Genomic DNA, 471,885 nt, shown 5'->3' with positions numbered 1-471,885 from the left:
AGAAAGTGGCTTTTTCATTCACCACTGATAGGGAAGAGAGAGCCTGTTGGGGGATATATGATAGACATTGTGCTTGACTTCCCAACATCGACTCCCTTCTGCCTTGTGGAGTGCAGCAATATTTTGGGGGACTTGGCCTCAAGTCAAGGATAACACCATTTTTACTGGTCACATTTTCAAGATCACTTTCATGTAGCTGTGAAAGAAAAGGGAACAATTTTTTTTTTTTTTTTACTAAAAGAATAGATTTTTATTAAGCGCTGTGTTTCTAGCAGTATTAACAAAACAACAGACCAATTTCTATCACAGAACAACTCCTGAGGCATTCTCATTCCTTTCTGAAACTCTTCCATGAACTCCTGCAGTTTCCCGGAAGGAGCATCCATTCAAACGTAATGAATCAACTCTGGGGCTTTTGTGGTGAGGTGGGCCCAAAAGGCAGGGAATTTGGAATCTGGGAGTGGGAAAGAGAGACACATATAATCCACTCAGTAAACACACTGTCTAGAATGTGTTTCCTCTTATCTCCAGCAGACATTTTCTCTTATCTCCTTGGCCAGAATCAGGTTGTATGCCCATTCCAGAACCAGTCACTAGCAGGGGGAATGGTGTTATCCTTGACTTGAGGCCAAATCCCCCCAAATATTGCTGGACTCCGTAGGCAGAGGGGAGTAGGTGCTGGGAAGTCAAGTACAATGTCTATCAACAGGCGTGAAAACTAAGACTTGCTCCGAGCCATGTCTCCGAGTTCAAAGCCCTTGTAGGTTCTTTTCACTTCATTGTACTACATGAGGCAAGAAAAGGGAGGGAAGGACTAGGGAGTTGAATTTCAAGTGCCCTTTTGGAGCATGGAGCTGCAGGAGGAAACTCTGCTTCTTAAAGTACCCGTTCCCCTCCACCTTTCCTTTCTTTTTCAGATGGTCCTCACATCCCACTGGCATTCAGACCGGGGGCACCATCGCGTAGGGATTGGTTCATATCGTCCGAGGTCCTTTCAATATTTCAGTAACAACTCCCTTTGGCTGGGCGTAGTGGCTCACACCTGTAATCCCAGCTTTGGGAGGCTGAGGTGGGTGGATCCCTTGAGGTCGGGAGTTCAAGACCAGCCTGGGCAACATGACAAAACCCTGTCTCTACTAAAATACGAAAATTAACTGGGTGTGGTGTTGTGTGCCTGTAATCCCAGCAACTCTGGAGGCTGAGGCAGGAGAACTGCTTGAACCTGGAAGGCAGAGGTTGCAGTGAGCCAGGATCGCACCACTACACTCCAGCCTGGGCAACAGAGCAAGACTCTGTCTCAAAAAACAAACAATTCCTTTTGAGCTGGAGCCTGTCTTCTGGATTTTGCTGGACAATGGGGAGAGTTACCAGGAGGTGTCAGGATATTTAGGATCAAGCTGTGTTTCCTTGCAGCTGTTTTAGGAAGGAAACCCTAGGAAAGCGATTTTCAGAGAAACTATTTTAGTCTGAGGCAATAACGTTGCCCTGTGGCATGGCAAGGCCACGGGGAGGTGGGGAGGAGGAAGAAGCCAGCTGTGGTGGGTGGTAGCTGTTTGGGAACAGGCTTTTTAAGTCTGTTCAAGTTCAAATCAGCCAGAGTCCAAAGCAGCTGACGCCAAGCAGGTCATAAACACGAGTTACACACTGCATGGTCTGAAGTTTCCTCCCAGGCAGTCCATCTTTATTAAATACCTCACATGTCCAAGGCTTGGTTTTGGGTGCTAGGGAGGTTGCATGAGATCCCTGCTTGAGACCTAGATGAGGTTGCTGCACAGGCAAAATACTACCTAGTAACAGTAGACGGGGTATGTGACATGCTAAGAGGGGAGGAGAGACAGTAATCGCAATAGGATTTGGGAGCAGCGTTTCCCAAGGTGTGATCTTTGGAATATCTGTCCCTCAAAATATACTGAAATTAAAAACTGCTCCAAAGGCCTCCAAACTGGGGCAATCCCACATATTTATAGGCTCCTTTTGGAGATATCCAGTGCATATGAGTATCTTAAAGGCTCTAAGAAGTCTCATAGAGACTTATTAAATTATTAACCTGTTTACCTTTCATAGCCTGATTTCTGATACTTATTTACCCATGAAATGCCTCCCTTTTCTCTCCAGGAAAACAGGACTACCTGATCTATCGGTGTCCCATGGAACCACACTGCCCCCTGTGGTCAGAACCACCCGGGATGCAGAACAGCAAGGACCGCAAACTTGGGTGCAGAGGGCTTTCCTCCACACAACCCGGGAAGCTCCGTGATTGGCAAACGGCTCTGTCAGGATCCATCAAGTCAGCAAACATAGGTGCCTCTAGGATGCAAGCCAGAGAACAGGGCTGTTTGTGGCTTGCTGGTAGCCAAGCAAAATGCCCCGATCCATCAGGTGAGCTGATGATGAGCTTGCAGGCATGGAGAATGTAGCACTGAGGGGGAGTGGCAGCCAGCCTTAAAGGTTTGTTGTGTCTTCCACTGCTTCCCTGGCCCCACCTTCTTTTGGAACAGAGCCCTGATTCCAAGGAGTGCAGGCCCTGCCAGACAGCCTCCGTCCCTACCTGTCCCTCCAGGTTTAGACCTTGCATGGTCCTCATCCCGCATCCCTCCTTCCTGCCTGCATGCCTACACCCTAAATGTTCTCTCTGCTCTATTCACTAGCACAGGCTGCTTCCCTTCCTTTGAGAATCTACTCCAGTCCACCTCCTCCTCAGTCCTACCCTCCCAAGGACCCTCCCTGAGGCTGGAGTCCTGCCGGCCTCCCACCACACTGGATAACTTGGCATTGCTCTCGTTTCTCCTTGCAGGAGACTGGCTTCTCCAGGGTGGTCTGAGATCTTTGGAGGGAAAGACTGTGCCTTGCCTTCTCCTTCCATCTCTTCTCATGCTCATAGAGTCAGGGAGCTGAGAGGACACCAGCCCGTCTCTCCCCTGGAGCCTCTAAGCACCTCTCCCTTCCTGCTTTCCCAAATGCCTCTGTAACACCACGGTGCTGGGTGCATGGGACTGAGGGCCTCCCTCGGGGCCCCTTCTCATCCTGGGCTACCCCAAGACTTGGACCCCATGTGGAACACGGTCAGCCTTCTGATGAATCCAGAAAGCATTTCTCCAACATTCAGTTGTGAGCTTAAGGGAATTAAACTTCTCTTTCTGAAAATAAGCTGCAGATTATCCTGAGAGAGGCTCAAACAGGCAGGAGACTCTGAATATGGCTGCAAGAGCTTAGGCTGTTACTGCGCCTCCTAGGTGCCAGCCCACGTGGGCAGGCTTTTCCGTCCACCACCCCCAGGTCAGCCTGGCCACAGAAGGTCTGGGCTGGGGTTTCTCGCCTTGCGGAGTTCAGGCAGCAAAACTCCTGCAATTATGCTCTGCTTCGGGTGGAGGGTGTTCAAATAAAAATGCCTGGCAGAATATCTCTGAACCATATAGCTAGCTACCTGTGAACACTGTGGTTTTAAACCCAGGATAGAGCAGGGTTTTGGAGACACTCAGTGGGAATAAAGTAAAGCAAGGCTCTCTGTGACTGCAGGTTACAGAACAAGCTCGGTAGCACGGACTCTGTGAGCCTCAGGATGTCCTCTTTCCCCCCACCACAGACACGTGCAGACTTGGCCTCTCCTGCAGCCCTCACCAGCCCCTATGCTCACTGTCCCTACTTGCCCAGAAGCCTCCAGCACATCCCAGGCTCTGCCATATGCACACAGTTCCCTCTGTCCCCAGCTCCCTCTCCCTGTGTCTGCGTGCTTAATTTCCCACTGGCCAGGCTCAGACTGAGGTTCTCCCTAGGCTGTTGGTTTAAAAAAAAAAAAAAAGGCGTTGAAAACAAACTGGAATTTCAGTCCTTGCTTTGCCACTCACTAGCTGGGTGATCTTAACATAGTGGTTGGGAGATCCCAGTTCTGCTAGCTGTGTGGCCTTGGGCAAGTTACCTAACCTCTCTGTGCCTCAGCCTTGCTGTCTATAAAACGGAGATAAGAGCACCCATGCATTGTACTGGGTATAGTTGTAAGGATTAAATAAAGGTGATAACGGTGAATGTCTTGCACATGGTAGGTGTAAGCTAACTTAGAGATGGACCACCACTCCCCCATCCTACCTCTGGCAGCAGCCCCTCCCACTACAGCATCTCCCACTGGGCAGCTCTGTGGCCCAGCTCACCTTGCTCTCAATTTTTTACCTTGGAACCGAATTCATTCTCTAGTTGCTGACCTTTGTTAGTGCATCTCCTGCTTCCATCATGCATTTTCCCTGGACAGAATCTCTCTCCTGATCTCCTGCAGTGATTCATCTGATAACTGGAAGTGCCCTCCCTGACACAAGGCCCCTCACGCTGTGCTCCTGGCTGCCGTCCTCTCCGGCCTCACTGAATTGTTCACCTCCTTAAGCAACTGCCTCTTCAGAAACCCAGGTCTACGTAAGTGCGGTTCCTGCAGCCTGGAGTGCCACCCCGTCCCTTCTCTGTCTGGGGAACTCCTATTCAGTAGGAGTCAGGCCAAATGTCCTCCTCTTGGAAATCCTTCCCAGCTTCAGGGCTCTGCCCTTGACTCCCACGGCCATGGGTCAATGTTTGCCCTCCCTGGACTGTGACCTCCTCCGGGAAGTAGGCTCGGATCCCCAGCGTCCTATACACAGCAGGGGCCGGGGCATGTCTAAGTTAAGGTCTGAGTTGATAGGGCAGCCTGACCGAGCTGCGTGTGTAGAGGATCTGAATTCCTACAGACGTGACCACTTCTGCAGGAGTCTTGGTTTGCCGTTCTGCAAAATGGTTACACCACCTTCCCCACGGCTGCCAAGGGCTGGGCTCCAGCTGTCCAGCAGCACCGATCTGACACACAGGAGACTCGCTGAGCCCTCTGACCCCTTTCTGGTTGGCTCAGGCTCAGGCTTCCCACCTTCGCTGTGGGTATGGTCAGCCCCAACCTCATTTTTGTTGTTCTTGTTAAGTCAAAGATATAAAAACCTTCATTATCAACTGGCTTAGAAATCCTAAATCATCCTTTTAAGGGTGAAAAAAAAAATCTATCTTATTGGTTGTTAGACACAGCAGTGACTCTCTTCGTTGCTATGGTGATTCTTTGACACCCCCTCTTGCAGATTAGAAATGCCTCACATTTTTCTAAGTCTGGCTGCCCCCCACAAACAGGGATTTCTGGCCCGGCAGTTCCCACTCCCAAACAGGAAGGAGGGCCTGGCAGCCTCTGGGGATTGCAGTTGTGGCCTCAGCTGTCAGAAGTGAACCTAACCTTCCTGTGTCAGGGCCTCGGTCAAGTTTGGAGATGATACCACATGCACTTCTGTATTTAACTGGGCAGTCTTCTGACAGAGGTGGTACGTAAAGCCAAAAAGTCCCCAAGCTACTTGTCCAGGACACCTGCTCCTGGAATTTCTCCAAGTTAACTCTTGTGTCAGCAAAGCTACATGAAATTCAGTGGCACCCTGTGGCTTCGCGTCTGCCACTCACTCACACACACGTGCGCGCGCTCTCTCTCCTGACATACCTCTGGTAACTGTGGAGCTAGTCCTCAAGGTGGAAATCTACTCTCACGATAAAGACGGTTTCCTCCCCATTCTTGTCCACCTTCCTCCCGTTCCCATGAGTCCTCCACACAGGTTTGTTCCTTTAAAGGTTTATTTCTGGCAAATAAAAAAAATAACTTATGTGGTTAGATAAATTAATGTATGTGATGAGACAGGACACAGGGCAGAGCTGAACGTTCCTGTTTTCTTCTGGATCTTGAAGGCTGCTGAGAGGCAGCTGAATGAGACCCAGCCTCGTGTTTTGTGGGATGAAGAGATGCAGACAGAGTGACTCAGGTACACTGATGCTCCCGGGAGGGCTGGGAGGTGGGCTCAGAGGAAGAGGCCGAATCCAAACCTTTTTTATTGAGAAGAAATAGTTCTTCTTTGTAGCTTAAAAAGAAAAAACCGAAGCTCTGCACACAGTCATCTGTAATGACCATAAACATAACATACCAAGCACAGGCTCAGAAAGATGGAGCAACAGACTGAGGACATTTTCAACGTGGTACTTGGGGATACCTTTGGGAGAGATGCCTTCCCCAGCAGAGGCCAGCACTGTGGAGAGAGAGGACCAGAGCCACTACTAGCACAGTTGTCAAGGTCTTTTGCTTTCTGAACTCTGGGGACCACTGCCTTTTAGCCTGAGGTGAACGTCTCCAAATTTCTTGGGTTTGGTAAGTCTCAGAAGCAGCCAGCCCCTCGGTCGACGGAGGGTACCTTTCCTCCAGGAATCTGAGAATGGAACATGCAGATAGTCTGTGCTGGGGTCTTAAGGCCAGAATCCCAGAAGCCTTTCCGGAGCCCAGAACCTGAAAGCTGGGAGAGAAGATTCTGGGGACTACCTGCCAGGGAGGAAACCAAGGCTCCTCAGGGAGCAGCCTGCGAGCTCCCCAGGAGCAGAGCCCATGGCTTGCTCACCACTTCTGACCTGTGTCTGGTTGCTTCATGAGGTGTTGCTGGCCTTGGCATCACTTTGGAGGTGGGGTCTACTCTCAGGCTATGGTGAATTTTGGTTATAATTTTTGATGAATTAGGAACAGGCTTTAGTTGCCTGTGAATGTACTGACTAAGACAGCCGGAAAGCAAGCAGGTGAGACCCAGGAGAAGCTCAAAGGGTTTTCCCTGATAAAAGCGTGTGCCATGAGGCTACAGGCAGCTCACTTCTTAAGGCCCATGCACAGATTGCAGGCTGGGCAGCTGCCTCTGCAGCCGACCTGGAGGGACTGCGATGACCCACTGCAGGGCCAACCAGGTTGAGGAACCTGCCTGCACAGACGGCCAGGGCCACAGCTGGCTGGACACCGGCAAAATTTAAACAACGGCTGTTCATTTCACCAAACACGACCTTAGCTTCCCTATCTAAAGACTTCTGAAAGGCAGAACAAAGTAAAGTCCAAATTTTCAAGTCACTGGGCAGTTCTGAAATCCACTTCAGTTCCCCTTTTGGCCATCAGGAACAGCAATTTCTGGCACAAAAAAATCAGCCCAAGGATTCAAAAAGCCCTCAAGGAGCAGAGGGGCGTGAGAAGAAACACATCCACACACCTACTCCCTCTTCACAGAGACACATTTCTATGCTCCAGACCTGGGACCATTTTTATTCCGACACCACTCCCTTACTAGATGCTCTGGAAGTTCACACTCCCAAATGAACTCATGCCCGTGTTATTGATTTTCCTTTGAAGAACCAGAAGGCCCCCTCAGTGCCATCTGAGGACACTGCGGTAATGCTTATTAAATAACACCCAGACAAGGCATGGCCCTTCAACCATCTTATGAACTGAGAAACCACCACGCCGGCCACGAGGCCATTCACATACACATAAGCAGGGTGGATGAGGAAAGGACAGATGAGAAACTGGGACCACACCAGATGATAACTGAGAACCAAACTCCCCAGAGCTCCCAGCACTGGACGACTCCAGAAAGGTGAGTATTTATACAGCTCCTACAAAAATAAACTTTCTTCGACGCCTGTTCTTTAGAGGTGTAAAGGACAGGCCTTTGCATTTGGTTTGTCTCTGGAGGTTTTTCTGGCATCAAATGCAGTAAAGGTTTTAAACGACTCTGAGGCAGGGTGGGAGAACTCACCGCCTGCCCCTGCCTCGGTCCGGGGGTTCCAGGATGTGACGGGGGACAGGCGGAAGAGGGCAGCTGCCCTGGGCATAGCATAGAAGAGCAGAGGGTGGGGTGGGCTGGGCCACAGAGGGGCTCCCCAGAGCCCTGTTACAGGAGGCCATTAACACATGGTGACTCTGAGCATTGGGGTCTGACTTCTGAGGGTCTCTGGAAGCACGTGTGCCCCTCCTCTCAGTGTCCAGCCAGGGCAGGCATAAGGTGTTGGATCAGCTCCACTTAAAGAGGGTGAGCCAAGGGTGTGCCAGCTTTTCCCCAAGAGGCTAGGGCTCTAGCAGCTCCCCTCCTCTTCAGAACTGGTACCCACTCACTGTCAGTGTCCTACACACTCTCTCTCACTTGCTTTTCCTTTACAGTATCTTTTCTCTAACTTCACTGGTCTGAAAAAAAATTCTAATACGTGCAAGCACTTACAAGTAACTTACGGGAAGCTGTCAGAAGTTTATATATTTTAAAACCATGACATAGGCTAGAATCTGGTGAAACAAGATCATCAGGCAAGGTCGAAAGGTGACATCTTTGAAGGACCAAAGCACCCACTTTCCCCTGTCCGTGGAACTTTGAAACTATAGTGTGGATGGAGTCTGAGACACGACAGCACACCAGAAAGAGAGGCAGAGGGTGAGTGCCTTTAACTGTTACCAGTTTTGTAAATCATGTACTTCTGTTAACTTTTACCTCCCCCACTGTGAATTCTTTCAGACACTCTTGCTCCCTGGCATTAGACTCTGTCAAGCCATTCATCTTCCATGCACTGCCTTGGCTAAAGGCGCAGATTAAGGTAAATTCAAGGTCTTCCGGTGCCCTTCCCATGGGAGGGCTCTGAAAAGAAAAGGGGAAAAATACAAAATTGTGGACGTGTGACATCCAGAAAATGAACTCGGAAAAAATCTTATGTCTTCACTTATGTGATAATAAGTAAAACGATCTTGTTAAAGGTTCACATTGATTTTAGGATGCATTTAGATTTTCTAGATATCAAGACAGAAAAAAAGGCGTCTTGGGTTGGAGGGCAGGTGATAGGTTTGTAAGCAGATGCTTTCTAATCCGGGCTTGTGACCATTCTGAAGGCATAGAAACCAGCGTGGGACCTAAAGATGACTCACTGAGGAAGCTCTTTATGCCAGCAGAATCCCCACCCTGGACACTCAGGAGACGAGCGTTCCACTGACTGTCAAATGGGAGCCGTGGGTTTGTGTGGATGACTCTGTATGAACTGAAACAGCCTCTGCAGAGGAAGGAGCCCACAGAATTTTATTATAGCCCCTGCTCACCAAGCCCGGACGGCCTCCCACAACTCTGCCCTTTGGACTATGGAGGGAAAAAATAATTGTTCAGTTTTCTGAGCCACAAAATACAAGATGGGTCTAGGTTGTACAAGGAGCTTACACACGGAGGCAAGAAAGCGTGCAAACAGGAGCGGGAATTTTTCACCCCCTGGGTGAGCCAGCGCTCAAGACATGGAAGGAGGACCTCAGTCACCCTCCCGGAGTCCACATGGGTTTGTTTCTGGCTTTTGTGAACCATGTCCAACTCCAGCTTCCGTCTTCTGAGAGGAAGAAGAATATTCTATGACATCAATGATTTTTTCCCTATTACGGTATCACAAAGAGGTCCAGGAGCAGGCCTAAGAGAAGGACCAACAAAAGCAAACGTGTCTGAGAACGACATAATACTGACTTTTCTTTGTTGGTAACAGTCCACGAAATGTGCACCCCTCTCTCCTGAGACACAGTGAGGCAGGAGGGGAGGCGGCAGAGGAGCTGTGGGTAGGACATTGTACCGTGTGACATCACGATCATGCAGCCGGTGCCGACGGGACAGAGACGTGAGAACAAGCACGCAGGGCTCCAGGCTCACCCCGGGGGGAGGTGGGCAGTTTCCAGGTAAGTGCCCAGCCTCTCAGGAACACTGTCCAGTTCAGCCAGGGCCATCCCTTGGGACTCGCCATCTGGGCGCGCACCTTAGCCCTCATCTTCCCTCAGCTCGGTGGGTAAAAACTTATACTGCTGCTGGCGGATTTGGGCCAGTTTTTTCCTTGCTTCTTCCAGTTCTCGCTCTTTCTTTAGCATTTCTTCCTGGGCAGCGATGATCTAGAAAGAAAGCAACAAGCTGGATGGACCTAACGCTTTCTAGAAAACCCTCCCCACACCCCACTGCTCATGTGAGCTCCACGGCTCCCGTGACCATGGGGCACTGCAGCACATCAGGGACAGTCTTGGCTCTGGAGACCAGCCTCTGTCACTGTTTGGGGTTTGAGACTAACGACCCAGCCGAGCCATGAAAACATGCTGGGTCTGCCCGGTGATTTAACAGCAAACATCTACTACAGCCTTCCTATGTACCAGGCTCTGGTGCAAATACTCTTCACTGAAGTGGCTGCTCTGTGAAGCACGCCCAGTTGAAAGTCTTGTTTTTCCAAGAAATCTGAAGCTGAGCGATGTAGGTCCACTTGTCTGGAGTCACCCAGCCAGTGGAGGAAGACCTGGTCCAGGTATGGGCAAAGCTAAAGCGGAACCCTGAACCACCAGATGGCCCTCAAATGCTTATTTCATGCTTTTAAGGTGTGATCTGAGGAAGATTTGCTAATAGGTATTGTGTGAAAAGGGACAGTTGTGTTCAAAAAAAAGCAAAGTCAGTTCCTTTCCTGGCTTTCCAGAGCCTTTCCTAGGCCAATGACTATCATTACCAGGGTGGGGTTATTGAATGCAGTATTCTCCAGCCTTATTTGATCAGAGCCCCTTTGCTGTGAAACTTCTCATGAGAAACACATTCTGGTAAAAACACATGCAGTGCATAGCCAAACACAGGGCGTGCTTCAGGAAGAGCTAAGGCAGGCATGGGGCGTGAGTAACTTCAGTGCTCCTGGTGTGGACAAATAAAACAGTCCCCTAAAATGGATTTACGAGATGGACACACATCAAAAAGTGCAAGCCTGACTTCCTAGAGCTTTCTCCTCACTCCCATGCATGAAAATGTCATCCTGCCTAAGTCAGAATCCCAACTGCTCTTGTAACAGTTCTGGGAGAGGGAAAGCATGCTCTCTCTGCAGAGCCCAATGTCTGGAGCGGGCAGTAGCTCCAAATGTATTTTATTTAAATAATATTGCTGTCCTCCATTTTTGTTCTTCTTCTTTTCTACAATAGAATCCTTGATTTTTATCTAGGCAAATGCTACTCAAAAAAGAATACGACATTGCCCAGCCTCCTGTGCAGGGAGCTGACCAACATATGTGAGAGGAAGTAATGCCTGCAGCTTAGGGTCATGGCCTCCCCTCCTTGCCGGATGGAAAGCTGAGGGGGCTACTGAGCCAAATGGACCACATGGCCAAAGGTAACATCTCAGGGATGGTGAAATAGCAAGGCAGACGGATCTGGCTCCCAGACACGAAGGAAACACCACACCATCTCTGGTACATGAGGAAGAAATAAACTTTCATCTTGAAGTCACTGTTCTTTTGTCTCTCTGTTATAACCTGACACCTACCTCGGGAAGTAAACACTATTCTTGATTTAATTACAAACCTGAGCAATGCCCCCCACAAACTTGGTTTTCACTACAACATCGTCATCATCAGCTTTGCCAAATGCTGCCTTCTGGGCTGCACGGACAAGATTGTCTGAGGCTCTTTTCACAGCATTTCCTGCCGCCTGGAGAGTGAACAAAACATACATGATATCATTAGAAACAGCCATTTGGGCCCGGCAAGAATAGACATGAAGGTACAGTTTGTGAGACTGTGAGTCAACTGATTATCCAGTTACAACATAAAGTTCTCCAGCCAGCGAGTACCCATCTGTCTGTCCATCCATCCATGGAGTCTACCAACACTGGAACCTCCCTGGTCACTCACAGATGAATGAGAAAAAGTGCCTGGCCCTCAAGGAACACTCATTTTTGAGGGGAATTATAATTATGTAAATGTTTAATAAATGATTCCAGCAATGTGATACGTGTGTTAACAGAGGCAAGCCTGAGTTCTGCCTCCTTGGTCTGGAAAACCACTCCCCTGCCTCCATCTGATTTAGCACATACTTGAGGACTTGGCGCAGACATCACTTTCGCCTGGCTCCCTTAGCTCTACCCACACCCTCTCCCTGTGTGTGCCTGGAGTGTGCTGTGCCGGCGTCACTGCAGCCTTTACCATGCTTGTGGCTGGCTGTCCCCTCCTGGACAGTCAGCAACTTGAAGGCAGGGACGGTGACTGGAATTCCTGCATCCCCAGCAGCGGCACTGTGGCTGTCCACAGTTGGTGCTCACTGAAGGCTTTGAGGGAATGAAGGGCTACCCTCGTGTGGAAGGGCTGGGAGCCTCACAGTAACTATGGCCTTGTGCACGTACTTTTAGGGTCTCAGCTGGGCTTTGCACCACAGGCTCTTAAGATGGAGCGATTGCTAGAGACAGGTAAAGAAGAGCTTTTCAGTCTTCCTTAGGTCTTCCTTAAGGGCTGTTGCCTGTATTGGCTGATTTTTAATGCTCATGAAGCATGTCCCCAGGGACATGCCAGCTGAGGTTTGGAGTTTTCTTCTAAAAGTGGTTAAGGCTTCATTAAACCTCTCGTATTTCTTGTCCAGCACCCCCTCAGGGTTGAAGGTTTGTGCTTGAGGGTTTGCCATCAGAAAGCTGAGAGTTCTTCTCATTCAAAGTTAACTGCCCAGCCTGGTCTGTGAACTCAAGTGCCCAATGCAAACTATGAGGGCTTGCACAGGATGGGAAGGGAACCAATTAATATTTGACAAGTAATCACCATGTGCGTATTCGCCAGAGGGTTTATCAGATCAGAAATCTTTAGCCTGCTTTTCTGATGTGAAACCGAGGTTAAGAAACCTAAGATTTGGTAGCTAGCAAGTTCTACATCTGGGATCTGCACCTAGGTCCATGTAGCCCCAGGGAACTCCTGAGTCATTTATAAGGGGCTCAAACACAACACTGCAGCATCCAGTTAAATCGGTAATGATGGGAACAAGAGCGATGCTGCATTCGATCTGTGTAAATCCTTAGGCCCTAACAAAGCACTGTCATATCCATTCTCCTGTTTGACCCTCATAAGAGTCAGTGTGGATGGCTCTATCCCCATTTTACAGATGAAGCCCCTGAAAAGTTTTCAGTGATTTATATAAGATTATGCACCTAAAAAATGGCAGAAGCAGGACTTGAACCAGGTCTCTCAACTCAGGATGTTTTCCTCACAAGTGTGCCCCAGACTCAGAAATCACATATTCACAAACACACAGCTCCTCAATTGTTCCCTGGGTTTATCCCAGGTATCAAATAAAGGTGAGGGAGGTGGGTCATCCCAGGTATCAAATAAAGGTGAGGGAGGGGGGTCAGAGAGGGACTCAAGAGTCCCAAACAACAGAAATGCACTTTAGGCCTTTTACAGTAAAACAAGAGTTCTGAGCTTTGGTAGAACTATTCAAACATTTCTGCCATTTATGATTTGCTTCATGACTGACGTAAACATACTTTTGGCAATACAGACGATCTGCATTTTAACACTTATAATAAAAAAAACTTGAAAATTGGAAACAAAATGTCCAAAGTATAGAGAAATTCTGGCGTAATCAGTTGATGCAATATCATGCAATCATTAAAAATGGAACTCATGAAGAATGGGCCAGCTAGCTTTGCATAGAGAAGTTAATGAAGCCTTATCTTCAAGGAAAAAATACATATGATAAAATGTTAAGTGAAAAGAAAGCAGAATGTATCTTGCCATGATTACAACTGGACAATATTTTATATGTAGATAAAAATGAACAGAAAACAATGATAACGTTTGATATATGAAGATGTTGGGGGCCGTGTGATTTTTTTTTCATTTAAGCATTTCTTTTATTGTGTTTAAAATATTTTTACAATTCAAGCAATCAGGAAAATGTGTCTGCTTTGGGAAGGACTTGATTGTTACCTTCCTAACATGTTCTCTGGGCTCTGGGAAGCAGCCACAGTCTCATAAAATCTCAGTTCCTTTACTCCCTTCTGTAGCAGACATTGGCTGAAGGCCTCCTCTGAAGCAGGCACCGAGTTAGTAACATGTGAGAGAGGCACAGATGAAGGTGTGGTATCTGCATCTAAGAGGCTCACAACCTGCTCACGGACAGACCTGCAGTGGTAACATGTGATGGGAACCTGAGTGGTCTGCCTAGGGGCTCTCAAACGACAGAGGAGGGATAAGCTGCCCAGACACTGGGAGTCAGGGAGGGCTTCCCAGAACAGAGGACTTTGAAGATGAGTCACAAAGGACAAGTAGGGGTCTGCTGGGTTGGGCTGGTGAGGAGCAGGGCCCCAGGGCATGAGACCAGAAGGCACACGCGGAGAATGGCAGCTTGGCGGGGCAACAGTGGAGGATGCATGGATGCACGCAGTAGATGAGGCTGCAACGTGGACAGAGCTGGCTGATGGAAGGCCTGGTGGGGCATGCCAAGGAAGTGAGGCTTGTCCCCTTTGGTGACACTTACCCGCTCCAACAGGAGTATTTTCCCACCAGCATCAGTGACCATTACCTGTAGCCGCCTCATGGCCTCTGAATCCTGGTCGGCCTTCACCTTGCAGGCCACCAGCAGCTGAGCCGTGGAAGCGGCGACCTGCTTGGCAGATGAGATGAGCTTCTCCTCACTGGCGTGTCCCTGAACAGAGGCATTGGCCGCCTCACAGAGACTGCTGGTCGCAGCCGCCACCATCCGGGCCTGGGGACAGTCAACAGAGAAGTGACCCAAAGCCCAAACCTCCCTCAGGGGACCCAAAAAGCAAACTGGGAGGAAGGAGAAGGCAACTCACAGCAGAAATCAGCCCCTGTGACCACTGTCCGTCGTCTGCAGCATTGGCAGGGATGGAGCCCACCTAGAGAGGAGAGTCGAGAAATTGGCCGTGACGGCAGGCAGCCCCAGTGGTCGCAGCCCCTCGTCCCCACACCTTGCTCAGGAACCAGACGTGCACCCCACTTGGTGCCTCCTGCCAACAGCATAGGCCTAAGAAGGGAGCAACCTTTCTCATGTGGGACGCAGGCCATGCCAAGATTGCATAGCACATCCCGGCAAGTTTCGCCACCAAGAGGAAATGGGAAATGCTAAGAATGGCTCCATTTAGCTGCCAGGTACTGCATTTCTGGGAAACGTCTCAGGAATGACGGCCTGGTGCTGTCTTTCTACACTTACTCCTCTGCTGAGCTTTCTCCATTTCAAATGCGGGAGCCACTAGGCCTCCCTTTTTCATGGTCTAAGGGAAATTTAAATCTCTCCCAATTACTGACCCTGAAAACCACACTGTGTTTCTGGCAGATGATGTTAAAAAAGTGTGGTGTACCTCCCTCTGGTACAATTGAGTGCAGACCCTGGTCTTAAGGAAATACCATTTTGTCAGGGGTGGGAGAGAAATAAGAGGCTGGAAGAAATACGGATCTCTGTTTCTATTTAGAAATCACAGCAGCAAGTAGAACATTTTCTGTCCACAGCTAGAGAGAGAAGCGACAGTAGGAAATACGTTCAAGCTCGTGGGACGTGCCTGATGAGGTAAGAGATGAGTATCTCAATTTGAAATGAAATTGGGGGTGTGTAAACAATGACAGGGTCATATCAGGGCTTGCTGAATGTCAGGTAAAACTCCAAGGTCCTGCCTATAATCCTATAGTTCACCCAAGTCTGGCTGAACCTCCGTCACCAACTTTTTAAATGCTTGAACACAAGTTCCTTGGAGGGCAGTTAGGGACTCTGCCATATCCAAGTTGGATTCTCTAGTATCTAAGCAACGTGTTGGACACATAGCCCTTTATGAATGTTGAAATAACCAGGATTTTTTTTTGACATAGGATGTTCTGTTCAATGACACATTTGTGGTCTTTACATGTTGACCAGCCAACAAGAACTTGCTGAGTACAGGAAGGACAAGGTTGGCAGAATGCTGGCTCTACAGGGGATCAACAGGAAGGATGGAGAGAACAGCTTATGTGCCAGGTGGGGAGACAGACACGGACCAATACTGAATAACATACAACACAATGGTTTAGAAAGAGAATTCAAGGTATGTAGACTGGACTAAGCTGTGGCTGAGCTCACAAAAGACTTCCTGGAAGAAGATGCACGGCCTATGGTCAGGCACAACCTTCCTGTCTGTAGTGTGAGTTCTCGAGTCAAGACACAACTTGCCTCCACCTATCTGTACGCTGACAGCAAAGGCCTTTTAATATCAAACAGAAATGAATGACAATGATGGTGACCACATTTTCCAAACCCACGACTGGTCAGGTTTCTGTGGGGCCTCTCCATTTGAGAGGCTCTCTGAAAGCCAGTGTGGATAGGATGGTTCCATGTGTATGTAAATCACAAGACACATGGAATATGTTAAATCAGAAGACTGTTCCATATCCAGAATTACTAATGTACTAATAACCCTTTGAATCCTCGAAAAACAACTATACTTTTATGCTAAAGTAGATCAAATGGGCGACTAAAGATAAAGCTGAAGAAACTGCAGAATTAAAATCCGACTGGCCCTTTCACCAGCAGACTTAGGAAAGTGCTAACTGCAAAGTTGGCCACTATTCAGCTCTCCAGTCCCGAAAACAAACGCAGCCCTTTGGAGCTGGAAAGTGGTATCATAAAAGCCGCCGACTGCGGTGCTTCTAGAGCGGCCCACCAGGAAAATATGACAGTTTACATCTTTACGTAGCCTAGTGTACAGTGGGAATATAAATGTCTCATTCAGGCCCCAATCACTGCCTGGAATGGGATGCTTTCCTTAACAAGAAGCAGATGAGGCCCAGAAGCCAAACCTCTTATTCTGTTGATCTGAATTCTGTAGTTTTCAGTCGGTCAGCACAGAGAGTGGCAATTCAGGGAGGGAAGGTATTGCATGTGTTTCCTTGGACAGGACAAAGGCTTGTAGCTCTTTTCCTGGGCCCTCAGAGGCATGAGTGTCCCCCATGTGGTCAGCAGCTTTACCCACCTTTCCTTGGGCCACCAGCTCCCTCTGGGCTGCTGAGGCCGATTTGACCAGGGCGCTTGTGGCAGCAGCAATGGATTTAGCAGCTTCCAAGATCTGTTCCTCAAAGTCCAGGGTCTCATCCGCTTGCTATAACCAAAAGAAAACAGCATCACATGCAATTCATATCCACAAAGCGCTCTTTCTTCCAAACTACTTACTGCCGGGTCACCTGGCTCTTCACCTGCCTATTGTTTTTTGTTGACAAACCACACCTGAAATGGGATGGTTCCTTAACAAGAAGCAGACTACAGGTCCCCTGTGCTAACTTCCAGGACTCTACGTCAATTTGGTTAAGCCACCCTCAGGTCACACAGTGTTGAAGATGTGGCTGGTACCTTTCAGGCATTAAAAGACAATGGCCAGACACAGCAATACTTTTCTTTGTATGTGTGGTACAATATATATAACACAAAATTTACCCTTTCACTTAACGTTAAGTATTAATACACTGACATTGTTGTACAACAGCAACACCAGGATAGAAAGGTCAGGCTGCCTCTCCACCTGCAGCCCCTTCCCCCTGACTCCAAAAGGAAAAAGCTGTTAGCGTGACATCCCACAGAAATTCGAAATCGGGAAATTCAAAGACAGGCTCATTTTCTGGAACAGAATCCTTAAAGATATACATTCACTGTGAATAAAATACACTCAAATGGTTTTAGCAACATCAATAACCAAAACCAAAACAATAAAATCAAAACAGTGTATCATAGCACTCACTCTCTTCCAGAGCCTAAGCCTTAAAAATGGACTTTAAAAACAAAAAAGGAAAGATGGGTATCAGTTCTCAAAAGTCATCTTTTTCCTGGGTAAAAATTAAAGCCAAACAGCACTGGCATTTCTGTGGCTGAGCACTGAGACAGTTATAGACCAAGCACAGACTGCCCAGTGGTGAAAAAGAAACCAGGGCAACACGACATCAAGCTGGAGCTTGTTCTGTCCCTTGGACACCCGAGGCACGGGCTCCACCTTGGGGAGAACATTGGACACTATTGTGTAGGTGTTATCAGACTGTTAGGGCTCTGCTCTAAATTCACCACCATCTCCTTTGCTGCTAAAACAACTCAGGAAGTTGAAGAGAAGCTTTGGAGAAGTGGGACAAGTATAAAGACTGTGGTCCCAGGCTGCATGGGTTGGAGCACCACAGTTTTGTGGGGGGCGGGGGGTGGGGTGGTCAGATTAGACCTGTGTGGTAATATTCCATGACTCAAGGTCAATTTGGTTAAGCTGCCCTCAGGTCACACAGTGTTGAAGATGTGGCTGGTACCTTTCAGGCATTGAGAGATGATGGCCAGGACCAGTAATATTCCCTTTGTATGTGTGGTAAAATATATGTAACACAAAACTTACCCTTTTATCCAATTTTAAGTGTACAATTCAGTGGCATTACAGACATTCACACTTTGTGCCAACAGTAATACATTTTTAAGAGTGCCTACTGTGTACCAAGTATTTTGTTAGGCACTTCTACATACAATGACTTCTCACCAAAAAAAAAAAAAAAAAAAAAAATCTAGTATTGGAATTATCTTTATCCTTATTTTTACAGTGAGAAAACCCAGGCTCAGGAAGGTAGATTATTGGACCAAGGTGATGTGGCAGCATGAAGAATCTAAACCAGAATCAAACCTAAATCTGACTCCAAAATAAGGCACTGTAACTAGCCAAAGCCACCCCTTAGGGTATCCGTGAGGAATGGTTTGTGCCAGAGGTTCAAAGTCAGCTTGCTAACGCTCCCGTGTGAAACATCAGACAGGAGGGATACAATTCTTCTCCAGTTCTCCATTCTTAATGCCATATCTTGAACCATGAAAGGTGCTAATCCTTTTTCTTTTGCACTTCTAGTGGATCTGAATGATGGCGGCATTTCAGAAGTTCTGAGACAGAACTTGTGCACTGTTTCTTAATGCTGACCAAGTCTTGCTCTAAGAGTAGGACAGAAATGAATTTAGTTCTACTGGACTCATTTTGGATTGGTGGAGTATAGAATTTGGTGACTGAAATACAGAAATGATCCGCTGTAAGGCACTCTCGCATAAAAGGAACTCTTGTGTAGTCCACAAATAAATTACAGTAGGCTCTAATTTATACATATTAAATATAGTAAATAATATATATTTAAAGTGTATATTTTAATAACCTTGAGATTAAGAGCTTTTCTGGAAATTCATTCTGCCAAAGAATGTCAGGCACAGAACAGATTAAAGCACTAGGGAAATCACAGAATTTTTGACTCCAAACTCCTCATCTCATTTTGCAGATGAGGAAACGGAGGCTCGTGGGAGCTATTCACGGCGGCTCCTGAAGTCTCCCATGCTCTTGTCGCAGGTGGCCTCAACTACACTATGGGTTCCAAGCCCGAGTCCACTTTACAGTGTAGAATACTCTGTCAGATTTTCGGTTTCCCAAATTTTAAGATTTTAAAAAATGCAATTTCCTTAAAATTAAGCGCTAAGTCTTTAGCAGGGGTAGATCTGATAAGATAATCTCATCGCAAGGGATTTTTAAGAGCCTCTCCCACATCTTCCGCTGCCTGGGAGGTTTTTTTTTAAAAAATACATGCTTGTAATACTCAACTTGGAAATATTTTTGACACCCACAGATTTTTCTGGTGATGGCAACTATTGTAATGCTCTTTGATGAGTTTTTATTTTTCTTTCCGTAACATCACTATGCTTTAAATCGGACACGGCAGAAGGCCTTATCTCTGGGAGACATTTGCTCTGATTAGAAAGTATTAGAGATTCTCCCTAGAAAGGCTGACTGAGATGGCACAGGGATGGAGGGCTAATGTTAGATGCTACAGTTTGGGCAGAGTATCCTGATGAGACCTGCCTTCTGACTGCTGGTCCCTATTTTCCTGTATGCCAGGTTTATGACTAAGATGCACTGCCCACCCTATCTCTACTGCTGAAATCAGACACCAATACTTAATGTGTCCTCATACCATACAACTTCTAGCCTTAGAGAAAATGGGATCTCCCCAAGCCAAGGAGATGTGGTCAAAAACCCAGGTGCCCCATCAGTTCCAGCTCCCACCAGCATGCAGAATGGAATAAGGGAGAAGGTAGGAAGGACACACACTTAACCACATCACAAGGAGAGAAACAGAATTCGCTTGGTCTTCAAAGGACTTTCCTAGATAAAAGAATCACAATGAAAATGCAGAATTTGTTAATGGAACAGTCCCCACTGCAGCTGAGAGACTGGCAGACTAAGAGGAGCAACGTGGTGCACAGTGACTCTGGGGAAGAATGTGGAGGCTGGGCCCCTCTCACGGAGCTCTCATTCCCACCTCTTCACCAGAGAGGCTCAGTTCATTGGTGTCTTAAGGTCCTCTTTAGCTGACACGTTACTGACCTGACCAGGGTCCGTCAGGTCTGCCCCTCTGGTTTACAGAGGGGACAATGGAATCCTCACTTCTGGCTTTTTCATTCTTTCAGCAATTGGATCATGTAAAGACCCACTAAAATCTTTTAAACATTATGACTAATCCTGTGCATGTGGCTATTTATACTTCTTTAGAACTACTGGCATCAAGCTAAAGCAAGGAACTTAAGAAAATAGTTTCATTAAACAAGATAATAGTTTCATTAAACCAGGATAGTCTTTAGCCACAAAAAAGAATGAGATCCTGCCATTTGCAACCACATGGCTAGAACTGGAGATCCTCATGTTAAGTGAAATAAGCCAGGCACAGAAAGACACACATTGCGTGTTCCCACTTATTTGTGGGATCTAAAAATCAAAACAATTGAACTCATGGACATAGAGAGGAGGATGGTTCTCAGAGGCTGGGAAGGGTAGTGAGGGGATGGGAGGTAGGGATGGTTCATCAGCACAAAAAAATACAGTAAGACCTACTATGTGATAGCACAACAGGGTGACTATAGTCAATAACTTAATTATACATTTTAAAGTAATTAGAATAGTGTAATTGGATTGTTTATAACACAAAGGATAAATGCTTGAGGGGATGGATACCCCATTCTCCATGATGTCCTTATTTCACACTGCATGCCTGATATAGCTTGGCTGTGTCCCCACCCAAATCTCATCTTGAATTGTAGCTCCCAGAATCCCCACGTGTCATGGGAGGGACCTGGTGGGAGGTAACTGAATCATGGGGGCGGGTCTTTCCTGTGCTGTTCTCGTGATAGTGAATAAGTCTTATGCCACCATATGAGACGTATCTTGCTTCCCCTTCACTTTCCACCATGATTGTGAGGCCTCCCCAGCCATGTGGAACTGTGAGTCCAGTAAACCTTTTCTTTATCACCCAGTCCTGGGTATGTCTATTTTAGTGGTGTGAGAACAAGCCAATGCCTGTATCAACACATCTCATGTATCCCATAAATATATATACCTATTACGTACCCTCAAAAACCAAAAAAATGGATAGCCCTCGCTGCAGAATCACCTGAGAATCTGGTGTAAAGACGCAGACGCTGTTTTGGTAGGTCTGAGGTGGGAGCCAGGACTCTGTATTTCTTACAGAGGTGGTTACACACTACTCTGTAGGAAATGCTGGCCTGGACTCAGGAAAACAAACACCAGTTAACGTAATCCTACCAGCCTGTGATCCCCTCCAGGGCAAGATTGTGTTTTATTCAACCTATGTTTCTCTAGCACAAAATCAGGCGGAGGAGCCCATGTGATGATCGACATTTGCTGAATGAATATATCCATTCAAAATGAGTTTCCCAAGTTCCAGAGTTCAGCCAGAGCACAATGCACAAGGTTGGAGAAGGAGAAATACACAGAGTAAGCATCCATATCATTAGCATCCACTCCTGAGCCATGGTGGACAGATGCACACACAGCTATAAGCAGCTTCCTGCCCCGTTTAAGGCCGTGGGTTGTTAATTGTACACTCTACTTGCATCCCTCAACTAGAATTCACAGTTTGTGACATTTAGTCATACATGGACATACAAATGTAAACACACTGGCATTTTACCAAGAGGCACTCTTAACAAGACAGCACTGGGAAAAAGAGTGAACAGATGTACAAACTAAGCATCTACTCTGCCTAATGAAGGTGTTTGCTGCTGCCTCTGCATGCTGAATCTATCTTCTCCCTTGACACACTGTTCTTTTCCCCCTTCCCCTCCACTTGAAAAGGCTATTTGGCCAGGTGCCCACCAGCTCTTAGCAATCGTCTTTCCTGGGCTATCTGGTCAACTCTTGCAGAGGATAGATTTATCCCCACCTAGGCCTTTTGGTAGCTTCTAGAAAAGTCTGAGCACCCTGTAGTTGACCTCACCCTTTGAAAAGTCATGGCCTGCTGAGATCCCTCTTGGGAAAGGCTACATATTGGGTTGGCTCCCTTCCCATTTCCCACTTGGGAGAGTATTTGAGACCCCTATATGTTTGCTCTGATGGGTTTAAAGTTTCAGGAGCTGTATGTCCCCTGGAAGAGGAAATGGTGGTGGTAGGGGAAGTGGTATGGCAAGCGGAGGAGGGAAAAGGGACAGCCTTTCCTCATTTTTCCTTTTGGCGTTTGGCCTTTCATGGATTCTGAGAACATGGTCTTCAGACTAATTCATTCATCTTCTAAGCCTACTTCCCCATCTAACCTACCTGATGGGGTCATTACAAGTACATGATTAATATATGTAAAGCATGGCTGACTCATAGGAGATGCTCAAAAACCATTAGCAATTAATTTCATTATCAAAAATTGTTTTTTTCAGATTTGGGGCTAAATGAATCTGTTCCTCTGTCTAAACCCTGTTATGTACTCATAATTCTAACAAAAATTCTTCTTGCTGTTTCTGATTACAGCCTAAATTAATTGTAAGTAAAACCCACAAATCAGTAAGCGTCAAGTAACAAACAGCACAGATGGGCGCCAGCTTCTCTCTCAGCACCCCACCAGGAGTGGGACAATCTGGGTGGTAGTCACTGCTTTGTACTCTGACCATGTGACTGTGGGGTCTTCGCTGCCCTTCTCCAGGTATCAGTTACTCAGTTTTCTGTTTGTCACTTGAGGAGCAACTCAACCTTCCTGGTCCTTTTGCCTAGACATGGACAGTTCCAAATTAAACTTCTCTTAGAAGGCGGTGACTAAAATAAGCAGGAACTCCTTTTTCTCTTCTGATCTCTCTTGGCCTCCTCCTCAACATCCCCCACTGCCCCTGCTCCTCAACATCCTTACCCACTTCCCCTGCTCACTGTCCCTGTCAGGTCCCGGGCAAGTGTTGGGCAGGGGAAGAGAATGTCCACCCATGGTCTTTTCCTTGGCCTATTTCTTTACGCCCTGTAACCCCCCAGAGGAGTTCCTTTCCCCAATGAACTTGAAGGTGAAGGAGCATAAGGCACCCACAGCAGATGGCCAAAGGCCTTGCCTTCCTCCCTGAAAACTTCCTTTGAGGGAATGCCTTGTTGAGAGCTAAAAACACAACGGTTGCCCTTCTCACAACTGGCTCCACAAACTGAAGAATCACCCCGGTGTCATCTTTCCAGCGGGGTCTCAGCCTTTGCTCTGCGTTACTCAAGAGTCTTGCAGAACGCCTGCTACTAAAAATAAGGTCATAGTGCATCAGAAACTTTTTAAAAATCCTCTTGGCTATATATTTTTCAAAGTGTGAACATTTTGCATTTAATTTAAATGTCCTTGAGGGAAAAAAGGAGGCCAAGGCCTAGAACTCCCACAACAGGAGTGAGGCATTTTCCTGCCAGTTGGAAGCCGGAGTGGAGCAGGCAGCCACATTTCTCTTTTTTTGGTTGCAAGTTTGGCTGCTACTAGTTTGCTTCTGGTATTGAACTGAGAGGTGCCTTGAGGGAGGCCTTAGCCTGTATGCAAAGCCCCAAACTGTGCAAGGGTTAGATCAGCTTCTCTTCTGGAGGACCCATGGATGGGGTGGCTTCAGGACTGCCACCTTTACTAGTTCTAACAAAAGGTAAACCTCCCAGAACAACTGGAACTGCCAAGAGCCAGGCATGGACAGCTGGCCTTGTCTCAGGGAAAGCTCCAGAGAGACCTTAAACAGGCAAGATGGGTGACTGAGAAAGAAACTGCCGAATGGCTGTGCCTGTGCCTGGGGAGGGACCACACCCTCTGCACCCAAGGAATACGCACGAGTTCATGCACTGTCCATTGGAAAAGGTCCGCACTTGCCTGATTAGTATCTTGGGATTCGTTTTCCCACAGTATCCATTGCTTTATTTTTGTTTTCAAAATGAGAAGCAATGCCACTGGAATCATCTTTTCATCACTGTTTCTGTTTACGGGCCCTTGAATGTCAATATAGAAAGCATAGACAAAGATAACAGGGTTCTTCTCCCAAGACTTATCAGATAAACTCCCTACATCTTAAGCCCCCTTTATGTGTCTGTGAAGGGTCTGACAAGGGCCTACTGGTCTACCCTGGAGGGGAGTCTCCCATACTTTTCTTATTTATTTTTTTGAGACAGAGTCTCACTCTGTCACCCAGGCTGGAGTGCAGTGGCATGATCTCAGCTCACTGTAACCTCCTCCTCCCAGGTTCAAGCATACTCAGTCCCAAGTAGCTGGGACTACAGGTGTGTGCCACCATGCCCGGTTTATTTATTTTTTTTTGTATTTTTAGTAGAGACAGGGTTTCACCATGTTAGTCAGGCAGGTCTCGAACTCCTGACCTCAAATGATCCGCCCGACTCGACCTCCCAAAGTGCTGGGATTACAGGTGTGAGCCACCATGCCCGGCTCCATACTTGCTTTTCACACCTTGTATGCTCCTGGTCTGGAATCAATGAGTGCCACTCAAAGCCCATGTGCAGCCATATAGAAAATGCTGTATTTGTCCTTCTCCCTGAACAGTTGGTTCCTTTTTCCCTTCACTATATTTATCACTACAGAGAACATGCTGGTCAGTGACAAAGTCACCCAAAGAAACAAGAAAATCACATCAATTCAAACAAATGGGCTTCATCTGCAGGTCCTTTTGAAACCATGCTTTTCTTTGTTCGTAATAACTTGCTGTCTCTTTTCCATGGCCATTTGCCATTTCAGTCAAACAATGTAACTGGACTCAAAACCAAAACCAGTGTTCTCCAGCTGTGTGAAGGAGGGACTGACTGGGGCAGCATCTTGAAACCCGCCTGACAGAGCACCTGCTGACACACACAGATCGCTTCTCAATGGAGAAGGATTCCGGAGACAGGTTCCATTGTGTAGCTCCAGAAGCCAGGACTCCAACATCACAGGACCCTCTCCTGTGTCATCACCTCTCTGATGCTGCTGTTGGCAACCCTGTCACTATGCATTCACTTGTAAGCAATGTGGCAACGACTTCTAGACACAGTAAGGGGAAGCTTTCATGACTGACCTGTTTAAACCACTTGCTCACACCTTTTCTCCTCCACAACACTGAGCTATGAGCACAGTAGTTCTCTTCCCAGAAAGCAGTGCTCACAAAGTATTTTGTTGAGAGAACTCAGAATGAACTCACACATACCTCACAGGCTTTTCTATAAGGAAGAGGTCAAAACCAACCAAAGAAGGCTGTTATGTACCAGAAAATATGTTTTCTATATCATAATCCCAAACTTCCTGCCACAGTCAATTAGGCTATGAAATTACTTTCTGCCTGTTGGCTTATTCTAAATATTACCAAACTCCACTGACAAGTTAACCTATAACAGGAAATTCAAGAGTTCAGTCAACATTATATTACCTTCATGAGACACATTTAGTCCTATATCCAAGGTTTGTATAAAGCTCACTGACTCAGTATCCATGCAGCTGGTATAGTGGATTTGCTTTATACATCGTTACTGTGAGTGGAAAGGGAAGTTATAGAAAACTGATTTGTGCTCCTTGAATTTTTGCTGAAACCCTGACATGAACTTCTAAATTGAAGATCAGGATAAAAATGAACCAAAATGAAATATAAATCTAGATGTGTTTGAGGCTATAATCCTGACCTTTATTTTATGTCTCATAGGCATGGGTTGGAACCGTTTTTTCCACTGAGCATACTGAATTCCTTAAGGATTCATCACTGCACAAAACTAAGCCGCACAAAATACCCCAGGCTCTTATGAAACATCAATACTTATTATTTGTTTCTATAATAAGCAAATAATCTAGTAATACTGACACAGGTCTCAAATGCTACAAGAAGAAATAGAAGATAACATGAATTGTAATGAGTGCTCCGTCTTCTAAATCTACTTGTGATTTTAACGTGTTCTTTCCTGTTGCCTTATAAACTTTATTAGGAACCCCCGGAGACAGGGCAAGACACTGTAGGAATATGTTTGATATATAGTTGGATTAAATAACAACCTAATATATCAAACATATCACACAGAGGCCTGCAGAAAAGGCATCCAGGTTTGACTGAGCTCGAGACTAGGCACAGTATTGAAGGTTACGGCTGCAGGGGGTGGTCACTTTTGCAGCAACTCCGATACCTGTCTTTGGAGCACAGGTCTGCCTGCAGGTGTGGAAACGGCGCCATTAACAATACTGTCAGCACATGCACCAGCGCTCACTGACATTCTCAACTCCCCAGGTGAACAGCAGATTCAACAGTGCATGTCTGGGAGATTCCAGGCAAAAAGTGATGCTTAAGTTTTAAGAGCCTGAGGTGGAAATATACCAGAATCATCATCATAAACCATGAGCCTCTCCTTTAAAAACAGGCAACCTGAGAATGTGCTGAGCAGAGCATTTTTTGACAAAATTACTGTCCCTCCCCAAACTCTTCCTGAAAGCAGTGTGAATACATCCATATACAGAGGGCATGTGTGTGTGCGAGGGTAGGGTTACAGGGATGTAATAAGCAATTGTTTACTTACAGTACCCTGAGGATTTTTTTTAACATTTTGGGAGAGAATGGAGAGAAGTGATTAACCTCAAAAGACTGGCTGATTTTGGTGCAGATTGTTGTTACTGTTTTTCAATTGAGGAAATAAACTCCTATATAAAGGCAAGGAGGATATTTTATTTCATGCAAAAGTTATTGCAATGTGGATTGCCCTATTAGGCACAAAAACTATGGTTTGGGTTGAAGGTTTTCCAAAACAGTTTCATAGATAATGTCTGCCTCTGGTCATTAGGCAGAGAAAGACTTCAGACCATTGTAAAGCATTCTAGAAGTACCCACCACCCTTCCTAATATGAAGAGAGTGACCTAAGGTAGCAACCTTCAAACAAAGGATTCACATCATCAGTTGTGGTAACCTTGACCTTGGCCAAAGGATTCCTTGGCCTTCCTATAAAAATCCTCAATGCAAACACAAAGGCTATATGATCCTGGAGTACTGTAGGGAGTCCTCACTGGCCCGCTTCAGCAGTCACCATTAATTTTTAAGGTGCGGTTATTTTTAAACCTTTGTTTTATAAAATGTTAAAACACAGACCCTTCCATCATCCCAATTCCATCTTCATTCTTGTACATTCCCTACTTATTTTTTTTTTTCATCTGTGGGCTTTTAGAGTTGTAATCATAATGAGTATATAATTCTGCATCCTTTCTGTTATACCATGAGCATTTTCTTAATGCTACACAGTCCTAGCAACCATTATTTTTCATAGCTGCATAATATTCCTTCGAGGAGACACTTGGTCCACATCCAACTGCTCATTACTACATACAAGGTTGCAAGGAACAACCCTCTCACAGGCACACAACTTTCTTCCCCTCTTGATTTCCTCCTCAGGAGAGATTCCCAGAGGTGGGATTAGTAGCTCAAAGGGCACACATAAAGTACAAATGGCCCTTGTGGGACTAGACCAGCCTTCTCTGACAATGGGGTAGGGAAACGGACTGGTATGGACTGAAACTGCCACCCAGGGCCATACATAGCCCTCCCAACTGAGTGACGGTGCTCTGACCATGGCAAGGTAATTCGCCTCTTGTGCTTCTGATTCTAATGGACTTTTTGAAAGGATCAGATGAGTGACTCTCATAAAGTACCTAGAAGACTGCCTGGCACATGCTTGGCAATTGAACAATGTGAGCTTTCTGTTTTCAGGCATTTCCTAGGGAAAAAGTCCCAGACACATATTTTCAGTGATGATGGTGATAATAATGGTGATATAGTTACTATTTACTGAGTCTCACTGTATGTCAGGCAGTGTTCTTATACTATCTTATTATTATAACCATAATCCTATGGGGTAGGAACTTTAATAATTTTGTTTTCCCATCTGGAATCGTGAGGTGAAAGACCAGACAGGGGGAAACCAGGATTCAGGGACAGACAAGAGCTCAGAAGGACCCTGCGGAAGGACAAAGAGAAAGACATTGAGACAGGAGCTCTTAGAATATGGGGAAGTGTTAATGTTGAATTAGCACCAGGCTAATTCTCCAGGAGAACGAATGTGTCAACTGACATGGCTTCGGCATTAGTGGACAGAGCCCTCCCCAAGAAAGGCCACTCGTGATAAATCAGACAAGGAAATGGAAAAACATTATGCACCAAACCTCTAAATCTTAATTAATGGTTGACTCTTCAGTTTAAAGTACACTTTTCATTCACGATTAACTTGACTGACAAAACACAAACAAAGGCATAACCAGAAAATGGAGTTGTCCCAACACCCACACTTGGCTCTTAAGTTTGCAAGAAAAACTCGGCAATATCAGGCAACCCAAGACTCTGAGGTAGAGGCCAGCAGAGAGAACCCTAGTAAACCCCAAAAGCAGAAGCCCAAATCCTTAAGTTACATCTTGATGAGAAAACGTTTACGTGCCTTTACCAAGTCCAGAGTGACTATTAGGAGGTTGGTTGTGAACACTCAAAAGTTTTAAGAATGTTCCCAAGCTGAACAGACTCAGTCTGTGTTTATTTCATACACTACACTGGCCCAGGCACTGCTTTTGAGTGGTCTGATCTGTTTCAGGGCCCAGACTCCATCCCTTGGTCTTACAAAAATAGGTAAATTTTTAGGTATACTTAAATTGGTGGAATCCAGCCCTTTTTCGAGGGGAAAAGCCAAATATTATTTCCTAATATATCTGGGTCCTTGGAAATAGGTGAGTTACAATGCACCACACCAAGGACTTACTTGAATAGGAAGAAAAAGGGGCCTCCTCTGGTTCTACCATTTTCCTGCTGAAGACAGCCATGGAAGGTGGGGTAGGAGGTATCAGCTTAACAGGGTGGGGGCTTTGCCCCTGCAGACAGCAGTAGCTCGTCATCCTTTTATTTAGAAAGCGTCCTTCCTCCTGCCTAATCTAAAAGTATCTCTTTCCTTTAAATGGCTATTTCTCTTCACATATCCTATAATCTTAAGTTTTAAACATTTATCTACATGACAAACAAAGGTGGAAAAAACATACCAGCTACCCATCACCTCCAGCATACACTGAAAAGGCCTGGAATGGGTGCACTTTTGAAGTTCTCATTGCCCTCTGATTCCCAGCAGTGCTATTTCTTTGTAAAAAGCAAAAGAGAAACCAGAAAATTGGAGGCTAACAATCTCCTCTCCAGTCACAGCAACTTCCGACAGAAAGCATCCAATACCTGCTTTAGATAATGGAACTAAATCAAGACTGCAAATGCCCCAATTCTTCCTTTGGACACACACAGGTATTTTTCTGGGTGGTTAACTTAGACTCATGAGCCATTTTTCCCCCATACTCTAAAGCAGTGCCGGGCAGGTAGATCCGGTTTTCCGCTTGCTAATCTGACCATGAGGAAGGAGTCAAGCTCCCTGCAGCACTCCTCGCTCCACTTCACAGCCACCCACTGGAAGAACCCACTGACACCGGACAGCCAACCATAAATGAACACTTACTTTTGGTTTTGCTCTTGGCTTCAGTTGCTCTAACTTCTTAGCAGCAGCTTCGATGGATGCTGCAGCCCCCAGTAACTCTGTTTCTGCAATGACAGTTGGGTCTTCTGGATCCACCCACTCTGTTCCTAGAATCAGTCCAAAAGAAAGTGATTCTTGGTAACTGCAGACCTCAGGGCACTGGCTTAATTACAAACAATATCTGGATTTGCATGCATGAAGGCTCCAGGAGCCTGACCTGCATTGTCCTAAGGAACCTTCCTTCGGTCTCTCATAAAGGCCATCTGGATGGGGGTGGGGGTGCTAATCCTGGTTTTCTAAATCAGTTGTGTGTATGGCCCTACCACAGGGCAGTCACCAGGCAGCTTCAAAAATGATCTCATGGACCAAGGCTTGAGCCTTGCTTTGACTTTGAACTTAACGCTCACGAATATAAGCAAGCATCCTCAGGAGACACTAGACTATGCTGTAGGTCACACAGGAATTTGCCATTCTCTTCTCCCTGGAACCCAGGAGGAATGACCCCTCACCTTAATTCAAAGTAAAGGAAATTGGTGAGAAGACCTTTCCCAGGTGAGTTGGCTGCTTCTATGTAAGCATAAAGGGTGTCCAAACAGTGCTGTCAGATAGTATCATTTTCAAAATATGAAGTATTATTTCAAGGAGAATATCCTGATGAATGAAAATGCAGACAAAAAAGAAATGGGGAGGCTCCTAAGGGAAGTGAGTAGTTCTAGGTGGAGGATACCATTTAAGTAGAAGCACTTAATACAAAGACTAGAGTGTTGCTTCAGAGAAGATGTTACTTTTTCAAGCTAATTCTAAACCCATTTGCTTGCAGAAAGTCCTCACTCTATTCCCGGCTGCATTTGCCAGCTAAAGGCCCGTGCAGGCTGTGCTTTTCCTCTGTGCAGTCTGCTGTATTAGCACTGCCTGGAAGGGCTGCCCTCCGCCAAGACACAAGAATCCAGCCTACCTTTCATGGCTTCCGCCGCCTGGATGAGCTCTGTCACAGCACCGGCCACTCGCTTGGAGAAAGCAGCCAGCTGCTGCTTGAGTTCTGGGGTTGGTTTCTGAAGAATCTACAGGTGAAGAACAAGTCAGAGGCATGAGCGGGTTAGTAACCACTGAGACGAGAAAGCAGCACATTCCTCCTAGCGGATGTGGGGTCAGGCAGCCTGGTTTTAAGTTGCATTTCTGTCCCGAGTGACTTCAGAATCTTGTGGAAAACGCTTAAGACTCACTGGGTTTCAGTCTCCCCGTGTGAGAAATAAAACGTTGGGAACCAGTGGCGCCTCTAAGGTCCCCTCTGACATAGCTCCTAAAGATCATAAAGGAGACAAAGTCCTCACTTGTCTTTTATTTGGACCTTCATTTGTCCTTTATTTGTACATAAAACACACACATGCACCTGAAAATTACCCAAACTTTAAGAACATTCTGGCTGGGTACAGTGGCTCACACCTGTAATCCCAGCACTTTGGGAGGCCGAGGCGGGAGGATTGCTTGAACCCAGGAGTTCAAGACCAGCCTGGTCAACATAGCAAGACCTCATCTCTGAAACAAAAATTAAAAATTGGCTGGGCATGGTGGCACACACCCGTAGTCCCAACTACTCAGGAGGCTGAGGTGGGAGGATCTCTTGAGCCCAGGACGTCAAGGCTGCAGTTAGCAGTGGCTGCATCACTGCACTCCAGCCTGGGCCACAGAGAGAGATTCGGTCTCTTAAAAAAAAAAAAAAATAAATAAATTTAAAAAAACATACTGAGTAAAGGCAAAAAGCCCCAGGCTAGGGGCCAATCGGTACTTGTGACAAAATAAAGGACCAGAGGAAAGGTGCCACTCAAGTCCTAGAGACAAAATCCTTAAGTGAGCAACAACGCACTGATCAGGAGGATGATTCTTGAGGAAACAATCCATTTCCAGAGTTCTGACTGCAAGCTCTCTTGGGAGAGGCCCTGAGGATTTGCCCTCTTTTGAATTAGTTCAAAGGTTTTTAAAACTTGTCTTTTGCTTTCTGTTTTTTATGGATTTAAAAAGAGGTCCTGGGAATCCTAAACACCTTTAAGACATCCCCAGCTGATTTCTTCTCAAACTCATCCATGAATGGAACTATGACACAGGATGACAGCTCTTCCCCATCTCCCACCAGGGATCTAAACTCCGGTGCACACCATCCTATCCCTTCCTCATGTTGAAATTCTTCTTCCACTGCTCTTTTCTGTTATCTCTTTCTCATGTTTCCCAAAGGTGATCTTCAGATTTAGAAAGGTTCAGACGGTCGGGAGAGAAATATAACTGCTGTCTATCTCTGCACAATTTTGGAGCCTCTGAGTAGGGGACAAAACATCAGCTTTGGAAATGAACAAACTTGTGTTCAAACCTGGCTTCATACATTACTGGTTTTAAACCTGTTTTCTCATCTGTAAAGCTGGGATAATGCCTGTCTCAGGGCTGGCATAAAAACCAAATGGAGGCCGGGCATGGTGGCTCATGCCTGTAATCCCAGTACTTTGGGAAGCTGAGGTGGGTGGATCATCTGAGGTCAGGAGTTCGAGACCAGCCTGGCCAACATGGTGAAACTCCGTCTCTACTAAAAATATAAAAATTAGCTGGGTGTGGTGGCGGATGCCTGTAATCCCAGCTCTTCGGGAGGTTGAGGCAGGAGAACGGCTTGAACCCAGGAGACAGGTTGCAGTGAGCCGAGATTGCACCATTGCACTCCAGCCTAGACGGCAGAGTGAGACTCCATCTCAAAAAAAAAAAAAAAAAAAGGATCAAATGGAATAACACATCATGGGGAATATTTCTCACAATGCTTGGAACAAAGCAGACATGCATTAAATGTTAATTCCCTTCTTGGTGCCCCACACTCCTTTCCCCTGCCCAGGGAGTAGCACAGTCTTTCTCAGGAATCTGGAAAGATGGTTTTTAGACCCAGGACTAACCCCTTTGCACCATGACTATAGAGAAAGCTTAGGAAAAAACAGATCAGAGGAGTCAATGGGTTACACCATGACCAGTCCCAGACACAGCAGTGTATAGATGACATTATGCATATGCACAAATGGATTAGTCAATAATCTCTGAGCATTACTTCACATGCATCTATTATAATCTTCCCTCCTCTTATAATCTTTTACACTTCTTTCATATTTGCTACTGTTCCATGATGATTCCAGCTGCTCTGTGATTCTCATTCCCTCACACTAGGGCCTATATATATATATACACACACACACATATATATATATATATCTCATTCTGCAGATATTAAGAACTCAACACAGACCTTTGAATGAACAAATGAATTAATGAATGAAAAGTAGACCAATACATTATTGGGACAAGTCCTACTATGACGGCTTCCTAGACCAGTTCCAAAAGAACACCAGAGCCATGGAGAAATAGAAGGAAGGGGGATAAATGCCTTTTCCTTTCCAAGACAGTCAGTGGGCAGGCAATTTAGTTAGGCATAGGTTCAGCAGTCAATGTCAATGTACAGGTACTTATCCTCTCTCTAAGCCTCAGTTTATTAAGTGACCACAACAGACTTCCCTTGTAGAGCTGTGGTGAGATTATATAAATTAATATATACATAAAGGGCTACTGACAGAATTGTTCCGGTGTGTGGCCTGGGCATAAGAATTTTTGTAAGTTCCCTGGGTGACTCTCATATGTGGCCATAGTTGTGAACCACTGCTCTAGACTTAGATGGTGGCATTTGTCACCAGTTAATTGCAAAAGGCTTGTACCATATTTATCTGAAACAATATATGCTGTAAGACTACTAGGTTACTCATAGTTATGCCTCAGGATCTCAGGAGCTAAGCAGTCCACAGGCATTGTTAAATGGTTTCCCTAAAGTGGCCAACACAGCATGAATAAGCAAAGGGTTAAAGGTATGGTAGGGACACTCATAATTAATGGTAAAAGATTGAATGATTTTCCCCTAAGCTAAAGACAAGGGAAGGATGTTTGTTCACATACTTCTACCAACATTCTCACAAAGTGGAATGATGAAAGACTTGTTTCTAAAAGGAGCACCCTTGGTGAGCAGTGTACACCATGACGGCCCGCAGACAGGGAACAGCCCCGATAAAGAACCTGAGCTTTAGATAACGAGGAGGAGTTCTATTTTTATTATGCCATTAAGTCAACAAGATTTCTGATAGCAGACAATAGACAGATCCAAATTAAAGCTCTGCCAGTGGAAGCGAGGGTAATTTTATCCCTGCCACAGATCTCAAACTGTGGTTTTGCAGAAATATTGAACTGTGATAGTTGCAGAGGAAAAGTAGCTGCTTTTTGTCCTGCAATACAAATCCTCTACGATAAACCAGCACACAGCAAATGCAGGAGGCCACCATCATTCAAAAGGACATCTCTAAAGCGTCATAAAGCAGCTCTCAGGGCAGTGGGGAGATGGCTCTGTCCAAATTAGATCCTATGTTTGTTGAAAGTTAACTGAATTATCTAAAGGATTCCCCAGGCAGGGGTTCTCCATTTACAGTCTCTAAATACCAAAAGGTTCTAACTCGGTTTTGTGGGTCTGTGACTCCTCTTAACAGTTTGAGGATCATTCTGTGTGTCTGTGCTGATGTTTCTTTGATGACGGTTGCAGAAGGCAGGAAAGGACCCAGGGCTTCTAGCTCAAAGGGGCCCATGACCCACAAAAGATGAAGAACGCTGAAATCGGGACAGTCACTGGCATCTATAACAGGGGGAAAGAGGGAATGGGAGTGGGAATAGATACAAACTTTATTACTGATATGTTTCTTTAAAATATAAGCATCTGAAGCAAATAGGACAAACTGTTAACAAAATTAGTCAATCATAGATGGTGGGTACATGGATGCTGCTATTAGTTTCTGTATTTATTTAAGCATTTTCCAAAGAAAAACTAAAGTATACAAACCAGCCATAAAAGGTTAAGAATCCTTGGCTCTAGATATTATAACCGAACAAGGCGAGGACACCATAAACTCATGCATATTTTCATGTGCCGAGATTTCAGAAAAGCAACTCACTGAAGAGGACCCCCGATTCTCCTCGTACCAACTGAAAATGACCTCAACTTATTTCTGCAGATTGCTGGACACTTTCTCTAAACCTTGACTTCTGGAATTTTCTCTTTCCCTTTTTATAAAAAATGAACAATTATCTGACCTTTCTTCAGCTCTCAGGAATCGCCGGTGATTCTCCTTAAATTGTTAAAAACAGGGGATCAATTTTTCAAGCATTTCAGGAAGACTACCCTAAGAGCTACAGGTACAGTCTGGTTTAAGTCGACTCTTTTTCAGAATGGAGAGGCCATGGTCATATGATCATACATAGTCTTTCTGCAGAGACCAAAGAACAGAGTGAAGGGCAGAGTGAGTGAGTGAGTGAGTGTGTGTGTGTGTGTGTGTGTGTGTGTGTGTGTGTGAGACAGACAGACAGACAGAGAGAATCAAAATCTCTGGTTTTTAATTGCTTTTTAAATCTATCACCTGCAAATAACTAATCCCATTTTACTAGACATTCTTTTCTTCTACCCTAAAAAGAATTTCAACAAAATTCTGATGTCTTTTTCCAGACTGGCAATTTGGCTTTCATTTTCTGGTTGTCGTTAGAATCCCCTCTGAAAATGAACACTACTTCGCAGGTTTGGGCATTCTCCTTTTCCTCATTTCTTGTTGGGTGTTCACACAGCACTGGCCTGTCAGTCTTGTGGCTTGCAGGACTCTCAGTGTAAAACAATACTCCTCTTTCTTATCCTTACTTTAACCCAGATTTCTAGAAGTTAAAGCTAACGGTGTGAATGGGAACGTATTTTTGGCAGCAGCCCTAAGACAGTGACCAATGTTATCACAATTTAGGTGACCGAATACGGTTGTGGGGGTTTCTATAATTTTTCACCAGGAACATGTATTTTTTATATGTTTATGACAATTCCCTAGAAACAGAACCTTGTTTTCCGCCTATAGTTTTTATTAGAAAATACTCTTCAAAGACTGTCTTGCTTTTTAAGGAACAAAAATAAATACATGAACATGAACAAATGAGTAAATAAATACATACATAATGCTATTTCATTCACATCCTCGGATGTCAGAGCCATCAGCACTTGTCACCCTCAAGGGGGAGAATTCTTTTTTTTTTCTGATAGTTGTATCTTTGATTGTTTTACTCTTTAACATTCTATAAACAACAACCAAGACCACTGAGGGAGACTGACTAGATTATAAATGGATTGGGAGCTACTTGAAGGCAGGGGTCATTATGTGCTTAGCTTGTATTTCTTTTGTGTGGTCTATGGAAGGAAGTCAATAAAATAAACGATGACTTAATGAATCAACCATAAAGCCCAAATGATAAGTCTTTTTCCTGTATTCCCCTTCTTTCAGTGACTATTTCTGAAGTTCTCTTTTTTCCATTATTTCTCCAATTTTTTTCCTGGCTTCTACTGATTCATGCTTTCTCAAGATCTAGCCTTGACTCTATATGTCTGTACTGTATGCTCTTAATAAAACTCCATATTGGCCAGGCCCAGTGGCTCATGCCTATAATCCCAGCACTTTGGGAGGCCAAGGTGGGCAGATCACCTGAGGTTAGGAGTTCGAGACCAGCCTGGCCAACATGGTAAAACCCCATCTCTACAAAAAAGACAAAATTAGCTAGGCCTGGTGGCTCTTGCCTGTAATCCCAGCTACTCGGGAGGCTGAGGCAGGAGAATCATTTGAACCCAGCAGGCGGAGGTTACAGTGAGCTGAGATCACGCCATTGCATTCCAGCCTGGGCAAGAAGGGCAAAGCTCCGTCTCAAACAAAAACAAAAAACAAAAAACCCATATACATGAATAAAAGCCTTCAACTGCCAGCACTAGAACTATATCTCCTCCTCCATCTTTACATCTAGAGAATGTATCAAATGCACAGTGTGCCTAATAAAACTTAGGCACATTGTAAATTTTATAGATTTTATCTATACAATCTCCCTTTCTTCTGTCTTGCTCTGTCAGTAGCATTACCATGATCCTAATCTTGAAGCTGGAGAACTTTGGAGGTAACTTTTAATCTTCCTTTCTATTGCTTCTCACATTTAGTTGCTAACTTTTAACAATTTTATCTTTAAAATATATTTGGATCTTTTCAGTCTCAAGGGGGAAAATCCTTATCACAAAAGATGAGATAGATTCTGTTTCTTTTATAGGAATAGTTTTACTATCATTTAGCTTTTCTTCCTATTAGTGATTTCATTTTAGTACCAGCTACCAGAAACCTCTGAATGGCCTTAGAGAACTAGGACACTGATATTTCTACCCCAGTGACGAACTACAATGACAATAATTGTATACAATGAAGACAAGAAACTCAGCTGGCAGGCTTTTAACAGATATATCAACCACCCAAGTTTGTAACACGTAAGGTTTAAGAGTCCTGATTCTCGGTGGCTCAAGCCTGTAATCCCAGCACTTTGGGAGGCCGAGACGGGCGGATCACGAGGTCAGGAGATCAAGACCATCCTGGAGAACATGGTGAAACCCCGTCTCTACTAAAAAATACAAAAAACTAGCCGGGCGAGGTGGCGGGCGCCTGTAGTCCCAGCTACTCAGGAGGATGAGGCAGGAGAATGGCATGAACCCAGGAGGTGGAGCTTGCAGTGAGCTGAGATCTGGCCACGGCACTCCAGTCTGGGCTACAGAGCGAGACTCCGTCTCAAAAAAAAAAAAAAAAAAAAAAAAAAAGAGTCCTGATTCTACAGAAAATACAAGGAAGAATCCATAACAGAAAAGCAATCAACTACAATGTCAACGGTCATCAGAGAAGCACGTCTGGCCACAAAGTGCAATCTGTTCTTGCCTAGGCCCTGGGAAAGAAAGTAGTGGTCACTCTCCCTCCTTCCAATCTCCAGCCTCCATGAGATGAAACCTCCTGAATGACCTGTGATGCTGGGTCTCCCTGCAGCAAGTGACCTTCTTCCTGTTACAGAAAAAGCTGCCGTTTACCATCAGGGCTGATGCTGACATAGCGACTGAGTGGCCACTAAGCAGGAGTCTCTGAATGTGTGGCCTGGGACTGTTCCCAGACCTTCTGCAATGTTCCTAGAGAACCTGGACCTCTCGTCCTCCCCTCAGGCGGAGGCCAGCCACCTGCCCGCCCCTCAGACAGATGCACACCATATAGATAAGACAGCCTTGTCTTATTTTGCTCACCCAAACAAGGTGGGCATGGAGAGGGGAAGTGAGGAGAAAGGAAGCACTTGAGCAGATCCAACACCTCATTCCCGGATACTGGGATAGGGTTTAAGGTCAGCATGTGGTCAGGGAAGTGACCCTGTTAGAGCTCCGTTTTCCTTCCCCCTGAGAGAAACTTCTCCCTAAGACAAGTGCTGGCACCTGCCCTTCCTTACGCAGACAGAATTCCTCTCCCTAAAATAAGCTGTATTTTTGCTGGAGAGTGAAAGGGGAGACCTTCACTCCATTTGCATCCAGGCCTGTGTATGTGTCAGACATAAAGCTGGAGGCAGACCCCACACAGTGAGGTTCTTGTTAAATGACTCACCAAGGGCCAAGGTACAGATCGCCAACCTGAGGCCCATGTGCGCAGGGCCTGGACCCACAGACGTCATGTACATTATCAGTGCTGCACAGGTGCTGGAGAAAATCTGCTTCAACTCAGAAATGGAACTGGGGAGAAGTGGTGAAATAGAAATACAAGGATCCCTGTATCTCCTCCCTTCCCCCAAAATGAATAAGACAAAAGCAAAAGCATGAGAGAGGAAAAATAAGGAGAAATGGAGCATAGGGGGAGAGCTCCCATTTAGGAGGCAGAGGGCACTGCTACTGCAAGCCCACCGTTAGCAAGTACCATCCACTAGCCAGAAACGGCACCTTCCCAGTAGCAGACTTCTTTTTTTTTTTTTTTTGAGATGGAGTCTTGCTTTGTCACCCAAGCTGGAGTGCAGTGGTGTGATCTTGACTCAATGCAACCTCCACCTCCCAGGTTCAAGCAATTCTCCTGCCTCAGCCTCCCGAGTAGCTGGGATTACAGGCACCCACCACCATGCCTGACTAATTTTTATATTTTTAGTCGAGATGGGGTTTCACCATGTTGGCCAGGCTAGTCTTGAACTACTGACCTCAAGTGATTACGAGCCTCAGCCTACCAAAGTGCTGGGATTCAGACGTGAGCCACCGCGCCCGGCAGGTTTCAATAAGGCATTCAGCAAATGTTAGGTTGGCCACAAAGCCCTGGGTTTCCAGACATGCTCATTTCATCCTTAATAAACTGCGTGTTTAACATCTGAGGAAACTGCACCCCAGACAAGACAGTGGCCGTGTAGCTACTTATGTGGCAGAACCAGGATTTGAACTTGAGGCTCCTAAATCTACTGATTGCACCCTATTGTCCAATTCTTAGTTATAACAAGGTTCTATATGACTCAGAATATATTGTTCCATAATGAAAAAGAGGTCTTTGGAAAGCCTTGCTGGTGTTCTCTTTAACCTGAATTTCCTGCTAGGCACACCTACAGACTGAACACTTTAACTATATCCCAACGTGTCTAGCTGGAGGCTCTTGCCTGTGAATGCTGACTGGCTAAGATGTCTTTCCTTGGCCTCCATATGATACACTGATCTCTATTCACAAGGGTTCAGACTTTGCGAGCTCAATGTTAGTAACCCCAGACTGGCTACTTTCCCAGAAAATGCACTTCAGAATTGACCACAGTTACCTGGATAAAGAATAAAAATAACGATCCCTTAAATGACCTCAAACGTTTAGCATCAGCAGATAATTTATTTCTAAGGAGGAGGCAGTGAAATGCACACAGCTGGGAATAGTAAGAATTGAGATTTGGATCCAGCTCTGTTGCTGAATAGCTGGGTGACTTCAACCAAGGGACAAGCTTTCTGGGTCTCAGATCATTCCTTTGGCCTATACGCCTCGTAGCTGCACAAGGACAGAATGAGAAAACTTGAGAATGCCCAGCAAATGAAGGGCTTGGCATTCCTCCTCTAGATATGTGAATTATGTATCTAAAGGTGGCCTGTTGGATCTCTTTCGTTAGGTTTGGTAAGAGCAAGGGCAGTGATGCAGGGGAGACATCATCAGCTCTCTTCTGGGGGTGTCCCTGACTATCGAGGCCTGCCCTGGACCTTACATGGCTCTCAACATGGTTCCTGAACTCAACAGAGACAGATGCACACTGTAGATACTTCTTGGTGCTCCGTGGTTTGGTCCTTAGAGTGTGTAGTGAGTCAAGCCTCCTTAGGAACTGCACAAACTGAGGCTCCCACGTGGGCAGCCCACGCGCCATGACCATCTACGCCCCTGCCTGGTGTCTTCTGTTCATGCCTTCTTAACCCAGCTCCACACTGGGCACACTAGGCTGGGGGAGTCATTCTTGATGGGATCTAAGCCATTCATTCGAGGATGGGAGGAAGTTGTGAAGGGCTGGTGGGTCACCCGTAGCAATGGCAGCCTCCCTAACATGCCACGGAGGCTGGCATGGCTCTGTCAGAAGCCTTCTGTGTCCTTGCAGGATGTACTGGGGGCTTCTAAACAAGACCTCGTGATACTTTTTCAGGTTGGCACTGGCCTCCCACCCACTTACTCTGCTCCCTCTTCTTTTACATGCTAATCCTGCCTTTCGGGTGCACAAGAGAACTGGGCTTTCCTGAATTCTAACTGCAACTTCATCCAGACTGCACTTTTTAGCTCAGTGTGCTGGATCAGTGCACCAGGGGAGATTCCAGTTCAATCCAGTCCCAGCCTCACAGTGGCACTGGACAGGGCTCTGAGAGAGGTCCTCCCAAAGAAAGCATAGTTCCAATCAGCCAGGGCAGCTGGGGGGACACAGCTACTACCCAGCCCTGACTCATGCGCTTTCTTACCACCAAGACGTGCTCCAGGAGGTCCAAGTAGCCGAGGGTGCACTCCGTCCCGAAACGCAAGGCTCTGGTTCTCACCTCGTCACTGACATCGGGGTGGAAGGATGCTTGCTGGAGGGACAAAGGAAGGTTGAAATCTTAACATGGGAAAAGCCAGCAGTATTGGGCAGTCCCAGACTCAGAGGCAGGAGACCTTAACCCTGGTGACCTCGAGAAACTGCCCTGACTCTCTGGACAGAAGAGGTATCTCTCCTCCACATCCTCCTGCCACCTCCCACCTGCCCACAGCAGGCCCGCTGATGCAGTCCCTCCCACCTGCCCACAGCAGGCCCGCTGATGCAGTCTGTGCGTAGACTTTGTCAGTGCCCTGCAGCCAGATGATAGAAACAGCTCAATCTGGACCTTTGTTCCTCCTTTTCCCACCCCACATTTTTTTGAAATGCAAAAAATTCCACATGCACAAAAACATCCAGCAAGATTCATGATCAGTGCTTACAGCTGGAGACGTACTGACCTAGGGTCAGCCTTGCCTCTCTTTAGCAGCTTAAGGGGTCCTGAAAGCCCCTCTCTGCTCACAGGCTAATGAAGCCCAGGCTCTCACCCCTGGGCCTGACCATGCTACAGTCTGTGAGGCCTCTGTGACCGGGCCCTCTAGCTCCTGGGAAACTCCAGATAGCGAGCTCCCCAGTACCCTAGAGGCACCATAATTCATCTCATGTTACACAAAAGTCGAGATACACAAACCAGCACACATGCTTAACAGAGCATCTTGAGCTTTTTTCTTGTACTTATGACCTGCTAACTTGAGTCATTCATGATGACATCATTTCTGAAGGGATACCCATTCAGAGTCACCAGATAAAATGCACCCAGTTAAATTGGAATTTCAGATAATCGATGAAAAAAAATTTTTAGCAAGTATGGGACACCCTATTTTGTATTTGTTAAAACTAGCAACCCTACCCCTTCCTTCTACAGCTTCCCTCTGGAAAGAAACTGAGGGGCTTGCAGAAATACCTAAAACTACAAAGATATCACTAATCAGGACAAATACAAATCACACATTAGGACAAAAGGTAAAGGCTGAGGGCGAAGACCAGGATCCACGTTTTATCCACTCAAGCCCCTCTTCCTAGGAACGGGAGTGCTGATGGGAATACCTTGGGCTCCCGCCTTGACTTCCCCCCAATTCCTGGACAGAGTGGGGCTAATTCTCATGGCCAGCATGTTATATATGAGCTAGGTTTTCCTCATCTGAGGACTAATGGGCTCAGAGGCAGGAACCAAGAGCCATGCTCCCAGCCACCCACCATCACCTGTTATTCATCCTTATACCCCTGTGCCGCGAACGGAGAAGCACAACGCCCCGCGTCTGATTGATGAGACAACACTGTGGGAAGACACAGGCCCAGATGCTACTCAGAGTCACTTCCAGCAGGTTATGTGCAAGCCCCTGTGCAGGGAGTGGGTGAGGTGGAGCTGAGGTGCTTGCGTGCACTGCTGGGGGTTCTGTAACCAGGTAGAACCCTTTGGGAGAATAATCTGGCACTAATTAAACTCATACTATTGGACCCACTAGTTCTATTTCTGGGAATCTTGCCTAAGGAAATAATCCAAAGCACAGAAAAAAACAGATATGCCCAAAGATGTTTACTGCAGTAAAGTTCATGATTTTTTAAAAATGTAGACAGCCTAAATATCTGTCAACAGTGGGAAGATAATATTCATTAAAGGTACTTTGCAGTCATTAAAAAGTCAGCAATATAGCAACACAGAAATAGCTTTATAACATTAATCATAATAGTAGATATAAAATTACATCTAATATACACGTGTGCACATGAAAGTAAGACCAGAAAGAAATATGCATGAGAATTAACTTAGGGTTTAGGTAAGTCTTTCTGCCTAAGGAACCGCAGTAATCCTTCCATTCTAAGAAGAGCCAGTATGTAATTTTCTGCCCCTCCGTGTGTGGGCTGAGTAGGGTAGCCAGGGAAAAGGCAGAGCTGGACTAGGGCGACTAGGCCCTTCTGCTTGGCACGTAAGGCTTCCGTCTTGACTACCACTCAGCACCCCAGTTCTCCTGTCTATGCATTATTGCATGCACTCCCTTTCGGCCAGAGACCTCATTTCCTTTTGCAAAGGGGTGAGGGATACAGGAGACCAAGGGAAGCAGAAATGTTAGTAAGTTCGCTAAGTCAGTCCTATCCTAACAGGAGCATCAGGCCTCAGCAGTGACTCCTGTCGAGTCTGATTTTGGTGGGTGAAGCTGACGTTCAGGCTTCAGCGCTCTGGCTGCTACCTTGTCCTGCAAAGCCCAGATAATGTGACCTGGGGCCAAGATGACAGAGAGGAGCTGAGGATGGCCAAACAGCACCCACACTGTTCTACCTGAGCTCCTCCCCAGAAAACAGGGGAGCACATGTTAGGAGAGACTTAAAAATCTGAGCTGCATTCCCTTTAAAAAGACCATTTAATCACGGTTTTCTTTTTTCTGTTCAGTTTCCCCTGTTCACGTCTGTAGCTTGGGGACAAAAGCGTCTGCCACGCATCAACCATAGCGACCTTGAGCACTACATCTGGGAGGCCCTGAGTAGCAGAAGCAGAGTGGCTGAGGACGCAGGAGAGCCAATTTCAGTTCTGGTTCTGATAGTAAATAGCTGTATGACCTTGGTCATGCCACTTCTCTCTCTGAGCCCACTTCATCATGTGACAAATAGAATCATTACTCTTGCCTTTCTCATATGGGATGAAATGAGAGAATATCTATGACAGCCCTTCTAAAATTCTGGGGTGCCGTGTGTGTACACCACAATGCACGCAGGCCTTATCTTGCTAGGCAAATACTCCTCTCTGATAGAGGATGTAACCCCTTCGGCAGTTATCACTTCTGGTAGGTGGACTCCATCGAGCATATCCAAGTGGCCAATACTTGCAGCCTCAAGAGAGAGAGACAGAGTCCTACCTCCCTGATCTAGCAGCCCTGGGTCCTTTCTGAAAGTGGAGTCTTTCCAGCCCTGTTTCTTCCAGCCCACCCTCTTCTCTGCACCCTCCATCACACCCAGGGGTCCCGTAAATGTGGTACTGTCTCCCGGGGTTGGGCCCTTGCACACAAATTCCCTCGTTGCTCCCTTCTGTACCTCCCTCTCCTTCTGAGGAGCCACCAAGATGATGTAAGAGTTGGATCCTGCAGCAGCAACTCCAGCTGAACTCACTTTACCACAAAGAATGGCTCTGTTCCCTCAGACCCCACGCTGTAGGAGCAGGTCTTCAATTCCGGGTCAATGCCCGCCCTCACTCACCATGGCAGGGGATCATCAATCGATCGCAGAGCAGAAGTCAGAGTCCCTGGGGGCAAGGCTGTCCCTAGAAGGGTGAAGGCCTGGGGTGGGGGCTCTTACAGTTCACTTTCCTAATAGATCAAAAATAAAGGTTCCAGACCCTGGGTCTCCACAGCTCCCTCACCAAGCACAGGCTCAGGGCAGTTGCCCCAACTATCCACCCAAGGAGCAGAGGAATTTTTCCAAGATGTCTAGCACAGACTGCGAAAAGTAGCTCCCCAAGTTCCGCTGTATTCCTCCAACTCACTTCCTCACCGGGGATGGCAACACCTCTCCTAGTGCACAATGGCTGACCTATGGAGGTAAGAAAGGGTCCAGCAGAAGAGCGAACAGTTTCCACTTGGAGGAGCTGGAACCAAGTGCTGCAGTCCCTATCCACCACCCTCGGAGAGGCCTCCACCACACTCTGCAAAAAGGCCTCCTGCCTATTTAGGAAGAACTAGAATGAAGTGGGAGAATTAGGGCCAGCAGGGCTGACTCCATCCCCTCTCAAACACAAAACTGCCTTAGAGAGTCATTTCCCACAGGCTGGTGCATATGCCATATTCAGCGTGTTTTTTTTTTTTTTTTTTTTAAAGGGACAGGGTTTTGCTCTGTCACCTAGGCTGGAGTGGAGCAGCATAATCATAGCTCACTGCAGCCTTGAACTCCTGGGCTCAAGTGATCCTCCTGCTATAGCTACTCTTCTGAGTAGCTAGGACGACAGGTGCACACCACCACACTTGCTTATTTAAAAAAAATTTTTTTAAGAGATGAGGTCTCACTGTGTTGCCCAGGCTGGTCTCAAATTCCTGGTCTCAAGCGATCCTCCTGTCTCAGCTCCCAAAGTGTTGGGATTTCAGGCATGAGCCACCACAACTGTCCCTGTGTGCATTTTTATTACAAAGTTTAAGGTTCTGAGCCCCTCCCCTCTTCAGACTACACCAAGCAACCCAGTCATGACAGAGAATCATCTATGCATCCAAAACAATGCCAAGGTCTTTACCTTGCAAGCCGTCAACATATCTGAAATGGCTTTCCGGCTCAGGTTGGCAGTAGCAATCACGTCCTCCTGTCTACACGAGTTTCCAGCTGCCACGGCTTTGGTTGTTGCCATGGTGATGCCTTTCGTCATCCTTATGGATTCTTCAGGTGATGATGTCTTTTCAGGTACATCTTTTGACTGGAACAACTGGAAGTCAGAAACAGAGAGGTTAAAAAAATAAAAAAGGAAAAGAAAAAAATAATTTATTCTTCTCCAACCAGGCTGTAGCTTGTGTCTGAAATCTGAGCCAGTAACTGGAAGAAACTGTTGCATGGCAGGAAATTAGAAATCTGAGTACAGTAATATGGTTCTTGTTTTCAAGATTCTCCTGGACAAACCTCTTGTCCTATACTAAGCATTCACGGGAACAATATGGTGAGGGAGACGTATCTAGAGTGTTCCCCTGTTGGTCTGCAGAAACTGACACCCAATATTTACACACTACCCATCCTGTGAAAGGTTGTTGCATGGCTTCATCGTTCTCTTCCCCCATCCCTGCTGGTGCTTTGGCAGTTTCCATAAACACTCAGTTCCAGTGCTGGTTTCAGGGTAGGACTGACCTGGCCGCATCACTCAGGACTCACCTCTCTGTCTCTAAGGGGATGTGAGGTTGGGGGAAATGAAGCATCAGCTCCTTCTATTCTTAGCCTGTCTTAGAAATATAACTGCATAATTGTGCAGAGGTGTTCATGTCGAGTGTGCCATGGTGACACTGTGAATTATTTAGCAATCTACCCACCCACTCCCTTTAGAGAGGCTGAAATAAATTCATCATGGTAAGTCAATATCCCATTTCTGCTTCATGCTCATCTGTTCTGGCTCTCTAACATGAGCAATTGGTACCCTGGATGTGTGCTGAATGTGCATCTGTCCCTACATGAGGGCCCCTAGCCCAGGTGGGGCTGCCCTGTCTTCAGCCCTAGGCAACCATGTTTCAGCAAGGAAGGCCTCCCTGATGCAGAAGAGCGGGCTCAGTCGGTATCCCACAGAATGCCAACCACTGTCAAACATCACTGCCCCGTGAAAATGGGCAGCTGCAATTAAGCAGTCTAAGATCCCAAATCCCCACTTCACCCTTGAATGTTACAGTGGAATGAAGGCCACACGCAGTCCTTCACACTAATGTGATCCTCATGACACGTGTTGCATGGAAACCCACGATCTGGGTAAATTTTATTCAGTCGGCATAAAATTCAGTGAACCCGGCTCACAGGAGCCTCAACCTCCTGGGCTAAAGTGATTCTTCCACCTCAGCCTCCTGAGTAGCTGGGACTACAGGTTCATGCCACTACACCCGCCCAACTTCTTAATTTTTTGTAGAGATATGGTTTCCCTATGTTGCCCAGGCTGGGCTCAAACTCCCGGGCTCAAGCAATCCTACTGCCTCAGCCTCCCAAAGTGCTGGGATTACAGGCATGCACCGCCACGCTTGGCCTCTGGGTGAATTTTAAATCACACCGGTACACTTAGAATAACCCATGTGTCTGTAGTTTCCCAGCATAGCTCCAAATTTCAAGTCTCTTCGATCACCACCATTAGGCCTGCCTATGCATATCAGAAGCTGTGTTCACAGGGGTGCCTGTGCCACCCCATCCCTAGCTTCAGGAGGCTCAGCACAGAGTGAGAGACTCCATTTGTTTGGGAGAAAGTAATTATCTGGTAATCCAGATAATTCTTCTGGATCTTATCCAAGACCATCAAGGTGGTGCCTCTGTGAGTCTGCAAAAACTACAGTGTTACTGAGCTTGGTGTGCCCCCCGATGCAGATTTGGCTTAGATCATAACATCCAAGTCCTTTTGAGTACCTGGAAAACCTTCCCAAGAAAGACGGGTACAAACAAGCCTAGACTGTGAAGACTATAATAAATACCTAACTCTTCAATGTCTAGACACAAATGAACACCTATAAGCATCCAGGAAAACATAACCTCACTGAATCAACTAAATAAGGTACCAGGGACTAATCCTGGGGATGTGTGACCTTTCAGACAAAGGAATCAAAAGAGCTGTGTTGAGGAAACTCAGATTCAGGATAACACAAAGAGGGAATTGGAATCCTATCATATACATTTAACAAAGAAATTGAAATGATTAAAAAGAATCAAGCAGATATTCTGGAGCTGAAAATGCAATTAACATACTGAAGAATGCATACGAGTCTTTTAATGGCAGAACTGATCACACAGAAGAAATAATTAGTGAGTTTGAAGACAGGCTATTTGAAAACATAGTCAGAGGAGACAAAAAAGAATACAAAATAATGAAGCATGCCCACAGGATCTAGAAAATAGCTTCAAAAGGACAAATTTAAGAGTTATTGGCCTTAAAAAGGAGGTAGAAAAAGAGATGGGGTAGAAAGTTTATGCAAAGAGAACTTCCCAAACCTAGAGAAAGCGATCAATATCCAAGTACAAGAAGGTTAGAGAAGACCAACCAGATTTAACCCAAAGAAGACTACCTCAAGGAGTTGAATAATCAAACTCCCAAAGGTCAAGGATAAGAAAGGATCCCAAGAGCATCCAGAGAAAAGAAACAAATAACACACGATGGAACTTCAATATGCTTAGCCGCAGACTTCTCAGCGGAAGACTTACAGGCCAGGAGAGTGTGGCATGACATATTTAAAGTGCTGAAGGAAAAAAACATCTACTCCAGAATAGTATAGCTGATGAAAATAGACAAATGGGATTACATCAAGTTAAAAAGCTTTTGCACAGCAAAGAAACAATCAACCCACAGAATGGGAGAAAATAGTTGCAAACTACCCATCTGACAAGGGGTTAATAACTAGCCTGTGTAAGGAGCTCAAACAATTCTACAGGAAAAAAATCTAATAATCCGATCAAAAGATGGGAAAAAGGTCTCAATAGACCTTTCTCAAAAGAAGACATACAAATGGCAAACAGGCATATGAAAGGGTGCTCAACATCATTCATCATCAGAGAAATGCAAATCAAACTACAATGTGATATCATTTCACCCCAGTTAAAATGGCTTATATCCAAAAGACAGGCAATAACAAATGCTGGCAGGGATGTGGAGAAAAGGGATCCCTTGTACACTGTGGGTGGGAATGTAAATTAGTACAACGACTGTGGAGAAGAGTTTGGAGATTCCTCAAAAAACTAAAATTAGAGCTACTTTATGATCCAGCTATCCTACTCCTAGGTATACACCCAAAAGGAAGGAAATCAGTTTATTAAAGAGATATCTGCACTCCCATGTTTACTGCAGCACTATTCACAATAGCCAAGATTATATATATGAAATATATATGAAGTAAACTGCAATAAACATGCGAGTGCAGATACCTCTTCAATATTGTGTGTGTGTGTGTGTGTGTACCATTGTATATGTGTATCCATTCATCTGTTGATGGACACTTAGGTTGCTTCCAAATCTTGGCTACTGTGGTACACACACACAATGGAGTACTTTCAGCCATAGGAAAAAAAAAAATGAGATCCTGTCATTTGCAACAACATGGATGGAACTGGAGGTCATTATGTTAAGTGAAATAAGCCAGGCACAGAAAGACACACTTTGCATGTTCTCACTTATTTGTGACAGCAAAAATTAAAATAATTGAACACATGGAGATAGAGGGTAGAAGGATGGTTGCCAGAGGCTGAGAAGGGTAGTAGGGAGGTGGGAGGTTGCGGGTGGGAAAGTGGGGAGGGATAATGGGTACAAAAAATAGAAAGAATGAGTAAGACCTAATATTTGATAGCACAGAGAGTAACTACAGTAATAAATAATTGTACATTTAAAAATAACTAAAAGAGTATAATTGGATTGTAGCACAAAGGATAAATGCTTGAGGTGATGGATACCCCAATTATCCTGATGTGATTATTATGCATTGCATGCCTGTTATCAAAATATCTCATGTAACTCCTAAGTATAAACACCTACTATGTACCCACAAAAATTAAAAATAAACAAAAAACAAAAAAGGAGCTGTGTCTGGATTTTGGTAGCAAACACTCAGCCTGTGCAGCCAGGTGAGTGCCAGACAGTGGTACTTATGGCACCATCAGTTTTCCAGTTACTCCTGTATTTTTTAGTTTCTCCTTTAAAGCATGAACTGAGCGCAACATCAGTCAAGGCTAGATTCATTAACGATATGACAAGAAAACCCAAGTTTGTCACCCAAACCCTGCGGAATTGCTCTACTATTGTTTCCAGTGCTCTAGGGTTGCCTTTGCAGGTGACCCTTTAAAGGTGCAGAACAACTGGCAGCAAAGGCAGGTATCCCTCTTCCCCCAAAAAGTTGAATCTGTGATCAGACCTCCTATCAAAAAGAAATCTGTTTGAAGCTACTCATTTTCGGCATATTAGAATGAGCCAATCCACAACCATTGTGGGATCATAAGAACAGCAGGCATCATCCACATTGCAGTGACTCCAGAATGTCCTTAACTCTGCAATGCTGGAACAAGTCAGAAACGAACAAGGTCAATTTCTCTTACGTCAGATGACTCCAACGGAAGGAAGCTGGATTTTAAAGGGAAGTGTCTCAGGTAAAGGCTTCCAGGCTTTTCCAATAGCAAACGGCAGACTTCCAATTCTGCATGTGTGCGGGTACCAAGAGCACTGTGCATCAAGAGAGGCTGTGCACTGTTCACAGGATTAATGCTCCAGGTAAGCGCAGTCATACTGACTTTCCCTTTTTCCAGGAATCGTTGACAATCCTTTGATTTTGTGCTATAACTTTAGTGGAACTAAACCTGAATAGTCCTAAGTGATACCTTTCAATTAACTCCTTGATTACAATTACACATCAATCCCAGCCAAACTCAGTGACACATGGGGTCTCAATTATATAAAACTAGCAGCAGGCAGGTGAAGGGGCATTCTCAGTCCAGGTGTTTTAGGTAAAACCTCATTGGTAAAAAAAACCTCAAATGAACTCTCACTTGGGTCAGCTGTGGGACTCTGGTACCCAAGGAAGGTAACTGCTGGCTCCTTACCGTAAGCTCCTGCTTTATGCATTCGATTGTGGCCTCAAGCGCCCTGGTGCCCCGGGTGGCCTCATCCTCCACCGCCTTTACAGTCTTGAGGAGGGAGGTGACATTAGTCACCATCACCTGCACAGGAAGAAAGAATGAACTCAGATAGTGCAGTGTCTCAGGTTCAGCCCCTACTCCTTTTACTTCTGGATCGCATGCTATGAGCAAGGACACTTCTCTTTCCTTTAAGTGAGAAGAGAACTCAGGTGCTCGTCCCCAGCCAGTGCCCCACTCTACCTTGGCGGCCCCCTTGAGCTGGTACATGGAAGGGTCGTCCGCTGGCTTGCTGGCAGCTCCCTTGGTAGCACTGATGAGATCGGAAAGGGCCTTGGCTACATCTTTGATGGCGTTGATCAAAACCACCTGAAAGAGAGCACCGGGCCCAGGTGAGCAGGCGCCAAGATGTCAGCTGCAGGCTTTACCAAGGCATGCAGCCCGAGGGCAGGCCAGGGCACAGGGAATGAGAAAGACAGTCTAAAGTCTGCAGCATGGCAGACCTCCTGGGAAGCCACCCTTGGCGATTCTGATACAGGACTCAGGACTTTGAAAAGCTGCCCAGGGGAGGCTGAAGCCGAGCCAGAACGGAGAAGTCAGGTGTAAACGTGCAGCTTATGTAAAACCTCCTAGACAGCAACTTGGCAGATGAGCTGCCTCTGACAGCACGAAGGGCACCAGAGAGGCAACACCACTCACTCCTGACGGGCACCCTGAACACTGAGTAAAAATCCCCAGTTGACCCGGCCCTCAAGGCCCCACAGCAGCCCTGCCCAACTCTCTGGCTATGAGGGTGCTCTGCTGTAGGCACACAGGTCGGCCTGTCTGCTTCTCCATGGGAAATCTCAACTCATTCCTGTTCAGGGCCTTTGCTCGCTGTTCTAACTGGGCCTCAGCTCAAATGTCATGTCCTCAGAGGCTTTTCCCGATCCCTCAGCTAAGGGCCCATTCCCACAACTGCTGAAACTGTCAGGTTGCCGTTTTATTTACAGCACTTATCAGTAGGTGGAATTATTTTATCATTCATTCACTTGTAAGTCATCTGTCTTCTCCCTCAACTTGAATGAAAGCTCCCGGAGGCTTAGCCTGGACTTCTGCTTTGTTTCACGCTTGTAACAGGGACGAGCACCCAGCAGGTACTCAGTAAATACTTGTGGAATGAAGATGCAGGTATGTTCCCACATAAACCTGGATATGATGCATTATCTGTGTTTGCTTTTCTAATTTCACAGAGACCACAGATCATCTTTTCAAAGTGCTGGATTTAGAGTGAAAAGTACCAGGTCTAGATGGGAATTACACAATACTGGGCATTGCACTGAAGTGTTCCCAGTCCAGTAGCTCCAGTAACTCCTATTTCTACAATAATAAAAACATTTTCCCTTTACGGAGGGCAGTGTTCAGGCGCTGAGCCAAGCACTCCACACACATTATCTCATTTACTCCTTGCCACCACCTTTTCAAGTGGGAACCACAATCCTTCTGTCCACACTCCCGGAGTCTACACACTTGGGATTCAGAGTCTGGTGAGCAAGAGGGCACGGTCTTAACCTCCACACTATGCCATGCCTGTGTGTGTGACTCCGGCTCCTCATCCACAGTGAAATCAGCGTGCTAGCCCCATCTACCTCATTAAATTGTTTTGAAGATAAACTGGGATCTCCGATGTGAAAACGTATTAAGGGTGCAGTGGCGTGATCTCGGCTCACTGCAACCTCTGCCTCCTGGGTTCAAGCGATTCTCCTGCTCAGCCTCCTGAGTAGCTGGGACTACAGGCGCCCGCCACCTGTAGCGGAGGCTTTTGTGAACGCATAGAATTCCAAAAGGCAGCCAATCTGAACTCTGATGTTATCAGAAACCCACCAGAAAGGATGGTAGCATAAGGAATGTTTCCTCTCGGAGCTCTGCTCCAATCATGGGTATCAGGGAGGGAAGGGTTTTGCTGTGAGGGAACGAGGCGGTGTCCTCAAGTGAAGCAGCATAATCACTGCATCTCCTGAATGGCAGGGGGTTTCTAACCAGGTTTGTCCAGACAGACTAGTTTACTGAGAATGGTTTAAGGAGTGAAAACTGAAGTGCTTGGCATTTGATGGTTCTGGGAATAGAGAGAACAGAGTTTTTTGTTTTGTTTTGTTTTTTAAGTTTTACGCTCTGGGAACAGGCATCATCCATTTATTAATGACTTTTGTTGGCTGTTAGTTCAACAATAGGTGAACACATACTTGTTCAGTAGCCAGTAGCCACTATGTGCCAAGAGCTGTGCTGGGTGTGCAGGTTTCAAAGATGAGCAAACTGTGGTGACTGTCCTTGAGGAGCAATGGTCTGGGAAGGGGACCATGGAACAGGCAGGTGATCTCAATGAAATTGCCAAATATCAGAAGCAGACGTCACAGAACACAGGGTCCTTCCCTAGCCTACCAGTTCTTCTCTCTCTTCCTTGAGAACCAAAGTTCTCACCTGGGCCATCTATAGGTGTTGTGTTCATTTCCCCACCCCCGTCTGGCTGCTGCGCCACCACTCCACACAAGCAGCTGGGGACACCAACATCCTCGATGGCACTCAGTGGTTACTGGAACGGGCCAATAACCTTCCCAGACTTCCCTCTTTCTTGACTGTCACTATCTCTGATGGGTTGAAACACTCCATCCTGGCAACACGACACCTGCAGCTTTCCTCCCTGCAGCTGCTGCTGCTGCTTCTCGGTCTCCTGCGCCACTTGCACGGTAACGTGGTCCGAAATGCTGTATTCCTCTGGGCTCTGCCCTGACCCCCTGGCTTTTCCTCTCATGTGGTTGCAGTCACTATCTCTATGGCAACAGTCCCTGAACCCACAGCCTTGTGCCTGGGCAGGCTCAAAAGCACTCACTAGTTCTACCTGCGTGTGGCTCCAGCACTTCCATCACCTCCATCTCCCTGCCCACACCAGCTCTCCCTTCAGGGAGCTCCTGTGCCCTGCTCTGGCTGCACAAGGAGCCGCCTTTCACTCCTCCCCCTCCCTCAGGCATGCTGTGCTCCAGCCTTCCCCAGGCCAGGCCAAGCCTTCCTTCTAGACTCTCCTCAAATCCCTCAGCTTGTCTCCATCCCCATGGCCACCACCACAGTCTGTGCCACTCTCTCGCTTGGATGACTGCCTCCTACTGGTTCCTCAAACCAGACATACTCGCACACACATTGTCTACTTCAAAAGTTCCTGTTCTGCCTTAGGCCGCTTCTGAGGCATAGTGTGCAGCGTTCACGGGAAGACCAGGAGGACACACTCCCCAGGCCCTGCTGGTACCTGGGTCTCGGGGTCGTCGGAGCCCAGGCTGGCTGCCCCCAGCTTGACCACTTCTGCGAGCTGGGTGATGGTGGCTGCTGAGGACTGGGCCGCCTGGGCCAGCTTGTCAGGAGTGGACGCAGCTCCTGACACAAGTAGTTTCGTGTCTTCCACCAAGGCCTTGGCTGTCTTGAGAATGTTCTCCCTGAGAGAGCCAGGAGGGGCAGGGGAGAGGGGGAGAGACAGAGGGCAAAGCTTGATTACTTCGAGAAGAAAAGAAATCCCGCACATGGGGCTTTTGTGAAAGGGCTTTGAAGAAGAGAAGTGCTGTGTTACACCTCCCCTTACCAAGGGACTCTCATCTTTTGCAAATGCAAAACTGGGGGGAGAGGAAGAAAGTCAACCAGTATTCATTCATATAGCCGACTGACATGAAAACTTCAGTGAAAGAGTCAGGCCCACTAACCCGGCTCCCTTCCCAAGCCCTATAGTTCAACGAAAGGTCAGCTGCTTTTCTTTGGTTCCCACTGTCCCTTAAAATACTTCATAGTCTCAGTGACTGTGAGGACATGTGGGCTGGAGCACCTCGTTCAGGATCAGAGGCTGGGCTTGCGAAGGGACAGCAGGGCTCTGGGAACTGCATTCCTAGCCCAGCCCTTGGACTGCAGAGGGGAAGAAAGGTGTTGGACATGTGGCGAGGTTTCAGGGGTCCCGAGCAGCAGATAGAGAGGCTCAGGGCAAGCTCAGCAGACAAGGTTTCCCAAAACAGGGTTTACGCAAAACAGGCCCGCTCCCGCCATTCCCAATCCTGCTGGGGTTGGCCAGCAGTTCGAGGAACAGCTCTCTGGCTCAGAATGTGGCAGGTCTAAAAGCCGTCCTTCGCTGTAGCAGGCTGGATTTAAGGCTGTCAAAGGCAAAGCTCGAACCACGACACTGTGTTTACAGTTGGCAAAGGGGGCTTATTCTGATTACATGGTTCACTTTCCCAACTTGTGCATCTTGTTGAAATCAAAACAGGTAACTACATTTCTGGCTCCCAGGTGGCGTCTCCAAGTCGATCATGAGTTTCAGGGGCAGGCCACCCTGAACCCCTCTCCGTCCAGGACCCCCACGTACCTGTGGTCTGCGAAGGTCTCACTGTTCTCTGCATTTAGCGTCCCTGCTGTTGCAAACATAATGGTGGTGTCCAGGTCAGCAATGATCCCAGACACAGCGGTGGCAGCTGTAATGCATGCCTGGGTTCCTTTGTTCCCGGCCTGCAGAGCTGAGAGCACCAAGGAGACCTGTAGGCAGAAAGGGAATGTGAGGGGAGCTGGGAAATGGAGAGAACAGGACCTAAAAGCAGATTCTGAAAATACTGAATTATCTCCTAGGAGCTGATGTGGCTTAGGGGTTATAGGCACATGTCTGGAGTCAACAGCCTTGGTCTGAATACCAGCTTTGCCATTTAAAGGCCATGTGACCTTAGGCAAAGCTGCTTTACCTCTCCAAACCTCAGTTTCCTCCTCTGTAAAATGGGGCCATTATTTCTGCCCTATTAGGGCTGACAGGATTAAGTAGGAAGAAAAATATGTGTAAAGTGTCTAGCAAGGCATTTGGCATACAGTAAGTGCTCAGCAGAGGGCAGATGCTGTTTATTCAATTACTACTATGTTTCTGAAACCACAGAATGGGATAAAGGATTAGGCTCCTGTGAAAGGTGTGGCAATTACATCCCCTTTTATTAGGTTTTCAGTAGGAATAGGCCACTGCCACCACTCATCGCTCCTTCACTGGGATGGAAATTCTCCAGAATGGAGTTCAGAAGGGCTGGAGTCTAGAGGGGATCTCGACTTCTAGCACTCCTGCGAGCCATCATCCACCCCTGAACCATCATTTCAGTGCCCTGAGGGCCCAGCAAGTTCACTTGGGTGTCTTCCATGTCAGAAATCCTGTGCTGTCACCCTCACCCACCACATACACCCTCACTGCTCCAAGATTCTTTCCTATGACATAAACCTGACCATACTAAGACCCTGCTTACAAGTCTCCCCTGGCTGAACTCCCTTTCTGGTCATGTGTCTGCTTCACCCGGCTCTCACCACATCCGCCAGCTCCTGACTTTCCCAAACACTCCTACCTCTCCACCCTGGGTCCGCGCTCTGCCTGCAATGCCTCCTGCCCCTCTCCCTGAGCCACCGAACTACTTGGCCTGCAAGACACCAAAGTGAAGAAAGAAGGAAAAGCCACCAAACACAGATGTATCATCCTGTGCCTCAAGCAGCCTGCAAAACAGCTGAACCCTGGACACCTCCCCCTGCTCTCCTCTTCCAGAGACAGTCCAGCCTCCTGGGATCCCACAGCACACGGTTCTTGCCCTCAGGATGGCCCACTGCACCCAATGTAAATTGCATGTGTCAGGCTAGTGGCTGGAGGCTCGTTGAGTCCAGGAGCCCTCGTATTAATCTCTGTGTGCACACACCCGCTCCCCTTGACTACAACCTAAAGAAGAATCTGACAACGTTTCGTACGTACATTTCTTAAAACATGCTGACCAGGGCAGGGGAGTCACTGTGTCACTGTGCCAGCAAGAGGCATGGAGTATGAGACACTCTGTCCCCAGTGCTGCTTAGATCTCAGCAGAGGCTGTGGACACAGTCTGGCAGGAGAGGCACAGGGACCATTTCCTGGGTACCTACCACATTCTGAGACCAGCCCAGAAGGAATTGTTTCTCTTCCTCATCTGCCTTTCTTTTAAATGCTACTAGGTCCTACCAGGAAAAGACAAGTCAGACTGGCATAGAGCTGGCCTGGAAATGAGGTATCCAGGTTCTGGAAAGCCCCTCAGAGGATGCATGACAAAGGCCAAGACAAGTATCATGGGAAGCCTGAAGGGGTGTGTGTGTGTGTGGGAGACATTCTTAGCCAGGGTGAAAGAAAAAGAGCCCAGAAATAGCAACCCACCCTCTGTGAAGGGTGTGCCAGCCGGCAGGTGTTTACTGAGTATCTGCTAGTCACTAGGGGCTGAGGACACAAAGGCAGACAAGTCGTGGCTGTGTGTGGGTGCACTATACACACCATCAAGGCATATAACAAGACACAAACCATAGAGGACAGGGACTCACAGCAAGAAATAGTCAAAAGGCCAGTTGCTAGGAACGGGCCACCTCCTCCCCTTTGGTGCTCCCTCCAGGTATCCCAAATCAGGGACCCGCAGCCGGGAGAGGGAGTAGGGCCCAGGCCAGCTCAGGAAGATCAAGCTGCTTGGCCATGCCTGCAAACACTATGCAGCTTGGACCCCTCTCCTCCCTTCCTGATGCTCCCGCTACAAGGCCTTTTATGGGGGAATTTGGCAAGAATAACTTCAATAACAAGAAAGGGCTTTGAAAGGCAGGCAAATGCCTTCCTCCAGCTGAGAGATTTATTTCCTCGTCTGTGGAGTCCCAGGAGGCTGGACAGCCCTGTGGGCTACGGGAGAAGGCCAGACTGTGGCTTGGCCTCAGGGAGGGCCACGGACAGAGCAGTCTCTGTGGCAGCATCTTCCAGCTGAGGGTCCTCCCTGCCCACCCCTCAAGTCGGTTGCCAAGTTTCTAAACAGGACAGAGCTCTATGTCCTACGAACCAGAGTGAAGGGAAGGGGAAAAGCTATCAAGCCTGGATGCTTTATCCTGTACCTCAAGCAGCCTGCAAAACAGCTGACCTGAAAAATGATTCTGAGACAAAAAGCAAAGCAAAAGACTCGCATACTGGGGGAGAATAAAAGAGCTACTTGGGAATGAAGAAACACTCAAAGTACGGCATGGTTAACTGGGGAAAACTGCCTGGGGAGCAAGAAGTTTGGAGGAAAGTTTCGAGAAAACAGTCGCTAGATTTACTAAATGTGTGAGTATGTGTCTGGTACTGCACCAGGCACTTTTACACATATCAGCACAGTACATCTTTGCAGTTCTCTGAGTCAGACATTATATATTTTAATCCTCATTTTACAGATGAGGAAATCGAGCTGTGGAAAGGTGAAGTACCTTAGCTAAGATCTTAGAGCCTTATTCACTACCCCATGGGAACCTCTCTACAAACAACTGTCTTTCGAGTTAGAAAACTGAGGGCAAGTTTCTGCTTCTCCACAAAGGTACACGCCACTGCCCAATGTGGCCTAACCCACCCCTACTTCACTGTCTCCTCTGTAAATGAGAGGTTACACCAAAGGGATTTTCACTCCTGACTCAGCCCTCAGCACTCAGGAGCCTCCTTGAGAAGAAAGATGGTGTCAACAGGGGTTGCAGGAAAGGGCTCTGGCCCCAGGCCTCCCCCGACCAGGGCTCCTGGCTGCTGATGGGGACTTTGATACAATCCGCCCATGGGAAAGCCCTACAAGAATGGGGAGTGCCAGGGCCTGACCTTCATGGGAGAGACCCTCTAAGTCCTCAAATTCTCTGGGCCTATGATCAATCACCCCAGCTTCCTGACGCGCCCCATTCCTGGGAGAATCTGAGCAGTGGGGAAGATCGGGGTGAGACAGCTGAGTCAGCTGGGTTCGTTTTTGCTTAGTTTCCTGCTTTTGTCCTTGATTACGCGGATCACTGAGAGCCAGCGCAGGTTCCTGTGGCTCTAAACCGAGGGCTGCTCCTTACCTTCTCCGTGACGGCGCGGGCGCACTCGATCAGCTCCCTCTTGGTGTAGCTGTCTGTGGGGCAGACCTGGAGGGCCCCTGCCTTCTGCACCAGGAAGATACAGCCGTGGCCCAGGTCCTGCACACGAGTGCGAATCTGAAATCCGATCTGCAGAGGCAAGCCCAGGATGGGGAAGGAGAAGCGTGATGGACCCTGCCATCGAGGCCTTCCCTATGTGGAAAATTTCTCCTACGTCCTATGGGAGCCTGGCTAGGAAAATTCCACTCCTATTACGAGTCTGTGTTTGGTGAAGTATGGAATTTGGTTGATTTTGCTTCCCTTTTTAGAGACTGTAAAATGCCCAGTCTCTACCTAACAAGCCCGTATCTTGCGGTCCTAGTGTAATACCCTCCTTGATACGTATCTTTCCTGGTTTATGGCTTATCTGCTCCTCCAGCCACCTGGTAAGAATGTTAATTAGATGAACTTTGTGGGATAATTCTGTTATTCATTCAACAAGCATTTACTGAGCCCCTATTGTGTGTCAAGGCCTCTTCTAAGCAGGTAATGTGTTTAATTTCTTTTATTCTTCACAATAGCTCTAGAGGGTAATTAGAGGTTCAAAATGTGGTTTCCGTATTAAGCATATTTTGAAGTGTTCAGATTCTTGCAAAATTGGTATGTTTACCAACCAGAGCACCCCCTACCCCAGCTGTATCCCATGGGGACAGCGACCATACTGAGCCCAGACTTCCTATCAGGCTAGGTTTGAGGTTTCCTTTAAAAGGTACATTTTTAGAGCCAAAAGCTCAGCAGGCACACATTCTTTTAATAACTCCTCGGTTGTGTGATTATAAAAGGTACTTTGCCTAAGAGAGGCCAAATGGGCTCCGCTGTGGATTAGATGCCAGCTGTCTCCTTTAAGGTGTAATAAATTCCACTTCCACCTCCCCGAAGTTTGCATTCCTCCGGCCCTGTTTCACATCAAATTTCATTTTGGTCTGATCAATACAGCTGCCATAAATCATCTGCCTTCCAGCCCAGGCAGGCAACTCAAACCAAACCAAAACAAAACTTTAAGCATGGGTCACTGTCATTTTCAAGAATCTACAATAGCTAGAAACTGCGGCTCTTATTTTTCTAGCATCTATCAGGAATAGTTACGAAAAGATCTCAGGTATTGTGAATAAAACCTGGGAGATTTTTGGCCCCCTGGATGCTATCTTCCAATAGCGTCTCATTAGCCACAGTTAAAGGAAGGATGACTTTGGAGAATGAGGGGTGCTGCAGTTGTTATTTCTGCTATTATTGAAACACTGTTTTTAGGGAAAGCACTCTTCCTCTAAACCCCTTAAAGGCCCAAAGAACTTTTAAATCCATTTAGTAGAATATTCTCATGATCGACAAAGTTGAGCTTCTGCTCTTTTAGGTGTCTTCTATACACTTTCTTCTCTTTTTTTATGATAGAGTCTTTTTCTGTCACCTGGGCTGGAGTGCAGTGGTGTGGTCTCGGCTCACCGCAATCTCCGCCCTCCCGGCTCAAGCAATTCTCCTGCCTCAGCCTCCTGAGTAGCTGGGATTACAGGCAGCCACCACAACGCCCGGATAATTTTTTGTATTTTTTTAAAGCAGAGACAGGGTTTCACCATGTTGGCCAGGCTGGTCTCGAACTCCTGAACTCAAGTGATCCGCCTGCCTTGGCCTCCCAAAGTGCTGGGATTACAGGCATGAGCCACCATGCCCAGCCAAGTTTCTGCTCTTTTGGGTGCTTTTTATACACTTCTATACACCTTCGTACACCGGTGCCACAGACGCTTCATAATTAGGCAGGGCTAATTATGTCTTGTTGACTACCTCCACGCAGAATACAACAGCAGCAGCACCTCTGGATTGCACAACACAGCAGCTCTGCAAACAGATCTGGGGAACGGTGTAGCAATAAGGCTGCCGCTGAGGCGGGAAAAACACTCCAGCCCACACAGATGTAATGTCATCTAAATATACGTGTTTGCTGGACATGTTTGTTGGTTTGAAAATAATGTTAAGCTGAAGCAGGGGTATACCCCATTAAAGTTTCAAACAATCTGGCTCTTGAAGTGCTCCAGATGCATCGAGTTAAAACCTAAGTATTTCAGGGTAAGATAATCTAGAGATAAGGGCTCTGAGGTCAGTGGCGACCACAGATCTTTAAAGGTTAAAGTGCTGCTGGAAAAGTCAGGTAAGAAGGAAATGGAGTTAGAAACATTTATAGAATTTCAAGGTAAAAAAGATCTTACCAGGTCAACCCTCCCATTTTATAGACAAAGAGATGGAGGCCCATCTCTTTATAGACAAAGAGAAGTGATGTGATTTGCCTAAGATCACACAGCTGGTCCCTGGCACAACTAGGTGAGAATCCAGGTCTTTAATCCTAAGCACAGTGCTCTATTTGGTAGATCAGTGTTTTTGTAACTTCTTTGATTTTTCTGTGTAGCAGCAGAACCCTTCCTCTCCCAATCCAAATTAAATCTCTTGTGGATCTCAGTATGTCAAATGGATAGCAGTAATGGGTTATTAGTATGCTCTTCCTTTATGAGTTAAAATGTATATCTTTGACCCAATAAAAAGCCAAAAATGACACTGAGTGAACCAAAGTGTTACAGATAAGGTTATGAAGGCTAGTTACAGCCTCAGCCACCAAATTATTTCTGTGTTTTGCTTTGGCGATACAGTGTTGAGAAGATCCTGTTACATGCATAAAGAAAGCGAAGGAGAGCAGTTTCCTCCCCATTCTTGACCACTGCAGCCAAGGCAGGAGGAGCAGCAGCCTGAGATCAGCACAAAACTACCCAGCAGCCTGAAGCAAAGCACCGGTGGCCCCCAACGGGTTCCCATTTGGTCCAGACCACACTCAAAAGCTCCTTTCTGCCACCCACATGAGTGAAAGGTTGAGAGCAAGGGTGGGTTTTCCTAGCAGTTTCAACAATAGTTACATTAAGCTTAAAAAGTAACACTAGGGGCAAACATGCAGAACCTCCTCCATGGGTTTTGAAGAACATGGCATGAAACCACGCTGCTAGAAGAGACCCAGGCTCTCAAACTTCTCTGTGCGTTCCTCCTGCTCCTGTGCAGAGTCTAGCCTGAGCTTTCTATCTGCAAAATGCAAGACACCGGGACGAACACCTGTATCTTAAATCCCGTTGAGAGTGGGAGGGAGCGAGGACCCGCTCTTGAGCTGTCTTGAACCTGAACCCTATAGGACATGATCCATGGTGGGCTACATCCTCAACAACACTTTTGTGGTCCCTTAGCACCACCCCCCACCAAAGGCTACGCTCTAAAAACATACCCTAGCGCCCTGCTGTCCGGCCCCTTTCTTGGAGGTGACACGAGGCATGTAGCAAGTGAGCCCGTATATGGTCCATGGTGCAGCTGGCTCAGTGGTCATCAGAAATAAAATTCTAGTTAAGAAGCTCCAAGGAAGGCCAGCACCAGAAAACAAGGGGATGAAAATAAGTGAGGCAACAGTTGCAAAGGCCTTTGGTGTTCTCAGTCAACCCAGGGCTTTGCCTCCATATTCAGGGCTGTGCCAAGTCACGCAATTGTCATCTAGGTACCTGGAGACCCCCTTGAGGCTCAGCCTCACAGGTGTATGTGTGTCTGCACAATTCTATTTGGACAGCACACAGGAGGGATGTAGTGTTATCAAGGACAAGCTGAAATAGGCTTCACCCACTGATGTTCATGGGCCAGGAGGGCTGAATCTAAGAGGAAGGACGGGATCTCAGGATTCCCTGCCAGCCCTGTTCTCAACCTTTCACCCCCGTGGGCAACAGAAAGGACTAAGGACCTTGCTTCCAGCTCTGCTTTCTCCTTGGGAACCTGACACTCTTAACCTTCAGGGGCCTTTGTTCCTTCCCGTGACACAGGACAGAAGCTATGTCCCACTCCAGGGGCTGATGGGATGAACAAATGAACAGGTCCATGTGGAAAATCTCAAAAAGATGAAAGCCATATGAATGCATGCTGCTGGAAAAGGAGGCAGACTGGTGCAGAGAGGTAGCCAGGGTTGTGATTCCCGGCTAACCTGGGTTTGAATCCTGGCTACTCCACATATTTACTTGTTAACTTATTTACTTACTTGGAACATTCACTTATTCCAAAGTTATTTAAAGTGGCTCACATACTAGCGACTATAGTTGTGTGGTCTTGGGCAGTTTAACTGAGCTCCCTGAGCCTGGTTTTGCTTATCTGTGAAATGGGGAAGAACAAAATATTATCTCACTGCAGTTGTGAGGGGAAACAGGATTGGGCCCATCACAGCATCCGATATGCGGTAGCACTTGATAAATAATAACTCTTACTATTACTTTGCAGAGGCACATGAAATAGCTAGGACACTTAAATGAAAGAGGACAACAGAATCAACAGTCCACTGGCAATTTTCTAGAACATTTTGTTTTACTGGGGGAACATCCTTGAAAGGAAATCCTTTTTTTTTTTTTAGATGGAGTTTTGCTCTTTTTGCCCAGGCTGGAGTGCAATGGTACGATCTTGGCTCACTGCAACCTCCACGACCTGGGTTCAAGCAATTCTCCTGCCTCAGTCTCCCAAGTAGCTGAGATTACAGGCACCCGTCACCATGCCTGGCTTATTTTTGTATTTGTAGTAGAGATGGGGTTTCGCCATGTTGTCCAGGCTGGTCTCAAACTCCTGGCCTCAAGTGATCCACACATCTCGGCCTCCCAAAGTGTTGGGATTACAGGTGTGAGCCACAGAGGAAATTCATTCTCTATCCAAAAAGATAAGAGATTTAGACTGGGCGCAGTGGCTCAAGCCTGTAATCCCAGCACTTTGGGATGCCAAGATGGGCAGATCACTTGGGGCCAGGAGTTCAAGACCAGCCTGGACTGTTAACATGGTGAAACCCCGTCTCTACTACAAATACAAAAATTAGCCGGGCATGGTGGTGGATGCCTGTAATCTCAGCTACTCAGGAGGCTGAGGCAGGAGAATTGCTTGAACCCGGGTGGCGGAGCTTGCAGTGAGCCAAGATCACACCATTGTACTCCAGCCTGGGCGAAAGAGCAAAACTCCATCTCAAAAAAAAAAAAAAAAAAAGATAAGGGATTTAAAAATGCTAAGCTTCTCCCTGCAATACTAAACTTCTCAGTAAATATGACCAGCCCACAGGGTGATCCAACGAACTACCAGTGTTGATTAGAAAGGAATGTTGCTCAAAGACATAAAATGTGGGGTTTTAAATTGGCAGCTTTAGAAAAGTGTTATTTGAGCCTCAAGAAAAACCCTCAATTCCTTTCTTGTCGAAATAAAAGTAAAATGGAGAAAATCATCTCCTGGTTTTGTGCCCTGGGGGAAATTAAAGGCCTGGTCTTTATGAAGTTTTGGATCTGATTCCAGTTGGAGGGGGTCTAAGGAATCCTGATCGCCTTTCCTTACTTCCTCAAACAAAACAAAACAAAACACACTGGTTTTTCCCAAGCCTTAAAAAACAACTACATCTGAAACCCGGTCAAATGTAATTTGCTTGGGATAGCTTGTCAAAGTTGAAAAGGCAAGAATGGAACTTATCTGACAAAGATAGAAAACATGGAAGAAAAAAGTGGCTGGGCATGGTGGCTGACATCTGTAATCCCAGCACTTGGGAGGCTGAGGTAGGTGGATGGCTTGAGCCAGGAGTTTGAAACCAGCCTGGACAACATAATGAGACCCTGTCAACAGAAAAATTAGCCAGGCATGGTGGTGCACACCTGTTGTCCCAGCTACTTGGGAGGCTGAGGTGAGAGGATTGCTTAAGCCCAGGACGGAGCTCAAGGCTGTAGTAAGCCATGATCGCACTACTGCACTCCAGCCTAGGTAACAGAGCGAGGCCCCGGCTCAAAATAATAATAATAATAAGATAATAGTATTATTACTAGGTTGGTGTAAAAGTAATTGTGGTTTTTGCCACTAAAAGTAATGGCAAAAACTGCATTTACCTTTGCCTTGGGAGGCCGAGGTGGGTGAATCATGAGGTCAGGAGATCGAGACCATCCTGGCTAACATGATGAAACCCTATCTCTACTAAAAATACAAAAAAAATTAGCCGAGTGTGGTGGCGGGCGCCTGTAGTCCCAGCTACTTGGGAGGCTGAGGCAGGAGAATGGTGTGAACCTGGGAGGCGGAGCTTACAGTGAGCCGAGATTGCGCCACTGCACTCCAGCCTGGGTGACTGAGCAAGACCCCATCTCAGAAAAGGAAAAAAAAAAAAAAAGAGTGGGTCCAATGGCAGCGGGGCATCATTTTCCCACCTCCAGCATGTGTATCTTAGGCTGGAAAATTTGAGAGAATTCTAAAGCAGACATCCATTTCATCTGGGGGAAAAGGCTGCGGTTCTCACCACAGGCGCTTAACAAATGATTGCGCCAGCTTTTAAGGCATCTGGTATTTCAAGTGGTTACTGCAGATTTTCCTCCGAGACAAAGCTTTCGTCGCTAAATCTTTTCCTCAGCATTTCCATTTAGAAGTTGTGGCTCACAGGATCTCGAATTCTTTCTTCTTCTTTTTGTTAAGGGGAAACTAATCTTAAATAGCAAAGCTGCTGGAGGCTTTTAACTTTTCCAAAGAAATAAGTTTTCACAGTGATGTTAACAAAGGTTTGAATTTTCCATGAAAAATAAGCAGATAAAGCTCCTGCTTGATGTTCCAGGGCAGAGCTATGACTTTTCCTGTAATTGTCACATTCTGGAAAAGACCAAAATGCTGACCTTGCACAGCCGACTGCGAGACTGCAGCGAAGGGAGCAGCTTCTGATTTCCCCTGGATATAAATATTTTCACATGCCGTGATGGGGGAGCCCTCTTGGGCAAACAAATAATTCCACAATCTTGGAATAAAAAGCTACATTGCTTCAGGGATCCCCTAACTTTCTCAGTTTTCCCCAAATATCTGTCTGGCAAATGTACACAAAGAATTTTCCTTAGCAAGCCACTGGAAATTTTATATTCTCTCTGCCCCTTTTCACTCCAGGTCACACGGCTCTCGTGTCTGGAATGTAAAATACATTTCAAGATGTAACAATGAAAAGGAAAACCTTAATGAAAACGTCAGCTGCTACAAATGCAGGGCTAATAACCAAAGTAACCTGCTGTACTTTTAGCAACACATTCTCTTTCCTTGCTGTTTTGGCATTGTTTTATATTTTGGTTCAGTGGTCTCTGTTGTAATAAAAAAAAAATCTGCTTTTGTCACACGTTGGGTGGGTAAGCTTACAAGAGCTCATGTGGAAAGGGCCCTGTAGTTAGGGAGGCCAGCAGTTAAACTAAGGCAGATGGTGGTAGATTCCATTTTCAAAGGTTTCTGTGGACAGATAGATATCCAAACCTCCCTTGCCAAATTCTTTTTGTTTTTTTGGCTTTTTTTGAGATGGAGTCTCCCTCTGTTGCCTACGCTAAAGGGCAGTGCGCAGTCTTGGCTCACTGCAACCTCCACCTCCTGGGTTCAAGCAGTTCTCCTGGCTCAACCTTCCAAGTAGCTGGGATTACAGGTGCATGCCACCACGCCCAGTTAATTTTTGTAGACAAGGGGGTTCACCATGTTGGCCAGGCTGGATCTTGAACTCCTAACCTCAAGTGATCCGTCTGCCTCGGCCTCCTGAAGTGTTCGGATTACAGGCGTGAGCCATCGCGCCCAGTCCACATTTTCCTTTTGTCCAAGCAAACTTTTCCTTACTGTAACATAAGTTCCCTTACATATGTTTATGGAGTTCAAAATTACAGGTTAGTCAAATGAATTATAAATCTAGATGATCTTACTAAAACAGGGAGTCTATTTAAAAATAATAACAAAAAAAAGATAGGCCTGTGTTAGGAGTCAACAGAATCTTAATGTCGGTATCTGATAACTCTCTTTTCTTGGTAGTGAGTTCACAGTCATTGCAAATAGAATTATTCATGCTACAGCCTAGCCAATTATTCTAATATCTCAAAATGCAGGCACTGTTAGAGACTTAAGTAATCCCATGCTAGATATATATGTATGCAAGTACATATATATATATGGTACTCCTATTTACATGCATTGTTACCACACACATTAGAAAGTGATTTGTTTTGGGACTTCATTTCTGTAACATCTCTGGGAGTCTTTGTAAAAACATACTTAGACCTGACTCCCAGGAGAAACAGCAGCACTGAGTAACTTGGGGACAGTGACTGTCACCATAAGGAGAAGAGAAGACCAATTACAACCTTCTGCCTTGACAACTTGGTTCATTTAGGCACGTTTTGAACAGGGTTTGCACTCAATAAACAGCTTGCTGAATTTCACAGAATGTAATTACCTTTATCTTTCAAGTGTCCCTGTAATCCACTCCATTAATCTTCATTTCCAATTGGGCTTCCTTTCTCTAAGAAGCCGTGTGGTTCCCCAAGCCCTGGACTCCTTCTGTTTGTTCACACTGATACAGATGCTATGAGGCTCCCTGGAGCTGCACCTGACCCGTGTCCTTCCCAATGGACCACCCCATTAGAAGTATGAGAGATGGCAGCTCTTAGAAAGTGGCCTTTGGGGCCCAACTTTGGCTACTGTTAGACTCTTACGGGTACAGGCATTCTAAAGCCAAGTCTACACTGGTCACTAAGGAAAGCTGGTCTAGGAAAGGCAGGGAAGTAATAAAAGGAGTCCACAGGACGTATGGGGGGAGGGATCTGGGTCAATTCTTAGCCACCCAGAATATTCAGGCAAGACTTTGTTTCATGAAAGTAGCTCTTTCTAGGGAGAGGGACAGCTAATTTTCATACTTGAACGAACCTTTGGAAAACAAAAATAATTGCGGGGGATGTGCTAACTGGAGTAGGAAGTGACAAGATGGCAGCCTCACGCTTAGGCATGCTAATAGAGACAGCAGGGGATGGGCCTAGGGACAGGGGACCTGGTAGAACACTGTATACAAAATCCTTCTGTCTGAAAGCCCATGCGCCAGTTCTTGGCCAGTCTGCCCCATAAGGGGCAGTGAGCCTTGAGTACAGCCTGGAGCTGCCTGGGTCTGGACCTGTGCTGTGCAGTGGTGGGGAAATAAACTGGGCTCTGGTTACTGGGCTGGGGTCTTCTAGAGTGGAGCTAAGCTATGAAGAAATACCCAGGAGTGGGCATCAGTGTGTGTGTGTGTGCATCTTAAAATAGGGGTCTTAAGGTGGCAGACCTCCTCTGGTTCCGCCGTGGCTGCTGCCATCTGGCCCTGGAAAGCCAGGTGCCCATAGTCACTGGTCATTTGTGAAGCCAGTCCTCCCAACTCCTCCGGGTTAGTAACCGACTTAGTCATCTGGAAAAAGAAAACAAGCAAGACACACACACACACACACACACACACATACACATACACACAGAGAAAAGCATGAGAACCATGTGTTAATATCACTGGAAGCCAAAGGGTTTCATTCACTTTTAAGCTCCTGAGGGGGTGAAGGCCAGGCCTTGCATTTGGGGCTAGAAGCTGGAGAGGGCAGTTCAAGCCAAGCCCATGCTGCACTGCACACAAAAGGCCAGAGCCCTCGCAGGGCCCTGCTCAGGCCAGATTCTGACCGGGCCAGTGGGGACATGCTCAGCGTTGGGGCTGTGCAGCTTGGAGCCAGCCCCCAGGGTCCCCTCTCTGGCAGGTGAGTGTGCCAGCTCCTCGCCAGCCCTGCTCTGGGGGGGTCACCAGAGGAATTCCCCCTAGAAGCCCCCAGAAGGCACAAGCCCTGTTCGCTTCTCACTCCTGGGCCCAGGCTTCTGTAGGGGGCTGATCTGGTCTCTGGATGCCCCGAAGCAGGTCCCACCCAGGCGAGAGAGGGCATGAGGACAGGGCTGTTAAGAAAACCATGAATGAGAAGTGCTGGATAAGCCAATGTTTTAGAGGAAAAAAAACTCATAGAGGATACAGCTTTGCAGTAAATTTGTGCCAAGGAATTACAAGGTTTTACCCACAAATTTAGTTAAGAGTAGTGTGTAGCCCACATGGTCAAGTTCTGCCTTTATTATGAAGATACTCGGGATTTTTCTCTGTTTCATAGACTGATGCATCTCAATTATCTAAGGTAGCTGGCATGCTAGTTTCTAGTGTTTCTTCTTCCTCTGGACAAAAATACCTTTAAATTCTCACAAAAGCAGTTTTAATCTACCACCCAGAAGGGTGTCAACTTGTCCCTCATCATGGGGCTCCCCTCCTGTTCCACCTCCTCTTGCTCTGGATAACAATACTGTCTCTTTATTTGTGGCCTTTTAAGACCTTGATTTTAAACAGCCTTTTAAAATACCTTTTGAATGACTCTCCATCCATCAAGGCAGGACAGGAATGTCCACCCCATCTAAGGCATGTGTACAAGGACACGTCCCAGCCTTCAGCTGAGATGTGGCCTCCAAGGAACGCACACTGAGCTGCACGAGAGTGAGTGGTGCCACGCACTGCTCCACTGCGACCTGCCAACAGGTGCACTGGGTCACTCCTTACGGGGTGAGGAGGGCCTCTTTCACACAAGGAGCCAGGCCAGTTATCTCAGGAGTGACCACGCAGCCTGAAGCTCAGCTCCTTAAGCTCATGGACACCCAGGGTCAGGCCAGGGCAGCCCAGGACCTGGTTCTGGAGACATTCCAGAAACACCATGAGGCTGCTCAAACATGTTTTTACCGCTGCTGCGCTGTGCTTCCTGCTCATCAGGAATCTGCGCTGAAGGGCTGCTGGCTTGGACCTAGGATCCATCCCCCACGCTCCCGAGAAGGACAAGACTGGGCTCAGCTCCAGCTTTTCACAGAACACTGAGATGGGTGTACCATTCTCCAGCCTGAATTCTTTTAAACAAGCCTGGCACAACCACAGAGTTTCCATGAATGAATGGCAGCAGCCAGGGACGACTTTGTGGTCCAAGCTCAACCTCTAGTGGACACACGATTACATGACAAAACCACTCAGAGGGGATCTGGGCACAGCAACCACGTGGTGGCTCATTCTGGTCACTCCAGCGAGGAAGGCCCATTGATTTCTCAACCCAGGCTTCTGTGGCAAGTATCAAAGAGGCATGTTTCCCCCGAGAAGGACAAGAAATTTTACCTTATGGCATCTGAGCTTTCAAAAGTTGAGAGAAACTTTTTCTATGGACTCCTATCAATTCTTTGGGAACCACATTTGTCATCTTTCTTATAACTGCTTAACATATCAGAGAGCATTCACTTTCTCTCAATGCCATTTGTATCTAAGGATCTATATAATACAGTTCTGGCTGCATTACATTTTAGCCAAAAAAAAAAAAAAAAAAAAAGCCCAAACCAAACATTACCTCCAAAAGTCGTATGCCTTCTACTGTCAGGAATTTTTTTTTCTTTTTACATAACCATACTGTTTCATTTTGCCTGAAAGATGGCAATACCTTATTGTCCAAGTATTATAACTTGATTTCATCAAATAATCTCATCTCTGTTCTATTTTATCCCGAAATATCTTCTCTTGCACTGTTATTTTAATCTACTAAAAACACCTCCAGTCCTTTGTGAGGTGAATAGGATTCTTCCCCTTTCTCCTTAACTACAAATTCCTTGTTTTCCCCGTCTTCTCATTTTCTCTCCTTCCTTTGCTCCTCTGTCCTCATGCCCAAGTCTCAGCCACCTTTAATTCCCTCTTGCAGCTTTTTCATGAGATAAGAACTACAGCAGACTGGGGCTACCAGACACAGGCAGCCAGAAAGACCACAGATAAAGGACAGAAGCTGGAGCCCCTGAGGGACTAGAGAGTGGTCTGGGCTCTCTCTCCGACACAGATCTGGGATTTGCAGGCTCAGCGGCGGCAGTGGATAAAAAGGCAACTAACAGTGGGGAGGGCAGTTCTCTCCCCTCTTACCATTTCCTGAGCTGTCACCGCAATGGCTTTGGAGTATTTAACCACAGTTGTCTGATAGTCGACAAATGTTCCCTTTGGTTCTGGAGGAGTGCCTTCATCCAGCTACAGAGGAGAGGAAAAGAATCCAAAGGTCATAAGAAGCCTGGTGAAGTGTAGACTGTATTTATGAGAATTAGGAACTTTGAAAAACAGAGCGGGCCTCCGAGATTCTTTCGCCTAGTGTCAACTCAATTGCCCAACTTGTGCAATAAGGACTTCAACAGAAGGGCACATAAGGCATTCGGGGTACATGTCAAGGAGAGGCTCCCAGCCTTGCCTGAGAGGAGCGGGAGGCCTTCCAGAGGAGTGATGTTTCGGCCAAGTCTTACCAGGCGAGGAGTCTGCCACATGTAAAAGGTGGGAAAGGCATCCCAAGAAAAGGGAACAGAATTCAAGCACATGGAGGCGGGGGCCAGCCTGACACTTCTAGGGAAGCGCAAAGGGGCAGAAGATGAGGTGGGAAAGGAGGCGGACTATCCATCAGGAAGTGCTTCCTGAGGAATGGTAGAGTCCATGGCTATCCATGGAACCCTTCTTTAAGAGCACAATTGGGGAACAGAAGGAATCAGAAGCACCAGAAATACATTGTTGTTCACCTGACCATAAATGCAATGCAATAGGAACTGAGAGAAGGGCAAGATCACTGTGGGGTGGAAGAACTGAGGCAATGGGACTATGTCCCTTGAAGGCTTGGGGACATACTGGTGTAGGAGATTTGTATTCAAGATCTGCTTCCAAGGCTTGTGAATGAACCACAGGCTGGTTACTTAAACTCTGACCTCCAGTCCTTCAGTGTTAACTTCCAGGCATCACATGGTTACAGTAAAAACCAACACTACACCTGGTCAAGAACTACATATAGGAAGAGGAGAGAATGTGATAATGACGATGCTGATGATAATGTCAGTGATGAAGAAACAGGCAACCCATCTTCACCACCACCATCCTCACCATCACCACTGGTTGCTGGATGGTATTCCAGGCGAAGAGACAAAGTGAACAGAAATGAATACAGGCAGAGCGAGTCTAGTGAGGTCAGCCTGACCTGAATAGGAGGGAGCTGCTGACAGCAGTGGGAATGAGGCTGCATCTGTTTTATGGAGAACCTTGAAATCATGAAGACAACAGTGGGATCTGGGGTAGGCAATGACGTATTTGAGATTTCCCTGGCAGCTCTGTGCCATAAATTTCAGTCAGAGAAGAGATTGAGGCCAAGTGGTCAATTAGGAAAATGTTAGCTGGTCTCTTCAGTGAGAGCTATATGTCATGAGCAGGCATGGACTGCACTGTGAGTGAAAGGAACGCATCACTGTGGCCTATGCATGATGTGGCTGCATAGCCCAGCATATAATTTTCACCAAACTATTAACACAAACTCCACACTAGACTTTTTTAGCTTTCCCTATCAGGCAGATAGATGCTGTATCCCCATCACGGCATGGGGACCCTGCTAGTCAAAGGAGACTGAACTGCATACTCATTCACTTGTTGTAAATTGACTGAACATCTTCTAAGCCTCAGGCCATGTGCTAGGAGCTTGCATGTGAGATGTGACATCACTACCAACATGCCAGGATGCTGGAGCTGAAGGGCAGCTCAGAGCTCTTGGCCAGTGGCCACCTGCCAAAGAACCTTTAACTAGTCTGAGGACAATGGGAAAAGAAAGAACAAAGTAGTGACTAGGATTTCAATTTCATTTATTTGAAAGGACTTTCCTTTATTCTGAGATTATAGCCTTCCTCCTTTTGTGGGTGCTAACATGACCTTTCTTTTGTAAAACAGCAGTGATGTAGATAGCACAGTCTTTGTCTGTTTTTGTTTCTTTAATTTTCTTGCTTGGCCAAAAACAAAAACAAAACAAAAACAAAGAAAAGAGACCACATCACAAAATCCCATAGGATCCTACTAACCTCACTGAATGAGGAAATCAAGGTTCTGAGAGCTTGAATGACTGTCCAAGGTCACCCGGAAAGCTGATTACTTCATACTCACTTGTGAGTCTCCAAACCTCCCAGTGCTCAGATGACGAGACAAAATCTCAAACAGAATCTGTTCCACAGTGGAAGCCCCCAAAGTGTCAAGAGTCACATCCAAGTTAGAATTAACTCTGGCTACACTCATGTTTTTCTATAATTCACTGGCTTTGAGAATTTCAGACAATGAGTCTAATAGTATCTCAGAGTTTTAACCAAGTTAACGAAATTCTGAGAGACTATGCCAGCTTTCTAATGCCTTGCAGCACAGGGAGCCAAAGGACCTCAAACATCACTTAATTGTAAGTCCCCAGCAACAGGCTAAGCAAAGGGAGAATGGGAATGGGGAAGAGGTGTTATGTGGTGCCCTGGATGTCAGGCCAGGGTAGATAAGAGTTAGGGGCAACATTGAAACCACAATTATATACTTTGCAGAACTGAGCGGGGAAGAATAGCTCCTGGCCTCTGTGGCTTGTGTTGGCTGGCAGTTCCTAATTACTGCTATCAAGTAACACCTGACTTATTTCCAGCCCATCCAGAAGAATCCAATGTGTCTCTGGCTGAGACAGCATAGGCTATACCACTAACAGCAAGTGGTGCAGGGCCTGCTCTCTCTGTCCACAGTCCATCACAGTGCATAAGGCATAGGGCTATCAAAGAAAGACTTTGGATCTGATGTCCATCTTCCTAGGATGTATGGAATCTTTCCCTGTCATTTGAGAGGTACTGAAAAATATCTTCTCCCAAGAAGAAAAAGATTATCATTTGAATTTCTAATTTGCACCAAGAAACCTTGGGCTCCATTATTTAATGTCCTTGGGTAGATACATGGTTTATTTTCAAAGCTCTGGTGTTCTGACGTCCTGAAAACCAAACAAATCTACTGAGACTTATCCAAAGGCCTTGAGAAGAGGGAAATTTCACTCATTTTCTGCCACAATGTCCATATTTGCAGCATGAGAAGCCCACAGCAGAAACTGATGGACGATTTGACAAAGTGGAGCCTGAAGTCTCTAAAGGTAGACACAGCATTCCATCCTGGGCTTGTTATGTTTGTTCCTAGGCTGACAATGACTGCATAATGCCTAAGGATAATTATTCTAATTATAGTTACAGCGTATCATTTCTTCATGGAGATATGAACAACCAATCTTCTCTAAATTAGCAATTAAAGACTGCTTATTATCCTGAAAAACCTTATTAATGTATTCACAATCTGACAATGGACATTTCAAAACATAGATGATGTCTAAAATTCTTGGCATGCTATCACAGGATGGCAATTAGATGCTGATGAACAAGCATTCTTTCTAATGAATGTCAAACTTACATGACTAGTGAAGGATTCTTTGGGGGAAAGAACAGGAGATATGGAGTTGAAACTGTCTCCAGTCATGTCACCCTAATGATCCAACTCAATTGATGGGTCACTAAATGAGAAAATGATACTCATGTTCTCTTATATGTCTGTAGCCTGCAAGGGTTTACCAAGGGCTTTTACATATATACTATTTCAGTGGTTTCTGTGCCTGGCTAGATATCAGAACCACAAGGAGCATTTAAAGAGTATGTTAAAATGTAACTCAATTGAGTGGGTTGGGGGTGGAGCCTCGGAATCTACATTCTTAAAGCTCCACATGATTTCAAAATAGCCATTCCAAAAGCTAGCACTTGGGAATCACTTTTTTTTTTTTTTTTTTTTGGAGACAGAGTTTTGCTCTCATTGCCCAGGCTGGAGTGCAATGGGCACGATCTCGGCTCACCGCAACCTCTGCCTCCTGGGTTCAAGCGATTCTCCTGCCTCGGCCTCCTGAATAGCTGGGATTACAGGCATGTGCCACCATGCCCGGCTAATTTTGTATTTTTAGTAGAAACAGAGTTTCTCCATGTTGGTCAGGCTGGTCTTGAACTCCCAACCCTAGGTGATCCGCTTCCCAAAGTGCTGGGAACCTTGGCTTCCCAAAGTGCTGGGATTAAAGGCATGAGCCTCCATGCCTGGCCAGGAATCACTTTTATTTCATTTTGGCAATTGTTCCCCCACAACAAACCCTATGAAGTAGACAATCAATTTCCATCTTACAAGTGAGGAAACCTATGATATCTTCTCCATCTCCATCTTTTTCTTTCATGTAAAATTAGAAGGAAGGGCACAACTGGCTTACAAAAGTAATGCATTAATAATAAAGAATAATATGTTGGATGTGTGACTGGATATCTGTACATTAACTAGAACCTTCAAGAAAAGTAGAGGCTTGTTGCTATGAGCCTTGACAGCAGCTTAAAGAAAAGCACGCAAGGCCCATGTGTGAGGGAGATGAGGGAGTGGAGAGCCCTGGAGCCCACGCCCACCTTGCTCATAGCCTCTGCAATGGCGTCCACCATGCCCCCAACCAGCCCCACTTCACTGGCAGCTTCGTTCAGCGTCACCATGATGTCGTCCACCGCTTCCTTCATCAGCTGGGCGGCCTCTGTGATGGCGTCATGGGTGTGCTGCGCCTGAGAAGGAAGTGTGAAACATTTCCTTAAGCAGAAGAGTGCAGTGCTCAGTCTTCTAAGAATAACCTTCAAAAGTAGAGTGTAAAACCATACCCCCACAATGGAGCACAGCAATGTATTCTATTCCTTCCCTTTCTTTATGTTTGGCCATTTGTTTGCAAAGTAAATAAAAATCAGAAAGACAAATAGAAAAAGATCTCTTTTTACCATCAGGGAAAAATAAAACTGCAATATCAAACAAAATCTTATGACATGACTAATTTTATATGTTACTATGTTCAGGACTGTAGAAACAGAATGCCACAGGTCCCTAAATATACAACATATACAAGTTGACACATTAAAAAAATAATATAATGAAAAAATGTGCTTAAAATAAATGTACTTCTCTTCAAAGTCGCCCAACACACTATAATTCCCTATCTAAAGATAAGATTGGATTACAGAAATGTAGGTTCCTCTAAGGGAAATGTATCTGTGGAGTGCCTAATAGGCTTTGAAACTATGTCACAAATTATATGCCATGAGGTTGGAGAAATGCATGCAGCCCTGCAGGTAAAGCCCTGAGTACCCATGCATTCCTTAGACCATATTAGGAAGCAGGTGTTTCACACCTGTGTCAAGCAGAGTAGGGGTTAAGTAAATCAATGGATGAAAACAATGAAATAACGGCAGTCCTGGGCTCCCTGAAAGACACCTCAAGTAGTAGCAAGATGCCGGGGGGAACAGCCAAGCCAGGCAAACCTGGGTTCTAGTTCTGGCTCCACTGCTGGCTAACTAGGTAAGTGGCCCTGGGTTTGCAGTCCTCCTAGGTAAAATGGGGAAAACTACAGCAACACTATGCAGTGATGGATGATATGGCTGCAGGCGCCTTGTCATTTATAAGGGCAGTCTAGGAGGAAATCGTGCCCTCGCTCTGCAAAATCTGACCTGATGTCAGGTTTTTAGGGTTGGAATTGCATTACCTCCAGGCATTGGGTCTACTCATGCCGTGGCCATGGCCGCCCTAAGCCACCTTGTTGGGGAAGTAGACCCTTTCAAAAGGCCAAGATATGGCATCTTTACTTTGGTCAATGAGAAGGTAAAGAAGCCAGTGGAAAGCAGTAAACGAGAACTCATTGGGTGATTTTCTAAACACAAGAGAATTTCAGAGGCTATGTGAGCCACAGGAATTGGCCCTGTCTGAATCGAAAAGCCATAGGAAGCAAGAAAAGTTATTCAAATATGACATCTGATGAGATGGGAAATATGTTGATCATGGGTGGTTATCCTTGAGGCAGCTGTGTCAGGACACACAGGACTGTATTCGGGATGAGTGAAGTAAACTGGTAATTCGGGCTGACAGCTGATTTCATAAAACAGAGATGGTAAAACAAAAAATGTGCAGATTGCTTTATTTTGATGATAGAAGTGTGAAAGGTGATACCTCTTGGACCTACTCTCCAGAAAGAGCATCTCATACATTTTTATTCATACAGAAGGTGAAAGGGAGGGTGCATATTTCTCTAAGTCTCATTTAGAAAGAGATGACTGTTGAAGATACAAAAATGCCAGCAATTCTACACATTCATATGAAAATTAAGTACACCTTCTTGGGGAGATGGGAGCACTGCCTGCCAAGGATCTGTACTCTCATGCAGGCTCAGGAAGGTTCAAAAGCAAATTTGGGGGGCAGCAGTAAATCACAAAACTTTTTGAACTCCTTGGACAATTTAAACGACACTGTCCTGTACCAGGTCACCAAAATCTATGAAAGCATATCCTTGCTCTTGGCAATCCCAGAAATGAATTACCTCCCCATCCACTCATGCTGATGAATTCTCTATAAGGCCTGCTCTCCTTCACTTCTCATGGTTAAGTTTTTCACAGATTCTTAGAGGGTCAGCCCAGCATCTACCTCTTCTATGAAGCCTCCTCCAATTACTCCAGGCCTTACCCAGGGCCTTTTCTTCTGAACGCCAAAGGCAAGTCTCATCTTTATCAGACAGCCTAATCTCAAATCACACACACCTGCTAGTAGAGCTCAATAGTTTCAGACACCCAAAGACACAGTTGGATCTCAATTAAGGCCTGTTTAAACCACCGACAGCAATCTCATAAGTGGCATCAGTCGGCCCAACAATGAGGTCGTTATTTTAGATTCCAGAGGGGTTCCTTGTTACTGTTCCTCATGGCACCACACAACAGGAAAACCAGATTCCATTCTTTTTCAGACACACGTCTGAAGTCCGGCTTCCAAAGGAGCCTTGTTTCTTTATTACAGCGCTTCAAATACAAAGCCCAGGATAGCAGGCACAGACATCACAGGAGTATGGAAAAATGGGAGAAGGCCACAGGGGAGCAGATTTCAACTTTGGTAGAGGGAGAAAAACAAGGAATAATTAGAACTGCCCAACAGTGGAGAGGGCTGCGCTTCTGCTGGAGTGTTGCAGGCGGAATCTGTGGGGGCCCATCAAGGATACTGCAGAAGGGAACTGGGCGGGGTGGGGATGAGTGGAGAAGGGAGCACTGTGGGGTTGAGAATACTGCAGAAGAGCTCAATGGAACGAGGGAGAGGTTACACTGCAAATGCCTTGGTAAGCATGTAATTCATTAACACCAGGTTCTGGGCTGCCACTTTTTTAAAAAACATAATGACTATGTCAGGCACATTATCTCATTTAGTCTCTACCAGTACCTTAGGGAGGCATTCATAATTGCCTTCATTGTTTAGCTGCAGAAACAAAGAAATGAAGTAATCTACTCGTGAGAGGCAGAGGTGGGATTTGAATCCAATTATGTTTGACCCCAAAGCTTGTGCTATTTTTCACCAAATCAAAGCTACCCGTAACTATCTGACAAACCTTTATTTCTTCTGCAAACAGGGATATATAACACCTAGCACATGGCAAATAAAACCTAGTAAATATCTGTCCAAAGAATAACACTCAAGGTGATTAAGTCTCTGCATCAGGCATCTAAGGAAAGGGTTCAAAAAAGCAGACTTGTAGTGTCCCAGGCGCACTTTGGGCTGAGCCTGTCAGGGTTTGCAGAAAGAGAGCAGGTTGAATGAGACCAGTGAGGGACAGAGGTGATCACCTGCCTTGCCTTCACTCATCTTGTTCTACTTCATCATCTAATGCTTTACTGAAAACTACTTCACCCTGGTGGAAAATTATTCTAGACACCACTTTCAAGCAGAGGCTGTTACCAGAAAGCTTACAGGGCTGACTATGTGTGCTCTATGGGTGGGAACACAGGAAACTAAGTCCAAGCTGGATGTTGTGGCTTGCACCTGTAATCCTAGGTACTTGGGAGGCTGAAGGCGGAGGATTGCTTGAGGCCAGAAGTTTGTGATGAGCCTGGGCAACATGGCGAAACCCCATCTCTGATGGCTGGGAGCACAGTCAGCACTGTAAGCTTTCTGGTAACAGCCTCTGCTTTACCAGAAAGGAGAAGCTGAGGTTGTGAGGTTCCTTGAGAGAAAATAAAATTCCACAAGGAGCTCTGAACATACAGTCCAAGCAGATGTGTTCATGTCTTAAAAATCCAGAAAGGTCAGGTGTGGTGGCTCATGCTTGTAATTCCAGCACTTTGGGAGGCTGGGGTGGGTGGATCACCTGAGGTCAGGAGTTCAAGACCAGCCTGGCCAACATAGTGAAACCCCATCTCTACTAAAAATACAAAAAGTTAGCTGGGTATGGTGGCACACGCCTGTAATCCCAGCTACTCGGGAGGCTGAGGCAGGAGAATCACTTGAACCCGGGAGGCGGAGGTTGCAGTGAGCCGAGATCACACCATTGCACTCCAGGCTGGGCAACAAGAGCGAAACTCTGTCTCAAAAAAAAAAAAAATCCAGAAAACTCCTACTTTGAATTATTCTTTTAGTACTGAAACCCTCAGGTAGGAGTGGGGACACGTGGCAGTAAACAGCCTGGATAAAAGACAACCCAGGAGAGAGTCAGAAGGTAAGCTCTGCCTCCTCCAGTTTGGGGAGAGTGCAAAGGGGGCTGGCACGACTGCAAGGCACCCTGTCGTTACTCCATCACGGTCAAAATGGTATTTTTTTTTCTCGTTCTATTCCACCACTTCAGCAACTCAACTTATTTTTCCAAAAGACTCTGAGTGGCTTGAGGGCAGTGGCTGGCTCTTAATATTTCAGCATCCCCAGAATGAGGCTCTTAATAACTGCCAAGTACATGAACGAAAAAATTGAACATAGAAAACTTAAGTCCAAGCTGGGTGCTGTGGTTTGCGCCTATAATTCCAGGTACTTGGGAGGCTAAAGGGGGAGGATTGCTTGAGGCCGGGAGTTCGAGATGAGCCTGGGCAACATAGTGAGACCCCCATCTATAATTAATTTATTAAGTAAATAAGTAAATAAATGAGCAAGCACGCTAGCCAGGTATGATGGCACGTGCCTGTGGCCCCAGCTACTTGGGAGGCTGAGGCAGGAAGAAGGCATGAGGCCACGAATTCGTGACCAGCCTGGGCAATATAGTGAGACATTATCTCAAGAAAAGAAAAGGAAAGTCCATGACATTATTCACACTGCTACTAGTTCAATGTTTCTAAAATAAGGACTGGTTGTGCCATTCCCCTGCTTAAAGACCGCCAATGGCTCCCCACTACTTACAATGAAGACTGAAGTCCGTAATGTGGAAGAGACCTGTCACCCTGCAGCCTAGTCCATCCTCCTGCCTGGTGGTCCCCCAACTCCGCATGTTCCAGATAGACCAGACCACTCACTATTCCTGAAGAAATCACAACCCTTTAATAAATCTACCTATGACTTTGCATATGCTGTTCTCTTTTCTGCACTTCCCAAGTTCAGAGTAAAATGTGGTGCAAGGTCTCCTATGACAGGCTGTCATCATACTTGGCCACTGGTATGGGAGATTTGTATATTAAACTGCAGTCTCTTAAGTACTAGGAATCGAAATGACATTTACTGGAGCACAATAGAGCATTCCTTTGTGCAAGCTGGGTGTCAGTGCTGAGCAGGGACCCAGCAAGCATTACAGTTTTCATTCCTGTCATCATCACACCATACATTTTTCCTCCCCAAGGATACTTGTCTACACATGCTGTCAAGAAAACAATAACTTTTATGTATATTTCTTCGTTTCCTCCCTAAGAACCCTGGGAAGGTCAATAGATTATTTCCGACCTCAGAGTGGGAGCTCAAATGCCACCAACAAGAACTGGAAGTGTTTTTTCCTGGAGGGACACATTACAGCAGGAATGCATGATGGTTTCTTAGTGGTCCTAAGTGAGTCCCCGAAATCCTGGACCATACCTTGGGGTTTCCGCCACCTTCTTTGGCTGCGTACAACATCTGCAAGGCAGACTCTGCGAGCGTCTTGGTCTGGTCCAGCACCGTCATCTGCTGCTGATGGTCAAGAATCTTGGAGGCCACACCGACTGCGGCTAAGATCAAGGGCTCAAAATAGCTTGCCAGTTGTGTCACCTTTTAAAAAAAATAAAAAAGCCACAGATGTATCATGTAAATACACGTGTCTCCTTCAGGGGCTCCACGGTGGGTGCGGGAGGGGAACAGGACTGGGCTGACTCACAGGCAGAGGCAGATCTGTGGCAATTTACTGCTGAAAGCGCTTGCTAATTAATGTACTCTTTCTTGGTTTTTACTTCCTCCAGGGAGTTCTTCATCTTTCTAAATATGGCAGAGGTGCTAAGAAACCCATTCCAAGATCCAGAGTGAGATATGAGAATTGAATTCAATTTTACAAACTGTCAATTTCTATAAATTAACAACTTTTAAAAGAACTAAAGACGTCTTACAAACTCAGGAGGAAGGGGGAGTGGAAGAGGATAAGGTAGCAGGGGAGCAGAAAAAAGCAGGAGATGAAAGAAACCTTCAAAAGCTTTGTAGGAAGCCAATCCCAACTGCCTTTTGCCCGGAGCATTTTGACCAAGCCTTGATTTGGAAAAAAAGCACAAATGATTTCACATCAGCCTAGATGCTCTGTTTATGATTAGCCCAACTTGGGAGAACAAAAAAAGCTTATCCCCACAGGAACCACTGCCTCCGCACAGGCCCCTTTCCAGGAGGGCGATACCATGCATATCCATCCATGCTCACCAAAGCTCGCCTACCAGCTGGGCGCTGTGGGCCACGTGTTGCAAACATCTAGTGGGCGCATCCCCTGTGCCAGGCTCTCTGCTGAAAGTTTAACACCCATTTCCTCACTGAGCCTCCATAACTTTAAGAGGCAGATACACAGGAAGATACCGAGGCTTCAAGGGGTTGAGACACCTGCTCCATCTCATGCAGCTAAGAGCTGGAGACAACGGCATCCCACCCCACAGCCCCAGCTCTCAGCTACCACAGTCTGTGGTCTCCGTCACTTTCATTGTGACTGCAGTCCTGCTGCTGTTGTAGCACTACACTTTTAGAAGTTTATCATTTGGTGTTTGGATGCCCCTCTACCTGGCATCAGAATATGAGATCTTAACATTTTGCTATATTCACTTCAGATACCAGAATCTATCCCCTCTCAGAATCTATTCTCAACTCAGAGAAAATACAATGGCATGAATCACACTTTTCTGTTCAATGCCTCATTCTGTGCGGTAATGACGAATGGCTAAATTATGCCCTTCAAGAGCACTTAAGTTCAAACCTTTAGCCAGCACCTCCCTTAATGCTTCTTCCCCCCACATGTTAGAAGGATGAGTGTTGTGGGATGTGGACAGGAAGACCACTCACATGAGCAGTCACTGGGCCAGCAGCAGCGGGTGGAGGATGATGGTGGGTGGTGGCTAGGGCAAAGTGGGGGAATGTGTCCAAAAAATAAACCTTAATTAGCGCTAAGAGTGAGACATGATTATTGGCCAACAATAAGCATATTTTTAATTGTTATCCCCTCTATGGTTATCTTACAAGAGGTTTCAAATCTGGTGAATAGGGCTGTTGGCAGCCCTTAGGGAGCCTTTGGGTGAATTTTAAAGGGGTCCTTTGGGCAGACATGAGTGACACCAGGGCAGAGCATAGGCTGAATTTGGTCCCTACTTCCCACTTCAGCCAAATGCCTTTGTGGAGGGCATGGCCTGCACAACCACAGGGAGCAGCTCCACACACTTGCATGTGATTTCATCCTCATCCCCAGGAAGGGCACTGGTGTCACCACCAAAGGGAATGGGGCACTAAGGGGTCATCGGGGCTGAAGGCTTTTAGGGTGGTCCTTTATGTCCTAAAGGAGGAGTCAAAATGTTTAATGCATTAGAATCTTACATGTTTTCTAGGTTAATTTTATTATTTTAAAAGTATATTTCATCAATGCAACTGTCAAATGTCAGCGGTTGCTGTGTGCTGAGAATCATTAAACGCAATAACTAAACGGGAGCCCAGCTTCCCCATGGAGATAGCATGGCTGGGCCATGAAGGACGTCAGCTCTGGCTTCAGAATCACTGGATTTGAATCTTCCCTGCCAATTCCTTACTGAGAAATATTTAGCAAATTGTTCTAATCGCTCCCCTTCAGTTTCCTCATCTGTAACATGGGGATTAATAATAGCACTGAGAGTTCATCAGGACTGGTAGGAGGATTAGTGTACATGAAAGCCCTTCACCACGCTAACTGCCACATAGGAAGCATTCACTAAAGGCTAGGTGCTCACATATTACAGGCAAAGCTTTCTGAAGTCATGTGCTTTCCTCTGTATTTAGGGAGCTTAGCAAGGACTTTAACACCTTTAGTTCTTGGACATGACAGAACAGGAAACATCCTCCCTTGGGTTAGCACGTGCATTAAAATAACAGAATTTTGAGTATTTGGTACATGATGTTCATTCCTAGGTCAAGGGACACAGTGGATTGAATGGTGATCCCTCAAAAGATATGTCCATATTCAAATCCCTGCAACCTGGGAATGTGATCTCATGTGGAAAAAGGCTGCTTGCAGGTGCATTTAAGGATCTTGAAATGCGAATGTCCTGGATTAGCTGGGTGGGCTCTAAATCCAGTAACAAGTGTCCATCTAAGAGATAGAAGAGACACAGAGGAGCAGGTGACAACGTGATTATGGACGCAGGGATCAGTGTGATAGTCAAGGAGTGCCAGGAGCCACAGGAACACAGAAGCAGCAAAGAACAGATTCTCTAGGGAATCTACTCTACAGCCTCCAGAGGGAGCACGGCCCTGCCAGCTCCTGATTTTAGACTTTGGATGAGAGAATAAATTTCTGTTGTTTTAAGCCACAGAACTTCATGAACACAGCTGGGGTCTGAGAATTTGCATTTCTTATCACTCCCAGGTGCTGCTGAAGCTGCTGCTCTGGGGTCCCCCATAAGCACTGCATTGAAGCCTTGGGGAAAATGTGGGTGTGAACTCCCAGTCCACGGCTCTTCAGGATAGAGGGCCCACAGACTGCCTCTGTCCAAAACTCTCTGTTAGAAGGTAAGAGATGGATTAGCCCAAGGGCCAAGAGTAAATTTATAAGTCAAGTAACATAATTGCATTATGTTTCTTTTGACGCTAACCAGTAACATAGGAATTAATCTTGTATACTAATGAAGTATCCGCAGAGACATGGGTATTGTCCTCTAAAGACATCCAGAAATGTTTTATTACAAAAGTTCTGGAATAAAAAGTAACTGCTGAGAAAACGTCCAGCTTCTCTTCTAAACTCAGTTTCCCTTATGGGCACACAGGCAGTGGCCCCAGTGTCCAGACCATTCTCCTACCCCTGCAAACCTCTTCACACAGATGGACAAGCCCTTTTCTAATTGCCATATAAAGAAACAGCTATGAAATGAAATATGCTGGCTGGGCATGGTGGCTCACGCCTGTAATTCCAGCACTCTGGGAGGCCGAGGCGGGTGGGTCACCTGAGGTTGGGAGTTTGAGACCAGCCTGACCAACATGGAGAAACCCCATCTCTACTAATAATATAAAAATTAGCTGGGCATGGTGGCACATGCCTGTAATCCCAGCTACTTGGGAGGCCGAGGCAGGAGAATCAATTGAACCTGGGAGGCAGAGGTTGTGGTGACCTGAGATCACGCCATTGCACTCCAGCCTGGGCAACAAGAGCAAAGCTCCGTCTCACAAAGAAGAGGAGAGGGGAGGGGAGGAGAGGAAAAGAGAGGAGAAGAGAAGAGAGGAGAAGAAAAGAGAGGAGAAGAGAAGAAAAAGAAATGAAATATGCCACACTTAAAAAGGCAAACAGACACTGGCCTTTGAGATTTCAAATCTTAAAAATCCCTCCTTGGAACCAGTGGGAAGGTGAGTAGGCCCTTAAGCTATTCTGTAATTTGAAAAAGCAATGAATATTGATTTTCTAAAGTCGATACTTGCCAAGAAGATTTTGGCTACTATATTTCTTCCTATACTGACGGCCGCACTAGGAAACCCAAGGTGGTTAAAAATCCAACCTCTGGCCTCTCCCTATTGAGGCACAGGTTGCACGACAAGCCAACTGCCCTTGAAGAATCTGCAAAATGAACCCCAACCAGGCAAAACGTCATTTGGCTCTTAAGACAATGTGGGTATGAACCGCCAGCCGAATGGCTCCCCCGGAGTGGACACCTAGGGAGCGTTTGGTCATCCAGAGAGGTCTGCTTTGCCTCATTATGTCAAAGAGTAGACACTATGTTAGAAACCACAAAAGAATAATGTACCCTTAAATACACCAGAATGGGGCTGGCCGGCCAGCCAGCCAGAGGTGGCAGACTCCAGGCTGGGAGTGTCTGCTTCAGTCTCTGGCTTCTTTCAGCAAAGGCCGATTGCAACGGACGACTGTAAATGCCACATTACGTCTCTGGCCACAACCAGAAAAACTGTACTGAAGTTTTCTTCTGAACTCTAGGTAAAAATAGAGCCTGAACTGATCATTTCTGGAGAGGATGCCAGAGAGAGGTTCAGTGTTATTTTCTGCAGCTTAAACCAGCATTGGACTCAGGCACAATACTCGCACCACAGGCTTTTGGGAATGATAACAGTAAAGTCAGTAAAATCCTCTCTCCTGTGATCACACGCACACCCTCACAGGATCCCCTCGGTGTGCATTACCTTATGTCCCAGCTGAGCTGCTTCTCCCCGAGCCGCTGTGGCGATGGGATCAATAAGGTGCCCGATTTCCTGGACCACCGAAGTCAGCTGCTCCTGCAGGGCCTGATAAGGAGAGAAGCGTCAAGTTCATCCCATAACAGCTCCCCACAGAGCTGCACTGATTCAAAAAGGCCCCTCCGAAAAACGAGTGAGGCCATACAAAGCAGACACCAAAATGCCTGGGTGTGTGCCATCAAGCCACTGTGCCCTGCCCTGACCTTCTCAGTGATGACTCCTCCAGAGAGAGAGAGAAGAAGCAGGCCTGAGACACACTTTTGCAACTGGCTTCTTGCTCCTGTCAACTCTGACAACTGACACTACTGGTATCTTTACTTTAGGTTCCTTGATGTAATTAGCAGACTTGCGGAACAGTCATGGCTTTCCAAAACGACAACTTCTTCCAAATGCAGGGAGATAATGGAGGGGTCTGAGGGAACATCCGGGTCGCTGTATTCTCAAAACTAAGAACCCCTTAAGGAGGGAGAGTGACATAAAAATGAGATTAGCTCCTTGAAAGCAGGACTACTTCCCAAACAGTGCACTGTGAAAATGCTAAGTCCACTGTGTTTGGTGGTGCATATGCAAATATTAAAAACGGTGCCCTCAGGGCCTTTCTTCTCAGGCTTGAGAGATGGTTTAATCTCTCCACCCCCAAAGAATTGAATCATGCTCTAAAGAGACAGCAAGATATCTAGATGATTCTGAGAGTGTGGGGGATGGGAGATTCAAAGGTGGAGATTCCCAGCCAGTGGCAGGAAAGATCAGATCCCTTTGCAGGACTATTCATAGGAGCTTCACTGATAGATGCAGGATTAATGCATCAGAGCACCGGGCATTTTAGGTCTGCACACACCAGCATGGAACTGAGTGAACTCCGCCGAAGTGGCGATGTCCTGCTCATCAGAAATGAGACTCTAGCCTTTGCTACTTTCCCACAGAACAATGCTGCCTATGGGCCAGCGGGGATGTGGGCAGAGTGTCCTCAACAAGAGGAGCAGACTAACATGCAAACTTGAAAACAAAACCCTGGAGAAAGAAAAAGAAAAGGAAAAAGAGAAATAGAGACAGATGGGCGCGGGCAAAGAGAAACTTCCAAGACGGCCAAGGGTTTTATTTAGCTAATTACTTATTATCTTCACATTCATAATGTGATTATAGTCAAGAATGCAAGAATATTCCAACAGTGCTGTCTTATTACAGATGGTTTGTTAAATTAAACAGGGTGTATGATTAGGGAGCACATGCAGTTAAAGGGGAAGGGCTCTCTTCCTAGTGAGGGAGTTCAAACAGGAGATGTACTGGCTGGGGGAGGATATGGTGAAAGGATGGGGGATGAGGGGGGATTCTGGGGTGCTGGTCATCTTTGCTACTTTTTTTTTTTTTTTAAAGATGGAATCTCGCTCTGTCACCCAGGCTTAAGGGTGGTAGTGCAATCTCGGCTCACTCACTGCAACCTTGCCTCTCAGGTTCAAGTGATTCTCCTGCCTCAGCCTCCCAAGTAGCTGGGATTACAGGTGACTGCCACTGCACCTGGCTAATTTTTCTACTTTTAGTAGAGATGGGGTTTCACCATGTTGGCCAGGCTGGTCTGGAACTCCTGACCTCAAGTGATCCATTCGCCTCAGCCTCCCAAAGTGCTAGGATTACAGGTGTGAGCCACAGTGCCTGGCCTCATCTTTGCTTCTTGATCTGGGTGCTGGTTGAAAGGCCTGTTCAGTTGGTGATAATTTATCAAGTGGTACACTTATTTGTACTTGTCTGCATGCATATACATACGGACATTAATAACAGATTCAAAAGAATAATTCTAGCATCCCACACAGTTTGAGAAAATTTAATCTTTCTTTTTTTGGAAATAGGAGGGTGAAGGTGGAGCGAAATAGACAGCTCTATTAATAAAAATGAGCAATACTAACTCTGGGCCGAAAGCTGATTGTTAATGAATTCAGGGGCAGGAAGATAAACATCAATAAACAGACCATTCATATTTATTAAGCACCTTCTGCATGTCAAGCACTGTGCTTTCAGTAGAGATAGAAGTAAAAGTGAGGAACCTTTGGACAGGTAACAGAAAAAAACCCAAAGGGAAAAAGTAGGAAAATTCCATTCTAAACTTTGGAAAAACAAGCAAGAGAGGGCAAAGTGGCTTTAAATTAATAATAGGATGCCAAAGTCCTCAAATGCTAGATATTGAATAACTTAGGGCAGAATCCTTGATCTCTGAACAGACCCAATGCATTAGTTTAATGCTGAATTTGCCAACTAACTAAAAAGCACACTGATGAAATATGACAACAGAGAATTATTTACTATTTACATACCTAGGTCCACTCTACTGATGTGTTAAAACACAGTACCCACCTAACCCCTAAATTACCTTGATATTGATATTTTCCCTCCCAATTTCAGCCACATTTCAACTTTCCATCCCAGTACATGTATTCCTTCCCCTAAGTCACCCTTCTCTACTTGGCATCCGCCCTACCCTCTCCAAAAAGTTCCCAGATTGGCTCCACAGAGAATGGCTGTCTAATGATGAAACTCCAGGAACAGAAACATTTTGGACCCCCAACCTCTACCCCTCCAAGTCTGATGCTGAGATTTTTCAACATATCTAGAGGCTGCTAAGCAGGCCCCCAGATTCCCAGCTTACCTCCACTGAGATGTCGTCCCTTGTGGCCAGGCTCTGGCTGACAGCAGCCAGCGAGGCCTGCTCGATGTCCCGGATGCACCGGTTGATGCCATCGATGGAGTAATCACACTCCCTCTGTCCAGGGGCCTTGTCCCTGGAAGGAACAGTGCAAGTTGGACACAAGCTCCATGGGGCTCAAGTCCCACAGCCTGCTCCAGCACTGGTGGGCCAGGATCCCTGTCCACTTCCTCCCTGACTCAGTCACCTCCTTTCAGGAGGAATCCCTGACCCTTGGTTGGCAATGTCGCACTGCACAGCCCATGCATTCCTTAATTTAACACTTCAGATAACTCTACTTATTTCTGGTGGAAAGAATATGGTCCTGCCCTCCACCTTAGGCTGATAACAGGCAACTGCAACGGGAGCAATTTGGACTTGGATTCTCTATTCACTGGCTTAAGCACAGGACTCTTACTAAAAAAAAAAAAAGTCAGCACTATTTCCAGTGCAAACGTATTATGCTTTGTACATTGCATACGAGTCACAAAGTCCTGGGCTATAGTAGGAATTAAAACATGTAGTGAATTTTTCTTTGCAAGCCATTAAGAAATAAAGTTAACTGTGGTTTTGAGCTTCAAAAGCAACTAGGAAGCAAAATATAATTAAGGATCATGCTGTGAGGTATTAACTGGCTAACTTCAGAAATGTTATGTCTATTTGGGGATGTCTTTTTAGGCTCCCACTATCACCAAGGAGGTCAGAGATGTTCAGAGTTACTGTAGGCCCTAGAATATTCTTTGTCTTATTAGCAAACTAACTGCAACCCCAAATCCTGCTAAATAACAATGGTGCTCAATGCCTAAACTCCTAGATACAGACAATGTGGTACAGTGATTAGACAGCCATTGGGCCTTACGGTGACCTTGGGGATATTACCCAAATTTTTCTGCCTAAACTTATTCATCGGTACAATGGAAATAATGACAATGGTACCTTACAAGACTGTTGTGATGTTCAAATAAAGTAATACAGATAAAACACTTGGAGTAGTATTTGGTATATGGTAAGTACTTAAGTTAGCAATTACTATTGTGACCAGTGCTTCTGGCCCCAAAGAGATAAAGAAAACGATGATAATGATCAACAACATCACTATTAAGGATAAAGCCTGGTGGGCTTGTCCTCCTCCTGCCCCGCTGAGATGCAGGCTGGCAGCAACCTCCGGATGGGAAACTGACCTGATAGAAGTGATGAGGCTCTTGATGGAGTCGGACACTGTGTGGGAATGCCCAGCCAGCACAGACCAGGTGGGTGGGTCTTTGGGGTTGATGGCCAGAGAGCGTGCAGTGCGAATGAGGTACGATGAACTCTCCAGCATGGTCTTGGCTGAAACCAGGATTGGTTCCTGTGCCTGGGAACCCTGAGACCAAACGGCAGAGAAATCAAAGTCAGGGTCGAAGATACAAGTGAATGAGGTGGGCCCTGAAAGGTCCTGTTCTTTGCCAAATCACCACCTTGGCCCTTTGAAGGAGACAAAGAGGGCAGGGAACCATGAAGACTGGATTACCCGGGGTCTGCACGGTGGGGACTTAAACCCATGTTTGCCCCTTAACTAGCATTTTTGAGCGTGACACATTCCAAGAATCACCCCAAACCTAGGCAGTAAGATTGTTCTCTACATATAGGTCATCTCTCAAGAGAGGTGGAGTCACTGTGTTTCACTCACTGTGCACATGCCATGGGGGACAAGAGTAACAGTCGCAGACATATTGACAGAAAGAGCTTTCGGAGTTCTGACTATTAACTCATTCGGTGCCACACAGAGTTAGCCAAAGACCTTAGTGTGATCTTCCTGCACAAACGCCCTACCTCGGAGCTGATCTGGGCGGGAATGCTGACAAACTCAGGGTTCGAGGCAAACGCCGTCAGGTTCTCCACAGCTTCAATCAAGGGTGCGGTGGCCATGTGACACTTACTGCGGTTGTCTTCAGAGAAATCCCCATCCAGGGCCTGATGGGACAAAACACAGAGATTCTGCCTGATTGAGAAGCACAAGTCATTCGTGAACCACAGGAATCACCTCTGAGTGAAAGAAGGTGGTTCAATGGGAACACTGAAAATGTTTGGTGACTTCATAACCAATAAATAAGAACTAATTAAAGAGACCCCCGCCATCAAGCAGAGGGGCCCCGTTAGCAGTTGTGAAGAATTAAAGACAAATGGGTAGCTCACAAGACAACGGCCTCCACAGTCAATGTCCCCCTCCCAGGAAACAGAGACACAGATTTAAACAGCAGCCTGCTCTTCAACGCCCCGTGACCCCCTGCACCAGACCATGCAGCGGAACGACTTTCCTCCTCACTTCTGAGACTAGAATCCTTCGGATCTTCGCCTTCATTTTACTCAGATTAAATCTATTCTCTTCCAAACAATAAACATACTTTATTGTATTTTAAAGCAGTACTTTTAACTTTTTCTAAGTTTTACCTGGATGTTCCCTAATGACCGATGCAGGCAAGGTGGGCATAACTGTCATCATTTGGAAATGAACACAATGGAATCCAATGGGAAGGAATAGACGAGAACTATCCCCAGCCATACAAACAAATCTCAAACATAATATTTAACAAAACAGGCCACCCACAAATGGGTACCTCCTGTACAATTCCATTAGTACCAAGTGCAAACACAGGTGGCCCTCCTAATCTAGGGTGTGAGAAGAGCAGATAAGACCAGAGAAAGCACAAGGAAAGTTTCTGTGTGCCAATAACATTCTGTTTCTTAATCTGGCTAGAGTTACCAAGGTGTGTTCCACTGGAGAAAATTCACTGGACTCTACAGACAACGTGTTTTCTCTCTATGTATCTTACGCTTCATAATTAAAAAACAATACCAAACAAAACTAACAGCAGGTAACACAATGGCATTGAGTGATCAGGCCTATTGCTGATTTATGGCCTGGATGGATGAGAATCCAGGAATGTGGCCTGTGATCCATGCCAGACTGCCTCACAAAGGGTTAACACTTCGATGAGGTTCCCAGCCCTGGACTCTACCTCCTCAGGATCAAGGCTGTTAGAACCTACAGCCTGTGATCCAATGACAGAAACCCTCCCTCCCAGCAAAAGGCTACCCTTGAGAAGGCAGTTATGTTTGCAGAAGAATGCAAATTTCCTTGTTAAATGAGCAATGAAACTTTTAACTTAACCCTTATGAGCAACAGATAAAGCCAATTTAGACAACTGGGATCAAAAAAACAGGGGCACTGGCATCACCAAGCATAGCAGATCTGAGATGGGAGCATTTCTGTTTTCCAGTAAAGCAAGAGGAGGCAGGCACCGTTGGTTTGAAGGCCATTTCTGAATAACAACTACATTCCAATCAAGCCTTGGCAGCTTGGGACAATAATTACATACCCACAATGTTAATATTTTCAGAGGAATTCCCGCAAGCCTGGCTAATTTATTGTTTTTTGCTAATACAGTGCCTGGCTCGCCTTGGCTCATGCCCTTCCCCCATCAGACGGGCCCTGACCCTACCCTCACCTCTCCAGTTTTGTCATTCTTCCAGGCCCGATGGAAACCCTTGCACACTGGCTACTTCTTGCTCACATTTAAACCTCATTTCTCACTACCACTGACATACTTGGTAAACGTTGATTTATGTTGCCGGCACTGGCCAGGTAGAAGTGGACCACCCTGGCACTCTGATCTTGTTGCACCGTTAATATTGCTCTGAAGTTTGGTAGATCCCTGGAGGTCAGGATTTACCAGACTTCAGGGCAATTTGAGAACACCAGTGCCAGGCAGGGTGGGTGCCCCTCAGCAGGTGCCTGACACAGGTGGACCCAAACATAGGCAAAGGAGTGAAGCAAGCTGATTGCAAGAGTGGACTTTGGAGTGGAAGAAACTCAGGTCCCAGCCCCAACAGTGGATACATGGCTTTCTCCAATCATATCCTTTCAGCTGGGATCACACAACTTCTAGCTTAACAGGAGATGCTCAGCCTTCCCTTGCTGCTGCTCCCCCTTCCTGCTTCTTACCTCTCCACGCTTTTCTCTTCCCCTTTCTGCTCCCACAACCTCTCAGTCTACTGGGAAGAAGGGCAGCCAGTCAAGCCACCAACCCTAAGCTGAACTTCTTCAAACTGAAAAGATGACTCTACTCAAGGGAAATCTCAAGGAATTGGTTTTCTAACTGTGTAGGTTTCACAGACAGCACTACTAGAATAAAGACGGGGTGTTTTTTTGTTTGTTTGGGGCTTTTGTTTTGAGCATAGGCCTTAAAATCATATTAACATATAGCCCATTGCTATTTGCAGGTCAGAGCCTTGAATAACATGACCTAGAATAGCAAGGTACAGCAATCATCTTCCATTCTCAAAAGGGACAAGTTACTTCATCCAAAGAAGGCATCCGGCATCAGAAAGGATAGTTTGCACAGGTATTATTTCACTCTAAACTCTGCTTCCATTGGGCACAGCAGAGCCACTCAAGTGAACTGAATACTCAGAGCTGCCCAATGGTGAAATTTCAAGCATGAGAGTTTCCGTGTCACAGAACGTCTGGCTTACCAGCCATAATGATGAAAGGGTAAATTTACTTAGCCATATATCCAGGCCCCACCAGGACAACAACACTTCCAAACCCGGAGCCTGCTCCAAGTGTTCCCCCTTAGCAAAATACCATGGAGACCTGGAAGAAACAATTTCTGTGAATGCACAAAATCAAAGATTCATGAACTTCGGGGATTAGAGGGGACCCTAAGGACAGTTGAAGCTTAAACCCCCAATTCTCCAGACAATAAAACCAGCACCTGGAAAGTGACACGACTTGACAAGGTCACCTTGCTACTCACTGGCATGCCTCAAACAATGATGCGAGCCTCCTGGCTCCCTTCTCTCCTGCTGACCTTAGACAAAGGCAACAGAACAAGCCGTAAAAAGCCCAAGAGCCTTTTTCCTTTTCCTTTTAAAGAAACCACTTTCCCAATCCAAACATAGGGATGACCAAGAAAGCATACTCACGGCCAAGTCAAATTCGATTAAAGAGAGCTGGATCGGGTGTCTGTGGTACACACTGAAAGTGCTTAACTGCAAAAACCCCGAACTTTAACTCTGCTGTGAGGGGCAAGGCCAAACTTCAACTTCTCAGAAAAACAAATGCTGCTGTTGCATAATTTCTACTTGGCACTCAAATGTGAGTGACTGCACATTTAAAATAACATTCCATTCCACACATCTGATTCAAGACTAGCTAATGAGCTGAATGAAGAGAGAAAGGCAGGCAACAGAGTGCGTGGTGACTCGGAGACACAGCCGCTGTGGTTAGGGGTGTGCATCTTTCCACCATACCCAGCATTTAGAGCCATCCCTGGCAGAAGGCAGAAACACAGAAATGGATTCTCATGCAGCCCTGCTCTGGGATTTTACAGAGTGCCATCAGTAGTGACTGATGCTAATGAGCCACTGTGTGAGGTAATCTGCTCCTGCCCCCTCGTGCTTCTCCTGGTGGCTCCCCTCCCTTCTTCATGACTATAAGGGTGTGGCAGCTGAGATTTAGGCTTGGGCACATCCTCACGGTTAAAAGAAAAAAAACAGCATTAAGCAGCACATAAAACTTAAGAGTAATATGCAGCTATGAGGGCAGCTGTCTTAAGCACTTAGGGAATTAAATATTCATTTGTTTTTCTGTTTGAGAGAATACATAACCATTCCTTCAAACAGGAAAATGTTCAGTATATAGTACCATGTGCTACAGTGAAACGACCTTTACCACTTTCCTGTTAGTAAATTAAAAGCAAAGCTCATGGCTTCCAGCAAACCCTGCCACGCGATGGGAATTGAAAAACCAGGCCCATTTCCACACGCTGAGGGGCAACATGTTCATTTCTGTTCCTCTTGCATTGCTCCTCGTTCCCGGGGTGCTCCAGGAGACAGAGGCCTTTATCTTTTCCACGTTACAACCCCCCGACATTCCTCCTCTGATGTTCTGTACAGGCCTATCTTTTAGGCCATCACAAGAGCTCATTTGCTGCAGGGAATTGCAAAGAGGGTTTGACACTGTGAGGAGAATCTGAAAAGAACATGAGATCTTAACAGAGATGCTTTATATAGAGATAGGTCAGGATTTAAAAACCGAAGAGAAGGCAGACAAGAAAGGGCTCCAGGAATTTCTACAGAATAGAGTGTCTTTCCTTTTTTTTAACCCCATTGGTCCATCTAAATATAATGTTTTTTAACAACCAGAAAATGATCGATTTTAACTGAGATAAGCTCATTACACAGCAACCAACGATGTCACTGCTGTCAACTCTATTGCTCTTTCCACCCTCACCTCCCCAGACTCACATACAAGCCCTGCAAACACAGCAAGGTCTTTCTTCCCAGGCTGGAGAGATGACTTTGTCTCTCCATCCCAAGAGGTGAACAGCACGCCAGGGCTGAAAGCAGGGGCTCTGGGGCCTGGGTTTGAATTCTGCCCCACCACTTCCTGGCTGGGTCACCTTGGTAAAGTTACTTAACCTCTTTGTGCCTCAGGTTCCCACCTGTAAAATGGGGTAAGCACAGGGTGGTTGTATGGAGTGAATGAGTAACATACCCAAAGCACCAAATAAACGTTTTTAAATGTAAGCTTTATTACTTCCTAATTACTGTGAACTATGATGGTAATTCAGGTAACCTGCCACCAGGATCATGGGGCACCTGGACACTGGCTTTATTCATTTTCAACTGAGCTTACTCTTGCCTTCAAATAGGGAGGGGTTTTTGTTTGCTCATTTCTTAAAAAAGACTCTTTGTTTCAATAGCTAAGAAGCTGCTGACTGGGGTGAGAGCCCCATGTGCTGACCGCCAGCTTCCAGTTGGTGCTGGGCTGGGTGTTCTCTCCTTTTGCCTCTACTCGGTCATCCTGTTGACTAATTTCTGCATACAATTGCACTGGTTTTTTGCAGTCAAAATAAAGTGAGGTGTGCAGTGTCCTATCCTCTGGAGAGAACTGGGAAAACTTCTTCCTCTAGGACTTGTCCCAGCAGTAAAGCCAACCCTCCCATCTGAATGAACACAAAATCCTGAAGTAAAAAGTGTTAACTCCTTCAATGCCTTTCCCTTTAGTGGTGTCCAGGGTTTAACACAGAACTGGTATCCTGCCTCCCATGACAATGCTCCTTTGAAGGCTGGGGCTGTGGAGGGAGCTGGGGAGATGGTGCTGGGCCTTCTGCCTGTGGTCTGTTGTCCAGGCTGTGGCTGTGTTCCCACAGGCCAGCTGCCTGCTGCCTGCTTGGTCCTGGCTGAGGGCAGACTGTGTTTGTGGCTTCATCACCCATCTACAAGTACTACGGCCTAGTGATTCCCACTTGCTTCTTGCAAGTGAACCCTGCCTGCCCGCCACATCCCCATATACCTTAATGCAAAGGTGAATTTGCTACAAACACCAGAGGCTCTATTTTGAAAAGTTGATGCTCCACTTAAAAAATTCAAACAGCTATAAACAGAATTAATATCACAGGAACGATGAAAATGTTTTAAGTGATTTTTCCAAAATTTCCCATTCCCTTCTCCTTCTACCTACTCTCTTGGTCCAGATATATCCAGCAACAATGAGAGAGCCCTCTACCAGCCTACCCAAAAACGCCATAAGTAAACATATCGTTTAAGTAAAATCAGAGTATTTGCTACACAAGCATAGCGCTAACAGAGGCCCTATAACCAATCCTTTCCCATCAGAGTTCTGTCCCTAAGCTCCTCATGTACAGAATTTGGGAGGCCTCCTTCCCCACCAGCTAAAAGGTTAGTAGAGGGCAAGGCTGTGGGTTTTTCACGAAGAGTATCTCCATTAGTAAGGGATGCCTCTTCAGTGACATAAACCATAAGACTGAATTAGAAGTTAAGCTTCACTAGACAAGGAGAGGAGCAGAGCTTAAATCTTGTTCCCCTCCCCGCTCCGGAACAGGAGTTGAATAAGGCCTATAATCCAGCTACCTACCTTGATGGTCTTCACCAGGTTGGCAGTGCTGTTGGCGACTTCCTTGGCTGACTGGACAAAGTGCCTCTTGGCTACTGGGTTGGCCGTCTTGGATGAGGCGATGCGGCAGGCATTGCACAAGGCTGATGTGTGCTTGGCAACAATTGTGGCAGCTGACAGGACCTACAAAGCATGGAGCTAGGTTGGGGGTACCCCATGCTACAGTGCAGAGGGGTCCACCCTGGTCCTCGGCCCTGGGTTCCTGTTCAACTCACATGTTCAGAGCCTATGTAATTACAAGCATGTCTAGTTCTGCCACCCTCAAAGTCACTCCAAGAAAGAGGAGGGCAAGAAATCTTAAGCAAAGATAATAAAGAAAGAACAAGAAAAAAGAAGGTGCTGACATAGTGGTGGGATAGGCTGAGCCCCACGCAGTCTTCAAGGAGATGTAATCAGTTAGCCTTTGGAATCCCACATAGGAGGTCCAGGGTGTAGAATCTAGACCAAGGTTTACACATACATAATTTTAAGTTTTCTAGTAGTCACCTTAAAGTAAGTAGAGAAACAAGAGAAATTAATGAAATAATTTCTTCTATTTAACTTGGTATATCCAAAAATTTCATCATATAATCAATTTAAAAATATTACTGAGATTTTATCATCTTTTGTCATACCAAGTCTTTGAAATTCAGGGTGTACTGCATATTCACAACCCATCGCAATTCGGACTAGTTCCATTTCAGGTGCTTAACAGCCACACGTAGCCAGTGGCCATCAGACTGTAGAGCCCAGATCCAGATGAGAAAAATACATATCAAGGTGCAACAGCTCCCTTCTCATCCATGGGAGAGCTGCTGACATCTACTGAGGTGTCTGGCTCAGGAAGTTCCACAGGCTCCACCCTGCCAGCCTCAACTCATTTGCTCTACTGAATCCACCTGTTCTGCTTTGCTGAGGCTGGTAACACTCCTTTGGCCTTGCTGGATGGGTAAGGACTCCCAGACACACCAGCTCTCGGGGCTGCTTTAGGTCCACATGGTCCTTGTGGAAGTTTCCTTCTTTGTTCAGGTCCTTCTCCCGCCTCAAGAATGTGGGCCCCAGGTTGATGGTGGACATGTTACTAACAAGACTGCCTCCGCCACCCCCATTCCAGCCACTTCTCCTTCCTTTCGGTACACACTGTTTTAATAAGTGACCGGTACCCTATGCCACTCAGGTATGAGACATGTTATGGAATGTCACACGCACTGGCTCTTCATCAGATGGCACTCTGGCTTCTTTCTGTGCTGCAGATTCTACCCAACTTTGAGGCCTGGTTCAGTGCTGTCCCCTCTGGGAAGTGAGCCCCGACAGCCCCCTTGGAGAATTAATCACACCTTCCCTGGCACTGTCATCATGCCCTGGTCATTGCATTTTCCAAACTTTGCCCAACACACTAAGAGCCAAGGGGTAGAAAATGGACCCTGCACACACTGACCCCTTACAGCTAAGCACAGAACAAGCCCTCAATGCATGTCCCCTGAAATGAAGACTCCTTGTGAATCTCACTGTGATTACTTCACTCCTTTTGCCTTCTGGCACCCCATTTCAAGGCACTTACAAATTTCCAGATCCATCATATTTTGCAATATTTGTCCCCACCCAAGTCATTACCTACAGTGCTGGCATTTAGCTACCTTTGCAAGCTCTGAAAGGACAAGATTCTTTACTAATTTCTCATAGCCTCCCACAACCTACCTAGAGGAGCTGCTTAAGGGCTTGAAATCTTACATCCTCCCCAACAGTTACCTGTGATGGGCTGCTGCCAGGGTCCACCAAGTTCTGGCATGCCATCTGGATGGCCTGGTTAGCCCTGGCAAACTGGATGGGGTCCACTAGGCCCTGGTGGCCTGCCTGGCTGTTTGGATCAGAGATGCCAACCAAGTATGCAGCCTAGAAAGGGAAGAGAAAAACCACAGCTCAGGCTCCATGCTCCCACATGAGCCTGTCAGGGATGATGGTCCACACTATATATGCTGCTGTCACACTCAGGCACTGCTTAGTTCAAACTGGTCAAGGTCATCTCATCCCACTCACCAATAAGGGTGTAGTAATGAACAGGTTTATGCCAGCTTGACATGCCAGCAGGAGTTTATCACAAGCTCATGGAACAAAGTCTCCTTGTTCTTAGGAGACAGCCTCAAGAAATTCTTCTTTGGGGGCATGGATAAGGATGGACGCAGCCCTGACTACTCTGGCAGCTGTCTTGTGATCACGAGGCTGCCCAGCCTCAGAATGAAGCTGACTCTTTGGCTGGCAGACAGCAGAGGCAGAAAACAGTGGGTACATGCAGACCAATGGCGTGGAGCTGCTGGGTCAGCCAACTTTGGAGCCTGCCCTGTCCTAGGGTTCCTCATCTCGTAGCTTACCGAAGCATGTCCTTATTGCTTAGGTCAGTATTTTCAATAGCAGAAGGGATCTTAATTTTGTAATTGAGTAAGATGGCCCAGAAAAAAACAACAACAAAAGAGACAGCATTTGGTTCCCAAGAGGACAAGAGGGCACAAAGGAAGGTCTTCTCTTTGCAATTCCGTTTAGATGTGTCAGCCAAATAAAAGAGAAAAAATGAATCTGTGCACAGGAATTTTATCTTATTTCATTTCCCCTGAGATCTGAGGGGAAGGATGAAGGTAGAGAATTTCATCCCCTAAACTAGTAATGTTTCTCTGTGGTTCAGTAAAATCTTCTAAGTTCAAGGTAATTGTCAAATGATGAACCCGTTAAAGTAGATGCTGACATCTTTGAAGCTTCTGTCATAGGAGGTCAATCATCATTGAAAATACATAGGATAGTCAAAGAAGGGCAAGGAATGTGCCATATCATTTCTCTGCATGATGGCATCTAATTTTTTTCTCTCTCTGATCCTAAAAAGAGCATGATGAAAGAGTTTTGCATTTCTAAAGCCTCAGCAAATTTAAATTATTTAGTGCTTATTTTTCTACCCCAAACAACTCATCTATAATAAAAACTTTTAAAACGATTGAAATGTTGGCCTCTGAACCTATTTGCTGGGTCTGTACTGAGTCTCGCCGTGCTCCCCAGCCTGGCCCATGGCTGCTCTGCTCCTGGGGGGTAACTGGCTCATGTTTTGTGTAAATGCCCCAGCCAGCACAGAAGCCACTGTCTTTCCCATGGTTTCTGTGGTGGTACTTGGAGAAATAGGTGCAGCTGGAGTTCCCCCGCACCTCCCACAGGGATCTGGCACAGGGCACATGGGTGTATCAGGACCAGCCCCTTACCTGGGCTGCGGCCTCTGTCAGTCCACAGAGAGCCTTGGATGCAATCCCCACACATTCCCCAAAGGCAGGGAGGTCCCCAGTCTTGGCGTTCTGTGAAATCCCTGCCATCGATTCACCCAGAACCTGCAAAACAAACGGCCAGCAACATTCTCTATCCAGCATTGCCTCAAACCAAGGGGTAAAGGAGGCTATACTCCAACTTTAATATTCAAGGCAACTGAATTTGGAACATTTGACATTTTCTCCTTTATTTGTATTAAGAAGAGATGGAAAAGAATTACATCATTTCCATTCCACAAAGAGATATGTACAATGAAAGTATAACCCCAAAGTTATCTATATTCCAAGGAGTTACAGTTAATATACACAGACTATATAGTAGAGTCTATAAAAGGCAACTCATAGGTGAACGGTCTAAACTGAGAACTAGTTCCTAGAATATAAAAATCATATCCACTGAGCTGTAGGTGAGGTCATAAACAGAAAGCAGGAGACTCACCCTTCCAGATATCATTTGTCTAGTTACTGACAATAAAATTTAAATAGAGATCTTTGTTAAGTATGTTTCCTGAAAACTATAAGAATTTTGCCTTATTTTGAAAATCGCTGGTATGGTGTGTTCTTTCTTCAGAGATCTTTACAATAACAGCTAAAAGAGATTTTAGTGTTCAGAATCCAATCCAGAGTGGTCACGCATCCTGTACAAGGTCACAGTGAAGGTCACATGGGCAGGTACAGGGTGCACGATGCGAATCTGATGTTCCCTCACTATGTCCCAGGAGGGCTGGTCATATTTTCCTGGGCAACAATGATGGAACTGAAGGATGTCTTACCCTTTGGAGAGACTATGGTATTGCCAGGTCTAGAACCCAAAGCAGAGACCATTTGTCAATAAGCCATCTTGGAAGGGAATAAATTTCCTAAAATTGCTTAGATATACAAAATAATCCAGTTTACATAAGGACTTGCCAAAAAAAAAAAAAAAAAAAGAAGGTAGAGGGTAGTTTCATGTACACTATTTCTCCCTCCCTCCTAAGCTCACATTCCTCTTTAAGAAGGAACCATTTCTTTAGATCTGAGTGTGTACACATCCTTCCCTTAGACAATCATAATTCCATAAAAGGTACTGGATGAGGATATTCTGGTTTTAGCCTAAATCAAACTGAGTCCTTCTGACACTACCAATACAGATGTTTCCCTGCTAGAATAAAAGTAACCATGTTCCAGCTACAAAGCCAGACTGCAACAACTCGACATCCATTCATCTGATGAAGGTGAAATTTTCACATTCTCAAAAGACATTGGTACGATTACTACAGAGGAGTGTTTCTCAACAGTTTGTTTGTTTTTTTCATTATTGTTCCACTAAGGAGCCATTTAAGTTTTTTTTTCCTAATCAAATACCAAAGAACAAGATTTTGTTGAGTAAGCTTAAGATAGGAGCAGAGTAACAAGCCATTACATTAACTTAAATTTTTTCAACACTTCTCCAAAAGAGGATCCCACGTAAGTCAAGTCACTGAAGGACTTTCCAAATCAGTTCCAGTGTAGAAAATACACGATTTGACTCACAATAAGACCCAGTTGTGAAAAAAGAGAGGAAAGGGTTCTCAAAGTATGGTTCCTGGACCACAGGGGCAGGACCTGGGAGATAGTCTGAAATGTAGAATCTCAGCTTCATCTCAGATCTACTGAAACAGAAACTTGGGGGTAGGCAATCTGTATTTAACAAGCCCTCCAGGTGATTCTGATGCACCCTCAAGTTTGAGAAGCTCCTGAGCAAAGGGCTCCACAAGGCTTCATGCTACATGCGGCTAGCCCTGCAGACCAGCCACGGGCAGATGCACATAAGGCACGTCTAAACTTCTCCCCACATTGACAAGCAATGCTAACTTCTGACTTATGGTACAGACAGTCTTACCTTGGAGTTTTCCATCACACTCTCAATGCAGTCAAAGTAAGAGAGGTCACTAACAGGTTCATTAGGATTGTCCAACATCCCCTTCACAGTCTACAGAAGAAGAACACAACATAAAAAGCAAGCAAACGTCATACAGCAAGAGAAATGCAACATCAACTACCAACTATCAACTTTCCCTCCATATATAAGTTTCTGGTCATAATCACTTTTACTCAGATTTTTGAGAATTTAGATCATGACATCATGACTTCAGATTTCCTGTTAGCAACACAATGCTCATTATAGGGGAGCGGGTCTCTGGTTAGCTTTGCCAGACATTAGAATCTCTTGTTTTCAGTTTTAAAGGAGAAGAAACAAGGTAAACACAGAAGGATGGCATTTAAAACAGATTAGAACATTACTATAAGGCAATACATGCATGGTCAATTAGCACAATTTCTCTGCAGGATAATTCTAAGGAGTTTAAATTTCAAAAGGCCATTCATTCATTTCTTCATGACTAGTAAGAACCCTCAGTTTTTCCAATTTTGGAACATTTTAATGGGAAGGCAAGAAAGAAGGTAATTTCCCCAAACTGCCCATTGCAATGGTTCATTTGTTTTGAATTTAAACAGTATAGAAAATATTTATTGTTGTTTCGGTCCTCATCAAGGAAATAAATGGGTATAGGGGCCTGGCTCTCTGTCTCTAAGTCACTGAAAACCATGGCTAGCTCAGTCATGGCACTGTAATGACCTTTGATCACCACTTGTAAGGGACTTTTCCTGGGGATGCAGCCATTTATCCTCCTCCCCAGGAAACGAGAATGTACATTAGGACCCAGCAATCTTTGGGACACAGCCAACAAAAAGACAGTCATTTGAGTTACAAAGGCTGGTGGGGGGCTGGGAGATAAGGAAGGGGAACTGCTGAGCTGTTAAAAATGGGAGGGAAAGAGGGCAGTGTAAGGAATGAGCTCATTTCATTCAAGAACCTCCTCCCACTCCTTGGATAATCAAAATTGTTTTAGTAACAGCAATCCTAAAGTAGTCATATTTTTCAAATAAGGATATCAATAAGGGACAGAGTATTGGCACCTAGGCCAACAGAGCTCATTTAGATCAACAGCCTACATATTTATATTTGCAAATGTGAACAGAGCAGAATAGGGTAGTAATTCAGCCAATGTAAGAAACATTCTCAACTGTTTTCAGAATGCTTCGGTCCTGTGATAACAATCCCCTTCTCACTTCCAGCTGTGCACAATGGCCTAGTGCCAGTACCAGGGCCTCAATCAAATGCTTCAGGAGCTGCAGTGGGTATTCCCACCATGCCAGACCCATGCTGATTTATCCAGAAATGGAAGGTACCTTGGGACAATCAACCCACATCTACTGAGATACCCATCTGGCACCTCAATATAACCTGCATTGGTTAGGACTGCAGGTTAGGACATACAAGTAGGTACACTGATTTTATGTTTACCCACACACACATTCTATGGGGATACATAACTTTTCCATAAATAACATGAGTATGAGTATAAAATGAAAAGTGCCCACACTGTGTTCTGGGCCCTTAGGGGACCCACAGCCACCTTGACTGTGTAAGTAGTATTAGTCCTAGGATTCCTCTTACATATCCCCTATATGGTACAGACACAATATATGGGAAAATCATTTTTACTCAAAAGCACACCTATCCCAGCCTCTAGCTCTCTCCCCATTGTTCCAGAACAATCTCTCCAATATTTTTTAGGTAAAAATTGCTGATCTTCAGCCTACACCCAACATCACAGGCCTCTTCCTGTTTGAAATAAAGAATCCTTTAACAAAATACATCTCCTCCTGCTGGAAAAATGAGAAGCAGGAACGATAATCCCAACTAAATCTAGTTTATCTTAGTTTCTTTCCACTTGGATTGGAACTTTGGCCTTAACAGCCTCCGAGGAAAGATAAAAGGCAAGGACAGAGAAGAGAAAACTAGCCCTATAGGGAAAGAACAGACACAGACAAAGACAGACAGACACACAGACACAGACACTCCCTCTCTCAAGTCCTCAGCAGCCTTCCCAGGGACCCAGGGACCTACCTCGAGCTCCCGCAGGGCATTATCGCACTCTTTCTGGCCCGGAGCTTGTTGGGTACACAGAGTGATGAGTTGATTGATGCTCTCTGTCACAGCTCTGTGACAGAAACAGAATTTTTTTTTTTTTTTTAAGATCAACAGTAATTTCCCCTACAATGCTTTGCAGGCTCACCAGAAATACAATTAATTCACTATTTCGGCTCGGGTCCCCAGGAGAACTCTTCCACAGAGGCTCTATACAACCAAAAATAAACCATACCCAGGGAAGACAGAAAGAGAAACCCTACCTTGCCTCTGATAATTCATTTGCTAGACCTGGAAGGGGTCCTAATACAGTTGACCTTTGAACAACATGGGTTTGCACTGTGCAAATCTGCTTATAGGTGGGGTTTTTTTTTTTTTTTCAGTAACAGTCACACCAGTGTATCTACCTCTCCTTTCTCCCCTTCCAACTCTTCCACCTCTGCCACCTCTCAGACAGCAAGATGAACCCCTCTTCCTCCACTGCCTACTCAATGTGACAGGGATGAGGATGAAGACCTTTATGATGATCCACTTCCACTTAGTGAAAAGTACATTTTCTCCTCATCATTTTGTTAGTAGCTCAACTTATGGCAAGAATACAGTACATAATACATTAACATAAAACATATAAACTATATGTTAACTGTTTATGGTATCAGCAAGGCTTCCAGTCAACAGTAGGCTGTTGGTAAAGTTTAGGGAAGCAAAAGGTATACACGAATTTTTGACTGTGCAGGAGTCAGTGCCCCTAACCTTTGCATTGGTCAAGGGTCAACTGTAGTTCTGCTAAGAAAGCTAATATATTCATAAGAAAGAATTTGCAACAAGCAAATAGACCATATTTGTACTATTTAAGACCCTTAATCAGCAGCCCCCAAGGAACAAGACAACCAGAACAATTTGGAATATTTTGTACATTTTTTAACACACAGACATAAAGTGAACTGTGCCTATGATTTTAAAATTTCTTCCTTCCATTAAATTCTATGTGATTGACTGGTTCCTAAAAGCGACCACAAAATTATTCATTAAAATACCTATTTTCTTTGTTAACATTAACAGAAATAAACTAGGGACTCTTATATGACTTTACTTGTTTCTATTCTTAGAATATAAGAGGTAGCCCAGATTTTTCTACATTGACAAGCACTCTGTCCCTCCTGGGCAGCCCCTGTTTAATTTGTCTGAGCTCATGACATGGATAATTTTGAAAGTCATGGCCATTTCTAGTTAACTTTTTATAAAGTATAAGATATGGGTCATAGTTCTTTTAAAAATTGTTTTGCATATGTAAGCCCAATAGTTCCAGCCCCATTTGTTGAAAAAGACAATCTTTTCCCCATTGATTTGTGTTGCACTGATCTACATGGTCAATGTTTTGTCAATACCACACTGTTTTAATGACTAGCTTTATACTAAGTCTTAAAATTGAAAACCCATGCATTTTATAAATGAAAAATCTGAGATAACTCCCAAAGAGGATACTACAAATAAGCAGTAGAAGTAAGACGTAAACTCATGCCTTTCTGACTCCAAAACCAAATACATAGTTCTTTTCTGCAGTGTCATAACTGGTCCACACTTCTGGCAGGGCCCCGAATTCTACTCAGTTTCTAACCACTGCAGCTTTGGCAAGTTAAACAAAAATAAAATAGGCACATATTGCTGTTAATCACCAACACTAATATAAAAGATGCCTCATTTTATTAGTTAAATTGGCTTTGCAGCTTCCCACAGAATATCAAATTAGACAGAAAATGATGTTGCCAATGTACAAAAGCAAGCAGCTTAATTATTTGATGAGGAGATACTGCTTTCAATTTTAAATTGAGCTAGGGTGATAGGAAAAATTCTAAAATAGTTTTTGTAAGATTGACTCTGGTGATTCATTTATTTGGGGACCACTATTTAATTAAGGTGTCATTGGGAAGCACCGTGCTCTCCATGGTGCAAAGCAAAACAAGAATAAGGAGACAGCCGGACAATCCCCAGTTCCAAGGACTGTGGAGGGGTGTAGTCCTCAATGTGTGCATTTAAAGTACCCCCTGGGGAGAGCAGCACCCTGTTCTCCATGGTGGTGGCTTTGAGACACACTTCTGAGATAGGCTGGCATGTATCAACATCATAATGGCATGATCGTTTGGTGCTATTTCCACATATCACAGAAGCTTTCTGTTTAGCTTAATTCTCTCTGTGTTTCCTGTTTATCTGTGTTTTTAAAAAACCGTGTTACTATATAAAAGTTTCTTCCATTAAAAACTAAGTGTTTATAACTGGTGAATCCAGAGGATATACAGCTGTGGGAAAGCTGCCAGTTTTCCTCATCTCTTAAATTTTTCTGTAGATGTAAAGTTTTTTCAAATAAAAACTTGGGACAAAAACCAACAGACTAAGGGTTTGTGGTTGGGTAATCCACAAAAGTCCCAGCCCAGCATCGCGTGTCTAAGTGAGATGCTTGGATAATACTGATCCAAAACTAAGAAGCATTATTTAGCTATCACAAATTCCCATAATTCATTTTACAGTCGGGATTAAACAGCTAAATAAGTGCTAAGTGGTCCAGAGGCAAACGGTTATGTAAATTTGACAATGAAAAATAATATTTATGTTTTAAACCCCAGCAGTTATCTATGAGCAAAGAACATGGAGCAACCCAAATACGCAACAATAAAGGATTAAATAAATATACAGCCCACAACAGAATCCTGGGGACCCATTAAAAGTCAGTGGTGTAGCATATTTTCTAATGTCACAGATGAATATATGTGTTACATGATTAAGGAAAATAAAATTTACAAAAGAGCATAAATAGAATGGGCCTACTGCTCTAAAAATAAACATATATATGCGTAGAAAATGATAGAATGACATATATTAAAATGTGAAGCGACTTTATGTTATTTTGAAAGAAAAACTTTCAATAAATCTACCCCCCATTAGAAACTGAGTAATTTACATTATCATAAAAAATATGGCCAAAATTAGAAGGGTCTCTGTTCTTTGTAAATCCAAATAGGTCTGAAGTATCCTTTGATTTTTTTTTTTTTTACAATTTTTTTTAATGATCAAAGCTACATAAGTTCATTTTGAAAAATACAAAAAAGCTAAATAACCATAATGCTACCTTCCAGAAACAGTGTTTTCATCTAGGCTTATCTAGCTCCTCTCAGTTTCTAAAAAATTGGGGTGTACAACTTCAATGGTTAAAAAGGGTTAAGGCAAAAAATTATTTAGTGTTCAGAGATGCTGAATTGATTCAATTGAAGTGTGAGAGCTCTGGCTGGAAGTTTCAAGTAGATACAGAATTGGGGAGGAGTGTGAGAAGAATCAACCGCTTGGTGCTTTTGATGATCTATTTCGCACAAGTCACCCAGTCAGGAGCTTAGAGGTAAAAAGCAGCAGCAGACACCTCTCTTCCTGCCTCCAGGGAAGAGGCACCTGGGAAAGGAGGAGAGAGCAAATCGAAATTGACCTAGCTGTATTCCCAGGGTCCTGTTATGTCAAGGCACAGATATTAAAAAATAATCTAGGCTGGGCGCGGTGGCTCATACCTAGAATCCCAGCACTTTGGGAAGCCGACGCGGGTGGATCACTAGGTCAGGAGTTTGAGACCAGCCTGGCCAACATGGTGAAACCCCGTCTCTACTAAAAATACAAAAATTAGAGGCCAGGTGTGGTGGCTCATGCCTGTAATCCCAGCACTTTGGGAGGCCGAGGCAGGTGGATCTTGAGGTCTGGAGTTCAAGACCAGACTGGCCAAGATGGTGAAACCCCATCTCTACTAAAGATACAAAAAATTAGCCGGGCGTGGTGGCAGGTGCCTGTAATCCTAGCTACTCAGGAGACTGAGGCAGGAGAATTGCTTGAACTCGGAGGGCGGAGGTGCAGTGAGCCAAGATCGCATCACTGCACTCCAGCCTGGGCAACAGAGTAAGACTCCGTCTAAAAAAAAAGAAAATTAGCTGGGCATGGTGGCATGGGCCTGTAATCTCAGCTACTTGAGAGGCTGCGCCAGGAGAATCGCTTGAACCCGGGAGGCGGAGGTTGCAGTGAGTCGAGATTGCGCCACTGCACTCCAGTCTGGGCAATGGAGCGAAATTCCATCTCAAAAATAAATAAATAAATAAACAAACAAACATAATAATAATCATCTAGCTAGGCATGGTGGTTTGTGCCTATAATCCCAGCTACTCTGGAGGTTGTGGTCAGGGGTTCGAGACCAGGCTGAGCAACACGGCAAGACTCCCTCTCTTAAAAAAAAAAAAAAATTATTTAAAAATAACAAAAATAATCGTTTGTATCTCTCTAGGATGGCAAGGTGTTTGCAATCTAATTGAAAAGGCAAGACAATGAGAAGACAAGGTACAAAGAAGTCGGATGAAAGAAAGCAGTACCAGGGCGGGACACCTGGCAGGGCATGATAGATGGCTGAGCTAGGGAGCAGATAAATGCAGGGACTCACAGGGAGCTAGAAGGAAATGAAAGCCTTAGCCGCCGGGCGCAGAGTCTGCCTGAAAGGGAGGGTTCGATGTAGACTGAAGCAATTGGAAGTCAGGACTGAGTGAGATCCTGATTTGGATGGAGGGAAGGAAACATTCTCTGTAAGACCCACGGAGAGCAAACGTCTCTTGTACACCTTTCTGTTTACGGAGCAGATGCACTCTTCTCATTTGTGCTGCTTGCTGGACCATCCGTCTTCACAGTCTTTGGGGACAGGAGGAGCCCTGCCCAGCAAGAACCTCAGACCAAAGGGGAGCCAGGGGGACAGGCGCTACCTGCGAGTTCCTAGGGAGCACCCTCTGTGGACTGGAAAGCAGCTGAAACCTGGCCCTGGGGTCTGATGCTGGCCGCTGTGGGCCTAAAGCCTTCTCAGTTCTGGAGTCCTTCTGGCCAGGATGACTAGTGGTGAGCAGTGATTCAGGGAAGGTGCTCAGAGGTAGGATACCCCCTACCTTTTGGCAACTGCAAGCTAACTTTCTATTTCCTTGACTAAGTTCAGGGAGCACCTGCCCAGCCCCTGGTTGGGGAAAAAGGCTGACGAATGGGTGACAAAGGGTCTCTAGCTTCACCCGACTTGTCAGAAAAGCGCCAGAACCCAATCAGTTACATGGGAAGAAAATGAACAAGCCAGGCACTAAATAGCAAATGACTTCCTCTCCCCTAGGCACCCAAAACCAAGGGGCTAGGTAGGGTCCCCAAAACGCACCCAGGCTCAAAGGCAGAATTAAGAACAGAGGAACAAGACATTCTCTACATTTTTCTCCAGAAGCAAACCTTTTCTTCCCAGAGAAAGCAGGACCGCAGACACCACAAATAATAAGGGGTTCGAGACTGTTAACACAACAGGGCTGAGTTGGTCCAGGCCTGGGCCCTCGCAGTGGCATTTCTGGGGACTTTAAGGATATACACACAGGAAGGACAGGCAGGACCTGACAGTCTCAAGAACAAGGAGGACAGAGGACTGAAGACTGAGACTATGATGATCAGATCCCTTCTGCCCAGCTTCCCGTGCACTTTTATGCAGGACTGTTCTAGGCCCAGATGAAATGAGGGGAGCACGTGCTGAGTCCTGCCTAACTCCACCAGGGCCACATCCCTGTCTTAATCACAGTGTGCACTCAGCACTGGGCCTCGCCCACATCAGGTCTGTGATGAAAATCTATGTAATGAAGACATGAATGAATAAGACAATGAATGAATGAACCCCAGCCTGGCGGAGCTTTGTGTCCCAAGAGGAGCCTGCCTGACCCTCTTGACCTGGCTGGAGTTTCTGCTGAGAAACAGCCCCAGGGAGCAGAAGCTTGCCAAAATGCGCCAAGAAACCAAGGAGAATGTGCCAGCGTTTTCTTGCACCAGTTCCATCCTGAGACAATCATTTTCACATGATGATTTTTAAGTGCTTACTTGGCTATGAAACCATCAGGCTGGGAATTCTCTGTCAACTGCTAAAAGCCAGGACAGAAAGGCAAAGAAAGCTTTTTTTTTTTTTCCTTTTCCCCGTGTCCTTTCTTCCAAGCCACCACCAGGGGGCCTGCAGCTATACACAGAGCCATACACCAGCAATATTCTTTCCGGGTCTGTTTCCTTCTATAGCTGGCTTTCAAAAGGGCAATTTATACATTCCCCCTCCTTCCCACAATTTAGGAGAGTGAAGACATTCCAAGTTGGAAACTGTAATTTTGAAATGATGCAAAAAATTGAAGATAATGAGAAACATCTGAGTTCAGATACCTGGAAATGTCAGTTGCTTTATCCAAAGGCTCTTTGTAGGAAAAAAAGGAATGATTAAGAGGGGGTTTTCTATCAGAAACAGCTGCTCAACAGAACAGACATCACCCCCAACCCCACCTCCCAACTCTCCCGCCATCGAGGGAGGTCACTTATTTACTAGAATAGTCACTAACAAAGCATGAGATGGGGAGATGGGAAGATAATTTTCCAGTCCTCTGGTGGCTCTAGCTATTGTTTGCAGTTAAAATGCACCTTCCAGGAATAAATGAAGAAACTCAAGGGTTTGCAAGCAAACTGCTCTGACAGTGTCTAACCCTTTACACACACACACACACACACACACACACACACACACACACACACACACACCCCACTACAAGCCGAGAAGGGAGGAAGGGCAGGTTTGGACCACGAGTACCATGAGATCTCATGTGCTGAGAGCTAAAGATAGCTTTGGGATGATGCAGTTCACACCCCCACTTTGCAGACGGGAAAGTTTAGACAGGCTGAGCAACCTGACCAATGCGACTGAGTCAGTCAAGTAGTAAAAAGCTTGGAATATAATTCAGGTCTCATGATGTCAACAATTTAAAAAACAGCCATTGAGCTCCCAGGGGAGATATAAAGACACACACACACACACACACACACACACACACACACACACACAAACACACACACACACAACTAAGCAAATTTAAAAAACCAAGTTTAAAAAAAGAAAGCAGAATCAAAGCTATGCTTTTCAAAAATCACGAATCTGCACATTTTGAAAAGGCTTCCAATTACTCTCTATCCCCTAATAGTCCTGCTTTTAATCTCTCTCCACTGTCAGCTTTCTTATATATAATGTGATGTTAAATAATGCTAAGAAAACATGCCTGCACCACCACAGAATCATGACCACCCTCCTCTCTGGGTTCAGGAAAATGAAAGAGGAGCAGCTGATATGAGAACCCCTTGGGCTGTCACTGCAGTGCTCCACATACCACATTCAACCACTAGTTACTGAACTAACTTGTGGCCCTGGAGCAGAAACTGTACTGTTTTACCCACTTCCCTGTGTGAAACCAATAGGAGAGAAGGACACCAGAATCATCCCAAAATTCACACTCATGTTTTAATATATTTCCAAAAACAATTTATTCCCACTGACTCCCTACTCATCTTAAAGTGGAGCCTTCCCCATGTGAGAGATATGACGTATTACATTCAGTCTAACACTGATGCCAGGCACAGGGTTAAATGCTCAACAAATGTCTGTTAAATGACTTGATGAGCACCGCTTTTTATCTTTACACTTTTTGGTATTTTCTGATTTTTCAAGAAGCATATGTTATTTTATAATCTGAAAGATGTAACACTGCTTTAAAACAACTATCTGATCCATTGTGTTTACAAGTCAAAAAGGACCTTACGTCTAAGCAAGTCTCTACTGAAAAGGCTGTATGAGAAGATGGAAGGTATTTTTAGTGGGGAAAGAACATGAAAATGAACCAGTTTTATAAAATACCAGAGTGTCCATCACTCTCAGCTCCACCTCCCATGACCTAAGGACAGCACCAATTCTTTGCTCAGCAAAACTGGGAGGATGTCAGGCACATCTCCAGACTGCAATGACACTGTTTAACCACATACAAAAGCACATTTTGTCCCACTCCTACCTTGCAGCTGCAGCCAGGAGATTTTTTGCGTTGGGAGCTCCTGGATCTACAGAGAGAGACTTGGCAGCTAACAGCAGCTTGCTGGATGCCATCGAGATATTCTTGAGGTTTCCTATCACTTGGATCTGGTCTTCTTTTGTCTGGAAGGTCAAAAGGAGCCAGAGCGATTAGGACCTGTCCATTTCTGGAAGGAGGCATTCAGAGAGCTAGAAGCAGCATCCTGACATGCAGGCAGGTTATCTGTATAGATCACATTAAACCCAATTAGCCTGTGGATGCCTAACTCGTTGAGACACTGACCAGTGTCTACCCTTCTCCAAACAGATGCTCAGATCAAGATGCATGCCATGGGGAAAGAAATCCATCCCCAAGTGGGTCAGCCAAGAGCTGTGCTTTCTCACAACCAGAGGCATTAAGCGGGGAGCAGGGTGGGAGGAGAGCGAGTGAGCTGTGAGCCAATGCACAGACCAGGCAGCGATTCCAGCGTCTTGCTCAACAATGCTGGAGTTGTCAAGGAGCTGTACATCTCGGCCTGGCACAAACGACCAGCACTGTCTCGATATTCAGAGCTGACTGCATCCCTAAAGTTCCTGACTGGGGAAAGGACACATTTCTCACCTGGTTGCCATCTGAGAAACAATTCTTTGTAGATACTAGAAGAAGATATACCCTGGTTATCTCTTTTAGGGAGGTCAAAGCAGCACAGGAAAAAAAACAGCTCTGCAAGCTGACACCAGATCAGTCAAGCTCCCTTGTTCTAAACAAGGGGTTTATCTGTTCATCTGAAGGAGACAGTTTTTAATTACTTGACACTCAGTATTAGACACAGACCATTTGAATGGTCCATTAAACCTCAAATACATAAATATTTTTACTTTATTATCCCACATTTGAAGAGCTGTTCTAATCTTTGTTAAACATTCTCCTTCTTTCTACCCTCCCTCCAAATAGTAAGACTATGAATTCTGCTGGAGGATCACGGGAGAAGATATCCTTCATTACTAACAGCACCTCGTGCATAAGCTGACAGCATCTTTGGGAATGCCATTCCCAAGAGGGCATAAGCTTCCTAAGCAGCAAAAAGAATGCAACCATGGCCTGCCTGCTTCCAGGTTCCTTTTCCTATTTGTTCAGTCAGTCTCAAGGATGGATTGTCCACCTTAGAGGAGAGGCTGAGGTCAACTCCAGACAACCACCTCCACACCCACCTGCGCCTGGCCAGCCATCTCAATGCCAGCATCGAGGAATTCATCAAAATCATCGCTGAACTTTCCAGAGGCTGCAGCCAACTCTCCACTCTGGCCCCGGGTGGCATGGACAACTTCCCCAGCAGACTGGTTCAGATCAGCTGCTGCCTGGTTCAGTTCACTCTGGGCTTCCTGGAAAGGCTTCGTGCTTGGAGGTAGCTATGGGGAACAGACGGCACACCCCATGAGACATTTTGCTTTGTCGGGGAGGGATAAAAGGAAGGTATTGTGGAGGGGAGACAGACTCTTCAGGGATGCATTTGAGTCATCACGACTAAAAGGCTCTGAGTCATCTGAGCCCATTTTATTAATAGGTTTGACCCTCAACATATACATTCACTCATTCATTTAAATTTATCAAACACCTACTCAGTGCTAGACACTGTGGATCTAAAAATGTAAGCTATCTACAGGGGCTCAAGGTTTCTTATGTGGCAGAGACAGGATCCACACCAAGGTAATCTAACTCCGGGGTCCATTCTCTAAAACTCTACCCTATTTTGTCTCTCTTAAGATGAAAGCTACATTTTAGCTTTGTAAACTAAAAGGCAGATGCTATCAAACTTCAAATCATGTTCTTCCAAACTAATAGCCAACAATTATATTAGTGGCCTTTGCTAATAACTTTTAAATGTCATCTAGCAGAATGATAACCTATTTGTGAAAAGTTCTAGGGAGTTAAGCTAGACTCTATTCATCACCCACATGCATTGCCTCTATACCTGTGCAGAGAAGAAACAAACATGCACGAGCACAAACCCTCCTTCAGCAGACTCACAAAGCAGGGACGGGAACAGGCCCCAAGATGAAACTCCTCAGACTACTTGCTGTCTCACTGAGTCTTGGACACATGTACCCTTCCAACACCTGATTGTCGCTATCTGAGATGTCCTGATAAGAAGCCAGGCGATCACACACCCCTTTGCCTGTCTCTCTGGGATGATCCAAGAGGAAACGGCAACATGGGCTCAAAGAAAAAGTAAGCTTTAAAAGCTTCACCTGGGAACTTTGTTGATCAGACAGCAAAACATGGAAAACAGAGACTGGTGGGAAAAACAGGACTCCTAGAGGAAGGGTCAGCTGCTCAGAGATCTCATGGAGAGAAGACTTCGCTCACACCTAATGCAAGCCGAGTCCCCCAGTGTCCTTTCCCAATCTAAGAACCTCTCACCGAATCCACAAGCAGCTTCTTGCTGGACTCCCCGATGCTCTTCAAGGCCACGTCCACATCCTTCTGCCCAGGGAGGCAATTTACACAGTTATTCAAGGAGTGAGAGACGGCTTTAGCCACCTGAATTCGTGGAGGGAGAGAAGCACCTTTAAGTACAAACATTTCCGCGCACTTGTTGGGAACGGGCAGTGATGACACGCAGAGCTGAAACACACACGGAAATGACCCACCAGCATCCGCCTGCCACTGTCCCCTGTCTTACACCACCTCATCCAGGCCCCTCGTCCCAGAGAAGATGTTTTCCACCGTCTTACTGGGATGAACATTCTCTCTCAGCAAAGGGTCTGACATGGTGACGCAGCACATCCCACCTGTTCCCCAAAGCCAGGCTAAGCCACAGTTTTGTGATTCAAACACAGAACTCTCCAGCATGAGGTCAGGTTCTAAAGCAAAGATTTCTTATAACCCAGAGAAATGAAAATATCTCCCTTCTTGGGAGCCCTGCTGAGGTCACCGAGGTGGAAGGAGACCTTGAGTTTTTTGGATCACAATTAGAAGGCCTGTGGTTAATTTCCTCTCAGTGACCCATGGGGCCATCCTCCCAAACCTCACTCTACCCAGGGGCAAGTGGGGTGCTCTGAGCACAACCTGGAGTTGCCCTCATGCTGTCTAGGAATGTTTAGTGGCCCCCTGTATGCATTCTTCGGTATCCTCAATTAAAAGGAAGGTCTTTGGAGGTGGGGAGGGTCATTTCCTGTAATCTAAGCCATCTCCTTCCCAGCCCCACATCTAGGACTCTGCCTGGATGCTCCTTAGCCAACAGGTTCCATCAGGCAGTCGAAGAATCATTCAAAGAAGTAATAGAGAGCCAGGGTTGAAAACTTCTGGGTGGCCAGCCCTAGTGGATCTACCTCACTCCCTGGCGAGGAACAGCAATACAGGTCAGCACGCATAGGCCCAAAACAAGCATGTTATGTCCTGGCTCCGAAACTCCCAAGGACAGAATTCAAAGGCCCCCATACCCTCTCCTGACTGTGAATTAAGCAGATCACACATTAATGTAGAGAATACTAGGCAAGACTTACAAAAGTGAGTATCATGTATGGCCAGCACGGTTATGACCTTTGGAAGTTTCTGCAAAAAACTGCTGTGTCAGTGTTCATATCAGGGAAAAGTGCCCAGGAGACAGCCCCCCGACATGTCCACGTTAATGATGACCATGACAACCACAAGCCTCACCTGAGCCAGTCTTTGTTGACTCTCTGCATCTCCAGGTGCAATCAGGGCCTGCTTGGCCTCTTGAATGAGCATGGCGGAGCCCTCCATCACGTCTCGAGCAGAATCTAACATGGCATGGGCAGCCGCGGGGTCGGTCGTCGATGCAGCCACTCCACGGGCGGCCTGGGCCAGCGTTTTCAGAGCTTGGGCCGTCTCTCTAGCAGCCACCCCTGGGGATAAAAGTCCATCAGACTTACAATTAGATTCCATCTAAATGTCACATTTTACTTAGGAATAAGCTTCTGCACCAGGGCCTGGCACAGAAGGGGAGCTGCAGATTACTTTTCATAAAATTTGAACTGCTGTGTTTCTCAAAGAAGCAGCTGGCTTCAGAAACATATCCCCCTGGCTCTGGGCAAAACCAAGAGACACGTTAATAACAAATGCAATACTAAAGACTTCCTCCCCCTGACTTGCCTTGCTCCCACTGCCCCACTGTCCCTAGACCTAGAACACCAAGTGCCTGGGAGTGAGTACACAGATGGACATACCTGGGTATGTTCATGCACACGTTTGCGGGAGGCCATTGAAAGGCACCTTTCTTCTCAATTGTCTTTCTGGGACGTAACTTACATACACTACAGTGAACAAGTCCACATGTGCAGCTCAGTGAACTGGTATGTATGGACACAGCCACATATCCACCATCAGTTGTGCCAGTCAATACTCCCTTCACACCAGAAGGAATCACCATTCTAATGTCTATTACCTTAGACTACTTTTACCTGTTCTTAAACTTCATGTTAACAGAACCACATACATGTATATTTTTGTGTCTGCTTTCTTTCTCTGACCATAATGCTGTGAGATTCAGCTAAGTTGTGATGTGTGGCAGTTCATTCTTTTTTCTTGTTATATAGTATTCCACAATACAAATATGCCAATATTTGTTTATCCATTCTCTTGATGGACATTTGGGTTGTTTCCCATTTGGGGCTGTTATGAATTAATCTAACAAGAAAGTTCTTATATATTCAAGTGGCCATATGGGATCACTTCTCTTTGGAATCACTTCTCTAGGAGTTGAAATGCTGGGTCATAGAGTAAGTATATATTTAGCTTTAGAAGATACCACAAAAACAGTTTTCCAAAATGATTTTACCATTATACATTCCACTGGCAATCTGTAAGAATTGCATTTGCTCTACATCCTAGCCAACACCAGGTATCATCAGATTTTAATTTAATCATTCTGATGTATGTGTAGCTGCATCTCAATGAGGTTTAACTTTTATGTCCTTAATGAGTAATGATGTTGAGCACCTTTGCATGCACTTAATGGCCATTTAGATATCCTCTTTTGTGAAGTGCCTGCTTATCTTTAAATATGCATCTAAACAGATGATGGGATTTGGTGATAAACTATGAATATAAACTAGTCCTTTAAAGCTGTAGCACTAACTCATGCAGAATAAACATGAGTCTTACTACCTGGCACGCAATCCTTGACACATCCGAGAAGAGGATGAAGATTGGAGACGCCAGGACACATAGGAGCCTGAGAATCACTGAACAGTTTACCCTAGAGCTCATCTCATAAAATTTCACAGATGAAGCCTGGTGCTGAGACGTATCTTGCCCACAAACACTTCCAGAGGTGGCACGAGAGCTACATCTGAGCTTTCCTCACTTCGAGGTCAAATATTCTTTATAGTGCTTTTTGGGGTAGAGAACTAAGAGCCCTTTTTGTTAGAACACGTACGATCTACATGAAAAATATGCAAATCGATGTCTCTCTCGCACTGAACTTTTGAAATGACTATTTTCTACAGGACTGAGCTGGAAGGTCTCTTGGCACCAGCAAGCGTGGTCTTTACTAGCCACTGCTTCAGCTGAGTCAGCACCTACACAGGAGGTGGTCTTTTCCTCATTGAGGGCGAGGCTCTGTGATACAGTAGAGTGTGAAAGGCCTCAGATCCATAAAACCAGACGGGTTTGCAGTGCTGCAGACTTGCTAATATGTAAATATTTAGTAAATCACACAGCTGGGATATAAAACTACGATCTAATCAAGGTAAATTACAAAGCTGCCAATCTATCATTTATCCCATGGCACTTCTGAATACAGCTGGCGGAATGAAAGAATTTTAAACTAAGTGCTTTTTATGGCAGAGGAGAAGTCCAGAAGAGAAAGCACAAAGGTAAACAAAGCTAAGGTGAAGAAGAGAAACAATCTGAGGAGAATGGTCATTCCATTTTACGCTTAAGCTTTTGGCACAGGGTTGAAGGATGCTGTTGCTCAGGAAAGCGCCAGATGTAGTTAAGACCTCATCTGGCTCCGGCTCTGCTGCTGATTAGCTGTGTGGTCTAGACTGCTGCCTTTTCCCTCTGGGCCTCAGTTTCTCAAGGGTTTTAGGAGAGGCTGAGTTCCTAGCTCTGACCATTGCAGATTCTAGGCTGTGATTTCTAGACCTCTCCTCTTGTCTTCCCATTTGTCATATGGACTCTTGAATCCCCTTCTCTTTGAGTCATATATAAGTTTGGAGGAGTAAATCATTTATCATATGCAATTAGAAAAGACATGTTTATGCAAAATCCATTTACTGAAAAAACCTTTCCTAGACTCATACAATTAAAAAAACACAGAAATCAGAAGAGCTAAATTCCAAAAACCTAAGCTGGTCCATCCCATGTGTTTTCTGCTAAGGACTCACTGTGAAATCTCAAAGCACATCAAAGATCTTCTTGAGAGAGATCACGTTTCTGTAAAGAGGAAGCCATATCATCAAAAGGATGAAACCAGGCTATCAGAGGTCAGAAAGCCCAATGAACACCCATGGCTGTGCATGGCTGAACACATAGCAACATTCTCAGTGCTCATCACTACAGGGTCAGATCTCCAAGCAAACAACACCCTCCGAATGGAACTGTTCCTGCAGTCAAAGTGTGCATCACAATACCAGAACCACCAGAGTGAAATACTAAAGCAGATTTCTGTTTCAATAACCACAGTCCTTTGAAAACACAGATTACTTTCACGGTATTCTTGCCATCTGGATCTTAAATGATACTCAGTAACAGAGTCTTATGAAGGCATATCAAGTGATATCAAATATAGCAGCATTCTTCATAATGGTTGCTATTCTTTACCAGAATTCAGGTGGACTGTGTATCCAGACAGTATTGGGCCACACAGCAACCTCAAAAGATAAAGACCAGGTATGACACAAACCTTTTATCTGTTCCAAAGTATTTACAAAGGGTTCTGTGTAATTGTAATCAGCTATACAGAAATATATTTTGAACACTGCACTGTATCTGCACTGGTCAAACAGAAACACACTTGCATTAGAATGCAGCCCAGTGGCAGCTCACGTGCAACTTCTGAAAATCCCACACACCTCAATTGTGGACAAGGAAACTGAGACCCAAGAAGTTTTCCACATGTGCTGTCTCTTTCCTTGCTTCCCATCCATTCTCCAACTTTCCTGAAACTGCCTTCAACAAGGAGAATAGTGACCTCCTTATTCCTAAAGCTAATGGATGCTTAAGTCTTCCATTTGACAAGACTTTCTGGGCAGCAACTATGTCTGTGGCTCTAGAGACATCGCTCTCTCCTGGTTTCTCTGCCCCCTCCACAGCTCCGTGTTCTTCTTTCTTTCAAAGATTTCCATTGCCAGTTTCCTCCTTAACTAGTCATGTTCTTCAGGATTACAACTGATAGGATGTCGCTTACTTTACCACTCCCTGTTGGCAAAATTATCTACTTCCAATCATTATCATTTTACCAACAATTTTCAAACCTGTATCATCCAGCCCAGCCTTCTCTACTGAGTTCCAGAGCCAAAGATTTAGCTGCCTAATGATGCTCTCCCTGCATATTCTCCAAGCACTTCAAATGGAATATATTTAGTGCTGAACCCAGCATTCCTGAACTTCACCTTCCCTACTCCTACCAATGGTCCTGTGTTCCCATCAGTGATTCATACAATTCTTCACTGAGCTGTAAGGCCAAACACTTGGAACCGTTCATGTTACCATCTCCACCAACTTCTAACCAGTCACCAATAATGATCGGGTCTTTGCTTCTTCAATCCACCACTTCATCTCCACTGTAGGACACTATCATGTCTTATCTGGATTAATGCAACAGCCTGCTTGCCTACCACTTTGTTTCCATCCAATCTATTCTACACATGGGAGGAAGGGCAACCTATACAAAAAGCAATCTGAACTGTGTCCACAGCTGAAAAACATGTTCACATATTCTTCAGTTAAAGTCTAACCCATTTATTTAAGTTTATGAGGCCCTTTAGAATCTGACCCTGGCCTAACTTTTCAGCCTTATCCTCTTACTTCTCACTTCCTCTTTGCCTATTACTTTCACCATCTTCAGTTCCTTCCATCAGCCTTCTTTCTCTCATCTTTAAGGATCATACATGCAGTGCTCACTTATGCAACTGCCTTCCAATGCCTGCCAAAATTAAATGGGGCTACTTCTAGGCTGTTTTTCAACACCAACTAGACAGCATATCTTTCTGGGTGTTATCAGTATGAGATGACGCAACCTGTAAAGTAGTCTTTTCTCTAAATATGCATTTCATCATCTACACAACAGCTGGCAAGATTTAGGGAAAGTGTGGAAATTTCTGAAATTTAAATCTCTCATATTACCCTATGATTTTCTAAGAATTTTATCCTACTTTTCCTTCTCCTAGAATGCTAAAGGAGTCCTAAACAATACACAAAGCCCTCGCTAGGTGTCAATTCTGCTCTGAAAATTTCCCCTATCCTCCCATTGGGATCAAATTTTATGTTCTTATTATTGCAGGTACTATACATGCTGTACTAACTTTGTGTTCCTATTGTGCTCTTTAAAATTTTTATTTTCAAAGTAATAAATGTATACAGTTTTTACAAATCAAAGAGGATTTTGCTTGTAGTGATGGCAGAATAACTTACTGTAAACAGCCTTCCCACATAGAAACTCTGGAAAACATACATAAAACATTTATTTGAAGGCACTGGAGAAATACCAATGCCCCAAGGTAAGGAAGGCCAAGATCTTGAAAAGAAGGACTGAGTCCAATACTTAGGGCTGCTTTTTCTCTAAAGGCATTTCCTAATTTGTAACCTGTTGCCAAGAAGCTGAGAAGCTGAGTAAAGTTTCCTGAAGTCTCATGGGCTAGGAAGAGAAAAAGCATAGTTCTGAGCCCAAGAAACAGAATGGCTCTGGTAAATAGCAACCCTTTCCAATAGGACACGCAAGGGCTACACCCTCAAAGGTAAACTGGAAACAGACCACACAATTTCCAATCAGCTCAGTTCCTGCATTTTTATTGTGATCTGTCCTTATCTTAATCAGTTGTCAGGAGAAAACAGTAATTCTATGTAGGGAAAAAAACGTAATTCAGAGCCTCAAACTATCCCTACAATTTAAAATAGCAACGTTCAGTCTTGAAGGAAAACAAGCAAACAAACAAACAAACAAACAAACAAAAAAAGAACATGAAAACACCAGGAGACAAGACCAATGGCTGAAATACCAAGAGTAGGGGGAAAAAAACCCTGACAACAAAAACAGGCACAGGCTATCCAGATATCAGGATACCAGATTTCAACTTTAAATAACTGTGATAAATATGTTGAAGAAATTAGATAACATACAGAATTTCAGCAGAGACGCAAACTATAAGTAAATAATCAAATGGATATTCTAAAACTGAAAAATATGATACTTACAATTAAAATCTCAATTGAAGGAGTTGAAAGCAAAATAGACACCGCTAAAGAGAGGAAAAGTGAACTGGAAGATAAATCAAAAGCAAATATTGAGAATAAAGCATGAAAGAAAAATGATGAAAAAGAAAAGGGTACAGAAGATGTAGAAAACACATAACATAACATAAGAAAAAGGAAATGGGACAGAAGCAATATTTCAAGAAACAAAGGTTGATTTTTTAAAAACTGGCAGAGGACAACAAATTCCATTTTCAAGGAGTACTTACAACCCAAAGAAGGATAAATATGCAGGAAAACTCCCCCAGGCACACTGCTGGAAAACCAAAAACTAAGAAAACTCAAAAAGCAAGGAAACGGGAAAAATAAAACCACATTACCTTTATAGCTAACTTCACAACAGAAATAAAGGAAGCCAGCGACAACAGAATAACATCTCCAAAGTGCTGGAAGAAAACAACTGCCAATCTAAAATTTTATAATAAGTTATATTATCCACTCAAAATAAAAGCTAAACAAAAGCATCTTTAGACAAATCAAAATGGAGAGAATTTGTCACCTGTAGATTAAGACTAAAGAAAATAATGAAGGGAGTTCTTCAGGTATAAGAGAAATGATCCCTAATGAAAACCCCTGGAGATGCAGAAGGAATGAAGGGTGATGGAAAGGGCAACTATGGGAGGAAATCCAAATGAATAAGGATTATCTGGAACAATACTGAGACTGTATTGCAGAGATGAAAATATACCTAGAATTAAAACATACGGCTGGGCACGGTGGCTCACGCCTGTAATTCCAGCACTTTGGGAGGCCAAGGCGGGCGGATCATGAGGTCAAGAGATCAAGACCATCCTGGCAAACATGGGGAAACCCCACCACTACTAAATATACAAAAATCAGCTGGGTGTGGTGGCACACACCTGTAGTCCCAGCCATTCGGGAGGCTGAGGCAGGAGAATTGCTTGAACCTGGGAGGTGGAGGTTGCAGTGAGCTGAGATCGCACCACTGTACTCCAGCCTGGTGATGGCATGAGACTCTATCTCAAAAAAAAAAAAAAAAAAAAAAAAGACAACAATAATTGAAAGAAAGGTAAATGAAGTTAACATGTCCCAAGATTCTTGCACTATGCAGGAAGAGGTAAACAGAGTAACTTAGATTTAAAGAAATCATAAAAGAATAGTAAATGAATGTACAACTAACAAGCTAATCAAGAGGAAGGAAATAGAATTTAGAAAATGTATATGAATCTGAAAGGAGGCAAGCAAAGGGGAAAAAAAGGAACTTACCACAGGTAGGCACAGAAAAAACAAATATTAAGATGATAAGACTCGAACTCCAACATATCAGTAATTACACTATCTATAAATAGACAAAATACTCCAATTGAAAGAAAAAGATTGTTACACCACCAAATACTCTCTGCCCTCCCCAAAGAACAATGACAAACTCAGTGGATACCCAACCCATTAAATATAAGCATGAAGAAAAACTGAAAGTAAAAGAATGAAAAAAGATATGTCATGCACACATTAACCAAAACAGAGACTTCTATGCAGAAAACCATAAAACGGCACTGAGAGAAAAGAAGACCTAAATAAATGGATATTCACAGATTAGAAGACTCAATGATATAAAGACATCAATTCTCCCAAAACTGATTCAATGTTATCCCAATAGTGGTTTAAAAACACTGGTTTAAGAAAACAGTATTTTTTATTATTATTCTGTAGAAATTGACAAGCTGATTCTAGAATTTATGTGGAAATGGAAAAGGCCAAGAATAGTCAATACTAACCTGAGGAAAACCAACAAAGATGGAGGATGTGCATTACCAAACATTAAGACTTAGTATAAAACTGCAGGATAGCAATTAGGGAAGCGTAGTACTAATATAAGAATAGGTAATTAAATCAATGGAAAAGAACAAATACCACAGACTGATCCAAACTTATATGTTCACTTACGTTACAACAGAGTGGCACTAAAGATCATTGGGAAAAAGTAGCCTTTTCAATGAGTGATGCTGGGTTAAATGGATATCCATGTGGAAAAACAATTAAATGAACCCTACTGCACATAAACAAAACTCATTCCAGATAGTTCAAAGTTCTAAACATGAAAATCAAACAGTGAAGCTCTAGGATATGACAGAGGAGAACATCTGCATGATCTTAGGCAAAAGTTTTAAAATAGGACACAAAAAGTACTAACCATAAAGAAAAAAAGTGTAAATTGGAATATATTAAAATAAAAACTTTTGTTCATTAAAAGGCACTTTAACAGAATACAAATGCAAATCACAATATACAAGCAATACATGTAAGTACCAAAGAACTCCTATAAATGAGGAAAAGACAATAACCCAATTTTCAAACAACGGGCAAAACACACAAACACACTTCACAAAATGACCAATAAACCTATAAAAAGGTCCCTGATGGCGTTGTTCATCAGGGAAATGCAAATTAAAATCATAATGTGATACTATCACACACAAACCAAAAGGGCTAAAATTAAAAGACTGATGACACAAAGTGGTGACAAGGATACAAAACTACTGGAGCTTCCATATGCTGCTGAAAGAAATGTACTGAACACATGGGGAGCCTCTCACCTAGGAAATCCACTCCTAGGTACACAGCTAGGAAATGCTTACTATCTTCCCTAAACAATGTGGACTGGACTTGTTTCTGGCAGTGTCTTTTGGAAACAACCCAAATGCCCAACAACAGTATAAAGAACAGCTATATTTATGTAATGTAATACCATAGAGATAATGGAAATAACCACTCTGTGTACCACAGATGAGTCTCACAAACAGTGCTATGAAAAAGCAGCTAGACATCAAGGGCACATATTATATTATTCCATTTACTTACAGCTCCAAAACAGGCAAAATTAATCTATGCTGTTAAGCGCCGTGAGTGTTTACCTCTGGGGAAGGAGAGCGGGGATACAGTGATTGGGAGGGGGCACAAAGGAGCATGTGGGAGGCTGAAGATGTTTGATTCCTCCATCTTGCTAGTGGCTTCTTGGGTGTTTTCAATTTGTGAGACCTTATGAAGGTATCCATTTAGGATTTATGCTGTTTTCTGTGCATATATTATACTTTAATAATGCATATTTCAAAAAGTCAGGCAGTGTTACTGTGTAACAAAAGCAATGATCCAAAATCCACTCCTCCCCTCTTCGTCCCTCCTCCTAGAGCCACTCAATTCCTTAAGCTTTCCTTCCGTATATATTTTTAAGACATGTGCCCATACTGAAACCTCTTGGTTTTAAAATTTGAGGTATGTATAGACTTCCTACCACAATAACATTTCCTTATTGTATAACTTTTCTGCTTTTCTTAGAGTTGACGATTACACAATCTGTTCCTTACACAGACTCCTGTTGAAGGAGTCTCTTACCTTCAGGGCACCCGGCATCACCAATACTCAATACCGCCTCACCCCCCAGGGTTCTGCAGCACAAATCAGCTTGCCTCCTTGCTGGTTTCCCTACCCCTCAGGTTTCTGTTCACTCGCCTCTACCTGTTACCACGCGTCTGTCTGCTTCCATTTTCACACACTCCATTGACATCTTATTTGTCGTCATCTCTTACCCTCTTTAGCCTTTTGTATGCCTTTACTTTAGTGGGATTCCTGGACTCACAGATAGACCTGGAAGTCTATAATTACTACTTCTTTATAGTCTCATGGGGGCAATCCATAAATAGTTTGAGGGAATCATATTTTATTAGTCTTTGTGTGCTTAGTATCAAGCCCAGTAATGAGCACATGGTGCTTGAAAAATACATGGTGAACTGCTGGGGGAAAAATGGCACGTGTATTGTCCAAGGAATGAACGTTCTCCTTCTCCTCCCCCGCTACGCCCAGTGGTCTGCAGCTGACTACAGAGGCATGAAGAGCGTGGGTCTCACCTGTGTAGTGTTCGTTGCCTTGAGCAGCACAGGTCAGCAGCTGTGCCATGGAGGAGCCCACTGCCTTGGATGTGCTTCCCAGGTCCTGAGCACATTTTTCCAGCTATAAGAATTTTCAAGGAGGAAAAGAACGTCTGCTGAGGTCTTAGCATAATTTAGAAAAGTCATGCAGATCAAACTTTGAGCCCTAGCTCTTTCCCACCAATGGCACTAAGATGCAGCAGGGTGGTACAGGAGAAGAAGCCCGAGCTTTAGAACAAACAAATCTGGGTGCAAATCCCTGCCCCCTGCTCCCTCCCCTCCCAATTACTAGCATGAGATTGAGTAAATTACTGAGCCTCTCCAAGCCTCAGTTTCCTGAGGAAATCATAATATCTAGGCTCAGGTTTTCAGAGAATTAATGTAAGCTCTCAACAAATGGTAGCTATTAGTATTATGCCTTTAGAAGCTAATTTAGAAAGTCTGCAACAAATCCTTAGCGAGAATTAATTATGGCTGGGCAGGAAGTGGGCAGACATCCAGCTGCACCACCTTCCTGGCATGTGAGACCATTAACATTGTTCAATTTGATCATTATACTTTGAGGAGTTCCAACTGAAAGGAAATGCAATAGAAATAGAGGGTTGGAGTGGTAAATGAGATTATGAAAATGGGCACAGTGCTTGCTTCCCATGAACAGCATGTTACTTTGCTTTGTAAACTGAATAAAAAATTCAGGGAACGAAGTCAGTAAAGGCCTAGTATATGGACAATTATTTGATTACTAGATGAGGTTTTGGAAGAGAATTTCTAGGTATACTGCGAGAGTACAAAAAGGCAGCAGAGAACAAATGCATTTTAAACCTTGCAACATGTTTTCCAGGAGAGGCAGTGCTTTCCAATAAAAATAGAGCCTGGTCTATTATAGCAAACAATATGTTATGACACAATACAGACTTTATTAGAGCAATTTCTTTAAACATTCATGATGTTTTCCTGCATTCTAACTGACTGGTCTATGCTCTATGTAAAGGTGGAATTACATGTCATGCCAGTCTCTCTTGCACTCCCTGGGGTATAGGACTTTGCAAAGAGACTTCCGGACTACTTTGCAAAGCTGTGGGCCCGGGAGGCAATCCCAACTCTGTCATTAACTGGGTGGCCTAAGTTAAATGACTTAACCTCTCTGAACCTGAGTTTCTTCTTTTGTACAATTAGGGGAACTTGATTTAACACACATTTTCTGAGTGCTTTCTATGTACCAGGCATTGTTCTATGGTACATTAGATGCTCCTGAAGTTTCCTTTACATTCTAAAAGTCTTCAGTTCATTCAAAGAGCCAGAAGCTCTCAAAAGCACAGGTTTTAGAGTCCTGCAAATCTGGTTCTGCTTTGAATCAAATTCAAACTGTGGTTCTGCTCCTAACTGGCAGATAACACTGGACAAAACAGTGACAAACTGTGCCTCTGCGTTTCTCACCTGCAAACAGGGTTAATAAAACTTGTTCATGAAAGTTACTATCACGATAAACTAGACTGTGTGTGTACAGTGCTTCACAGATGCTTAATACATGGTGGTATTTTACTAGCAATGTTCAGTCATGTGAGAAAGTACATACAAATGAGGAGGACTGGTAAAGTTTTAGCCAACAAAACTCTGACATAAGCATGAGGAGGTGTGGTAATACGACCACAGTAGGTCTCTAGGGCCATTATTCCATTTGCAGTATGGCTTTCCTGTATGGACGCACTTTGTCGTCGTCCATCCTAGTGCTTTGCATTAAGTAAATGTTTTTTTTTAAATGATTGTTGATAATCTTTTCTATGTGTATCATGATAGCCTCATTGCTACCCATTTTGTAGATAAAATACTTGAGACACAGAGGAGATATGAAACGTGTGCAGAGCTAGTTGATGATACAGCTGAGTGTAGAAGCCAGCACTCCTAACTCCAAACCTAGTTCCTCCAGCTGCCCTGGGCATTCTTTACAGAAAAAGGCCACAGGGTTAGAAACTTCTCGACATGCTGCGACATTTAGCAAACACCCTAACAACAAATAATTTAACATCATAACAAAAGGTACACCTGCACCCCAGCTGGCTCTAACAGCTCACCGTTTCGCCTGGAAGTGGCTTCAGCTGGCTCTCCACGGCCGCCATCTTGGCATCCTGCAGTTCATTCTTAAGCGTCTGCACAGTATTCAGAGCTGAATCGATTTCCATCGGACCACAGGCTTCATGGGCCTGTCAACAGAGTTGGGAATATGTGTACCCAGTATGCTTCGGAAAAGTGTCCCCAACACTTTTGCAACTTATAAAATGCCTTTCTGGATATACCCAGTGATTCTCCAAATCCAGGAGGAGGAGCAAGGAAAGCAAGTATTTTTAAGAACAAAATCATCCTCAGTTAGAACCTTACTCTTAACTTCCTTAAACCACCAATTATGTATGTCTGATAACTAGATATAGTAAGTGTTCCAGAAGTGACCCTTATCTGAAATGCACTGGCCTCTTAGACTCAGTGGATCATTTATTTTCACTGTGGCTGACTTCTAGAGGTAGGGCACCTAGCACAGCCATGCGTATACAGAGAGGCATGGAAAAATGCACTGAATGAACAAATGAACCCACGCAGGACTCTGGGGGCAAGTCTATGTCAACTTTATCGCTTCTCTTTACAAATTTCCAGATTATAAATCATTACTTTTCTGTACCGAAGATTACAAACTATTTTTTCCTTAGTGATTTATGAAAACTACTTTATCTCTTGGTCATCTATAATACTGATCTCCAAATGCTTTGATTCCATCCCTCCATATACGCATGCACATATAATTATATAAACATGTAATTATTGATTAGTACACTAAATACTGGTACATTTTCATTTCTTTCCATTTTTAGATAATAGTAATAACAGCAGAAATAAATACCAATTGATTTCTGTGCCAGTATTACTCAAGAAGGAAACTGAGGCACAGAGAGGTTAACTAACTTGTCTAAGTCACAAAATTAGTCAACGACAGTCTGATTCCAGAGCCTGCACTCTTTTTTTTCTTTTTTTTTTTTGGGGGGGGGGGGGGGGACAGAGTCTCACTCTGTTGCCCAGGCTGGAGTGCAGTGGCATGGTCTTGGCACACTGCAACCTTTGTCTCCTGGGTTCAAGTGATTCTCATGCCTCAGCCTCCTAAGTAGCTGGAACTACAGGCATGCACCACCACACCCGGCTAATTTTTGTATTTTTAGTAGAGATGGGGTTTCACCATGTTGATCAGGCTGGTCTTGAACTTCTGGACTCAAGCAATCCACCCACCTCGGCCTCCCAAAGTGCTGGGATTAGAGCCTGCACTCTTAATCCTTATGCTACATATTAAAAAATACTGCTGGGTGCAGTGGCTCATGCCTGTAATTCTAACACTTTGGGAGGCTTAGGTGGGAGGATCACTTGAGCTCAGGAGTTCGAGACCAGCATGGGAAAGATGATGAAATCTCATCTCTAAAAATAAAAAAAACACAAACAAAAAAAATTAATCAAATGTGGTGGCACATGACAGTGGTCCAGCTACTCAAGTGGCTGAGGTGGGAGACTGCTTAAGTTCAGCAGATCGAGGTTACAGTGAGACATGATTGCACCACTGCACTCCAGTCTGGGCAACAGGGCAAGACCCTGTCTCCAAAAAACAAAACAAAACAAAACATATATATACACACACGCACACACACACATATATATGTACAAGTTTTCACAGTGTCTTCCTGTACCCAATGGACAGTCTTGCTTGAGTCTCACTTTAGGGATCACTGCTCTGGAGCAGTGTGGTTCAATGTTGGTGTGTGTCTCAGACTCAGCAAAGCAGCTTGTGAAAATGCGGATGTTCAGGCTCTATGACCAGAAATTCTAATCTGGTTTCTCAGAGGCGAGGCCCAGGGATGTGCAGTCTAATAAGCATCCCCAGGTGATTCCAGTGTAGACAGTACCAGGAGCTCTCTTTGAGAAACATAGGTCAAAATAACTTTTTTATTGGATATAGTCTAAAGCTCTGGATATTTTTATTTGGCAGTGTAGCATACTCCTCATATTAAGAATTCAAGTCAGCTTCTACCTTCTTCTCTCACCAATTTATGAGGCTGCTTGTTTCTATAAAGGGATTGCTACAATGAAGAAAAGTGAATTCATGCTAGAACTTGATGCTAATACCACATCAAACATGAGTAGTAAATGAGGCCCTTTGGTAATTAATATGCTCCAGAGACAGAAATTCTTTCAGTCCTCAACTCTGTTCTCCTTAGGACCTTGTTAAGGTGAATGCTTCCATGTAAGATGTGAAAACATTGCAGGGCAAAAAAGATAACAAAGATGACCCTTCAAAATAGATTTTCTGCCTATATAATTTGTTATTAAGTTCACAAGATGACACCTGGAATATATGATCACTTATTCTGGACCACAATTTAGCTGGCACTGAGACACTGATGGCTACCATTCTCCCCTAAGACTGTGAAAAATGGACCACTGCTTGTCCCAGGATATGGGAGGAGGAGGAGGAAGTATGCAACTCAAGATACTTCAACGAAAGGCATCTGAAACCAAAAAGTGAATAGTAAGTCTGGGAGATAGTGGCTTAATGCAATAAAAGCCAACCCCCAGGGGCATCTTTAACAGTCATGCAAGTGGAACGGACAACTCTGCCAAGAAATAGGTTCAGCAGTGTTCAGGCCCTGGGTGGCACCCATGCCACCCCAGTTCCCTTCCTGACAAGCTAACCCCTGTGACATGCTCCACTTGCCTTCTGCGAGGCGGTACGCAGCTCCGCCAAGCTGGTGGCCAGGTTCTTGGCACACTGGCTCAGCTGCATGGCTGCGGCCTGGTCACTCACGGTGGGCACTGCGGCTTTGGCAGAGGACACCATCTTGCTTCCAGGCTATAGAGAGATGAAAAGAAAGTAAGACGGCTCCTGGGCAGCAAGAGGTAGAGAGGAGAGACCCAAGCAGCGATATCTCCACAGCAGTCAGAACTGATTTTGTCCTAAAAAAAAAAGGAATATTAAACAACTCGTCCCCTACTCCCAAACTGCCACCTCAAGCCAGATACTCTAGGGCAGTACATTCTAGGAATGTTTAAAAAAAGAAAAAGGGAGGTGTCATGGAGGGTAGAAAAGGCAAAATTAGAATAGTGGCTTGAAATTCTCATTTAAAACAGATTTCAAAGAGAGTTCCTTATCAAATAGGTTTCACTGTATTTCTCAGAATAGCTCTTCATTCTGAGTCACACATACTCCCAAAAGACTGCTTAGGAAAACGAAGACAGATAAATAAAACAGCTAACATGACCTCGCATCTCACAAAGCAAAATAATGTCGCCAGTGAATGGATACCTATGTGCATGTACATATATTTTCAAAAGTAAGATCATACTGTTGACTCTATTTCACAATCTCCTTGTCTCACACATCCTACCTTTTAAACAGCTATACAATATTCCAGTATATGCATCTATTGCCATTTCTCAATTCTCTGTTGTTGGGCACGTTTCCATTTTTTCCAATTTAATAAACAATGGTATGATAAACAGCTTTGCAGCTAAATCTGTAGACATTTATAATTTTTTTGTGTAAACTTTTAAAAGTAAAATTTCTGGATCAAAGAGTATACATACTTTTAAGACTTTTAATATATATGCTATAAAACTATACTTAGAAAAGTTGCAACAAGTGCCAGATCATAAATATTAAGGACAAAAGTTAATATTTTTAATATTTAAATAATATTTAAAAAGCTACCATGAGTATACAAAAAGCATAAAAAGATAATTTTGCACAATAAAAAATAACTGAAACTTATGAAAAGTGTTTAACATTGTGAGTATCAGAGAAATGCAAAACCAAACAAAAATAGTTTTACAGAGCAAACTGGCGAAAACATACATGTTTTCTTAAAACCTGAATCCCCAATGTCATAAAAGATGTATTTAAAAGCACGCTCCATATTACTGCTAAGTTGTAAATTTAGAGTTGTTCAACCTCCTGGAACAGCAGTTTTATAACATGAAGTTTAAAATGTACAAACTTTTCGATCTGTCAATTCAATTTCTATTTATTTTCAACCTTCCCTTTTTCTTGTAAAGATCTATCTATAATAGCAAAGTTAAAAGAACAAAAGAAAAAGGGAAAACAAGGGCAGAGACAGAGTAGAACCAGGAACACGTCTACACGGCTCTGTCTTAATGCCCTACACTCTTGCCAGGGTGGAGACAGCACCCACAACTGGCTCCAGGCTCTCTCCCCTCTCAAATGAAGAGAGAAATGCCTTGTCCACGTCATAATTTGCAGTGTCCCAAAGATAAAAATAAGCTATTTGCAATCATCTCTCTAGGAGTTCAAGAAGAGAACAAAGACTTGAGCACATAAAGATTTTTATCACGTTACTCACGACGGCAAAAAATTGAAAACCTGTACGTCCAATGATGAGAGAAAAGTTAATTGTATATAGGCCCTTTTGTGTTTTTCGTCTAACATATGAGTGTTTATGATTTTGAATAATCTGTTGCAAAAGGGCCTATATACAATGAATACCAATTTAAAAGAGTATATACACACATACACACACATACATACCTGTGTTGCATATGTATGTAAAGTATGAGGAGATACATCAAACCTTTCACGTTTTATTTCTGCATATTAGAGTTATACAACTTGAAAAATGAACCAAACAGATGTATCGCTGGGTCCTACAACTATCGGTTGAACTAGAAAGGGAGCGGAACTGACCCACCTCATCATATCAACTGCTTTTAAGTTGAGAAAAAGTGCTGATAAAGTAGAGACATTTGAATATAAGAAGCACATAAAGGGGAATTTTTCTGCAACTTAGTATTTTTGTTTATTTTATTTTCCTTAAAATGAATCTACCCTTCTTCACCCCAAAGAGACTGACAATACTAACTGTACAATTGCCACAGAGAACGATCACATCTCTGGAGAAGATGCACTTCACACTTCTTTCCCCAGTCCATGAATAATGACATTAGGATCTCTGCAAACAAAAACCTAAAGCAATACCTATTCCTAAGCTGTTCATCACAACCTGCAACTTTTTACATGCTTTCTTCTCTTTGAAGAGAAATACATATGATAATCCTGAGGAAAATGGATCATATGCCATCTCCCCAGGGCAATTTCCCTGCATATCAGCATTTTGCTTTGCCAAGCTGAACCCACCTCTCCTGAAACTGAAAAGGTAAAGAAGAGGCCTTCAAGCCCTGCCTACTGCAAAGACTTAGCTGAGGCTGTGGAATTCATTAACTCCTCTCCTTAAAGGGCAGCCCCTGCCCAGACGAGGGCTGTGAGTGAGCCCAAGGTGACCACGGCCCTGTTACCTGGAGGAAGTTCTGGCTGGAGATGATGAGAGCCAGCTGGGCACTCAGGTCTTCGGTTTGAGCTTGGCTCCCCCTCACTCCCTGGACCAGTTGAGGGATGTGATCAGCCACTGCCTGCAGAAGGCAAGGAAATGAAAACAGCATGGCTAGAATGGTGGGATCATCCAAAGAAGCTAAAACATGACTCAAGAGCACTTTTTGGATGTGCCATCCACTCCCAGGGGACACCAGCCCCAGGCCTCGGAATGACACTGCACATTAAGCCAGCTGGGTTCTTACCAACACTGAATCCCATTTTCTGGGCATTTTCTCTACACACACTCTACCCTGTGGTACTGGAGGTCTCAATGCATTCCTTCGAAGATGATTGTCTATGATGAGGCCTAAAAGAAGTTCCTTAGCTGCAACTCACACCATCTGGCTCATTGCCATTGCAAACCTAGAATCAAAGGATCTACACGATTCACCGGTGGTAAACTGAAGTCATATGGCCCCATGTTCAGAAGGTGAGGGAAATACTTGGATACCCGTGCATGTAAGTGCTTTGGCTTCTTTCTTTGCAAGCACGCATTCTGTGCATCAGCCTTTGTGTTGTCATGGCCCCTCTTTCTCTAAGAAGGACTTCTCATTCTCAAGCTGGACAGCCCAAAGCCAGGAGAAAGGAGAGAGGCACAGCATTCTGTGAGGCAGGGCTGCTGTACAGTAACGGGCTCCTACGGTATCTTGGGAGACGAGCCTTTTACTTTCTCTGTGTTCTGTCCACACTTCCTTTCTGTGCCCACACGTCCTTCTCTGCTTAACGAGGCTCTCAGAGGCCACAGCACTGTGGCTATCACCGCAGATAAAGGTGCCCAGGGCATACTGGCCTGGGAACATATTTTTCTAGGACTGCTCCAGCACAGGTTAAAAAAATGTTTCCAAGGAATTTTAGGCCCCCTTTAGGACTGCTAGTTCTGCTAGTTCTAGTCATTTGCTCCACTCTCCCCTCTTCATCTCAATCCTTTCATTTCCTGGTAGTGACACTCGACACCTAGTATCTTCAGTCTCTCTGCAGAAGAGGGGCGAGAGGTCTCACTCATCTGGTGGCATGTCCCTGCATGTGAGCTGCACATGCTCCCAGAGAAGGAAGTTTTCACCCCTGCTAGCAGCTGAACTGAGGACCCAAAGGAAGCAAACTCCCCCACAGCAGATGCCCTCACTCTCAGCAAGACCCCTTCGCTATCCACACAGGACCGAAGGACACCAGCCCAGGACCCTACTATGTCACTGAGGCTTTTCTTCCTGGAGTGCATTCAGTCCACAACAGCAGCAGGGCTGGCCTCAGAGAACCCAGATTCAGGAATAGAGGGCTCTATCAGAAGTAAAGCCATTTCTGAAGTGGGAGCAGTGGCACCCCTCACAAATGTGAATCATTTGGCAGAGATTTGAAGGAGGAGAGAGGGTGCAGTTGGCTCTCATAACCCCAGCACAGACAGGTATGCCTCCCAGCCAGCTACCACGGCTAGCTGCAAATACTTCTAAGACATACCAGCCAGACGTGCCACCCACATGTGGGCAGTGGCTCTGCAACTGGATTTTGTGTCTGCCACAATTCAGAGGAGCCCTGGGGAAGTCAACTCCCTGGGCTCTTGGAGAAACCAACAAGGGTGTTTACTGTCCCTTTTGTAGTAAACTGGACTCAACTTAGCATCAAGGCCCAGGTGTCAGAAGAATAGAGACATAAGGGCAACAGCAAAAAGCACCAAAGCACAAAGTCACAGAGGCTAGACGGGATGAAATAAATCCTTGAGGTGCAATTACTAGAAAGCAGGAAATCAACCCTGCTCCAGGGAGCAAGGCTGAATTCAAAGTCCTGCCTCTCAAAGAAAGGCCACTCTGGAAACTCAACACTTCCTTCCTATTTCAGAGCCCTAAAATGGCCTCGTCATTGATCCTCTTTGGTTCAGTCTCTTGAAAAGAAAACTGTGGGCAAAAGTAAGACAATGCTGGGAGAAAATCATACTTTCCTTCCAAACACAGGCCATCCACTTAATGGACAAAAACCAGACGTGTATACACCTAGAACATGGGAACTGGGACAAATTGGATTAGAAGCTTGGATAATCTGTCTTTACTGAATTATCAGGGGACTTGGCGTTCTAACGTTATCAGGGTCATCTGCAGCTGATCTGGCTCTCTGTGCACTGGAACCTCACCTTGCAACTCTGAACCAGCTGCTGCTGGGCCGCAGGGTTCTTGTTGGAAACAGCTGCATTCTGGGAGGCGGCAATGGTCTGTGTGGCTGCTGCTGCGGCCTGCTTGGCTGCAACCTGCAGATGAGTGATAGATGAGTCAGGGTCTGCGTATGCAACACACATGCATGTTGTACAGGTCACTTCCACCACAGAGTCAGGATAGGTTTGTTGCTCTAAAAGAACTCCCAAGAGCAGGCTTTGTCTTTTAAAACCAGTGATGACCCTAATCTCACAACACACTATCTTCCTTGTGTTGACATCCTCTGAGACAAGTGACAAACACAGGCATGCTTGAAAGCTCAAGCTTTAAAGTTCATTTGTCTTTCGCAAAAACAAAAGGGATGATCCCAAGATCATAATGACACTGACAAGCTGCACCAAGTCTAAATGTTTTTGGAAAAAAAATCTTCCACAAGCAGCATAGATGGTTCTGTGTCAAGCACAAGTGCTGGTGCTCTCTCAGTACTCAAAAGCCTTAGTTCCAAAATGCTGAGACTTTCCCACAAGGGCACTTAATTGGGTTTATCCTCGTCTTTTTCCAAGAACAACAACGTTACTTTTCTTCCAGAATATAGCAGACTGCATATGGAGGGACTTCCCAGCACACAGGCAAAGGTCTCAGCTTCCAAACTCTCAAATTTCAGTGTAAGGTTCTCCTGTGTGCATTTGTAGGATAAACTTTTTTTTTTAAACATAGTTTGTGCCTATTACTATTTTAACTTTCTTTTTCAGAATAATTACTTCAAAAAATAACAAATATATTTCACTCCCTTCTATACCTCTCCACCCAAGCCTAATCTCCGAAGTTCATATTTCCTATGGGAAGTCCTGACAAAGTCACTGACTCTAACAGAATATAAATATTTTCAGCAAAAGATCCTTCTTGAATGTGTATATCCTTTAATGCTAGAAAAAAAATAATCCGGTTCCTCCTGAAAAGAATCTAAATTCTATTCTTGAACGTTAGAAAGGATTCGAGCTTACAGAAGCAACTTTTCCCAATGGAGTCAATGCTTTTATAGTACTCAAACCTTCAAACAATGATGTTTGAAGTCAAACAACCTTGACTTGGCTTTCTTTATATGGGCAACACCTTGTTAATTCAACTATCTTTTCAAATAACTCTTTGCAATTTAAGATGGGCATCCCAGGAAGCCAGCCTCTTTCCTGACCTCTAGTCGGTTGACAATTTTTTTCTTAATAGCATTCTGGGCAGCTGCGTTGGTTGCTACCCGGAGGCCTTCTGCAGCTTCTCTCAGCCTTTGCTGCTGGTCCTCATTCTCCGGGTTGGCTGCAGCCCCCTGCAAAGGTGAAAATAAAGATTTCAAGTGGTCCAGCGGGAGACATCACTGAATTCATGCCTTCAGTATTGTTTTTTCTTTGTAACAGAAAGCATTTGGAAGGATAGTCGAATGCTGCAAGCAATATCTTTATGATGAAGATGTTTCCTCATGCAACAAAAAATACCTACCAGGGGATGTTTCAAAACTGCGTGGCTAAGCAGTTAGAAATCCAAAGTAATAATTAAACACTTGAGAACACTGCCTTGGTTGTCCATACAGATTAACCTGTGGTCAGAAACCCATGGTTTAAAAGATTTTTCATTGGCATGACATAGTAATGGCATGACATAGTAATGACACGTCTTCATGTCACTCCTGAAATACCCTGTGGCACAGGTAAATGTGAAGGGGTAAGAGTCCAGTATCAACTCAGGCGGTGACAGACGGAAGACGGGGAAGGATGGAGGGAGGGCTCAGGAATGCCATTAAAAAGATTCCAAGGAAATTTTGTGAAACATAGACCATGCCCAGAAATCACATTCCTAGAGAGACAGAGTTGGAAAGTCTAGTGTAAAGTCGAGATGGTACCCAAAAGTACTGAATTAATGAGAGAAAGGTAATGCCCTCAACCCGACAGAAAAAGAGGAAGGCAATGTGCACAGTCAGTCATGCATTCTTTGTCCAGCCCCACAGCCCTTTTACTTTGTTGCTTTTAGTTGAACATGTCTTAGAAACCTAAGTGGATTTTATTTAGATGGGTGGGATTCTGAAGCAGGGGAAGGCTAATGGTAATGTAGAGAAAGGATATCATTTTAACTCTACAATAATTCAACAAATGCTCACCGCACATCCAGCCTTCCTCTCCCACCAACAATAACAGCAGCCATCAAGATTTCCCTCACCAGGGCCTGAATGCTTTGTAACTGTGCTTGATGTCTATAGATCAATGAGTTTCTTCCTATGAACGCTTTCAGGCAATAATATTTGCTCTCGAGGCAGGGAGAACAGTAGATAACAGCACACTGATTTATCGAAAATCAATTTCCTAAAAGTCTAGATTTCCAAGTGGCCAATTTGCTAAACTTACCAATTTATAAGAACCGATTTCTTTGAGCTATTTATAAAAGTTATAGCAATGCATACAGGATGGACTAGTTTTAACAGCTGTGGCAGAATTATTTTGGCAACCCTCTTGAATAGAATCTCCTATTCTTTCAAACCTTAACCACTCTCATAATCTTGATTTTGTGTTTCTAGCACTGAAAAATTTTTATTTCTGTATTTCACATGCAAAAGGATTGTTTGGGCTACTTTTGGTTTCTTTTGCAGGTTTATGGAAGTTATTTTGTTTTTTTCTCTGGTCTTCAGGTATTTTCTAAGCCACTCCTTTATATATGTCTCACATGCACATCAGTCTTAATTTTATTTATTTTGAGCAGCTGGAAACCAGCATTTCTGCACTTCACACTGATATGGATGCTTTGGGTCCTTGCTCAGCAATGTCTTTTTTTATGATGAATATGTATCAGATATGGGGTACTAATCTTGGCCTGAAATCTTAGTTTCTAATCATGAAATATATTTTTTCTGCACATTAAATATAATCCTTGGAAGTCTAACCTTTGCGTGTTCTTTAGCTTTCAACAAAATTCAGCAAATTAAAATATTGCTACAAAGACAAAATGAAAACTTTTAACTAAAAGCTGAAAGAATTTACAGAAACACTTAACATTGTCCCATTTAATATAAATAACCAAAATCACATGAATACTTAGAAGAAATGAGTTTTTGGTAACTTGGTAAATGCAGTGAATTGGCCTGGTAAACAGTCACATCAAGAAACAAAACATGGCCGGGCGTGGGCTCATGCCTGTAATCCCAGCACTTTGGGAGGCTGAGGCGGGTGGATCAAGAGGTCAGGAGATCGAGACCATCCTGGCTAATACAGTGAAACCCCGTCTCTACTAAAAACACAAAAAATTAGCCGGGCATGGTGGCAGGTGCCTGTCCCAGCTACTCGGGAGGCTGAGGCAGGAGAATGGTGTGAACTCGGGAGGCGGAGCTTGCAGTGAGCCAAGACTGTGCCACTGCATTCCAGCATGGGTGACAGAGCGAGACTCCATCTCAAAAAAAACAAAAACAAAAACAAAAAAAAACGAAACGTGCACACTGGCCTGGCTCAATACTGCTTAGGTGGCATTAGCATTCATCTTTTTGAGTTTTAATTTTTTTCATTTGTAAAATAAGGAATGGACTAGATCTACCCTACAGTTCTTTCCAACCTAGCAAGTAATTTTTTGTGAACGTAAGATTGCCTCAAATAGCTATGTGTAGACTGAGAGAGGTGAGGTAAACTAGTAAAACCTTTTAAAAAAAATTCAACTACTACATAAAACCCAATACATACACACACACACACACAGCATATACATATCATATATACATATATGATGTATGTATAGCTTCAAGAAGGGGGTTAAAAGCAGAGCTTATTGGCTGAAACGCGGATTAGGAGACAAGGGAAGGCAGCTCAGATGCTGCCCCTCCCTGGGTCTCTGCTTCACCGCTACCCACGAGGTGTCTCTAAGAACTCTCAGTCCTCAGGTAACATGAATGCCAGTTCAGTCAGGAGAGGTCCTCTACATGGCTATGTATCATAATACTTTTTTTTTTTTTTGAGACGGAGTCTTGCAGCGTCATCTGGGCTGGAATGCAGCTGGAATGCACTATCTCGGCTCACTGCAACCTCCGGCTCCCAGGTTCAAGCAATTCTCCTGCCTCAGCCTCCCTAGTAACTGGGATTACAGGTATGTGCCACCAAGCCTGGCTAATTTTTGTATTTTTAGTAGAGACAGGGTTTCGCCATGTTGGTCAGACTGGTCTTAAACTCCCGACCTCAGGTAATCCACCCACTTTGGCCTCCCAAAGTGCTGGGATTACAGGTGTGTGCCACCATGCCCAGCCCACAATATATTTTAAGTGAAGTAATGCACATATTAGGTTGAGATACCAATTCCCGGAAGCCAGGGAGATGAGATAAGATGTGGAAACACTTAATGAATCTATTTTTTTTTTTTGAGACGCAGGTTTGCTCTTGTTGCCCGGGCTGGAGTGCAGTGATGCAATCTTGGCTCACTGCAACCTCCACCTCCTGGGTTCAAACAATTTTCTCCTGCCTCAGCGTCCCGAGTAGCTGGGATTATAATAGGTGCACACCACCACCCCCTGTTAATTTTTTGTATTTTTATTAGAGACGGGGTTTCACCATGTTGGCCAGGTTGGTCTCCAGCTCCTGACCTCAGGTGATCCTCCCGTCTTGACCTCCCAAAAGTTCTGGGATTATAGGCACGAGCCACCATGCCTGACCTTAATGAATCTTATATGCATAGAAATACATTTAAAATATTATTTTAAGGGCAGGAATTTGAAGGTGAATTTCATTTTCTTTTTTCACATTTATCTGCATGTTCTATTAATTCTACAAGAAATGTGTGCTAGGTACACAATAAAAAACCCAGAAAAATATAGCCTTATTCATTTAAAACAGTTCTCACCTAGAGATGCACATCGGAATACCCTGCAAAACTTAAACACGCACACGTGCGGGCACACGCGCGGGCGCGCGCACGCACACACACACACACACACACACAGAGTCCTACCAGTGACCTTGTGAATCAGGATCTTTGAGGATGAAACAGAGGCATGTGAATTTTAATATGTTTCATAGGGGGCTATGTATCAGACCCCAGGTTCCCAATCACTAGGTTTTGTAAGCATTATGCCATAGCATAGCTGTGAAAAAGCACAAAGCTAACACTTAACTCCTCATCCTTTTATAATATTTAAAACTGTGATGGGGATTTAAAGAACGGTAACGTAGGAAATAGTCTACTGTGCAAAATCTTGCTAGAAGTTTAGTTGAGAAGTCAAATGGAGGGCAAAGTAACATTAAGGCGTTGAGGAAGAGAACAGGTTTAGGTGAATTTGCTACTGAAAAATCTCAGGTTTAAATTAGTCACCACGTTCAATGAAGCCAACACAGTGATGACCAAATGGAAAAAGAGGCCTCCCTAAAGAGGGCACTTTGCTGCTACGGCTGAGTCAGTACCACTCCCCTGAAGCATTTCATTCAGATGTTCCATCACCTCCTTTGCCACAAGAACAGGGTTAGATGTTACAAGCCACATATGTTTTAAGCAAACAAAAATGCACACTTGGCTGAACATCCCCCATCTGGAAGGTACCTTCCAAATGCTAACACTTAATAGTGTTCACTTTTCATACAAACAAATCCAGTACCTTTGCAGCTTCCACCATGCGAGCAGTGGAGTCGGCTAAGAGTTTTGCTGCTGCCAGGAGCTTCTTCGAATTCTCCATGTCGATTTCGGCTTCTGCATCTGACCTCATGGCATTAACGAGGTCTGATGTGGCTTGGGCCAGGACCCGCGCCTGGCGCACCATTTCACCTAGAGGACGGCATAGAAGATGTGGTCAGTTTGCCTGCTTTTCAAAGGTCAGTAAAACCTCAGGAGCCAGTAGAGTCTTGTCTCTACTCTTCTAATAAGTGGGAGCAAAAAAACGGAACCTCCATGCTCTACTCCTAAGCAATGCATCCAAATTAGAACCCAAAATGAAAATATTCCCTGCGGCTGCCAGGATGATACTCGCCAAACACATCCAGGTTCAGCCTTTCACTATGAGGCATGAAGAGAACAGAAGGAACCAAAGAGGAACACTTTATAAAGAGAGGGCAGGGAACAAAATTAAGTGGATTTAGCATTAGTAAACACTTATTTAGAAAACACTGCTTTCTTCACTTTGAAAACCACTTACACAAAAGCCTCTATAATAAACTTTTTGAAGAACTGGCACAGAACAAAATTATTTTTAAATTCTGTATTAATGTGTAGGCTACCTAGCACCAGATGAGGGATATTACACAATCCACTCAATGTGTGCCACTTGGCCTTTGCTAATAGAAGCACAGACCCCAGCTTCATGCTCAAATGCTATGACTTGCCTTGGCCTGGAGTTTTCCCTGCCAATTTTCTCTTTGCTCATCCTTTTTTTCCCAGCACTGATTTTGATCTTGCATTATTCTTTGGTCTTATTGTCCCTGTGATTTTACTGAAATCTATTTTAATTTCCTTTTGGAAGTAGGAGGAGTATAACAACCAACATTAAAAACTAGCACGATTCAAATGTAAGGGATTTCTTCCTCTAGCAAAAGCCATCTGAAAAGAATGCTGAAGCACTGTAACAAAAAGGGGGAAGAAGAAAGTTTTTACTCAAGTAAAAATGTGCTTAAGTGGTATCCTAGACTGGATCCCGAGACGGTTAAAGGACATCAGCAGAAAAACTGATGAAATCTGAATAATGTCTGTAGTTTAGTTAGTAAAGTACCAATGCTAATTTCCTGGTTTTGACAAATGTGCTATCTTTTAGGGAAGCCGTCAAAAATGGAGAAACTGGGAAAGGTATATGGGAACTCTCCTTATTTCCTCTGCAACTTTTTTGCAAATTTAAAAGTATTTCAAAATAAAAGGATTATCAAAAACAAACAAACAACAACAACAAATTCAAATGTGTGAGGCATTCCTATCTTGTTAAATTATTTACGGATACAGAAGAACACAAGACAATTTTCTTTTTAAAAAAACAAAACTCGCTATAAGGTATTGTTCTATGCTGTCAAGGAAGCTCAAAAATAGATCTCTTACAGATTACTAGTTGGGTTGCAAATTGTGGGTCCTTTCTGGAGAAAAATTTCTTAGACACATTTAAAATAAAAATTTACCTACCAGCCCAGCACCTCCATTAATAGGAATTTACCCTACATTAGAAAAGTAAACCATTTTTACAAGAATGCTTATTGTAGTGTTTTTGTAAAAGCAAAACAAACTAACAAACAAAAAAACTAAATGTCCATTAAAAGATCACTGGTTAAATTATGATGCCTACAAAAATAGAATACTATGCTGCCACTAAAAAGATTAACACACAGGTGGACATGAAAGAAGTCCAGGCTGGGCACGGTGGCTCACCCCTGTAATCCCAGCACTTCGGGAGGCTGAGGCGGGCAGATCACCCGAGGTCAGGAGTTCAAGACCAGCCTGGCCAACATGGTGAAGCCCCATCTCTACTAAAAATACAAAAATTAGCCGGGCGTGGTGGCAGATGCCTGTAATCCCAGCTACTTGGGAGGCTGAGGCAGGAGTATCTCTCGAACCTGGGAGGTGGAGGTTGCACTGAGCCAAGATTGTGCCACTATACTCCAGCCTGGGCAACAGAGTGAGATTCCACCTCAAAAAAAAGAAAAGAAAAAAAAAGAAAAGAAAAAGTCGTTAAGATATATAAAGTGAAAAGGTTATGAATTTCTGTGAGCTGGGTTTGGGGAGACTTCCTTTTCAATAGATTATAAAAAGGTGTATTGTATATGTTTTTAAACTGACTGCATATTATGTATGATGCTTTGGAATCTGAAAACACCTTTCTGCTGGAGACAAACTGTCCTCTAAGGGCTGGACAATTTAGAGACTGCAGAGGCTCAGCAGGGAACATGTCTTTGATATGCAAACTAACCAATCCAGAGCTATTCCTCCTCTAACTGGCCCAGACACTCAGGAGACACTGTTCCTCTGCCTGGATCATCCTGGGGCCAGGTCCCAGGTAACTAGCCACCACCTCCATAATTTAGAGCCTGCCAAAATTATTTAAACTAGCCAATCCTAAATTGTTTACCCTGCCCTGCATTTCCCAAGAAGTTCCAATAAAGGCCATGGTCTAGGCCCTCCCCTTGCTCCTGTCTTCTCCCTCCTGACCACCCTGGTGCTCTCCCATGACCCTGTGTGGCAGGCGCTGACCCCTCCAGGGGACACGCAAGTACAACAAACTGAATTCCAAGCCTTGATCTTCTTTCCTTCTGTGGCTGCTCCAACTTTGCCATACCATACCCAACATGTGCATTCACAGAACAAAGGATCCGCCCCGAATCTAACAAAATAACAAAATCTAACCATCACAACAAAAACCCGGTGAACTCTGTTTAAGTCTGTAAGCATGGCTATGGAAGAGTCTTGTGTCTTTTTCCGAGCTTCAGTGGGGAAGTCTTTGAGACCGATGAGAACTTGCCCTTGCCAGTTATCCAGGCAGCCTTCACCTTCCCTGTGGGTGAGCACCACCATCAGGAACACCAAAACCCACCCATCCACCCACCCACAGCACAGTGCCTTACCAGCATCACCCATGGAGCTGAAGATGCTCTCAGTGACACACATGATGGTGTCGGTGGCCTGGTCGTAGCGGCCAATGGGCTCGCCTCGGCTGGCAAACTGCCGCACATGCTGAAGGAGATCATGGAGGGCCTGGCTGACCACGCTGGCCGCTGCGCTGACCTGCTTCAGGAGCTCACTGTCGGTGGTGGCCGCCTGGCAGGCACGGACACAGTTCTCCACTGAGCGGTCCACCAGCTTCCCTGCTTCAATCAGCTGCTCCTGGCACACAGGGGAGCTGATAGTGGGGCTCACAACCTGAAGCGAGACAGGAACAGGTTGTGGGCACTGCGGTTGAATCCTGGTCCCTCTCCATGTGCCCCCACAGTCCCATCAAGGCCCTTCCTGCTCTGGGCCTCGGTTTCTTACTCACAGGACCATTGCTCGGTTTCTTACTTACAGGATCGTTTCATTCAATGAAACCATTGCTTCAGTCTCACACACTCTGCTATTCTACTTCATCCTTGTGATTTGACATGTCCCGCTGATTTATAATGTCATTAGTCACACGTGACAGTCCATACTACTGCCCTACTTCCATAGAGAGAAATTCTTGAGATTTCCCAATTATACCTCCTTCCTTTTAGGATCCTTTGAATTGAGTCTTTTGAGTTGGGATACAAAGACTACCTAACAGAATTCTATTTCTATTCCCAGAAACACCTGAAACTCTGCCTCATAGTCCTTTAATGAACAGGGGGGTTCTGTCAGTTCCTTGTAAATTCTAGCAGTGTGGACAAGGAAAGCTTGAGGGAGACAATGCTGCAAATCTTACCATAGGCTCTCGATGGCAAGCTGAGCCAGATCACAGATCTACACAACATGACAGGCCATCAAGTCCAGAAACGGACATTTCCCATCTTCTGATGCATCATCACCGAGAGGACACATGAAGTGGAGGGGAAAGGTATTTGGAGGCAGACAGACCTGAGTTGTTACTCTAGTTCTGCCACTTACTACTTCTGTGGCCTTAACCTACTAACATCTAAGGGCCTCAGATTCCTCATCAGTGAACTAGAGATAATGGTACTTAATCCTGCTTGCAGCATTACTGGGGAGATGTAATGAGGGGATGTATGACACACAGAGTGTGTATACCCTGGCAACAATTAACATCCCCACTCGGACACTGTGCAGCCTACAAAGGGTTCCCATAAACTCTGGGGCTTATTTCTGAACCCATTTATAATGCTGTACCACACAAGGCAAGAACTATTTTTGTGCAGGTGTAAGATGCACTGAGAAGTCCAAAGGGGAGACACAGCAATTTGCATATAGAAATGAACTAGTGAAAAGTACCAAAGGCCTGAGGACTTGGGCAAAGAACAAATGATAAAAGCAGAATCAGACCACTTATGCTAAAATCCCATCATCACTTAAGATACTTGAAAGAAGTTCTAAAGCTTAGACTATTTGAAAAAATTCCACCCCTGCTACCCACCAAATGCCTGGAGGCAGATAACAGCAGGTGATACTGCATAGAAAGGGCTGGGGCGCCAGCTGGCTTACCTTGGCACATGCCACAAGCTGGGAGGTGGAGAGGGCACACTGGGTGGCAGCGGCAATTACCCTGTTCTGTAGGACAGTATCTTCGGCCACTTGGGCAACATTCTTTGCCTTTAGTACCAACATGGCAGCTGCATTGGCAACAGCTTTGGCCAAACTCATTAAAACATCCTGAGAAAGGGGAATCAAAGACTGTTCATTTATTTCTCTCTAATCACCTTTCACAGCCTGAAAATAAACATGTTATTAAAATTCCGTTTGATCTTTTTCCTTCAGCACTTCAGAAGTTTTTTTACTTGTTTTTTAAAATGTCAACTTATCCTTAGAGGTAATTAAAAAAGGAGACTTGTATCCTAATAACTCAGTCTCTTATATCCATTAAGTAGCACAGGTTTAAATCTAAAATAGTGAATTTGAGGGAAGGGTTATTATTTTAACCACTGATTCACATTCATGCACTTATCTAACACAAAGTCTTGACCACGTCTCTTGGATGAGTGGCCGATATGGTGGATCAGGAGAAGCTGAAAACATAGCCAGATGCCACAACATCATGTGCCATAGTTATAATTCATGGCCTCCAAGTCATCACGCCCCACTGCAACTTGAAAATGTATCTTCTGGATTTCTACTTTGCCCAAAGATCTGAGTCGTCATCAGAAATTCAGCCATAGCTCTACCTCCAGAGGGCAACACTTGATGCGCACAGACACATAGCTGGCACCAATACCTACAGCTCAAGAGCCAAGAAATGCTCTGAACATGAGTTATTCTCAGTGTTCTGCAGCCTTCCGGGTAGGAATTAAATTATGACAGAAAGCAGAAAGAGAGCCTATATAAATACACTAGCTATAAGACGGTCTGACTGAAGATGCAAGGAGCGCTGAGCCTTGAAACAGCAGTTTATGTTTCAACTCAATGACTACGCATTCTGCCTGAAGAAAGAAGAATCCTTTGAGCCTACCAGATTTGCCACCCATCTGTTTGACCTGAAGAATAACCACGGTTACAGTTAATTTACTTCTTTGCTTTTAATACTGAAAGTAGTTTATTTGACTTGGAAATGCCTTCCCAAACATACAAGCCATTTTTATTTTGAACAAACATGTCAAGGCTTTTCCCCTCAAGGAAATACGGTCAGAAGTCTTTATTAGTTCATCAGATGATAAAGACCACATTTGATTCTAAATGTAAAGGGCACCCACAGTGTCTTTACAGTGAGATATTTTATGAGAAGATACAATGGAAATAATATTCAGCCTGCACAGTTTAACACAGAACAAAGACTAGATACAATCCAGCTAAAACAGAAACCCATGAATCTATCAAGTAAGCTGATTTTAAAATGGACAAAACCTAACTGGTCTTCAAGGAGCAGGTTATTCCAGTCTTTCTTAGGTCTGTGATGTTTCCTGGCTACCCCAGGTATAATTAAAGCCCATGGTGCTGAAAGCTGAAGATTCCTTTGGGATTTGACTGGCACTTGTCTACCATACAACTTTTAGGAATTGCTCCCACTATGGCAAAGTTACAGTTCCTGGACATTTATCTCAATGCTCAGTGAAAACACAGCTTGAATGTCACAAATTATTAAAAAGATTTTTAAAAATAACTTTCCAAAGTAGGTCATGGTATTCCCTCACTTGACATGAATTCATCTTTTCAGATGGGGGCCAGGATTTGGTCACATAGAATCATGATTGTTCTAAAGGGCTTTGTTAGAATTGTTTAAAGAAATCCTGTTCCTCTTATTAATTTTGTCCAAAAAAATACAGTTAGAAAAAGAATGTGATACTACAGCTATAGCTGCTGACAAGGCCTTTGTCAAAATTTTCAACAAGACCACTATTATACAGCCAGTGTAAAATAAATCTTTGTTAACTATGGGAACATGCAGTACATTAAGAACCCAAGAAAAGCTCTGAGATATGATCTCAAGAATCAGAAAAATAGAGTAAGAAATCCAATGTCAGTTACCCATAACTGGAGGAGGTTGCAGGATCACCTTACTGGCCTGGTCTCTACCTAGAGAGCTTACACAATTGAAAACATTCAAGTCAGGCCTGTCCCTGCTAACAAAAGCTCTGTAGGACTATCACCCTGAACCTGAACCTACTTCCTCTGCACATCTGAATAGAAACAAACATTAGGAAGCAGGGTTGACATTCATACACAATGAAAATAATCTGCTAAAGCAGGGAGAGGCAGGTAAAGCTTTTAAAAAATACAAGGTTGCATGCGATGTTTTAAGGAAGAATTGTCTTTCTCCTTAACCTTCCTTGGCACTTTGGAGAAAACAATAATATTAATACTTTTGGGGAAAGTAAATGACCATGTCAAGATAATTAAGCCTAGTAAAACAACAGCTGAATCTCCTATTTACCAAGTTCCTAAATGGGTACCTGCCTACAAATAATTACCTGCCCTAATTTAAAAAGTAAAGGCCAATGCAAGAGAAGTTTAGGGATATGGAAAGGGAAATCAGGATGAGGACACAATAAACTCGGGTTTAGCAGAATATATTGATGTGCAGTTCATTCTGATTCTAGGGAACTTATGACCGGCCATCTCAGTGTAGAAATGGCTTCCAGGAATATTCCTACAGCCCATGATACGAACTCACCCTCCATCATGACATAAATGTACATCGAATGTCTTATTGCACTGCAGGATATAAGTGAATCCCATAGCCCAGTGCCACAGGCATGTGAAGAGTGAAGGAGAAACAAACACATCTATGTATGAAGGTTGAAATTTCATGTCTCACAACATACATGATCACATCTTAGTTTAACTAACACATCTTTTGCTTATAAAATTTAGAAGTTCTAGATAAAATGGCATGCAAAACTGCCACCCATGAAGCAAGAAACCTGAATGCCAGAAGAAAGCTAATCATCTTTTTGTTCTGTCTATAACATATTATAAAATCATTGTCAAATGAAGAGGTGGTCAAAACAGATGAGGTCAAAAATGCAGGAAGAAAGGTATTGAGAGGTGTCAGATAGTTAATAAAAACATTGTGTTATTTTCTGGACTTCGTGATATTTGTGGTATGAGTTTATATAAGTTTGCAATTCTTTGTGATTTCTTCTAAGCAAATATTTCACTATATACATAATTCAAAAACATTTTAACAAGTGAAGGCCGATGAAATTCTGTAGAATCCTAAACAGTGAACTTGACACAAGATTTGGAAAAGGGCATCTTTCAGAGAACCTGGGCTAGAACAGTAACAATTTCATTAGGATATATTTATATATGACTTGCAAAATTAGAGACTTAGGAGGAGGAGTAAAGGGCACTGGCCCACCAGCACATAAGCAGCTCATGCTGGCCTGAACTCCCCCAGCAGCAGGCCTCTGCGCCTCACCCTTTGAGGGACAGAGATGGAGGCAGACGAGCAGATACCTGATGCTTTCTGAGCTGCCGTGAGGTGATACTGCACACAGTGGTGACACTCGCTCCCCAGAGGGCAAGCAGCACATGGCCCTGGTATTGAAAAAGAAGGGTCACAAAAAAGACTTCTCTGCCACGCTTGTGGTTTTGGATAAGATACAAAAAACAAACCACCTCTGAGTACAAAGGAAATTCTCTCTCTCTCTCTGTATGTGTGTTGAAGTACATAGGTTTTCATGTTTATGAGGACTCAAGAATGATGCCATTAAACCCTTCTCCTAAACAGGTAAAATAAGACTGGCCAGGCGCTGATAATCAGGGGTTAGGTGACAGATACCAGGAGTTCATGACACTATTAATATTTCCTCCCTTCTTGTGATTAAAGAATGTCCAGCATATTGGAAAAAAAAATAATAATCAGGGTCACGTGTGGTGGCTCACTCCTGTAATCCCAGCACTTTGGGAGACCGAGGCGGGCCGATCATGAGGTCAGAAGTTTGAGACCAGCCTGATCAACACAGTGAAACCCCATCTCTACTAAAAATACAAAAATTAGCCGGGCGTGGTGGCATGCGCCTGTAACCCCAGCTACTCAGGAGAGGTTAAGGCAGGAGAATCACTTGAACCCGGGAGAGAGAGGTTGCAGTGAGCCGAGATCATGCCACTGCCCTCTAGCCTGGGTGACAGAGCGAAACTCTAATTAAAAAAAAAAAAAAAAATCAGGAAAGCTACATATGTGCTTTACAGTGATGAAACATGGTGTCAGTGAAATGAGTTTTCCTATTAAAAAAAATTTTTTTTTGGTAACACAAAAAGACCTCACTCCCAACATAATACATCTCAATCGCATTCTTGACAATCTCAAAGAAAATGTAGTTAGCTTTTGAAATATTACATTCTGCCTGCTGGGGTCTAAGACCATCACTTAGACTTCTTTCCATGACTATAAGGCTGCAAATATCTTACCTGGAATCGCTCATCAGTCTCATTCTCTCCAATCTGTCTCAGAAGATCCCCACTGGCTTGTCCGATGCTGCCAGCAGCAGTCAAAACTGTCTGTCGAGGCTGTGAACAAAGAACACACCTTAATTGGAAAGAAAACGCATTTCCTCCAGTGCCATGAGACATGGAAGTACAGGAAGTAGAATCTCATAGAATTTGCTCCCTTTGTCTATCAGTGAGAATCTCAGGTGGTCTGCCGGATAGAAGACATCCTGGTGAAATCCGTGCAAGGAAACATCCGATGTCTCACAAACCAGCAATAGGTATGTGGATTTGAAATGGCCCATTAGTGAGCCTTGTTCAGGTGTTAAGAAGGTGATGTGCATTCCGTGGAAATTAGGGTGCAAACTTATATTTCCCTTAAATGTGTGTTAATCCTGTGTGTTAAGTTCCTGGGGTTGCATCTACTCAAGTACCCTTGACGGGGAGGCCGTTATACTAAGAGCTCAACCACTCCTGAATGTGGGTGAGCTCTTAGTTGCAGAGAGAAACATACCCCATCAGGATGCAAGGAACAGCTGGGGAAGCAAGAGCCGCATGGTCCCCCAGCAGATGTAGCCATCCCATCAGAACCCCAGTGATGCGTGCCTCTGGAGCTTACCTCTCCAGAAGTAGGCTGCACAGCTTTCAGCAAGTCTGACACTGCCCCAGCGAGGGTCCTGGCAGCTCTGAGCAAGTCCTCCCCGCTGCCCACCTCATCATCCATGAGGGCGGCCAGTAGCTTCACACCCTTGGACATCTCCGTCAGGTTGGAAGAAATAGTGGTGATTGCACATCCCACAGCTGTGTAGTCAGTGTCTGCAGGGTCACCTGGGAGAGAAAAGAACCATCCCCATCGAAGGAGGGCACATGGTTCTGGTGAGAATTTCCAAAACCCCACACTGGCGGTAGTTCCTCACCCACCATCCTGCAGGAGTCAGACAGCAAGCGTCACATGAGCACAGTGAGATGGCCTGTTCCCTGTCTCCACAGTGACTGCAGAAAGGTCCTTTTGCCTGGAGGCCTCAAGCATTGAAATACTGAGTACAACCACCTTTAAAAACCCAAAGGATGTCTCAGCATCTCACAGCCTTTTCCATTAGGCCCCTGTCAGCAGCTCAGGGGGTCAACTCTGCTCCTGAAAGGCAGATACGCTGCAGGGTGAAACCAAGCAAGTTCCCAGCTCTCCCCTGAGAGCGCAAGGCTGTGAGCCACACTGTGCCAGAAGAGACCACTGCTGGACAAGATGGGTGAAGGCACACATGACAGGTCTGTTCGTTCAAAATCATTTTCCAACTGTAGGTGCCCAGAAGGGAGAAAGTAGCCTCAATAGACTTTGCAGTATGTCCAGCAAAGTATGTCCATGGCTTCTCACAAGCCATGAGAAGATCTGAATAGGTGCTTTTTAATGAGGATGCAAGATACAGGCAAAAAGCAATAAGATGTTCCTTACCCGCTCTCCTGGGTCACTGGGAGAAAAGCGCCTAAGAATAGACTATCCTCTCATAATATGAAGTCTATTGTTTCAATCAACAGATAACTTATATTTTAAAATTAAAAAAACAGCTTTTAAACAAAACTCCAATGCAGCACAAATCTTAAGGGACTTACCCGCCGTGAGGTTAACAACCGAAGCCGTTCCGGCCGTGATAGCATCAACTTGAGAATGGATTTCGTGTTTGGATTCATCGACTTTGTTCTGAACCCATACCCTAGATGCCTGCAAAGCCAGACAACGGCACAACACAATCACAGCACAGAATTACCCAGGAGACCGGAAAAGCTCCCCCATAAAATCAGACCAGCATTTTGGCTACATTCTTCTTATGAGGCCAACGCCGACAGGGCCCTTAAGTTATCCTAAACAGTATCCTCAACAGGCCTCTTGCTCCTTCGGAGATACTCAATGGCATGCAAATTCTCCCTGTGTCTTACATTAATTATGTTGTTTGTGTTTTTAACTTTTAAGATCTTAGGGAGAAAAATTCCACATGGCTTTATTTAGAAAAATTCAATTGAAAAAGAACGAGAAGCGAAAAATCAATGTTTCATAATAATACTGCACATTAGCACTGATAATTGTTGCTAATTTTCACCTTGCTTTGCGGGGAGCAGGGTGAGAAGGAGGGTGTTTCAGCTCATAGGTGTTCTCTGTCAATGTAGGAAATGTCTCTTGCTTACAACATGCATTGCCTTGAAGACGACTAAAGGCCATGCTCATGTAGATGGTAAGACCTTTCCTGGTAAGATGAGGGGATGGGTCGAGACCCCTGTTCTGGATCCAGATCTACCACTAGTAGGTGATAGGACCTTGGGCAAATCATATCCAGGTCCTGTGCCTTATACTTTTTCTACCGTAGGAATTCAATGGTTTTTAAAAACCTTTCCAGCTCTTATACTTTATATGTTTATTTGAACCTATAAATAGCAAGTTCTCTATTTTCTGGTATGAACTTACCTAATAAATGATCATTTATCTTGATAATGATGACCCTGCAGTAAGGTGCTCATCTGCTTCCCAAAATATCCCAAAAATATTCATCTATGTTCAGGATGTGACTAGCACTAAAAATAATTTATTGCATTCTAAATCTTTGAAAACTGGTGAAAGAGGAATGTTAAATCTTAAATATTTTAAAACTCTACCTCCCAATTATACTGGATATGGGAATCTGCCATACATGTTTTTACTCTGGAGGTCCCCAAAGCAAAATGTTTATTGTCTTCAGGTACCCGGGAGAAATGGCACCGAGGATACCAGCAACCTCCACACACACAAATGTGCAAATGAAAGCCTCAGCATTCTGGGAGAACTTGGAGGGCAGTTATCCTGGCAGGACAAGATGAGACTACAGACTGTATCTTGGTTCTGGCCCCTGTGATGGCACCAGTCAGTCCTACAACAGTGGTTGTCAACCCTGACTGGCCATTAGAATCAGCTGGTGAGAATAAAAACCACTGATTCTCAGGCTCCACCCACAGAAACATCGATTTATTTGGTCAGAGCTGGTGCTTTGGGCTTTGTTTTTAAAGTTCCTCGGATGATTCTAACATACAAAGCAGGGTTGAGAATGACAGTGCTAGCCGGTGCTTCTCAAACTTTAATGGTCACACAAAGAAGTTGGGAACTTGGCTAAAATGCAGATTCTGTTTGAGTGGGCTGGGGAAGGCCCAAGATTCTGCACCTCTTACAAGACTCTGGGAATTGCCAACACTGCTGGTCCTGGGACCACGATTTGAGCAGTGAGGAGTTGGAAGATTTTATGCAGCAGTAGCTACAGGAAGATCTCTGGGTTAATCACCCACCTTGCTGAAAAGCTCAATGGTAGTAAGCCAGTGCTTCTCAAAGCACAGTCCCCAGACACGCAGCGCTGGCATCACCGGAGATCTTGCTGGAAATGCAAAATCTCAGGCCCTACCCAAGATCCAAAACCAAAAACAAAACAAAAAAAAAATGGGGGGAGAGTCCAGCAATGTGTGTTTTAACAGGCCCTTCAGATGATGCTGACATATGCTACAGTTTGAGAACCACTGGTAGCGATAAAACTAACCAACAGCTAATGCTTACTGAGCTCTTACTACGTGCTAGGGGCCATGCTAAGAACTCTACAGGTGATTAGATCATTGCAGCTTCACAACAACTCTATTTACAGATGACAAAGTGGAGGATTAGAGAAGGCAAGTAGCCCAGATTCACACAGCCAGTACTGGAGCTGGGGTTTGAACCCAGGTCGCAGGATCCTAAGGTCCAAGTTCTCTGCCCTACCATGGTACTGCCAAAAGCCTGCAGTACTCTATGATTTTCTCCTCCTATGGGTGCAACTGAGAGACAAAGTCTCAAGATCCTGAAAAAATCATGGGTTTCCATTTCACCTAGAGACAGAAATTTACCTAGATGAATCCTGACAGAGTGCATAACACTGCTTTCTGCCAGGACAGAGACTTGGCATGAAAACCACTCAACAGTATTTACCATATCCTGGCCGAGAGGTGGCAGCGAGTCGAGCTCACTGAGGTCATCCTGGGCCTGCTGGACGGCATGCATGCTTGTGTTGATCGTCCCCATCAGGGCCTGCTGGGCTGAGGTCTGCAAAGGCAGATGAAACAAAGCTGTCATCCCACACTCCTGGGACTGACATGGCCCTTTATGCAAAACAAAGCAAAACAGAACTCTGCGCTCGAGACAAAGCAGCCCAGGCCACATCTCAACAAGCGCCTGAACTATCTCCCATTTCAACCTGGAGGCCAGAAATAGATACTGCATTATATTAATAGAACACAAAATGAAGGTGATTGCCATGGAGGGATTATAATCAGAGGTGTGTGAAGAGCTTAATTAGCTGACAAGAAGGCTCATAAGAGTCCTTGCAGGGGAACTGAGGTGATCCAGTCTTTGAGTACCGAGGACCTCCTCATGCACAGGAAACACGTGGGTGTTAAATGAGAATGCTTCCTGATAGATGCTTAAGGACTCCACCTAAATCTACGGTCAACATACTTTTTCAGAGACAAGTGTTGCTCCTGAGCTTTCAAAAAGTTCTCGTCCAATAGCAAGAGAGTCAGTCCCAAGGCCAGCCTCAGAGGCACCGAGCCAGACAGACCAGCACAGTGGAAAGCAATCAATGACTCCCAGGGTGAAACCTCAAGTTTGCTAAAAACCTGGTCTACTTCTCAGCCTTTCCTAGGGGTATCTGGACCAATCAGCTTCGTGCTGCCAGGACATGGGAGCAGGGTTCTGTCCCTGTATCAAAAGTCATGTTGAGAGCTCCCCAATTTTCCAGTCACAGAGGACACCTCCGATACCAAACAGGCAGTGATCCGAGTCATCCTATTTAAAAAATGCACAGCTGAACGAGACATGATTCAGCCGGGAACTAGAGAGAGTTCCAACACTCAGCCCATCACCACCGCTGGTGTCCACCCTGCATGCCGGAGGCAGCAGACTAACCAGCGGGGGAGGAGCACAGGAAGCCTCACCAGTGGCGGCATGTGGCCTCGGTGCATCTGCCCAACCATGACCTGCTGCTGTGGCGAAGGCATGCTGCCAACGTTGAAAGTCTCAGGCCCGCTGGAGCCCGAGCGCATCACGGCCGGCAGCGCCACTGAGCCGTGCTCTGCCTTCCCGGTCCGGTTGAACTGCTGCTGCAAGATGGTGGACCTGCCGGGAAAAGTGGTTTGGTCACTGTAAGGACGCCACCCATGTGGAGTGCAATGAAGAGACCCCACAGATGTCACGTATGTTCCCTGCTTTATGCTGTGAAGGCCAATTTAAAGAGGCACATAGAGACAGAGAAGCAGGAATGAAGAAGTGGCATCACAATACTTAGCAGAGCTCTGAGATGAATCCTTTCACGATAAGTAATGTAAATAATTACTCCCAATTTATCCACTTAAAAGACTTATGATATTATGCAATTAGTTGTTATTAAGAAAACAAGGCTGGGTGCAGTATCTCACCCCTGTAATCCCAGCCCTTTGGGAGGCCAAGCGGGGAGGATTCCTTGAAGTCAGGAGTTCAAGACCAGCCTGAACATATGAGACCTCATCTCTACAAAAAATTTAAAAACTTAGCCTGGAGTGGTGGTACATGCCTACAGTCCTAGCTATTCAAGAGGATGAGGTGGGAGGATCACCTGAGCCCAGGAGCCAGAGGCTGCAGTGAGCTATGATCATGCCTCTGTACTCCAGCCTGGGCAACAGAGTAAGACTCTGTCTCAAGAAGAAAAAATGACAACAACACAGAGATTCCTATAATAATGATGTCCCAGGTTTTAAGTGAATGTTTTGATATGTTGATATATTATTTTTGGTAAATCATACCTGAAAGAACATTCACTAAACAAGTATCAACCTTCTGCCAGGTTCCATTCCAAGCATCAGAGATACAGATGATGTATCTGCAGCTTGAAAGGGGAAATGTGGAAATGAAGCTAGGGCAAAATCTCCCACAGCTTAGCTCCCTCCGTCAGGCCCACCACCACTGACCACAGAGGATGTTTCACTGCCTCTAGAGCCTTGACCACGTGAGGCTTTGGCACCTTCCACAAATGCTTTCAGCTAAATACTGGGAAGACTCTTAAGGTATCTAATGGAAAAATTGCATTTTTAATTTTTTTTTTTTTGAGACAGAGTTTCACTCTTGTCATGCAGACCGGAGCACAGTGGCGCGATTTCGGCTCACTGCAACCTCCGCCTCCCGGGTTCAAGTTATTCTCCTGCCTCAGCCTCCCAAGTAGCTGGGATTACCAGCGCCTGCCACCACGCCTGGCTAATTTTTTGTATTTTTAGTAGAGACAAGGTTTCATCATATTAGCCAGGCTGGTCTCGAACTCCCGACCTCAGGTGAACCACCCGCCTCGGCCTCCCAAAGTGCTGGGAATACAGGAGTGAGCCACAGAGCTCAGCCAAAAAATTGCATTGTTTACTTTATATTGTATTAGAATGAAGAATAAGTGCAAAGGATGCAGATCGTCTAAAGGTAAGAAGTCTGAGGGTGGTGTATGTTCCTCAGAAGCCCAGCAGACAAACCCACAGACAGCATCTGTGTGTGTTGTGAGGTAGAAGGAAGGTGGAGGTGCAGCTGCATGAAGAGACAGGGGCCTCTGTCCCAGGGCCCTCGCACCATCACAGATCATTCCCTGTTGCCCAGGGCAAGGCTCGATAGCCATGCTGGGATCCCAAGCATTAGGCATCCATGGAGAAACACTGCAGTCTAGGGGTGGGGTGGTGAGAGACTAGGGAAGGTGGGTCTGGAGGCTCCAGTGAGAAGTCAGTTGCATTCTGAGATCTCAGCCAAGGACCAACACAGGAAGAAGTGGAAGGTCTAGAGATGGGGACCATCCTGACCATTCTTTCTGCTTGCCTTGATCAGACCCCACAGTGATGCCGTGGGCAGTGGAGGAGGCTACAGTGGTCCCAGGCAGGGGAAGGTCCCAGACCTCTGGGCTCAGACACTTACTGGGCTGCTCCTATGGGAAGCAAAGCACAGCAGAGTCCTCTGAAGTGAAGCAGATCACCCTGTCAGAGAGCACTAGCTCACTAATTTACATCCAATGGCCATGAATAATTCCAAGGACTTAAGGTGCTCTGCCCAAGGGTGGCAAGTACTAGAAACACATCATATCAAGTTTGGTTCTAACTTGCATACTAGTGGGGACAAATGGAAAAACACCTTCTGGGTGATTAGGAAGCAAATTGTGAGAAACTGGCAGCAAGGGTGAAAATGTTAGAGAAACTACTATAGCTAAGCAAATTTAATGGACTGGAAGATGCTAGAACTTTCTAGCAGCATACTATGGGAAACATTGCAAGATCTGAATCTGAGACCTGACTCTACCACATATGTATATCTCAACTAACTTTCATGAGCTTCAGTTTCCTTATCTGTGGACTGGGAATGATAGCACTTGGCCTCCCTTTTGCGTAGGGAGCTGTTATTGGAATTCCAAATGAGACAGAATGTCAGATACACACACTAAAGAATAAAGAACAGTCATTACATTGCTCTATTAATATAAAAGGGATGTTTGTATAGGTTCCCCATAAAAAACATTTATTAGATGTTACTTAATTTTAATAAATCTATCTCCTCATCTACAAATGGCACTAAATTGAGAACACTGTGAATTTAAAATAATGATTGTGAGGATGATAGTTATAATAGCAAGTGCTATGTTCCAGGCATTGTTTTATGTGCTTTATTAGTAACTACCATGGAAATAAAACCTACTTAGGTGGTAATATCATTATCCCCACTTTATAGATGAGATCATGCCAGAAGAGAATTCAGTAACTTCCCCAGGGCCACACAGTGAAACACAGACCCCAGATTTGAGCCCAGGACGAGTTTCCATGCTCTTAACCACTCGCCTGTACTACGCTACCTCACAGCACTCGAGACAAGCGTGGCATGCAGCAGTGCTTCACTATAACTCCTCCACTGGCTACACTCTCTCCTCCCACAAAAGGGGCCAGAATCAAACACAGAGGCTCATCCTCTGACCTTCTCATGGTATGATTCGATCATGAGATTTAAATCAGAAATGCGGAACAGGACTCATGAACACTTACTACCTCAAAAGACACAGTTAAACGCCACACTTTGGTCAATGTTTCCCTAAAATCCTCAGCCTCCCTCATGAGACATTTGCCACTTCAATGCTGCTGGTCTGGGGACCATGCTTGAAGAAGATTCAACTATATCATCTGCTGTCATCTTCTCCAGGTGACAGGCTTCAGAGCAGCAGGCTCCAAGCTGGCAAGAGGAAACCTGCCTGTCTAGGGAGAAGGTGGTGCTCTAGTGCTCTTCATAATACTTACTTTTTTGGGGAAACGGACTCTTCTAACATGGTTGACTCCTCATCACCTTCTAGTCCAAATCGATCTTTACTCTGTTTCTGGAAATGCAATAAAACAAAATGCAAAAATGAAACCCAGGCCAGGCACAGTGGCTCACACCTGTAATCCAGGCACTTTGGGAGCTGAGGCGGGCGGATCACTTGAGGTCAGGAGTTCGAGACAAACCTGGTCAACATGGTGAAACTCCGCCTCTTTAAAAAAAAAAAAAAACCATAAACCAGCCTGGCATGGTGACAGGAGCTTGTAATCCCAGCTACACCAGAGGCTGAGGCAGGAGAATTGCTTGAACTCAGAGGCGGAGCTTGCAGTGGGCCGAGACTGTGCCTCTGCACTCCAGCCTGGGTGACAGAGCAAGACTCTGTCTCAAAGAAAAAAAAAAAGAAAAGAGAGAAAAGAAAATCAGCAGGTCTTCATACAAGGACCTTTAAAAAAAACATTTTGAAGGGACACAAGTGAAAGTGTTGAAGTTTACTCAAAATTCTTTATACTGGATATTTAGTAAGTGATGGATGAACAAAAGCATAATAATAAGAGAAATATATTATTTAATATATAGTTAAATGTCATGTATTTATTGCACAGACTTTAATTTTACATAGTAAAAAATCAAGATGCACATATTAACATTCTATTAAAACTTGTTTTTTTAATGGGCTGTATCTTGAAACCTTAAGAAATCTGTTTTTCTGTATACTACTATGGCATATAACCCCGTTACATTTGTTTAAAAAAAAAACAAAGACATGAAAACTGCAAAGATCATTTTTAGCCCCTCAATCCAAGTTTCCACAGAGGCTGAAAAGCACAGTACAGCTACGTGGAAAGGAAGATGCTGAGGGGTGCTAGGCTCATTCATTAGCTAAGTGACATGCTACTGTTCACTGCCTGGTAGTAAATGATACAAATTTATGCTACAGAAAAATCAGGAATTCTCATAGGATCTTGAGATCAAAGATCTCATACTTAATTAGTGATTAAAGATGAAATTAGTAAATCAAGTTTTATTATTTTGTGTTTTCTTTGAGACAGAGTCTTGCTCTGTCAACCAGGCTGGAGTACAGTGGCGTGATCTCAGCTCACTGCAACTTCCGCCTCCTGGGTTCAAGCGATTCTCCTGCCTCTGCCTCCCAAGTAACTGGGATTACAGGCACTCATGCCTGGCTAATTTTTTTTGTATTTTTAGTAGAGACGGGGTTTTACCATGTTGGCCAGACTGGTCTCTAACACCTGACCTCAGGTGATCTTCCCGCCTCGGCCTCCCAAAGTGTTGGATCACAGGCACGAGTCACTGTGCCTGGCCTCGAGTATTTTTTAAAAGGGCTTTTTTTTTTTTCAAGGTACCCACACCATCGAAACCGAGCCTTTTAATAAAGCGGTCTTGCTTTTCCAATTTGCATCAATACAAAATACCTTTTTCAGGATGATGTCAATGTAGCCTGCAATCAGCTGCGATATCTGCTCTCCCTCGGTGGTTTGTACTGAATAGTAGCTTTCCTGATACTCCCCAAAATCCTGAAAAGACAGCATTGGAGGAAATACAGCTAAATCAGATATATCAGCATTTTAAAGGCTAGGAGGTCCAGCTCTAGAACAATATGACATAGACTTCATTTCCCCTGCTCCTTCTCTCTAAATACAAACGAATACCCTAAAATTTATTGAACAATATTCAACAATGGTAAAAGAGCTCTCAAAACTGAAAAGATGAACTGGTTGGGGGCCTCAGAACATGTAAAACCACAATGTGGTTCAGTTCTTGGGTTTTCTTTCCTACCCCATATACCCGTAAGACTAAGAGCTGTAGAGGCCTGAACATTGGAACCTCCAACAGGCAGTTCCTGAAAAGCATGCTTTTAGTCAAAGAACCAGGAGAAGGGGAGCCCAACAGAGACTAATTTGGGGAAGTAGTCAGGAGCTCCAACTCCAGCTTAACAACCTGGGTTGACATTCACCGGAAGCTGCAGAGCAGTGAAACCTCAGACCCTCTCAGGCCCTTTTCCACAACCCAGGCAGGTGGATGGTCTGATCCTTTTGCTGCAGCAGGCACAGTAAAGCCCTGTGTCTCCCTGCCCTCCAGCCAGTGGCTTAAAGAGACTCAGACCCAGTGCCTTCTGGTTCCTGCAATGAAGGTCACCCAGCAATAGCAGGTAGCCCAGGGAAGTGTCTTCTGCCTTGATCAACAGAACCAACAGGGTTTGAGCAGGAACCTTAGTGTCAAAAGAAAAAATCAGCCCAGAATGGCACTGAAAGGGCTCAGAGAATAAAATTGTCATTGCAACTTAAGCCCACAAAAGTAGGCCAGAACACTACACACTGAACCTGAACAAAGTGGCCACCTGCTAACATAGAATATTTCAGTAAGATCAAAAGTCTCCTGATAGGCTGGGCACAGTGGCTCATACCTGTGATCCCACCACTTTGGGAGGTTGAGGCGAGAGGATCACTTGGGCCCAGGAGTTCAAGACCAGCTTGGGCAACATGGTAAGACTTCACCCCTATAAATTTTTTTTTCTTTTTTTAATTAGCCAGGCATAGTGGCATGAGCCTGCAGTTTCAGCTCAAGAGGCTGAGGGAGGAGGATCGCTTGAGACCAAGAGGTGAGCTATGATCACACCACTACACTCCAGCTTGGGCGACAGAGTGAGAGACTGTCTTTAAAAAAAAAAAAAAAAAAAGTCTCCTAATAACCAAGATGTCTAGGATGTTTTTTAAAAAATAAATATTCATATCAAGAGCCAGGACAACCACAATATGAATGATAGACAATCAACTCATGCCAATACTGAAATAAATCAGATATTGGAATTCTAAGGATTTTAAAGCAACCATCATAAAAATGCTTCACAATAAACTGCAAATTCTCTTGCAGCAAATTTTAAAGAATAAAAAGTTCCAACAAAGAAACAGAAGTCATAAAAAGGAACCAAATGGAAAGTATAAAAGAAGAACTGAAAAAGGCAATAACCAAAATTTTACAACTCACAGGTTAAGACTCAATAGTAGTGTGGAGCTAATAAAAAATAAAATCAGTAAACCTGAAAACAGATCAACAGCATTTAGTTAATCTGAACAACATAGAGAAAATAAACTAAAAAACAGAGCTTCAGGGATCTACAGGAGAGTAACAAAAGATCTAACAATAATATCATCAGAATAACAGGAGAGGACAATGTTGGATAAAAATAAAGCATTTGAAGAAATAATGACTGAAAACTCCCCCAAATTATGAAAACTTAAACCCACAAATTCAAGAAGCTGAGTGAACTCCAAACAGAAGAAATCTTAAGAAGCCCATACCAAGAATTTTGAAAACCAGAGATAAAAATATCTTAAAAACAGCCACAGAAAAATGACATATTACCTACAAATTGACACTAACTTGAATGACAGCAAATTTCTCATTAGAAATCATGGAGGTAAGAAAGAAGTGGCATGACATGTTTCAGATGCTAAAAGAAAGGAACTGTCAATCCCAAATGCTGTACCTGGCAAATTATCCTTCATGAATGAAGGGGAAATAGTAACATTCTCAGAGGAAGAAAACACTATGAGAATTTGTTGCTAGCAGATGTACCCTTAACAAATAGCTAAAGGAAGTTCTCCAAACACAAAATGATAACAGAAGGAGGCTGGGAACTTCAGAAAGGCAAGAAGAACAATGGGGTAGATAAAAATAAAGGGAAATGTAATAGACTGTTCTTCACCTCATGAGTTTCTTTCATCACTTTTTCTGTTCAAAGCGGAAGCTGTAACACCATCTTATGTGGTTATAGACAAAATAACCATCTTACATGTATGCAGAAAAAATATTTAAATAATTATACTCAAAAAGTGTGGGGAGGGCCGGGCGTGGTGGCTCAAGCCTGTAATCCCAGCACTTTGGGAGGCCGAGATGGGTGGATCACGAGGTCAGGAGATCGAGACCATCCTGGCTAACACGGTGAAGCCCCGTCTCTACTAAAAAAAATACAAAAAACTAGCCGGGCGAGGTGGCGGGCGCCTGTAGTCCCAGCTACTCGGGAGGCTGAGGCAGGAGAATGGCGTGAACCCGGGAGGCGGAGCTTGCAGTGAGCTGAGATCCGGCCACTGCACTCCAGCCTGGGCGACAGAGCCAGACTCCGTCTCAAAAAAAAAAAAAAAAAAGTGTGGGGAGTGGGTAGGTAAAAAGACCTAAATGGAAGTAAGGTTTCTACACTTCACTTAAAGGAGAAAAGCCAGTACCAGTAGGCTATGTTTAATTTTATATGCACATGGTAATATCTAGAATAACCAATGAGATATGCTCAAAATGTAACACACACACTAAGTGATATGCTCAAAATGTAACATACAAAGCAAACTGAAACTCTAAAAAGTGTCCAAGTAACCCACAGAAAAGGCAAAAAAAAAAAAAAAGAGAGAGAGAGAGAAGCAAAGGGGACAAACAGAAAAACTACAAAATGATAGACCTGGGTCCTAATATATCAATAATTAGCTTAAATGTAGTGTAAATATACCAATTAAAAGAGATAGAATGGATTAAAAAATACATAACCCAACTAATTATGCTCTCTACAAGAAATTCATTTCAAATATAACAATATATGCAGGTTGAAAATAAAACGACGGAAAAAGATATATCATGCCCACATTAGTTTTATAAAAAGCATTGGTGGCTGTGTTAACATTAGATACAGTAGACTTCAGAGCAAAACAAAAATTACTAACAGAAAAGAACATTACATAATGATAAAACAACTTCTCCGTTAAGATGTAGGATTAAATGTACAGGCACCAAACAACAAAGCTTCAAATTACATGAAACAAAAACTGAGAGCTGAAAGAAAAAGTAGAAAAATCCACAATTATTGTTAAGAACCCCACTCTCGGCAACTGAGAAAACTGCCAGACAGAAAATTAACAAAGATATTCATTCAAAAGACTGGAACACCACCATCAACTAATAGGGATCTAACTGGTATTTACAGAGCCCACTTCACATGATAACAGCAGAATATATGTTCTTTTTGAGTACTCATAGAACACTCACCAAAAATGATATCCTGGGATATAAAAACAAACCTTAAAATTTCAAAAGGACTGAAATCATACAGAGTATGCTCTCTGACCATAATGGAATCAAACTAAAAAATCAATAGTAGAAAGACAGCAGAAAAACCTCCAAACACTTGGAAATTAAATAAAGGCTAGGAATAGGAAGGAAAAAAATCACTACATATAATGAACTTATACGCATTATGCATTATATGCATTATGCATTATGCAACGTTAGGCTTTAATCAAAATACTGATGTGCTCTCTTTTGCCTGAGGTAGTTAATGAGGTTATCATAACTATTTATTTTTTTAATTTTTTTTTTTTTTTTTTGAGGCGGAGTCTCGCTCTGTCACCCAGGCTGGAGTGCAGTGGTGTGATCTCGGCTCACTGCTAGCTCTGCCTCCTGGGTTCGTGCCATTCTTCTGCCTCAGCCTCCTGAGTAGCTGGGACTACAGGCGCCCGCCACCACGCTCAGCTAATTTTTTGTATTTTTAGTAGAGATGGGGTTTCTCATCCTGTGTTAGCCAGGATGGTCTCGATCTCCTGACCTCATGATCTGCCCGCCTCGGCCTCCCACAGTGCGGGGATTATAGGCGTGAGCCACCGCGCCTGGCCAAATTTTTGTTTGCAATAAATACTGGGATCTAGTTTAAAAAGACCAATAGTATTAAAAGATGTGAAACAAAATACAGTTGTTCCCTGTCCTACACATTCTCATATTCACTTTCTACCACATACTCCTCCAAAGGTAACCACTTTCAACTGTTTCGGCGGTTTCTTCTAGTATTTCTAAATAATATATTTATATTGATTTCTTGATTTTTCTAATTTAGAAATTATCCATGACTTCCTGCAATGCAAGGTTAGGACACAGCTAAGTAGGAACATTCATCTTTTGAGGGCCATACAGGCACAGCTGTTACAGCTACAGGAGGATAGAAGGTATGTTTTCTGATGATTCCTTCTAATTGGCAGGAACCTAACAATCTATAGTCAAATTAGATAACTAATGACTTCTTCTATGGTCCCTTCTTTACATAGTTTTTTTTTTTTTTTGATGTCCTATTATGATATCTTGCATAGATAAGAGGTGATATTTCAAGCATTCACTAGAGACTTCAGGAGTCTTAAGAAATTGACAAATTCTAGCACTTTTTGATTTTTCTTATTGTACAACTTGCCCTACCAACTACCTGTCCTATTGTGTTTCACAAGTAAATGCGGCTATAGTTAAGGCATAGAGTTATTACGCTGCTAACAACAAATATTGAAATCAAGAGGAAGAATTCAGAGGTCTGAAGACCTGAAACAAACATATTCTCACTACTTTCCATAAATTTTACACTAAGCATCTTATCATCTTCATCTTATTCAATCCTAGCAGCTCTGTAGGCATGACTATCACCATTTTATAGCTGAAGAAATTAAGGCTCAGAGAGGAAAGGTAACTTGAACAAGGTCACAGAGCTGGGAAATGACAAACTGGATTTCTATAATAATACTATCCTAAAGTCCACGTTATTTCCACTGTGTACTATGCTGTCTTTCTAGGCAGGCTGAGAAAACATCCTCAGCAAGATAATCACAACACTTAGGAAAATAGAAAATAGAGAGGGGGCCTTTGTGTGTCAGAGCACTAAAAGTTTCCTTTCAGTATATGCTAGGGATGTCATCAGGAACACAGAACTGAGAATCATCTGGGTGAGTGGCTTTTTCTAGATAATGAACTAGAGGCTGACTTATGCAGAGTGCAGAGAAGGAGCGGTGCTTGAAGAAACCCAGGCTTGCTGACCTCTCTTTTACTTCTGGACCCATCCCCTTCCCTGCCCATGGGCTTGCACCTTCTTCCTCACTCCATGCTGGCTCTCCAAGGCCAGAGAAACCCAATGGGCAACAATCTGATCTTTCTCCTGTTCCCACAATATCACCCGAGGCCAAGCTAGTGCTCTTCTTGCCCTCTGCCAGTCCCTACCAGTGTGAAGCTCTTGGGTGAGGCTGCCCAGCGCTTGACGGTGGTGAGGGGCCACTCCTGCAGCACCTCCTTGGTCTTTTCATCCACGCGCATCACCGAGTCTTTGGTGATCCCCAGCAGGCGAGGCACCAGCTTGTTCTTGCCTTTCATCTTTTCCTGAAACAGGAGATACCAAGAGTCAGTGCTCTTCCTCTGAATACATCTGACTTTGCCAAGGAATCAGTGACTTTTCAACGTTTTACCTGCATACACTGTGTTTCAAAACAGGCAGGGCTATAGGAAAACCAAGGTTTTGAGGCTAGGTGAATAACTCATTAAACTAAAGGTATGGGAACTCAAACAAAGACATGAGAAGTATGGAAAGAGCCACAAGAGCATGCCTCCTGTTCAGGAGGGCAGCTTGCTCCAAAAACAGACTATGTCAGAAAGATGGGATAGAACTGAAAAGTCCTCCAGAGAAAAAGAAGCAAAGGTGAATTCCAGGTACTATCACTTCCAGTGGCCAACTCAGTGAGTAACAAAAGAGGATTAATCTGAGATTTAAAATTAGCTTAACTAAAACTCTGTCGAAGTAGAATCTTCTCATTATGAGGAGACACAGCTTCCTGCCCTTTTTTAAATCTCTGAAATATATTTCTGTTTGGATTCTTTGTTTTGGAATTTTGTGTATCTACTGATTCTTAAAACTTATTGTATAACTAGTTTTAATAATGTTTTAAGACATAGTAATGTCTATTAAAATAATAGACCCTTAGCTCACACTCATACCAAAACAAATTAAAGAGAGATTAATAATTTAGGAAGAAAATCCAAGTGAGTATTTTTGTGATCCTTGGGTGAGAAATGATTTCCTAAGAAAAACACCAACATAACAAGCCATAAAGGAAATGATTAATAGGCTTAACTCAAAATATACATACTTTTGATAGATCGGGGGGAGGGGAGCAGAAGCTAAAAAAAACCTCATAAAAAATGAAAAAGACTGGGCAATAAATATTTACAATGAATGTAATGGCAATAGACTTCATATACTATCTATGTGATGTGTTCATATATCAACAAAATAACTGCTGAAGAATATGAACAGAAAATGTTTTTAAAATAACACAAGCAAATAAGTTTTCACTTAAAATAGCTGAGGTTTTTAAATTAAAATTAATACTCAGATTTGAGGAACATGTGAAGGGGGTCAGTAGTGATGAAAGCTTAAGACAGCAAAGCCTTCATGAGAGAAAATGTGTCAATATCTATCCAAACCCTTAAAAAGTCCCTACTTTTGACACAGCTAGCTTTTAGGAACTTAGTCTAAAAAAATAAAGTTATAAATGTGTGTAAAGATTATGCCACATGAAGCTCAACCACAGTACATCATAGTGAAAAGCTAGAAACCACCCAAATTTTCAGACAACATTGGGCCCATTCAGGGTGGTATGGCTGTAGATGAAACAATCCAAATTTTCAATAACACGGGACTTAATACATAAATTATGATATATCCAGATAACAGATTACCCTACATGATTAAAAATCATACTGTAGAAAAACAATTGGTTTTATGGAAGTAAATTATTCATAATATATTATTAAAAAACAGAATATAGGGCCTAATCTTAGGGGAAATAAAAATTTAAAAATAGGCATATGTCCATTACATGAAAAAAAAAGGCACTGAACGTCTCATGTGTTTTGTATTATTTTTTTCATGCTTTTCCTTATTTCCAATATTTCATTTAATGCATGTATATTTTTAGGGTTGTTAGGAAAACCTTTTCAAGTTATATTTGCTGAAATCTAGCAACATCTCAACTGCTATTCTCAGGGGCATAGACACATACATTCACACAAAGGATCCATTTGTGGATGTGTCTACACACACCCAACACAGGGTAATGGCATTTAAAACACAGTTGGAGCATACTAGATACTTAGTAAGCATCATCTGTTCATCTTCAGAGCATCTCCAAAACACTGGTGTCATCACTTTTCACTTTGTAAGTGAAGAGACCAAGGCCAACAGTGGTGAGTGGTAAAGCCATAGTTTGAACACAGATTTGAGTAGCTCAAAAATATCCAAAAGCTGACTGTCTACTGTAGTTGACTGTCTTCCGGTAGAAGCAAAAAGAGAAAAGGCCAAATCCCCCCCAACCCCAACCGCCCTCACCATGGGCATTTGGTAACCCTCAGATGGTGACAGTCACCGCACACCCCCAGCTTCCTCAGGGAGGACACCATTGTGTGAGGAATCTACCTGGGTCTCAGAGGAGGGGAATATTCCTCCCTGAACCTTAAGTCTTAAACACTGAGAAGGGTCAGATTTTTTTCAAAGAGAGGACAGTTCCACAAGGGTGAGATCAGTGCAGGGCAGACAATGTCAGTTAATCTACTTTGGCTTCGGGAGCCACACAGAGTTTTAGGTTGAGAGGCTCTAGGCAGCTAATTTAGTAGCACGGGGTTGGCACAAACCCAGCTTCTGGGACCCAGGAAGAGGACTGGAGATAAAATATGGTTTGCAGCTGCTGCCTTCATTCTTTCCCATCTGCACTGCTCCCCAGTGAGGGATTCTGGGGTGCGGGAACACAGAATCGTGACGGATTGCCCTAATTCTTGTCAAGATCATTCCAGATTGGGAGAGGAAGCCACAGTGAACAAACAAGTTACAGTGGACTTTCTAGCAGCAGGTCACAACTGAGGAAAAGGGGCTGAGGGAACTCAAAATATACTGGAACTGTCAACAGAGACCACCATCAAGGGATAAAATTACTTCAGCACCTACACACAAAATACAGAGCAGCTGGAGAAAGGTAAAGTCGCAAATGGCTGAGATCTGTGATCATGATGCAAGGTCTTCCCCGGTGCAGAGACCTGCCTTAGAGCCTCAGTGACAGGGATGTGAGGGGTGGGCCACAGGGTAATAAAGCTTCCTCTTTCCTTCCTATGCCTCAAATATCAATAACCCCCACACCACTCCTTTCCAACCTTCAACTACACAGACCAGCTTCCTTTTATCTCCAGTACACAAAGCAGGCTAAAGCAGGCACCAATGAAGACCCATCTATCTTATATACCAACACACACACAGAGTTGTAGCTGTGATTTCTGCCAGCCATCTAGAAGCTTCTCTCTCAAGGTGGTCCTGATTAGATTGTTTTTGTTTTGAAAACGTCTGCAGCCTGTGTAACTCAGAGGCAGGTGAAAGCAGGCATTCTACCGAGGAGAAGCAATGAACTTCTCGTTAATGAACCCAAGCCCTCCTCTTTCAAACATATTTCAGCTGCTACTCCGGGTGTAGCCCTGGCAGCCAGCTGTGATCAAGCCTGCTGTCTGCAAACTCTTCTCACAGGTGCAGAGATTGCCTGATTCTGACATCACCTCTGCTTCACATCTGAGATCCAGAACTAGATGGAGGAATGCAACTGGACTGAGCTTCTGGCTCCCGGTCCTTCATTTCAATATGGCCCAAGCCCATAGGGTCCTCCCCATGATCCAGCTGAGCTCACTAGAGTTCTAGATTGGCTTGGCCAAAGGGCTGGTTTGCGTGTTTTGTTCTGTCTTCAGTATATTTCTTTATTTTAGGGGGATGGGGAAAAACGGCTGCTCAAGAGCAAACCTGTAGACCCTGTTTATTAGCCATTTCTCTCCCTACAAGTGACTGCCAATCCATTTTGACTAAACTTGGGATTCTGAGATGCTCTGAACGCCCTGTCTGGTGTTTTTACAGTTTAGGGGAGAAGAGAGTCTGTTCCCCCAGGTAATCTAAAACCTCAAGGCTCTGGCTATGTCTGCAAAAAATTTTCAAAGGCAAATTTAGAAGTGAGAAGAGTTACCCAGTGATTTTCTGGAATGAAACAAGATTTTATGCCAGTCATGGGAAATGCCTTACTGTTGCTTGTGGGGTTTTGGTGTAGCAGATCATGATGAAACGCAAAAGAAGTCAACGCAACAAGGAAGAATGTAGACATTTACAGCTCCCATTTATGGAGATTTATATGAGGCAGTCCCCTTTTCTGTATTAACTTATTTAAACCTCATAAAAAGTCATAATTTTATGGGTGAACAAACTGAAGCAAGAGATGGAAGGTAAGGTAACTTATCCAAGGTCAAATTACTAAGTGGCAAAGCCAGGATCCAAACTGAAGTCCTTCTTTTCCAAAGCATATTTCCTAGCCACTGAAAATACTGCTGCCTAATGCTATTCCGTGTGAATTCATTATATGGCTCGCAGACATGCTCTGTATGGAGGTGGGTAAACTATGCCCATTGCTAAATCCAGCTTATGTTTTATGGCCCAAGAGCTAAGAATGAATTTTCTATTTTTAAATTTTAAACAAATCAAGAGGAATATTTTGTGCGACAAAGATTACATAAAATTCAAATTTCAGAGTCCAAAAATAAAGCTTTGTAGAAACATAACCATGCCATTCATTTACATTTTGCCTATGGCTGCTTTCATACTACAGGGGAAAGTTGAGGAGCATGATTGGCAAAGCCTGAAATGTTTACTAGCTGGCCCCTAGGGCCAGGGATTTGGGAAATATGGGAAGAGTTCAGTGTCTGGGATAATCTGATATTTATTAGGCCAGGTACAGTGGCTCATGCCTGCAATCCCAACACTTTGGGAAACTGAGGTGGGAGGATCACTTGAGGCCAAGAGCTCAAGACCAGCCTAGGCAACATAAGGAGATCCGTCTCTAAGAAAAAATAAAAATAAATTAGCTGGGTGTGGTGGCACGTGCCTATAGTTTCAGTTACTCAAGAGGCTGCAGTGAGCCATGATCATGCCACTCCATTCCAGACTGGGTGATAAGAGTGAGATCTAGTCTCTAAAAAACTAATAAATAAAATTAAATTAATCAATATCCTTATTTTCCAGTCACCACACTTGTTTACATACATTAGCTCGCTTACTCATCATTAGAGCTCTATAAGGAATTATTCCTATTTTTCAGATGAAGAAACAGAGATTTAGAGTTTAGGTACTTTCCCTAAGGTCATATAAGTTTCTACTATTTCTCACACAGGTGTAAATTACCATCCTGGATTCTAGGCCAATCGTACCAACTCCAACATGCAAGCATGCTCTATTACAACGACACAAAGTTTAATACTGATTTTTAGGACAAAATATTCATAGACATAGAAGAAAATATGATGTAAGCAGCTCTAAGCACATGAAACCAGTCCTTTCAAAACATCTATGACTGATTTCAAGGCTGTGTGGTTTGAGTAAGTGTGTTCAATATCATTATTAATTAAAATTTCATTTACTTATTTAGAGTTTCTAATAGAAGCCTATAAAAGTAGTGAATGGGAAAGTGGAATTACTAACTTTTAATTTACTTCCTAAATTATGCTTTCATTAGCATAATTCCTTCACAATTTAATGCAATGTTCAGTTTGGGGCATGAGAAATCTGTTACTGATGTCTTTTAAAAAATTTATTGCCCCAGTTAGTACAGCCTCTATGGAAAACAGTATGGAGATTCCTTAAAAGCTAAAAGTAGATCTACCATTTGATCCACTACCGCTACCAGGTATCTACCCAAAGGAAAAGAAGACATTATATGAAAAACACACTTACACACGTATGTTTATAGCAGCACAATTCACAACTGCAAAGATGTGGACTCAACCTAAGTGACCATCAACTAATGAGTGGATAGAGAAAATGTGGCATATATACACCATGGAATACTACTCAGCCATGAAAAAGAACAAAATAATGTCTTTTGCAACAACTTGGATGGAGCTGGACGCTATTATTCTAAGTAAGTAACACAGGAGTGGAAAACCAAAAACCATATGCTGTCACCTGTAAGTGGGAGTTAAGCTATGAGTACACAGATGCATATAGATGAACTTTAGAGACTCAGAAGGGAAAGTGTGGGAGCGGGGCTACAGACAAAAAAGTACACATTAGGTATAATGTACACTACTTGGGTGACGGGAGCCCTAAAATCTTTATAATTCACTGCTATATAATTCACCCATGTAACAAAAAACCACTTACACCCCAAAAGTGACTGAAAAAAAAAAAGTATACCTTAGGTATACAATTTTTTCTTTCTGGTGCTATTCTGCATGTGATCTCTTTTTATCATATACTCTAAATGGTTTCGCGAATTTTTACATACATACTCTAAGGGCTTATTTCATATGGTTGACATATGCCTTATCAATTTCCTTGGCCAATTTAATCAATTTAACAATAAACCTGAAAATTAAAATGATTGTGTACATATTGTTAAAACATGTACAGGATCCATAAGCTGAAAATTACAAAATGTTGAAAGCAATCAAGGAGGCTCTCTATATCATGTTTATGGGTTAAAAGATTTAACACAGTAAAAATGTCAATTATCTCCAAATTGATCTATAAATTTAATGCAATTACTATCAAAATCACAGCAAGCCTTTTTGTAGACATAGATAAGTTTGTTGGAAAGTATATATGAAAAGGAAAAAACCTAAAATGGCTAAAACGATTTTGAAAAAAAAGAAAAAAGTTAAGGGAATTTATCTGATGTTAGGGCTTACTTATAGCTAAAGTTGATCACGACAGTGTGATTAGCACAGGGATACATATTTGAACGAGAACAAAACAGAGAACCCAGAAATAGACCCATACAGATGTGCTGAACTAAATTTTGACAAAGATGCAAAAGCAACTCAATGGAGGAAGAATAGCACTTTCAACAAATGGTGCTGGAGTAAGTTGATAATGGTGGAGGTTACACAAATCTATAAATATGACAAAATTGCATGGAACTAAACACACACAAGTGCATGTAACGCTGGAGAACTCTGAATAAGGTCTGTGGATTGTACTAATGTCATTCTCTTGGCTGTGTTACTGTACCGTTGTTAGCACTGGAGGAAACCTGATGAAGGGCACATATGACCTTTCTGTATTACTGTTATTTTTAAAACCACAGTCAGTTTTAGAATATTTTTAACACATCAAAAAGAACCCTGCACCCTTTAGCCATCATTCCCCTCTCTCCCTCACCACACTCTTAAGCAACCACTAACCTTCTTTCTGTCTCTATAGATTTGCCTCTTCTGGGCACTTCACATAGAGGGAATCATATAGTATGTGGTCTTTTGTGACTGGCTTCTTTCACTGAGCATAACATTTACAAAGTTGATCCATGTTGTAGCATATATCGGTACTTCATTCCTTTTTATGGCTGAATGATATTGCATTGTATGGATACAACATAAATTGTCTACCCATTCATCAGCTGATGCTTTGTGTTGTTTCTTACTTTTGGCTAACACTGCTGTGAACACCTATGTGTAAGTTTTTATGTGGATACGCACTTTCAATTTTCTTTGGTATATATTCATAGAAGTGGGATTGCTGGGTCATATGGTATTTCTATGTTTAATCAATTGAGTACCTGACAGACTGTTTTCCAAAGTGACAGTACCATTTTACATTCCCACCAGCAAGTTACGGCTGTTCCAATTTTTCCATATCCTCACCAACACTTGTTATCATCTGACTTTTTGATTCTGAGTTAGTTTTACAGCTTCCTGTGAATCTGTAATAATTTCCAAGTAAAAAAAAAATGACTTGGTATATCTTGTTACAGGATAAATAATCATAGCTACAAGTCATAGTAATTTTGTTCCTTCATTTGCTAAAGCAACGATTTTCCCCTCATTTTTGTATCTTACTGTATTTCCCAGAACTTCCAAAATAATGTTAGAGGGTAATGAGATGGTGGGCACATTCATTCTGATTTCAACTCTTACAGCTTTCTTTCCTTTTTTTTTTTTTTTTTTTTTAAAACAGAGTCTTGCTCTATTGCCCAGGTGGGAGTGCAGTGGTGCAATTTTGGCTAACTGCAACCTCTGCCTCCCAGGTTCAAACAATTCTCCTGCCTCAGCTACCCAAGTACCTGAGATTACAGGTGTGCACCACCACATCTGGCTAACTTTTGTATTTTTAGTAGAGACGGGTTTTCACCATGTTGGCCAGGCTGGTCTTGAACTCCTGACCTCAAGTGATTTGCCTCCCCTGGCCTCCCAAAGTGCTGGGATTACAGGCATGAGCCACCACGCCCAGCCTCTTATAGATTTCTCTCTAGCGTCTCTATTAAGTATGATACTAATGAGAGGTTTGATACCGATGAACCTCTATCATGGTGAGCAAGTATACTTATATTGCAGCATTTTAAAGAATTTTCAATAAGATGTTGAGTTTTATCAAACATCTTAGTGGCTTTATATAAAATAGTCATATGATATCATCTTATTTAAAGTCTTGATCTGATTCAGGTTCATTAATTCTTAATATTGACTAGTTCCTGCATTTTTTAGCTATACCACTTTCAAAATAAGGCAAACTATGGTCACATAAATTATATTAAAAACAATTATAAAATAAAATGTCATACTAATGGGCCCACTGAGCAAAATACTGAAGTGAGCAATATGCTATTAACATTGTAGAAAGCAACAAAAATAAAATAAAAATTTGAATATTTAATATGTATATACAAGTTGCAAGTGCTTGGGCAGGCATGGTGGCTCACGCCTGTAATCCCAGCACTTTGGGATTACAGGAGAATAACCTGATGTCGGGAGTTCAAGACCAGCGTGACCAACATGGAGAAACCCTATCTCTACTAAAAATACAGAATGAGCTGGGCATGGTGGTGCATGCCTGTAACCCTAGCTACTCGGGAGGCTAAGGCAGGAGAATTGTTTGAATATAGGAGGCGGAGGTTGTGGTGAGCCGAGATTGCGCCACTGCACTCCAGCCTGGGTGACAGACCATCTCAAAAAAAAAAAAAAAAAAGTTGCAAGTGCTGCCTATTTTCTTAATCCTTTCTTCTCTTCAAAGAGATGCAATTTTTAAAAAAATATAGAGAAAGAAGGGAAATACAGAGAGAGAGGAGAGGGAAGGAAAGAGGAAGGAAGGAAGGGAAAAAAGGCCTCTCATGTTCTTGTTGTGCCTTAAGTAATTTTGTAAACGGAGATTTGGTCTGATCAAATCTGCAAGACCCCGCTATAACGAGAAGATCTTTGCTCGCTCTCAAATTATCCTAGTGACCATGCACCGATTTTTCTTAGGTTCTAAATTGTCGCTGGAGAACAAACTGATTTTTTCTACAATTTGGTGTTCAACTTCTCTTCCTAATTACAGATTTCTTTATGTTCTTTATTATCCTAAATTTACTAACCTACATGCAAGCACATCGCTGAAACTGACTGTGTGTGAAGCCTGATGGTATTAATGGAAGAGACGATATGAATGTAAGAGATGAATTTAATACTGGGAGGACTACAGGGAAACTCAAGAAAATAAATGGAAATTGAAGCCATTAGCAGTGGACATGATGAAAATTTGTTTAATCTTTGTCCCTGCAAGGCATTGGAGCTCATTTACTACTGGATGCCCTTCACAATAACGAATGAAAAGCACAATTTCTAAAATGAGCAGATCTCCCCATGTGTTCAGGGCACAGATGGGAAGCTAGAACGGTGGAAGCAGGTGACTGCCTCTCAAATGGGGTCACTCCAGCTAAGGCAGTACAGCTAGAGGCTGGGAACACCATCTGTGAATCAGGGAGACCTGAACTCAAGTCCTGGCTTCTTCAGTTACTAGCCTTATGGCCCCAACTGAATCACTGGATCTAGCTGGGCCTCTGTGTTCTCACTTATACAAAGAAGATAGTAAGGCTGGGTGCTGTGGCTCACACCTGTAATCCTAGCACTTTGGGAGGCCAAGGTGGGCGGAGTGCCTGAGCTCAGGAGCTTAAGACTAGCCTGGGCAATATGATGAAACCCTGTCTCTACCAAAATACAAAAAATTAGCTGGGTGTGGCAGCATGCACCTGTAGTCCCAGCTACTTGAGAGGCTGAGGCAGGAGAATTGCTTGAACCCAGGAGGCAGAGGTTTCAGTGAGCCAAGATCGCGCCACTGCACTCTGGTCTGGGCGACAGAGTGAGATTCCGTCTCCAAAAACAAAAAGAAGATACTAATAGTAGTTTTGCCCTTGGGTTGTTGATAGGTTTGAATGAGATAAGCTTGATGGATGGCTGTTTACTAAACATTATTGCTGTTATTATTAATATTGATAAGTGGAGTCACTGTTACCTAGATGGCATCAGTGCCATTCAAATATTCAATGATACTTTAAAACTGCCACTAAATGTAAAAGATTCAACCTCTCAATTATTTTTCTTAAAAACAAGGTGACTGACATATACTTTCTTCATTGCAAAGGCCACAGCGATTCTGGGTGTAAAACTGAGAGCTAGTTTGGTTGATGTATTAATAACTAATCAGCATGCAGCATATGGCTTTCTGACACACAACTTCTTGCTATCTCCTCTCTCCAAATGAGGCAGCTTGCTCCAGTGAGGAGTGGAGTCAAGAAAAACATCTTAGAGGACAATGTAACTTCTTCTTTTGTAGTTCTCTTTGGCTGTGGGGAGAGACACCTGCTTAGTCTGGTCAGTTTTGTCCTTCCAACGTCAGTCCCTGGATGCAGCCGCAACACGGCTGGTTTGCTCCCATTTGCTGAAAGCAACACAAGAAGACTCACTAGAAGTTAGAGCTTTCTCCAGGGCCCCAGGTGACAGGCCAAAGGGGCCAAAGCAAAACAAGTAGAAATATGTGAAACCTAATAGTTAGACAACTAAAGAGAGTATCATTTCCCTGAGGTTAGGAAAAGCAAAGGGGTAACAAAGATAACCAGAAGAGTTGTCGGTCAAGTGAAGATGACAGCCATCAAGGGCCAACCTGGGCTTGCTCACAGGTGCAATTTCAAAGACACGCCTCTTATCCTCTAGTAGGAAAACAGAAAATTCCCATGAAAACAGACCTGAGGGCCGTAAAATCCCAAGTTCTGTCTTAAAGTATACAAACGAAGCATCGTATTTACTACATGAATTCGATTTGGTCTGCAGTGGTGAAGAGCCTTCACTTAGTCCACAGGACTCTTGATGGTCATAAATGAAACATTGTCAGGAGAAGGAATAAGAAGGAAAAGTGAACTCACTCCTTCAGGGACTTTATAGCCCTGACAGTGATCTGAGCAAAGCCCAGCTGCCCAGGGGCTCCTGGACAGCAGGGCTCACTCACCAGCCCACAGGTCATACCCCTCATGGCTGTGGTGCAGCTAAACGCAGGTCAGCACTAGCCAGATGATCCACCTGCAAATGCTAGCAGGGTGAGCAGGACAAACCAGACTTAACAGCAAATGCTTGAACCAAAGAAAAAAGAAATGGTCAAGGTGAACGCCCTCCCCATTCTGCCCAACTCACCTTCACCAGGAAGAAGGACACGCCATATGTGCGGAGGGACCGTGCGAGTTTGACGTACTTGACCTTGGCTTCTATCTCACTCATCTCTCCGCAGTTCTTATGCTCCTGCAAAAGTGACAGTAGCCGGGAGCAGTTATTGCATCTCTGCCAGCAGAGAGAGGTAGTTATTGTACGTGGTGGACACAGTGGCTAGGAATGATCATTAAGTGATGTTTGTGTCTGAGACCCCTCCATAACACAGGCAACTGCTGACCAAGGATCAGAGCACACAGGAAGTTCTAACATAGGGATTTCAAACCAGAGTTTGAGCCCAAGTAGCCACATTACTTCACAACTAAATGCGACAATTCATGCACACATGCAGCATGGTGGGAACAGGGTCCATAACCGCAATCACATTTTCAAAGGACTCCACGTCCCAAATGGTTGAGGGCCAAGACTTTAAATGATACCAAGAAAAACGTTCTTCTCAGGAGAGGTGTCATTCTAACATCCATCCAAAAGGTATTGGCTGGGTGTGGTGGCTCATGTCTATAATGCCAACACTTTGGGATCAAGGTGGGTGGATCATTTGAGATTAGGAGTTTGAGGCCAGCCTGGCCAACATGGTGAAACCCCATCTCCACTGAAAATACAAAAATTAGCCGGGTGGTGTGGCACATGCCTGTAATCCCAGCTACTTGGTAGGCTGAGGCACGAAAATCACTTGAACGGGGGCGGGGTAGGGGGTAGGGGATAGGGGGGAGGGGTGGGGGGTGGGGGGTGGGGTAGAGGTTGCAGTGAGCTGAGATCACCCCATTGCACTCCGTCTTGGCTCTGCTTCAAAAAAAAAAGTATAATTTTCTAAAGAATAGGGTAAATACATGTCTGTACACGATAGTACTCAGAAACAATACTGGAGAAAAGTATGTTTTATATGCATGAAATTTGTATTTTAATTTATATTTACATTTCAGGATCAAAGACGACTTTGGTATCTTGGATTCCTTAGAGTGTTGCATGCCAAAGTTTGTGTTAGGGCTTTTCTTACTGGTTGTGTAGACTGGACAAGTCTCTGATTTTTACAATAATCCTGGATTTTTAAAAGGCGCTAATTTCCAAATTCCAGTTTCTAAAAACAAATCTCAGGACAAAGAGGCTACTTGTAGATCCTTCCTCAGTGCATGTTAACGGTCTATCACCTTGTTTCAATGTTACCAAGATAATGCCTTTGAAATTAAATGTATGCACATTTTTCTCAGAAGGGCTAGGTAACCTTTAGCAAGAAAATATGGATTAAGATAATAAATCTGCCCAAAGTAGAACTGTCAGCTTCTTTACTCTTGAGTCAGTAATCATTTATTATATAAGAGTACAGGCACGAGGTATAAAACTATTATGCGCAGAGGCCCCCTCATACTAATAAATGAGGATGGGGAGTGAGGAGAATAATAAAGTTCTGTACATTTCCAATACCTGAAAGATCCTCTTTTCAGCTCCTCTCTGCTTGATATATTCTTTGGGCAGGAATTCCTTCAGACTAAGAGAGAGACATTTAAAAAGGAAAGGCATTTATCATGTTCTATGATGAGAAGCAAAGCAAAGACATTTAATAAAACTCACAGTTAACTCACTAAGTCTCCCAATATTTTACGGAGTAATTAATAACAGACTGCTATATCCTACGATGCACTTGAATAAGGACACGGACATAAAACTAGTATGATAGAAAAGGTCAAACTAACATATTTAAAGAAGAAAGAATTTCCAGGATCTATTCTAAAGTGAAAAAAAAAAAAAAAGAGCACAAGAGTATATAATATGCTGCCTTTTGTAAGAAACGAAGGAGATACTTATTTTAAAAACATTATTTTCTATTGTCTACATATTTTTTTTTTTTTTTGAGACAGAGTCTTGCTCTGTCGCCCAGGCTGGGGTGCAGTGGCCGGATCTCAGCTCACTGCAAGCTCCGCCTCCCGGGTTTAGACCATTCTCCTGCATCAGCCTCCTGAGTAGCTGGGACTACAGGCGCCCGCCACCTTGCCCGGCTAGTTTTTTGTATTTTTTAGTAGAGACGGGGTTTCACTGTGTTAGCCAGGATGGTCTCGATCTCCTGACCTCGTGATCCGCCCGTCTCGGCCTCCCAAAGTGCTGGGATTACAGGCTTGAGCCACCGCGCCCGGTCTGTCTACATATTTTTAAAAAATACAAAGATAAACCTAGTTCTAATAAAAATGGTTCTCCGTGGAAGAGGGGAAAAACAAGGAGAAGGGAACAAGGATGGAAACTAAACTTCTGTATTTCTTATATTATAGTTTTCACTTTAGAACCACATGAAATTGCAAAAAAAAAAAAAAAGCAACATCTAAAAATCTAAAGCAAACTAAAACCGTCTATCAAGTTGACAGCATAACTACAGGGAGAATAATTATGTCAAGTAACTTTGCAAAACAGTCTTTTGACTGTATATCCCTCGTAGGATATTACGGACAAAATAAACCATAGTAGATTTGTTAGTAAAAATATTAGTATTTCAAATTAACATCTACTTTCCCTCCTGTCTATACATAAACACACACAATAAAATTAGGATATTACACTATATATAAGTAGGATGTTATATATAACTAGGATAAAGAAAATGAGTAATTATGGTTGTTGTTAGGAACCAAGTTTTTCAGCATAAAATAGATAAAAATAAACAAAATGCAAAAAGACTTGGCTAAACATTCTGCATCTTTTATTTGAACTGGAAATACCAGCCTGAGTACCTGATTCATTTTTCTTTTCCTGAAAAACATTTTCTAGCTACGTCCCCTTTAAAGGCCAGGAACAAGAACAACCTGATAGCACCCTGTGCCCCCACCACCCCTGCTGCTGCCTAGGCCAGGTGGTCTTCTAAATACCATTTCCACTAAAAGGAACCAAGTCTCAGATAAATCACTGATTCTTGGTCTGAGGCAGAAAATGTATAAAATGTTCCTGGGACTTCTTGTGGCTTGAATCAAGGAAGTTACCAAGATAATACTGGAGCCAGTATCAATGAATTCCCATTAGCCAAAAATTCGATGATTTAAAACTGTATATTGAAAAAGAGAGAAGAAAATAATAAACCCATCCATCCAGCCTCGACAGTTATCAACTCATGGCCAATCATGACTCATCTATTTCCCCATCCCACTGACCTCCCCTGAATTATTTCGAAGCAAATCCCAGACATCATATAATTAATACCATGTGATGGGACAATTTAAGCATCAGAAAAAGGATGACTGCAGTAAGTTAAAGTGCAGATATTTAATATCTACAAAGATTTTTTTAAAAAATCGTGGTCACCTTAAGAGACTGCTATGGTCCCAACTCGTACCGAAAATTATAAATGAAGGGAAAGAAACAAGTATTTATTCTGATGTTTCTAAACGTTGATGAGGGCAAGAATCACAGCTAATAAATGTAGAAAAAATAAAAGAAGTCCAAAATCATCATTATACAACTCTTACTGAAATAACTGATAGATCAAAGCAAATTTCAATGACTGTAAGACAAAAAAATAACAAGTTGATCAGGAACTTTTTAACAGATTGATCGCTCTGATAACATCTAAACCCAAAGATCAATTTTAATATTAATCAAAGTAGGATAACCAGATAATATATGCCTCCCAACTGATACAAAAGGAAGTATACAGCACCACCTAGGAGGTATTCTTGGCAATAAAGAATAAGTAAATACATAATTAAAACTGAATTTAATTGAGTCCCTAAATCTAAATAACGATTTACAAAAAGAATAGGGGAACATGTTCAATGATACCATCAGGATACAATTAGCCAAACCTAAACACAAGAAATTCTATGAAAATAACTTAGCTTCTTCAAAAATAAATAGTTTGGTAGTAGTGGTGAAAAGGAGGGCATAATAATAAACTAAAAGAGATATAAGAAATATATTTACCTACAAAGCTCTAGTAACAAAGACAGTGCAGTAATGATGTAAGAACAGATACACAGGTCAACAGAAAAGAATTGAGAGTCCAGAAATTAACCCTCACCTTTATAGTCAACTGATTTTCAACAAGGGTTCCAAGACAATTCAGTGGGGAAAGAATACGTTTTTAAACAACTGGTGCTGGGACAACAGGATGTTCACATGCAAAAGACAGAAATTGAACCCCATACCTCATACTATACACTAGAATTAACTCAAAATCTATGATAGACCTACATGTAATAGCTAAATCTATAAAACTCTCAGAAGAAGATACAGGAGTAAATCTTTATGACCTTGATTTAGGCAAAGAGTTTTTAGATATAATACCAAAAGCACATGTTGTAAAAGGAAAAAAAAAAGGACTATTTCGAAATTGTAAACTTTTAAATTGCAAATACCACCATCAAGAAAGTGAAAATACAATCCATAGAATGGGGGAAAATATTTGCAAATTATTTATGAGGAAATTGCAATATATTACAATATATGTAGAATATATAAAAAACCTTTAACTGATAATGAAAAGACAAACACTCAATTAAAAACGGGCAGAGGACATGAACAGACATTTCTCCAAAGAAGAGATACAAATGGCCAATAGACACATGAAAGTATGTTCAACATTATTAGCCAATAGGAAAATGCAAAAAAAACCACAATGCAATACCAATACATACCCACTAGGAGGGCTACAATAAAAAAGATGTACAACAGCAAGTGTTGGCAAAGGCATAGAGAAACTGGAACCCTCATACACTGCTGGCGGGAATATAAAACGGTACAGCTGCTATAAAAAAAAGTTTGATAGTTCCTTAAAATATTATGCAGCAATTCTACTCCTTGATATATGCCCAGAAAAAAATGAGAACACTTCCACACAAAAACTTGCACACAAATGTTCACAGCAGCATTATTAATGAGAGCCAAAAGATGAAAATAACTCAAAAGTCCATCAACTAATGGATAAAATGTGGTTTCTCCATACAATGGAAAATCATTTCTATCTAAAGGAAGTACCGAAATATGCTACAACATGGAAACACTGTGCTAAGGGGAAGAAGCCGCTCACGAAGGAAAAGTTGTATGATTTCACTAATAAGAAAAAAAGAGAGATTCCAAGTTCGTCAGCAGGAGGGATCTAAGAAATATCTAATCTGCAGCAGTTTAGACGTTAAAATTATCATTAAGCAACTTCACGGACAAAAATGAACGATTCAGAGAGAGCTGGAAGGCACCATCACCACCAAAGAGGAAGCTGAGTTTCAGAGAGGTAAAGACTTAGCTGAAGGCACAGGACTTGTAAGTAGCAGAGAGCCTCTGACCTCCCAGAACAAGAGTGGGTCCACCTGAACACACAGCTGCTTCAGGCTTTCTCAGGGGCCCATTTAAAATAAGGAAGTGGTATCATGAGAGAACTGCTGCTGCCAGCCTCTAGGTAGTGGCTCCTACATCAGCAACAGAGACGCGGTTAAGGGTAGCAAAAGCGCCCAAAAAGGGCTCCATGTCAAGCCCTCTCAGAGCAATGATTGTCACTAGAAGAATACCAGATGGTGGTGTCCAGGGGACCAGCAGGGTATAATATGCTGACCATCTATGGCAAGAAAGTCCTGTACTGCAGCAAGCTCCCTTCTTTTAAACTCCGCCAAACCAGCCCATCTGAATCTGCCTCCTATGCAGTCTTCAGGAGTTACTGAAAACAACATCAGAAGGTGCACTAGAGGTGTGACCCCTGAGGTTTCAAGAATTGGTTTGTGGGGAATTTAAAAACGATTTTAAGATATGAATGGTGTGTGCATGTGTGTGGCGTGTATTTTCCCCAGTAAATCAGCCATGTGCGCCACTTCAGCACAAAGCAGGAGGGAGCAGGCAGGGTGTCATCAAGGCCTGCCAGCCAGCAGCGCGGTAGTTCCAGCTCAGTTGTTGTTTTGATTACCAAACCTGAGTCTGGAAGGCTCCTAACATCTGGGACATGTATACAAGTGCAATCTGTCAGCCTTGTCGGAGAAAAAATGGGTCAGACTGTCAAACCTGATTGGAAATATTCCTAACTAAGCAAGTTCTGGCCAAGCAAAATCCCTCCCACTGTCTCCTTAAATGTTCTCACCTTAAAAGGGCAGCCATCTACAAACTGTGCATTGAGAACTCACTTCTCTGCCAAACTCTACTGCCAGCCTTTTAAGCATGGCCCTTTCTGAATGCAGTCATAATAACAGTAAAGTCAGTACACTAATCTCTAGAAGACTCTCTAAGATCCATGAGAGGTTGAACGTTTGCAGCCAACAGACTCCTCTCTCACAAACCCTGACTTCTGCTCTGGTCAAGTCCACTGCATTTGTTCTCCAGTTTGTTGCAGCTGGCTGGATAGCACATGATTATGTGATATATTGACATAACCCATGAGCTGCTGAAATAGTACAAAAAATTGAGCTACTGCATTCTCTTAAAGGTAACAGTCACAAAATGTATTAAATGACATATAGATGAGACAACTGTCAAATACTGAAAAGGAAAAATATCATGGAAATCTATTCTGTCCTCAGATTGCTTCATGGTTGTCTTTAAATTCCCTCACAGATTATGCATTATGCATGGTTCATGCAAGACACTGTAGAAATCCAATCAGGAGATTCACACAAGAAAAAACCTTGGCCCTACATCAAAACACTAGCAACACATGTGTAAGTTCAAAGTTAGAATAATGGGTTTCGAGCGGTAGATGTCACCTGTTATGATTCTACATTTTATTTTGTTTTTGTTTTTTTTTTTGTTTTGAGACAGAGTCTCGCTCTGTCGCCCGGGCTGGAGTGCAGTGGCCGGATCTCAGCTCACTGCAAGCTCCGCCTCCCGGGTTCACGCCATTCTCCTGCCTCAGCCTCCCGAGTAGCTGGGACTACAGGCGCCCACCACCGCGCCCGGCTAATTTTTTGTATTTTTTAGTAGAGACGGGGTTTCACCGTGTTAACCAGGATGGTCTCGATCTCCTGACCTCGTGATCCGCCCGTCTCGGCCTCCCAAAGTGCTGGGATTACAGGCTTGAGCCACCGCGCCCGGCCTATTCTACATTTTAAATGACTTTTTGGATTATCCAACTAATAGTCCAAACCAGATGGAGAGGGAGTGTTTCTACAATTAAAACAGCTGCCATTTACTGAAGGCCAAACCCTGTTTCAGGTGCTTTACAAGCACTAGCAGATTAACTGAGTACTGACAAAAGCCGTGGGAAGCCAAGACCCCATTCTACACACAGACTCTAGGCTCAGTGATGCTAAGTTGCCCAGGGCCACAGCCCACACGCTGTCTCATCCGTGGGCACTGGGGACCATACTCTGGGCCACCACAGACCCTGACCCCTCAAAGTTACCCTTTAGTCAAACAACATCCCACGTGATCAGTATTTCAGACCCTGTGGAATAAGATAATAACCAGATTATGATAATGAAGACCAGGTGGTGGCCACTGAGTTTTATAGAAATGCACAGAAGCCGGTGGAATCAGGGAAGGGGAATTTAACACATTTAGGGGCGCAGGATCTGAATTCAAATACAGATGTCACCAAAACCTCATTTTCTACTTTTTGAAGGATGAGATGCAATTTTGTTATTTTATTGTATATACTTAAAGTATACAATGTGATGTTTTCATATAATATACATAGTGAAAGAATTTCTACATTCAAGCAAATTAACATATCCATCATCTCACAGTTTTTATGTGTGGGGTAAAAGTACCTAAAATTTACTCTTTGTAAATTTCCAGTATACAATACTATCAACTATAGCCCTCACGCTGTATATAAGGAATATCAGGCCTCTAGACCTATTTATCCTATGTAACTGAGCCTCTGTACCCTTTGACCACTATCTCCCCATTTCCGCACCCTCAGTAACCACTTTCCTACTCTCTGTTTCTATGTATTTGAGTTCTTTGTTATGTTTTAAGATTCCACATATGAGTGAGACCACACAGTATTTTCATTTCTGTGTGTGGCTTATTTCACTCAGAGGACATAATAATGTCCTTTAGGTCCATCCATGTTGTCACAAATGGCAGCATCTCCATTGTTAAGGCTAAATATTACTCCATTGTGTGTACATAATCAAACCTCATTTTCTTATGTAAAATTTAAGCTGCCTCTACAAGCAATTACAAAAGAGAAGCTTCAAAGATGTTTCCTAGTCTGGCCGTAAGTTACAAGTACACAGGGAGGCAGCTATGATTTGGGGAAACGTAAACTGCCTCTTATCTGTCCCAGGGCTGCCATCAAGTCACTGCATGACCACAGGGAAGTCACCGTTTCTCTAAGTTGGTTTTTATCACTTGAAAAGCAGAGGTTTCCAACCTATGAGTGTTATCGCTCGTACGAATTGAAAACAAGGGATGTCGCCTCATTTGTGAGAGCTGAGGGAATCCATATGAACATACAAACAAAGCAGCGGAGTGTCCACTCAGCACAGGGTAGAAGAACAGAGGGGAGGGATGGTGGAGGTACAATAAGGACAGCATCACCCAAAGGATGCTGGAACACCCAGGATCCTGACTCCAACCTTGATGTTGAATCACCAAATGATTAACAACAACATGTCAAATCTGGTATCACAGAAGGTTCTCAGACTGTGGCCCCAGGAGCAGCAGCATCAGCAGCACCTGGGAATGTGACAGAAATGCCAGTGCTCAGGCTTCACCCCACACCTGCTGGATAAGAGGCTCTGGGGGTGAGGCCCGGCATCTTTAAATAAGCCCTTTAGATAATTCTGATCAGATGAAGTTGGAGAACCACTGACACAGTGGGCTGAAAGCTCAAATTACAGATTCAGACACACTTGGATTTGAATCCAGACTCAAAGGTCAAAATGTCTGCAACTGCGAGTAGCAGTTAAGTTCTGGTTAAGTAAGGTGATAATACAGGCGGAGGGAAGCACTGAGTGAGCTGGGAAACGCTCAGAATGGCAAGAAAAAGTGGAAAGGGAAAACAGCTTGTTAGTCAGTTTGTGCTGCTGCAAAAGAATATCGCAGACTGGGTAATGACCGGTTTTTTAATTATATTTAATTATACTTAATTCTATAATTTATAATTCAATTATAAAGAACAGAAAATTTATTTCTGCACAGTTCTGGAGGCTGGAAAGTCCACGGTCAAGGCACTGTCAGGTTCAGCTGTCTGGTACGGGTGGCATCCTCTGGGGAGGGGAGAAAGGCTGTGTCCTCACAAGGCAAAGGAGCAGAAGAGCAAGCTGGCTGAATGCTTCGTGAAGCCTCTTTTTGAAGGGCCTTAATCCCATTCATGAGGGAAAGGTCCTCATGACCTAATCATGAGGTCATACTTGTTTAGACCAAGAAGGTTTTCATGAATTTCTGGCATGCCATGAAGTTTTTCTTTTTGTCATCAAGATTATTTCATTTTATCAAATTCTTTTTCTCCAGCAATTAAGACAATCATATAGTGTTTTTTCAAAAAAATCTAACATGGTAAACTATATAAACACGTTTTATAAACACCTCTTAGCGCTATCACTTTGGCAACCCCCAGATTTTGGAAAGAACACATTCAAACCACAGCAGCATGGCAGAAACATAGGAAACGGGTTTGAAGTCCTATCTTGGTCACACAGCAGTTCTGTCATCCTGAACCAATCCAAATGTCCTTTAATATAAGGACACGCCACTGCCCAGGAACTCAGAGACAGCGCAGGGCTGGATACCTTCAGCGGTTCCTGGTTTGAAAGTTCTGGAGTTTCAAAGTAGTTAGGGAGATAGGCACCAACCTCAGAAGACAGCTAGGAGGAAACAATACAGACACTACTGAACGTTCGCTACCTCCGAAACTGAGAGGATAGGAGAGCTCCGGGCTGTCAGAAACACAAGACAGAAGTTCACAGGGAGGAAGTACGCAAGTGGCTTTTTACTGCATTTTACTTTTAATTTAGTGGGAGGATGGTGGTGAAGAATATAATGTAAGAGAGCTGATGAAAACAGAGGTTGAAATGCCAGATTTCTGGTTAGTTTGAAAACCGAGAATCAAGGGCCAAATTATTCTGACAAAAGCACACAGATGACCAACTCCAAAGGAGGAATATGTGTTTGAACAGAGGCCAAGTGAAAAACTGGTTTAAGACCTCCTACTGGGTCAAAAGCTTTGCTTGTTGACAGTAGAATTATCTTGAGTTTGTGGGGGAAAATTTCCAAGTCCACTGTGAATTCTTTCTCAACAAAGATTCATGTCCTGGGTCGCTCTGTTTTCTCAGTAAAATACTTCCGAGGAATTCCCAAACAGGAAGAGGGGGCTGTGGGAGTCAAGGATGAGAGAGGTTTCCTAAGCCTGTGACCTTCCTGCCCACTCTCAGCCCTTGGACCATTTCTTCCCGTAACACGCAGAGTCATGGAACCTTTCTGTCTGGCCTCCAGTGCCTATTACTTTTGCCTTTGCCATGTGTTAAATATCCAACTTTGGTGAATATAAGCTTCCATCATCACTTCAAGCCCAGATACTGCAACCATCTTTAAAAAAAAAAAAAAAAAAGTTCAGTGAGCTGGGTGTGCTGTTTCAAGCCTGTAATCCCAGTACTTTGGGAGGCTGAAGAGGGTGGATCGCTTGAACCCAGGAGTTCGAGACCAGCTTGGGCATCAAACTGCGACCCCATACAAAAGTTAGCCAGGCGTGGTGGTGCATTCTTGAAGTCCCAGCTACTTGAGAGGCTGAGGTGAGGGGACTGCTTGCACCAGAGAGGTGGAGGCTGAGATGGCGCCACTGCACTCCAGCCTGGATGACAGAGTGAGACTTTGTCTCCAAAAAAAAAAAAAAAAAAAAAAAAAAAAGTTGAGTGTGAAACATTTCAAATTATAGAAAAATATATGCTTTATAACTTATATACCTACCACCAAGGAGAAATACATGTTGGCATGTTGCCATATCTGCTTTATGATTGCTACTTCTCTTCTGTTACTAAAGTAGAGATTACAGAATTAGTGGAAGTCCCATATCCTTTCTTTATTAGGTAGCCATTTATTTTATTTATTTATTTTTTTGAGCGGAGTTTCCCTCTTGTTGCCCAGGCTGGGTGCAACGATGTAATCTTGGCTCACTGCAACCTCCACCTCCCAGGTTCAAGTGATTCTCGTGCCTCAGCCTCCCAAGTAGCTGGGATTACAGGTATGCACCACCACACCTGGCTAATTTTGTATTTGTAGTAGAGATGGGGTTTCTCCATGTTGGTCAGGATGGTCTTGAACTCCCCACCTCAAGTGATCCACCCACCTCAGCCTCCCAAAGTGCTGGGATTGCAGGCGTGGGCCACTGTGCTTGGCCACCACTTTTTTGAAGTTAGTTTCCACAGATATTTTAATATCTTCCTATAACTCCTTGTGTCTATAAACAATAATACATCCGGTTTCTCTTTGTGTATATATTTTTAAATAAAAAGATTCATATTCTGAAATACCTTGTTTCCTCTATAAAGAACCTTGGTGTCTTCACACATTTAAATGTATGTCCATTTGAGAGATATGAAATGCTCTATACCTTTTGATTTTGCATTTTCTGAATCACTTATTAAGTTAAACATCTTTTCATGTCTTTATCAGCCAACTACAGTTCCTTCTCTTTAAAGTACCTACTGATATCCTGGATGATCTTTTTCTCAGATTATTTTTTTCTTTTTTAATATCTTCTGGATATTAATCTGATCCTGGAGTATGCATTGCAGATATGTAAATTTCTTTTTCCAGTTTGGAGCTTTACTCTTGATGATGTCTTTCCCTAATAAGATATTTTAATTTTAATAAAGGTAGATTTATCAATCTTTTGAATTACTGTATCACCTTATGACACTAATATAGTGTTTTAATTACTTTATCTTTATAAAAAATTGTGGTAGTTGTATGAGTCCTTCATATATCTTCAATTAGCCTTTACCATTCTTGAGCCTTGACTAGTTCATATTAATTTTAGCAGCTTTATTGAGATGTCCATTTTAAGGATAAGTTTTCTCATTATTACGTAAGTGACTGGAATTGAACTGAGTCTATAAGTTTGGGTAGAAGTACTTTACCTGATATCAAGTCTTCCTACCCATTAACATAGCAATAGCATAGCATTTACTCAGACTGCCTTTTATGCTCTTCAAAAAGCTTTTATCATTTTATTGGTGAGATCTTGGAGATCACTGGACAGCTGTCTTCCTAGGTAAATTATACTCTTTGTAACTACTATAAAAGGTAATTCCCTTTTATCAATTATATTTCCTCTTTGTTGATTTGTATGGGAATACTATTTGCTATTACACATTTTTTTTCCCCCTAAAGACCTCACTTAAAAGTCTTGTTAATTCCAGCAAGGTTCTCTGTAGACTGACTGATTATCTATGTAGATAATCCTATCACCTGCAACTAATGACAGTTTTGTTTATCTAATGCTGATGTGGTTTAGTTCTTTTTCTTTCCTTATTGCACTCACTAGGATATTTAGTATCATGTTGATAAGAAGCATTGATAGCAGGCATCCTTCTGGACATTAAAAGGAATAAATATTAAACTATTAATTATCATACTTGTTTAGACCAAGAAGGTTTTCATGAATTTCTGGCATGCCATGAAGTTTTTCTTTTTGTCATCAAGATTATTTCATTTTATCAAATTCTTTTTCTCCAGCAATTAAGACAATCATATAGTGTTTTTTCAAAAAAATCTAACATGGTCAACTATATAAACACGTTTTCTACTGTTAAGATGTGTCTCTTGGTATTCCATTCTAAAATGTCAAGTTCTCTCTCAGTCCCTAAAATACACAAACTCCCTATTCCCTTTTTCTGCCTTTTTATCTTGGCATTCAGCATCATTAATATATTATATATTTTACTTACTTATTAGTTCTCATCTGCCTTTCTGCACTAGAATTTAAGTTCCATGAGGGCAGAAATGCTTGACTGTGTTTTTCACTGCTGTATCTCCAGTAGCCTAGTGTCTACCACGTAGAAGGCACTCAACAAATTATTTGTTAAATAAATGAATTTTGCCTCCTTTAAAGAAACACTATTTAGTTCTAACTTGCACTTACGCATGAACATATGTCATGCTGGACTTAGTTAATACTTGATTAACTTTTTTGAGCAAGACATCTATATTCAATTTAAAAGCTTTCTATTGTCTGTATTCATTTTGGTATTACAGTTCTGCTAGTTTCAAATTAAGGTGAAGACCTTTACTTTTTTATTTTCTGAAATAACCGGGGCCTAGTGTTTATTTTGTTGTTTTTTGATTGGTATATTTTAAACTGATAAGTCAATTTCTTTCAAGATTATAGATTTCAATTTTCTAATTATCAATTTTTTCTAAATTTTCCTAGTTTATCACATTCTCAACCACTTTTTAATATCTCTTTACCTTATTTTGCCTTTTTCTTCTTTTGTTTTTCTTGATCACATTTACCCAAAGTTTATCAAGTTTTTCAAAGAACCAGCTTTTGGTTTTATTGATTCTCTGTGGTTTTTATTTCATTATTTTCTTTTAAATATTTTCTTTCTTCTATTTTGATCTTGTTGTACTAATCATTCACTGAGGGAAGTATGTTAACTTACTTCACTAAAATTGCATATCTGAAATTATTGCAATACAGTCTATTTTTCCTTTATATACATTTAAGGCAGTGTTAGGCACATATACAGGTTCACAATTATTTAGTATCCTGATAAATTAGTCCTTCTATCTTTATAATCTTCCTTATCTCGACTTATGCTTTGTTTGCCTTAGAGTCTATTTTGTGTACTGTAAGTAGAAATTTCCTGGCATATCAGTTTCAATGCATTTAAACTTTCCTCTGTCATTCTCTCTGTTCTTTGTCTAAAAGTGTGTCTTTTAGAGATAATATAGACCTGGACTTAAAAAAAAAAATTCCATTCAATGAGAATCTCTGTTTATTAATTGCTGCATTTCATTTACTTACATTTGGTATGATACCTAATATATTTACAAGTGTTTACCATATCTCATTCCAGACCTTCTTTTCACTTTGTTTCCATAAGCCACCCTGCACATCTCCTATTGTAACGGTCAAGCTATCTGCATTTCTTCCCTCCTACCCCTACTGGCTTGAAAGCTATATGGATTATTTCTTCTTGTTTGGTTTGACCAGTAATTAAAATTTTATTAAAGAACTTGTGAAGTCTGGTTTCTTTCACTGTTTCCATATACAGTCTATATATATTCTCTCAGGCTATCTTCATTTTTTTCCCAACAATTTTATTATGAAAAATTCCAAACATAGCACAATGTTGAAACATTGTGTATTGAACATTCTATATCTGTCACCTAGAGTCACCTTCAATTTTATCAAGTATCCTTGATTTAAGATCTGAAGTTTACCAGTAACTCTCATCTTCTCCAATAAAATATAGTCTACAGAAGGCTTTTACTCTGACCACTTCTTAAAGTTTTCCACAGTGTTTTTAAGGGTCTGGAAATTAGTCATTATTATGTTTTGTTGTTGCTGTTTTAAGAGTTAATTCTTCTTTAGATTTCCCTTCTACTTTGTCAATTTCTTTAATCAACATTGCTACTTGCATGATACTCTTCTCACCTTTTTAGAAACAATCCATAGTAGTCTGCATAGTTTACACTGCAACTTTCAACTTCCTGAATAGACCATCCCGCATTTAAAATACAGTTAAAAAGTTGGACTTTGTTGAAATGATCAGAGCCAAGTTTTGGTTCTGCATAATAACCATTTCATATATTTATCTGCCACACAGATTGTAGATTCAAAAACAGCAAGGAATTAGTATATAATATCTCCCTTATATTTTCTCTATACCTGGCACAATAAAACACATCTGCAAGTCCTCAATGAGTTAAAGAAAAACACCAGGCTCACACATAGGTAACAAAATTTCACATGAACCCCACACATTTGTACAAAAATTCACATCACACGGCCTATTTTCTGCAAGCATTTTCTGAACACAGAAATGCATAAAGCAAATACCTGATTACTAGATTATGTGTCGTTTTTACTTCATGCACCAATAAAATGTCCCTTCTTAGGACCCTCTGAAGGTGACCTGAGGAAAACTGTCATGTGGATAAAGCATATCAGACTCAGTCTAGGAGATCCTGGCTTTCTTCTGCCTCCCCGCACTTGACTGTTCTGGGCCTTGTCTCTGTCTCTCTCTGGCACTTATTCTCCCCATGAATAGAGTAGATGGATATATTAAATCATCCTTAAATCCCTGGAAACTCTGAAAATCTTTCAGACTCTGATGATTTTCATTATTGTAAATGAGTACCTTCACTGAAGTACCAAATCCAGAAATCACTGGAGAGTCTGAAGAAAGTTCAAAGCGAATCTCATAAAAATGTCCATATTGCAACTCTGAGCAAAAATGCTAAGAAAATTTTCAAAAAATTAAAAGATATGCCCTCGTTCACATCCCTATGCACCCACCTCAGAAACTACGTAACTGAAATTTCTGGGGGCTGCATCTTCAGCACGGCTGTCACAAGTCCAACCTTCTCATTATTATTTTAAAACCCTAAATTGTTTAAGCAGATCACACATATGAAAGCTACATTGGGAAAGAGCTAAAGGCTGCAAAAGAGAGCCCAGTCAGTCACCAGGGACAGCCCAGGCAAAAACAGGACCTGGCTATCCAACTCACAAATCAGCAAATGTGGCCTCACTGTTTTGTTTTAATTAAGAAGGGACTTATATCCTCAAGAAGTTTTACCTGCATGGTATAAGCAATAATGTACACAATTAAATATCTACATTAAGTAAAAATGCCTCATTACCTAATTTGGACTAATTAAAAAGTAAATCAAATTCGTAAGGAAAAATAATTGCCACCAGGCAAAATTACCTTATTTTAATTTGGAATCTGAATAAGGGTGCAGGTACCACTACAGGCATAAACTTGATATTATAATCTTAGAAAAAAAAGAAACGAACTCAACGCAATTGCTTAACTCTTGTGGTCTCAGATTATTAAGAGAAGAACACTGCTGCTGGAGTGTGAGTGTGTAGCATTCAATAGGACCACAAACTGCAGTATGTACTTTTAAGACCAGTACCAATGCTTTGATATTAGTTTGTAATCTCGACACAGGCAGTCAGCTGTACAGGAACATTCACGATGATTTGGTTGGTACGATCCATCACGCTAGGAAACAGACCAAAGCACCCTGTAATCCCAGTTTTAAGTACCTTTGCTGCATAGTGGGAGACCAGTAAAAGGGGCAACTTTGCCTTTCATTGAAAGTAGGAATGCCTTTCAAAATGAGAGCCTGGTGTTAGAAGTCAGAAGCTATTTGCAGAGAAACTCTTTACCTGTGAATAAGCCACTTCTCTCTGTCCTGCTTCTTCCGTACCTATCAAATAAAATACTATGTTCTCAATTCACAAGGGAGTCCTGAGAACTAGTTGCCCCAGGGCTATGGAGAAAGTGAGCTAATAAAATGACCCGGGTGGCATCGTCATCAATATAAGAACCCGGTGAATGGCTACATTCGGATCTCCTTCCTACCAGGGAGACATAAACATTCACAGCTACAAAAGTCTAAAAACAGGTAAACGTTTTATTTCCATTTTTTTGATTCATCAATCTTCCCTCCATTTTCTATTTGTCACCAGGCACTTTAAAAACAGAAACAGAATGTTGTTTCCTCCGAGGCCTCACTAGCTCTTGGTGTTTATTCCTCAATATCCGTGGCCATAATCCTCAGGCTGATGACATCAGTTGTATCTGAGGGGCCAGCTGTGAGGCTAGAAGGTGGGAATGTGGAAACTGCTCAAGGAACTTGTGCACACGGCCTTCGATAGGTGGCTGAACAGAAGGGGACGACGCTTCCTGAGGCTCCCGAGGAAGGAAGCCAGACGAGTGGGGTAAAAGCGGGCCCTGAGGAACACCCGGCCGTATGACTCATTTGGAGAATACAGAACTAAGTAGGTGGTAGGAACTGCTCAGAGCCATCCTCAGCCTCAGACTCACAATGTGTGGCACACTGCAGGACGCAGCATCACCTTGTAAAGGCTCCCTGGGATTCACTAACCCAAGGGCAGAGGTTTGCTTTCTGCGGGGTTAACAACTCAGTTTAGACCAAACAGCATATTGGCCAGGCATTCTCTGGCACCAGAAGAAAAGTTAACTTTTCTTCTTACTCAAAGGCATATACTGGTCCCAATTACTTTCCACCAAAGTGAAAGTGGGGACAAGGGTCAAAGAAGCCTCTCCGTTATCCTCTCCCTGCGATACACTTGAACCAATACAATGACGCACAATACCATGAATGGCCTACTGGACACATCTCATGCTGACTGGCACATCCTACAAGAAAGCTCATGTCCCTCCCCCTTACTCCCCCATTGGCGTTCACACCATGGCCCTACTGGAGTGGATTTTTTTTTTTTTAACTTTCCTCTTCACTAAGATGAAGTAGAAGGGAAAAAAAAAGGGGTGGAGGGGGACACAGATCACTGAATTTCTATTCAGCAAGAAAAACTTCTCAATTTATCTTGCTTTCCCCAAAATCTGCAAATTTGGTCATCTACTTGATTGAAGAAAAGCTAGCATTCTCACAAATGATGAAATTAGGGTATGATCTTAGATACCTAGCTCAAAAAAAAAAAAAAAAATGGTGAAAGGAAACAAGAGAGGAGAAAAGAGAAAAAAAGAAAATAAAAATGTCATTTACTCTAAAAATCCAGGTTTATGTTTGTGTTCCACATGAGGTCCAAACTGTATCTGGGCTTGAAATCCACCAAACTCACAGGCTTTCTCGAAGGAGACAGGGTGAGAGCCATTCAGGATGTCATCCCGAGCCTGAAACACAAGGAGGAGGAAAAACATCAGAGGTTTGGGGGAGTGACGCGTTCTCTCCACTGACACATTCCCATGGCCCAGCACACTCTCTCTGTGGAGCAGGGGACAGTGCCAGCCGACCCACGGTGACATGTGCAGGACACAGTGGATGATCACCACATGGGAGAAAACTAAGGCGAAAGAAAAACAAACCTTTGTCCAAAATGGCCTGTAGATGGAAAACATTAGAGATGTCCGGTATAGCAAAAGCAAAGTCTGACGACAATTGAGAAAGGCAGAAGTGATTATAAAAGAGGCCAAGGAAATTCATATGAAATGATCAGCTTCAAAGAGGCCAAAAGACAAATTCAGTGTACTTTTTATAATCCTAAATCATAAAGCTAGCTAATCAAATATCTAGAGGCAAAATCAACCCAACCCCCATCCCCAGATAAAGACCAATGTAATAGAAGAAGAGAAAGAAAGGCGATAGGCGCACACACACACAGACAAGAACTCAATACTCAAGACAGCAGGGGAAAGGACAAGCAAATGCATCCTAAAATGGGGAGCTTGCTGTGTCTGAACTCCTCCTCCTCCCAGTTCTCCATCCATCACTGCTGTTGTTTTCCGCTGCCCTCCTTTCTGCCTTTCTTTCTCTAAATGACCCCCAAATCACCCAAAGATGGACACTCTCAGCTATCACTCTGAGCCTTAAGCCAATAAGCATCTTTACACTGCCCTGCTATCTCTCTCCCTTTGGCCTCCCCACTTCTTTCCTCTCAGCCCTCTTTCCATGCCATCCTTCCATCCACTAAGTCAGGGGTCAGGAAACTTCTCCAAAAGGCCAAACAGTAAACATTTCACACCTCCTGGGCCACACCGTCTCTGTCACAACTACTGAGTTCTGTCACGGGAATGTGAGAAGAGCCACAGAAGGTATGTATAACAACTACATAACCCTCAAGGGGATTTATCAATATGTGATACTTGAATACATAAGCTGTGTTACAATAAAACTTTATTCACAAGTAAAGGCAAAAGGCATGACTGTAATTTGCCAACCCCCACATTATTTCTATGGGCAGATAGATGGATAAATATGGAGAGGAAAGGGAGGGAGGGAAGAAAGGAAGAAAGGAAGCTGGCAGGAGAGGACAAAGATGGATGATGTTTTCCCTGAGCCACAAGCAACCTTGGGGACAATCCAGTGCAATCCACATCTTCACACTGGGAAACTCAGACATGTTAAATGGCTTGTCAGTTTAACAATTACTTAAGGGTAACCACATGAAAGATTATTGAGAGGATATCTTCCAGTTAATGAGAAGTCCTGATTTTCTGACCAATATTCTCTTGCAATCTAAGATGTCAGCTAAGAAACCTCTGGGAAGCTACAGGGAGGCCCTACTCCGGATGGTCAGCTGCGCTCATCCAGAATATCAACCTGCACCACAACCAAACACATGCTTGGACCCAGGAGCAATGCCTGCTGGAAACGATGCCATAAACGTGGCAGAAGCCAGCGCCGCCCTCCTGCTCGCCACAAGATACAGCCAGGAGCTTCCTGCAATCTCATCAACCTCAGTGTCTGAGCAGTAAATACTGTACCTGAACATAAAGCAAGTTCAGCTGCACAGGGTCTCTCGAATCTACATTCTGATCAGAGTAAAAGAACTTCCGTCTAAGCAGCAACGTTTCGTTTTCATCTACTCCTTGTTCTCTGAATGTTCGGCTGTGATCCAGCCAATTTACTGCAACACAACAAGACATATAAGAGAACTGTGTTTATTTTTCCTCTTAATTAAAGGGAATTTACCAAAAGAGCAGTGTGATGCAGATTTCTATAACTCTGATACTTAGTTATAGTTACTTCTTACATTAGTACTGTGGTTTTTAAGCTTTGCAAAATAATTTCACATCTACCAAATGACCAGCCAAAATGGAAATGAGGGAGAAAATTCCCAGTCATTCCTAAAGTTATAGCTAAAGCACTATAATGAATGTGTAATATGCTGCCTCTCCGGTGGCAGGGTGGAGGGCAGATACTCCAGTCTCAGCTAATAAAGTGATTTAGAGGCTCTGAGCATAGTAAGTTACCTCTGACCTCAAGTAGAAAAGAGGAAGAAAATGAAAGTATGGAGGGAGTGGGGGAGACAACAGTAAAGGGGGGCTGGCAGAACCATGCCATGGGTCAGCTTAAATCTCAGTCATTCTGAGAACCCTGTTCTCTCATCTATGTGTACAGTATTTGATCACTCCCCTGTACACTTTCACAGCTCTCACTCCAACACTCCTCTGCGGACTTAAAACACATTGTGAGTTAAGTCCTTATCACCAGTGTCTCTAGATTATAAGCAACCTGAGTACAGAAAACGTGTCTCCCACATCTCCCACAGTACCTGCGAGAGTATCTTGCACATAATAATAAATCCTTGGGATTTTTCTACTAAAGTCTCTTGGAAAGAAGTATATAACTGTAAATCAAATTAGGCAGAAAGAAAAAAAAGCACACAAAGGGTCAGAGGAAATGAGAGCCTCACAGAAGATCAATAAACACAATGGCAATAACGATGTCGTCCCGATACAGCCACAAGAACAAATACAATGAAAGGAGGAAAGAGGCCAGGAAGTCTAGGTGGACTGGGTAATAAATTAAGACCCTTTCAGTGGAGGGTCAGGCAGCAAGGTGCAAACAGCATGGGCTTTAGGGACACAAGGGGTTACGTGCTGGCTTTTCCACAAATTTACTGTGTAGCTATGGAAAATGACTTTCCAATCATAGAATTCTATTACTTTTTTTTTTTGAGACAGAGTCACGCTCTGTCGCCCAGGCTGGAGTGCAGTGGCACAATCTCAGTTCACTGCAACCTCCGCCTCCCGGGTTCAAGCAATTCTCCTGCCTCAGCCTCCTGCATAGCTGGGATTACAGCCGTGTGCCACCACACCCAGCTAATTTTTGTATTTTTAAGCAGAGACAGGGTTTCACCATGTTGGTCAGGCTGGTCTCGAACTCCTGACCTCAAGTGATCCAACTGCCTCAGCCTCCCAAACTGCTAGAATTACAGGCATGAGTCACCGCGCCCAATCCACTATTACTATTTTTAACTCCTAAGGAAATAATGGGTCTAAGGCAACGGTCATTGATGGATGTTAAACATCCCCCCAAAAAAGAAAACCAGAAACAACTTCCTGATGGAAGTGCCCATCACCACTGAAGAAAGCATCTTTATTAAAATAAACACAAACACTTAAATCTAGTCAAGTCTCCAGATCTAAGGAATTAAAAGGGACAGAGGAACATGTTAAATGACACCATAGGTATGCAATGAAGAAAATCCAGACTGTACAAAATGCTGTACAAGTAAGAATTTGGTTTTTTCACATACACAAAAACTGCAAAAAGACATGAACTATCACACTGAGTGGTGACCACAGTTAATAATAATGCATTATATATTTCAAAAATGCTAATAATAGATTTTTAACAATCTTACCACAAAAAAAGATAAATTAGTGAGGTGATGGATATGTTAATTAGCTTGATTGAATCCTTCTTCATTGTCTACATAGATATATCACACTGCACCCCATAAATATACATCATTAGTATTAGTCCATTAAAAAAGAGAGATGGAAAGACTCTTAGGAAAACAAATTAATTCACTAATTAATTAACTTGTTCAACCTTATTTGGATCCCAGTTCAAACTACTAAAAAAATTTTTAGACAATAATGAAGCAAATGTGAACATGATTTGTATATCTGATATTAAGATATTTCTTTAGATGTGAAATGGTATTACAGTTACTTTTTAAAAAATTTTTATTTATTTATTTTTTGAGACAGAGTCTCACTCTGTCATCCAGGCTGGAGTACAATGGTGCGACCTCAGCTCACTGCAACCTCCACCTCCCAGGTTCAAGTGATTCTCCTGCCCGAGCCTCCTGAGTAGCTGGGAATACCGGCGTGCAGCTAATTTTTTGTGTGTTTTCAGCAGATGAGGTTTCACCTTATCGGCCAGGCTGGTCTCAAACCCAACCTCAGGTAATCCACCTGCCTCGGCCTCCCAAAGTACTGGGATTATAGGCGTGAGCCACTGTGCCCAGCCTACTTTTTTTAAATCGAGTTTTAAGAAACAAAGACAAAAATCCTGTCCTGGGTCATATAGATGGTAGGAGGGAAGTAAGGCTTGGCAAAGCCTGTGTGTCTGTATCACGCTTCCTCTGCAAACACTTACGGTCATCATCTGTGTGCAGCTTGGCCTTCAACTTCTCCATTTTCCTCTCATCTCGTAACAGTGTCCTGTCTTTTTTGAGTGTGCCCGTTCCTTCCTCTTTCTTTTCATCAATAGTTTCTTGGATTAAGGAGTATTCTTCATAATTTGTTATTCCTAAAAATTGGAAATTAGGTTACAATTATAAATAATTAAATTACTGTCAACCTCTTCCAGCCTAAGGTCTGTGCTATTCCAAGGAGCTCCTGGTGGCAAAGAACCAGAAACAGCCCTACTAACGTGAGGGTCAGGGAGGTGGCCACATCAAATTACATGAGGGAGCTTCAGCTAGTTAAGTCATATTCACACTGTGGGGGGAAAACAGGTAACAAACTTGAACACTTTTTTTTCAAAAACAAATTTTTAAAAATCAGACTCTGGTTTCCTCTTTCTTCCGAAACGTCTTTGGAGACCTTCCTACATTTTCACAGGGTTGTGGTCACTATGATAATACAGAATTTCCAGTGCTAAGTAATTGCTTTCATAAAGGTTTCCTAAAAATGCAGTAGTGAAATCGTACCCAAAGAAGTCACAGTAAAACTTACGTCACATTCAATTCTCTCATCTAGCCGGACGCGGTGGCTCATGCCTGTAATCCCAGCACTTTGGGAGGCCGAGGCAGGCGGATCACGAGGTCAGGAGATCGAGACCATCGTGGCTAACACAGTGAAACCCAGTCTCTACTAAAAATACAAAAAATTAGCCGGGTGCTATGGCAGGCGCCTGTAGTCCCAGCTACTTGGGAGGCTGAGGCAGGAGAATGGCGTGAACCCAGGAGGCAGAGCTTGCAGTGAGCTGAGATCCGGCCACTGCACTCCAGCCTGGGCGACAGAGCCAGACTCCATCTCAAAAAAAAAAAAAAAAAAAAAAAAAAATTCTCTCATCTATAATAATTTTGGGGAAACACTGCCACAGAGGACGTCATGCAGAAGAAGGCAAGACAGTGTCAAACAAGAAGTGTCTGAAGGAAGTGGGCTCCCTTTGCATGAAGAGAAAACTAAGATAGGCAAATCTATTTTCTTCAAATATTTGAAGGGCTTCATTAGAAAAGAGGCAGACTTGTTCTCTGGGGAGACTAATGGAAGCCACAAGAAGAAAAACTGTCTAATAATCATACGGACTGTCCTCGTACTCAAGGAGATAGTGAACATCTACAGTGCTCGTATAGAATAGAAGGCAGCAATGGGCAGAAGGCTGAATTACACATGACTTTCCATTTGAAAATCTCCTTGTTTTGGAGAGGGAAACGAAAGCCCTCCACTATGACTTAGTGAGAAGTCCAAATGTTTCATGTATTGGCAAGTTGGGAGAATGGACACACCCTCTGGGGATTGGGCAGAACTCGGCATGTTAAGACATATTCAAAGTTGCCTAGAGATCAAATGCAGGTGGAAAAAAGAAGAGGCCTGTAATTAAAAACTAAACAAAAGATATAATGAAGGTTTATGAATGCTCACCTATTCTGCTACAAATAGTGACCAGGAGCTCCCCCACAGTCTTGGAATCATCCACCATCACCGTCTTCACAGATCCATCCAGCATCCGGATTTTCTGAGGTCTCTGTTTCTTTTTATATTCCAAAATATCCTAGAGCACAAACCACACACAAATTTCACACTGTGTGGGAAAATAAATAACAAACTTGGGACACTTTTCTTTAAAAAAAGAATTTTCAAAAAATCAGAGTAGACTCTGATTTCCTCTTTCTTCTAAAACATCTTTGAAAACCTTTCAAAGTTTTCAGGGGATTGTTGCCACTATGATAAAACAGAATCTCCAGTGCTAAATAACTGCTTTCATAAAGATTTCTTAAAAATCTGATAGCAAAATTGTGCCCAAAGAAGTCATACTTATGCCTCACAATTACTGAAAACTATCCTCAGTGAAATGAAAGTAGAGTATGACCTCCTGAAAGGCTGGGAATGATCTGTTCTAAGGAGAATTCGCAGAGGGAGGTGACTACTTGCCTTTTCAAAAGACAGCAGTGTGTGTCTCCAATTATCTTTTAACACTGTCATAATCAACTTTTACGATCTCTATGTTTTTACTATGTGCATATAAAAATGTTTTTAATTTTTACTATAAACACATTTTTACCTTATATATTATAAACAATGAAAGACATAAATAGCATCCTCATCGTTCTTCACAGCAGTGGCATATCACAATAATAGTGGTTTTCAAAATAGTGTGCTGAAATACATTAATGACAAGACCAAACAGGGGTAACATGTTCGGGGGATATTTTTAAGTAACTTGTTGACTACACTTCCTAAAACTAGAACTATGAACTTCCTAAAACTAAACTATTAATTTCTTATCCAAATTAATTGGCATCACCTATTTCACTCTGACTTTACGGACTACCCATCAATCTGATGGGTCTTCATCCTACATACTAAAACCCGGTATCTTGGAGGTTAAGCTGAACAAAACGTTTAATATGTTTTTACTCATGACTTCTCCCTACTTCCATAACACAACCACTTTTGTTGTTGCTGTTACTACTACTGATCATTATTAAACTCACATCTCAAATTGAAGTTTCTTTTTCAGAAACAAAACACTAATATTCAGTCTCTAACTACCGTTAGGGTTACATTTCGTTTTCCCTCTCATCTGTTCTTACTTCCCATTACCAGGCACAGGAATATCTCTTCCATACTTATAGCAAGATGCCGTAATCTTATCTCACAATTACCAAATCCAACAACGCCAAGTCGAAACTACTTAAAGTACTAACCTCAAACTGCTTGAATCCTTCTATGGAATCTCAAGAATTTGGATATCTGGTATTTTCTATCACCACCTGAACAGCCCTTAGAGAGTACAATGCATCGAACTATTAATAAGATGCCCTTGAATCAAAATAGCGTAACCGTGTTGGCGTCTATGGAAGGCCCAGGGACAAAGGGATGAAGAAACAGCACTGGGATCGGCAGCATACCCCATTCCGCAACATGTAGTAATCCAGTGTTCTGCCCGCTTCCAGCCAGATCCCTTTCCTGGGGTCTTCATCCGAAAGAAACAGTCCATAGTCAGAAGCTGAAATATAGATGGGAAGAAAAACAGTAGGCAAAGTGGTGATGAAGCCATCACTGACTTCCAGGCGCTGAGCCTGCTGACTCAGCAAGGATGTGGGTGTTCTCCTTCACCAGACAGAAATGTTTCGTTTTGACAACACCAGCAGCCGCCGGGACTGCAGCAGATCTGGAGGAGTAAGAGTTGAGTTGCAGAAGCAACGCCCACAACTAAGGTCTGTGTTTCCTAAAACCAGTGGGCTGTAGTTGTGTCTAAAATGTAGAAAAATTTAGAAGCAGTCCAAATTTCCTTCTAACTGAATTTGAGCTTGTTCTCTATCCCTTGCTATAAAAACCAGACCAACACCCCATGGAGAATGACAGGACAGCAGTGAAGAAACTAAGGAAGTGACCACCTAGGCCCAAGGCCACTCAGGCAAAGGGGGACAAATGAAGCCTTTATGTCTCCAGTGACCCCTCCACCATCCCAACTGAGCAGTCTAAAAGAGGGGCAGGAGTCCCTTGTGAGATAAGGCCTCTGACCCCGAACACCAACAAATTATGCAAAAGGTGCAAAATTAAATTTGGTGTTCTCTGCAGAAACCCCTGAATTTGACATAGGAAGTACGAAGGGGGCGGGGTGGCAGGAGAGAAGCAGTACCACTTCCTACCCCCAAAATTTATTTCTTTCTTCTGACACCCAGCTGAGGGTAAGAGCTCCTGCTGTTTCTTAGAAAAGCAACTTCAAAATCTTTAAAGGTTTATACCTTCACTAGCACTATATAGCAATCAAGCTCCCCACCCCCAACCAAAAAAAAAAAAAAATCTGACAGAACAACAACAGAAAAAGGGAACAGAAAAGTAAAGGCACCAGAAATGACTAGACAACCAAATAGTAGAGGAAAGTTAGGGATGTAGCAAACCTTATTTCTAAGTAATCTAGAAACACTACTAATAACATAAATAATGTTTTAATAGCCAGGGGGCGCAGTTGCTCACGCCTGTAATCCTAGCAATTTGAGAGGCCAAGGCAGGTGGATCAGTTGGGCACAGGAGTTCGAGACAAGCCTGAGCAACATAGCGAGACCTTGTATCTATAAAAAATACAAAAATTAGCCGGGTGTGCTGGCGTGTGCACCTGCAGTCCCAGCTATTCAGGAGGCTGAGGCGAGAGGATCACCTAAGAATGGAAGGTTGAGGCTGCAGTGAAGTGTGATGGGGCCACTGCACTCTAGCCTCAGTGACAGAGCGAGACCCTGTCTCAAAAAATAATAACCGTCCAGGCGCGGTGGCTCACGCCTGTAATCTCAGCACTTTGGGAGGCCGAGGCAGGCGGCTCACCAGAGATCAGGAGTTCAAGACCACCCTGGCTAACATGGTGAAACCCCGTCTCTACTAAAAATACAAAAAATTAGCTGGGTGTGGTGGCGCGCACCTGTAATCCCAGCTACTTGGGAGGCTAAGGCAGGAGAATTGCTTTAACCAGGAAGGTAGAGGTTGCAGTGAGCCGAGATCACACCATTGCCAGCCTGGGCAACAAGAGTGAGATTCCATCTAAAAAACAATAATAATAATAATCATCATCATCATCATCATGTTTCAGACCAAAAAGAATTTTATGAAAAGCAGATCTTTTCAAGAAGAGATTTTTGTATTTATAATTACCCTTGTTGTGATGTTTGATTTTTATTCTTCCTTTTATTTTGAGTCAGTGTCTCGCTCCGTCACCCAGGCTGGAGTGCAGTGGCTGGATCACGGTTTGCTGCAGCCATAAACTCCTGGGTTGAAGCTACTTTCCTGCCTTGACTTCCCCCGTAGCTGAGACTACAGGCACATACCGCAACACTCAGCTAATTTTTCAGACTTTAGTAGAGACAGGGTTTCACCCTGTTGCCTAGGCTGGTCTCTAACTCCTGGGCTCAAGCGATCTTCCCGCCTTGGCCTCCCAAAGTGCTTGGATTCCAGGTGTGAGCCACCATGCTTGGCCTATTCTTTCCATTTTTAAGATAAGTTTTATCCCACTTTCACACTAAAGACGTACTGATTTGGAAGGGATCCAATTTCTCAACTGCCTGTCAAATAAATACTAAATAAAGGAAAGACACATAGAGAGAAGACAAAGGGAAGAGGAAAATAAAATGGTACAAGTGGCTTTTGTTTAAACTCAGATTAATGGGGATGAGTGATTTAGCCAAACTTCAAACAAAACATATATCACAAATATCTTTTTTTAAAAGTTTGAGATAAAATGTATAAAGTCCCTGTAAAAAAAAAAAAACTTGAAATATAAGACCTGCCCTGGTTTCAATGGCAGTGGAAAGCGTTCAGCATGGGAAACAGGGTTTAGGACACATATCGCCAATATTGTTAGGGCAGCTTCACTTGCACTTTCTTGGGACGAGATGATACATGAGAACGTGATCTGTAAACTGCAGAGCATAATCCTCATGTACGGGAGGGTCAAGTTGCTGGGCACAATGACAGTGATGACTCAGCGGTGGGCATGGTCATTGTCATCACAAGTCTCACAGAGGAAGCAGGTAGTGTCTGATCTAAGAAGACATTTCATTTGAAACATAGGCACTAATAGGCTTGTGTACCACTGGGAGCCTCTCTTTAGCCAAAAAGTGAAAAACATGCAAACACATTTTAAGAAGCCAGTAAATAACCCATGACCTACCTTGCCCAGTTTGTGCCTCAGGTACCCGTTCCCGAATGACTCGACACGCATCATACACAGCTGTAGATGGTTCAAACTGCATGGTCTTCACCACGTTGCAGTGGCGGACACAAATCTTTAAGGACAGGGCCACCATTTTCCTAGGTGATGCGGACAGTCTCACTTAGAATGTCTGGAAAACACAAAGAGACAAACCCGGATGTTCACGTTAATAGTTTGTCTTGGGGAAAAAAACAAAAAAAAAGTGCTGGACTTAAAAATCAATTTTAAACAAGGAAAGAGAATAAAACAGCAAATACAGAGAACACTTTAGGTCCAAAACACATTTTAAAAATCAATTTTGAAAAATTTAAAGGAGGACAACTACAAAATATCGGCTAACAGCAGAACCCCTGAGGGTGACAAGTAGACCCCTGAGGAGGAGGGAGCTCCAGATGTTCACCACACCTCCCTCTGAGTAGTTCCCCTCCTTGGGGTTTCCGAGAAAAGGTCCTGGGAGTGGAATTTCCAGAGTTAATGTCCTCGAGGCAAGAGGCAGAAGCCTTGAGCACCTATGACCGAGTCCTAAAGACAGCCTCAGTTCCCTGGGTCCTCTCAGCTCCTGGGGACAGAGAAGAATCAGGGAAGCTCTCTCAGGTGCTCCTCTTGGCACAAGGGCCCCACCACCCCCCCTACCAAAAGACTTGGCTTCTGGGCCCAGCTCCATCACTAAGAGCCTGTGTCAATCTGAGAAAGTCACTTTGGCCACTCTGCCTCAATTTCTTCACAAATAAAGTGGCTATAATGATATCGGCCCTGAACAGTGCATAAAATAGAATCCCAAGGAAAGATCAATGTGAGGCCAGAGAGGCCAATCTTAAACCCAAAGGGTACCAAGAAGCTTCATGTGATTGGGGTCTCAAAGTGAATAAATGCAACTCAATTCTGATTTTGTTTAGACAAACTATGGAGATATTTTGTTTCTTGTCCGGCTCAATAGCTTTAGAAAATACACAGGTGGCTGGGTGCAGTGGCTCACGCCTGTAATCCCAGCACTTTGGGAGGCTGAAGGGGGCGGATCACTTGAACTCAGGAGTTCAAGACAGCCTGCCCAACATGGTGAAACCCTGTCTCTATTAAAAACATAAAAATTAGCCTGGCGTGGTGGCATACACCTGTAATCCCAGCTACTTGGGAGGCTGAGACAGGAGAATTGCTTGAACCCGGGAGAGCTGAGATCATGCCACTGCACTCCAGTCTGGACAACAGAATGAGACTCTGTCTCAAAAAAAAAAAAAAAAAAAAAAAAAAAAGAAGGAAAGGGAAAGGAAAGACACAGACACAGGTTTAGGCTAAGTTTGAATTCGTTCATAAAAGCCTTCTTTTAAAAATGTAAATTCAACAACTTAGTGCTTTTTCTTTGAGTTGGTGGCTCATGGTGTATTTCCAGTGTCTGCTCTATTTCATGGCCAAAAACTGACCTGTCCCCTACTCACTTAACCCAAGCTGGTCTCTATCAAATATACTCCTTGGGCACAAGACAGACAGAAAGAAACCTGTATCACAAATGCTTTTTCCTTTGTGCCTGAAGAACCAACTCAGACATAACCAGCTGAGTGTCATCCCAGCAAGCAAAACAAGACCCTTTATAGCTAGTAGCTAAAAGAATCTTAGAGCAGCCCGGAGAACATCAATCCATAGGTATTTCAAGCTCACTCTCTTTCTTGTGTTTCATTAGAGAACCTGCAGGTAGTAAACCTGGACTCTAGCTTCTTCCCACGGAAGAAGGGAGGTGCCAGGAGGCAATGAGATGGCCACAAGGCAGAGGGGACAGCAGGCTGCCCAGGCCCAGGCAGTGCTGCAGATGCCTCCAGGGTCTCAGCTTCTCGGCATGCTTGATTGCTGGCGTCCTAACAACAGGTGGCTGGGTCACTTGGATACAGGAGATGTTTTTCAACAGATGCTCTGGTGAACGCGGGCATGGTTTACACGGTCTCACAAAGCAACCTTTCAGGCCATCCAACTGCAATGTCATTCTGACCCCTGCTTGCATTCTGAATGAATTTTGCCATGAAAATTGTAAAAATATTCCTCAGTTGACAAATGTCAGGATATACTTCTCAATAAACAACAGCAGTGTTCACTGGGAATCTGTCTAAAACTGAATTAATTAACCAAAGCCTAGGCAGTGGCTGGACTGCCGACACAGCAGAGGGGTTCAAAATATCTGGCAATTCCCACCTGCAATATTGAGGATTTTTAAAGCCATATGTAAAAGTTCCCCGCTCCCCCCTTTATGGGCCAAGTTAACCCAGCAACTCCCTGATTGGGGGAAATAAATTTAAACTCTAGAGATAAATGGACTAATTTGCTGTGATATAGATCATTCCATGGCTGGTCTGTCCCCTGGGGCTGGCGACAATTGCTAAAATCTGTGACTGGTGGTAAGAGTCAGTGAGGAAAGCCACAAAGCTCCACGCTGTCATGGATGCTGTTTATGGGATACAACAGAGAGGATGGGATGGTTAATATCATCTGTTCCCTGGGAAAAGGAAATGTTTTAAGTGTTGCTGTGTGAAGGCTGCCCTCCCCAGGCTAAAAGCTGAGCTTTCTGAAAGGTAAATGAATGGTCCCCCTAACTATGCAGAGAGAGATTCCATCAAAGCCGAGAGGGAGCCGTGACATGGACCCTAGAACCAAATGTAACAGCAGGACCTAATACTGGAGCTCAGAAGGAAGCAGAAGACACACAGAGGAGCAAGGTGAAAGCGGCAAAAGGGGCAGCAGAATCGAAAGAGGGAGCCCTGCAGGGCATGGCAAGCCGCCTGGGGCTGCGGGGTCCACGAGGTGCACAGGAGAGAGGCTCAGAGAGCTGGGAAGCAGACAGGAAGGAGAGAAGCAGAAACAGGAGGATATGAAGGAAAACCTATGTCCAAAACAACTGGAAAAAGAAAGGCTGCTGGGGGCAAAGATTTGGAGGTGAGTTTCTTTGAGAGGTATTCAGTGGAGAGGTAGAGTTGAACACAAAGATGGAGAGAGAACTGGGTGGGAGGGGCTAGAAAGACCACCTAGGGAGTGAGGGAGAGCAAGGCGAAACCTAATTACTCAGCCCTGGGAACAACATTCTGAATTGGCAGAGAAGACACTGGCAAAGGAGGCACAGGGGTAGGTGAGGGAAGAGAACAGACAGAGGGTGGAACCCAGGAGAAAGCACGTCAAACAGAAGCGAGAGGTCAGCTGTGCTCACTACTGGTCACAGGTCAGGTAAGATGCAACTGAGACAATGCAATTGAATCTGGCAAATTGGAGGGCTTTAGGGTGATGGGGGATGGGGGATGGGGGTCGGGGGGTGGTGCGGGGGAGAGCCTGGAGTAGCAGGTTCAGGAGAGAGATGGAAGACAGGGGTGGCCCAGCAGGTATGGACTTGTCTCCTGAGCAGGTATGCTAGGAGGGGGCAGAGGAACAGGCAGTAGCTCAGATTTATGCTTTTAAGACTTTGTAATCCAAAAGTGCACATCACATGGTTGCTGTAAACTCCATGGGGAAGTTATCTACATAGACATGGTTTCCACCTTATTATGGTCCTAGAGACAGTCCCAGGACAGCTAAGTGCCCTTCCTCACCGTACATAATCTCTCTTCTGCACCAGGTGCACATGGCTGCCCCGGGTCTATTGCGGAGAAGGTGAGTGGCTAAGTCTGGGTTCACAGAAACGATCCTGGGTGCGGAGTCTGATGTGCAGGCTCAATTCCAGGCCTCCTGATGCCTTTGACCTCTGGACCTGTCACTTCCCCTCTGCTGCCTTTAGAGAGCAGGAAGTGACCTGCTGCCACAGAAAGAGCTTCCTGATACTCAATGCTTGGCCAGCTATTCCCGTTGGATCCTCAGTCTCCTCATCCTTACATCTCAAGAGGGGGCAGGGCATGGAATGGAGGGTTCAGGGCAGGTGTTCAACAGACAAGAAATACTACATTCACTATAAGACTTGTGGCCTCAACTTTTTTTTTTAAATCACCCAAAAACAACTATTGCAAAAAAGCATCACAGGAACACAATATACACCTCCCCCCCCCAAAAAAAAAGAAAGAAAGAAAGAAAAAAAGAAAAAAAATCCTGAAAACTAAACTAGTCATTCTTATAGAACACCACACATGGGTGTAAGACTAAAATCCCCAGCATCGCCTTCTCACTTCTGGCTCCCTGTTTTATTAAGATTTAGTTTTTCGAAGCTCGAGATAAGGCCAACAACTGACTTCCCAGGAATGTCTCTAAAAGGCCAATACTTTGTAATCTACAACATTATATTTAAAGACAAGGTATTTTAATTATTCTCATGCAAGATAGTCACTGACATAGGGAAACCTAGATGAGCTCTGAAATCAAAGTATATGGGATTTATTCAGCATCCCACAAGAACCACAGCAATGAGCTGTTTCTAGCACCACTCACAACAAAATGAGACACTGGCAAAATGGACGCTTGCTGGAATCAAGTACCATGACTTACCCTATAGCAAAAAGAAAGTAGGATTAAGGCCAGGTGTGGAGGCTCACACCTGCAATCCCAGCACTTTGGGAGGCCAAGTCGGGCAGATCACCTGAGGTCAGGGGTTCGAGACCAGCCTGGCCAACATGGTGAAACCCCATCTCTACAAAAAATACAAAAATTATCTGGGTGTGGTGGTGGGCACCTGTAATTCCAGCTACTCGGGAGGCTGAGGCAGGAGAATCACTTTAATCCAGGAGGAGAAGGTTGCAATGAGCAGAGATCGCACCACTGCACCCCAGCCTGGGTAACAGAGTGAGGCTCTGTCTCAAAAAAACAGAAAACAAAGAAAAACAACAACAAAAAGAAAGTAGGATTAGAACATATAGCAACCAAGAAATGTAGACTAAAGATGACTGTGTATTTTCCACACTTGTGAGAAATTTAACTGTACATCCACTAAAGCCCTGTGAAAATGAGGCAGCTCAGACCACACACCTCAATAAAGATTTATGCTCCTTGTCCACTGTGATGTTTTCAGGGCAGCACAGCCTGCAACTGGTCCTGGCCTCTACTTTTCTGTACCCAAACCCCTCTCCAGGCTGTTCATCGTGCAGACTCTGAGGCTAGGACAGCTGATCAGGTTTCCTTTTCTAGTTTGGCTGTACAAACTAGAGCCAAATCTGTACAATTTCTTGCAGAGTTGTTATAGTCTAATCCCTTTTTCTATTTTATCTTATTGTTTGTTTTTCCTTTCCCGCAATTTGAATGACTACTATCTCATTGGATCTTAAGTTTTGTTTTTTGGGTTTTTTTTGTTTGTTTGTTTTTGCTTAAAGACTGGGTATAAATTCATAAAACCTGCACTGTGTTTCTTTTCATAATCTTGTCTCACTCTGACCATTTCTGCCATCATTGCATGTGCGAAGGTTGCATGACCCAACACAAAACCCTTCTGTGGTTTCCTCTGTGGAAATGGAGCTGATGAAACCAGTGGTGAAACCCAGACACTGTCCTTTTAAAATACACTTTTCAGTCCCAGGGAGCTGTAAACAGCCCAGGATGATGGCAGCAGTGCAGGTTGCTCGGGATCACCCTGGTTCACCCAGGGACAAACAAGTTCAGCTCCAGCAGAGGCCTCCTTCTCTTCAAAATAAATGCCTGTCATTGGTCAAGATGAGTAGCCTCCCCTTGGATCTCTGCCTATAAGGGAGGACCACGAGGTGCCCCGACCCCACCTGCCTTACACCAGCTGCATGACCTGAGCTGGTCACTTAATTGCCATCTGCCTCAGTCTCCTACAAAATGGGAGATAGTAACAGATCTACCTATAAAATTGCTAGAGAATTAAATGAGTCAAAGGCACAGAGAAAAGGCTAGGTAAGCGCTTATTGTTACTATTGTTATTGTTATTATTATTATTTTGAGATGGAGTTTTGTTCATTGCCCAGGCTAGAACGCAGTGGTGCAGTCTCGGGTCACTGCAACCTCTGCCTCCTGAGTTCAAGCGATTCTCCTGCCTCAGCCTCCCGAGTAGCTGGGACTACAGGTGGGTGCTACCATGCCCAGTTAATTTTGTATTTTTAGTAGAGTCAGAGTCTCTCCACCTTGGCCAGGCTGGTCTCAAACTCCCAACTTCAGGTGATCCATCTGCCTTGGCCTCCTAAAGTGCTGGGATTACAGGTGTGAGCCACCGCACCCGGCCTGGGCTTGTTATTATTATTAATAACATTAGTCATGGAAGCTGCAGAAACAATGGAAGCAGCATACTTGAGTTGGCCACTATCTGAACTGCAAACATCATTTTATTGTTTATTTTGTATCTGTTATGTACTAGATAACCTAGCAGGCATTAGGGGGCAAAAACAGGTACAATTCCTGTCTACATGGAGCTCACCTTCTAGTTAGCCTTTTGTTCACTTAAATAAATAGAGTTCCTGTGGGCCAGGCGCAGTGGCTCATGCCTGTAATCCTAGTACTTTGGGAGGCCGAGGTGGGCAGATTATCTGAGGTCAGGAGTTTGAGACCAGCCTGGCCAACATGGTGAAATTCCATCTCCACTAAAAATATAAAAATTAGCCGAGCTAGTTGGCGTGTGCCTGTAGTCCTAGCTACCCAGGAGGCTGAGGCAGGAGAACCACTGGAACCCAAGAGGTGGAGGCTGCCGTGAGCCAAGATTGCACCACTGCACTCCAGCCTGGGTGACAGAACGAGATTCCGTCTCAAAAAAATAAATAAAAATTAAAAATAAATAAATATAGCTCCTGTGTTTATTTTTATGGCAGTCATACAACAGGCTTTTCCTAGACACAGAACTTTCTGAGGATGAGCTGTGAGGCTGAGTGTGTATGTCAAGCAGCTAACTCCTGTAGCCCCTGGGCTGTTTCTCTTGGCGGTCACTTAGGTTCCCCCAATCCAAGAGTTCAAGAGGGAAAAAGTCCTCGCCCTGTGGGGCAAGGCTGGCATTACTATCAGCTTCCACCCTGGGGCTTGCTCATGAGCTCTGCCTAGGAGCAACTTAGGGGAGACACAATGGGGGCTCTGCACACTCTTGTGTAAAGCAGGGGTTTGTGCCCACCTGGCAAGACCAGAGGGCCAGGCCACCATACCTCAATGGGGCCTTGGAGGTCTATAAGAGTAAGAGCTGGCCACCATTCCCCTCTTCTGCCTCCAGCCACTGGCTCTCCACCGTGACCTCTTGCGAAGGCCTCTGTGCCCAATTTTGGATGGCTGTACTTGCTTCAATTCATCTGTGGCTACACCTCAATCTCCTGGGAATGATTCAGCTCTCTCAAAGAAACGCCAAGGAAAGAGCTTCCCCTTCTCCACTCCCTACCTCTCTTCTACAAGGGAGGAAGAGAAGTAGCTTCTCTGCAGGTAAGAACCCACCGTGGACTGGGTCACAGCCACCCACAAGTGCTGCAAATGCCAAAGCCAGGGTCTTGCCCTCCATCTCACTCTGCAGGACAGTCTGGGCTCAGGCACCCTGGGGCTTGCCTTGAACATTCGGACTCCAGGCACTGAGCAGGTCAGGCATAGACAGGTGCCTATCTGTCCCCATCTAGGAAGGTAAGTCAAGTCATGCCTTCACTGGGAGGCAGCTATCTTTAATTTAAGGAGGGACCAGGAGGCAAGGAAGCAGGGCAACCCATTTGATCTCATCGTCAGTCCACCTTTACCAAGGAGCCACATCTTCTGAAAGTTACCAAGGCCCTCCCTATTAATTTTGTCAACCCACTGGGCCCTGGATATCTCTTCCCAGCTGGTAGGAACCCAGAGGGCAGGGCCTGAGTGGAAAGGCTCCCCTAGCCTCGGTATCTACACTTGAGAGAGCCCCATGCTATAGTAAGCTCGGGGAAAGCAGCAATGAACACAGCTCATGTGACTTTTCCATGTGGCTAACAGCCACTTAGAATAGGACCAGGACAGCTAAGCTCCTGTCTGTAGCCAGAGTGGGGAGACCAGAAAACTAGCGGGAACATTTATGTAAGAATCCCTGAGTTCTCCCTTACGGAGGCAAGAGAGGCCAGGAGTACTGTTTGAACACCTCAACTAGAAATAACCATTGTTAAAAGGTCAAGTGGTAAATGAACAAAGGAGAAATCATTAACCACCCACACAAGTGTGAAGCAGTCCATGCAGGTCAGTAAAAATTCCATTCACGTTGTTGGCTCCCAGGGCTGCTTTGCAAACCCCATGTATCCCTAAGTAAACTGCAGGGCCACCACAGTTCCCAATATAGCAGCAATAAGATATAGATAGATATAGATCTAGATATAGATCTAGATCTATAGCCTAGTGTCAGGAATACATTTGCCATTAGAAGTCCATCTCCCCTGCTGGCCTCAGAGGGCAATAACGCATCAATAGAGTCATCTTTGTATTTCAAGGCCTAGCACAGTGTCCACCATACAGTAGGTGCTCAATAAAAATCTGTGGACTTAATACATACTCCATGGAAAGATTTAACCAGATTTTCCCCTAAATTAGTCATTAGGAATTACCCACAGTAATATCACAACTAAAGGATGAACAGAGGGCCAACATCCAGCAGACCAAGCTATGTCTCAACAACAGCCCGCTCTAGGAAGCACAGATGCTGAACTTCAAGGCTGACAAGATGAAGCTCTCCATTTGGGCAAATGAACAACTCAAAAAAAGAACCAATGCCACATCAGTCAGAAATAACTGGAAGCTCCATGAGGGCAAGGACCATGTGTATTGCTCACAATGAAGTGCCTGACACAGAGAAGGGTTCAATACATATTTATTTAATGCATGAATGGGGTGGGGAGAAGTCAGCATTTCTACCCTCCACTAAGAACCAAAGAGAGTGCCCACAACATGGAATACAAGAACGATGAGAAAAGACCTTCGATACTCTTTTCCATTTTCGGTGAAGAAACTAAAACCTTGAAGTCAAGAGACCTTCCCAAAGTTCACACTGCCAGAAAAGCACAATCAGACCTTCTCACACTGCCACAATGAACAGAGAGGGTACGCACACGGTTGATTAGCGCCCTCCCAGGATCCCTCCAACTTAACCTCCCACTGCCAGGCAGTTCTTGGCACTGGCACCTGGAATTCCATCATTAAGTATACTGTTGGTCATAAAGATTTGTCCCCAGTTAAACTGCGCAATAGAAATAGATATGTGCATTTACTGCCTATCACTGTCATAGAAATGGTAAGTTTCAGAACCTTCCAGGCAACTTAGCTGAGCTCTGCCCTTTATTAAAGATGATGCCTAATTAAGAGGAAATTCTGCTGAGGAAGGGGTAGTGTGCTACAGAACACACTAGAACTCTGGCACAGTGGAGAAAGGGCGGTGAGCAGGGGAGTACGAAAAAAGGACTGGCTGAAAGAGAGGGGAGCTGACGCCTATGTTCTCACAGCTTTATGATTTTGCCTAGAGCCGATCTTTAATGCACACATAGCATTTTGAAATGTATGGAAAATCAGGTTCAAGCTGCTTAGCCCAAATATTAAGGCCACCACCCAGCCTCATCTAACCCGCTTCCTATCTTCTATGCACATTATAAGAATCCTCCATACTAATGAAATAGATGATTTTTCAATCTCTGCAAAATTGCTTCAGTTATTTCAGCCTGTGTGTCTGAAATGTGACCACCCTCCGCCCCAGGTCCTCGGTTACCCCTCAACCCAGCATCCAGTTTTGCTTCTATAAACTAGTCTTTAAACTCTGCCCCAACAAGTAAGGATCTGTCTGCTCCCCTCAACTCTCGGAGCACTCAGCTGCGACCCTGCTCCAACACCAGCCCTCCTGGCCTGAGTCACCAGTGAAACAAACAGGAAATGCTATCACCTGATGACCACTCAGCACTGAAGCGTTCCATGGTACATCCATGTATGTCTTGTCCCTGGATATGATCAATAGGCTAGAAAGTTAAAAAGATTTTGATTTTTTTTTTTGCACCCCCCCTTTCATAGATAAAAACAGAGGTTCTGGGAAGATACGTGAATTCCTGGCCTGTGTGTGGAAGATACTGTCGTTTTTTGTCGAACCGTAAGAAGGCTGTGTGAGCCCTCCAGCAATCTCACTATTCCCCTGTGGTTGCCAAGACAGCTGAATAAATCATTCATACATTTCAGTCCTCTTGGAGTCTACCTTTCAGTCCTGCTATTTTCCTCCTCTTGTTACAAGCTTCAGAAAGAAGGTGGCTCTAAACTGAACTCTGACTTTGAATGCTTTTATACATTAACTTATTCAAATGATTGAAAGTAGATTGTTTACAAAAATGGATACAATAGAAATGTAAAAGGTCAGGTCCAAGAAAAAAAATAGAAGAAAAATAAAAGTGAAGGTCAAGACCAGGTGAACTATGAATTATTTACCATTTTTCTAGATAACAGGGAATAACTCATCCCATTACTTGTTTTTGTTGACCCTTGGTGGCGAGCCTATACAATCTCAGGAAGGCATATTCTGTAGGCTCCTGCTGAGGCTGAGCAACACAGACTCTGTCATTAAGGCACACACCACTGTGATGGATACAGATACACTTGACTTTACTGGGGGTCGGGGGGAAAGCTTGGTTCTACAGTGATCGGGGAGGTCATTCAGGGTTTTCTTCCAGACTGACCCTGGAAGAATGAGTGACAAGAACTGTATGCAAGTTCCTTCTCAACTGACTCTCTTCATGCTGGGCTTAATTTGAGAGTGAGAAAGTGTGGCCCCCATTGAGGAACACCTGCTAAAAGCAGCATAGATCTGGGTTGCCGAGTGATCATGCAAACCTACATTATCATGCTTGCTTTCACCCCAAAAATGGAAGAATCTTGCACTTCCTAGCTCCATTTCCTTCCCCTGCAAGGACCAGCGAGGAAAAGGCTGAAACCCCACACCACACATTACTCAAAAAGGCAACAGCACATTTTTGGACTTGGGCGAAATTTTCTTCAATCTTGAAGAAAAAAGGAAAGAAATTAAAAACCTATTCTTGCCACTTGTCTATGTTAACCTATTAACCATAAATTAGAAGGACCTAAAAATCTGGCATATATTTGGAGAACTGAAACAAACCAAGAAACCTGACTAAACTTTCCATTTGTATAGACTCAAAGTCCATCCGCATATCATCGCATTACCAATCCAGGAGTCACAGAACGAACTGGATTCTCCAAAGGCTCCTCATTTTCTACCACCACTCATTCCAAGGTCACCCCCATCTTATACCTAAAACTTGCAATGTTTCAGTTAAACTATATATACATACATATATATATCTATCTTACAGTATCCGTGATCTTAGACTTAGAAATCATTAAGTCTAGTTCTCTACAGGTTATGTAAATCCTTGCAGTAATTTTCCCATCCTTCTTCATGTAAGAATTAAAACAAATAAATACATATATTTAAAAAAAATTTTTAAGTACATAGTAGCAGCTAACATATGTAAGTGATTACGTGCCAGGCACTGATGCTAAGCCCGTTTTATGTTAAGGCACTGAATCCTCAACATAACCCCATGCTAAGGGGTTTAGACTTCATCCAAGCAGGACAACAAAAACAGAGCAGTTATGTGAACTTGACCAAGGCCATGGATCTGAAGGTTCTGCCTCCTAATGTGTGCTGTTTAAAACAGAAGGGAACATGGAGAAGTCGATACAGTGCTTATGCCAGGAATGCAGTAAAATGGGGAAAAAAAATTTATTGATAATATTGTTTTTATTAATAATTGAACTTTCACTTGTTGCATTATTATATGTCACACGCTGAACTAAGCACTTTACCTAATTATTCCGGAAAATCATTAGGTGAGGGAGATCCTATTTACCCTAAATTAGGCTTAATAGAGATTATGTCTTGTAAGGAAAAGGCAAACACAAGAGGAAAGGTAACCCAGGTCTGTCTGAATCTAGACTTCCATGTCTGGCCCCACCCCACTCAAAGATAAATACCACTAACATTTGGACACATTTCCTTTCAATGAATATGCATACTTTATGTGGCTGAGATGATATGCTCTATATAATTCTATATCCTAAGTTTTCCCCATTCTAATTACATAATAATCTCCCACAGTATCGCAAACTCTTTACAAACACTGTTTTTAATAAATACATAATATTGTTGCCGGGCGCAGTGGTTCAAGCCTGTAATCCCAGCACTATGGGAGGTCGAGACGGGCGGATCACGAGGTCAGGAGATCCAGACCACTCTGGCTAACCCGGTGAAACCCCGTCTCTACTAAAAAATACAAAAAACTAGCCGGGCGAGGTGGTGGGCACCTGTAGTCCCAGCTACTCCAGAGGCTGAGGCAGGAGAATGGTGTAAACCCGGGAGGCGGAGCTTGCAGTGAGCTGAGATCCGGCCACTGCACTCCAGCCTGGGCGACAGAGCGAGACTCCGTCTCAAATACATACATACATACATACATAATATTGTAAATAAGGTCCCATAATTTAATAGCTGTATCTTTTCGTGTATATCAGCTATTTGCAAGTTTTCACTATTACAAATAAGGATGCAATAAGGATTTTTTTGTTTGAAACCTCTTCTGTTTTTTATTTCAGATTATTTTCTTAAGCTAAATTTCTTCCTTTTGTTAAAGGAATCATCAGCATTTTTACAAAGCAACCCAGAAGACAACAAAACAACAAGAAATAATGAAATCTGAATGTACAGGTATCAGCTATTTGATTTATCGGTTAGCTAAATGAATATGCATTAACAACTGGGAAGGCCAATAATCAATCCAGGTTTTATAGTTCAATCTACCCCACAGAACCGTCCTGCCATCCAGGGCTCAAGCTGCAAGGGACCACACCAACAGACAGAATTGACAGAGGAATGAATGGGAGAAAAAACATCTGGCATAGGCAATAAACCAGATTTACAGAAAAGAGGCAGAGAAAAGATAAATGTTTAACAAAAATTTTAAAATATATTGCAAACAGTGGAAATGACAGAGAGGAGGAGGAAGATTGGACTAGACTTTACTACAGAAAGCCATGTGGATGTGCATGGTGAGCAGCCACGTGCTGCTGTCTGTAAGCCCAAGTTTTTAGAACTGCCTACCAGACCGAACCCCAATTACCAAAAGGATATTAACTAAATTGAAGTAGGCTGATGAAGTATCATTTTCCTATAGTTAATAAAATAAAGACAGATCAAAAGTCTTACCAATTTCATCAGTGAGTTATGAATAAGATTTGTATTTTCAAATAGCAAAAAAACAAATCAAACTGCAGCCTGGACACATACATATTACTTCATCAAAAGCACAAGGAAGAAACAAACACGTCCCCATGGGAGATGACATGAAACGATGAATTCTCAACAGCACAGTTGAGGACAGTGTTTTAAAGGATTGTTTTAAGATACTGTCACATTTGCTATACCTCCACAACCTGGACTTATTCTTGAAAAACAATTCCAAAAATAAATATAAAACTTAAGATAAAGCTGGAAAAATAACAGAAGAAATGCACAAACCAATCAAAGAGAAACGGGGATAAACAGTAAGAATCTCTAAAGAAATGGTAAGACTAAAGAAACCCCTGAATTGGCAAGGGGCCTCATCAATGGGAATTTGTGCTACAATCTTGTGTCATCTGTCAGCACCAGTCTATAAAACTGATATTCATCTTGTCCTCCAACAGTGCACCTAGCTTAATGCTATGGGCTGAATTGTGTTTCTTCCAAAATTCATATGTTAAGGTCCTAACCCCCAGGACTTCAGACTGCGACATTATTTGAAGATGGCACCTTTACAGAGGCAATCAGGTTAAAATGAGGTCATTAGAGCAGGTCATAATCCAAATTGACTGTTGTCCTTGTAAGAAGGAGAAATTTGGACACAAACACACAGGAAGGATGATGTAAAGAGGACAGGAAAAGATGGCCATCTACAAGCCACAAGAGAGGCCTGGAACAGATCCCTCCCTCACAGCCTTCAGATGGAACACCATGACCTTGAACTTCTAGCCTCCAGAACTGTGAGACAATCAGTTTCTGTTATTTAAGCCACCCAATTAGTAGTATTTTGTTAGGGGACAGCCCTGGCAAACTAATCTATTTAGCCAGGCTAAATATGGCCCAATTAGGATATTAATAAGTACAATAAACCTAAATATAGTTCTTTTAACACAAAATGGCAAGTAGTACAGTTAAATGTAAGTGGTAATCAGTAAAATAATTATAAACGTGTGTGAATATGTAAATATAGGCACAGCTGGGCCTCATACCTATAATCGCATTGACTCAAAGGCTTAGGTGGAAGGAGTGCTTGAGTCCAGGAGTTCAAGAGCAGCCTGGGCAACATAGCAAGACTCTGTCTCTACACAAACTTTTTAAATATAAAAACTAGCTAGGCATGGTGGTGTGAACCTGTAGTCCTAGCTACTTGGGGGCTAAGGCAGGCGGATGGTTTGAGCTCAGGAGTTCAAGGCTGCAGTGAGCTATGATCTTATTACTGCACTGCAGCCTGAGTAACAGAACAAGACAGCATCTCTAAAACAAATAAACAAATATAAGCAAAGATGCAGGTGCTGGTGTAGGCAATGACGTATGCACATGCATATGTATATATTGTGCCCAAGGTCACAAAGCTAGCAAATGATAGGAACAAGACTCTAACCTGGGTATATCTGCCTCCAGGGCCCATGTCTTGCTATAATACCACCATACTGTACCACCTAACAAAACTACATGGCAATTTGAAAATTATCTGTAAGAATAGGATATGATTGATGCTACATAGAATTTAGGGTGCTTCCAGCCAAGTAGGAAAGAGACTATGTTAGCATTTTGTTAGAGTGGCAGAATTATACTTTGTTTCCTATTTGTTTTATTTTGGCTTTTGTTATACTGGAATTAAAATAAATCAATTCAACTGCAACACAAGCCCAGTTTCGGTTACTCTAATACAGATGAAACCAAATAGTGTTTTTCCTTGTCAGATCGCCCCTCCATCATATAAAAAGGGATGGGAAGCACCTCTGTGGAGTCTCCCTCCACATTCAGTACAACCACCTCAAATTGCAGACATAAATATCTAGGGCACAGTATTTTGTGGATATAGAGGGTAAGGTTCAGATTCTGGACCTAGGGGAAGGATACAGGTCAATCTACATCCATTTATCAATAACTTATAATGCATAGGACACTGTACAGATTACTTCAGGAGAATAAACAAGATGGAATAAGGCTGGTCTTGCATTCACGTGGCTTAAACTCTCACAGCAACTCGCACAGAGAGTTGGCAGGTGCCATGTAGTAGACTAGCTGCTGCCTGTGGAGAGAGGAGCCCTGCCTTGCCCTCCGAGAGCTTCCACAGGGCTTGAGGAGGAAAGCAGCAAGCAGTACCGGGTGACAAGTCTGGAATAAGAGCCAGGTCACGCTGATCACTAAAATCCTTCCAACATGTAGTGAATCTAGGATGAAGTCACACCTCTAGGGGTTCAGGTCATTAGGAGTCCTTGAGATTCCTGAAGGACTTTGAGATTATTCTAGGGCCTACTCGACCTTCCCAGGCAAGACCTAAGCAGGTGAGATTTAGTCAGAACAGAAATGGCCTCCAGCAGAAGCAAGAGCTGCTCAACCTTAACGCCACCCCTCACAGGGGCACTAGCCCCCAGAACGAGACTATATCCTCCGTTAACTACTTGTTTATTATCATTGACTGCCTAAAAGCAGTGGCAGGGGCTGTCTACAAAGCTGCAACAGTAAGTTTGTATGTAAGATCAGGGGAGAGCACACATAACTTCTAACCAGTGCCCACAGAGACTTCGGAGCCACTCTCTTACTGGTGGTCCAATGGCTGCACCTACTGTGATCCTTGTGGGCTCTCACGTCACCACAGCTCCCGATGAAACTGAGGTTGACAGATTTTATCATCATCTCTAGACAGGAGACTATTAAAAAATACCTCACTATGAAACTATTAAGGTCGGGCATGGTGGCTCATGCCCATAATCCCAGCACTTTTGGAGGCTGAGGCAGGAGGATGGCTTGAGCCCAGGAGTTCAACAGCCTGGGAAACATAGGGAGACCTCGTCTATACCAAAAAACAAAAGAAAAAGAGAGAAAGAAGAGGGAGGGAGGGAAAGACGGAGGGAGGGAGGGAGGGAGGAAGGAAGGGAGGGAGGGAGGGAGGGAGGGAGGGAGGAAGGAAGGAAGGAAGGAAGGAAGGAAGGAAGGAAGGAAGGAAGGAAGGAAGGAAGGAAGGGAGGAAGGGAGGGAGGGAGGGAGGGAGGGAGGGAGGGAGGGAGGGAGGAAGGGAGGAAGGGAGGAATCAAACCTGAAAAAATAATGGATGAGTGATTATTTGTGCTAGAGAAGAGACGGCATCTTAAGAATCCACTGAGCAAGCTTCCTCTGTTACGGTTGGCATGTGTCTTCTCCAAAATTCATGTTGACACTTAATCCCCAGTACAACAGTATTAAGAGGTGGGGCCTTTAGGAAGTGATTTGGCTCTGACAAGGCTGAAGTCAGGACAAGGAGAGGAGGCAAAAAGGAGGAGAGAGAGACTGCAACCTGGGAGGTATGAGAAGCTATGGAACTCATAGGAAGCTGCAAGCCAACAGAGTCTATTTTGCTTTTGGGGATCCTTCGATTATATATCCATATTCCCCCAGTTGTTACTATTCTGGGTGAGAAAAGGCTAGCTGAGTATTCCAATGCCTTAGAAAAAAAATGACTTATTCAAATGAAAAACTCTTTTGAGTTTTCTTCTTTTCTATTTACCTTTTGAAAGACATCTAGAAATTTACTGGGGGGAAGACGTCTTTTCATTCCCCCCCACACTCCTCCCCCTCTCTTTAGTGATGAATCTCTTGGTGAACTCGTCTGAATGTCAAAAAGAAAAAGACATCTTCTCAGAAAAATATAAATATTTATAGACAGCATTACTCCATCACCCTGAAATGTTAAACAGAGCTGTTCCTCCATTCTCTTCTTTATTGATTTAGTTATGTGGTACATAATCAGAAAGCAAAAAAAAAAAAAAAGGTAATGGTGGAACTCAAATCACGAGGTCATGCATCAAATAAATGCAGACCAAAAATCATTCATTAAATCTTGTTGTGATATACCTCCAGAGAGCAGTAACAGAAATAAAAAATCAATGTCAAAACAAACCCAGCCTTGGACCGCTGGAGAGCGGCAGCTCACAGACCTTCCTCTGTGATGAGATGCCCACGTCTGTGGCACTCCTCCTCCTCTGAGGTATGTGCTCTTAGGGCTAAGTCCCACCAGTCTGACCGCAGGGCCAGTGGGAATAGAGTGGGATGTATTTAAAAGCAAAAATCTCAGGGAGTCAAGTCCTCATTCAGCACCAAAAATGTCTGAGTGGCCCTCCTCAACTTTCTCACCAGGTTGTAGCCTAGACAACGTTTAAGGAAGGTAAGTACCTGAGAGGTCATCTAGTCTAAAACCCAAGTTGGTTTTCTGGATCTCTCTTCTGATATCTAAACTCTGGCTTTACCTAAATGACCTGTCCTCTTTCCAAGTGATAGCCAACCTAGTAATAAGCAAAAATGTTGATTAGTTGGTGCCATATTTCCACAGTTTTTCCAATAGTTACAAAATGGCTACTTCTGACAGCAGATGTGATTTTACAGTGTTACAAAAGATCATTCCGGCAGCTCTTGTTATATATGCTATACAACTGACAATAACCCCACCAAATACACAAAAAAGATAATTTCCTGACTTTAAAGACACGGAAGAGATTCTCTAGATTAAGAATAGTGGGAAGAGGATGTTAAAATGATCTATGGCGCCCTCAATTACCTTTAAAATGTTCATATATTTTCTAAGGGATTTTTACAAAGCTTCAATGTATTAGGACTCTCAGTTTTAACTGCTGACTGAGGCTTTATCCTAATTATTTTTAAATAGTTTAATATTTGCCTTTTGTTGGGTCCCAAAAACAAAATGAACTCAAAAACACATATTTCAAAAGATTAGCAGAAAATATGGAAAATCAGTATATCAATTATTCTAAAGGGAACTAACATTTTACTGACACTTCATTTGAGCCACACTCTTGCAGACAAAATAAAACTGCTACTCCCCAAGAGCTCATGGCTTCGCTTTACATGGCCCTACCTTGGAATGTAAGGACAACTTTGGAAAATACCTCATTTGGGGGAAAAGCACACAAAACTAACAGATATCAACACAAAAGCGCAGGTCAAAAATAAAAAGCTTTAAAAACAAAATTCACAGTAGGTAACACCAAGACACCTCCTGAAGCTCAGCTTAGGGTTCTTCTCTTAGGAGAAGAATCAAGTTGGAATCAGTATAACCTGGGAACTGCCACAGATGGCTGACATGGAAGCACCATCTCACAGAGAAATGATATCACCATGTACTGATCACACATTATGTGCCAGGCACACAATGTTTATCTCATTTATTTTATCTAAGGCCACAAAAAGCTGGTGACACCAAAGAAGTGGCAGAGGCTAAATGAAATCCACCACCAAAATTTCCTTTTTTATTTTTATTTTATTTTTTATTTTTTTGAGACAGAGTCTCACTCTGTCGCCCAAGCTGGAGTGCAGTAGCGTGATCTCCGCTCACTGCAAGCTCCGCCTTCTGAGTTCACACCATTCTCCTGCCTCAGCCTCCCAAGTAGCTGGGACTACCCGCCCACCACCACGCCCGGCTAATTTTCTGTATTTTTAGTAGAGACGCGGTGGCACCATGTTAGCCAGGATGGTCTCGAACTCCTTACCTCGTGATCTACCCGCCTCGGCCTCCCAAAGTGCTGGAATTACAGGCATGAGCCACTGCGCCTGGCTATTTGTATTTTTTGAAACAGGGTCCCACTCTGTGGCCCAGGCTGGAGTGTGGTGGCGTGATTATGGCTCACTGCAACCTCGAGTGGGCTCAAGCAATCCTCCCACCTCTGCCTCTCAAGTAACTGGGACTACGGGTGTGTGCCACTATGCCCAGATAATTTTTTAATTTTTTTTTTTTAGAGACAGGATCTTACTACATTGTCCAGGCTGGTCACAAACTCCTGGACTCAAGCAATCCTCCTGCCTCGTACCTCCCACCTTGGCCTCCCAAAGTGCTGGGATTACAGGTGAGAGACACTGTGCCCAGACCCACTACCAAATTTTCTGATAAATAAAATAGAAAACTGGGAATTATGCCGTCAAATAGGTTAAGTCTCCAGGATTATCTGGGAAAACTTTGCAGGTATCAGGGCAGGGAATACCTAGAGTGGAAGAAGGTACAGTGCAATATCATTTTATGACCAAATCCCATAAGGTTGCCAGGACTCTCTGCTCTGGTTCTGCCAGCCATATGCAACCTTCTGCTCCAGTGCATGGTCTCAGAACTGCTTGGTACACAGGAACGCTCACCCCTTCTTCTAATCCTAGATCTTAATTATGAGGGTCAAAAATGGAGGCTTAAAATATAGATCTTTCTCTGAAAAAAAGGTCTTTATTTTAGCATAGGCTTAGAAAAGGCATATGATCTCTACTATAATTCATACATGTCTATAATAACTCCATTTAATTCAATGAAACGTTATTGAATGCCTACTATATATGATGTTCTAAGCATTTAGTATTATTACTTTTGCTCCTGTTTCAAAGGCATTGTGTAAATTGGGCTTTTGCCTAAGCAAGCCACCCTGGGATGCCTACACTGTGAAATCTGAATCTGCTGCTTTAAAAGGGCAGGGAAGCCCCCATAGGTACATGAATAGTTTTAAAACTACAACCATTTTAGCCTTACCCCAGAATTACACAGTGAGTTACTAGTAAAGGAGAAAGAAAATTATAGTCCACACCTTGTTACCAAGACTAAGTAACTGCAATATGAGATTTAAATAGAGCAAAAACCATCAATTAGCATTACTGTTAATCTTAGATTTCTCAGTTAAAGAACCTATGTATGTCAATACAATTATGAAACTCTGATTTCTATACTGGGCCTCTAGAAAAGGAGAATGTTTGCTTCCCATGTTGACAGTCCCTGTGTGATTTTTGCCCTCTTTGTAATTTTCTCTATTGAAAATGAAATTCATAGCATAATTAGAATCGTAATGGATTGAATTCCAATGCTAAAAGTGCACATGACACAGGCAAAGGAAACAGAACATGAGTCCCACCTGGAAAGAATTAAGAGGGTAAAACAAGCAAGCCCAAAACTGCCTAATAAAAATCACTCATTCTGGAAGTTTTAACAAGATGCTTTCTTAAAGAAAGAAAAGAAAAAAGAAAAAAATGGGGAAATCAGAAAAGGTAAAGAAAATTAACATACTTGATCCAAATGATGTAACTGCATAATAACCAATTTTTAAACTCAAACAAATACAGGTAATTCTAGTATAGCTAAGAGACAAAACCCTCAGCCTGCATGTAGTACTGCTCTTTCGACTTTTAAAATAATGTGTATCACACACAGCAGTTCAATTTCTATATTAGCCTGTAAGAAGCACAAATCAACATTTCTCAAGATAATTCTATGTATGATGAATCTCTTTGCTTATCTCAAGGATAATTACAACTGTTAAATGTTACCATTCTAAATATAAGGTAAAAAAAACACAAATAAGGATTATACTTACCTAATTCCCTCTTTGGCTAGCTCCCAAAATTCACCAACTCCCTCCATCAGGAGCAACAAAAAGACAGCAAGACAGAAAGCGAACACCTATCATTTCATCTCCTGATGAAAGCAACTGAGGTGTTTGGGTATAATTCCACCCTACCAAAAGGCAGAACGATAGAGAAAATTTAGTATCTAACCTTCCTTCCTGCACATCCAAGAGGATGGATCATCCCCTTAAGAATTCTCTTTTGCCAAGAAACAAAATGGCCTAACTACTACAACTGCATTAGCCTTCAGTGATAATGAAATTTTAAAAGGCATGTGTAATAAAGGCGTGGCCAGCACAAGCAAGCAAAAAGCAAGACGTTCCTTGATTCTTTTATCATGAGCACTTACCTTAGCCCTTCCTTGCAACCCCCGCAATATAGCTACAATCCTATTTCAGCTGAGCAGAGTTTAAAATACTTATGGTAATGTAACTGGATATCTGCCAAGAGGAAACACCTTGGTATTCGTCCTTGCGCTACAACTAACCCTACACTCCTCAAGTTTCTTCCCTCTGTGTCCACCATCCAGCAAACACAATTTATGCCATCTTCAGTTTCATGCATATGTCAACCTCACACCGGTAGACACAGATATCTGATCCAACTAAAAGCTTACTTTTGTAACCTCCCAAGTAGCAATAAATGGCCCCTTAATAAGAGCTGTGTGTCCTTGGACAAGGCATTTATCATCTTGGAGTCTCACATTCCTCCTCTGTGAACTAAATGGTTAGGACCAGGTGATGTCCGAGTGGCTTTCTAGCAGCCCATGCCATCATGTCTAAGGTGCACATCCTAGCGGCTGGCTTGCCCAGATCACGGAAAATGCGAACTTCAGTCTCAGGTTCTTGTGTTCAAGTGTCTCAAAAGATTCAGGATATTATATTACAATTAGGGAAGAAAATAATGAAGGGCGGCAGTGAGCATGTTCATTCATTTTCCATACTCAAATCAACAGTGCTTTGGCCCGCCTGGGTCTTTGACTATAATCTTCCAGGGGGCGAGAGATCACATCCTGGCAGATGTCAGTAAACTATTTATGCTATTATTCCAGGCAAAATGAACCTGAAATACCTATTTTTGGTTTTTATTTTGTTTGTTCAACTGGATGAAAAGCAACAAACATAACTGTTTATATTTTCCTAAGCACTGAGAACACAACTCCAGAAAATGCAAGATAGAATTGCTGACCTATAAAATTATTTGAAAGTTAACAATTTGAAAAGCCTCAAATGCAAGACCAGCTCCTATTAAAATGTCTTCTATGTACCTACATTTGCTAATCTGTCATGTATATCGTTGTGTGTGCCATAATCCCAAATGCTTGCAAATCATTAAGATGAATGGCTTGAAGTCAAGAGTATAGGAAGACTCTCAAACTTGCCCTTTGGCCCACGGGAGAAGGTGGCATCTGCCTAGTGTTTGAGGACAGATTTAGGACAGATTTCATAGGGAACTCGGGCCCTACCCCACCTATAGCCTCAACAACCCCAGCCTCCCTCTATTGCACATTCACACAGGAGTGGGCCTACAGTTCTTCCTCCAGCATCCATTCCCATCTGCCCACTCAGATCTCTGCCTTCTTCAGCAAAATAATATCACCAGAGCACAGTCTGAAAGCCAGGCTGGCAACACAGAAGCCCACAAATGCCTGGATTTGAAAGAGTCTTATTCTCTAAAAAGACAGGTGGTTCTATTTAAAATTCTACTCTGGCCATTGGCATCAACCCATGCTTCACCCTCAGCCCCCAACACATATGCTGCGGGAGTTCCCGTCCTCCCCCTGCCCTCGCCTGCGTGCAGTAGCCTAACTGTTCCCAGCCGCTGCGGGCTTCCTCTTGGCTCTGTAGCAGCATCATTTTCTAACAGCATGGATGCAGAAACCTCCAAGACCATCTCATAGCAAAAGGCATATCCCCATATTTCTTGCTGTAACCACAGCCTATGCCTTCTTACCTTTAATTCAATTATAAGGATGAATTAATTTGGTCTCTGGTACCAAAAAACCCTCAGCTTACACTGCAGCCACCAGAGTCCAACCATACCCTAGTGGAGGGGACTCCACAACTGGCCACAGCATTGAAAGGTTCCAGGGGTGATCAAGATGACTCCACCTTGGCCAAGCTTTCCTAAAGGGTTCACTCAGCCTTGAGTAACCAGAAAAGTAGGTCATGGGCCTGAGTCATAGTCTGAAGCCCCATGTGCACATTCAGTAGTGAAGAACCAAGCCCCACAGTTATGTGTGGTTTGCAAGATGCAAGCAACATTTGCAGATGGGTCCTCCCGCCACTTCCCCCATCAATACCCTTACATCAGCTTTGACTACCAGCACAATGACAACACACACCCCTGCATCCTCCAGTCATCCTGAAAGCCCAACAACATTCCCGTCAGGCAGTCAAAAAATAAAAGTAAAAAAAGAGAAAGTGAAAGCAATCTAAGACATTATTAGTACAAGCAGCTTTTAGGTCACCATGCTCCAGCGAACCAAGGCAATAGCCTCTGATTAAGACAGGCTTAATTGTTCTTAGCTGCATTTTTTTTTTCTTATTTGGTCAGTAGCTGTCATACTGATATGGTGTTACTAGTCTTTAACCCTACTTTTTAAAGCAAGACTCTCTTTGCCCTTAGTGCCATCATGTGCTTATGTACATAATTGTGCACGCACACACAGACACCCCCACACCCCTTTGACATCACAGAATGGACGACTGAGGAATTAAGTCAGCACTCCAGTGCTTTTAAGAAAAATGTGTTAAGACAACCTGACAAAGAAGCAGAGGAAAACCATCAAAGCTTATCTATCTCTTCCTTCTCTGCTCTTGTCTTTTAACTGGGATATTTTCTTTCGTATCTACACCTAAAAGAGAAAATCTTATGCCTTTCAATGTCAACAATGAATGACGAAGCTCCTGAAACAAAGCTGTAAAACAGCACACTCACGTATCCTATCACCAATGAGACCTTCCCACTTCAAGGCTTCCCAGGGACAGAACACTCCGTCCTTCTGTAGGGACCCAGGATGGGATTCAGTCAGAAGGGCAGTGGTGGCTTACTCTATCAGCTGAGAAGCAGGGAACTTCTGGCAGTGCTACGTAACTTTTAAATCCATCAGGAAAATAATATTGCAAGCCAGCTAAGACTAATTTTCTCAAACTTGGTACAAATATGAAAAAACATGACCACATGCAAAGAGCCTGCAAAGGTGCAAGCCAAACAGCATGGATCTTCCTGGATCTAATGAAGATTGGAGTTAACTGGCCATTTAAAACCAACACTAATATATTATTTCTGAGTGGAATACAAAACTCACATGTAGCTCCATTATCAAACCACTCGGAGCAGGCCCATCGTCAGGCCCATGTGAGGCACTGGATCCCCTGTGCTCCTCTGCAGTTAAGGATACAGTGAAAATCCTGAATCCTAGCCATCATGCAGTTGACAACAAAAGGAAAAAGTACAGTAGTATCTAAAGCAAAGAACCAACTAAGGGCAGATCTGACCTCAGCAGTGAGTTTAACGGGTCACTCCTCAATGGAATGACAAAGCAACTCATCTTCCAAAACCAAGAGTCCATATGCCTTTCTCTCATATTCTGCTATCTCACCGAACTTATTCTCACCTCCAAATGAAATACATAAACCTTCAAGCCTATAATCCCAGCACTTTGGGAGGCCGAGACGGGCAGATCACGAGGTCAGGAGATCGAGACCATCCTGGCTAACACGGTGAAACCCCGTCTCTACTAAAAATTACAAAAAACTAGCCGGGCGAGGTGGCAGGCGCCTGTAGTCCCAGCTACTCGGGAGGCTGAGGCAGGAGAATGACGTAAACCCGGGAGGCGGAGCTTGCAGTGAGCTGAGATCCGGCCACTGCACCCCAGCCTGGGCAGCAGAGTGAGACTCCGTCTCAAAAAAAAAAAAAAAAGAAATACATAAACCTAAAAGAAACAGTAAAACCAAAGGGAAATAGGTTCTGGATCAAGTGGAAAACTATCTGATAATGATCAACTTGCTAAGAAACAAAGGATTAGAAGGAAATGTATGTTTTGAGTTTTGGGCCAAATAAATGTTAACAGTAATTCCAGGGAATACTGTCAATACCAAATGTTGATCTCAGTTGGGATGACATAGATTAGCTATGATTTAAACTTTAATTTAGGTACGATGCATTCTCATTCCATAAAGGTCTATGATTTCATATAAGAACCACAGAGTAAACTTAGAATCATTATCTCAGCAATACTGCAAAAGTATGCTCATGAATGTAAGTTGGTTTTGGTAGATGAACCCATCACTAGATCACTGGATCAGCTATGTAAGAGACACTACCTTTCTCTTTGACTTACGAGCTATGAGATTTTCAACGATTTCCCGCACATGTCAAACCAATAGCTCCCTTCATGCTTAGCCATGGACAATCATCTGAAAAATAATTCTAAAGTGCTACACTACCTATAAACACACACTTGGTTTAGGATGTGCTGTCCCAAAGAGCTTTTGTTTTTATGAATACAGTAATGTTTCATTCTTTTCTATTCCCAAACAGATTAATCGGTACAGGACTTAGTTAAAATCTCCACTGCCCGTTCAGTTACTCCACATGGATATTAAGCAAAGTAAATCCACTTAGTGACTACACTGTGAGGACTGGAGGCCACGCTGATCACCCTGATTAGCCCTGTCGGCTGGAGTAAGAAAGACAGGCTGGCACTCAGGGCCAGCTGTGCGGGGCACACAGACAGATGATGGGCAACATCGATGGGCTCTGAGCAATTGGTCTGGGCAGTGATGGATGCTATGTCGACAGCTTAGAGTGTCATTACAGATACAGAACTGGCCCAAGAGAAACCCAAACTCTCTCTTATTTTATTAAGATAAAGTTGGAGTTTCCATGACACAGTGCAGGACCAAGGCAGTTTTTCTCTCTTTTATCACTGACTTAGGCACAAAACAAAACAAAATCAACGTATATATTAAATAAGAATAAGGCAACTTAACTCAGTGAATGTATGTGTAAGACAGATTATAAAACACCATGTCTGCATTTTTTAAATTATGAACAGGATGTATAAAAATTTTCAGTCAATACACGTAAAAAATTATTTAATCCATGTTAATTATAATAAGTTGTTTCAGGACAGAGAGGAGAGTCACGGTTGTCTCTGTGTCCCCTTCATGAATATCAAGGGGCAAGTGCCTAATACATAACAGGACAGATCACACATCAGTTTCCACCCTACAGACTGGACTGAAAGAGATTGGGTGCCAGGTATTCCCCACTTGTCTGGACCAGGAGTCCCTCCAAATTTGCAACTACATGGCTGAAAGCAGCAACCATCCCCCCGCAAAATCCCCAACTTTTACAGATACACACACACACTTACACCCTTTTCCACTTCTTTCCTTCTGTAGCTCAAAAGGTTCTACTAATTATCTCATTGTATCACCTGGAGTGAGTCATTTTAATTTTCTGATCCTCAGTTTCCAAATTAAGATTAATAATCACTTTCACATTAATACTACCAAGGCCTACAAAGCACAGGATTACTCTGAAGAGTAAATCAAACTGGTAATTTTCCCTCTGCACACACCACCCTCCCGCCAACCACCCCCCCCCACCCCCCCAGGGTTTAGTCCTTCAGACCAAGAAAAGCCTGGCTCATGTATGGCACTGCCTGGGAAGCATGGGAGAGCATGATTTTTTTCTACTGGATACCAGCAAGATTATCCTAAATGTGCACAAATGACATCTACACTAGCAGAGTGATTCTCCATTCCAAATTGGTTTTATGTCCCGAGGTCCTGAGGCCATCTGTGTTGGGGGGACCCTTTGGTAGAATTAGCTAGAAATTCTGTGTGGAAAAATCTCCCACATTTCGCCATTCTTTTTTAGTACCTGCTAATGCAAGAGCTACTAGTAACTACTGCGGAGTAATGATGTTCCATTTGTATTGCGCCAACCCCGTCGTGGTCAGGGAGCTCGTCACAGCAAATAAGAGGGACCCTGTTCCAAGAAATATGGACAAATAACATGATGTTGAAGTGCAAGACTGTAGGAGCTCAGTAACATTTCTCAACCTTGTAAGTACCTCTGCCACATATCACTGCTGCGCAATTGAGTTTCACAGCATGAGGGCCTGAACTTACCCGGATTTAAACTTCTAGTACACATTTGAGAACACAGGGCTGGGGGCACAAAGTTGGAGGGCCTGAATCAATGCCAGCAAGATACTGTGTATGTATCTCTATTGACCAAGAGAATCATTTCTCCTTTAAAAGATGCTCTTTTTTTTGCTCTCAGTATCTGTGTATCGACTTTACTTTCTACTCACCCTAATAGTGTGAACTAGCATATTGTGCCCCAAATGCTATGGTTCCCAGTCAACTTTCCAGAGGACACGGCCGTACAATATCATCCTGCATCCTTTGCAAGGCTTTCAAATTTGTTGATGCTCTAACCTGAATCTTTGAGTGCTGATAAAGGTAAACAAATAAATATAATACTTCATAGACACAGTTTGTTCCTTAAGTCCCAAGGTGCTGTAAGAGGCAGGTTTCAGGAATCTGAAAATTCATTTTGGGGCCAGATGTGGTGGTACACACCTATAATCCCAGCACTTTGGGAGGCCAAGATGGGAGGATCGCTTGAGCCCATGACTTTGAGACCTCCTGAGCAACATGGCAAGATCACGTCCCTACAAAAAAATTTTTAAAAAATTAGCCAGGCATGGTGGCACACTCCTGTAGTGCCAGCTATTAGGGAGGCTGAGGTAGGAGGATTGCTTGAGCCCAGGAGGTTGAGGCTACAGTGAGCTGCGTTCATGCCACTGCACTCCAGCTTGGGCAACAGAGAGAGAGAAAAAAAGAAAAAGGTGTTGGTGGCGGGGAGAGGGAGGGAGACAGAGGGAGAGGTGGGGGACAGAGGGAGGGAGAGAGAGAGAGAGTATGAATATGAATATGAGTATGAATATATGAATGAATTCACTTTGACAACAACAAAAGCAGTAGGCAGGTCATTTCCAAAGGTTCAGATTAAAGACCATGGAAACTTCTTCCAGTGGTATAGGATTCTGGGAAATTTGCTTATATATTGACCAAATTAAAATGAAAGGTGCATCAGACACAGGAACATTTTGCACATGGGAATTCTTGCTGCACTGATTATAAACATTGCAGTTTAAAACCTCGATAAGGATTAACTGAGGCCAGGGGTTTGAGACTAGCCTTGGCAGTATAGTAAGATCCTGTCTCTACAAAACATAAAAATAAAAAAAAAACAGCTGGTGTGGTGGAACCCAGCTGTAGTCCCAGCTACTCAAGAAGCTGAGGTGGGAGGATTGCGTGAGCCTGAGAGTTTGAGTCTGCAGTGAGCCATGAGCAGGCCACTGCATTCCAGCCTGGGCAACAGAGCAAGACCTCCATCTCTAAAAATAAAAATAAAACCTAGATAAACTGGGGATACCTAAAGCTGAAGGTCAAGGGGAGACTGACCTTCAATCTCTGCCATTTTGGACTGGTTGTTGCATTAGTTACCCAGAGCTTTAAAAAAAACAAAAACAAAAACAAAAACCCACAAATGTGGTGTCCTAAAACAATAGGAATTTGCTCTCTCGTAGCTAGAGGCACCAGAAGCCTGAAATCCAGGTGTCAGTGGGACCACGCTACCCTCCAAGGCTCTAGAAGAATACTTTCTTTCTCCTTTCAGCTTCTGGGGGGCTCCGTCTTCACCTGCCATTCTCCTCCATGTGTTTGTGTGGCCTCTCCTCTTCCTACAATGACACCAGTCATCAGATTCCAGGCCCACCCTAATCCACTATGATCTTATCTCCATTCTTAACTAGTTATACCTGCAAAAACTATTTCCAAATAATGTCACGCTCTGAGGTTTCAGGCAGACACAATTTTGGCAGGGGGCAGGTGGGACACAGTACTCAACCCGCTAGAGTTGTTAATGAAAGATTGAGTGAAGCTCTTATGGCAAGAGTTCTCTTGATATAAAAATACTTTCTGAGGGGCCGGGCGCAGTGGCTCAAGCTTGTAATCCCAGGACTTTGGGAGGCCGAGACGGGCGGATCACGAGGTCAGGAGATCGAGACCATCCTGGCTAACACGGTGAAACCCCGTCTCTACTAAAAATACAAAAAACTAGCTGGGCGAGGTGGCGGGCGCCTGTAGTCCCAGCTACTTGGGAGGCTGAGGCAGGAGAATGGCATAAACCTGGGAGGCGGAGCTTGCAGTGAGCTGAGATCCGGCCACTGCACTCCAGCCTGGGCCACAGAGCGAGACTCCGTCTCAAAAAAAAAAAAAAAACTTTCTGTAGAATTATAAAGATGCAGAATGCCATCTATACAGCTCTCACAAACTGGAGGATACAGCATTTGTGCTAGCTCCTCTAAGGAGAGAAACTGGAGGTGAACTATGAGAATGAGCATGGCCACTCCAGCAGCTTCTCCAACACCTCACTCTTCTCTAACAGAGCAGAGCTGTGTCGTCAGAGCCAAACATAGAAAGTAAGTGGCATTCTTCAGAAAAAACATGCATACTGCCTCCCTCCTTTCACCTCCAATCCAAGAAAGACTTGTAGCCAATATATACTGTTTTGAGGAGAAAAAAAATAAATAAATAAAACCTAGATTCACTGCTATGCTTAGTTAAAAAAAAAAAAAAAAAAAAAAAACATTTCAGCTCCAAGCAACATAAATTAATCCAAACTGAGAACAGAAAACAGGGCATAGAACAGGCCACAGACAGAAACACTGATTTGTTTTCCAACTTATTCTGCAAAAATGAAAGGCACAACTATTCCATCCCATAAACGAGTTTATATGGTGTGAGTTTAGCTTATAACATTAGCAGCAACTCAAGAAGGAAAGCCATTTTAACAATGCACATTTTCTAACTGAAACTTTGTTCTGTACACATAAAGCCAGAGAAGGTTTTCAACATCTCCAGCACAATATTTCACTCTAAAAACCAACACATCAGGAGAAACAAACTGGAAAGCTTCAGAAAACCCTTACACATCTGCAAATTCTCTAGGCTTGAGGAATCAACCACCTTCATAGTAACTAAAAGCATTTTTAAGAAGGAAACCGTCAAAGGTCTGACTCACTCAGCTCCGTTGACGCTGTCATTCCTTCTTCCAGGGGATGGACAGAGACGCACGCCCTCATCAGTGTAATAGTCATGACAAGCAGTACCTGGCTGGTACCCTCGGCTTTAGTGAAAATCTGTGTCTCATGATCACCTCCCCAAAACACACGCAGAAGCCCTTTAACATACAAACAGCTCACAATGACAACATCCAAGTCCTCTGACCAGGAGCTCCCACTGAGTCCTCTGTTAATACTCAGGGGTCCACAGTTTCAGTCATCAACTCAGGGTAACAAGTGCGGGTGTCCTCCGCCAGGCAGACTTTCTGTCGTGGAAGAGTGTAGAGTGGGAAGAGAGGAATTAGGTAAAAATAACATTACAAATCTTGTACCAGAAAATAGTCAGTGAAGTTGAACAGAATACCTAAACAAAAATGGATGAAAGAATAGGAGACAATTTTCAAACTAAATTCCAAATCACATGTAACACTAAAAATAATTCCCAGGGTCTTGGGCCACTATGATCCACCTGGCTATTATTGAAGAAACCAAACACATATCTCACGAATTGCCTGAGGCTGGGCGCAGTGGCTCTTGCCTATAATCTCAACACTTTGAGAGGCCGAGGCAGGGTGATCATTTGAGCCCAGGAGTTCAAGACCAACCTAGGCTATATAGTGAGATTCTGTCTCTACCAAAAAAAAAAAAAAAAATTGCCTGAATGATGAATCACTTGGATAGCTCAAGCTTCCTTCAAGAGTCTTCTTTCCTTTCAGAAAGGAATTTTTAACTGGAAGACTACAGTTCTGCTTCCAGTTTCATACTTTAAATACTACAGAATATGTTTCTCCTAAACATCAGAAGGTATAAATTCCTTCTTTTACATCTTCAGCACTAACCTCCTCCTCCTCTATGCATTTGATTTAGAAGCAAAAAGCAAAAAGAACAGAAACTCCAACAGAGAGCCACTCAGTGTAGCAGACACTTCAAATAGGCAGGCGCTGCCATGGCACCTGATTCAACAATCAGAGGTGCAGGGTGGCAGCGGGGCTGAGGCCTTATGAGATGGCATCTCTGATCGGGGTGGTGACCACCAAAACAGGGAGCTCACAGAGGCAGAAGAAAGAGGGTGACAGTGGCCAGTGTACCCCCCGCTTCTGTTACAGTCATGTTTCTTGTCTGCTAATAGCTCCTTATAAACGTGCAATCAAGGATAGGTGAGTGCCTTGGCATATCAGATTAGGAATGTAAAACATCAACATCGCTGGGCCAGACTGAGATGCCAAAACCAGAAAGTGATCACCAAGGAGTCCAAGGAATGGTTCCAGGAGCAGCCCATGCCAAAGTCACTGTGGTCATCTTCAGACGGACCCTCTGGTCTCACCCATAATGCAGAGGTGGCAAAACAGACTTGGCCTGGCTAACTTCTGCCTTCTGCTTGGACATGTGTCAGCTGCTGTACAATTTTTCCAAATGCATAAAGATGACAGGCAAAAAAGAAAGCAGCTGACCCCACTCCTGAGAATGCCTATGCACTGTGATTTTTAATGGACATTCTGAACAATCTGAGCTCCATGAAGCCTTGCATTCAATGCCAAACCCCAACAGGGATGTTTTACAGACATGCAGCATTGCATGGCGGTCTCTTTTTCTATTAGAGCTATTAGAAAATCCTGCATGAAGACACGCATGCAGACACCACCTTCCACTCCATCAGAGCCAGGCCAGATGGCAAGGATCACACCAGTCACAGGCAGGAACATGTCATCTCTGCACTGCTCATTTGAGAAAGCAATTATTATTTATCAAATGCTTTCTAATAAGAGACTAACAAGGCAATTCAAACTACGTTTTTAAAAAGCGATCACGAAAACACTTTTTTTAAGGAAAGGTTGAATATAATGATGTTAAGAAGCAAACAGACAAATGTCCAGATGAGACAGCAAAGGCTCTCTTGACTCCACGTGAGGTTCCCAGTGAAATTACCCACTGAATACAAAAGCTGGGGAGAAACTCACACCACGACTAGGAGCCTAGGCTACACTCCATCTGGAGATACTTATTTCAGAAGAAAATAGGCTAGGTGCAGCAATGCATGCCTGTGATCCCAGCACATTGGGAGGCTGAGGCAGAAGGATCGCTTGAGGTGAGGAGGTTGAGGCTGCAGTGATTCATGATCAAGCCACTACCTTCCTGAATGGGTGACAGGGCAAGACCCTGTCTCCCAAACAAGAAGAAAGAAGAAGAAAATGTATTGAAAATAGTAAACTGTTGAAAAGATGGAAACTTGTTTGCCAGACAGTAATACCAACTTATAAAGCCAAAAATAATTACATCCTCAGGCTGTACAGGACAGACAAATAAAACAGACATGACATAAGAGCATATACAGTGTTCATACGTGCATTCGTATAACCCAACTATCATAGTCACACTGGGAAAGGTCTAAGTAAAAACAGTGCAAGAGAAAATCACAAAGAGGTTTCACAAGAGAAAATGTGAAAAGGTAAAGTTAAGTCAAAAGGTAAGTAATAAACTGTGAAAATATTTTTGCAGAAAATGACAAAAGGTTACTATGTACCACAGAGATACTATCTAGAGCTTAAAAGCTTAGTAAAAAAATAAAACAAGTATCACGATAAAAAATAGTTAAAGGACAGTAATAAAAATTTCACAAAAGAACAAACGCAAACGGCAAGGAAATAGATACAAAAAAAAGTTTATCCTCCAAATACAAATCCAAACAAGATATTCTCTATCATCTTAGCAGGAGTCTGAACACTCATCATGCTGGCAAGAAATATGGAGAAACCCACACAGTCCCCTCCAGAGAGGCACCACATTTTCGGCAGTCAATATGGCAATATTATTCAAGGGTCATAAATATGATGAGACTCCTTTGATTGATAATTTCATTTCTAGGAATTTACTGAGATAAATAAAGATAAACGCGAGTGTTTATGTTCCAAGATATCCATCACTGCTTTGTTCATAAGCAGGATACGAAATGATGTAAACTACACACATACACACGGGCATATGCACATAAAAGACTAAAAGAAAATCTACCTAAATGTTAAGAGTATCTTGTATTAAGATCTGGCTTTACAAATGATTTCTAGTTTGCTGTGTTTTGATTTCCTACAAGAGGCATATACAGTAGACAATCTCATAATCAAGCTCTGCTTAACCAATTTGCCAAATTAAAAGTCATTCTTCAGCGGGTGGGCTGCACCCACCATTACATGGTAGGCCTGCTATAGCAGTGAGTTCTCAAACCCATTCAGACCAGTTGTATTTATTGTGCAATTGCATATTTAAAAATGCTATGGGCTAAAGAAGTATGAGCGCAAAAAGAAAGAATTGCTGATCCTATGAAAACTCAATACAATGCTTTGTGTGCATTGCTAAAAAAGAAAATTACTGCCAAATTAGGTGAGGGCCAGACATCTGTCAATAGGTTGAGAGAATTTTTTTAAGTATAAAGAAGCCTATTGTCAGATGACTTTTCAAATATCTTTTAAATTCACATTTCTCTTTAAAGAACCCCAAAACAGGGCAGGCGCGGTGGCTCACGCCTGTAATCCCAGCACTTCGGGAGGCCCAGGCAGGCAGATCACCTGAAATCAGGAGTTCGAGACCAGCCTGGCCAACATGATGAAACCCCATCTCTACTAAAAATATAAAAATTAGCCAGGCATGGTGGTGAGCGCCTGTATTCCCAGCAACTCGGGAGGCTGAGGCTAGAGAATCGCCTGAACCTGGGAGACGGAGGCTGCAGTGAGCTGAGATCCTGCCACTGCACAAACTAAAAACTGTACACCCTACAGCACAGGAGTCAATTGGGACAGAAAGATGGTGGAGAAGTCATAAGAAACACATTCAGAGACATATGTTGAAGACATACATATTTTTTAGATCAAAACGTAAATGCCTATGTTTTAGTTTAAAACTTTTTACAATTCTCAGTTTTAACTTCTCTCAATAAAAATTACAATTATTTTAGCACTAATTATAAATCTAGTCATGTCAAAAAACGTGGCTTCCTTCGCAGTCCTTTTACAACGAAGAAATGAATGTTCTTTTGAGCAGAGAGATGGCAGGATAGGGAGATGGAAAGGGAGGAAAGAGTGAGAAAACTGTGTGTGTGTGTGTGTGTGTGTGTGTGTGTGTTTACTTTTTAAAGAGTAGAGGGCCACTTAGATACACAAGCAGCAAAATTGAAAGTTTACAAAAACTTTTAGGATAGTTGATGCTGTAATGACTAATTATAAAGTCAGTGCAGTGATTACAAAATCCCTTACCTGCCACAGAAGATTTGATCAAAAGACAGAAAAGTTTTTAATTCAAATTCTCTTGGATGTATCGTTCCCCCAAAATCCTAATAAATCGCTACAAGTTCCAAAAGAAAACAAAATAGCTAATAATTCAGTAAATGTTTATGAAAATTCGCTGATAAATTTTGAGCTATAGCAGCACAGCAAATCCTATTGGTTTTTTGTACAGTAAGCCTGATTTTTTAAAAGCACTCATTTTTTGAGTCATAATTTATATACAATAAACTGCACATATTTATAGAACACAAGTAAGTTTCAGTATATGTATATACTTGTAAAACCATCCTGATAATCACATTGACGAACACAGCCATTAGCTCCAAACGTTTTCCTATGCCTCTTTGTAAATCAGCTTCCCCTCAGCTCTTGCTTTCCACTCTCCTCTGGCAATCATTCATCTGTTTCCTGTCACTATCCATTAGTTTGCATTTTTCCAGAATTTTGTTTAAAAGGAACTATATAGTATACACTCTTTTCTTTTTGGCGGGGGGGGGGGGGGGCTGGCTTTGTTACTCGGCGTAATTATTTTGAGATTGATCCCCCTTGTTGCGTATGCTGATAGATCATTTGTCTTTCATGCTTAGTCTTAGTCCCCTGAACAGACACAACATGATTTCTCGATCCTTCCACGTGTGGATGGACATTTGGGTAGTTTGGGGTTATTACAAATAAAGCTCATGGTAAAGAGTGCATGTATCCAATAATCTGCCTTGGACGTTCACGTGTAAGTCTTTGCAAGGATGTGGCTTATGTATTTCTCTTGGGTAAATGTCAAGCAGAATCGCTAGGACACATGATAGGTGCATGACTAATTTTTGGAAGAAACTGCCATACTGTTTCCCAAAGAGGTTGTACCATTTTCCATTCTCACCCGCAGTGTACATGAGTTCCATTTACTCCACAAGAGCTGTATGAGTGTTTGATAGGACATGGGATGCCCTGTCCATGCAACATATACTAAGTACAGGTTTGTCTACTTTCTAGGAACTGGACAGAAGTTGACCATTCTAAATAATTATAAAGGTGTATTTTTAATTTCTGCCCTCTCCCTGTAACACAGACTATAATAAAAGTATCAAAATAGATCAAAAAGAACGAAATACATTTACTGAGTGTTTACCATATACCTGAATCTATGTATTCCATCCATCTTGTAAATACCATACAACAAGCCCCTAAGGGTAGATACTAAAATTGAGCCATCAAATCCATTTTACAGGCAAGAAAACTGAGGACAAATAAATTACCCATGGTCACTGAGCTACTAGGACTAGGATTTGAACCCAGAAGTCTGAACACTGCCCTAGCTCTTAACTACTCCTCTATCCTCTTTGGGAGGTCAAGGCAGGAGGATCACCTGAGGTCAGGAGTTCGAGACCAGCCTGGCCAACATGGTGAAACCCCATCTCTACTAAAAATACAAAAATTAGCCAGGCATGGTGGTGGACACCTGTATTCCCAGCAATGTATACCAGTTATACATTCCTAAATGCTGTTTGTTTTACAATAAATAATCCTGTGAACTATCTCTAGCATTCCTTTCCAGTTCTACCACAAAGATAATGGATTACAAATCTTTAAGAAAGAGACCATTTAATAAGCCCTGGAATATCTTTTTGCACTAAAGCATCAGAGCAAATGTTCAATTCATACAACATTTCTACATCATATAAAATCATCAGAGCAATGACAGAATAGATGTTGATTAACCCAACCCAGCATATCTCACCTATTAAGTGCAGAAGTCAGTCCTCAGAAGTGAGGGGCATTATTTCAAAGAACATGGCTTATTTTTAACAAATTGCTTTTCTGGTGACAACAAGAAAAAAATCTCACAAGCAAGCAGGCTCATTATTCACTGTATCTCAGACTGCTACGGTTTCACAAAACACAATCCAGTTACTAAAAGGCCTTACCATAAAGACCCCCAGGGCTACAAGATAACCAGGTCAGCAATCTGTTGTGTTTTTAAAACTTGTGGGAGTTTGTTGCCATAGTTCTGAAAGGGTAAAAACAGAGGGCAATTGTGCAGACACCTCTTTGTCTACAGAAAGCCTAAGAGTACAATAGGGACCAAGGATAGCATCTGCATGAAGGAGAAAGCAAGGAAAACAACGCTTCCTAGAGGCAGCAGACTGTGACATTGACCATGGCATACAGAATATTGATTCGTAACCAAAAAAGAAGAAAGGCTGGAAGAAATAATCAGCATCTCCCCAGCACTCCGACAAAAGGGAAGGAAATTGCTCTATTAGCAAGACGAGGTACAGGTAGAAGAATCATAGAGTGAAGGAAGATTGTTCAATGACAAATCAACACATATTTAATACTGGCTGCAAAGCACTGTACTAGGCTGAGGTGGGCAGGTGGATGCCAGGGGCGGGGGGTTTAGATACAAACAAGAAGTAGGAAACAAGGTCTCTACCCCAATTTGAAGTTTATCATCAAGTTGGGGAAAGGGATTGTACTTTACATAAAATCATGACACGTATCGTCTCATATAATAATAATTATACGCCACTGACATCTTTGCTAACACTATGCACAGCCACTTGCTAAGTCCTTCCAAAATGGTGTTTCATTTAATCCTCACAAAAATCATGAGATAGCCATTATTCTTATCTCCATTTTACAGATTATTAAACTGACTGGGGAAACGTTCCAGGACAGGCTCCTGACCATGTGGCTAGTAAGTGGTAAGGCTGGGAACCCAATGTGGCTCTGGTAACTCCAAAGCTGATGGTCTTAGCTACTAGGTTACAAAATCTCTACGAAGGCTTCAGAAACTTGTGGGAGAATGATCCCTCTGGGTAGTGAGGGCCTGGAAGGTTTCCTGCAGGAAGGAAGGATAGGAGATTCTAGAGAAACTGAAAAAAAAGAGGTACTACAGGAAAAAGAAAGGACTTCAGAAAGAGACTGGGCAACCACTTGGTGGGATGTGGTCAAGTCCCCGAATGTTCACCAGTTACTTCATATGCCAAGCCCTGGGGACACAGTACTGAATAAATCAGACACAGTCCCTTGCCCTCTGGCGACTACTGTCTATCAAGGGAAGCAGGCTACCTCAACAGGAGTGGATCTCCCAGCCAGGGACATACTCCTGACACTCTTATGACACCCAGCATCCATACCTGAGCCTAGAGAAAACAGCAGGTGTTTGTTTCCCAGGTGGCATGGTACTGCCATAAACCAGTAGCATAAAGCCAGTTTTTTTCAATCATTACGCTCACCAGCTTAAACATTTTTTTCTTAGTTTTGATGATACTTGCATTATTTTAAATTATGAGGATACAAGAGGCTTTATAAATATGTTAATATCACTCTATCTTAAGTTAGCACACTAGAACATAAATGTCATCATAAGACATAATCACATCCCTCTCGCTTCTTGCCCCCAACTCTTCCCTTACTGAGAAACTCAGGCTTAGAGCCATCAGGTGGGAAAGGATCAGGCAGGTGCCAGCAAGGGATGCAGGAGGGGGTGCCACAGTGGCCCAGGAAAGGGAAAAATTAGAAGGAAGCCCATCGTGTTAAGTTGGAATGTGAAGAATTGGTGTGAATCAGGGGTTTCAAGATAGACACACCTGTGTGTGTGCCTTGCAGCAGTGTGCACATACAGAGATACACAGGTGATCCTCATTATTTGTAGATCCCGTATTTGCAAATCCACTTGTTAAAATTTACTTGTGAGCCCAAAATCAATACTCCTGGCACATTTGCAGTCCCTCATGGACAAGTGCAGAAGAGCAAAACATTTGAGCTGCCAGCCTTGCATGTTCCCAGCTCGAGGTCACCCAGCAACACTCTGCTTTCTTGTTTCAGTCTCCTAAACGTCTCCGTTTCACAGTTTATTTAGTGCCAAGCTTTTTGCATCTTCTGCCTTTTGTTGATTGTGCTGTTTAAAACGGCCCCTAAACATAGTGCTGAGGTGCTGTCTAGCGTTCCTAAGCAGAGGGAGGCTGTGATGTGTCTTACAGAGAAAATGCATGTGTTAAGTTTTGTTCAGGCTGTTGTCCATGAATTCAATGTTAATGAATCAACAATATATATTAAGTAAGGTATCTTTAAATAGAAACACACATAAAACAAGATTATGTATTGACTGGCTGAGAAAAATTTTGTGACCAGAGTCCTACAGGAATTCAAGCCTGTATTTCTCCTCCAAACTATTTGCTAATTCAGTATTTGAAGAGCCTTTACAGAATATAACTACTGTAATAAAACATTTACTGTAAATAACAAGAATCAATGGAATTCCTTAACTCTGTCCATTGAGGTAGTCAAGGATGAGTGACATCCAATAGCAAAAAGCATACTTAGTACTCAGATCTTGACTTCTGATTATCTTTTTTGTAATAAAAGAAAGCAGGGCTCTGTGGGAAAATGGCTAGTTCTAGGGTTGGAGCACAGTAAGTACAAGATGAGCCTGGTAGGTCTTATTGTGCCAGAAAGCAAAGAATTGTTCAAAGAATGTTGGAGATGGATTGAAAGCACATAGTTTGAAAGGGCGCCTACTGGCTAAATCCAGAACAATTTGCACGTCAGAATAATGATAGTAACATTATAGCTTGATGAATAAAATATGAAACATAAGTCCACACTGGTATAAATAAATGAATTAAATACAATGAAATTTTCATGAGGGATGGGATAGCTACATAGTTTCAAAGTACCCCTACACAAAGAGAATAACTTTTCCCGAGGCAAAAGCTAGCCAATACCACCTCAGTCAAACCTCCGAGTGATGAGGTAGGCACCATTGGTAACAGGGCACATCTAGATTGGGCACCACATGATGGGGTGCAAAAAGAACATGGCATCCCTTCTGTGATATTCCCGCCAACAAAGCATCAGCTGAATTCAAGAATATAGAAAGACACAAACCTCAACTGAGGGATACTCTACAAAATAACTGGCCTTTCACCTTCAAGAGGGTCAAGGTTATGAAGGTCAAGGAAAGGCTTGTGAACTGTTCCAGCCTGAAGGAGACTAACAGCACAAGTTAAGGCAACACATGACTCTGAACTTGACCCTTCACTATAAAGGACATGGCTGGGACACTGGGTAAAACCTGAATGGCACCTGAGAATCAGATGATAGCAATTTTGATGATTGCACTGTGGCTGTGTTCAAGAATATCCTTTTGTAGGAACTACCTGCTAACATAAAAGCAATGGTGGGTGATTGTGCATTAGGTCACCAACTTACAATCAAATGGTTCAGAAACCTTTTTTGTGCTGTATTTTCAGCTTCTCTGTAAGTTTGTGATTGTTTCAAAAACTTTTGAAATATTATTTTAAGGCTGTGTAACATAGAACAGTCAGTGTGACAAGGGAGGAGGCCCCGGGGGAACATTCATCTTTGTTTCTTCATCTATCCCTAATGTAACTCCCCACCACCACCATCGCAAGCCCACAAACCCTCCAGGCTAGTGCCTGGCCTCTACACTCCCTTGCACAGCCACAATGCCTACCAGAATTCTCTACCCAAACAGACCTCCTATTACCCATCTTATCCCTCCTCTGACTTCTGTCCGGTCCTAGCGCCACTCCACCCCTAATCCCACAGGCTCTCCGTTGTTTAGAAATAATCTCCCTCAAGTTCTCTCCTAGACCCCCTCTCCTCCTGGTCCATCCCATGTACCCTCAGGCCTTGCATTCACCAGTTCCGCACAGAAGCCAGATCTCTCCCTTGCACCCCTTATCCAAGTCTACCCCCCACCTCCCCAAGGTCTTTCACAAGCATAGCAAATTCATCTTATTCAAAAATAAACTCATCACCTCTCCCTTGTCCCCATGTCTTCCCAACCCGCTTCCCTCCTGTGTCGCTGATCTCAGTAACTTCACAATCCACCACCTCCCAACGCCTGAAATGGACGGTCATCCTAGACACCAATGTTAACTCCTAAATCACTCTCAAACCTGTGCTTTCCTCCTACTCTATGACACTGCCGTCCCATCGTCTCGTCCAAATTCCTGCAACAGCTTCCCATCTAGGCTCCTCACATCTCTTCTTATGCTCTTCAATGCACTCTCCACATCCCAGACAGTGTACTCCTGAAAATTCAAGTCTGACTACAGCTCACTAAGCTTAAATCCTATAATGGATGCCCACTATTCTTAGGGAGACGTCTAACACCACCCCCGCCACTTATTAGATCTTCCAAAATCCATTTATCAACCCTAACTCTGTCTTAAACCCTCTGCACCAACTATATAAAAATATTTTCCTTTTCCAACAATGCTGCCAACATCCAGCAGACTGCCTGGCACTATGTAGATGCTCAGTAAATGTTTGTTGAATAAATGAATGTCAATTAGAGTCAATTAGATGCAGGGGTTGGTGGGGGGTGAGTAGTAGACCAACTTAATATTTCACAAACTCAAATCTTTAGATATGCCAAAGTATTGAACACACAACTCATGTCCTTGGCAAAAGCCTAACAAAAGTGTCAGAGAGAGTTTGCATAAAATAATTGGGAGCTCAAATTCAAGGTCCTTGAGGTTAGACATAGCAAAGAAGGGAAACACTTGTTCACAGTCAAAACAGGCAGCAGTTACACCACGGCTGGCTGTTGCATGCCATAGCATGACTCAATTCCACTACACTTAATGTGTGGGCTGCACTCCCCAAGGTGTGTGGATGGTGAACTCAAAAAGAGAGATGTGCATGCGTACATACACATACATGGACTTGTGCACACACACACAAAAGAGCAGGGAAGTGGGGAAATCAGGCCTTTTCCACATAGGGGTCAAATAATCCCTAAGGAATGAAGACAAAATCACAGCTAAAAACCAAAAGGGCCCCTTCTACAGAAACTCACTTGGTACACAACAGTTTGAAAGGAAGGATCCTTTTGAACTTTTCGCTTATTATTCCTTATATTTTCTGTAAACTCCATTATAACACACCCATTCTGGAGGCTTTACTAAAGAATAGCAGCCAATACGCTCCCAACTGCTGTCATCCACTTTACTTTAGGTATTGCTGAAAATCAAAGGAGAGATGGAGTCAAGAAAGAACAACCCAAAGGCAACAGAATAAAGCTGTTCTAGCTTAAAACCATCAAGGAAATGGAATCAGTAATCTAATTAAGAAGGTAGGTGCTGCGGGTGGGCTAGCATCATCCTTTCAAGCCTCAGAGAGGCCTTGTTGTCAGGATGACAAATAGAAAGCTATCATGACTTCTGTGACCCAAGGCTGCTCTGATGCCTATTAAGCATGAAGAGAGATCTTTTCCCCAGAGGAAAGAGAAAGTCTAATAGGAAGCCAAGGGCGCTTGAAGGGCAGGAGAAAGCCCCACAAGCACAAAAAGGAAGCAACCTCCAAGGGACCCAGGATCACGGGCGAGAAAAGTACTGCTGTGAAGAGGCACGAGTCGCCCAGCCATATGGAAAACTCATCCGGAGATGCGGAAGGGGCAGAGGACTCCAGGCAGCGGTGGCGGTGACAGTGAGGAGGATGATGACGATGGTGGTGGCAGCGGCGGAGGTGGTGATGGTGACCACACAACCACAGTGGCCCACCGTGGAGCACTTGCTCTGTGCCAGGCCTGCGCCAAGCATCGCCTTACAACAAACACTGTGAGGAGGGTGCTTGCTATTCATTTCACTCCACTCCACGCAGCAGATAACACAGCTACAGACTGATGCTACAATCTACACAGCTATTAAAGTGGTAGGACTCAGCCTTCAACCCAAGTCTGCCCAATTTCAAAATCAGTGGCCTTCTATTTGAAGTACTATTCCCGGTTACTTGTGAATGACTGTTCTTATCCAGATGAAAAAAGGCAGTGTCTGGTGGATAGGAAGTCAGCCAACAATATTAGGGTGAAGGAATGCTGTATCACTGACCTTACACTTGGGTTAGCACAATAAAAGCTTCAGTAATAGATGACCAGGACCATGTTCTGACTCATCATCCTCCATGGGGGAAATCAACTACTACTAGGCCTGGCTGGATTCTACCATCACTAAACTTTTTTACTGTTAAACCACAGGCATTCCTTTCCTGGTATTATTCACAATTATTTCAACCTAAAAAATATCTTTTAGGCCGGGTGCGGTGGTTCATGCCTGTAATCCCTGCACTTTGGGAGGCTGAGGTGGGCAGATTGCCTGAGGTCAGGAGTTCGAGACGAGCCTGACCAACACAGTGAAACCCCATCTCTACTAAAGAATACAAAAAATTAGCCAGGCATAGTGGCAAGCGCCTATAGTCCCAGCTACTTGGGAGGCTGAGGCAGGAGAATGGCGTGAATCCAGGAGGCAGAGGTTGCAGTGAGCCGAGATTGTGCCACTGCACTCCAGCCTGGGCGACGGAGCAGGACTCCGTCTCAAAAAAAAAAAAAAAAAAAAAAAAAAATTAGCCAGGTGTGGTGGCAGGTGCATGTAATCCCAGCTACTCAGGAGGCTGAGGCAGGAGAATTGCTTGAACCTGGGAGGCAGAGGTAGCAGTGAGCAGACAGAGATTACGCCATTGCACTCCAGCCTGGGCGAGAATGTGAAACTCATCTCAAAAAAAAAAAAAAAAAAAAACTTTTTGAAATGGTAAACACACTGTCTTTTTATTAGGTTCTCTCAGTCCTCTCTAGTGCTACTGACTAATACTACTTCACTAGTGACACTGGTATAACTACCTCTAGACAAGTCTATCAAAATGTGTCACATGAAATGTATTTGAGGAAGGGAAATTCTGACAGACTGCCCTTCTACCCCTGATTGTGGTACCAGGCACATCCGAAGAGGCATTTCGTGAAGATGGGAAGGGTAGTTCGCTTGCAGCTTGGGGAGGCTACAGGTCTACACATCATATATTGATTGCCTAGACCTCTTTGCCGCTACGGTGTCCAACGTGACTTAGACACACCAATGACATGGGCTTATGGGTGACTCCGGTGTTCAACCAAGTCTCAAGGAAGAAAAGCAGAGCACAGGGTTATCCGTAAGAAGCAAGATCTCCTCGTGGAGGAGGCGTGTGTCTGAGCTGGCAGGTCAAGTGCTGGATTCTCAATTCAACAGCCTCTCATAGCAACAGCCACAGCCTAACTTCCCTGATTCTGGTAGGAAAAGATGGTGCTGGGGATAGGGAGTAGACCGGAAGCTCAACCCAAAGCCTGTTCCTCCCAAACTGCCGAGGATTCTGGACGCACTTGTCCCTGGATTAAATCGACTCCAGCTTTAATTCCCTAGAGTAGATTCTGTGTCCAACACAGGAAATGTGAATAAAAACAAGAAGCTCATTGGTTTTACTAGTTTATTAAATTTGTAAAATATTAGGTATAAAATACTCAGCCACAAAGGATAAGGAAACAAACTCAATTTATTTTAATTATATTTTAGCCTAATACCATTTAGGCTAGGATATTTCATATAAACTATAGTACTGCCCAATTTTATAAACTTAAACCTATACTGTAATTCACCTCATTCATAAACATGAGATAACTTGACCTACTTTCTAGTATATTCGGCTCCTTCTTGTCTGCATTAATCTGCAGTGACATTTTAAAAGTTGTTCTAATAATTTCCATTATATGAAAATGCACTTTTCATTTACATCACCTTTGATTTTCTTCCCACAAACAAAATACTGTTTTTTCAAGTTAGCCTGCAAACGTAGTAAGAAACAAGACACAGAAGACAGCTGATACAAAAAGTTCACCTCTGATGGGGCTCAACCTTGGGTTTCTTAATGGGGGAAAAGGGGAAGGAGGAAGAAGAGGCAAAGAATGAGAAAATTTTGCCCTAGGTCCACATGCTGCAGGATGGTAGGTTTGGGTCAATGTATAATCTGTGGAAAATCATAGAACACAGCTTTGAGAGATTAATATAAATCCCTTATCGAATAATATGAGCTCCATGCTTCCCAATAGTTCCATAATCTCAAATAATTTAAAAAAAAAAAAAAAAAAGACGACGACGAAGAAGAGAAGAAATCCACTTTCCACTCCCACAGACGCTTTCCGACTATACACTGCAACCACCAACACCCTCCTGAACCTGGGCTCCTTCCCTCTTATGAAGCTCTCTTTAATACACTGTTGACAATCGCCCCCCAACCGACCCTTTTTTTTTTTTTCTTTTTGAGACAAGGTCTCGCTTTGTCACGCAGGCTGGAGTGCAGTGACTCAATCACGGCTCACTGCAGCATGGAATCTTCTGCCTCCGCCTCCCAAGTGGCTGGGATGGGAGGTGCATGCCACTAACCACTACCCCCAGCTAATTTGTGTGTGTGTATGTGTGCGGTGTTCGTTTTGTTTTGTTTTAAGAAATGGGATCTCACTTTGTTGCCTGGTATGTTCTCAAACTCCTAGGCTCAAGTAATCCTCCCACCTCAGCTTCCCAAAGTGCTGAATTACGGTAGACAGCCACCGCGCCCTGCCTTGACAACCCTTTTGAGCAGATGCCTCATACGTGCAAGAATTTTCTATGGCTCCCAAATGCCTAGAGCACAGGTTGACACACTATGGCTCAAATGCTAAGAATGGTTTTTATAATTTTTAAGGGTTAAGGAAAAAATCCAAATGAATTATATTTCATGATACATAGAAATGATATGAAATTCAGATTGCAGTGTCCATAAATCAAGTTTCATTGGAACACAGCCACACCCATTTATGACTTGTCTATGCCTGCTTTCTGTGTGCCAATAGCAGAGTTGAATAGCTGCAACATAGGCAGTAGCCTCAAATATTTGTAGTTGAGTCCTCTGCCAGAAAAGATTGCTAACTTCTGGCCTGCATTGTAAAATCTATAGCCTTTGGCCTAACAGTACAGGTCATCAAAATATCTAACAGGCCTTCCTATAAACCTTATTTACTTGAAGACATAACGTAGACTCCACTGAAATGTCCTTCTCTATTTTTCCCAAAATGACTTCCTTTTCCTTTCCTGCTCCAAAGCTCTGCTCACTCCCAATAGTCTGTAGATATCCTGCTTTGTCTTTACAAAGGGAGTCACCTCATATATACATTTAACTTCCATAAGGTTAAAAAAGAATAATGATTTTAAGAGTATCAAGGCTATTCTCCACAAAGCTATTTGTAATTATAAAAGATGGAAACTACCCAAATGTCCATCAGTGAGGCACAGGTTGAATAAGGGAGAGCAAATCCACACAATGGAGGAAGAGGCAGATGCACAAAGGAGTGAGGACTCTCTCTCTCTCTCTGTATGCCACTACAGAAGAACAACTAGGGGAAATTAAATGAACAAAGAGCGGAGAAACATGCATGGAGTATGCCTCGCTTAACTAAGAAGGGAGGGAGATACTAATACAAAAGTAGGCACACATTTGCTAACAAATATTAAAAAAAAAAAAAAAAAACACTACAAGGTAAACCATAATTTTTTCCATTGTTACCTATGGGGTGGGAGAAAATAGGATGGAGAGAAAACTGAGGTAAAAGCAAACACCTCTAGCTATAAACTGAAAGTTTGCTTCCCCAAAATTCATATGCTGAAACCTTATCCCCAATACGGTGGTATTTGGAGCTGGGGCCTTTGGGAAGTGATTAGGACATGAAGGCTCAGCTCTCGTGGAGTTAGTGCCCTTATAAAAGAGGCCCCAAAGTTGCCTTTCCCTTTCTGCCATGTGGGGATACAACAGGGTGGCTGCGTCTGTCAACCAGCAAGTGTACCCTCACAAGACACTGGATCTACCTGTGCCCTGATCCTGGAATTCCCAGCCTGCAGAGCTATGAGCAATGAAATTTCTCTTGTTTATAGGCCACCCCATTTATAGCAGCCAAAATGAACCAAGAGACTACAGAGTAAGATTTCACAGATGAGACTCTGGAACCCTGACAATACTGTACATAATTATTCAAAATTGAAATTGAAAAAAGGAACCTCTAAAAACATAAAACAAAAACCAATGAACCTAACTGTGTATTCAGCTGGTGGCACAATCACAGAGAGAAGGCCTATTCAAAGTATCTTTCAAATATAGACTGTTGTGTATGCAGCATGAGATAAAGCAGATGAAAAAATATGACAGTATCACTGAGAACTGGATTTTTGGCACGGATGAAAGAACAGAGTATATAATTGATGAAACTAAAAATCCTGCCCATCTGAATTTCACATGGAAGTATCAGTATGAACTAATAATCTACACACACACCCTAGTTCTGTCCACTGTAAGTATCCAGAAACAATGACAAATACAGTAGCAAGAAACATGCCTTGTTTCTATATTGTGCCTTCTAAATACTCAAGGAAACCAGGGCTCCTTGGGGAACTGGCAGATCTCAGTCTGGGGCAAGAAATGGGTAAGACAATCCCATAACTTTTGATCTCACCAGAAAGTACACAAAAATACAGAAAATTCATGAGTCATGTGAAAAGGACTCAGGAGCCAATTTAGATTCCACTGTCCAAATATGGGACAATTTGAGCATCAATAAGTATATTAAATTGAAACACATCAATTAAATTACACTAAAAAAAAGAAATAAATAAAATCTCAGGGATCTCTTTTGGATACTGCTGCTTTGAAGATAAAAGAACTTATTTATCCTGACTTTCCAAGATAAATTTCAGTGTGAACAAATAAACGATGAGAGTATAAAGTTATAAAGTTCCTCTTTATATAAGTATTCTAGTATATAAACAAGGTAGGAATGATAGAATTAGAATATCACTATTTTGCAATCACTAATGAATTAAGAGATACAGGCAATGATCATCAATTGCTAATAATGTAACAAAGAGTCTACAGTAACTATGTATTTCTCAATGAAAATATATAGCCTGCCTACATGCATTCTTGCCAAAGAACACACTAATAAAAAACATACCCCAAGAGATCTGAGTCTGACCAAACCTTCAGATTCAACTAACAAATCATAGAAAATACAAGGAAGATAGGAACATGTTAAACAGCACAGTGGGAAAGCAACCACCAAAATCCGGACTGTAGAACAAAACTGTGGGGTTTCTCAATCTTGGCACAACTGACATTTTGAGTCAGATACATTTTTGTTGTGGGGGGATCCCATGTGCTGTACCATGTGTAACAGCATCTGTGGCCTCTACCCACTCAATGTCAGTAGCATTCCCCAGTTGTGACAACCAAAAATGTCTCCAGACATTGCTAAATATCCCAAGATTGGGAAGGAGAATTATCCCTGTGTGAGAATCTCTGCTCTTAAAAATAAACAACCCAGTTTCATCAACAAATCACAAGGGTCAGAGAAGGTATGGAGAGATAGAGAAGCAGCCTATAGATGAAAAGATTAGAGATATATTAACTAACTGCAATGAGTAAGTCTCATTTGGATCCTGATTCAAAGAACCTTAAAAAATAAGACAATTGAGAAAATCTGAACATAAGTTTGATATTGGATAATATTCAGAAAATATTAACTTTTATATTTTTGGCACAATAAGAGAATGTAGATAATTTTTAAGTTCTATCTATTTGACACATATACTGAAATAGTGACAGGAAATAATAAAGAGGTGCTTCAAAATAATGGGTGGGAAGGGGGAAGTGGACAGAAAAAAGACTGGCTCAGAATTAATCATCTCTGGACTTGGGTAATACATGCACAGTTCTCTACAAAATTCTCTTCACTTTTGAATATGTTTGAAAGTTTCCTTTTTTAAAACTATGAATAAACAAATCTGGCAGGCGGTTCCATTGCCATTCCTCTCAGTGAGCATGTGAGCCCACATGACTGTGGGAGGGAATATAGGAATTTATAGCGCCCTGGGCTTGTCAGTGCTTCTTGGGATCTTGTCTTGATGCTGAGAATGAGTCCACTGTTGAAAACATGGCCCTTAAACACAGGGGCCAACTGCTCAGCAGTAGGCTGCTCCAACACTGCAGGAAAAGTCCACTTGCTCGACTCACTGGGAGACAGAACACTGGCCTCTAATGTGGCACCTTCCTAAGGGGTATTCACGAGAAATTATGTCTATAAGGAATTTTTGCCTGATGTGCTGAATTTAGTTCACCCGAAGTAAGGTTCCACCGCACCGCACCAAAATTTTACTCATCCTGGAAAGAGCCCAAGTCACTGCACAACCTCTGTGAACTCTCCCATCAGTCCTCAACAGCCCCCCTCAGGACTTCACTCTAGGTAAGAGAAATCTAAACTTCTGTCCTGTATAACCCACTGTTGTTTTCAGTCTTTTCAGCCACAAGTGGCAAAAACTCACTTCAACTCAGAGGAAATCCCACCTCCTCTTGGAAACCTGCTCTACCCGCTCCAGCAATATCCCCTTCTTCCTCTCAACTTTCCTTCTGCTCATCTGTCATCTACCACAGACCCCTCGGCACTGCAGTGTTTTTGGAAACATGTAAACACGACAGAGCAACACCCAAGTCGTTGTATCCTCCACGGTCAATTTGTATTTCCTTCCCAGTTTAGGGTATTGAATCCACTTCCTCTGAATCCAAACTTCTGAGAAGAGTGGCCAACAGGGACAGCAAGCGCTCTCGCCCACGTTCACACAGCTCACCTTCTGTGCCGGCAACAACCTCTCTAAAGGGAAGGCAAATGAACCCAGCATCCGGGACCACCTGGGTGAGCAGAGCCAAAAGTTCTCCTGCAGAAGAGATTGAGTCACTCCCCATCCCTTAGAGATCAATAAACTGAAGAATATAGAACATATCTGGGAAATATTTAGGATCAGGTAAAAAGGCTTTGTAAACTTCACTGACGTTCCCCCTCTTGATGAACGGTTGGAGTCTGTCTCAGATTTACATTTTCCAAATAGATTTGTGCCACTAAATCATTTGTATCTAGGTTTCACCGGATTTGTAAAGCTGTGAAGATTACTGATCTTTGTATAACAGAGTAAAAGCTGTCACATACAGATTACAAATCTATTTGCTCAGCATTCTATCCTGTCCTTACAACCAATCAATATAAAAAAGTTCAAGTCAGAGTGAGACCACTGTAAGTTGATGGTAGGGTAACCTTGGATTACTTATCACTATCAAGTTTAAATGTGGGACATCACCCTTGGACATCACTGCAACCAGTTAAATATTGACTTCCCTCTATCCCTTAAGACTTGACCTCACTAAAGCCAAATGTCTCCCCCTTAAGTAACTGAGGCACAGCTCTAAAGATGTTTCCTTTTATTCAATACCTGTTTGTGGGCATAAACATCATTGGAAAAGAAGCATATTTGCACGGAGACAGCACATGTTAATGCCACCACCCTGGCCTGACACAGAGATAACAAGGAGGAACTGCATCCACAGCCACCCAATCCTCAATGTGCTATTCCCGGGGAAAGCAGAGAACAGTTCTTTGGTAATAGGTCTGTGGAGAGACTCCTGGTTCCACGGTCAAGGCTTCATCTAGTTCTATCTAGTGAGGAGGAGTGGGAAGGACACCAACACTGTGTATGGGCTCCATCGCCCAGGACACCTGCCATCCATCCGCTCACTACCATAGGAGGAAACTCACAAACACCAGGATACTAAAAGGTTTATTCAGACCACCATTCTGAATTTACTTTTAACACTTCTATTTTCTCTCCATTCCTGAGAGAAAATTCCATTTTCCCTGAGAAATGGAATTTTCTCTCAGGAATGGAGAGAAAATAGAAGTGTCAAAAGTAAAACTTGATTATCTTTCTAAACTTTCTTCCAAAATAACCACAAAAACACACGAGGCATTAAAAGAATCAAATGGACTTGACTTACACAGACACACTTCAGGCTATGAGAAAACACAAAATACAATAATGGTCATTGATAAAACACCTTTTCCCATTTACCAGTGGGGTTGGTAAGAGATCCAACTTCTCGCATCAAATTCACCAAGGGAATATCAAGCAGAGAAGGATGTTCCGCTGTCCACACACAGCAGAGTTCTTTAGAATGAGCTCCTGGCCACAAGGCATACCCACAACAAAGACGAGGCTGGGAGTGAGGCAGAGCTGACTGTGCTACAGCAGCAGCGATTTTCTGGGGTAAAAACAGAGGTCTGTAGAGGAAAGTGTGCGAGACATGCCAGAGCCAGAGAAGTCTTTTCCCACCTATGAAATACAGCCGGCCACCATGCTTTCAGCCTGCCACAGGATCCAAGAAGCACTTCCCACTACAGGAAAGGTCTCAGAAGTCACCCACCCAGGGTCTAACTTCTTTGTGTGTGAAATGTCAGTGATAACATCTGTTCTACAAGGCTGGTGTGAGAATTTCAAGAGACACCGGGCTTCAAGGATATAGGTGCCTAACATATCACGTTCTCAATAAATGATTGCAAATTTTATAGATCAGGCCACTGCACCATCTAAGACACCATAGCCTGGGCTGATTCTCCAATACATCCCTAATCTGAAAATCTGAAACCTGAAATGTTCCAAAGTCTGAAACTTTCTGAGTGCTGCCAAGACACCACAAGAGGAAAATTCCATACCTGACCTTATGTGACACGTCACAGTCAACGTACAGTCAAAACTTTGTTTCACGCACAAAATTATTTTAAATAATGTATAAAATTACCTTCAGGCTATGTGTAGCAGGTATATGTAAAACATAAATAAACTTCATGTATAGACTTGGGTCCCATCCCAAAGACATCTCATTATGTATATGTAAATATTCCAAAATCTGGGGAAAAAAAAATGAAATCTGAAGCACTTCTGGACCCAAGCAGTCTGGAAAAGGAATGCCCAAGCTGTAGTAATCACGAGCTTTCTTTGGCCAATGGCACTTGCTGAGCCCTGTGCAGCGTGCCTAGAGATCAACCTGTCCTGACCAAGGAGGGTGAGCTGTGAAAGCAAGACCTCCAGAAACAAAGCGGGCTCCTGAGAGAGGCAATGGGGTGACTGAGAACCTAGAAGAACTGGAGGCTAGATTCAAGACAGCTGCTGCGATATAAAAGGGAAATCCATTTAAACATACTCCACTAAGGGGCAAAAGGGTGAGGACTTCAGGCTCTGAGGATTAGAATCCCACTCTACAACTAGGTTCCGATGGGAACAGCATCTATTTAATCATAATACAGGAAACACCACTTGTTGATTTTTAACATTCAGAATCCAAAGATAAAATCATGGAAGGCTTTACTGAGTAGAGACAGGGTTTCGCCATGTTGGCCAGCCTGGTCTCAAACTCCTGACCTCAGGTGATCCTGCTGCCTTGGCCTCCCAAAGTGCTGAGATTACAGGCATAAGCCACTGCACCCAGCCTTATAATTAAAATGTTAAAATACAGTAACAAATAAAAATTGTAGAACATGCGATAACGTGTCATTTTTAAATATGTATTATCATAGAATGACTAAATCAAGCTATGTTAACATATGTATTACCTCACATATTTTTTGTGACAAGAACACTTGAAATCTACTCTTAGCAATTTTCAAGAATACATTATTAACTGTAGTCAACATGCTGTGCAATAGATCTCTTGAACTTACTCTACCTAACTGAAATTTTGTATCCTTTGAACAACATCTCCCCAGCACTGGTAACCACCTCTACTTTTCTGAGTTCAACTTTTTTAGATTCCACATGTAACGAAGAACGTGGGTATTTGTCTTTCTATGCCTACCTTATTTCACTTAAGGTAATGCTCTCCAGGTTCATCCACATTGTTACAAATGACAATCTCCTTTAAGGCTGAATAGTATTTCATTGTGTATGTATACCACATTTTCCTTATCTATTCATCCACTGATGGACACTTACGATGATTCCATATCCTAGCTACTGTGAACAGTGCTGCAATGAACATGGGAGTGCAGACATCTCCTCAACATGTAGGGTTACCGGATCATATGGAAGTTCTATTTTTAATTTTTTGAGGAGTCTCTAATCTGTTTTCCATTATGACCCTATTAACTTACATTCTTTCCAGTGATATACAAGCATTCCCTTTTCTCCACATCCTCGCCAACACTCGTTATCTTTCATCTTCTTTTTTTTATTGAGATGGAGTCTGCACCCAGGCTGGAGTGCAATGGCGCAATCTCAGCTCACTGCAACCTCTACCTCCCAGGTTCAAGCAATTCTCCTGCCTCAGCCTCCCAAGTAGCTGGAATTACAGGCGCCCACCACTACGCCTGGCTAATTTTTGTATTTTTAGTAGAGATGGGGTTTCACCATGTGGCCAGGCTGGTCTCAAACTCCTGACCTCAAGTGATCCCCACCTCAGCCTCCCAGAGTGCTGGGATTACAGGCGTGAGCCACCTCACCCAGCCCATCTTTCACTGTTTTGATGATAGCCATCCTAACAAGTGTGACATACTATCTCACTGTGGTTTTAATTTTCATTTCCCTGATGATTCGTGATGTTATTTTTTCATATACCTGTTGGCCATTGTGTATCTTCTTTTGAGAAATGTCTATTCAGATTCTTTGCTCATTTTTTAATAGGATTATTTGTTTTCTTACTATTGTTTGAGTTCCTCATATATTCTGCATAGTAACCCCTTATCAGATGCATGATTTACAAACATTTTTTCCCATTCTCAGGCTGTCTCCTCACTCTTGTTTCCTAAGCTTTGCAGAAGTTTTTTAGTTTGGTGTAATCCCATTTGTCTATTTCTCTTTTCATTGCCTGTACTTTTGTGTTTACATCCAAAAAAACTCCTTGCCCAGACCAATGTCACAGAGCTTTTCCCGTATGTTTTCTTTTAATAGTTTTACTGTTTCAGGTCTTATATTGATGTATTTCACCCATTTTGAGTTGATTTTTGTATATGATGTGAGATATGGTCTAATTTCATTTTTTTGCATGTGGATATCCAGTTGTCCCAATACTACTTATTGAAGAGACTGCCCTTTCCCCATTGTGTGTTCTTGGCACCTTTGTCAAAACTCAATTGAGGTGGGCATGGTGGCTACATCTGTAATCCCAGCACTTTGAGAGGCTGACATGGGAGGATCACTTGAGCCTAGGAGTTTGAAACCAGCCTGGGCAACACATAGGGAGACCTTGTCTCTCCAAAAATTTAAAAATCAGCTGGGCATGGTGGCACATGCCTGTAGTACTAGCTACTCAGGAGGCCAAAGTGAAAGGATCACTTGTGCCTAAGAGGTCAAAGCTGCAGTGAGTCGTGATCTCACCACAGCACTCCAGCCTGGGTGTCAGAGAGAGATCCTGTCTCAGAAACAAAACCAAACAAACAAACAAGTAACAACAGTAACAATCAATTGACCATAACTGTGGATTTATTTCTGGGCTCTCTATTCTGTTCCACTGGTCTATGTGTCTGTTTTTATACCAGTACCCATGCTGTTTCGATTACTACTGCTTTGTAGCATATTTTGAGGTCAGGTAGTAAAATGCCTCCAGCCTTGTTCTTTTCGCTCTAGATTGCTTTGGCTATTCAGGGTCTTTTGTGGTTTCATACAGATGTTTCTTATTTTTAGCCATTTGCATACAATATTTTGACTTAAATTTTTTAAATAAAAGATCCTCCATAAGACCATTGTTTAGATCACAGCAGTAGGATTTTCCTCAACGTTTATCAGGCTTTATAGTGGTGTGTTGACAGCACTGCAGCTGGCCTTACATGTGTTTATTTTAATCTTAGTAAAGTCATGTTTACACTCTATAAGTAGTACACTAGTTATTTTATGGATTTGGAAAGCTGTCCAATTCTCATTTATTGTAAACAGAATAGAATGGCCATTTTAGATCTTCACAGTATGGAATTTCGCAGCTAAAAAAGAAACGTGATTGCTTTTAAAGGTTCAAGTTCTACAAAAAATTACTCAATTGCAGATAAATGTATTCTAGAGTCATCGAGTCCATGAAATCCAATCAATTCTTACATAGAAGAGTCTCAAATCTTGAGTTCTCCAGGCGGGCTTAACATGGAAAGAAATTAACTGATGAACATAATTAGCCAAAAAATGTAAGGAAACAGCATATCCTATTATACCATGGATTAGTAAGTTTAATTATGAAAAATAGCCTGGAATTTTTTTTTTTTTTTTTTTTTTGGTGACAAGAGTCTTGCTCTGTCGCCCAGGCTGGAGAACAGTGGCGGGATCTTGGCTCACTGCAACCTCTGCCTCCCAGGTTCAAGTGATTCTCCTGCCTCAGCCTCCTGAGTAGCTGGGATTACAGGCACCCGCCACTACATCCGGCTAGTTTTGGTATTTTTAGTAGAGATGGGGTTTCACCATGTTAGGCTGGTCTCGAACTCCTGACCTGAGGTGGTCCGCCCACCTCGGCCTCCCGAAGTGCTGGGATTACAGGCATGAGCCACCGCATCTGGCCTAGCCTGGAAATTGTTATTGTTGTTCTGAAACATTTACTAAGCACAAACAGCAGAGTGAGGAGCCCAGCCTAGGTCCAGGAATCTTGATTGACAGTGCCAAGGAGGATTCTCAGTCACTCAGGGAGCCTGTAGGTGGGAGAGCAAGTGATGCCTGCAGTCATCAAGAAGCATAATCTAAAGAATCAGCTAATGGAGGGTGGCAGGAAGACAAAAGTGCATAACAGGTTACATTTTTAATGAAGTAAAGGAAGCATAGACCAACTTCTCTTCACTGACATCAGAGCCCTTAAGTGACTGGTACAGAATGACAAAGAGCTGCAAAGATCCTCCTTTGAATTTCACAGATTCAACAATTCTCCCTAAACAGCAGTGGGAACTAAAAATTCCCTGAGAGCCAAAAACAGTAGTTTTCATTGAAAATAGATTTTAAAATATTTTTCTTACAAGCCTTCAGGGAACACAGAGGTAAGGTCAGAATATTGCATTTAATCTCAAATTCAGAATATATCACAAGTCATTACATAAAATGCTAAAAAAATCATTTATCATTCCCCCACCCCATCTACCAATCTCTCTTTTCTCACATGCACACACATCCATGCATGCATGTAACTCTTTAAAGCATCATGTTTATTCCTGCAAAGCGTGGCAGTCTCAAATTCTCAATTGCTCATCTCTACAAGATCTCATCCAGAATGTCTTAGCCTTATGAAAGGCTCAAGAACATGACTGATTGGTTACATTGTTCATTCATTAACTTTTATTCAGACTTGGACTGGTCCAGATCACTGAAAGCAATTCTCCTTCCTCTGGTTCATGTCAAAATAAAAGCTCCTGCTGGCATTTACTCATGACTTTATATACTTTCAGACATGTTAGGACTTCAGGTAACCCTCATATTCCTATACATTTAAGACAAATGTTTCTGTTGTTGTTCAATACAGCTTTTTCCCAAAAAGGAAAGAGAATAAATATTCCCGGGTAGAGGAAACCCATGTGAAGCATACCAATTAGGCAGTAAACCAACAGTTGACAGAACAGAAAACAACTAGGTAAGTCTGTCAAATTTCATTTAGGTTTCCCAGAAAATCAGAATGTTAAGACAAATGAAAGCCAGAAATGACTAAGGGAGAGTTCCAAAGGACTGAACCACCATATTCCAATCAACGCAGAGCACACGTAACTTCTCAGGACTCTCAGAAGCAGCTAGGATTGTGCAGGCTTCTTGGAATAGGTATTGCCGCTCTTCTCCACATTATTTTGCTGTGCTAAATAATTCAGTCCTTTATTCCCTCTGTCTTCCTCCCACCCTCATCCTCACACATATCCCCAATACCCCCAAGGAGAAGTAAACAGAAAGCAGTTTTCCATTTCCCACAGATGACGGCTTAAGAATCCACCTGGAACACTCCTTCCAGATCTGAAGTCTTGGGAAAGGCTTCGATCTGATGTGTTTCCTGTCCACTGTGCCCCAGGTCTTTCAGCCAGATCAGACCACTCAGCACCCTCTGTGGGTCCTCAAAGGACAATGTCCACCCCTGGATTCTCAGATGGTCCTCTGGGCAGGCAAGCTCTGCTCCATCCTGAGCACACCTGATTCCATTGTCATCAGCTCAGAACTCTGGGCTGTGCCCTCGACCTCCACACCCAGCCTGGAGCTTCTCACACCCAAGGTGTGCACTGGTCTCTTCGGAGTCTGGTATTCCACTCGCCTCACCCCTGGCTCTCAGCATCCCCACATCCCAGGCAGACACATATCTGTCAGATCACACCTGGCCAGAGGCTGCCTCACAATGGTTGAAAGGAAGGAGTCTGCACACTTCCATCAGGTTACTTAAAACTGTCCATTGTTGTCTTTACCTTGACCATGGTGTGACTCAAAGCTAAACTGGATGTTCTCATAAATGGGCCATTTTTACTCAAGGTTCCCAACAGAATCCCTTCTGTTTGGCCCTCTGACCTCTCCAGTCTGACCATGCTAGCGATCACAGCATTTTCTGGAAACAGGCAATGTACAAGTAAAGTAGCTTTCTCTCCTGCTTCAGAGGAATGATACAGTCTTAGAGACAGAAGGGCCCCCAGCAGTCATGTGCCCCAGTATTTCCCAAACACCAGTTCTCAGACCAATTTTGGTTAGTCTGTCGCTGCTAGTCACTGCACTACAGAAAAACAAGGAAGACATAGGAAATAAACAGCACTTTCATAATGCCAAATATGTACAATCTAAGGACAAATTTAGGAATAATCCTATTCTTTTAGTATTATTTTCTCTTCAGCGAAATTATGTTAGTAGATGGTACTAATTATTTTGTAAAAATAAACCTTTGATTATTAAAAATTCCACACACAAAATACAAAGAACAGTATGTAAATATATAGTGAACCCTCATTACTTATCCAGCTTTAATCATCAACTTTCTTTATATACAGCCAAAAAAAATTAGAAATAGGTCCTGAAATCGTTTTTCCTATTCCACAAAATTTGAAAGTATAGACATGACCAGGTTAGGCCAATTTACACCTGAAGAGAAGGACACCAAGATTAACTAACCTGTCCCAAGTTCTGCAGCTGGTCAGGAACAGAACTGATACATCTGGGGTGTGCCACGATACAGCTTCTGAGTAAGAGCATCAACTAAGACTGGCAGAAGAACCCTGTGTCTCTGCCCAGGATACTTCATACACACTACTTGGGATCATACAACTCTCCCAGGACAACCAAAGAAGGAAAACAACAATCTACAACCAAAGTTTACTTTATCTCATGCTAGACAATTGTTTCCCAACCATGGAGGGCTCCAGGAACTACCAGCCAGTTTCAGTTCAAAGACTACCGGAGATATCAATGACAGACTAGATAAAGAAAATGTGGTACATATACACCATGGAATACGATGCAGCCATAAAAAAGAACAAGATCATATCCTTTGCAGGAACACGGATGGGGCTGGAGGCCATTATTCTCAGCAAACTAATGCAGAAAACCAAATACTGCATATTCTCACTTATAAATGTGAGCTAAATGATGAGAACACACAGAAACAAAGGGGAAGAGAGAAGAACAACACACACTGGGGCCTGCTGGGGCGTGGAGGGTGGGAAGAGGGAGAGGATCAGGAAAAATAACTAATGGACACTAGACTTAATAGCTGGGTGATGAAATAATCTGTACAACGAACTCCCATGACACAAGTTTACCTACGAAACAAACCTGCATGTGTACCCCGAACTTAAAATAAAAGTTAAAAAAAAAAAGACAAAAAGACCACTAGAAGTTTCTGCATTAATTCCTTACCCAGCACTTACCCCCTCAAACCACCCTAAGAGAAGATTTATGAAGCAAACCAGGGTGAATGAATGAGAATTCACACTATAAGGTCCAATATGATTTAAAAAAAAACAAAAAAAACCGCTACTCAGCTCCTCCCCTAGGCCCCTATCATCACCTCACCAAAGTACCACGAGGAAAAATCAGACAGGAATGGGAATATTAGGACCGGGCACTCTATACACCTGCCTCGCAGAACCACAGGAAGATCAAATGAGACAGCATAACAGACAGCAGTTCTAACATTTTATAAAACTATACCAATGCAGGGGGTTGGCCAATTGATGAGAATAAAGTATCTTTGCTAAAGGACTTACCTTAAATTCTCAGTTTCTATTAAGAGTGGATTTCCCTGAATATATCCTGAAGCATGTGAGAAGCCTCCTGCAGCACCTAAAATAATAATAAAAATCATCAGAATCAAGTAATGTTTTTGAAAAAGAATCTCAATCTATACATCTGGTCATTTCCCCCACACTAAGCATGAAAGGAAATAACTCAGGAAACAATGAATTTCCGCCACAACACGTGGGATGGGAATTTTCTTTACCCACGGGGAATTCAGGTCCCAAGACACTTATTTTGAAGACCAAAATCATGTTACTGCTGGCAAAGAGACAAAACACATTTTCTTCTTGTGGTAGGAATGCTTTAATGGCTTTGAATTTAAACAAAAACCAAATACAGACACATCCACCTCCCTCAAGGTCGGAAACAAAAATCTCAGGCACTGCACTCTGCTTCTTTTTAAAATTAGTTTACACGAGGCGCTCTTGTCTTCTTTTTTTTCCTATTTAGTTCCTCTAACACATCTGTGAAGTGGTCCCTTCTTGATTTTGCTGTTCCCATGTGGCTCCTGGTTGTCTAAGGCACTGGGAACTTGCTCTGTGGAAACCCAATTTGAAGCAGAGAAGCGCTATAAGCAATTGTAGAAATCAACAAAATGGCCTAGCCACAGTTAACGAACAGGCGCCTGCGTGAGAACATGCACTCGTATCTACGAAACAGAATAAACATCCAGATACAGAACGAAGGATTCATATGAAACAGTCCCAAGTACGTGCAATCAAATCTGGGTGTACGGCAGACTAGTTAACAAACGGTGTTCGTTAGCATTTAAGAGAAGAAAACTCTACATCTCTCTCTCCCTACCTATGGAACAATAAACTCAAAATAAAAGGTTCCTTTTTTTATTTTATTTTATTTTATTTATTTATTTATTTTGAGACGGAGTCTCGCTCTGTCGCCCAGGCTGGAGTGCAGCGGCGCGATCTCTGCTCACTGCAAGCTCCATCGCCTCCCGGGTTCACGCCATTCTCCTGCCTCAGCCTCCCTAGAAGCTGGGACTACAGGCGCCCGCCACCACACCTGGCTAATTTTTTTGTATTTTCAGTAGAGACGGGGTTTCACTGTGTTCGCCAGGATGGTCTCCATCTCCTGACCTTGTGATCCGCCCGCCTCGGCCTCCCAAAGTGCTGGGACTACAGGCGTGAGCCACCACACCCGGCCTTATTTTATTTTTTGACAAAAGTATCGTTTTTAAAATTTCTGTTCTCTTTTTGCCATTCAAAAATTTTAGATTAAAAAAATTGTTACTAGCTACATGTCGCAGTCCTTTATACTTCCATATTGTGGTGTCATTCTTAAAAAGGCCTTTCCTATCTCATGTATATATATGATATATATATATATTTATATCATATATATACAAATATATATATATATTTTTTAAGACAGAGTCTCCCTCTTATTGCCCAGGCTGGAATGCAATTGCACAATCTCAGCTCACTGTAACCTCTGCCTCACAGGTTCAAGCAATTCTCCTGCTTCAGCCTCCTGAGTAGCTAGGGTTACAGGCGTCCATCACCACACCCAGCTAATTTTTGTATTTTTAGTAGAGACGGGGTTTTACTATGTTGGCCAGGCTGGTCTCAAACTCCTGACCTCAGGTGATCCATCCACCTGGTTCTCCCAAAGTGCTGGGATTACACATGTGAGCCACTGCACCGTATTTCTTTATAGTAACAAAAACAGACTAAGATAGTCTTAAAAATAAACAAGAAAATTAATACTCCCTTCAAAATGGATAAAGAAAATTAAATTTTTCATAAGAGTCTTAAAAAATATAACAGCAAGAAACATACGAAAATATAACAACTATACTAACAATAAAAATATGTAATTTTAGGCCAGACGCAGTGGCTCACGCCTGTAATCCCAGCACTTTTGGGAAGCCAAGGCTGGCGGATCATGAGGTCAGGATATCGAGACCAGCTAACACACTGAAACCCCATCTCTACTAAAAATACAAAAAATTAGCCGGGCATGGTGGCGGGCGCCTGTAGTCCCAGCTACTTGGGAGGCTGAGGCAGGAGAATAGCATGAACCCAGGAGGTGGAGCTTGCAGTAAACTGAGATCGCGCCACTGCACTCCAGCCTGGGTGGCAGAGCGAGACTCCGTCTCAAAAAAAAAAAAAAAAAAAAAGTAATGTAAGAAAATGGAGACCTTATTTGTACCTATCAGACTGGTAAAGATGACAAAGACCAACAACAAATAGCCAATGATATGGGCAGTTTCATGAAGGGAATATAAATTGGAAACGTCATTCTGTAGCCACCTGGGAGATTATGTCAGCATATAAGTTGGCATGCCCTTTGATCCAGCAATCGTACTTCTAAGAATTCACTCAAGGTAGATAATTAGGGAAGAAGAGAGATGGATACACATGGCCTTGTTTGTAATTATGAAGGGAGGAGGATAAATGCCCCTAAAGGCCCACAGATATGAGGCATGCTGAGTGAGCCACATAGACATTGAAAACAATTTTGGAGATCTATATTTATTGATATGAAAAGATATCCATTATATACTTCTGAGTGAATAAAATAGGTAAATGACCACATGTAGTATGATTCATTTGAGTGTGTGTATTCTTGGATGTCCAGAGAGATGTCTAGAAGGATGTTTATCAAAATAGTTATGATTCTGGTTATCAAAATGTTAGATGATTTTTACTTCTTATGCTGTTTGAATTTCATAAAATGAACAATCATTATTTTTCTAAATACAATGGAGCTACTTAACTTTTAAAATCTCACGTTGAAGTTAAGGAATATACAACATCAATGTCCACTCTCCTTCTCTATCAATTTTTCCTCCCTGACTTTACTGACATTCGTGCGCACATGTGCTCTTAGTGAACACTGGGTAGAGAGTTAACCTTCCTCGAATCAGCTCCCATTCATTCCCGAGGGCCATGTCACCCCTGCCTTTGGGTCCCTAAGATAGTCTATAGCCCTGTTATAAATCTCCCTTTCACTTATGCTAGATAGAGTGAGTGTGTTACTGTAACCAACAGAATCCCATCTAATGCAGTGCTTCTTTTTCCTTTCCATTTCATCTTCTCAATCATTGCACACCATCTGAAAACAGAATAATCCTGTAGTCATATGAGTGAAGATTTACCACACAAGTTCAACTAATGTTTATGTACCACAGCTAAAGTAACTGAAGAACCTCAAAGCTGCTATGAAAACAGGCAAAAAACTATTTCAAGAGGCAGGTAGATTCATTCCTGACTAACAAGGGAATTGATGAAGAGATTTTCTGAAGAAGAATAAAAACAAAGGAGACTAATTGTACAGATGGGCCGTTCCTTGTGGTTAAAATACTTTCCATTATGTGTAACCACTTCACAGATTTATTTTTATTGGGTTATATTTATATATGAAATAATTTTTTCTATGGAGATTATAAAATACAGAAATGTATCCCCATAATGGGCCCAAAATGTTTACTTTATCTCCAGCAAACAAATTTATTCTTCTCATTTTCCTTTATTTGTAAAAGTTCAGGAGTCCCATGTAATACATGTATCTTCATAATGGCATAATTATAAACTTGGCTAAAAAGTCATAACTCCTTGTAGATGCACAAATCTTTTTATAGGTATGTTGGATATAAAGTACAAATCTAATTAACCCCCTTCATCTGCTGGCAGCTTCTTCTTCCCCACACAATTTTCCTAGAAGTTAGACAAAGGACAAGAACCACTCTCCAATTTCAGAGATGAGCAGTCATGAGACTTAACATAGATTAAGTATCTGTGACTCCAAAGCGCAATACACCCCCCACCCCACCCCCAACACACGGGCCACCCAATGTGAACTGCTGGCCTCTCTGATCTGACCCCCTTTAGTGTTAAACAAGTCCACATTTGCGACGGAGATGCATGAGGATTTATGAGACAAAACGCATTTAGGGAAAGCAACAGCACAGCAGTTAAGAGGAAGGTGTCCAATCCTGGTTGGATCATTTACTAGTCATCCGGCTGGGTGTGCCTTAACCTCTCTGTACCTCAGTTTCCTCTTCTGTAATAATGCCAAGGGCAGCCATGAGGATTAAAGGAGATATTATATCTGATGCAATCAGCAATGCTCAATAGTCAGTGAGCTCCCTTGAGCTCCAGCTCAGGGGGTGCGATGGAAACAGCTCACGCTAGAAACTCGTTCATTGCCTGATCAAAACAAGGTCCCTAGAGAACGCTGAGACAGAACATGTCTCCATGGAAGCACACCTACCTGTTTAAAATGCATATTATCAACATGGATAAGATACATCCAAGTAAATAGGAGCTTATTTCAAAGGACCAGGAGCTTGCTATTTAAAGGAAACTTGCTTTAAAGTAGCCTTCTCCAGAGTAACATACGATAAATCATTTAGCAGCTCCCATCATGCGCCTTTTCTGGATTATTCTGAGAAGCACAGAAAGATGTGAACAAAAGTCAGCAAAAGCTACTACCTAAAATGCCAGTCACCAACAGCAGGGCATTAAGGCAGGCCTTAACTCTGCTCCTGCATCCCAGACCCTTCCTACTTGCTCAGGGAAGCTTAAATACACCTCTCAGAGTCCACGGTTGCTCATCCTAAGAGCAGAAATGATCATACTCATACTTAGTTAGCTATTTTGACTGTTGTGAGGATGAAATGAGAGATGGGCATGGTGTCTGGAATCCAGTAAGTGTTTGGTAAATGATACACCTAATATTATCATCTCAACAGCATTAAAGAAAAAAGACACATATTAAGTAATCTGATGGAGACAACACCTGGCAGTTTTTCACCATGAGAGTTTTATAGACTGGTTTTCCTCATTTTACTTGGCTTAATCCCCACAGGAGTGTGGGTGTAAGTTGAAGGGGATGTGGAGTGTGCAGGATGTATGCAGCTGAACCCTAACTATGCGCTTTAGACCCATGCAGCCAAGAACCCATTTCTCATCAAATTCCATTAAAAGGCAGGGAACAGGGCGACACCACACTCAGGCTCTGCCCTGACATCAACTGCATGTGTGTAAAAATCAGAATATGGGCTCATATGGGGCCCAGCCCAAGTGTTTTTGCTCTCCAAAGTTTAAAAAAAAAGTGTTTTTATAACATAACACCAGGTAAAGCAGAGAAAATCCAATAGATTTGGCTGAGGATGAACAAGCATTACTCTTGGCTTGAAGCGATCACTAATTTTTGATATATTTTATTACTAATGAGTCAAAATCATAAAATCCAAGCAGCAAACAAATAAACCAAAAGTTCTCTGGCAGCCGTACACAGACATGGGAAGAGCTGAGGAAAAATTTTGAAAACAAAATTTCCCAACTTCCACCACTTGCCAAGGACTTCCTTGTTTTTGCTGAAGTCTTGAGAATGCTATAATTCGAAGTGTAGCCCAGTGATTAGAGTCAGAAGATATCCGAGACTCCAAGGGGAGATGCCCAATGCTCTGCTCATGGCTTCCCTGCACTGACTTTCCAGCTTGAGGCTGGGGGTTGGGCCAGGGTCAAAGGAAACTCAGTGAAGAGCAAGTAGACAGCGTCAACACCCAAGGACCTCAGAGATGACAATATGCTACCTTGCCCTTTTGCAGGACAAAGAGAAGAGTGAGCCCTAGCAGAAAAGCCCCAGAAATCCTTTTGTATTGCTCTAAAAACAGCATTCCAGCAAACTAGGAGGTAAAAAGTGTCACATGCAAAAAAGATTCTCAGTATAAAGGGGGGAAATGCTGGTTTAAACAAAATTAAGGAGTTTCTCCAATGCAGAATATTCTGGATGTTTTTACATGCTCATGTTGATTTTGAGTAAGGAGCTCTAACCTTAAGTGTGCACAGATTTCCTTTATTTTTGTGGTCTACGTCTTGGGACAAGTGTCCCACGCAATACTTTGGAAAATAATGTTATAATTAGTTCTTTTATGTAAATAATTGCTGAAAGTTCATTTTGTACCACTACATTCACAATTAAATGATTAAGCACAATTCACATAAGTAATCAGGTAATGGTGCCAACAATATCAACTCAAAGTAGCGTAAAATATATGCTTACTAGGAGGGCAAGAGAAAAGGTCTCCTTGTACTGCTTTAATTCCCACTATCTTTATGAGCTTTTCACAACAAAAAAAAACTGCTTTAATTCCCACTATCTTTATGAGTTTTTCACAACAAAAAAAACCAGAGATGTCATGAATTCTTTATGGTTCTCTAATTCACTGACCCCCCCCTTAAAATTTTAAAAACTGTTATAATAAAAATAAATTAGTAATAGGTGTAACTAGAATGGAAACTCCATGAGAACAAGAACTCTCCTTGGTACAGAGCCACATCCCCAGCCCTTGAACAGTGCTGGGTACCAGGATACCCCACAAATATTTGACTGCATGAGTCTAAGAATGAATAAATAAGCTGCTCCTAAACATGCTATTACTACCGCATTTTATGAACTTGCCAAAATATACACTATGCACTTTTATATTTTAAATGGATTTTGAAATGCTCACTATAAAATCATTTTTTATTTCTCTTTTCTGAAAGAAGTTTATTCCCCCATTTTTTTCCCAGCATAGTCTCCCATCTTTTGTAATCCCACCCTCCCCCCAAAAAAAGGAGACCGGAGAAAAGAGTATACTTCTTTATAACTTCTGGGTTAGAAGAAACTTTCTGTCTCTAGACCAACTACGATATTCAGTATATTATTATAGCCAATTGTTTTCAATAGAAGTTTAATTAACTAACATTCAAATGCCTAGGAATTTCAATTAGCCAGAGCCACACAGAGGGTCTCCTTTGGGGGAAGGAAAAAGAAACGCATTCATTTTTCAGAAAAAGGCAACTCTACAAAAATAAGCTTTTAACACTGAATTCCTGAAAAGGCAACTGGTCATGGAATATAGGTATCAAGAAATATCCTATATTATTAAATTACACTTAATATTCTGAACATAATGTTTAAAATAACCCTGAGATGTTATAACACCTTCAAATGGACAACTACAAACTTAACTGTTTTTGCTAAACTCCATTATAACAAAGTCTGGCAATGCATTTTAGAAAAATTTGAAACAATTTTTTTTTTTTTTTTTTTAAAGAAGGCAGGGGAGGAAAGAGCAGGGATAAAGTGTCTAACTCTTCTTTGGTCATTCAGCAAATTAAATTAATTAAACCCTTCCCCACCCTCAATTCCTCACACAAAGCAGTTAATGGCCAGGGTTTTCCTACTGGCAATCCTCAACTTCTGGTTGGACTATACTCTGATCTACTATAGCAGCCTTCCCAGGCCCACCTGCTTGCCAGCTTCCTTCCAACAGGTTAAACCAGGTTAACACAGTCACTGGGGTCGGGTCCCCAGTCCCTACAAACTCAAGGCCAAGTTCCCAGGCTGCAGATACCCACTTCCTCACCTCCTGCCTGGCCTGCCTTGGGAGTCTGCTCCACCACCACTGAGCCAGTGCACCTCATGTCCCCTGCCCTCTGAGCCATTTTCCCCTAAGAGGGCTTTGATGCCCACTCTTACATGTCTACAATGGCCTCCCCACACCCCCATTCAATCTAGCTGTCCATCAAGTTCCACCTGCTCCAAGGAGACTTCATTGACCACATCTCAATTTCTGTACTTCCAAAAGTTTGTTGAAATAATATATTTACATGTCTGTATTTCTCCACAGACTATGAGCTCTTACAGGGCAAGAACTATGACTTCTCCCATATTTTTATCCTCAGCTCAGAGCACAGTTTCTTATACACATTAAGTGCTCAATGAATGACTGAAAAATAGTGACACCAAGAAACTGGGGCAGGCACAGGGGACCTCAAGAAGCTGAGGTACAGCAGAAGGGTCAGGAATGGGTCAGGTGTGTGTGTGTGTGTGTGTGCGCGTGCACGTGTACACACATCCACTGAAGTTATGGCTGGCTGATTCTATGATCACCCTCCCTGGGACTTCAAGGTTCCAGTTTAAGCCCTCCTTTTCCTCTCTCAGTCGCAGTGATTAGCCCACCATTCACACTTTTTTCTTTTTTCTTTCTTTTCTTTTTTTTTTTTTTTATTAGACGGAGTTTCACTCTTGTTGCCCAAGCTGGAGTGCAGTGGCACAATCTTGGCTCACTGCAACCTCCATCTCCCAGGTTCAAATGATTCTCCTGCCTCAGCCTCCCGAGTAGCTGGGACTACAGGCGCATACCACCACGCCCGGCTAATTTTTGCATTTTTAGTAGAGACAGGGTTTTGCCATGTTAACCAAGCTGGTCTCGAACTCCTAATCTCAGGTGATCCACCTGCCTTGGCCTCCCAAACTGCTGGGATGACAGGCATAAGCCACCATACCCGGACCACTATTCACCCTTTTACTACAAACCTGGGGTCTGTGAATAAACTTCTCTCCTCTTTGGTCTATTGTCCGCTAGGGAGATATGCTGTTTTATATTTATGCCTTCTTTCCCAGCTCCAAAGCAAACAAAGGCTTTCATGCTATAACAATTAGAGAATGAAACAAAAAGATTCCCCTCTGTATGCTATTCCCTCATCCCTGAACCCTAAGAGCATGTGTCTATTACTCTCACTCATTCATTCCAATTTGGTAGCCTTTAAAAGAGCACAAAGTCACACAGCATACCAACAGTAGAAGCTGATCAACACCATAGGTAAGTATTATTCATCAACTACTTGAGTTTTTCTTTTGGGAAAACAGAATGAGAGGTTCCAGTAAAAAGAGCAAGAAGGTACATGTATACAATGGAATACTATTCAGTGCTAAAAAGAAAAGTGCTATCAAGCCATGAAAAGACATGGCGGAAATTAAATCCACATTACTAACAGAAGAAGCCAATCTGAAAAGGCTACATACTACACAATTCCAACTCCATGACATTCTGGAAAAGGCAACGCTAGGGAGACAGTAAAAAGATCAGTGGTTGGGCCAGGCGCAGTGGCTCACACCTGTAATCCCAGCACTTTAGGAGGCCAAGGCTTGGTGGATCACGTGAGGTGAGGAGTTAGGAGACCATCCTGGACAACATGGTGAAACCCGGTCTCTACTAAAAATACAAAAATTAGCCAGGCATGGTGGTGGGTGCCTGTAATCCCAGCTACCTGGGAGGCTGAGGCAAGAGAATCACTTGAACCTGGGAGGTGGAGGTTGCAGAGAGCCGAGATTGTGCCACTGCACTCCAGCCTAGGCAACAAGACCAAAACTCTGTCTCAAAAAATCAATCAATCAATCAATGGTTGCCAGGGGTCAGGGGGTGGGCAGAAGGGAGGAAAGAATAGGCAGCACTAAGGATTTTTTGGGCAGTGAAACTACTCTGCATGATACTACAAAGTATCATTCTACATTTTTCCAAACCAAAAGAATGTGCAACACCAAGAATAAACCCTGGCCAGGCGCAGTGGTGCATGCCTATAATCCCAACCCTTTGGGAGGCGAAGATAGGCAGATCACTTGAACTCAGGAGTCAGAAACCAGCCTGGGCAACATGGCAAAACCCCACCTCTACCAAAAATACAAAAATTAGCCAGGTGTGGAGGTATGTTCCTGTGGTACCAGCTACTCACAAGGCTGAGGTAGGAGGATCATCTGAGCCTCAGACGTTAAGGCTGCAGTGTGCCTAATCTCACCCTGTACTCTAGTCTGAGCAAGAGTAAGACCCTGGGGAGGAAGGGAGGGGAGGGGAGGGGAACCCTAAGGTAAACTATGGTCTTTAGGTGACAATGATGTGTCAATATAGGTTCATCAATTATAACAAATGCACTACCCTGGCGTGGGATGTTGGTAATGGGGAAACTATGAGTGCCGTAGATATAAAGGAGCTCTCTGTACTTCCCACTTAATTTTGTTGTAAACCCAAAACTCCTCTGAAAAAATAAAGTCTGTTAAAAAATAAACAAAATATTTTTTAAAATACAGAGAGAAAGAGGTGTGGTGCTACAGATGCCACCCAGACACTGAAGCCAAGGAACTCCCTATGGGGACTCTCACCACTGCAGGCCAGGGCCTGGGAGAGATGTAGAGTGACACACATTGGCTTGGCGTGGGGAAACAGACATGGAGGGTCTGGGATCCTCCTGGCCAGGTAGAGATCCTTTCACTGTATCAGAGCACTCCGGTTGAACAGGGGCTGCGCACACAAGACTCCACGCTGCTAGAACTGACCCTGGGAAGGCGCATCCTCCTCCATTTTTATTTTCACTGCCACCCTGACCATTAGCTGGAGGGCTATTCCTCCATGCTCATAACCTCAGGAACTGCTTCCACAGTGACACGATCCAGCTGAAGGACACACAGAGCGAGAACGTGACTTCCTCAAGTGGTGAATCTCACCTGATTTTCCTTACCAGTAGAAACTCTGCCATCTGTAATGAAGTATCTCAGGTCTGTAGCTAGGAAAAGGAGGGGCATCCTCTTCAGGGGACACGTTTCTATGAATACTCACACTGGCTCCATCCTCCAGCCCACAAAGCCTGGCTGCCTGATGCCATGAGCCAACACACCACAACATAAATGCAACAGGAAGAAACAATCAAAGTGTACTGTGAGTCTTCTCAGCCCCCAGCAACCTAAGATAAGTATCACAAACAAGAACACGAGGTCATTTGAGAGGATTCAGCTAATCAAGACTGAATTAGATACTCAGGTATACATAATGTGCAAATCAGGAATACTCACTTTCCATAAAGAAAACCTGTCACCACTTGGCCCTGATTAGCAGCTATTGTAACCCTCAAAATTCATCTTTCCAAAGTGATTTTTCTGCGCTGCTCTCTCTCACCATGTGAAGGCTCGTTTTCATAAAACTGCCACCTGATGTATTTCTCCAAAAGCTAAATTCCTCTTCTCTTCCCTCACATGGCCAGTGATTTTTTGCATATTCGCTATGGCACCTCTCATTCAAAACCCAAACCCCTCCTAACAAACTGTACTTCTTCTTCTCAGTATATTGTAAAAATTAATTCTCCTCAGCCTTGTTTCCCTCCTCCTGGCCCTGAGCTGTCAAACCAAGGCCCCCATTTTCTAAGACGCTCTTTCCCCTGTGGTTCCTCCTACTCTTGCATTTCACTAAATGTTCATGGGTTTTGTAGGTTTCTCTGCATAAAATGGCAACTCATTCTATCATGTTGTATTCTTTCTAACAACCAATCCACAACATAGGTTGCTAAGACTACACAGAGAAGGAATATTCAAGTGCCCAGCACCGAGCCTGGCACCAGGTCACCCAGGGCCAAGGCATCCTTGCTCCCTGACGCAGTAAGCCTTCCATGCCTCACTCCACTCCTCTGTAAAAGGCCGATGCCAGGGCCTCCCTCACCAGCTGATGCAAGGGACACACAAGCACAGCACACCTGCAATAAATGCTGACCTTCTCTCCCTCCCGACACGCGGCCTCTCAGCTCGCTACCTGGAATCAAATCTCTGTGAGCAGGATGGGGATTCACACCTTTCCTGTATTTCTTTAAAGCATTTTCATGAAGTGGAATATGCAGGAGATGGGGTTTTTTGTTTGTTTTGAGATGGAGTCTTGCTCTGTCACCCAGGTTGGAGTGCAGTGGCACAATCTCGCTCACTGCAACCTCCACCTCCCGGGTTCAAGTGATTCTCCCGCCTCAGCCTCCCGAGAAGCAGGGATTACAGTCATGCAGGGATTACAGTCATGCGCCACAACACCTGGTTAATTTTTGTATTTTTAGTAGAGACAGGGTTTCACCACGTTGGCCAGGCTGGTCTCGAACTCCTGACCTCAGGTGATATGTCTGCCTCAGCCTTCTAAAGTGTTGAGATTACAGGCATAAGACACCATGCTCAATGGTATTAAATAATGTTTTCCAGTTCCTGGTGGTTCTGGTTCTCTTTGGGTGATGAGATTTTATAACTTATTTACCACGTCATGTACTACATACGTGTTTAAAATTTTCTTTTAAAAAAGTTAAATACGGCCGGGCGCGGTGGCTCAAGCCTGTAATCCCAGCACTTTGGAAGGCCGAGACGGGCGGATCACGAGGTCAGGAGATCGAGACCATCCTGGCTGACACGGTGAAACCCCGTCTCTACTAAAAAATACAAAAAACTAGCCGGGCGAGGTGGCGGGCGCCTGTAGTCCCAGCTACTCGGAAGGCTGAGGCAGGAGAATGGAGTGAACCCGGGAGGCGGAGCTTGCAGTGAGCTGAGATCTGGCCACTGCACTCCAGCCTGGGTGGCAGAGCGAGACTCCGTCTCAAAAAAAAAAAAGTTAAATACATACAATGTTGACTGCGGCACTATTCACAATAGCAAAGACTTGGAACCAACCCAAATGTCCATCAATGATAGACTGGATTAAGAAAATGTGGTACATATATATCAGGGAATACTATGTAGCCATAAAAAAGGATGAGTTCACGTCCTTTGCAGGGACATGGATGAAGCTGGAAACCATCATTCCCAGCAAACTATCACAAAGACAGAAAACCAAACACTACATGTTCTCACTCATAGGTGGGAGTTGAACAATGAGAACACATGGACACAGGCCGGGGAACATCACACACTGGGGCCTGTCATGGGGAGGGGGAGCATTAGGAGAAACACCTAATGTAAAAGACGAGTTGATTGGTGCAGCAAACCAACATGGCATACATATACCTATATAACAAACATGCACGTTGTGCACAAGTATCCCAGAACTTAAAGTATAATAAAACCAAATTTTAAAAGTTAAAAATGTACAAAACAAAGAAAATATCATCATGAACCCCTATGTACTCATCACTCAGCTTCAACAATTACCAACTCATGGCCAAAATTATTTCATCCTAGACCCCCATTTAATTCCTTCCCAGCACTCACTGGAGATTATTTTGAAGCAAGTATCACATATCATATTTAAATATAAGTATTTTAAGAAGTAGTTTTTTGTTTGTTTGTGGTTTTTTTGGGTTTTGTTTTTTTTTTTTTAGACAGAGTTTCGCTCTTGTTGCCCAGGCTGGAGTGCAATGGCACTATCTCGGCTCACTGCAACCTCCGCCTCCCAGGTTCAAGTGATTCACCTGCCTCAGCCTCCCGAGTAGCTGGGATTACAGGTGTGCACCACCACACCTGGCTAATTTTGTATTATTAGTAAAGACGGGGTTTCTCCATGTTGGTCAGGCTGGTCTCCAATGCCCAACCTCAGGTGATCCACCCACCTCAGCCTCCCAAAGGGCGGGGATTACAAGCATGAGCCACCATGCCCAGCAAAGTAGTATTTTCAATAATAAGAAGCATAACAAAGCTGCTTTCACTTAGAAAACAAATTCTCTACTCATTAAAGTTACAGTCATCTTACTCTATCTGATCCCTATGGCACACAGTAAGACAAAGGTGACCCAGGAAAGACACAGCAGGCCTTAGTTGATTCCTGGTGGCACACAGTGGCCAGGTGACCATGGGCAGGACACGCCTGCCCTCCCAGACCTCACTCCCTGGGGCAGAAACCAGGACATGAGGACTCCTATTCCACCCACCTGCATGAGCCCCTGCTCTCATGGGATAGCAAGGACTTTCTACTCCATTTATGTTCTCAGTGTTTCCCTTGGATTTCCAGAATCAGCTCCTCTACGGAGAGTAACTTAACTCGTACTTGCTCTTTGTCAAAAATAAAATGAATAAATATATATATTCATATAGCAAAGTCTTCTCCAGGAACAAATTTCCTCCATATTACCCTTTTATGTGGGGGGGAATCATTCCATTACCCTTTTCTCCCCTCCAGTGTCTTAAAATGCAAAAAAAATACAGAGCAATGTCTTACTCATGTCTCTGTGGGTCTCTGTCCTTATGGGGCAAGTACCAGCAATTCTCATGCTCCCTCCCTGCCCCTTGGATGAGACTGCCAGTCTACCCCACACAACTCACCTGCTAAAAAACAACCGATGCATCTGGCAGGGGCCTTTGGGGAGGGTACAATTCTATCCCCTCATAGTAGACAGTGGGTCCACTGCTATCCCCTCATAGTAGACAGTGTTCCTCTAGATTCTAATTCCTTTTCACAAATGCATAAACATGTTACATATCATCTCACCATAAATAGTATTATTTAAACACAGCTTTATTTTTATTTTTTATTTTTTTGAGACGGAGTCTCACTCTGTCACTCAGGCTAGAGTGCAATGGCGTGATCTTGAACATAACTTTAAAACAAAAAAATTAACTCAGGCTTCATTTTTGAATTGTTTTGTACACTTCCTTGAATATTCCCTGCCAATTCTCACTAAGATTTAAATATTTACATGTTCTAGTAAGACAATCACCACTACCTTAGAGCATAAAATATCACATAATCACCCCACAGACCCCTGCAGACCAAGAGTCAAAACATTCTATTGCTATTTTAAAAGGCAGTTCCCAATTCCTACTTTCAACCTTACAAATAAACAGAGTAAGACAAAATTACATCTGACTGTTATGAATTGGGATACTGAAATTTCACACTAAGTAATTGGGAAAATATTCAAATCCATGATTCTACCACAAGGCAGGGAGGGTTGGGCACGTTCCATACACCTGGAGAACAGCCACTCACTTGCTTTCCACTGGTTTTCAGTGGATGAAGTAATGAACATGGAATTAAACTATAGCTTGAACATTGATGAAGCTAAGTCACACAAACCTTCATGCCTGACCTCTGCAGGGCAGTGGACACTAGTGTGCTTCCAAGAAGTGTTTTCTGAATGGTCATCAGCGAACAGAAGAAGTTGGACTAATTTTTTTTTTAAGTGATTCCATGGAAATTGATGAATTAAGTAAAACCTCCATTATTTAGTTCACACTACCAAGAGGTGGTCTGCCTTCACCAGTTTGTGACTAGTGCACAGTAAATACAGAAATTGAGAGTAAACACTTAGAAAATTCTATATAGCAATTGGACAAAGTGATTTACACTGATTCTGATTTTTTTAAATGTGCTTGTATTTTTTTTCAAATATTTCATTTTTATTGAATTTTGCAAAAGTTTATCAGCCTGAAAATATTTTTGTTTGTTTGGTTTTTTTTGGAGATAGGGTCTTGCTCTACCACTCATGCTGGAGTGCTGTGGCACAATCTTGGCTCACTACAGGCTCAATCTCTGAGGCTCAAGCGACCCTCCCACCTCTCACCTCAGCCTCCCAAGTAGCTGGGACTACTGGCACATGCCACCATTCTGGACCAATTTTTAAATTTTTGGTGGAGATGAGGTTTCATCATGTTGCGCAGGCTGGTCTGGAACTCCTGGGCTCAAGCGATCTGCCCACCTCAACCTCCCAAAGTGTTAGAATTACAGGCATGAGCTACTGCGCCCAGCCCTGAAACAGATATTAAACTTTCAGATGATTTCAGAACCACTCATCTAAGTCAACCCACCAGAATCTCCATTTTTTTGGCAATCTCCCTCTACATTTGTAGGAGGTAGGGAGTGGCAAGATAAACAGAGAAAGTGAGCTGAGACTCTGTATTTTTAGACAGAAAAAAGCTAGGATTAGGATCTGTAACACTTATATTTTTATATCTACAACTAAAATGCCAAATTTCTTCAATTATAAAATGCCATGAATTATAAACCACACTGTGACATATAATACACTGTTGATGGGTCCTGATTTCAGAAATAGAAAAATTTATACAAACGAAAGTTCAAGTCTGGAATGATCATACCGCAATAAGCAAAAACACCGAGTATTCATTATACTCATTACACACACGCAAGGAAAGAGTCTTTTTTTTTTTTTTTTTTTTTTGAGACAGGGTCTCGCCCTGTTGCCCAGGCTTCAGTGGTGCGACACAGCTCACTGTAACCTCAAACACCTGGGCTCAAGCAATCCTCCCACCTTAGTCTCCTGAGTACCTGGAGCTATAAAAGCATGTACCACCATGCCTGGCTAATTTTTTCATCCTTATTTTTGAAGAGGTGGGGTCTAGCTATGTTGCTTGGGCTGGTCTTAAACTGCGGGCCACATGTGATCCTCTCACCTCAGCCTCCCAAAGCACTGGAATTACAGGCTAAGCCACTGCACCTAGCTAATCATGTTTTTTAAAAGCCTTCCAGGTTGAAGTTAAAGGCAAAAAATTTCTAGATGAATAAAAGCCCATTACTAAGCATCAACTATGCACAAACCATCCCAAGAGACAAGAAAAATGAAGTGACAGTCCCTGGAGAATTCATAATTGAGATGGGAAGACAGATGGTACCTAAAATACCAAGGAGTTGAGAGTTAAGCAGCTTAAAGCCTCAAATGACTTGCACTGGCAGTCACTTCATTTGGTCCCAAGGCTCCTTCCTTAACCCTGCACCAAAGACGGGACACCCAGGAAGGGCTGCATTTTTTCCCCGCCTTTGACCCAAAGTTGAAGGCACGTGCAGGGCGTCAGGTGGCTGAGCTCCCAACCTGCCTCCAACTTTAATCAGATAGTTGTGAGCTTGGGCAGCTATTTCCCCACTAAGCCACTGTGTCCCCATCCACAGAAAAGAATAATAAAGCATCCCTCTCAGGGTTCTGGGGAGGGCTCCTTCTGTTGGAAAGAAAGCAAGAAAGCAAGCAAGCAAGAAAGAAATTCAGGGATTTGGGCAACTTGTAGACTGAAGGGAAAGAGCAAAAGGGAAGGCAGAAACCATGGACTAGGGAGGGAAGGGGATTGCTGGGGAAAGGAGACCCTGGAAGAAATGGGAAATGGGCAGGTTATTCCACCCCCTATGAAAAGCAGGTGCTGAAGAGGAGGGGTAAAGAGCTGCATTTTTCCTGAAGAAGCTGTGTGCTCACTGGGGCCCCTAGAAGGATGAATGTGGGAAGAGGGCTGAGCCAAGGTAGAGGGGTCCTCAAATGAGCTGGCACCCATCTCTAATGATGCATTCAAGGGCTGGGCCAGTGGGAGGGGGGAGGAGGCCACAACACCTGCATTCTCCAGGGCTCAGATCTCTCAGTGGAGCCAGGTAAAGAAGGAAGTGAAGACAGGGGTGGCTGCCAGAGTGAGAAGACAAGGAGGAGTTTCTTCAGGGAGGTTCTGAGGAGGTCAAAGAGCTGGTGAGGGGTGTGATCAAGGTGAAGCATGTCAAGGGGGCAGCATTTCTGGGGAAACCACACTTGGCTCAGGATGCAGTTATAAACACCGGTTGCTGATTGGAAGGGAAGGCTTTTACAGACAGGTAAGGGTCAGCTTGGGGGCTCAGTTGTTATGGGTTGGTCTGCAGGGGCACTGGAGCCACTGGCTATGAGAAGAGAGGCATGGGAACCGGGAAGGCCCATGAACAGGGCACCAGCTCCATGGTGACAGCCAGGCCTTGGCCAGGGGAGTACAGCACAAGGCTGGGAGGAGCCATGGGGGCAAGACAGGAAGAGCGCAGCAGGAGGGGGTGGCGAACAACCACAGAGCGTGGGATTCCAAAATGCAACAGGGGGTCAGGTGCCCACAGATCCCGCCTCTAGACCCAAGGTCAGTGGGGGTATGGGAGGGGGCACAACCTCCCCAGAGAGGCCTGCAGGGGCAACAGCAAGGAAAGGCAGCGGCCACAAAGGTGGCTTGCAAAGAAAGCGTCAGGAAGCATCGATCCAGACTCAGTTTACTCTCTAATGCTTCGAGCATTAGTACATTTTTACATACATCCAGAACTCAGGCTGGTGCCAGATATTGGCACAGAAAAGTCTGACAGAGAGTAGATCTAAGAGGCTTCATCTAAGGGGGCAAAAAGGCTGGGCTGTAATCCCAGCACTTTGGGAGGCCAAGATGGGAGGATAGCTTGGGCCCTGGAGTTCGAGACCAGCCTGGGCAACAGAGTGAGAACCTGTCTTTACAAAAAATAAAAACAAAAAATTAGCTGGGTGTGGTGGCACACACCTGTAGTCCCAGCTACTCAGGAGGTTGAGGTGAAAGGATCACTTGAGCCCAGGAGGTCGAGGTTACAGTGAGTCATGATTGTGCCACTGTACTCCAGCCTGAGCAATAGAGCAAGACCCTGACTTACAAAAAAAAAAAAAGGAGGTGACAATGACAGCAGCCCACCCAAGGGCAGGCATGGGGGGAGGAACTGTCAAGCAATTCAAGAGCTGAGCACTACCCTTAAGAAAGTGCTATGCCCAGTGTCAAGCCAGAGAACCTGGAAAGAAGAGCATAACAGGGAATTAGAGGAAAAGCAGGTTATCTACGATGTTCCCGCCAGGTGCCCGGCACAAGGCTCTGCACCCTCGCCTATCAGACGCAAAGACACAAAAGATGACTTCCAGGTCTGTCCTGCCCTTGAAGATTTTGATTACATGAAAAGGTTTTACGGGGTAGACCACAAGATATGTAAGAGATATATCAACCAAATGCAACAAATGTTTAATATTGAGGAATGTTTAGGTGTAATGGTGGTTGCTTTCTTTGGGGGGATTATAATCGTGTTTAAGAAAAGAGCCCTTCAGAGGTGTATACTCAAATATGTACAGATGAAATGATGTGTTGTTGAGGATTTATGTCAAAATAATCAAGTGAATGGAGAAAGGGGACTCTAGTTAAAACAAGATGGCTCATGTATTGAAAACTGGAGACAAGCTGGTGCGTGGGAGCCTACCGTTCCTTCTATTCCTGCAGATGTTTACAATTCCCAATAACTAGCTAAAAACAGGAGGCAACACATGAAAGTAAAGCACCTTGTTTTTAACTTAATTGTGTCAGTATGACATTACTACCAGCTCAAAACTCTGAAAGTGTGTTTTTAAAAAATGATAAAAATATATAAGGTTTTAAGGGTAGATGGACAGTTCCGTAGGGATAGAGTCTATTAAGTTTTCTAAAGAAGCAAGACTGCTGGCTGTAAAAAGTGCAGTCATGCTTGAGAAGGTCCAGGAACTACATTTACCCAAAGAGCACGTCACCTTGACATTCCAGTTTGGCACCTTCTCCCCAGATGACATGAAGTAAGTTTGACTGACTCGCAGGAGTGATGGGCAGTAGGCTCCTGTCGTGCTTTGCTGCCTGGCTGAGGAATAATGCGACCAAAAGGTGCCAAGTGTCAGGCTCATCTCCTGAGCACCCTCAGTGCAACTGGCATCTGCATTTTAAAACCACTGGAGGAAGAGCAATAAGCCTGAAAAGGAAGATAGCTAAGACCTGCTCTAAAAGTGAACGGCCTATCATGTTGATTGATTATCACCAGCTGCCTTCACTGCTCTGAGACCTTAAGGAGCCCAACTGCCACTCCTCCACCCACCCACACACACACACACACACACACACCCCGTACGTGGAAGCTTCTTCCACTACGCCACCAGTAGTACGCTTACCACCTTGGAGAAGATTGGCTTAGCCAGTGGTTCTCAACCAAGGGCAATTTCCCCACACAGGAGACATTCAGCATTGTCTGGGGAAATTTTTGGTATCCGCCATTGGGGCCGAGTGCTGCTGGCATAGTTTGTAGAGGCTGACGCAGCTGCTAAACATCCTCTGATGGTAAGAACAGCACCGTACGACAAAAAATGATCTGGCCCAAAATGTCAACAGGCTAAACTTGAGAAACACTAGCTTAAGCAACCAAAATTAGGGAAAAGAGAATATTCAGACTTGTTCAGAGAGGTGAGGGAGACAGGGAGAGTGGGACAAAGAAAGAGAAAGACAAAGAAGAAAGGAGAAAGAGCACTGCCTTCCAAACATCCTTTATTTATCTATTCCTACCAGTATTTCTTAACCAGATGTGGGATTTTATGCCATACATTCTGGCATAGCTCCCTCAGGAACACAAGAGGGGCTAGATCCTTGAATGACTACAACTGCCAAGACAAATATTTGCTTTTTTCCAACGGCCATATTTACCCAAGATTATTCCCTGTTGTTGAACTAGAAAGCAACAGGCTGTTGACACACTTGGAACCAAGCCAGAGATCCGCCTGGCACCCTCCCCGTGGGTGGGGCGGGGAGAATGTGGTCCAGGAAGGCCCATCCCTAAAAACCTCCTAAGCTTTTGGATCGAGCCACTTTGAAACCACTGTGGAAACACATTCACATCAACAGGACAATCCTGTTGGTATGTTCAATAGCCCTGAAGAGTCTTGAGAAGAGGAAAGAGGAGGAGCGTGGCATAAGGAAAAGCAAAGGGAGAGGAGAGATAGAGAAGGAAGAGAGAGGTCAGTTGTCACCAAAGAACTGAACAGAGCTTTGACCGGAGCAAGGCAGAAAGGGAAAACTCACACAAAATTACTTCTTCATCAACTGTAGCTTTAAAGCCAGGAATTAACTTTAGCTTGATTATTAACCCTGAAACATAACCCATACCTGACCTCCACAATGACAAATCCTCGCTTCTCATTTGAATTATACTGTTGGCATTCACGTATGTGGAGTGTTTATAAAACTATTCCGGTAACTGAAATTCAGCCTTGCCTATCCTACACGATCACAAAATTTCTCTCAAGTGCTACCCAGCTTCTGTTTTCCACAGCCATTCCCCTTTACCACAAAAATCCAACCACAGCTACAATTACTGCCACTGAGTTCACCTGCTTACACAAGCAGCCAAGAGAGATATCTGACTCCAGGCTGCACCAACCTCATGCGTGAGCTAGAAGTGCCATCCTTCCAGAAAATCTGGGTAGCAGAGTGTGCCTAAGAAGACCACCCTAGCACCCAGGCAATCCTGGGCACCAAATGCCAGGCTAACCCTACCTCCCGCTGGGAACTTTCTGAATCTCCCAGTTTCTCCTAAGAAGGAAGAGAGGCTCTAGAGCCAGGTCAGGCCAAATATCTGTGACTTGGGTGCCCAGAGGGGACCCTTTGGTCTTCCCATGAGAGCACACCTCCACCTCTGGCCTGTAGGAGTTGAATGGTGGCCCCCCTAAAGATATACCTACATCTTAATTCCTGGAACCTGTGAATGTGACCTTATTTGAGAAAATGATATTTGCAGACGTAATTAGGGATATCGAGAGGAGAGCATCCTGGATTACACAGGGGGCTCCCAAATCCAATGAGAAGTGACCTTAGAAGAGACAGAGAAAAAACACAAAGAACAGGCAGACTGTAGGAAGACAGAGGCAGAGTGTGGCGTGACACAGACACAAGACGAGGAAGGCATGGAGCCACCAGCAGCTTAAAGAGGCACAGAAGGATTCTCCCCAGAGCCTTTGAAGGGAGCATGGCCCGACAGACACCCTGATTTGGGACTTCTGGCTTCCAGAACTGGGAGAGAATAGATTCCTGTTGTTACAAGCCACCAGTTGTGGTCACGTGTCACAGCAGCCCTCAAAAGCTCATACATGCTCTTAACACTGGGGTTATCTAGCCTCCAGATTCCGGAAGGACCTGAGTGGGGTGCAGCTGGGCATCCTCCAGGTGCTTCTTCCAGCAGCTGCAGGAGAGCTCAGGAGGGCAGGGCTGGGGAATGTGTTCCCAGCCCCAAAAGCCCAGGCCAAGGATGTTTTCCAAAGGACAAGCGCAGGGGCAGGGTCAATGGAGAAGGTGTTTCCATCTGTCGAGAGGCAGAGACTACCCAAAGAAACACACTATTCCCAGCTGGTCAGTGAGAAAGGTACCCTCCGATGAGTGGCTGTTATCACCCATCTCCATTGCTAAGACAGACTGAGCACTCCCCGTGGGCCACGGACTGTGCTTCCAACATTCCAAAGAGAGCTACTTGTGAGTCCTCTGAGTTTGATTTCATCACCCTGCCTTTTCTTTAAATTGTACCTCTTACCTATAGACCTAAAAACAATCGTTCAATGTTCCATTTAAAGAGATTGCTGCTGCTGGCACCCTTCTGAGGAAAATGAAGCATGGAGAGAGTGCGATGGTTTGCTCCAGGTCACTCAGTGGTGAAACCAGAGCCACGATGGAGGCCCAAATCTTCCACCACTGCCTGCCCGGGCTCCACTCTACCTAACCCAGGGCAGGGAGATTTGTCCCCTCCCCTCCTGCCGCTCCCTCCTGCTGCCCAGCCCTGCCAGCCCCAGCCACACTGGGACAAGGATCATGTTCCTTGCGCAAGCCACACTCGATGCCCGGTCCCCTTTCCCTTCACCACCCGCCCCCCCCCCCATTTTATAGACCTTAAACAATAACTAGGGACATGAAAATGCTAATATCTGCCGTTGTGGGCTCAGAGAACTCAATTCAGTAGGGGATACTGACATTGAAGCAAATGGCTACAAGGTACAGACTACGGGGGAAAGGCAAGAGGGAATTCTGGAGGTCCTAAACTAAAAGGCATCATCTTCGGCATGCCTAGCTGAAGTTCATGATGTGCCACAAGCCTACACATTTCACATTCAAGCAAGGTCCCCTCATTTTTTTCCCCCAAGACAGAGTTTCACTCTGTCACCCAGGCTGCAGTACACTGGCATGATCTTGGCTCACTGCAACCTCCACCTCCCAGGTTCAAGCAATTCTCCTGCCTCATCCCCCCCCACCCCCGAGTAGCTGGGATTTCAGGCTTGCGCCCTCACGTCCGGGTAATTTTTGTATTTTTAGTACATATGGGGTTTTGCTATGTTTGTCACACTGGTCCCAAACTCCTGCCCTCAAGTGATCTACCCTCCTCGGACTCCCAAAGTGCTGGGATTACAAGCGTGAGCCACAGCTCCTGGCCGGTCCCCTCATTCTTTCTCAGCAATGCCATTGCCTTGGGGGAGACTTTGTCTCCTAACGGCTATTACTCCCGCCAGCATCTTGGTGCTCAAATCCACCCTCACCATGCCTCCAGGTATCTCATGACACAGAGAGGTTTACACTATTTTTTCGTCAGTGCAATCTTTTAGGGAAGTACTCTGACAATGTGTTCCAAACTGCAAACATCTTTGAAAATGACCAGTGCCTTGAACTAGTAATCACAATGTTGCCGATTTAACATTAGGAAATAATCTCAGGTATAGAAATGCTTTCACATATAAAGATGCTCAACATTCATTCTTTATGCTAATAAGGTCTTGGAAACAACTGAATGATCTGAAAGAAAGAGCTGGTTAAGTCAACCATGTTTCATACTCCCGACTGGATACTACTTAGCCAGTAAAATACTGTATACAAGAATTTGAGAAAATGCTTACTCTATTAAAGTGGGGAAAAACCAGATAACTAAATTGTACTTATGATCGTAACTATGTCGACTCAAGAAATAAATTAATGCCATGGGGGCAGAACCTGAAAATAAGTTGGTCAAACTACAAACTTTTTTCCTGAGAGGTGGGGGCTATGGGTATTTTGCTTTCACTTTCTAATTTCGTATATATTTTCTATAAGAAATAAGTGTTTCAATGACAGCAGATAAAAATATTTATTTATTTTTTTTTTTAAAGTAGGCTGGGCACAGCAGCTCATGCCTATAACCCCAGTGCTTTGAAAGGCTGGGGCAGGAAGACTGCTTGTGCCTGGGAGTTTGAGATCAGCCTGGGCAACACGGCGAGGACTTGGACTGAGGTGAGAGCATCTCTTGAGTTCAGGAGTTTGGGGCTGCAGTGAGCTGTGCTTGTGCCACTGTGCTCCAGACTGGGCAACACAGCGAGACCCGATCTCAAAAAAAAAAAAAAGAAAAAAAAAAAAAAGGAAAGGTTTCTGTGGCTTCTCAATGCTGCCAGAGGATTTTTGGAAAGGCGCATCAGGCCTTCCCAAATATGTGCTTACTTCCCTCCTAAGCCTGGCCATCCAGTTCCCCTACACCCCATGCACATCCCTCTACTTTCTGGCCATATTTAATTACTCCACATTCCTAGAACTCACCTTATACCCCTCACCTCAGTGTTCTTACACACGTGGGTATGCACTTCCCTTCTCTCTCCCATGGGAATGCAGGCTCCAACAGGGTTTTTAATCTGTTCTAAGTCACTCCTATAATCCCAGTGCCTAGTGAAGTCTCTGGCACACCAAAAATATTTGCCAAATGGATGAACAGAGAAGTACTAATGTCCCGCTCATCTGTAGCCTTCTAACTTTTTCCCCAACTATTGGCCTCTCTTGCCCCCATCTCAACCCCTCACCAGGAGTTATCCTGCTCACACCTGTGTGTTCTCAGGGATATAACACATACCTAGTCTAATGGAACATTTGCCATGCTTTATCTCAGCCATTTCCTTACTGCATCAGCAGCAACCACACCAGATAAACAACGAACATTTATGCTTGAGAGTTTACATGGTTTTACCTCGTTCTTCCTCACAATAACCTTAAGATGTATCATGGGCCGGGCGCGGTGGCTCAAGCCTGTAATCCCAGCACTTTGGGAGGCCGAGACGGGCGGATCACAAGGTCAGGAGATCGAGACCACAGTGAAACCCCGTCTCTACTAAAAATACAAAAAATTAGCCGGGCGCGGTGGCGGGCGCCTGTAGTCCCAGCTACTCAGGAGGCTGAGGCAGGAGAATGGCGGGAACCCGGGAGGCGGAGCTTGCAGTGAGCCGAGATCGCGCCACTGCACTCCAGCCTGGGCAACAGCGTGAGACTCTGTCTCAAAAAAAAAAAAAAAAAAAAAAAAAAAAAGATGTATCATGATCCTCATTTTACAGATGAAGAAACTGAGGCTTAAGAGGTAAAACACACACACACAGAGCTAGTAAACAGCAGAGCCATCCAACTCCAAAGCCCAGCCCCTTGACAATGCTATGCCAGGGCCAAATGCCAGTTTCTCTGTCTATCCTACACAGTGGACTGCAAACTTCCTGAGGGCGGGAAATACTTTTTATTATTTGAAGGCTGACCAACACTGCTGCACATAGCACATATTCAAATATTTGCTGATTTAAAACATAGGAGGATGGATGTCCTTCATGTAGACCACATTAATTCATAACATGAGATAACCCTAGACCCACAACTGGAAGTTTAAAGCGTTTGTCTAGCAGAACAAAGGTAGTCAAATAGTTTTAAGTTCATTCAAATGAACACTGGGCTATGTAAGGAATTTAAGGGTCCAACTGTTGCCAGGCAGTGCCCCTTAAGCAATCTAGGAGTACTTCATTACCAAGGGGTATGTTAATTGCTGCTCTTAAATATCCATTAGCACAGATCCCCTAAATCCCTCTATTGGGCAATAATGCTTGAAATTTGTGTCACAGATCATATTTCAGAAACGTCTTTTAGAAATATCATCTGTCAGTTTAGTGTAATTTATTATGTATATATTTTAATGTTTTTAAATTGTCCCTATAGCTTCTAAGTTAGATGACTTTCATTATACCAAACAAATGAAATTTTACTGTACAGAAAGAATATTGTAAATACTTCTAAAAATGCTATTTACGAACTTTATTTACCATAGCAATCGAGAGAGGCTACCTCAAGGGAAAGGTTTTTGTCCCCTGAGTGTTGGCTGGGACTCCACCCAGCATGCAGCCTCTGGGGTGTTTAACACTTATTAACAGCTTGTCTGGGTTTGCTGCTGGTGAATCTCTAGCAAGCAGACAAGCACAAATTAGCAGCTCCCGCATGCATCTCTCCTCTGGGCTAATTATGCAGGCAACAATGGGATATTTATAAGCATTTCTGAGTATGTGTGTGTCAGTGGGGGGAATGCAGTATCTTTTTGTTGTTGTTGTTTTTGACACGGAGTATCTTTCTGTCGCCCGGGCAAGAGTGAAGTGGAGAGATCTCTGCTCACTGCAACCTCCACCTCCCGGGGTTCAAGCGATTCTCCTGCCTCAGCTTCCCCAGTAGCTGGGAGTACAGGCACCCGACACCACGCCCAGCTAATTTTTGTATTTTTAGTAGAGACGGGGTTTTGCTATGTTGGCGAGGGTGGTCTTGAACTCCCGGCCTTAAGTGATCCACCCTCCTCGACCTCCCAAAGTGCTGGGATTACAGGCGTGAGCCACTGTGCCCAGCCTGGGAACGCAATATCTTGCACAGCATAGGAAAATTCATGTACACAGGAAAAACAACACAGAAGTAAAATGTGTAAGAAAATCTATAAGGTATACAATTCAGGGGCGCGGCTAACCTCAACACAACCTTCTGTAGTGTTCACAGAACTTCATCTCTCCTTTCTCATTCTCTGAAATCTTTCCACTTTGCAGACTGAAATGAGTCTTGCCACCAATGTGTGAAAAGGTCACCTCGGGACTGTATCAGAGGCAATTCTGAAAGCTGTTCCTGTTCCCTGGAGTCCAGCCTGCCTCCACCCCACGGGCACACCAGAAATCTCCTGCCAGCATAACATTTTTATGAAGTCTCCAGGACTCTGTCTTGTCTGGGGAGAAGCCCACCAGAGGAAGACTCTGAAGGCCTGATGCTGAGGCACCATCCCGCCTCCTGCCAGTTGTGTGGCTAAGGATTCTGAGTCTCCATTCCCTCATGTGTGAAACAGAGTTGCACAGTGCATAGCCCTAATTATACCAGGACATGGCCAATCATTTTAAAACTCAAACCACCACCACTAAGTTTTCAAAATTCATTATTTAAAGAAGAAAATGCCCCTTACCAAGTAACTTACTGGATTACCTAGTAGTTAGTGCATGCCTGGCACTCGGCTAGATGCTGGACAATACCAAAAGGAGTAAGGCCAGGTCTCCCTTCCTGAGAACCCCACCCCCTTCCATCCAGTGGGAGGCGAGACCCATAAACAAAGACTATGATAAAACATGATGCACACTGGGGGTTTTCACCCACAGAGTTCAGGGCAGGGTGCAGGAAGTTGAAGGAATCACAGAAGGCTTCCCAGAGGAAGCCAGCGAAACCAATCCTGGCAGGATGACAGGCCACTGTGCCCAACGGGAGAGAGACAAGGCCAGCATGCGCAAAGTGCGGCAGACACATGAATGGGAGACCTTCCAGACATTGGCTTAGGCAAGGATTTCATGACCAAGGACCCAAAGCAAATGCAATAAAAACAAAGATAAATAGGTGGGACTTAATTAAACTCAAGAGCTTTTGCAGGGCAAAAGGAACAGTCACCTGAGTACACAGACAACCCACCGAGTGGGAGAGTATCTTCACAATCTATACATCTGACAAAGGACTAATAACCAGAATCGACAACAAACTCAAATCAGCAAGAAGAAAACAAACAAGCTCATCAAAAAGTGGGCTAAGAACATGAATAGACAATTCTCAAAAGAAGGCATACAAATGGCCAACAAATGTATGGAAAAAATGCTCAGCATCACTAATGATCAGGGAAATGCAAATCAAAACCACAATGCAATACCACTTTACTCCTGCAAGAACAGCCATAATCAAAAAATAAAAAACATAATCGATGTTGGTGTGGATGCAGTAAACAGGGAGCACTTCTACGCTGCTGGTGGGAATGTAAACTAGTACAACCACTATGGAAAACAGTGTGGAGATTCCCTGAAGAACTAAAATTAGAACTACAATTTGATCCAGCAATACCACTACTGTGTATCTACTCAGGGGAAAGTCATCATACAAAAAAATTACTTACACACGCATGTTTATAGCAGCACAATTCGCAACTGCGAAAACATGGAACCAGCCCAAATGTCCATCAATCAATGAGTGGATAAAGAAACTGATGTATGTGTGCGTGCGTGTGTGTGTGATGGAATACTACTCAGTCATTAAAAAGGAATGAATGGCATTTGCAGCAACCTAAACGGAACTGGAGATTATTATTCTAAATGAAGCAACTCAAGAATGGGAAACCAAACATCATATATTCTCATTCATAAGTGGGAGCTAAGCTACAAAGATGCAAAGGCATAAGAATGATACAGTGGACTTTGGGGACTCGAGGGAAAGGGTGGGAGGGGGTGAGGGATAAAAGACTACAAATTGGGTTCAGCATATACTGCTCAGGTGATTGGTGCACCAAAATCTCAGAAATCACCACTAACGAACTTATTCATGTAACCAAATACTGCCTGTTCCCCCAAAAACCTATGGAAATAAATAAATAAATAAATAAATAAATAAATAAATAAATAAATGGAGGAGAGATGTTCAGGAAGGTTGGAAGGGGCAGAGCCTAGAGTGAGCAGAGGGAGGCTGCATCAGACAGGCAAGGAGGAGGTAGGCACCAGCACCTGTATGATTTCATCTTGCCCTTCCGATTCTGCAGTAACCTGAACACGTCCCCAGTGAAGGATGAGGGCCACAACCCAGGATGCCAAGGTGTCAGGCAACTGTCCTGTGATGCGTTGCTGCAGTTACTGGGCTCCTTGCATCTTAAAGTTAAACAGAGACAAGGCAGCAAGATATGCGGGTAAAAACAAACCAAAATTGTATAAAAAATTTTTAATACTACATAGATAGGGCTATAATAGAAATACAACTTCTACGGGGCATAAACTGGCTGTAGTAAAAAATAAAATCAGAATACATAATTTGTTTAAGAGACAGTATCTCCAAACTATTCGGGTGTATCTATTATGTGCCAGGTATCGCGAATTTGAAGATGGACAGTTCTAGACTTCGAGGAGCTTGTAAGTTAAAGGGGAAAAAAAAAGCGAAGGTATCATTTAATACTGGGTGAGATAACAACTCAAAACGTGAACCCAGGGTGCTCCAGGGATCTAACAGAGACTCAGGGACAATCCAGGAAGGATAAGGACAGGGAGCTTTCGTGAGGAGAGGATGTTAAAATCTGAAGATGGGAAAGAAAGGAAAGGAAAAGTGGGGTAGGGAGCAGGATACTGCAAGAGGAAGCAGCAGGGAGAATTCCTCAGTGGCTCAACTGGCTGAGCCCAGGCAGTCAGAAAGGGAAGGAGGAGGCCGGGGTGGGCATCTGAAGACCAATGACAGCAGCAGGCAATCAGGCACAGTGGCAAGGGATGATACACCTTTTGCAGGAAAAAAAAGAGAGAGAGAGAAAGAGAGACTCTACATCTAAATGCTTTCCTCAACTCATTAGTGCTTGGAAATGTTCGCAATTGTGACTGGAAGGTCAGGTTCCTGCATTCACTTTCTGTTCAGTAAGGCAAGAGAAGGGCAGAGAATTTAGCCACAGGAGTCCCTAAAGGATTTGAGCATAAGGTAAACTCACCTGTAAAATGGCCCCAAGGCAGAGACCCTAAAGAAGGCATCTTAATTATCCCGCATAGGGCCCTCAGCTCCTCTGGCAAAGGCGTTAGCTGTTAAGGAGGGAGCTTGAGGAAATGAAGACACGCCCGCTGAGGAGGGGCCTCTGTGGGGTGTGTTACATTCCTTTGAAAACAGGCCCTTTGCTATAATTTGTGTAATCAGACCAGAGATTGGACTGTAGAACCCTGCTTCCCATTTATTACAATATCACGCTTCTGCCCAGGAAACCCCACCCAAGCTTTTGTTTGGAATTCCTTTCCTTGATTAGGTGCAAGTCCTATTATTCCCGCCACTCAAAATAACACATGGGTTTAATGAAGTTTCAAAGCACAGCCCAGCCAGAAACTTGACTTCCCTGAATGGGACTAGTTCTCTTTCTTCCGTCTTGTCTTGGAATAATGACTTCTTTTCCCTTTCCTTCTGTATAGAGGAAGAATGGGAAGCAGCGACATTCTGTACAAATGGAAAGGCAAATCATTTTTTCTCTCTGGAAAGAGCCACGCAAGCCAGCACCACTTTTCAGGCTGTGTCTGCAGCACCCTCGTTGCCTCCTGGCTCCAGCTGCCTCGGTTGCAGTTCTGCACACTCAGTGAGTGGGAAGGGGTGACACACTGTCCTCAAGTCTCGTCACCTGCAGAGCTGCCCTCCTCTCTGGCAGCCTTCATTATGTAATTCAGGCAGAGTCCAACCCCAAAGAAGGGCTGAGGAGCAGGGCAGGGGCATTGTCCAGACAGGTGAAGACATACTTTAGAATGCCTAGTAATTCTTAACCAAAGACAGGAGAAAAATTTCATATCAAAACATGGGGTATTGGCCAGGCATGATGGCTCACACCTGTAATCCCAGCACTTTGAGAGGCCAAGGTGGGCGGATCACTTGTGGTCAGGAGTTCAAGACCAGCCCGGCCAACATAATGAAACCCCGTCTCTACCAAAAGTACAAAAATTAGCCAGGCATGGTGGCAGGTGCCTGTAATCCCAGCTACTCGGGAGGCTAAGACAGGAGAATCACTTGAACCCAGGAGGCAGAGGTTGCAGTGAGCCGAGATCAGGCCACTGCACTGCAGCCTGGGCAGCAGAGTGTGACTCTGTCTCAAAAAATAAAAAAAAAAGAAAAGAAAAAAAAAAAACACAAATAAACAAACAAAATCACGGAGTATTACAATTGGAAAACAGGATGAATCATTTTATCTAGCAAATACTTAAATAATGTAAGAGATGTGTTTTGTGGTCTGCCCAGCCCAAAAGAGCTGCCTTTGGTCCCCAGGGACCTGCCCTACCTTCCCACTCCCCCAAAGCCATCTGGGTAGGGGTAGAGCCCTGACCCTACGGCAGTTAATCCATTCCCAGGCCAGAGATCTAATACTGGTGTGGTCTTGATCAAATAGGCCAATTCTGGCCAGTGGAATTCTTCCTAGTAACTGAGCCATTCAATTTGGTGGAACTCTACCTCAGTGCTTGGAAGATTACGAAGTCACAAAGATAAGGACAGTCACAGAGGGTTACTGGAAACTGGGAGGTAATCATGACCTTGCAAGTTCATCTAGATAATGATGGCCCCTCTCCCAAAAGAGGGACCAGGTATGTGGGAGCCCAGGAGAGCACCTTCAGTGCCTCAGTCCCCAGTTCTGGTGATTCCCCAAGGCCCTTTGCTTCCAAAAAGCACACAGGAAACTTCCTTGTTTACCAAACTGGTATGAATGGGTTTTCATTGCCACCAAAGAGCCTTGCCTAAAATAAGCACTCAGTATATGTCAGGTGCTATGGCAACAGTGCTATCTCAGAGCTAGTATGGAAGACAAAACCCTCTATTAGATAGTTGCAGAGTAGGAGGCACGGGCACAAAAAAGTGCTAGTGATATAATGCACATGGTCTGGCTAAAGAATAAAGAGCACAGCTCACCGTGAGCCAAACAAAGCTGCTTAGCAGAGACAGGTCTCCAATTTGGCCATGAAGAGTAGGAAGGGTGTAGCTGAACATTGGGGACGATGTTGATAATCCCACCATGAAACAAGGCTTCCTTACCACAATTCCTCTAGGCTCAGTCCATATCCGCTGGCCTCAGTTACTTAGACTGTAGCCCACGCAGAACGGGGAGAGGTTTTCTTGGCAAGCTCTCCCACCTCAATTTTCGGTGATCCTACTAAAATGCAGCAATCCCCAGAAGAGGCTATTTAGAGCTCTCTTAACAACTCGCCTGCACACTGAGAGTCAAGAGGGAAGTCAGGCTGCTGGAGGACTCCTCCCTCTAAATTTCTCCTCTCCTGCCTCCTCAGTGACATCACCAGCTGAAGGGAAAGTGGATGTTCATTCACAGGGGTTTGAAGAGAATCAGGAATGTGGGAGACCAGAACAGGCCACCCCAAAATATGAAGGATTATTGAGCTGAAGACAATTAAGAAGCAGCAGATGCAGGAAAGCTTCTCTGCTCTCCTTGGATCTGCCTAAAAGCAGGACATGTGTTTACAAAGAAGAAAGGTATCCTGCTCCCTCTTTTACCAGGGAGAACAAAGGTTAACCACGGCTGACTGCTTTAGATGCTTCTCACTTCTCTGCCTGGAGATGGTACCAGAGGGAACTATGTGAACAAACTTTGCTAACTAGCTGTTATCTGCAGTTATTTACCTTCCCCCAAGCTGCTGCCCATAGAGAATCAAAATCCTTTTCCTTAGTGTTGTCACTTCTCACTTCTCTAAAAACCTACTGTTCTTTGTTGAAGATGCTATATAAGCTGGAATTCAAAGCCACCTCTCTTTGAGAACTACTCAATCCCTGGGTGTCTTCCATGTATATATGAAATAGACATGTTAATAATTCGGTTTTTCTCTTGTTAAAACTGTCTTTTGTTACAGTGGGTCTGTTCCAACTAAGAATCTATGAAGGTTAAAGAAGAAAATGATTTTTCCTCTTCTACAGAAGTACAACCTGAACATATGTGGTAGGTGTTCAGGGGTAATGGTGGGAGCAGGAATGGAAAACAAAATAAATAAGATACAAGCAGGTCCTTAAGAAGCTCACCATTTACTAGAGGAAATAAGACATGCACACAACTGACCCAAGCACATGCCTACACATTTGAAATCCTATAATACCTATATCAGATGGATGACAAAGTCTTTTTTAAATCCCTCATGCCAGAAAATTTTCCTGGAGAAATGCAATTGAGTTGGGATACAAAATGTTGTTATGTAGACAAGATCAGTATCACCCATACAAACATGATTTAAATTACTAAAATGAATTACAATGACAGCTTTCAAAATTTTTAGCAGCAGTCTTTTCTTCAAATATAATTCCACTCAGAAGTCCAATAAGCAATAGAGATGCGTAAAAGCAGAGCTGCTTTGGCTGAAATAGGCGACCAGGTCAGGAGCTCCACAACCCTGCAGTCCACTGAGGCATCTCTGCAGAACACAGGGCTCCAAGAACCACTGGCTTTAAGCCTTTCATTTAAAGGTACTAGGGCTTATGGCTTTCAGGCACACATACTAATTTGAAATTTACCTAATAAAAGTGTTCCCAGCCGGGCGCAGTGGCTCATGCCTGTAATCCCAGCACTTTGGGAGGCCAAGGCGGGTGGATCACTTGAGGTCAGGAGTTCGAGACCAGCCTGGCCAACATGGCGAAACCCCATCTCTACTAAAAATAAAAAATTAGTTGGGCGTGTGGCAGTTGCCTGTAGTCCCAGCTACTCGGGAGGCTGAGGGAGGAGAATCACTTGAACCAGGGAGGCGGAGGTTGCAGTGAGCCGAGATCACACCACTACACTCCAGCCTGGGCAACAGAGTGAGACTCCGTCTTTAAAAAAAAAAAACAAAAGTGTTCCCAGGTAGTAGAATCCACTAGCAAGACAGAATGGCTGTGACAAGGTTTGAGGTTACATTCTAACCCTTCGGCTTTAACTCTGCCAGACCACTCTTCAGTAACACAGGTAAGGACCCCCGCCATGTAAAAGTGCCAGAGTCCTGCACTATCACATCACACATCTTGTGTGTCATTCTCTTCCTCTTTTATATTTGGTACGTGACATCTCTAAATTCACTGTTTCCATGCGGCCTCCAAAGACCCTCTGGATCTGACAAATAGTCAAGATTTTCTGAATTTCAACCCTACCAATTGGCCCTTAGGGCCCACTTAGGTGGCTCCATCTACTGCTGGAGAACATGACTTCCATACCCCAAGACTCCACCCCAGCCTGGGTCACTGCCACTGGTGAGAACCCTTGATCCCACTCATACCCTCCTTCAAGAAAAATAAGGCCAGCTTGCTCAAAGTGTGTTCCTAGCGTTTCTCAGAGGTTCTGTGTGGTGCAGTGAGTCTTCAGATGTTTTAACATGCTCCTATACATGGGGAATTCCTCAGAGGAGAGACAAATATGAATCTGTTTTTGATTAATCATAAAACATTTTTAATTTCTTGGCACATCTCACATCACTGCCAAATCCTTTGAAAAACAAAAAATGACTTGAATATTTTCCCCAATTATAGTTAATTTGATACTTTCTTATCAAAATGCTTCCTTATAAAGAAAAGTCAGAAATGTATGGAGATGAGAAAACAAATGGTGAGTTACACATAGTGCCCCATTAAAATCAGGAAGAAGACAAGGGTGCCTGCTATTACTAGTCAATATTTTATTTTACCCTCTAACCAATGCAGGCAGAAAAATGAAATAAAATACTAAAAAGAAGGCAGTAGCAGTAAAACTTTCAATATTTGCAAATGGAATGCCTGTCTGTCTAGAGTCTAGTGGATTACAGATGGTCAGATACAGTAACCATTTAGGAAATGGCAATTTTTTAGCTGGACATGGTGGCTCCACCTGTAATCTCAGCACTGTGGGAGGCCACAGCAGGAGCATCTCTTGAGACCAGCCTGGACAACATGGCAAAACTCCATCTCTACCCAAAAAAAGTACAAAAAATTAGCCAGGCATGGTGGTGTGCACCTGTAGTCCCAGCTACCCAGGAAGCTGAAGTTCAAGATCACCCAAGCCCAGAAGGTGGAGGCTGCAAGTGAGCCCTGATCGTGCCACTGCACTCCAGCCTGCATGACAAAGTGAGACCCTGTAAAAGAAAAGAAAAAAAGAGAAGAGAAGAGAAAAAAAAGAAAATGACATTTCAAAAAATTCTACTCATAATAGCAAATAGGAATAGAAAGAAGGGTAGGAGGAGAAAGAAAAAAAAAAAAGAAAAACTCCTAAGAAATAAACCAGCCTACCTACCCATATATATGCCAAAACGAATCTTATTTTAAATTTTACTAAATGACATTAAAGAAAAAAAAAGATACAAATAATGGAGAGAACTACCATTTCCCAGATGAGAAGACTCAGTATTGTAAGACAGCAATTCTTCCTCAGTTTGTAAAATCGATGTAAGTCAATGAGCATCTCAACTCAGAAAACTAATCCTAAAGTCCAACTGGAAGAGAAAAACCTTCAGGATGACCAAAAAAAAAAAAAAAAAAAGTTTAAACAATAAGAATAATGAAAGGAAATATCCTTATAAAATCAAATATACTACAAAGCTACAGTAACAAAAACAGAGTGACAACATTATGAAAATAGACATATTCTATTATCACTAGAACAGGAGAGTACAGAAAGCAAACACATTGATATTTAGGATACAAAAAAAGATATTTAAAACTGGCACAAAAAGAGCAAACTGTTTGACACATTATATTGGGAAAAGTAAATATCCACATACAAATTAAGTTGCAGTTCTACTACTATCATACACAAAAACAAATCCTAGGTAGATTAGAGAGATAAATATTTTAAAAACTACCAGAAAAAGAGACAAAGAATATCAAGTATATTTACAAAACGCAGAAGACAGAAAGAAAAGTTCACAGGTATGGCAAACACCACAGTTAAAAACTATATTTTGTAAACAAAGTTCAAAGACAGCAAGAAAGTGGTAATTTACAACGGATTTTCTGAGGAGGAATACAACCTGATCTATTACTTTTACTCTAAAGCTTTCAATAATGTTTAAATCTTTCAGAGCAAGCAAGAATTCAAACATTCATGCTATAAATAAAAATATTTTTCACAACAAAATGTAAATATAAAGGAACATTTCAACTGACTCTTTTCATAAATATTCACAAATCAAAAATCAGTAAAGTAAAAAAAAAAGTGTGCTTGCTATTTTTTAGGAATAAAATTAAGAAAGGAACATGAACAACTATCTGAAATATTTTCCTTTAAACATTCTACTAAGGACCTCTTCCATAGATGTTCTGGAAGAAAAGCTTCGCACTTCAAAGGGTATACCTATAGGATTTAGATGATTATCTGAATGCCTGCACTAGTAAGCAAACAAACAATCACTCCAAGAGTAAACTAAGAATATCACAGGGAAGAAATCTAATTCCTAACTGGTGGGAAGGGTGTTTGGTTTTTTTTGTTTTGTTTTGTTTTTTCTAAATAGAATTTATAAACTTCAAAATTTCTGGGTATTTTTCATAGCAAATCAAGTATACGTGTATTTTCTAAATCTACATCTCTGCCAAACCCCTAAGTTTTCTCCATACCTGCTAGGAAAACTCCTGGCATCTTGGTAGAATGCTGAATTTGGGACGGAGCTGCAAAGTTATCATGCAAGTTGTACTCTCTCACTGGAAAATAGAATCCTATGGCTCTTAACAATACTCAACGCCTGTATCCTTGTTAGGTGAAACTGAGGCCTGGGTATTGGGTCGCTTATCCCCTTAGCTCAGTCAGTAGCATTCTCCAGCTTTTTCCATTTGTTCCAGAAAATAGTTCTTACTGACCTTGGTAAAAGCATATCTTTTATTTTATTTTTTTCTAAGCAGTAAACAGGTAATCCTAAAGCTTTACAATTTCTCTGTCCCATCATCCTAGAAAGGACTTACCTGACTTATTTCAAAGTCCTACAATTTTCCTGAGTTTTTCTGTCAGTGAAAACTATGAACATTTTTTCAGTAGTGTTTTTTTTTCTAAGTCATCTTAAGTTAAAACTACACCTTTCTGGTATAAATAGAGCTTAAAACTCAACCAAAATTCTTGTCTGGTATCAAAAGCTGGTACAAGATCTCACTTCCTCATACTAGATCAAGGAAATCTTTATCTACAGAAATTCTATTCATACTGTTAAATAGTCCCTAAGTTCCCTGAAATACATGAATGAGCATCAAGCTACCGTTAATATCCTCTGTTCTCCTGCCGCAGTGACGGGGGCAGGAGTTAGAGAATCACTTTAACACTAAAGTGTTTTCCTCACATTGTACTCATTCCACAAACATCTGTTGTAATAATTTAGATTAAGCATCTTGGTTGATCCTAATGTTTACCCAATTGCATCCAGTCATTAACTACTTACCTACCTGAAAATTGAGTTCTTGAAATCCTCTGTCAAGTCTAGTGAAAGAAAATAATAAAACTGCAAGACTGAATCTGTGTTATATTCTGTAGCTCTAGTTACTGGTAAAAAAAAAAAAAAAAAAAAAAAAAAAAAAAATTTAGATTAAAAGATATGCATCCCAAGCTAAGTGCGCAGCATAAAAAGTAAATCACAGCTATTAAACAGAAGCATCATTATGTAATTTCTCTTGACAAGTTAAGCATTTTAATAAGTATTTTATAAATAATAAGGAAGCATTTTTCCACCTAAATTATATGCAATAACAAAGCATAATGCTAAGGGCACATAATAGGCAAAAATTCTGTCCCTTCTGTATTAAATTACGGGTATTTAATATAGATGCATTTATTTTAAAAATTCATTTATTTTTATGTGCATTTTCTGAAAAGGCCTGAAAATGACATGCACCAAATTCTTAACACTCATGAGGAAAAGTGGGAAAAAGTAAAAAGGGGAAAGGATTTTAAGTTGTATTTTAAATATATCTGTGTAATATGAATTTTCTCTAACATGAATCAATTTTGCCTTATTTTATTTATTTATTTATTTACTTTTTGAGACGCAGTCTCGCTCTGTCGCCCAGGCTGGAGTCCAGTGGCGTAATCTCGGTTCACTACAACCTCCGCCTCCCGGGTTCAAGTGATTCTCCTGCCTCAGGCTCCCAAGTAGCTGGGATTACAGGCGCCCGGCCACCATGCCTAGCTAATTTTTAGCTAATTTTTAGTAGAGACTGGGTTTCACCAGGTTAGCCAGGTTGGTCTCGAACTCCTGACCCTCAGGTGATCCATCTGCCTCGGCCTCCCAAAGTGCTGGGATTACAGGAGTGAGCCACCATGCCCAGCCGCCATTATTTTTAAATAATATGAAAAATGCAAAACAATGCCAGCCAGCAAAGATATACTGAAGCTGGCATTGTAAATCAGTGCAACCTTTTTCATAACGTATGTGGGAGCTTTAAAGATATCCTTTGACTCAGCAATTATAAGTTTTTATAATGTGGATTTATTATTTTTTAGAAAGAAAAGTGATCTTGTTTAATCACATATCACATGAGATCCCTAAAATGCAAGCTTTTGACATACAGGGTAGAAAACTAAACATATATTCAATTCTCATTATTTGCAGTAGTTATGCTCTATGAAGTCTCTATGAACATTGAATTAGCAAATACTGAACCTCTGCTCCTAGGGGAAATACAGGGTTATGTTCCTACAAGCCTCTGATCACAAAATTTTTGTCAGCCAATCGATACATAATATTGCTTTATGTGTGTTTCTATTTAAAGAGCCTTCTTTAATATATTGTCAATTCACAAACATTTAACCCAGCCAACAGCACTGTAACTCATGTATGAATGAAGCTTATCTAACATACATATTTTCCCCCTAAGGCATATCACAGCCTTCTGGAGCTTAAGAACACCAGGCAACACTTCAGCACTGCACTAGGGGCTCGTTTTAAACAGCAAAATCACCAACAAAAAGTATAAAAATGCAAAAACATGGCATTAAATAGACCACAAAAAGGACATCTGTGTACAGTATGAGAGCTAAAAGAAGAGGGCGCAGTGTCTTCTTGTGTGATCTCAGCTAGGAATGTGCACAGTGCTCAACTCAAATTTTTCATGCTTCATAAGTCAATGAATGACAGCAAAAGTGCCTGAAACATGGATTTGCAGGTTACAAATAAATCTCACTAAGTAGGCAAATGGACAAATATGGAATCCGTGAATAATGGGAATCAACTGTATGTATTTAATAGTCAAAAAAATTTCTCAAAAGACAGATTAACAACAGAATAAAAATACAGCCCATAAAAGGCTTTCTTGTCTCTGCTAACTCAGTGATTATCAACCAGGGGTTACTTTGTTCCCTAGGGGACATTTGATAATGTCTAGAGACATATGTTGATTGTCAAAACCGGGTCTAGCAGGTAGCAACCAGGATGCTGCAAAATATCCAGCAATGACCAAGACAGCCCACGACAACAAAGAAGTACCTGACAGAAAGCGAATAGTGTCAAGATTAAGAAATCCTAGGCTAACTGACCAATAAAGTCAATGTTTTGTCTTTAAGTGTGTCTTCTTGTACCTTCTATCAACCCACACTCTAAAGCCTAAAACAATAAATAACTTTAATGTCAAGGATGAAGCAGCTGTCATACTTTACTGCTAAGTGGCCTCTTGTTCTTAAACTTAACTAATGAATTCAATGCAATGTAAAACACAAAGCAGTTAAAAGCTATATTGAAATGTGTGACTTTTTGAGTCATTTCCACTGAGCTTGTAATGGTAGCTGGGTAATAATACTGTAAAACATACAACCAGTCAGAAATCTAGGTGGTGTTTTTGAGATGGAATCTTGCTCTGAAGCCCAGGTGCAACGGTGTAGTCTCAGCCCACTGTAACCTCCATCTCCCAGGTTCAAGTGATTCTCCTGACTCAGCCTCCCATAGCTGGGATTACAGGAGCCTGCCACCATGCCTGGCTAATTTTTTTTTTTTTTTTTTTTTTTTTGTATTTTTAGTAGAGATGGGCTTTCACTATGTTGGCCAGGCTGGTCTCAAACTCCTGACCCCATGATCTGCCTGCCTCAGCCTCCCAATGTGCTGAGATTACAGGCGTGAGCCACCACGCACTGCCTAAACTCTAGTTCTTAACACCAGCTAAGTAAAAACCATCCTTGCACAGGAATTAAGAAGTACAGTCTACAGCTGGGGTCCCTAATTCCCAGGCCATGGACCGGTACCAGTCTGTGCCCTGTTAGGAACCAGGCCACACAGTACGAGGTGAGCAGAGGGCAAGCAAGCGAAGCTCCATCTATATTTACAATTGCTCCCCATCACTCACATCACCACCTGAGATCCGCCTCCTATCAGAGAGGCGGCAGCATTAGATTCTCATAGGATTGCAAAACCTATTGTGAACCGTGCACGCGAAGGACCTAGGTTGTGCGCTCCTTATGAGAATCGAATGCCTGATGATCTCTCACTGTCTCCCATCAACCCCAGATGGGACTGTCTAGTTGCAGGAAAACAAGCTCAGGGCTCCCACTGATTCTACATTATGGTGAATTGTGTAATTATTTCATTATATATTGCAATGTAATAATAATAGAAATAAAGTACACATAAAGGTAATGTGCTTGAATCACCCTGAAACCATTCCTGCAGCCCCTAGTCCATGAAAATATTGTCTTCCACAAAACCAAAAAGGTTGGGGACCTCTAGTCTACAGTACACCATCCATGAGATGGGGAACTCCAAGCAGTCTGCAGAATAAATCAAGAACAGTTTGAGAAGGTTCTCGTGGTTACCTGTCTAAGGGAAGAAATTAAAATGTCCTGCAAAGTCTTAATGATTCTATGAAAAGAGGCCCAATTTAAGTGACCCCCAAATATCCTTAACTGCATAAATACTGCACACCCCCTTTAATGCACCACCCATGTGGATTCAGTATTATTCTGAACACTGAAAAATATTCAGTATTCTGAATATTTATTCTGTCTTGAATCGATCATAGTTTTAAATAATGAATCAAGCAATTTGTAGAGTGGCCTCCAAAGTTACTCAAGAGCATTCCAAAATCACTGAGCTAACATAACAAAGATAAATAATTTCCAACTGGGAGGCAGACTTGCAGACTAAGAATCGCACTTGAAGTTTGGAACCTGAATTCTCGGCTGCATGAGTTTAGAGCCAAGTCATTATTTCGAGAGGTTTTTCCCCCCTGTAAATATGTTTTAGCTCAACTCTGCAAAAATAAACCTAAGCTATTATTTCCTGTTCTAAGTATGTTCTGTTGGACATTACATACTCTGCTGGCTGATGCCTTTAACTTTCTACAGATCCTGTTGACCACTCAGACCTGGAAGCTCTCTTCCATCCTTCCTTAACCACTCTGGCCACTCTCTCCAGACTCCTGCTCTTCCCCTGCCCCAGACTACATTTGAAGCCTCATCCCTCAAACCCTCCCAGCCCCATACCTGAATTCTTACCCCAGGCTGGTACTCCTTGGACCACCATCATCAGAACCAGCTAGAAAAGTGTAGATTAAAGTGTGTTGCCCAGACCACATTCCCAGTCGATTCATCAGAATCTCAGGTGGCAGGCTTGGGAATCTGCATTTCCACTCCACCTCCCAGCTATTTAAGAACTATAGCCTTAGCCATAAAACAACACCTGCGGCTTCCTGGAAATGACATCATTGTGGCCTTGATTCATTTTTCATATTTCCCACTGCTCCAAACATCTGCCCCCTGCCCTATCCAATTCTCTAAGCCCATTTTAAACATCATTTCAACTAAACAATGTTATCAGCCGACACCTTTCGTTGAGAGAAACTGCTCTTCTCTAAACTTACACAGCACACTACATACAGTATATACCACATAAATTCAAAATTGTAGATCTGTCAAATTGCCCAACCAGACTGGAGCTCTTGAGTAGGGACCACACACCATACCTGGATTCGCCTGTAGTGGCCAGCAGAGTTCTTGGCACATAGCAGGAACTCACTGGATGGATGGGTGGGTGGATGGGTGGGTGGATGGGTGGGTGGGTGGATGGATGGGTGGATGGGTGGGTAGGAGGGTGGATGGGTGGGAGGGTGGATGGATGGGTGGGTGGATGGGTGGGAGGGTGGATGGGTGGATGGGTGGGTGGTTGGGTGGCTGGGTGGGTGGGTGGATGGATGGCATGCATGTGTGGCGGGCCTCTGAGTGGCACTATTAAACTTCAGTGGCCAGGGTGGTGGCTCACACCTGTAATCCCAACACTTTGGGAGACTGAGGTGGGAGGACTGCTTGCGTCCAGGTATTAGAAACCAGCCTGGACATCATTGTGAGACCCTGCCTCAATTAAAATAATAGTAATAAATAAACTTCAGCAATCCCACATGATTTGTGATTAGTGTTAATGTGAACAAATGGAAGACTAAATGGAATAACCAAACAGAAGAATCTTAAGTAACTGGGGTATGGCTCTCAGGGAGCCCTACAGGAAGAAGGAAAGGTCTCCCTCCAAAGCCATTCATGTTTTACACTCCGTAGGGTCTCAATAAAAGGCAGCTAACTGACTGTACACGTACAGTCCTAGTAAACAGCTAAAGCAGATGAGGATAAGAAAGCAAACTAGCTACCAAAGAACTTTTCTGGGCATATGCAGCTATAGTTAAGACCAGTGGCAAACCTTTACACACTCCTATCAAGGAGCAAGACAGATACAGTAACAACCCCAAGAGGATCTACCTATAGAATAGAGTCTTGGATTCCTCAAGAGTATTTAGCCTAGATTCAAATCCACCCATAATTTTTATCCTTGAGTTGACCTTATTTTTGTTGTAAATCCACCCTCTATCCTGCCATTCCTTTCTGCCTGGATAGGTTTTCCTTTGGGAAATCACTATGTAGCAGCCACAGGATCTGGCCCCAAACTTAGCTCCAGAGGTTGATGTTTACCAGCATAACCTTATCAGCACAATTTCAACCGTATTCTCATCAGCTGTGGGATGAACAGAAACCCAGTTCTAAGCACATGGCATTTCCCCTGGCCGCCATGTTAGTTAGGAGGAATAAATGTCAGGTCTTTGGTTTGATGGTTATGGGTGTGAATAAAGAACCAGGGAACCCTGGCTACTGCTAGCTGCCTTCTGGTGAGCACCAGGAAATCTAGGCCTAGGAAGGCACACCTAGAGAACCCTGTGTGCAACTTGAAAAGTAGGTCTTTTTTTATTGAGCCAATGCATTGTCTTTATTGTTTAAGCCAATTTGGGGTTTCTGTCATCCAAAGCATTATGATATCTACCCCACTCCTACTTTTCCATCCAATTTTACCTGATTCTCCTAGCACATACATAAACCCACTTTGTAAGACTCTGTAACTGTCCCCAACATACCCCATCCACTCCTAGCTCCTCATTTGTGTCTCATTCCCCTGCCTGAAATGTTCCTCCCTTGCTCTCTCCATTTTTGAAAACCTGCCTGGTCTTCCAGACTCAGGCTGGAGTCCTAATCCCTCCTAGGGCAGACATCCAGGCCCATAATTTTCTTGTCTCATTATCGATACTAGTTGTCATCTATGTCCTATTTTATACTTTTAAGTATCTTTCCACAAGCATAGTCTTGAGCTGGAACGAAGCTTCGTATGTTTCCAACCCCCTGCAAATGGCCCCTGGAAGAATATCTTGTGATAAATGGGAAACCAATAACTCCTGTATAGGCACATGCAAAATACGATTTAGACCTCCTGATCACTGCCAGTCACTCCTTCTCAATTCACAGAGCAATGTAGAGGATAGAAAGCAATTTCAGAGGTAACATATTCCAACATCACACAGTTGGCCACGGCCCTGTCACACTTCACAACCAGACTGGCAGTAACAGCTGGATGGGGATCAGAAATTTATCAGGCTACTTTCCATTTGCAGATTGCTGAAGTCCTTCCAACGAAGATGCAAGACTAACTCCTGTGTTCTAAAAAGTAAACATCCACACCTTTCAAACATCTACATAAAATCATCTGGGGGCAACACCAGAATGGAAAACATGAAAAAACACAACCCAAGGCATCTATCCAACAACAGGCTCCAGCCATCTTCAAAATCTTGTATATCCCTTTTCATAGCTGTAGCTCCAGATCCCTTTGGAGCACTCTGGGGGGTACATCTGTGAGATTTAAATGAGGAACATGAATAAACAGAGGTTGGGATTTACCAGTTATTGAGCCAATGCATTGTCTTTATTGTTTAAGCCAATTTGGGGTTTCCGTCATCCAAAGCATTATGATGTCTATCCCACTCCTACTTTTCCATCCAATTTGACCTGATTCTCCTAGCCCATACATAAACCCACTTTGTCTTTATTGTTTAAGCCAATTTGGGGTTTCTGTCATCCAAAGCATCACAGAGACGATCAGGAGATCATGAGTAAGTTGGGGGGTCATGCAGGACCCAGTACTATGTCCACTGAAGATGACAAAATGTGTGTGTGTGTTCAGATACAAGCCACAAAGATGTCAGTGCAGCCACCGGATTGATACTACCCTAGCCAGTCTAATCCTTCTGCATGTGTGGCATGACACGTCCCTTATCTGCACAAGGATTTTGACATCCCAGTTGGAGTCAATATTAACAGTATCTGAACATATTTTTTCAACAAATTAGTGAAATGAAAGGGCTGACAAAATTTAAAATATCACTATGAGTGATCTACAGAATAAAGCAGGTATCTTTACAAATACATACTTACCTATAATAATTGGGAGCTTATTAACAGTTAATCCTCCCTTCATAAGGAATAGCAGTTTCTTTGGTAAACAGCCAGATTCAGCGTTGCCATACTGCCTCTTTATCCCCTTTCCTCCCCGATTAACACTGGTCTTTTCCTAGTTCCTAGTTTCTCAAGAGGTCCACAGACTATCAGCAAGGGCTTGTAAACAAACTGCAGTATTACGGACCGGGGGCCTGGCGACGGAAATGCTGCATGCCTCGTCATGGCCTCTGCATATCACATTACTACCAGGAGATTCATTCTCCTCGTAGCTCTAGTCTGTAAGTGCTTTCAAGGTTGAGCTTTATTGTGAGCCATGTGGCTGCGAGAGGTAGTTCTCAAAGCTTCCCCTGCTCTAAACGACTCTGCCTTGGCTGTATGGCCACTGACCAAACTGGTTTTGCCTTTCCATCCATACTGGCCATGGTGCCAAGACAGCCTCGTAAGCTACTCACACTCTCACTGGCTCTGTGCTAAGAGTGGCTCTCTATCCTGTCCTTGCAACTGGATAGAAAAAAACAAACCTTCAGACAACATGCTCCCAGGAAGACTATTTGCTGAGAAGCCAGTCCAGAACACTTCCCAGCTTTCTGGTTCACCTTTCCAGAACATCTTAGTACTTCACAACTGTGGGGCAAGAAATGAAATACCAAAATGAACACAGTACAAGCAGAAAGCTGAATCCAAATAGTTGCTGTTCAATTAGAGAAAAAGCAAACCAAACACCAATCACAGTATCTTTATCAGCACTTTTTTTTTTTTTTTTTTTTTTTGGAGACAGAGTCTCGCTTAGTCGCCCAGGCTGGAGTGCAATGGCGCGATCTCGGCTCACTGCAAGCTCCGCCTCCCGGGTTCACGCCATTCTCCTGCCTCAGCCTCCCGAGTAGCTGGGACTACAGGCGCCCGCCGCCTCGCCCGGCTAATTTTTTGCATTTTTAGTAGAGACGGGGTTTCACCGTGTTAGCCAGGATGGTCTCGATCTCCTGACCTCGTGATCCGCCCGCCTCGGCCTCCCAAAGTGCTGGGATTACAGGCGTGAGCCACCGCGCCCGGCAGCACTTTTCAATCCACTCCAAGAACCCAACACAGATAAAGATTAGCCGTGCCCCAGCTCACTTGTCTGGCGGCTTCTTAAAGGAAAATCTCCAGCAAGAATTGATTTCATCAAAGCCAAGTGGTTTGCAGCAACTCCTTCTGTCAACAACAGGTCAAGAAAAAGCCCCCGTCAAAGGTAGTGAAGACGGAAATCAGGGCCGACCTCCCTCTCCACGCTGCACCAGGCAGGCCAGTCTCACTGTGTCAAAGCAGAGGACTTGTTCTTCCCCCAAGGATCAGAAACAGCTGCTCCCACTTCATCAAGTTTCCAGGATTCCAGAATGTTCCAGCCCCACCTCATGTCCTGAATGTCTGGCTCTACTGCTTCATAGAACCAGCAGAGCACAGAAAGGAAATCCAGTCCAAAGACCTGGAACGCTGAGGCGTTGCCAAGTCCTCTTCTGGCGCTCTCTCCCAAGCATGGTGAAAGAACTGACAGCATCAGTCTAGGACACAAACACTCCCAACTTTGGTTTGATATTCCGGATATCCATTCGACAAATATTCATTGAGTGCCCAGTCAGAATAAGGCCCTGCCACTACACTCCAGCCATGCTGGGCTCGAGTTCTGAGTTCTGAGAGTACCAAATTTCACCAATGCACACAGAGCAATGTGGATTTCAGGCCGCTGTCCAAGAACAGGGAACAATTGTTCACTATTGATTCACTTGGGCCTAAAAAGGATATGCAAATTTGCAGGAGATTTGCAGCTCTGCTATCCCTGGAACCCTGCCACAAAACCCAGGAAAGAACACAGTGCGACACAGTGAGACACACACACAAAGAGAGAAAGAGGGAAAGAGAGTTAGATTCAAGAGACACTATGCAAATGCAAGGCTAAAAAGATGCTGCTTCTCTAGAAATGTTTCCTAGCCTGATAACCCGCCTTTTCCCCACCATTTTTCTCTTTCCCTCTTTCCTCTTCCACAGACGAATGTGGACTTCTTGTGTTGTTTCAGTGCCTTAATTGTTATGGCAACAAGAAATCTTTGGAAGAGTTAAGAAACGTACTGTTCTTCACTCCCCAATTTTTCTATACACACCAGTCAATAAAAGAAAAAGCATAACATAGAACACCACCCCTGAGGTCATCCCCAAATCTCCACTTAGCACAAGACCAGGGTTATTAACACAATCACTGGGTTGCCACTAGCACTGATAAGGAAAAAAAAAAAAGAAAGAATAAAGTTAGTGAATCCTGACACCATTTCTTACTTCCATTAGAATCTGCCATTCTAGGAATGGAAGGAAACTTCAGGCTGTGATTTTAAAAAAAAAAAAAAAAAAAAGATTTTTCTCTTAAAAGGGTAGATGATGAGAGAGTTGAGGGAGGAAAGAGAAAATGTAGGATGGCTCAGTGGCAGATAAGCTACAAACGGTGCTCCAGGAAATGAAAACTATTCCAAAGTACACCTCAATTTAGAACCTTTACAAGACTCTGGAATCTGTTTTTTCAGGAAAGCAGGATCCTTCCTTGTCCACACGGTGCTGGTTTTTCTTCCAGGTGTCTGTGGAGACAAGTCATTCCAGGAATCCATGAGCAACCCACACCTCCTTTTCCAGTTACCACCACTTATAATCTTTTGGAAAAGTCCCACAGAAAGATGGCTAAGGAAGCAGATGCCCCACAGGAGGCAGAGACCATGAGTGCTGGGGAGCCCAGAGGAAGAGGCACTACAAGTTTGGGGGGCCAGGGGAGACTAGCGAAGAGGCACTGAACTGGGCTTGGACCACGCAGAACTGACCTATTACAGGGAAGAACCTTCTACAATATTTTTTAAAAGGTCTGGAGAAATAAGAAACATCATTTTTAAGGAATCTGAAATTTGGATTAACACGAAGAGCAGGTTCAAATGGAGATTAACCACTCTAAGAACACAAATGATTATTATACAAAGCGTGATCGCTAACTTATCTTACGGCTCTCTCAGAGGTCAGGACCCTTCATTAACTCTGAGGACATCAGAGTCTGTCAAGGCCAGAATGGACCTCATGGGCGACACTACCCTCCACGCCAGACCCAGCCTCTGAATAGCCCAAGGCCCTATCCTGGGTTTTCAGCTTACTATTACAGTCCTCCCTGGAGATACTCTCATGGTTCCCCATTGTAGCCTGAACACAGTTTAACATTATATATTTGTGTGATTATTTCATTCATTAACTATTTGCCAAGACCCTACAAAGGGCCAGGCATGTATTAGAGCTCCTTTTTTTTTTTTTTTTTTTTTTTTTTTTTTGAGACAGAGTCTGGCTCTGCTACCAGGCTGCAGTGCAGTGGCTTGATCTTGGCTCACTGCAATCTCCGTCTCCTGGCTTCAAGCAATTCTCCTGCCTCAGCCTCCCAAGTAGGTGGGACTACTGGCACACGCCACCACACCCAGCTAATTTTTGTATTTTTAGTAGAGACAGGGTTTCACCATGTTGGCTAGGATGGTCTCCATCTCTTGACATTATGATCCGTCCACCTCAGCCTCCCAAAGTGCTAGGATTAGAGGTGTGAGCCAGTGCATCCAGCCTAGAGCTCCATCTTACATCTGTCTCATCATTTTTCATTCCTGCCTCTTCTACTAGTCAATAAGCCCTATAAGGACAGAGGCCGTGTCCACATTGCATATAATTATATCTCCAACCCCTGACCTAGAGCTTGGCATAGTAGGTACTCAGTAAATATATGCTGAATTAATGAAGTCCAACCTCCTTGTTTTAGAGTTGAGAATATAGAGCTTCTGAACAATCTGATGATGTGGGCAACCGCTAGAGAGTGACTTAAGACCCAAGGCTTCCTGAGGAATGGCACCAACAGTGAAGGTATTAAACACTGCTTTAGGGAAAATTAAAAGGCTCTGGAGCTAAACAGAGAGCACTACATGCCCATCCTAGCCCTGTCCCTGTAGTGGCTATCTGTGAACGGCTTCCCCAGCACTCATTTCCTCCTAGCAAACAATCTCTCCTTGATTATACTCCTGAAGGTGACACATGTCCTAGGTCCCATATCCTAGGTCAAGCTAAGTCATCGTGGCCAGTCCATTTCTCTGGCCACAGTGACTGGTTTAAGGCAAACACATGACTTCAGTCAATCTAGTCTTAGTGAATTTCATGACTTCTGCTTGTAATCCTGGGTCAAAGTTGCTGGCTCTTCCATGGTTGATGTGGCATTCATTCATAAGGCCTGAATCTTCTGAGGCTGTTTTTGTCACCATGAGTGAAGACAGCATGATGGTGAGGCCCACATACATAGGAAGGCAGAACCAAGACAGTCCTAGGACAAGGGAACAGATCCCTAATACCAACACGAATCCCTGGATCGAACCATACCTGAAACACACCCCATGGTTGGACTTCTCAGTCACAAAAACCAGTAAATTATCTTCGTTATTTGAATCAGTCTGGGGTAGGTCTTCTTTTACTTGCAACCGAAAGGATCCTAGTATATACAGTATTTTCCCATTATCTGCAGTTTCAGTTGCCTGCAGTCAATTTGTGGTCTGAAAATACTAAATGGAACGTAACCCCCTCAAATAAGGGGACACTACTGTATTAAGCATATGATTTTGAAAAAGTAAAAATGAAGATAACATTTACTTCAAAAGGATATCTTACAGATCAACAAGGGACAAGAAAGGGCCCAGCATAATGTCTGGCACTTAACAAGTCCTAAATAAATACTCTTTGCATCTTATGAAAGGATTCGCTAAGGGTTCCTTTAAATAATCTTTTCATCTAGTATATTAAAATATCTGTTCACAAATAATCCACAATATAGCAAAGCAGCCAGAGTAGCCAGAAATAAATACATAAAAAGGCTGACAGTCACTGATCGCCAAGGCTCCATCCAAAATGAAAACAAACATCTTGAAGTTACAATAAATGTCTACGTAGTAACATCTATCGGCTCACAGATTCACAGACTTTACTGTTGTATATATACACGCCTATACACAAAAATATAATGCGGTGAAAATTGAATTGTCACAAAACATTTCAAGAAGATACCCACTGTATAAAGGGGGATACTGTCAGGTGTGCTATCTATGGCTCATTCTCTTTCCATCTCAATCCCCTCCTCTCCCCTCCAACACACACGCGCGCGCGCGCGCGCACACACACACACGTACCTGAGCAAACAGTGTTCAATCCAGTGGGGCTGACCCTAGGTAGGCCATAGGATTGGGGAGTTGGAAGGGGTGGTTCCCTGGGCAGGATGGACCAGAGAAGATACACAGGCAGTGTCCTTGGGAGCATCATCCAGGGTCAAAGCCAGAAAAGTTAAACTGTCCAAAATCTACAAGGCAAATTCCAGGCCAGAAACAGAACAGGCCAAGAAAGTCGAGAGCAAGAAATAACAGAATGAGGAAGGAAAAGTGAAATTCAGCCAAGACAGTGGCCAATAATAGCAACAGTCAATACAGGAACTTTACTTGTGTTATCTCATTTAATTCTCATGAAAATCCGTGAAGCTATTATTCTTCCTATTTTTAATGTTGTTATGGAACCTTTTAAACATATACAAAAGTAGAGAGGGCAGTTCAATGAAACCTCATACCCCTAACACAGGTATAAAAATCATCTACTCGGGGTGACTCCTGATTACCTACCCACTTTTCACCACTGCCCATCACCCCCAGCCTCAAATGTAAGTCATCTCAGCAGCCCTGTGCAAAAATTTAAGTCAGTTTCTTATTCCGACTTTAGAAGTTCACAGCCTAGTTCCTGAAGCACATGAATCTCACCTCACCTGGGTAGTCATCCTCCTGATCTGTCACGAGCAGCGACCAGAGCAAACCTCAACGGAATAACAGAGCTGAGTTGGACTGGGGAAATACCTCCAGATCCCAGTGTGCCCCCACAAAGCATTAGGAACATATGAGCATGTCTTGGCTCTGTTACTGCCTGAACTCCCTGGTGATCTTCCCCACGAGTATATTAATTCTGCCTTTCCGCCTGGATCACGCATCCTGACCCAGTGAATCCCCTAAGACCCTTCGGGATCAAATCCAAACGCCGCCCTAGGCAGAAGGACCCATTGCATTCTGGCACATGTTTGTCTCTCAAGTCCCTCACCACTCCTAAAATTCCCACTACACTGGACTTCTCAGAGTTCCAAAGTCCAGGTCCTGGCTTCTGCAAGCATTTCCTCACCTTCTACCCTCTTCAACACCACCCACAGCAGTCCCAAAATGACCAGATGATGGTTAACACTTCTTCCCTTCCCTCCTTCAGAGAAAGCACCACTTGTCCATATTCTCATTACGCCCTGCACATGTCTACCTGCAAACCTCATTTTATGTGATCCGTTCTTAGGTCACTCCCAGTTGTACAGATCACTCTTTGAAGGCCAAGATGTTTATTCATATATTTAAAAAAAAAAAAAAAAAAAGTTTATTTATTTATTTAAGATGGCGTCTCACTCCGTCACCCAGACTGGAGTACAGTGGCACGATCTCGGCTCACTGCAACCTCTGCCTCCCAGGTTCAAGCAATTCTCCTGCCTCAGCCTCCCTAGTAGCTGGGATTACAGGACTCATCACCAAGCCCAGCTAATTTTTTGTAGTTTTAGTAGAGATGCAGTTTCACCATGTTGGCCAGGCTAGTCTCGAACTCCTGACCTCAGGTGATCCACCCACCTTGGCCTCCCAAAGTGCTGGGATTACAGGTGTGAGCCACTGTACCCAGCCTGTTTTATTTTTTATCTTTAATGGACCCCTGGAACACAGTGATGAGTTTGTTTGAATGTATTTATTGTAGTGTAAGTATTTACATGCATCTGCAAAATGAGCAGTTGGAGGTTTAGTAGTTAAGTCAAAATAGACTTTTAATCTTTTATTTCGGTCTCCTGTGCCTAAAAGGGGCCTGGATGTCATCAGTTAATGGTCTTCTGGCACATGGTATGTCTTCAGTTAATGTTTAATAAATAAAAGAAGCAAACAATAGGGTAGATGATGGCCAGAGAGACAGCAAGAAGCACTCCTTAAACATTACAAATCCCTCCCAATCAGTGCTTCATGCCAGGTAGATGCTCAATGTCCGAATGATTCACCCGAGATAATAAGCCCCTTGGGTTACCCACCCGGCCCCACCAGGCACTGGAACTACCTTCCTCTAGTTTCCAAGATGCCCACTAATTCCAGTGCTCAGGTATTTGGTAGACAAACCACACTCCCTCTGCTGATGCCCTTTCACAGTGATGCTGACTTTAACCACATTCTCCATCAGGCCCTTTTCTATTTTTTCTTTTTTTTTTTTTTTGAGATGGAGTTTTTTTGCTCTCATTGCCCAGGCTGGAGTGCAATGGTGTGATCTCGGCTCACCACAACCTCCATCTCCCAGGTTCAAGTGATTCTCCTGCCTCAGCCTCCCGAGTAGCTGGGATTACAGTATGAGCCACCACGCCCAGCTAATTTTTTTTTTTTAGTAGAGACGGGGTTTCTTCCATGTTAGTCAGGCTGGTCTCGAACTCCCGACCTCAGGTGATCCTCCCGCCTTGGCCTCCCAAAGTGCTAGGATTACAGACACGAGCCACCATGCCTGGCCACTTTTAGACCCTTGTCTTAATCTGCCTGTAGACCTCTAATCTCTGGAGTGGCCCCTCCCAGTGAAGGTACACTATCACTTCAATCATATATGCTGTCCTTTTCTGGACATGGGCCCACTGGGTGACAGATGTGTTGAGAATGCCACCATCACCACCATAAGGACTATTCACAGGCCTACGGGCCAAGGTTCCAATCCCACCCACCACTCAATGTTGGCACACACATGATTTACCATAACACGACAACCTGCTCCCACTCCCAATATCTTACCCGTATAAAAACGAAAATGCTTCCAAGAAAGCACGCCTCAATTCTATCAGCACTGCCTCAGATTTTCATTGCTTAAGCTCCCTGAAATGCCTGCTTCTAATTTGGCTAAGGGTGGAGAGGGATGAGCAGGGAGAGAAAAGTCATCAAATCTTTGCCTGCAAGTAAACTATGGTTTTTGCTGTGGTTGGCCCTGAAATTTAGACTCCATGGGTATTCTCCCTTTGCAAATCACAACTGAATCTCCTAAATCCCCTATCAGAAGTAAGCTACGGGATGCTCTGTACTTTAAGATCTTTTACATTGTATGTTTCTCTGAAGAATGGAGATGTTTTATTACGGTAATCAGCAGGTAATAAAGCACTTACCCTCTCTCCAAAGTAGATCAAATGGGATATACTTACCCCTAGATTTTTTTAAAGCATTTGTTCTTAGAAATGGTGACAATTTTTCAGAATGACAGTCCTAGGTTTATTGATTCACAAATGGCCTGGGTCTATCAAGTGGATATATACTTCCTCACATAAAAAGAGGTTAGAGGGGAGAATTTAACATATTAATTTACAGGTACAACTAGTTTTTTTTTTTTTTTTTTTTTTTTTTTTGCCTCCTAGAAAGTGCCCATTGAATCCTGTAGACTCAGAAATCAACCTAAAACCCCAAATCTAAAACCAAGGAGGAAGGATGTTTGAAAGGGGTCCTAGAGCCTACACAACAGGGACAGAATTTGTTTCTATAAGTACATATGTCCCGGAAATGAACTGTCTGCTGTACAACCTGGAAATAATTTATTCATCTGACACAGCTGAGTTCCAGTCTAATGCTTTAGGCTCTGAGCACTTGGGTAAATTATATTGCATTCAATGCAAAGTACTGATGACAATAGTTTGAAATGGTCCTGTAAGAATTAGGGCTAATGGGCCAGAAGTGTAGGTGCTTAATATCCAAGGGCCATTACTCTTGAGCTCTTGATGGAAGAATGGAGAGGATATTAGAATGGTAAAAACAAAGAAAAGGCTGGTGCTTTTGTATTTGTTTGTGAGTCTCACTCTGTTGCCCAGGCTCTGGAGTGCAGTGGTGCAATCTGAGCTCACTACAACCTCTGCCTCCCGGGTTCAAACAATTCTCCCACCTCAGCCTCTGAGTAGCTGGGGTTACAGGCGCCCGTCACCACGCCCAGCGAATTTTTGTATTTTTAGTAGAGACGGGGTTTCACCACATTGGCCAGGCTGGTCTCGAACTCCTGACCTCAAGCAATCCACCCGCCTTGGCCTCCCAAAGTGCTGCAATTACAGACGTGAGCCAACATGCCCGGCCAAGGCTGGTGCTCTTAACAGAGTGTGGGAGGTGGAGCACTGTGGCAGAATGAGGGAGTGGGCAAGACACCGAAGAGCCTCCTCAACACTATAAAAAGGATGCCCTGTTTAGATGCCTGAACCGGGCTACTGAGACCAGAAACTCCCCAGAGTACAGGAGCAGGGAAGTCAATCAGGTTTGAAGTTGCTAGAACTGCACCTCCCACCCCACCCTTAAAACAATCCTTTAACATTCTCATCCATCATCTCACCTCTTGGATAACCCTAACTTACACTGGCTGAGTAATCAAGACTGTGGGCAAAGAAAACTGAAAAGCTCAGCTGAGGGACTAAGCAAGTAAATCACTTCCTTCCTTGAGGCTCAGTTTCTTCATCCACAAAAAAGATCTGTTACATAAATATCAAATAAGATCATCTTTTTTACAGCGTTTTAGAAACTTTATGGCATTACTCCACTTTCTAGGAGCTGAGACCTCCAGGTAAGCTGGTTCGGCTTCTGGACTAAGTACTACTGAAGATTAGACCCCAACCCCCAAATATCAAGGAGCTGTCAGTCCTAGAGGTGAAAGTTTTCCTTGAACACCACCTCTTTAGAAAACACCTTTTTAAAACTACAATGACAGAGTGAGTTCTAGTGTCCAGCAGCACTTTGGGATGAATGTGGTTAACTAGAATTTATTGTATACTCTCAAGTACCTAGAAGAGTAGATTTTGAATGTTCCCAACACAAAGAAATGATAAATGTTTGAGGTGATTAATATGCTAATTATCCTGATTTGATAATGACACATGTATACACATATCAAAATATGACTCTGTATCCTATAAACATGTACAATTATTCCATGTCTACTAAAACTTTTAAAACAGTTTTTTAAAAATTACCATTAGAGCACTTATTCTTGTGAATAGCTCGGTCAGGAAAGCATCCTGCTGACTTTACAAAGCCCAAGCAGAGGGCATCCATCTCTTCCCTCATGCCCACAGATGATATCACATCGCACAGATGGCACATCTACCATCTACACTACACAGCACTGTTGAGACACCCTAGGGAGGACAGACAAAACACATGTGCTGTCAAGATCAGCAGGATTCCACTGCAGGTAGGCAAAAATACAAAAATTTATTAACAGCATTTAACCATCTCCAATAATCAACATGTACTACTTAGTCCTTTTCTTGGATTCCCTGTTTTCAAAAATGTACCCAAATTGGTGCCACAGAAGAAAAACCAAGATATCAGAAGCCCCTATGAACAGAAGGGAAGAGGGAATTGGCAAGACCTGTGACCTGTGACCTCTGACCTGGAAGTGAATGCCTTGGGAGAATCCTAGAGATTCCTTCTCAGGCCTGGCTGCCCATTAGCAACACCTGAGCAGCTTTAAAAAAGCCTAGGCCTGAGCATTTGTTGTAGCTGTAAAAGTTTCCTTGGTGATTCTACTGTGCAGCCAACACTGTAAACCACTAAACCACTGATTATGAGGGTCTCCAAACTACATGGCAAAGAAAGGCTAGGAAACAGTTTTGAAATTTATACTTATTATTTAAGATACTAGATTTCAGAAGTAATAACAATAACAGTAACAATAATAAATGTCAAAGGAAGGCTGAAAGTTTATTCCAAGGAGTAAAACTCCAAAAGTATATTTGTGAAAACTGGATGCTAGAAATGTTGAGAGCGGTAGCAGTCACAAGATTTTGTGCATTTGTCAAAAGTCTGAACTGTTCATACACACACACAAGAATTATTGTATGAAGATTTAAAATAAATTTAAAACATACCAGCCAGGCGCAGTGGCTTTCGCCTATAATCCCAGCACTTTGGGAGGCTGAGGCGGGCAGATCATGAGGTCAGGAGTTCGAGACCAGCCTGGTCAACGTGGTGAAACCCTGTCTCTACTAAAATACAAAAATTAGCCAGGCATGGTGGCACACACCTGTAATCCCATCTACTCAGGAGGCTGAGGCAGGAGAATTGCTTGAATCTGGGAGGCAGAGGTTGCAGTGAGCTGCGACTGCACCACTGCACTCCAGCCTGGGCAACAGAGCGAGATTCTGTCTCCAAAAAAAAAAAAAAAAATCAAGTTATCTAACCTAATAATACTCAATCTTGGCTAAAAATACTAGTATTGCCTGGAGAGTTTTGTTGTTGTTGTTGTTTTTGTTTGTTTGTTTTAAGACAGACAGGATCTCACTGTCTCAAATTCCTGGGCTCAAGCAATCCTCCTGCCTCAGCCTCCCAAGTGACCGGGACCACACCACTGCCATAGATCACCTAGGGAGGTTTTAAAAATCCTGACGCATAGGCTGTACCCCAGATCAATTACATCAGGATCTGGGGGTGGTGAGAAGGTTTCTGAGTTTTGGAAGTGCCCCAGTGGCACCTGAGTGCCAGGTGATTCCCATGGTCAGCCTTGTCTAATTTCCTGTAGAACAGGAGGAAGAACAACAGCAAAAGTGTGCTTAACACACAACTAACCCAAAGGAATGTGGCTCCCCAACAGTAAAAAGGCATCTAATCTACTTTCTACTCACCCAGGGAAGTTCACTAAAATCTACCCGTTTCCAAAATGATACCCTACCTAGCAGTGAATAAGGCAGACAAAGCCTGTGCCCTCACAGGGCTTAGACAGAGCAAAGGCCCAGAGCTGCAGGACTTCCCTGAAGTCGCATGCCACTTAGGGGCAGAGCCAGGATCAGAACCCACATCTCCTAATTCCGTGTAGAGAAGCAGAAAAAATAGAGGCAACTGCCTCAGAGTACTGTGAAATATATATTTGGTCTTCTTCCCAGTTTCCTGACAGATAGCTCTTAATGCACTGGGGATCTTCCAGAGTGATAACAGTGCCTTCTGTGTGCTAATGAGATGACTGATGACTGGGGGCCCCTAGACAGCTTCAGGATGGGGGCTGGTCACAAGACCCGATGAGAAGGTTGGGACGGATTTTAGGCCCACTCCCCATCTCAGAGAGGGGAGCAGAGCTGAAGGTTGACTTGATCACCAACGGCAAATGATTTAACCAATAACTCCTACTTAACAACGCTTCCATAAAAACTCAAATGGACTGGGTTCTGGGAGCTTCCAGATAGTGAAACACATGCAGGTTCGTGGAGGGTGGTGCATCCACCCCGGAGTGGGCATGGACGCTCTAAGCTCCTTCTCCCATACCTTACCCTATGCATCTTTTCCATCATGTTTCCCTAAGTTCTGTGGGCTGCTCTAGCAAATTACTTGAATCCGAAAAGGGTGTCATGGGAACCCCCACCACATAGCCTGTCAGTCAGCAGCTCAGGCCACAATCTGTGCTGGCCACTGGCATCTCAAGTGGAGAGCAGTCTTGTGGGACTCAGCCATCAACCTGTGGGGCCTGACACTATCTCTAGACAGTGTCAAAATAGAATTGAATTAGAGGATACCCAGCTGGTGCCTGCAGGAGAACCAATCCCCTGGAGAATTGTTTGGTGGGTATGTGGGGAGAAATTCCCACACATCCTTGTGACCAGAGGTCACAAAGTAGTCTGTGTTGAGTGTTGTTAAGAGGATATTAGGAGAAACTGATTTGTTTGTTTCCTATATCCTTGCATGCCTCCATCAAAATAACAATTATTATCTCCAAGAAAAGAACTCACCAAAAAACAAGTTAGCTTCTATGTATCGAATTATGAAACCTGGGAATCAGAAATCTCATTCTCATAAACCTCTACTCTCCAAGCAAAGCAGCATTGCTAGGTCATATTGGCCCACACAGGGTGTACAGATAACTATTTATTGGAGGTCTCAGGACAGGATGAACAATAAACATGTGTTACCAGGAAAAATATCTTGACCACCGGCATTACCTCATACTGAACTCCTTCCTTTGGTACTTTCAAAAATCTGTTCCATTGGTAAGCCTCCTGATTTGTTCAAAATTTATTTGCTCTGATATATTTTGGTGACCATCCAATTACTGCTGTTCCTTACTTCTTTCCAATCTTATAAACTACTGTCTGGTTGGAATGCTGACACTTGTCCAGTGAGGTGCTTTATCCCATTCAATTGTATTGTCCCTGTCATACAACGAAGAAACAGCTTCAGCAAAGTAATGAGTAAACAAAGTCACACAAGGTAGCACAGCTTGAAACGGCGGAGCCAGGCTTTAAATATAGGTTAATCTGTCTGACTCTTAATCCTTTGCTACGCAAAGTGAGGTCCCTGGATAATAAGGTCCCTACCTGGGAGTCTGTTGGAAATGCAGATCCTCAGGCTCCTACTGGATCTGCTGAATCAGAATCCACATCGTAACCCCTGGTAACTGATATTCACAATAACATTTGGAAGTACTGGAGTAACCCCTATCCCAGAGCCAAGTGACTGCTTCTTGTTAATTAAGACAATGGGCAACCATCTGTGGCTTACACCATAAGCAAACAGCAGCCAATCACCTGAGCCTGAAAGCTACCAGATGGGATGCATGTTACACCACAGACTCAGTAATCCACAGGGCTTGCTGGATGGGGCCCTTCTACACAGCTGCCCACAGGTTGCTGGACAGAAAGACCAACTTCTCTCCTTTGCCAAAGCACCAGGGAAGTCTACAGGCCTGATCCTAGCATCTGCTAACACCAAGAAAGACATCTAAATACCTGCCACCATAATTCAAACCCTCCTGGCACTTTTTTATGGGGAGTAAATTTCACTCTTTAAGTAACCAATGAGGTGAGAAAGAACAACACAATTACTCTCAGAACAAAAAGCAGCTAATCCTCTTAGTGTCTGTCTGCTTCTCTCTCCTATACAGATGTGCTTATCTATTATTATATATATTTATCATGGTCCTTAGAGTCTAAAAACCTGAACTAGGGCTCTTACAACTAAACATAAGATAGAAACAGACGGATTACTGTTGAGGGAGGGGATTAGGGGATGGGGGAGCCATCACGGAAAATGTCTCCCAGACCAGCTTTCCCGGACTCTAACTTAAGACTCTCAAAGTGTGGAACGTGGGCTACCTGCCTGAGAATCACTGAAGATGATCCCATTCCTGGGCCCAAGAATCCACTCTTTTTTTTTTTTTTGAGACAGTCTCACTCTGTCACCCAGGCTGGAGTGCAGTGGTGCGATCTCGGCTCACTGCAATCTCCGCCTCCTGGTTCAAGTGATTCTCCTGCTTCAGCCCCCCAAGTAGCTGGAATTACATGCAGGCACCACCACGCCTGGCTATTTTTTGTATTTTTAGTAGATACAGGGTTTCACAACGTTGGCCAGGTTGGTCTCGAACTCCTGACCTCAAGTGATGTGCCTGCCTCGGCCTCCCAAAGTGCTGGGATTACAGGCGTGAACCATCATGCTTGGCCTAGAATCCACGTTTAAAAACCCCTTCCCCATGAATTCTTGCACACATAAAAATTTGAAGCTAACTGCCATCTGATCTAGGCACATAGTTACATGAGAACTGTCAGACTCAGTACTTAATCTTCATAACTGTGGGGCATCTCGTTTCCCACTGCTCTGAGGTAGAACTGATTGGGGAAGTGGAATCCTTACCCAAGGTCACACAGCAGGTAAGTGACTATGTGGCTAAAACACCATAGTTGAGGCCCTTTCAACAGACTGTGGAAGCAAATTCACAAAAACCAAACAAACAGAGAGGCATGATTTTGTTGCTAAATCACCTATTGCCACATGAAGCAAGAGCAATGCTTTTCTAAAAACGTAAGGTCTGGTCTCTCTTGCAAGAGTATTGCAGGGACTGTTATGGGTCGCACTTCCAGGACGGGACTGTGGCTGCCAACAGGGACAGCGGGCAGCATGTCGTAAAGGGCTCTGGAGAGCAGCTGGCTGCTTGCTGGGTCTGGGAACCAGATACAATCCAATGGCGTGATGAAAGTTCATGAACTTTCAGTAAATTCAAATTATTCCCAGTAATACTAGATGCAGTGGCTCACACCTGTAATCCCAGCACTTCGGGAGACCAAGGCGGGCAGATTGCTTGAAGTCATGAGTTCAAGACTAGCCTGGGCAACATAGCAAGACATCGCCTCTACTAAAAAAAAAAAAAAGAAAAAAAAAAAAGAAAATGCAAACCCCACCACATTAAGCATGGTGGCACGTATCTGTGGTCCCAGCTACTCAGGGGGCCAAGATGGGAGGATTGCTTGAGCCAGGGAAGTCAAGGCTATAGTGAACCTTGTTTGCCCCTTTGCATCCCAGCCTGAGTGACAAAGTGAGTACTTGTGTCACCAAAAAAAAGAAAGAAAAGAGAAAAAGAAAAAAGTAAAAAAACAAAAAAATAATTCTTCCCAGTAAGTGATATTTGAAGCAGTTCAGATTCTTCTTTCCACGATGGATCACATATCACTTGGGGGTCACCCACACTTACAACAAGACAATGATTCCCAAACAGACGGCTTCAGGAGGCTCACCCGAGGCTCTAAAAACAGACTTCTAGCCCATCCCTCTTAGAGATAATGATTTGGGGATGAACATCACATCCATAATAGTATTAGGGGGGAAAAAAACTCCCATGTTTTCAAGTTGAGTGGGGAAGGCCCAAGTATAATACAAAAACTAGAAGTCACAGAAGACAAGATGGATACATTCCACTGAATTAAACTTAAAATTTTTTATTTTAAATCCTAAATTGACAAATTACAACTATATTTATGGGGTACACGTGAGGTCATGAACACAATGTGGAATAATTAAATCAGGCTAACATATTCAATAACTCAAATATTTATTTTTATGAGAATATCTGAAGTTTACTCTGAGATTTTGAAACATCCAATATGTTCTTATTTACTATAGTCACTTCATCACACTGTGCAATATACCTAACGCATATAAAAAAAAAAAAAAAGACATTCCTCTAATTGAGCCTTTGTACCCTTTGACCATCATCTCCCCAACCAGCCCAGCCCCTGGTAACCACCATTCTACTTTGTTTCTATGAGATCAACTTTTTTAGATTCCACATGTAAGTGAGAACACATGGTACTTGTTTTTCTGTACCTGGTTTATTTCAAGTTAACATAATGCTCTCCAATTCGACCCACATTTTTGCAAATGACCAATTTCTTTGTTAAGGCTGAATAGTATTCCATTGTGAATATATACCACATTTTCTTTTTTTTTTTTTTTTTTGAGACGGAGTCTCGCTCTGTCACCCAGGCTGGAGTGCAGTGGCTCGATCTCCGCTCACTGCAAGCTCCACCTCCTGGGTTCACGCCATTCTCCTGCCTCAGCCTCCTGAGTAGCTGGGACTACAGGCGCCCGCCACCACGCCCAGCTAATTTTTTGTATTTTTAGTAGGGACGGGGTTTCACCGTGTTAACCAGGATGGTCTCGATCTCCTGACCTCGTAATCCACCCGCCTCGGCCTCCCAAAGTGCTGAGATTACAGGCGTGAGCCACCGCGCCCGGCCCACATTTTCCTTATCTATTCATCTGTTGATGGGACTTAAGTTGATCCTGTAACTTTGTGAATGGCGCTGTGAACGGCGCTGCAATGAATGTGAGAGTACAGAGACCTTCTCCACAAACTGACTTCAAATCTTCTGGGGAAACACCCAAAAGTGGGAATATTAGATCTAAATCTAATAAAAAATCTGAATGGTAATACATACTATAAAGACAAATGATATAAGAAAAATTATTCACGACTAAAACAATGGACTAACTTAATTAAGAGCTCTAACAAATGAACAATAGACCCAACACCACCTAATAGGAAAAAAAGGCACAGAAGTATGAATAATTGTTAGAAAAGAAAATAGGACAGTTCTTCATCAAGCAAGTGAAAAAACGTTCAACTCCACTTAGAGAAATGCAAAATAAAAAAAGATACTATTTTTCATGTGTCAGAAAGACAAAGATCAGAAAGTACAACAGTGTAGGTAACAGAAGTCCTGGGAACAGAACTTCTCTTACATCTTTTCTCCAAGAAGAAAAATTAGGCAATGCCTATCCATTTTTTAAATTTGCATTTCTAGGGCCGGGCGTGGTGGCTCACGCCTGTAATCCCAGCACTTTGGGAGGTTGAGGCAGGCGGATCACAAGCTCAGGAGTTCAAGACCAGCCTGGCCAACATAGTGAAACCCTGTCTCTACTAAAAATACAAAAATTAGCCGCGCATGGTGGTACGTGCCTGTAATCCCAGCTACTCGGGAGGCTGGGGCAGGAAAATTGCTTGAACCCGGAAGGCAGAGGTAGTGGTGAGCTGAGATTGCACCACTGCACTCTAGCCTGGGCAATAGAGCGAGACTCCATCTTTTAAAAAAATAATAAATTAGTTAATTAATTTATAATCCTTTGACCCAAAAATTCTTCTTTTAGGAATTTCTCCTAAATATAAATTCACAAATATGCAAAATGTTATTTGTTCATGAATATTCATTAAGAATAACAAAATATTTATTTATTTTTTGAGATAGAGTCTCACCCTGTCACCCAGGCTGGAGTGCAGTGGTGCAATCTCAGCTCACTGCAACCTGCACCTCTTGGGTCCAAGCAATTCTCACGCCTCAGCCTCCCAAGTAGCTACGACTACAGGCGCAAGCCACCATGCTCGGCTAATTTTTGTATTTTTAGTAGAGAAGGTGTTTCACCATATTGGTCAGGCTGGTCTCGAACTCCTGACCTCAGGTGATCCGCCCCACTCAGCCTCCCAAAGTGCAGGGATTACAGGCGTGAGCCATCGCGCCTGACCTAATACCAAACATCAGAGACCAAAGTAATGTCCATCAACAGGGAACTGGGCAAATAAGTTACAGTGCACCCGAATGATAGAATACTATGCAGCCATTTTTTAAATCCCCTGAACCAGAAGTCCTGTATTTACTTATGTGCAAAGATCTCCAAAATACAGAGCAAAATACTGAAAAGTAAATGTGGTATACTATCACTTGTGCTTAAAAATACACACATAAACCATGAGGGAAGATTCCTTGCAAGGAAAGAAACTGTTACCTGAGAGACAGAGGTAGGAGTTATAATTATTTTCCCTACTTATCTGCCCTCTGTGGATGTACTGTTCTATTTTTTTTAAGTAAGAGAAAAAAATAAGAAAAAACAAGAGAGGCAAGGAAGGGGCAGGGATAGGAGATGGGATGGAGCAGGAGGGACCACCTGAGTATAAAGTTGCAGTAAGAGTTCTCCCTGTTTCTCTCTTCAATAGTTACTTTATAGTAGACGATAGAAGTCCTAAAAAGACTGGGCGCAGTGGCTCACACCTGTAATACCAACACAAGACCAAGGTGGGAAGATTGCCTGAGCCCAGGAGTTCGAGACCAGCCCTGGCAACACAGACCCGGTCTCTACAAAAAAAAATTTTTTTTAAATTAGCCGGGCATGGTGGTGCACACCTGTAGTCCCAGCTATTCAGTATGCTGAGGTGAGAGGGTCAACTGAGCCCGGGAAGTCGAGGCTGCAGGGAGCCATGATCATGCCACCACACTCCAGCCTGGGCAACAGAGCAAAACTGTCTTGAAAAGAAAAAAAAAGCCCTGTAAATGTTACTTCAGCCTCAGTAATTCCACTTCTGATAATCCATCCCCAAATACTAATAAAACTTTATATGAAAAGACTCCATCAAAGCATCACTTATGAGTAAAAAGTTGAAATAACCAGTGCAATGTGTGTTTTAAGGATGTTCAGTTCTGCTGTAGAGAACAAGACAACAAAACCAAATGGGACAGATGAAACGCCTAAGGTGTGTGGAGTACAGAAAGTAAACAAGCACACACCTGAGAGACACCAGCCATAGATGAAGCCAGAAGAGCATTTGCAGTCTGAACACCGATTGGAAGGCATAGAAAAACCAAGTGGTGGCTTAGTCTTCATCGACATCCAAGATCAGCCACCCACTGGTGACATTCTGACCCGCCTTGTTTGCCTGAGACATGCAAAAAGAAAAAAAAAGGTTCTGGACACACTCATGAAGGGCTGTCGATAAGTGATACCTTTGCCAGACATAGCCCCTGCATTTCTCCAATAGAGGAGGTATGTGGGCTCCTGGCACCTTCTGTCTCTTGAGTCGCCTTGCTCATTCTCAGATCTTGGCCCTCATGACCATGCCACTGGTATGGAATGGTGTGTGGCAGACACAGAGTCTGGATATGCACTGCCCAAGCCAGCATACAAGCAGTGTGGTCCATCTACCCTGGTGGAGCTAAGTTTGTTTAACTACTCCATCTCCTTCCTCTTGCTTCTCCTTGTGTGCTTAAATTCACTTAATAAATGGAATGATTCAATCACCTTAATCTGATCTGTAAGCCTTTCTGTTAGTGACTTCTGGGATAGTGTCCTTGGAGGCTACCACAGCATTAAGATAATTTCCCACCATGACAAATATAGGAAATGATTACATAAGTTTTGACATATCCATATAACAAATTATCAATTTAAAATATATTTTGGCGGCTGGGCGCGGTGGCTCAAGCCTGTAATCCCAGCACTTTGGGAGGCCGAGACGGGTGGATCACGAGGTCAGGAGATCGAGACCATCCTGGTGAACACAGTGAAACCCCGTCTCTACTAAAACTACAAAAAAACTAGCTGGGCGAGGTGGCGGGCGCCTGTAGTCCCAGCTACTCGGGAGGCTGAGGCAGGAGAATGGCGTGAACCCGGGAGGCGGAGCTTGCAGTGAGCTGAGATCCGGCCACTGCACTCCAGCCTGGGCGACAGAGCGAGACTCCGTCTCAAAAAAAAAAAAAAAAAAAATATATATATATATATATATATTGGCTTCAGTAACCTCATAAGCTTTCTCAATATTTGAAAAATATAAAATTGAACAGAATGTAAACTATATAAAAATAAACCAATTTTAATGAAAAAAAGTATATGCATATATCCATCTATTTTTAAAACTAAGAAAACACACTAAAATGTTAACACTGGTTATCTCCAAGGTAACTCATATATTCATATGATTTTTAAAGTATTTTTTATACTTTCCACATGTATTTTTATAATCTGGAAAAGTCAAACTTTTTTTTTTTTTTTTTTGAGACGACGTCTCGCTCTGTCGCCTACGCTAGAGTGCAGTGGTGCGATCTCGGCTTACGGCAAGCTCCGCCTCCCAGGTTCACACCATTCTCCTGCCTCACCCTCCCAAGTAGCTGGGACTACAGGTGCCCACCACCACACCCAGCTAATTTTTTGTATTTTAATAGAGACAGGGTTTCACCGTGTTAGCCAGTATGGTCTCAATCTCCTGACCTCGTGATCCACCCGCCTCGGCCTCCCAAAGTGCTGGGATTACAGGCGTGACCCACAGCGCGTGGCCACTTTTAAATATACACAGAGAAAAGACTAGGAGGAAATCTATCTTAATGGTTAGTGGCTATAGGATTCAGAGTAACTACTTTATTCTTCCGCTTTCACAGTACTTTCAGTAATGGTCATCTTGTACTTTTACCATCACAAAGGCATTTTTCCCCTTGAGACAAAGAGGCTGGCAGTAGATAAGATCTACCAGCTAAAAGCCCAGCCCTGGAATTGAGAGTTAAAGCCTTAACTGTATACAGTCTGAATTGTGCATGCATTCCCAGCTGAAGTAAAATCTGTCAAACAAGTTTACTTGTTTTGCTGCAGGAATGAGATGAAAGATGTTTCCTGTAAAATTTCCAAGCCATGTCCATCTTTGAGAATGACTGAAGACTACTTCTAAGGCTATGAGGTCATCATTTTTGCCTGTGACATACTGCTGTCACCAGCATGAGAGGCCTGGGATCCTCCTGCCTTGCTCAAACACCTCCACCCAACAGCGGGTGATAAACCAGGTGGGCTTTTCATTGCACAGGGTTTGCTTTAGCATAATACAGCTAATGGTTTCCTGATGCAGAGGCACTGGGAATTTTATCCCTCAGCAATACATGGATAAAGGTCCCAGCTCAGCCAGCCAAGAAACCCACAAGGAAACCCAGCATATATCTCATAGAAGCCACATCTGACTCATCATCATCACCACCTTAAATGATCCCTGAGGAGTCCAAAGAAGACTTGAGATTTTGACACCAAACACCTGACACTGTTTCTCTAATCCCATTGGCTATGGTATACACTCCTCACCTACAATCTCAAAATCCAACCCATCCCTGAAGGCACATGTCTCAACAATTTAACCCTTGGAGGCCTTCCCAAGCATCAAAAGGAAACTCAACATTGTGTCTCTTTGGTAGCACATGTGCCTGTCTATACATTCATGTATGTATACTGTAAATCGACATCTATACATACAGACTCTACAGACTGCAGATTGGTGTATGTGCACACATGCTACAATACCAAAACATACACCTCACTTTTGTGAATGCTATTGCTTCACTCTCCAAGTATTCATGGCTTGTCTGTGGGCACGTAGGATAAGGTCCCTGAGAACAGGGGCTGGCATCTATAACCCCTACATTACCTCTCACATGGAAATACAGAACATTTCCGAACTTCCAAACAGAAATAAAGATCACTTGGGATAGGGTCTAAGGGAGATCCTTTGGGCCAGCATCTAAAGCTGACAGAGAAAACATGAGATTTTAAATGTTTGCTTCTGTTTGAAAGTAGAGCACCTTTAAGATTTCCGAGGGTCCTGCCCAGCAGAGAATGTCTCTTGACCTGCTGAGGGAAGGGCCCCTGAGATGACTGTAACTAACCGGGCCTTCCAAACCAGGGGCCTGGATTGGCTCGTGGTGCTGCCTTCAGTGGGGCTCAAAAGGGACTGTGAGGAGATGCAGAAGCAAAGCTCCAGGGACGCACACCGTTGAGTCACAGTGCACAAGAATGATGGCTGTATGAGTTCATACGGTTTCATTCAGAGGAAATGCACCAATGTTTTCATCACCATTAGAAAGGAAATAATGACCAGCCTGGCCAACATGGCGAAACCCTGTCTCTACTAAAAATAAAAAATTAGCCGGGCGTGGTGGCGCACGCCTGTAATCCCAGCTACTCGGGAGGCTGAGGCAAGAGAATCACTTGAACGTGGGAGGCAGAGGTTGTGGTGAGTTTGTTAATTGAGTATATAACATATAAGAAAAAATAATAAATGTATAATCTACATGACCAACCACATCATTGCCTCCTCCAAGCCATCCCCCTCCAAGCCACCCCCCTCCAAGCCACCAGCACTATTCACACAAAACTGAAGTCTTTAATCTACCCTTCTTCCTGCATCCCTTGCAGGAGTTCTCACTGGTGGCAGAGTTATAGATTCCACAGCACACTGCCAGGAGCTCTGACAGACTGCCAGAATTCCTCAGCAAAATGCATGAGGGCCACACTGACTAAGGAGGCCTGAGCTAGAAGCAGGGGTGCAGTGTGGGCGGTGGGGGGAACAGGTGAGGGCAGCATCCAGCTCCTGTCTCCTGATCCATCCAGTCTCCTGATCCCTTACACTACCTTAAGGGATCTTACAGACAGAATGGCCCACAAGTCTAAGCAAATGCCCTACTTTCTGTAAGGTATCCAGAACCCTGTTACTGAAGGAGTAATAAAAGGGAACAAAGTGGAGGAAACCAACACTGACAAGAAAAGGGTGACTGCAGTTATGTTTTCACCAATTTCTGATACCCAAGAAAAAGACCAAACTAAATTCCAACATTACCACAGAAAAGACATTGCACTAACCTCACACATTGTTCTGCCAATGGTCAGAGAAAATATGATTGGAGAAGGTGGGGTATGGTGGCCCCTAGGGGACGAGTGAATGACCCCATTTCAGAAGTGAACAGCAGGATGTACTCAATAAATTTCAGCAGAACCAAGCTGCATAAATCTGTATGCGCAAGTTAATCCCATGCTGGTTTTAAATCATCTCAAAGAGATTGGTATATATTTCAGGGAGATCTGAGAACATTTTATACATCACCCTCATTTTGTTGAAGATGACACCTTGCCTGAGGACACAGGGAGGGCCTTAGCAAATTAATAAACTGATATAACATATGTGAGAGGCAGTGACCACAGGGCTCTGAGTAGGAGGGTAAGATCTGCAGCTATAAGGCACAGAGAAGAAACCATGTGACCTTGGGCAAGTGCCTTACAGTCACCATGTAACATTGGACCACAACAGTGTTCTCAAAAGGAGGTTGTGAAATGAATTCATGTGCAGAGATGCTATCATGATGACTATGAGGATCAGCTCCACCATGTTGCTCTTGTCCTATTTAGCTAACTTTGACTCAAGGTAAATCATTCTAACTTTATGGGCCTTTTTCCCCTGAGTGCAAAATGAAAGAAGGAAAATCGTTTCCAACTTCAAAATCCTTTGAATCGAAGTTCTTCTTCTATCCATGTGCTGGGGAAACTCATCACGGACAAGGGATACCAACTGGAACTTCCAGCTCCTACCACAGTTTCTCAAACATCTGTAAGAATGAATAAAAGCAAGCATAGAATGCATGTATGAGGCAGCCCAACTGATTCTGAATTCTAAAGCTGTGAATGTGAATGAATGAAGCTGCAGATGACAACTTCAATATGTATATCATTTACCGACATTTACTATATGCCAAAACAGGGCCCCTTAAAGTTCATGGTGGTTTCATCTACTCCTTCTGAGGCTACTTCAAGGTAGGGATCTGAAGTCCTGTCCGAGGCTCAGAGAGGAGAAACGACAGGCTTTTGTCCCAGGAGACACAATCCATGCCTAAATTAGGCAGGTCCATGCCTAAATTGCTTCCTACACACACAAGCACACACCTGCAAGATCCTCTAAGAATGAGAATTGTTAAATTGTTACGTTAACAGAAAAACTCAGAGTATAAAATCTGCTGTTGACAAAGCTTCTATTCACAGCTTTGCGAAAGCTGATGATTTTAGTTTATGAAGCAATAAGACAGTTTTATTTCCCAGCATTGAAAAGGCTATGTTATCAGGGCACAGGAATGCTGGAATAGACCAGAATTCCCATACACAAAAAATTTCAGCTGGTCTTCAGGGCTCTTCCTCCTAAGAAAATGGAAGGACTGGGATTTATGTTTACAAAATGCCTAACTGGGAAGCAGAGTGGTTCCCACAAACCACCTTTCACCCCAGGTCCCTCAAAAGGAAATAGGAGCAGCATCTAATCCTAGTAACCCAGGATAAAGTTGCTTTGCTCAGATTGCTCTGTTTTGGGTTAGCTCCCCAAGACTGAGCTCTTCCCAGCTGGGATTGGTATGTTCAATATGGGAAAGGAATAAAGAATATCTTGCATCCATACAGCGCTGCGCAATTTAGTTGCCTTTTGTCTTTAATTTCTAACTTAATTGGTTTTGTTTTTTTAAGTGGCCCACACAATACTGACTGTTTAACATTTATTGAGGTGTGTCCACTGTCACTTTTCATAAATGTACCACATGTTTTAAAAATATGTACTTTCCAAGTTATGAGAGTTGTGCTCTATGTGTGTCCACTAGATCAAGCTAGTTATTCTCTACCTTTATTATTTATTTTTTTGCCCATTTGACGTATCAATTACTGGGATAAATTCTCCCACTTAAACCAATGGATTTGTGAACTTTTCCCTCTGAGATTCAGCCAACTTCTTCTCCCTATATATATCCTTATATAAAGTACATACAACATAGTTAGCATAGTGTTCAGCTCTGAAGATGCTAGCTGCTAATAAAATGGTCCTGGACTTGTCTAAGGTCACAGAGCTATTCGCTAGCATAGAAGTAAAGCCCTCTGACCCCCTTCTCTTAATCAGCAAGCAGGATGGGGTGGAAGGGAAGGCAAGTTTGTAGAAAGTATTTATTCCACAACTTTATGGTTAGAGAAGTATAGGAGAACACCACCATGTCCATACCTCACTGAGAATCTTAAGTCATATGTCAGCTAAACATTTTATCTTCCCCAACTTAATTGCCCAGTTTAACTCATTCTCCCTGGAATTTATCTCCCCTTGTTGCTGGCTTCAGGGCTCTGTACGAATAGCTGTACCATGATGCACTTTATATAAACTTCTGGTCCTGAGAAATATTTGGCATATTCAAGGCAGGCAAGAGTTGTATCTAAACTACAGATAACCTTTGAGGACTTATCCCAGCCCTAGGATCCATACAATTGTCGGGGGTGGGGAGAGGGAAGTGAGTGAGTGTGAGTGTGTGTGAAATTGTGTGTGTGTGTGTGTGTAAGCCACACTCAGGGCAGACCACTCATTTCATTAGCAGCTTCCAAATCCTCTGTAACATTCTCCCACATCCCAGCGGGTGAGTGAATCTTTGTCAAAGTCAAAGTTAATTGCACATGAGAGAGAGAAGAGGCAATTTTCTCCTCTGGTTTTTGAACTCTGAAATTGATGCCTGGGAGTCGTTCTGTCCTCAAAATGTCAGCTGCAGGGCAGAAAAAAATACAACAAGAAAAGGCAGAATAAACCAGCAAGAAAACCTGCCAAACAGAAGAACATTCTTAGAAAGCCTCGGGTTAACAAGTCACAAATCTGCTTTTTTAAAAAACTACAACAAGGAAATATCCACCTCTATTGAAAAGCAACTTCTGTGACAAGATTTTCAGCTACAAGTTCATCAGAAACTGGTAACTGCAAAAAGCTCACAGGGTACTTGGTCTAGCAGCCAGGATTCAGCACAGACCTATCCATATGCCACTTGTGCCAATGCTTCAGCAAGCTGACCCGTATTTCATCCACGAGAATGGACCACCACTGCCAAAACTTTATTCAGAAACCAATCCTGGATGAAGTATAGAAACCAACCAACTGTAGTTTGTCAAACCACCCCCAATGTTTTTTAAAGGATTTACTGACACAGATTCTCTTTTTTGTTTCTTGGTATCTTCCCTCTAAAATAGAAGAGGGATTATTTCAAGCTGTGGACACATCCTGCTTTCTTTGGTCCTTGAGGGTCTCACCACATGTCAAAGAGCTGAGCATCAACCCCTTGAGTCATGCATCCACACTGCGAACCAAAAATAAAGCCCTAAGCCCCTCCACCAACTGAACAGACTTCCTCTTGGCCAAGAGGACGCCAGAAAAACCTGAAAAAACTGAATTTCTGATGGGAAGGGAGGTTGGACACGCCTCTTTATACCAACTCCCTTTTGGAGTTTAGGCAAAACTGACCAGCATTAACATTAAAATAGAGATCAAAGACTGACAAAACAGACTCTTTGCGGCAATAAGATACCAAATTCCAACCCGACTCTGGTATAGCATCACATGGCAGAGAGCAGACGCTGAGGAAATGGAAATATTTTACCCAAAAATATATTTCTTTGACATATATTGAAATGGCCCTGCAAAGCCATCTTTCATGGGAGAAATCTGCACGGGAAAATCTCCATTTGCATGGAGGAATCTCCATTGATGCAGCCAGGCCTTTCCAGGATCTAGGAGAGATTAACTGAGTCTAACATCTTTTAAGGTCAGAAAAGAGACATTTACCATCTCTCTCTGAAGGCTGCTAACTGGAGGCTTCACCTACATAACAAAACAAGAACCTTGGCCCTCACAACCCCCCTCATCCTAACTCCGGCATATCTTTCTACTTACTTCAAGTCTTTAGACAAAGCTTAACTCTTTCAACCAACTGCCAATCAGAAAATCTTTGAATCCACCTATGACCTGTAACCTGCCCCCCAACTGTCTCCCTAAACTCCACTGCCTCAGGCACACTTCCTCAGGACCCCCTGAGACTGTTCCCAGGCCATGGTCACTCATATCGGCTCAGAATAAACCTCTTTCAATATTTTACAGAGTTAGGTTTTTTGGTTAACACCCTAACCCTACTCCAGGGCTTTCCCCCGTACCCCCCACCCTCATGGCCTGCAGCCCCAGTCATTCTCCGCTCCCCTCAACAGCACTGCATAGATGTCAAAAATTCAGCCATAGAGGAGAAAGAGAAGGGTGGGATGTGATCTACAATTCACCAAAAAACTATTCTTATGATCGTCTTTCCCTTCAAGCTTCAGGTTTCCAGTTTAAGCATGTTTGGCCCAGAAGTCAAGGGACCAGACACACGCCCCTGTCAATCTATGGGAGGGACAAAGGAATGACACTGCAAGAAGAAAAAAAGAAAGTGAAAAGTTGAAGTACTATACTCTCCTTACTTCCACCCAAGCCAACAGCAAGCAGTGGTGTGCTTTTTGCACCTCTAATTTAACCATTCACCCTGGCAAGGACTAAGTATGTAAGGAGTTAAACACACACTCCTTTCAAAAATTTAACAAGTACATAAAAATCAAAAGGTCCTTTAAAAATCAAAAGGCCCTTACTCAGTTTAAAAACAACTGAGTAAGAACGCAAAGATAACCGTCAGAGATTATTTTTTAAATTGCTCTCCCTCAAGAGATAGAACTTCTAAAACAGATACACACTTTAAAAAAATAAACAACTATTAAGTGAGTAATACTGGACCTCCTAAATCTGCAATATGATGCTACTTTTTCCACTTAACAACATATATGGTTATCTTTCCAACCACCTCCTTGGTCTCTATGCTGTAGTTATGTTTCCTGTTTGGAAGAAATAAGAAAAGGTTGATTTAGGGTCCTGTTGCCAACAGAGGGGTAGATATAACAAAACCTGTTCACAATTCTGTATTCCCCACACATTCAACATGAAAGCTATCAAGGTTATCTTTTCTAACCCCTGAGAGAAAGGCTGTATGCCTGTGCATATATGTACACTTACACACATGTAGACATTACTCAGCTCTGTGCCTTCAACAAACTTCAGGGGTAAATTGCAGGCTCTTCTAAGAAGCACAGAGATGGAAATGTGCCATTTTCCATCAGAAGTAACAATAAACACAACTTTGGGAGGCATACAACTGTACAACAATGAAGACTTCAGATCCCCAGAGAGAAATGGCATACATTCTGTAGCTCTTAGTTCAAAACTTTATTTTAGACACTAATATGGTTTGGCTGTGACCCCACCCAAATCTCATCTTGAATTGTAGAGCCCATAACTCCCACATATTGTTGGAGGGACCTGGTGGCAGGAAATTGAATCATGGTGGTGGTTTCTCTAATACTGTTCTCATGGTAGTGAGTAAGTCTCACGAGATCTGATGGTTTTATAAGAGGAAACCCCTTTCGCTTGGTCCTCACTGTCTCTTGTCTGCTGCCGTGTAAGACGTGTCTTTCGCCTTCCACCATGATTGTGAAGCCTCTCCAGCCACATGGAGCTGTGAGTCCACTAAACCTCTTTTTCTTTGTAAATTACTCAGTCTCAGGTATGTCTTAATCAGCAGCGTGAAAATGGAGTAATACAGACACTAACTAAAACACTTTTTTAAAGTTTCAGGAATATTTTCCTAGAAATACAACTTCAATTTCACACGCACACAACACACTCTTTTCTAGAAAACGTCTTTCACTGAAAACTGTGTAGCCAATTTTATAGTCCTCAACCATCAAACAGAAATTTGCTGCTACACATTATACTCTTCCTTCCGCACCACTGACAAGACCCACTTTCCTTTACCCATCACTTTTGCTTCCTAGCCTAATTCTAGCAGCTGGCATACCCTGTACCAGCCTGTAAAAGTAAGAGAACACTGCAGTCTTCAATTTACAGTTCTCTGTTCTGCAAAGAGGCCAAACTTCCAAGGTTAAGCTTATTTAATATGCTATCATCTCCAGCTAATAATTTACATTGAAAAGGCACAGGAAACAAATTCCCTCAGTGTCTCATTTATGAGCCACCAAGGATGCAGCTTAAAATAAAGGTGTGAACACTAACAGAAAAATCAACATGGTCCAGGCCAAGACTTGACTTGGGCTGCCATTAATATTTATGAGCTATTTACCAATGTAAGTGAGAGGTACTTAACTACCTCCACCCAAAGGTACTGAGACGGCCAACTTCAATTGCTGGGGAAATGTCTACCTTTTATATAAAAAGCATACTCAGGAGGAAAGGGTTTGTCTCACCTAAAAGCCCCAGCTCTGTGGTCAATACTGCGGGCTCCAACTTCATATCAAGTTCATCCAGCTCTACAACATAGAAGTCTATGACCCTGGGCAAGTTGCTTAACCACTTAAACTTCAGTTTCTTTATCCATAAAATAAGAATAATAGTAGTAGCTACCTCTTAGAATTGTGATGTTTAAACAAGTTAATATTTCTAATCCTGCTTAGAACTGTGTGTGGCACATGTAAAGTGCTCAATAAATCTTAAATCATTATACCACTAATCCACACTAAAAAAGACATTGCAAGCCGGACGCTGTGGCTCACTCCTATAATCCCTGCACTTTGGGAGGCTGAGGCTGGTGAATCACTTAAGGTCAGCAATTCGAGACCAGCCTGGCCAACATGGTAAAACACTGTCTTTACTAAAAATACAAAAATTAGTCAGGTGTGGTGGCGGGCATCTGTAATCCCAGATACTGGGGAGGCTGAGGTAGGAGAATTGCTTGAAGCTGGGAGGCAGAGATTGCAGAGAGCCAAGATCGCGTCACTGCACTCCAGCCTGGGCAATAGACCAAAAACTCCATCTCAAAAACACAAACAAACAAAAAACACTGTAGGTCATGGCTATCCACTGTTCACCATATTTTGCATGTTCTAGCCTATTTAGTCCTCAAAACACTGATAAACCAGATAGAAATTTAATTTTCAGTTGAGAAACCTGAGGCTCAGACCAGTTTAAAGTCTTACCAAACTTGCTAATGAGCTGAAATCTGAACCCATGTCTATTTGTCTTCAAAGCCTATGCTCCTCCTACTTCTCCAAGCTGTGTGGCTCCTTCCTGCCTCTGACACAAATAACTATAGAGAAATGTGCCGGCGGTGGCTCACGCCTGTAATCCCAGCACTTTGGGAGGCCAAGGTGGGCGGATCACGAGGTCAGGAGTTCAAGACCAGTCCGATCAACATGGTGAAACCCCGTCTCTACAAAAATACAAAAATTAGCCAGACATGGTGGCGCACGCCTGTAGTCCCAGCTACTCAGAAGGCTGAGGCAGGAGAAGCACTTGAACCCAGGTGATGGAGGTTGCAGTGAGCCAAGATCACGCCATTGCACTCCAGCCTGGGCAACAGGGTGAGACTCCATCTCAAAAAAAAAAAAAAAAAAAAAAAAGGCTGCTAGCCAATATTTGATGAGCTCTTTACTATGTGCTCAGTCTGATGTCAGTGTTTACTCTCGTTCTACACAGCAATCTTATGGCTAAGTAAAATCATTAATTCCATTTTTCTTATGAGAAAACTGAGGCTTAAACAGTTCAAGTAATATGTCCAGGGATATTTAAGTAAGTGGCAGAGCTGGGGCATGGCTGCAGAGTCTCCCATAATTATTTCATTTAAAAAAAGAAAGAGACAGACAGACTTACCCAACAGGTCTGGGAAACGTTTGTACCATCAAATCAGTATGTTCCTTAGAGTTAACATGTTTGTTTTTCCAAGTGGGTAATGTGGTAAGCCACAAAGCACCAGTTCTCTTATAACATTAGCAGTGTGTTTGACTTTTAAAAAAACAAATTAGAATGTAAGTAGAGTCCTCATTCTCCAGGCCAATGTCATTTTTTTGTTTACAAAAGGGGTACAAAATTAAAATATTGGGGGTGAGGAATAATTATTCAGGTTCATTGCAAAACAGCAATCACCACCTCATTTTTCTCCACTGCTCGACCAATGTGGTGGGGGTAAACCACCATGTCCCCTAAGCAAACTTAAAAAGTAGAAACAATTTTGTTTGGGATATCTTTATGTTTGTTTCTATAAGGATTTAACTCAGTTATTTTTCAAGCAAAAACATGAAACATCCCATTTTATTCCAAGTACAACAGCTTGAACCTTTACTGTGATTTTCTACTAAGAGCAGTTCAGGGTAAGAAGGAAAAGGAAGAGGACAAAGGGACAAGGGTGAGCCTAAGGAGCAGTAAGACTGGACAGGCAAATAGAGGCTAAAGGACGAAAGGCACAGGTGCAGAAAGTGGGAACTCCAAGGCACAAAGTGGGAGGAAGGGCAAAGGTTTGGTGATCTCTGAATTAGCAGCAACCTCTCGCTGTCCTTGGCTTCAGAACATCCACTAGCTACTGAAATATTATTGGCTCTTTCATCTGTATTCACTGATCTTCAATGAAATAATAACAGTGAGTAGGTGCCACATGGTGACGGAGCAGCCATATCTTCAACCTACAGCATCACAATCAGAACAATCCCATCACTGGATGGTCCCAGTGAAACCCACGTCTCCCTTCTCTCCAGTCACCCTACACCTTTCAAATAAAGCTCAGGACCAAATTTATCAATACATAATTCTGCCTCATGCAATTACTTACCTCACCTCCTACCTAAAATCTTACATAAGCAGCTCCAAAAAAATTTTCTGCTCTCAAAATGATGTGAGGCACAGCTACTAAGAATGACCACACAGACAAATGAGTCGTGGCATGACTGATCGCCTGCCCCCCAGAGCTTCTGTCCAATTAAGCTGGGTGGACAGAGACTGATGGTACCAAAGGCAGAAGGATACCACCAGGCCTGCAGTCATGGGAAGAAAAGAGACAAGATGGGGATGAAGGCTGCAGCAGCTGTCTAGAAGCAAGCATGCACCCAAAGTTGAAATCAAAAGATTTGAGATAATTATAGGTCACTACCAACACCATAGAGTGAATATGTTCCTTCATCCGACAGATACATTTTGTCTTATTTGTAGTCAAAACAAATCAAGTAAAATGTAGAATTCTTCAGGCAGAACAGCAAAACTCCTAACTGCATAATGTGATTAGGACCAAAATAAACCTATGACCCATATAAAAATACTGAAAACATAATCCAAAGAGGAAAGGATGCTGTGTGTCATCTGCAAAAAGGAGAAGGCAAATTCACATGTTGTTCTGGACCTAATTTAGAAGGTCTTATTGCCAAAAACTATAATAAATTGTGAGCACACTGTCTTCTTTTCATACTGCCTTACCCTCTAATCTATAAATAATAATTTCATATAAGCTGCAACAGGAATGGCAGCAAAAGACACAGTTTCTACTTGCACAAGGCACTTGACCTCTCTAAACCCACATCTCCACCTGTAAAAAGAGATGGTTGCACTGGATGATCCACAAGGCAGAGTCACACTAATCAAATGTCTTCAGTTTTGGAATTCACACTTGATTGGCTCCCTTCGACTCCTGGCCACATCATATCAGAGCTGCCCTTCCCCACCCAGGATCCTGTTGCATAGGGGGTTCAGCAGCAGCGAGCCACTGCACAGCAGGACATGCCAGAAACCACAGCTGCTATGGGGCAAGCCCAGCACACATGAAGGACAGGCAGAGGGTGCCTACAAGAGGAATGGCAAGTATGTTCTGCTGGATTTATTTATACTTTACGACCTGTCCACTACCAAAAGAATTCACTGGAGTCTGATATAAAAACACATGTCTGACAAAAAATCAGATGTATGAAAAACACCAAAAAAACACCCAACCTGTACAGAGGGCACTTAAAATGAAGATCAAATTAAAAACTAGAAACTGTATGCATGTTTTCAGTGATCCTTTAGTCACCGGTAGTATGTCTACACAGATAAGCCTCAGGATAATTTCTTGTATCTAAGTAAGAAATGCCCTCTCCTTCAGGAAGAACACTCATCACAGAGTTTATTAAACTCAACACATAATAGGATCTGTTATAGTTATATTTCAAATCAAAGGAGAAAGAGAAAGTTTTAAATTCCTGCACACAGGTATGCCGGAAAACAAGACCACAACTTGCTGGCTCTTTGGAGTAGCCAAAGTCTGGAAACGATGCAAATTTCCACTGATGGTAAAATGGATAAATTATAGTATATTCACACAATGGATTAGTATGCAGCAATACAAATGAACAAACCAGTCATGCAAACAACAACATGGATCAATCTCACCAACACAGTGCTGAGCTAATAGCAATAGCTAACTGATACGATGAGTATACTTTTGGGGGGATTAAAAGTATATTGGGAGAATGACTGAAGATAGCCATCTACCACATAGATTTAAATAGAAGATGAAAAAAAAATCAGAGAAACAGAAATAATGAAATCTTATAATTAAAATGGGCCTTAGATCTTCTCTAGCTGAGCAGCCTCATTTGACAGAGTAGGAAACAAGAGTGCGTAGGGAGTTCCAAGGCTCATGTTCTCTTAATTCCTAGGTCTGTACCTTTGCCTCATACCTGCTCCTCTCCACAAAATGTTCCAGACTTGTATTTCTGCTCTCCTTGGTGTAAATGAGGTATACATTTTTAAATGCCATTTTGCATATTTACTCTCTTCTGGGAAAGTTTTCACTTTCCCAGTTTGTTAATTCCATACTCCAACAGGGTAAAGATAGAAACTGATTTAACTCTTCTCATTAGCAATGCCAATTATTTAGGAAAATAACTGTTGAATACTCACTTAAGGACTACTGAGAGATTAAATGCAATTTACCACTCTCGAAGTTTTTAACACTTCAATTACAATCACAACCTGACACAAAATTAATTTCCATGTTTTGAAATACACCAAACTGACTGATACAATTTCCCTTTCTTTCCCTCTGTCAAAAGCCAATGCCCATGAACCGCTAAAATCTCTTCTTATAGTACGTGAAGGTCAGATTATGTTTACATGCTAATGACTACTCTGAATTAATTACCACTCTTAATCAAACAAGCTCATCTGCCTAACACAGGTTATAAAAGACCTTTGAGAGGGGAAAAAAGCACCACATTAAAACTTTGTTCCCAACATACCATATGTACTTGTAAAGGGAGACTCCGGATTTTTCTTAAGAGCATTAGACTTTTGATCTTTTTAACAAAATTATACTTTACTGCCACAATGAAGAAAGTTTTCTGGTTATTTTTTCATAATACTACTGACATAATGAAATCAGGTAAAACCTCATTCATAATGTATTCAAAAGTTATGTTCTCAAGTAATAAGAGCCTCTAGGAAATTAATTACTGACAAGAACTAAAAAAGCTGGAGATGTGCACATACTAGGCTAGTAGCCAACAAGCAACTGGTGACCAAAGTAAAGCAGCTGGGTACAGTGTGTGCTGCGTGCATATATTATGCAAAAAAGTAGAAAGATGTGTCTTTCAAGTTACAGCAAAGCTAATGTTGAGGTTTCCGCCAACTCCCTGACAAGTGTTTCTTTTGCTTCGGTTAGTAGAGGGCGGAGGGGTTAACTTGTAAGAGATGTGGAGTATTGTCTGCCCTAGAGTAAAGACAGAAATCAGTGAAACAGAGCCAGAGTCATAGCTCCAACAGACAAGGCTACAGGCTTTTACATCATTGAATCTCTAGCTGCAAAATGCCAAACAGGCTCTGAAAGCGTTTGCAATTCCATCAATATTTACTTAGCACCAATTTTGTGTTGAACCTCTAGACCCTATCCGGATTGAAACCTAGAGAAGGATCTGGAATTTACTGAGTTGTCCATGTGCCAGACACTCTGCTAGGCCCATCAGTATCCGTCACACCTCATTTTTCACCATCACAATCACCCTGCAGGGGAAGAATGATGGGCCATTTCACAAATGGGTAACTGGAGGTTAAGTGACTTGCCCTTAGCAAAAGGTAAACCCAGGTCTACAAGGTTACGGGATACACTCCCTCCACTGTTCCAGCTGACCCTGGGCTATAAGATATCTCCCTGTCCAAGCAGGAAGGAAATCCAACATTTACAACAGAGCAGGAAGTTCTAACACAAAGCAAAGGACACTAGCACTAGGAAGAGACAACGCATCACAGGTGCTGAGCAGGAAAGCTACCACTTCCCACCTGGCAGGCAGGTGGTGGGAGGGACCATACAAGAGGAATCACTGGAGCTGGCTTTGGGAAACAAGGTGGCTCTCAACATCTGGCGACAGGTAGACAGGCACAGCAAGCAAAGGAAAAGCTCAGCAAAGGGCCTGCAAAGCAGTAAGGAAGGGGCTGTGGCTGGACCATGTCGGGAGAGATGGAGGATCTAGGTCATCATTGTGAGAAGGACTCAGCATGACCAGAGGCTCCTGAGGCAGGAAGAGTGGCTGGAGCAAAGTGGAGAACTTGGGAATGCCCATGTAGCAGCTGTAACTTGGGCGCATGAAAGGGGGGTATTGAGAGACTAGAGGATGGGGCACCAATCAAAGCTAACTAGGAGAAATTAGAATCCTTGCATCAGGAGGTCAGGAAAGCAGGCTTGAAGCAATTTTGTGACTGAAGAAGTGCTGGAAGAGGAGGGTTTAAGACTAGAGTTCAGTTTTGCAGGCCAGGTGAACGGGAAACAGATACTGTTACCAATCCAAACAGGACAGGGAAGTCTTGAAGATGCCCAAAACATCCTGATCCAAACCAGCAGAGCAGCATGGAGGATTTGTGTAGGATGGTTCTTCTTCCAAGAAACCAGGACACACTGTGCACAAATCACATCTGGACAAATAGCCACTCATTTCATCGACTTACTTCAATGCAAGGGTAACCCAAGAATTTGTTTATGGTTGGCTCTATGTCTGTCAAACTGATATCATTACAGAAACTCAAATACCATCCATGAGAAGAAAGAAAATGTACACTCGGAAAGAGCACATCATGTCTCTTAGCAATTACCATCTAAATTGTTTAAGTCTCCTGTAAGTATCTTAAAGGGTAAGACAGAGTGGTTTATTTAGTTATGAGTAGCCTCTACAGCAATTTAAGTTGCTGTGGGACTTTGGGTGGCTTCTTAGAGTTACTATGCTACTTAGGATCAATATGTTATCCAGAATAGGGGAAAGGTTAAACAAAGAAAAGAAGGGAAATAATTTTCCACTAAGAGAGGGCAGATTTCTGAACCAAGAGAGGTCCAGAAGTGAGCCTCTTCTGAGAATAGACAACCAGCTCAGTCAGAGGGCCTAAGAAATGATGTGGTAATTTCACCACTAAAAGACTAAAATTCCACACAAAAAGATGCTGAGGGGCTCTAGAGTCTGTCATGTGGCAAATGTGTAAAAAACATCATCCAAAGTGTACTAAGCTCAGACTTCTCTGCTTCCAGCTCTGACCCAGGACAGCAGCTGGGTGGGCAAAGCAACTTTGTGACTGAAGAAATAAGTGCTGGAAGAGGAGTATTTAAGACTAGAGTTCAGTTTTACAGGCCTCCTGAGTGCACTGACCAGGACTAGACACCAAGGCACAGCAAGGGAGCATTTCAGGCACAGTCCCCACTGAACAGGTGCAAAATCAACCAGGGTTACTGCTGGGTTTTAAGAGTGGCTTCTCAGAAAAACACCCAGAAGAGATCATCTGAAGGCAAGTTAAACACCTATGTTTGTTTTAACTAAAGGCAAGAAATTCAGAAAAACGGGTCTCTCATTCCACTCTGGCTCAAAAGAATGGTTTAAACATAAATGATCTAATCGTGAGTTAGATATACCAATCTCTAGAAATTTCATAATAACTGACTAAAGAAACTGGGGTCAATCTTCAACATTCAAGGGTGAACTCCACGAAGCATGCCACTTACTCCCACAAACATCCCTCTGTCAGTGGCAGAAAGGACTCCGCTTCTCATGCTGGGGGTGGGGTCGGGAGGGGGCTCCCCCAAGGCCCACAGCAGATAGGGGAGCTGCAAGATGAACATGGCCCCTCTTACAGGCAAGTCCACCCTCTTCTAACATTTGCAAAGAAAAAGTAGCATTTTAACATACAAACAAATAAAATGCACTATGGGATAGAATCTGAAGTCCAAGTATTTTTGAGAAAAAAAGGGAGAATTCAAAGAAATTTTCACAAGACTATAGTGGACAATTCGGAGCTAGACCCAGCTGTTTTGAGGATAGGTGTTGAATTTTCATGGAAAAGTATGGAGTCACTCTTGCATTCTCACCAGCCCTTCTTCAACTTAGAAACATTCCTAAACATAAAAAAAACGCAGTAACAGATTTATCAGAAGCCCGTATTTTTTACCACATTCATATGTCATTAATAACAAGTGCTGCTAATAGCTGTTTTGTCATGTCCTGATCATGCTAGTTCAGCCTTATCAAAACAGCTTGAAACAGTACAACCACAGGAGGGGTCAATGTTTGGAGGTCACTTCCACAGGGAAGACAGAAAGACGACTTAACTGTAGAGCCTAGCATTGGGCAAGATATGAACAGCACAAAATAAATAATCAACCCACTAATACCGTAGGAAGTTCTTGTCAAAATGTTTTCGAATTGTACTTGGGGCCAAAGGACAATCTTTGTGTCTTAACTTTTACACTTCATTCCAAATACGTTTCTTTTCCTAGACTTAGGAAGAGCATGTGGTATCACTTTATACCATGTAACCAGATTCTCTGGGGGTTGTCTTCTATCACATCCATAAAAACAGATTATATTAATTCTCAGAGAGTCATTCCAAGGACCTGGAGGCACTGGGGGCAGGCAAGGCAGAGAAAGGGTATTGCTTGGTGCCCAGGCACTCACTGTCTCTCCTGCAAGATCAGCAAACCCTCAGTCACCTGCCACAGCATCACCCCGGAGCAGGCAAAATATCACCATGCATGAATTAGTGGGGATAAAAGAACCGAGGCTCCAAGGGGGCCCCCAAATTACAACACCCATAACTTACAAATTAAATGACAGGCCAAGTCATAGTCCCAGTTCAAAGTAGTACGTTTTACTATGTGTTGTGCAAGATTTATATATGATACATATATTATCATCATATACCTATTTCTACGCCATCTCATCATCTAAATTATCTCAACTACTGCATAAGGTAAGCACCATTTTACAGCTTAAGGAACTGAAGCTCAGAATGTTCAAATGATTTGCACAAAGCTACTAAGCGACACCCAAGCCTAGCTGATCCCAAAGCCCAGGGCCCCACCCTCTGGTTCACCACCTAAGGGCTAACATTTCAGAACCCTCTTCCAGGGCCCCTGAGGAAAACGGCATGCTCCAGGGGTTCCCCAGTGCTGACCCAAAGGGGCTGGCAGCACCTGTCGTGAGAAGGGAGGCTGAACACAAGTCATTTGGGATACTGAGACCACATCTTACCAGCCCCTGTTTTGCTATGCTTTACTAAGGCTGCCAGTGACAAACATCACTAAGAATGAAGAGGATACAGACTACTGGGAAGATCCCAATAGTCAGTCTTAAAAACTTTTCCTATTCGCTAAAAAACATTTTTATTCACATGACTTACAGAAATAAAATATTCTAAGTACAGGATTAATTTGAAACTAACATCCTTATCCAAACCCCAAGCTAAATACTTCCTTTTCTGACTGGGACACAACTGGGTGTGGACACGGAATCCAAAGCCACTGGATTCTCTCTACCTCAACGGAGCACAGGCATTTAGGAGGCAGAGCCGAGGGAGGGAGTTCCAGGCAGGGAAGTGGGAGATGGCTCAGGCAAGCCCAACAGCCTCCGCTGGCTTCAGTGGTCCTGCCTGTAAAGGAGGCGCACGGATGGCCACGACCTGACAAGCCCCCGAAAGCCCCTCTCCTCCCTCGTTCTCTGTGATCAGTGAGACGCTACCAGGAGGGGACCAGAGGACCAAGCTGGGCCGTTCTAAGCAGCGCATGTGCATTCCAGGCAAGCCATGCTGAGGATAGGAGCCGGGATGACCCTCCCACCCACGCTGCGGTGTCAGAAGTTCAATCTCAAGGCTGGACCGCTATTTGGAATCTAGATTCTGCTAGAAGACACCTTGCAAGTTTGCTAAGTCAAACAGATTTGAGATGCCAGTTGGGTATGTTTTTATTATCACACAATAAACACTTAGAAAGTAACAGAAATAGAGCTCAGTCAATGGAATAACCTGTAACAAATGCTGTTAGCCATGACTAAACAAATAGGCTCTACTAGCGAACTAAAGTATTAACATACAAAGGTCATTTCTCAAAAGAAAAAACAAAACAAAAACAAGACATTTTACAGAAAATAAGCCAATCTCTTTTTATGAAGCAGCTACTCCAAGATCCTGAATCACTCCAAAGCCGTCACAGTCAGAATGTCCAGTACACGCAGACAGGAAGCACAGGGTAATGGTTAAGATCACAGATCCTAGAGCCAAATCACTTTGGTCCAACTCCTGGCTTATGGGATCCTAAGCAGCTTACTTCAACTTTCTATAGGTTAGAGTTTATCTGTAAAATGGAGATAAAAACAGGACCTACCTCATAGGAATGTTAGGAAGCTAAATAAGTAAAACACTAAGATTACAGGCTGGCTTATAGTAAATTAATCCACATAAATGTAACTCTTACTATCACATGTATACACAAAAACACCAAAAATACTGATTAGGAGTAACTGATTATTATTCTATTCACAAGAGGAAGAGATTAAACAATGGCTAGTAGAGACCTCCACTGCTCCTAAAATATTACACACACACACACACACACACACACACACACACACACACAATCTAAACAGAAAAACATATATCTAAATGCTGTACTAAAAATTCAACTGAAAAGTTTGGCCCATATTTTCCAAAATAATTTAAGATCTGAGTTATGAAAACTTTACCTAATTTTTTCATTCATTCCAGCGTATTACCTTTTTTATTTGATAAATCGTATTTCTCTAAATTTCTTTTCAACTTGATAGAAAGTTTCGTCATTTTTATTTCAAACTGTCCAAATTTTTTTGAAAAGAAAACTTTGTTTCAAAAATCATCTATAGGGCTTTGGCCAGGCGCAGTAGCTCACGCCTGTAATCCCAGCACTTTGGGAGGTCAAGGAGGGTGGATCACAAGGTCAAGAGTTCGAGACCAGCCTGGCCAAGATGGTGAAACCCTGTCTCTACTAAAAATACAAAAACTAGCTGGGCTTGGTGACACGCACCTATAGTCCTAACTACCCAGGGGGCCAAGGCAGGAGAATCACTTGAACCCGAGAGGCGAAGGTTGCAGTGAGTCGAGATCGCACCACTGCACTCCAGCCTGGGCGACAAGAGAGAAACTCTGTCTTTAAAAAAAAAAAAAAAAAAAAAAAAATCATCTATAGGGCTTAAATATTCACTCATCCAGAAGGAAACATCATATATTTAAATTTACCACCATGATTAAATGTTGTCTTCATTCATCTCTACCAAATGTACCTATTAAGGCTTATTCAGAGAGCTACTGTAGAAAATTCAATATGGAAGCCTCTTGATTCCAGAATATATACAGAAAAGCCCAAAAACCCATAAACAAAAACAAACCTTGAAATTTCACCAATGATAACAAGTAAATAGTCTATATACCAAAAAGTATGCAAAGTACTATAAAATAAAGAACATCTCACATATAGTTATGAATCTCATGCTCAGGTATGGAATGTGGGATTTGACTCCTTAGAGTCAATACCCCATACATCTTCCTCAGAAGACAAAAGGGCAAAACTGCACTGAACAGCTTGTTCAAGACATCTGCGCTCATCCTGCCCAGTACTGCCTACATCCTAGGGAAGACAACTCAATTGCTTACTAAGCATGCCACATTTTATTATGCTTCAATTACACAGTTCCTCTGATCAATCATGTTAGCATTTAATTACCATGCAATTAACTCACTGCACTAACTCAAGCTCATGGGCATTTCTGCTTTGGCCACAGAAATCAGAGTTGATATCCAAAGCCCACCCTGCATTTTACCCCACCCACCTGTGCTCTGCCTCCCAGGCACTTGCCTGGGTTATGATTATGAAATTTACACAGACTAGCAATTATTCTCCAAACTCAGTCAAAGCTGCCCAAAGAAGGACCAGCCTCAGGACAAGGGACTCACAGTATAAACATCCCTATTTGATGGAGACTCGGTAGTGGGAGGTGGGCAACTGAAGCATCACACGGGGGTCTCAATGAGATGACCAGTTACCAGACTTTGGTATTCCATAGCAGAATACCCCCAACCTTTCCCAAATTGTGCTGATAAACTTCGTCTTGAGAAACCAGCCTTGAACCATGATCTCATTAAAAACAGACATTTCAACACCTAAGAAGTAAAAAGAACAGTATCTTTTAATAAAAAGCAATTATCTGAGCACATTTATCTCAGAAACGTGATCCTTCTTTTTCTCCTTCCGACTTTTTATCAATTCCTAGATCAATTCTTTGGGGAAAACGAGATTAAATAATCTTAAAATCATTTCTAATCCTTACATCAGCTGATCAAAGTTCAGCAAGTGTTTTTAAGCTAAAAAGAAGTGAAGATATTTATCATCTGTCACCAGTGAATACAACAAATATCTTGTCATTTACTTCACATATGCTGAAATGACAGATATACACAAGCAAAAATAAAAAATAAAAATTAGGGCGGAGGAAAAGGAAGCATTCTGCTTTCCTGGTAAAATTTCTAGGAAGATTAATATCCTGTTTGAATGCCATGCTGCTCACACATGATTTTGAAAAGATCGTTTTCTGCTTTAAGACAAGAGTGGAATCAGCTGTTTTGACTTGGGGCCCTAGAGTGTAACTCTCAAGTTGCTTAGTTATTTATAACTTCAGAGCAATGCCTGCTTCTGCCATATCAAAGTATGCAAGACCCTAGGGAAAGGTCAGAAGACAATGTTGCTTGTTTCAAACACACTGGCAATTTAAAGCTCCCCCAACCTCAATGGGAGAGCTTTCATATTGGGAATGCTCCAGAAACAAACTAAAAGATCTCCTGGCAGGAGGGCTCTCATCTTCGCCAGGTTCAGCACAGTTCCTAGGAATTCCAAATGTTAATCTGAAGAGCTGGAATCCAGTCTGGTGTTTGTAATACCACCCATGTGACTACCTCATGCAGATATGCATTTGCTCAATAAATATTTGCTGAACATTTCCTGTTTGGAAGGCACCATAGCAGAGTCTCCTCACTCTCTGCCCCTCACCACACCCAAAAAACGTCTGATCCAGTCCAGTTTCCCAGAGGGTAGCCTAAACCCTCATACCAGCAGCCACTAGATAATGTGCTATAACCACTGCCACACTCTTGGAACCTGCAACACACAAATGATTTCAGAGGACAGAGAGGTCCCTTCCTCCTGGAGATATCAGAGTTTCCTGGATTTGTGCTGGGCTTTTAGAGAAAGACATGAGAGAGAAAGTAACAGGAAACTTGTACTCCCAGAATGTACTCCATTCGGGCCAGATCTTTATGAGTCTTATTCAAAATTGTTTTCCCCACGTCTAGAACAATGCCTGCCAAAAAGTAAATGCTCTCTTGATATTAGTTCCATAAATAGAAGAAAGGAAAGAATGATCTTAGACCTGGCATTGACTTCGCCATCACGTAACTAGCCTCAAGTCATGGAGGTTCAATGACATTTGGCTAATGTAAGTTCAGGCTACCCAAAGAGGCAGACACTCCCCTTCCCCTTTCCCCTCCGCCACCTATCATAGAGGCAGAGGAGGTAAAAAACGATGTTACAGATTAAGTTTAGGGAGAACTTACTTCCTCTTTCCTCATGTATCAGTTGTAAATTCCTTAATTTGCTCCCTACAGATGTCACAAATCAATCCTTAACCAAGCACGGGGAAGAGGGAGATTGACTTGAAATTTCACCTATTTGTGCATAAGACAGAGCCAACATTGTAGTTCTGAGAAGTCCAGGAAATACTCCAGCCTGAGGCTACCAGATAAATTACAGAGCTGTGCAAGGATCTACTCCTGCAGACCCCAATTAGAGGGCAGGTGGGCTCCAGTGGGCAGAAACTCAGGACAGGAACTTTGGAAGAACACTGGCTAAACAGAAGGATTCCTTGCTTACTAACATGACGCCAGGACTTCCTAGTACATTTTAAAATAGGTTTAAATCAATGTAAGCCAGATTTAAGACAACTCTCCATGAGCACAGTGTGTAAGCTAAAGAAAGATTTGCTTGCAAAATAAGAGGAAGACGAGGACAAGGTGGGAGAACAAAAATTATCCTCTGAAGGTACCAGTAAGAAACATGTTTTTGGTCGGGCGCAGTGGCTTATGCCTGTAATCCCAGCACTTTGGGAGGCCAAGATAGGCGAATCACAAGGTCAGGAGTTCGAGACCAGCCTGGCCAACATGCTGAAACCCCATGTCTACTAAAAATACAAAAAATTAGCTGGGCATAGTGGCAGGCATCTGTAATCCCAGCTACTCAGGAGGCTGAGGCAGGAGAATCGCTTGGACCTGGGAGGAAGAGGTTGCAGTGAGCCGAGATCACGCCACTGTACTCCAGTCTGGGGAACAGAATGAGACTCCGTCTCAAAAAAAAAAAAAAAGAAACATGTTTTTGTATTTTAATGTTATTACCCAGCAAAAAACTGAGCAGTGGGGCAGAGTTTAGAATGGCCCAGAGTCACACTCACACACACCCCACCAACTACTTTCTGTTACCCTTTCTTCCTGCTACTCTCTCAGCACTTAGCACTCTGGCTCCTCCCTTGTGCTGATAACAATAAATAAATAGCCTAATGGAACTACTGGAAGTTTTACCTAAAGTCTACGATCCATTTCAAGATAATTTTTGTATATGGTGTAACCTAAGTATCAAGGTTCATTTTTTTCCATTATGTTTACCCAACTGTTTTAGCATCACTTGTTGAAAAGCCCATCCATTCTCCATTGAATTACGTTGTCCCCTTTGATGAAATTCTGTTGATCATACATGTGTGGGTCTATCTCTGGACTCTGTTCTGTTCCTTCCATCTAATATGTCTGCCCTTACATGAATACCTCACTGTCTTGCTTTCCATAGCTTTGAAGTAAGCCCTCCAACAATGTTCTTTTCCAAAACTAATTTGGCTACTCTGAGCCCTTTGCATTTCCACGTAAATTTTAGAATCAGCTTGCTGATTTATTCAAACAAACACATACACCCCCTTCTGGGATTCTGAATGAGAATGTAATGCACCTACAGATCAATTTGGGGAGATGACATCTTAACAATGTTGAGTCTTCTAATCCATAAAAACGGTATCTGTTTCCTTTTATTTGAGAGACCTATCAGAGTTCAACAAGAACAACAAAATCTAGAGCTACTACCTGTGTGTCAAGAAGGGAGGAGTTGCTAGAAAACAGCAAATCTCTGCAAAATAATTTACAATTTTACACAGTTCTTTCATGAACCTTACAGGCAACTGATTCCACTGATTTTTTTAATAGGCTCAAAAAAGCACAGATGAAGAAACAGGCAGATTTGGCGCCCAAATCCTGGTACTCTTTTTTCTACTTCAGATTCCAGAGTCTTTGATACTGTACAGTTCACTGAAAACTAAGAATCAAAGGGAGGCTGGCAGGAGAGAGAAAAACAACTGGGGAAGGGGTGTGAGCCCAGCTCCAGGACCTGCTCCCAGAAGCTAAGTGAGGTTTCCAGGTTCTCGGACAAGCTCACAGAACAGAGAGGAATGAGAAGAAACCAATAAAGATGATGAAAAATTCAGAACAGGACAATATCCTTCTAGAAAGGCCACAAGCTGGCAAAAAACCAAGAAGGAAATGGGGCAGGCATACTGCAGGAGGTCCACAGAGCACAGCCAAGAGCAGACACATGGCCACCAAGATGCCTGGGAATTTCCAAGAAGAGACAGGTTAAAGAGCAAGGCAGGCATTGTTATTTCCTTTTCACACCACAGAAGGAAAATCACTTCCCTAAGAAGCTTTAATAGACTGTGGCAGTGAGTGAATCACTAATCACTTAAGAAGGCTCTCTGTGTATAAAGCACACATGGGTTAAACGGAGAAATCAGTGCTAAAAGTTGCAGGAAGTGGAGGATTCAAGCTCAGGGTAGAATAATTACACAGCACACACAAAGATGTGGAGAAGGCCTACTGATCCCAGGTGTTTGCACGTGGTTAGTTCAGATCTTACTGCTGGTGACACAGGACTGAGGGTCACTTCCTAGGAGGGTCGGTTCATTGGTTTCACTGAGTGACTTTTATTCTCTTTTTATTTTTCTATATTTACAGGTTATCTACCGTGAACCCATATTACTTTTATAATAAAGAACAACAGATGTACATATATTTTAATGGCTATAAAGGGAACTTGTTAACTGCGTTGTAGCCGAGTTTGAAATCTGGCCACATAAATCCAGGCACTATGACTCAGAGTGGCCAGGCCATGAGGCACAAACCACCTGGCCTTGGAAGAGGGGGTGGCTAATAAAGCAGCATTTGAAAACGTAGCAAACGGAACTGTGAAGTCAATTCTTCCAGGCTTCACAAAGCTGTTTTCCTCCAACCCACCTCTGGGCTCTTTAACAGCCATAAGGAAAGGACTCAACTCAAAGTTGTTACCAAACAGTACAAGAGCAAGGAAGGGAGACACAGGTGATATGAAAACAGAGAAGCCCAAGACCAACTATCACCGGGCCTTTCTATCTCACACTCACTTGCATTTTTGCAAGTGGCAGTTCTCATAACCTGCCTGTGTGTGTTCAAATTCCATCTCCAAATCTGGATGCAGAACCAGATGACGCCCCTGTCTCCTTTCCCCCAGCCAGGCCAGAAGCCAAGCACAGATGATACATCATGAGTCTTTATGGATCAATACCGTCATGATTACCAGCTTTGGAATCAAGAGTACCGATGATTTCTGTCTGAAACTCACCATTTAAAGAGACCCCTCGTATCACCAGGCCCAGTGCTTTGGCAATAAACTGACGCCTGTAGCCTAGAGCAACGTGTCCCAGGTCAGGCACCAGGCAGCTGCACAGGCTTGACACCCTGGCTGACTCCCCTCCCACTGCTTGTCCTATCTGTCACAAAGACATTCTTCCTCCTTAGAAACTTTAAAACCCCACAACTAAACTAATATCCTCACCAAAGGAAGTCGGCAGTTCAAACCTTTATTTTCTGGCAACTCCATGTTTTGAAAGCATTTGAGAAAAGCTGTCAAATATAGTAAATTCAAGCTACCGTGCCTCTCCCTAGAAAAAAAAAAAAATGCATATTTTGTTTTTTGTTTTGTTTTGTTTTGTTTTGTTTTTTTGAGACGGAGTCTCGCTCTGCCGCCCAGGCTGGAGTGCAGTGGCCGGATCTCAGCTCACTGCAAGCTCCGCCTCCTGGGTTCACGCCATTCTCCTGCCTCAGCCTCCCGAGTAGTTGGGACTACAGGCGCCCGCCACTGCGCCCGGCTAGTTTTTTGTATTTTTTAGTAGAGACGGGGTTTCACCGTGTTAGCCAGGATGGTCTCGATCTCCTGACCTCGTGATCCGCCCATCTCGGCCTCCCAAAGTGCTGGGATTACAGGCTTGAGCCACCGCGCCCGGCCCATATTTTGTTTTAAAATGAAAACACAAAGGGAGCAGCAGCATGTCAAGGAGAATAAGCCCCACAATTCTAAAAGCTTCCTTCAGTTAAAGAAAGTTGTGGCAATGCCTTCCAATCATCCATGCATTAGACAGGCATATTCTTAAAGGAAGAGCCACCTGTGACTAGTTCTCCTATGGGGCCCATCACAGGCTTAGGACAAAGAGAGTGAAGAAGGTCACGAAGCCATATCACATGCAGTGGTATCCAACCCACGGATACCAGGGTGCCCAAACTACATCTTAATTGGCTTTCAGCTAGAATCTTGGTATCTGACCCTCCATGGAAATGATGCCCATTCATTAGCTGCCTACCTTGGAAATAATCATCTCAAAGATCAGGCATAAGGCTTATACGATTCTTCAAAACATACACTTAAAAATGAAATACAAAACATGAAAAGCTCAATGAGCCTTCATTAGTCATGGCATGTAATCATCTACCACCTTCAAATCCTGCTGATATAACTGTGTCCAATTAAAGAAAAAACAACATCCAAAGGTTCTGTCACATCAGTGTGGATGGGTCCCTCTAATTGTGACTATTCCTTTCCAAGAAATATCTGTCAGTCACTTCTGAAATCCAGACATTCTGCACCACAGCAGGTGGTCTTACTATTCAAAGTGTGACAGAATCATGAAAAGCCCTAACCAAGAATTAAGGTTTCCCCAGGGCAGTGTGAGTGCAAGCTTCATTTTCTGAGAGCCAACCAAACAACTAAGTGTATCCTGCGACCTCGTGGGAGGGTCACTCTTTTGGCACAAGTCTATCAAGGATGAAATTGATGGGGGTTCTCAATGGCCAGTCACGGACATCCACCCCAGCCCTGCCCTTGGCCTCAGCTGGAGGCTTGAGAAATTCAGGCAAAGAGAGACACATGTGGCCTACTCAGGAGAAATAGGAACAAAAAGGACTTGTATAGCCCTGATGCCAACAGATGACCCAATCCACTTCTTTTGGCCAAGTAGAAGCAAGGAGTAGAGATAAAAGTTCCTCCTTTTCTTAAATAATGAACAGAAGGAGGCTTACCTGTCCCAAGCTCCTTCAGCCTTCTGAGAAAGGTCATTTATCTGTTTGCTCGATGAGATGGTCCATAACATGCCCCATGGCGCATTGCACATTTAAGCAGAATATTTCTAAGCTCCAAAACTTGCACAAGATGCGTTTTTCAGTGGCACTATTTGTGAGGAACAGAAGTGCCCTGGCAGGACTTCAAGCCCCCTTAGGTTACCAAATTCTAAACAAACAAAACTGTGTTGCTGCAGGGACTGTGGTGGGGCCTGCACACTCAGAAAAGATGGCCAAGAGCAGCCTGGGAGAATTGTCTTGAAACAATACTATCTTTCTTCGGCATCTTTAACTGCTCAAGAAGAGTATGCATATTAAATAGCAGGAAAAAGTTGCTCAATTGAGGCAAAAATTCCTTTCCCAACAGCGCTCTCTCAAGAAGGAATTTCACATTGTGCCCAACTCCAAGTGGGCATTGATGTCACTCCAGATTGTCACAGCAGATATTCGGGTCTTTCTCAGCCACTTCTGACAGAATTCTGCTTAACGAAATCTTTCTTCCCTTGCCTCCATTTACATTTGCCTACTATACGCCTGGCTTTGTCTAGACACCAAGGGTCCAAAGGCCAGCTGGACTCTGCCTGATCCATCTGGAACCTAGTTTAAACATTCTAATCCACTGCAAAGGTGTCTTCTTGTTTTGCGGTATGGAGGCCAGCCACGATGCCTCCCTATATACTGAGCACACTGGAGACAATGACTATTTGTTCCCTAGCAATCAAAGTTCTGTGCAGCCATTTGGGCCAGAAAAGCCCGGCTGCATTCATTTTATTTATTCATTTATTTATTCATTTATTTATTCATTTATTGAGATGGAATCACATTCTTGTCACCCAGGCTGGAGCGCAGTGGTGCAATCTCGGCTCACTGCAACCTCCACCTCCTGGGTTCAAGCAATTCTCCTGCCTCAGCCTCCTGAGTAGCTGGGACTACAGGCATGCATCACCACGCCCATATAATTTTTGTATTTTTTAGTAGAGACGGGGTTTCACCATGTTGGCCAGGCTGGTCGTGATCTCCTGGCCTCGGGTGATCCGCCCACCTCAGCCTCCCAAAGTGCTGGGATTACAGGCGTGAGCCATCGCACCTGGCCTACATTCATTTTAAACAGGAGAAAACCACCAACGCCCACCATCTGTTTTGGACCTTCACTCCTCCTCCCTCACCTGCATTGTAATTTTGAATGATTTTTTTTTTTTTTTTTTTTTTTTCAAAGACACTTTGCAGCCAGGCACGGTGGCTTATGCCTGTAATCCCACCACTTTGGGAGGCTAAGGCGGGCAGATCATCTGAGGTCAGGAGTTCGAGACCAGCCTGACCAACATGGAGAAACTCTGTCTCTACTAAAAATACAAAATTAGCCAGGAGTGGTGGCACATGTCTGTAATCTCAGCTACTCAGGAGGCTGAGGCAGGAGAATTGCTTGAACCCGGGAGGTGGAGGTTGTGGTGAGCCAAGATCATGCCATCGCACTCCAGCCTGGGCAACAACAGCGAAACTCTGTCTCAAAAAAAAGAAAAAAGAAAAGAAACTTTGCTAATTTAAGGACTGGTAAACTGTGGCAAACTACATTCATCAGTTGGCATGTTGGCCCTGCCTCCTTTTCCCCCAGTTTTAAAACACATTTGCTTAAAAGAGGCTTGGTTTCAAGCCATATCCAGGCCATTTCTCTATCTATTTTATTTTTTTGGAGACACTGTGTCACCCAGACAGCTCACCGCAACCTCTGCCTCCTGGGCTCCAGCGATCCTCCCTCCTCAGTCTCCCGAGTAGCTGGGACTACAGGCAAGCACCACCATGCCTGGCTAATTTTCATATTTTTTGGTAGACACGGGGTTTTGCCATGTTGCCCAGGCTGATCTTGGACTCCTGAGCTCAAGCAATGTTCCCACCTCAGCCTCCCAAAGTGCTGGGATTATAGGCGTGCGCCCTCTGGTCAATGTTTTGTAATAAATAAAAATAATGTCCCAGGGAGCAGAAAGAACAGATTGAAAATATAAACACGGCCTAGAAAAAAAAATTCTCTGTCATCAAGTTTATTCCTAGAGACTTTCATAAAGTCCACACAGTAAGTCTTTGATTCTGTCATTAAGACGCACAGTGGCAAAAACGGTATCTTCTTGGTCTTTCACTAGTCATTAAGTCAGCAATGACTTTAGACATTCCACTCACTGACCTCTACTCCGTTTAACAATAACAATAACCCCTGTACACACAGCTCTCCTCAGAGTGGTTAATTGCTTTAATAGTTTTGCCAAATTCCTTTTAATAGTTTATCATGATGTACACAGACTCTCCCATTCCTAAAATGTAATGAATTGGTGACTGACTAGTATTTACATACCAAAAGAACGGTAAGGGAAAAAAAAAATCCTCCTAGGAGGCAAACTTTGTGGGAAAGATATCCCACCAGATACTGGGGGTCAGTTGATACGTGGCGGTACCTCACTTTCCTGTGACAGACACCGGAATATCATCAGACTTACGGCTACCCCAGTTCTCTAGAACACACCCACCCATACAGAAGCATATTATTTTAAAATATCCCTTGGCAAATGAAGAGACTACAAAATGTTTAGGGTCAGCCTTTGCAGGATCTAACCATTCGGAATCATAAAGAGATACTTAGCAAATCCAGGTTCAGTAAGAACCAGGCTATTTACTTCAGAATTTAAAAATCGAATTCTTATTTATATTTTTAACAGGTATAAAATTCCAGACTTTTTTTTTTTTTTTTTTTTTGAGGCAGGGTCTCACTCTGTCACCCAGGCTGGAGTGCAGTGGCATGATCACGGCTAATTTTTGTATTTTTTGTACCAAAAGTTTCACCATGTTACCCAGGCTGGTCTCGAACTCCTGAGCTCAAGTGACCTGCCCACCTCGGCCTCCCAAAGTGCTGAGATTATAGGTGTGAGCCACCACACCCGGTCACATTCCACACTTTAAATCTCTCAAGACAGGAAGCATGGACCTTTCCTTGGCTTTAAAACAGCAAACCAAAAACTGTCCATGCTTGGTTAGCAACATGGGGAAGCCAGAATGCTATATAACAGAAAAGCACCCACAACCACACCAAGGAAAAAAGGAACCAGATGAGCAATGGAAATCATCCTTCTTTAAAAATTTTATAGCTATAAATGTATCTTCTCAAATATGAATTGCTTAAAGTTCTACTAAAACCGAATGTAGACTCTCTCAGCATAAAATCATCCTCAGGGGGAAAAAAATCATATTGCATCTAGGCCTTTGCTATCACTGAGTCATTTGTGCCTAACTCAGTGCTGGGTGGCCACGATTTTAGGAAAGAGCTCTGAGAAACGATTTTCAGAATTACCAACAAAAATGTCTGCTGGAGTAGGAAATGGGATTCTTCCCATACAGAGGAAGCAGGCATCCTGCATCCATTGGAGAGCAAGGAGCAACTGCTGGAGTTCCAGAAGGAGTGCAGGAAAGTACCCCTGGGGAAACAAATCACCTAGACAGGATCTAACTAAGGGTCCATCCACTTAGCCTAACTGCATTTCACCTCCACAGATTTAAACTTCTGGATTCAAGTACTCCAATATCCGATAGAAAATGAAGTGACTCTCACATGCTGCCCAGATATTTTGGGGAGGAAGAAATGGAGAAAACACAAGTCCATATGTAGAGTATACTGGGAGCTCTCAATCATCAGCCCCACTCATTCATTCACTCCCTCAGCGAACATTTATTGAATCCCTGCTATGTATTAAGTATGCCCTCTTAGACACAGGGGATGCAGCTATGAATAAAAAGGGCCTCATTCCCACGGGTGTCAGAAATGTCAACAAAAAATTCCAACACACAGGGCAAGTGCAATCACAGTCACGCGTGTAAGGGAAAGACATAACCCAGAGGAGGAGGGAATTACCTCCATCTGAGGGGAAGGAGGCACAACCGGAGACTACTGAACACCACCAGGAGCAGAGGTCTGTGTTCTGCCTGTGTACATGCAAAAAAGGCAGAACACAGATACTACTATCTGCCTACAGAACACAGTTCATTTTACAAATTAAGTATATTTAAATGAACCCCATTGTTGTGTGTATAATGGACAACAGAAGGCAAAGCAACTTAGAAGTTGGTCGCAATCTGTAACAGAGATGATCCACATTATAATTTTTTTAAATTGGATCTATGCAGATGTTGGCCCAGTTCTCAGGAGCACAGGCATTGGTAAACCAGAGCCATCAATGCATAGGGTCCATGTTCCATTTCCAGGAACAATCAGGCACTGATCACACCACATGCCATATTGGAGCAGGGCTTCTCCATCCTTTAAACAGCAGGTTCTGATGCAAGAAGGCTGGTGGAATCTGGGCATTTGCATTCCTCATAAGCTCCCAGAAGATGGGAAGCTGCTGGGCCATGGCCCACACTCTACAAAGTGTGGGTGAGGAAGGTAGACAGTGTTGAGTCCTGACACCCATCCTAGTCAAGGTGGCGGGGGAGGGGGCCTCTTTTACAATACACATTCCAATCCTTATCTAAAAGGGAATCTCTAGGAGATGTGATTCTCTATAATTTCTTTTTAAGTTGTACGCGTGATGCTGAGGCACAGCCAACCTTGTGAACTGTGTTCGAGTAGGCCTTTTGAGAAGTAAATCTTCTCTGGGCATGCCTCACCCCAGGAAATGAGCTGCTTCTCTTTGTAGATAGGTAAGAACCAGCAGCTTCCAGAGATCCATGGGAACAGTGAGTCAGAAAGAGGAGGCCCGGAATCACAGCCTCTGCAGGCTGACATCTGGCAGAGAATCCATCCTGCCCCTTTCCATCCACTATAATTGCTTTCCAAAGCTAGTACTTAGATCATGATCATCATCTGTTTAGCTTCATAAAACCACACAAAGAAGATAAACAGAAGGTTTTTTTGGGGTTTTTTTTGGGGGGGGGGGTTTTTTTTTTTTGGTTTTTTGGTTTTTGGCCTAGAACTTACAGATAAGGGGTCATCCATGATGAAAGACTGGAAAGAAGCCAAAAGGCAACATGCAATTAGCCAACCTCCCGCCTCCAGGCTCGCATCTTTAAAGGGCTCTGTGGCCACACCCCACCTTGCTGCAAAGTACAATTTTGTTAATAAAAGGGATCAAGTGGAATGTGGCCCTTTAGGGCTTTTACACACAAACTGCTTCTGGAAAAAGGGTGAGTAATAGAAGTCTACCCTCTCCAGGTAGAATAGGTGATAGGCCTGGGCCCATCTGAAATACCAGCATTTCAAATTTTCCTACATCTACTTTCCATTTAACAAGGCACTTCAAAAAATTCTGTTCCATGTGTTCAGCCTCTTGCTCCCAATTTCTACCCCGTCATTAAAAGTCATTCTTTCCCTTGCTTATGGCATGTTTAGCTGACAGAGGGCAGGACAACTTTTCAACAGGGAGGTCCCACTCCACCCCAATCTTGGAAATGCCATTCCCATGAGAGGCTTTCCTAAGATTGGTTTCAGAACTGTCACAGTTGGGGTCAAGATGCAGGGTCATGTTCTCTCCCTCTCTAGTGGCATTCTCTCTGGGGAGAAACATCCTAGACTTTCTCAACCATCAGTGGATCACTCAAAGCAAAAACAAAAAGCAGCAGCAACTTACAATTCCTACCACATGTATCACGTTCATCTCTCTATTCTTAGGTCCTAGGAGGGTCACTGTATCAAGGAATGAATGACTAGATAAATGACTGGAAATAAGAGGATGAACAACATCCTGTCCTGCAGGAGTTCCATCTTCTAGCCCGGAGACTGAGAAGGCATTGCACAGTGCAACTGCAAGTGCAGCGAAGGAACTCCAGGCTCGGGGGCCCAGGGTGGCACAGCTAGGAGGTGGTAAAAGCTGCCTTTGGGCCTGGGTCTTCCAGTTCCACATCAGTGCATCTTTCTCCTTTACCCAGTATTGCCTTCTCGGTAACAGAAGCAAACAGTGTTCCGGGAACAGAGAAAAAGGAGGGCAGTGTGGGGAGCGGGCAGCATCTGCATCAAGCCTGGAGGAGCCAAGCAGGCTGGCAGTAAGAGACAGCGTCACAGTCCAGCTGTAGCAAGGGGGCTGCTTAGAATCCTCTGACCACTTCCCAGCACCAAATGAAAGCATGGTGGGAGCAGGGCACACGCAACAATGTCTTCTAAAATAAATGTTTTTTCCTCTTCCTTTAAAAAAAATATTTAGCCTTGACTTACAGAGCTGGAAAGAGGCATAAGCCTATGATATGCAAGAAATATGAACAGAGATTTTATTTTTCAACTAAAGCATGGGGGAGGGAAGAGTTAAAAGTTACGGATAATTTAATCACATCTGGGGAAACATGACTCTTGAAACAAAGAATCACCCAGAAAATCTCCTCTGGGGCCTGAACTTCTGCCATTAATGATTTTTCCTTCTTAAGGGAAAAAAGGTTAACAAAGTGTAGCCATTTTTCTAAATAGGGTCACACAGCCCTTTCCCAAGCAGATATCTGCTTGGAGGAGAATTAACACCACATACAAATCCCTGGCCTGAATGCAAATCTCCCTAATCTACTTCTGGAGAGGCTCACGCCTTTGTTTAAAGCCCCAGCCAGCTGAGGTCCAGCCATAAGCAGAGACGGTAATTGAATTTTGTCAAGGGTCCACTGCCCTCAGCCTAGGGAAAGTCATCCTTGAGTGAAGGTTGGAGGCCCTGGAGCCCCCTTGGCTATGCCCACCCAAACTGAGGCAAACCACAGGCTTGGGGCACTTGGATAATTGAAGACATGAAAAGCATTGACGATAAAAATTCACATGAAAACTACCACAGCCAGTCTCCAGCATGGCTTCCTCCCAGTTGTCTTCTTGAGAATAAAAGAATCCTAAGATCACCCAGACAAAGGGGGGCTGCATCCATAATTTTGACAGATCTAAAAAAACTCTTCATCAGCAGTGTCCTCCCTTGAGACAAAGAGATTGTTATGTACTTACCTAAGAGGCAACCTCCGCCAGGCATGGTGGCTCACACCTGTAATCCCAGCACTTTGGGAGGTCGAGGTGGGTGAATCACCTGAGGTCAGGAGTTCGAGACCAGCCTGACCAACATGGTGAAACCCTGTTTCTACTAAAAATACAAAAACTACCCAGGAACGGTGGTGTATGCCTGTAGTCCCAGCTACTCAGGAGGCTAAGGCAGGAGAATTGCTTGAACCTGGAAGGCGGAAGCTGTAGCGAGCCAAGACTGTGCCCATGCACTCCAGCCTGGGTGACAAAGTAAGATTCCATCTCAAAAAAAAAAGAAAAAAAAGCGAAGCAGGGTGGGGCAGGGGAACCTCCACGGTGTTGGGCCAGCTTCCTATGTGGGAGAGCGTAAAGGCTGAGTGGATTTGGGGGACCTTTTGTAATGAAAGCTTAGAACAGCCGGGCGCGGTGGCTCAAGCCTGTAATCCCAGCACTTTGGGAGGCCGAGACAGGCGGATCACGAGGTCAGGAGATCGAGACCATCCTGGTTAACACGGTGAAACCCTGTCTCTACTAAAAAATACAAAAAATTAGCCGGCCGAGGTGGCGAACGCCTGTAGTCCCAGCTACTCGGGAGGTGGAGGCAGGAGAATGGCGTGAACCCGGGAGGCAGAGCTTGCAGTGAGCTGAGATACGGCCACTGCACTCCAGCCTGGGTGACAGCGCGAGACTCCGTCTCAAAAAAAAAAAAAAAAAAAAAAAAAGAAAGCTTAGAACAGACACTCCTGACAATAATCTGCTCAAACTCAACTTTACTCAATTGTAATCATACAACAGCAAGGGGAGGAAAGGACCTTATGAGTGATTACGAGCCAGGCATGTGTGTTGTTTAACACCCACCGCACAACAAACCTACAGGGGTGGGTATGTCACCAGTGTTTGACACATGAGGAAACTGAGGCCCAGAAGCTTCATCATAGCTGGCCTGTAGTCAGAGCCATTAGGTGGGACAGGCAGGATTTGAACTCAGTTCCTGCAACCAGCACATGGAGCATGGCTCTGCTGTTTCTGACACAATTTCAGACCATCGGAGGAAAGCTCACTCGTACTTGCTCAGTTTCCAGTGCAGCAGCTGGCAGACAGCTGTTCTGGGACCAGACTTCCCAGATCATGATTTACGCCCATCATCTGTCTCTCCATGAACCATGAACATCCAACCCAGCATCCCCAAAGAAGGCCGGAGGGAACACAAATGCAATTAGTGAGTTCCAGATTTTCAATCCTTCTAATACTTCCACCCCTAACAGGAAGGCCACAACAACACTCCGAGTCCTCAAATGTCAGTGACAGCAGGAAGAGTGGCCAGAACGTCCTGGGCTACCCCACTTTTCCAAAGCAGCATTGAAAATCTTCCTTCAAGGACTATTAGAGACACAAGGATTTACCAAGACTTTTCTGATACGGAATTCTGTGGAATCTGTTATGTAGAATTCTGTGATTACTCAAATTCTACCATAACAAAAGGCAATTATTTGTAATAAATGAATAGGAAATAAAAACTTATACACTTTAATTTATAAATTTCACAGTTTGAGACATTCTGAATCTATGGGGGGAAAGTTTTGAAAAAAAATCACAAAAGGAAACTGACATTATTTTAAAAACAGACTATCTCTAGACATTGGGATTATTGGAACAGTTTTTTTCTTTCTTTTTTTTTTTTTTGAGACAGAGTCTTGCTCTGTCGCCCAGGGACGCGATCTCGGCTCACTGCAACTTCTGCCTCCCAGGTTCAGGCAGTTCTCACTTCAGCCTTGGAGTAGCTGAGATTACAGGCACTCGCCACCACACCCAGTTAATTTTTTTGTATTTTTAGTAGAGATGGGGTTTCACCATGTTAGCCAGGACGCTCTCGATCTCCTGACCTTGTGATCCACCTGCCTCAGCCTCCCAAAGTGCCGGGATTACAGGCATCAGTCACCGCACCCCCAGCCAGTTTCACCATATTAGCCAGGATGCTCTTTATCTCCTGACCTCGTGATCCACCCGCCTCCACCTCCCAAAGTGTTGGAATCAGGCGTAAGCCACCGCGTCCAGCCAGTTTTTATTTTCTTTTACTGGAGTAAATCTTCTAATTTATCTATAATAGCATATATTATTTATATAATAAATAAGTTACAAAATACATCTGAATAACTTAGCTTACTCATAAGTTTATTCTGTGAGACATTTAGTAATTAATAAAATACATACATATATACCAGAAATTCAGAGAAAAAGATTCCCCCACTAATACTCCCTGCCCCAATGCTCAGAGGCCATTTGTCTTTTTTTCCCTTGGTGAGATAAGGCTTCCTCCAGTTTGTAGATTCCTAAACAAGGAAAAGAACACAGAAAACATCATCCCCTGAAGGACAGAGATTCCTCTAACCAGCAGGAAGCAGGTAGTGAGGTCCTGCTCTGACTGTTAGGAAACTCCAAGCACTACCATACTATAAGAGTTGTGAAAGGAAAATGAATCTTGGGACCCCCAACTCACTAAGTCAAAGGGAAAAGTCAAGCTGGGAGCTGCTTAGGGCAAACCTGCCTCCCATTCTATTCCTAAAACAAGATAGCTACTAAGAAAAAAAAGCTATCTACTTACCTCCCTCACAAGGAATTTCCTTGTGGACAAACGACAGACAACTCAAAATCATCCCTCTGCTCACTGAGATAAAGGCATATCTGATTGCCTACTTTGGAAGGGTTAATAAGAAACGCAAAAGAATGCAACCATTTGTCTCTTATCTACCTCTGACCTGGAAGCCCCCACCCACTTCGAGTTGTCCCACCGTTCCAGAGGGAACCAATGTACATCTTACGTATGTAAGTGTGTGTGTGTGTGTGTGTGTGTGTGTGTATATGTGTGTGTATATATATATATATATATATTTTTTTTTTTTTTTTTTTTTTTTGAGACAGTCTTGCTCTGTCACCCAGACTGGAGTGCAGTGGCACGATTTCGGCTCACCACAGCCTCCACCTCCCAGGTTCAAGCAACATGATTCTCCTGCCTCAGCCTACCAAGTAGCTGGAATTATAGGCATGTGCCACCATGCCCAGCTAATTTTTGTATTTTTAGTAGAGACAGGGTTTCACCATGTTGGCCAGGCTGGTCTCAAACTCCTGACTTCAGGTGATGCGCCTGCCTCAGCCTCCCACAGTGCTGGGATTACAGGTGTGAGCCACCACGCCTGGCCATCTTACATATTTTGATGTCTCATGTTTCTGTAAAATGTATAAAACCAAGCTGTGCTCCAACCACCTTGGGCCCATGTCATCAGGATCTCCTAAGGCTGTATCAAGGGTGTGCACCCTTAACTTTGGCAAAATAAACTTCCTAAACTGACTGAGACCTATTTCAGATTTGGGGGGTTTAGAGTTAAAGGTGGGAATGACCCCAAAGCAATCTTGCCAGAACCTGGAAATTATTTCTGGCATTTCTAGCACTACCACATTTATCTAGCATTTCTATATCAAACACAGAGAACTCGTGTAAAAAAAGTGATGTGTACCTGGCCAAAGCACCTTCCTCATGCAAAAAATTCCACAGGTAGAACAGCAGGTGACATATAGCTGTGTCTTTAAAAAGTAAGAACACACACAACACTGAGAAGCTTCTGGTAATATATACATCCTATATCCAAGGTATAGGATAAGGAGTTATTAAATCATTAACATATTTTGGGGGAAGATGGAATGTCTCCAGATATATTTTCCTAAGGCTGCCTGTAATTTTTACTCCAATTTACACACAAGCACAATCTCTGGGAATGTGTGCCTAAGCATGTTCATGTTTCCAACCAGCTGTCTTTGGGATGTGCTGAAGGCCCTACTGCCACAGCCAGTTCCTCTGAGGATACAGACAAACATGTGTCCCAAGTCACATAGAGATAACCCCCATAAGTAAGTTCAAGCATTAACAACCGCCCAGAACAAATAATTTTTTAAAAATTCATAAACAAATGAATCCATAAATCAATTTAATCGTAGTAACAACCCCTTTAAAATAAACACCAGGGGAGGAAAGTGGTTAATGTATCTATCACATGATGTTAGCTATCACTTTAAAAGCCTCAAAATAATGCTTATAATAATAAAATCCCTGTGGATTATGTCTCAGTGCTAGTGAGTCTCACTACGAATATGCTAAAATCACTGCTGAAGATCTAAGGTCTATTATTTACTGTAGGTGCTGCATAACCAATTACCCCCAAATGCAATGCCTTCACATAAACACAATCTCACAGATTTCATCAGTCAGGAGGAATCTGACAGCGGCATAACTAGGTGGTTCTTTCACTGAGTTGGACTCAGAACGTGGGCAGGAGGTTTCCAACATGGGGTACTCACATGGCTGTTGACAATGGGCAACATGCAGTTTCCCCACTTTGTGGGACTCTCCATCAGCCACTTAAGCGCCTTCACAATATGGCAGCTGACTTCTTTCAGAGGAAGCAATCCGAGAGAGCACAAGGAGAAGACACAGTGCCTTTTGTCACTTGGTCTCTCCGGTCACATGTCATCCCTTCCACTTGATTCTAAACACTGTGATTCACTTCTGAGTCCAACCCCCATCTAAGGGGAAGGGAATTAGGTTCTGTCCCTCAAAGGGAGGAGACCTGAAGATTTGTTGACTTTACTTTGAAACCACCAGGATGAGGTATTTGTGCTTTGGGGGCAGGGTGGATGGGAGAAGGAGAGTGTTAAAAAATAAGTCAGGATCCAGGAATTACCAGTTCTCCAATTCCTAATGGCTATACGAAAAGTTTCAGGGAAAGTTTCTTAGAAGGCAATGGTTGCACAGTGTTATTTTTAAAAGTGCCTCTGAGATAAACTGTTTAATGATTTGGGACACATGCTTATGCTGTTTGAGAAGTTGCACCTGAGCTGCTTGTGTAACCTGTTTGGTTTTTCACAGATTATGAATCATTGAAGATACCAAAGGACTGTTTTAGAAAACGTGAAGAAAAGGAGCAAAAGAAGACCCCTGTGTATACCTTCATGTCATTCACAGAGTTGTGGATTCTATATTTATATCTTTTGTTTGTTTGTTTTTGAGACAGAGTCTTGCTCTGTGGCCCAGGCTGGAGTGCAGTGGCGTAATCTCGACTCACTGCAACCTCTGCCTGCCAGGTTCAAGTGATTCTCTTGCCTCAGCCTCCCGAGTAGCTGCGACTACAGCATGCACCACCATGCCCAGCTAATTTTTGTATTTTTAGTAAAGACGGGGTTTCACCACAATGGGCAGGTTGGTCTTGGACTCCTGACCTCATGATCTGCCTACCTCGGCCTCCCGAAGTGCTGAGATGACAGGCGTGAGCCACTGAGCCCGGCCTATATATATTTATATATTTAACCATTCACAGCATGTGTATCTTATTAGTCTTGGAATGCTCATATTCTTACTGTCTTCTTTTGGGGATAAATCAGCAACTCAGCAGAACATTATCACACTGCGAGGCTCAGTAAATATTTTGAGATCAATTAGAAGCCATTTGGCTGGTCATTGTATTCTGAAAATAATCACTCAGGCAGTAATATTACATTAGAAAGGCTTTCCGTTTATGTTTCATCAGACAGAATTGGAAGACTGGTCTCATCCAAGTTTTGTTTTAATTGGCAATGCTGGGTAGTCATTCAAAAATTACTCAGATTTTCCCACAAACATAAATTCTGGCCATTTTGCAGTGATTCTCACAGTGCAGTCCCAATGGATCTTGCTGGTGGTCTGCAAGGGTGAACTTTTATTACCAAACGTGAGTCTATAATCACTGTCCTTGTCTTACCAACAATTCCCATCCCCACCCCAGTCTCCAAGGCTCAGCTCGGACCCACTGCTTGGTTAAGCCTTTCCTGACCACTTCAGCTTAAAAGATGTCCCCATTCTACTCCCACCAGTCTCTGTACTCCTTCAACAGATCAGGGACTGTGTCCTCCTCCTTTACATGTTTGCCCAGATTTTCAACTTTACTATGGAGGACAGTCAAGCTACACTGTTGTTCTTAATGTACATTTATTTTTTTGTATGATCATTTATCCTATTTCATTTTACAAAGTACCATTTTCTCTATTAACCCTAAAGTGGCTTACATGTGACCATGTGTTTGTGGTTTTCTTTCTTTTCTTTTTTTTTTTTTTTGAGACAGAGTCTCACTCTATTGCCCAGGCTGGAGTCGCAGTGGTGCTATCACAGCTCACTGCAGCCTCTCCCTCCTGGGCTCAAGTGATCCTCCCACCTCAGCCTCCCAAGTAGTTGGGACTACAGGCACGTGCCACCACGCCTGGCAAATTTCCTTATTTATTTATTTATTTATTTATTTATCTTTGAGATGGAGTCTCACTCTGTCGCCCAGCCTGGAGTGCAGCGGCACAATCTCGGCTCACTGTAAGCTCCACCTCCCAGGTTCACGCCATTCTCCTGCCTCAGCCTCCCAAGTAGCTGGGACTACAAGCACCTGCCACCACGCCCGGCTAATGTTTTGTATTTTTAGTAGAGACGGGGTTTCACCATGTTAGCCAGGATGGTCTCGATCTCCTGACCCCGTGATCTGTCCTCCTCGGCCTCCCAAAGTGTCATTTTTAATTTTTATAGAGTCAGGATCTCCCTATGTTGCCCAGGCAGGTCTTGAATTCCTGGGCTCAAGCAAGCCTCCCACCTTGGCCTCCAGAAGTGCTGGGATTATAGGCATGAGCCACAGCACCCAGCAAGTGTTTGCTTCTATAATGACAAGTGAGAACAATAGGTCTGCAGGTCAGCAAGGTGAAATGCCCAACGATTGGGCATTTGTAAACAACTCAATTGTAAAATGATTCACAAACTGGAAGAAGTCTGAGAAGCATTGACCCAAGATAATACTGGCAATAATCAAACTAAAAACATCCAGAGCTCTAGGAAGCACACCTTTCCTATATGGTGGCCTCCTGAGTTCTGAGAATCACTTCTGCAAGGAATCTCATAACCAGCCAGGGCAGGTCTGACTAGCCTCGTATGTACACATCACGCAAGTTGACCACACCAAATCAACCCAACAAGTCAATGACAGAAGAGAAGAGATTCACAAGGAAGAAAATGCAGTGACAGCAGCCTGGACCATCATCTTTAGCATAGACAGAACAAATGTGCTAGAAGGAGACTTTTCCACGTCCTAATCTATTTTTGCCACTCCTAGGAACTCCAAGGCAACCAGGATAGTTAGATATAGTCAAAGGGAACCCACTGTGAACACTGCATTTATGCTTCTATCTCTGGGATGGACCTCACAGTTGCTACAAGGGCAGAGATAATGGTGTGTTCAAATCTCAGGCAATTTATTCCTCACTATGAGCTCTTTGTGAACACTAGCCCTTCTACCTGTATCAAAGATCAGACCCTGCAAAGAACAAGGGTGCCCGCTTTAGGAAAATCCAATATATTAAAAAAAAAAAAAAAAAAAAAAAAAAAAAAAAAAAACACTTGCAAACCAGACACAACTCTAGAGGACAATGCCCTCTTTAAACTCCTGATTTTAAATGCTCAACTCCTGTAGAACAGATAGATTATGTTATGCAAATTCAACCCTACATTAACCAAGAGATAGAAGCTAATGTCTCCAGTAATGAGACAAAATGATATCATGTGCCTCCTGATGTGATGGACTGAGAAGGATGCAAAACATCATTTATATAGCATGCCCGACAAAAATAGATGTAATTGTGAAAAATCTAATAGTGAGAAAATACCACACAAACCAAAATCGCTACCAAAGAGCCAACCTGTATCCTTTAAAAATGTCAATGTCATGAATGGCAAAAAAAAAAAAAAAAAAAAAAAAAAAAAAGGAACTGTTCCTGATTAAAAGAGACTAAAGAGACATGACAACTGAATACAGAATCTGCGTAATCCTGGACTGAATCCTAGGGCAGGAGAAGAATTACTATCAAGGACATTATTGTGTTAAGTGGCAAAATTTGGATATGAACTGCATACTGGATAATAGTATTACATGCCTTGTTTTAACTAATTGAACAGTGGTTATGAAAGGAATGTCTGCCAGCAAGGACAGCCTAGCAAAAAAGAAAAAAAAGAAAAGGAATGTCCTTGATCTTAGGAAAGACTTTCTAAAGTATTTAGCAGCAAAGGGGCATGATGGTACAACTTTCAAATGGGTCAGAGAAAACAGTATGTAATACAGAGAATAAGTATGGCAAAATGTTTATGATTAATGAATCCAGGTAATGCTATACGGAAATTCTTTGTATTTTTTTACAACTTTTCTGTAAGTTTGAGATCATTTTAAAATAGTCTTTTAAAACAACACACTCGATTAAAACACTCGATTTGCACCAAGTGTTTCCACAGTAATGTCTGTTAAATAAAGCAAAGCACCCCATATTAAATTCATCTGTCGCCATCCTCCAACCCACAGACCCAGGTGATGGTGCCCCTCTCCACTCCCAACCCATCCAAACTCAGCCATACAGATCCAGCTCCTAGGCATTACAGACAGACACACAGATCAAGCCAGGAAGCTGTGAGGAGCTCAGAACACACACAAGTTTCAGGTGTGAGGGCTCCCTAAGAAATGTAGGAAAAGGAGGTTACCTGATTTAAACAAGCAGGGGAATGGGAGAGGGGAGGCAGGACAGTGTCCTCACCCACTTCATGTAAGCTAGTTTGACAATCACCATAAAGGATCCCACAGCAAGGTCAAGCTCTCAGAGCACAACCACTTACCCCCACCCCACACTTCTGCCCTTTTCCCATGGGAAGAGATGACTCCTGTTGTCATGTCCACAGCCTCTCATCCAGGAGCAAGGTAGCTGCAGTGAAGGATGCAGCCTGAGACGGAGACCACACCGCCAGGCATTGAACAGCACAGCAAACAGCAGGAAGGAAAGGGCTGAAGCCCTGACCGTTAGGCTTGCTTCAGCCACTGATCTCCCTGCAAGCCTGATAAACCTGACCTTGTGGCAGCCAGAACCATGGTCCCCAGAAATATCCACATCCTATTCTCCAGAACCTGTGACTGTGTTACCTTACGTGGCAAAATGGACTTTGCAGATGTGATCAAGTTAAAGACTTTGAGATGGGGAGATTATCCTGGATGATCTAGGTGGGCCTGAAGTAGGCACGAAGGTCCTGAAAAGCAGAGAACCTTTCCCAGTTGTGGTCCAAGGGAGATGTGAAGATGAAGGGAGGGTCAGAGAGAGAGATCACATAGCTGAATTTGAAGACAGAGGAATGGTATCTCCAGCTGAGGGATGCAGGCTGCCGCTAGAAGCTGGAAAAAAACGACGACACGGATTCTCCCTTGGAGCTTCCTGAAGGAACGCAGCCCTCCCCATAACTTGATTCCAGTCCAGTGAGAATTGTAAGATGACACATTTGTGTTGTTTCAAGTCACAAGTTTAAGGTCATTTGTTGCAGCAGCAATGAAAAACTACAGCAGACCCTGCTCCATCATCAGAAATGAGTGAGTTTTCATCCCTTTTGAGAAGTTAGGTGAATGGAGCCTGGAGTCCACTCTTGGTCCCACAAAGCCTTTGGGGCACCAGCAGAAAAACCACGGTCCGGCTGGGCGCGGTGGCTCACGCCTGTAATCCCAGCACTTTGGGAGGCCAAGGTGGGTGGATCACGAGGTCAGGAGTTCGAGATCAGCCTGGTCAACACGGTGAAACCCCATCTCTACAAAAGGTACCAAAAATCAGCTGGGCATGGTGGCATGTGCCTATAATCCCAGCTACTTAGGGAGGCTGAGGCAGGAGAATCATTTGAACCTGGGAGGTGGAGGGTGCAGTGAGCCGAGATCGTGCCATTGCACTCCAGCCTGGGCGATAGGGCAAGACTCCGTCTCAAAAAAAGAAAAAAAGAAAAAAAATGGCCCTTGGGACCAGAGGATCTCTAAAGATAATTCACAAAATGAATGGCCTCCGTTTCAGCTGAACTTACCTGGTACCATCTGCTCTTGTTTTGTAGGATACTTTGCCACCAGAACACTGATATTTCTTTTTTTAGTAATAAAATGTGTTCAGTTTTGACTAAGTCATTGGCAGACACCAGCGGCCCAGAGCACTAGCATCCAAGTCTCTAAGCCCAATTCACTTCATCAGTAAACTACCCGGCGCAGCCACACCCGCCCTGACCCAGCTTTTGTCCTTCCTCTGATCCTACACATCGCCAGAGCTGCCTTCCAGATCCCAGTCATCCTCGGCATTGCAGGCCCAAGCAGCAGCAGCAGCTGGACAGTAAACTGGGGGCAGCAAGGCCCAAACTTCACCCTGGGAATTCAGCTGCTGCACAAGGGTCACCGCCTCCCTGCTTCCACCCCACCACTTTCCCTAACATCTTCTCTACGCACTGCCCTTTTATCTGCTGGGAGCCATGCAGCTGGCCAAAGACACGCTGCCAAATGTAATCCATGGGTGTGGTGACTTGCTCCAGCTACACAGCAGGAGCTACTTAAGTGATTGCCTCTGCTCTCAGAAGGGAGTTTGAAGGTATTTTTATCACTGAAATGTTTCCATTGAACAAAACATCTGGGGGAGACAGCTACTGTCCCAACTAATAAGACCCATACCCAGACTCATAGCTTTTATCAAGATGGTTTGTTTTAGAGTGGAGCTTATTTGGAGCTCCTACTTCTTAATGTCTACCAACAGCTGGAGAGAATGTACCCACCAGGAGAGCGATTACATTGGAAGGAGGTCAAGGCGGCCCAAGGAAGACCGAGAAAAAAGAGCAGCAATTGCTTTTGATGATTTGTATTTCACATACTTAAAACAGAGGCCGGCTGTCTGGGAGATTGATCCAGAGAGAACATCGTTTTTAAAGGAAACAGCACAATTAAACCAAGAACTTGCACTAGAAATGGTTCTGGCCCGAAAGAGATCTGTTCTAAGCACCTTGGTACAGGAATGGGCCAGGCAGGGTGCTGGCTACAACGCAGAAGGAAGCAGCCTGTTGTGGGTAGCCAGGTCAGCAGAGCTCACCCTGCAGGGAATCTTATCAGCCTTTTATAATCCTGTCACTGTCCATTCCTGTTAAATGCAAGATCTGCCAGAGATGCCTGCGGAATGACAGAGAAGGGCTGTGACTCTGCCATGAAGAAATATGCTTCCAACAAACATCAGAGTAATTCTGGGTGCCGAGGAGATCCCAGTTAATGCAGACAGACCAGGATGACCACAGCAACCCAGCAAAGGAGCTTCCCTCTGAGCAAGAACAGAGGGAGGGAACTGGGTAAGGAAGACAGGTAAGGCTGCTATAGGCCCAAACTAGGAGCAGTCTCCCACTGACACCCATCTTTGCTCTCATTCACACCTGCACAAGAAGGGGTCACTCCTGACCATCTGTCAACACCAAGCACCACAGATACAAGAACAGGAGGGATGCAGAAAGAGGAGCCCTCAGGGAGGGCTGGGGAAGCCCAGGGAAACCCCACAATGAGGCCATGAAGGCTGAACCACAAGACCAGAAATTGCATCCTGCCACCACTGGGTCTGCAGATTAGAAGACTTTGAAGCCCTATGAATTCTCAAATCTGAAACAGCCATTTTTTTTTTTAACTCTTTTGTATTTATTTTGCTTTTAAACTGGCAAAAAAAAGTTTAAAGATTAATAACATTCTGTGCTAGTGAGGGCCCTCATGGTTGGAGATGTAAATTCTATTTTTTTTTTTTTTTTTGAGATGGCGTTTCGCTCCTGTTGCCAAGGCTGGAGTGCAATGGCACGATCTTGGCTCACCACAACCTCCACCTCTCCAGTGCAAGCAATTCTCCTGCCTCAGCCTCCTGAGTCGCTGGGATTACAGGCATGCGCCACCACGCCCGGCTAATTTTGTATTTTTAGTAAAGACAGGGTTTCTCCATGTCGGTCAGGCTGGTCTCGAACTCCCGACCTCAGGTGATCCACCTGCCTCTGCCTCCCAAAGTGCTGGGTGGGATTACAGGCATGAGCCACCGCGCCCGGCCAATTCTATCATCTTTTAAAGGGGACATTTTTAAAGGAGCATATCCTTTGACCTTGAAATTCTATAGCATTGCCCATAAGAGTCTACAGTGTGGCATTACAGAAATGTGCAGTGCAATATGTTTTTATAAATTCCAAGGCGTGGGGGACACTCAGAAACAGAAGAATGAGTGGTTACATAATTTATCTTTTTATATAAAAATAATATGTAACAATTAATATAAAGAAATAGCCAGGTGAGGTGTCTCACTCCTATAATCCCAGAACTTTGGGAGGCTGAGGCGGGCAGATCGCCTGAGGTCAGGAGTTCAAGACCAGCCTGGCCGACATGGTGAAATCGTCTCTATTAAAAATACAAAAATTAGCTGGGCGTGGTGCCAGGCACCTGTAATCCCAGCTACTCAGGAGGCTGAGGCAGGAGAATCGCCTGAACCCAGGAGGCGGAGGTTGCAGTGAGCTGAGATCACGCCACTGCACTCCAGCCTGGCAACAGAGACAGACTCCGTCTAAAAAAAAAAAAAAGAAAGAAAGAAAGAATATGTAGTCTTTAAATATAGGATAAATTTGTGTTAGTAAGAAATAAACATCTATACTAGTTTTGTAAATGCATTATATAGAACAATATTATTTTCGTTTTAAAAAAAGCACTTTTTGGCGGGGTGTGGAGGCTCATGCCTGTAATCCCAGCACTTTGGGAGACTGAGGCGGGAGGATCATGTAAGCCCAGAGTTCTAGACCAACCCAGGCATCACGGTATCTACAAAAAATAAAAAATTAGCTAGGCATGGTGGCATGTGCCTGTGGTTCCAGCTACTCAAGAAGCTGAGGCAGGATAATCGTTTGTGCCTAGGAGTTCACGACTGCAGTGAGCTGGGTGATAGATTGAAACCTGTCTCAAAAAAATTAATAAAAAACTTACACATACTTTCTCACATACAAGGGGTCATAAGTGTTTTACGTAATATAGAGTTCTGATACCACCTTGAAACTATTTTTCCTTCTCACAAAAAGCAAATGTGGTTAACATTAATAGTTTGTTGTTTTTAAGCCAGGTGAGACTCTCTCAGCAAGAGAAAAAAAAAAAAAAAGAACAACTTGCAACTTCTCAGTTAAATCATTCCTTTCATTAGCAAAATCATGCTTTTTAATGAAGAGAAACAAGCCCTTCAGGATCCCAAAGGAGGAAGAGAACTGTGATTGGATGTCTCTATGGACTCATAATTTCAGACGAGGTAATAAAACGATAAAATGGACTAGTTCGCTAGAATGGGGTTACCTATGGGTACTACTCAGCCACAGGCTGCAGGTAAAATTCTTCTGTGCCCAACATCCCAACTGCCCTGTGAACAGTGTTAGCTCTGGGGTGGGGACATTTTGAATGAGGGGAGATTGACAGAATCCCACCTTGAGGCAGAGCCAGAAGCAAAGAAAGCAATGCAGGAAAGGTCTGAACACTTTAGCACAGTATCTGAAAGGGAAAGGGCTTGTTTCTCTGGCCATCTAAAATTTATATTACATTGTGACTTCTTCAAAAAAAGAAAAAAAGTACAGCCTGGCACAATGAGGGAAGAGAGTCCCAAGTGTGGTAACATAGGGCATGCAATGCAGGACCAGAAGACTGGAAGCACTGGCAGGCTACCAGGGTGATGAAGATTACTCTGGAAAAAGCTGCTTTCTCTTTTTATAAATGTTTACTTCTTTTTCTTATTTTTTAATATATCAACATGTTGTAAATTACTTTTCTAACTTTATAAAATAAGACATCTTAAAGAAATATAGACCGGGCACCGTGGCTCACGCCTGTAATCCCAGCCCTTTGGGAGGCCAAGGCGGCTGGATCACTTGAGGCCAGGAGTTCGAGATCAGCCTGGCCAACCACGGCTAATATGGTGAAACCCCGTCTGTAATAAAAATACAAAAATTAGCCAGGCATGGTGGCGGGCGCCTGTACTCCCAGCTACTCTGGAGGTTGAGGCCGGAGAATCGCTTGAACCCAGGAGGCAGACATTGTAGAGAGCTGAGATCCCGCCACTGCACTCCAGCCTGGGCAACAGAGTGAGACTCTGTCTCAAAATAATAACAATAAGTAAGATATATAAACAAAATCTGTTATAGGAAGGAGCGGACATTTCTTAAGATACTCATCCAACATCTTCCACCCACCTGCTCTCCCCCTTCACTCAAATAACTGAACACCCCAGAAAGGTCTTCACTCCTGAAGTCCACAGAAGACAAGGAAACACCTGTTGACTTTTTATTAGGAGGCTTGCAATGACAGGAAACCAACTGGCCCACCATCACCACTGCTGGGTTTGCTCAAGTATTCACCAGTGGTGCCTATTAATAACTCTTCAGATAGACTGGCTTTAGGCAAGCAAATGGAAGAAGGAAATTACTTTGTTTAGTTCATTTAACAGATGTTTATTGAGCTCACAGTCCCGTGCTGGGCCCTGGGACACAAGGATGAAGCACAGTCCCTGCCCTCAAGGGGCTCACTGTCTAAAGACAAAGATGGCCGGGCATGGTGGCTCACACCTGTAATCCCAGCACTTTGGGAGGCCAAGGCAGGCAGATCACTTGAGGCCAGGAGTTCGAGCCCAACCTGGCTGACATGGTGAAACCCCATCTCTACTAAAAATACAAAATCAGCCAGGTGTGGTGGTGCTTGCCTGTAATCCCAGCTACTCAGGAGGTTGAGGCAGAAGAACTGCTTGAACCTGGGAGGCGGACGTTGCAGTGTGCCAAGATTGCACCACTGCACACCAGCCTGGGTGACAGATGGAGACTCTGTCTCAAAAAAATAAAAATAAAGACAAAGAAGTTTGCTTCAGACAATGGGAAAGTGCTCGATTAGAAGGGATCAGCCAAACGCAAGTGGGAGGGGACACTTCAGACAGTCCTTGAAGGATGACTAGCCAGGGTAAGTACACAGCAGTCTAAGGGCATAGCGCTAAAACCACCCTGCAAAAGAAAATCATCTCCCTCCTCTACTGTTGAGGAAATAAGCCCAGAGAATAGAGGGTGCCAGTCCTTGGTGCCTATATGAGAAACTGAGGCGCAGGTAAATGCACACAGGCACAGGTTATCACGCTACAGAGCTGGGATTTGAATCCAGCTCCCACAAGCTCCAGAGGCTTGACTAGATGGAAAGACAAGCTTAGCCCCACTAAGTCTAAAGAAGCAAGAAGGAGCTGCCTTTAAGATATGATTCCATCTTGTCCCTGGATGGACATCCCAGCATTCCAGACGGGAGGTATAGGCATGGATTTAGGAACAGAGTTTGTAACACAAAACTCATAGCATGGTTCCCATCTGCCATTGCCTAAAACATAAGAACTGCAACACATACCTGGCCATGGAAGCCGGGCTAAGTAGGTTCAACCTAAGTCTGCATTTGGTGAATGGCTTGGCCCAGCCCAGAACTAAGCATATACATGATGCCAGAAATGGAGAAGCCTAATGAAAATTTAAAACCCATAAGATACTAGAACTGCGTATCTAATACAGAATAGACAAAATAACTGACCAGAGCGAGGTCACTTGGAGATTGTCTTTGACATAGAAATCCCACCGAGTGGCAAGAAAACAGTCATCAGAACACACTGGATCTACCCCTAACCCACCCCTCTCCTCCTACCTGCCAGCCTGAGCCCTCAAGCACTGGCTCTCCAGACTACCAGAAACAATCAGTCTCCCTGGAGAGCTGTTCCTGTCCAGCCTGGCAGAGGCGGGCAGAGGTAGACAAGAAGTCTACCTCCAAAATGAACACACACTTTTTCTCTTCCTTGTTCATGTCTGTCCCCACATTGTCCAAGTTTCTCCCCCACCTCAAGGAGCCAGAGTGCTATAGAAGCAACATTTTAAAGTTGCCATACAGGGGAGGGTCCTATCTGGGTTTATGCTGAGGGTGGGTAAAAAGAAGAAAGTAACAAATAACCTAGGCTGCAAATAATAAGTGACCCCATCTCGCCACCAGCTGTAAAATCCCACTTCTAGTCATGATGCGGGGGTTAAAAGCAAGAGAAGGGGCCCCACGTGAGGTCTGACAGTCCAGGCTGGATCCCAACTGCACACTCTCCCTGTGTGACCCACTGGGTGAGTTCCTTCAGTCTCATCCTCTGTAAATCAGGGGCTGCACCTGCCTCCTGGGCTGCAGGGAGGGTTAAGTTACAAGAACGTGTGCCACACAGCCCAATGCCGAGGACACTGGAAGTACTTTGAGAATGCTGTTAGAGCTGTTAACTCTTCAGGGCGAGAATCAGTTTAGCTGCTTGTGAAAGTAAAGCAAGGTTTCTGAGGAGGTCTACTGCAGCAGCTCGACAATGTGGAGCCTGCAGCGCCCCCCAGTATGAGGTGCACAACCCCGGGGCCAAGTTGCTGCTTGGACCCAAGGCTCTCCTTTGACAGTAGTGCCCTGCATCCGACCTGCCCTCAGTCTACCTGCTCGAAGCCTTCTGCCCCAGTCCCCAGCTTCCAGTATGGTCTTCCTTTCTCAACACCTCACTGCAAGTGCCCCATGGGCCCAGCAGATACAATCTGCTCTTAAAAACCAAACACCCTCAGTATTTTCAGAAGTGCTGACTTAGACAGAACATCCCCTGCAGAGGGATCCCGTAGGATTCCGCCAAGTGAATGTGAAACGCACATTTAAGGGAGGGTTCAGTGGACAAACCCACCACCTATGATAACCTTAAGGAGGACAGGTACACAGATGCAGGTGATGCTAACAGGTTCCCCTACTGTTCAATCAGGCTCACGTCTCAGACCACTCAGTCTCCTGCAGCTGGAAGACACTTCAAGGCCAGACAAAACCTTGAGGGTCTCCAATAACTTTACCCACATCCACCCAGGCGGTTCAGCAAGAGTCACACTCCAGGACAAGTCTTACTTTCATCAAAAAGCTTACAGCCTTACTTCTCCAAGTGTGGTCTATATGGCAGCAGCATCACCTGTATCTTGTTAGAAATGCAGACTCCCAGGCCCACCCAGACCTACTGAGTTAGGATCTGTGTTTTACCAAGATGCCCATGATGCTTTAGAATCATTAGAAGAAAGCAATCTGCCCAAATAGCATGACAGTTTACTTAGGCTTTTACTGGATCTCATCTTTCTTCATGGAGTGGAAGTTTCCAGACAGCACAGACTGTGTCTATCTCAGTTGCTGGTGCATAGTAAGTAAGAAATATGTGTTGAATGAATGGATGAATAGGCAGTCTACTCATGACTAAAGAGATCTATCCTGTTGTAAGTGCAAAGACAGACGCACGGAAGGATCAGAGAGAGAAAGCGAATGCATACCTGGGGGTGGAGGAAGACATTGAAACAAGGTAGTCAGATAAGCATCTCTAAAGGGGATAGCATTAGGATGAGACATTATGGATGAGAAGGTACGTGCCAGGGAAGAGGATGCTGGACAGAGGAAATGGCACCTGCATCTGCCACCATAAAGCGGGTACTTTCTCGAAGGCCAGTAAAGGCAGGCCAGTGTGGCTGAAGCAAAGTGAAAAAGAGGAAAGTGGTCAAAACTCCCCTAACTGCCAAAGAAGAGAATCAGGACTCATAGGTTCGGCTCTGGTGATGGAACAGAGTAGCTCCAAGAAGGCAGACTCAGAAGGCCCCAAAACCATTATGACTGTTGGGGGCAACAGAAGGGCCCCGTACGGAGTCCCTGCTGTCACCTTCAAGGATCTTGCAGTTGGGTGTGAGAGAGGCTGGCCACAAAGGGCAGGAGTCCATCAGCCAGACCTGGCTGGAGATGCCACGGGTCTAGAGCTGCTTACAAAGCAGAAATGAAGATTACTCATGGTTTTCAACAAGTTGATCCAGAAACGTCTGGGCAGCCGAGCATCCGAGGGCCAAGCAGGCCAGTCCAGATGTTACCCTGCAGCAGCGCACTGGCAGAGAAGACACAAATGACATGTGTCAGTGCAGGTAGCCATGTCAGCGGGTGAGCAACATCCTCCCGGCACTGAACAACACTGCTGGGGTTCAGATGACAAAGCAGGAGGAGGGAAAAATGCCACACAGGGTTCATGCTCTTGAGACCCCGTGCAGCAACACAGCTGGCAACCCCTCTGCCTTCAGTTTTGGTGCCAGCCCACAAGCAGCAGCTCCAGAGAAGGCTCTCTGCAAATATCCCACCGTGGAGTCCAGTCATATGACTGCCAAGGGCCGTTGGCAATACTCAGGCCTAAGCCCCTCTTTTCACAGATGAGAAAAGTCAAGACTCAGAAGATAGGCCTTGCCCTAAATCAGCAGCAAGGAATGGCAAGGCCAGGAATAGAATTGCAGAGTCGAGTCTATAAAGCTTACATTTTACCTGTAAACTACCTCTCTAATAAAACTCGGTTTCTAAACAAATGTTATTCTTGCTGTCTGACTCCTAACCGAAGAGACGAAGCAGCCTGCAGTTCCAGATCTTAACCATGCCCCCAGTTCTCTCTCCTTAATCCCAAGACTTGCACCAGCCAAACTGAAACTCCTGGTTTTCGTCAAAAACAAAGTTCGAGAAAGAACTGTTCACATTTGAGCAGGGGAGGAAAATCTGAAAATTGTAGAGGGAAATCGACAAACTTTTTTATGAGATATAAAGAATAAGAACAAGAAGAAAAGCTCTTGTTCCGTACATCAGGCTTACCGACCCAAGACCAGAACCCATCCCAGGAAACGTTTGGAGACCACACAAAATCATGCAGTTTAAAGGCTGGTGGGTTATTAATTTAAATATAATCATCCAAATAGTTGCCTTTTTCCCCTGCATTCTAGTTTTGGTTAGCCCTGACACATCAATGCAACCTCGGGCAGATGACACCTAACTGCAGACCTTCGGTCAACTCATCTATAAAATGAGGAGTGTGATAAAACTCAGGTGTCTTTCAGCTAGAAAATTCAAACATTCTGTTACATTTTTGGAACAGGACTGAAAATTGTTCCTATTAAGTCAGCTTACACAAAGTTTATTTTCTTAACTTGAAGAAATGAATGTCAGTCATTATAAATTTAAATTAGCATATCTCTTAGGAAATAATTAGTAAGTTGGTGTCACAGCGGTTGCATTCTGTTTCTAGGGAGTAAGCTTCAGCAATGACAAATCGTTAAATGAATCTTCAGGGAAACAGAGCCAAATACCCCACCCTCACTAAATGGGTATTTGGCTCTATTTCCCCAAAGGTCCATTATTATTTATAAGGCAAAAATTAGGGTTTCTTTTGCATAGCGTAGAACTCAGGCAGTGAGGTCATTTGTTTTGAAACTACAGCAACCAGTCCAACTATTTTTTTTCCATTAGCATTCTAGTTACTCTAGGTCAAGAGAGTGAGATGCAGATTTCAGAGAACAGGCAAAGGCTGCAAGGCCACCCACAGCATGGCCACGGATTCCACCTGGGACAGCCCAGAGTATAACTTACTGCTCATTTTCCTTTCATTCGCAAACGTAAGAAGCCAATGAAGACTCAGACACGAGCAAACCAAACATATTTCAAGGAATCGTCAACAGCCTCAGAGTCCATTTAAAAAACAAAACACTACCATAACATCCACATTATTCCTTATTCTTTTTTGAGACAGGGTCTTACTCTCCTGTCCTGGCTGGATGACAATGGTACAATCATAGCTCACTGCGGCCTCAAACTCCTGGCTCAAGTGATCCTCCCATCTCAGCCTCCTGAGTAGCTGGGACTACAGGAATGCACTGTCACACGTGGCTAATTATTTTATTGTTTTATTTTTTGTAGAAGCAGGGTGTCACTATGTTGGTCTCAAACTCCCAGACTCAAGCAATCTTCTCACCTCAGCCTCCCAAAGCACTGGGAATATAGGCATGTGCCATCGAGCCTGGCCCACATTATCCCTTATTCTTATTGAGTGAAAAAGGGGCGGAGAGGGGGTGACAAATTCCTCTGAGAATCATAGACGCTTTCACCCAAAAAGGAGAACATAGAGACAATTATGCCTTCAGTTTCTAGGGATTTATGAGCCCCCTGAAATTTCTTTTCTGAACCTCAGGTTTAGGACCCCTGCTAAATTAACATATTAAAAGGAATCCTCTTTTGGTCAGGTGTGGTGGCTCACGCCTGTAATCCCAGCACTTTGGGAGGCCGATGCAGGCAGATCACGAGGTCAGGAGATCGAGACCATCCTGGCTAACACGGTGAAATGCTGTCTCTACTAAAAATACAAAAAATTAGCCGGGCATGGTGGCGGGCGCCTGTAGTCCCAGCTACTTGGAAGGCTGAGGCAGGAGAATGCTGTGAACCCAGGAGGCGGAGATTGCAGTGAGTGGATGTCGCACCACTGCACTCCAGCCTGGGCAACAGAGCGAGACTCCATCTCAAAAAAAAATAAAAAAGAAAAATTCTCTTTTATAAGTCTCTCTGAATGTTGTACAACTCCTTTGTTTGTTTTGTTTTTAAACAGAGTTTTGCTCACTACCCAGGTTGGAGCGCAATCTCGGCCGACTGCAACTTCCACCTTTGGGGTTCAAGCGATTTTCCTGCCTCAGCCTCTCAAGTAGCTGGGGTTACAGGTGCTCGCCACCACGCCTGGCTAATTTTTGTATTTTTAGTAAAGATGGGGTTTCACCATTTTGGCCAGGCTGGTCTCGAACTCCTGACCTCAGCCTCCCAAAGTGCTGGGATTTCAGGCGTGAGCCACTGCGCCCAGCCTTGTAGAGCTCCTTTGTAAATGCAGTTGTGAATGGCAACGCCAATTACAAAGGGATGCACAGGAAGAGCAGGATCCAGTGAGGAAACCGGCTTCTTGTAGCATTGATGAGGGAGAAGTATGACCTCTGAGTTCACACAACTACTGAAGCCCTCTGCTTCAGCTAGGATTCTTCACTTAATAGTTTTCCATAGGAACCTTCCCTTAGATACACAGGTTTGTGCTTTGTACTCAATTTTTCAAAATAAGAATAATAAACAAAAGCATACATTGTTTAGGAATGCATACACAGGTAGTGCAATTACAAAAAGCAAAGATCAGTTAAAATTAAAAGTTGAGATGGGAAGGATTTCTAAGGTATTTGTAACCCGGTTTTTGACTCCGCAGATGTTCATATTACTCCTTAAATTACACCTGCATTTTGCATACTCTTCCGTATGTATACGGAAATAAAGCACTTAAAAAAAAAAAAAAAAAGACAGTTTTGTGTTAGTGACAGGGACCTCCAAGCATTATTCTCAGTGTTATTCCCAACCCCATTTTAAGACACACCAATAAAACTGAAGTGAGCCCAGTGCTGTGAAGGGGTGGGGCCTGGCCAGGAACAGTTGGAAGTTCTGTCCCCAGGGCCATCATCTATAAATACACTTTCATTTTTAAAAGTCTATGCCCTGGGACAGTCCTGTGCTCTGGGCTAATGCCACGCTGACCTCTGAGGCTGCCTCCCAGTCTGGGAAAAGCCAGTGTCAGGTTTCTGCAAACCCACTGGTCTTTCCTCTTACACACCCTGCAGGCCTATTTCCTGTGGCACATTCTGTGACCAGGAACGGTCTCATTAAGGCACCTTTGACAGCTGAGAAAGGAGCAAAGAACCAGACACGGCCACAGACTTAGGAGGAACCCTGGGCCACCCCCTTCCCCCGCTGCACACAGAGGCCTGGCTTCCTTGCCTCTCCTCCTCCAAGCGCCTCACTCACGGTCACTTCACCTTCCTCAGGGAATTCTGTTCATTCAACAAATGCTCAAGTCATCCATTGGTCTGAGAAATAGGTAAAGGCTATAGGAGCATGATCAGTGTGTCTCAGTTCCTAACCCTTCCCACACTCACCACACTCCTTTCCTAATCATTTGAACAAGAGTATGTCATCCAAAAAGACTCTTTTTGGTAATCTCACTAGTAGACAAACCTGTCATTTTTATGTTTTAGTTACAATAGGCAAAAATTGACACCATGACATCAAGCAACATTTGAACTCAGTTTTGGACGGCCCACACCTCATACTCAGTGCAGGGCTGAAGCACAGAAAAAGTGCCTATTTGAGTCCTCACTGTTTGCTAAGCTTTGTGCCGGATGCTGTCTACGGTCCAGAGGCGAAGGGAGCTGCATCCCTGCCTATCAGGAACTCACACTAGTGTGGGTGAAAGGCACACAGAAATAGCCCTCTAGCATGAGGGTTCTCACCGTAGGACAAGATGAGGAAGATACAAGGAATCACCTCGAAGGCTGGGGGCATGTGATCTGGGTTTGGGGAAAGAAAGAGTTCTATCAGACAGCTGGTGTGGGGAGGAGTCTCCTGGAAAAAATGACTTGGACACAGACCCCAAAGTGGGTGAATACAATGCAGGATGTGGTGGGGTGAGGAGATTCCCAGACATCAGTCCTTGGGACTGACTCGTATGGGGGTGGGTGCACGGGAAAGGTGGGAACAGGAGCTGAATCAGGGGAAATCGGGTGAGTATCTATCTAAGTCTGACAGGCCTCCTATCCCAAGGTAAGATATTGGAACTTTATTCTGAATGCAGTAGGGAATGTCAAGCGCAGGGGAGAAGGAAGAAAGGAGGCAGGAAATGCACCACTGCGAGCTGGGCAGAAACGCGCAAGAAAGAAGGAATCCCTCCGCCTCTGCATCCCCATCCTCCTGCTGCCATCTGACTGGCTGATGGGGGAGGCCGGGCTGTGCACCTGCGTGCAGCCTTTGGGAAGACTGTTGAATTTGTCTTGTGTCTTTATTACAGTCCTGAGTTTTCCTTTTTTTATTTTTTATTTTTTTTTTATTTTATTTTTTTTTTTTTTGAGACGGAGTCTCGCTCTGTCACCCAGGCTGGAGTGCAGTGCCCGGATCTCAGCTCACTGCAAGCTCCGCCTCCCGGGTTCACACCATTCTCCTGCCTCAGCCTCCCGAGTAGCTGGGACTACAGGCGCCCGCCACCTCACCCGGCTAGTTTTTTGTATTTTTTAGTAGGGACGGGGTTTCACCGGGTTAGCCAGGATGGTCTCGATCTCCTGACCTCATGATCCGCCCGTCTCAGCCTCCCAAATTGCTGGGATTACAGGTGTGAGCCACCGCGCCCGGCCACCTTTTCTTTTTTTTTGAGACGGAGTTTAGCTCTTGTTGACAGGGCTGTAGTGCAACGGCCCCATCTCAGCTCACTGCAACCTCAGCCTCCCAGGTCAAAGCCATTCTCCTGCCTCAGCCTCCGGAGTAGCTGGGATTACAGGCATGCGCCACCACGCCGGGCTAATTTTGTATTTTTAGTAGACATAGGGTTTCTCCATGTTGGTCAGGCTGGTCTCGAACTCCGGACCTCAGGTGATCCACCCACCTCAGCCTCCCAAAGTTCTGGGATTACCGGCATGAGCCACCCCGCCTGGCAGTCCTGAGTTTTCAATCCCGAACGTGAAACCACTGAATTACGCTGGCCTCTCAGGGAAGAGGGCCAACCTCACCCTTCCCCCCACCAACTGTTATCATTCATCTCAGTTACCTCAAGATCCTCTGTAGAGAAGCATCTTCCCCTCTTCCCAGCCTTTCCATAGTATAACTCTCTTGGGTGCCAGGCCCCAGATAAGGGGCTGGGGTGCCAGCAGGAAAGGGTGGTTCCTGCCCTCAGGGAACTCCTGTTTGACAGAGACAATCCTAGAGCAGTAGGAAAGGGCCAGTGGAGGGGACTTCCCTGTAAGGGCCATGCAAAGATGCAGGAGAGCCGTATACAGGGTGCGGCTGGGGTAGCACACTGGAGCCTACCCAAACTCAGGAGGTGAAGCAGGTTATACCTTATTTCAAAAACATACTCTTTATCTTCATGTATGACCTAAAGCTTCTTACAAACAGCACTGCCTCTAAGTATGGCAAAAAAAAAAAAAAAAAAAAATGTGCTTTATTTTGAGGGAGGATCATGTTCTGTTGCCCAGGCTGGAGTGCAGTGGCATGATCTTGGCTCACTGCAGCCCCGACCTCCTGGGCTCAAGTGACTCTCCCACCTCTCAGTCCCCCGAGGAGCTGGGACTACAGGTACACACCATCATGTCCAGCTAATTTTTTGTAGAGGCGGGGTTTTGCCATGTTGCTCAGGCTCTTCTGGAATTCCTGGGCTCAAGCCATCCTCCTGCCTCAGCCTCCCAAAGTGCTGGGATTACAGGTGTGAGCCACCATGCCCAGCCTTGTGCTTGTTTTTACCCCCACCCTAACCCCAGTTTGCAGCAAAACAGAGGAGTTTTATCCTGTTGTGTCAGTTATTCAAGAGATCCTTCATATATGTCAAGTATTGTCTATAGAACAAATAATTAACATTGTCCCAGAATTATATTTTGCTACTTAAAAAATGTATATAAGGGCTATTACGACTAATGAAATATGAATTCACTCGATAGCCTTTTTGTCTTGATATGCTCTCTCTCAAAGGATACTGAAAGTACAATTACTATTGTCTGCAGGGAGCTGTAGCCAAACTTTTAGACCTTCAAAGATGCCCCCACCTTTCTCTCCCAGCACAGTGCCTGCACTGGCTCGTGGGTAACAAAGGCAGTGGCTGGGGGCTGTCCCAGAGCTCCCGCATGCGCATGTGGATCTCACCTGCCACTTGAGAACTGCATGCCATTCTCACCTCCCCAGCACCTGCTCCAGGCCACTCTTAGGGCTGCTGGGGGCAGGAGGCTTGGAGCCTGTGGCCTCTTCCTGCCCGTGCTCTCTGAAGCGTGTGAAGAGCCAGCTAGAGTGAGTCACTAGGAATTAAAGTTTGGCAGCCAAGCGCCCCAGAGATGCAGAGCTGTTATCAAAGGTCCACTGTCAGCCCTAGCCAAGGCCTTTGACTTAAGGGAACTCGCCATTGGATGTAGTGACTAATGCCTGAGCATAAGCCAGGGTCTCATTCCTCACTGAAGAGTTTCAGCCCCTCCTTGGCTGAGGAGCCCGGGTCGGTCGACTGTCTGGGTTAAACATCAAAGAGCTACCTCTGGAATCTGTTTCCTGGTTTGGCCATCCTCCCGAATGGGTCCCATAGGTTGGAAACACTGACTGTGTCTCTAAGTGAGCACTCAGAATTTGAGAAGGATCCCACTCATGTGCAGTCTCAGTGGGAAAGGGGCATGAGATCATTTTGTTCCCATGTTAGTTGCTGAAACCCTTTGTCCTTCTGGAATTGGCAGGCCTTTACTTTTCCTGAGCTCTTAGCAATGGTTTCCCTATAAAGCTATTGTTTTGAGTCAATCACGAAGAATGCTGGACTTACATGTGCATGTGCACGCTCGCTCTCTCTCACACACACACACACATAAACACACATCCACACGCAAGAGCCATGCCCATCTTGAGCTCAGGAAAGATGGCAAAATCCACCAGGATGTTTTACTTTTGAAGAAGGTGACATATTGAGGAGTGGGTTCTGTATTCTTAATTTGGCTTTTGCTTTTTTTAAACTACAGACTTAAGCTAGAAGAGTCAGTAAGAGCAAAGGGATTAAAATATTTCCTTCATTAGGTATCCACTTAGGAATTGCCTGTGTCTTAGTGCTTTAAGGGTGCTTGTGGGTGGCTCTCAAGAGTGCCAACTCCAGAATCAAGCCAAGCACACAAGCAGCCTGAACAAGAGCAGAGTTTTTCTTTGCACACTCCACCAACACAAAGTATTCAGTCACATTGCTCCATCCATTCAGGCTCTATTTCCCAATGGCAGAACAACTAGACTTCCTCTGCTCACTCCAGCATTCCTCTGGGGCCAATTTTAAAAAGCTTGGGACTTCAAAATGCACAGGCACACTTTTCTTTATAAAGAAAAGCTTTTGGGTAAGCAGCATTGTGAAAGGAACTGAATTTATAAATCCACACAAAAGCCATGATTTTTCTTTTGAGACAGATCGGTTCACACACTTTTTCTTCTGATGCACTGTGTGTGCTATCTGGTCTACAATGTAGACAGTTCCCTAGGTCAGAAAATGCATCTGCTCACGAACAGACAGAAATGGCAATGTTCTTAACACTTGTCTTAGATGAGAAGTCTGCTTACACGCTCACAACAAAATAAGGAAGCAATTTTTGACTCTAGTCAAGAAGCCTCTGGAATATTTTTTCCAACACAAGTGTTTCTCATTTAGTCCAAGCTCTGTTTCAATTACACGCCAAGAAAAGACAAAGAAAAACCCCCTCTACCACCTACTCCTGCCTTCATGAAAACATTATAAATTATCTTTATTACGTCATATAGAAAAGTCATCTTACATAAGGTAAATTGTTGACAAATGGTTACAGCAGCCGTTTTCTGGACAATTGCTGTATTCGTAGGTGTTCTTTTGCTCACCTGCCAGGCCCTGGCCTTATCTCTCTCAAGAAAACACCATGGAAATGACTATCCCTGTCTGAAGCCTTTGACATCAGTTTCTAAAGAATTGTCATGAATATCAACATCAAAAAACAACTCCTTTGTAACATTAAATAATTTCAGAAATAAAAACTGACTGGCTGGAGTGTCTTAACATCTTAACTTTCCCCAGCTTAGTAAATCCCAGCTGTGCGGGGGATGTCAGTTTAACTTTCACATGGCCCCCACAGCCAACACCCTTGTCATCATTCTGTTACAGGCATTTCAAAGGAGTTTAAAGCAGCATGCTATCCCCTCTGGCTCATTTCCTAGGTTAGGTCAACTCTTAGGTGGCAATGCTTAAGCTCTGAGGGTCCCACACCAAAATGAGGCCTGCTCTCTTTTCATTTTTGGTTATGGGCTCACACTCCAGAATAGAAGGCAACAGCTTTCCAATGTACACCAAAAGGATAGAAGGAAAACTTAAGTGTCTGGATTGTTAAAGGCTACACAACCTTTATTACTGTTGTTTATTCTTTCTAAGGCTCTGCTGGTGATAAGTGTGTGAACTTACCCAAGACTCTACACCAAAGATGTATCTTTTCAGCTCTGACCAGAAATTTTAGATGCAGAAGGAACTTTGGAGATCCGGCCCCGCAGGGATTATAAAATTATCTGGCCAAAACTCCACAAAGGACTAAAGGGGTGGGCCACCTGACACTAGGGAAGCCACTCACAGCAAGTCTGAGGTTTCCTTCCTTTATGAAGTCCCGTGTTCTAGCTTAAATTCACGTCATGCAAATTTTGCAATTATTCAATATATGCATGCTTATTTTCACACTAATTTTTTTTTTTTTTTTTGAGACGGTCTCGCTCTGTCGCCCAGACTGGAGTGCAATGGCACGATCTCAGCTCACTGCAACCTCTACCTCTTGGCAATTCTCCTGCCTCAGCCTCTCAAGTAGCTGGGATTATAGGCATGCGCCACCATGCCCAGCTAATTCTGTATTTTTAGTAGAGACGAAGTTTTGCCATGTTGGCCAGGCTGGTCTCAAACTCCTGACCTCAGGTGATCTACCCACCATGACCTCCCAAAGTGCTTGGATTACAAGCGTGAGCCACCATGGCCGGCTTTAAAGTAATTTTTTTGTCTTCCATATTACCTGAGTAAAATTAAGGCTCCAATTAGATGTCTGAGGTTTATCCTGTGGTTTCACAAATTCAGGCTCACCACTTAGCACTTCACCCCTATCTGGGAAGCAGAAATTTTGTCTCCCTCCTTCTCTTACAGACAACAACCTACCACTACCAACCAACCTATCAATTATGTTTGGTGACTTGACCAAAAGACTTGGAGGCAGGCCAAGGCATAGAAGGTCAGGCCAGGTCTCCGGCCTCCTATATGGGGCTCTCCGCCACTTTACATCCATCCAGTTCACAGGCACCCACAGCCATTTCGGAACTCATCAGGCAATGGTCAACTTAAAATCTGCCCACATATCTTCTCTATATTGAGGGAGATTTAGGTTGGTGAGTGTCCCCCAAGCTTGAGGCAAGGCTCACAAAACGGAGGGCTAATTCTTCACTGGCTTTCAGAGTGCCGAAATCTCATTGGCTTTTGGAATATTTTGACATCTTCCCCACCCACTAGGCACTTTGTCCCCATTCACAGCTATTTGCAAAAATTAAAAGTACAAGCTGCTTAGCGGAGACAAGTCAGAGCCAGTATCATCAGCATCCCGAATCTGAAAAAAAAAAACAAAATCAAATCTCCTCAGGGGAAAACCGTCAACCCAAACACAAGGCGGTTTAATTCAGAACTGTGTTGACCACTTTCCTAACAACAGGCTTTTCAGCCATGTTATCTACTGGAAGAGCTACAGTAAATACTAATATCTTAGCTGTGCATTTTATATTCCAAAGCAAAAGGAGAAAAGGGATCGTGCTAATATAAAAGCTGTGTTTACAAATTCCCAGGGACAACATATTCCTCTAAAGCAACGGTTCTCAACAAGGAGCAATTTTACTCCTCAGGGAACATTTGGCAATGTCTGGAGACATTTTTGGCTGTCACACCTGAAAGGGGGTGGGGATGCTAGTGGCATCTACTGGGTAGAGAGGCCAGGGATGCTGCTAAACACCCTACGATGCACAGGCCAGCCCCACACAACAAAGAATCATCCAGCCCAGATGACAACAGTGCTGAGGACTGAGAAACCCTAAAATGTAGGAAGCAGGAAGAAGACTGGAGCAAAGTCACGAGTCCCAGTTCGTTCCCCGATAGGCTGCTCTGTCCGGACACACCACCGGACCTCCCTGGGTCTCTGGTTCACTGTCACTAAACAGAGAGGTTGGCCTGTTTCAGAGGTTCTGCAACCCCTAGACTGAGTTCAACCATTAATTCTCCAGGGCTTAAAGGACGGCTGCTCTCCAGGCTGGCAGCCACTGCCTTTCAACATACCTCCCTTGATCAGGGGGCATTTTCCACCAGTTCTCCCAAAGCCCCATCACATTTCCTCTGGAAAAGGGAGCAATGCTAAAAGCAACTTCTTTCTCCGTATCACCAGCCACCACGACAGTCCCTGGCAACCTCCCAGTCCACAGGAATGAGATGCAAGGAGTTCCTGGACTCTACAATCTCCTTCCAACCCTAAAACCTATGATTCTATTCAGTCAACAAACTAAGGACAGACATGGAAGCTTCATTTCCAGCTCTATGTTCTGCTCTGCAGAAACCTATAAGCAGAAGAGAAAAAAAAAATGCTTTACAATAAAATTAAAACAGCACAGCTACAATTGCACTCAATGTACATATAAGAATTTTCCATTTTCATACTTTGCAACCATAAAATCAGCTCACCCTCCCATCTTAGGGGACAGACTTAGTATTAAAGCCATTGTTTCGTGGATAGAGAAAACGTGCTACCACCTTGCCATTCCCAAAACCTTCTCCACTGGCTCCAGCTGTTTACACAGCTCCATGGAATACAACAACTTAGCTGAGAGGCTAAACCCCTCCACACACAACCCGATGGTCTCGAGAATGACAGAACACAGGGACTGTTTTACATGTAAAATGTTCACGTTCAGGAAAAGGAATATAACTGGCCTGACTAGGGGAGAAGATTACGGTTTTAACTGCATCCATACAAGTATCATCACACTCATTCTCTGAAAGAGTCAGAGACAGAAACACTTCCCCAGCCCCGCTGCACGGGAATCCTATGACCTCCATCACACACCAAGCCACGGGATTCTCCAGGTGGTAAGCTGGGATAGGGCGGCTAGGCCAAGGGGAGAGTAAGCAACAGCTCCCAGCAAAGAGAGAACCAGAGGAATATTCTAAGGCTAAAAGGAAACAGCACATACTGCTGCTGCCAAGTAGAAGAAGTAAAGGGCTTAGCATATTTCATTTGCCTTAATTAAAAACAACAACAACAACAAAAAATGCACTCACCACAAGTTTCCCAAGTATATGCATTATCCATACACCAAATGAGAGAGGAAATCTAAAGATCATTTAAGGGGGGGAAAAAAGACGAGCGAAAACTCTGAGTAATCACACATGCACCCCCATAGTGCCCACGGGCAACAGAGGGTTAACATCCCGGGGCAAAGTTTCCTCTCAGCAGTAGAAATCCGAAATCATCACAAAGATGCTGAGTGATTTAGTCATGAGCCCTCCCCTCAGCCATCAGAAGGAATGGCAAAAATGCAAAGTGAGTGCTGGGAGCCAGAACAATTTCATTTTCCTCCTAACTGTGCAAAGAATTTGCATTTAAAATGAGCATTTCAAGAATGCCCAATAGTTGGCTGCTAACATGAACAAGAATAAAAGTGATCCATCACCCGACAACACCAAAATTTTTTGCAAGTATTTAATTGCAAAAAAAGTATTTGGGTACCCAGAAGACTGAAGAACACTTATGGCTAATTACATCTCACAAGTCAGGTGTCAGATTAACTTTTTTTTTTTTTAATATACTTTAAGTTCTAGGGTACAAGTGCACAACGTGCAGGTTTGTTACACAGGTACACATGTGCCATGCTGGTTTGCTGCAACCATCAACTCATCATTTACATTAGGTATATCTCCTAATGCTATCCCTCTCCCTCCTCCCGACCCCACAATAGGCCCCGGTGTGTGATGTTCCCCATCCTCTGTCCAAGTGTTTTCATTGTTCAGTTCCCACCCATGAGTGAGAACATGAGGTGTTTAGTTTTCTGTCCTTGTGATAGTTTGCTGAGAATGATGGTTCCCAGCTTCATCCATGTCCCTGCAAAGGACATGAACTCTTCCTTTTTCAGGGCTGCATAGTATTCCATGGTGTATATGTGCCACATTTTCTTAATCCAGACTATCATTGATGGACATTTGGGTTGGTTCCAAGTCTTTGCTATTGTGAATAGAGCAGCAATAAACATACGTGTACATGTGTCTTTATAGTAGCATGATTTATAATCCTTTGGGTATACCCAGTAATGGGATTGCTGGGTTAAATGGTATTTCTAGTTTTAGATCCTTGAGGAATCACCACACTGTCTTCCACAACGGTTGAACTAATTTCACTCCCAGCAACAGTGGGAGTGTTCCTATTTCTCCACATCCTCTCCAGCATCTATTGTTTCCTGACTTTTTAATGATCCCTATTCTAACTGGAGTGAGATGGTATCTCATTGTGGTTTTCATTTGCATTTCTCCAGATTAACTCTTAAAATGCACTCACATCGCATTAACAAAAGGTAACAAGGAAACAAGATACCTTCTTGTTGGCTAAGCTTCCCGAGAATCAAACTTTTATGCTTTCTACATCATAAGCTAAGTGAAATAGAGAAAAAAATCGGGAAATAAAGACCTGTCAATTAACAACAATGGTTCTCATCATTCATATCCAAAAACACAGAATTGCAGTTTGATTTTTGAAGGGAGGAAGAGATCCAGAGGGGAACACAGAGGTAGGGGGGCAGGTCAGAAAGTGGGAAGTCAGTGGCTGGCTGTAGCCTTGCTCTGTAAGAGGGACAGTTTCAAGAGTTTCATGAAAGACACAAGAGCCTTTTATCTTCTTTCCTCACTAATAAAAATGGAGGGTGAAAATACACACTAGAAAAACATCCAAAGAAGTTCAGAAAAGGGCTGCCAGAGGCAGGGGGGTTGGGGGAAAGGCAAGAGGTGCCCCTACTCTAACGGGGAGTAAGTACCCCTGTGGCCACGGCCATCAGCCAGCTGCACAGCAAAGATGGAGCTCTAGAGAGTCTGGCGCTGTCCTTAGCGTCTCCTTCCACATCCTCCTCCTTATGGGGGTGGCAGCTCTGCGGTCAGGAGAGATTTTCCCCAGCACTAGACAATTTCCTAACAAGGGCATTTTCATTAAAGATGAGACACAAGGCAATGAACAAGGGAAAGAGAAATGGCCAGAGGATGCTGTCCAGCCTGCAATGTGGGTCTCATTCCCACCAGAGCCTCACACCACACTGGTTCTGGTTCTGGAAGAGAGGCCCAGACCCCAGCTGGCAAGAGCCACACCCATAGCGCCAGGCCATTTCCTCCTGCTCTGGTCTCTCATTATTCAGCCTACAGCACTACCTCACTCATCTCCTAAAAACAGGGGTCCGCTCTGGCTAACCAGACTTCCCTGCATCCCCAAGACGCTAACGTGCCTGGCACACTCTCAGCCTGGGAATCTGGACCCTCAGGGTCCAGGGAAGATGAGTCACTGGCTAAAAACCAGGAACCCAAGAGTAGTGCTGGTTTCCAAAACAGATGGCCCTAACAACGTGTCCAGCCAGTTCCCTCAAGTGGACAGCCCACGGGCCTTTCAGAAGACCCAGGGGCTAACCGAGGACAGCATAAAGCAAAGTGCATGTTTCCTGGTCCTCTTCTGGGAGCTCCTATGAAGCAGCCCACACTGATGCTCCTTCTTCCATCATTTAGTTTTTTTTATTTATTTACTTTTTTTTTTTTTTTGAGACAGAGTCTCACTTTGTGGCCCAGGCCGGAGTGCAATGGTGCGATTTCAGCTCACTGCAACCTCTGCCTCCCAGGTTCAAGTGATTCTCCTGCCTCAGCCTCCCAAGTATCTGGGATTACAGGCACGCGCCACCACACCTGGCTAATTCCTGTATTTTTAGTAGAGACCGGGTTTCACCATATTGGCCAGGCTGGTCTCAATCTCCTGACCTTGTAATCCACCCACCTGGGCCTCCCAAAGTGCTGGGATTACAGGCGTGAGCCACCGCGCCTGGCCTGGTTTATTTTTAAAAGTACAGACAGACGGCCAGGCGTGGTGGCTCACGCCTGTAATCCCAGCACTTTGGGAGGCTGAGGCAGGCAGATCACCTGAGGTCCAGAGTTCGAGACCAGCCTGACCAACATGGAGAAACCCCGTCTCTACTAAAAATACAAAATTAACCAGGCATGGTGGCGCATGCCTGTAATCCCAGCTACTACAGAGGCTGAGGCAGGAGAATGGCTTGAACCCGGGAGGAGGAGGTTGCTGTGAGCCGAGATTGTGCCATTGCACTCCAGCCTGCGAAACTCCGTCTCAAAAAACAAACAAACAAACAAACAAACAAAAGTACAGACAGACACAGCCCTTCCACCTGACTCCAACAATGAAAAGTTAAATGTCCCAGGCCATGACTTCATCGGCGTGGATAGGGTCAGGCCAACAGTTGGTCACTCTGCGCTGACCACTCCTGAGCCAGCAGCAATTTCTGTGAGTGCTCCTGTGCGTGCTCTTCCCCTTGCATGGAGTACTCTTCCCTAGACGCCTGTTACCTGGCAGCCTTGCTCTCATTCTTCAAGCCCTTGCTGAAATGCCGACTCTTAAGAGATCATCCAGAACAGCTGCCCCTCTTCCTCTACTACACCTTGCTTGTCGGTTTCTGCTCTCACTCCAGGGCCTGAGACAGAGCCTGGCCCACAGTGATGCTCAGTAACTATTTACTCAATAAATGAACGCACTAGGAAAAGCAAAGCAAACACATCTAAATACTACGTCTAGGTAGAACCCCATCCGTGTCAAAGGCATAAATAACATTATTCATATTGCTCTATACATCACAGCCTGAGTCTGGAAACTGCCTACATGCCTATGTACAGAAGAATAGGTATATAATACGAACAAAATGAATGAGTACCATACTACAACGAGAATGACAGACCCACAACTCACACGAAGAGAAGATGGAAGCAAATCTCACAAGCATCATGTTGAACAAAACCAGAAACAAGAGGACGCACTGGGCAGGTCCATTTATATTAAGTTCAAAAACAGGCAAAACTGGCCAGGCACGGTGGCTCACGCCTGTAATTCCAGCACTTTGGGAGGCCGATGCAGGCGGATCACGAGGGAGTTCAAGACCAGCCTGGCAAATATGGTCAAACCCCATCTCTACTAAATAATACAAAAATTAGCCGGGCATGGTGGCGTGCGTCTGTAGTCCCAGCTACTTGGGAGGCTGAGGCAGGAGAATTGCTGGAACCCAGGAGGCAGAGGTTGCAGTGAGCTGAGATTGCACCACTGTACTCCAGCCTGCTGGGCAACAAAGCGAGACTCTGTCTAAAAAAAAAAAAGCAAAACTAAGTCAAGATTATGACTGCAGGAAGGCGGTGGGTGCACCAGCAGGGGTATCAGGGGTCTTCTGAAGTACTAATCGGGTTATTTCCTGAGCTGGATGCAGGTAACACAGGTGGAGTTCAGTATGTGAAAATTCATCAAATCATCCATTTATGATTTGTGTTCGTTTCTCTATGCTCTATTTCAACAAAACTTCATTGCAAAGAGAGAAAACATGTCTGAAATAAACACGGAATTCTTATTTTTCTTAATAAAGCCAGCTGAAGATTCCTGTCCACCACGAAGACTGGCACCTGACACAGAGCTTCCCTTGGATGAGCAGCAAACACCACCTGCCTCTTTGCACAAGACCATGTGGCTAGTTATTCGGGTGAGGTGTGAACACATCAAATACACCCCGAAGCTGAAACCTGCTAGGACACATGGCTGGCTGCTACAATCTTCTTCCCCCTTTGCAGCCCTAGAAAGTATGGGTCCCGATAAATATCAGTGGCTTTAAATGGAAACAGGTGGTAGGCATGTCACTGCCTGAGGCTGAGGCAGCACCTGGGCAGACATCTGAAGCTGCAACTCTGCCCAGAGCCTACAGAGTTGAGGTCCTGGATCACGCCAGAGGGGGAGAAGAACAATCATGGCTGACCTGCTGCCTCTTTCTAGTAATTTCTTCCTTTTAAATTATGTCATGAAAATTGATCATTCAAGGGGAAAATCCTCTCTGAGGCAAGGTCAAAAAACTACATGAGTAACAAAGCAATCGCTTTGGCTAAGCTTTGGCTCACTCCAAAGCTTAGGACCTCAGACACTAAGTGGCCCCAAGCCAACTGTGACCCAAAGGACAAGCCCCTGGAAAAGGATCACATTCGGCAGAGGGAAAGAAAAAAAATGAAAGCCTGCCCCAGGACACCTACTAAGACTCAACTCAAACTAAAGGGTCCAGACAAGTGTTGGCTGGATGTCGTCAACCTGAAAAATAGAAGTTTAGACTTGACTTGCCTAGCATACCTGCGTGCGTTCATTCACACACTCATACACATAGGCATGCATGCTTTCCATTCAAACTCCAGTAAATTTTCCTCTATCATAAAGTTTTAACTGACTAGGATGTTCAGGGCTTGGGGAATAGTATAAAGGTATCGTTACTGATCTATAAGACACAACCCCTTTTAAAATAAAGTGCCTTCTTATTTTGTCATCCTATTCATACTCTGCCTCACAGGGCAGACAAGAGCAGATAAACTGATCTCCATTTTACTTAAAAAAAAAAAAAGAAAAGAAAAAAGGCCGGGTGTGGTGGCTCATGCCTGTAATCCCAGCACTTTGGGAGGCCAAGGTGGGCGGATCACGAGGTCAAGAGAGCGAGTCCATCCTGGCTAACATGGTGAAACCCCGTCTCTACTAAAAATACAAAAAATTAGCCGGGCGTGGTGGTGGGCGTCTGTAGTCCCAGCTACTTAGGAGGCTGAGGCAGGAGAATAACTTGAACCCAGGAGGCGGAGGTTGCAGTGAGCCTAGATTGTGCCACTGCACTCCAGCCTGGCGACAGAGTCAGACTCCATCTCAAAAATAGTAATAATAATAATATAGATTCTACTGCTTTCCACATAGAGCTAGTGCCACATAAACCAGCAGACCCCTGAAATGGAGGTTTAGCCACTAATAGCCTCCCCTCCTTAGGTCTTCCAGGCACCAGAGAGGAGGGCAGAGGTAGGAGAGGGATGCAAAAAGGAAGAAATGCTGATTAAGCAAGCTGGGACTTGCAAGGAGAGTCGCACTCAAGCCCTGCATCACCCTTGAGTTTTTTTTTTGTTTGTTTGTTTGTTTTTTATTTATTTATTTATTTTGAGACAGGGCCTCATTCTGTTGCCCAGGTTGGAGTGCAGTGGTGCCATCATGGCTCACTGCAGCCTTAACCTCCTGGACTCAGGTGACCCTCCCACCTCAGCCTCCAGAGTAGCTGGGACTATAGGTGTGCACCATGATGCCCAGCTAATTTTTTTTTTTTTTTTTTGGAGGGATGAGGTTTTGCCATGTTCCCCAGGCTGCCCCCTCAAGAAGATACTTCTTAATTAAGTATCTTCAAGAGGAATCTCTCCCTTCTAGAGGTTTGTGAGACACTCCAGGAATGGCAAAGAAAAACCATGACCAACTAGCAACACCTCTTTATTAACAAGTCATCAATGTGCCATCTCTCATTAGGCCCAGCTCAGAAGGAGAAACTGGAAAAGCACAAGGAGCCAAGTCGCCAATGTGAAAGATTCCAAATGTACTATTTCTAACACCCATCTCAAGGAATCAGGGAGAGGCGGCGGGCGGCAGGGGTGGAGGGTGACCCCACCTGACCCTTAGCATGGAGAGACACTGGAAAAAAGGCCTGGGCACAAGAGTAAGCCTTGTCCCCACTGGCCATCGCTACATAAGCCCTCACTCCCACCAATGAGATGCCCACGCCACTGCAGAGGTGGCGCTCCGAGAGCCACCAGCAATAGAGGCTCTATTGTTGACTCATACGAAAACTTCAGAATCCCAAGAAAGAGACGCCAAGGCCCAACAACAGTGGATGAAGGACCATTGATCAGACCTGACCATCAGGTCACTGTCAACTGAAAAACATTTTTTTTCCAGTTTTCTGGCACAGTTGCTTCCAAACTATCCCAAACTTCCAAAACATGGCTAATTACACAAGGTAAATGAGTCCTGACAAATGACACAAAGGAAAAACCGCAGGAATCCATTCTAGGTGCTCACTGCAGGAGGTGACACAGGAGAGGGAACCTGAAGCCGAGCAGTGAAGTGGGCAGAATGGGACTTCATGCTCCCTCCAGCCCCCACGACTCCCTCACCTGCCAACCAGCTCCCACACAGGTGCAGCATTATTGCCTGTGCACCCTCCTGCACTCCTCCCCTGCTGGCCGTGGCTTTATCATCTAGACACATGGAAAACCCCAATACAAAGCAGCCAGCTCCCTGCCTTGCCACCAGAATGCTGTCCGTCTCCCAGCAAGAACTCTCCCTGGGTCACTGGAAAAGGCACTTCGGCCCCTGGAGGTCTGACCCCCAAGGAAGATGGGACCCAGTTCCTCTGCAGTCACCAGCCTCTGGCTTAAAGAATCTGCAGTTCAAAAATCTCCAACAACCCCTGCTATGAACTCAATCATGTCCCCTCCAAACTCCTATGCTGTGCTGGAGACAGGGCCGTAGGGAGATAACTAGGTTTAGATGAGGTCATGACGGTGGAGCCTTCATGATGGGGTTAGTGCCCGGTTAAGAGGAGATGCCAGAGAGCCTGCTTGTGCATGCACGCTCGCACGCTCGCACGCTCTCACTCTGTCATGTGAAGACGCAGCCAGAAGGCAGCTGCCTGTAAACCAGGAAGAAGGCCCTCACCAGAACTCAACCACGCTGATCTCAGACTTCCAGCCTCCAGAACCGTGAAAAAATTTCTATTGTTTAAGCCATCCAGTCCACAGCATTTTGCAATAGCAACCTGAGCTAATACCTTCCCCAGGGAGATTCCCCTTGACCAAGAGTAGACAGGGCCACAGGCAAACTAAACAGTGTGTCAAACATTCACAGGTTGTAAAAAGCAGCTTGTGAGGCATGATGCCCTACTGTCAAATTCTCCCCCACCCTGAATTCCCCATCCCACAGCTTGATGGCCTAATGTCAGAATGTCAAGGAGCCTTGAACCCCCCCCTTTTCTGCCACAGGGCAGCAGAAGGGGACAGCGCCAGGGAAAACCTGTGCAGTGAGACAACGGATGGAACAGGAAGCCCCAGGAAACAGAAATGGCCACAGAACCTTTGTACTTGCAGTCTCAGGGAGATCAGAGTCTCTGAAAGCATACTAACTATGTGACAAGCCCTCATTCCCAACCTCAACACTGGGAATCTAAAATTAGCCAGAGAAAGAGTCTACTCAGCTCTGTGTCTCCTACACAGGCCCTGATAAGTGTCACTACCTCCTTTGGCAATAGCTTGTCTTGTGAGTGCTATAAATACTACCTAAGCCTACCCAATGTGAATTATGAATACCAAGAATCATTTCAGGGTTTTCAGGCACTGGCTATGTGACAGGGGTATCAAATTCAAAGTCGCCTGAACAAGACACATACCCAGGGAACACATAAATCCCTCAGGTCCAACCCTGCATTTTAAACGGTGGAGAGGACTCACTCAAGAGCACCTCCACCTTCCGTGCGGCTGAGGCTGCAGCTGCTACTGCTGCAGCTCTGAAGAGCCGATGAAACGCTTTTCACCTTTCGTCTAATTGCTAGGAAGTAGGAGGCTGAGAGAGATGAGAAGCTTGAGATTATAGAAAAGGACAAAAAGGAGTTTTGGCCTTCTTGGATATTTAGATCTGGCTCAGAGCTTTCCAGTGAAGAGGCCCTTGGAAAAGGAAGGCTGGAGAAGCAGTAGGTACTCTCCAGATGATCCAGGGCTGTTACTTGTCACTTGTCCCCTTGGGGGCTTGATCCAGTAAGGTTCGTTTTTTTTTTCTTGAGACACAGTCTCGCTCTGTCGGCGCCATCTCAGCTCACTGCAAGCTCCGCCTCCCGGGTTCCCGCCATTCTCCTGCCTCAGCCTCCTGAGTAGCTAGGACTACAGGCGTCCGTCACCACGCCCAGCTAATTTTTTTTGTATTTTTAGTAGAGACAGAGTTTCACCGTGTTAGCCAGGATAGTCTCGATCTCCTGACCTCGTGATCCACCCACCTCAGCCTCCCAAAGTGCTGGGATTACAGGTGTGAACCACTACACCTGGTCAAAGGTTTTTTTTTTTTTTTTTTAAGAGTCTCACTCTGTCACCCAGTAGGCTCTTAATAGATGTCTGTGGATTGAATTTCAGTTTTTTGGGTTTCTGGGGTTCACAACTGCAGACCCCTAACCCCCAGGAGCAAGGCCAGCTGCACTGGTCTGCAAAAGCAAAGTGCCAGCCAGACTCCCCGCACCTGGCCGAGAGGTAAAGCTCAGGCACAGGGAACAGGTGGAGGGGTAATGGCTCCGAGGTCAGGATGCTGGGGAATGGAGATGTGTGTCAGAGTCAAGAGAGATAGCAGAGGGGGACTGGAAAAGAGCCCATCAAGGCATATGGAGTCCCAGAGGCAAAAGGGAGAGAGGGTGTTAGAGGATGATAAGCAGTGACCCGTGACGGGCAGCCCCAAGCAGGGCACCTGGGAACAAACTGTGAGATCTGGCCACCAAAGGGTTGCTAGAGGCCTTCCAGAATGGTGTTCTGGCATAGTAGTAACCGCAGAAGTCCATGAGGAGGAACGAGATACAGGTTACTCTTTCTAAAAGTCAACAGACAGCTCACAACCGACACTAGGCCAGTGGTTAAAAAAACAAACAAACACATTGCTCCCCATACAGTGTGGCGCCCCAGTCTTTTAACAACCCCTGTGCTATCTGACTTTCTCCCACTGTGCCATCCCATCTTTTTGTCTTGGTTCATTCAGTCTCTCCCATTCAGAACATCATCTCCCACTGACTTTTTGACATTCTGCAGATTGCTGAAGGCGCGGCTGAAGTGCACCTCCAGGAACCCCTTCCTGAGTTTCCCATCACATCCCCTCCATCGGGTACCTCTCTCCTGACCTGGAAACTGCAATATTGCTGACCCACACACTCCTGCAGGCAGAGTCGGGGACTCGCTGCCTCTGTATCACTCTCAGGAGGGACCACAATCTTTTGCCCACGACAAACCCTCAAAAAAGAGGAGTCCATTGAATACAGTGGTTTCCTTTAAAAACAGTTATTTTTCTCCCTCCTTTGCTCAAATTCCTTGTGCTTAGTAACAGACATAACTGCCCACCACAAAACCCCTGTGTCCAGGATTTCACAAGTTTGATTCTGCCAGCCCCCCAGGGGGAGGAAAAGTGAGGAATAAGCTGTGTGGAGGGACCTGGGACTGGGGGGATGACAGTGTCTATCTCTTTTCTCCCCACCTGCCCCGATGTCACAGGGTCAGCAGAAGGCAGGGTCTTGGGAAGAATGCTCTGGAAGCCATCTGAAAGAGTTCAGTCCCTGCTGGGCTACTCTGGGCCACTCCTCTAAAGGGCTGAATGAAAGAAGCCAGTTTTCCAGTGTCTAAGGCAAACTAAGGAACTGGACCTATCTGCTCAAAACTAAACCCTCCCTCTCACCCATGCCCTTGCCCTCTCCCTCACCCCCTGTGTCAAGCTGAACTCCTATGGAGACGAGCCAGAGGGAGACTTGCGGAAGGGATGGGGCACAGGGGCCTGTGCTGCACCCCACTTCCTGAAACACATGCTCTAAGGCATCTGCCAGACATCCCACCTAAATGTCCAGACCTAAAATAATGCCAGATAATAATGACCAGACCTAAAAATAATCCCATACCCCATGAGGGTGCCCCCACCTGGCATTCCAAAGTTCTCACAGAGAACCCGGCCGGAGAACCAGCAGCCCTGCATGAGACGGCCCTCAGGTCCCAATCATCCAAGCCCCAACCAGACCCCTCCAGACTCAGGTCCCAATCATCCAAACCCCAACCAGACCCCTCCAGACTCAGGTCCCAATCATCCAAACCCCAACCAGACCCCTCCAGACTCAGGTCCCAATCATCCAAACCCCAACCAGACCCCTCCAGACTCAGGTCCCAATCATCCAAGCCCCAACCAGACCCCTCCAGACTCAGGTCCCAATCATCCAAACCCCAACCAGACCCCTCCAGACTCAGGTCCCAATCATCCAAACCCCAACCAGACCCCTCCAGACTCAGGTCCCAACCATCCAAACCCCAACCAGACCCCTCCAGACTCAAGTCCCAGTCATCCAAACCCCAACCAGAACCCTCCAGTGAGTCTGGAAGCAAAAGCACTGGGCATTAAAATATCAGGGCCTGGCCTCCCGAAGTGCCCCCTCGCCTCTTCCTTCCCTTTCTGCCTCCTTCCCGCACAAACATTTGCTGGAGGACTGCTCTATAAACTGACGTCAGTGGAAAAGAAACATCCGGAGTACAATCTGAGTTGAGTCATTAAACATCACAGAATCCCTTAGGGGAAGCAAAAGGCCAAACTGAGCCACTAAATGCTAGGGCTTCAAAACCCCAAAATAAAGCATGTCTACCACTGCTCTGAAGGGAGCATCACATGTGACCATCTCCTCCGAGCCACAGAGGCCCATGCAGCAGGCAGCCACTCACACTCCTGCACGGGTGGCCCCTGGCACCTGGGGGTGGGCCCGGCCTGTGGACAATAGCAGCAAAACTGATTTTATCCACCCACCCACCGGCAGCTGCAGGAAGGGCTCACACTGTTTGCAAACCCTGAGAACTATCATTTTATGCCCTCCAAAACACTGAGGAGAAAGCAAACCAGTCACAGGAACCTAGATCCAAAGGGGAGGAGGTAAGTGAAAACCAGCCACACAGAAAACACAGACAGAGGGATTCAGTGCTGGCCTGACTTACTCACGGCAGACGCTTTGCATCAGTTGCATTTTTGTTGAATTCTCACATGGGGGGCTGATTCAAAGTACCACCACAAAATAAATTCGAGGACAGCTGACTGTTCATTAAACAGGAAGGGACAAGAGGGAAACTTGGAATCAACTTTCAATTACTCACACTACTTAAAACCACCTCTCAGCAGCTGGTGCAATCAGTCAGCAACATAAACCATGGCCAGGGGCAGATAAGCAGCTGGATCTGGGTAACTCTTCAAGAACTGCCCTCCTTCAGTCCCTGCTATCAGTCAGGTAGCCCAGCACCTGCAAACGAAGAAAGGGTCTTCTATTAGAGCACACTTTTGGCACCTGCCATGTGCAGATCATACTGTCATTAGCCAGTACTCGCTGCTTGTTTCTCTGAAGACACAAATGACAGGAGTCTATGCAGCTACTTTCCAATCCTACTTTTAGGATCCAAGTTAATATTCTACCAAAAAAAAAAAGTAGGCTGACAATGCCAAATGGCCTCTCTCTCTGCACCATCGAATCTACCCATCTCTCAAAATCTTTCTAGCCAGCTGCATGCCCTTTTACCAATGAGCTGCTTTATTGTGTGTTCACCATTGCATCACCCAAATTTAGCAAGCAAAAATGGAGGAAATCTAGTTAAACTTGTATTTCAGGTAAACCACAGATAATTCTGCAGTATAAGTATTTCCCATGCAATCTTTGGAAGATACTTATACTATAAATGATAGACTGCTTATCTGAGATTTAATTCACCTGGGCAGCCTGTAGTTTATCTGGCAACCCTGCTTCATCTTCATTCCAGAGAAAACACTAAATCCCAAGAACAGCTGGAAGCAAACTTCGAGAGCCTCCAGCTGCCAGCCCATTCTACACAGAGGATTAGGCAAAGAAGTACACCGACCCCGCCACTCTGGGCAACAAGGGCAGGCAGAAGGGAGCAGGAGGATTGCCTCCAAAGGAGAGGCAAGTCAAGTCCCTTCTCCCCCTTCTTAACTTATTGGACTTACTCAAAATATCGACACAGAAAAATGTGAACTTAAAAATCAAATGCTGTATGATTCCACTGATTGAGGACCTAGAGTAGTCAAAATCATAAAGACAAAGTAGACTGGTGGTTGCCAAGGGCTGGAGGGAAGGAGGATGAGTGGTAATGGGCAGTTTCAGTGATACAAGATGAAAGAGTTCTGGAGATGGATGGCGGTGATGCTGCCCAGCAATGTGAATGTACTTAATGCCACTCAACTATACACTTACAAATAGTTAAAGTAGTAAATTTTATGTTATGTTTATTTTTACCACAATGTGTTCTTAAACTTTCGATTTCCTTCTCATTTCCAGCTTAGCCAGCTCTTTCTCTCTCTCTTGTGTCTACTTCATCTCTAACTTCATGGAATAGGTATCTACTAAGAACCTTACACAATGCAAAAGGAAATCAAATCAGCAGGATATAAATGAAATGCAAGGAAGGCCAGGGCAGAGGGAGGAGCAGGTTTGCAGCCAGGGAGAACATTTCGCAAGCCCGCCTGGCTCCCGTCTGTCTAGGCCTCGGGGCTCCCTGCAGAAGCACCCTCACAACTCCACTATTCTTTCACCCTTGGTGCATCCTAAGGGCCTTGGCATCACCTCATGCTCAGCTCTAAGAAACGATCCAGGACTAGAACCCTACAGGCAATGAAGCTTGTCTCCACAGGCGCCAGGGAAGCCTCGGGGCTGGAGGACGCATGGTCTCTGCAGTTAGAATCACCCTTTGCCCAAGAATATCAACACGTACACACACACGCACACACACCCCACTTCTGACTCTGGAGACCCCTAAGCAGGCATCATGTCACATAAATATATGATCTAAAACTGCAGGTCGTCTGCCTTGGAGGGTGTTTGACACAAAACAAGACTTGGGGCACTCTAGCCATGGCTCTGATATGTACCATCAAAAGATAAAACAGAGTCAAGGGCAGAAAGCATTCCTGAAGCCCACGGACCTCTGCAAGGCCCAAAAGCTAGTTAAGGACAGCAGCAAAGGCTCCCTCACCACAGTCCTGGTCAATCCCTGGCCAGGTAATCAGGTTTGTGGAGCCAATTCCTCTTTTCTTTTTATGAGATGGAGTCTCGCTCTGTCGCCCAGGCTGGAGTGTGATGGCACCATCTTGGCTCCCTGCAACCTCTGCCTCCCGGGTTCAAGCGATTCTCCTGCCTCCACCTCCTGAGTAGCTGCGACTACAGGCACACACCACCATGCCCAGCTAATTTTTGTATTTCTAGTAGAGATGGGATTTCACCATGTTAGCCAGGATGGTCTCGATCTCCTGACCTCGTGATTCGCCCACCTCGGCCTCCCAAAGTGCTGGGATTACAGATGTGAGCCACCGCGCCCAGCCCAGTCAACTCCTCTTAAGAATCCAGATTCTCCTCGGCAGCCCTTACTTGCCCACCCAACCCTGACCTGGCCAGACTGCCACAACTAGCCCCTCACACCATGCCCTAGACACATGGGGCAGTCTGCAGACTCCAGGGGCTAGCAGTGGGGCTGTGGTACACATGGCCCTTAGAATCACATCAGTGTGCCCTGGTCCTCTCCTGGACTCTGCTCTGGGTCTGCAGTAGTGCCCAGGAATCTTCAAATTTAGCAAGAACCAGGCAGGTCAGACACAGTGGCTCACACCTATAATCCACTAAAGCACTTTGAGAGGCCAAGGTAGGAGAATCACTTGAGGTCAGGAGTTCAAGAACAGCCTGGGCAACATAGCAAGACCTCATCTCTACCAAAAAAAAAAAAAAAAAAAAAAAAAAGACCACTCCAGGCAATTGTAAAGGCAGGGATCCTCAGACCATACACTAAAAGAACAAGAATGGAGAAACAACATTTAAGCTAAAAAAAATAAAATAAAATAAACAAAAATAACAAAGATAGATAGATAGATAGATAGATAGATAGATAGATAGATAGATAGACAGACAGACAGACAGATCTATATATATGCCAGGCATGGTGGCTCATGCCTATAATTCCAACACTTTAGGAGGCTGAGGTAGAAGGACAGCTTGAGCCCAGGAGCTCGAGACCAGCCTGGGCAATATTGCAAGGCCTCAGCTCTACAAAATTAGCTAGCTAGCTAGGCATAGTAGCACACCGGAGCTAGTACTCAGCTACTCAGGAGGCTGAGGCAGTAGGATCTCTTGAGCCCAAGAGGTGGAAGCTGCAGTGATCAGTGTTCATGCCACCACACTCCAGCCCAGATGACAAAGTGAGATCCGGTCTCACACACACACACACACACACACACACGCAAACACACACAGAGGATGGGGGCCACTTAATGATGTAGGGCAATACTCACAGATGTTAGGTTAAAAAAAAAGCTGAATCCCCAACTGTATCTCCTACAGGGGACTATCTATGCTGAATATGTATTTACATACAAGTTCAACTCGTGCCCCAGTTAACGAAAGGATAAGCTTTCTATAAACACAGTGACTCGGATACACCATCAGCTTCTGGATTTGCCTCCTTGCTAGGCTTCAGATATCACACTCCAGTGCACAAGCAACAATTCCCCGCGCATACTCCATCCAAGGGTAGGATCTAGTGGTTGGTGGGGAGAAGAGCATTTCAGGCAAGGAGTCTGAGTAAAAGCCGAAAGGTGAAGACTCTACTGAGACCCACACTGAGAGGTCAGCCTGGAAGCTGAGAGAGCCTGGAAGCCAGAGGAGAGATTCTGCAGGAGACACTAGAAAACATTAGGAGAGGAAGTTGGGGTCCAGGTACAGGGGCAACTGGGAACTACTGAAGATTTGTGAGCAAGAGAGTGACAGTGGCAGAACTCCACCAGGAGCCCAAATTCTTTTACAACCAGGACAGAGAAGAAACAGCAAGAAGGAAGCAAGGGGGAAGTTGTGATTTCAGAAAATAAAGACAGAAAATCACGGAACCATGCACTTTTGATTGTGAATGCCAAGCCTGGAAATATGGCTACTTGCCAACTTTCTCTTGTCCTTTCTATGCATAGCTTTGGCCAAGGTTCTGTTGTTGTTTTCTCAAAGACGGGGTTTGGCTCTGTCACCCAAACTGGGGTGCAGTGGCTTGATCATAGCTCATTGCAGCCTCAACGTCCTTGGGCTCAAGCAATCCTCTCACTTCAGCCTCCCAAGTCGCTGGGACTACAGGCCACGTCCAGTAATTTTTATTTTTATTTTTTTAACTCCTGGGCTCAAACAACCCTCCTGCCTTGGCCTCCCAAAGTGCTGGGATTACAAGATGAGCCACCACGCCCAGCCTGTTTTTAAAGGGGAATTTGGCCCTGGGAGGACAGGGATTCTCCACACTAGAGCAGTCCTGATCCAAAAGGTGCTGCACAGGAATGTTCAACTTTCCTGCCCTCTGCCAGCTCATCTACTGGGCTATCAAGTAACTACTGCAGCCCCAAGGATCTTAGCAGAGGAGAGAGGAACAGGAAGAAAGCACTTCAGCATCAGGACCAAACTCTTGACAAAGACCCTCCCCTAGAAACAAAAGATCTGGGTCATGCATAAGACTTTTCAAGATCTACGCATGGAGGAATTATAGCCCCAGATACCCCTCCCCATACCACTCACCAATCCATTTGAGTCCCCTCCTCTTAAGACTTGCTGCATCGCCAGGGCTTCTGTTGATGAGTTAAGCCACTTCATTTCAGGTTTTGAAAACTAATGCTCTCTGACATGTTATTTTTCCTGCTGCCAAGGAGTTTAATACCCAGCATTCACTATTTTATATTAAAATCAGTTATGATTTTTACTACACATCAAAGCTCATTTTCCCCTAAAACTGCAAAGCTGAGACACCACTAAGGAATGCAAAAGGAGTAAGAAGCCAGTTGCCCTGCAAAATTATGCAACTAATGCCCTCTCTCTGAGGAAAAAAGCAGCCCCCTAAATAAATAAAGAAGAAACTCAAAGAGCATGCTCTATAGTAGTTTTCTCCTGATAGGATGAGCTGCACTTTAACATTTTAAACTAGGTCAGTACATGAGTTCTGATGTTGAGCTTTAAAAGGACTTGCTTGCTTCAGATTTGGGATAACATACTAGTGAATCTAGAGACTGCTCCATGAATGACTATTCCTAACAACCAAAGCTTATTTCTAACATTTTGTATCTCAGTTAAAACAAACCTCAGCATTTCTCTCTGTGATTAAAAATAAGCTACGCCACAGGATTACAACGTCCATGTCTTTCCCTCCCGCTGCATGTCAAGTGTTCTCGCCCTTAAAAGTAATAAACCTGGCATCTCTCTGTAATAAATAATTCCACACAGGTTTTAGAAAAGCAGCACATGACAGAGAGGGTACTGGAGGAACAGCAAACACACAACAGAATAAACCGAATCCAGAGGTGAAGCTCCTTCAGCCTGCCCAGTGCAAGCCTCTTTCCTCCCTGGATCCTTCTAATATGATCGTGCATTTCTATAACTACATTTGCAAATGAGTGACTCAATAACTGCTACCTAATTCTGTAAAGCAATGGGATGTACTTGTTCAAGGGAAGCTATATGGAATTAGGCCCTTAACAACTGGGAATCCCGTTACTCCTCAGTGCTGTGGACTGGAGCTGATAGCACATAGATCGCCCAAGCCTTCCCCAGGGCAATTGAGAGGATCCAGTGAAATTTAATGTAAGGAGGCACTATGCAGGCTCCCTGGGCCCAATTAGAGCCATGCTGCTTCTGCTCCAAGTTCGTCCCCTACATCCAAGGACTTGAGACCTGTTGGAAATACAGATTCCTGGGCTCCTCATGGAAGGATTCTGCATCAGTGGCAGCCAGCCCTCGGCCAGCCTTTGGAAGCTCAGTCCTGGCCAACTCACAGTGAGGAAATAGCCAAGTTCTATTCTGGTGTCATGAGCACCTCATGGTAGGTAGCCCGTCAGACTGAGCAAGCCCAGGAATTGGCTTGTAATGGGACATAGCAGGAACAAAACCAGAAATGCACAGGAGTGAGTGGGGCGGGGCCCGAGAGCCCTTCATAGCCTCTGGGGATTTCGAACTTGGGAGAAAAGTTAACCCTGGGCCGGGTGCAGTGGCTCACGCCTGTAATCCCAGCACTTTGGGAGGCCAAGGGGGGCGGATCACGAGGTCAGGAGATTGAGACCATCCTGGCTAACCTGGTGAAACCCCATCTCTACTAAAAATACAAAAAATTAGCTGGGCGTGGTGGTGGGCGCCCGTAGTCCCAGCTACTTGGGAGGCTGAGGCAGGAGAATAGCGTGAACCTGGGAGGCGGAGCTTGCAGTGAGCTGAGATCGAGCCACTGCACTCCAGCCTGACAAAAAAAGAAAAGAAACTCTGTCCAAGGAGCACTTCCAGGAAAAAGACTGAGCCTCAGAGATTTTGAAGTGTGAAGCATCCACCACTCCATTCCATTCACTTGTCTCACAACTCAGCCACATGCTGTTTCCAAGTGCTCCTCCCAGCCTCTCCCTCTATGCAAACCCACCCCAACATTCTGGACCCACCACCTCCTAAAACTTTCCTTGGCCGTCCAGGCTGAAACTACCTCTCTCACCTTAAACTTCTAACACACTTAGCACTAAAACCAGCTTCCCAAATTGCACTTCATTCAATTAGTGAACAGTTCCTCACTTAAAAAAAAAAAAAAAAAAAAAATTAAGGGCTTCTTGAACAAAGTCTGGCAAACCAAAGATTATGCAGCTATGCGTTCATTATGGAGATTAATTTATTAAAGGCCTCAAGAAGGCTTTAATAAACAAACTGTTTAATTTTGTTTGACCCAACATTTTCTAAACTCCACTGACCTAAAAACCCATTTGTTCAGGAAGCCCTATTAACTTCTTGCAGAACTGATGATCCACGTTAGAGTTTGGGAAATGCTGATCTATTCCATTCATCTAACAACTAATTATGCCATGTCTGACTTGAATGGTTATTTAATCTTATTTCTTTAGCTCTGGGTGTATTTACATATTATCTTAAGTAGAATATTCATTTGAGCTAGGAGCGTGTCTTACATGTCTTTGAACACCCTACAGCCCCCAGTCCAGCCCTTGTAGAGGTTCTGAATACATAGATTGATTTGAAAGCATTAGATCCAATAGTAAAAATCACAGATGTGTCTTAGAATGCAAAAAGTGTTTAAAATCACAGCGATCAAGTTCCACTCACTTTTTATATAAGAAAACGGAAGTCCAGAGATATAAAATAGATCATCCAAAGTCACAAAAAAGTCAATAGTGGAACCATGACTAGAACCAAGACCCAAGTCTTCTGACTCACTAGCTAGTGTTCCTTCTGTGATTTAAATAAGCCTTACTCTTCCAGACTCCAGCTGGTTTTCCAGCAGGTAAAGGAATCTAAGGTATTCTAGTGATCTGAACACCCAAGGCAGTAGGACAGAGGCATACCAATTACAAGAAATTAAAATACAAAAAGAAGACCCAAGCTCTGCTAAAATGGGAGTTAGGCACTCTGAAGATTCCAGAATGCTTATTAGGAGTTTAAGACTACAGAGCTCAGTATCAAGAATATCAAGAAAGGGCCAGTGGGCGATGGCTCATGCTTGTAATCCCAGCACTTTGGGAGGATCCCTTGAGCCCAGGAGTTCGAGACCAGCCTAGGCAACAGAGTGAGCCCTCATCTCTACTAAACATTTAAAAATTAGCTGGGCGTGGTGGCATGTGCCTGTAGTTCCAGCTACTTGGGAGGCTGAGGTGAAAGGATTATTTGAGCCCCCCAGGAAGTCGAGGGTACAGTGAACTGTGATTGGGCCAATGCACTCCATCCTCGGTGACAGAGCAAGACCCTGTCTCCCCCAGCACCCACCCTCAAAAAAAGAAAATCAAATACTGACATTTGTAATTTGTATAGCTGAGTAAGACACTTGACTTTCATTGAAACATCACATTAATAGTTTCAGCATTTTACTTCTCAACTACATTTACGTTTACTGATACAATATATGTAAGGCCTGATTATAGTCAAACGAATGCTACTTAAGGATGTGTGTGTGCACCAGTGTATTATGCATGTGAGTCACTGTTTGTTCCTAAAGAGTTCCAATGATGAAACTATGATACCTCTTATTCCTCCACCAGTCTAAAAGTATCATGAGATAAACTCTAACATACATAGCATATACGTTAGAGTTGCTTGGGGGCAGAAGGAAAGGGAGTTGTTATTTGCTAATACAGATTCAAGACCTACAAAGGTGGAGGTGGAGGTCACTGTAATGCCACAGGTGATTCCCATCCACAGGCAGGGATAAGAACGACTGCTCTGGAGGCCTGGGGTCAGCTGGGTCACACCTGCAGGTGCTGCAGCCTGGGCATTTCAACAGCTCCAGTTCTATCTTAAAGATCAATTCTGCTAACAAGGCCTCCCTGACCCCTGGTATCCCCAAGCCTGGTATTCTCTCTCCTGCCCAGAACTTGACCTGGATAGCTGACACTGGGCATTTGCCTGGTAACTCCATGGTCATGATACATAATAACTGTAATTTCGTTAAAGCATAGTGGTTCTTTGTACTTTTAGTTCATCAGTAAGGCCCAGTGGCTCTCAACCAACTCCCAAACATACACATGCACCAACACTGCAGATGACAGGCAATGCTGCACAACCCCACATGCCTTTGTCAGCATCCAACACCATATGAACCCCAGCAGCAGCTGGCTCTGCTTCTAGCCCTCCTGCCGCACTCAGTAAAGCACTTTGGAATTCATACGTGGGAAAAGCAATAATACAATAGTTGCTTTGCTTCCTTTTTCTAGTAAGTCCTCCATAAAGTCTAGAGCCTTAGCCAATAATTAGAAGCAAATGGCTTTAACACATCTCACCATTGGTCGTGACACAAGAGTGAGTCAGGACCATGCGGTGAAGAACCAATGACAGCACCAGTTACTAACAGCCTTGTGCTGGTGCCAGAAATGGAGACAAAGGCAAAAGGACTAAGAAATGATGGTTCTTTAGAAAGCAGAAATACTGACCAATTCAAAATCTTCAAAGTCTACATTATTCCATTTTATAGGGTAAGTTATATGCTATGGGAGTATTCACAAATTTGGGAATTCAAAAAGCTCCAAGACAAAGGCCTATGCCGCTTCATGGAACGTATTTCTTACCTAAGATTCAAACCACTCCATCCAGAGAATGAAGTCATCTGAAGATATGGCCCACATGGGATTTGTCACCTCCATGAAGACCAGTGACCTCACATCATCGAAGACCAAGGCCATTTCTCAGATCTCCTCGTCCTGCCCTCTAAGCAGCATCCAGAATTACTAGCCTTACTCTCCTCCTCAGCATTTCCCTGGCCTGCCTTCTCCCTCTCTGGCTGTAGCTTCTTAGACTTCTTTATAGGTTCAAGCGGCTCCACCCCACCATTAGCTATTAGAATCCCTCCAAGGCTCACATCAGTAGGTGCTCAATAAACGTTCCTGACTAGATGGTAAACTGCTAACATCAATGAACTGCTAGAAAACAGATTCTCCCCTTTGTTTTGAAACAGGGTCTTGCTCTGTCCCCCAGGCAGGAGCAGAGTGGCACAATCACGGCTCACTGTCATGGGCTCAAGGGATCCTCCCACCTCAACGTCCCAAGTAGCTGGACTACAGTCGCATATCACCATCCCTGGCTAATTTTTTGTTTTCCATAGAGACAGGGTTTCACTGTTACCAAGGTTGATCTCAAATTCATGGGCCCAAGAGATCCTCTGTCCTCTGTCTCCCAAAGTGCTGGGATTACAGGCATAAGCCACTGCATCTGGCTTAGACTCCCATTTTATACACACCCTATAGATTGAATCTCAGATTCTCCGATCAGCAGGTGAATCTCAGATTCTCCAATCAGCAAGTGACTCTCAGATTCTCCAATCAGCAGGTGACTCTCAGATTCCCCAATCAGCAGGTGACTCAGATTCCCCAATCAGCAGGTGACTCTCAGAGTCCCCAATCAGCAGGTGACTCAGATTCCGCAATCAGCAGGTGACTCTCAGATTCCCCAATCAGCAGGTGAAGCTCAGATTTCCCCAATCAGCAGGTGAATCTCAGATTCCCCAATCAGCAGGTGAATCTCAGATTTCCCCAATCAGCAGGTGAATCTCAGATTCCCCTATCAGCAGGTGAATCTCAGCTTCTCCAATCAGCAGGTGAATCTCAGATTTCCCCAATCAGCAGGTGAATCTCAGATTCCCCTATCAGCAGGTGAATCTCAGCTTCTCCAATCAGCAGGTGAAGCTCAGATTCCCCCCATCAGCAGGTGAATCTCAGATTCACCAATCAGCAGGTGAAATCAGGGAAAATGAGGAAAGAATGTCCATACCCTACTCTCATCTCATCTCTTTCCAATGCTCCTTTAATCTAAAGTTTGAAGTTTAGGAATTTTAATAGATGCTGATTGGGCCTCCTTTGAGGTAGCTGCAAATACAAATTGATGAAGAGGAAAAGAAATCTTCCTTTACAGCTTTAATAAAGAGCTCATTCATAGCCCAAAATATGTTCCTATTGCCCAACTGTTAGTATTATAACAAAGACGTAGAACTTTTACCAATTAATGTCACTGTCCAACAGAAATTGTTGATGGTGATAAAACAAATTAAAGTTGTATATTAGAACCAGTTAAGGAAGCAGGAAGGGCACAAAAACCAAACACTGCTATCAGAAGAGATAACCGAAGGCATTTATTAAACTGGATTGCCAAAGAATATAACAAATTTAGTATTAAATTATAACTACAGTAGTCTGAACAATGGCCCCCCAACAATGTTCATACCCCAATCCTTAGAACCTGTGAATGGTATCATACATGGCAAAAGGAACTTTGCAAACATGATCGAGGAGGATCTTGAGATGGGGAGATTAGTCTGGATTATCCACGTGCACCCCATGTAATCACAAAGGTCCTGAAAAAAGGGAAGGTAGGAGGGCCAACGTCAGAAGACAGGAGGTGGGACAGTGGAAGGAGAGGTGAGAGAGAGCTTAGAAGACATGGCACTCCTGGCTCGGAAGACGGAAGATAGGACCACAGGCCAAGGACTGCAGGCGGCCTCAAGAAGCTGGAAAAAGCAAAGAAATGGATTCTCCCCTAGAGCCTCCAGAAAAATCACAGCCCTGCTGACACCTTGAGTTTAGGACTTCTGAACTCTAGAACCCCAAGTTAATAAATGTGTGTTGCCTTAAGCTACTAAATGCGTAGTAATTTCCCACAGCAGCAAAATGTTTGTTTTGATTTTATTTTGAAGGTTGGGTATTAAAATATAGAGAAAGAAAAAACAAAATGTTTTTTTTCCTATTATCTCACACAGCACAGTCAATACTAAACTTCTGGTCACCAAAATGTATGGGGATTTCTCCTCACACAGCAACCAAGCAGTTTCCCAGGTGACTCTCCAGCAGACACCAGCTGGGCATCCTCTAATTTATTTATTTATAATTTTTTTTTTTTTTTTTTTTTTTTTTGGAGACGGAGTCTTACTCTGTCCCCCCAGGCTGGAGTACAACGGTGCAATCTCGGCTCACTGCAACCTCCACCTCCCGGGTTCAAGCGATTCTCTTGCCTCAGCCTCCCAAGTAGCTGAGTTTACAGGCACGCACCACCACACCAGCTAATTTTTGTACTTTTAGTAGAGACGGGGTTTCACCATGTTGGCCAGGCTAGTCTGGAACTCCTGACCTCAGGTGATTCACTCACCTCAGCCTCCCAAAGTGCTGGGATCACAGGCGTGAGGCACCACACCAGGCCACATCCTCTAATTTAACTCAATTCTGACATTATCCACCTGGACATGGTGTCGGGCTTGAGGGCTCAGTTCCACAAGACTGTCCCCTACAAGCCTCAGGTTGTGACCTGTGCTTCTGACCAACAGGCTATAAATCAGGGTTCCCATGACCCATCCTTAGGTTCACTTAATTTGTAAGAGCAACTCACAGCTCTCAACGAAACACTTCACTGACCTTTACCCTTTTATCATTAACATTACAAAGCATAAAGATGGACAGCCAGATAGAAGAGATGCTTAGGGCGAGGTATGAGGGAAGGGGTGTGAAGCTTCCATGCCCTCTCGGTGGGGCACACCACTCTCCATGAACCTCCATGTGTTTATCCATCTGGAAGCTCGTCTGAACCCAGTCCTTCATGTTTTTAATAGAGGTGTCATTAAACAGGCATGATTGATCACATCACTGGCCATCAGTGATCAATTTAACCTTTGGCCCCTCTCCCTTTCCCAGCAGTGCGGACTGGCATCTGAAGTGGGGACAATCTTGTGAGGCTAAACCATCAACCTGTGGGATCTGACCCTCTATCTCCAGGTAGATGGTGTAAAAATTGAGTTAAATTAGAGGCCATCCAGTTGGTGTCCACTCAAGACTCTGCCTTGAATAGATTTGTGTGGGGAACGCCCTCCCGCCCCAATGCACAATGGTGTCAGGAGTGTTGAGTGACTGTGCAAGAGTAGAGAGGAGGACATAATATCTTGGTTTACTCTATCTTTAGTTTACCTCAGTGTTTTCTGTTTACTTGTATTCAGGGGTGGGTTCACATGAAGCTAACACAAGTTAAAAAGCCAGGCATGGTTGCATGTGGCTGTACTCCCAGCTACTCAGGAGGCTGAAGCGCAGAGATCACTCGAGCCCAGGAGTTCGAGCCTGCAGTGAGCTATGATTGTGCCACTGCATTCCAGCCTGGGTGACAGAGCAAGACGGTGTCCCAAAAAAATTAGATCAGTAAATAATACAAATGAGCACAAGGCCTCGGAAGGGATCCCTCCATGTGAAGGGCCCTAAAGCTACACATCTTGCCAAATCCATCTCTGCTTGTACTAGAACCATGTTAAACTCACCCACACCTGACCCATCACTAATTCAATGGATTTTCATCAGAAAGTGAGCTTCATCAGGAAACGCTGTCCCAGAGCATGAATGTGAAGTGGGCAGGAGATGGATAAAGCACCTGAGGAACCAGCTCTCTATTATATACCAATGTGACTATATCCAGAACCTGGCTTTGTTTCCACAGGCTGTTTTCCAAGATAGAAATAGCCTGTTTTATAGACTGCTTCCTTCAGAGCAGTATTTGCTGTCATAGTCATTCATGCTTTCAGTATTTGCTGAGCAGTGCATGGGGAGGATACAAAAAATGGTTGAAACTGCCTCAAGGAGCGAAACTTTTGAAGGGATAAGAGATGTACACTGGTATCACACGCTGCTTTCCATCACAGCTCTACTTTAAAAGGGAAGTATCAATCATAAATAAAAGTAGGACGGTCAATAATTCCAGCTGCGGGGATCCAGGAGGCCACAGCCAAGGGCAAGACAGGGATAGGGGTAAAAGAGAACACCAAGAGAGGTTGCCATGGAAACATTCACCACAGCAGAGGACAGTGAGGACAGTCGGCACCTTCCTCCCCAGTGTTCGGCACAAACACCACCTCACCCATTAGGTTAGGAGTCTATTACAGAAAAAATGCTCTGCCATTTGGTTGTATTTACCGATCTGCAGACAGGACTATGCTCTTGCCAAGTTCACAATGCTGTTCTCCCAATGAATGAAACCTGTACCACACGCTTAAGAAAGGAGAGGGGGATGATATGTAAGAATTAGGGACAATTTGATCTCTATCTCAATCTTAAATGCAGGGAGTTTAAAGAAGCAAGGCATACCATAAATCCATGTTTCAACTCAGAATTAATTAAATGCTAACATTAAGTTACATATTCCCTCTGAGAGGCAGAAAGAATCAAGTTCAAGAGAGGCCCAAACTAAGACTTGAAAGACAGAAGACCACGAGATTGAGGAGGCAGGTGAGCCAAGATATAAAATGAACCTGGGATAGACAGCAGTATCGAGCACATGGCGGGTTCTTCATGAACATCTGTAAAATGAGGAAATAAGAACACGCCTAAATCAAGTAAATGAAGAGACCATCCAGGTTATCCTGCCCTGTCTAAACTCCGGTCACTGCCCTGGGAGTCCTGCTTTACATGGTATCATAGGCCCTGTTTCCGCACAGGGAGTTCCTGTCCCTAGAATAACCCTGACCCTGGTTAACCCAGAGACAGCTGAAATACAGGAACACCAAATATCTTCTTGCCCCCTAATTAACGGCCTCTGACTTCAAGCCAAATCAACTTTCGAAACTGTAAGCTCACTAGAATGAAGGCCAAAAATCTCAATGTTCACACAGGACAATGCATACCCAAAGGGAAAAAGTCTAACACTAGCCAGAGGCTTTCACAATTAGAGAGTCATTGACTTGCCATTCAACAGAAATAAACATTTATTCTCACTGTGGGGCTTCCAGAGGCTGGTGGCATGCTGACCCAACCCATAAAAACTGGCTAAGATACAGGTGCACGGTGGCTCACACCTGTAATCCAAGCACTTTGGGAGGCCAAGGTGGGCAGATCACCTGAGGTCAGGAGCGCGAGACCAGCCTGGCCAACATGGCTAAACCCTGTCTTTATTAAAAATACAAAAAGTAGCCAGGAGTGGTGGCAGGTACCTGTAATCCCAGCTACTCGGGAGGCTGAGGCAGGAGAATCCCTTGAACCCAGGAGGCGGAGGGTGCAGTGAGCTGAGATCGTGCCACTGCACTTCAGCCTGGGCAAGAGAGCAAGACTCCATCTCAAAAAAAAAACACAACTGGCTCAGATAGGTCAAATGTTCTGTATTCCAGGATCAATCTATTAATAGGTCTAGGCTGACAAACAGGTTTTATCACATGTGGCAACTCCCATTGATTGGCAGTGGCTGTCTTTCCTAGGGTACATAGTAAAGTGTCATAATCTTCTAGCAATGTCTGCCATGACAGCAAGAGAAAAAGTGATGGCACAGGGGTCAGGCATTTACTATCCTTGATCCTAATTATACTGTATACATATGCATAAACATATAATGCATATATTTACAACCACATATAATTATTTTTCCCTAATTAGCTTTTAAACAATAAAGAAAAGCCCTACTACAGACAGCAACATCTAAATCACAACCATATCATTATCCTAAGTACAAAAGAAACAGGAAATTAAGAGTAGGAAGTATGACTTTAACCCGAGTCCAGCATGTGCTAGCACAGCTGTTGCTAGAAGGATCCAACTGTTGAAGCCTGCTCAGCCAGGGGACCCTTCCCTCCCTAGGTCCTTGGGATCACCTGAGCATCTGTCCTGGTCCGGGCATATCACACACAGGGGAACTTGGCAGGGTAAAGAGGACTGACTCTGCAGAGTGCCATTTACTGGATAAGGCATTGTTCCAGGGGATTTATGTGGTCTCAATAGCCTTGTGCTCATCCTTATTCCCAGGCTCAGACCTAAACATGAATGTTGGCCCCACCTACCTCCCTACTTCCCTCTTACACTTGCTACGCTGTAAAGGATACGGGCTGACTGATTATGCACCAAACCGTATGTGACAAACAAATGCTGCAAGTGGCCAGAGGTAAGGAGATCACCAACTCCTTAAGGTTTAAAGGTTGACATGTTTAGAACAAAATCTCAGCAGATAAAGCTGCACTTCCATCCACAGAGGGGACTGAGGCTGACTGGAATTTGGATAGCAAAGGATCTTTCAGACACACTAAGCTTTACAGACAAGACTGTCTTCAACTTTACAAGGATACGGCATATTTCCACAGGGAGAAGTGCATTAGCCCCTACTCCCTTTAAACATCCTGCCAAATGTGCAAAAAGCAAGGATGTGATCTGGCTGCTCCCCAGTGCCCCTCTGTTTTCCCTTAAATAACCACTACTGGATTAGGTCATGTCATGGACTTTCTAGAGCAGCACGTGATGGCTCTTTGCCAGCCATCCTGGAAGTCAATTTGACTACCTGACCAAGGCTGGCTTGTAATGGTTCTCTAAATGCTGTTTGGCCCTCAGCTCATCGCACTACATCCTCTCTAATGCTTGCCTTCCCCGGTGAGCTCTTGGGGATCAGGGTGCGTCTGCTGCCACCAGAGGCGAAAGTGGGAAAGGGGATGGTCCATAGATGTCTCTTCCTACACCCAAAAGTCTGTAAATCAACCCGTTGCATTGCCAGTTGTCGCATAAATGATTCATGCCTATGTTAATCAATACAGTTTTGCAGATGCTATTAACCCTGATCGTTTCAAGGGGAAAATATAGCTCAGGATGCAGAGGCCACTGCACCAATTGGTAGACAGACACAGATAGACAGACAGACAGACACACACACACACACACACACACTGCCATGGTGTTTTTTTGAAAGTAGTTTTACAGGGGAAAAAAGTAAACCTGACCTAAAACAGAGGCATCAGTATCCTTAGGCAGGGGCTAGGATTAGAAGCTCATGTCAGTAAGGAGAATGGCTCCAGGTGACACACAGTACTATGATTATGACTCTTGCCCAAATATACCTATATCAACAGACACCTAGGGGCAGGGTAAAATAGCACCTTTCAGCCAGGTGTGATGACTCACACCTATAATCTTCAGGAGGCAGAGAGAGAAGGACTGCTTGGGGCCAGGAGTTCACGACCAGCCTGGGCAACACTGTGAGATCCTGTCTCCACAAAAAAAAAAAAAAAAAGTCATGTATGGTGGCTTGCACTTATAGTCCCAGCTACCTAGGAGGCTGAGGTGGGACAATCACTCGAACCTGGGAATTGAAGGCTGCAGTGAGCTGTTCACACCACTGCACTCAAGCCTGGGTGACAAAGCAAGACCCTGTCTGAAAAAAAAAAAAAAAAAAAAAAGGCCGGGCGCGGTGGCTCAAGCCTGTAATCCCAGCACTTTGGGAGGCCGAGACGGGCGGATCACGAGGTCAGGAGATCGAGACCATCCTGGCTAACACGGAGAAACCCCGTCTCTACTAAAAAAATACAAAAAACTAGCCGGGCGAGGTGGCGGGCGCCTGTAGTCCCAGCTACTCAGGAGGCTGAGGCAGGAGAATGGCGCAAACCCGGGAGGCGGAGCTTGCAGTGAGCTGAGATCCAGCCACTGCACTCCAGCCTGGGCGACAGAGCCAGACTCCGTCTCAAAAAAAAAAAAAAAAAAAAAAAAAAAATTAAATTAAAAAAAAAAAAGTCGGCCGGGCGCGGTGGCTCAAGCCTGTAATCCCAGCACTTTGGGAGGCCGAGACGGGCGGATCACGAGGCCAGGAGATCGAGAGACGATCCCGGCTAACACGGTGAAACCCCGTCTCTACTAAAAAATACAAAAAAACTAGCCGGGCGAGGTGGCGGGCGCCTGTAGTCCCAGCTACTCGGGAGGCTGAGGCAGGAGAATGGCGTAAACCCGGGAGGCGGAGCTTGCAGTGAGCTGAGATCCGGCCACTGCACTCCAGCCTGGGTGACAGAGCAAGACTCCGTCTCAAAAAAAAAAAAAAAAAAAAATTCCAACAACAGCAAAATAAGAAATACTACCTTTGTACTTAATGTTCTAGATCACAAACGGCAAATAGGAGACAATGTGGCAGTAACTTCCACCTCCATGGTGTGGCCGATATTAATCCATCACCATACTCTTGACCACGGAAGCTGACCTGGCCTCACGATCTCTCTCAGCAGCCACCACCAATCACCAGGAGATAAAACTGAAGATGAAACTTGCATGTGTCCCCAATAACTCCTAATATACTGCTGTTGATGAGTGTGCTCCTCAGAAAGGATTCCTAGACCTCTGACAGGCTGTACACCAGCATGGGAGATGCTCTCTTAAGAGTCCTTGATGGTGTTTTTCCTAAAGTGGCTCATGATCAATGAGAGATGAAATACAACTGTGCAAATAACAGAAAGCCAAAGTGATTAAAAAGTCCATTGAACAAATGTGTTGGGAATTCTACTGAAATGTTAGAGGATGTATACAAAAGAAAAATCATAGAATTGGGCTGGGCACGGTGACTCATGCCTGTAATCCCAACACCTTGGGAGGCCAAGGCGGGAGGATCGCTTGGGGTCAGGAGTTTGAGACCATCCTGGGCAACATAGTTAGTCCCTGTCTCTACAAAACAAAATTAAAAATTAGCCAGGTACGATGGTGCATGCACGCTTGTAGTCCCAGCTACCCAGAAGCCAAGACAGGAGGAGCCCTTGAATCCAGAAATTCAAGGTTTCAGTGAACTATGATTGTGGTACTGCACTCCAGCCTGGGGGACAGAGTGAGACCCTGCCTCAAAAAAAAAAAAAAATAGAGAAATCAAAGAATTGTGGAGCAAATGACCAAGCCATAATAACCCCAGAGATACTCCCCAAACAACCCAATTCTTCCAAGTCCCTTGAGACCTCCTCTGGCCACACTGGCCTTCACTGGTTTCTCAAACACACTGAGCTCCTGTCCACTCTGCAGGGCTTTCCCTAGGCAGCTTTCTCAACAGGGAAAGCTCTCTTCCTCCTCCTCCACTGACATCCTGCCACCTGCTCACGAAAAGCGGGCAAACTCCCACTCAGGCTATAGGGTTAGACACATTCCCTCAAGGAAGCTTTCCCTGATCGTCCTCTGCCTCACCCCAGGCCAGGGTAGAACACCAATTCCTCCGGCACAGCACTCCCTGCAGTTGCCAAGGACTCTTAGTTTGAATTCTATCTAAGTGGAAGCCTGGCTATGCTTTCCATGAGCTCCTGAGCATAGGGCACATGTGCACCACTGTATCCTTACCACACAGCACAGTGCCTGGAACTTAGAGGGAACATGGAATCAATGAACTAATAGATCAATGGATGATTGAATAAATGATGAGGCAGACAACTGAATTAGAACCGCAGGTCAAACAGGAGGTTAGCAGAACATCTGTGATGCAGAAAGCAATGAGAAGTATGGAGAAATGTGTTTGTGACATAAGTTTGAAACAATTAGGCACAAGAAACATCCTGATAGAGTGGAGAAGGCAGGCAACAGTGATATCATGGAGCATGAAATAAAATCCAAAATTCATAAAGATTAATAAATTTGACTACATATAACAAATTTTCTACAGTGAAAATGCTAGTAACAAAGACAAAATGAGGGAAAGTATTCACAGCATGTGACAGATGCTAATTTCCATAATACACACAAAGGAAGGCCAGGCGTGGTGGCTCACACCTGTAATCCCAGCACTTTGGGAGGCCAAGGAGGGTGGATCACCTGAGGTCAGGAGTTCGAGACCAGCCCGGCCAACATGGCGAAACCCCATCTCTACTAAAAATACACAAAATTGGCAAGGCATGGTGGTGGGCGCCTGTAATCCCAGCTACTTGGGAGGCTAAGGCAGGAGAAGTGCTCAAACCCAGGAGGCAGAAGTTGCAGTGAGTCAAGATTGCGCCATTGCACTCTAGCCTGGGTGACAAGAGCAAAACTCCATCTCAAAAAAATAAATAAAATAATTTTAAAAGTCAAATACAAATGAATAAAAGACAACAACATAATAGACGAAGGACACAGAAAGTGAACAGAAAAAGAAATTAAAATGACAAGCATATAAAAGACAGTCAACTTCTGAGGAGAAAAATGAATGGTTTTACACTGTTGGTGGTAGTGTAAATTAGTTCAACCATTGCGGAAGATAGTCTGGCAATTCTGCAAATATCTGCAGGCAGAAATACCATTTGACCTAGCAATCCCATTACTGAGTATATGCCCAAAGGAGTATAAATCATTCTACTATAAAGATACATGCATGTGTATGTTCACTGCAGCACTATTCACAATAGCAAAGACATGGAATCAACCCAAATGCCCATCAATGATAGACTGGATAAAGAAAATGTGGAACATATACACCATGGAATACTATGCACCCATAAAAAAGAACAAGATCATGATCCTTTGAAAGGACATGGATGGAGCTGGAAGCCATTATCCTCAACAAACTAAGGCAGAAACAGAAAACCAAATACTGCATGTTCTCACTGATAAGTGGGAGCTGAACAATAGGAAAACATGGACACAGAGCGGGGAACAACACACTTTTGGGTCTTGGGGGTGGAAAGGAGAGCATCAGGAAGAACAGCTAATGCTGTTCTTAATACCAGGCTTAATACCTAGGTAATGGGTTGATCTGTGCAGCAAACCACCATGGCACACGTTTACCTATGTAACAAACCTGCACATCCCTCACATGTTCCCCTAAACTCAAAAGTTGAAGGAAAAAAAAAGATGCTCAACCTCACATCACACACCATAAGTGATATGAGATTCCATTTTTACCTAGCGGACTGGCAAATATGGGCAGTCCGACAATACACTGTGTTGGCAAAGACTCCTGGGAACAGGCACTCTCATACGTTGTTGGTTAAATGATTAAAAATGATACAACTTCTTTGGAGGACAATTTAGCAATATTAAATTAAAGATGAATATACTTTCTGACTTCATCATTTTAGGACTTTATCCCACAGCTGTACTCACACTTGTATGCAAGAGAAAGAGCGCACGCATGCGCAAGAGTGCACACACATCAGCAAAACGCAAAAAATGACCCAAATGTCAATAGGGATCCAGTTAAAAGACGCAATGGAATATACTATAATGGAATATACTATTGCTGTTAAAAAAGAATGAGGCTATTCTATATAATCTAATAGGATATAACTTACAATGTTAACTTTTTTTTAAGTAAGATGCATAAGTACACACACCTTATAAACTATATAGAGTATTCAGAGAGGAAGGGAGTCAGAACTTAAAGACACATATACATAGAACGCTTCCAGGATAATACACAAATACCACTAAGAGTGGTTGCCTTTAGGAAGGGACCTTAGTTTTTAGTGGATGGGTTGGAGCAAAGTTACTTTTCACTGCATACCTCTTTCTACTTTTTAAATTTTTACCACATGTGAAATTTAACTTTTTGAAAATTAAAATTATATTAAAAAGAAAGGAGAACAGATGAGCCTAAATGAGGGAGACAATCTTTTTTTTTTTTTGTGTGTGTGTGTGTGTGTGTGTGTGTGTGTGTGTGTGTGTGACAGAGTCTTGCTCTGTCACCCAGGCTGGAGTGCAGTGGTGCAATCTCAGCTCACTATAACCTCTGCCTCCTGGGTTCCAGTGATTCTCCTGCCTCAGCCTCCTGAGTCACTGGGATTACAAGTACCCACCGCCATCACTCCCGGCTAATTTTTGTATTTTTAGTAGAGACAGGGTTTCACCATGTTGGCCTGGCTGGTCTTGAACTCATGACCTGAAGTGGTCCACAAGAAGGGAAGTGAATCTAGACAGGAGACTTGATTCACTCAAGCTTCAAATAACTGAGGCAGGTATGGTAAGACAGTATCCCTTACACCAGAACGGGGCCCTGATGTACAAAGGCCATCTGGGGGAAAAATCCAGAACCTTGATTCAAAAGCAGAAAACACAACTCAGCCTATAAGCAGACCCGAAGCAAGCAGGTAACACATTCACAGTCCAGAGTCAAGAGGATTAAACAGAGAATTCACATACCTGAGATTGGCTAACACCAAGCCTAGAAACAGAGGTGGTATGCCCCAGAGATCTGCCTCGGTGACACTCAGGTGGTACAAGGATTTGTCCTCTGGTTCTTAGCAGGCCCTATGGAGTTTTAGAACTTTGGGGCATCAGGCCTCCTGGACCAGGAATTGATTAGTCCAGAGGGATACCACAGCCTTACAGTTGATTTAATACAGATTTAACAAGAAGTTACAAGACAAAAACCCTCAGGCTTCTGGGTCAGGTTGTCCCCTGGGTCCCTGTGGCCAGCAACAGGTATAGGTGAGAGCCTCTGAATGAACCGCCCAGGCCAGAGCCCTGTCAGGGCTGCAGTCTTCTTCCCAGAAAACACTACGATTTGTATTTCAGGTTGAAATTCACATCACCAGATGAAGACACCCAGTTCCTCACCCTAGGAGTACACATCTCACACCCTCTGCCCCTCTATTTGGGGACCAACGCCTCTGTCAACATACCTATCTTAAAATAGAAACCGAGTGGCATATGCCCTGGTCTATTTCAGAAACTATGTCAAACACATCTGGATGAGTACTCCCCATGCCTGCCTGGCAAGGGCTTCTCCTTGGCTCGTAGGAAAATAGGGCACAGACACTTCTCTCTCCCCTGCCAGTTATGTGAGGGATTTTCTGGAGTCAGCATGTTTCACAAGAGGCGTAGAAACTCTATAAATATGCATTCTAGGGCATAAACCAAAGGACCTTAAATTAGTCATGGCCAACTACTAGTTTTAAATACATGTACTCGAAGGAGCAAAACAACTCCTAGTAAATTGCCAAGAACACAGTAAAAGCTCCATAAAACACCTCCTGCAGTTTTTTCACCTCCAAGAACCCAAACCTCAAAACATTTAAAAATTAAATTAAATTAAATCACATAGCACACATTAGCATGCCTCTGGTTGTTTTCAAAGTGCCTTCACATACATCATCTCAATATGGTACCCTGTGTACATCCAGCTCAACACAAGCGGAGCTGAAGCCTAGTACACAGCTGCTCCTCAGTAAATGATAAATGAATAATTCATCTTTGTGAAAAATGTAAGTTTTCTGGAAATATAAGAGAAGTAACCACCTTTCCATTCTTATGCCCAATGGTTAGATTACAAAAGCCACTCAGTCAATCCTAGCCCTCCCAGCTCAGAAACATTAGATACTCTGAGAAACTTCTCAGTGTCACCTATTTTTCCCAGTCACACTAATGTTATTGCTATTATCTAAATGCATCATCCAAAATTCGTATGTCAGAAACAATCCCCAATGCAACAGTGTTGAGTGGTGTTTAGGTAAAGAGAGCTCCAACCTAATGAGTGGATTAATGCTACTATAAAAAGGGCTTGCCGGAATGGATTTGCTCTTTTGCCCTTCTACCATGTGAGGACACAGCAAGAAGGCCCTCACCAGAAGCCAGCACCTTGATTTTGGACCTCTCAGTCTCCTGAACTCTGAGACAAATACATGTCTGTTCTTTGAAAATTACCCAGTCTCGGGTATTTGGTTTTGCAGCATGAAATAGACTAAGATGGTCATTTTGTCTTCAAATAGAGGATTACTTTCCCAGAGTGTTTCTTTTCCAGAGAACCTAATAAAAAATTCGATGAAAAATCTAATAAAGATACAGTAATAAAAAGTAAAGAAATGTAATTAAACATACACACACTGAGACACAGAAGGAATACAGCCCAACTACTATTACACCAGGATGAGGCCTGCTATGATTCTGAGCTACAAGTGAATTTGTTGTCTACATTCAGGAGCTTAAAGAGCAACATGTCCTTTCCAAGGAGCATTCCGTAAGTCCCACTGACCCAGAGCAAGAAACGGGCCTGGGACCATGCCTGGGGCTGGAGGCCTGGAGCAGCTCGCCCACTCTACATTTGTATCCCTGATATTGTGTTCAATAGAGACGAAATCCACAGAACATTTACACCAAAGTTGAACAAGGGCATAGAATTAAATATACATGGGTTTCTGGTCTTCCATGTTTAGAAATTTCCTTTATTTTATTTATATATCTGAGGAACGACTGATGCCATTTTCCCTTTCTTCCTTCTGAATGTTTTTCCAAATGGAGAAAGCTAAAGAAAGCTGCACAAGTCCATGTTTGCTGAGCTATAAAGATTCTTTCAGCATCCAAACTTAAACCACCAAATTCAAACAAGCCACTTGTCAATGTTTCGTTTCAAAATTCCAGAGTCTCAGGCTACATGTGATCCTTCCAGGCACAAACCCTGAGAAACCAAACAAGCAGTATGGTCACGTTTACAGTTACCTGTTCTGGTGTCCTCGGGATATGACACGTGTTTAAATTGCCTAATTATGTAATTATCTAATTTTGTGTTTAACATGTCATCAGTGCACAGTGAAATTATATTCCACAAATATGTAGAGAACATTCAGCCTTAATTAGTTGTTTATCCCTAGTGCTCTGCTGCTCTCATCTCAGATTCAAAAACGTTATTGAACTAGGTCTTTTAAATGTTCACTTTAATGTATACACTGAAGTATACATACATAAGTATATTTCCCTTCTCCAAGGGGAAAAGCCCTACATGCAGTGTCACATCTTCAACAGGCTTGTGACCAAGGACTGGGGACACTGTGGTAGGCAGAGTCCTCTGCTTAAACCCTGGGAGCCCTTCAGAGAGATGTCTGCTGTTAAAAGTCGTTTCCCCTCAAGCCTCACTCAGTGGGCCTGGGGCTCAAAAGTCAGCTCAAGGTCATTATTTCTCAGTGAGAATCCAGAGCAAGGTATCAGTCTCTCAGATCCTCCCTTGTGCTTGATCATCCAAATTACAACCATCGTCCTGGAAAGAGTTGGCTGTTTTTCTGTATTATTATTACTTTTGCTTTTCCTGTTTTATCATCTTTCTCACCTCCTCCAGGAAGCCTTTGAGACTTCCCGACCAAATTGATCTCTCCAATGGCTAAAGTGAATTATCATTCAGTAACAGCCCCAAACAATTTACCCTGAATTACTCACACTTCTACATTACCTTGTGATTGTTCACTCTAACCATCTTACTGTTCAATCTGAAATACCTGGCCATGATTTATACTTTACTCATGATCCACACGGAGTTTGAGCACAATGCAGGGTGCCAGTAAATGCTCAATAAATATTTATTGGTTCGTTTGACTAAGTATCAAACAGAGATGAGATCTGTCCACTAGACATCTGAACTCTTGCAGAATTAAAGTATTAAAGTCACCATCCCCAAAAATGTGGCGCAAATCATTAACTCAAACAAGTGGTACCTCCTCCTAACAAAAATTGCTACTTCACAAATAATCCAGATTAAGTGTAATTGAGAGGACAAACATCTAGGAAACAAAACAGAAGCTAAAGTGTTAATTGAGGCCAAGATTCCTCTAAGCAGGAAGAGTTTGGACAGAAAATAATAGTTGTAGTTGTTTTTGATAGTTTCTATGTCTTCAATTTAACCACGAATGGCCCAATAAGACAGATACACTATTTTGAAAGTCATACAAATTTGCTTTCCACTGAAGAGACAAAACAGTTGTTTAACTTTCTAGACACTGGTATGTTCTCCAAAGTCAATTAAACCGTAATAGAATTTTCCCCCTTTGAAACACCAACAAATGCTAGCTTACAACAGAAGTCCCGTAAGTGTTCAGAATATGTCAACATAGCCACAAAGACCTAATTTTTTTTTTAAAATCTGTACACTTATATATACAGTCCAGAGGACTCAAAGGAGAACTAGAATAAACTAATTTGGGAGTATCACGAAATTGGAATCATCATAAAATCAAAACCTTTTTTCTTATCAGTTGGGGCCAGGTCTCTCAGGAAGTCTCTGCATTTATATCGGTTATGTAAAAACCTTAACCAGTGATCTTGGATAAGTCACGTATAGGCTGAAGGGACACGATAGTTCTCAGGAAAATATCTCAATAACATTATTTTGGGTCTGAATAATCTTTGCCGAGGAAACTACAGAGATTCAAAACACTTCAGCATTAAGTTATGTTTGCTTCTAGAAAGTTTCTGGTATTTCTGATATTGGTGTGCCTGATGTTTTAGGAATTCACAAGAAAAATGACCAAACCACCCCAGGCACCTTGACCAGGAGAGAGCCACCCCCTCTTACAGTTCCCACCCCCAAAATTAACCCAAACCTGTCGGCATGTCTAAAGAAAACTTCCAGACTACTTCCTCTCTCTAGCTTCTCCAAAACGCACCAGCAATTAAATACACCGGCCAGAGTGAAGTTCCCTGTTAAACTACAAACCCACCATGCCAAAAAATTAGAGGGTAACTAAACCCTGGCCAAGACAGGTCTCAAGTCGGGTAGGGAGACGTCTCACTAGCTAGAAACCACAATGCAGAGTTGGCTAGACACGATCATAACACATGTGCTTTTCATAAACGATAAGTTTTCGATTTTCAAAGCACCCAAAGGGAAAGTTTCAAGGGGGTTTCACCAACCGATGAATCAGTTCATCCTCCTGGCTCCCAGAACAGCAAACTCAGATATCCCAGGCAGAACCATCCCCCCCGCACAGGCCTCTCCTCAGTTTGCTACCAGGCATCTTCTCCTCCTCCTTCCTGAAACAGTGCCATCAAAAACAGTGCCATCAGGATACTGTTGTGGATACAACAGTATCCACACAGTGATTGCTTAGGGCTCACCACTACCCACCCCCCACCCCCCACCCCCCGCCGCCCCTAGGACCGGTCTCCAGACGGAAGTCAGGCTGATGATATCTGTCTCCCCTGGGGAAGCTTTCAATAGGGCCCCAGGTCCCATTCCAGAAGCTCTGAGTCAGTGAGTCTGGGTGAGATTCTGAAATCCGGATTTTCAAAGCTGTCCCAGATGATTCTTGAAGATCAGTCAAGAATTAAAGCATACTAAATTCATATTACTAATAACCACACATTATAACATTACCTACTGGAAACTACAGTGGCACTCACAGAATTCACACTTTTAACACACGACATATGACACGTGGCACATACATCAGTATACTTTTGCCAGAGGTACCTGCCAGGTTTCACATGCCATCTCTTTAGAGAAATAAGCACAGGTAATTCTCATAAAAAGAGCTTTTCCTCTTCTCAAAAGCATGTCCCACATTCAGCTGTGCGAAAGAATCTAAATAGATTCACCTGTGAATACGGAAAGCGAAACATAATCAACCCACTCCAGACACACCGGGCAAGGAGTGAAACTGGCTTATTAATAGGCCAGGCGATCAAGGCACGTGGCTTCACATGCTTTCTTCCTTAAACCAAGTTTACAATCTTGCTCCTACTGTTGTTCTTAAAATAAATTCTAGAGGCACAAACATTACATCTACACTAAACACAAACCACAGGAACCAAGTAAAGAAGGAAACGTCTGTGCATCCACAAAGACAAACAAAATAAGCTTCCTGTTGAAAACCTTTACTATGTGCATTAACTGGACTCAAGTTGCAGGTCAGTTGTCACCAGTGTTAAGGCCACCACAGCAAGATGCAACTCCATCCTCTTCCCATGACTCTTCCACCGTATTTCTCAAATTCCCTGTAAGAAATGCAAACCTACCTGGGAAAAGTGACACTTACGAACTATTAAACCTTATTTGTCTTCCAATAAATAAACCAATCTCCTTCCTTGGGACTGTGAAACCCAAGACCAGCAGAATTGGGGGTTGGGGCGGCGGGGGCTGGGGGGAATGATGAATGTTCAAGAACAGAAGGCTGAGGGTCTTGGTGTCTTCTCCCACTTACAGACCCTAAAGATTCTACCTTCCAAGAAGCAAGAGTGAGGAAGTAAGATATATGTGTCATATACATCGCATAAGTCACTCTACAAAGATGTACTGATGACTTCCACGTATCTGACACTGCCTAGCCCTAGGAATAAGCCTCAGTTTTCAGGCAAGAAACAGGGCAATTACCAGAGAGTTTGGAGGGCAACAGCCAAGATGAACAAACAGGGAGTCAAAGCTTCCCAAGGAAGAGACCCCAAAGCTGAGATCCGATTTACATATTTGCTGTCTGCATGGCATGGCCAGGGAGCAGAAACTGCAAACTGCCCCCAGAGAGACATGGCAGGGTCACCAGGGACTCAGATCCCAAGGGCATCATCTGGAGGGCAAAGGCAGGTCGCAATCTGGAAGGGATGGTGCTGCAGAAGGGGAGGGGTGGGAATGCCAGGCTGGTCTCATCCACCCCCCGCCCAGCAGAGGTAAACATGGCTAAATCCTGCCCAGCTCTCACCCCAATTCCATGCCCCCTTACAACCTCCTCCTGTTGCCTTCCTCTTCCTGCCACCTTCAAGTCCCACTTGGGGGGCTCACCCCAAGTCACTCAGCAAGTGGAGGACACCTCAGAATAGGGACTATACCAAGGACAAGGTAATAGAAGCTTAGGCCAAGGAGAAGAAAAGAAAGAGAACTCCAAGTAGACAGAACTTTCTGTGCCCAGCCATAGATCTGTGCTGGACCCACAAACTACCCCCACAGTTCCCAGGATACACACACTATCCCAGCCCTCCCCTTCAGACCCATAAATCCTGTTTGTGGATGAAAACAAAGTAAGTTCTAGAGGGATATCATGCAGAGAAGGACCTCAAAATCAGCATGCACACCCTCCCCGCCCATCACTGATACCGGCCACTAAAGCACCCAGGCCAATAACCTTGGGGGTGCTCCTGATACCTCCAATCACTCAAAACACTCTGCTGGCCCTGCCTCCTAAAGAACCTCTGAGCCAGCCCCTTCTGTCACCTTTACCAGAGCAAAGTTTCTCTACCTTTTGCTTGGGCTATAAATGGAGAGGGGCAGTCTGGGTGGCTTGTTATTAATAAAAATGCAGATTTAGTAGCATGAGGTAAGGCAACAGAATGTGCCATTTTAACAAGCACAGAAAGTGATTCTGACACAGCTGCTCCCAGAACACACTTGGCCCAACAGACTTTGGAATCTCAGCCACTGGAGAGCAGCCACCGTGGTCAACTCTGTCCCGAGCAGTGGCCACAAGGCAGGGCCTCCCAAAAAAAATGTTTGCCGAGGGAATGAAAAAAATACCATGAAGCTTTGGACCAACTAGAAACCACAGTGGAAAGACAGAACTGAATGAACAGCTCACTCCCAGCACACCCGGGGTCCCCGGTGATCTGACTAGGAGTTAGTTTAGGCAAATTTCCATACTTGAGGCTTAGTCCCCATTACCATATGAAGAATTCACCAGCTGGTCCAGGCTGAGGTCTGTCTGGGTCTGAAAGGCTCTTGTCCACATTACCTCTTTTCCCCTATCCCAATCCCTGCCAGTTAAAGCCCACAGCAGCCGTCTGTCTCCTCCCAGTCAGAGCCAAGGCACTGAGGTACAGACCTGGCTCCCAGACTAGAGGGGCAGCCCCAGGAGGGCAGCAACGGCTTTGCTCCTCTCTGCCTCCCAACGTGTCTGGTATAGAGCCTAATAAATGCCTGCTGAAATGTTTAAATGAAATGGGGAGAGAGAAAAAGGTGAACCTTTACAGGCTGTACCTACCCTACTTTCAGCCTTCATACAGGCACTTGGCAGCCCCCTCAAAGGATGCAGGGAGCAAGGGAGTTGACAGCAGGAGTCACCTCTAGGACACCACTCCATGGCTTCTCCAAGGCCCTCCTCAGGCAGGGTCTTAGAACAAATGCTTCCACGGAAATGTGAGATACAGGTGGACCATACCTTAGTAGAGGCTTTCCAGGTGTTGGAGAAAGGCAGTTCCCATAATCAACTCCCCATTCCCTCACCCACTAAAGAAGCAGTTAACAGGTCAAGGGGACTTACAAACTGAAGATTACAAACAAGAGTGGTGGTTTAAAAGGTTCCTGGCAGCTCTAATGCAGTCTGGGCTAAAGGCTCTCAACAAAGAATAACTTATTCCATGTGGGACAATAAGTAGGTTCTCCCCTCAACCAATGATGGCAAATTAACTGAGCAACTACTACTAAAAGCAACCTTGCACACACATGCTGCATACCAACTGAGTCCTGCAGAAGGCGGGCAAGCTGAGACTCCAACCCTAGAGTCCAGCACTTGCACAAGGTGAAATTATACCCAGGGAGGACATATCCTATGAAACATTTTCATAGCACTCATACAACAGAACACAATTATGACAGTACAGGAGACAAACACCAAAGCAGGAAGACTCAAGCCCTTTTAATATTAAAAAGCTGAGACAATTCTCCCAGTCCTCTTGGTAAAGGTCTCTGGTAACATCCAACCCTCCTCTATAAAAATCCACGCAGTCTCCAGGGTGCTAGGAAGCCTTTGTCTTGTGACAGGGTCCCACTGAAGTCAATGCCCCTCACTGCAACTGCTAGGCAAGGTCAAGGGGCCCCATGCAAGAAGGGGAGTTACCAGGCTGTGAGGATGCACATCCCAAGGCAGAGCTCAGAGGACACAAGAGAATCTGCTGGAGACCAACCGCAGACAGTATTCCCCAGGGGTGCTCGCCCCCTAGCAGCACATGAGAATCACCTGGGAAGCTTTTAAGACAAATAGGGGCTGAGTGCAGTGGCTCACACCTGTAATCCCAGCACTTCAGGAGGCAGAGGCTGGCGGATCACTTGAGGCCAGGAGTTGGAGACCAGCCTGACCAACACAGCATAACCCCACCTCTACTAAAAATACAAAAATTAGCCGGGCATGGTGGCAGGCTCCTGTGGTCCCAGCTACTCAGGAGGCTGAGGCAGGAGAATCACTTGAACTGGGGAGGCAGAGGTTGCAGTAAGCCGAGATCAGGCCACTGCACTCCAGCCTGGGTGACAAAGCAAGACTCTATCTCACGGAAAAAAAAAAAAAAAGGCCAGGCAGAGTGGCTCATGCCAACACTTTGGGAGGCCGAGGTGAGTAGATCATTTGAGATTAGGAGTTCGAGACCAGCCTGGCCAACATGGTGAAACCCCGCCTCTACTAAAAATACAAAAATTAGCCGGGCATGGTGGCATGCACCTGTGGTCCCTGCTACTCAGGAGGCTGAGGCAGGAGAGTTGCTTGAATTGGGGAGGCAGAGATTGCCGTGAGCCAAGATTGGGCCACGAGACTCCAGCCGCCTGGGTGACAGAGAAAGACTCTATCTCAAAAAAAAAAAAAAGAAAAAAAAAGGAAAAAGAAAAATAGGGATGCCTGTGTGTGGTGGGGCTAGGCCCTGGTGTGGTTTAAAAGCTCCCAGGTAAGCCTAATGACTCTTGGCAGCAAGACTCTTGGGCTAATCCCAGGAGAAAGCAAGAGATGCAGGATGCAGGTGGAGGTGCGTGCACACACACACCAACAGACGAGTGACGAGTACAGTGTTCTTGCTATTTGCTGCCACCAGAGCCATCCTTCCCTACACACGGCAGATCTCACTTAAGGAAGACAGGACCAAGCCTGCCTGAGGCCTTCACCACTCAGCGTCTCATTCCTCTTTCCTTTCTTCAGCCACTCACAATGCCGGCTGCCTCCCTTAAGAGAGGCTTCATCCATGGCCCTCAAAGGGAGCGCAGGGTGCAGCAAATCATGGCACAAGTGGGCTCCCCGCAACCACGTCAATCACTACCATCTTTAGGCTTAAGGCTCCATGCTTTGTGCCTCATATGCAACGTCTCAATCCCACCACAACCTACTGAGGTAGTTACTATTATTATCCATCTTTACAAATAAAAAAACGGAGGCATGGACAGTTAAGAACTTATGTGATGCTTCACATCAAGTCCATGTCTGAACCAGGATTCAAATCCCAGTGCAGAGTTCTAACGTCTAATCATTTTGCTACCCAGATTACATCCAGTTGAAATTAATATCAGCACTGGTCAGCCTTCGAAAAGAGGGAAAGTTACCAAATGAAAGCAGAGTAGGTTAAAGCCCTGAATGTGATGTCTTGAAAATCAATTTCAGGCCGGGCACAGTGGCTCACACCTGTAATCCCAAAACTTTGGGAGGCCAAGATGCATGGATCACTTGAGGTCAGGAGTTCGAGACCAGCCTGGCCATCATGGAGAAGCCCTATCTCTACAAAAATATAAAAATTAGCTGGCTGTGGTGGCAGGCATCTATTATCCCAGCTACTTGGGAGACTGAGGCATGAGAATTCGTTGAACCCAGGAGACGGAGACTGCAGTGAGCCGAGATCGTGCCACTGCACTCCAGCTGGGACAACACAGCAAGACTCCATCTCAAAAAAAAAAAAATCAATTTCATCAGTAGAGGTAGGAAAGGTATGGTTTTTACTGGCAGTTCATGTGAAAAAGATCTGTGGTTTCGGGTGACCATATGTTCATTCACGCACATTTGCAGGACACCTACCATAGGTCAGGTACAGGGCTAGGCCCGGGTAACATGGAGACACAGGTCATACCCTTCTCCCCAGTGACTTTGGTTTTTTTTGTTGTTGCTGTTTCGTTTTGTTTTTTTAAAAAGGGTCTCACTATGTCGCCTAGGCTGGAGTACAATGGCACAACCTTGACCTCCCAGGCTCAGGTGATCCTCCTGCCTCAGCGTCCCAAGTAGCTGGGACTACAGAATCAAGCCACCATGCCCAGATAATTTTTTTGTATTTTTTTTTGTAGAGACGAGGTGTCACCATGTTGCCCAGGGCTGGTTTTGAACCCCTGAGCTCAAGCAATCCACCTGCCTTGGCCTCCCAAAGTGCTAGGATTACAGGCATGAGCCACTGCACCAGGTCCCAATGACTTTTTAAGAGCTAATGTGATCCTAGAGCTAACGTGATCCTGGGCAGCATCAGGATAACCTCTTCTCCCAGGAGAAGCCAGCTGCAGGCTGCACTACACTGTGCAGACCATGCGGGGGCCTCCAAAGGAAGCTGTTTGTGGGCTTGTCTGAGTGATTGGGTGGTCCCTCAACACTGGTGTTCAAGAACAGCACCCACGCTCTGCTCCAGATGAGCTAAATCAGCATCTCCAGGAGAGGGGTCCAGGCATCACCAGCTTATGAGTTTTCACAAGTGTTTCTGAGCAGCCAGAACTGAAAACCAGTCTCCAAAGGATGGAACCAAACCAGTCTCCAAAGGATGGAACCACGAAGGTGAAAAATCCAGAAACCACACATAGGAGGAGTTGACGATGGGTTGATTAAAGATGGCAGAGGTATGGGAGTGAGACTGGAGTCTTCCTGGGGAAGGCATTTCTGCACTGCTGCTGGAGTGCGCGGAGATGGGATAAGGACCAAGGGCAGAAACCCTCAAGAGAAGGTATCCCTGGTACCTTCAATTTGGAGACCTCCGGGGCTCCTCTAAACTCTGTCTTGGTCTGAAAAGCTGCATAGTAAATGGCCCAATGCTCAGATAATTTGGGTAGACAATTACTGTAATACAGTAAAAACTATAATTTTATATTAATAGCAACTAACTGCTTTAATTCTTCTGTACAAGAAACAATCTGAAGTCACACACCCATCAATGTGTCCATTTAGGGAATACATAAGTTTTAAAAATTCACATTTCTGACCGGGCGCGGTGGCTCAAGTCTGTAATCCCAGCACTTTGGGAGGCCGAGGTGGGCGGATCACGAGGTCAGGAGATCAAGACCATCCTGGTTAGAAACCCCATCTCTACTAAAAATACAAAAAATTAGCCGGGCGTGGTGGCGGGCACCTGGAGTCCCAGTTACTAGGGAGGCTGAGGCAGGAGAATGGCGTCAACCTGGGAGGTGGAGCTTGAAGTGAGCCGGGGTTACGCCACTGCACTCCAGCCTGGGTGACAGAGTGAGACTCCACCTCAAAAAAAAAAAAAAAACAAAATCACATTCCTGGGCCTTATCTCCATCCATGACATCTGCACTTTAAACAACATCTTAGGTGATTCACCTCTGATGAGGGTCGATGCCTGGACTGCACTTTGAGAAACACTTTGATAGGCAAGTCTTTTTTTTTTTTTTTTTTTTTTTTGAGATAGAGTTTTGCTCTTGTTGCTCAGGCTGGAGTGCAATGGCTGATTCTGCTGCCTCAGCCTCCCGAGTAGCTGAGATTACAGACACGTGCCACCAGGCCCGGCTAATTTTGTATTTTTAGTAGAGAAGGGGTTTCACCATGTTAGTCAGGCTGGTCTCAAACTCCTGACCTCAGGTGATCCACCTGCCTCGGCCTCCCAAAGTGCTGGGATTACAGGTGTGAGCCACTGCACCAGGCCCGATCGGCAAGTCTGACACAAAGAATGATTCCCTAAAACCTTATCCAATGCAGTAATAATTCATCCTAACGCGACCCTCAGCAACACTCACTTTTTTTCTTGCTTAAGTTAGAAGACTTAATATTGCTAAAAAGAAATTTCCCCCTGCAATTTTATTTAACTTTTAAGTTCAAAGATACATATGCAGGTTTGTTATATAGGTAAACTTGTGTCATGGGGGTTTGTTGCACAGATTATTTCATCACCCCCACGTTAAGCCTGGGTTAGTTTCCCTGAGCCTCTCCCTCCTCCCACCTCCTACCCTCCAATAGGCCCCAGAGTGTGTTTTCCCCTCTATATGTCCATATGTCCTCATCATTTAGTTCCCACTTATAAGTGAGAACATACTGTATTTGGTTTTCTGTTTCTGCATTAGTTTGCTAAGGATAATGGCCTCCAGCTCCATCCATGTTCCTGCAAAGGACATGATCTCATTCTTTTTTATGGCTATGTAGTATTCCATGAATAACACTCATTTTAAGTTCCTTATACAACCTGAAGTTGTTTTCCTTCATATGTACATAAAGGTGCAGCTGTGTTAACCTGCCCCCTAGTAAAATGACATTTTACACCCCTCTCTATGCTTAAAAAACACCAAGGAGGGGCTGGGCGCAGTGGCTCATGCCTGTAATCCCAGCATTTTGGGAGGCCAAGGTGGGCAGATTACCTGAGGCCAGCAGTTCAAGACCAGCCATGGCCAACAGGTGAAACCCCGTTGTTCCCAGACCAAACTGAGGGTCGGAATGCTATTTCTCGTGGCCCAGTAACAAGATGCAGATGAACTGGGGAGGAAGAGAGTTTTTATCTCTGTAACTGGTTACAGAGAGAAGGCCTGGAAATTATCGCCAGACCAACTCAAAATTACGAAGTTTTCCAGAGCTTATATACCTTCTAAACTATATGTCTATGTGTAAGTGTGCATTCATCTAATGACATAAGTGATTAACTTATTTTAATCTGTAACTGAGGTATTAGTCCTGAAGGCCTTGCTCTAGAGCCTCAGTAAATTTACTTAATCTAAACGGGTTCAGGTGCTGGGGTGATTACCCTTATCTTGTCTCCTGCTAAATCACGGAGCTTTGAGGAGTTCCTTCAGATCCCCAATAAACTTGTTTGTGGAGGCCTGGGGAGTTTCTTCGGACCCACAATAAAGCTTGTTTAATCCTATATGGGTCCTGTTAAGAATTCCTTCGTTATTTTGTCATGCTTTAAGGCCCGGGAAAGGCCTAGGCAAAACTCTTGATGGGCTTTTGTTACATCCCAGCCTTTGTATAAAGTCACTAGCTTTTAATATTTAACTTAACCACTCAGTACTGAAACAGCTGTTAGTGACACCTGGCCTGCACACAGCCTCTACTAAAAATACAAGAATTAGCTGGGCATGGTGGCGCACGCCTGTAGTCCCAGCCACTCAGGAGACTGAGGCAGGAGAATCGCTTGAACCCAGGAGGCAGAGGTTGCAGTGAGCCGAGTTCACGCCACTACACTCCAGACTGGGTGACAGAGCGACACTCCATCTCAAAAAAAAATATAGCAGGTAGGATATCTACACACAGGGGTGCTCCAAGAATGTTTTCTTAATCACCTATTAACATAATGTCAATTTTTGAAAAATCTGGACTGGTTAATCATTACCATCCAAAATGACATGAAATTCCATTGAAAATATTTATTTAACACAAATTATCTTATCTTTTAAATTAAGCATTTAAAAATTTTAACTACAATTCCATTAGTTGATGCCAGCCTACCACTCCACTATGAATACATTAAATTCTAGACCATACAGCTTTCAGCAAGTCTGCTATAAAGTGAGTCAGCACTTTTAATTTCCCAGTTGTATAAGGCTGATTGGCGTTACTGTTCTTCAGTTGAGGTCCTAACATAACAAATAAGAACAAAGCAAAGTGGGATCAATAGGAATCTCAAAGAGCCCTGGCAGAGGCCCATCTTTGAGGAAGTAAACCTGACAGGGATAAGGAGCCCCTTGGGTTGTCAAGAAATAAAGAGTTCAGGAGGGGCACTGTGGCTCACACCTGTAATCCCAGCACCTTGGGAGGCCAAGGTGGGAAGACTGCTCCAGCCCAGGAGTTTGAGATCAGTCTGGGCAACATGGTCTACTAAAAATACAAAAATTAGCCAGGTCTGGTGGTGTGCACCTGTAGCCCCAGCTGCTCAGGAGGATGATGCAAGAGGATAGCTTGAGCCCAGCAGGTCGAGGCTGCAGTGAGCCACTGCACTCCGGCCTGGGTGACAGAGCAAGACTGTCCCCATTAACCTCCCCCCCACCCCAAAAAAAAGAAACTCTGCTTCAGAGGTAAAGCAATTTTCTAACCTTTCTTCTTCAAAGGTTCTTCAGTGCAACCTTTCTAGAAAAAGGTGCTCTCTCCAGCTTGCTCCTGGAGGTATCGCATTAAGGTCAGGAGGGTGCTCCAATAGTTCCTATTTGTAAGTGGCAGCTCTGATACATAATGTAGGCAGATCACTAAGGAAGACTCCAGAAAGCATCGCTCTCTGGGAACTTCTAGCATCAACAGCTGTCTTGTGGCCTCTAAGCGCATTTCAGACAGACCAAGGCCTAAGGCAGCACAGTCCAACAGAAATATAATGTGAGCTGCGTATGTGATTTTAAATCTTCCAGTAGCCACATTTTAAAACATAAAAAGAAACATGTGAACTTACTTTTAATAATATATTTTATTTAACTCAATATATCTAAAATATTATGTCAACATGTAACCAATCTAAAAATTAGTGGGATAGTTTATATTCTTTTTTTGTTTGCCAAGACTTTGAAATCTGGTGTGTATTTTACATTTACAGCACATATCTCAATCTGAATGCTAAATCTTCATCAGAAATGCTTGATCTTTATTTCGATCTCATAACATTTATAGCTGAAAAAGCTGATTCACATACCCAAGTTATTCCAAATGTACTTAAAAGTTTTCCAATAACTAGTTTTAAATTTGAATAAAATAAAATCAGAAATTCAGCTCCCCAGTCCCACCAGCCACAATTCAAGTATTCAATAACCATTCTGGGCAGCGACAACAGAGGTATAAGCATTTTTCTTTCCAAGTTATTCCATACCAAATGCTCTCCTTTCTTAATTATCAGAAGCTATAAAAGCAACTCGAAGGACAAAATCATGAGGGATTTGTGTTGATTCTGGAATAGTCTATCATTGCAATGTTGTGTCTTAAGGATGAGTGGGAGTGTACCAGGCACAACTGGGAGAGAGGGAGGGAGACAAATTCCCAGAGCCCCCACCGTGGGTCAACCACTGCACCCAGCATACAACATCCACTGAACCATTTGTTCCCTACCATCTTGTAGGTGACATATTAAGTGGATTTAATAGATAGAGAATCTGAGATTAGTCACAATGGGAACTTGTACACAGCTATTCCCAGGGAGACCCTTCCTTCCTTACCTTGCCACATCAGGATCCAAGGATAAGCAGGGGAAAAAGCAACGTATGTCCTCTCTACATTAAATACCAGGTAGAACTTAAGACAGGCCAGGGGGCAAGTGACCAGAGGTGGCAAAGCCAAGCACTTGGACAACCACGCCCTGGTCTGAAAGTGAATGTGGGATGGGAAGAGGGACCAGAGCGGTAAAAGGGAGGGCAAGGCCTGACAAGCCTAGCTTTTACATTTCTGTCCCACTGAATACATAATCCCTCCAATGGTGCTACTTCAATGCACCCCGGTTCACAGGCACTGTCGTGGCTGAGAGTCAAGTACAGTACCTAATCTCTACCAGCAGGGCTTGTAGCCCTGAGAAGCTTTACTTAGCTCCAAATTCACAAACCTCCTTGTAGACTCGATTCAGTTCTTCCTGAACTCAGATGCAAAGTCTGAGGTTCCCACAGTAGGGCTGAATCAGGCGGAGAAAACCATTTTCTGATCCAATAACAGAAGGGTGAATCAAGTAACTGAAGCAGTATCTGAAAGGGCATTTCTATATGTGAACACTGTCATTTAACTCAAAGTTTCTTGGAAAGTCCTTAATAAGGACACGGTAAAGCAATTTTCTAAGCTGCTTTGGGCATGAGAGGAAGCAAAATACACTTGGTCTAAAAGGCATGTAAAGCCTTACCACTTCCTCTAGAGATAGCCCAGAAATGAAGCTGATGAGGAAACAAGGATTTTTCCCTGATTCTGACTGGAGAGCAAAGGGACAAAGATGCTGAAGGAAGCAAGCTGGAGAGGGTGACAGGCAAATTAAATGACTTAAATAAAATTAGAGAGGCATAATAGCCAGATAGGAAGAGCAAGGACTAGACAACAACTATCAGATGCAGAATTGTCCCCAGAGATCTTCATGCCTTGGGGAGGAGGAGGTGACCTTGCCAAAGGGTGCCCCAACACCTGATGCCATCTCCACAGCACTCCCCAACGTCAGCTCCAAAAGCTGCTCTGTAACTCCATGATCTGCGGAATCGATCTGTTAGGCTTCTGAGCCTCTGGGCAACTGCTGGCTAGGATGTTCTGGAGATGGGAAGAGGAGAAATGGCAGCTTGGAGAAATGGGGAGGGGAACAGAGCCCCCATGCCATGGCATCACAGCACTCCAGTCCAACTCCTCATTTTCCTGAGGCCAGCAAGAGTAGGTAATTATCAAAGGTCAACACCCTTATTGCAGGCAGAGCCCGGTCTTCTAGGAGCCTCCAAGAGCTCAGAGCAGGCCTTGAATTCCAACACACTCAAGCCACACTCCTGTGGGCAAATGGGCAGGGCGGCTCCTGTCAGGCCAAATGCTAAATAAGCCTCTCTCACAATGGCTTCAGAGTCATCTCTTTGATATGTAATATTCCGGGGAGGAAATGGGCCTAACTTCAGCTGTCACCTGACTCCAAACTGCAAACCCTACCTCCAGCCTCAAAGATATGACAAATTTAGCAATTTAATCTTGAAAACATAAATATAATGAGTTGTATCTACTTAGCTACACAAAAGAGCAAGATTTCTTTCCCTTTTTGCAGTTCCTGTAGCAGACTGCCTGTGATACAAATCGCATTCTGGCTTAACGCTTAGCCAGTAATAAAATTCTGTTCCTTCTCTTTTACCTTTGTGGAGAGGTTTTCTGTACTGAAAAGGGATTTTGTTTTTCATTAATTAATCTACTTATTTAGTTTTTGAGATAGAGTCTTGCTCTGTTACCCAGGTTGGAATGCAGAGGCGATCACAGCTCAATGCAGCCTTGACATCCTGGGCTTAAGCGATCCTCCTGCCTCGGCTTCCCGAGTAGCTGGGACTACAGGCACGTGCCACCATGCCTGGCTAATTTTCGTATTTTTTGTAGAGACAGGGTCTCCCCATGTGCCCCTGGGTGGTCTCGAACTCCTGAGTTCAAGCGATCCTCCCACTTTGGCCTCCCAAAATGCTAGGGTTATAGGCATGAGCCACGGTGCCCAGTCAACTTTGTTTTTAATTTATATTTCCCCAACATTCTTCACAGAATCATCCCAATCACCACCCAGACCTGACTCCCTTTAAATTATTTTTAAGCCAATTACATCTTCAACTAAAATAGGGTCCCCTGAAGTTTTATGATATGATTTACCGCATGGACATGGAGGGCCACCCCCAACAACTCAGAGATCCTTAAACTTGACACGGGGACCTCTGAACATAGCTTAGTAACAATCTCTCAGCCTCACACACTGCGAAGACCACAAATTCCAAGCGGAGGAAACAGTCACAGCGACCCTGGGCCCACTGGCCCAACCCTTGGAACATACTGCTCCCTGTGCCAGCAGCGCCTGGCAGCGGGCCCCTTCCTCTGGGTCACCCCAGCAGAGCGGGACTCCTGTTTTGTTGGGCTGCTGTTTCCCCAGAATGGGACGAGCAGAAGTGGAATGAATGAGCACTGTTAGCTGTCCACTTTCCCCTCAAAGTCAGAGTAAATCCTATCTCAACATTCAGTTTGTTTCAGTTGGAATCATTTGTTCCACCAGGAAATGTTTCTTAAACAGAGAGCTCTGTTTCAACTGTTACAATGAAAAAGTCCTTTCAGCAGCAGAATGTTCCTCAAACATCTCTGCTGCCATGCAGCCAGCTGAACACAGGTGAAAACATCCATATCCACGTCTCAGCCCTGCCACTTGCTGCACTTTCTCAGAAGAAACTTGCATGGCTGTCGGTCAGTTCGGGCACCTCTCCCACCCGTTCCTCCCAGAAATCTGTCCATCTCTGTCCCTAAAAGGAACATGACTATCAAAAGCATCCTTGACACAGTGGCTCACACCTGTAATCCCAGCACTTTGGGAGACTGAGGTGGGCGGATCACCTGAGGTCAGGAGTTTGAGACCAGCCTGGCCAACATGGTGAAACCCCAGCTCCACTAAAAATACAAAAATTAGCAGGGCATGGTGGTGCATGCCTGTAATCCCAGCTACTCAGGGGGCTGGGGTAGGAGAACTGCTTGAACCCGGGAGGCAGAGGTTGCAGTGAGCCGAGATCACACCATTGCACTCCAGCCTGGGCAGCAAGAGCGAACCTCCATCTCAAAATAAATAAATAAATAAATATGTAAAAAGGTATCCTTGAGAGGAAAAATTCTTTTATTTACTCCTCCTTGGGTCACAACCAGAGTCTGCTTTTGGCAGAGCCAAGTTAGAGGTAGACTCGAGGGTTCCGTCCAGCCAGACCTTGGAGCTGTCATTAATTATGACTAAGCACTAATGGAAATCTAACTTTATTTACCCCCCATCAACTTGGCTTGTGTTACCAGAACAAGGAGGCAACCAAACATGAAATGCTTTGGGAAATGACCCACTAGACTGAACGTCCAAATCACTTTTGCTGTTACATACTGTATGACAGCGGTTCTCAAACCTCTATGAGCAGAACACCCCTGAGAACTTGTTAAAACAATGGTTCCTAAGCCCCAGCCCCGAGCGTATGGTTCAGTAGGTTGGGGGCGAGGTTGGGGAATCTGCATTTGTAGTAAGTTCCCAGGTGATACTGCTGCTGCCACTGGTCCTGGACTACACTTTGAGGAGCCTGCTGAACACAGCACCTCAGCCGCTACTTGAAGGACAAACTAGCTTCTTACTGGATTCAGTGGCAAGACTAAGCCCACTGGTTCTCAAACACAATCCCCTTGGAACACTAGTGTTCTGCCACTGAAATCAAAGCATGGGCTCACTCTCCTCCCCCACATTCTCAAATCAAATTAAACCTCAAGCACCACTTACTTGCTCCTACTATCATCTAAAAGGATTTGATTTCTCAAATTATACATACACATTTTTTGCTAACATTTCACTGAGTTCAACCAATATGACATATGATTATGAAGAAGTTGTAATGGCCCGGCTGCCACAGCCAAAACCACATGGAAGGACACCAAACTTCAGTGCACTTGGCCTCCAGCTCAAGTTCAACTTCCCAAGGCAATCTCCCTTGACCACTGCAGCCAGATGGCTCAAATCACTTACTATGCCCTCAGACTGCCAGATAAATAAGGGGCTTGGTTCCTGCCTTCAAAACTCAATCTAGCAGACAAAAATAAAATAGGCATACACATTAAACCATTTTTAACCAAGACAGTGTGTAATCTATTGCTGAACTGTGCAGCATAAACGTCAAAGGCTTCAGATTTTCTGCACAAGCAATCTGGTGTTTCATCACAGAAAACGGCTCTATCCACCCCATGCCTCTGCACTGGAGCCCTTTCAGATCCCCTACTCATGCTACAAGAATCACTGTAAAGTTTCAGCCTTTCTACAATTTAATTTTAAAAACTGAATGTGCACCTGTCCCTGCAGACCTTGGCAATAGCATATAAATTCACGCCATGACTTTGAACACAAACATCCTGCCACTTACAGTGCAGAGGTTTTCCCTGTTCTGTGTTCCGTAGGTCGCTCTATCTGGTGCATCAAGCCAAGAGAAACAGCCTGGTGTAGCACCCCCAACGATAGGGATATTTACTGTCTTGAGATTTTTCCTTCCTGATCTTTATGCCTTGTACACTTAAGATGGACTAGCAATAAACCCCACTATGTTAGCTTGGGGGTGAGGGCAGGGCCAACACATCTGGATCCAATCATTGTAATTTTACATTGTTAGCAACTTCCAAGGCAGCAGAGCACAGGGGGCAGTGCATGGACTAAATGAGATCCCAGGATCCTGATCAGGTTTTATCCCTAACCCCATATGTCACCTTGGGCAGGGCCCTAACCTCATGAGGGCTCAGTTTTCTAAAGAGTCTTCCAAGGTCAGGATACCAGTGCTAACTAGCAATACGATTCAAGCGTTGATGAATTTATAATGACTTTACCTTTCCCACTTGATTTTACCTGCAAAGATTTCAGTTCTTCTTGGAGAAGACATAGGCATTGTTCATTTCTCTTGAGGGCATATCACTCCCTTTTCCCCTCCTCCCTGTCCACTCTCCCAAGCCTGGCAGCCTCTCCACTTCCCTAGTTCAGCTTCTCCGAGCAGGGGCTGTGATGAGAAAGAGCCCCCGGGAGAGTTTCCCAAATTGGCACTGAGCTCTCTCCAACTAATGTCTAGCACAGCAGGCCTTTAGTTCCTCAAATAAGCTTCTAATTGTCTTTTCGGAAATGTGCACGGACGCTTATTTCAAGCCATTTGGCAAGTGCCTCGCAGTGTATTTTCTCTGACATGGTGCTTGGAGAAGGAGAATTTAAGAGTCTAGGGGAGCACTGGAAAAATTGTATTCCATCTGATCCTGCCCTTGGACAAAAATATAACAACTTTTTCAAGGACCCACTGCTGGTATGATGTAAACTTCCACGGGTCTTCAAAAACTCAAAGTTGCTGACTCTTACATTTGAATATAAATCTTTACCCAGGGACAGGAAGAAGGTATCCTGACAGAGTTAATGGATGCCAAGAATTGTGACACATTTGGGTGGTCCCGGTCGTGCCAAAAAACACATGCTCCTGTCTCCCTGGGCATCATTCTTCCAGGGTCAACATTAACAGGACAGCTAGCACCCTACCATCAGAGATGACGACAGACCACAGGATCAAGAGGATTTGAGCACAGCACTCAATTTGGAGCCAGAAACTTGAGTTCAAATCCCAGACCTCCATCTCTTCCAATTCTTCAAAACGGTTATCAGCCCTTGTTACCACCACCTGACTGGTTTCAGATGTTGACAGGTGTTCCAGTCCTCTAGGCAAGTCTCTCCCCAAATTTAGTCCGCAGGCAAGTTCATCTCAGGATCTGATTCACGTGAAGATTCTGGGTCCGTAGGTCTGGATTAACTTAAGATTCTGCATTTCCAACAAGTTTCCAGGTGATGCTGACATTGCTGGTCCACAGACCAATTTTAAATCGCAGGGACAAAGAGACTTATGTCTAACCAGTGTTTCCCAAATGTCCCTGGTAAGAATGACATGGACTAACTGTTAAAGACACCAGCGCATGCCCAGTGAGCTGTGTAAATTTACTTTGAGTTAGTACTCAGACGAATCTTATCATCAGAGAAGTCTGGAAGACCCTGAACTGGTTCATCCACATCCCTCTTCTAAAGTTTCCACACAACCAGTGGGTCCCCTTGTCTCCTTTCCATTTTTCTCTTTAGTTAACTTAAAATCTAATAGCCAAGCCCCTGTTTCCAGGGCCCCCATTTTGAGAGATGAATGATCTCCCAAACTTTTCCAGGTTCTGGCATACTGGAAAAATTATTGTATCTGTAGGGCCTAAGTCCTGGCAGCCCCAGAGGAACGGAGAGAGGACTAAAGGCATCGTTCACTATCTCAGCTCACCTATTAGCATAATTCAGCTTCCTGACTAGAAAACTCTGCTCCAACCTCAACCTCAATGGGCAAAACCCTGCAGAGCGCTCCAATGTATCTCCCCATTGTTAAGATGACCCAAAAGAAAAAAAAATACCAAACTTCTATCCTGAGGTTGCCTACAAAGGCCAATGCAGCACGGAGATAAAAACACACACACACACACACACACACACACACACATCCATTACTCACACTCTCTAAGGAGGAATAACATCTAATTACCATGTGCCCAGGAACATGAACTATCTGTTTGACATCCATCATCTACTAAATCCTTGCAATAACTTCATTACTTGGATATGATGTACACGTTTTACTCATGAGGACACTGAGGCTTACAGTGGTTAGGTGACTTGTCCAAGGTCACACTAAATTATGGCCACTGTGTGGTGGGTTCCCACATCAGCATGTGTGTGACCTTTGCAGCACTCATCCCTCTTTGGTTTGTTTTAATGCCTCGATCCAAGCATACCCTTCCAGACTGTTCTATCCATGAAGGCAGGGCTCAGGTCAGTTTTGTTTCAGGCTGTATCCACCATGCACTTAGCAGACACCCAGAAAAAGATGTGCCAAACAGATGAATGACTCCAAAGCCAGGGTTATTCTATAAGAATAGGCTGCTTTCACAGCCACAGCGCGCATACGGGTGTACCTTGGTTTAAAAGACTCCCAAACTATAAAACACGAATTTACAAGACACACTATCCATTGAATGCACAGTGGAAGGACACTGGCCTAGGAGTCAGAAGACCAAAGGACTCTCCTCCCACTTACGCTACCTTACCATCGTATTTGAACAAGCCCCTTCGCTCTCTGCACCTTGGCTTCTTCACCAATCTGATGGTTTAATTCATCCCCCAAACCTCTGTGAACTCCCACATGTGCCAGATGTGGCTCTAAGAAAGAAACGAGTAATAGTAATGGATAAGAGGCTGCACCCATCCCTCAGTAGCCCTGCACCAATTCCACTCCACTTAGCCCACTAAGCACTAACGGAGAGAATGCACAAAGAACAGTTTTCAAACAAGTATGAAACAGAGAGGGTCCTTGAGGGAATACATGCTTCACAAAAGAAATCTTTACTTTGCAAGCTAATTCACAAAAAGCATGGCTAAAGTGACAAGTTCCCCTGATACCTTTTTAAAAAATCTGGTTTATTAAAGTATAATTATGTAGAGTAAAATTCATCCTTTTTAGGGATACAGTTCTATAAATTTTGACAAACGCATGTAAATCTTGCTATAGTTTTTAAAGTAGTTTATTTAACTTTTTAAGAATACATTATATAAAATGATGTGAGCATATATGACCCAAAGACACAAAATTAATTTTAGCTTCCCTTTTCTTTTTTTTTTTTGAGATGGAGTCTTGCTCTCTCACCCAAGCTGGAGTGCAATGGCACCATCTTGGCTCACTGCAACCTCTGACTCCCAGTTCAAGCAATTCTCCTGCCTCAGCCTCCTGAGTAGCTGGAATTACAGGCGCGCACCACCATGCCTAGCTAATTTTTGTATTTTTAGTAGAGAAGGAGTTTTACCATGTTGGTCAGGCTGCTCTTGAACTCCTGACCTCGTGATCCACCTGCCTCAGCCTCCCAAAGTACTGGGGTCACAGGCATAAGCCACTGCGCCCAGCCCTAGCTCTTCTTTCTAAAAGTGAAGCTTCCTCATTCTCCCAGAAGGAGGAACATAGAACTAAAAATCTTGTCTTCGGGGGAAAAAAATCCATTTGCAGAAACATCTGCAAAGCACGGAATTTAGAATACCAAGATCTATTGCACTGGTCAAGACAACTGAATCTCTTCTATTAATAAAGTATCTCCTCCCAACCCTCCTCCTCCCATATGAAAGCAGTTACCAATTTTTGAAATATGCACAGACTCCAAGAATATACATATATTTCAACCATGGTCATTCCTAACTACCTGTGCAGTTTAAAACCACAAAGCCTCCTTGAATTAACTCCAAAAATCTAAAATATATTTCACATACTATTAATGCTCCAAAGGAATTTACTTCGACAATGAACGTAACTTTTTAAAAGGCTATCTTAAAATGAATTGCATGAGCCTTTATAAAAATGAGAAGGGGGTGGTTACCCAAATAGAAAGCTAACAGTCTATTAAGATTACATCTCTGTTGCAGAATGAGACCCTGTAGCAGCCCAAAAATGGAAACAAATGCCAATACAAACAATCTAACAGTATTTATAACCCTACTGTGTGACTGGTTTCTGGTAAAAAGCAGAACTGATTTCCAAACCCTAGTTCAGTGACATTTAAACTTCAGTATACCTAAGGATATTTTGATTATAAAAACTACAAGGTGCAGTGGCTCACGCCTATAATCCCAGCACTTTCGGAAGCTGAGGCAGGCAGAAGGCTTGAGCTCAGGAGTTACAGACCAGCCATGAGCAACATGACCAGGCTCTACAAAAAAAATCCCAGTCAGTCAGTCATGGTGGCGCCATCTGTGGTCCCAGCTACTTAGGAGGCTGAAGCAGGAGAATCACTTGAACCTGGAGGGCAGAGGTTACAGTGAGCAGAGATCACACCACTGCATTCCAGCCTGGGAGACAGAGTGAGATCCTGTCTCATTCATAAATAAATAAATAAATAAATAAGTAGAAATAAGGACCAGGCATGGTGGCTCTCTCCTGTAATCCCAGCACTTTGGGAGGCCGAGGCAGGAGGATTGTTTGAGCTCAGGAGTTCAAGAACAGCCTGGGCAACAAAGCATGACCTAGTCTCCACAAATTAAAAGAAGAAGAAGAAGAAAAGAAAACCACAAGTTCTTGGGCCATACAATTAATCTGGACTACCAAATTAAAATATCCAGGGATTGGGCAGTTACAATACTTAACCTTAATTACAGGTAATTCTGATGGTGGTGATCCAAAGACTACACTCTTAAGAAACACAACCCTAGCTAAGAGACCATGTACTTTACTATATAATCACTACAATAAAGCTAATAAGGTGAAATAATTTGGATATTGGTCCTGAATATGGGTTAGAATCTACAGGCTAGTGGCCAAAGCTTATAAATAGTTTCATTATTCAGAAAGATGGTCATTGTAATATCAAAAGCTGAACGATACAGTGACAACATAGCATTAACATTGGGCTGCTTGCTCTAAGTGTGGTCCCCTGACCAGCAGCTCAGAATTTTGAGGGCCCATCTTAGACTTGCTGAAAGAAAATCTCTGGGGCTGGGGCCCGGGCCCAGGCATCCATGTTTTAAAAAATTTATCCAGGTGTTTCTTCTGCACTGTGCATGCTCAAACACATTTTAGTTAATACAAACACATTTTATAACAATAACAATAAATACTTAATAATCACAATTTTTTTCTTGCCTTGTCCTCTTGCTGGTTTTATTTTTGCTTTGATAAGGCATTCAGTGACTTATGGTATGGCCACACCCTCTCAGTTTATCTCCCACCCGCCACCCCACTGTGGTACAAGGTACATCTGTATAGCACAGAAGGTTCAAGCCAGATTTCTTTTCTACTAACTGAGGGACAATTAGCATGGTGTGGGCAGACAAAGAGCTCAGACCCTGCTCACAAGTATGGTGGCAGGGGTACGGTACAAGAAGACACTCCCCTTGGCCTCTAAGGTTTGAAATGCCCCCGACTCCAGTGAGCATGTCTTTTTTTCTTTTTTTTTTGAGACAGAGTTTCACTCCCTCACTCTGTTGTCCAGGCTGGAGTATTGTGGCATGATCTCAGCTCACCGCAACCGCTGCCTCCCGGGTTCAAGTGATTCTCATGCCTCAGCCTCTGAAGTAGCTGGGATTACAGGTGCCCGCCACAACACAAGCTAAATTTTTGTATTTTAGTAGAGATGGGGTTTCTCCATGTTAGCCAGGCTGGTCTCGAACTCCTGACCTCAAGTGATCCACCCACCTCGGCCTCCCAAAGTGTTGGGATTACAGGCATGAGCCATTATTGCACCCAGCCCAGTAAGTACCTTTCCATGACATCTCCTAGCAATTCCGATGCAAGCCAGCTAACAAAAATTAAATGAAAACTTGGTGGTGATGGTGGTTTTCCCCTCTAAATTATGTCCATGATAGAGTACATTTGTTCTCTTATCCTTGAATGCACTGAAATATCCGGGGGAAACAATAAAAATATGTATTCTGTGGTTGCAACCTGAGCTTCGATTCTCAGGTATTCCATAGGACCTCCCAAATCCGTATTTGTAACGAAAATAAGAATCCTGCCTAGGAGATTCTTATGCATATCAAGGTTTGCGACTCACTGGTATTATGGGAGAAACCTATGATACTGAAGAGATCTGAGCTTCAGTCAAACCTATCTACTATTTAGTATATAAACCTTGCTACGTGTTACCGTCCTCAGAGTAGTGATAATACATACCTCACAGGATTATGATGGTAATCAATGTGCAAGGCTTTAATAAAAGGTAAAATCAACAAAATCACCAGGTGCAGAATTCCACAATTAAGGGAACTGTGGAATTCTGCACCTGCAGGCTTTGTTGACTTTACTTCAGGGAATTCCACAATTAGGGTCCCTTGGCCTGTAAAGGTAACTTCACTGACAAGCATTCCATGTCAGATGCAGATTCTGAGACAGAAGTCAGTCTGACAATTTGTGTTATGGGTTGAATTGTGCCCCGCCATCCCCCAAAATACGTTAAAGTCCAATACTCTAGAACCTCAGAATGGGACCTTATTTGGAGATAGAGTCTTTACAGAGAGAATCAAGTTGAAATGAGATCATTAGGGTGTCTCTAATCCAATAGGACTGTTGTCCTTATAAAAAGGGGAAATTTGAACACAGAAACAGACACAACAGGATAGAGGTGAGGCCGGAGGCAGGGCTTACAGGTCGGATGGAGGACTAGCTAAGACACAGGCGGGGTGAAAGCAACTTTCAGTTGGACACGCCCACCAATATGCCATGTCAATTTACCATTGCCATGGCAACACCTGGGAGTTACCATCCATTTCCATGCAATGATCCAAAGACCCAAAAGTTACTACCCCTTCCCTAGAAATTTCTGCATAAGTCACTCCTTAATCTGCATTTTATTAAAAGTGGGTATAAATATGACTGCAAAATGGCCCTGAGCCGCTACTGTCAGCACACTGCCTGTGAGGTAGTGCCACTCTGCAGGAGCAGGCACGGAGCTGTCGCACTGCTGCTTCAACAAAGCTGTTTTCCTCTACCTCTAGCTGGCCCTTGAATTCTTTCCTGGGCAAAGCCAAGAATCCTCATGGACTAAGCCCCACTTTGGGGCTCGTCTGCCCTGCATCAGAGGGATGACAATGAAGAGACGTGGAGAAGATTCCCTTCCACAAGAAACGCAGAGAGGCATGGAACAGGCTCCTCCTCACAGTCCTCAGAAGGAGTAAACCCTTGCTCTTAGACTTCTAGCTTCCAGAACTGACACAATAAATGTCTATGATCCCAGTCACCTAGTCTGTGGTACTCTGTTACAGCAACTCTAGAAAACTAATACAATAATACCGTAATATTGTAATATTTAATTAATTAATATACGGTAATATAATAAAACTAATACCATCAGCTTCCAATTCAAGAGAAAAATGCCCTTCTCCTGTCCCTGTGGTTAGGGATACGGCCACCTGATGCTTCTCGGATTCCCCAGGGCTTGCTCTAGGCCCTTCACCAGGCATGTTCATAAAGCTCCATCTAAACATCTTCTGAGATTCATCAAAGAGCCAGCTCAGTGGGACAAGGCACTGCTGCAGGCTCTACTGGGCCGTGTCCAGCCTATAGCAACTATCACAAGATCACGGCACTCAAACACGCGACAACTTCACCAGCAAAAACCAGCCAACAGTTTACCATCCTTTATTACTGTTAAAATCCATCCCTGCACAGCCAGCTTGTACCCTTCTGCTCCTTCTGTCCCAGGAGCACTCAGGCCAGCTTCTGGTTCTCCACCAGCTTCTCCAAGAGCTGGTTAAACCCAAACCCCACCCCAGAGCCAGTCTCAGCCTCACCTAGGGACCCTAATCAAGAAGACTCACAAAAGCCCTCAGGGAGGTGATTTCCTCACACTAAATGCAGCTTTCATTCTCACCTAAGTAGGACAAAACACACTGGGAAAATGCCAGAAAATTAAATTTCCCCAAAGAAAATAAAAAGCCCTTTCTATATGCATTTTAAATGGAGCCCTACAGGGTCTGTCTTAGAAACCAGAAGCAGTGCAGGAGTGAGGAGTAAACTGCGACCCAGTCAGTCGAGATGGCTGTCGTGTCTCAGTCGAGTCTGTCCAGTGTGCATGGCCAGCAGGCGTCTGCCCTGCAGGGTGCCTGTCCCCAGTCCTCTGGCTGCCTTGACCCCCTACAGGCAACCCTCCTAGGATCCTTCCTAGGGCTCCCGATTCAGTTCAGTGAGTCCGGTGGGGGTTAGGAACTAGCAGTTTTAATAAGCTTCCCTAGAGATATTGATGCGTACCCAGGGCTGAGAACTGCAACCCTGAATTACAGACAGGTTTCAACAGCACATCCCAAGAAAAGGAGGAAGCAGGGTTTTAGTGCCAGCTCTGTCAAGTATCATACCCTTCTGAGCCTCAGTTCTTTCCCTGTCAAAGGGAGACACCCACCTACAACCATTCTGACCAACCTTTCTTTAAAACAAATACTGATAATAAAAGTAAACTTCCCTCGAGTCACTGAGATGTCCCACACAGACATCTGTCCTGTCTTCTTGGGTGTACTAAACCTAACTGCTTTGTGGCTGTGCTTCAGGCTGCCCTTGTCTGATGTCTTACCCACAGGGCAAGCTCCTTGAACCCCATCAGGGAGAGCCTGGGAGTGACAGGTGTTGAGTCCAGTAGAGAGCCCTTCAAGGAGAAAATTAAGCTTCTTAAAGTAGTCTCCATGTAATCTCCCAAACCCGGGAATAATCTACACCCCCCTTGGAAGATCCGCCATGCATGACCTCGGGCTAAACTTGGGAAATAGCCTCACTTCCATGAAACTGGGACCTAGGTGCGCGTGCCAAGTAATTAAATGGACTGTATTGAAGCAATGCAAATGAAAAAAGAGGAGGTTTAATTTAAACACAGGATGAGGATGCTTTGGGGCTCTTTTAACCCGGGTGTCTGAAAGCAGCACAGAGAGGGTCCACTGAACTCCCCAATGAGCTCAAATGCTTAGGAGAAGAAGGAGACACCTCCCTCTGTGATGAAGTGGACTCTGGGGATGAGTGATTCACCAAAACAAGTCACCAGAACATTAAGGTCAATGATAAACACTTCAGACGAGTCCATTTATCGTCTTCAACCCAGCGACAAAAGTTGCCAAGTAGACTGCTTAAGTGCCCCCTTCAGAGATAAAGATGAGAACTGCAACCATTTGTCTCCATCCAGCTGTCCTCTGCAGGTGCCTTACATCACTCAACAAGTGTTTAACAAGGATGTGCTTCCTTCATTCAATACTTGAACCCCCAACTCTCAACACATGACCTAAAAATACTGCACCATGAGACACTGCTTTTCCACTTCAACATTATGCTCTACCTTAGCTCAAGTCTGGAAAAGACTTCTATTCCCTCATCCAAGGCCAACCTCTAACCAGCAAGTTTCCTTCATCAATCGTTCATTAAGAATTTTTTGGCGAGTACCTATCATGTGCCAGGCATTCTTGTAGGCACTTGGGGATACAGAGGCAGAGATGATTCCTCTTCTGGAGCTTATATTCTAAATGCAGTGACACAGACAATAAATGAGTCCTGTATGTAATATCAGGGAATAATGATAGGAAAATAAGGAAGAAGCTTGAGAATAGGAGCCGGGGGATGCCAGTGTGACCTCATAAGAGGTGATCCTGGAGCAGATTCCTAATGAAGAGAAAGGTGAGAGAGCGCCCCCAACTTTAAGCCAGGGAGAAACATCCAGCAAGAAGGCTGGAGCTGGAGAAGCCAGGGGGCAGGAGAACCAGGTTGTGACATGGAAGCCAGTGGAAGGGCTCCAGAGAGAAAGCAATGACCTGGACAAATGCTGAGGAGAGCCTGTAGAAGATGACAACTAAAGAGTTCACCACTGGATTGCACCACATGGATACTGCCGCCACCTTCATAAGCGTGGTTCTCGGAGGGGCAAAGTGGCTCATGTGTGTAATCCCAACACTTTAAGAGGCCAAGGCAGGCGGATCACTTGAACCCAGGAGTTTGAAACTGGCCTGGACAACATGGCAAAACAAAAAACAAAAATTGGCTAAAAGCCAGACTGGGGTGAGTTCAAGAAAGAATGAGAGCAGGAAATGGTGTCAGCGAGTGTGACAGTTCTTTCAAATATTTTTACCATGAAGGGCGTGGAGAGGAATGGAAGAACAGCAGACTAGGACACAGGGTCAAGAGTGTTCCGTTCCTGCTGTTTTTTCTTTTTTTGTTGCTATTTGTTTTTTTTCTATTTTTTTTGAGATGGAGTCTAGCTTTGTCGCACAATCTCGGCTCACTGTAACCTCCGCCTCCCGGGTTCTAGCGATTCTCCTGTCTCAGCCTCCTGAGTAGATAGGACTACAGGCACACAACACCATGCCCAGCTAATTTTTGTATTTTTAGTAGAGATGGGGTTTCACCATGTTGGTCAGGCTGGTCTCGAACTCCTGATCTCATGATTCGCCCACCTTAGCCTACCAAAGTGCTGGGATTCAGTGTGAGGGACCGTGCCCGGCCTGCTGTTTTTTTTCCTTTAGATGACAGGTGCTATTGCATGCTTCTGATGGGGACTATCCATCAGAGTGGGAAACTGATGATGCCAAAGGGAAAGGAGATGGCTGCATGTATAAAAGCCAAGAGAGGACAGATCTCATTCACACGTGGTTACAGGTGCTGGTAGGTTAGTAAGTTTAGTACACGAAGATGATGAAAGTAGCTTCTAATTGTTTCTTCTCTCAGTGAAATGAGCCAGTTCATCAGCTGAGAAGTGGGTCTAGAAACATAGTGGACCTGAAAGTGTCAAGAGTCCCCTTCAGGTTTGTGGCCATAAATTAACAGCAAGACAATGCCAAGGGATATGTGTTTTCTCCAGCCAGGATCATCAGCCTGGAGCTGAAGGAGAGTGAGCAGAGGGTGGGCTTAACCAAGGATGGGGTTTTCTTTCCCAGGACAGTAAGACAATGAGGGGAAAGGTCAAGGGAGTTGAGGGTATATGCAAGAACCTGAGCTGGGTAAGGAGGACAAGAAAGGGATGACGGACAACGAAAAAGAAAGGGCCACCAGGTCAGAAGCCCTTGTAGGTGAAAGCTAGGTGGGACCAAGTACTAGAGGCAATAAGACAAAAGAGAAAGGGGGAGGGTCAGACTGGTGAGTTTGTCAAGATTTTGCTGCAGGTGCAGTTATCAGTAATGATAAGGTCTACAACCATATTTTTCAAATGATGGGGTGCAAGTTTAGCGGGTGGTGAAATCAATTTAGTGGGTCAGGATCAGCATCTTATTGTTTTAATGAAACAATAAAAAGTATGAAAGTGCATTATATCCAGTAAGAGTAAATACTGTTTTGTGAAACTTCTGTGTGTTTGCATTGGGTCATCACATAAGATATATTTCTCCTATGGCTTAGGGTTAAAAAAAAACTTCAAAGACACTAGAGCAAGGGTTCTTGACCCTGGGACTACTGACGTTTTGGATGGCATAATTCTTTGTTATGTGGGGCTGTCCTGTGCATTGCAGGGTGTTCAGCAGCCTCACTAGAATGTCAACAGCATCTCCTCTTCCTCCAAAGTTGTGCCAAAAAAAAGTCTCTAGACATTGCCAAATATCCTCCTTGTCGGAAAAATCACTGAGAATCAGTGGTCTAGAGATAACCATGTGAGCGATGGCTGAAGCAGGGTAGAGGAAAAGATAACCATGTGAGCGATGGCTGAAGCAGGGTAGAGGAAAAGATAACTGAAGGAGAGTTGGTCAAGGGACTGAGAAGTTGGGAATTGGGTGGACAACCTATACAGATGTTCAAGTCACCAAAAACGTTGATGGGAGGAGGGACTGTGGGCCAGATGCTAAAATCTCCCAAGAATGAGGCAAGGTGACCCAGAGGACTGTAGATGAGTGGTCCTCTACCGTGGCTGCACGTTAGAATCACCTGGAGAACTTACCCACCAATGCCCAGGCCCCATCCCAAACCAACTCCACAGAATCTCCAGGTGATTCCAATGTGCGGCCAGGTCCAGGAACACTGCAGAAGAAACCCATCCTGCAAAGCCCCACTTAAACGTGACCTCCTTCACGACAATTTCCCTTGCAGGTCTCTTTTATTTCCTGCACTCCACTATCACTACCAATTTTGCTTTGCTTAGAGCTGACATAGGAAATCACTAGAAAAACATTCAAGGCTCTAAAACTAAGTGGCTGGCACTCCAGCCTGGGTGACAGAACGAGACCCTGTCTCTAAAAATAAACAAAACAAATTAAAACTAAGTGGCTGAAAACAGAATAAACTGTTCAACTGCTAAAAAAAATTTTAGAACTAGGAGATCAGTGAGAAGGAAAGCCTTTTAGGGAATACTCTCTGCTTGAGCTTTGAGTCATCCAAATCTGTCAAGGACATCCAGACAAGCGAGGGTCCCAGAGGACAGCCAAACACTTATGTGTCACTGATAAGCATCATTAGAAACATAACCCCTTTGGGAGGCCGAGGAAGGCCTGGGCAACATGATGAAACCCTGTGTCTGCTAAAAATACAAAAATTAGCCAACCATGGTGGTACATGGCTGTAATCCCAGCTACTTGGGTCGCTAAGACAGGACAATCGCTTGAACCCAGGAGGCACAGGCTGCAGTGAGCCGAGATTGCGTCACTGCACTCCGGCCTGGGCAACAAAGTGAGACTCTACCTCAAAAAGAAAAAAAGAAAAAAAACCCAGAAACATAACCACTTTGCTGACACTGCAATAAACATTTATTGAAATTAATGGCTACTGTACTTAATTTCCTCCAAAAAATGCATGAATGATCAGATTATGACACAATTTATGCCATATTTATCATCTGGTCACCATATTATTCTCAATACCCTTCACATGTAGCCAACTTTTTATTGAAAGAAATCAATAACATCAAATCTTGAATATGCATGTATGACAGGAAAAAACAGGAATCAGAATCTCCTCTTTCCCAAGAGAACTCTCTATAGACTATTTAGAATGATACCCACAAATTCTCACTTTCATTGCTGATGAAACATACAAATATCTATAAAACATCATTAAATCCCCAAATATCTACAACAAATTCAGACAAGAATTAAGTAATATGACTCAAATATTATTTTTTCCCAGCTTGGGGAAATTGGCAGAATTGCATTAAATGTCCCTTGACTGAGATGCTAACTTTCACCCGTATTAGTCCATTCTCACATTGCTATAATGACATACCTGAGACTGGGTAATTTATAAAGGAAACAGGTTTAATTGAGTCACAGTTCAGCATGGCTGGGGAGGTCTAAAGAAACTTACAATAACGGCAGAAAGGGAAGCAAACATGTCCTTCTTCACACGGCAGCAGGAAACAGAAGTGCCAAGCAAAGGGGGAAAAGCCCCTCATAAAACCATCAGGTCTCGTGAGATCTCACTCACTATCATAAGAACAGCATGGGGTAACCGCCCTCATGATTCAATTACCTCCCACTGGTATGAGGATTATGGGAACTACAAGATGAGATTTTTACATGCGGACACAGCCAAACCATATCAATTGCCACCTCCTACTCTCATGTCCTCACATTTCAAAACACAATCATGCCTTTCCAACAGTCCCCCTAAGTCTTAGTTCATTCCAGCATGAACAGAAAAGTCCAGGTCCAAAGTCTAATCTGAGACAAGGCAAGTCCCTTCCACCTATTAGCCTGTAAAATCCAAAGCAACTCAGGTACTTCCTAGATACAAAGGGGGTACAGGAATTACCTAAATATGCTCACTCCAAATGGGAGAAATTGGCTAAAATAAAGGGACTACAGGCCCCCTGCAAGTCCAAAATCCAACAGGGCAGATATTTAACCTTGAAGTTCCAAAATGCTCTCCTTTCACTCCATGTCTCACATCTACATTACACTGATGCAAGAGGTGGGTTCCTATGACCTTGGACAGCTCCACCCCTGTGGCTCTGCAAAGTACACCCTCCCTCTCAGCTGCTTCACAGGCTGGTGTTGAGTGTCTGCAGCTTTTCCAGGTATGTGGTGCAAGCTGTTTGTGGATCTAGCATTCTGGGTTCCAGAGAATGGTGGCCCTCTTCTCACAGCTCCACTAGGCAGTGCCCCAATGGGGACTCTGTGTGGGGGTTCCAGCCCCACATTTTAGTTCTGCACTACCCTAGCAGAGGTTCTCCATGAGGGCTCCACCCCTGTAGCAAATGTCTCCCTGGACATCCAGGCATTTTTTTTTTTTTCTTTTGAAACGAAGTCTCACTCTGTCACTCAGACTGGAGTGCAGTGGCACATCCAAGCATTTCTGTACATCCTCTGAAATCTAAACAGAGGTTCCCAAATCTCAATTCTTGTCTTCTGCACACCTGCAGGACCAACATCACATGGAAGCTGCCAAGGCTTGGGGCTTACATCTTATGAAGCAATAGCCTGGGCTGTACTTTGGCCCCTTTTAGCCACTGCTGGAGTGGTTGAGATGCAGGGCACCAATTCCCAACGCTGCACACAGCAGGGGGGCCCTGGACCCAGCCCAGGAAACCATTTTCCCAGGGGCTCCCGTGAAGGTCTCTTGTTACTTATGCAAATTTCTGCAGCTGGCTTGAAATCCTCCCCAGAAAACGGGTTTTTCTTTTTTACCACATCATCAGGCTGCAAATTTTCTAAACTTTCATGCTCTGTCACCTCCTAAATGTTCTGCTGCTTATAAATTTCTTCCCCCAGATACCCTAAATCACCTCTCTCAAATTCAAAGTTCCACAGATATCTAGGGCAGGGGCAAAAAGCCGCCAGTCTCTTTGCTAAAGCATAGCAAGAGTCACCTTGGTTCCAGTTCCCAAGAAGCTCCTCATCTCCATCTGAAACCACCTCAGCCTGGAATTTACTGTCCATATCACCATCAGCATTTTGGTCAAAATCATTCAACAAGTCTCTGGGAAGTTCCAAACTTTCGCACATCTTCCTGTCTTCCTCTGAGCCCTCCAAACTGTTCCAATGTCACTTCCACATTTTTAGGTATCTTTATAGCAGCACCCCACTCTCTGCGGTACCAATTTACTCTATTAGCCATACCCGAGACTGGGTAATTTATAAAGGAAGCAGGTTTAACTGAGTCACAGTTCAGCATGGCTGGGACCAGGAGGCTGGGGCCGGGGACCTCAGGAAACTTACAGACATGGTGGAAGGGAAAGCAAACTTGTCCTTCTTCACATGATGGCAGGAGACAGAAGTGCCAAGCAAAGGGGGAAAAGGCCGTTATGAAACCATCAGGTCTCATGAGATCTCACTCACTATTATGAGAACAGCATGGGTATAGCTACCTCCATGGTTCAATTACCTCCCACCACGTCCCTCCCAAGACACATGGGGATTATGGCAACTACAATTCAAGATGAGATTTTGCATGGGTACACAGTCAAATCATATCCCATCCATAACATGGCTGGCTGGAAAAGAATATAACACCCATGGAAGAGAGGTAGCTAGTTCCTCTAAACCAGTGGTTCTCCATAGAACTCATCAGTTCTATCAAGATTACAAAAATCACATAAATAGTCTGGGTTGAAAATGGTAGAAGCATAACAGCCAGCTAAGCCAGGATCGTATGGAAAGAGACCTGGGTTCAAATACCAGCCCAGCCCTCTCTGGCTGACCCGCAGGATAAGTCTCTTTTGGAAACTTGTTAAAAATGCAAATCAGGCCGGGCGCGGTGGCTCAAGCCTGTAATCCCAGCACTTTGGGAGGCCGAGGCGGGCGGATCACAAGGTCAGGAGATCGAGACCACAGTGAAACCCCGTCTCTACTAAAAATACAAAAAATTAGCCAGGCGCGGTGGCGGGCGCCTGTAGTCCCAGCTACTCAGGAGGCTGAGGCAGGAGAATGGCGGGAACCCGGGAGGCGGAGCTTGCAGTGAGCCGAGATCCCGCCACTGCACTCCAGCCTGGGCAACAGGGTGAGACTCCGTCTCAAAAAAAAAAAAAAAAAAAAAAAAATGCAAATCAAACCCCACCAAGGACCCATCGAATCTGAAACTCAGGCCCAATAATCTGGGGGTTTAACAAGCCCTGCAGGTGATTCCCATGCATTTTAGTTTGGGAACCACTGATGTAATCTCAAGCATGGTTTTCAAATTGTGCAGCACAGCCCTGGCTTCCAGTGGGTTGAGATTCTGGATCTCCCGTCAGAATTCAGAGTCACACAGTATGTACTTTTTTCAATGTAGAGCAGAGTGTGGTGGCTCACACCTGTAATCCCAGTGCTTTGGGAGGTGTCAAGGTGGGAGGATTGCTTGAGGTTAGGAGTTTGAGACTACTCTAGGCAACATAGTGAGACCTGGTCTCTACAAAAAAATATATAAAATACAAATTAGCCAGGTATGGTGGCAAGTTCCTGTAGCCCCAGCTTCACAGGAGGCTGAGGCAGGAGGATCACTTGAGCCCAGGAGTTTGAGGCTGTAGTGAGGTGTGATTGTACAACTGCACTCCAGCCTGGGCATCAGAGAGACCCTGTCTCTAAAAATATTATTCAGATAAAAAATAAAAATAAAATGTGAAATGCTTTTGAAAGGTTGGCTTTAGCTGCAACTGGCAAAAACTCATCATTTCTATCAAGATTTCAAAAATCACATTAGGAGGCTGGGTTGAAAATTGTAGAGGTGGAACAGCCAGCTAAGCCAGGGATCGTATGGAAAGAGACCTGGATTCAAATCCCAACCCAGCCCTCTCTGGGCCTCAATTAGGAAAACCAAGTTTGAGGAGATGCTGCTGCTATCCAGAAAGGCTTCTCAGGCCAGGCACCGTGGCTCACGCCTGTAATTCCAACACTTTGGGAGGCCGAGGCAGGTGGACTGCCTGAGCCCAGGAGTTCCAGACCAGCGTGGCCAACATGGTAAAACCCCATCTCTACTAAAAATACAAAAATTAGCTGGGAGTGGTGGCACATGCCTGTAATCCCAGCTACTCGGGAGGCTGAGGCATGAGAATCGCTTGAACTCAGAAGGTGGAGATTGCAGTGAGCCAAGATCATGCTACTGCACTCCAGCTAGACCCTGTCTAAAAATAAAAAAAAGAAAGGCTTCTCAATTGGCCAGAAGCTCTCCCTGCAGGGGCCACTATTGGTCTTCCCTCAGAATGGGATCAGAGAAAGTTAAGATAAAGGAGAGTGCTTCTAAGAGCTTTCCTGAGCTCTTACTTTCACCACCTCCTGGGGCAGAGGGAAACAGTTTTTTCGGAAGCTATCCTTTACACTGAAAGTATACTCTACTAGAAGTTGAGAAATCAAAGGATTTTAGAAAATAATTAATTGTGCCGGGCGGGGTGGCTCACACCTGTAATCCCAGTACTTTGGAAGGCCGAGACGGGCGGATCACGAGGTCAGGAGATCGAGACCATCCTGGCTAACACGGTGAAACCCCGTCTCTACTAAAAATACAAAAAATTAGCCGGGCGTGGTGGCGGGCGCCTGTAGTCCCAGCTACTCGGGAGGCTGAGGCAGGAGAATGGCGTGCACCCGGGAGGCGGAGCTTGCAGTGAGCCGAGATCCCGCCACTGCACTCCAGCCTGGGTGACAGAGGGAGACTCCGTCTCAAAAAAAAAAAAAAAAAAAAAAAAAATTAATTGAAAATTTCCAAAGAGATAAGAGGTTGCAATAGGAGGCATCAGAGAAGGTAAGCGTATTTCCCAGCCTTTTTTTCTAAATGGTTGCTGGCGAGTTTCTTATCCATTAACCAAACATTTTTAAACTTGTTTTCATATAGAAAAGCCTGCGTGTTTGAACAAGTCAACCAATTTAAGTGTATATGGAAAAAGTTAATTACCTCTCCCTCCTCACTGCTAATCTTAAACAATGGTAAGTTTTGGGTGTCCTTACACATTTTTCTCCAAGGTCATACACATACAGCTTATTTTCTTAATCAGAAATACGGCCGGTCGCAGTGGCTCATGCAGTAATCACAGCACTTTGGGAGGCCGAGGCAGGTGGATCACCTGAGGTCAGGAGCTCAAGACCAGCCGGGCCAACATGGTGAAACCCGTCTCTACTAAAAATACAAAAATTAGCCAGGTGTGGTGGCGGGTGCCTGTAATCTCAGCTACTCGGGACACCTAGGCAGGAGAATCGCTTGAACCCAGGAGACAGAGGTTGCAGTGAGCCGAGATGGAGCCACTGCACTCCAGTCTGTGCTAACAAGTGAGCCTCCATCTAAAAAAAAAAAAAAATTTTTTAAATAAAATCAGAAATACGGTCATGCAACATATGATACTCTGCAACTAGCTTTTATTTTACATATTATTTTTAATATGTCATGCACAACCCTCACAAAATAATCCATTCTATGTATATACCTCATTTTATTCATTTTACTAATGAACATTTGTTGCTTCTAGTTTATTTACTGCAAAAAATCCTACAACAAACACCCTTACACACAGATCCTTACAGGCCAATGTTTTTCTTAATGTAAAACAAGGTTGCAAATGTGGGATTGCTGGGTCACTTGGCAGGTGTGCTCCAAACTTTCACAGAAACCATCTGCTTTTCCTAAAGATTGTAACAATTCACACTTGTATCAATGGTCTGAGAATTCCCACCACCCCAACCCCAAACAGCAAGTATTACCAACCTTTTAAAAGATGTATCAATTGTATGGACAGGAAATAATACCTGTTTTTAAATTTGTATTTCTCTGTCCACTAGGGAAGTTGAGAAGAGATGCAATAATTTGCATCCCTTCTTCTGGGAATTGCCGGTCACATCCTTTTCTCATGGTTCTATAATGTTGTATTTCAGTTACTATTTCATCACATTCTCATCTCCCCACCCTCTACCCCACCCTCACCCTGGCTACTAGATACACAAAGTACAAAAGTGTATCACCTCCTCAGAATACAATGTGTGGGCACTGTGAGGGCAGAGGATATCTTCTCAGCATAAAGTGCATGGTAAACCCTCAAAAACATTCACTGAATGAGTGAATAACAGACGTAGGGAATTATGTTTGTAAAAATTGCAGCTAAAAGAGTAAAAAGAAAATACAAATGTTCAATCCTTATTCTACATTTTCAGAACAGCATCAGTTTGACTGAAATTAAATTGTTGGTTAAGAGGAAAACAAAACCATGGTCTTGGCACTGTCTCTGAAACTCCACTGTGAAATGGGTGGCAAATGAGCCCAGTCCTAATTCATAGCTCTGGGCGACACATAAAGATTCTCAAGACTAAAGCATTTTGTACCCAACCTTGTCCACCAGCTGTCATTCAAATGGCACCTGCCCCTGAGCCACAGATTGTCAGGGTGGTCAGTACAAAAGAGAGGCCTACCTTAAGCACGTTATCACTCCCCCTCCTTCACCCTGACTTCTTTGCCTTTCTCCAGCTTATTGAGGAGGGGATGTGAGCCCTGCAGGGGAAATTTGACAGAGTTCAGATTCCCTAACTCTTTGAACTTCAGGGAAAACATCTGGTCATACCCTCCATTTATCCCTATTATTTGTAATAGTTATGTGTGGCTTATGTTTTAACTAGTCTCCCTATTAGATAAAAGTAATACGATTAAAAAGTTCTGGGGAAACTACTGTAATTAAAAAGGCACCAGTGGGTATGTTAAGCTGTAATTCCAGGCCTGCTTATTATGTTTTCCTTCTTGTCTTTAAAAGTTTTGTACCTAATAAAAATAACTGAATTATTTAACTCTTTTTGAGTACTTCTTGTACTGGCCAACCACCACTCAGAATCACCAAGAAAACATTATGACTCAAAAGTTCTGGAGCAATAATGTCACATATCACAAGTTGTAGACACTGTCTCAAGAGGCTGGACATGCCACACACATATCACAACACCACCTCACAGACTGGTAAACAGACAGGCAACTTCCCAAAACACATACTCGTTTTCTAACCTTTTTAAGTTACAAAATCTTAAAAGGAAAAAAAAATGCAAGAACTTTGGTCAAGTTATGAAGTTATGACAATAAGAATCAGGTTGGCTGGGCGCGGTGTCTCATGCCTATAATCCCAGCACTCTGAGAGGCTGAGGCAGGTGGATCACCTGAGGTCAGGAGTTTGAGACCAGCCTGGCCAACGTGGTGAAACCGTGTCTCTACTAAAAATACAAAAATTAGCTGGGCTTGGTGGTGCGTGCCTGTAATCCCAGCTACTTGGAAGGCTGAGGTGACAGAGCAAGATTCTCTCAAAAAAAAAAAAGGAATCAGGCAAGCGGCAACAAAACACAATTTATAACAATTCGTTGAGAGAGGCATAAAAAAAATAGATAAATATTAAGGTAGTAAACTTGGGAATAAAGATTGGAGGGTTCACAATAAAGCTTCTCTTTTTTATTATGTAAGGTTTAACATGTATAAAATATATGTGGCATATATGTAGTTATAAAGCATAATGCTAAAATGCATAAATACATTTAGATGCATAGATTTTTTTTCTGAGAATAGTTGGTAAAAATGTATATTGTTCACCACCTGTAATCGTCCTTTACTACTCTAGAGAACCAATGATGTTCGAGGAGTGAAGGATGAAGGAGGGGAAATCAGATTACTTTTGAGACAGAAAAGAAAGATACTGACTAGAAAATGACATACCCACCTCTTCCTAAACCCTAACTTCACTTAAAAATACTCTAGGGAACAGTGTTTGGAAAAACCTGAATGAGTCAGCAGTAGGTGAGTTCAAAACACATATATAGCCTATGCCTGTACAGAATATCCCTGGTAACTCATTCAACAGGGTCACGCTGTTAAAAAGTTCGCTTTCTCTTTGGAGGTAGAAGCCCCACATCAATGCCAAAAAGAGAGACCCTCTAATACTCTTTGGAAACTCCCTGATAACTTGAATGGGTACAAAGGCAGAAAGAAACCAGTGGCTTCACCAATCTGAAGAGACCTGTTTCTGTGATTAAGGTACTCCCTCTAAGACTGGAAACTTAAAACGGATGGAGGCTTTCTGCAACTGACTTCTCTTCTAAATTAGCTATGCTAATTTTGGAAAAATGTATCTTGGGTTCTGGGTGTTTTCCACTATTCTAGTGCTCAATGGAAAAAAAAAAAATCATTCGTGTAGGCATCCCTCTTCTCTGAAGGCCACTTGTCACACCCACCACCATCCTCTGATTTTGCATAGAGGTCCCAAATAAGCAATCAAGGTAGATAAAATCTTGGCTGACATTCATATCGGAGACATTTTTGCAGGCGCTTCATGAAATGAATCAGGGAAAGAGCTGCCTAACACCTAACATCTCCAGGCACATCTCCCACAGGAGAGCCTCTCCCCTCCCTCTGCACACTTAACCCCCAACCCCAGAGGTTTCTGTGGTCCCTTCTAGCCTCCTCAATGATGAAGACCCCAAGTGCGGACACGGCCTTAATACTATGACATCATTTCGGTAACACGCCAAGGAGAACACGTTCCTGCAGTTGGCTGCGTGTAGGTCAGCAAACACGCCCGTGCCCTGCCCCTTCACAAAGCAGAGGTCACAGTCTATTTCAAAAGTAAAGATTCCCCACTCCCGCTTCCCCCTCCCTCCGGAGAGGTCGCTGCCTCCACGCTCTGGAGAAGGGACGTCAGCATGCAACCTGACAATGCCACAACTCAACACACGCAGGTACTATTAGAAGGAATAGTAAGTGGTACTTACAGTACCAGGGCAATTTACGTGTATTTTGGGGTCCACTTCTCCAGGACATCATCCCTACCCAACAACACCAACACTTCAGTTCATTCCTCTCTCATCTTCTGGAAAGACAGAAGTTTTCACTATGAGACACAGGAATTCTGGCCTAAGTTGTCCCAGTCCTTCACGGACAGCAAGAATCCAAGTTTCCCCACGCGTCACCTGAAGCCCCAACTTCTGGAAACGCCCTCCTTTCCTCGCCTCCACGAGCTGCGAGAGCAGAACATGCAGCCGCGGGCGCTACTGCTGTCGCCGCCAAAGTCAAGGAGGCGACTGGAAGCTCAGGCTGGTCGGCGGCCTCGGGGCGACCACAGGCAAGGCCCTGATCCCGATCCACGAACCAAGGCGCCTCATCTCCCCCAGGGAGTGAGCTCCCGCGCCCCTCGGAGTACCCAGGCGAGCCCGGGCGCCGGGAGAACGCTCTGCACTCAGCGCCCAGCCCCGGGACGCCGCCAAGCGCACGGCTCCGGCTGAGCGCCCGGGCAGCGGTAGGTGCGGGAAAGAGGGGCGTGTTCCCTGAGACTCCGAGCCCCAAGGCCGGGTCCAGGCGGGACAGGGGAAGGCGGCAAGCCGAGCACGCTGTCCGTGACGACGGCTCTCGGCCCCAAGCCCCGCCGGCTGGCGTGGCGACGCGCTGTAGCCCGCGCGCCCTTGCAGGGACAGCAGCCGTGAGCGCCTTGCGCGGCCGCCTCCGCGCCTGCCTCGGCGCGCAAACTTTCCCAGCGACAACCGCTCAGGCCTCTCCGACGGGGGCGCGGCCCTCTCCCCGGGGCCCAGAAACGGCTTGCCCCCTCCCCTCCGCAGCTAAAACCCACTGAAAATATGGCGCCCTCGAAAGTCGTTCCTTGGTCCCATCAGGGATCCCGAAATACTCGTCTCCAGGTCCCTCCAGCTTCCAATGGGTGCAAAATTTCAGCTCGTGGGACCGAGGAAGGAGAGGGAGCAGCTGAGTCTGTGTGAGGCCAGCAGCACTGGATGCAAAGCCTGTCCCTGCTTTCGGCCCGGCACTGCCCCCGTCGCTCAGCGGCCAGCAGTTCGCCCGTGGCGAGACTGCCAAGTAAGACAGTCGTGGGATCGGCAGGTCTGAGTGTCCGGCACTGGAGAAGGAACTCCGCACTGGAGGGCTGTCTTAGCCCAGAGCCTCGGCGGGAGACTTGTTTGCGAAGTGGCGCTGGAGTCCCGGCGGCCAGTGCTGGAATGAAGCCGCTCCGCCCGCGCCAACTCTCCTGGCGCGGGGGCCCGGCCGGGGTCGAGGGGACACTCTATGCAGGCGGGGCCGTTTTTCAAAGCCCAGTTACCGGAAACCCAGCGAGAGCCCCGGAGGGGACCGGCTGCCCACGGCCAGGAATCCGCTCTCTGGCGCCGGCTGCGAGGCTGTTTGCAAACCGCTGCGCCCGGGTCCAGTGCAGTTAAACATACATGTGCAATAGACAGGTGCATTAATATCATTTTATTTTTATTTTCCTGCAAGAAGCCCTCCTAGACCATCAAATCTGGGAGCTTTACGGGTTTTTCCTGCATTGGCATCACTCACGAGAAGCAAAAGGGAGGAAAAAAAAAACACCCACATTTTCCTTCTGGAGAGGGGAGGGAAAAGATACGAGAAATTCATGCAACGTGCACGCAGCTGGAGGAAGAGGAAAACCCGAGTGAGCCGTGCGCCTTACCGGGGGATGCATTTACTGTCTCATTGCAGAGCGCCTGCCCGGGAGTGCAGCCCGCGTCCCCCCGCGCGCAGGGCGACCACTCCGCTCCCGCAGCCGCCTCAGCCACTGCCGCCGCCGCTGGCTCCGGGCGCGGAACAAGAGCCGAGGGCGAGCGCGAGCGCACTGCCCGCGAGCGCTGGGAGGGCAGGAAGCGCGTCATCATTCGGGGACGGCGCGGCTCCGGTCCGGCCGCTGCGCCGCGCTGCATCGGGGGTGGGCCGCCACCCAGGCTCTGGCGCCCCTGCTGGGTCTCTCCTCGCGTGGGGTGATGCTGAAAGGGTCCGTGAGGGAAGGCGATGCACAGGCCGAGCTGTCACGTGGAAGGGAGGCTCGAGGTGACCCCGGCTTCCCAGAACTGGGGCTCTGCTGTGTAAAGGGGATGACTGGAGGACCCAGCGTCTTGTGGGCTGGGGCCCCTAGGTCCGCAGAGTGCCCTCTCGGGACCAGTGGCCAGGTCCTGGGGGAAGCGAGGTGTGGCTGACTGGAGGGCCGTGGCGGGCGGTGGGGTCTTGCTGCGAAGCGGAGGGCCGTGATCCCAGGCGAGCCTGCTCCTTTCAGTACAAGGATCCTGAAACCTTGCTAGTCAGGGGTCACTTAGGAATTTAGAGAACGACTATAGGGATGAGTGGCGGAAGGGGTGTGCTCTATTGACAAGGAGAAAGTAATTCACTCCTGTTTGCCATGCCCTGAATAAAGTCAGTTATATACTTCTTACATTTACAGTCATTATTAGTAAATACTGTAAATACCGTGGAACAATGTGAAGGTTATTCAAGGGGGTGAGGAGACAAAACACTATGTACCATATGGTCCCATTTTTTAAAACTGTGATTTCTAGAGAAAGGCAGAAAAGACTGGATAAAGAAACACCAATAAATCTCTCAGTAATTGGTGGAATTGTGAGTAATTTTACTTTTTTATTTATCTGTAAGGGACACATTAGTAATTCAAAAAAAAAGAAAGAAAACAAGAAAAGAATTAGCCATGACCCCTTTACTCCTAGCACTTTGGGAGGCCAAATCAGGAAGATATCAAGCCCAAGGAGTTTAAGATTGGCCTGGGCAATACAGCGAGACCCTATCTCCAAAAAAAATTTAAATTAGCCGGCTGTGGGGGTGCATGCCTGTAGTCCCAGCTACTGGGGAGAATGGTGGGAGGATCACTTGAGCCCAGGAGCTTGGGGGCTGCAGTGAGCGGTGACTGTACCACAGCACTCTGGCCTGGATGACAGAGTGGGACCCTGTCTCAAAAACGAAAGACGACATTATTTCCATCCCAATACAGAATGACCAGGAAATAGGTAGCAAATCTCTTCAGTTACTCAAATGAAACTGCTGGCAACTTTTTAGTGTTTCTCAGAGAAAGAAACTGCTGTCACCATAAACCAGAGAGTGAATTGATTTTTTTGTAAATTGAAATGATTTTGAATAAGTCCATTGGGACATTGGATAAGGCTGGACACTCTGTGAGAACAATACCCTGTCCTTATCCAGGCCGATGAACCGGGTTGTATCATAACAGCACAGATAACCTTAGGGTACAACTTTGTAACTTATTGCAGAAAATAAACTGGAAAGCTAACAAAGTGCATTATCAATGCATAGTGAGAGAACCGATTACTTGGCAACTTGAGAAAGTCCTAAAAATTGCAGGGCACAATTTTTAATTGCACAGGTAAAGTATTTTTGTTCACCACACCTTTTTAAACATTTACCAGTCTGACAGAATAACTAGTGGTGACAGCAAGCCACCTCAGGGGATGATTAAAAAGTACATGTTTATTCATTTCTGTACAAGCCTGGTAATAAGCTCACTAAATTAATGCCACCTAAATTGTTCCCTGGTTTACTAACAAAGAATAACCATATTTTTATGGTCCAACTGCCAGGTTTACCTAAGAGGCTCATCTAGGAGAGGAAAAAATGGTTGCAACTAAAGTGATTTTCCCCTTCCACTTAGTCCTCCGTTCATAGGGCCCAATAGCTTCCTATTAAGCATCTCAAAATCTTTCTGACACCTGGATTTCAAGATTTTCCATTACTTAATGCATCCTCCTGAAAGTATTCCCACACTTTTCCACTACCGATCCGCAGGATGCCATTCAGTATTAGAAGCTGTATTCCATGAGAGCAAGAACCTTATCTGTATCTCTGTGCCTGAAGGAGCCCGGCACATAATATTTAATAGGTACTCAATAAAAATCTGCTTTATGAAAATAGCCTATTTGTTCAGTACCTAGTTTACTAGTTGCTGAGATATTTGAAAAGTTATCTCTCCTATTAGAGTGTCAGCATAATTCTAGGATGCTGAGATCCTGTAGATTTATAGCCTTGGTTTGGTTCAGTTACTTTTCAAAGTTCCAGCTAAATCCTAAGGCATTCAGAAGGTGAGGTGCAGGTGTCTGAATATTTGTGCATTAATAATCCAAATAGCACTATTTTGTGGCTTTCCAAGGTCAATTAAATTCTTTTCCCCAGTGAGAAAGAACATCAACCTTACAACTCAGCTTTAGTTCTGGCTTCAAACCAGTTAGATTTGGACACTTCTTAATTTTACAGCTCCTTGTTTTTCTAACCACTCTTAGGGCTCCAAAATCATTTACTTTTTTTTTTAGAGAAATCAACTAACCATTCTATGTCCTAGCATTATATTTTTCAAAAATTTCCCCAGTAGAAGTAAAAGCAATTTTACCAGTAACCTTTACTAACTTTTCTGAAATTGAGATGCCTCCCTAGACCTAAAAAGAGTTATTTCTAAATTTAGAGTTAGCTACTAGTAGTCTCTGTCTTTATTCACAGTGATCATAGTTCATTGTAGATCAGCCAAAAAAAAAAAAACAAAAACAAAATCTAACTTTTTTAAACAAGATTACATTTTGGGGCTTTGTCTCTACCCAGCAGAGGAAAACAGGATGGGAGATAAAACAGTCCATCTAAGCAATTTCTCAAGCCTTGATAGCCTCTTACTTCTGCCAAGCAGATCTTCAGTAACAAAATAAATACACTTTGTGTGAATCAAGAGTGGAACATTTGGGGAGGTAAGTCAAAGAGATAGCTTCCAAGTCACTTGTAATAAATATATCTGGAACAAAAAAACATTTTCTTCACAAGTTAGATTTGTGATTACCAAATTAGACCTTGCTTGGTGCCAAAGAGCTGGATGCTGAGAGACTGCCCCTCTCCTCCCATTGCACTGAGCCTTAACCTCCTGAATTCCTGTCCAGCACTTGTAAGTATATGGGGTCAACTGTGTCCATGTGGAAAAAATAAAAGAAATTCCATCAAATATTTGTTCTACTTTATTTATAAGAGTTTATTTTGTGCCATATTAAAATATTTTAAAGGGCCTCCTTGATACAATACACCAACAGTTCATGATTTCCTATCCTTTCAAAAATGTTTGTATCCTTTCCCGAGAGCAAGGAAGGTAGGAACCACATTTTCTAATAATTGTCCATCATTCAGAACCAGAGATGAAAAGAAGATACTTAGGCTTCTATTGTAATTTGATATCTTTAGGGTTGTAGAAATCTTTTCTGATTATAAGTTTTAGGAGAGTATATTAACCAAAAATTATAGGAGGAAATATTATCTGAGTTGTCGTACAGCATATAGTTCGTAAGCTATTTTTAATTTATTTGAAAAGCAACTATTTGACATTTTGCAAAAATTAATATATTTTAGCTTTTTATTTATCTCGAAGCATAGGACCTCATTTCATCCCTAACTATTCAGAATAACATGACAGATACAGATTTAAACGTCCTATTTTAAAAAGGAAATTGGGCTGGGCATGGTGGCTCATGCTTGCAATCCTAGCACGTTGAGAGGCCAAGATGGAAGGATCGCATGAGGCCAGAAATTCAAGACCAGCCTAGTCAGCATAACAAGACCTTACCTCTTTTTTTTTTTTTTTAATTTTTTTAATTTTTTTTACTTTTAAGAAAAAAAGAGGCTGGGCACAGTGGCTCACACCTGCAGTCCCAGCACTTTGGGAGGCCAAGGCAGGCGAATCACCTGAGGTCAAGAGTTCAAGACCAGCCTGACCAACATAGTGAAACCCCATCTCTATTTTCGAAAAATGCAAAAATTAGCTGGGTGCGGTGGCACACCCCTGTAATCCCAGCTACTTGGGAGGCTGAGGCAGGAGAATCACTTAAACCAAGGAGGTGGAAGTTGCTGTGAGCAAGATCATGCTACTACACTCCAGCCTGGGCGACACAACGAGACTCCATCTCAAAAAAAAAAAAAAGAGAGAAAGAAAAGAGGAAATTGCTCCCATAGATTTAGCAAATGGTTATCATTGTACTCAATGCAGAACATGCTTGAGATTAATTTTTCTTTTGCAGCATATAAAACACACTACAAGGTTCTTTAAATGTCTCTGAAACAATATACTGTCTAGAAGAATATAATACCAATAATTATTTTCCTAAGTTGAATTGATCCTTAATCCAAATCAAATGATTAATATAGAGTATGGGAGGTAGGATGTTTCTTCTTTTGCCTGCTTGCTTGCTGATTTAAGATGTGTTTGTAGTTATACTGTGATTAAAAATCTTTTAAAAATATTTCATTGTATATCATCAAAATTGCTTTATTAAATATGTGTCATTTAAGTCTCTGGTCACTTGCAATTTTTTTTAAGGTTAGGTATAAATATGTTTTCATGAAATTGTTCCATAATGTCAAGATACAGTAGAAAGACTTTTAAACTAAAAAAGTGTTTTAAAAATCTGTTATCACAGACTGGTGCGCCCCCCGCCTTTCACTAAACTATATTAACTAAGATTGGTCTTTGGGACTCTGGAGATTTTTAATTTATTTATAGATGCGACAGAACTCTTATAAAAAAAAAAACATTTTGTTTAGGGATTGGACCAATTTTAATTTTAAAATAATGTATGTATTGTCATCTAGGAAATATTATTCTAGATCTTCCTCAAATGGAATGGATTTGTTCTAAACAAAATAAGATGATTAGATCATGTCTAAATCATTGTTTTTCATTATTTAATTAAAAGTGATCCACTGAAATATAGAAAATTTAAGCAGAAATTACTTAGATATGTTTAATGTGACTTCAGGGAGGTAAGCGGGGACTATGGGCTTACATCGAAGACAAAATAAGTATGTCCAGCACAATTCTTACTTGCCTATTTCTTTAAATCAATTTAACAAATATTTACTGAGTTGATGCCAGGACTTACTATGAGCAAGCCACTCTCCCTCCCAGCTGTGGCACACATCTACTGAATAAAAGAGTCTCTGCCTTCCCTTTTAAGATTAGAGAGGCCACACCAGATATTCAAATTGATTCTGTTGATAAAAGGTCTTTAGAAGTCTGGCATCATATCACTTCCCCAGAGTTACAAGCTCCAGGAGTTTAGAAAACATCAAAAGGAAACATTTTTTGGTAAGACCAGTCCTAGGCACAGAGCCACAGATATGGTCCTTGTCCTGTCTTCTGTTGCCCAGAGCAGTCTAGAATAGCCTGGAACTTTTAAGATTAACTACGTAGCAGGAGCTCTGATGAAATGGTTCATATGTTATTTGTCTCACCATTTTGAATGTACTTTTATTTCCTGCCAGATCCATCTCCTAGAGTTCAGGAAGTTTTGATTTTTTGCAAATTTGCCTCAAAAGGTGATTCCATTGAGATTTGCAGACTTTTGATGTTTCACATGTATTTATTTTTACAAACTTGGAATTTTCAGCATTAGTCAGAATCACCTTTACAAAGACTGTAAAGTTGGCATGCTACAGAGCCATGTAAAAGGTAAGTTGGAGGGCAGCTGAGGAGAGAAGGAAAAAGAAGAAAATATCCATTCAGGTGATTTGCAATGCATGAGTTCTTAACATTATTTGAATGTTTCCCCAATGCAGTCTAAAATAAGATGAAAACAAAACAACAACAATAAAAAAAAAAAAACCTCCAGCACCAACTCAATTAGCTTAATTTTTTTCTACCCCAAACTAAAATATATTCAATATAATCCATAACTTCACAAAAAAATTAAAAATATAATTAAAAATTAGAAATAATTAGAAAACTTTTTTTTTTAACTTTTATTTTTTGAGACAGAGTCTCACTCTGTTGCCCCGGCTGGAGTGCAGTGGCACGATCTCTGCTCACTGCAACCTCCGCCTCCCGGGTTCAAGCCATTCTCATGCCTCAGTCTCCCAAGTAGCTGGGATTACAGGCACACGCCACCAAGCCCAGCTAATTTTTTGTAGTTTTAGTAGAGACGGAGTTTCACCATGTTGGCCAGGCTGGTGTCAAACTCCTGACCTCAGGTGATTCACCTGCCTCGGCCTCCCAAAGTGCTGGAATTACAGATGTGAGCCACCGCTCCCGGCCTGGTAGGTTTTATTTTTAATATGTTTTATGAAAATTTTCAAATATGTAACAAAAGTAAAGAGAATTATGTAACGAACCCCATATACCCCATCACTCAACTTCAACAATCTCAAGATAGTGCTACTTGGTCCATCTATCCTTTGTGTGTACATATTTTAAAGCTAATCTCAGACACCATGTGATTTCACCCCTGCTCACTAAATATACTCCATTCTCTACAACATATGGACATTTTCTTAGATAGGCACAATGCCATTATCATACCTACTAAAATTAGTAATAATTCCTTAATGTTATCTATATTGTGATCACACCCAGTTTATATTCACAGATTTCCCTAATTGTCTTTAAAACACCAAACAGTAGATTAGTTTCTTGTTTTTCTCAACTATCTTTTAATCTTGACATCTAGAGTAGCCCATTCTTACCTTTTCTATGGCATTAACTAAAAGAAAACTCCTTAACTGTCCCATAGAATGTTCCATATTCCAGATCTATGTGTTGCTTCCTTGTGAAGTTGTTTAACTTGCCCCACTAACCTCCTATTGTAAACTTGACGTTGGTTCTATCAGCTTAGTTCAGTTCAGGTTTGACTTTTAGGCAACCATACTTCATAGCTGGTGCTGTGTGTTCCATACTACATCACATCAGGGGGCACAGAATGTCAGTTTGTCAATTTTTCAATGAAGCTGAGATTGATCAATATGTTCAGGACATGCCAGCTGGATCCCACTATTGTAAAGTTCCCATCTGCCTTTTATCAAATGGTTTCACCTACTTATTCCTATTGTCTGAATTGAAGATTCATTAGGGGCTGCAAAATAGGGATGCTCTTTTTTTTTTTTTTTTTTTGAAACGGAATCTTAACCTGTTACCCAGGCTGGAGTGCAGTGGCACTGTCTCGACTCACTGCAACCTCCGCCTCCCAGATTAAAGCAATTCTCCTGCCTCAGCCTCCCAAGTAGCTGGGATTACAGGCGCCTGCCATCACACCCGGCTAATTTTCGTATTTTTAGTAGCCATAGGGTTTCATCATGTTGGCCAGGTTGGTCTTGAACTCCTGACCTCAGGTGATCCACCCACCTCAGCCTCCCAAAGTGCTGGGATTACAGGTGTGAGCCACCGCGCCCTTCCAGGATGTTCTAATTGAGCATTAGCATGTGAAGGAATATACTTGGTGGCAGGCACCTTCTTTCCCTGAAAGGTCCATGAGATCTTAGAATTCATTGAATTAGAATGTTTGTAATAAAGTTCATGAAAATACATGATCACAAGAAGGCAGCTAAGAAGGCACCAAATCCCTCTAAATTCCATTCAAATGAAGATTTTAAAAAAACCTTTAGTTTCAAAAGCTTGGTTTGTTATTTAAGTTGTTAAAAGTCTAGCTCCATTCAGAAGCAGCTGATATTTTCACTTTGTCAATATGTCATATTGTCACTGATATTATCACTGTCATATTGTTGGGGAGGGGTTCCACAGTTATACAATATTCCAAATATGATCTATTGGGAAATTTTCCCCATTTGTATAACAGAGCTCATCCATATCTGCAAGAAGAAACATTCTCACCCAATCTGAAATTAATTATGGAATTATTCCCTTTATAGAATGTTAAAAAGTTGGAAACAATTCTCTCTGAGGGGGAAATCTCCAGGGAAATGAATATTCCCAGATTGCAGGTAAGGCCACACAGAGAACCACCATGGGACTGAAAGGCTGGAGAGAAGAAGGCTTTCTAAGCATTGGGCATTTCTCTAGAAACAGACTAGATTCAAGAGACTGCTCATTCAAATGCCTAGGCCCTGCTCCCAGAGATGTGGATTTACTAAATCTTTTCCTTTAAAAATCCTTTCTGGATCATGACGCAGCTGATCCAGAGACCACATTTGAAGAAACCTCATGATGCTAATAGAATCAGGTAAAATAGAAAACATGCTGTCATTTGGAAGGAGGTGAGCACTCTTAGGACTACAGTTATGGTTTACCAGACAACTCTAGATGCCACCAGTGTGGCCTGGTGTTGACTCTGGTGGTTTCTTGCCGGTATATTCTTTGGTGTTTTTTTTTGGGGGGGGGAACACCCTAAGAAACCATTTCTCATTTCCACAAAATGAGCATGGCTAGAGCTGCCCATTCCTTCAGAAGAGATGGCAGCCTCCCACATTCCCACAAATAGACAAGTGATGAAACAGGAAATTATTTATAAGGGGGATCTTTCTACTCCTTTATCTTGACTTTGCCCGTTTTTAAGACTCCCCAAAGATACTGGCTCAAATTTAATTCTGCAATCGAGGACTATTTTGGGGTTTCTGTTTTCTACTTTA

The 471,885-nt window shown here is 43.9% G+C and overlaps 2 protein-coding genes across 24 annotated transcripts; one reads left to right on the top strand and one right to left on the bottom strand.

The window, feature by feature from the left end:
- Positions 1-5,598: 5,598 nt before the first annotated feature.
- On the bottom strand, positions 5,599-463,298 carry TLN2 (talin 2). Of its 23 annotated transcripts, none has more exons than XM_073995950.1 (61): positions 463,163-463,298; positions 461,460-461,557; positions 398,477-398,619; positions 259,178-259,253; positions 221,868-222,007; positions 201,345-201,516; positions 198,592-198,689; positions 197,102-197,231; positions 195,609-195,761; positions 192,980-193,122; positions 191,262-191,389; positions 175,071-175,134; positions 173,616-173,720; positions 162,336-162,491; positions 156,737-156,838; positions 155,288-155,364; positions 151,946-152,126; positions 150,942-151,055; positions 148,580-148,688; positions 147,591-147,799; positions 146,954-147,052; positions 142,592-142,759; positions 141,046-141,340; positions 138,111-138,277; positions 133,698-133,826; positions 132,487-132,600; positions 130,292-130,405; positions 127,701-127,835; positions 125,029-125,157; positions 122,936-123,038; positions 113,295-113,503; positions 112,056-112,175; positions 110,846-111,043; positions 109,638-109,777; positions 101,722-101,815; positions 99,652-99,741; positions 97,731-97,853; positions 96,241-96,384; positions 94,474-94,635; positions 88,362-88,502; positions 87,731-87,912; positions 86,514-86,646; positions 83,822-83,923; positions 79,088-79,258; positions 73,663-73,809; positions 69,302-69,403; positions 66,635-66,754; positions 57,475-57,621; positions 53,981-54,147; positions 52,886-53,069; positions 49,852-49,977; positions 49,576-49,692; positions 44,564-44,749; positions 40,241-40,348; positions 30,335-30,440; positions 29,362-29,486; positions 16,587-16,712; positions 14,424-14,486; positions 14,105-14,332; positions 11,168-11,293; positions 5,599-9,736 (listed from the first exon to the last, which is right to left on the bottom strand). In XM_073995950.1, the coding sequence occupies exons 6-61, from the start codon at positions 201,478-201,480 to the stop codon at positions 9,608-9,610; spliced, it is 7,674 nt and encodes a 2,557-aa protein (XP_073852051.1). In that variant the 5' UTR covers positions 201,481-201,516; positions 221,868-222,007; positions 259,178-259,253; positions 398,477-398,619; positions 461,460-461,557; positions 463,163-463,298; the 3' UTR covers positions 5,599-9,607. The 23 variants fall into 23 exon arrangements, with proteins under 23 accessions (XP_073852051.1, XP_073852052.1, XP_045251507.2 ...); XM_073995951.1 differs by having other exon boundaries at positions 461,460-461,554; XM_045395572.2 differs by lacking the exon at positions 398,477-398,619.
- Positions 461,256-464,098, top strand: LOC107130227 (uncharacterized). The gene has a single exon (XM_015452908.4). The coding sequence runs from the start codon at positions 461,391-461,393 to the stop codon at positions 461,967-461,969; it is 579 nt and encodes a 192-aa protein (XP_015308394.3). The 5' UTR covers positions 461,256-461,390; the 3' UTR covers positions 461,970-464,098.
- Positions 464,099-471,885: the final 7,787 nt, after the last annotated feature.

This window comes from Macaca fascicularis, chromosome 7 (assembly GCF_037993035.2).
Source record: "Macaca fascicularis isolate 582-1 chromosome 7, T2T-MFA8v1.1".
Classification (NCBI taxonomy): Eukaryota; Metazoa; Chordata; class Mammalia; order Primates; family Cercopithecidae; genus Macaca; species Macaca fascicularis.
Note: the sequence above shows the minus strand (reverse complement) of the source record. Positions and strands in the feature narration are given on the sequence as shown.

Coding starts and splice junctions, on each gene's coding strand:
- TLN2 (XM_073995950.1), bottom strand. CDS start 201,480: ATGGTGGCCCTGTCCTTAAAGATTTGTGTCCGCCACTGCAACGTGGTG. Junction 141,341..142,591: donor AGCTTGTGGCATGTGCCAAG/GTAAGCCAGCTG, acceptor GTCTCGCTTCAG/GTTGTGAGCCCCACTATCAG. Junction 133,827..138,110: donor GCATGGTGGAAGCTGCAAAG/GTACTGGATTTG, acceptor TCACCTTTGCAG/GGGGCTGCAGCCAACCCGGA.
- LOC107130227 (XM_015452908.4), top strand. CDS start 461,391: ATGCAACCTGACAATGCCACAACTCAACACACGCAGGTACTATTAGAA.